Source organism: Cydia strobilella, chromosome 14 (genome assembly GCF_947568885.1).
Source record: "Cydia strobilella chromosome 14, ilCydStro3.1, whole genome shotgun sequence".
Classification (NCBI taxonomy): Eukaryota; Metazoa; Arthropoda; class Insecta; order Lepidoptera; family Tortricidae; genus Cydia; species Cydia strobilella.
The window spans coordinates 6,673,417-7,197,195 of NC_086054.1; the positions used below are offsets into that span (position 1 = coordinate 6,673,417).

General features: G+C 38.0%; 6 protein-coding genes, 3 long non-coding RNA genes and 2 other non-coding genes across 13 annotated transcripts; 4 read left to right on the top strand and 7 right to left on the bottom strand.

Moving 5' to 3' along the window:
- The first annotated feature begins 7,518 nt into the window (after positions 1 to 7,518).
- LOC134747118 (prostatic acid phosphatase-like) lies at positions 7,519 to 38,492 on the top strand. Its single transcript, XM_063681696.1, has 8 exons — positions 7,519 to 7,646; positions 18,790 to 18,900; positions 26,126 to 26,236; positions 27,704 to 27,961; positions 32,752 to 32,934; positions 36,865 to 36,985; positions 37,105 to 37,316; positions 37,737 to 38,492. The coding sequence occupies exons 2-8, from the start codon at positions 18,793 to 18,795 to the stop codon at positions 37,899 to 37,901; spliced, it is 1,158 nt and encodes a 385-aa protein (XP_063537766.1). The 5' UTR covers positions 7,519 to 7,646; positions 18,790 to 18,792; the 3' UTR covers positions 37,902 to 38,492.
- A 24,287-nt stretch (positions 38,493 to 62,779) lies between these two features.
- On the top strand, positions 62,780 to 318,066 carry LOC134747108 (uncharacterized). Of its 3 annotated transcripts, none has more exons than XM_063681685.1 (5): positions 62,986 to 63,046; positions 199,546 to 199,609; positions 218,449 to 218,491; positions 313,339 to 314,774; positions 315,377 to 318,066. In XM_063681685.1, the coding sequence occupies exons 4-5, from the start codon at positions 313,346 to 313,348 to the stop codon at positions 316,447 to 316,449; spliced, it is 2,502 nt and encodes an 833-aa protein (XP_063537755.1). In that variant the 5' UTR covers positions 62,986 to 63,046; positions 199,546 to 199,609; positions 218,449 to 218,491; positions 313,339 to 313,345; the 3' UTR covers positions 316,450 to 318,066. The 3 variants fall into 3 exon arrangements, with proteins under 3 accessions (XP_063537754.1, XP_063537755.1, XP_063537756.1); XM_063681686.1 differs by lacking the exon at positions 62,986 to 63,046 and adding an exon at positions 192,813 to 192,852; XM_063681684.1 differs by lacking the exon at positions 199,546 to 199,609 and having other exon boundaries at positions 62,780 to 63,046.
- Positions 75,723 to 79,847, bottom strand: LOC134747353 (uncharacterized). Its single transcript, XM_063681986.1, has 2 exons — positions 78,573 to 79,847; positions 75,723 to 78,178 (listed from the first exon to the last, which is right to left on the bottom strand). The coding sequence occupies exons 1-2, from the start codon at positions 79,635 to 79,637 to the stop codon at positions 78,164 to 78,166; spliced, it is 1,080 nt and encodes a 359-aa protein (XP_063538056.1). The 5' UTR covers positions 79,638 to 79,847; the 3' UTR covers positions 75,723 to 78,163.
- A 27,841-nt stretch (positions 318,067 to 345,907) lies between the features above and the next one.
- LOC134747503 (U12 minor spliceosomal RNA) lies at positions 345,908 to 346,055 on the bottom strand. The gene has a single exon (XR_010128338.1). It is a non-coding gene; the product is annotated as a U12 minor spliceosomal RNA (small nuclear RNA).
- An 11,257-nt stretch (positions 346,056 to 357,312) lies between these two features.
- Positions 357,313 to 357,384, top strand: Trnat-cgu (transfer RNA threonine (anticodon CGU)). The gene has a single exon. It is a non-coding gene; the product is annotated as a tRNA-Thr (tRNA).
- A 17,358-nt stretch (positions 357,385 to 374,742) lies between these two features.
- Positions 374,743 to 376,492, bottom strand: LOC134747385 (uncharacterized). The gene is made up of 2 exons (XM_063682010.1): positions 376,360 to 376,492; positions 374,743 to 375,233 (listed from the first exon to the last, which is right to left on the bottom strand). The coding sequence occupies exons 1-2, from the start codon at positions 376,490 to 376,492 to the stop codon at positions 374,743 to 374,745; spliced, it is 624 nt and encodes a 207-aa protein (XP_063538080.1).
- Positions 376,493 to 392,749: 16,257 nt separating this feature from the next.
- Positions 392,750 to 423,799, top strand: LOC134747086 (calpain-D). Its single transcript, XM_063681653.1, has 22 exons — positions 392,750 to 393,156; positions 396,423 to 396,554; positions 397,400 to 397,458; positions 397,787 to 399,065; positions 399,466 to 399,600; positions 401,468 to 401,616; positions 402,343 to 402,478; positions 403,655 to 403,779; positions 404,699 to 404,786; positions 405,486 to 405,625; positions 406,462 to 406,571; positions 406,961 to 407,141; positions 409,932 to 410,056; positions 410,139 to 410,213; positions 410,849 to 410,945; positions 411,538 to 411,719; positions 412,629 to 412,885; positions 413,571 to 413,735; positions 414,516 to 414,627; positions 414,910 to 415,182; positions 416,245 to 416,387; positions 417,193 to 423,799. Exons 1-22 carry the CDS (start codon positions 392,915 to 392,917, stop codon positions 417,380 to 417,382), a joined length of 4,395 nt encoding a protein of 1,464 aa, XP_063537723.1. The 5' UTR covers positions 392,750 to 392,914; the 3' UTR covers positions 417,383 to 423,799.
- A 4,383-nt stretch (positions 423,800 to 428,182) lies between these two features.
- LOC134747354 (uncharacterized) lies at positions 428,183 to 431,042 on the bottom strand. The gene is made up of 3 exons (XR_010128320.1): positions 430,900 to 431,042; positions 430,390 to 430,574; positions 428,183 to 428,690 (listed from the first exon to the last, which is right to left on the bottom strand). It is a non-coding gene; the product is annotated as an uncharacterized LOC134747354 (long non-coding RNA).
- Positions 431,043 to 434,322: 3,280 nt separating this feature from the next.
- LOC134747138 (uncharacterized) lies at positions 434,323 to 437,613 on the bottom strand. The gene is made up of 3 exons (XR_010128295.1): positions 437,477 to 437,613; positions 435,896 to 436,104; positions 434,323 to 434,411 (listed from the first exon to the last, which is right to left on the bottom strand). It is a non-coding gene; the product is annotated as an uncharacterized LOC134747138 (long non-coding RNA).
- A 3,679-nt stretch (positions 437,614 to 441,292) lies between these two features.
- Positions 441,293 to 442,036, bottom strand: LOC134747007 (uncharacterized). The gene is made up of 2 exons (XR_010128278.1): positions 441,712 to 442,036; positions 441,293 to 441,366 (listed from the first exon to the last, which is right to left on the bottom strand). It is a non-coding gene; the product is annotated as an uncharacterized LOC134747007 (long non-coding RNA).
- A 16,668-nt stretch (positions 442,037 to 458,704) lies between these two features.
- Positions 458,705 to 494,700, bottom strand: LOC134747109 (putative mediator of RNA polymerase II transcription subunit 26). The gene is made up of 6 exons (XM_063681687.1): positions 492,722 to 494,700; positions 478,281 to 478,348; positions 474,957 to 475,115; positions 473,910 to 474,074; positions 459,417 to 459,518; positions 458,705 to 458,914 (listed from the first exon to the last, which is right to left on the bottom strand). Exons 1-6 carry the CDS (start codon positions 494,466 to 494,468, stop codon positions 458,729 to 458,731), a joined length of 2,427 nt encoding a protein of 808 aa, XP_063537757.1. The 5' UTR covers positions 494,469 to 494,700; the 3' UTR covers positions 458,705 to 458,728.
- Between the last annotated feature and the right edge of the window lie 29,079 nt (positions 494,701 to 523,779).

The window sequence follows — 523,779 nt, forward strand, 5'->3', positions numbered from 1 at the left end:
AAAAATTCTACAAGCTTAACTATTTGACCGATTTCAATGTTTAATATCTCAAATAAAAGCTCATTATATACATTACTTATAAAAAAATACTCATAAAACATATACTGAACCCTTTTGGCAAAAAACGGCATCTTAAGTTTTTTTTCTTACTCGATTGATCGTTTTTACTTGATTTCTTAAAAAAAATATTATGGAACATGAATAGTTTAATAAATATATACCTATATATAGTACTGAGTATATAAAAGTATTACAAAAAAACCCGACACCGATACCTTTCATTCTTCACGAAATATTTAAGTTCAATTATGCACGTTCTTACAAATAAATCCTTTAAAAGAAATCTTCAACCGCAGTAAGTGCACTGATTTTAATATGAAATGTGTCATATCAAAAGAAATCACCCAATTTATTTTAATAAATAAAAAAATTATAAATAAAAACTGAATAAAGTTTTTTCCTGGTGGTGAATTACAAAAAAAATATAACATCTAAAATTAGGCATTATTTTTATTTAAAGTGACTACATTTGTAAACAAAAAACTTAAATGTCCTCTTCGGGTTCATATTTCATATTTATTTATTGCAACCATGGTTTTATAGGTATTACAAATTCTTGGTAGTGCCACATGGACCCCGTGGGGGCATACCAATATTACATGCATACTTAGGATCTAATCTTAAATCTATGTGTATAATATAAAAGTAGGTAAATTTAGTAGTTTTTATACATATAAGCCGAAAACTAAACGGGCAACTAATTATTATTAGGTGATGTCAAATTATATGGTTCACCGGTAGATGTAAAACTGAAAAAGAATAGTCGTACTCGTACCATTCCAATACTTCAAAATCACTGATCATACATGAACTGGTTCCTGTAGATTACTGTTGAATTATTTTTGTGCCTAGTTGATAACCATTAAACCTATAATTTTGTGCCAGACCTATAATTAGTGGTCAGCATGCAAAATAACCCTGGATTGAAAATTACATTAACTTACTTTTGATTTGTACAGCCACATTTGCATGATTTACACTGGGCTGTGCATGGCCAGCTGACGCGACGACACCCACAATGCATAGTTTCGCAGCCAGATTTGCAGCCACAATGGTCCAAGAGGCTTAATTGAGACCAAATCGCTGTAACTGCCGACCATTCCGGAATCCAACTCTCTTTTTCCTCAGTCCATCCCCGAAAAGATGTACATGGTATGGAAACTTCTGGTTTCAGAGCGTTTCCCCATATATGGCCCTCTTGGTAAGCTGCTCGAAGTGCATGTTTATAGAGAGCAGCTGATGTAGGTGGCAGGGTTGGCAGGTTCTAATTTCTCGGCCAAATCAGATTTGTTCCCTGAACGACGCCCTCCATTGACTGACAACGAAGGTGGACAAATTTGGTTTTCGTACTGGAAGAATTCATTCAGATCAAGCTGCCTTTCTCTGGCCACTATAAAAAGACGGGAAAATAGGAGTATGTCAACTTTTAAGTTTTTGATTTTGTCAGTTGTCAGGTGTGTAACTACATATTTTAATTTTAGTATAAAGTTACCCTAGATTTGTGTTATTGTTTGGCCAAACGAAACACATAAACGTAAATGAAGTTCACAAATATTTGTTTGTTTCAAAAAACAAGCTTGTGACAAGCCTGCCACCTACATCAGCTGCTCTCTATAAACATGCACTTCGAGCGGCTTACCAAGCGGGCCATATATGGGGAAACGCTATGAAACCAGAAGTTTCCATACCATGTCCATCTTCTTAGGGATGGACTGAGGAAAAAAAGAGATGGACTCCGGAATGGTCGGCAGTTACAGCGATTTGGTCGCAATTAAGCCTCTTGGACCATTGTGGCTGCAAATCTGGCTGCGAAACTATGCGTTGTGAGTGTCGTCGCGTCAGCTTACCATGCACAGCCCAGTGTAAATCATGCAAAGGTGGCTGTACAAATCAAAAGTAAGTTAATGTAATTTTCAATCCAGAGTTATTTTGCATGCTGACCACTGATTATAGGTCTGGCACAAAATTATAGGTTTAATGGTAATCAACTAGGCACAAAAATAATTCAACATTAAATGTACAGGCACAAAAATTATCCAACAGTAACATACAGCAACCAGTTCATGTATGATCGGTGATTTTGTAGTATTGGAATGGTACGAGTACTTCTTAAAACGACTTTTTTTTTAGTTCTACATCTACCGGTGAACCCGAAGAGGACATTTAAGTTTTTTGTTTACAAATGTAGTCACTTTAAATAAAAATAATTCCTAATTTTAGATTTGTTATATTTTTTTGTAATTCAGCACCAGGAAAAAACTTTATTCAGTTTTTATTTATTAATTTTTTTTATTTATTAAAATAAATTGGGTGATTTCTTTCATATGACACATTTCATATTAAAATCAGTGCACTTACTGCGGTTGAAGATTTCTTTTAAAGAATTTATTTGTAAGAACATGCATAATTGAACTTAAATATTTCGCGAAGAATAAAAGGTATATGTGTCGGATTTTTTCGTAATACTTTTATATACTCAGTACTATATATATATTTATTAAACTATTCATGTTCCATATTTTTTTTTATTAAATCAAGTAAAAACTATCAATCGAGTAAGAAAAAAAACTTAAGATGCCGTTTTTTGTTAAAAGTATTCAGTATATGTTGTTTGAATATTTTTTTATAAGTAGTATATATAATGAGCTTTTATTTGAGATATTAAACATTAAAATCGGTCGAATAGTTTAGCTTGTAGAATTATTTGGAATATATCTTGAAGAAATTTACACTCACATTCAAACTTTCATATTTCGAGAAGTATGAAATATATCGGTGTCGGGTTTTTTTTATAATACTTGTTATTTATTCAGTAATATATACATGCATTAAAATATTCATATTCCATACAATTTTTTTGAGAAATCAAGTAAAAATTATCACTCGAGTAAAAAAACAAACTTAAAATTCCTGTTTTTATCAAAAGTATTGAGTATATATTTTCTGTGTATTTTTTTTAAAGTAATTTATATAATGCGCTTTCATTTGAGATATTAAACATTTAAATCGGTTCATTGGTTTAGCTTGTAGAATTTTTTGAAATATTTTTTAAAGAAGTGGCGCCATCTCTGTTCCTAAGGGGTGAAACTGCCGCTGCTGCGGGTAAAATTGCTCAGTTTGGTCCCTGCTATCACTGTGCAGAGCGGCTTGCTTTTATCATGAAGTGCAGCATTTTGTTCATAACAAGTATGACTATACTGGTAACTTTGTATTTTGACGACCAGTCTGGCCTAGTGGGTAGTGACACTGCTTATGAAGCCGATGGTCCTGGGTTCGAATCCCGGTAAGGGCATTTATTTGTGTGATGAGCACAGATATTCGTTCCTGAGTCATGGGTGTATTCTATGTATTTAAGTACCTATTTATATATTATATATATCGTTATATGAGTATACATGACACAAGCCATCTTGAGCTTACTGTGGGGCCGATATAATCAGCCGATAAATACTACATTCACACCCTTAAGAATATGTCTGCCCTTTTCCAAGGAAGGTAATTAAAAACGTACCACATTCGACAATTACTTTATCCGAAATTATTCGGCCGTGAACATGGGAACATCGGATAGAAGAGGATTATTCAGAATCGAGACTTTACCCAACCCTTACCACGAGTTTAACGCAGCCGTAGCAATACCCATCTCACAGCTGTATAAGATCAAAAGCTCTTCTAAGGGTAAATGTGTACAGTTATACAATAAACTGTTAAGTAGTGTGAAAGAAACTTGCAGTGAATACAACCCGGTCACAATATCTGTGCACCTCGCTGGAATGTGGCGCCTCTCCCGCTTCCCCTGTCACCTCTCCGCGCACTCCCCGGTGCGACAGTACGGTTAGCATCTTCGTTGCCGCTACACCTCCACATTTCTCGAAAAAACTTTTTTTCACACCGTACCCAGACCGCCGATATGACGTCACGAGGTCAGGTGCACAGATATTGTGACCGGGTTGTAGATTTCACCCAGGTAGCAAAGTGACGTCCGCGACGTCATAATGACGTAATAATGACATCATAATCACGACGTTGACGTCATAATGACGTGTAAATGCTACCTGGGCAGAAACATATTAAAAGTAAATTACATAATTTGTAAAGCCTATTATAGTGCTAAGGATTATATCCATGACAAAAGTGACAACTACGAGCGAATTTACGTTCTTCATCAACTCTCATCTACTCAAAGGTTAACTGGAAGATATCCCGTAATAGGGGAAGTTCGCCTTTGTACTGCCTATTCCTTACCTTATTTGTGTGTTAAGTAAGAGTTAACACATTCATATATTGCCGTTAACGGCCGTAGCAAACTCATGGTAAGGGTACTGGGAAATGAAACAATAGAAAAAGTAAGTTTTGAATGATTCACGGTTAGTTTCACTAGACTTATATTTGACCAGGATATAATCGGGATCGGGTAATATCGGGAGCTCAAAAACAATACAAAAGGTAATCACGGTCTATATCCCGGTCGATATAAGTCTAGAAAAAGTAAGGGCAAATCGCCTAGCGTGGTACGGGCATGTGATGCGGAGGGATGAAAGTCATGTGACGAGAAAAGTATTAGGTACGAATGAATGTGGACTCCACATGTATGTTTAAATAAAAAAAAACATCAACAACTAATTAGTAAAAAAAGCAAAATTAATCATTTTAAATGCAAATAATCCTTCAACAAAGTATAAGTATGTATAATTCTTAAATCTAAATATATATAATTTCGTTACTCAATGTACTTAAATACCAAATTATTTAAATCCACAGAATATATAATAGTACTAAATGTCAATATACAAAAAAAAAACAATTCAATAACAACTTAAGACTAAACTTAAGCCTAGTCAAAGAGTCCCCCCCGAGTTGTCCCTGGCGCAAAGGTGCCCATCACACTAGCCGCGTTACCACGTTGAATTGCGATGGATAACAAAGTTGGTGCTAAAACTTTTTTCATACAAAAATTAATTGACCTTGCGGAGGCGGAGGGAGTAAGCCCTTTTAATACTAAAGTCGCCATAATAACTTTTTATCTTGAACCCTACAGACAACTTTTTATCACTATTAGAAAACTAAAATCCTAAATAAAAATTCGATCCACGCTAATGTGGAGGGAGGTACGAGGAGCGGAAAACCGAGGAAAAGGTGGATGGACTGTGTGAAAGATATGGAATAAAGACATGCTGCGCCGACCCCAAGAGATAAAGAAAAAATAGTTTATTATTCGAATAGGTACATTACAATGCGCTTACAAACGTCCAATAAAGCTACGCCGACTCTAACCCTACACCTCTGCCTCGAGAAGATTTAAATCAACCCTCAAATGGAGGAGGGTATCCCAATATGGGACCGGCGGCAAACTTGGCGGGACACATCTTTTCAAAACATCTTATAATTAACATGCGTTACGAGTAAATAAGAAAAAATACAATTTTATTTACTACATAATTTATGCAATTACACAGAGTAGGTACTTTTCTTTATAGAAATTTGATTTAAAAATACATATGTACGTCAAATCATACAAATACGTAGCTTTTTCAGAAAACATATCTAATTTTTTTTAAACACACGCACGCAATGATTTGTATATGTCAAAGTACTTTGGTTCGGCGCAGCTATTGAAACCAGACGGCCCACAGACCACTTACCTACTAACTAAATTAAACCTTAGATGCATGAAGTATCAATATTGATCTCTTGAAATTAAGACTTTGTTACGACGATAAAAATTCTTAATTTAAATTGAATTTACTTGTTGCTTTGGTTGTTTTGATATAAATATGAGTGTTAAATTAAATTAATTATATCCGGCGGTTGATAAGGAAACGTTACGGTGATTTTCTAGTAAAAGGTAGCTGAGTTTAGCAACTACATTTTTTACTTAGTTAACAAGTAATTTAATTAAGTTAAATAAATAAGTTAATTAAGCATTGTTTCTGTAGATTTTATTGATAACAATTTTACCACAATAAATTATGGTACAACACCAGTACCACTGCCTGTAATGAACATGTCCCATCCCTACGTTTGGAACGACCAATCACAACGCCGTGAGCACCCGCGTCGCACCTCAGAGGTTGGTGATTTCCGTCGCGAACAAAATGGCCAATATTAGGCTATAGGCGGTTTTCTGTGGTCCCGAAACCTCTGAAACACGACACCCTTCGGCCAGAAGCCGGCGCACTCGATGGTCCCCTACAGCAGTCGCGGCACGCGCACCACAAAAGAGTTGGAGTGCACGTAGTGGCGCGATCGAAGCTGGAACACCCTCAGCGTGTAACCGGTCTTCTGGTGTACATACTTCACCACTTCAGCACCACTACTAACTACTATGAAACCAACTTTGGACTCGCGAAAAAAATTGGGTTGCCTAAACAACGACATCTGTTCGGGTGAAAAAGAAATAGCTAGCCCATTTTTAAACGCTCCATAGGTTATAGGTTATAGGTTATAGGTGTTCGCGGGCTAGGTTTCCGCAACTCGACGTCTTACGATGCGCCTATTTTGCGTGATGGGTTGCCGGCACTACTCCTGCCAACCCAACTCCTCCAAGAAGCCTAGCAGACCCTTGATGTTGCCGACGACTTCTGGGAGAGACCCCGGCGAACCGAGGTATTGTGCCCGGTATTCTGCCACCCCTGGACATTCGAGGATGACGTGGGCGGCTGTCTCTTCTGCCTCCATGCATGCCCTGCAAAGGGGGCTATCTGTAACACGCATGGTTAGTAAGTGTTTGTTTAGTGAGGCGTGGCCAGTTATGGCTCCAGTTAGTAGCCGGAGTTGTGGCCTCTTCAGCAGTCGCAGCCTCCGTGACAGACCTGGGTTGATCGTCGGGAGGGCTTCCTTCGCCTGTCTGCAGGTACCTAGGTTAGTCCAATACTGTTGGTGTTTTACCTTGGTGTTGTGTCGCAGCATGTTCCGGAGCCAGGCATATGGCAGAGGTAGGATTGGCTCCGGTCCTGCCACCTTCAGTTCCGAGCCTCCTCTTGCTAATATGTCGGCTGCATCGTTACCTCGCGAGTTGCTGTGTCCTTTAATCCACTGCAGAGTTACGCTATTGGTGGTACATACCTCTGATAGAGCTTTGTGGCATTCGTAGATTAGCCCTGAGGTCAAAGTATAACTTTGCAGGGCTTGTAATACCGACCGACTATCGGAGAGTATGCGGATGGGGTAGTCCAGTACTTTCCTTGAGACGATTGCGTGTGCTGCCATTATGATGCCCATACATTCTGCCTGGAAGACTGTGTTATGTGCACCAAGTGGTGTCGAGATGTGTATGTTTAGGTCCTCTGAGAATGCCCCAGCGCCAGTGCCTGACCTTGTCTTTGATCCATCCGTGAAGATTCTCAGCTCCCTTGGGTTGAGTCCTTCATGGGGTTCTTCGTGTAATTGTATTTTGTACTTTTTGTCGAAGACGAAACGCTCCATTATGCAGAATCTATTATAAGCAGTCCGTGACATGACTAAAGCGCGCGCGCGCAACTATTTGTTCAGTATTACTCCGGTACTCGTTGTGAACTAATCAATTATTAGTATAGTAATAATTTTATTTATTTATTTAGTTTGTTATAGTGCATTTTTAAGTTAAGGTACGTATTTTTTAAATTAAGATATTATGTAATACCACAGTCTTTCTATGTACCTATTGTTATACCTGGCGAAATTTGTATATGTAAAATTAGTAAACACTCGTAACAATGTAAGTACCCACAGTTTTTTTTTTGTAAGCACGAAGTTTAATCTAGTCCATATTTTTAATAAATATTACGTTAAGATCTCCTCAACTAAATGAAGGAATAATTCATTAAAAATATGGTGGACATGAGTACCTATGTCAAAAATGCTTATTTCGGTAGTATACAAGTAAAAATAATGTATCCATTATTTTTCATAAACTGTAGCAGTATTCCTGTATTGTAGGTATACTAATTATAAACTACCAGTATAAAGATTGCTGCTTAACTAAAATATTACTTTTCGATTTGGATCGAGCTTTTCACGGCCGTCAGTGGATCACCTTAAATACCAAGTACCGCTCACATTCAACAAATGTGACGTTCCACTGTAAAGCTACCTTATGGCGGTCGGCGCTTACGCTGTTATTAAGAACACACACATACTAATACGGTGGTACGTGACGTAAGTAAGTTCATATCTTTATATAGTTTCTTTTATAAATATTTCATGTTAAACAAATATTTCCAAAAATGATAGGTGTTTAGCCTGAGAAATTAATTTTATATTCGAGATGTGTGTTTGGTTTAGTGTACAGTATATTATAGTTGGTCAAACCAAATTTTCAGTAAAATAAGAACAAAAAAAACTATACTTATCCTTTTCTTTTGGGTGCTAGTACTGTGTAAGACAAAGAGTATGATTCTCTCTGTCTATGTTTGAAATGAGACAGTCCTTTTACAGACTATACCTTATATATTGTATATTTATTTTGAAGTGAAGGACATATAAAAGACCAAAACCAATGTGACGTAAGCGCAAACCGCCATAAGGTACCTAAAACACGTGGAACGTAGTGACGTTAATTATCAATAGTGATTGATAATTAAAAAACCGGTCAAGTGCGATTCGGACTCGCGCACCGAGGATTCCGTACTTTTTAGTATTTGTTGTTATAGCGGCAACAGACATCATCTGTGAAAATTTCAACTGTCTAGCTATCACGGTTCATGAGATACAGCCTGGTGACAGACAGACAGACGGACAGACGGACAACGGAGACTTAGTAATAGGGTCCCGTTTTTACCCTTTGGGTACGGAACCCTAAAAATGCCACGCTGCAGTTCGGTTTCGGTTTTGGCACCCAATTATTTACGTTAAATACTGCCTTGGCAAATTATTAGCACGCAAAACAAATTATTTAATTAAGATAACAAGACACTGGACGCCGTGGGCACTTTTAGCGACTTCTTGATACGACCTTCAAGAAAACGTTCTCCTATCTTAAAGGCCGCCAACGCATTTGCAACCCCTCTGGTGTCGCAGGTGTCCATGGGCAACGGTAATTGGTTACCATCAGACGATTCATCTGCTCGTTTGCCTCCTAAATCATAAAAAACCGGACAAGTGCGAGTCGGATTCGCGTCTAAAGGGTTCCGTACCATTACGCAAAAAACGGCAAAAAAATCACGTTTGTTGCATTGGAGCCTCACTTAAATATTTATTTTATTCTGTTTTTAGTATTTGTTGTTGTAGCGGAAACAGAAATACATCATATGTGAAAATTTCAACTGCCTAGCTATCACGGTTCATGAGATACAGCCTGGTGACAGTGATGACAGACAGACGGACAGTGGAATCTCAGTAATAGGGTCCCGTTTTTACCCTTTGGGTACGGAACCCTAAAAAAGAAAGTGACATTTCGTCGGCGACAATGCTTCCTATGATGTATGATAGATTAGATTAGATTTATTTGTTCAGGATAAAAATTACACTATATATTTGCATCAATGTCAAAATTACACTATATATTTGCATCAATGTCAAAATTACACTATATATTTGCATCAATGTCAAAATTATGCTTATCTTCTTATCATGATCGTCAAACATTACATAACATAACAAATATATAATAAATTTAAATAATTTTCTCTCCCAATAAGGATCGTCATTATAAGTATGTATAAACAAAAACGTGTCAAAAATAGATGTCAATCTAAGCAATTCAGAATCATCATTAAAATGTTAAGGCGGTTCCCTGAGCCAGAAGGCGAAAAATCTCCTTATATGATCATGTTTTTCTAAGAGGCGTTGATATTCATAGACGTGGAAAAAATATATGTAGTTCTTGACTATATTGTTTTTAACAACATAGCTTCCGATACACGAATTTTGATACTTCGCTCGATACAATTAAATCCCAAAGTAACCTCTAACTCGGACTTTTAATCCTACTTTACTCGGTTATTTATTATGTGATACTATAAACAAAAAAAGAAGAAAAAACAATCTTAACTTAAATAGTAATTTCATAGCTTTCTAATTTCGATATTGTAAGGTAACGTTTTTAAAATAAATAAAAATCGACAAAATTCGATCAAAATTGACACTTGGCGCGTATGATCTTTCCCGTTCTTTCTTGCGAAATGTGACAGTGACAGCGGCAAACCGATGGAACGGCCTTAAACAAAAATAAAATAAGCCGTTTAGTTCTCATTAAAAATTTACGGTTTAGACACGTGTTTTAGTCACACACACGTGACTCACGTGAGTCTAAGTAAAATTATTTTAATGTTAGTATGTCTCACGACAGTTTAAATTCGTCTAGTTCTCCTTTTGAATAATTATGAAATGAAGTTTTTATAAAAACCTATTAGTATATATGGGAAAACCCAGGGGCATTTTCATGATATGAAAATACAAGGAAAACTTCTGGTTTAATTGTGACTGTTGCGTTTTTTACTTGCAGTTGAACGTGCGTAAGTAAATAGCAGGATAATCCATAGTCATATCCACAGATTTAATATATGCGCTAGATGAAATGCGTCTTCTATGGTATATTTATTTCTGTGCTAATATCCATACTATACTATAATATTAAAAATGCGAAAGTGTGTCTGTCTGTCTATTTGTCTGTCTCTCTGTTACCTCTTCACGCTTAAACCGCTAAACCGATTTATTTTAAATTGGGTATAGTTTGAGTCCCGGGGAAGCACATAGTCCCAGAAATCATGCTTTTAGGGGGTGAAAAGGGGGGTGGAAGTTTGCATGGGGAATCGATAAAAAGCAGATTGGGTAAAAATAAGCTACGCAAATTACTAACTCCACGCAGAAGAAGTCGCGGGCAAAAGCTAGTATAGTTATATCTTTCTCTTTTTTGTTTTCCGATCTCCGCCATTTTTAACTTTTCCAAAAACGACACGACAGAAAAAATCTGTCAAACTATTGAACCTGTTCAAAAAATTGCACGAGGATCGGTTGAGAAATGCGACCTACAGAGGAAAACATCCGCACGTCCGAATGTCTGAAAGCATTTTTATCTAAGCTGAAATGAAGACCTTTCGCTAACGTTTGGTCAATGAGTTACAGAGGTAAATAACTAATTTAAAAAAACGTAGTTTCGACACGCTCTTACAATAGGATGCATTAGGTAACCTAACCGTTTATCTGCACGCCGCACCATTAAAAATATGTTATTTACTCGTAAATTAAGCAAAACATATAACAGTAGCTATGATAAATACATGTAAAAAGACAATAAATAAACACAATCGAACCAGATAAACGGCCTAATTAACCGCTTCCTACTTCACAATCAGTTTTTAACTGCGGGGAATGATTGGTTAATTATCGGCTTATTTCATTGAAACTGGTTTTAGGCAGTTTGAACCGGGTATGTATATAGGTACGATATTAGGTAGAACGCTGGTGGCCTAGCGGTAAGAGCGTGCGACTTTCAATCCGAAGGTCGCGGGTTCAAACCCCGGCTCGTACCAATGAGTTTTTCGGAACTTATGTACGAAATTATTTGATCTTTTTCATTCGCTTTTCGGTGAAGGAAAACATCGTGGGTAAACGAGACTAATCCCGATAAGATTTTTTTTGACGCAGGGGTAAATGCATTTACGCATCTCGCCCCCCGGGCAATGGGGAAGCCCATTGGGGGGGTGGTATGTGGGACTCGCTCCTCTCAAGGCTCCCTCTGCTAGTCAGAGGGAGAAGAGGAAAATACCCACTAATATCCCCTGCGGCGTTACCGTCACCTGCCGTTGACGGGAGGCGCCATGTGATCGCTAGCATTCTAACCACGACGCCTCCCCAAATCCCGATAAGGCCTAGTTTTACCCTCTGGGTTAGAAGGTCAGATGGCAGTCGCTTTCGTAAAAACTAGTGCCTACGCCAATTCTTGGGATTCGTTGTCAAGCGGACCCCAGGCTCTCATGAGCTGTGGCAAAAATGCCGAGACAACGCGAGGAACAATTAAGAGACGTTTAGATACGATATAGCTAGACCCCATTCCCCCTGTTTAATATTTATGAAGTTGCAAGCGTCTATAGGCTACGGCGACGTGGCACGTCGGCAGCAAACAAGCATACGGCCCGCCTGATGGTAAGCAGTCACCGTAGCCTATAGACGCCTGCAACTTTAGAGGTGTTACATGCGCGTTGCCGACTCTTTAAAACATGTACTTAAACTCCTTTTTCAATGAACCCCATACTGTAGACCAGGGGTCACCAAATGGCGGACCGCGGTCCGCATCCGGACCGATTAAAGAATCGATTAAAAACATAAACACAAAATAATGTCTGTGTCGAGCACGACAATAAATTTAAGCGTATTCTCCTTTAATAATTATTTTAAAGATTTTCATAAGTAGGTCTGTACCATTATCGAAAACCACAATTGCAATGTTAAATATTTAATGACATCATTAAAAATATATGATTTCACAATGTCACAGATAAAAATTATGATATTGTCATGTTCAAGCCGGTTTGTTATCAAGTTTAATATTCTTGTAAAAATCTCAATGACCTATAATGGATAAAGCCGAGAATAGAATTAATTAATACGTAATTATTGATACAAATGCAGTAAAAATAAAGAGCTATAAATTTATAGGATATTTATGTCTAAGAGGTGCAAGCACGTACCTACTGCTGGCCCTTAGAGTTAGTCCAAGACGCCCGGTCTTTCTAAGATGAGAAATTGGGCCAGTTTCCGTTGTGGCGAGGTGGCCTGTGGGTTCATGGTGTTTGCCGCGATAGCTAGACGCTGGTTCAAATCCGGCCTTCACCACTGGAGGGCTTCGTCATTTTTCTTTTGTATATGACATCTGTTTCAGATTATAAGCTATAAATTTGTTTCTGTCTCCTCTCAAGCACGAGAGGGGTTGGGATTTGGGCTATAGTCCTCACGCTGGCCCAAAGCGGGTTGGTTACATTTTTTTCTTTTTCAAAAAAACACTTAGGACTAGGTATAGATTTGAATTTCTTGAATGTATGCAGATTTCCTTACCTAAAAGCAACTGGTAAATATCAAATTATATTTGGTACATGAGTTCCGAAAACTCATTGTACGAGCCGAAGTTCGAACTAGCGACCTTCGGATTGAAAGTCGCAGGTCTTACCGTTACACCAAATAAATATATAATAACAACAAAGGTTCAATTTCACTACTATACCTATTCAGGAACAAAACAAACCAATTTTCGTTCCCACAATTAAAAACTGACAGTGAGTGGCGTTTGGCATTATATTGATAACCGTGTTTGATTTACCAGTCGCTTTTCGGTGAAGGAAAACATCGTGAAAAAACCGGACTAATCCTAATAAGGCCTAGTTTCCCCTGTGTGTTGGAAGGTCGAATGGCAGTCCAGCCGCTTTCGTAAAAACTAGTGCCTACGTCAATTCTTGGGGTTAGTTGTCAAACTGAACCCCGGCTCCCATGAGCCCTGGCCAAATGCCGGAATAATGCGAGGAAGATGATGATGATAACCGTGTATGCTGATAGGTTTTATGAGGTACAGTCACCTTTTTTTTTCGCAGGGGTAAATGCCTTTACGCATCTCACCCCCGGGCCAGGGAAGCCGATAAGGGGGCGTGGTATGTGGGACTCGCTCCTCCTGCTCCCTCTGTTAGTCAGAGGGAGGGGAGGAGAATACCCACTAACATCCCCTGCGGCGATTCTCCGCACTGCCGTTTTTGGGGGCGCCATGGGGTCGCAAACGTTCTACCACGACGTCCCCCGGCTGCCTTGGTTCACCCAGAGGCTTCCGCGCCGAAGGAGGGAGGGATTGGAATGCGCTACAATCCCTCCACCAGACGTGTGGAGTCTTCCATTGTGGGCCCCTTACCCACGGACTCCACTAGGGGTATTGACGGGCAGCAAAATGCGCCCGTCTCCTAATGATGTACAGTCACCTGCAGTAATATGTTACTCTTCGAAGGCCGCAAAAATATGTGACACGCTCTTATGGCTCTACAAATAAGGTCGTGTCACATATGTTTCGTTGTGTAACATATTATTGCAGCGGGCAGAAGCACGCAACTACGTCTGCGAGGAATAAAAATGATGATTAATAAAAAAATATCATGTCCTTCCTTCCCCGGGTTTCAAACTAATTCCGTACCACATTTGATCTAAATCGGTTCAGCGGTTTAAGCGTGAGGTACTTTTTTATAACATTTTAGTTAGTTGTTTGTGTTAGTAAACAAGTAGGTACAATATGTTACTGAAGTAAATGAGTTAAGGTCATGACACAATGTTAAACGCGATAAATGCAAGGTTTGATGCATCCGTTTAGGCCACGGTCAAGTACAGCGACTTACAGGCCAATTCGAACGTACACTGATATGAATGACATCTAAATGATGTCATTCAGATATCGTGCATTTTGCTAGTAGGTACAAGTGCAAGTATTGGCGCGGGCGAGAAGCACGATCACTAAATTGGCCTATATTTTCATCAAGAGATTCACGTTATCGTCTATTTCGATGTTGAAATAGGGCTAATTTTCAATTGAAAGCTATAGTGTAGTTTAAAAAAGTTTTGGTACCCACCTATCATAAACTGAAATTAAAAAAGACTGACCAGTCTGAATTTTATTCTCACGGAATTAATGTAAACAAAGGTGTGGCTGGTGACAAAAAAACTTTTGCAGCATTGTACTTCTGTTCCTTTTTTTTCATATTTATTAGAATTTTTTTACTAACTTTTGAGATTGAGTGCTCCCGTAATCGCTTTTAATGGCTTTAATTTAAACCGCCTTTAAAAAAGGTAGAGGTTATTAATTAGATCGTTTTATTTTGTAAGTATGTAGGTATGCTACAGCAAAACCCCGTCATTTCTTACCACCTACATTTATTTTTAAGTTTTTTCTGCGAGCCCTTACTTTGAGAACCCCTGACTATGAAATTCAGACTTTTATTTCTGGATGTGGCGTATGTCTGGTATGCGTTAAACCTCAAAGTCATGCATTACTCTACTGATATACATTATGTAACTATGTAATAATCAATAGTTTACAAACAATATGATAAAAAACGAAGACGTGATTATCTCATTGTGCTAATTTCATACTCGTTCAAATATGGCCTGTGTTACATTGAATTACAGTTCATTTTACATTTTAACCCGTTTATAAATATATTCATGCAACTATAGGCCTTTTACTGTCGATTTAAGGACTAATTTTGTTTGTTTTGTTCATAGCACGTGCTGTACACGTCTAGGAAACGACCTCTTTCAGTAAAGTTATCAGATTGAACGTTGCTCTTAAAATATTAACAACACAAGATATACAAGATTATTAGACATAATTTACCAATGTCTGTACAGATAATTCTAAATGAAATAAAGTTATTAATAAATGTTCATTAATGTCAAAGATATTAATGTTAAATGTCCATCGCTTATTCATAATCTATTTGAGGCTAGAGATTGTGTCTAGCTTTGAGAAAACATTATTTATGAGAACATTCTTTATTACAGAATGTTTTCTCAAACCTAGACATAATATGTGAGGTACGAGTAACTGTGCAGGTCACTGAATAACCTATAGAGCCGGACCGCCGATATGTGTATGATATTTGCAATGTGTGGTAATGTCATATAATTAATGTCGAATTTCTATGAAAATATGACACTGTTCTATTGAAGTCGATGCATACAAAGTAAGAGTAGATGGACTCTACCTATAAGCTTAGGGATATACTTAAATAGTAGTAGTAATCACTGTATTGTACAAAAATAGGTTAATATACAATTTACATACTTAAATTGAGATACAAAGGCGAACTTATCCCTATAAGGGATCTCTTCCAGCTAACCTTCGAAGTTAATGAATGGATAAAATAAAATAAACATCTCACACATGTAAATGTGCCTTATTATAAGCGATTTTAGCGTAGGTGGTTTCAAAATTATGCTCTAAATGTCATTATTTGCCGTTGAATATTTTTGACTCCTAAATATTTATTCAGCTGCGCAATTCAACCTTCTGTCAAAGAATCAATAATATAGTACTACCGTACAGAAAGGAAACTTCCTACAAAACCGAAGTTTAACAACGGTTCAGGGTCGAATCATGCTATCCCTTTCTATTCACCCTTTCGGCTATTTAGGGTTGTCAAAATTCAAGTCATTATCTTATCTGTGGTCGTGAACGCAAAAGGATGTCAAGTTGTGCCAACCGTAATAATTGCTCGGAGCAATGCTGAGCCGAACGGAGCCGAGTTTGCCCGAAGCGAGGAGATTCGCACCACTGCTTCTGTATTTGTTTTACGAAAATCGTAACCACTATCGGCTTTTGTTTTTGTCTCTCTCGCTGTTACATTTCACTGTATAGATACAAAAGTAAAGCAAATTACATGTTGCGAATTGCTGCTGCTGTTTTTATGGAAATTGAAAATCAGCGAGCAAAACGTGAAATCAGTTTTCTGCCGGCATAATTGAATGGACCACGTTGCTGCCGATAAGGAGAAAAAAAAAATCCAACGTAGTAAGTTTTAACAGCACGTTGTGAAAATAAAAATAAAAATACTCCGCTATCTGTCTGTCTGTCTGTCTGTCACCAGGCTGTACCTCATGAACCGTGATAGCTAGACAGCTGAAATTTTCACAGATGATGTATTTATGTTGCCGCTATAACAACAAATACTAAAAACAGAATAAAATAAATATTTAAGTGGGTCTCCCATACAACAAACGTAATTTTTTTGCCGTTTTTGGAAACTCTTCGTGCGCGTCCGACTCGCTCTTAGCCGGTTTGTTTTTAGCATTAGAAACCGCTTCTGTCTTTTTATTTAAAAACACTTACAAAATAGTCATTATTACATGAAACCAAAGGAATGTAAATGATCATATATACCTGTTGTTATATAATTGTTGCATTAGTTGCATATTAGCTGCAACTTATTTAATTTTTTTATACCACGTCGGTGGCAATCAAGCCTACGGCCCGCCTGATGGTAAGCAGTTACCGTAGCCTATGGGCGCCTGCAACACCGGAGATATTACACGCGCGTTGCCGACCCTAACACTCCTCTCCCTCGTTGAGCTCTGGCAACCTTACTTACCGGCAGGAACACAACACTATGAGTAGGGTCTAGTGTTATTTGGCTGCGGTTTTCTGTAAGGTGGAGGTACTTCCCCAGTTGGGCTCTGCTCTAGATCTGGAATGACATCCGCTGTCCTGTGCCCTACCACACAAAGCGAGATGTCATTCACAGTGCCCATACCTCTCTTTTGGACGTAGTTTAAGGACATATCCGGGTCCGGACGCAGTTTAAGGACATACCCGGGTCCGACTTATTTTTCAAGTGTTTTTCAATAAAACAGACATGTCAACATCGCTTACCTTCTTTCTAATGCTAAAAAAACGAAATTTATATATAGTACCGTTTAAACGTTTTATAATAAAAGCCTTTTGTTATAATTTTCCACAAACAAACATTTTTCATTTGATGCCTAATTAGTCTGATAATGACTACAATTCAAATACGATAAATTATTTACGATTCAAAATGTTATTTATTTGGTCATTATTTGTAATTACATAAACTGATTACCCGTATAATGACTACTGGAATCCATAATTACATTATTACAATAACAAGTCATTGAAGTGATCAATGATTTCAGATATAATAAGCTAATAAGGCGTAATATACTTATATGTATAGTTAACAAACAAACAACAACATGAATTTCTAGTAATTGTTTACATCTAATAATGTACAGCAAGCTGGAAAATTGGATACACATTATGAATGGAATTCAATCTTAAAGTGGCCATGCATTTTTGCGGCTGGGTGTACACGTTGTACCTAGCTATTCATTGATAAAGCAAACACCTCTATTATTTACTCAAATAAAAAATAATTTCAATTTTTTAAATATAAAGGGACCATAACAGTATGTTAAGGGGGCACTGACTATCAGTCCGCCGGACGATACCGGCCTGTCAGTTGTTCGGAACTTTCAAATTTTTGTTCTAACTGACAGCCCGGGCTGATATCGTCCGGCGGACTGATAGTCAGTGGGCCCCTTTACACAAATAAGGCCCCAAAATTCGACTTGATGAAATTGAAATGACACGATCTTCTTTGTAGAGCCATAAGAGCATGTCACATAAAAAATTTGTGCGGCCTTTGAAGAGTAACATATTATTGCAGGTGACTGAACACCATCTTTTAGAGACTTAGACACTTCGGGTGTCCAGACTTACTTTCTAAGACTGGAATAGAAAAGTAAAAATACTTAAATACAACATTTCCATTTATATATTTACAACTATAGGGTCCCAGCGCGCACAAGTTTTTTGCAGAAATCGCGAAGCGTCTGGTTGGCGTAACTGTTGACCGAAGAGCTGGCGGCTTCCTTGCACTATGTATCAGCATTGCGATACAGCGAGGAAATGCCGCCAGCATCCTTCGTACAATGTCTCAAGGGCCTATTTTAGATTTAATTTAGATACGTATTTGTACAGTTACTGTAATACCTCTGTATAAATATATCTATTATGTAAATAAATGAGGTATAAAATGAGCAAATAACAAAAAATATTCTCGAGACGACTTCGCCATTTTCAAGTCCTACCACAGACTATATAATAGTGGTTCTACTGGAAGTCCTCCCATCGTTTTACCGACCCAGTAATGTGCAGAAAAATGTCAGTGTCAGATGTCAATTGTCAAGTTTGTGAAAAAGGCGCTTGGACGCTCTATTTCTGTTCCGCCGGCTAAATACCTAACCCTATTTCTATTGTTCCAGACAATGTTCCGCTATCTAGTCCTATTCCTGGTGTGCCTACGTCTGGAAGTGACCAGCTATTCGGACGCCAACGAGGTTATCAGCGAACCAGAGCTGATATTAGCATTCGTCGTAAGTAATCTCTTCTTTTGTTATATATTATAGGACAATCGTACACAAATAAACCTAGTCCCACAGTAAGCTCAATAAGGCTTGTGTTGTGAGTATCTGATGACGATATATACAAAAGATACCTATCTTTAATTTTATTGTAGGTAAATACTTAAATACATAGAAAAGACAATCACAGTATAACACAGTATACAAGTAGTAAGACAGTATATGCAATTTTTCAAAGGCTAATAGGCAAATTAATTTGATTTGTTCGCTAGCTGTTAGTTCATATCCTGTCCGTCTCCTTTATTGCTAGAAATTATTGAAGACGGTACCCATCGGATTCTTGTCAGACACTATTATAAACCGCCGCAAACTAGAATTTGTCAGTGTCTCGTTTAGCAACGAGGTTATCAATCCGAATTCCTACTTAGTGTTCGTCATACATTTTTACATAGGTACACATAAACGATAAACTTTCGCTGCCTATTTGAGGAAATAAAGGTGACGAAGGTTGCGGCGTACGTCGTTGTTGCCGGCGCTGTATCTGTTAATTTCCTTGATAAAGTAAGTGACGTAATGAAAGTCATAATCGCGGCAGTAATGCACCGGCGAACATCACTTAAAATATCGAGTAAATTAAGTAAATTAACATATACAGCGCAGGTAATAACGACGCAGCGACAGTAATGCAGCAGCATGTTACATTCGAATATTACCATGCATCATCGTCACTGTTACTGTACATATCAACTGTCAAACAGGAATTAAGTTCTAACCATGTTCTAACTATAAAACTCCCGTGAGACTCGAAATTATTTTAAAACAGATTACTCACGTCATGTATTAGCTATGAAGTCGAATAAACGCTCGATATGTTCCGATCAAATTTTTGAGGATCTTCTTCTATTTCGATGGTTTTTATGCCGAAACCTGCAGAAACCGAAACTTCGGTTGGACACTACCGAAAATACAGTTTCGACGCGGCCGAAACGTTTGGCAGTTTTTTTGCCGTAACCGAATCTTCAGCATGCAACAGGATTCTTATGCCGAAACCGTTACCAAAATTTCGGTCGGACACTTAATTCTTTATCTGGTTTCTTTGGCCTTACGCTGCGTCTTACGTAACCGAACAACTAACGAACGCGAAGCAAAGCGGCGCGGCGCGGCGGGCCCACGGCGTTCGCGTTCGCAACGAGATCATACGTGGGCACGTAGGACACTTCTATGGGTATCAAAGGATTGATTCACCCCGCGTCGCGCCGCTTCGCTTCGCGTTCGCGTGTTCGCCTACGTAGTACGCTGCGTTACTTCGGAATGTTCATTTCAAACTGAAATCGCTAGCTCTCATGCCGAAGCCACATTAGCACAGATATTTGTTCCCGAGTCATGGGTGTTTTCTATGTATTTAAGTATTTATATATTATATATATCGTTGTCTGAGTACCCATAACACAAGCCTCCTTGGGCTTACCGTGGGACTTGGTCAATCTGTGTAAGAATGTCCTATAATATTTATTTATTTATTTATTTATTAGCATAATAATACAAAACTGTTAAAGTAATGCAAAAGAATACAAACAACTAAATAGGTAGCTAACCTCGAGAAGATAAGACGGCAGTTTGTAATAAGTTTCGTAGTTTTTTTGGTCTTTTTTCTTCAAGTTTTCGCCTTGATTGTGCAGTCGATTTGTCTTGTTTTTTCGTTGCGTGTTTTTGTAAAAGCAGAATCGTGGAATTATGACAATATCCCAATTCCTTTATATTAAATACTGTTAATTTTATCAAAACTAAAGCCTAATCTTGTCTGTGTGCCTATGATCATGACATTCTTAAATAGGTATTTTATGACATCAGTATTGATTTATTATTATATTGTAGTAATTCTAGATTCAAGTACCTAAGTCAAAAAAGCTATTTAAAAATATCTAACAAAAAAGTTGTGCTGCCTGAAGTCTCATTAAATCCGTACCTATTTTAACATTATACGATATACGAATGTTTTCTTGAGATATAAAGTTTCTGGGATTTCGTTCGCCTATACTTCGTTTTTTTAGCATTATAAAAAGGTACTTACCTAAAGTACCCAATCTTGTATTGACTATTTATTTATTGAAAAACACTTAAAAACAAGTCACAGCAAAATATGTAACAATTAAAGCATATTCATAGGATCATTTACATTATTTTGGTTTCATACGTATTAGTTTTTTTTTTACATTTTCAATGAAAAGACACGTCAAGATTGTTTGCCCTTTATCTAATGCTAAAAATACGAAGCATGTAAGTTGTTCTCACTCTCAATCGACATGATGGGTTAAATTAGGTCATGCGATCGAAAAAACTGAAGTAATAGAGTGATACTGATAAGACCCCCATAATAAGGTATTCTTCAGTAATTATAGTAATTACTGATATTTAACTCAATGGTAATTGACACTGACAGCTACAAAGTTAGGACGAACCATGGAGACTATATAAAGGAGCCAACTCTCTATGTATGAAAAGTGTCCATCAAAAAACAGTAATTAGGCGGCGCCACCATACACCGAAATACTATCAAAAACAACCTACGTAATTTGGTCGGGTTATTTGTTGCCTTATATGCACCTTATATGGTACATGTCATACTCATGTCCCAGAGCCTAACTAGCGCCACCGGAGAGATTAGGAACTATTATTTAAAGCTGAAAGCGGTCACTTTTGCAACAATTCTGCCTTAAGAGATTGGCATTCTTTCTATACCATCCATAGGACGAACTATAAAAAATTGACGGCAGACTTCAAAAATATGAATTTACAATTTACAATGCATCTTTTTTTTTTAATCTTATTTTATTAATGTTAAAATAATTGACGCAATCTGTTAGCTACCTTTGAGCTAAGAGGTAGGTAAGTACACCAAGAGCGTTTTCACATTGTCCGATCCGATGTCGGATGTAGGATGGAATTAAAATGTGAGACATAATATGTATTTTTCAATATTTATTTATTCATTTAATAAATCATTATTACTAATAAAGCCCGCCAAGTGAGAGTCGGACTCGCGCACGAAGGATTCCGCACCATTACGCAAAAAACGGCAAAAAAATCACGTTGTATGGGAGCCCCACTTAAATAATAGGGTCCCTTTTTTACCCTTTGGGTACGGAACCCTAAAAAACGATAGATAAGTAAGATAACTCAAATAAAAACTTTTATAAAAAAAGATAAACCGACTTCAAAAAGGATGAAATAAAATATTATCCTTTTTAGGGTTCCGTGTTTAAGTATATGCGTTACCAACTGATATGTTTGAAGTCGGTGCCAAGCCAAATTTTAAACCATATATTCATAGGGATTTTGGTGCAATTCGATAAAGATGCGGCTATATAAGTATGTACGTTGGATTACCTAATGCAGCGTACTACGTAGGCGAACAACACGCGAATGCGAAGCGGCGCGGCACGGCGCGGCACGGCGCCTTAATTAATCCTTTGATACCTATATAGAAGTGTCCTACGTGGGCGATCTCGTTGCGATCGCGAACGAATTGGGCCGGCTGCGCCGTGCCGCGTCGCTTCGCTTCGTGTTCGCGAGTGTTCGCCTATGTAAGACGCAGCGTTACACGACGACAATAAACGAACTTCCTGTACACCTCAGAACAGAACACACGGTTGAACCTTCTTGGCGCAGTTCGTACCATACTTGTCGGCACGTTAGTGTAAATCTAATACGTTTTGTCGTCGTATTTTTTTAAAGAGCATTTCTTACTAATTCTTAAACAGCCATAGCACGCAAGTGTGGGATTGGGACTGAGTTATTTTCTGTCGCTTATCCAGAGGACTACATTTCAAAATATAAAACAATTCAAGGAACCTTCATGCAAAATTTCAGCTAAAGCGGTTCAGTTGTTTAGCCATGAAAAGGTAGCAAAGAGGCAGACATAATTGCTTTCACGTTTATTATAACATTTGTACAGTTGTAATGGGATTTATAGACATAAAGCTGATTATTTTTGACTGGTATTGTTACTACTTGGAGTACTTGGCTTGGCACCGACTTCAAACATATCAGTTGGTAACGCATATACTTAAACACGGAACCCTAAAAAGGTTAATATTTTATTTCATCCTTTTTGAAGTCGGTTTATCGTTTTTTATAAAAGTTTTTATTTTTCCATTTTTAGTTTTAAGACATTGTTAAGAGCGTGACGCATGAATAAAAAACATAATCATGTTTATCTGTAAATTCGTAAACTTTATTAAATAATCAGAATTTTCCTCGAGTCCGTCTGGGAAATCATTCCTGTCAGTAAATCCATTCTCCGCCCCGCCACTGTCCCAATCCCTCAAACCCCCCGATCACTCAACCTCACAGCACATCAACCCCTGATCACTGAACCCCTCGACCCTAAACCACCACCCCTTCAACCGCCATTCCCCGACCCCTAACCCCAGACCCCTTAACTCCTAACCCTAACCCCCAATCCCTTAACTCCCAACCCCTCAGTCTCCGACCCATCAACTCACCTCCCCTCAACCCCCAACCTCAAACCCCCCAAACACTAATACCCTCTACCTTTACCTCTCAGTCTCTTTGGTTGTTTCCAACACTACCTACATCAAAAATCATAATACACATACGAGGGAAGTTATCAGTAGCCTTATCACAAGTTTGACATTGATATATTCGCTATCGTGTGCGTAACTTACTGTTTATGAATCTCGCTCGTACTGGCGTATTAGTGTACAAAGTAACTCGTGGTTAGGCTACAGTTGCACTACATCAAATTGGTGGTATTGGTGAGGAAATGCTTGAGTTACTTTAGAAAACACCGAAATTACCATACACGTGCCTTTAAAAATTGAGGAGTTCCCTCAATTCCTCACGGATTCCATCATCAGATCAAAACGAAAAATATTACGAAAACACCTTGGAGAGGTAACTTCTTTCAAACAGAAAAAGAATAACTCAAATCGTATCATGGGTGCCGGAGTAATCGCTGAAATCATTATCATCATCATCAGCTCCACTTCATCAAATTGGTGGTTTTCTAGAAAAAATGATCAAGTTGCTTAAGAAAACGACCAAATCACCATACATGTACCTTTAAAAATTGAGGAGTTCCCTCAATTCCTCATGGATCCCATCATCAGAACAGCACCAGATTAATTAGGAACCACCTTGGAGGTAGTTCCTTTCAAACAAAAAAAGAATTGTTGAAGTCGGACCACGGGTCTCGGAGTAATCGCTGAACATCCTACATTAAAAAAATCATCATCACTATCTTCAAAACAATCATCACCATCAGGTCCACTTCATCAAATTGGTTGTTTTCGAGAGAAAATGCTCAAGTTGCTTATGAAAACACCCAAATCACCATACATGTGCCTTTAAAAATTGAGGAGTTCCCTCAATTAATATGGGACCAACTTGGGAGTAGCTCCTTTCGAACAAAAAAATAATTACTCAAATCGGACCACGGGTCTCGGAATAATCGGTGAACATACATAAAAAAAAAAAAAAAATAGCCACAACCGAATACAGAACCTCCTCCTTCTATGAAATTGAAGTCGGTTAAAAAGGCGGACTTGATGCACTATGGCACTCTCCTGCAGCTGTTTGTTTCTCATAGGCGCCTTCCGACATCCGATATCGGAAGGGCGAATTTGAGTTGCACAGGTATTTTTTAACAAATCCCCCCCCCCTCCCGGATGATTTCGGGGATAGAAACTATATCCTTCCCCACAGCTCAAACTATCTCTATAACAAATTTCATCTTAAACGGTTCAACGGTTATTGGTCCTCATTCCAACCCCCCTTTCACCCCCTTAAAGGATGGCTTCTGTGATAAAAACTATCCTATGTCCTTTTCCGGGACTCAAACTATATACCCAATTTCACTAAATTGGTCTAGTATGGATATTATAAAACTTCAAATGTTTAGTTTGTCCCATTTGCGTCATTCCAATTCTGAGTAACCTTTCAAGATTACAATGAGAGGTTATCGATACCACGTGCGAGTAATATGTGGGATAACAATTGAATATGTGATAGGAAAACTGGAATGAGGGCTATCGTTTTTTTGCTCACCAGTTGGCGCCTCTGTTGATGGTGGTCCAAAAGACTAAAGAACAGCTGTCAGTCATTGAAGTGAAAAGTGACATTTGACATTTCGAACTTTGCGAAGACCACCATCTACACTAGCGCCCCTAGCGGCTAATTCATACTCGTTAGCCCTCATTGGTCGCATAATAGTGGCTAATAAACAGAACCGGTGCGATGCTGTGCCTTAGTAGTCCCCGGCAAGCTCGGCCGAATTAGAGGTACACCTTCCCATACAAACGTAGTTCCGCTCTCATTTTAAAACTACGTATTGGATTGTAATGAAACTTTGCACACACAATGACATGAGGCATATCTAGATCTGAAATTAGTTTATATAGCTCCAGTTTATAAAACAAACGAAATAGAGCAAAAACAAGTTTTGTATGAAAAACTTAAATTCGCTGTATTCTTTTAACTATGGTATCTGAAGCTACATAAAGTAATTACAGACATAGATATACCTTATTCTATATTGTAAGTACAAAGTTTCAGAGCAATCTAGGTAGTCGTTTTAAATGGTTTTAAAAATGAGAGCGGAACTACGTTTGTATGGAGAACCGAGCTTGCCGGAGACCCTTAAGGCCGGTGCACACCAAAGTGTGTCTGGTGTGCAGTGACTGAATGTGTGTGTCTCCTTATGACACTGAAGATACGCGTGCAAATGCGCTTTGAACGCTACGACTTGTAATTATTACATATTACATAAGAAGCTTATTTAATTGTAGCATAGAACGCTAAACCTCTCTCGCGTCGCATGATGGTCCCTATGGGAGTTCAATTTTATATGGAGTAGCTGTCACGTAATATGTTTGTAGATCTCTTTTGGAAGTTAGCACATTAATTTATTTAGAAATGTAACGTTTAAGTAATAAAAATTCCGTAAAAACCTATTTCTGCAATTATTCGTGCCATTTTCAACCAAAAGGGTACTTATTGTCGCTTGTCAGTAAGGCGCTATTTCCATATAGCTTCAATTAGAAATCAACTTTATCGACAAGCGACAATGTGGTACCTTTTGGTTGAAAACGTCACATTTTTTAAATTAAGCCCGACCGAAAGAGACATGAAGTAACTCAGGGACCATCACTGAACGCGAAAGGTTATGTACTTAATAAAAACCCGAAATTCTTATGTTTACCATTTGTTATTTCAGGTGAACCGTCACGGCGACAGGTCGCCAGATGCCGACGAGCTCTCATTGTCAAAGATCGCAGATTATCTTAAAAACCTCACCTATATAGAAGGGCTGGAAGGATTAACAAATGTAAGAACAATCGAATTTAAACTATCGTGAGACATATTAACTACCGCTACCGCTACTCACTCAGGCACTCTTAGTACTTGAAAATGGAGACCTAGGCTCTCCGAAACATGTCGCACGAGTGACTAAAAATACGTGAGTGAAACGTAAGTTCGTTAAGTTAATGTAAGAACCATTTACACTTAAAGGGGCCCACTGACTATCAGTCCGCCGGACGATATCGGCCTGTCAGTTAGAACAAACATTTGACAGTTCCGAACAACTGACAGGCTGATATCGTCCGGCGGACTGATAGTCAGTGGCCCCTTTAAGGGCCATTAGCGCCATCCAGGGGTATAACCTACAATACACATTCCGCAAAAATATCTGTTGTGATAAGTGCCACTGTTTGTCATTTAGATTACACGTGATTAAGATAAACTATCACTATCATGATTTGCATGTGTTAAGAAATAAAAATAAAGAAGGTGAACAAAACATTGATAACGTATTTGATAACAATGAATTGTTTTTATTATGACATTAACATTATGTGATGAAATTTGACATCACTCTATGTTTACAAAGCCATTTTTAAATATTATTGCAAATTTTTTATGCTTAGGGTCATTGACTTCAGATACACATGCGTATCTACAATGATTTCAATGTCATACCTACTTACCTTCATGCGATATAGAAAAGCAACATAAAAAATTAGATTAATTTAGTTTATTATATTATTATTTTAACTAAGTTTTGTTATTGAATATTTAAACCTGATTTTTTTTTATATTTATATAATTACCTCTCTACGAAAAAGACGTATTTTCACTGGACTTAATTTACATCATTACTTAAGCATTTTTTGTCGCAAATTCAGAAATGACACAAAGGTCATTTCCGGATATAAGTTTATCTTATATCACATTTCCTTTAGTTATTTCAAATTACTTGGATCCCCGTATGTAAAGTATAGCCCCCTCTAAAATCTTTTAAATTATTATAGATGTTCAGGGTGACAAAATCAAGTCAGCTCAAAAAAACCTGTTTTCTTTTCAATTACATTTCACAAAGCAAATTTCGTCATTTAATGTCCCCGTTTCCGTTCAATGTTCCGTATATCTTTTGCCTGTCTGAATGATAATATGTTGGCTGACACGTTTTTAGTGCTCTCTACAAAACTTAGTTCATGGAGCACTTATATATGCCAACAAGTCTTGCAAATCGGTTAAATACTAAAATAATTTTACAGTTTAGACACGTATTTTTAGTCACTAGCGCGACATGTTTCGGAGAGTCTAGGTCTCCTTTCTCAAGCACTAACACTGCTACTACACTGTAACTGTTAGTGCTTGAGAAAGGAGACCTAGACTCTCGGAAACATGTCGCGCGAGTGGCTAAAAACACGTGAATCTAAACCGTAAAGATATTTTAATGTTAGTATGCCTCACGATTGTTTAAATTAGGTTAAATACGTTTTATTTTCAGACCGGCAAACGCCGCGCCTACCAGCTCGGCAAATTCCTCCGCCAACGCTACGGATCCCAGGGCCTTAATATCCTCTCCGACCTGTACTTGAGGGACGAACTATCCGTCCGCTGCACGGACAAGGAGCGCACGAAGATGACGGCCCTGGTGGCGATGGCGGCGGCCTATCCGCCGGAGCTGGGTCAGCAGTGGGACGACGGCATTGGCAAAGTGTGGCACCCCGTGCCGTACACCACTGTTCCGCTCGATCAAGACTATGTAAGTATATTTTTAATACAGTTGCTCAAAAAGTGCTACTTTACGTAGCTGTTTAGCGTGCGGAAAGTTGGTTTTCGCGAACTAGTGCTTTTTACTTTTCCAATTTTTTTAAATTTATTCTTGTTCCAATTCATGACTACTTATTGATGAGTGTTAATATTAGTTTCCTTCAAACGTAATCAACATGAAAACCTACTGTTAAAGTAAGAATACGAAAAATATACATATTTCATATTTTATTACTTACCTCTTCATCATTATAACACGTCTATTTTTTTTATATGGAATATTGATAAACCGTTCTTAATAAGTTGTCGGAATAGAACGGAACGCCTGTCATTTTTTTTTTTTACATTTATGGCCTGGATGCGAGTCCTTTAAGCCAGAACGCCTGTCAAAGAAGAGGCGTTTTTTCTCTCTGCTTTAAGTTTCCAAATGCAACATTCGATATTGTTTTTATAAATGTACGATACACAAATAATCGTAATTAACGATATTTGGGTAATAATAGTACAATGTTTTAGATTTACAATTGTTTCTGTCTTATAGAACATGCATTAAAAAAAAAATCTTTCATTGAAGTGGGTTCAATAATAATAACACCCAGCTAAAAAAACACCTCTTCATAATGTCCATGTCGGCCATAAATGATTAAAAAAAAAATGTCAATGTCAATGATGTCACAGAATTAATAATATAAGTTTCGAATTCCTTACTTGTTGTTTTTCTTATTTTTTCGCAACTGTATTAAAAAACGTTGTTCGATACACGTGCGGAAATGTCATTATTTCACGAGTACCGAGATATCTTGCCACGAGCCGCAGGCGAGTGCTTTCCGCACTAGCATCGAAATGTACTATTTCATTTCTCATGCTCTGAATATGCGGGATGAAAGTGATACATTTCTGCTCTAGGGCGTTTAACTTTCCAAGTAGGATTTTTTCGTTTTTTTTTAAGGATAATTAATGAAAACTCGGTTCTAAATGGAATTTCCATTCCGATATTTAACTCCAGAGCAATACACATCAGGTAAGGTAATATACATCAAATTATTTATGTAAACATATTTTCCATATTGTCATTATCCAGGGAGGAAAATGGGGACTATATTTGTATGAAAAAGCGCTCGTCCCATATTTTTTTTACTGAATTTGAAAAAGGAAAAAGTTCTATAAGTACGAAATTGTATACCGTAGTGTGGTTACAGTCACTGTAGATTTTTAAACATTCTTGCTAAGATTTTTAAACCAAGCTGTACTTTTCAGACACTATGCATTACCTACTGTATTAACTCGTTTTGAAATCACATTATTTCCAGTACCTTTTCATCTTGCTAGTCAAATCCGCATAAAAATACGTTTATACGCCATACAAGGGCAAAATAAAATGATTCTATTACAAATGAAACGAAATTGGAAACATGTGTATTCTAAGGTTTCCAAGTTTGAACACAATTTCCCTTGTTACTGACGAATTGGTAATGTAAACTTTATTTACATGAGAATAAAGATTAAATTTGCTTTGAAACTTGTTGATTAGAAGGTGCCTTTGATAAATTGTAGATTTTTGTAATTATATTTTTTTTATAAAACGGGGGTTCTTTTCGTTACAAAAAAATTGTGGCACGCATATACATAAAAATACCTACATCATGAAAGTAAATCTTGTTGATTAAATCTGTTACAGCATTGCCTTAAAATATTCGGTTTTCTAAATTTTTCAGATAATGAATTATAATTATTTTAAATACATTTACTTATTATTTAGATGACTCTTTGACCTTCCCGTAGATATCTCTACAAACTGAGCTACCTACACTTATATACCCGTCTGCGTTGAATATTTTCAGATTTTCACCATAGATTTCATCAAATAAAGCCTAACATATTAAAAAATATTTATTTAGTGCATGGCCTTGCTAATTACAAGGCCATTGTATAAGGCCAACTCTTAACTAGTTATAATTATTTCCTATTCCGAGTTCCGAGACGCCTCATTGTCGAGTTAAGTCTCCGCTCAAGAAGTTACCCGATCATTGAAAAGTATAATTTAATTCAAGAGAAGTCACAAAACTTGAAAGTGTGATATAAATAAGATACTTGAAACGTAGAATTAGATTTTATACCTTTGTTTCCGCTTAGGATTTTGGATCAAACCGATGTCTTCCGCAGTGCTTGATTGTTCAGTACTTATCAACTTCACAGAAGTCCCTTAAAGATTATCGGGACTGGAAGCGGCTTTAACTTTAAGAGCCACTTGCACCATCCCACTAACCCGGGGTTAACCGGTTAAACCTGGAGTTAGCATGGTTACCAGTACAATTTGACACTGGGTTAACGGTTTAACTGGTTAACCTCGGGTTAGTGGGATGGTGCAAGTGGACTTTAGTCAATTTCATGTGAATTTTTAAAGAATGTTACAAAAAACATCGTGACTTGTGGCGTTATTCATAAACGCGTTACTGGCCTGAATTAGCTATGAATCGTATGTCTTTATTTGTCATTTTGACTTGTGTATTTGTAAGAAAGGGATAAAACATAATTTAACTAAATCAGGCCCGTAAAGTTTTATTAACCTTTCATGTGTGAGGTGCTCAAAATCACGGGTCAAACCTCGGTTGTGCATAAAAGAGCAGAAAAAACCGGACAAGTGCGAGTAGGACTCGCCCACCGAGGTTTCCGTACTTTTTAGCACTTTTTAGTATTTGTTCTTATAGCGGCAACAGAAATACACAATCTGTGAAAATTTCAACTGTCTAGGTATCACGGTTCATGAGATCCAGCCTGGTGACAGACAGACGGACAGTGGAGTCTTATTAATAGGGTCCCGTTTTTTACCCTTTGGGTACCTCAGTACTTTTGTACCGAGACTGACTGAATGACTGAAATAGGAAGACACGTTTCCGTGAAAATACGAAGGAAAATAATTATGCACTACTTACATCTTTATACACGGAAGTATAAGGCCAAGGGAGGTAAGAGAAACATAGTTTATTTTGCTCGGGGCAAGTGTAGCAGTAGACTCTGAACACGCTAACTTGCACAAACTTGGCAGTTGGTGTGCAACCATATCCTTAAAAGCCCCATACTTGACGTACTTGGCATGGAAATTTAGCGTGGTCCGTGACGATTCCCTACAAGTGTTCCTCTTGCCCTACAAGTTTTCCAGCAGATATTTGTCTGTACCGGGCTTTAAACCCGGCACTGATTTATTTAGTTAACGGTTAATTCCAACCACGTTGTTAAGTGGACATCAAAATACGCTTATACAAAAAATGCATTACATTAGGCATTTGTTTATAAACAACTCTTATCGTCATCAAGCACATCAGCAAACCAACTAGCATTAAAGAAAAATATCAAATACTAGTATATTTATCGAGATTAAAAGTACGAGTAAACCAAAGTCAATTACATGAACCATGTAACCATTGAAAATTACATCCGCTGTCGGTACTTATGACTGACCGACATGTGACCGCACACGTATTACGGCCTTACAGCAAAAATAGAAAGATCAGATACAAGATTTAAAAGACATTTCGGTAATTCTTGAATTACCGAAAATTCTTGTCAAGACAGGAAATGAGTTCTGTTTCTTGTGACAGTTGTCATTAGCTTTGCAAAATAATTTTAATTACTTATTTATTGGCGATATTATGTTTTTTTTTATATTCAAATGTTGCTGGCAAACAAGCACACCGCCCGTCCGATGGTAAGCGGATACCGTAGCCTATGGAGGCCTTCGACGTAAGTAACAGTGATGTCGACAATTGTCGCACCTGCCACCGTGGTGAAATAGGGGCCAGTGTCGTGTAAATATATTTTTAAAACCCGAGTGTAAGTACGTAGTCGTTACAGAAGCGATAGCACAATGAATTGCTATTTAATAGGTTTTCCAAGTAGTTATAATAACGCTACTACGTGGAAACGTTAATTTGGTTCCAAGCCATGAAAATAATAAATAATCTATCAAGTGAATGCATTGTACATGACTGTAATAAACGAATACGAATAAGTACGTACCGTACCTATCATTAACATGACACCTGTGTAAAACTGCAATTTAATGCAATTAGAAAAGAAAAAGTGAGCTTTTTGAGAGAGACACCTACACTTTTTCATTAGGATATGACATCTAGTTAAGTTTATGCTTTATACATTACATTATAGTAATGTGACTACTTGAACAACACAAACCAGGTATATCTAATAAAATATTTTCAGCACACCAGCTCGTAGACTATTTATATCTATATGTAAACTAACGAGCAAGTTGCATTTTATCCACAAGTGGCAAAGTATTTAGATACAAATTTTAAGTTGTTTCCTCATGTTAGGCTTGTGGAATTTACTTTTGGTGAGAAATGTTGCGTTTCACTCGGAAGCAAAATTTGTTTAACTCCCATGCCTTGAATTCCTCTCAAGGGTCACAATTCCACTTTTCGGACCAATTCAATTATTGAATCTTTCGCGTACTCGGGTATCAATATCTCTGAGGACCGGTCTGGCCTATTGGGTAGTGACCCTGCCTGTGAAGCCGATGGTCCTGGGTTCGAATCCTGGTATTTAAGGGCATTTATTTGTGTGATGAGTACAGATATTTGTTCCTGAGTCATGGGTGTTTTGTATGTATTTATATATTATACATATCGTTGTCTGAGTACCCATAACACAAGTCTCCTTGGGCTTACAGTTGGACTAAAAAAAAACAGCATGTGGGGTTCAATAGCAACTTTCGTTCAAACAAATATCTATTGATCGGTTCCCTAATATTATTGTCTTTTCCAGTTACGCTTCTACTCCAGCTGCCCGCACTTCATGTCACTCTTGGAAGACGCCAAGATAGCGGCCGTCAACGAAGAATTCGCGCCATACTCCGACCTGATCCCACTTCTGATGACGGAGACCGGCCACAACTTCACAGAGAACCCGGTTCTGTTCCAGACATTAGTGGATTTGTTCAAAAGTCAGGTAACTAAGTGCTAGTTTTATTTTGTTTCGGATATTTTCCAGTAAGACATTGTAAATGTTAAATCGAGTAAACGGAAAAGTAAACTGTTGATAATTTTCCAAGAATTGAGCGATGAGAGATTGATTGAAAAGCTGTGCCTAGATAAACTAGGTTTATGTAGGAAAGAGAATCTGAAAGAGAAACTTGTAAGAAAGAGAAATGTCGTGTTTGTGTAGATCGTCTAATGACAAGGTTTCCACAGTAGTTTCCTCCTGTTTTTACCTTAATCGTTCACATCATAAAATTGTAAATAAATATAGCGCCAGAATGCGTAATTGTAAGTGAAGAAATAACTTTTCGCCACACCAGCTCGTAAAGGTTCTCTTTTTTTTTCAAAAACTGATGAGAAAGTTGCATTTTATCCACAATGAGTTGTTTCCTCGTGTGGGCTAATAGTAAAATTGAATTTTAAACGATGATTTGATCGATAAATATTTAATAGGGTTCAATTGGATTTGATTTGTTTGTTTGTTGTTTGTATTTTATTTGATGTGTTAGTATTTTCCTTGCGTTGGCGTGTTGCAAGATTTTGTGTTTCACTCGGAGGCAAACTTTGTTTAACCCGTAAATACTTGCAACGCTCAGAATTCCACTTTTCGAACCACTCGTGGTTCAAGTTTGGAATTATTCGCTTACTCGGGTATCAATATTAGCACGAGGGGTAAAATAACAACTTTGCCCCCTTGTAAAACTAGTATTAGTTCCTCTAGATAGACGTGTGTGAAATTTAAAATATAGTTAAGTAGCTTAAGCTCTCTAACAACTCTACCAAAAGTCAAAGTGCACATAGCTTAGCGGAAAAGTCAGAGAATCGACCCGGAAAAGAGCAGACGAAAGAGCTTAGTACTATCAAAGACTACTCAACGATAAAGAATGTTAAATAATGTTATAGATGTAAATTACCCAACTAAATTAACTCTTAGACCCATAGGTACATTTTCGCCTTATTAAGTGCTTTACGAAAAATGTGTAAGTAACTAAAAACGGAAAGAAGGTTGATTTCTTCTTACACCTCAGCTCAGCGCTTTTCAGGCGGCATCCGGTCGCTTTTGATTACGTAATTCTATTTTATTCATTTATTCTTAAAATTGATACTGGAATTGATTTTGACTAAAGCTACTGCCATCTGACTTTACAATCAGATGACTTAAAATTTTAAGAATCACACGAGCCGCCGCAATTACGACTCCCCGGCAAGCTAGGCCGAATTTCACCTTCCCATACAAACGGAGTTTCGTTCTCATTTTGAAACTACGTGTTGGATTGTAATGAAACTTTGCACATACAACGGCATGAGGTATATCTATGCCTGTAATTTGTTTATATAGCTCTAGGTGTATAAAACAAACGAAATAGAGCAAAAACAAGTTTTGTGTGAAAAACTTAAATTCGCTCTATTTTTTTTACTATGGTATCTGAAGCTACATAAACTAATAACAGGCACAGATATACCTTATCCTATTGAAAGTACAAAGTTTTAGAGCAATCTAGCTAGTCGCTTTAAAATGAGAGCGCAACTTCGATTGTATGAGAGCGGCTTTTCGGCCACGGGTTCGTGTGGCGATTAAGAGGCCGGTGTCGATTTGTGAGCAAAAATGTAAAATTGATAGATTTAGTCGTTGAAATTATACACGTTTTGTTACGTAATATCTAAATAACAAGTATTGGTTTCTATTAGCACGTCTTCTCATCTTGCCTTTTAATAATGAGGTCGCGAGCGTGCGTCACCGGTACAGAAGAAAAGGGGCAGTTTTTAAAAATTCATCAAAAAAATTATGGTGGTAAATTATACAAATTGATGTATAAGAATAGTTTCAGCAAGTTGTAGATTGTTTAAGTATCAAAATTACGTTGAAATTAAGTCGATTTTCAGAGAAATTGTCACTTGTTTTGAAGTAATTTCTTGAATTGAATCTTTTGAATTCGTTTTACTTTCATTTCCTCGAACTCTAAGTCATATAACAAAAATGTTATCTTATAAAGGTCAAGTACAGAATATATGTAATACAAATTTACCATTTTTAGCGGGAAACTTTACGAAATTTCCAAATAAGAGCGACAAAATCAGTGCTTTACGCGCGTTTACCTAAACGTCCATCAAAAAAAAAAATCATTACTTATTTAGTGAGTCTGTTTTCAAAAAATTGATCTGATAAAAGGCAAGATAAGAAGGCGTGCTAATAGAAACCAGTACATGTTATTTTAATTAGGTAACAAATGGTGTATAATTTCACCGACTAAATCTACCAATTTTAGATTTTTGCGACTAAAATCGACACCGGCCTCTTAAGTTCAGACTTGTATTATAATTTATGCGTTGTAGGTTGTAGGGCAGAACCAGACTAGTCTGTCTAAACTAACTTTGCACCGACTTAGCAGAACAAAGTGAGGGACTGTCATAATAAATATCATATTTTCATAGAAATTTGACATAAATGATGACATGGCCACAGTTTGTCATTGCAAATGCCATACAGAGTTAGCTTGGTCCCACTCTAGAGTTAGACCAAGCTAACTTGGACAGTGTGAAAACGCTCTTACACTTAGCTTGGTCTAACTCTAGATATTTTTAATTGTCTTTGGTACCAAGGATACAATAAAGTAAACAATTTAATTCGTCGGCCTCTACCGTAGCAAACCGACTCACTTTAACTATTTGTATAGTCCGGGTCCGAACTACAACGGCGTTCTGGACTTCCTGGAAAGTGGAAAGAGCCAATTTATATTTGATTTTAGCCTGTACAAGGAAACTTTGTTGACTTTTCGTATTCTCGCAAAGCCTTTGCAAAGTTCTGCGGCAAATAATTAGATGTTTGTTCGTTTGAGAATATCTTGAATTTACTAAGATTTCTCTTTGCCGCTAGTTTGTAATTTGAAAGGGATTCATTACAACATCACACAATGCTGCACCACTCACGTTAGAAATAAATAAATAATTTCGGGATAGCAAATATTTGATTATTTGTGGCAATATGTCCAGTTTACCATATAAATGTTCAAACGACAAAATGGTAAAAATGGTGCCCCGAAAAATATTGAAAACGAAACATTTTATGGTGTATTCCCATTTGTTCCTGCCGGGCACATGGACGATGGTACAGGTGGTCAGGTGCATTCATATGAATCATTCCCGTCTGTCTCCGCGTCATGCATGGCATGGGCAAATGGGAATTCCCATTATTAATACTATACTCCCATTTAAGTAATGTTCGGTCGTTCCATCTTTATGTAATATGCAGTCTTTTTTGTACCTCTCAAAGGTTGGCAGAGATGGCGCCATCATAACTTGCCCCTTTTTCTATGAGATTTTGCTTAAAGGGCTGGCATCCAGGGCATTAAATAAACAAAACTTTGACACAATTCTAGGGATTGACAGGGCAAGCTATGCTGGCGCCATCTGCTAAACATTTCGACCGGCCAACCCCATTCGAAGTTAGTCTCATACTCCCGATTGTTACGTACGTTAAGAACCGATTCGCTGGTTTGGTCTGGTATAAGCGATAAATGTATCGCTGTTTAATTTCATAGATTAATCATATAATAGTCATAGATTAATTGTGACTTCTACTTGCTGAAAATTACCTAGAAGTTTCAAGAATGCAAATCAATTACAAATCGGCACGAATTTTCTGATTATATATTTATTTATATATATATTTTATTGATATATTTAGTTCCTAAATACAAAAATGAAAATTGTAGTTGCCAAAATATCAAAGAAAATATCGGAAGTGTTCTATATTTCGCAGTAGGTAAATATCAGTAAAAATGTCTATTACGTTAATGACACAGACATGTCGATATTTCATTTTGTTGATCACTCTCCTATGTCGTTATGTAAAATTGACTGAATAATTATCAATACTTATCTCCAATCTTTTATATTTCAGATAAGCCTGGGTGTGGATATCCCGGAGTGGTCCAAACCTATCCTGCCTCGCCTGACGGAAGCCTCTCGCCTTGCCTACAGGCTCTTCTTTAAAACTAAGGATCTGAAGATGATCGGAGGAGGTATGGGCCTACTAAGAAAGACGAAATCACTGACAGGATAGGTTTGAAAAACAATTCCTCCAATGCGCAGACAGCATTTATTAACAGTCCAGCGACTTTATCTATCCTTCTATTTCTAGGCGTCCTCCTCCACAAATTCCTTGAGACTGCCAAAGCTGCAACCACCGGCAATGCCTTCAAGAAGCTGAGCCTCGTCTCCGCCCACGACTACAACATGGGCGGGCTGATGGCCGTGTCGAGGGTCGCGGGCGACGAGCGGATCATGCCGGCCTACGCGTCGCTGTTCGCACTGGAGCTGTACAGATCCAGGGGCGGCGTATACAGTGTACTGGTGAGTATCAGATAATAGAGAGAAACCGACCTGAGAAGCAAGAGCATCTCTCAAGAATTAAAATTTCTACAGTGACCGATCTTCTACCTTGCGGTAAAGCCCTTACCTAATGATAATAAAAGACAGCCACTTTCTAAAGCTTGGTCTTCTCGATTCTCGAAGTTCCCTTCAGCCAAGCCTATAGGTAAGCTGAAGATGTCCGATAAACCACCTAAAAATACCTGCATACCTACAACCTTGCCGGCTTTCCCTTTCCCTTGAGTCGCGAAAAGCCATTAGTGTTTGCTGAGATGGTTATTTTCTTTGACTTGATCGAACCGCATCTCCAGCAACATCTCCTCTCTTCATTCCAATTAGTGTTGGCCGCAGATAGACGATGGTATTTAATATAACAACAACTAATAGAGTAATTTGTTCTAGCCGGTGTACCTAGAGCAAGCAGGGCAGAGCGCAGCAACTCACCTGCGTTTCCACAGCTGTCCGGACCCTTACTGCGAACTGGAGAAGTTCAAAGAGTTAACTCAGGAATACGTGCTGCCTGAGAAAGAGTATCACAAGATGTGTAGCGTGAAAACTGAGTTATAGTGGCCATTTTGACAAAAGAGCTTCTAAAGTGGTGTTTAAATTGTTCAACCGAATTAAGTTACTGCTATCGTTGTGCCTTCTAATTTGTAAAAGGTTAATATGGAGAAAAGCCGCATGAAAGGCAAGAACGGATATTGCAGTAAAGCCCCATTTAGACGGTTCAAGAATTTGCATGCGATTTTAATATGAAAACTAATTTAAATATGTCTTATCAAAGACAAGTTTTTAATAAACACGTTTTTTCTTCATATTTCTATTGACAGCTAGAACTGTTTAAAGAAACTTGCATGCGAGTTGTCGCACCGTCCAAATGAGCCTTTACGAAGTAGTTAGGTTGTGTTTGGTTTATCTAATTTTTAATGACAATGAAAATTTCAACAATTTGGCTTCCTGAACAATTTTAACCACCTACTTTTATTTTAGAATACTAAATAAAGACAACGAGTGATGTAAATTATGCTTAATTATATGAGTTAATAAATATTATATTGATAAAAATATGTTTAATTAATTATATCACTTTATCTGTGATAATAAGTTAGTGACGTCGTTGGTAATAACTTAGCAAGAAATATTTTTGATCACTTTTTAAAACTAACATATAGTATGCCCTGCCATTTCCGTGTTCAGAAAATCGTTTTTAATGACAGCAATGGTTGGCTGAATTATACAAAAATGTAATCTTGAGCGTTGCGAGGGTTTCAAGGCACGAGGGTTAAACAAATTTTGCCATTGAGTGAAGCACAACATTTTTTACCACACCAACACAAGGATAATAACTTACTGTAAAATATCAACAATCACAAAGCAAATCAATTCAAAATTAAGGTAATTAAATATTAATCATTCAAAATCATCATTTAAAAGCACAGATTTAATATTTATTTCTGTGTTTAAAAGTCAATTCTACCAGCCAACATAAGGAAACATCTCAAAATTGGTATTTGCTTATTTTGCCCCACATGTGGATAAAATGCAACTTTCTCATCAGTTTTTGAACAATCAAGAGCCTTTAGCCAGCTGGTGTGGTGAAAAATAAATTTACTGTAATAGACCTAGTTAGTTATGGTTTTCATTTATATACTTACTAGAGAATAATTAATGAATTTTCTAGAATCTGGTCAACAAAACGTTTCATTCAGTAAAAATGTAAAGTTGTGTTACAAAGGCATAAAAAAATCTAATAAAATTGATTTAATTTTGTTTTATTTATTTCGACCAAAATATACTAACGTCCAATACCAATACTAACGTCACACAGTCCTCCATTATTGCCCTAGACTCCCTAGACTCTAGGGCCTAGAGGGCCGAGAGGGTAGATTTGCCCATTAAAAATCAGCAAATATTCATAATAGATAAACGAAAGTTCTACGATATCTAGTTTCACGGTAGCTGAAATTTATAACATAGGTACTTAATATTTATCTGTTAGTGCTAATATTATATATTTTATTATTACGGTCTCAATTAAAAATATAAACATTTATTTACATACAAGATATATACAGTGGTACTACGTAAACGAAATTAATAACTAGCTTAAATCTAAAATAGGCCCTTGAGGCATTGTACCAAGGATGCTGGCGGCATTTCCCCGCTGTATCGCAACGTTGTGCGAGAAAGCCGCCAGCTCTTCGGTCACCAGTTACGTCAACCAGACGCTTCGCGATTTCTGCAAACAACTTATGCGCGCTGGGACCCCATGGACCTAGAGTTTCAACTCCAAATGGAACGAAATGATACTCTCTACCGAGGCTCTTATATTTATTACGTTTTAAAATTTCGGCGCTTTCCGCCGCTCCGCCCGCTTTTACATTAGTCCGTTGAAGGTGGGACGGTGCCAGTGTGTCTACGCAGGTAGCATCCCACACCAACATCCGTCCCAAGCTCCAAGGAACCAAGGACATCCCATCGGGCCTCTTGCCATCATCTCTGATAATGCCAGTCGGCTCTAGAAGAGCGGGTACATTGATGGTGGCAAGAGACCGACGGATTATGTCATTAAGCGACGCATGTCTTGAAAAACGGCCGGCACTTTTTTGACAAGATAATCCATGGTGTCCCAGTCGGTTCACGTCCGTGCCACAAGAGCATATGTGTGGCGTACACACCGAAACCCCGAGTCGCAAACCAGTCGCCAGTCTAAGGGAGACCGGATCCAAGAAAGTAACAGTATTAGGCGAAGGATGGGCATGTAGATATTATATATTAAATAAATAAATTATTAAATATTAAAAAAAAAATACTATTTATTAAATCATTTTAAAACAGTTATTCCAAAAATAGGTAAATTGAACATTATTATTGTTCATTCAAAAAAAAACCTAATTTCTCTCGTGGTCATTATGCATAATGACCGGTCCATATTAAAAACCGCTTACTCAAGTTACCCGTAGCTTATGCAGTGCCCCGTAAGGAATCAGGAAAAGCGCCATCTACATTTGGCTTCCACAGGCCTTCTCCATGATGTATTTAATATCTTTGTAATTTTTGCAATTAAAACATAAACAATAAATATTGCACGAAACCAGCAATATAGATTAGGCACAAATATTATTTGCAATTATTTCAATCGGAATATAATAATTGCAATGCAATTTAACCTCCTACCGTTATTTTAATAGCAAAACCACAAATACTCTCCCACTGTCGACTATTACTAAACTTTAGGGAATGTCATAATATAAGTAAGTTTCAGTCTGTGGTAGTATTACTACTAACTAGTAATTAACATACCCCGGGGTTTTGGATGGGAGAATGTTTTACACTAGCCAAAAATGGGTAAAAACTGTAAACAGAAACTATTTACACATAAAAATTTCTAAACACATTTGGAGCTTACTATCTATTTTTAATTCATAGTTTGGTAACTATGTTACAAGAAACAAAGTTATAATTACACGAAATCATTCCCGCAGCCAACCCCGGGGTACCTATGGTAATTAATACACAAAACCTAGAACAGTAGGTACCTACTAATAATGGTTCAGGGGCCCATTTCTCGAACGGTATTTATACTAATATTAGTAATATTATTAGTCCGCGAACCGTCAAATCGTATGGGTTGCCATGACAACACACTAATAATATTAGACTAATATCGTTCGAGAAATGGGCCCCAGCTTGTACTCGTAAATACATCAGTCATGAGTCGAACAATTGAGTGATGATACGTTTCCGATAAAAAAAGACAGCACTACGTACTTACCTATATTAAATTGCTTTTTTGCAGTTTCCTACAAACCCGTTTACAAAGTCTTTTTATATTTTAAGGGTCGTTATTACATTACATTCATACGTCAAATCATTTGCATTTCAGAGTAGCGAAATCCAACAGACCAACATTCACAGTTTCAGACAAGCTTAAAGGTAGAATTCCCATGTCAACGTCCACACCTGTTTCAGACTTTCTAATTACGCAAAACTGAAAATCTCAAAAAGAGCCGAGTCATTTATCAAACGAACGTTTGACGCCATCTCGCGAACGAGTAATAATTTATGGCCGTGTTTTGTTTTTAAAAGGAATTTAAGCCGCGTATTCACTCGACACGGATGTCGTACAATTTCTTTTGATAAACATACGTCGTGTTTCTCACGCTTAGTATATTAAATTTAGGCCCACTTGCACCATCCCACTAACCCGGGGTTAAGCTGTTAAACCGTTAACCCAGTGACAAATGCATCATATTGTGTCAAAACATTTTCAAATTATGTTTATATCCAGAGAGGAAAATGAGAACTAAATTTGTATGGAAAGGCGGTTTCAGGGCGGTCGTCCACTTTCGTCTTAATGTCCAAACAATATTTTACAACAGCCAATAAGAGAGCTTATAAAACGACGATAAAGCACATAAGTTTGTATTGAAGAATGAAATCATTTAACATGGTCAGCGCCTCAGCGATCAGCGCCACACAATAAAAGTCACGTGTATGTATGTATGTAAACACTTTATTGTACATAAGACAGGTTAAGATATACAATTAAACAGAAAGTATACAATGTACAAAGGCGAGCTTATCCCTGTAAGAGATCTCTTCCAGTCAACGTCACATGTACCTACTTATTGAACCCCTGGTGTTTCAAACGTCCAATAGCTTTGATCATTCCGCAGTCGCACACACAGGTCTTATTTGCCAGATGCTATTTAAAACCGGACAAGTGCGAGGGTTCCGTACTTTTTAGTGTTTGTTGTTATAGCGGCAACAGAAATACACCATCTGTGAAAATTTCAACTGTCTAGCTATCGCGGTTTTATGAGATACTGCCTGGTGACAGACAGACGGACAGTGGAGTCTTAGTAATAGGGTCCCGTTTTTACCCTTTTGGTACGGAACCCTAAAAAACCTTATCGACTAGAATTTTTACTAGGTACGCAGTTCCTTATCTTGACTACGGGAAATATCTACCTGGACGATTGTTTCGAAAACAAAAAAAATAACCTTTAAACAAACGGGGTATCTGAGTAAACAAAAGGGCTTGTCTTTTTAAATGCGTTATTTTTATACAACTTAGGAGATTTGTAACGTTACCCATGGGGATTTACGAGATCATTGGTTTGAGTTTTGTGTATGTAATGTAATAGGTACTAAGAACTCTAAGAAGGGTTAAAAATTAACCCCTTTATTCATAAAACTTTACGGGCCTAATTTAGTTAAACTATTTTATCCCTTTCTTAAGCTCGCTCCAGACTCCGCCGCGATTCGCGCACGAGTGTGGAGAGAGCTTAACAAACACAGTCAAAATGACAGATAAAGACAAACGATTCATAGGTAATTCAGGCCAGTCGCGTTTACGTTGGTAGCCCAGTTGTAGGACCAACACTGAATTCGTAAAAAACCATTTTATTCCTAACCTAAAAAAATTTCACCTAAAAATTAACAGTCCAAATTTAATAAAGGGTTGACGGATTGGTTTTAGGGTTCCGTACCCAAAGGGTAAAAACGGGACCCTTTTACTAATGCCCCGCTGTCCGTCTACGTCTGTCTGTCTGTCACCAGGCTGTATCTCATGAACCGTGATAGCTAGACAGTTAAAATTTTCACTGATGTATTTCTGTTGCCGCTATAACAACAAATACTAAAAAGTACGGAACCCTCGGTGCGCGAGTCCGACTCGCACTTGGCCGGTTTTTTATTTTTATTTGGGAGCCTACATTTTTCCAAATTTGCCGCCACATTCTAGTCTAGGCTGACAATTAGCTCTCAACCTGAAGCACATGCTAGATACCAATATAACTAATCCAACACTGTATTGTATAATAGCACAAATAAACAATAGGGTATTTGACTGCTAGTCAACTCAGTTCCTTTTTCGAACTGTCAAAACTTAGAATCTACTATGGAATCTAAAGTCGTCGTCAATAGAACTTGCAGCTAATGTAAACAAACCATTTTAGCTTCGTAACTTCGTAATCTCGCTCTTTAAAAGGACAACCATGCATCTATATAAATACTTAAATATTTTATTTATATAATTTTTTAGTTAAAATAAATGTTCAATTATTAATATTTCAGAGAAAATAACCTTCGTAAATATCTGTCATATTTGTTTACATTATTTGACGACGACTTTATAAGGAACATGGAACAAGTGACGTCACGGTCAAGTTTCAAGTTACCTACTTCATTCTTTCCGATTTGTTAAATATAAATTGTGTCAAAAATAACTTTCAGGTGCTTTATTTCGTGCATTGCATGGTGTGAAATAATTTAATGTAAACAGTCAACATCCCTATTGGAATTTTATGTAAATCTTATGTAACCAAATCCTATAAGGTCAGGTGGGGTAACAGAAACACTTTATTTTGCTTGGGGCAAGAGAAACCGTATTAGGAAAGTCCTTCTACGTATTTTTAAGTTAATTTTATTTATCCATAAGTTATTTTTGGTATTATCGTATAATTTAGTTTTTAATATCTTTAAGGACTTTAAGTAGGTATATATAATATATAGTTGGTCAAACCAAATTGTCAGTAAATAAGAACAAAAAAAAAACTATGACTCATCCTTTTCTTTTGGGTGCTAGTACTAGTGTAAGTAAAAATAGTATGATTCTCTCTGTCTATGTTTGAAATGAGACAGTCCTTTGACAAACTATATTAACATTTAGGTAACAGGCTATTTTCGCATTTAATAATAGGTTAGTAGGGATGTGCAAGTACATTCAACCAACGGGGGCCCATTTCTCGAAAGGTATTATACTAATATTATTAGTCCACGAACTGTCAAGTCGTATGAGTTTCCATAGCAACACACTAATAATATTAGTCTAATATCGTTCGAGAAATGGGCCCCTGGTAAACATCCTGTACCCCTAGTGTAAAGTTGTAAACATTCGATAGCGTGACGTGACGTACACGTTAGCGTTAAGTGTCATTTTGTATGGGATTTTGAGTTTCCTAAACGTCCCGCTTGGCGCGCTGTTCAAAATTCCATACAAAACGCAAACGCGAACACACGTCACGCTATCGAATGAAATTTACACTAGGGGTTCTGAATTGAAATTACATTTACACAAACATTGCACAAATGTGCCATTTTCTATCAAAAGGGTACTCATTGTCGGTTCTCAATAAGGCGCTATTTCCATACAGCTTTAATTTGAAATGAACCTTATCGACAAGCGACAATTTGGTACCTTTTGGTTGAAAATGTCACAAATATTGGCTGTGAAAGTTTGACCGTCCGCCTGGCGTGAACTAATCACGCTGTGCTTTAAACTTCGGCTAGGTTACGCGAAAGAGACATAAATTTAACTACAGCCGCCATTCCGTTAAAATCGAACGCTTAAGTATGTACCGTCAACCGGGGTTAATAGGGATGGCTGGGGTGAATGTGGACAAAACTTAAAAAGTGATTTACCTGACAATTTATTAAAAATAACCCACACAAATTGTACCATTCGATAGAAAATAATAGTAGATTTTATATGATACAATTTGTGTGGGTAGTTATTAAGAAATTGTCAGGTAAATCAAATTTTAAGTTTTGTCCCTATTCACCCCAGCCATCCCTATTCACCCCGGTTGACGGTATTTAATTTTATTTTGTTGATGTCTGCGTTGTCCACGGTATTGTCAGTATTATCAAACCGCGATAAGGGTGCGTTTCGTTTCGACTTCGACATGTGCAAGGATGCGTAGCGAGGGATGTGTTTTTAAGAACCAAATAGAATCAGTGGACACTCTTAGCGAGGAAAACAAATGAATTATTAACAAACATCTCTTGCAACACATCCTCGATCATAGACATAGATTGTAACGTAAATAGCTAGAGATCTTAGATCCCGTTCTCTAAGGGGACCTTGCATTTTTGAGACAAAGCAAACCGCTTGGAACAGGTGTTCCTGGGGGTGATCTGAGCTGATTTAGCCCGGTTGCCACGAGGTTCCCCCCAGCAGGTGGGCAGGGGAGGGGGGGGGGGGGGGGGAAAGTGCCTCCGGCGCGCCAATTCCAAACGGTTTGCTTTGTCTCAAAAATGCAAGGTGAACTCTCACTAAAAAGGACTATTTCGTGTACCTATAATTTTTTGAATTTCTGAAATAGTGATGTGCCACAACCGCAAGCCGCACACGTTAAATGAGCTATTTTTATGAGGTATTTAGAAAACGCTATTATGTATTTAGCTTTTCTAAAGCTAAACTGGCTACATTATTTATAGCTTTTACAATATTAAAAGTCACAAATTTGAAACTTTGAAAAGAGGTAGGTAGTGGATGGTACACAAGTAGAAAGTTCCTGATACAGTCAGATGAAAAATAGATAAAGAAAATTGGGTTTAAGGAAAACTTGCAATCCAACTTAGAGAATGAAATTAACATTTAAGGCAGGGGTGGAAAATACGAGGTGTGTAACTTCCTTTGCGGATTTATTGATTATGGTTCCCCTCTTTACACATCCCCTCTATAGTTACGAGTAGATAGTAATGTAGTAGGTATAAGTAAATCTTCCCTTGTCAGGCGAGATGCACTCTAACTTTACACCACTCAAAATAATTATTGAATTTGAATGTCGAAAAATAATGTCTAAAGGAAGTGAAGTGGCAAAAGGGGATTCACCGAATTACATCATCTCATCGAATTTCATCGATTGTAACATCTGTATACTGACATGCACAATCTGACAATAAATGATTACTTACTTACTTACATCCAGTAGAAAAAGGTTTGATAGAAATGATAGAATAAACTTTTCTCAGATAGCAAAATGTTTGTTGTATTTCAATGGAGGAAAATATCGTGCGCCAATCTGCATGTAGCCGCAAAATTGCAAGGCCACTTTATTATTGAATTTATTTATAATGTGAGTAGTTAGTTTGTGCCGGTTCTAGCCCCTCCTCCTCCTCCCGTTCTAGACCAAAACTTTTCCGCTAGGGGGCGCCACTAGTTAGTTTGGCAAAGATCCGTCAGATGGCGCCACTAGTTAGTTTGGCAAAGATCCGCTAGATGGCGCCACTTGCTAGTTCCATAAAAGTCCGCCAGAGGCGCCACTAGTTAGTTCTAAAAATATCCGCTATGAAATGTATAGATGGCGCCACTTGTTAGTTCCGCAATGATCCCCGCTAGATGGCGCCACTGTGTATGTGTAAGAGCGCCTGTTGTTATTTTCATAGCAAATCCGTTAGATGGCGCCACTTGTGAGTTCCATAAAAATCCGCCAGAGGCGCCACTAGTTAGTTTGGCAAAGATCCGTGAGATGGCGCCACTTGTTAGTTCCGCAATGATCACCGCTAGATGGCGCCACTTTGTATGCGAGTTATCGATTCGCTTAATGGTTCTCGATGAAATGTATCTTAGATGTCGCTAGAGTTAGTGGACGTGGAAGTTTTAGTTCCAAAAACATCCGCTACAAAAAAGTATAGATGAGCTGCCGTCCGAGTAGTTCTAAAAAAGTCCGCAGCTAGTAAGGCAAAGATCCGTTAGAGGAAGCTACGTTTCAAAAGTGCGCTAAGAAATGTATAGATGTCGCTAGAGTCAGTGGACGTGGAAGTTTTAGTTCCAAAAACATCCGCTACAAAAAGGTATAGATGAGCTGCCGTCCGAGTAGTTCTAAAAAAGTCCGCAGCTAGTTAGGCAAAGATCCGTTAGAAGAAGCTACGTTTCAAAAGTGCGCTAAGAAATGTATAGATGCCGCCTCGTCAGTGGACGCTGCTAGTTAGTTCCAAAAACATCCGCTATGAAATGTATAGTGTAGTATAGATACCGCTAATGCCTCGTCAGTGGATACGTGCATCTACAGCGTAGCCTATGAATGACGTCATATGGCCCAGAACTGTCACTACAAAGTACGGAATTCTCAGTGCGCGAGTCCGACTCGCACTTGTCCGTTTTTTTTATACCACGTCACTTGTTAGTTAGGCGAAGATCCGTTAGAGGGCGCTACGTTTAAAAATGTATAGATGGCGCTAGCAGCACCGAGTACACTTTGTAAGCTAAGTTTGTAATGAAAAAAAAAAACAAAAAAGTGACGGGGTGGCACATCCATGCACAGCACAGTGGCTAAGGTCGGATTCGAACCGGCGCTATTCTTTAGCTAACCGGGCTGACGTCTCTGATGCATGATGATGATGATGAACCTCTAGGCCGCCTCGTCACTGTGTAACAGGTTCGAATTTCGAGACTATATGTGAGCAGCAGCAGAATCATAGTGAGACTAGGTGTTGTGTGAAATTCGCGGCGAGTCCGACTCGCACTTGTCCAGTTTTTTTTATACCACGTTAGTGGCAAACGAGCAGACGGCTCCCCGCCTGATGGTAAGAAGTTACCGTAGCCTATGAATGGTGTCATATGGTCCACAACTGTCACTAAAAAGTATGGAATCCTCGGTGGGCGAATCCGACTCGCACTTGTCCGGTTTTTTTTTTAATACCACGTCAGTGGCAAACGAGCATACAGCCCGCCTGATGGTAAGCAGTCACCGTAGCGTATGAACGCCTTGTCCGGTTACTCCGGTTCCTCTAACAAAAAGTATGGAATTCTCGGTGCGCGAGTCCGACTCACGCTTGCCCGTTTTTTTTATACCACGTTATTCTTTGCAGTTGGTTTTGTCGCTTTTGCTTATCAAATGTATGGAGTTTGTAGTTTACCAACCGCAAAAAGGTACAACATGTTTGTTTTCTTATAGCACGTTAGTGGCAAACGAGCAGACGGCCCCCGCCTGAAGGTAAGCAGTCACCGTAGCCTATGAACACCTTGTACTTACGGTTTTTTAATACCACGTTAGTGGCAAACAAGCAGACGGCCCGCCTGATGGTGAGCAGTCACCGTAGCCTATGAACGCCTTGTCAGGTTTTTTAATACCACGTTAGTGGCAAACAAGCATACGACCCCGCCTGATGGTAAACAGTCACCGTAACCTATGAACGCCTTGTCCGGTTCCTCTGACTAAAAAGTACGGAACTCTCGGTGGGCTAGTCCGACTCGCACTTGTCCAGTTTTTAAATATGCCGTTATTTCCGCCTCAGTTTAGGTATTTATCTGCCGCCGGCCGACCGTCGCGACATTGACGTAACCTAAGCGTGTAAGCGCCGAATTTCGCGGCGCTTTTGACCTTTAGTGTGGATATACGTACGAGACTACCAGCGCATTGCCGAAAGTTATATGTATATATTTTTTTAAATTATTACCTGTACCACATCAGTGGCAATCAATCATACGCCCCGCCTGATGGTAAGCAGTGTCACCGTAGCCTATGGACGCCTGCAACTTCATAGTTGCTACATGCGCGTTGCCAGACCCTTTAAACACCTACTTACTCCTTTTGAATTGGGAATGGGGAATTGCGCAATAATTTGGGTGTGTTGATATAGTTGGTTAAACCAAATTGTCAGTAAATATGAACAATAAAAACTGTACTCGTCCTTTTCTTTTGGGTGCTAGTACTAGTATAAGACAAAGGTAGTATGATTCTTTCTATAAGTTTTGAATGATTCACGGAGTTTTGAACAATTCAAAAGGTAATCACGGTCTATATCCCGGTCAATATAAGTCTAATGATTCTTTCTGTCTATGCTTGAAATGAGACAGTCCTTTGGCAAACTATAGGTAGGTTTTACTGAAATAAAAAAAGTTTAAAAGTGAATGAGTAATTATTTATTTACCAATCATTTAGTTATTTTATAATGTCCTCATACAAGGGTTTTAAAATTAATCTCAGATTACCACAGAAAATTTTCTCTTTTAATTTGGGTGTACATATTGTGCTTATCACTAATCAAATTGGACATGTTATCATAGATAGTTTTACTCAAGTCTAAACAGGTAGGTAATAGTATTTATTAAAATTTGACTGACATACAGTTAGTAGCGGCGTTAACATCTTTCAACGTATTCTAAAAGTTAATAAATATGACGTCACCCAATTTCTAGTCGACTATATATGCTAAATTTGCGTCTATCGACGGGCAAACAAGCAGACAGGTCGCCTGCAAATACTATTGTATGTTTGTACTGGCGCACTTTTCTTTGCAGTTGGACTTTTGTCGCTTGTGGTTATCAAATGTATGGAGTTTGTAGTTTGCCAACAAATAAACAAACAATCAGACAGCCCGCCTGATGGTAAGCTGTCATCGTAGCCTATGGACACCTGCAACTTCAGAGTTGTTACATGTGCATTGCCGACCATGTATTTAAGTACTTGAAGACCAATTATAAAACAAGTTACATATTTGAATTACTTATACTGTTCCAATTCTCATCTTTTTTTAAAGCATGCAAAATGTTGTGTAATTCGTCTATATCTGGATTCGGGGTTTTTTTATTGAATCTTTACTGCTCCATGTGCTTGAAAGTGAATTTGGCCTGCGCTTGTCTGATAGAGTAATTGGGAGAACGTTCAAAAGTCTGATTGGATATTGGTCGGACAACACAAGCCTTCTTGAGCTTACCGTGGGACTTAGCCAATTTGTGTAAGAATGTCCCTATCAAATTAATTAATTTATTTATTTATTTATTGGTCATGAAACCTATGCGATGCTAGTGGAGTTGTTAGCTCATTAATTTGCGTATATTGGAGTTGACCTACTCTTCAATTTTTAGGGTTCCGCACCCAAAGGGTAAAAACGGGGCGCTATTACTAAGACTCCGCTGTCTGACTGTCTGTCTGTCCTAATACAAGTTATATCAACTTAAATGGAGGATTCGACACACCGGTAATCCGCTGCATGTTATACAAATAAATAATTTTAAATTTTTGAATTTCTGTTACCACTATAAAAACAATTACTGAAAACAGTAAGTATTTAAGTTGGGCTCCCATACAACAAACGTGATCTTTTTGCCGTTTTTTGCTTAATGGTACGGGACCCTTCGTGCACGTGTCCGACTCGCACTTGGCCGGTTTTTAATATTGAACCTAGCATTCAATATAGATAGACGTGGCGTTCGCGTGCACCCGTGGTCATGCAATGTCGCGAAATTAAAAACACGTTTTAAGATTCATGACAACATACCAAACATAACTTTACATGATTTGGTCGGGTTCTTTGTTACCCACCATAAACCATACTAAATTAATTGTGGTGAATAAAAAAATGTGAGACTGTGACAAGGACAGACAATAATAACGCTTTCTCTGCTACTCCTACTGAAAGATACATAAGACTATCCCGTTTGGTCATTTATAGGTTATGTTCCAATTAGGCTATCATAAATGAGACCACAATACCGGCAACCTGCAGCTGGCGCATACGCATTCTAAAATTAATTTAAAAAATCAAAAAATAACAATGGAGTACGTCATTGAACTCGTTGTGAGGCTGTGGTTCAGTAACAAGGGGTTGGGGTACAATTATAAATGCGGAGATAACGACGAAACAAATATTGCATTCATCTCAGCAATCGAGGCGCTAGCACCTGACGTGGACATTTACAAGTGGGAAGCGGCCCGGAGCGATCTCAAGAAGCTGATCAAAGAACTCCTGGAGCAGAGGTCCATCCTCCAGTTACACTCGGGATACCATGCGGAGGGGCTTCTGCTGGAGGTGCTAAGAAAACACAACATTAGATCATTCCTCTCAGTGCCTCTTAAACAGAAAACTTTAATGTGGAAAGACGCAGGGGTGTGGTTCGTGGAGGTGATTAACCCGAAAATCATAAAAAGAACGTATGTGTTTTTTGACTGCGAATAAGTGTATGTCTGTGTACCGAAATAAAAAAAAGTTTAAAGACGAATGACTATTTATCTATTTACCAATCATTTAGGTATTTTATAATATCCCCATGCAAGTATGGGGAGCGGGTTTGATATCGATTTGTTAACTGCATAAAAACGTAAAATTCGTTGTTAAGGGGCTACCTGGCGCCAAATACCTTTGATTAGTTTTCTAATGCTTTTGGATCTAATCATATTAACAGCAACGGCTTTAAGCAATAAAGTATGCCATATTTACTTCAAAGTTCATTGTCGATGAGATATTTGGTATCAAAGTTGAAAAATTTTAGGCCAAAAGACAAGAACTGAGTTGATCATGACTTGTGCTCTCACCCTCCAATATTCGTGTTAGTTACCTATCGATCCACTTAATTTTATGCAAATCAATGACATCATTTAAAAAAATGCTATGCCATGATTAGTAAACTCAAATTTATCAATTCAACTGAGATAGGAAATGAGTAAATACCCGCTAAATTCGTTATACCTAATTATATCGGCAACGGCGACGCTAGCTCTGATATGGCTTGCAAAACCAAACTTACTCTTTAAAAAGCTGTCGCAGTAAAGTTTACCAGAATCATTGTAGGTATAATTATAGGAGGGTTTCGGCCGCGATTTACGTGTCTCACGTATCGCATCAAGGTCAATGAGAAGAGCGTCTTCAAAATTTTAACACGAGAACGCCATTCTTACCGCAGAGAAGCATATATTATACATTTGTTGGAAGATTGAGGCCTGTCTGCCCATGCATTATTGCATTGCCTTTCTTGGAACTCTTCTACGTACATTTGTCTCTATTAGAAGGTATTTCTGGTCTGTGTACAGTTTGGTAAAATGACATTCGGTGTACGCGTCACGTCATGTGTTCAGTGGGCATGCTAAGGGCAAAAACCCAGGCCTTGAGTTTAGTTAATGCTTGCAGAGAGCGCCATGTGCATTTGGCGTTGCAGGCTGCTTAAAGTTTCTATTGCCGTCTTTTGGCTGGTTTTGTTACACCAAACTGCGGAGGCGTAGGTGATAATGGGCCTCGATTTTGGGCCTTATGTCTGGATCTTCGCGAAATGTAGCAGGAAATTATTTACGAGGTACGGGCGTGCCACGTGGCGGTCATGCCATGTGCGTGCATCTGCGGGGCGCGGCGGGTCGGGGGGGGGGGGGGGTCTCACCGTCTAGACAGCAGCCCACGCATTCCACAAGCATGACGTCGTGCGCAGGTGTTCAAGTCGGCTATTATGATTATTATTTTTAATTGTGATTATTGCATCATCAATCAAAGACAAGACTGCATATTTTTAAGTATACTTTGGAGGTGGTGACGATGGGGAATAGAGATAAGGGTTTATGTTAAAACAAAAAATTGGTTTATTTTCATCAAACTTATTCAATGAAAAATATAGGTATTACACAAAATATCGGCGGCATAACACTTGATTTCAGAGTCGAAAATATCGCGCTTAAAATTACAAATATGCCGCATTGTTCTGTTTTGGAGTGCAAAAACTCCAGCCGGACAAGAAATATCACACATGGAGGGATTTCATATCATAGCTTACATAGCTTATTTCATTATGCAACGCTAGATGTGTCTATCTTCAAAAATAAAAATCGTAGATGCAATTTCGACATAATTTCCTCTACTGTAAAGTTTAAATTATTGTAATGGGCGTGCCGAGGAGAAGGCCCAGGGGTTCCTGTTAAACGAGCAGTGCGTTGCAGGCTTATATTGCCGTCTTTTGGTTGGTTGGTTTTGTTACACCAGACCAGACTGTGGAGGCGTAGGTGATAATGGGCTTCGATTTTGGGTCTTATGCCCCATCTTGCTCCTGCCATTCGATTATATAATATATAACAGCGACCCGCCCGGGCTTGCATAACGACATGCATACCTACTTATATAAATATATACATACTTATATACATAGATATTTCACAGGTGAGGGTTCCAAGTTAACTTTTGGTAGAAAGTGACTCCCTAGGTACATTATCTAGTCTGAGAACGGTATTACAGAACCAAGACTTGATGGATAAATAATACCGTTCTCAGACTAGATAATGTACCTAGGGAGTCACTTTCTACCAAAAGTTAACTTGGAACCCTCACCTGTGAAATATCTATGTATATAAGTATGTATATATTTATATAAGTAGGTATGCATGTCGTTATGCAAGCCCGGGCGGGTCGCTGTTATATATTATATAATCGAATGGCAGGAGCAAGATGGGGCATAAGACCCAAAATCGAAGCCCATTATCACCTACGCCTCCACAGTCTGGTCTGGTGTAACAAAACCAACCAACCAAAAGACGGCAATATAAGCCTGCAACGCACTGCTCGTTTAACAGGAACCCCTGGGCCTTCTCCTCGGCACGCCCATTACAATAATTTAAACTTTACAGTAGAGGAAATTATGTCGAAATTGCATCTACGATTTTTATTTTTGAAGATAGACACATCTAGCGTTGCATAATGAAATAAGCTATGTAAGCTATGATATGAAATCCCTCCATGTGTGATATTTCTTGTCCGGCTGGAGTTTTTGCACTCCAAAACAGAACAATGCGGCATATTTGTAATTTTAAGCGCGATATTATCGACTCTGAAATCAAGTGTTATGCCGCCGATATTTTGTGTAATACCTATATTTTTCATTGAATAAGTTTGATGAAAATAAACCAATTTTTTGTTTTAACATAAACCCTTATCTCTATTCCCCATCGTCACCACCTCCAAAGTATACTTAAAAATATGCAGTCTTGTCTTTGATTGATGATGCAATAATCACAATTAAAAATAATAATCATAATAGCCGACTTGAACACCTGCGCACGACGTCATGCTTGTGGAATGCGTGGGCTGCTGTCTAGACGGTGAGACCCCCCCCCCCCCCCCCCGACCCGCCGCGCCCCGCAGATGCACGCACATGGCATGACCGCCACGTGGCACGCCCGTACCTCGTAAATAATTTCCTGCTACATTTCGCGAAGATCCAGACATAAGGCCCAAAATCGAGGCCCATTATCACCTACGCCTCCGCAGTTTGGTGTAACAAAACCAGCCAAAAGACGGCAATAGAAACTTTAAGCAGCCTGCAACGCCAAATGCACATGGCGCTCTCTGCAAGCATTAACTAAACTCAAGGCCTGGGTTTTTGCCCTTAGCATGCCCACTGAACACATGACGTGACGCGTACACCGAATGTCATTTTACCAAACTGTACACAGACCAGAAATACCTTCTAATAGAGACAAATGTACGTAGAAGAGTTCCAAGAAAGGCAATGCAATAATGCATGGGCAGACAGGCCTCAATCTTCCAACAAATGTATAATATATGCTTCTCTGCGGTAAGAATGGCGTTCTCGTGTTAAAATTTTGAAGACGCTCTTCTCATTGACCTTGATGCGATACGTGAGACACGTAAATCGCGGCCGAAACCCTCCTATAATTATACCTACAATGATTCTGGTAAACTTTACTGCGACAGCTTTTTAAAGAGTAAGTTTGGTTTTGCAAGCCATATCAGAGCTAGCGTCGCCGTTGCCGATATAATTAGGTATAACGAATTTAGCGGGTATTTACTCATTTCCTATCTCAGTTGAATTGATAAATTTGAGTTTACTAATCATGGCATAGCATTTTTTTAAATGATGTCATTGATTTGCATAAAATTAAGTGGATCGATAGGTAACTAACACGAATATTGGAGGGTGAGAGCACAAGTCATGATCAACTCAGTTCTTGTCTTTTGGCCTAAAATTTTTCAACTTTGATACCAAATATCTCATCGACAATGAACTTTGAAGTAAATATGGCATACTTTATTGCTTAAAGCCGTTGCTGTTAATATGATTAGATCCAAAAGCATTAGAAAACTAATCAAAGGTATTTGGCGCCAGGTAGCCCCTTAACAACGAATTTTACGTTTTTATGCAGTTAACAAATCGATATCAAACCCGCTCCCCATACTTGCATGGGGATATTATAAAATACCTAAATGATTGGTAAATAGATAAATAGTCATTCGTCTTTAAACTTTTTTTTATTTCGGTACACAGACATACACTTATTCGCAGTCAAAAAACACATACGTTCTTTTTATGATTTTCGGGTTAATCACCTCCACGAACCACACCCCTGCGTCTTTCCACATTAAAGTTTTCTGTTTAAGAGGCACTGAGAGGAATGATCTAATGTTGTGTTTTCTTAGCACCTCCAGCAAAAGCCCCTCCGCATGGTATCCCGAGTGTAACTGGAGGATGGACCTCTGCTCCAGAAGTTCTTTGATTAGCTTCTTGAGATCGCTCCGGGCCGCTTCCCACTTGTAAATGTCCACGTCAGGTGCTAGCGCCTCGATTGCTGAGATGAATGCAATATTTGTTTCGTCGTTATCTCCGCATTTATAATTGTACCCCAACCCCTTGTTACTGAACCACAGCCTCACAACGAGTTCAATGACGTACTCCATTGTTATTTTTTGATTTTTTAAATTAATTTTAGAATGCGTATGCGCCAGCTGCAGGTTGCCGGTATTGTGGTCTCATTTATGATAGCCTAATTGGAACATAACCTATAAATGACCAAACGGGATAGGTTTATGTATCTTTCAGTAGGAGTAGCAGAGAAAGCGTTATTATTATCTGTCCTTGTCACAGTCTCACATTTTTTTATTCACCACAATTAATTTAGTATGGTTTATGGTGGGTAACAAAGAACCCGACCAAATCATGTAAAGTTATGTTTGGTATGTTGTCATGAATCTTAAAACGTGTTTCGCCACATTGCATGACCACGGGTGCACGCGAACGCCACGTCTATCTATATTGACAGCTAGGTTCAATATTAAAAACCGGCCAAGTGCGAGTCGGACACGTGCACGAAGGGTCCCGTACCATTAAGCAAAAAACGGCAAAAAGATCACGTTTGTTGTATGGGAGCCCAACTTAAATACTTACTGTTTTCAGTAATTGTTTTTATAGTGGTAACAGAAATTCAAAAATTTAAAATTATTTATTTGTATAACATGCAGCGGATTACCGGTGTGTCGAATCCTCCATTTAAGTTGATATAACTTGTATTAGGACAGACAGACAGTCAGACAGCGGAGTCTTAGTAATAGCGCCCCGTTTTTACCCTTTGGGTGCGGAACCCTAAAAATTGAAGAGTAGGTCAACTCCAATATACGCAAATTAATGAGCTAACAACTCCACTAGCATCGCATAGGTTTCATGACCAATAAATAAATAAATAAATTAATTAATTTGATAGGGACATTCTTACACAAATTGGCTAAGTCCCACGGTAAGCTCAAGAAGGCTTGTGTTGTCCGACCAATATCCAATCAGACTTTTGAACGTTCTCCCAATTACTCTATCAGACAAGCGCAGGCCAAATTCACTTTCAAGCACATGGAGCAGTAAAGATTCAATAAAAAAACCCCGAATCCAGATATAGACGAATTACACAACATTTTGCATGCTTTAAAAAAAGATGAGAATTGGAACAGTATAAGTAATTCAAATATGTAACTTGTTTTATAATTGGTCTTCAAGTACTTAAATACATGGTCGGCAATGCACATGTAACAACTCTGAAGTTGCAGGTGTCCATAGGCTACGATGACAGCTTACCATCAGGCGGGCTGTCTGATTGTTTGTTTATTTGTTGGCAAACTACAAACTCCATACATTTGATAACCACAAGCGACAAAAGTCCAACTGCAAAGAAAAGTGCGCCAGTACAAACATACAATAGTATTTGCAGGCGACCTGTCTGCTTGTTTGCCCGTCGATAGACGCAAATTTAGCATATATAGTCGACTAGAAATTGGGTGACGTCATATTTATTAACTTTTAGAATACGTTGAAAGATGTTAACGCCGCTACTAACTGTATGTCAGTCAAATTTTAATAAATACTATTACCTACCTGTTTAGACTTGAGTAAAACTATCTATGATAACATGTCCAATTTGATTAGTGATAAGCACAATATGTACACCCAAATTAAAAGAGAAAATTTTCTGTGGTAATCTGAGATTAATTTTAAAACCCTTGTATGAGGACATTATAAAATAACTAAATGATTGGTAAATAAATAATTACTCATTCACTTTTAAACTTTTTTTATTTCAGTAAAACCTACCTATAGTTTGCCAAAGGACTGTCTCATTTCAAGCATAGACAGAAAGAATCATTAGACTTATATTGACCGGGATATAGACCGTGATTACCTTTTGAATTGTTCAAAACTCCGTGAATCATTCAAAACTTATAGAAAGAATCATACTACCTTTGTCTTATACTAGTACTAGCACCCAAAAGAAAAGGACGAGTACAGTTTTTATTGTTCATATTTACTGACAATTTGGTTTAACCAACTATATCAACACACCCAAATTATTGCGCAATTCCCCATTCCCAATTCAAAAGGAGTAAGTAGGTGTTTAAAGGGTCTGGCAACGCGCATGTAGCAACTATGAAGTTGCAGGCGTCCATAGGCTACGGTGACACTGCTTACCATCAGGCGGGGCGTATGATTGATTGCCACTGATGTGGTACAGGTAATAATTTAAAAAAATATATACATATAACTTTCGGCAATGCGCTGGTAGTCTCTCTCGTACACTAAAGGTCAAAAGCGCCGCGAAATTCGGCGCTTACACGCTTAGGTCACGTCAATGTCGCGACGGTCGGCCGGCGGCAGATAAATACCTAAACTGAGGCGGAAATAACGGCATATTTAAAAACTGGACAAGTGCGAGTCGGACTAGCCCACCGAGAGTTCCGTACTTTTTAGTCAGAGGAACCGGACAAGGCGTTCATAGGTTACGGTGACTGTTTACCATCAGGCGGGGTCGTATGCTTGTTTGCCACTAACGTGGTATTAAAAAACCTGACAAGGCGTTCATAGGCTACGGTGACTGCTCACCATCAGGCGGGCCGTCTGCTTGTTTGCCACTAACGTGGTATTAAAAAACCGTAAGTACAAGGTGTTCATAGGCTACGGTGACTGCTTACCTTCAGGCGGGGGCCGTCTGCTCGTTTGCCACTAACGTGCTATAAGAAAACAAACTTGTTGTACCTTTTTGCGGTTGGTAAACTACAAACTCCATACATTTGATAAGCAAAAGCGACAAAACCAACTGCAAAGAATAACGTGGTATAAAAAAAACGGACAAGCGTGAGTCGGACTCGCGCACCCAGAATTCCGTACTTTTTGTTAGAGGAACCGGAGTAACCGGACAAGGCGTTCATACGCTACGGTGACTGCTTACCATCAGGCGGGCTGTATGCTCGTTTGCCACTGACGTGGTATTAAAAAAAAAACCGGACAAGTGCGAGTCGGATTCGCCCACCGAGGATTCCATACTTTTTAGTGACAGTTGTGGACCATATGACACCATTCATAGGCTACGGTAACTTCTTACCATCGGGCGGGGAGCCGTCTGCTCGTTTGCCACTAACGTGGTATAAAAAAAACCGGACAAGTGCGAGTCGGACTTGCCGCGAATTTCACACAACACCTAGTCTCACTATGATTCTGCTGCTGCTCACATATAGTCTCGAAATTCGAACTTGTTACACAGTGACGAGGCGGCCTAGAGGTTCATCATCATCATCATGCATCAGAGACGTCAGCCCGGTTAGCTAAAGAATAGCGCCGGTTCGAATCCGACCTTAGCCACTGTGCTGTGCATGGATGTGCCACCCCGTCACTTTTTTGTTTTTTTTTTTCATTACAAACTTAGCTTACAAAGTGTACTCGGTGCTGCTAGCGCCATCTATACATTTTTAAACGTAGCGCCCTCTAACGGATCTTTGCCTAACTAACAAGTGACGTGGTATAAAAAAAACGGACAAGTGCGAGTCGGACTCGCGCACTGAGAATTCCGTACTTTGTAGTGACAGTTCTGGGCCATATGACGTCATTCATAGGCTACGCTGTAGATGCACGTATCCACTGACGAGGCATTAGCGGTATCTATACTACACTATACATTTCATAGCGGATGTTTTTGGAACTAACTAGCAGCGTCCACTGACGAGGCGGCATCTATACATTTCTTAGCGCACTTTTGAAACGTAGCTTCTTCTAACGGATCTTTGCCTAACTAGCTGCGGACTTTTTTAGAACTACTCGGACGGCAGCTCATCTATACCTTTTTGTAGCGGATGTTTTTGGAACTAAAACTTCCACGTCCACTGACTCTAGCGACATCTATACATTTCTTAGCGCACTTTTGAAACGTAGCTTCCTCTAACGGATCTTTGCCTTACTAGCTGCGGACTTTTTTAGAACTACTCGGACGGCAGCTCATCTATACTTTTTTGTAGCGGATGTTTTTGGAACTAAAACTTCCACGTCCACTAACTCTAGCGACATCTAAGATACATTTCATCGAGAACCATTAAGCGAATCGATAACTCGCATACAAAGTGGCGCCATCTAGCGGTGATCATTGCGGAACTAACAAGTGGCGCCATCTCACGGATCTTTGCCAAACTAACTAGTGGCGCCTCTGGCGGATTTTTATGGAACTCACAAGTGGCGCCATCTAACGGATTTGCTATGAAAATAACAACAGGCGCTCTTACACATACACAGTGGCGCCATCTAGCGGGGATCATTGCGGAACTAACAAGTGGCGCCATCTATACATTTCATAGCGGATATTTTTAGAACTAACTAGTGGCGCCTCTGGCGGACTTTTATGGAACTAGCAAGTGGCGCCATCTAGCGGATCTTTGCCAAACTAACTAGTGGCGCCATCTGACGGATCTTTGCCAAACTAACTAGTGGCGCCCCCTAGCGGAAAAGTTTTGGTCTAGAACGGGAGGAGGAGGAGGGGCTAGAACCGGCACAAACTAACTACTAATGTGTCTATGCAGTTTTGCAGCTTACTATAATTCTGAAGAAAGTTAATGATATATTTGAAGTTAGGGTAGGCTGTTACAGTATTATATCACGCTAGCCTAATCTGCATTGAACTAGCGTTCCCTAGCGCTCTTGTACAATAGAGGAACACCTGCGCACAGAAAGTTGTGCGCCGAACTTCGTTTTGCTCCAGCGTTCCTTGCAAATACCTATAACTACTAATACTTAGTTCCGGTAACAAAACCATAAAAAAACTTTCTTACAGGACCTTGCGATCCAGCGCCGGCACGCGCGTCATTCTACTTTTGTTGACAAACTTACCAAGATGGTAGACAGCAGAGATCAAAGCGTTCATCAATCTGTAACTATCTAAGTAGTCATACTGCCGTGTCCTTATTTTACCCCGTTTTTGACTAATGTCCCCTATATAATTTTATTTCTAGCAATTGAATTTAAGATAACATCGCTAGAGCGCACACAAAATAATCCTACCTTCAATTCTTCAACAAGCCTCTATATGTTATGAGTCTTATGGCGATGAGGGTTGTAAGAACGAAACAAATGGTGGCCATTTATCTGCACAAATCGTCTTGAAATATCAGTTTTTCTATAGCTCTGCCACAGATAAAAACTTAACATAATTTTTCTGCGAAAAAGTTAAATCCTCGTGCAATTTTTACAGCTACTACTACAGCTGCTAATATAAATCAATAAAAATATTATGCCCCAAGAAAGAAATCTGCTAGCTATATAATACAAAATTACGAATTATTGATTAAAAATAACTCGATAAAGCTTCGTAAACCATAATTTTCAATTAAAAAATCAACAGAATATTGCAAAAAACAGTTTAAATGTAGCAAATAATGATGAAGTGATGTGTTTACATTAGCTGCATTTGCGTCTGTATACATTACCTACACTACTTGTCATACTATGTATTATCATAAAAGCGCTTCTCATTGAAATCGAAACGGGTCAGTTTAGTTTCATATTCATTTCATCTAATGTACCGTCAACCAATTTGATACCTAGACCTATAGAACCTTGTCGCTTTACTACCTACATGACATACATCACTCAGTAAGCTCTGTCGTCGAATAAGATAAGCATATTAATTCATTATGACATGGTTCTATAGTGGCCTGGAAATCAAATTGGTTGATTAAATAGCAGATGTTTCGTAATTGCAATTGACCTTCTCTTTCTGGTTGTACTAGGTATCTGTCAGAAATTCGTAATTAGACCAGAGGGCCAACCGCGACCTACGTTAAACGTGTTGCCTCTCTGTCGCACTTGTAAATTAGTACGTAAGTGTGACAGTGAAGCAACACGTCGAACGTGGTTCGCGGTAGGCCCTCAGGCCGACTCATATCAGTTAACAATGTTGATTCAAGGTCTAGTGATCATACGTCTACTGAGAGTAATTTACATAGTAAATAAGTGTTCTACCTTCCAAATTACGCATGTTATCTCGTTAATTTAGTATGTATGAAATCTCAATTCTCATATTTACTCTCTCTCTCAACTTAATATGTTATATTATCGTGCCCCAGTTTTATAAGAGAGGAAACATAATTGGTTTTATTGTATAAAAGAAAACAAAGATTTATATAACTTTTTTTTTACTGTAATATATACCTAATACATCATTTTGCGTTGATGAGATAATGAAATAATCATAAATTTTATTTAATAGGTATGTATGTCAGACACACTGGCACGCGCTTAGACACAATAGCCACGCGCACGCACAAAAGAAACAATGGCTTTTGTTTAACAGATTAGGGTCTTAGGCGTAAAAAACATTTAAGAAGATTCATACTCTTCTTACAATCAGAGCTCTACAGAGATAGATCGCTCCTACACATTAATATTTATGTACCTATATACCTCAGTCCTAACAAATAACAATATAATATACTTATATTAATATGTAAGGTAGGTAGGTGGGTTAAAATTCGTTTCGTTGTCTTGTTTTTTGTCCCCAAAAAATGTGACGGAGCGGAGCTCTTTGTATGGAGTGAAATTTAGTTTTTAATTTTTCTCGAGAATCTACAGCTAGAATGACATCTAATATTATTAGAACTCAACTTTTTTTATTTATTTCATAAAATAATTTTGATCCAGGTCTCTTTAAAATTTCTATGTTTATTATTTTCATGCATACCTTCAGCTACTTATATATTTAAATAATGAAAAAAAAATATTGAACAGAAAATTTGATACCTACTGCAAAGTTTTTCAACTCTTCCGTACCATAAAAAGGAACGGATGGAATATAATATGCTACCATTGCTACCTAACTTTCTAAATAAAAAAGAAACCGCGAAACTAAATGGTCTTATGCATTATTAAAGTAAAGTAAAATGTAAATCAAATATGGTAGAAACCGTAGGCCGCAAAAAAACTGGCCGGCCAGGTAGTGTGTGTCCCCTCCCTAGCTGCCACGAAGTTAGCCACGCTCTGGCAGCTGCGACCCGTTCGCGCCTACATTCACTCAGTTTTGTAATTTGTTCAATGTTCTCGGATCCGTGACTTTTTAACTAAACAAAACCATATTTACTCTTGAAACTTAGTTTTAAACACGAACTACGGCATTATTTTACAAGTGAACCCCAAACAAAGCCGTATAACAATATAATGTAACATAGCAACAAACTGCGCCAAGTTTTTAGAGTGTTGTTTATAGTTTTAGTCGCGGTAACCTGGCGGAATTAGAGAGCGCAACAGTTTGTTGGCCGACTTTCAGCGCGTGGGGCGTCTTTTATTTTGTACGGTTATACTTTGCGTTCGAGGCAAGCAGTCATTCATTGCGTTTGAAGACGCGCTATCGTGCTGCGCGTTGAATCGAAAAAGTTTTTAAACGAATTAAAAGTGTTAATGTATGAAAAACGAAACGAATTTCGAGAAAATTACGAAAAAGTGTTCCGCACGAGTGTTAGAGTGTGTTTGTGTTGGTTATATCGTAGTGTTACAAAGTGCATTCTTCGGTGATTCATCTCGAGAAACAAGAAATCTCTGTGTCATAGTTATAGGTATTTTGTGTAACCGCTAAACTAAGTTGGTGAAATGGTCACTTTTTGGAGCTAAGCCGGTTGATCTGATCCGTTACAAAAAGGTAAGTTATGCTTTGATATTCATGGTACCATTTATCTCTGCATGCTGAATGACATTGTGAATATAGCTTTTTTTGTTATAGATTGAATCTTATCTACAATACCTTCTCTTTTAGCATATAATTTTTAGTCGTAAATAGTTTAACATATCTGCTTATCAGTGTTTAAAGTCTCGTCTTTAAATTAAAACATTCATTACAAAATGTTATCATTGTAAATATTTATGTGTTCAAACAAAAACCGGCCAAGTGCGAGTCGGACTCGCCCACCGAGGGTTCCGTACTGTTTAGTATTTGTTGTTATAGCGGCAACAGAAATAAAATACATCTGAAAATTTCAACTGTCTAGTTACCACGGTTCATGAGATACAGCCTGGGGACAGACAGACAGACAGCGTAGTCTTAGTAATAGGGTCCCGTTTTCACTCTTTGGGTACGGAACCCTAAAAATGGTACAGAGATCATTAAAAATAAACCTTTAAGCCGCGGCCTATACAGCCAGAGCGTGGTTACCATGGTCCAAAGCAATTTAAAAAACTAATCGGACCATATAGTACTTAACGTCAAGTACACGCTGGCCGTGAGCCGATTCAGCCCATGCCACGTTAGGTATAAAAAAGTTAGCGCCGTACCGTACCGGTCCGCCAAACTGGTCGTAAATTTAAATATGGAACTTGATGTCTTGAGCAAACTGGATAGAGCCCATCTAGGAACTCTGGCTACTTTAAAGTTAAAAGTGTATACACCTATCTAATCACCTAAACGTCATATTTCTGTCATTTTTATGTTTGGCCCCATGGTTGACTGGTAGAAAATGCCACGAGGCATTAAGTCCGCCATTTGTACCTTTTTTTGATGTGCAATGAAGTTTAAAATACATAAATACAGTACAATCTCACTTAAATCCGGCAATTGCTGACACAAGAGAGCCGGATTACTGGAAGTTAGAGCATCTGCATATTATTATAATATTATGGATATGTTTTTTAGTACCTATATCGTAGAAATGCATTTTACTAAAATTTAAATTCAGACAATTCTACTGAACTTTTCAAGCCTGGCCATTTATCAAGAGATTGAAGTGCGATAAATAATGTAAGCACACATAGTAAATAGGACTTAGAATGATCATTTGTACCCCAATTTTAGTGCCGGATTACTGCGTAAATATACCGCACCGGACCATCGAAGATTTAATTGTAAATATTTTATTGGTATTTGACGTTTATTTCCAAAGTGTCAACTGACTCTGCAAACCCTGTGCAGTTTTTAACTACGCTTTTTCTCTTGTGTACCCTGCGATCCTGCGTCTCTTTTCCCTCCCTGTACTCCCTGAATAGTAACTAACTACACCGCCCTATCCTAGAAATAGTGTAAGTGGTCTAAAACTTCTATAAGGGGTTTTGGCTTAGTCCGATTTTGTAACCAAGACTGTTTTTCGTGCCAAGTTAATTTTATACCTATCAGACTATCGCTCCCCTGCGTAAGGGTAGTTTATTTCGAAGTTGCATCCCCTATTTTGTGCAAGGGTTAAATTTTGCAGGTCGTTTCTTATACATCGCCCCTCTGGACTAGATCTCTAGAGTGGTATACTGTCTACTTAAGTATATCTAGGTTCGAAAACAGTAACAGTATGTAACGTAGTGTAATTATATAATATATATTTTTAGTGTATAATATATATTTTATAAATTTTAGATCAAAGAGAGGTTTAAAACTTCAAGATGTAGGATGTAGTGGGTTTTAGTAGCTAATACAAAATATGAAATTAGTAGTTAAACGTAGCATGCTTTAAACATATCATGATAGTTATGTACAGTAAGCTGCAGACATAACTGACCCCCCTGCAAACAAGTTTATATTCGGGGAAGGGTCAGTTATCTCTGCAGCTTACTGTAACATGCTTAGGTAAATATGGCAGATAGATATGCGTATTGGAGCTCACGTCATAATAGCTACCTATGTAGTCTAGGTACACCCACTCATAATGTATCCATGCAATTTTGCAGCTCGCTGTACGTATAGTATTCTATGTACAGTCAAGGGCATAAATATGTCATACATTCCCAACATGCTCGTGAAGTTGACCACCCCATTTCGTTTGCCCGCAAATGGCATATCTATATCGTTAGTTCATCGTTAGTTCACGTTTGTTCAGTAGGTAAAATCGTTAGGACCCGATTCCAAAATCGATTTTTTAAAAAAATAAAAGGGGGTGGCTGTCTTCACGCTAGCCACCCCAAACCACTTTTTGATAGTTTTTTTGGTCTAGATAGCAAGATATTCGTTAGTTCATGATTGTTCAGGCATTGGAATCGTTAGGACCCGATTCCTTCATTTTTTTTTTTTTTTTAAAGTGGGGTGGCTGTCTTCACGCTAACCACCCCACCCAGAAATCAGTCAAACTAACCATGTGAATCCATCGGGCGACGTTAGTTCACGTTTGTTCAGGCATTAAAATCGTTAGGATCTCAATAGATTTGCTATAAAAAAATAAAATCAAAAAATTCATATTGGCCGGCCGAGATAGTTCAGCAGGGGGGGCGTAACAAGCAATCGACACAGATACTAACGATTCTATGCCCTAAATAAGCATCTATAGACGATATATAACCGATACAGTACGGTAACTTGCGGGTATTCAAAACAGATTAAAAGATTATCATGGTTTTATATTTTTTTTATTCTATGGTGGTGGCTGTCTTCACGCTAGCCACCCCAAACCACTTTTTGTTAGTTTTTTTGGTCTAGATAGCAAGATATTCGTTAGTTCATGATTGTTCAGGCATTGGAATCGTTAGGACCCGTTCCTTCATTTTTTTTTTTTTTTTCAAAGTGGGGTGGCTGTCTTCACGCTAACCACCCAACCCAGAAATCAGTCAAACTAACCATGTGAATCCATCGGGCGACGTTAGTTCACGTTTGTTCAGGCATTAAAATCGTTAGGATCTCAACAGATTTGCTATAAAAAATAAAATCAAAAAATTCATATTGGCCGGCCGAGATAGTTCAGCAGGGGGGGCGTAACAAGCAATCGACACAGATACTAACGATTCTATGCCCTAAATAAGCATCTATAGACGATATATAACCGATACAGTACGGTAACTTGCGGGTATTCAAAACAGATTAAAAGATTTTCATGGTTTTATATATTTTTTATTCTATGGTGGTGGCTGTCTTCACGCTAGCCACCCCAAACCACTTTTTGTTAGTTTTTTTGTTCTAGATAGCAAGATATTCGTTAGTTCATGATTGTTCAGGCATTGGAATCGTTAGGACCCGACTCCTTCATTTTTTTTTTTCAAAGTGGGGTGGCTGTCTTCACGCTAACCACCCCACCCAGAAATCAGTTAAACTAACTATGTGAATCCATCGGGCGACGTTAGTTCACGTTTGTTCAGGCATTAAAATCGTTAGGATCTCAATAGATTTGCTATAAAAAAATAAAAACAAAAAATTCATATTGGCCGGCCGAGATAGTTAAGTAGGGGGGTTGTAACAAGCAATCTACACAGATACTAACAACTCTAAGCCCTACATAAGCATCTATAGACGATATAACACCGACACAGTACGGTAATTTGGCGGCAATAATAAGGTTAGACAGGCAATAATAAAATGCAAAAATTTGAAAATATTAACTTATGCTCCTAAGACGACGGCTGAAAAAAATACTCAGAATCGGGTCCTTACGATGCCGCTTGTTGAATAATATCAGTACACCATGCTGATTCAAGATAGGTAGGTCATTTGCGGGCGTTAAAAACAGATTTGCCGGAAAAAAATAAAACTTGAAAATTTAAATAACCCAACTTAAGCTTTTAAGTCGACGGCTGAAAAAAATACTCAGAATCGGGTCCTTATGATGCCACTTGCAGAATAACATCAGCCGACCATGCTGATTCAAGATAGGTAGGTCGTTTGCGGGCGATCAAAGCAGATTTTGCGGAAAAAAATAAAACTTAAATACTCGTATTTTAATAACCCAACTTATGCTCCTAAGTCGGCGGCTGATAAAAATACTCAGAATCGGGTCCTTACGATGCCACTTGCAGAATAACATCAGTAGACCATGCTGATTCAAGATAGATAGGTCATTTGCGGACGATCAAAACAGATTTGTCGGAAAAAAATAAAACTTAAATACTCGTATTTTAATAACCCAACTTATGCTCCTAAGTCGACGGCTGAAAAAAATACTCAGAATCGGGTCCTTACGATGCCGCTTGCAGACTAACATCAGCCGAACATGCTGATTCAAGATAGGTAGGTCATTTGCGGGCGATCATAGCAGATTTTGCGGAAAAAAATAAAACTTGAAAATTTGATTAACCCAACTTATGCTCCTAAGTAGACGGCTGAAAAAAATACTCAGAATCGGGTCCTTACGATGCCACTTGCAGAATAACATCAGCCGACCATGCTGAATTAAGAAAGGTAGGTCATTTGCGGGCGATCAATGCAGATTTTGCGGAAAAAAATAAAACTTAAATACTCGTATTTTAATAACCCAACTTATGCTCCTAAGTCGACGGCTAAAAAAAAAATACTCAGAATCGGGTCCTTAAGATGCCACTTGCAGAATAACATCAGCAGACTATGCTGATTCAAAATAGGTAGGACATTTGCGGGCGGTCAAAACAAATTTGCCGAAAAAAAAAACTTGAAAATTTTAATAACCCAACTTATGCTCCTAAGTCGACGGCTGAAAAAAATACTCAGAATCGGGTCCTTACGATGCCACTAGCAGAATAATATTAGCCGACCATGCTAATTCAAGATAGGTAGGTCATTTGCGGGCGAACAAAACAGATTTTCCGGAAAAAAATAAAACTTGAAAATTTAAATAACCCAACTTAAGCTTTTAAGTCGACGGCTGAAAAAAATACTCAGAATCGGGTCCTTACGATGCCACTTGCAGAATAACATCAGCAGACTATGCTGATTCAAGATAGGTAGGTCATTTGCGGGCGATCAAAACAGATTTGCCGGAAAAAAATAAAACTTGAAAATTTAAATAACCCAACTTAAGCTTTTAAGTCGACGGCTGAAAAAAATACTCAGAATCGGGTCCTTACGATGCCACTTGCAGAATAACATCAACCGACCATGCTGATTCAAGATAGGTAGGTCGTTTGCGGGCGATCAAAGCAGATTTTGCGGAAAAAAATAAAACTTAAATACTCGTATTTTAATAACCCAACTTATGCTCCTAAGTCGACGGCTAAAAAAAAATACTCAGAATCGGGTCCATACGATGCCACTTCCAGAATAACATCAGCAGACTATGCTGATTCAAGATAGGTAGGACATTTGCGGGCGGTCAAAACAAATTTGCCGAAAAAAAAACTTGAAAATTTAAATAACCCAACTTATGCTCCTAAGTCGACGGCTGAAAAAAATACTCAGAATCGGGTCCTTACGATGCCACTAGCAGAATAATATTAGCCGACCATGCTAATTCAAGATAGGTAGGTCATTTGCGGGCGAACAAAACAGATTTTCCGAAAAAAATAAAACTTGAAAATTTAAATAACCCAACTTAAGCTTTTAAGTCGACGGCTGACAAAAATACTCAGAATCGGGTTCTTACGATGCCACTTGCAGGATAAGATCAGCAGACTATGCTGATTCAAGATAGGTAGGTAATTTGCGGGCGATCAAAACAGATTTGCCGGAAAAAAATAAAACTTGAAAATTTTAATAACCCAACTTATGCTCCTAAGTCGACAGCTGAAAAAAATACTCAGAATCGGGTCCTTACGATGACACTTGCAGAATAACATCAGCCGACCATGCTGATTCAAGATAGGTAGGTCATTTGCGGGCGATCAAAGCAGATTTTTCGGAAAAAAATAAAACTTGAAAATTTGAATAACCCAACTTATGCTCCTAAGTCAACGGCTGAAAAAAATACTCAGAATCGGGTCCTTACGATGACACTTGCAGAATAACATTAGCCGACCATGCTGATTCAAGATAGGTAGGTCATTTGCGGGCGATCAAAGCAGATTTTGCGGAAAAAAATAAAACTTGAAAATTTGAATAACCCAACTTATGCTCCTAAGTCAACGGCTGAAAAAAATACTCAGAATCGGGTCCTTACGATGACACTTGCAGAATAACATTAGCCGACCATGCTGATTCAAGATAGGTAGGTCATTTGCGGGCGATCAAAGCAGATTTTGCGGAAAAAAATAAAACTTGAAAGTTTGAATAACCCAACTTATGCTCCTAAGTCAACGGCTGAAAAAAATTGTCAGAATCGGGTCCTTACGATGCCACTTGCAGAATAACATCAGCCGACCATGCTGATTCAAGATAGGTAGGTCATTTGCGGGCGATCAAAGCAGATTTTGCGGAAAAAAAATAAAACTTGAAAATTTTAATAACCCAACTTATGCTCCTAAGTCGACGGCTGAAAAAAATACTCAGAATCGGGTCCTTACGATGACACTTGCAGAATAACATTAGCCGACCATGCTGATTCAAGATAGGTAGGTCATTTGCGGGCGATCAAAGCAGATTTTGCGGAAAAAAATAAAACTTGAAAATTTGAATAACCCAACTTATGCTCCTAAGTCAACGGCTGAAAAAAATACTCAGAATCGGGTCCTTACGATGACACTTGCAGAATAACATTAGCCGACCATGCTGATTCAAGATAGGTAGGTCATTTGCGGGCGATCAAAGCAGATTTTGCGGAAAAAAATAAAACTTGAAAGTTTGAATAACCCAACTTATGCTCCTAAGTCAACGGCTGAAAAAAATTGTCAGAATCGGGTCCTTACGATGCCACTTGCAGAATAACATCAGCCGACCATGCTGATTCAAGATAGGTAGGTCATTTGCGGGCGATCAAAGCAGATTTTGCGGAAAAAAAATAAAACTTGAAAATTTTAATAACCCAACTTATGCTCCTAAGTCGACGGCTGAAAAAAATACTCAGAATCGGGTCCTTACGATGCCACTTGCAGAATAACATCAGCCGACCATGCTGATTCAAGATAGGTAGGTCATTTGCGGGCGATCAAAGCTGATTTTGCGGAAAAAATAAAACTTGAAAATTTGAATAACCCAACTTATGCTCCTAAGTCGACGGCTGAAAACAATACTCGGAATCGGGTCCTTACGATGACCCTTACAGAATAACATCAGCAGACCATGCTGATTCAAGATAGGTAGGTTATTTGCGGGCGATCAAAGCAGATTTTGCGGAAAAAAATAAAACTTGAAAATTTGAATAACCCAACTTATGCTCCTAAGTCAACGGCTGAAAAAAACACTCAGAATCGGGTCCTTACGATGCTACTTACAGAATAACATCAGCCGACCATGCCGATACAAGATAGGTAGGTCATTTGCGGGCGATCAAAGCAGATTTTGCGGAAAAAGATAAAACTTGAAAATTTGAATAACCCAACTTATGCTCCTAACTAAGTCAACGGCTGAAAAAAATACTCAGAATCGGGTCCTTACGATGCCACTTGCAGAATAACATCAGCCGACTATGCTGATTCAAGATAGGTAGGTCATTTGCGGGCGATCAAAGCAGATTTTGCGGAAAAAAATAAAACTTGAAAATTTTAATAACCCAACTTAAGCTTTTAAGTCGACGGCTGACAAAAATACTCAGAATCGGGTTCTTACGATGCCACTTGCAGAATAACATCAACAGACTATGCTGATTCAAGATAGGTAGGTAATTTGCGGGCGATCAAAACAGATTTGCCGGAAAAAATAAAACTTGAAAATTTTAATAACCCAAGTTATGCTCAGTCGACAGCTGAAAAAAATACTCAGAATCGGGTCCTTACGATGCCACTTGCAGAATAACATCAGCCGACCATGCTGATTCAAGGTAGGTAGGTTATTTGCGGGCGATCAAAGCAGATTTTGCGGAAAAAAAATAAACCTTGAAAATTTTAATAACCCAACTTATGCTCCTAAGTCGACGGCTGAAAAAAATACTCAGAATCGGGTCCTTACGATGCCACTTGCAGAATAACATCAGCCGACCATGCTGATTCAAGATAGGTAGGTCATTTGCGGGCGATCAAAGCAGATTTTGCGGAAAAAAATAAAACTTGAAAATTTGAATAACCCAACTTATGCTCCTAAGTCGACGGCTGAAAAAAATACTTAGAATCGGGTCCTTACGATGCCACTTGCAGAATAACATCAGCCGACCATGCTGATTCAAGATAGGTAGGTCATTTGCGGGCGATCAAAGCAGATTTTGCGGAAAAAAATAAAACTTGAAAATTTGAATAACCCAACTTATGCTCCTAAGTCAACGGCTGAAAAAAATACTGAGAATCGGGTCCTTACGATGCCACTTGCAGAATAACATCAGCCGACCATGCTGATTCAAGATAGGTAGGTCATTTGCGGGCGATCAATGCAGATTTTGCGGAAAAAAATAAAACTTAAATACTCGTATTTTAATAACCCAACTTATGCTCCTAAGTCGACGGCTGAAAAAAATACTCAGAATCGGGTCCTTACAATGCCACTTGCAGAATAACATCAGCAGACCATGCTGATTCAAGATAGGTAGGTCATTTGCGGGCGATCAAAGCAGATTTTGCGGAAAAAAATAAAACTTGAAAATTTGAATAACCCAACTTTTGCTCCTAAGTAGACGGCTGAAAAAATACTCAGAATCGGGTCCTTACGATGCCACTTGCAGAATAACATCAGCCGACCATGCTGATTCAAGATAGGTAGGTTATTTGCGGGCGATCAAAGCAGATTTTACGGAAAAAAATAAAACTTAAATACTCGTATACCCCAACTTATGCTCCTAAGTCGACGACTGAAAAAAATGCTCAGAATCGGGTTCTTACTATGCCACTTGCAGAATAACATCAGCAGACCATGCTGATTCAAGATAGGTAGGTCGTTTGCGGGCGATCAAAACAGATTTAACAGCGGGCGAACAAAAACTTTAAAAAATGTAGCCGCGAAGGGATATCGTCCTATAGAAAATTTGAATTTCGCGCTTTTTTCTACTGACAAGATTTGCTTGACCAACTATAGTTTTATAGCGTCTTGACAAAGGCAACCCTGAATAAAATTAAACTGAATAAAAATAACACTTCCTTTGCTTTTCTTTAGTCTTTGACAAAAGATGTCCATGGTCAGCTTTAAACATTTTTTTATTAAACTGGCCAAGTGCGTATTTGTTGTTATAGCGGCAACAGAAATACATCATCTGTGAAAATTTCAACCGTCTAGCTATCATGGTTTATGAGATACAGCCTGCTGATAGACAGACTGACAGCGGAGCCTTAAGGCTTGGCCACATCGTCAGTTAGACTGCGTCCCGCCGGCATCGCGCCCCGCTTCTGTTGTGCCCCGCGCCGCGCAGCCTCTTGCATCCACGCGGCGCGGACGCGGCGGCACGCGGCGTGGCGCTGGGTCACATCAGTCGGACGTTAGGCAGCGCGCGGTGCGTGGTGCGAGCGTAGCAATATATTTGTTATTCTGTGATTGTGGTTATGGATTATCTGTGGCTTCGGAAGGAATGAGAAACCCTCCGCGCACCCATGGGCATTGCAAGAATAAGCTGTGTGCACTTCAGGGTAATCTTATCCTAAAGGATCCTCCACACGGACCCTCCAGAATCGCGGAGCAAAGCCGCGAACGCGAGTGGGGAGTCGATTTCGCAGATCAGCGAACTCGACTCCACTCTCACGTTCGCGCCTTCGCTCCGCGATTCGCGCACAAGTGTGGAGGGATCTTAAAAGATATCGGCAGATGCCGTATTTGCCGATATATTATCGCTCCGTCTGTCATGAGCTTTATTGAATTTGTTAACCACCATAAACCATACTACTGTGCTCCATACTCCTACTGAAAGATACATGTATCTTCAAGTATATTTCATTAGGAGAAAGACGATAGGTATATCGATAGCAGCGCCACCTACCGGGTCCAATTGGTTTTTCAAACCATCCATTTATACTTAAACCTGGTACTGCTCTTCCAAGTGCACATCAATACGTGTCGGAAGACCAAAACAGCGTGTGCCTATATTGCACCAAACCTGAGTTCCACTATGTACAGCCAGGGTTCAGCATCAGCTCCATCTTGGGTACTGCTCTCCTAATTGCTCATCAAGACGTGTCGGAAGACAAAAACAGCGTGTGCCTATGTTGCACCAAACCTAAGTTCCACTAGGTACAGCCAGGGTTCATCATCAGCTCCATCTTGGGTACTGCTCTCCCAATTGCTCATCAAGACGTGTCGGAAGACCAAAACAGCGTGTGCCTATGTTGCACCAAACCTGCGTTCCACTAGGTACAGCCAGGGTTCATCATCAGCTCAGCTCTATGTATACTAAAACCTTCTCCAGAATGTAACAAACACTTTTCTGTAAACCGCATCAAAATCGGGTCAGCCGAACGCGAGATAATCGCGAACAAACATTCATACATACATACGGGTCAAACTGAGAACCTCCTTTTTTTTGAAGGCGGTTAATGCAGGCGGTTAAAAATACCTGACATTCGTTCCGAAGCGCAGCCGCGCGTTTAGTGGTTAGAACGGAAAAAACCGAATGACGTCATCCCGAATGCAGTGCCTACTGCATAGACCTAGCATTACATAGACCAGCTATACGCGTGCGCCCGTAAGGGATAGACATAGATGACGTCATAAACGTGGGGATACCATATTGGTAAAAATTACCCCAATATTTGATATCACGTTGGGGCGATTACCCTGGAGGCAAAGTTAGCTTGTTTGACGGTATTAAAAAATTGTTAAATAAAATGTCAATGGGCCGTTCTTTTTTAAGGCGTATAAACAATGAAATACCTCCTATAATTCGCGCAGGTGGTACAAAACTAAACATGTTTAGTAAATAAAACGTAAAATAAAAATGTATTATGGGTTTTAATTTAAAGAAATCACAAATCTCAATCACACCAATTAATGTACACCACATTTAATCTTCAGAACATTTGTTTATTTATTTTTTGGAATTAGAAGTACGAAAAAACTTCGAGGTCAAAATTACCCATAAAATTATGATATTTTCATCTGGTATCCCTAACATGATTGTTATGCAGCTAAATTAAGATGAAGTTTAAAAATGGCTGACCTCAGACTCCTACCTACCTACGTAATTTGGGCGGATAATTTTACAAATAATGTTTTGTTAATTTGCGTAAATAATTGTGATATTTTTATTGAAATCGTTTGATTCTACATTGCTTTGAGTGTAACGTAATTTTACGATGTTATTCTCACATATTGCGTTAAGAGGAAGGTGTAAAATACCGTACTTACGTGTGAAAGGTTATGATCTCATATTTTTGCTCAGAGCGGCTATTACAGCCGATTACAGAACAATTCACCAGTATTTTATCAAAGGTCAAGCATTCAAAACGCTAACCATCACTATATTTCATAAGAGAAAGCACAATTTCATACAAAACAACGATAATTAAACAAGCAACGAACAAACATGACATGTCACGTACTTATTTGTTTGCCAGAACCTCGGTTGTGGCAGCGGTGGAAAAGTGAAACTATGACAAGGACAAACAATAACGGCGCTTTCTCTGCTACTCCTACTGAAAGATACATAAGACTATCCCGTTCGGTCATTTTCCCCCACTCCTCATGACCGATCCAGTTATACTAGATTCATTCCTACGTATATTTTATTTGACTCGCCGCACACGGACAGAATTTTTCATTCGGTTTTCGTACAAAATGACAGGTGTGAACGGGACGTCGCTATACACATGCATAATGGTGTCTCGCTTGCACCTGTCATTCCGTGCGAATCAAACATGAATCTAGTATAACTGGATCGGTCATGAGGGGTGGGGGAAAATGACCGAACGGGATAGTCTTATGTATCTTTCAGTAGGAGTAGCAGAGAAAGCGCTGTTGTTTGTCCATGTCATAGTTTCACTTTTCCACCGCTGCCACAACCGAGGTTGTGGCAAACAAATAAGTACGTGACATGTCATGTTTGTTCGTTGCTTGTTTAATTATTGTTGTTTTGTATGAAATTGTGCTTTCTCTTATGAAATATAGTGATGGTTAGCGTTTTGAATGCTTGACCTTTGATAAAATACTGGTGAATTGTTTTGTAATCGGCTGTAATAGCCGCTCTGAGCAAAAATATGAGATCATAACCTTTCACACGTAAGTACGGTATTTTACACGTTCCTCTTAACGCAATATGTGAGAATAACATCGTAAAATTACGTTACACTCAAAGCAATGTAGAATCAAACGATTTCAATAAAAATATCACAATTATTTACGCAAATTAACTGTGATGTTTGAAAGATACTCGATTTATTAACAAGCACTTTATTATTTAATCCCTACAAATCAGTCGGCCATTTATCTTAACCTACGCTAGACAGACGCGAACAAGAGCGAGACAGTCCGGTGAGATAGAGACCGCATATTAGGTTGCATTCACTATGGATGCGTTCTCACACTCTCCCCGCCTTTAATACTTAATTACGTACATCTTAAAACTAACATAATATTTTTTAACATTGTACAATTTCTACATCTCACAGTTAACATCCTGCTCTCCACATTCAAGCATTTGGTTAACGTGTCTTTTACATACGGAGCCATTGACATCAACTAAATATGTTGCTCCGGGTACAGACTCCTGGACTATAATTCCCTTAATCCATGGTTTGAATCCCTTCCGGTAATCCCTAACCATAACACTCTGTCCTATTTTAAAATCTACACTACGGTCACCACTACTATAATTATTTTGTTTAATTTTATTTTCATATTGTATACAAGATACAGGAGGTGGTCGCAACAGTGAAAATCTGTTCCTGAGCTCTCTCCCCAGCATTAATCGCGCTGGCGTCACGCCATTGCTTTTGTGCGGTGTGGAACGATAATCAGACAAAAAGAGATTCATTGCTGATGTTATGTTGTGCCCACTGTCCATAATTTTAGTAATATGACTTTTAAATGTTTCCACAAATTTCTCCGCAGCACCATTTGTGGCGGGATGGTATGGTGGTGAGAATGTATGTTTAATTTGAGTTAAATTACAAAACTGTTTAAATTCGGCGCTGGTAAAGCTTGTTCCATTGTCTGTGACAAGCTGATTTGGGTAACCATACCTAGCAAATAAATTTTTAAAAACTTCTATTGTTGTTTTAGTGGTAATATCATTCATAATAAAAGCCTCTGCCCATTTTGAGTAACTATCAATAATTACCAGAAACATCTTTTTTTTATATGGTCCAATGAAATCGGCATGAAGTCTGTACCAAGTTGATGGCGCTACTGGCCACAATTTCACAATTTTTGTTGGATTTTTACTGTTACTTAGGCAAGCCATGCAGTTTTTGGTAATTTGTTCTATCTGTTTATTGAGTTCAGGCCACCAAAAGTATGACCGGGCTATTTCTTTCATTTTTACAATCCCGAAGTGGCTCTTATGTGTCTCCTGTAATACCTTGTGTTGTAGTGAATGTGGAATTATGATTCGATAGCCCCAAAATAGGCAATTTCTATCAGTACTAATTTCATCCTTTCGGTTGAAGTATGGCAATAAATTTGAATCTATGATTTCCTTACTTGGCCATCCATCTACTAAATAACGTATTACAGTTGACAGATTACAATCTTTCATTGTTTCTTTTTTTATTAATTTCCAATCTAGCACTTCTAATTCACTACTATCTGTATAATATGTATTTCCTATATCCCCCTCTTTACATAGTTTATGTAATTCTACATTATGGCTCTCCACAACGGTGCGAGACATATAATCTGCAGGGTTAAGGTTTGTTTTAATATGTCTTATTTTATATTTAAATGCAGACAAAAATATTGCGTAATGCTGCAATCTTTTTGCAGCCATTTTTGGTATTGACTTGTTAGGACCAAATATTCTGACTAAGGCTGCATTGTCCGTCTCCAGTTCAAAACTGCGCCCATACGTATAGTTATAAAATTTAGTCACACCAAATATGATTGCAAACGCTTCTTTATCTATTGTTGAATACCTTTGTTCTGCTAAAGTCAGTTTTTTACTAGCGAATGCAATTGGTTTGACAGTACCATTTGATTCCCTGTTTGAGATCACCGCTGCCACCCCTACATCTGATGCATCACATGTTAAAATTAAAGGCAAATCTGGATCATAGTGTCTTAAACTTTGAACTGATGCCAGTTTTAACTTGATTGCATCAAATGCTTGTTCACACTGAGGTGTCCATTCAAATTTATTTTTCTTTGTACAGTCATACAAGGGTGTTAATATGCTAGCCATGTTCTTTAAAAAACGCGAATAATAATTTATTTTACCTAGAAATGATTTCAATAATGTCAAATTTGTTGGTGGCGGTGTTCTCAGCAGAGGATCAATATTTTTCTTTATTACACTTATTCCATTGCTATTTATTCTATAACTGAACACATCAATATAGTTTTGAAAAAACCTACATTTTTCTGGTTTAAGTTTAAATTCACACTGTTTTAATTTTTCTAGTACTTTACATAGTGTTTCCAAGGTGGATTCCAGGTCTTTGCCTGACATATATATATTGTCTATAAATACTATTACATTAGGAATGTTTGCCAATTTCTTGCTCATTAATCTTTGAAAAGATCCAGGGCCCGTGTTCACACCATATGGAAGATATTTATATTTAAAAGTTCCTAACTCTGTCACAATTGTAGTGCATTCTTGTGACTTTTTGCTTAATGGGGCTTGTAAATAAGCCTCTTTCAGATCTAGTTCGCAGAAGTATCGTCCATCCTTTAAGCAATTAAATATTTCTTCTACATGTGGCAGCGGATAATGATCAATCTCTAGGTTAGGGTTAAGGGTTAGCTTATAGTCTCCACACAGACGCACTGACCCATCGGGTTTTAATATTGGAACAACTGGGGTTCCCCATTGACTATGTTCTATGGGTTCTATTCTTCCATTAGCCAATAATCTAGAGATTTCATTTTTTACCTTATCTCGAAGAGAGAATGGCACCCGCCTTACTGGTAGACATTTAGGAGTGACATCTGGTTTCAGTTTTAAAGTTATTTCCTCGCCTTCAAAGTTTCCCCAGCCAGGTGAGAATACTTCTGCGAACTTCCTCTTAATTAATTGTTCTGCCTCTGAAACAGTTTTAGTTGGGTTACATTCTTGAATATTAAAGTACTGTGTTTTTTCTTCTTCTAGGCCCTTTAATTTAAGTGGCCATTGCTTTAGTTGGTATAACCAATCCCGACCTAATATACAAGGCATTTCTTCTTTTCCCACAAAACTAGCAGATTTAATACAAATTCTGTTAAATGTTATTTTAAGATCTTCAATAGTACCTACGGGTTGTGATAAACTTTGGTCAAAATTTTTAAAAACTGTGTTGCATTTTTTTATTTCTTTATGTGGGAAATATTTTTTTACATAATTAATAGGTATTACAGTAACCTCTGACCCAGTGTCAAGTTCAAAATCTATATTTATACCATCTATGTCTAAGGTTAAATATTGTGCGGGTATTTTACTTACACCTAGTGACCTTACTTCATATTCTTGAAACAAAGGTGCTAAGGAGCCATCAAAATTGTCTTCATTGCCTTCACCTTCTGGTTTGTGCTCGTCCGTTGAGACCATGTTAGTGGACCGTCGCATCTTGTTGTTCGGGCACATCTTATATATATGCCCCTGTCTTCCACACTCCGAACAATATTTCTTCTGAAGTGAACACTCTGTACGTATATGATTGGTTTTTCCGCAGCAATAACACATTCTTGAATTTGCACTTGTCAGTCCGCTTCGGCCTTGACCTCGTCTGGTATTTGTGTTTCTATAATTAACTGAGGTGTTCTTAAACATTGGTGTTATGTTTTTTGATTCTGATGTCTCTGTTGTCTTCAAAGCTGCTTCAATGCTGCGAGCCAAGATAACTAGTTTTTCTAGTGATAATTCTGAATTTTTCAACAATTCTAACTTTATAGTGTTTGAAGTCAACCCGTCTATAAATTTTTCTTTTATTTGATCTTCTATGTCCTTGAATCCGCATGTTCGGGCTATTTTCCGTAATTCTGTGATATATTGGTCAATCGATTCACTTGCCGTTTGGTTCCTTTTTCTGAATTCCATTCTGTTAATTGATGGTGCTTTTGTATTTGTATAATTTTTCTTTAGAAGACTGCACAACTCATCATAAGACTTTGTCAGTGGTGATTCTGGTTCACAAATGTTTAGAATGTTGTCGAAAACGGTACTGGTTAATTTTGTAATTAGTAGTGGCACTTTCTTATCTGCTGGTATGTTGTTTACTATAAGTAAACATTGCAATTGTTTTTCGAATGCTTCCCAATTTGTGCCATCGAACGGTTTGATATTTGTATCGTTGTGTGACATTGTTTTCTGTGTTTGGTCTTGTGATTTCAGTTTTTCACTTATGAGTTTCCGAAGTTGGTCCACGGTCTTATCTGTACTGTCTAGTTGTAAGTAGGTGGCTAATTCTACTAGTTGTTCTTTGTTACAGTAGTAAATACAACCTCTTTTTCCTTTGTTTAATTCTACGATTATATCTTCAAGACTGCTATTTTCGGTGATTTGACTCATTGGTCTATTTTGTAGGTTACTTTTCACATGAAACAAAGACAATCACGCCGGTTCGAGCACTGGGTTCGACATAACATTTATTTTCTGATTTTTTCACTGCAATAATTTGATTAATCGTTATTTTATTGAACGTCCTCGTCGCCAATTGTGATGTTTGAAAGATACTCGATTTATTAACAAGCACTTTATTATTTAATCCCTACAAATCAGTCGGCCATTTATCTTAACCTACGCTAGACAGACGCGAACAAGAGCGAGACAGTCCGGTGAGATAGAGACCGCATATTAGGTTGCATTCACTATGGATGCGTTCTCACATTAACAAAACATTATTTGTAGAATTATCCGCCCAAATTACGTAGGTTGTTTGTGGTAATCTGTCAGCTACTCAGACGAGTCTGAGGTCAGCCGTTTTTAATCTTCTTCTTAATTTAGCTGCATAATAATCATGTTAGGGATACCAGATGAAAATATCATAATTTTATGGGTAATTTTGACCTCGAAGTTTTTTCGTATTTCTAATTCCAAAAAAAAAACAAATGTGAAGATTAAATGTGGTGTACATTAATTGGTGTGAATAATGTGATTGTGATTTGTGATTTCATAAAATTAAAACTCATAATACATTTTATTTACTAAACATGTTTAGTTTTGTACCACCTGCGCGAATTATAGAAGGCATTTCATTGTTCATACGCCTAAAAAGAACGGCCCATTGACATTTTATTCAACAATTTTAATACCGTCCAACATTGCCTCCAGGGTAATCGCCCCAACGTGATATCAAATATTGGGGAAATTTTTACCAATATGGTATCCCCACGTTTATGACGTCATCTATGTCTATCCCTTACGGGCGCACGCGGTAGGCCGCATCTATTGTAATGCTAGGTCTATGTATGGAATCAAATAATCGAATGTGTGCGCTATGGTTACGGAATTCCGAATCTGTACTCCCAATTCGGATTTCTGATCAGAAAACCGAACGTCTGTGGCCAGCCTTACGTCGCTCTACAAATGCAAAGCGCTGTCTCGCTTGCACCTGTCATTCCGTACGGAAACCGAATGACAGGTGAGAACGGGACGTCGCTCTACAAATGCATAGTGCTGTCTCGCTTGCACATGTCATTCCGTACGGAAAATTTTGCTAATTTAAATTTAAAATGTATACTGGTACACCGACTTTGTCAGTAGAAAAAGGCGGCAAATTTTAAAAAATGTAGGCGCGAAGAGGTGACGTCCCATAGAAAATTTTAATTTCGCGCCTTTTTCTACTGGCAAATAAGGCCAGTCCAGACGATATGACAAAAAATTGGCGTCATGGTGATATTTGAGCGCTCTAAAACAAGTGCGAGTCCGCCTCCGAATTGACCGAATCGAGCCAAATTGCCGTTTGCGTCTACACCACCTGATTTGATCAGGATTAGACAATTTAATCAGATTGCCGAAAAACGTTATAGAGAGAGGTCTTAGGTCCCATTCTCACGAGAGCTTAAAAAGTGTTGCGTGTGTGATGCACCCACAAGTAAGAGCGAGAAAGCGATATCTCTTTCTCGCTCTTACTTATGTGTGCGTCGACACGTAACGCTTTTTAAGCTCTCGTGCGAATGGGGCCTTATAAGCAGTTTTCGAAAAAACTCCAGGGATTAAAGTGTTGCCAACTTGGCATAAATGGTGCCAGATCTGGCATAATTTCACACCCTTTGGCATCGAAATTTTCTATTTGGCATCTGGCATAATTTTTAGCACAATTTAGTGAATGAAGTGAATTATGTCCCTAAGCCAAGTTTGAAACCTACTTGGCAATGATAGATATTCCATGGCACAACCGTCAAAAGCCCGCTCCACACACGAGTGTGGATAGGGGCTAAAGGAAATTTTATACATACGAGAAATAGGGAATATTACGCGAAACTCTGCGTAGGTGGCGCTAGTACCACAATATGAGGGTCTATCGCGAAACAAGAAAATCGAAATTTCGTTATCTAACATCTCTGTCACTATATTTAGATCACAACACTGATTTAAACTTTCACGATTTTTACTCATTATTATTTATCTCCACGGGACTTAATCGCGTAAAATAGTTTTAAATTTACCTCCGACGTTTCGAGGACGGCGTTGTCCCCGTGGTCTCGGAGAAGACTGGCTAAAGTTGACATCAACATCTTCTAGACGCGCGAGTTTTTCGAACTACCCGCACTTGGTCTTGTTTATTAACTTGAACGTTGAATTTTAAAACTATTTTACGCGATTAAGTCCCGTGGAGATAAATTATATTTAGATCAGTACGGTTTTTACTCACTATTATTTTTAGTCGCTTTTGGCGACATGTTTTGGATTCTTTGGGAATCCTTCCTCAGGCACGAGTGTCCGCGGCGGTTGTACGTCGTGCACTGCCCGCGCCGCCCGCCTCGTCGATCGTTGCGCACGCGCAGATGGGGCGGGGGCGGGGGGCGCGGGGCAGTCCGCAGATGGAGTCGTCAAGTTACAAGCGCGGAAGAAGAAGAAGATCGTGAAAGGGCAGCGTTTCATGATATGCCTAGGAATATCTCGATATCCCCGATTTTACGATCTGCCGCCGACATATATAAGAGACCGAGCGTGTAACATTTTGCGTAGGAAACCATTTTTTACGACCAGTTGCTTCAATCCATTTATTTTTAATAATAGGAATTTAAAATCATTCGGAAAACTAAAACAAAATTGCAATATAGAAGTAACCATAACCTGATTGTTAATAATATTTGCTTTGCACTACGTACATTATATAGCTGCATAATAATATAAGAACGTAATTATCATTTCGTCTGTTTTCAAAATCGATTTTAATAATCGAGTAAGAAAATCGCAGTCACAGCACTATTCTTACTTTTGACAGAAAAAATGAGAAATCGACCTTGAACGTGACTCGACAGTGCTCGACAGTTTGAATAGCTTATTTTTACATCGCTGGCTTTGAACGCACGCCAAGTCTGTCTCGTCAAATTTAAGGCGTAATGGAAAGCTAGCGTTGGCACACAATCGCCCGTTACTGTTTTGATGAAAATCATAAAATAAATAGTTTTTTAATCAATAACATATATTACTACTGTACTAACCAATGAAAGGAAATACCTCCATTAACAGCTCCAACTTTATTGGTAGTGTTTGAACAGTTAATTATTGCGCAAGAAACCATTTTGTTTTTAAAACCTGACGTCGCAAGCAGACATCGATCGGGAGCAGACTGAAGTTCGCGGCGAGCAATTGAGCCACCGGGTCGTAGTTTCGCCACGCGAGGTACATACACTCTTTTCTTCTATCTTGATATAGAACTGTGGTCCTCTCTGATTTAAAGTATTTTCTATCAATTAAATGTAAATTGGTAAGTATAGGTCAGATGTGATGTAATATGTTTTTTAATATGCACTAATAACCGTTTGTATTTTTAGACATTAATAGTTATTTACTATACCGGCTTCATTTGTGCATAGCCCACTACATAATGACAACAAATTCCGTAAATGTGTTGAAAATTATATGTAGGTATACTTACCTACATAATGTGTTTATTTGCGAAAATAATTGAATTTGCCAATGTAAAAAAATACCATTTTGGTAGTATTTATATCAATAACTACTAAAATTAAATACCTTATATTATTTAAGTGCTATATTCAGAGTGCGGTTCTGATATCTTTTACGTAATTTGTAAATAGTTATAATGTCCGAATTATAAGGAATCCGAATTGGGAGTACAGATTCGGAATTCCGTAACCATAGCGCACACATTCGATTATTTGATTCGCACGGAATGACAAGTGCAAGCGAGACACCATTATGCATGTGTATAGCGACGTCCCGTTCACACCTGTCATTTCGTACGGAAACCGAATGAAAAATTCTGTCCGTGTGCGGCGAGTCAAATAAAATATACGTAGGCTTAGGCACTGCATTCGGGATGACGTCATTCGGTTTTTTCCGTTCTAACCACCTAAACGCGCGGCTGCGCTTCGGAACGAATGTCAGGTATTTTTAACCGCCTTCATTAACCGCCTTAAAAAAAAGGAGGTTCTCAGTTTGACCCGTATGTATGTATGTATGTATGTATGTATGTATGAATGTTTGTTCGCGATTATCTCGCGTTTGGCTGACCCGATTTTGATGCGGTTTACAGAAAAGTGTTTGTTACATTCTGGAGAAGGTTTTAGTATACATAGAGCTGAGCTGATGCTGAATCCTGGCTATACCTAGTGGAACGCAGGTTTGGTGCAACATAGGCACACGCTGTTTTGGTCTTCCGACACGTCTTGATGAGCAATTGGGAGAGCAGTACCCAAGATGGAGCTGATGATGAACCCTGGCTGTACCTAGTGGAACGCAGTTTTGGTGCAACATAGGCACACGCGGTTTTGGTCTTCCGACACGTCTTGATGAGCAATTGGGAGAGCAGTACCCAAGATGGAGCTGATGATGAACCCTGGCTGTACCTAGTGGAACGCAGGTTTGGTGCAACATAGGCACACGCTGTTTTGGTCTTCCGACACGTCTTGATGAGCAATTGGGAGAGCAGTACCCAAGATGGAGCTGATGCTGAACCCTGGCTGTACCTAGTGGAACTCAGGTTTGGTGCAATATAGGCACACGCTGTTTTGGTCTTCCGACACGTATTGATGTGCACTTGGAAGAGCAGTACCAGGTTTAAGTATAAATGGATGGTTTGAAAAACCAATTGGACCCGGTAGGTGGCGCTGCTATCGATATACCTATCGTCTTTCTCCTAATGAAATATACTTGAAGATACATGTATCTTTCAGTAGGAGTATGGTGCACAGTAGTATGGTTTATGGTGGTTAACAAATTTAATAAAGCTCATCACAGACGGAGCGATAATATATCGGCAGATACGGAATCTGCCGATATCTTTTAAGATCCCTCCACACTCGTGCGCGAATCGCGAAGCGAAGCCGCGAACGCGAGAGTGGAGTCGAGTTCGCTGATCTGCGAAATCGACTACACACTCGCGTTCGCGGCTTCGCTCCGCGATTTTGGAGGGTCCATGTGGAGGGTCCTTTAGGATAAGATTACCCTGAAGTGCACACAGCTTATTCTTGCAATGCCCATGGGTGCGCGGAGGGTATCTCATTCCTTCCGAAGCCTCAGATAATCCATAACCACAATCACAGAATAACAAATATATTGCTATGCTCGCACCACGCACCGCGCGCTGCCTAACGTCCGACTGATGTGACCCAGCGCCACGCCGCGTGCCGCCGCGTCCGCGCCGCGTGGATGCAAGAGGCCGCGCGGCGCGGGGCACAACAGAAGCGGGGCGCGATGCCGGCGGGACGCAGTCTAACTGACGATGTGGCCAAGCCTTAAGGCTCCGCTGTCAGTCTGTCTATCAGCAGGCTGTATCTCATAAACCGTGATAGCTAGACGGTTGAAATTTTCACAGATGATGTATTTCTGTTGCCGCTATAACAACAAATACTAAAAAGTACGGAACCCTCGGTGGGCGAGACCGAATCGCACTTGTCCAGTTTAAAAAAAAATTATTCGTTTAAACTTAGTAGCATATGTTGGGTTATTAAAATTTTCAAGTTTTATTTTTTTCCGGCTAATCTGTTTTGATTGCCCGCAAACGACCTACCTATCTTGAATCAGCATAGTCTGCTGATGTTACTCTGCAAGTGGCATCGTAAGGACCCGATTCTGAGTATTTTTTTCAGCCGTCGACTTAAAAGCTTAAGTTGGGTTATTTAAATGTTCAAGTTTTATTTTTTTCCGGAAAATCTGTTCTGATCGCCCGCAAATGACCTACCTATCTTGAATCAGCATGGTCTGCTGATGTTATTCTGTAAGGGGCATCGTAAGGACCCGATTCCGAGTATTGTTTTCAGCCGTCGACTTATAAGCATAAGTTGGGTTATTCAAATTTTCAAGTTTTATTTTTTTCCGCAAAATCTGCTTTGATCGCCCGCAAATGACCTACCTATGTTGAATCAGCATGGTCGGCTGATGTTATTCTGCAAGTGGCATCGTAAGGACCGGATTCTGAGTATTTTTTTCAGCCGTCGACTTAGGAGGATAAGTTGGGTTATTAAAATACGAGTATTTAAGTTTAATTTTTTTCCGCAGTCTGTTTTGATCGCCCGCAAATGACCTACCTATCTTGAATCAGCATGGTCGGCTGATGTTATTCTGCAAGTGGCATCGTAAGGACCCGATTCTGAGTATTTTTTTCAGCCGTTGACTTAGGAGCATAAGTTGGGTTATTCAAATTTTCAAGTTTTATTTTTTTCCGCAAAATCTGTTTTGATCGCCCGCAAATGACCTACCTATCTTGAATCAGCATGGTCTGCTGGTGTTATTCTGTAAGGGGCATCGTAAGGACCCGATTCCGAGTATTGTTATCAGCCGTCGACTTAGGAGCATAAGTTGGGTTATTCAAATTTTCAAGTTTTATTTTTTCCCGCAAAATCTGCTTTGATCGCCCGCAAATGACATACCTATCTTGAATCAGCATGGTCGGCTGATGTAATTCTGTAAGTGGCATCGTAAGGACCGGATTCTGAGTATTTTTTTCAGCCGTCGACTTAGGAGGATAAGTTGGGTTATTAAAATACGAGTATTTAAGTTTAATTTTTTTCCGCAAAATCTGTTTTGATCGCCCGCAAATGACCTACCTATCTTGAATCAGCATGGTCTGCTGATGTTATTCTGTAAGGGGCATCGTAAGGACCCGATTCCGAGTATTGTTATCAGCCGTCGACTTAGGAGCATAAGTTGGGTTATTCAAATTTTCAAGTTTTATTTTTTCCCGCAAAATCTGCTTTTATCGCCCGCAAATGACCTCCCTATCTTGAATCAGCATGGTCGGCTGATGTAATTCTGCAAGTGGCATCGTAAGGACCCGATTCTGAGTATTTTTTTCAGCCGTCGACTTAAAAGCTTAAGTTGGGTTATTTAAATGTTCAAGTTTTATTTTTTTCCGGAAAATCTGTTCTGATCGCCCGCAAATGACCTACCTATCTTGAATCAGCATGGTCTGCTGATGTTATTCTGTAAGGGGCATCGTAAGGACCCGATTCCGAGTATTGTTTTCAGCCGTCGACTTATAAGCATAAGTTGGGTTATTCAAATTTTCAAGTTTTATTTTTTTCCGCAAAATCTGCTTTGATCGCCCGCAAATGACCTACCTATGTTGAATCAGCATGGTCGGCTGATGTTATTCTGCAAGTGGCATCGTAAGGACCGGATTCTGAGTATTTTTTTCAGCCGTCGACTTAGGAGGATAAGTTGGGTTATTAAAATACGAGTATTTAAGTTTAATTTTTTTCCGCAGTCTGCTTTGATCGCCCGCAAATGACCTACCTATCTTGAATCAGCATGATCGGCTGATGTTATTCTGCAAGTGGCATCGTAAGGACCCGATTCTGAGTATTTTTTTCAGCCGTTGACTTAGGAGCATAAGTTGGGTTATTCAAATTTTCAAGTTTTATTTTTTTCCGCAAAATCTGTTTTGATCGCCCGCAAATGACCTACCTATCTTGAATCAGCATGGTCTGCTGATGTTATTCTGTAAGGGGCATCGTAAGGACCCGATTCCGAGTATTGTTATCAGCCGTCGACTTAGGAGCATAAGTTGGGTTATTCAAATTTTCAAGTTTTATTTTTTCCCGCAAAATCTGCTTTGATCGCCCGCAAATGACATACCTATCTTGAATCAGCATGGTCGGCTGATGTAATTCTGCAAGTGGCATCGTAAGGACCGGATTCTGAGTATTTTTTTCAGCCGTCGACTTAGGAGGATAAGTTGGGTTATTAAAATACGAGTATTTAAGTTTAATTTTTTTCCGCAAAATCTGTTTTGATCGCCCGCAAATGACCTACCTATCTTGAATCAGCATGGTCTGCTGATGTTATTCTGTAAGGGGCATCGTAAGGACCCGATTCCGAGTATTGTTATCAGCCGTCGACTTAGGAGCATAAGTTGGGTTATTCAAATTTTCAAGTTTTATTTTTTCCCGCAAAATCTGCTTTGATCGCCCGCAAATGACCTCCCTATCTTGAATCAGCATGGTCGGCTGATGTAATTCTGCAAGTGGCATCGTAAGGACCCGATTCTGAGTATTTTTTTCAGCCGTCGACTTAGGAGCATAAGTTGGGTTATTCAAATTTTCAAGTTTTATTTTTTTCCGCAAAATCTGCTTTGATCGCCCGCAAATGACCTACCTATGTTGAATCAGCATGGTCGGCTGATGTTATTCTGCAAGTGGCATCGTAAGGACCGGATTCTGAGTATTTTTTTCAGCCGTCGACTTAGGAGGATAAGTTGGGTTATTAAAATACGAGTATTTAAGTTTAAGTTTTTTCCGTAGTCTGCTTTGATCGCCCGCAAATGACCTACCTACCTTGAATCAGCATGGTCGGCTGATGTTATTCTGCAAGTGGCATCGTAAGGACCCGATTCTGAGTATTTTTTTCAGCCGTCGACTTAGGAGCATAAGTTGGGTTATTCAAATTTTGAAGTTTTATTTTTTTCCGCAAAATCTGCTTTGATCGCCCGCAAATGACCTACCTATCTTGAATCAGCATGGTCTGCTGATGTTATTCTGTAAGGGGCATCGTAAGGACCCGATTCCGAGTATTGTTTTCAGCCGTCGACTTAGGAGCATAAGTTGGGTTATTCATATTTTCAAGTTTTATTTTTTTTTCGAAAAATCTGCTTTGATCGCCCGCAAATGACCTACCTATCTTGAATCAGCATGGTCGGCTGATGTTATTCTGCAAGTGGCATCGTAAGGACCGGATTCTGAGTATTTTTTTCAGCCGTCGACTTAGGAGGATAAGTTGGGTTATTAAAATACGAGTATTTAAGTTTAATTTTTTTCCGCAGTCTGCTTTGATCACCCGCAAATAACCTACCTATCTTGAATCAGCATGGTCGGCTGATGTTATTCTGCAAGTGGCATCGTAAGGACCCGATTCTGAGTATTTTTTTCAGCCGTCGACTTAAAAGCTTAAGTTGGGTTATTTAAATGTTCAAGTTTTATTTTTTTCCGGAAAATCTGTTCTGATCGCCCGCAAATGACCTACCTATCTTGAATCAGCATGGTCTGCTGATGTTATTCTGTAAGGGGCATCGTAAGGACCCGATTCCGAGTATTGTTTTCAGCCGTCGACTTATAAGCATAAGTTGGGTTATTCAAATTTTCAAGTTTTATTTATTTCCGCAAAATCTGCTTTGATCGCCCGCAAATGACCTACCTATGTTGAATCAGCATGGTCGGCTGATGTTATTCTGCAAGTGGCATCGTAAGGACCGGATTCTGAGTATTTTTTTCAGCCGTCGACTTAGGAGGATAAGTTGGGTTATTAAAATACGAGTATTTAAGTTTAATTTTTTTCCGCAGTCTGCTTTGATCGCCCGCAAATGACCTACCTATCTTGAATCAGCATGGTCGGCTGATGTTATTCTGCAAGTGGCATCGTAAGGACCCGATTCTGAGTATTTTTTTCTGCCGTTGACTTAGGAGCAATAAGTTGGGTTATTAAAATTTTCAAGTTTTATTTTTTTCCGCAAAATCTGCTTTGATCGCCCGCAAATGATCTACCTATCTTGAAACAGCATGGTCAGCTGATGTTATTCTGCAAGTGGTATCGTAAGGACCCGATTCTGAGTATTTTTTTCAGCCGTCGACTTAGAAGCATAAGTTGGGTTATTCAAAATTTCAAGTTTTATTTTTTTCCGCAAAATCTGCTTTGATCGCCCGCAAATGACCTACCTATCTTAAATCAGCATGGTCGGCTGATGTTATTATGCAAGTGTCATCGTAAGGACCCGATTATGAGTATTTTTTTCAGCTGTCGACTTAAAAGCTTAAGTTGGGTTATTTAAATTTTCAAGTTTTATTTTTTTCCGCAAAATCTGCTTTGATCGCCCGCAAATGACCTACCTATCTTTAATCAGCATGGTCGGCTGACATTATTCTGCAAGCGGCATCGTAAGGACCCGATTCTGAGTATTTTTTTCAGCCGTCGACTTAGGAGCATAAGTTGGGTTATTCAAATTTTCAAGTTTTATTTTTTTCCGCAAAATCTGCTTTGATCGCCCGCAAATGACCTACCTATCTTGAATCAGCATGGTCTGCTGATGTTATTCTGGAAGTGGCATCGTATGGACCCGATTCTGAGTATTTTTTTTTAGCCGTCGACTTAGGAGCATAAGTTGGGTTATTAAAATACGAGTATTTAAGTTTTATTTTTTTCCGCAAAATCTGCTTTGATCGCCCGCAAACGACCTACCTATCTTGAATCAGCATGGTCGGTTGATGTTATTCTGCAAGTGGCATCGTAAGGACCCGATTCTGAGTATTTTTTTCAGCCGTCGACTTAAAAGCTTAAGTTGGGTTATTTAAATTTTCAAGTTTTATTTTTTTCCGGCAAATCTGTTTTGATCGCCCGCAAATGACCTACCTATCTTGAATCAGCATAGTATGCTGATGTTATTCTGCAAGTGGCATCGTAAGGACCCGATTCTGAGTATTTTTTTCAGCCGTCGACTTAAAAGCTTAAGTTGGGTTATTTAAATTTTCAAGTTTTATTTTTTTCCGGAAAATCTGTTTTGTTCGCCCGCAAATGACCTACCTATCTTGAATTAGCATGGTCGGCTAATATTATTCTGCTAGTGGCATCGTAAGGACCCGATTCTGAGTATTTTTTTCAGCCGTCGACTTAGGAGCATAAGTTGGGTTATTAAAATTTTCAAGTTTTTTTTTTCGGCAAATTTGTTTTGACCGCCCGCAAATGTCCTACCTATCTTGAATCAGCATAGTCTGCTGATGTTATTCTGCAAGTGGCATCTTAAGGACCCGATTCTGAGTATTTTTTTTTTAGCCGTCGACTTAGGAGCATAAGTTGGGTTATTAAAATACGAGTATTTAAGTTTTATTTTTTTCCGCAAAATGTGCATTGATCGCCCGCAAATGACCCACCTTTCTTAATTCAGCATGGTCGGCTGATGTTATTCTACAAGTGGCATCGTAAGGACCCGATTCTGAGTATTTTTTTCAGCCGTCTACTTAGGAGCATAAGTTGGGTTAATCAAATTTTCAAGTTTTATTTTTTTCCGCAAAATCTGCTATGATCGCCCGCAAATGACCTACCTATCTTGAATCAGCATGTTCGGCTGATGTTATTCTGCAAGCGGCATCGTAAGGACCCGATTCTGAGTATTTTTTTCAGCCGTCGACTTAGGAGCATAAGTTGGGTTATTAAAATACGAGTATTTAAGTTTTATTTTTTTCCGACAAATCTGTTTTGATCGCCCGCAAATGACCTATCTATCTTGAATCAGCATGGTCTACTGATGTTATTCTGCAAGTGGCATCGTAAGGACCCGATTCTGAGTATTTTTATCAGCCGCCGACTTAGGAGCATAAGTTGGGTTAGTAAAATACGAGTATTTAAGTTTTATTTTTTTCCGCAAAATCTGCTTTGATCGCCCGCAAACGACCTACCTATCTTGAATCAGCATGGTCGGCTGATGTTATTCTGCAAGTGGCATCGTAAGGACCCGATTCTGAGTATTTTTTTCAGCCGTCGACTTAAAAGCTTAAGTTGGGTTATTTAAATTTTCAAGTTTTATTTTTTTCCGGCAAATCTGTTTTTAACGCCCACAAATGACCTACCTATCTTGAATCAGCATGGTGTACTGATATTATTCAACAAGCGGCATCGTAAGGACCCGATTCTGAGTATTTTTTTCAGCCGTCGTCTTAGGAGCATAAGTTAATATTTTCAAATTTTTGCATTTTATTATTACCTGTCTAACCATATTATTGCCGCCAAATTACCGTACTGTGTCGGTGTTATATCGTCTATAGATGCTTATGTAGGGCTTAGAGTTGTTAGTATCTGTGTAGATTGCTTGTTACACCCCCCCCCCTGCTGAACTATCTCGGCCGGCTAATATGAATTTTTTGTTTTTATTTTTTTATAGCAAATCTATTGAGATCCTAACGATTTTAATGCCTGAACAAACGTGAACTAACGTCGCCCGATGGATTCACATGGTTAGTTTGACTGATTTCTGGGTGGGGTGGTTAGCGTGAAGACAGCCACCCCACTTTGAAAAAAAAAAATGAAGGAGTCGGGTCCTAACGATTCCAATGCCTGAACAATCATGAACTAACGAATATCTTGCTATCTAGACCAAAAAAACTAACAAAAAGTGGTTTGGGGTGGCTAGCGTGAAGACAGCCACCACCATAGAATAAAAAATATATAAAACCATGAAAATCTTTTAATCTGTTTTGAATACCCGCAAGTTACCGTACTGTATCGGTTATATATCGTCTATAGATGCTTATTTAGGGCATAGAATCGTAGTATCTGTGTCGATTGCTTGTTACGCCCCCCCTGCTGAACTATCTCGGCCGGCCAATATGAATTTTTTGATTTTATTTTTTTATAGCAAATCTGTTGAGATCCTAACGATTTTAATGCCTGAACAAACGTGAACTAACGTCGCCCGATGGATTCACATGGTTAGTTTGACTGATTTCTGGGTGGGGTGGTTAGCGTGAAGACAGCCACCCCACTTTGAAAAAAAAAAAAAAAAAATGAAGGAACGGGTCCTAACGATTCCAATGCCTGAACAATCATGAACTAACGAATATCTTGCTATCTAGACCAAAAAAACTAACAAAAAGTGGTTTGGGGTGGCTAGCGTGAAGACAGCCACCACCATAGAATAAAAAAAATATAAAACCATGAAAATCTTTTAATCTGTTTTGAATACCCGCAAGTTACCGTACTGTATCGGTTATATATCGTCTATAGATGCTTATTTAGGGCATAGAATCGTTAGTATCTGTGTCGATTGCTTGTTACGCCCCCCCTGCTGAACTATCTCGGCCGGCCAATATGAATTTTTTGATTTTATTTTTTTATAGCAAATCTATTGAGATCCTAACGATTTTAATGCCTGAACAAACGTGAACTAACGTCGCCCGATGGATTCACATGGTTAGTTTGACTGATTTCTGGGTGGGGTGGTTAGCGTGAAGACAGCCACCCCACTTTGAAAAAAAAAAAAAAAATGAAGGAATCGGGTCCTAACGATTCCAATGCCTGAACAATCATGAACTAACGAATATCTTGCTATCTAGACCAAAAAAACTAACAAAAAGTGGTTTGGGGTGGCTAGCGTGAAGACAGCCACCACCATAGAATAAAAAAAATATAAAACCATGAAAATCTTTTAATCTGTTTTGAATACCCGCAAGTTACCGTACTGTATCGGTTATATATCGTCTATAGATGCTTATTTAGGGCATAGAATCGTTAGTATATGTGTCGATTGCTTGTTACGCCCCCCCTGCTGAACTATCTCGGCCGGCCAATATGAATTTTTTGATTTTATTTTTTTATAGCAAATCTATTGAGATCCTAACGATTTTAATGCCTGAACAAACGTGAACTAACGTCGCCCGATGGATTCACATGGTTAGTTTGACTGATTTCTGGGTGGGGTGGTTAGCGTGAAGACAGCCACCCCACTTTGAAAAAAAAAAAAAATGAAGGAATCGGGTCCTAACGATTCCAATGCCTGAACAATCATGAACTAACGAATATCTTGCTATCTAGACCAAAAAAACTATCAAAAAGTGGTTTGGGGTGGCTAGCGTGAAGACAGCCACCCCCTTTTATTTTTTTAAAAAATCGATTTTGGAATCGGGTCCTAACGATTTTACCTACTGAACAAACGTGAACTAACGATGAACTAACGATATAGATATGCCATTTGCGGGCAAACGAAATGGGGTGGTCAACTTCACGAGGGTATTCCCAACGTTTCAAAAATATGTGTACGCTCCTTAGACAATAAAGTCGTGTTCACATATTTTAGAGCCATTTGTCTGGATCGATATTTTTGCCTTCGATTTTACATTAAGTTTAATTAGATTACACCAATCTTCTTAGGCACACTTGCACCATCCCACTAAATCTGGGGTTAAGCGGTTTAACCGTTAACTCAGTGTCAAATTGTACTGGTAACCATGGTAACTCCAGGTTTAACCAGTTGACCCCGGGTTAGTGAAATGGTGCAAGTGGGCCTTAGTTAATTTCTAGGTATTTACACCTTCGTTAAAGTTTTATAGTAGCCAATTAGGAACTAAAAATCCTTTTTTTTTATAGAATGTAAGAAGCCACTTAAGATGAAAAAGAGCAGTTTCAAGTCGAAGAATTTGCTGGTGGAAGGACGTGATTACTGATTTGAAAAAATATCCATGTAGAAAAAGCGATTATTGTGTAGCTATACAGCAGTGTTGGCCGAAACGTTAATGCAATTAACCATTAACCAGTAGAAATTGAACCGTATTGTTTGGTTAATTAATTAAAATTAATTTGTACTGGTTAATGGTTAATTACAATTAACGTTCGGCCAACACTGCTATACAGACATATCTCTGAAATTTGTATGCTTAGAAACATACTTGTTGTAAAGTACTGTATTTACCACAGTAAATCATACGATGTAATGTATTTCCAACGGCTCGTCTACACAAACACCACGTGACACAACCTGCCCTGCCCGCGGTCTGTCATCGACTGACCCTAACTGTCAGTGACGTCACCATGACGCAAGCGCTCGAGACGTCAATACACTACACTTGTCATGCGTTACGTTGCGTTGCTAAGCATACAAATTTCAGGATCCAGATTTCATAATGCATTGCATACGTTGCGTTGAAATCGCGATCTAATACGGCGGAATTATGGAGTAAAAAAAAACGAATAAATATCATAAAAAAAACAAAATATTCACGGTATAGTAACGAATATTTGTATAAAAATTAAACATATTATTTACAATACTTGTGTATTAACAAAAGTAAAATTGGCCGCTTAGTTTTATGATAATTAATTATATCACATATTTCTACAACCGGGTCAACTTTGACATCTGATAACATTTAAACCGGCCAAGTGCGAGTCGGACTCGCGCACCGAGGTTTCCGTACTTTTTAGTATTTGTTGTTATCGCGGCAAGAGAAATACATCTGTGAAAATTTCAACTGCCTAGCTATCACGGTTCATGAGATACAGCCTGGTGACAGACAGACAGACGGCAACGGACTTAGTAATAGGGTTCCGTTTTTACCCTTTGGATACGGAACCCTAAAAACTAGAAAGTTTTGGCAAGCCGGAGTTCTTGTGAGCTAGTACTTAAAACGATTAGAACTATGCATTTTTCAAATAAATACTGCATGAGACAAAACGAGGGTTTTTAACACACTGTGCCACATATGCACGTCATTATTTCTATGTTAACATATATTTACGTGTTACAATAATATTTGGGAACTTTGGCTCTCACTATATATCTTTTTGATGCTAACTGTGCTGACTATACAGATTGACCCAAAAATATACGTTGAGAAATAATTTTTAGGAATATATTTCTTACCCATAGGTAAACGTATTTTACAAAATGTAATTATCGGTCATGTACAGAGGCGTCCAGTAGACTACATGGTTAAGGTAGCGCTCGATATTCCAACGACGAAGCGAGGAAGTGGAAGACCACCTACCACCTGGCTGACGACGGTTCAGCGAGACCTGAAAGAGCTTAATATAGACGCCATTGCACTCAATCGTGCAGAATGGAGGAAAAGAACAGGGAAGGCCGACCCCAAGTAAATGGGAACAAGGCCTAGCAGGATGATGATTACAAAATGTAATTAAAACTGAAAAATACAATTATTTAACTTAAGCCAACGTTGCTATAATACGGTTGAAATAGCTGTACAAGCCTTTCTTGGTAAAGCAATTTCAACCATTATTATAGCAACGTGTTGTTTTATTGTAGGTATATAGCGTAGCTCATAACCCGACTCTCTGTTGTAATAGTTACCTGTTGCGAGAAAGAGACAGAGATAGGTATGCATGTGATCCGTTTCATGCATTGGTGGGCAAAGCGTAAATTTATAATGATTTAAAATATTATGCCGTGGAATTTGAAAGTGCACGCTATTCATATTTTACAACTGTATGTTAGCAATGCAAGCATGCATAATGTTATCATTAGTATCCGACCGAACTGAACCGAGAACCTAAGGTTCGGTTTTGTTTCGTCTAGTTTCAGCCGAAACCGAACCTCCGGCCGAAACATGATTTTTATGCCGAATTCTGCCGAAACCGAAACTTCGAGCCCGCGGCCGAAAAGTTCAGCTTTTCTTTGGTCGAAATCGGACCTTTGGTCTAAACATGATTTTTATGCCCTACGCCAGAACAGGTGACGCAGCAAAAAACTGTTCTGATTTTTAGTTTCTAATAAAGTTATACTTAAGTATTATTAGTAAATACGGGTCCAGACGGCTGTAACGTGAAATGTTATCCATCGTGTAATGGAACATGAATTCTGCGTGTGGACGGCACTACGAGCATTACATGTAACGCTCGTGCCGAATTCATCGCCTGTTGGTTCTTAGCACGCGTCCACACGTTGACTATATTTTACACGTTACACGTAATCTTACATTACATGTTACAGTGTCTGGATCCGGCTTAAGGTACTACGTATCTAACGGCCTTTCTTGCCTGATAATATTTTTTTTTATTGCCGAAACCTGTTGAAACCGGAGCTGATACCGAAACTACTTGCCATACAATTCCATATAATTATTCAGTATAGTAGGTATTGTAAAATTTATAAGTTAGTTGGACGATTATTTATTACCTTACCTACTTATACCTACATATATGTATTCATAAGCTTGTTCACGTCACAATACATAATAATGACTCGTATTTGTACGCCATAAATTGTTATACAATACAACGGCATATGATACATACTTAACAGCACATTAAGTGGACATTAAGTATGTGTTAGGTACATGGTTGTTGATACGTCGGTAGTAAATATCTAAATACCCACATATTTTCTTAATACCGTAATACCACTCAATTCCTGACTCATGTAAGTCCCTAATAAGAGACACCCCACACTAGCGTCTCCGAGTGTCGCCGTCTAGTCAACTCTATGGCTGCTGCTCGACGCAACGTTGACGCAACTGCGCAGCGACGCCATTTTCCATAGCGCTGACTAGACGCCAACGCTGGGGAGACTAGTGTGGGGTGGCCCTCCCAAGTAGAGGGCCTACCGGAAACATCGAAAATCGGGACAGATAACGAAATTTCTATTTTCACGTTCACGGTAGGCTCTCAGATCTCCAAGCGCCTCGTCGATACTTCAGGCGACTAGATATTTAGCTTCGGGTAGAAAGACTTCAAAAGCCGACGCGAAATATTTAGCCTCACTGGGCTGTTCAAAACTGAACTGCACGTTCGATTTTAGAGCTAATGCATAAAGCACTACGGCTCCATGAGTTCCATCTTACATTATCAAAACTTCTAGGTACGGTCGAAATTACAAGCTAACGTTCCAAAAATATATTTACACGACATGACCTTATTTTCAGTGTCTTAGAGGCGTTTAAATAAGATGTTTGTGAACTCGACTGTATATGTATTTAGGAATTAGGGTCCCATTGAAACTGAACCTGAACTAGGGTTCCATTTTACATACCACACACCGTTTCACATCTTCCCAGAGCCATTCTAAAGCGGGACCGGGTAATAAATACTGATTACGATCCTGGGCGTAAATACATAAATTGCAGGTTTCCTATTAATTTAATGTATCCTAACTAAATTTAAGATGGAGAACTAATGGAAAGTCGAAATGGGTCCGATTAAGGGAAAGGGTTACTATCGCAATTAGTTAGATTCTTATCGACAAAGTGGTTTCGCTGACACGCAATATTTTGGTGTTTGTTTTATTTTAACCCATTTTTCGTGCCGCGTTACAAGGACATATCGATGGTACAAGGACTTTGAATGTTTTGTATGTCATTAATAGTTTATTTTCACACTAACGGCATTGTCATGACGCTTATTGATACGCAACAAATAATACCTGTAAATGACACTTTTATAGGCGTGAAAAACGGGTCAGTTCACTATGTACGATTTCCACCGACCTGACCGACGGGGCCGGGTCGGATCGGCTGCCACCGCGCCTGCTCGAGCATCCGGCGGTAGCCGATCGCGTCCGTCCGAGCGCTCCAATCTACTAGAGCGACCTCTGACCAGGGGTCGGAAACCGGTATTTGCTCCATACAAAAATACCGGTATTATTACGTTCTTTTTCGTTCTTTTGTTTATAATTTCATTTTTAATGGGACGTTTTAATAATGCAAAATTGTTTTCTAAATACATGATTCAGTCCAACGTAATGAGCATAAAAAAATTCAAAATATTGGGCTATTTCGGGGTTTTTAAAAAATACCGGTTCCGAGCCCTGCCTCTGACCGAATGGAGCCGTCGCGACGACAGCCGAGCGCTGCTGTCCGCGTACGCGAGGAGCCGACCTGCCGGAAGCGGTGCCAATAACATTCAACTATGGAATCTGACTACTGTGCACTGTGCAGACGCTCTAAATTCCTTTGGAAACTAGTAAAAAGCGCTTGTGCGCGCTCCGCTCCGATTCGGCCCGTTCGGTGGGAACCGTACTTTATGAAAAGTGTGATCAGGCACCTAATCATTTTGAAGCTACCCTCTATATGTATAAACATACAGCTAAGCTAGAGTTACTTATTTACCTTGTTAAAATGTTTTAGAAAAAACCGTACAAGTGCGAGTCGGACTCGCCCACCGAGGGTTCCGTACTTTTTAGAATTTGTTATTGTAGCGGCAACAGAAATACATCATCTGTGAAAATTTCAACTGTCTAGACATCACGGTTCATGAGAACAGCCTGGTGACAGACAGACGGACAGCGGAGTCTTAGTAATAGGGTCCCGTTTTTACCCTTTGGGTACGGAACCCTAAAAACTGATCAGCCAAACTGGGTTCGGTCGCTCATGGGGTTAAAAGTTAAAAGTGCTTGGAGGTTTACCGCAGCAGTAGCAGCATAATCTACCTCGTTTATTCCTGATAAAGCTATTTATATCGGTTAAAGTAGCTTTTAACACCTTCCCTTTCAAACAAAAAATACATAAAGATATGAAAACCCAAGGAAGTACAGGAAGTCATTGAGATAAAACATTAACATTAATGCTAAGGTTAAATTATACAGAAAATCCAGTTTACGGGCTTTTTAAACGCATAAAATCCTGGCTAGTCGTTGAACCCAGTAGAATTATACAGAGTAGTCCATCGTCAACACAAATGCGCAAGCGAGCGTAAGGATACCTAGTACAAGAACTAAAACGCTACACCTTACTTAACTTACTAACTGAGGACAGGGACGCAGCAATACGTAGAAATATCAACGTAATTTCCAGTAAATTTTAAGGGGTACCTAAAAGGAAGTGTATCCCTGTCGTCAGTTACTGAATTAAGTAAGGGTGTGTAGCTTGAAAATACTAGTAGAATTAGTAATAGACTTCTGAAACTATTTGATGCGCGTATTGAATGTTTATCAAACCAACAACAAATCAAGTTGTGATTTTTGATGTCCGAATAGGCATCCTGGGTTTGTAGCGAGAAACAGTCGTTGCTTCCTAGATTAGAATTTAGAATTTCAAACGTGTACGTTACGTATGTATAGTCAAGGAATTTAATTTCAGTACCATTTTGTACCTTGCCACAGGGACAATAGTATAAGGTCCTTAGCGACTTTAATACCTTAAACTGGGGTTACTTTGATTCGTGGGGTAACATTGATCATAGATTTAGAACGCTTTCATCATATCTCAACCACATCATCAGTGATCGGAATAGGCAGAGTATAAATACCTAAACTTATTAGAACAGTCATGAAGTGGAGACTTCCTCGCATTAAAATTTGTTTGGGACTCCTGGATAGAAAAAAAAGGACTTTCCGAATTAAAATGATAGTAATGTCTGTGGATATTGAAAAATCGTTTCCAACTTACAAGTGGATTTTAAGCGTCAAAAGAAACCGACATATGGTTTAAAATATGAAAAAAAAATAGTAATATATCTACAAGAAAATAATAATAGTCTTGAATATGATTGTGATTCTGGCGATATTGGCGTAATATAATTTTGTATTAGATTTAAGAAATATATTTATAGAAAGTTAAAAAAAAATTGTTTACGCCTATTCATTGTATTGGACGACAAAGAGGAATGCATTGTTTTTTACCCTATTTATAACAATATTATTTACTTATTACGTTTCCGGGACTTAGTCACGCAAAAAATTGTAGTCGTACGTTTAGGTATTTATACTCTGCCTATTCCGATCACTACACATCATAAAATCAAAAATAAACTCCCTATTCCTCAAAAATCGATGATCAATGTTACCCCGCGGATCAAAGTAACCCCATTTTACGGTACCTATTGATTGTCACTGTGACAAGGTACGAAATGGTGTGGAAATTAAATTATTTGTACGTCAAAATGATTTTTGTCAATATTCCTTTACTGTCGTAAATCTAAGCTACTCGCTTTACTAGCCCCATTTATAACACTCGTTTCATACAACTTTTATAAATTGCTTTTAATGGGGCATAACAATAATTATCAATCGGTTGTGTGGGATAATTGTTGTGTAATTTGTATCGTAATGACTGTTGCGGTAGCTTTGTACAAAGTATTAATTTATTTATTTGGTTGTTAAGTACTTATAATACCTACTAGCCTAAAATACGTTATTATTATATGGTCGACCTTCACCGATACGTCTGACGGATGAAACTTATATTTTATGAACGAAAATATGTTCGTGAACATAAATAAATAGGGTTGCCTAAAGAAATATGGTCAAGGCTATTTTTAATTAATTTACTTGTCTGATGAACGAAATAAGTTCCAATGCAAAGTATACAACTTGTACAACATGAGTCAATTAGGTTGCCTATCTTTTTTGGTCACTATTATGTGGTTGCCGTGCGACAAATATTGCGCGACATCGCGAATATAACTGCTATTTATATAGTGATAATTTTGCCATTCGCAAACTTAAAGAGTCCCCCGGCAACCTCGGTCGAATTTCACCTTCCCATACAGACGGAGTTTCGTTCTCATTTTAAAACTTCAGGTTGGATTGTAATGAAACACTGCAGATACAATGACATGAGGTATATCTAGGTCTATAATTATTATTAGTTTATATAGCTCCAGTTTATAAAACAAACGAAATAGAGCAAAAACAAGTTTTGTATGAAAAACTTAAATTCGCTGTATTTTCTTAACTACGGTATCTGAAGCTACATAAACTAATTGTGCCATTTTCAACTAAAAGGGTACTTATTGTAGCTTGGCAGTAAGGCGCTATTTCCATATAGCTTCAATTAGAAATCAAACTTATCAACAAGCGACAATGTGGTACCTTTTGGTTGAAAACATCGCAATTACAGATAAGGATCCTATTGTACGTACAAAGTTTCAGAGCAAACTAGGTACTCGTTTTAAAATGAGAGTGTAACTACGTTTGTATGGAAGACCGAGCTTGCCGGGGACCCTTAATACTTAGGTGAGTATTGTATACAAAGTTAGGAGCTTCGTAACTTCGGTTGAATCTGTGGTTTAATCCATTAATGTATGAACTATGAACTGAATATTAAATTTAGTTACAGTCAAGTTAGTCTAGTGCTGAAACCACATTTTGTTCAAATGGATTTTGTTAGTGTATTATGCAGTTTACTAGCTTTCAAACTAAAGTCGGACCATGCTAAGTTTTCATGCCAAGTGTTACGTCAAGTACCTACGGAGCTTATAGGGATATTAAAGAGAGAGAGAGAGAGAGATTTATTATTCAAAAGTTATACATTAAGTTATACAGTTTCCTGCAAAACTGTTTAATATACATATGTAGATATGGGATACGTATGCATTCTTAATAGTTACCAAGTTTGTGCAAAGTTAACTAGTGTGGTACTTATTCCTGATGGCTGTTGTCAAGATGTTTTTTCTAAATGCGTAAAATTGGAATTGTAAAATAATGTTACATGCTATAATGCATTTTGTTTTTCTTATGGTTGGTGTTAAGATAAGATAGGTAATACAATAGGGTTGTTGACACATGTTGAAGTTTTTAACTAAATCTAGTTTAATAGATAGAAAATGAGCCATTTATCACAATAAATTGAAAACTTTAAAAAAGTATGAGAATAATAAACAAATAGAAGACCTCAGTTTCAAAATTTAAGTTTTCTTTAAACATCCAAAAAGAAAAATAATAATTTCGGTATTGTACAGCAACAACATAACTAAGTATATAATAAAAAAAATACGAAATTAAATGTGAAGTTTATCTAAAAATGCCTACTACGGCATGGTACCACTACCAATGATGCTGGCAGCATTTCCTCTGTGGGTTTTCAGACTAAACGCTGACATTCGGATCTCAACTGCAGCTGCATTACTGTTGCGGCGTCATTGCTGTCGCCGCTTTTGTCTGTCAACTCAAGTCTTCATAATCGCGGTAGTAGTAATGCCAGCACCACACTTCGCTGTATTTGGCAAATATTCGTGTTGCATCCCTTTTGTTTTGTATGTCAAAGGAAAGAGATGCAACACGAATATTTGCCAAATAAGGCGAAGTGTGGTGCCAGCATCATAGTGCGGCGGCGAGCAAGGAAGCTGCGAGTTCTTATCAATCTCTTGTGGCATCGACGATTAGTGTTTTATAACCAGGGACCGGACAACCCTTTCCGCGATAAAACCCTTTCAATGGGCAACACTTAAACACGGCTAACACATTGAAAGACTTTCCCTTTTGAACTGCAAGCCCATTCATACCCTTACCTTTGACTAACCCTTACCGAAAAGCTAACCAAAAATAAGGCTAGCCCTTAATAAGGGTTACCCTTATCTTTAAGCGCTTTTTATAAAGGTTTCCCTTTGCGTGAAAGAGACAGGATTAGTATATATCTACGGTAGTGTATGAAAAGGAAAGAAAATACGTGCCTAGTCAAAGAACGCCGCCGTCGCCGCCGACGATCGCTCGGATTCGAAGTAATGTGTGCTTTATGAACAAGGTAGACGACTTAAATTAGCACGCTTATATGCTAAAAGGGAAGCCCTTTATAAGGCTAACCCTTACAAGCAATATGCAAGGTGTTGGTGAGCGGATGATAAGGGTTTTGTAAGGGTATTTGGGCTACCGATTACTCAAATGTGGTAGCTTTATATAAGGGTTTTTAAAAGCAAAACAAAGGGTTTCGTCTGGCAAAGGGTATGGTGAGTTAAGCCTTATGCAATACCCTTATAAAACCCCGATAAGGGATAGCGGGCCGGTCCCTGTTTATAACAGGTCATCTATATATATATATTACGCGAGGCCGATTTTTGTACATCCCATCAGATCCACAGTTATGGTCCGATTTTGATAAATGATATGTCATTAGATTCGTCTCATGCTGTGGAGAGTTGCATAAAACTCCTGGATTTTTAATTTTTTTCTGAAAAAGTACTGAAAAATTAATTTGAAAAAATTAAGTTAATTTGTGAGTTTGACCACGTGACATGTGATCCATATTTTGACTCAAGATGTCAAGATGACCAAAAGGACCCTCCACACTCATGCGCGAATCACGGCCCGAAGCCGCGAACGCGAGTGTGGAGCCTAGTTTTATTATATTTTCCGTTAGTTAATACATGATCAATATACAAACGTTCGCGGAAACGCAAATTGTATTCAACAATCCCAGTTTCAATGGCAAATATCCAATATTAGTTAGGGAAACCTTGGTTTGGTTGGACTGGCCTATTGAAGCTTGTAAATAATGAATCTGGGACCCATTTTGCGGGCTTATTCTTTTTTTAATTTCGCGCCTTTTTCTACTGACAAAGTTAATTGGCTTGCCAGAGTATTATACGGCTTATTAATGGTGAATAATAATTTAACTGCAAATCGCAGACCAATATTTCCTGACCGCAGGTGTGGCTACCTCCGCTCAATATTGACTTTATTTGAAAGAATGTAATAGTATTATAGTACATTACTAAAAAAGCCGGGACAAAGGGAATTAGGAAAATTCCAGCAATTCCTATTTCAGTCGAGGTGAATAATAGTGCTTATATGGGGCATTTTCTATGAAAAGGGACCTTATTGTCGATGGCGCTTACGCCGCACAGCGTCGCGCGGCATTGTATTTATATCGGAACATCGTTAATAATGGCGTAAGGGCCATCGACAATAAGGTCCCTTTTTAAAGAAAATACCACATATATTTAAGCATTAAATATGAGTGTAACGTATCTTATATCTTATACCTTTAAACGAGCAATATATGTATATAAATTTATATATTTCGGGGATCTCGGAAACGCGGGCTCTAACGATTTCGATGAAATTTGCTATAAGTGTGGGGGTTTTCGGGGGCGAAAAATCGATCTAGCTAGGTCTTATCACTGGGAAAACGCGCATTTTTTAGTCTTTATATATTTCCTGAGCAAAGGACATTAAAGTACATTAAAGTACAAAACAATGAGATTAGATTTTTTGAGATGGGTACGCATGGACATTAAAGTACCTATAGTTTGAATTTTCTCAAATGATTACCTGTTAAACAAAAGCCATTGTTTCTTTTGTGCGAGCGGTCAGCTCCCGTTCTGAGCGCATGGCAAAGCAACAATGTCGTTAAAAATACTTCTGTATCTTATTGGTTTTAAGGTTCAAATCTATGTAATAATATGAGCGCTCGCCTACATTGAGGTGGTCGATCGTCCTACATTACCAAAACATGTTAGATACATAGACTTGAACCTTAAAACCACCACGATACAGTTGTTTTTTAAAGGACATTGTTTCTTTGCCGCGTGGCTTATACGGGAGCTAACCGCTAGCATTATAGAAACAATGGCTTTTGTTTAACAGATTAGGGTCTTAGGCGTAAAAATTATTTGAGAAAATTCATATTATACTTTTACTGTGCGGTTTTTTGAAGGTTTAGTAAGCTATGCTTTTGTTTTTGTGTGTCGTGCTAGCGGCAGCGGTCATGCAAGTCCAATTTTACGTATTACGTAGATAACTGGAGACACAAAGTTATATTGCAAACAATAAATAGCGACATCTACAACAATAGCGAGGAACGCACCGTTGTATGGCATTAACACAATTTCATTTACTTCTCTTTGGTTTCACATCAAAATCACCATTTACCCGATTCTGGGTATCTAACAATGCACCCAGGAATTGGGACGACACATCAAACAACGAAATTCGCGCAAATTAGGCCAAACCAGGCCAATCAGATTTGTTCTCCCAAACAAAGCTGCAATTATTTGCCGAGCTAATACTAGTTTGATCGGCCTGATACGAGCGACGTTGTCCTAATTGTGAACCAGCGTTATTACATCCATCCTTCTTCTGGATACTGCTATGACAGACAAATAAAGGTATATGTTTCCCTGTCTCTCTTAGCAGAAACTGTCCGGCGAAAGGATATATTATTATAGCCCCTAAGACATAAACTCGATTGCTGCAATACAAATTGACGACAGCCATAATGCCATCACTTTCACTGTTGCGTGGTTTTAGCAAGTGTGAGATAGCGTTTTGATCTTGGTAGCCAGTTTTTATTGCAGTTGTGAAACTTGTGAACCTGGGGTCACTTAACAGTGGCGACCGAAAACTACATGTTTTGCTACTTCAAACAATGGGAATCAGTATAAAGACTGAACTGATTTAACGAATGGCTGACTTTAATCGCATTGGGGCTATTTTACTAAATATTACGTAGCATTGGGGCGACCATTCAACAGGGATTGTTGATTCCGTCAAATTCCCAACTTTATTCGAATTCGCGGCTAGTTTTTTTTCCTTTTTTTTGTGGCAAACAAACATACGGCCCGCCTGATGGTAAGCGGTCACCGTAGCCTATGGACGCCTGCAACTCCAGAGGTGTTACATATTGCGTTACGTAATATTTTAACGCCCCCTTATTGTTTGAAGCGGAACTTAATCTTTGATCATACCGCAACACACATTAACATATAACATCTTCAGATTACCAATGAATGAATTTCGCGTATTTCACGTGACGTGACTAAACATACGGATACACTTATATGTAGGTATGTATGAGAAATAAACGCATAAGAAAACGTGCTACTGAATTTCGATTTGTCCTATTGAACCTTTAATACTATTTGCTAAAAGGAACATACTTAACTGACCATAACAAAAAATTTGCAATTTGGCAGTTAAAGAACTGTGTTAGCTGTGGTATTGTATTAGAAGTTAGGAATTGAATAATAAAGTAATAAATATAACTAAACACGCGAGTAGTCTTTTGTACCAATAAATGGAATAATGAAATTTAAACTGTTGTGAGACATACTAATATATAATAATTTTACGGCTCACTTGTTTTAGTCACTCGCGCGACATGTTACCAGACGGTCTAGCATAAGTTGCGTTCTCGCGCGCGAGTCCATACTTGAAGTCGCGCTAGATGTATGGAGTCGCACGCGAGAACGCAACTTATGCTAGACCATGTTACGCGATACACGGCCGTCGTGAACGCTACTCGCACTGTTAGTGCTTGAGAAAGGAGACCTAGGCTCTCCGAAACATGTCGCGCGAGTGACTCAAACCGTAAAATTATTTAATAGATGGAATAATAAATACCTACTTTCTGAATTAATTTTGTATCAAGCAGGAACGTCTGCGAACGATGCTATTAAGCTTAGAAACCACTACCTACTTACCTACTTTCTGACCAAATTCTACATATATATAATTCATATCAGATGGGGTTATTGTGTCATGCCCTACGTTGTACAGTCTCCTGCCATAATAATGTTAAGGTCGCAAAAATACATGATCTTATTTATAGAGCCATAAGAGCGTGTCACATATTTTTGCGGCCTTCGAATAATAACATATTATTGCAGGTGACTGTACGTAACACTTAACGGACCAAGAGTGAACCTTAACGTGTTTATAACAATGTTTACGAATTGCCAGTAATGCATGTGGACGATGGTAAGACAATTTATTTATTAAATGACAGTGGCACAAAATATCGCATTATGTAATAAAAGGAAGGCGAGGCGTTAGCCAAAAACTGGCATAAAGGTTTCCTCTCGAGCGATCATTTGCGCAATAGTTCAAAGTGTTCAAATAAAAACACTTAAGTATTCCGAACAAAGCGAATGGCTTACAAAGGGTACAAATCTCGTTTAAAGGGTATTTCTACCTAGGTATTTCCTGTCATCTTTACTGATAAAAAAAACAGACAGACTTACCTTTGAAGATGGTAAGATTGGTAAGTCTATTCGGTTAATGATGTCCTTATATGATAATCCATCCCTCGATGGTTGTGCTCAATTGTAAGCATTATTTTTTTCTTTACACAAGTGAACTAAGTAAGAGCGCTTCTCACTTGGCAGTACACATTTCGATACCTTTAGCCTTTTGGACGCCAATGACGGATATATTGGCACCGCAGGTCCAACGCCAAAGACTGATTAATCCGTCACAGACCCACAGAGCAACATAGACCTACGTGCATGTGCATAAAGTTCAATTTCAGTTTTGACACTTCGGTGACGTCATGACGTGGCGTCCGAGTGACAGCTTTTGTGTTTGACACGGCGTCGAAAAGGTTAAAATGTAACAAGTTCAAGTCTATACAAGTCTCTTTATTGCACAACCTCAGAAAGAATGTACATGGAAACACAAATAATACATGAAGACAGGTAATTTAACATTACTGGAGTTAGATTATAATTGCTTGCCGGCGATATGGTCAAACTCAAGTTTTAGGTTCAAAAACACCAGTTAGTGCGCTATTCTGCTAATTGTCATATTACAGTTTTGCCAGGGATTTTCTTCAAAATCATCAATTTTTGTGACACGACTGACTGGCTAACTCGCTATGTATCTCTCTTAGCTAAGCGCTACTTGCACCATCCCACTAACCCGGGGTTAACCGGTTAAACTTGGAGTTGCCATGGTCACAGAATAAATAATAGTACTAGGTACAGAAGGTTCACTCAACTTCACTCTCTAACAAAACGCGTCTATTACGACAGATATGACCGTAAGGTGGCGCAAGCGCGAGCAGGCGTCCCGTCCGTTCCGTAGCGGTGCGCGGCAACTACTATGGCTAGACACCAAAATTGGTGTGGGCCGCATGTACTTGTAGCGACGCGACGAAATCGCGGAGTGAGCCACGCCTGCCATGGTTACCAGTACAATTTGACACTGGGTTACCTGTTTAACGGGTTAACCCCGGGTTAGTGCGATGGTGCAAGTGACGCTTAAGCTAATGGCGGGACGTCAAACATCTGTTAGGAAACCCGAACCTCTTTTGCTTATTATATTATTACAAAATAGGCAAGCCCGTGGGAATCAAGTTGTTTGGAAGGCATCTAGGCTATGTATGTAGTTCGCGCTCATTTACTTTTTCACAAAAGCTTGTAACTCGTAATACTTGCCGTCTCTTTTAAACTTTTATTAGAAAGGAACTTCCGCTTGTTTTACAAGTTACAAAGCTTTCGTACAATGGCCCCGGCCGTTACGGTTAAAAGTATAAGCACGTTTACAAAAATAACGCAGCGAACTCCTTAGTAGTCCTCAGGGACTACTAACTGTTTTACGTCGAGTTTTAAGCCCGTCACAGACGGAGCGATAATATTATATTATATAGATATACCGTAAGATACGGCATCTTAGGATATCTTTAAAAAAACGCGTCATTTATTGTCACAAATAACAGAAAACTTCAAAAAACATTAATGGTTAAAGAAAAATAACGTATAATAAGGTCGACATACAAAAAAGGGTTGTTGAATGTACCTAACCTATATAAATAATAATAAAAAATTACATCACGCATCAATGAAAGTAAGCTGTACGTACTATTTGACAGAGTCCATATCACGAAGCTATAATATATATTTAGGTATCTTACGATATCTTATAGTAAGGCATCTTAAAATGTTATAGCTCGGCATATTACGATATATTTTGGGATATTTCGTCTCTTTCACAATTAGTCACAATATAGGTGCTAAACAGTAAACGATAATTATATATTTTGGTATCGTTGTCGTGTGTAGTACTTAGCTCAGCTACTAAACTCTAAGACATCTGTAGGTATATTATCGCTCCGTCTGTGACGGGCTTTAACCTCAACTTGTTGACGGGGTCGAACTCCCCTAAAAAATCTGAAAAGTTTCGTAGCTTCGCAAATTTCTCCCCATATCCGAGATTAAGTCAAGTTTTTCGGTGGAAGCAAATTTGAAGGGTGTCCTTCAAAAAACCCTATTGGCACTTGGGCACGTTTGAGAGGCCCTCGCGCTTTCGGAAGACAAGGCTTTCAGCTTGAGCTAAATTGGAAGTTGCTATCGTGAATATCGTTGATAAGGCTGAAGAAATTTCTGACAAGACAGCTAATAAGGAACACATGGGAAGTTAGACTTAGATGCGCCGTTTTATTAGAGTTAAATTGTAAAAATTCAATCGAAAACCGATATAAATCGTATTGGCATTATCCGTCTTTGCTTCCGTTCACGCCTACCAAATTTACATGTGTATAAAATAAAAACTTAGACAAAATATAGCGTCATAGATTGCAGAGCCTGATATTCTTTGGCAGTTAAAGTGTTACAATAAGGCTCAAAATCTGCGCCTATTTATACCGTCGTTTGGGGGATATCTAGGTATCTACTAGTATTATTTGACCCCGAACTTTTTAGCAAATATACGCAATCGAAGGTCATCTTTATAGTGGTTTGCCGGTGCAATGTATTGACGTAAGCGGCCAAGCATGAGAATTTAAGCAATTTTCTCTATCTACACCCCTAGCACAGTCAAGTAGCGCAGTCTAAACGACTGAATCGATTTTGAGAAATAGGATGTTAAATGATCCGGGCAAAATGCCAAGTGACAGCACATGCATACACATCTTGAGTATGACGCATATAGATGACGTACTATTCGCTAAGTGATGGCAACGTCTGCCACATTAAGAGTGAAAATCATGGGCGTAAATTTTCGTACTGGTTCACATTATAGTTCACATTATGTTAACGGAATGGTGGCCGCTTTCGGATGAAAGAAGCCCCTGGCGTCCGTTGGCTAGTTGAGTGGACGACATCCGGTAGATTGCGGGTCACTTCTGGATGAGATTAGCTCAGGACCCGGACAAGTGACGTACTGGAAGAGAGGCTTATGCTTAGCAGTGGGCGATAAAGGTCTGATATGACGACGATGATGATGATTATAGTTGGTGCGGGGTTGCACGGAGACGGAGCGGGTGAGTTGGTACCAAAACGCATTTAGCGTCAAGTGACGGAATTACCAGTACTGCTACTCGACACTAGATGCCACGTGTGTCGCGACTGACGAAATGTATTTACAGCTAATATTTACAAGCAGGAGTTGAAAATAGAGTTCCGGTTAATACGGTTATAATATTAGCTGAAAATTGTTGAGCATTAGACTTTCCGTTCGTCGCGACATCTATTGTCGACTAGCAGTACTGATAATTCCGCTACTTGACGCTAGATGTCGACCAAGAAAATAATAGTCGTTTTGGTAACAAAACGGATGTATGGAGTGAGCATTCTATGCTTACTTTTTTCTCTATGGTATGTTGCTAAAATAATACTTGAAATATTTAGACTTACCGTTTACGCCTTCGATATTTCTAAAAAGCCTTACGTGACCCAAGGGTATTAATTTCCAAACGAAAAATAAATCGAAAATGTAGTGGTAAATCCTTACTTAATACTTAAAATCCGGCCCGGGCTACTACTCGTTTTTAATAGATTTCCGTACATATAAAGCGTAAACGTATTTTAAGGTCGAAATTCCCATGGAATTTTAGCTGAGCTTAAGTTGGCATTGAAAATATCAAAATATCCTACGATGGCAAGGGACTCCCAATTAGTCCGAACAATATGATAGTTAAGGATTACGGTTAGACTGTTTCCATTCAAAACCTAGTTCATAATCGGGTAACATTAATTCTCGGTTGAAATTACAGATTATGTTTAAAGGAACCAAAGGTGATTTTAGGGTTAGCCTGCTCGGTTTATTAAGTCTTATGTGGTTGGGGTTGTCATAATGCTTTATATAGGTTGGATTTTCGTAATACATTTAAGGATTTATTTTGTAAAACATATTTACTGCGGATATCTCCATTCTCCAGCGAATGAGCTATTGTTTTATTTAATAGATAACAACCGGCTGGGTTAGGCCGTCCTAAAACTCTCAATACCTAAGGTCAGGTGGGATTATAAGAGAAACATATTTTATTTTGCTCGGGGCAAGAGAACCCGTACGAGGAAAGTCCTACGTAAGTATTTTTAAGTTAATTTTATTTATGCATTAGTTTTTCTTTTAGAATTATAATTTAATTTAGTTTTTAATATCTTTAAGGTGAATATTAAAGGCAGGCGCACTTCGCAGGTGAGGGGGCCGAAGTTTATTATAGTTTAGTTAACTTTTCCTAGAAGTATTTCTCATGACCCATAGGTGAATAGTTACCTACTCTTCATCTTCTTTCTTCTTCTTTATCCTCTCCTTATCCCATTATTTGGGGTCGGGTCTCCTCACTTTTCTGCGCCAAGTCGTACGATCTTGGGTTGTCTGCTCAGGCAATTGGGCTTTTTTGAGGTCTCTTTCTATGTTTTTCCACCATGTGGAAGGAAGGTGAATAGTTACCTACTATTAGAACTAAAAGTACATTTGTGACCTAACTTACTTACATGATTCACTTATTTTGCAACCCGACTAAAACAAAACCAAGTAAAAAGTAATATTCAGTAACATAAGGACATTTGTCCTAAGTATTTTCCGCCAAGATAAGTCATTCGCGTCCAGGACAATTTAATACTGAATGCACTGTCCAATACCCACACTGCCCACACACAAGCGGTCTTGTTAAAGCCTTTGTTAAAAAACCATTACCCTCCTTTTTCCGGCGAAAAGAGTTTCGAAACAAAGATGAGACATGATGAGACGTGTGGGTTATTAAAGCTCGGTTTAATTAGCAAAGTTCCTAGGGTTCTTAAAGATTACATAAAATCCTTTTTGCGTTCGTCTGTTTTAAATTAATCGTAGATAAAAAAAAAATTAGCCTACTTTGGTGTCCCACTGTTGGGCAAAGGGCTCCCCTCGTTTTCTCCCCTCGACTCTGTCATCGGCATTTTCCCACCATTTAGGGTAGAATACGTAGATACAATATTTATGATTTTTTATTAAAATGTACCTAATACGCAGGTAAAATAGTCAAACATTCGTTTAATAAGTTCTATCATTTGTGCCTTTGTCATGTCCATGAAACATTATATCACTGGATAAGCAAAGAATCTCTATTTTCAAAAAGTTGCTCCACCAATACCGTCTTAAACGCGGAGCCGTAAAGAATTTATGGACGCTTCGTAACCGATAGATAACCTCTGGGTTCTATAACGGAATCAGGTACTAGGCATAACTCACCGTCGGCCAGTGATGATAGCTGAGAGAAAGGTAGATTAGTACTCGCCTCTTCAATATCTGGGGCGCATTACAAGGCTGCCTTTCCACTGAGGCGAATATGAGAGGAGAAGTGCGGGAATATAGCATTGGTTGTAATCCAGCGGAGCGGAGAACAGATGCAATTCTATTATTTCAGTCACATGCATAAACTTACGCAGCTAAGGATGCCAAAACGCAATGCTATTGTTTAAATCTCACACATCTCCTCTCGCCACGAAAGGCGACCTCAGCACTCATTATGTAAATTTGTAGTTTTATAATCCTGGAGTGGTAGAATTCTCGGCTTTTTTGGAGATCATGCCTGGCATGAATCAGCCTTGAAATATGTTGCTTATTGGTCCAGGGGAAAGTCGGAGGGATACGTTTAATGTAGTCGAAGAGGTTAGGTCCGTCGGACTCCAGGGCTACTTAAAAAAGGAAATATACGGCACTACAACATAGAGCGTCTTATGACCACCATACGACCTTCAAATATGGAATAAGACAAGATTTTATTTATGATTAATGAATAGTGCGGATTTACAGAACATTAGCAGGCTAGGCTCGTCTCACTACAGGGCTAGTTACAAAAGGAAATAGACGGCCAGAATGTAAAACACTACAATATAGAGCGACTTATGATCACCATACGATCTTCAAACCTAATATGAAAAAAGTAAGACAAGATTAATATTACGGAACCTTTGACCAGCTAGGACTTTGTGTTCCTTCTCGGCTTTTTTTACCGGGACGCGTCGGAATGGAATGCAAGCGCAAACAAGGGAAGCCTGGAAAATATTATATTACGGTGAGGAGGTTGTTTCAGGTCGGGAATGGAAAATGTTTAGTCGCAAATTACATAAATTGCACGGAAAGTAATGGACACTCCAGAGCAGAGATAATGAGAGTTTTATATTGAAAATACAAAATATTGAAAGTGATACCGTGTCTTATCTTGATAACTTTTAAATCTATCGTTTAAGGTTTAGGGCGGGATATTTTCAGGCTCTATCATTTCTTACTTCTGAAAGAAAGTTTTTACTCGTAATTTTACGATGAATGCATTTTTTCAAAAAATACGCTTATTTACGGACAAGGAATTTGAGTCATATGAGATACCAAGAGGCTTTCATATTAATTTCATGTGACAAAGCACTAAGTGGTACAAAAATCAAAGTCCATGACCGTTCAAAATTAAGTGTGTTTATAAAATCTAATTTATAATTTTGAAAAGTTCGACGACTGAACTAAATAGAATTCCTAGAATTTAGCTTTAAGGTAAAGTTTAGTTAATTTACTATTCCGTGTTTGCTTTACAACTAACATTTAGTTAGTGGTTTGCATGCGTCAAGCCATGTAATATGGAAATTTTGGTCTAGTTTTAAATACAGGATTGTGAAACAGTAAAAATCGTTTTGAATTTGTCTTTTGTTTGTATATCCTTTGTATAATGTACCTAGTTTGTACTTTGCTTTTGTACGACTGTAAGAACAGTAATAAACGTATTGTAAATTAAGTCCTTCAAAAACATATCCCAGAGGCAATTTCTAAGAGCGCGCCTAAGGTTTGACAAGTAGTAAGCGCGAGAGTGAGAGATAAGTGCAACAATAATATCCGAAGACTTCGCTTTAGAAATGCGCTGGACCCATGAGAGCTCAGTGCGCGTACCGTGAACTTCGGAAAATCTAAATTTGTCTATCTCTGTCACTCCAATAAAATGAGAGCACTTCCCGAGTAAGTCAAGCGTTCAAGCGAACATGATATCAATCTGAAACCCTCAAATGCTCGCACGTGGTCATTACTAATATCAGCTGAGCAGTGTAATCTGCTCAACAAAACCAAAACGACTTAACCAGAATTTCTTTCCAAGTAAGATAAGCCCCTTTAAGCATAAGAAATGTGTAAGTGAATGGACTCTATTGTAAGGGTGTAGGAGCGTGTTTCGATATTGAATGCTTTGTCGACGCTGATAGATTTCACGCTTTATGTGGACGCAAGGCACATGCACTTAGGAGTCGTGTTAAGACAGGGCTCTGTAGTTGGATTCAATTCTACGAAACGTCTAGTGTTCCTGGCCAGAGAATGCAATCAGTTTTGATTGTGTTTGATGAACTGGTATCTTAATTAAGCAATTCATGATTTATTAATATTTATATCTTCTTCTGTTGTATTCGGCAACTAAGCAGTGAATGGGACCCAAGATCAAGGACAGAAACTTACACTCATGACTCAGTAGTGGCTAAATGTTTTTTTTTTTCAGTTTCTGAAATTTTGCCCAGTTCCTACCTTCCTACCGGTACCTTATACAACGGCAACGGCTAATATTAAGTGCTTATACCAGAACTTCCCAGTACTAGAGTTGTATAAACCACATAGTGGAATAGTCTAATATTTATTGTGTTTATCTATAGGTATATGTCGTGGCTATATCTTAGGATTGATCATTTCATGATGTGGCGTCATTTCATGAATTGATCGGTTCTACTGTTCCACATCATGAAAAAGTCAAATCTAACATAACCATATGAAATGATCAATTCTAAAATGGCATTTCATGAAATGATCAATTGTACGATCTGGCCACGACATATATATTGAGTCTATATATATGTCGTATTGGGTACCTACATACTCAGTACTTAAATTATGAGTGAAGTTCCACAATTACGTATTGTCCGAATTTAAATTCCGATAATATGAGTTAACAGTTCTATGCAGCAACTGGAGTTGTCTGTTTGCCCCTCGTGGCACATACAAATGAACACAAGTTATGCGTGCATTCCTTTGTACAATTTAACCCTAAGGTCAATCAAACGCAGTCCCCTACGCATGACGGCTTTTGGTGGTAACATTTATCTACGTTGAAAACTCGCGTGGTATTTAACGCTTCGTTTGAAATTAATTTTCGGATGTTTTTGTATTCAGTTAGCACAGGAGTCTGCAAACTTTTGAAAAAAAGAGCCAACCACAGTAGAAATCATCAGTTTTAGAAATGTCAAAGAGCCACATAAGTTGATTTGACTGGTCTAATTATAAACAGGTCCAAAGAGCCGCATGCGACTTGCAAGTGGCGGTTTGTTGGCCTCTGAGGGCCTTGGTTAGCGCACAAAGTGCAAAGGATCATAGGGAGCCCCGCTTGGCTTTCACAACACCGCGACTGATGCAAAGTACTGCGCACATCCTTCCGCTTCTTTGGCTCGAAAATTCTCAGAATTCATGCGTAAACGGTACAATTAAATACTGGTTATTTGATTGTGATTTTAAAAAAGCTTTGGGTAAAAACTAAGGCACCTATCATCGAAATGCGATATGCTGCAATTTCGAAAAATATATTAATGAGATAAGGGCCCTTCTGTAGGTTTTCGGGGTACTAGAATGGGGTTTAATGTTCATGTTTTATTCACGTGTTCCTACCCTAATCAATCTCATCTCAACCCCATCGAGTTTAGGCTCGTTAGAATCGCCCCAATGAGTTGTTGATGGCTGCGAAAAGGAATGTATCAAAACGTTCCGAAAAACGAGCGCTTTTCCTAGCTACATTTTACTGTGTATCATCATACAGCTTTCAATAGGAAGAAGGTTTGAACATGCCTATACTCTTATAGGCATGTTGTTTTCTTGCTGTACCCTTACATCAAGAAAATTAGGTTTTAAAATCTGTTAATTTTATTATGTCCAATGAAAAACGCATAATAATAACACACACGCAGATAATAAAGAATATACATACATACATAATGCTAACACATACAAAAAAGTATTTGGCAGGAATACTGGCAGCAATAAATGGTTGTTGTATACTGAAAAAAAATATCAGCCGAACTCATTGAGTAATTTAAAAATAACTGAACTTAAACAAAGAAATATTTTTTACTCAATATCCTATAATCGATTTTGTAGCAGGTAACACATACTCGTAGTTCGTAAGTCCCATTTTTTGTGTAATCGTAACATTTCTTTCAGTTATAGTTAATATTTGGGAAGCGAAAGTTGATATATGTTTGTCTACTCTCGCCTTCTATCTCTCTCACAGATATTCCACATTTACACGTGTACACTCGTTTTCAATGATGTTTCCACGTGTATGGCTGTATGCTTCACTAATCCCATATTAATTAGGCCCAAAACGTCAACGATACACATTGGTTTCTTTGACGACCGTAGCGTAGGCAGCATTAATTACAGAGATTGAAATATTCTAACTGTAAGAACGAGTATTTAATAAATATATGTTAGATTTTCTGTACGATACTGATCACTGATCAATCTTTAGGATTTGAAGCTTATATGATAATTTAAATTATAATTTAACACGTAAAGTTAACCATGTGTAGAAATGGCGTATGCAGTGCAACTTTACCGAAATATCGAAAACTCATAAAAACAAGCATGGTAAATAACTAAATACTTACACAGTTTTTAATTTACTTTTTAACATTTCTGCTGACAGGATCAGCTAAGCTAACCATAATACTTGACTGGCGCGTGCCAGCAACCCATATAAAAGTTCCAAGTGGGATTATAACTTTATAATGGCCGTTTTACCTCAGTGCCCGGGTTTTGTATATTTTCCTCGTAAAGGACAAGCTCAGTTGATTTTCAATTAAAATGCGATTACATTTTTACACAAAAGGGATGGCGTCCAACTTTTTTATTAGTCGTGTAACTTGTATCGGGACACTAGGGATGGTACGTGCAGCTGTTACCTGGACGATAGGGTTGTCTCTGTATTTTTGTAATGAATTAATTTTTCGAGGGTTACTAGTGCGGAAATGAACCGGCTTTAGGTTGAATTTCTGTTGACTTGGCAATCATTTAAGGGTAGGTATTATACCTTGTGCAATTTCCATACTTTTTTAAATATTCTTATCAAAACAACCCAAACTGTCTGGGCAACAGATTTTTCTGACAGTTGTACTTTTAGAATATCATCTTTTCATTTATTACCAAGTAAATTGGGATTAAATATTTTGCTCACTTGAAAATAAGACCTACAATAATTATTTGAATTCAATAAATAATAAGAACTCCAACAAACCCCGTATAAATACGTCTTTCTTCGTCGTCGATTATGCCGAATAAGCGTAAGTATACCAGTATTAACAGCTCATATTCCTTTTGTGATCTTCAGCGCGCTTATCAAAAGGTCACGACTTGGCAAACCCCGGCGAGAGGTCACGTTATCGTATTCGAGAACTGTGCCACTTGCCACATTCCTACTGTGTTCCTTTTTGAAAACAGGCGACTGGAAAATTTGGCCAACTGTGTAACTGTGACCTAAGTTGAGTTGGCATAGTTGAGAATCCTCATACTATGCCAGTTGCTGGCAAACTTTTGAGAACAGCCAACCGCAGTAGAAATCACCAATTTTAGGAAGCTCATAAGCCTGTTGTTTTCAGCTTAAAGTGCCGTAAATGTTGTTCTCAGGGGTTTGATGGTTGGAAGTTTGATGTGAATTCGTAAGGGTGAAATAAGTAGCTAACTTTATGTAAACGAACTGGCCTGGCCACGACAACATTGCGCGACTGGCATCGGCTAAGGCGACAACCATAGGTGGGAACGAAAGGTCTGATCGCTGTGCCTCGCTCCAACCAATGGTAAGCCTGATTAGAATATGGAAAGTTTAGAATTCGAATTTAAACTAGAATTATTAACACTTATACTTATACAGTATACTAGTGTATATTTTCCGGTGCCGAAATATTAAAAATAGTTCCCTATGAGTTTGAGTAGGTACGTACTACGTCGGTATGATGCTTCTGAACTACTAAGCTCGTGTGAGCATTGCCTATCAGTACGAAGGTAGGTATATGTCAACTTTGTAGTCTTTGTACCTTCTCAATACAGTTCCAACAGATTAAAAAGAGAAAAGAAAAGGAACGATACATAATAGTAACATGAATCAGTCAAGGACAAAGTTCCCGGTTTAACCCAGCGTTCGTAAATTGTGTTCTATTACCCGACATACAACTTCTGCAAAGGCTTGCCATTGGCAATCTCAATCAAATCTCAATTTAGCAATTTCATCAATACGGTAACGGGAAACTTCCTTATGACGTTGAAGATGCAATTGTACCATTGTCAGAATCAGATTGTAACCCGAGGAGCAACAAACAATCTATTGTATTCTAAAGGATACATTCGCATCGGAGCAGCGTTCCCTACAGCAGCTAGATATGGGCGGTGTTATTGTTAAATTTTCTTGACATACGTTGACGCCATTGCCGCATTGCCAACGTTGCTGTCGCAATTAAAAACCTCAGCCCGTCACTCATTGTAACTGCAACAACCTAGTAGTTGCTGTAAAGGTAACTTTCTGTGTAGAACATCACACCAAGTGTGGAGTCAGTCAGACTGTCTCAGCCCTGAAATGCCTAATACAAATACGGTGGCGCCAATGTCGTTTACGAGATAATGTATTCCGCTAGCGAACTCCGAGGAAAAAGTGTCTAATTACAAAACTCTTGGAGCCAATAATGTCCCGTTTTCTACCCACTACTTAGGGGGAGGTTAAGGTCTTTGACTAGTTTTACCGTTCACGATTACGTAGGCTGAGTAATGTAATTATTACTTCTCCAGTTGGGAAAACTTTTTGTCCTTCAGAAGCGTAGTTTTTTTTTGTAGTGACAAAGAAGTTATTGATTTTCTACGAAGTGTATTGACAATTTATCGGAATGTTAAGTGGAATAATACTTGGAAAAAAGGTGTAACTGCGGTCGTAGTTTTCTATTAATTCGAAGGAAAGGAAAAGGGAAATGTGTAGTGAACTGCTCAGTGCCCAAGTATTCCTTTCACATCGCTTATCCATGCGTTGTTTCCTTAAGTTCCTATTATTTGGCTGGATACATCTTATGTAACTTGTTGCCATGCTTAGTTGGTTTAAGCTAGCTTCATGGTTACTTTTGGTAGTTATAAGCTCATTGATATGGATCTCTACTAAGTTTATTAGTAGAATATGTGTTTCATTTTATTTGCAATCAAACAGTGCAACTTTTATGTGGTGCGTGGCTAAAGGAGATAAAACAACAAGTTAGCTAAACCATGTACGGTTGCCAGATATATCGGAGACAACAGATCAAAGAAGGGCTCACTGTATGTGCTAAAAGTTGCTTACATTTATAGGGACCATTTTTTAGTGTTAAAATGTAATTAAAAAAGTTGCCAAGTGGCACAATTTAGGTGGCTTCAAAGTTGCTAAATGTAACACCTAAGTTGCCAGTTTGTAATGCCTACGTTGTACGATACGGCTCTAAATTTCGATTGTGACGTAGTGTTCGGCCAGTTTTATGAATTGATGTATACTCGGAACGAGTAGGTAATCCTTTCAGGCCCGCACAGGCCAAGTTTCGGCCGCTCTGTCTTTCCGAAGATATGAACTAGTGTGTAGTGTCTATATTCTACGAATATAGGACGGAGAGAGGTATCTATGCTATGAGTATATGTTCAGGTTGGAAGACTAGGTACCTATTATTAGGTAGGTAGTATTAAAGCTATCGTTATATTTGAAGATGTGTTGGAAAAGTCGTTATTTAAGAGTATTGAGACCTAAAAATATTGTAATGAATTAAATTCTTAATTTGATATCAATTGGTTGAAAAGGAGACAAAACAAACTGTAAACGGGACACGTAAAATATTTTACCCTGTCAAAAACGTAACACGTAAAAAATGCGTACCCAAAAACTTGTGAATCTAATGCAACCTAAAGCTATGATTTTCGCGTACTAAAACTTCTAATAGATTACGTTCCATAGAGTGAATTTTTCAGAGGGACATCGTCAATAGAGGGCATCGATACCGATAAAAATGTGTGGTGATAGTGATAGCGTTTGGAAATAGATAACACCAACGATAACAGAGGGTGCGGTTATCACGGATTATGGCTGAACTCTGTTGATTTAAGATTATAAATGCAATTTCGCAATGTTAGCGTATTTTTTAGGGTTCTGTACCCAAAGGGTAAAAACGGGACCCTATACTAAGGACTCCGCTTTCCGTCTGTCTGTCACCAGGCTGTACCTCATGAACCGTTTTAGACAGTTGAAATTTTCACAGATGATGTATTTCTGTTGCCACTATAACAACAAATACTGAAAACAGAATAAAATAAATATTTAAGTGGGGTTCCCATACAACAAACGTGATTTTGTTTGCAGTCTTGCGTAATGGTACGGAACCCTTCGTGCGCGAGCCCGACTCGCACTTGGCTGGTTTTACTTACATGTTGGCGGGATTTATTGGTTCAGGAAATATGGGAGTTTCCTTGTAGGAACAGAGATGTTTATCAGTATAATGATCTCAATTCTCATATTTAAAATACCGAAAACAGCCAGTTTTCACAAAATTTAAGCTTCGGTGGGTTAATATCTAAGAACCATCGTAGGTGTATCTCAAAATACCGCACAGAAAACCGCACTAAAATTGGTTCATCAGTTCATCAGACATGTGTTTATGTAAGTAGGTACATAAATAAAATCTGATAGATCTGAGAGCTTGCCGGGGACTCTTAAGACCCGCAAGGTTAACAAGAAAATTGCTTTCCTTTGTAATTCACTTAGCAGAGGTGGCCTAACGAACTGCTAAAAGTTTTACTCCTAACAATATTATGTAGACCTTTCACTGAATCTCAGAAGAAAAGCTTGGTCAATTTAATTTGAAGGAATAACAGTGATAAATGTTGGAGCAACATTGAAGAATTTCTGTGATTTCCAACCTTGAGATCGAGGATACCGTAATTGGAGAGTAAATTCTAGATGTTTAGAGAACACTGTCGAATCTTCATTTTGAAATCGAGACAAACATAATTACATGTTGTTCTCTTTAGAAAGATTAGGATAAACTTTTTCGCAGAGCCAACCGCCGTAGTAAAAATCACTAGTTTTAGGTATCTCAAAGAGCCGCAAGTTTTTTGAGTATCTTGAAGAGCCACAATCGTGCCTCCAAAGAGCCGCATGCTGCTCGCGAACCCGATTTGCCGATCTCTGGATTCTCTGGATTAGGATATTGATGAGCACTTTACAAGTTTACATACATTGTACTTACTGTACAGTCAACAGTGATATTAACGGATAGAGTAACCTGGCTTACCCAGTTTTGTAATTATAAATATAACTCTATAGATTGCGTTCAAAATTACCTGCATATCATTAAAAAGCTGATAGATGCTATACTATTAATGCTGTACAATGTTGTAGGTATATCTTTAGAAGATTCTATCTAAGAAATAAAACTTAAATTTGAGACTTCTAAAACACACATTGCGTAAAAGTTTTCACTTAATTTTCGCTTCAAACTCTCATCATAATCAAATAGACATAATTCCCATGGAGAACCAAATCGGCTTCAAATGATGAGGCTGTTATCAGGCTGTTAGCTAACAAGTTGATAATTAACCAATTATAATGGATCAAGACTTGTACCAGTTTGGACATAGTCAAAACATTAACGTAAGACGATCTGTTTTTGTTTCACAGACAACACACACATTATGAAGCATTTTTACAATGAGCACGCGGTCACTTGGTGGAATTTTACTTACTTTGCTGTGCTACTTAAATACTACGATTTAAGTAGCACAATCACAACAGAACAGAGTTGTATTTGACACAATTAGCTCCATGCATGAATTTATTTTTATTTTTGGATTCATAATTTATATCGTTGGAACACCGGAAATGATAAAAATACTTTTGTAAACCTTAACATTATTTTATTAAAAAATATTTAAAATGTTGAAAATTTTTGAGCGGTTGAAACGCTCATAATTTTTGGCGCGAATTCGACAAAGCGTGATGACGTCACACGTTGGGCGGCCCAACTGACGTTTGCTACTAATGACACTAAACTATCGAACGCGTGACGTCACGTGGCGTTTCGAGCGTTTCGCTCACTAGCTTTTCGCGGGCAAATTTTTGTACTTTTTGTTTATAATTTTAAGTAATTAAATGGTAATTTGAAAAAGGAAATGCATTTGTAACATGATATAACGGTAACAAACATCCGAATAAAACATATTTCGTTCAAATATAAACTTCATGCATGAGGCTAATTGTATACGTCAATAGCCTAGTTACACCCCCAAAGCTAAACTATTGTTATTATTTTTCACTTTCACGAGTACTGGTCGTAAAAGTGGATGGAACTGAAATAAGCGCTGTGCTTTCAAAACCCAATTACCTCGCTTTTCAAAGTTGTTTCCCGAAAAATATCCAACGGTCGAGTCTGCGGCCGAAAGCTTCCTGACACAAATCGGTGGTTTTGACAAACTTCTAGACCCTTTTAAACTTACACGTACGTACACAGCTGTCACGGGCTTTTGTAAAAAGCTTTCAGAACCGACTTTCCTCGCTAACTATAGATATTGCAACTGAAAAATAGTTAACGGCCTATACGTGTTCGTCGAAATATTCGCATGCTTTGCACCCTCTTTTCTGTTATTAATGATCCCCAATCTCCCGAATATCTCAAATCTTTCTTCAACTACTATGGTGTTTCTCGTGTCCGTCAACTTCGCTCTACTGGCAACCTTTCTTTGTCCATACCATCTCACCGAACAGGTTTCATGTCCTATTCTTTCTCTATTCAGGCAGCTCGCCTTTGGAATAGTCTCCCTGTTAAAATTAGACAGTGTCCGAATAGATTTGCATTTAAAAAATCCTTACGTGAGTACTTTGCTGGCAGAACGATGAATTCTTAGTGTTTCTGTTTTGAAAGGTTCATCTGATATCTTACGTATTTGTATGTATTTATATTGTATGTATTTTTATGAATATTATATATACAGATATATGTATGTATGTCTATGCCTATCCATTATTTAACTATACTTGTATATATGTAATCACTATGTTGCACCGCCTACAAATTATCTGCTTTGCCCGAAGGTTGACTGGTAGAGAATGCCTCATAGCATTAAGTCCGCCTTTTGTACGATTGTATTTTCTTTTGTGCAATAAAGATTAAATAAATAAATAAAACGGCGGAACGATTTTGATCCCATACAAAATTTGTACGGGAGCGCTTATGTGTGGTGACCTCGATTGTCTTATGTGCTCCGGTGTTGTCCTATGGCAAATGGTGTTATAGAGTTGCTGCATCTTATAAATGCGTCAATGTTATCAGTTTTTTCACGGAATAAAAGGAAATAGGTAGAGATTTTTAATTATTCATGTATACAGCGCCACTTGCACCATACTACTAACCCGGGTTTAAGCGGTTAAACCGTTAACCCAGTGTCAAATTGTATTGGTAACCATGGTAACTCCAGGTTTAACCGGTTAACCCAATGTCAAATTATACTGGTAACCATGGTAACTCCAGGTATAACCGGTTAACCCCGGGTTAGTGGGATGGTGCAAGTGGCGCTAAGAGACATTCGAATAAAGAACAGAAAAGTAATAACTAACCAATAGTTATTACATTTCTGTTCTTTATTCGAATTCTAGGAAACAATACAAATTATTTTATATGAAATATTTTTTTTTTCAAAGAAGTCACTACTATATATAAAATATTAACTGAAATAGATAACATACACTAAAGGAAAAGTGACCAAGTCCACCGTAGACTGTATATTATCTATTTCATTTTATAGAAATGTAATAAATTTTAACTAATCCCATTAGCATCATATTTCCTTAAACATTTTATCTAATTTGAATTCGATTGAAGCCTGTCATGTCAAATTTAAAGACTCGATCCCTCCATTAACGTTACAAGCTCCAAGTTTACTTAACTAATGCAGGAAACGATGTTTTGTCTTAATTTCATAAATAACACTTTACGACGTAGTTATAAAACCATTTGAAATTGACCTATGAGCTCATACGAAACATTTGTGATTGGAGGTAAAAGTAAATTAGACTAATATATCGCTATTATAGCTAGCTAATTATTCGAATACTTAGGTACATCGAGTAGGGGATAAACTAAATATAGTTTGTCAAAGGACTGTTTCATTTCAAACATAGACAGAGAGGATCATACTATCTTTGTCTTACACTAGTACTAACACCCAAAAGAAAAGGATGAGTATAGTTTTTTTTTGTTTTTTTAAATTGACAAATTGGTTTGTTTTGGACAAATTGCTTATTTGACACTTTGCAGATGCCAAATAGTATGAAGATGTCGTCCCACGAAAGTTAATATTCTCACCACGTCGTGTGTTGCCGTCTCTTGTATTTCTCCCTCCACCAACTTCGCACATAGCCAATAGAGATTCTTAACGAAGCAATTCAATCGATTTGAGAAAGTTACAAGTGTTATGGCTATACCTATGTATAGGATCACTGGTAATATAAGTGGCGAACTGTCCAATTTAGCGAGTTTAGGTGGCTGTTTGTTGTCCTTAAAAATTCGATTGTTTGGACTAGTACAAACCTATCAAAAAGGCAGCGATACGATATAGCGACGTCACCATCCTTTCACATTTTAAGTCGCATCGGGCTTCTGTATAGATATATGATAATGTGTTGTGATGATGATGTGTCGTCCCACGATAATGTTGTGGGGAAAAGCGATGGACAATGAAACAATTTGATCGCATATAGTACGAAGTTTTCCATCTGCTAGGTCAAATAACAATTATTCGTCGCAGTTGAATGCACACCGCGATCCTGCGCCGCCCCTTTAAAGGCGGAGGTGGCACTCGTTGGGTTTTGAGTACTTTTTAGACGGTAGTAGGATCCTCGTCCTTTAGTCCGTCATACCCGTCTCGCTCCCCTCGAGACGCGTGCGTGCTATGCGTGAAGGCATTTTCCTATCGTAAAAAAAAGGTCAAATAACAATTAAGATTGCTGCGGAAGGACATAGAAAACATTTCTAGTGGCAATTCAACTGGAAGCAAATCGCAATTGGAATTTATCCTTTACTTTCCCTCGCATCGCTGCGGAAAAGAAGCTGTATTAGTCACTAAAGTATTAAGGCTACCTTGTTACAACAAATTGAGTAATCCCAGCGTAGGCGCTCAAAAAACCTCAGTTCCTTATCCCAGTGGCGCTCCATCAGGGCCCAATAGGATTACATTTTCTTTTTTTTACGCCTTTAAAATTAAAAACAATTACTTACGCGGTAACCTTAATTGGTTGCCTTGCTTTACACCGTGTTGGTGGTTTTATTTTGCAATTTGTTTCTATTGTAGAGTAAAACCAAGATAAATGCGTTAATTAAGGAGTTTAAGCCAAGGCTAGAAGGACTAGGTTTGCTTGACCTAATTGTAGTTTTATATGGCTCTTTTCTTTATTAAGGTATGGTAGGAGACTATTGTGTAATCGTGAAACAGATAGTGTTATGCTAAGCCCTCCAAGGTGTGACTTCTGAAACACAAATTGAAATATTTAATAAAAATAATTAGATTTGTCCCCTAGTTGTAATTTGATTATAGTTTTAAAGGTGAAGTTTAATATCGTTTTTAATTCGAGTTGACCATAAGTACTCGGAAGTACTGGGCCGGATATAGAACTAATCCTCACCCAGGTTGGTCATTTTATGACAATTTGGCGCTATAATCTAAAGGTCTAGAACAAAAAGTTCTGGCTTCGTAAACATACAGTATAGGTATATTTGACTTGCAAGCACTGATAGACAATAGACAGGGATTAAACACTCCATCGGACGTACGATGCGGTTACCTTTTGACAAGAGACATCTCTCTTGTATGCCTTATTTTACCGTCATCATCGTGTCCATGCTGCCATAGAAAACGCCAAGGACGATGCAGCTTAAGATATAATTGAACAGCCTCGGCTCTCGACTTACCTACACTCAATCTACGCGGAATCCACGGAATTACTCCGCCAACAATACTGTGTAAGTTATTGGCCCAATATCTCTGAAAAGACGCCACAATGACCACCGAGTAATGCTCTCCACACAATGGATAATAAATAGTCGGAGCGTAAGTAGTGATGGGACGTTGTTGCGGGAAACAAGGATGATGGCATGATGCAATATGCGGCTACTTTGTGAGTGGTCAATTTAGCGTTCAAAAATGTGTACTACCTTTTTATTTAAAATGGAAAAATCTGTTTGTATACTTGTAGAGTACTTGTAGGACATCCAGAACAACATTTTGTTACGATGACAATTTTTTTCATGTTAGTATTTACAATAATGTTAGAAATTGCATTTGGTGCAATCAATTTTGACTGCTGTTGATGTCCTACACCATCTATAAATAAATGAAAAGTAAGAAGCTAAAATGTATCCAGTAATACTGGTGAATACTGGACCAGTATTCACTTAAAATTAACTATTCACTATTGTATTGTATTTCCGTTGCATTTTTTTTAATTTGGTTTCGGTGGATAGGTGGATTGGTCTTCAGCGCAGTTCAGCTTCAAGAGAGCACCGATAAAATGTCCATTTATAAAAAGAAAGAAAAGGAAGAATATAACATTCCAAATTTTATATTAAAGGAAAAAAAAATTTAAAAGTTACGCTTTCGGCAGGGCTTGAACCCGCAATTTAACCTCCGCAGTATCCGCAATAGTAGTTTTAAGTAGGTATCGCTCGCAGATGTATCTGCTTGTTATTAAGTTTTTGGCAAAAATTTCATTTTGTCGCTGACTGTGCCTTTTTTCCACAGGCAACTAATACTCATTGAGACAATTCTAAAAACCCCAAACACGATTAGGTTGCGTTGTTTTATCACAGTTCCTATGACCACCTCCTGCCTTCATCATCAGATCAGCTCGATGGTACCATAATATTGCATTGTCACCCGAGTTACATGTGTGCAAATTTTTAGCTTTATCGGAAACCGGAAAGTGGGTCAAATTTAATTTGCAAGATTTGACCCTTACAAACATACATAGATAGGTTAATTGCAAGTTAATAAAAAGCTTGTAAAATATAACATTGTCCACGGCACATCACTAAGCGTAGCCTATAAAATAAGATCCCTCTCAAACCAACTTTTATTCGCGATAAAAACATTTTTAACCGTTTTTGTTGTATCGGTGTTCAGATTGCGTTCAGCGTTATCAATTTTAACAAAGCGTTTCGATTTAGGGTTTTTTTATCGGTTGTAGAAGTGTATTGTTACTTAATTCTTAGTTTGTCCGGATGCCCTTGAAGAGTTGAAGGGAATTCTGCCTTTATTACAATGGGTATAGAAACAGTCTTACGTAAAAAGCAAACATGTAGTTACATTTTCAATTCGAAAATATTGTATATTGATTCGCAGAGATACGAAACTAACCCCGCTATCTGTCTCTATCGCCCTAATTTGGAAGAGTGATAGTAAGATAGGTAATAGCGTTTTGGTTCGTTTTCTACAAACGATCGTCATCTTGGTCAGTTTGACCACACGGCGTCCGCGGTGGACGACTGCACGTATCATACAAACAGTCTTAAACGGCACTAAACTCATAAATGTCTCGTCTTTTTTCAGGTAATCATCTCTATTATTTACAATAGACGCCGCAGTGGGTGGACGCTGTATTGCTGTTTGAATACCCGGTCGCCGTCCGCGTCCGCGGCGTATGACCATCGCTGCAAGTGGACGCCGCGCTTGGCGGGTGAGCCAGACCATGCACATACATTTATAGTTGACGAAATATAATTTGCACTGATTGATCATAAAACTTTACCTTTACGAATACACGAATACAAAAGGACAAAAGACGTTTGAAGTGCTTTGCCGCACGTCCCATCCATATAGTGGGAATAACTAGTTATGATACTTTGTGGTTTTGGGATAATATCGACACTGGGATATACACGAGACGAGAAATAGACGAGACACGATAATAGACTACGAATTTAAAAGTTGGAATGCTAGGAAAACGGAGATTAAAATGTAGAAAAGTAACTGGGATCAAATTTGTTTAACTCAAACCGATTGCTAATTGTTTTATTACCCTATGTAAAAGAGCCATTAGCGTTAACATTCATCGGTGCAAATAATATTTATAATAACATAGCATTCGGTGATTCGGTCGTCGTCGATCGCGGGCAGCAGGCAGTCGCCCGCCGCTAACTGCGTCTGCTCAAGCAGACCACAGCCTTAGATATTAACTACATAAGCAAATTCCCTATCATCAAAAGAGTATCTACAGACTGCGCATCTCCATTAGTTTTTACTACTACCTATAAAATAAACGACTCACGATGAAAATTTACTCTCAAGTCGTATCAGAAAGTATGTTTATTAATCAGTAGGTATGTCAATAAACCAACGGTAGTCGCCATATACTATAAGTTAATGGTTCCAGGGGTGTTATGAAGTTATAATAATATTATGGATGAGATGAAGAAGACACAAATTTATTATTGAGCACTGGTTTATGTTGTCATAAAGTTTTGTTATATTTTGTTTTTATTAACAAAGAGGTAGGGGCCCCAATAATAATAAAAACGTTGGATTTTTATGAGTATGACTTTCAATTGGCTCGTTTCAGTCATTTCCTGTATAGGTATACATAAAAGATGTCATCGATTTTTACTCACTCGCTGTTTTAATTGATCACAAACCAAAAACATGAATGGCTTTAACTTTGCGAGTATATTAGTACTCATATCGGCACTACTTTTAAAAGAACTCTTATCTTGTTCTGTCAATCAAAAGAATGATGTGGTATCTATAGGTATGTATGGGATGCATACAGTTACTGTCTTTCAACTTTGAGGAGTAGTGTGACATACATTTTTTCAAAGTAGTGCCGATATGTTCCATTATTAAATTAGCCTCATTATTGAATTAGTTCCGTTGCAAAACGAAAAGTACCTAATAAAAAATAACGTTGAGTCAAATATTAAAATCCTGATGTGAACTCGAATGTTACCAATATTAGAATGAATTTCCAGTGAAATATCGGCACTACTTTTAAAAGAACTCGTATCTTGTTCTGTCAATCAAAAGAATGATGTGGTATCTATAGGTATGTATGGGATGCATACAGTTACTGCCTTTCAACTTTGAGGAGTAGTGTGACATACATTTTTACAAAGTAGTGCCGATATGTTCCATTATTAAATTAGCCTCATTATTGAATTAGTTCCGTTGCAAAACGAAAAGTACCTTGTCGCGTCTAGGATTGTTCTGACCTACTAATTGTCCCGATAGGAATGGGAAATTTGAAATGAGTAGGCAGAAGAACGTTCAATAAAAATATTTATTACCACAACTAGCTCAGATGGTCAAAAGCGGGTAAAATGTCGTGGTTCGCGCTAATACTTGTCGAGATCGGATTCCGCTAGTCGTTTGCGGCCAAAGTACTCCCCTGACGGTGCCGAGGTGGTAGGCGCAGGTCTTTCGGGTCGGCGCTGAGTTCAGCGCAGCTCGTAACTGTGTGGCGCTGAGTCGGGGAAAGGGCCAGAAGCAGAACGGCAAGCGGGCGGCAAGCAGGCAGCCAATAAAAGTCACTCTAGACTTTGGACCCCAATTCGGGGTACACTTTAAAACATAATTAAACACCACAGTGATTTTATAATCGTTGAGGGACGCGTAGGGACGAAGTCAAAATTCGATAACGGATTCGTTATTTCGAACCGTAGCAGAGATCGATAATGAGCGACGTGCGTTCCACTCAACTTCAATGATAGAATGCACGAGCGAGCGGGTGCGCGCGATGACATGACACAGCGCACCGATAAGTGCATTCATTCAAGCACTCGCGAATGTGAACACTATTGTGAATGAATGTTATAACTATGGCGCGACATATTTGAAATAATCAGCGTGATGATGATTTTATATTCCTGAATACACAGTTTTAAGACAGTAATGTTGTATATTTTAGTGTGTAATATAGTTAACAATTGTAAATATATTTTTAATTAGGTAAGTAGTAGTTCTTAAGGTCTATTTTTATGAAACATGTAACGTATTACGTTACAACCTAATAAAAAATAACGTTGAGTCAAATATTAAAATCCTGATGTGAACTCGAATGTTACCAATATTAGAATGAATTTCCAGTGAAATATATATCCAGCAGTCTAGTAAATACATTTAACAAAGCAACCAAGAAATATTTGCTTGGCCAGAATCAGAAACGTAGTATAAATAACAAACAACCTCACTGAAAGGTACAAATGGGAAACCGAGCTTAAGCGCGTCCGACATTTAATAGTTCTCAAAGACACAGGCGCTTACGTCCTTCTTAAACTCGTACACTTAGTTATTACATACAAACTAAATGATAAATGACTTAAGCGACAGTTAAGCGTAAGGTCAGTTTCGATGATAATGCTTATCGCTGCATACCTTCACGACTAATGCATGTAATTTATCATTTGTATGGTCTTAACAAGAGGGTTCGCGATGTTGCGGACTCTGATGAGTCTACGCCATGTTGGGGTAACGGTCTTTGATGTTTTAATATTTTGCGGAACCGTTGTAATAAGATGGGGCCATTTCGACTACAGCTGCTTAAGTGCGACTGTATTTTAAATTAAAAGTAAATATCAAAGTGCCATGTCATTCAGACCACATACACGGCATTACCTAAATGATTGATACCGGCCTTGTAATGCAATACCAGTGACATACTGTACGATATTGTAATAAATATAATACACCAGGGTTTCGAGAGTTAAGCTACAAGCATTTTGGGGGCTAAACTAAAAACTATTTTAGGGGATGCGCCCCTTGCATCAAAAAAGAATTGCTATTTTATATCCCTACAGTACATTTACCCCAATAACTTTATATTGTGCTATGCAACAAACAATACTTCATCTTGCACGCAGAATAATAAACTGCCTTATTTGCGAAGATATACTAAAATAATTCACGATTCTGCGGAGGAAAATACTACATGATGGCTTGTATTACCGGCTCTTAGTTTCAGACATACATAACGCCTAACGGTTTTATAAATGGGATGGAAGTAAATACTTGCATAATATTGTGTGTTTATAATAATGATCTATCATCAATTCATCACTGACAGTACTATTGTTGCCAAAAAACCTGACATCGTGATGATAAACCGATCGCAGCGCCGGACCGTGCTCGTCGACGTCACCATCCCCCATGATGAGAATCTCATGAAAGCCGAGAAGGACAAGTCCAGCATGTACCTACATAGACTCGGCTCACGAGATAACCGCCATGTGGGAAGTTGACTTGAGGACTATTGTTCCGATAGTCGTGTCAGCGAAAACGGTCTCATAGCGAAGTCTCGACCAACACCTCGAGAGACTCCCGCTTGATGGTTGCATCAAGAGTCAGATGCAGAAGGCGGTAATTTTGGACACGGCGCGTGTAGTACGTCGGTTCCTCACTCTGCGGCCGTGACCACCGGTAACTTGGGCCCTGCCCCGCTGCTGGCGGCGCCCTTTTTTATAATGTCTATATATATATGTATTTTGTATTGCTTTTGTATGTATTTTTGTTATCCAACCAAATAGATGCTCGGTAGGTATTCGAGCCGCTGCTATATTTGACGGCTTTAACCTAAAACAGCACACATGTAACTGAAATGTAATACATATTTAAAATTATGTCTCTCTTTTTGTAAGTCTTGACAGTCGTATTCAAGTTACGTAATTCAGACAATGTCTATCCTTTGTTCTTTTATACAAAGTAATATGATATAAAGACGGATACTTCGTTATGATACTTGATTATTAAACGGTATAATGGTTATGCTATGTCTGCGAGTTACGTGGCGTATCCGACATAAAACGCCTCATTTGCTTTAATAGTTTCTTTAAAAGGTTATGAAATGTTACTCGTATTTAGTAGGTACGTACCTTTTATCGTCTAGTCGTACTCCGCGAAGTATTCATTTAGCTTTAACTTAGTCTTATATGAATACAACTTTGAAAAAAAAAAAAGTGATTATATTACATACATTTACACTGATTGTGTCCATTTTTTGCCATAACCCGAGCGATCTTCTTTAAAGAATATTACGTATAACATTGCAGACAAAAAAAAACAAAAAGGAATTGTACACTTGCAAAGTTTTTCTTTGGCTACCAACAATTATATTAGCCACAATGGTTGGTATTGTAGTACTAATTTAAATGAAACAAAATTATCAGCCTGCACACAAACTAGTATAAATTAAAGCCGGCGGGACCGTGCACGACGACAGCGCCACACAGCGGTTGCAACACTTGCAACTATAGGCCCGTATTTTGTCACAACTACTTATTAAGCGAGAATTAAGTAAATCGTAATAATTTCAGTGAAAACTACTGAACGGATTTTTATGCGGTATTTACCTATGAATAGAGCGATTCTTGAGGAAGGTTAAGGCGTATAATTTGTATAGGTTTTGTGAAAATTGGTTGAAATATGACGATATTTACTAATAAAGTCAGAAAAAGAATCACACTGGCTAAGAGCTTTAATCGAAAACGCTGCCAAATCCGTTTGAGACATAACAACACAATGTATGGTGGAATTGTCTCTCTTTCATTGGTCTGCAAAAAAGTCCGCCATGGTGTATGTCATATATTTTAAGGATAACTTACTAATTATACCCATTCTTATCTTCTACAAAAAGATTTCATAATATGTTTGCAAAGCTATTTACACGGATACAGTATTAATAATCATCTTATTAAATACGTTAGTTTATATTAGGCATTTCATACAGATTACAATGGTTCCTTACACCATACAATTTAAACGAATATCTCAGGACTCTCAGGATTAATTGTAAATTAAAGTTCCATTTCGAGCCATTTAACTTGTATGAAACCTTCGCCGAACCTATTCCTCAAGGTGCTATTTTTGCAAAAATTTTAGCTCCTTTAGGTATATGACGTCCAATTACTTTCTACGGAATCATGAGCCGTTATCCCGCAAAGGTAGTCGTTAGAACGCGGGAAATGTAAAACAGTGAATGTTTGCAGCTTTTGTCTGTCATGTGATATAATCCCGATGGAATAATAAGATTTTTGTACGGCTGTCAAGCAAGCGGGTAAGATTGCCGCAGGCACCGCATGAATACAATCTTGTACAGTATTGTATAGTAACATACGTATGTCACTTTATTGCACATAAACAGGTTTACATAAATCAGACAAAACAAGAAAAGAAATGAAAATATATTTAAATAAACAAATAAATAAAGTGTACATAGGTGTTACTATCGGATAAACCGCTTTTTATTGACAGTTTTTTTGCCAAACACTGATTTAAACTTTCACGATTTTTACTCATTATTATTCACAACGACGGATCTTCTCCGAGACCACGGGGACAACGCCGTCCTCGAAACGTCGGAGGTAAATTTAAAACTTATTTTACGCGATTAAGTCCCGTCGTTCTGAATAATAATGAGTTTTTTTGCTAATGAATTCGCGCTTTTTTTAGAAATTCGTCAATAATTCGCGCCTTCAAAGCGCTACTCCCGCTATTACTTCCCCTGGCAATACTGACTTAAATCCATATTCTACTTTTTCTGTCTGTAATTATTAGAGAAAGGCTAGATAAGTTAGAGTCTAACCTAATGTATCTAATCTATCCTCGGCACCATGCCAAAGGGGCCAAATTTTCTAGATATATTTTAGTTTTAATTTAGTTTTATTTTATAGATAAGTTCTTTTTGATACCACAAATGTATTGTAATTTCTATCAATAAATACATCAAGTATCGAGATTCGAATGTTCCACACGGACCACATGCGTTAGATTTGTCTCCATTTGCGGATTATCCCCTACAGCCTGTTCTTGTCAACCCTAGATTTCTGCCTTGTCCTCTTTTTAGTAGTATTGTGATAATCCTATTAGCAGTTTTAACAACGTTTTGCAAACGTTTTAATTCTGTTGTTGTTGGACAAACTGATTTTATTTACGTTGGTATTTGGTTTTGGAAAATGTTTATTTTCATAAGTTTACAAGATTTAAACGTTGATTATTTATCTCCAGTAAACGTTGTGCAAAATAGAGAAGTAGGTAAAAAGTACCTACACAATAATCAGTGGTCCAATTCGACTCGAGAAGGCGATATCTTCAGTCGCAAGTTTCTCGCGGCGCGCCATATACCTAAGTATTTTGTTTCCTTCTAATTTCTTGGCTTTACTCCCCCTCTTAAGTCCACCATTTGCACTAACCTTGTGAAGTTGTGAGTAACAATATGAGTTTAAATCAGTACGAGTTTCAATAAATAAAAATACATATTTGTTTACAGAAACTGAAATACAATAAGCACTCGCTTCTTGATACTATACATATTTAAAGAATTATATGTCAGTAATGGATTTTGCAAAGAAACGTTTTATACAGAAAATAGAATGTTAATTTATTTACTAGCATTTGTTATTGTTTAGTAAATAAACTTTCCTGCAAGCTCAACTGACCTACTTCTACTGAAATAATATTCATTCAAAACCTGTGAAAACCATTTTAGTGTACCTATTTTTCTATTTGACCTAAAAGTTGGGACTTCAATCGGACTTTTGTCAGAATCTCGAAACTTCTATCTCTTTATGCTTAAAGTGTTTGAGAAAGGAAGGGTGAAGTAAGTTACTAAGGTGTTTCTAAATTCGATCTCTAAGAGATTCTTGCGTATGGGTAATAGGCACTTATCTCAGGCTTTACCAATCGGTAAAGAAAATGCTAGTTGATTTTGTAGTAGAAGGTGGCTGAATTTTTGTACTAAAACTAGTTTAGCGGCAAAAAAATTATCATGCTGCTATTTATTACAGGCATTCATTTGGAAATTCGTGAAATTAGACTTTATTTATCATGTAAAGTATGTAAAGAATTATCGTATCATCATCACTATCATATGTAATATAAATTAATACTTTCGGCCCACTGCATGTGGCACGTGGGCAGCGACATTAGCCCAATGCGGATTGGGGACTTCGCACATACAATTAATGTACCTACTTATGTTATAAATATTGAATTTCTTATGTGAAAACACTCGAAAGCTAATCTTACCAATATCAATAATAAAATCTAGATGAATCGATTATCCGCCCTCGTAAGCCTGTTCTGAAAATTACATCGCATCATTACTTTACAATTTAATACTCACCGGAGTCACCGGGCTACCGCGAAAACTCAGGCAAATTAATCATTTTAAAAATGAACGCTGATTTGATCAAATTCTCGAATTAAATTTATAATATAGCGCCCCTATATGAATATTCGTTTCGTTTTCGAAAACGAAAACCGTTTTTGAAAAATTATAAAATAATGTATGCAAATGTATCTGAAACAATATGATAGATTATTTGCCGCTTCTGTAAATAAGCTTCGTGCAGTCAAGCCTTAATCCAGTCCGTAGTTGACAATAATAACTTCTTATCAAAGAGGTTATAGTTCCTAATAGATACTTTCTGTCTGAATCAAACGGTCTGAATATACTTACGGACGCGCAGATGCCGCAGAGCTAATCAGTAAAAAGTCACCAATGGAAAATACCCAAGATGAATTATGTCGAAAGCCGAATGCTAAGGTTTTTATGAATAAGCACAATTTTGTCATAACGAAGTAAGTAGGGACTATTTTTATAAAAATAAGTTCTCGGACATTTAATTCTTTCGTGTAGGAAGTTGGGAGATTGTAAATTGGAAAATAAATTGTCGCGAGATTCTAGGAATTCCATTTCTTTTCTTCAACTTGTATTTAAATAGGTAGATATTATTCATCTTTGTGTTAGGTCGACAGAAATTTGGAACATCAAATAGTAGTTTTATATAGAAAGGAGCGCCTGGCGTCCGTTGGCTACTTGGTTCGTTAGGTGGTCGACATTTGGAAGATCGCGGGTTACCTATGCTCAGCAGTGGACGATACAGGGCAGATATGATGATGATGATTCGTAAAAACTGGTGCCTGCGCCTATCGTGCGCTATTTCTAGGGTTAGATAGCCAAACGAACCGCGAGCTTTAGGATGTAACTACATTAGCAAAGCGCTTATCTTGTCTCTCGCCTAAGGCGCATAGGAAGGGTATGGTGGAAATATTGGCTGTCAACGGGTAAATACCGGTAACTCAGTTGGTAGGCGGCGGGCGACGGAGTCGCGAGATCGAGTCTCGAGACAGTGAGTTTTCCACTTTTCCTTTATTTCTCAGTATTTTAGTCCCTATAGGGTAGTTGACACATTTTGAATTTTATAACTAAATAGCAATTTATCACAATAAATGAGAAACTTAAAACATATATGGGAATAAAAAAGACCTCAGTTTAGAAAAAAACTTTTGTTTTAACTTTCAAATACGAAAAAATAACGTTACCATTCGATTCCTTACGCTTTATTTAAAAAAAAAATGTATAGCAACAATATAGATAAACGCAACATTTCACCGACAAAATTGCAATCTCCTTGTTTTCCATACATCGAAACGGCTTCTAAGCAAAGGTGCTTCTAAGCAAAGTGACACAGTGACGTCACGATGTGTTGCCATTTTGTTAGAGCATTTCGTCAATAAAGTGCGGGTGCCAGACTTTGACCATCATTTGTGACTTTTGTATTGATTTAAGACAATGGGTCGCATACAGACATTTGATCCTCAAAACAAACCGTATCGACTGATACCATTAAAAAAAAATCACCCAATTGGGGACATTTTTACTAGGCGAGTGTGTTTCGCTCTCATTTTTACGAACATTAAACAGATGTTTCTGCTTCTTATCGAGGATTATGAGGAATAACATTGTGTGGCTTAATTACCTTAATTACTGCAGTAATTAGCGCGTGTTCCCATTAACTTAACCGAGTTTTTATTTAGATACCTTTTGCTGATTGATGTATTATTCACACAGTAGCATTTTGTAGGGATATTCGTTTTGGGACAAACAAAGTAGTCAGGATGGTCCAAAAATACGTTGGCAAACCCTTTTTAGGAATATTTATCTTATTCACACGTCTTTTACGGAATGTCATGAAAAATGTATACTATACCTAATCATTCAACTAAAATAAAACGTAATATATTCAAAAGATTTGGTTTTACAGAAACGCAAATGTTTGTTAAAATTATCAACAATACCTATGCCGCAGTAAAAAAAAATGTCAACGTATGTTAGAAATAAATGAAAAGTGGATAAATTAGAGACATAGGCGAGACTCTGGATCAGTAAATTCTCTGCCAACTGAGCTACCGAGACCACAGAATAAATAATGGTACTAGGTACAGAAGATTCACTCTCTAACAAAACGCGTCTATTACGACAGACATGACCGCTAGGTGGCGCAAGCGCGAGCAGGCGTCCGTTCCGTAGCGGTGCGCGGCAACTACTATGGCTAGACACCAAAATTGGTGTGGGCCGCATGTACTTGTAGCGACGCGACGAAATCGCGGAGTGAGCCACGCCTGCTCATAAGCGCCTTGGGGAGGTAGGGGGTTTGTGGTATCGTTTTGCAGATATTTCTCAACTGATTAGTAGAAAATTAATTCAGAATGAGGAGCTCTTCATATCAGCCAAATTCGATCAAAATATAATTTCTACAAAATAAAAATCGTCCCATGTGTCAAGAGCCTCGCCAGTAAGAATCTCAATATTCTCAATAACGGAACCCGAAAAGTAACAAGTTTCAATATGTACCGACGCAATAATGTCGTTGTAGGTATTGTTTCATTATTTAAGCCTATTGCTTCGCGTTTTCTTTGTTTCATTATTTAAGCATATTCCTTCTTTGTGAAACACAGTTTGGGTGCTTCCTAATTCTACTTAAAAACTAAGTTTTTTTGTCGTTCAACCAGTGTAAGACTTAAATGTTAACTTGTTAAGTTTAGAAGAGATTAGGTACAGTGTTATTTGCGCAGACTTGGCGCAATTTATTTAATCGCAATTCACTTTACTAAATTAAGTCCGATTTTCTTTTCTAAGCACGCTCCGCAGTATTTATTATTACTGTAGTATTCTTTTGAAACAGTTAAGAGCGGGCTCCCGACAAATTATAGTTTTTTATTGAATTGTTACACGTTTTTAATGAAAAACACAAAGGAAACTAGATTATATTTGCAAGGCCAGAATGAGACCAAAACCTAACTTCATAAAAGTTGACTCAATGGCAAAAAACCGGACAAGTGCGAGTCGGACTTGCCTACCGAGGGTTCCGTACTTTTTAGTATTTGTTGTTATAGCGGCAACAGAAATACCTATACATCATCTGTGAAAATTTCAACTGTTTAGCTATCGCGGTTCATGAGATTACAGCCTGGTGACAGACAGACGGACAGCGGAGTCTTAGTAAAGTTTATTAATAGTAATAGGGTCCCGTTTTTACCTTTTGGGCACGGAACCCGTAAAACACACGAATTCATATGTAATTTTTAGGGTTCCGTACCCAAAGGGTAATAACGAGACCCTATTACTAAGACTCCACTGTCCGTCTCTCCGTCTGTCCGTCAGTCTATACACCGTGCGAACCGTGATTGCTTAGTCAGTTGAAATTTTCGCAGATGATGTAATTTTGTTGCCGCTATAACAAGTTAACAACAAATACTAAAAAGTACGGATTCCTCGGTGGCCGAGTCCGACTCGCACTTGTCCGGTTTTATTTTATTTGTTTTAAGTTGTATATTGCTATCTTGCATACTATAGCAATATTTTTTTGTGTAGAATAGCTAGTGATATAGCCGAGCGGCATCACTAGCAAAATTTTGAAAATAAGTTTATTTTCAGAGTAATTGAGGCAAAACGTTAAAACCCGCGCGATGGCCTTATCTTTCGTCGCAAGTTTCGCGCAGCGTTCCAAATCTTTTGATACCTTCCAATTTTCTGGCTTTACGCCACCTTTAAAAATCTTTATACAGAGCAGTGAATGATGCAGAAGGCAGAAGTTTTTTAAAATACCTTTAAATAAATTTTTGCCAAAAATTTAATTTTTGGTAAGTACAAGCTTTTATCGCTGACTGTACTTTTCTTTCCACCTGCAACTAATACTCATCGAGACAATTCTAAAAAAACCAAACAATTAGGTTGCGTTGTTTTATCACAGAGTAGAGAGTACCTGTGGCTACCTCGTGTCTCTATCATTAGATCAGCTCGATGTTACCATAATATTGCATTACTTACATGTACCTATGCAAATTTTCAACTTCATTGGAAGTTGGGAAATGGGTCAAATTTAACTTGCAAGATTTGACCGTACAAACATAAGTTAGGGACATTGCAAGTTAATAAAAATTGTAAAAAAATGTTTATTTCCAAAGATCGTTTTGATACGTCACGTACCATATTTAGACTTGAGAGTGCATAATCCCACTTGCATCAAGGAAAGGGAAAGTAGCGTAACTATAAACCGTAACAAGTTTTTAATGGAAGATTTCTTTTGAACTTAAGAGAGTGAAGGCAGAACATGCCTGTATGTGATAATAATGTTCGTGTTTAGGGCTTCGTACCTCAAAAGGAAAAAACGGAACCCTTATAGGATCACTCGTGCATCTGTCTGTCTGTCCGTCTGTGACAGCCTATTTTCTCCGAAACTACTGAACCAATTAAGTTGAAATTTGGTACACATATGTAAATGTATGACCCAAAGACGAACATGTAACGTAAACAAATGCATTTTAAACATGGGGGCCACTTTTGGGGGGTAAATGAGAAAATTAAAAAATAAAGTTTTTCAATCTATATCGTGTTTTGTGTTAGGTACATATCAAATGAAAGAGCTCATTGTGAGAATCTCAAATATATTTATCTTATAAATTTAGAATAAACAGTTTAGAAGTTATTCAAGAAAATGGGGCATAAGGTCCCTTTTTATAGAAAATACCACAAATAGACAAAAAAATAAAGCCTATCTTCGAAACTACTGGGTCTACAGTTAAAAAAACATTGCACAAAATAGTTCTTTACCTATAGATGACAGGAAAACCTATTAGAAATGTGCAGTCAAGCATGAGTCGGACTTAATTACTTAGTTTTTGATCCGACTCCTACGGGTTTTTAGTCATTTCACTCACGTTTCACATAAAAAATACATTGTTAAAAATTATGTAATGTACGGAATACGGAACCTTACAACTTGGAATGCGAGTCCGACTCGCACTTGGCCGGTTTTTTTAAATATTATTCTGTAAATTATATTTAATCGCGTAATGGTTGCAATAACATTATTATTTTACTTCTTGATTGAAAAATGATTTTACAGTACAGTACAAACTATTTTACCTTTGATAAAATCATAACTCCGAGCTATCAAATTCGCAGATATTTCATTTTATCTCTTGATAACTTATACCTAATTTAATCTGGTTGAATGATAAATCTCAAGCATATTACGTACATATATAGACATCGTGTTTATACGTATATTGAACAGTAATTTCATACACGATTGCCTTTATATTCATTATAGATTCTGAATACGTTAACTAAAAACTATGAGCAGATGAATATAAACTCAAGTATAAAGTAATAAAGACAGTTTTCGAATAGTTCGTATATTTTAAACAAAGGTGTGTTTTTTATAGAAATGAATGCATCAGTCACTTCAATCAGTCTACACTTTGTGATACATTGTAAAATAGATTCATAGTTAGAGTATACCTACTTCTTTTCTTTTGTAGAAAAACTAGAAAGTAAGATGATTCTTTTTTAAAGATTTACTTCACAGGATCACTGCTCAAGAGCATATTTTCTCGATTATAATTTAATACAGAAAATATTAAACATGGAAAATCATTCGGCAATCCAAATAGGATGAGATTTTGTTCTATTGATTTCATCGTCGATTCGGGCATAGCCCAGTATTCGAACATTGAACTGAATTTATTATTATACGATTCGTAATATTATTCCGCGAGCACGAATGTGAAATCTACGCGAATTCTTATATAAACTGTTCCTGTATACTTTGATAGGTATATTTCTTTACGTTTTTCATGTTAGAATACTTTTCTTTGGCCGGCAGTGTACTTTACATTAGGCATATCTTATGAGATCCATCCCCATTCGTTTCAGTTTCGAATTTATTTTGATAAATTGCTCATTTTCTATCTATTTAACTAGATTTAGTTATAAATTTCAACATGTGTCAAAAATAGTCAAAATAGTTATTTACGATACAAGTGCGGAAAAGAGGAAATTCGAAACGAGTGGCGATAAATTAAAACACGACCGCAGGGTGTTTTAAATTGACACGAGTTGCGAATTACCTTTTCGCACGTGTATCGTACAACGTTTTACAGTACATATGGCCCTTTAAACTTTCGACATATGCACGAAAAGTGCTCATTCCCGCACTAGTGTGAAAAAGTAGCACCATATGTACTGTAAACCCTATTAGAGTTCTGTCTTGCCATGTGTCAGTGCAGGCCGCAGGGTTAGTCATTATTTTCTTAATAAGTTTTAACGTTAGGTATCTTTATTGTTTCAGGTAATACCCATCATTCATTTTGACTGTCAGCTGACGTATGCTAAAAACAGGTATTTGTTTACTAGTGTACACTGTACCTGTAAAGTACATTTACAGGTCTCTATTGTTTCTCATAAAGTTTTAAGTCATAATGTATAGTTTGTCCGGGTTTTCGTTAGTCATAATTTGGTTTTTCCCAGAAACGCGTAACTTTTCGGGATTGCCATAAAACAAACCTAACCTAACCTACTTATAAGATAACCTTACAATCCTGAAAAGTTAACGGTTTCAGAGTTATGACTAATGTACGAAGTATCATTTGATATTTACCAGTCGCTTTTCGGTGAAGGAAAACGTCTTGAGGAAACCGGACTAATCCCAATAAGGCCTAGTTTACCCTTTGCGTTGGAAGGTAGATATTATAGCAGTCGCTTTCGTTAAAGTTAAAACTAGTTCCTACGCCAATTCTTGGGATAAGTTGCCAAGCGGACCCCAGGCTCCTATGAGCCGTGGCAAAATGCCGGGCTAACGCAAGGAAGATGATGATGATTGTATAGCAACAATATACATAAACGCAATATTTCACCGACAAAATTGCAATTTCCGTTACATGGTGACGTCACGATGTACTGCCATTTCGTTAGGAGCGTTTCGTCAGTAAAGTGCGGTTGCCAGACTTTAACCATCATTTGTGACTTTTGTATTGCTTTAATTAAGACAATCGGTCCCATACAGACATTTGATCCTCAAAACAAACCTGATCGACTGATACCATTAATAAAAAAATGTCAAATACCCTATTGTCACTCACTTTGTCATAAATTAAACACAGCACAAGCCCAACTATGGGCACAAGTGGGCCGCTTAAATTAATTTCGCCTTCCTCCAATTTTAGTGAATCTTGGCAAGACGACGGTAAACTTTCCTGGCCCGACTTGGCCGTGAGGCAAATCTTTACACCAAGCATCCCATTGTTTAACCAACAGAGTATAAAGTTAGCTCAGGCGCCATTCATTTATTAAGTAAGACGATTTTGGAACGTTTATTTGTAGCTACAAAGGTACCGGGTACTGGAGCCCGTTTAAGCTAACTCTGCACCGTGTTTGATAGCTTAGAGCTTAGAGCATTTTAAACGTCATAATTTCAAAGAAATTTGAAAATTTTCGCATCTTTGTGATCTTAAATAAGATATGTTCGACCCCCCTCGCCCCTAAATCGTCTTACGTAATAAATGAATGGCGCCTCAGCTGTGTGCAGAGTTGGGTCGATCACGAACGAAAACCTAAATTAAATTAAAATCTGATTCTCTCTGAAAGATAGAGTTAGACCAAGCAAGACATTAGTATTTATATGAACTTTACCTAATGAAATGCAGTTCCCAAAAGTTCTCAATCAAACTCCTCCATATCAATCCCCAAGTTTCCTGTGCTGATTTCATGTTTGGAGCAACTTCACAAAACTCAATATCAAAAGAGCCTAAGTTCATACAAGATACTATACAATATACGTCGTTAGTAAATACGTAGTCCTGTTATATGCCTTAATATCAAAACGGCGTAAGTTCATAGGAGTTACTAACGATTATACGTCGTTTTCAAAGTAGTGTAGTCCCGTATAAAAGTTGGGAAGTTGCGAACTCGTTCACTTGCTGAATCTTCCATTTGACAGATAGCTTGCGGTTGTAAGGTATTGCATTGATATGTAGATTGTAGTACACACAGCATCATAAGTGGACAACTTTTGCGCATTTTCTTTTTGTTTATATTCTCTTAGTTTTGACAGCATCGTAGCGTAGTTTGTTTTGAAAACTGTACTGTGGAATTGTCTATGTGTTACCACTGAAACTGTTATGCCAATCTGAGGGATTGTTGTTTCGTTTTTTGTGAAATGTTCAAAATCCTAAGACTAGGTATTGTAAGTGCGCTGTGGTTTTAGTTTTTGAACTTATTTTTTACTAAGCTTATCGCGAGGTCTAGCTGCAGCTCACATCTCACATAGCCACTAGTTTAACTTAAATTAGCAATTGTTGTTCGTACGTAGAACGCCGTATGATAGGTATATATCGTCAGGTCACAACCAAAACTCACTTATTACTAAAAAATCTTAAACAAAAATCAACCTTATTTAGGTGTTAATGTGGTTCACTATGGCTATTAACTTGTAATTAATAATTAGTGAGCTTTGGTTGTCACCCTGACGATATGAACACAGTAAGTGCTGAAATGATGTCTCTTGATGGTGATACAAGGAACATATTAAAACTAGTAAGCTATGTGAGCTGTAGACCTCGAGTTATGACACAGCTCCATCATTTTGCAAATTTTCTAAAACAACCTAAAAAAAAATCCATATTTTATTTTTTTATTTTATTAATTCAAAAAATTTACACAGCATTACAGCGAACTAATACACTGAGAAATTTATAATAGAAAGTATTTATACAACTAGGTACATGATACAGTCTAGAAAGGACAACAGAACAAATGTAAGAAAAAAAAAACTAATACAAAACAGATGATTCACGCTTATCCATCGCCTCACAGTACCTCATACATTCTTTACACAGATCCATCCAACTACTTGCAAATAAATCACATTCCGGTGCTGATGCGAGGAGCGCGTTGATATACTGTAGAGCGCGGACAAGTGGTGATTTGCCTTGAGACATAGTGCGCGTTTTAGGCACAGCTAATAGGTGAGGACTTCGTGGTCGTAAATTAATTTGGGCCTTAGCTATAGATGGTACGAACAGGCGTACGAGCTGTGCAACCAGTTCAAGGCAGTCCGAGTTCCCCCGTAAGACATTACATGCAGTAGTCAAGAGCCCGTAGTTACGCCTTACCTCTAAGGAATTAAACCCCAAAACGCCAAGCAGGAACTTTGATGGGTACAAATATGGGTAATACCCGTGAATCTTCTTATATAAGAACCGCAGAAAGGCTTTTTGGATTTTTTCCAGAAGCAGGACGTACTTGTCTTCATGCGGGCTCCAAACGACCGAGGCAGCTTCAAGTTTATTCCGAACTAACGCAGTGTACACTAATTTAATAGCCCTGACGTCATCAAAATCTCGCGCATTCCGAACTACAAACCCTAACCTCTGGTAGCAATTATTGGCTAACGCTTTCATGTACTCATGAAAGTTGAGCTATAATTTACAAAGGGCCATCCAGGGCGACGGATGCATAGACCGTGACGTGAAAAATAGAATAAATGCGGGATGGATGAAATGGCGACAGGTCTCTGGAACAACTTGCGATCCACGAATGCCTCTTAAACTTAAGGGGACAATTTACAGGACGATCGTGAGACCTGTTGTATTGTATGGATCAGAATGCTGGGCGATGAAAGTGACGGATGAAAGAAATGGAAATGCACGCAGCGGAAATGAGAATGTTGAGATGGATGTGTGGTGACGAGAAAGGATCGGATCAAGAATGAGTATATTAGGGGAAGTTTGAAAGTAGCACCAGTAACGGAGAAGATAAGAAGTAGTAGGTTAGCGTGGTATGGGCATGTGATGAGGAGGGATGAATGCCATATAGGCAAAAGAATGTTAGGGATGAATGTTGATGGACGGAGAGCGTATGGTAGACCCAAAAAGCGATGGATGGATTGTGTGAAAGAGGATATGAGAAAGAAAGGAGTGAGTGCTGAGGTGACGAAAGATAGAGGAGAATGGAAGAGAAAAACATGTTGTGCCGACCCCACATAACGTGGGATAAGGGCAGGAAAAAGAAGATAATTTACAAAGTTTCCCAAGAATCGGTTCAGAAATGTGACCTGTAGAGAACATCCGAACATAAGAAAGCTGAGACCTGAGACGGAGACACTTCGCTTCGCTCGGTCGGTCAGTAAAAGCTATATTTATAAAGACTGTGCAGTTGTTTAGTTCGTTTTAAACAGGATATTATGTTCCTGTATTTCTTTTGCTGACTTGAAAATTAAAAAGATAATTTAATAACTGCAATCTTAACTGTCTTCCGAGTCTTTTGCAAGCTTTCTTCGTTTAAGCTTATCTCATAATTGCAGTATAGATAATAACATTTTCCTGGTTTTTTTTTTAAATAAGCATTCGATAAAATAACCAATTACCTGTTGGAGTATGTATAAGAATCATATAAAAAAATCTATAGTAGAAAGCCATAGCCATAGTAGAAAGTATAGTGTAGACTTGATCCTAGGGGAGACAGGTAATACCACAGCTTTTACACTTTTTTTTTGCACAAATCGCATTTACCTCACCAGCTTGACCATAGTACATGTTGCTCAGGTACTTACCTACTCCTATCGGCTACTCTACGTACAAATTTTAATCCAAAGGCATTACACACAACATTACGGTGGTATTTTTTGCTATACGGAGCAACTACCTCGGACCGACAGACACCCGTCTCACCGGTTTGTTTATTTTAAAACTTAAACAGCTTACATTCACAAGGTTTACGAAGCAAAAACAACCTTAACAGACCGGCTTAAAGTTTGAATTCCTTCAGAAATATATCGTCATGGTTAGGTCACCTGCGAGTTTGAATTCTAACAATAAAAGATAAGGTTTGTTTTTGGTTGAAGTTAAAGTGATCGCTGGCCTCAGGCGATTTTGTACTGGCGTATTTGAACCGGGTTTAAACTTGGAGCGATTGTTCGTGATGTGCCGAAGTATTGAGAGAGCTAAACAAGATCTAGGAGTTTCAGTTTTGAGGTACAAATATTGAAGTATACTCGTACCTACTTCAGGTAAATAAACCTAGTAGTTTATATGTTTATGTTTTTCAAAGTACAAATTCTGGCAGTGAGTTCGTCAACTAGGATTTTTTTCAATTACAATTTCGTCGCTCTTGGAATATTGGTCCTTTTCATTGAGTAATAACGAGGTTTTCATCTACACTAAATCCTATTGGTTCTAAAGCGATACCAAGTTTCATATTCGCGTAGTAAATATTCGAAAAGCGGTCAAAACAAACTGTACCTAGCGACCTAGCCATTTATTATGGCCGTTCTAACAATATTCAAGTTCATAACATTTTAGGAAAATTCCTGGGTATCTGAGGGCCTACCGCGAACCACGTTCGACGTGTTGCCTCCCTGTCACACTTCCGTACGAATTTACAAGTGCAATAGAGAGGCAACACGTCGAACGTGGTTCGCGGTAGGCCCACTGGTACCTGAATAGTCTACCGTAGTGCCAAAATGCAAATAATAATGTTATGCATTAAACCTCTGCCCGCGATACCCGCGTAAAGGTCGTCGGACTGGCAATCCTCCGCCTTAGTAGTTTCAACCCTTATTTCCCCTTTTGAGAGGGTGAATTGAATAAAAAAACCGGACAAGTGCGAGTCGGACTCGCCCACCGAGGGTTCCGTGCTTTTTAGTATTTGTTGTTGTAGCGAGAACAGAAATACATCATCTGTGAAAATTTCAACTGTCTAGCTATCATGGTTCATGAGATACAGCCGGGTGACAGACAGACGGACAGAGGAGTCTTAGTAATAGGGTCCCGTTTTTACCCTTTGGGTACGGAACCCTAATTAACATAAGAGAACTCCAAGGTCCAGGACACTGTTGTAAACTATAGGTAGAGTACGTTTAACTTTGCACCGCCTTAAATATAAATGTTCATTTTAAACGGAATATTTTTATAGAAATTTGACGTGAATGATGACATTGCCATACTTTGTCATTTTAAATGCCATGCATGTTAGCTTGGTCTGACTCTACGAAGACACTTGTTATTATTTTCTACGACTTCCCGGGCAAAACCGCCATATTCAAAGAAACCTTCAGTTTTTAAACTCCACAACTGTCATACATTACACGGCAAAGTTAAAAGTTTCCTTTTTAAGCTTAAAAGTTCTTTTTAAGTCGTGCGCTTCGCTATTTTATAACTTGCATCTTTCCATTAAATTTTAATCGTTATAATCCTTCTGGCGCTTGCCATTACGGTATGTGGAGAGCTGGAGAGTAAGGTTAGGAAGTTATATAAATAACGTTTAAAAAGTTGAAATCGGGTTTCGTTCGTGAAGTTGGTTATATGGGGCATTTTTCTTATTTAATAAAAAAAAGTACTTTTAATGTGTTTGGGTTAGCGTTATTCATAACTATACCCCCGGGGGTTAGAGGTGGCAAGATATTGGCAAAATATTATTTAGTTTTGATCCCTTCACACGATAAGAAGAAGAAATATACCAAATTTCAAATCGATAGCACAAGTAGTTCTCGAGACATTTAGCAATATGACAGACAGACGGACGGACAGTCGCACCATAAGGGTTCCTTTTTAATAGGGTTTCGTACCCAAAGTGCAAAAACGGGACCCTATTACTAAGACTTCGCTGTCTGTCTGTCTTAAGTCCGTCTGTCACCAGGCTATATCTCTTGAACCGTGAAATTTTCACAGATGATGTATTTCTGTTGCCGCTATAACAACAAATACTAAAAACAGAATAAAATAAATATTTAAGGGGGGCTCCCGTACAACAAACGTGATTTTCTGCCGTTTTTTGCGTAATGGTACGGAACCCTTCGTGCGCGAGTCCGACTCGCACTTGGCCGGTTTTTTTTAACTTTTTTGGCACGGAACCCTAAAAATTAATTATGGCCCAAGACGGTCAGCGCTGACCGTCGGTCCTGACCAAATCCAATACCAAATCACGCGCGTACCGTCAGCAGAGCTGTGTGCGTGTTCATAGACTTGCATAGATATAGCTACGACTACTACTTATTTAATAGCCACTCTGTATACATTATAAATTGAAATAGATGTCATATATCCTAAAAAAAATGTATGTACCTATCCTTACAAAATTCCAATAGTTACCACCAAAACCCTCGGTATCCCCAGCACCATAACATTATACCTATCATCACGTATCACTTTCGCCAGATGTCACTACACCTGGCGTCGGATGCGGTACAAGTATTATTGGCAGTTTATTGACTTTACGGCAGAAGGTAAAACGCAACTGACGACTATACTGACGACTGAGCTACGTTAAACACGGTAGAAATATCAGCATGCATGTCACGTCTACGTACTGGGCGTCCCTGTCGTCAGTTGAATTAAGTAAGATGTGTGAACGCTTAGGCTGGGTTACACGACCGTGTGTGTTCTTCGTAATAAGTATATGAATACAATGCAGGCATTTAGTAAAGTATTTTCCTTTCACATTGTAGGTGTTTATAACAATTGGAGTGACGTCACGGACGGTAACACACACTGTCACGCTCGCGGTACGTCCTTTGTTTATAAATAGTAATCGTGAGATTTATCTGCATCCGCAGTTATCGGTGTGTGCATCTGTGCTCCCTTAAGCTGTGTGAGTGTGCGCAACCATCGCGCGCCTGTGTTAGTGAAATTGATAGCGATTAATTAATTGATAAATATATGTGACTTTTTTTGTATGTGGTGGGTAGGTGCCAATTTGAGACAATACATTCGGCTGATCGCTGAACTTTTATATCTTCTTTCCGTGAATATATAGTTTGGTACTGTGACATATACTTGCAAACTTTTAATAACACCACCTTAGTGCGAGCATTATCTTTTTGATATTAATTTTATAGACTTGATTTAACATTAGCGCCATCTAGTGGCTCCTGTAGGAACCTTTTGCGAAGCGAAGCGTCTTGCGATCGTAATCAATAGTGCGAGAAATGGTTGTCTGCGCTGCGGCTTGCGGTAAACCCCGTGCGGCGACAGGGGTCGCTAAATGCGTGTGTGGATTGACTTACCACAAGGCTTGTGTGGGCATGGGTCAGAATGCTCGCGTCGCTAGTACTTGGGCGTGTCCGGCGTGCAAAGCGACGACCCCTCGGCGTGATAACTCCGACAACACGCCGGTGAAGCCGAGTGGGGCCGGCGAGGACGAGGCGCCGCTGGAGCAACAACATGACGTCGCAGAGCAGCTGCGCTTGCTTCGCGCGGACTTCGGATCAGTGCGGGACGAGGTTGCGGGGCTGCGCCACGAGATGGCGCATTTCAACAATCTCCTCGGTGGTCTCACTGGCCGCCTAGATGTCCTGGAGGAGAAGGTCAGGCGCTTAGAGGAGCGGCCCGTGGACTCCACCGGCAGCGAGCTGGACGGTAAATTGCAGTCAGGAGTGGCGGAAGAGCTGCAGCAGACGGTGGCGCGCCTTCAGCTAGAGCTGAATGACCGCGATCAGGACGCGTTGCTCTCCGATCTGGACATTGGCCACGTTCCTGAGGCGAGGGGAGAAAACATTGTACACACGGTCACCGTCCTCGCAGCCAAGTTGGGTGTCACCCTGGAGCAGCGCGATGTGGTGTTCGCCGAGCGAGTTGGGGCGGTGGATCGGGCCGGGGATGGGGTCGTCAGTGAGGCCGGAGGCCGGCCACGTCGCGTCGTCGTTAGGCTGGCGCGGCGACAGCTGCGGGACGAATTGCTGCAGGCCGCCCGGGTGAGGCGAAATTTCGCCTTCTCTGATGACAACCTGCCAGGCCCCCCGCGTCGCGTCTTCGTCAACGAGCGCCTCACACGCACGAATCGCCTGTTGTTCCACAAAGTTCGAGAGCTGTGCAGGGAACATCAGTGGAGGTTCTCGTGGACAAGGCGAGGCCGAATCTATGCCCGACAAGGAGAGGGAAAGCCAGCTTTCTCCATTCGTTCTGACGCGGACCTGCATCGTGTTTTTGGGGTCAGCACCGTCTGAAGTCTGGGCGGGCGTATGTAGCATATATTTTTATGTCATTACACTATGGGACGGTAATGTCTGTTTGTTTATTTCTGTTAATTTTAGTATATATATAATTGTAAAGTTGTATATAATCTGCAGCCTATGGTATCTATGCCGAACTGGTTCTGTTGCTATAATCTTTTCTGCGTCTATTTCTGTTAATTTTAGTATATATATAATTATGAAGTTGTTTATAATCTGCAGGCTCAGGCATATATGCCAAATTGGTTATGTTGCTATAATCCGTTTTGTCAAAGTAACGTCATCTGTCAGGTGGACTGAGGTATTTAACTATAAAAAAAAAAAAAACACTTAGATTAGGTTTGTATAATGCAGGTTCTCTTGGCACAAATCATGACAATTTCATAGCGGCTACTACTCGGCAGGATGTAGATGTGTTGGCGATCAACGAATCGTGGTTAAGGGCGGGGGAAGAGGGGCGGGCCCCTGCACTTCCAGGATATAGTTTTCGGCATGTTCCCAGACCGCGGGGCGACCGGTCGCGCGGTGGAGGCGTAGGATTTTATATTAAGCGGGGTCTCAAGGCTCGGACCTGGCCTCATCCTGTTGATCCGTTGCATAAGTTGGTTGAACAGATGTGGATTACTTTTACTCTCAACGGAAAGAAGCTGGTAATCGGAACGGCATACCGACCACCCTGGATGAATCTGCAACTATTTTTTGATGCCTTAACTGACTCAGTTAGTGCAATTCGCAGCTACGATAATCTAATTATACTTGGTGACTTCAATGTTAACTTACTAAACAGCACTGACACAAAAACCGCTCAGTTCAATAATTTCATAACTAGTACTGGATTATCTCAATTGGTGTCACAGCCTACGCATTTCACTGAGACCAGCCAGACACTGATCGATGTTGTCTGCTCTGACTTGCAGGCTGTTGGCACTACCATGGATCATGTGGGGTCCTTGTATGGTCATTGTCTTGTTGTCTGTAATTTTAATATTAAGTGCGAGAAACTAAAACCCTACCACGTTACCTACAGGCCTTTTAAAAATATCTGCGACAAAGATTTAGATGTGGACTTGCGGTGCGTGAGGTGGGACTTGATATCAAATCTTGGAAATGTAAATGACATGATTCATGCTTTTAATCAACAAGTACTTAGTCTATTTAATGTACATGCCCCTGTAAAGACATCCCTGGTTACAACACAATCCTACCCCTGGATTACTGACACCATCAAACTTATGATGAGGCTGCGTGACAGTGCTGCAGCAGACTTTCACAAAAACCAGAGTGATGTCAAAAAGAAATACTATAAAGACCTCAAATCTGTTGTAAATAAAGCTTTATATTTTGAAAAAGTTGCATATTTCAAACAAAACATAAATAATAAAATAAAAGAACCTAAAACTTTATGGAAAAACTTGAAATCTACAGTCTTGCCTAAAAAGGATAAAGAATTACCTACTTTTCTCAATAACCCTGATATCTTGAATAAGCATTTTCTAGAGCTGCCGGGAACTACAGGTGTCACTATATCACAGTTAACTTATTTTGAGTTCCATAAGTACAATGACTCTGTTTTCCACTTAGACACTATTAATTCTAGCCAGATTATCAAAATAATTAAATCTTTAAAATCTAACGCCGAGGGTTTTGATGGGATAAATTTAAATATGCTTATTTTAACTTTCCCATACACAATTGACGTCATTACAAGCCTAATAAATACCTCTATTCTTACATCCACCTTTCCAGATATCTGGAAGTTAGCACTAGTAAACCCCTTGCCTAAAGTAACAAACCCATCCATGCCTAAAGACCTTAGGCCCATAAGCATTTTACCTTGCCTATCTAAGATATTGGAAAAAGTTGTCTGCTCACAGCTAACCACCTACCTAGAAAACAACAATATATTGCCAGATGTCCAATCAGGTTTCCGCAAAGGACGTAGTACAATGACTGCTTTACTGGATGTCACTGATAACATTTTGGATGCTCAAGACAAGGGAATGTGCACACTTTTAGTACTCCTCGACTTCTCAAGGGCGTTTGATTGTTTGAATATTAACCTGTTATTATCGAAATTGAGCTACTATGGCTTTGACCACGAAACAGTAATGTGGTTTTCTAGCTATCTGTCTAACCGATCGCAAATTGTAAAAGTGCATCTCAGTGATGGTTCTTCACTTTTTTCTGAGAAAGCAGAGCTAATTAGAGGAGTTCCACAAGGATCCGTGATCGGTCCGCTCCTGTTTATATTATACTCCACTGATATTACATCTCACATCACGCATTGCAAATACCACATCTATGCAGATGACATACAAGTTTATATATCATGTAAGCCAGCCGATATCAACAGTACCATAGGGAAACTAAATGAAGATCTCACCAGAATTGCTGGATGGGCTACAGAAAACTGCCTGCTGCTTAACCCCAGCAAAACAAAATATCTTGTGTTTGGCAGCAGGCAGCAACTGGCCGATGCCAGCATCTCAGTGGATGTTATGCTAATGAACGAACCGGTTGAAAGGGTGTATGAGGCGCGTAACTTAGGTCTCATAATGGACTGCGGATTACGATATGAGAAACATACCGCTGAGTCCATTAGGAGTTGCTTTTATAAACTTAAGGTATTATATAAAATTCGGCCATATTTAAGTGAAAACCTGCGCATTCAATTAGTTGAATCACTCGTCCTATCAAAACTAAACTATGTGGATGTTGTGTTTGGGCCAAGACTTCTTGCAAAAACTAAGCGACTCATACAGCGTGTTCAAAATGCCTGTGCTCGCTTCTGTTTCAATATTCCGTTGAGAGCTCATGTGACCCCATATCTGAATAGCCATGGGATCCTTAAAATGCAACACCGCCGTAAACTACACTTGGCTTGTTTGCTCTTTGGCGTACTGAACTATAAAACTCCTGCATATCTCTTCAAGAAATTATCTTGCACGAAGCTCCGCGAACGCCGGGATTGTGGGATTCATCTGTTGACGCCGCGTCATGCCTCAGCCGCTTTCCGAGGAAGCTTTAAATATTCTGCGTCCCGCTGCTGGAACAACGTGCCGCCCCCAGTTAGGAACCTGCAAAGTATACATAGTTTCAGGACAAAACTTAAACAGTATCTGCTTAGTCACCAGCTTAGCCAGGAAACCTGCAGATTAGAAACAAGTTGTCTGTAGTCTAGACTTTTGCTATTGCTATTGTTACTTACCACAATGTTTTTGTTCCTTCCACTTTGGAGTTGACACCAATCGAACGACGAAAAGACTGCCCGAGATGGGTTGTAGAATCATTCCAGACATGCCATCCTTTTGTCTGTGTGTCATTATATGTTTTCTTGTTTGTTTTGTTTATGTTAGTCAACTTTATAACATTGTTTTATGGTTTTCATGATCAATAACGGATTACAATTAATAAAATATTAGATTCACTCACTTCACTTCTATATTTATGCTTGTTTGTCAATTCTGTCATTGTCATTGAATTTAATGTCATGTAGCCACCACTGGCGCTAGTTATGCACGCTTAATGTCGCGCCACGATATGGTCCGTCCGGACCGGCACATGTTCGGTCGGTTGATCCGTGTAACTTAATGTTATGTACTTATGTTATGTTCTTATGTCGGCATATTGTATCTCTTTTTGTATTAGTTTGTGTAAACGATGTGTAATTTTATTTTTCGCCATATTTTATGTCTCTTTCTTTTATGTTGCTTTCTTTTTGTCTGTTACCTTCCGTGATTCTCACCTGATGGTCTCATCGGAAGATCAGCGCTGGAAGTCGCCAGCAGCATGCTGAGATGGGGCCATTTCGTGACACTTTATTTTCATGTTCTTTTAATGTATGTCTATTGTCTGTGTGTGTGTTTACGAATAAAGTATTCTATTCTATTCTATTCTATTCTAATTAGGTGTTTCTTAGTAGTACTAACTAGTGGCTTACAACTTTTACACCAAATGCGTAAGTTAGAAGTTAAATATCAATAACTATAAACGTAAGTTTATTTAAACAATAACAAGCCTCTGTAAAATTGTATTTCTAGCTAACAAACACATGCCAAATTGACGGATAGCGACGGTTTTTTAGACGACAGACATAGATTAATAGGTCGAAAGTTAAAATACTGCCAATATTATTTTAGTTGCTATATGCGCATGAGCACGACAAAGATCACACGTTACTCGATGCCATGAGTCAGCTGGACGTGTGATGAATTAATTATTTATATACATATTAATATACTGTATCGTTTACTTTGCGATACGACTATTTAATCGATTATTTGTGACTTTCCATTAGAGAAGGGTCCTTTGCCCATGGAGCATAAGGACCCTTTAGGCATGGAACGCCACATTTCTTTAGCCAAACATTGATTTGTGGATGCTTAAAGAACTTAATAGCATTGAATGGTCTAAGTGTGGATGATGCTTTATGGTGTTATCTTGTATTTATATAATGTTTCTTTTTTACAATCAAATTGTATGTATATTCTACACATATCAATCAATTATTTATAAGTGTTCTATAAGTAAAACTATGGAAGGGAAATCTTATTACCCTTACCTTAAATGTCGTGACTGTTCTAATAAAATTATTAGGTATGGCTGAAATACATATAGGTGTATAATCTTACCGAATTGCTTTTAACCGTTGAAGTTTAGTTTAATAACAAAAGTTCCGTGAGACACAGACATATTAAATACATCGAGCGTTTTTCGACTTAAAATACGTGAGTGACCCGTTATTAATATATTTAATACGTTGTAGTTTATGGTAACATTCTAATAGTTTATTTAACATTTAAACAATAAATTTATCTTTACTTTACTTTATAATATTATAATATATAAGTTTTTTGAATAATACAACATATTCCTATTGTTGAAGAATGAAAGCGGTCTGCTGAACTTTCTTATAATCATACCAGAAACCTAAATTCCCAATAGAAACTGGAAGTTTTGCCTCACAATAGGAGAAAATTAGTTGGTATACCAAGTTTTAATGGAAATAAGTAATTTGAACCACATTCTCTATTTAAATCAGATTTATTATTCAGGAATCAAATTTTGCTTTCATAACTTTCGTAAAAGCCGGATTGCGTCCAAAACTGGCGTCATGTAATATTAATTAGCTTATTACAAAATCTACAATAAGCTAGCGCGGCGCGGTGGCGGTAAACCCGGGGCTTAGTCAATTTGCGTAAAAATATGTCCTATAATATATTTATTATTCTTATCTTATCTTATGGTTTTCGGGGGCCCTTGCGGATACACTTCGACCCATAGGTATTTTTTGTGCAGTTACACACACAGTTACATTCAGTTATACAAAGGGTAAATAGGTGAAAATGAAAAAAATGAAAAAAAATGAAAAAAATATTTATTAACTAAGAGTTTACAATTCGTGTAAGATTAACTTTGGTACCCGCACTAGGCGCGCCTGTATCGCGGGGACCAAAAACAGTAGGTAGTTGTAACAAAGAGTGTTATAACCGGTTGACAATTTTACTTAATGTTAGGTTAACTAGGACTAAAAATTATAGGTGACGATATACATACTTATATACCTAGATAAATACGTTCTTAGTTAAATAGATAACACCATCACTCACAAGAACAAATATTCATGATGAACACACAAGTAAATGCCCTTACCAGGATTGGAACCTGGGACCTCCTGCTTCATAGGCAGGGTCACTACCAACTACGCTAGGAGGCCGTGGTAAATAAATAGATTGATTCCCCTTGGGATTGAATTTCGAAAATAGTACCCACATTACGATACAAGTGCGAAAAGTAGGAAATACGCAACGAGTGGGGATAAATTAAAACACGACCGAAGAGAGTGTTTTAAATCGACACGGGTTGTAAATTACCTTTTCGCATGTAATGTAAGTACAACGTTTTACAGTACCATGCATCGCCCACATTGTTAACTGTCCATTGGTGGACCTTATTACAAAATTTTATTACCATATTACGCCCCTCTGTGCCACGCCCCTTTTGGCCCATAGCCACGCCCCTTTCGGTTCCAAGCCACGCCCATTTTGGCCCAAGCCATGCCCATTTTGGCCACGCCCCTTTTGGTCCCAAGTCACGCCCTTTTTGGCCACGTCCCCTTTGGCCCAGGAATAGATTTTTGCACAACTTCATTATTTATCGACTGTATTACAATGATGTTACAGGATTAATAGTATAAAAGTTTCGAATTCCTTACTTGTTGTTTTTCTTATTTTTTCGCAACTGTATTAAAAAAAACGTCGTTCGATACACGTGCGGAAATGTCATTCGAAATGTACTATTTGTTGGTTGAGCACAACAACATTTGAATAATAATAAAAAATTATGTTTCTTTCAACATCTTTCCTTGTGAATTGTGCGATATGTATTGTCCGCGCTCCAATTCTGTGCAATCGGAGGTCGAGGAAGTGGGAGGGTGTGCGCCGCGCCCGTACGTACAAAATGACACTACTCTGTCATGACGCCCAACATTCCTCAGCCGTGCACGGAATTCGCGCGCGGACAGTAAGTATCTGTAGGTATAACAGAACTTTTTTTTTATATTGGAATTTTACACGCAGTCTGCGTCTGATCTTTCTCATTATAATAAAATTATGCGTAAAGCAAAATTGATTTCATAATTCCGCAGAATATTAATGCACAACATTATAATACTCGGCACCTTTCCGGCCTAAGTAGATTTTTTATGCAAATCTTTATACGCGTGTTCGTTGAAATTTGATCTCTAATTTTAATATCATAACGTCGCGTTTTAAGTGACGAGAAATTCTTCACCGTTGATACGATTTCGTGACAGATTTGTGGAATAAATCAAATATCATTCAAATACTTAGTTTAATCGCATTATGTCGATATAATTAACTGGTAAATTTACATTAATAAATAACTAACTAGACCGCGTACTCGTGATTAGTATTTAATTAATGATAACTCGCTACTAGATAAAGTGTACTTTAAGTACTTACATACAGTGAGCATCAATAGTAGCAGATGAAATAACGCATTAAAAGTATCTACCAGCCTGGAATACTTCTCCAGTTAGAGAATAGGGAATATAGATATATCTCTAAAAGTATTTGTCACAGTCTAATTGTTCTATGTAAGTATGTATATTCTTTATTGTAGGTAAGTACATTAAAAAAAACAAATACGAGAAACACAGTTACAAAGACAATTAAATACAACCAAGGCGAACTTATCCCTATATGGGATCTCTTCCAGTCAACCTTTGAGGAAATTCAGGAAATGAGTAGAAAATAAGTAACAATGAATGACAAACAAAAACAATATATCTATCTAAATACATATATATATATATATATATATATATATATTTCGGGGATCTCGGAAACGGCTCTAACGATTTCGATGAAATTTGCTAGGTCTTATCTCTGGGAAAACACGCATTTTTGAGTTTTTATATGTTTTCCGAGCAAAGCTCGGTCTCTCAGATATTGAAATATAAATTTTGAATACACATTTTTTTAAAATTACATGTTCTACATACAGAGACATATGTCTTTTTGTTATTAAGCTGTTAGAAAATGAAATAAATAATGAAAAATACTTTTAACACGCTGATCCGCTACTATTGTTGCTGACTGTACTTACTATAGGTATATCCATTCAGAGGCCATTCCGCGTATTCGAATTCGAATTTCCAGACAAGCACTAACTTAATAAGTCTTCTTGAAGAGACAGACTATTTAAGTATTTGATAGACAAACATTTTTGTTAAATTTTATTTATGCATGTCCCGTTTATGTATTTATTAATTATAAAATACATAAACGGGACATGCCATTAATTAAATCTAACAGCTTCATACAACGCCTAGAAGTCAGATTTCGATAGTTTATTCTTTTTTAGGGTTCCGTACCTCAAAAGAAAAGAAACGGAACCCTTATATAGCATCACTCGTGCGTCTGTCTGTCCGTCTGTCACAGCTTATTTTCTCGGAAACTTCCCAATCAAGTTGAAATTTGGTACACACATGTAAGTTGGACAGGACATGTAACGTAAACAACTGAAATTTGTTTGGGTGAAAAGGTTTGCTCAAACATGGGGGGCACTTTTGGGGGTAAATGAGAAAATTTAAAAAATAAGTTTTTCAAACTATACTTTACTGTACCTTTTTTGTATAATAAAGTGATTTACTACTACTACTATATATCTTGTTACATATCAAATGAAAGAGCTCATTGTGAGAATTATATATATATTTTGATTTTGCTATTTTATAAAGATGGTAGATTAATTCCATTAATTAGCTCATCCCTACGGCCGATATGACTGGCTCATTGGCTGATCTATGGCAGTGCGAACAGTGAAACACTTGGAACGCATCGAAAAACTTGACGACAAGGCTGCTAAATCCCATGTTATATGTGCCGATATAAAATCATGGGTTCCCATAGACAAGTTAATTATAAACGCTATGAAACTTGTTTGATTATAATAGTTTGTACAGAATGTCTAACTTTGCAAGAACGTCATCACAACAGAGGACGCGGCGGAAATTGCAGGTTAAATACGGCCTTGCTGCTTTGTCCGCCATGATTCAGTTGGGACCGACCTCACCAAACTGAAGTTGGGACCGACCTCACCAAACTGAAGTTGGGACCGACCTCATTTCACATTTGGTACTTGTTACGTGGTTGATACTTGATATACTATACTGTACGTGGCAACGCGGCGAGCGTGATGGGCTCCTTTGCATCTGGAGGGGCGCGGGGCGCATTTTGTGAATAGTTTTTGTGTTTGTTAGGTTTTAGTTTAGGTTAAGATCTTTGTAATGTTTTATTTTGTATGACATGTGTGTTATAACTTGTAATTACTAATTTACAATAAATAGCTATAGACTATACTGTGTGAGTGTTTTCCCAAATTCAACAGTTATCCAATAGGCGTAAATTAGTAAAATTTTCCCCAATATTTTAAAGGCAACTTCGCGTACCTACTCTTATTTCTATGATCAGGTTATAAAAATAATGTTTCGCTTTCGGATTTAAACAAAAACATAATTTCAATCTTCAAGTAAAATGTCGATACATTGACATAATTTGAACTGAGGATAATGCGTTTTAACTATATCATTTCAAACTATAGCAAGCCAGCTTTGTCAGTAGAAAAAGGCTGTAAATATGAAAAATGTAAGCGCGAAGGATCGATCTCCCATACAAATTTTAAATTACGCGCCGTTTTCTACCTACTATATGTTTGACTACAAAACACATGTCTTTACTTTAACATATATCTTTCGCAATCTTGTCAACAGAATGGGTTAGCTGCTTGTCGCATGACAAACATATCCACATGTGCCAACGCCTACGACAATTTTAACAATTGCTAAACCGTATTGCAAAGGAATAAAGTTCACAAAAGACCAGTCTAAATGTTGCTGTTAGTTATGTAGTTCAACACCCGTTCATTGTCAGGCACTATGATACGATACTATTGTCTAATTGGACAATAACACTTGGGTTATCATTGACCGCGTTTGGTGACAATGTGATCTGTGAATGATAACATGATTGGACAGTTCTTATAACATAGTTTAGTGTTAGGGTTTGCTAAATGGTACACGAATTTGTGGAGAGTAAATTGTTACTTTATGCGGTAAGTCTTATTTTGACAAACAGTCGCGGTCAGTCAGTCAAGGAGCGTGCAAGGAACTAATAAAGATAATTACTCCGTGGCCTATCAATTTTCAAACCCTCCTAGTCCTAGTCATCACTGGACACATACATCTAGTACATCTTGAACATATACAATTATACAAACATATACAACTAGTCAACGTATCAGCATTGCGATACGGCGAGGAAACGCCGCCAGCATCCTTGGTACAATGCCTCAAGGGCCTATTTTAGCCTAGGCCTAGATATATACAGTGGTAGGCCTAGGCCTACCACTGTATATATCTTGTAGGTAAATAAAGAGTTTTAATATACATCCCTATTATACAAGAATGTAATATAAAACTTGAACGGCTCTACTTGTTTTAAGTACTTATCATCTTATGTCTATTGTCCATTTCTTTTTTTCCTTATAGCGTTATAGCACGGTGTCGTATAGGCACCAGATGTACTGTAGGTAAGTAAATATATTTATAATTCGATCGTCCACAATGATTCGGAGGGACCACTAATGTCAAAAAGAAGTACCTACTTAGGGCGGCACGTACTGCAACCCTATGAGGTACAGAACATTACGGCCCAAAGAATCTGGAATTTTCTGGACTCAACGGGCATTAGTAATGAGCTTTAAAGGGCCGTCACAATAGATCACTGTTTGGTCGACGTGACACTCAAAGGCCCACAACGCCCCAATAATAATAATAATAAATGATTCGGAGAAATTCGATGAATATTACGTAAGTGACCGGTTAAATATATAGTAAATATGTTTAATGTGACCCATTTTGATTGCTCCTAAATGTAGAAGTGTATATTTGAAAAGTCAAATATGTAAAGTATTCAAGTAATCCAAGTCACTTTCAAGAGAAAAGGCGCCTGAATTAAATAAATTAAGCAGGAGGCCGATTCCGTTTTAAATTCGATATGGTTTGGTGATACGACCTTGAATATGAGCACCAATCAGCGTTACCGGCTCACGCTAACAAAATACAATCGGGAGTCGGCTCATAAGGCATATAATATGCCTTATGAGTTAAGTGCGAGCATTTAATTTAAGGCCAGAGGGCCTACTGCGAACACCGAAATTACGGGCATCTTTCTCTTTTGTTCCAATTAAAGCGTAATTAGAGTGACAGGGAAAGATGCTCGCAATTTGCGAACTTCGGTGTTTGCGGTGGGCCCACTGGCTGCGTGTGCGTAGACATGCACGTGCGCGTGCGTAGCCGTAAGTATATCGTTCGATTTGGAGCTGGCCCCGAAGTCCCCGAACGGCTAATCCTTTGTCTATTATTGTAGCTACAAATCGAACGACTATACACGCACACCGCACACGTCACGCAAGCAGTGTGCCCTTTCATACGCACCTGTATTCATTACCTGATAGTACAATTTATGGATAAATGATTCTAAATAATTCATAAGGATCTGTATTACAACGCGTATCTGCACATTTTGGTGCGCGTGAGATGTCTGATACGACTCGAAGTCGTATGAGTATCAAATGAGTAGAAAACCATATCTAATAATTGTATAACGTAATCGGCCCCCAGATTCTTATCACGGTGCTGAATGCAAAGTCCATCCGGCAGATGTTACTAATTGAACTTAATTTACCGTCTACACTAATTATACGGAGACCTAGAAACTAAAGAGTTATGTGCAGGGAGAAATACTTGTTATACTTCTAGGAGTATAAATACTTGGTATTTTTCGCTGCTCATCACGAGGGTTGACTTGACGTCACGCATGGATTTTCAATCGGTAGAATTGAGATTAGCAAGCATACGGTGCGAGATGTGTGTATACATTTTATGTGTGTGTATATCGATGCCACACAGGGCCCTCAGCCCTAGGACTTAAAACTTTTATCGAAATTTTATAATTACATTATGTACTTTAGTTTATATAGCATCATAGTTTTTGCTTTAAAAATGTTAACCTTTCTATTATTCTCTCTGTCATCTTTACTTCTATCACTTTTCTCTTTATCTCTTCTAACTTGATAGGCGACCCCACACACACCTCAAACTACTGGCCCCGGGTGCGGCTAAACAGTGTAAATCATGTTAAAAAAAATACCATGAACTGTACCAATAACAAGTATTTTATACCAGGATAGTGAGGCTCCCCAAGTATTTTACCAGGTTCACAAGTTAATAAATAAATACGTGATCGCGTTTTAAAACAACTTGAACTCATTCAATTACCGGCAAAGATGAAATGTGATCGCCGCGGGCGCGGGCGTCGGAAAATATTCCAAAGCTCTATTGGTTTTGTGGAACTGGAAAATTAAATATGAAATAGAAGAAAGGAAAACTGGAAAATGTGATCCTGAATTTTCGTTTTGTGTTTTACAATTGTTTTGTTTTGATTCAATTGATTTGAATGTGATTTAGTTAAAATTTAACCAGATAATATTAGTTCAGTCGTAAAAAAATGGCTGTTTCGTTCGTACGTACAAAAAATAATTATGCCCATTTTTTATTAAAAAAAATATAGGTAGTTTTTTGTCATCACAAAATACCTACTTAGCGATTTAATTAAGAAAAAACGGTAATACAATAAGTTTCATTATATGCATTGTTAAAAAACTAACACCTACCTTTTCGTGTAGATTTCTAACATCTAGATATATGCTATCTAGATATTTCTAAATAAAATTACTATTCATTTTATTTATATAAGGTTTACCCATAAGATAAAATCAATTTTGTACTAACATTACCTAATGAATTAATAATAAAACCTATATTTCGCCTTGTAGTTGTCAATCAGAGAATAATTAGATAATATTTATAATTAGGGCTGATATGATACGATAAAGAATTCCAGTTAAAACCTTATTTCGTATTTTGCCACATAAAACGCATAATAACAATAAATTTAATTACAGTGGCTATCACTATCAGACTATATTTCGCAGCACTTTGCTAACTTTCAATATTCAGCTTTAGTATAGCGAAATAATAAAGCATTAAAAGAAATCTGAACACTACGTGTGCCCTCGTAGCTCGTAGTCCTCGTACCAACTATGCGTACGTAATCCAAGACTCTGTGGTTTACCCGTAATCCGTAAATAAGTAGTTAAGTCAAAATGACTACCCTAGGATGTCATTCCCATCCCAATGTTGATGCCAACTCAAAAAAATATTAGGTGGTCTTTAGCAATTTATGGCAAAAAAGTTGCCAAAGGCATTTTTAGGTAGCTTCAAAAGTTGCTAAATTTAGCATGTATTGACGCTGTGTTGATTGATTCCAATGCCGCGAAAATCGAAGTTCGCAAATTGCGGGCATCTTTCTCTGTCACTCTAATTACGCCTTCATTGGAGTAAAAGGGAAAGATCCTACGGGCGGGCCTACCGTTTAGCTAAACCAGTCTACAAGCTCTCGTTTATTCATAGTTTGTACGGATCTAAAGGTCACACTGGTTATATAACAATAAGCTATAACTAGCATCGAAAAAAAAACCTCTATCTCTGTCGCTCTTGTATTCGAGCGATAGAGACGGAAATACGTTCGAACGTCGATCTAGCCCTCGTCCACTGGTGCAACACTGTTGTTGAAGTAAGTCAAATGGAACATAATGAAGGAGTGTGTTGCGGAATGAAAGTAATGATGACCAATTTCAGACGGAATTCCCTTGCGTTATGTCGAGTTTAACAGTAGAGTAATCTCGCTTTGAAGAAAATGTTTTTGTCATTTTGGGTAGTAGGGTGACTGGTATAGTTATTGGCCACTACATAGTAATTGGCCACTCTTAAAAATAAGGCTTCAATTAGCTTGCAGGGTCATTGCGCTAGTTTTTGTCCAGCTCTAGTTTTCGTCCACTTGGCGAAATTTTAATATAAACCTACATTGCTGCATAAATTTAGAATTTTTGCAATCCTTAATGTCTAAACAATCTATCTATACAAATATAATTCGCAAGTAGCAAATTAAAAATGAAATATATTATTTGCTAATCCGTCAAGTGGACGAAAACTAGAGCACGGACGGAAACTAGCTCAATGACCCTTTCTGATTTGTTACGAGTGGCCAATAACTATAGCTGTCACCCTACATGTATTAAAAGAGAGAAGTGAATTGAGAATAAGGATGTAATTTGGGGAAAAGGATCCAACTCACGAAAATCTGTCAATAAAATTTGAAGTCTGACGAAGAGAAGGATCCTTTTCTTTAAACTTCGTCCAAACGAGAAAGTAATATATCAGTGACTTTTTTCTAGAAAGATTGACTGGTGGCCTAGCGGTAAGAGCGTGCGACTTGCAATCCGGAGGTCGCGGGTTCAAACCCCGGCTCGTACCAATGAGTTTTTCGGAACTTATGTACGAAATGTCATTTGATATTTACCAGTCGCTTTTCGGTGAAGGAAAACATCGTGAGGAAACCGTACTAATCCCGACAAGGCCTAGTTTCCCCCCTGGGTTGGACGGTCAGATGGCAGTCGCTTTCGTAAAAACTAGTGCCTACGCCAATTCTTGGGATTAGTTGCCAAGCGGACCCCAGGCTCCCATGGAGCCGTGGCAAAATGCCGGGACAACGCGAGGAAGATGATGATTGACTTCATTGGTTTCGTCAAAGACGAACTAGAAATAAGAAGTGATCGAATGTGGATTGAAATGTCTTGAATTGTTTTGCATGTAGTTTTTTTTTTTAATAATGTGTAATTTAATAACGTCCCACTTTGTCGCTTGCCATAAAGACGCTTTGACAGGTTATTCGTATAAAGACAAGCAAATCTCGTCCTCATGGTAAACGACAAAGTGGGATCTTTGTCTACATAGACTACGACACTTATAAGAACACTTATGCCTTGTCTACCGGATTTTACCCAAAGGGTAAAAACGGGACCCTATTACTAAGACTCCGCTGTCCGTCTGGCCGTCTGTCCGTCTCTCACCAGGTTGTATCTCATGAACCGTGATAGCTAGACAGTTGAAATTTTCAGATGATGTATTTCTGTTGAGGCTATAACAACAAATACTAAAAAATACGCAACCCTCGGTGGGCGACCGACTCCGATCCGACTTGCACTTGTCTGGTTTTTATTTGCATTTTCTGTCCGTCTGTCACCAGGTTGTATCTCATGAACCGTGATAGCTAGACAGTTGAAATTTTCAGATGATGTATTTCTGTTGAGGCTATAACAACAAATACTAAAAAATACGCAACCCTCGGTGGGCGACCGACTCCGATCCGACTTGCACTTGTCTGGTTTTTATTTGCATTTTCTGTCCGTCTGTCACCAGGTTGTATCTCATGAACCGTGATAGCTAGAGAGTTGAAATTTTCACAGATGATGTATTTCTGTTGAGGCTATAACAACAAATACTAAAAAATACGCAACCCTCGGTGGGCGACCGACTCCGATCCGACTTGCACTTGTCTGGTTTTTATTTGCATTTTCTGTCCGTCTGTCACCAGGTTGTATCTCATGAACCGTGATAGCTAGAGAGTTGAAATTTTCACAGATGATGTATTTCTGTTGAGGCTATAACAACAAATACTAAAAAATACGCAACCCTCGGTGGGCGACCGACTCCGATCCGACTTGCACTTGTCTGGTTTTTATTTGCATTTTGGTGGATAATAAAGAATTATCGTAAAAATGTGGAGTTTTGTAGCAAAAGTCTCTTCCGAAAGATATCTGACAAAGTATTTTATACGGGTACCTACCAATATTATCTGTCCGTTGTAAGCAATATATGCTGCATATTCGCCTTTTTCACCATTACCTTTACGAGTATGTTACTACCGTGCATCATAAAACGCATCGGAATATTCATACTTTTACTGCCCGACTGACGAAATGGGGAGGATATTTCAAACATACCTATAAAATATATATCTATTACCGTAAGGTCGGGGTACTTTAGCACTACAAGGTTACTTTGTCCATCCATGAAAATCCATTTTATTGCATTAGTAAATTCAACCTTGTGCCTACACTTGTCCTACTCAATCAATAGACCGCTGTTATATATGCGGTATATAGTTCAAATTAAAAATACGAGTAGGCAGGAGGTTAAAAAGCAAAAAAAAAAATTACTATTTTGAGGGCGCCACTCCACTATTTCTTTTTAATGATCAGGCAACATTATCTGTCTCATTCGGAGAAATATGAGTGGTAGTCGTGGCAGAAATATATATTATGTACTGTTTTACATATTTGTTTAATCGTAATCATAATTGGAGTTGCTTAGGATACTAATAATACATATCTTATTATATGTACAGTCACGGGCATAAATATATACACATTCCCTAAGTTTCTAAAATATGTGTACGCTCTTACACCTTACCACCTCAGACAATAAAGTTGTATTCACATATTTTTGAGCCAATTGTCTAGATCGATATTTTTGCCTTCGACTGTACTTGCATTTATTTAACTAGTGCTTGATTGCCACCGACGTGGTATAACTAGTCGATTTATTAACATTTTTGAATTTTACTTGTTGCAGGTACGAATACGCCGAGTTTTTCTACTGTTTTACGCTATACTGTGGTTTGAGGTAATAATATCGTTTTACTAAACAGACAGTGGTATTTTCTGTCATATTCGTGTAATTTCTTCGTTAAGACACTATCTACACAATTCAAACATGTTGCTATTAACCTGTCTATACTAGATAGGTAATACAGGGTGTTTCTGACCGACGGACTTGTAATAGATATTATTATTGCTTCTAAAGCAGGGTTTCTTAAACTTTTTGCAGTTACGGACCATTTTCGCGTTTTAAATAATGCCACGGACCCCAGTGAAAAAATATTTTAGAAAAATAATAAAAACCCTTATTTATATTTTAATATTTACTTTTATTATAAGTTTTATTACACTCAGGTCTCGTCAAGTTTACTACAAAATTTCCTAATAAGTATGTTTAAAGTAGGTAACTGACCTGTGGACCCCTGATAAACATACTAGAGACCGCTAAGGAGTCCGTGGACCCCACTTTAAGAAACCCTGTTCTAAAGTAAGGTCGGAAGGCAAGCAAGGAGTACATCAACCCGCCATTTTCTATTTCTATCGCACGCTCATAATTATATTGCTGTCCCGCTCACACAGTGACATAATTGACCGCCGGCATCATCGGCGAGACAGCAATATAATTATCGCGTGCGATAGAGATAGGAGCAGGCGGGTCAATTGGCGATGATAGACGATGACTGGCGGAGACTGCCGCTTATGCCCTCTACACTATCGCGCCCGCCAGTCATCGCCTATCATCGCAGATAGTGTAGAGGAGCCATTAGAAGTAAGTATATTTCCTAGTGTAGATTCGATTTCCTGATATTACGATATTTTTTGTTAGTAGGCACTACGAAGAAGTTAAAATTGCTGGTGATATAGCCGAGACGAGAAAATTTTACAGAAGTATATTTTCAGAGTAAATGCGATAAAAGGTAAAAAACTCGCGCGAGGACCATATCATCCGTCGCAAGTTTCGCGCAGCGCGCCATATCTTTTGTTTCCTTCTAATTTCCTGGCTTAATTATAGGTAAAATTTTGCATTTAAAGCCCCATGACCACAAACACCCGGTATAAACAAAGTTGGCAAGCGGAATGTGTAAAGTGTAGGTATGCTATGCTAACGCTATTGCTGGACGGGTTTCCTTGAAACTTGGCATGCATCTGCACTTCTGATAAGCACGTAGTATCGTGTACCTATGTAGGTAGTAGGTACCAAAATGTGATTTTCTATCAGAGAAGGGTCCTTATGCTTTATGCGCATAAGGACCTTTTCATCAGGAAATAATAGTTATGCTCCGTGTGCATAAAAACTTTTTTTCTAATGCAAAGTTCCTGTGCAAATATGTGCATATGATGCATAAGGACCCTTCTCTGATGGAAAGCCACAAATATCAAAACACTTGAGTCTTGACCGTGCTTCTTATATATTTCCAATAAGGTTAAATATCTGGGAGACATATAAAAACTCAAAAATGCGCGTTTTCCCAGAGATAAGACCTAGCTAGATCGATTTTTCGCCCCCGAAAACCCCCATATAGCAAATTTCATCGAAATCTTTAGAGCCGTTTCCGAGATGCCCGAAATATATATTGTATACAAGAATTGCTCGTTTAAAGGTAGATTTGTCACTTGAGTCAATGTGGACGAAGGGTACCATACCAATGTAAGCATTTTAGTCGTATATTGGGTTTGGGAGATAGGGAGCGTCTTTTTCAGCTGTGGCAGTAGACCATTCATCTTTCCACCTGACCGAGATGTTAAAGGTGTTTAGGCTTGGCGCTATAGCACAGGGTGGGCGAGAAAACCAAAGGGATTCCATCTACCTCGTAAGATCTGGTGTCGTCTAAATAGGTTGAGAACAGGTCATGGCCGCTGTAATTATTCTCAACATAAGTGGGGTTGGAAGGAGTCTCCCCTCTGCGAGTGCGGCGAAGAAGACCAAACCACTGAGCACATTTCGGCGCTGCCCGCTTCACTCCTATCGTGGCCCAGCTGAGGACCTGGATGCCCTGACACCCGACGTGGTTACCTGGCTTAACAACCTCAAAGCTGTACTCTGATTGCCTAAATATGCATGCCATACGATTAAATAAATAAGTCGTACATTTCCGTGGTGCAATAGTATGCAAACTTCTTTAATATTGCCGAAACAGTATAGGCACTTTTTAGTCGTAGGTACTAAGAGGTATAAGTAAGACCTTACTTATACATGGATGTAAGTAAAGGGAGGTAGATATGGCACCCGGCGCTCGATCGTGAGCCATCAAGTATAGGTTCCGGAACCTATATTGAGTAAGTCGTACGGACGCCAATGTGTCAAGATTGTCACAATCTACTAAATATTGCCTGCATTTTAGTTTTGTCATCTATGAACGTCACGCGTCTATTATTAATAAAAGGTCATTGTTACTAATACAATCTCTCAGGCCTATTCGTATCATTTCGTTCCACTTGGAGTTGAAACTCTAGGTCCATGGGGTCCCAGCGCGCACAAGTTGTTTGCAGAAATCGCGAAGCGTCTGGTTGACGTAACTGGTGACCGAAGAATTGGCGGCTTCCTCGCACAACGTATCAGCATTGCGATACAGCGAGGAAATGCCGCCAGCATCCTTGGTACAATGCCTCAAGGGCCTATTTTAGATTTAAGCTAGTTATTAATTCGAATTTACACAGACATCTAAATGATGTCATTAAGTTATCGTCCATTTCGCTCGTACTTGTCCGTAATGTCCGTACATGTATTGGTGCGACCGTGGCCTGTCTCTGCCTCAATGAACACTGTTCTTTTGATTATTATATATCGCTCGTATTAATAAAATAACATAAATAATGCACTAAAGACTGAACACCTAATATAAATTCACAACGATACCATCGTGACACAAAAACGTGTAGATTTGTAGAATCGTGACTGAGCTATCTCGTCCAGTCGTCTTGAGCTCTTGCCGTCGGCTTTATCTGGCCCATAACTCAGCGGCGTCGGGAGCGGGGGGTCAGACTATGCTGGTGTAAGGTTAGTAGGACGTGGTTTAGGTAGACTTATGTTGTGAACCAAATTGTGTGATGACGGTGACAAAGGTTCACTAGACTTATAACTTAGACTTAGTGAAACTAACCGTGAATCATTCAAAACTCTAGGTGACAAAGGTTTGTATGTATTTGAAATCACATCAATGAAAAGAAGACTTGATTTGATTTTGATGATACTAGTATTCGATTTGAAGTTCTTTCACCGAAAATACTACAAATCGGCTGGGGTAGATCGCCTTTATTCTTAATTCGACATATTTGTGCACCAAGTATTTTTATAATAGAATACATTTATTAACGTCACATGATGGTAGGTTACATAAGAGTGTATAAAAGGAGCGGACGAAAAAAGGACCCCCAATCTGACTGAAAACCCAGAGCATTATTTGTCCTTAAGTCCAAAATGTCTTGTTTAAATACACAAGCACCTACTTGTGTGTTTAAACCTAATACTAAAATACATATGTGGCTTTATATTGGTCCTTATGCACACTTACAGAAGAGTCCTTATGCATATGAAGCAAGGAAAGTCACATATATTCAACATTCTGTGTTGACGAAAAGCTGTCTATATTTAATTCTATTCGGAGAAAGGCGAACACAATCCCTGTTCTTAAATCCAGGCATTGTTTTTCAATACGCAATGTTGATGTTTATGGTACAGTCGCCATCAGATATATCGGAGCGGCCGTGGTGCTCGAAAATATCTGAACACGCACTCTAACGCCTTGACAATAGAGGTGTGTTTAGATATTAGTGAGCACCTTGGCCGCTCCGATATATCTGATGGCGAAGGTAGCACAATTTCAATATTTTAGAAATCTTAAATTCGTTATATGCTGCCTTAATAACTGCCTTCTGCCATATTGTTTTAAGTATTCCAAACGCGTGCATAATGCATCGTGACGGATGCGTTACAATGTTTATTCGTGTAATTGTTATTTAATTTCCCTTTCAAATGTACTTTGCTTATCATTTTGTCGTTAGATCACGTAATACGGTTTCAAAGTTGGCAGACGCTACTATAATGTGCCTACTTTGATTAATCACTGGAGGTATTGCGGTAGAGTCTACACAGCTGACGCAGTGCCGCAGTGGTGAAGCGTCCTTACAACTCAATTTCCATCGGCTTGAATTATTGTCATAATATATAACCTTAAGAAATAGGTACTTATAGAACCTTGAATCGTGACCCGTCTTGGCGAACAAATAAACCATATCCGTATCGATATTATCGATTTTCACGAGGCAACACCCCACCCATGGCTTGATGCGACATAAAAAAACAGCTGATATGTGGCTCTCCATAAGGAACCTTTTTCGGATGGAAAGTTTCTTATGTACATGTAGTATGTGATGAAAACCACATATTTTTGATGGAAGCGCATAAGTGGTATGAAAAACCAGTGACTTCATATTTTTTATATGGGATCTTGCCTCTTTTTATGTAGTTATTTGCCTATTACGAACTAACTGATTTTTTAAATCATTATCATGCCACAATTTCTCAAAGGACCTTTTTATTTCTCTGTATTATCTTAACCAGATCGTCGGTGCGCGTTCGGTCTAACGATACAATCAAACCAAAAGCCCCCCAAAGGCTATCAATCGAGGCCACCGTTTTCGATTCGGCGCCATCATTCTCTATCATTATACCTATAATGTTACCATGGACGAATAAAAATGAAGACTGACAGTGTGAAAAGTCGCGTTTGTTCAATCAGTGCCATCGAACGGGATTGCCGATTGAACGGAAGTTGAGTTGTTTTGACAATAGGCCTAATTATCGAATAAAATGGATGCAACTGAGACCTACTTCAAAATAACTCAACTATACACTAATACATGGCGCTAAGGAGCCTTTAACAGACAGCAGAGGTCTAAGCGCCGAATAAAATGGATAGTTGCTGCGTTAGTGACGCCATCTGGCCATTAGGTGAATATGAAATTTCCATCTTCACCACTTAGATGGTTGGCAGTCCTCGACTGTGCTACCAGAAACCAGAAAATTCCTACCTCGCACAGCTAAACTGTGGAATGAACTGTCGCCCGCGGTACGTTCGGACCGACACGACGTTGTCGACGTTCAAACCTTCAAGAAAAGAGCATACTCCCGTGGTCGCTCTTGCAAGCCCTTTTGGTGTTGCTGGTATCCATGGACGGTAATTGCTTACCATCACGCAATTCGTCTACTCGCTTGCCTCCTACGCGGTGTTGTATCGACGTTGTCGGTCTTCTATACGTCCATGATGTTACCTTTAATTGACTATCAGTATTCCATCAAAGTGTAGGTATTAACATAACATAATGTAGGTATGGTATAAAGCGTATGATACCAGAGAGCTAGTCATGCGTGGCTGACTGTACGTCTCACTGCACAGGACTCGATTAGCTATGTTATATTAAATCTATTTAAGTGTACACAGAGGAAATAATCGACTTTAAACTATCAGAGAACACACACACACACACACACACACATTTTTCACCACACCAGCTGGTAAATGCTCTCTTGATTGTTCAAAAACTGATGAGAAAGTTGCATTTTATCCACATGTGTGGCAAAGTAATCAAATGCAAATTTTGAGTTGTTTCCTTATGTTGGCTGGTAGAATTGACTTTTAAATGATGATTTTGAATGATAAATATTGAATAACATTAATTTTGAATTGATTTGGTTTGATTTTGTTAGATATTTTACAGTTAATATTTTCCTTGCGTTGCTGTGGTGAAAATTTTTGTGTTTTACCCCGGACTCGGTGGCAACATTTGTTTAATCCTCGGTATTCTCTCGGTACTCGCTACGCTGGTGGTTCAATTTTGGAATCTTTCGCTTGCTCAGGTATCAATATAAACACGAGAGCTTAAACAAGAACTTTGCCCCTTGTAAAACAAATAACTGAACAAAGAAATATTTAAATATATATTTAGCTACGATAAACACATAAATATGTGCCCTTACCAGGATTTGAACCCGGAACCTCGACTTCTATAAACGACGTATTGCAATGTGTGTTGCCTCTTCTTACTGTACAATACCTTGATAATAAATAGGTTCTTGGACAAATATTGGATGTCTGGAATGGAAAACGATAATAATACAAATTGAGGATATTTGATTTGGTTACCTACATATATTGCTTGAACGATGTACTGTATTTTTGATACTTACCCATGGAATGGGCAAATGAACACATATATTACCCCCGCGGCAAACGAATTTTAAGGAGGAAGGAATGTACCCCAAAGGTATCTTCTTCTATCCGTACTTTGGCACTCCAATCCAAATGGCTTCAATGATTGTAAAATTAATTGGAAACAATATGTACTAAAACGACATTACTATCATCCAAGTAAACAATCTAATCAAAAAGTAAAGAGCAGTTAACTTAAAACTATAAGTACTGATAGGGCAGTTAAAAATAAACACTGATTGGTTTTTAACGATGGCTACGGTAGACAGGATGGCGTCTTTTAATAGTTTAGTCTCATTACATATTTTCCTGTTTTTGCAATGTTTTATTATTATTGTAATACTTACTTACTTCCTGCTGTGGCGCGACGACCCGAAGTGGATCTTGGCCTCCGACACCAAAGACCGCCATGGCTGTCCAAAGCCGTTTCTGTACAGTCGACGGCGCCGATTTCGCTAAGGCCTTTTTGCACTGTCTCTTAAGCAGTACCGAGGACGTCCAGACGGTCTTCGGCCATTTGGTACTCCAGAACACATTCTCCTGACTGCCAGACGCCTATGTTAGGCAAACGATTGGGAAACTTCCAATAAAGAAGAATCACGTTACCATCATCAATCAGCCAGATGATTTTTAAAGATCTGTCCAATCTCAGAGAACCCCAGACATACTCGTTGGCGCAGAATAGATAAAAGTGGCGCTCTCTTGTGTCGGAGGCCAAGATCCTCTTGTTTGGTCGTAGCAGTGAAGTAACGGTGTCCGTCAAAGTCGTTCGAGCCAACTAGCGTTGCTCATAGACTCATAGGTATTCATCATCATCATCATATATTTAAGAGTTATACTCTTGTCGGTGGAGCGATTTCCATAAGTGTCGGTCCTCTGCCTTCTGCTTGACAGCCTGATACGACACGACGTTGAGTTTTTCCTTTACTTGATCTATAGGTATTATTTTTTCGTTAACCCAATCATCCGCTTCGTGCAACCGCGCCAGCTAGCAGACGTACTGAGTATCTAATATAGGTACTAGGCACAGATGTTGTTAGAGTTTCGATCTGTGTCAGTTCGAAACTTGTTACAATTCCATTACAAGCCGTGAATTTGTCATGAGTTCTAACGGTCCAGTGACACAAATCGTGTATACAACTTGTCAACAGAAAATCATAAATACACCGTAGGCGGAAACTAAATAAATTTAACAATATCCAAATTATTTAGACATGTACATATTAAAACTACAGGAAACATCCCAATTTTGTCGTTTAGCCAACCCTTTATACGGTAAGGATTATCCGTACTCCAGGAGCTGTCAAAGCTTTGTACAAGAGTAGCTTTGCTACCCTTCATGTTGATAAATACCTTTAAATAAATACTAGGTAGAAACAAAAATAGAAACGTAAAGCTAATTTTACGGTTTAACTTATGTATTTTTGGTCACTCGCGCGACATGTTTCGGAGAGTTTAGGTCTCCAATTTTAAGCACAAACAGTGCATGAGCAGCGGTCTCGTTAGACTCGATCGAAACATGTCGCCAAAAGCGACTAAAAATAATAGTGAGTAAGAACCGTACTGATAAATATTTTGAAATATGTCTCACGCTAGTTTAAGTGCGATTCGATGCCGATGGTTACAATAGTTCATATTAGAAAAATAAAAACGTTAATATTGAATAATCCTTTAGCATTGTTCACACTCGGAACTAAACCACGTGACACGGTCATTCGCCAAATTCACAAGGTGAGAACATGTATGAAAAATATTAAATAAAAATTTGAAATCTGCAATTATTTTGTAACGTTTTTCTAAAGGTATTCGAGTTAAACAACATAAAATTTTAATGCCTAAATATTAAACAATTTTATTAATATAATAACGAGAAAAAGAAAGTAAGGCAACTAAGTATAAATACTGAAACGCATTTTTATAAACTACTCGGACCACTTACAAAACAAATCAAAATAGTTATTTACGATACAAGTGCGGAAAAGAGGAAATTCGAAACGAGTAGCTCCCTGCGTGTTTTAAATCGACACGAGTTGCGAATTACCTATTCGCACGTGTATCGTACAAAGTTTTACAGTACATTTGGCCCTTTAAACTTTCCATATATGCACGAAAAGTACTCTTTTACGCACTAGTGCGAGAAAGTAGCACCATATGTACTGTAAAATAAGTTTTCATAACATAATTTTATTTGTTCCCTATTTAGAAACATTTAATGTAACGTCACAGATACTCGTCACACGAAATTCCCTGGATACTTTGAGATCACGAATCTAAAACATGAAATTTTTATCGTAAGATTCGATCTGATTCCCTTGGCACACGAAAAGCTCATCAGTATACGTCTGATCATTTGTAAAATGCCTGTTGTATGTACCTACATTTGTTCATTGATATACGTGTTATATTTCCAGTTTGTAATTTAATTGACATATGGATTTTATACTTTACATAGTAAAATTGTTATAATACAAAAGCGAGTAGAAGTTTTGTATGTAAAACTTTTCTTCGCTCTATTTGTATAACCATTTTTAGATATATGTTACGAATGTTACGATAATGTAATTAACAAACTTAATGTAATTTAAGTATGTCGTTTTATAATGAGACATTCATCATGACACGGAAAATTTCCTCTCTAAATTTTCTAAATTTCCTCACATAACTCATCTCTTAACGTCCTTCGAGAATCGAGAATGCAAGAATTTATGATTTAGGGAGGGCCAGTAGATTGCGCCTATGAGAGTCTCGGTGCACTGAATATTTCATCCCCGATGAGGGTGGGAGACAATGATACCCCTCTATCAATAAGCCCTGCCAACGTGGAGAAGAAAGAGCGTAAATCACATGAATTTCTTAACGAATAGCCCTTCTTTGTTAGCTGTAGGGAGAGATGGGCAAAATGTAATTACTAATTATTATTCGTCGAATAATAAATTTATCACGTCATAAATTATGTCTTTGGTATACTTAATCCGTTTTAGTAATCCGAATAAAACTTTTTTCACGGAGCACTTAGGGGATAACTTCGGTCTTGCAAATCGGTTAAATGCGTTTTTTTGTTTTAGGTTTCTTAACAAATTTATCTACTCTGGCAGGAATGTAGCAATTATTGTATAGGTAACTTGATAAGCGCCGTGGAAGACATCTTGGGTTGATATATGTAACTAGACGAAAGCAAGGTTCTTAATTTTATTCGAAATGTATTTGGATAAAATTCGTGTTAAATCATTCGTCACCCGAAAATGGAGACGTGTCATTTATCTGAGACTTAAGTAATTTTTGCAATGAATCTAAAAATGTAGCCGAATAAAAAAAATCAAATTACGCTTTTTTTTTAAATTATAAACTGATCGGCGATTGGCCCTAGTCACACCTGATGGAAAGTGAAGACAGGGCCTAAGATGGAGCTCACCGGTTCAGTAACAGCCTATTCACTCTTGTTTCGCTTATCTTTGGGTAGTTTTCTATCGCTTGCTGTGTGCGTTGCGGGCGAGTTGACCATTAAAATCCTACGCGTTCTCTCCGTCTCTATCGTTTTATAATTATAAGTTTACCATGGCGAGTGACTTGATCAGTATTGTTCTAGACTTGTAAAATTGTTGTGTGAATCCTATTTTATTTGCTTATGCCGATGTGTACTCGTATTGTGTGTTGTCGGTTGTCACCAACAAGGAACAAGCGCTGTGCAGCCTGCGAGCTAGGTATAGCACAATGCTGAGCTTGAGCCTTTTTGCTGGCACACTTAGTTAATTTATTGTTTGTACTTAATTGTTTATGTGTGTTCGTAAATAAAATACTTTCTCTCTTTTTGAAACTTGTATGTCTCTAAGCTCCTTGTATGTATACTTGTCACGGATAACGTAATACTTTGGTTTGCTCACCTCGATACTCGACTCACGCCTGAACGAATGAGAGGCTTGTTCCCCTCCGTAGATACAAAAGAAATCTGTCTGTGTATAAATATAGCTCGTCTAATTCCATTCGGTGAGTGAATGGGAATCGAATATTTTGCGCTGTCAGGAGCGTATGGATTTATTGATGTTTCCTTACATGCTTTGGCCTCAGAGGATCCATAATTAATGTGACCTCTAGAAACGTCAAGATTATTAGTAAGTAAGTAAGTAAATATTCTTTATTGCACCAAAATTATACATTTTACATACATGTAAAACTACAAAGAAATATTTAAAGAAAAAATAGAACCAGGTAACAACAGGCGGTCTTATCGCTAAAAAGCGATCTCTTCCAGACAACCTTAGTATACGGAGCTTGAACTATACTGGGCGTCAAAAGGGAAACTGGCGACCGGAAATATGTGCGTTAGTTGGAATTTTCGTGTTTCAAGATAGGGTTATGGTTTTCATGGGAAAATGCGATCATTTCCATATGCTGAGGCGGGTTCGATTTTCCTCAAACTTATGCACGGAATATCATTTGTTATTTACTAGTAACTTAACACATAAAAAATCACAATAAAATAAAAATACAAAATATACAACCCACACTAAATTAAAAACACATAACCAGATAAAGGAAAAAAGTAAAATAATAATAATACCTAATACATACATGTCACAAAAAAAACAGTAATTAAAACTCATATATTACGAATGTCAAACAGCTCATAAGAAGCCGCCTCTTTAGTCTCACCAAAGAGGATATAATAAGATGGAGCTGTACTGTCATAGTAGATTTTGTAACCACAGTAAATTCACTGCCATCTATCGACACACTTTAAAACTAAAAATGAAAATTTATAAAAATACGATAAAATGTATTTAAATATGGATAAATGATTTTTTTTATTTGCATTAATTATTTTTATAATTTTGACCCATGTTCTTTCACTGATATGCGTTAAAATTGTTAAATAACAAACGAAACCGTCAACGCCATCTATACGACAGTAGGCCAAAGCTAGTAGCGCCCTCTGATCGAGAATCAAATTTTCTGGATTTTCGAGGCACGTTTGTTCCTTAGACTATATTCATCTATTACGGAGTTATATCTATCTTTAGTCTTACGGCTCAGGCTGTTAAAGATTTTAATGCCGACTATCCCCAACGAGTTGGATGTTTTCGCAAGCCTGACAAAGACAGATTTAATGTCCCTATCAGTTTTCCTTTGTTCAGTGCGACGCATCACATATTCACTTTTGTGTTTATGCAATCACGTACTTCGCTACTTCAAGAATGAAGGGTACACGGAAATAACATGTCTAGTCACTTTTTCCGGAAAATGAGATTTTCATCTCAAAATGTAGAGCATTTAATGAACTTATTACTTATATGTTTTGTTATCACCGTATAATATATTTAACACAACTTTTTTTTACTTTAAAAATTCCTAGTCACGGAATTATCATACATTTTGACATTGTTCCAAACTTTAAAAACGCGATTACTCAAAATGTTACTAAAGTGACTAGACAGGTTCTTTCCGTGTGCCCTTCATATAAAGAGGACCCCGTTAGAATTTTCAATTCGCCAAAATACTCTTTAGTCGGAGTAAATGGCGGCACCACAGACAACATTCTACGGCCCTCTTCTGCAGCAAGAAGTAAAGAAGTTCTTAAGGCTACAAAAAGGAACGAAACGTCAACTTAAATTTGGGATTTACCCTAAGCCACTAGGGAGACATGAATCGTTTCAGCATAAGTAGGTACGTGTACCGAACTGCGTTAACATGTTTGTGATCCGCATACAAAATAAACCAGGAGAGCGAATTTCACGGTTAAAATCCAGATCAGAAGCTAGTCACGTCAATGCCGATATTTAGGTCGCTTGAATAATGTATTTGGCATATTATAATCTTTAACAAAAAATTATCTAAGACTTCACAACTTATTTGTAAGATATACCTGATATAGGAGGCAAACGAGCAGACGAATCGCCTGAAGGTTACCGTCGCCGTTGGACACCCGCAACACCAGAGGGGTTGTAACTACGATGCTGGCCTTTAAGGTGGTATTAGTTACGCTCTAGGTCGTATCTGTACGGAAATACCGCTGGCGACGGTTCATTCCACAGTAGCTTTTTTTACCAATTTATAGTTTTGAGATTTTTTTCCTGTAGGTACTTAATACTTATAATGTAAGACGATAAAAGATAAAACTTACATTTTGTACTGTTACTGTAGAAAATGTAACTTTTATCTGATCCATTTGATAATTTTAATGTGTTAATTAAATACTTATGGATCTAACAAAAAAGTAAAAAATATCAACATGGTTTTTGAAAAAATGGATTTTTCTTCGCTAGGGAGCCTAGGGACACGAAATCAAGTGTTCTAAAAGTTGATTCACCCTAAAACGAGTGACGGATTGAACGACAGCAATGCGGCAAAGTAAAGGTAGCATTCGGTTGTTAACTGCAGCTGCATTACTATTGTGTGTTGTATATAGTGCGGCGGCTGTATCTGTCAAATTCCTTGATAAAATACGGCGGCGATAGTCACTCATTTGTCATCTTAATTTATCAAGGGATTTAACAGTTCGGCTCATTTCCCGCTGTGGAAACGCTGCACCAGCAACACTGTAGCAGTTACGCTGATGCAGTCGTAACCCGAATGTACCCTAAACACTAGAGAAATCGCTAGTCATATTATAAACAAAGTGATACAATATCACCGGGGTGTATCTCTTAAGAGGAAAGGGGACGGCCGCTTCTCCATACAAACGTAGTCCTCATTTTCCTCTTTGGATATCGACATTATGGATAATATTTTTACATAATTTAATGTATATTAACCATAGATGCCCAGTGATGTTAGGGAACGAAAAACAGATTTCATACAATTTTTTAAATGCTCCTAACTCTTATAACAATTAAACATTCAAAAAAAATCAAACGTATGGGCATAGCTGTGGTTGATTATACAACAAATTGTGTCAAAATGTTTTCAATAATGTTAATATTCAGAGAGGATGATGAGGACTGGTCTACGTATATATAAAAAGGCGATTTCGCGCGGGACCTCCACTTTCGTCTCAAGAATGTATTCGTACTTTATCTTAGTTATGAAAAACAACTACTCCTACCTCCTAGCATAAAGTGTTATGTTTCCAATAACCGATGAAATGAAACTAATAAAGAACCTAAACAAACTTTCTCAGAGCTATTCACCTGACTTATGAGGCACGTCTCATCTCAACGGGGGTACATACGTGTATAAATACTAGTGGGGTCGGCCCCTCAGCTCTTGACTTATTGTGAGGGACCCTTAAGTGGGCGATGTTGTACAAAGCGGGGGTAGATTCAAATTTATCGGCAATGCGTGCGTATTTATGCGGTACTTAGGTGGGAGTGTTGGATGGCGGCTGCCACACAAATGCGACTGTCATTAGAGATTTTTAAAAATGTAGTTTAGCATATGAAACATGTAAGTATAATAATATCGTGAGTAAGTACTAATTTTTCCAGCCTCTCGTCTGCTGAAAAAGTAAATGCATGCTGGAATTCGGTAGGGGTTGCTGGAGGGTTGCTCTACCTACAGCAACGCGAACTTGATTTGGCTTGTACTTCCAAACTAAATAGGTACAATCGACTTCCATGATTTGTTTACACTTGCATCTTGTATTGTATTGTATTGTAGTTCGGGCGATTTTCCGCAACTCGACGACTGGCGCCTATTTTGCGTGACATGGGGGTGGGCTAGTCCTGCCAGCCCAGCTCCTCGAGGAAACCTATCAAACCTTTGATGTTGAGTAGGACCTCGGGGAGGTCTCTCGGGGATCCGAGATGTTTTGCCCTGTATGGGGCCACTCCGCTGCACTCCAGCACCACGTGAGAGGCTGTTTCTTCTGTCTCCATGCATCCTCTGCATAGGGGACTGTCTGTGACACCTGTTATAAAAAGATGTTTGTTAAATAGTCCATGACCTGTTATGACACTGGTTACCATGCTCAGTCGGGTCTTTCCTAATTGAAGGAGCACCCTTGTGAGCTTTCCGTTGATGCCAGGCATGGCTTGTTTGGCCTGTCTGCATCCAGTCTGGTTTAGCCAATGTTCTGTGTGTAGTTTCCCTGTACGTGCCAGCAGCATTGAACGTACCTTGCTAAACGGTATCGGGAGGATCGGTTCTGGGCCAATCGCTCCCGCACTCGATCCTTGCCTGGCAAGCTCGTCCGCAGCATCGTTACCCCGGGATCCGCTGTGTCCTTTGATCCATTGTAGGGTGATCTTATTGTTATGACATACCTCCATTAGTCGTTCGTGGCATTCGTGTATAAGTTTGGATGTGACTATATGGCTTTTTAGAGCCATCAAGACTGCTCTACTGTCGGAGAGTATGCGGATGGAGGATCCTACTACCTTCCTTGCAGTAATGGCAGCCGCCGCGTTTATGATGCCCATGCACTCAGCCTGGAATACCGAGTTATGGGCTCCTAGCGGAGTGGTGATTGACATGTTCAGGTCTTCTGAGAAGGTTCCAGAGCCCGATCCGCTGTCTGTTTTGGACCCATCAGTGAAGATTCTGAGCTCCCGAGGATTGAGTCCTTCGTAATTGTCGTCCTCGTATAACTGTATTTTGTACCTTTTGTCGAAGATAGCTTGTTTATGAATCCGATCCGTGCCCGAATTGAGCACTGGAAATTCGTCATATACCTTATCCAGGCAAGTTGTGTGAAGAGCTCCTATGATGTTGGACCATATGTTAAGGGCTCGCAGCCTTACCGCTGAGAGACTGGCCTCTTGTTGTATGTGTAGGTGCAGCGGTGGAAGGCTTAACATGACCTCCATGGCTGCAGTCGGTGTGGACCTCGTACAGCCAGTGGTGGCCGCGCATGCGAGCCTTTGGAGTCTTTGTAGCTTGTCTCGTACGTTGCCTAGGTTTGTTCTTGGCCACCAAACCAGAGCACCGTAACAGAGTAAGGGGCGGATTATGGTCTTATAGAGCCAGAGAGTAATTTTTGGGTTGAGTCCCCACCTCTTACCAATCATCCTTCTGCATTGCCAAAAGACAACTCCCGCCTTGTCTATACGTTTGTTGATGTGATTGTTCCAGTTGAGTTTACTGTCGAGAGTTAGCCCTAAGTACTTAACTTCATCGGTCAGCTGTAGCTCGGTTTGGAAAAGTGTTGGTCTGGTAAAGTTGCCAAGCGCTCTTTTATTGGTGAACATTACCATTTCTGTTTTGGTGGGGTTGACTGATAGGTCGAATTCTCTACACCAGCGTTCTACAATCCGAAGAGCAGCCTGGGTGAGATCGCAGACTGTACTGGCAAATTTACCTGATATTAATATTGCCAGATCATCAGCGTAGCCTATTGTGTAGAAGTGTTTCTCGTTCAGTTTGGTTATAAGGTTGTTGACTACTAGGTTCCACAGCAGAGGTGACAGGACTCCCCCTTGAGGGCATCCTCGCACCGCCGCCACGGCCTGCGGTTCACCTGCATACCTTATAGTTCTTTTGTTTAGCATGTTCATAATCCACTTTGTTAGTCCGGGTTCCGCGCCGTGGCTATCCAAGGCATTCCCTATGCTGGTAAAGTGGGTCTTGTCGAAAGCGCCCTCGATGTCAATGAAGGTGCCAAGGCACAGTTCTTTGGCATGGATGGCTCTCTCAATGCGGCTGACGACCATGTGTAGTGCCGATTCTGTGGATTTACCTGAGCTGTACGCGTGCTGGTTGTTGTGCATCGGTGTGTTCTTTAGCGTTCGATCCCTCAAATCCCTGTCGCACAGTTTTTCCAGTGTTTTCAGCAGGAATGATGTGAGACTGATGGGCCTGAAGGATTTAGCCGCCGTGTAGTCATTCTTACCTGGTTTTGGTATGAATATCACGTTCACATCCCTCCATCTCCTGGGCACGTACCCCCAGGCTAGGCATGCTGCCATGATGCTGGTCAGGGTTTGCTGGATGGGCTCTAGACCCCACTGTAGGAGAGCAGGGAAGATCCCATCCGGACCAGCCGCCTTGAAGGGATGGAAACTGTTTATAGCCCACCTGAGTTTCTCAGCGGTGACGACTCTGTGCGCCATTTGCCAGTTGTTGTCTGCTGTACTGTATACCTCATCCTGCTGATCTTCATCGGCGAGACTTACGCATCCTGGAAAGTGAGTTTCCAGGAGAAGGCGTTGGGTCTCTACAGGGGAAGATGTGTACGTGCCATCGGGTTTCCGGAGTGAGCCCAATTGCGATGTGGTCTTGTACGCTAATGTTTTCCTTACACGGTTGGCGTGGTCTAGTGTTTCGATGCTGCTGCAGAAGTTCCTCCATGATAAGGATCTCCAGTACCGCAGTCTTTTTTTGTAATTGGCCTTGGCTTCATAGTAGTTGTCCCAGTCTACCTCGGCCATTGTGTTCATGGCCCTGTTGAAGAGTCTCCTGGTTTTCCGTCGGAGTCTCTCCAGTTCTGGACCCCACCACTTGTGTCCCGTTCTCTCACTTGCATCTTACTCCTTGTAATAATGTACCTAAACATATCTTTGACGTCGACTGTACCATTTTTTTCAATAAGTTCAAGTTAAGTACCAATTGTGTACTAAATCCTCGGGTAATAAAAAATGCCAAAACGCAATGTGGAGTTGCCTGAGAGCATGACGTGATTTCTCTCGTATATTCAAATATTTGTGTGAGCCAGCGTCGCTTCGTGTGGATTGTCACGGCTCGTAATCATTCATTTTTCTGCAGACTATGGCGAGATAGGGGCTCGTTATTCTGTTCGCAAACTCTGTATTTGTTGGCGAAAATAATTATATAGACATATAGACATACAAGCTTGATGTATATAGGGGAGATTTCAATAGAAGAACCGAGCGTTGACGACTCCATTCATATACCAGCAGTATTTGACTGTGGTTTTTGACGTCATTATATTTCAAATTAAATCTTAGGAAAATGCCTAGATATCGGTGAACCTAACTTCTTTAATTTTTAATACTGTTTTATTGAAATAAACAAAAAGTGGAAATGGTGTTACGATTGCAATGACCAGATTAGCTGTGAAGGATGAACGGTCAGCTGGTGTAATGGAGTATGTTGGATCGGTAAAGCTCATCACAGACATTAATATACCGACAGATAAATCTTATAGTATAGCCAAGCACAAGCACTACACACGACAACGATACAAAAATATATATCGCTGTCTGTCTAGCACCTATAATGTGAGAGAGACGATATATACCAAAATATATCGTAATATACCGTCAAGATGCCTTGCTCCTTGCTATAAGATATCGTAAGATACCAAAATATATATTATAGCTTCGTGTGTGGACTCTGTCAAATAGTACGTAAGATATATCGTAAGAGACCTTTGCTATATCTTTTGGGATATTATCGCTCCGTCTGTGACGGGCTTAAACGGTCAGGTGGTGTAATGGATAGCAGGTTGGATCGGTAATCCAGAGTAGTGGGCTCTAATCCCACGTTGACCAGAGCTCGCAGTTTATGTATTCATCAGTATGCATGTAGGATGTAACAAAACTAGTGGGGATCTGGGATCTGGGGATGTATTTAAGGCCACATGCGGTATCGTGTTCTGATTAGGAAAAAAATGGAACAAAAAAATTACGAAATTTTTTAGGGTTCCGTACCCAAAGGGTAAAAACGGGACCCTATTACTAAGACTCCGCTGTCCGTCTGTCCGTCTGTCACCAGGCTGTATCTCATGAACCGTGATAGCTAGACAGTTGAAATTGTATTTCTGTTGCCGCTATATCAACAAATACTAAAAAGTACGGAACCCTCGGTGCGCGAGTCCGACTCGCACTTGGTCGGTTTTTTGGCCTTTGTATGGAGGGTTGGCCGACTTGGACGACCTACCCCAGTAACCCCATAGAAAAAAAAATGCGTAAAATTTTTTTTTTCTACTATTTCCTAATCAGAACACGATACCGAATATGGTCTTAAACGGATCCCCACTATTTTTGTTACACCTGTAGAACAATTTATAAACTGACTACTTACCTCTAAAGAGAATCGAACTCGCGGTCTGCGGACAATGGCCAACCACCAACTGAGTTACAAAATACGATGCAAGATGCTGACGGCCTACTGCGAACCACGTTCGACGTGTTGCCTCCCTGTAACATTTACGTAACAATTTACAAGTGCGACAGAGAGGCAACACGTCGAACGTGGTTCGCAGTAGGCCCTCAGCATCTTGCATGGCGCGTGCGATAAAGATCCTCGTGGCAAGCGTCCTTTCTTTACATAATAAGAAAAGCCACGCCAGCTAAGGAAATGAAACGTCAAGCTTCCCGCGTAACGCCCACCATACCAAACATTACATTGTAATTTAAATCAACGCAAAAGGGGAACAAGTTGGATTTGTTTTGTTTGAAGATAAAATGTTTATTTAGAGTTCCGATTCCATTTATTTACACATATTATTTTTGTTTATAGTACACTAGCGACCCGCGCTCCGGGTGCAATGTTGATTTATACATAAAAACCTTCCTCTTGAATCACTTATCACTCACTAATCATATTAAAAAAAACGCTTCGAAATCCGTTGCGTAGTTTTAACGATCTAAGCATAAATAAGAAAGGTTTATATGTATAATTTGTAATTTGGTTTTGTGTAAACTAGTTGAACTACCCGTGCGAAGCCGGGGCGGGTCGCTAGTAAATATTACATTACAATGTTTAAGAGGCCGTAGTCGATTTTGGAGCAAAAATTTTAAATTGATAGATTTAGTCGTTGAAATTATACACGTTTTGTTACGTAATATCTAAATAACAAGTATTGGTTTCTATTAGCACGTCTTCTCATCTTGCCTTTTAATAATGAGGTCGCAAGCGTGCGTCACCGGTAATATATAAAAAGAAGGGACAGTTTTTAAAAATTCATCAAAAATTTATGGTGGTGAATTATACAAATTGATGTATAAAAATAATTTCACCAAATGTTGTAGATTGTTTAGGTATCAAAATTACGTTGAAATTAAGTCGATTTTCATAGAAATTGTCACTTGTTTTGAAGTAATTTCTGGAGAAAATTGATTTCGTCTAACTTTCATTTACACTACTTTAAAGTCATAATAATAAAAATGTAGTCTGATAAACGTCAAGTACAGGATATGTGTAATACAAAATTACCATGTTTAGCCGTCCAAACTTTACGAAATTTACAAATAAGAGTGACAAAATCAGTGCTTTACGCGCGTTTACCTAAACGTCCATCAGAAAAGCAAACATTACTAATTTAGTGAGTCTGTTTTCAACAAATTGATCTGATAAAAGGTAAGATAAGAAGATGCGCTAATAGAAACCAGTACTTGTAATTTCAATTAGGTAACAAAAGGTGTACAATTTCACCGACTAAATCTATCAATTTTACATTTTTGCGACTAAAATCGACACCGGCCTCTTAATAACCCTCTCATATCTCGACCGAGCCTCCTCCTTTGATCTTTTCATCAATAACGTATTCCCTTTGTAACCACGAATGGCATATAAAATGCAACAGTTCACCCACGCAGTGTCGCTGTCTTTATACCTTACACTCTCCCGGATTAATCCGTCTTTATTGTTAGTACAGTAACGGTGACATTGTAGGGTAAAACCCGGATAGATGCCATACTTCTTTAAAAAAAACAACTTTTAATCTTACGTGAATAATTTTAATTGTAGCTAGTTTAATCTTTTGTCTTACTCTGAGACTTGTCTCTTCTGTTCAAATAACTACAGTTTATGCAGAATTTCCGTTTTTCCAGTAGTTGTTTTTGAGGAGAGATGTCTCGTGAAATTGGTAACACGGATTGTTGCGCTATGGAATAAAATGTGCCATTCTCAACCAAAAGGGTACTTATTGTCGGTTGTCAATAAGGCGCTATTTCCATGTAGCTTCAATTTGAAATCAACCTTACCGACAACCGACAATGTGGTACCTTTTGGTTGAAAACGTCACAAATAAGTAAAATTAAAAATATAAATATGAATAATTAGTAGCCTCTAGAAGAGTTTTTTAATTTTACTGGAGTCTATCCGGGTCTTACCTTATATTAACAGGTCCCATTAATGCCACGTCACAGTGATATCGGTAAGGATAAATTCAAGAGGCACCGAATCAGATTAACATAAAATAAAAGCACGGTTTTTGAGTTACTTAGTCAAATTAATTAAAAAAAAAATTTTTTTTTACTTTGTGTCAGTATTTGCTTGAAAAGCTCTTGTAGATAGTTTTTATTTATTCACGGCGTGGGAGTTAGATTCCATAAAACACGTTCGATACGATCATAAAATCTAACAAATCAGTCAGTTTATCTTGAGACAAATTTATATTTAAAAAAAAACAGTGCTTTGTGGGGGTTTTAAAACCTGCTAGACCAGAGGCGTACAGAGCTGCAACATGTATGAGGGAAATTTATTTTGTGTGCTGAAATGCACCGCCGTTTTAGCACTTACAGCCACCTGTAAATGCTAAACTAAAACATGTGCTCACGAATAATTCTTTACAACCTGTGTCATTTCCACAAGGGCACTGGAACACAAAAATAGTATTCAAATCTTAACTCGTTAATAAAAAAGTGACTCGGAAGCTGTGGGCAACGTAAGGGAACTCTTTAACTAACTTTCAAAAGTAAATTGAGTGTGCTCAAACATCTCGTACTTAACCGCGGGCCCCGGAATATCTTTCCCGTACTTTGAGATTCATGAAAAATTCAGAGCAACCGCTGAATGCCGTTTAACACTTCAGTGAAGGGAGCAAAAGGCAAAATTGAAATTCCACCCAGAGTGACTTGCAAGATGCAGCTGCGAGCATAACTAAGATGGCAGATGATGAGTTTAATAAAGTTGCAGGCTTGCGACTAAAAATCGCGGATGCTGCAACGACAATAGTATTTCGTAGTTGCAGGCGTGCGATTGATAATCGCGACGAAGACTGGAAGCAAATGTTGCGACAAGAATCGTCTTTCATAGTTTGCGTTGTGTCCCATATGACTGCTCGGGAAAAGCCCTCAAAGGTGAATTTTTCGATAGACTTTTCTTGTTGTAAGTGCTCTCAGTCGCTATGTAGTCTCCCGATCATTCCTTCGTCAATGTTTAGGGCCGTCCCGTTCTGTTGGAAGTAGCTGTGATTTGAAGCAAAAATGAAGTAAAAAACGGTACAATAGGCTGCTAGAGTAGATACCACACTACACAAAAGAACAGCTAGTACAAAACGGTTCCAAAGAGCGCAAAACAGAAAAGGCTACCAAAAATTAAAAGCGGTCTAATACTTAGATAGGATTGAAAAGGTCAAAAAGATTAATAGCAAACAAATAGGAGCTATGTCCTCAAGAGGAATATCCACTTAAACGAGTGATCGATTGGCAATTGTATTAAAGGTATTTCACGAGGGATTTGGGCAATTATTTGTTATTGATAGTCATACTTTCATTGGCTTAGTGGTCTTATGTACCTATTTCACGACTATTACTTATTTCTTTTATTATATTTATTAGTGTATAAAAACGTTCATTAATTTGTAAAATTAGAAATAATAGCTAATGTTCAGGATGAATATCATAAGCGCTAATGTCTGATTGCGCGCAAAAGATAATCAGTATGGCTACCACCAGTTTGGCAGTTTTGGCACTGACATACACGCTAGCGCGGACGTAATTTACTTTTCATTTCTCATGCTCTGAAAGTGGGTTGTTGTTGTTCTATGTATAAAATGATTAATCTACGTTTCTGCTTTAGAGCACTGTATTTTCTAAGTACGCTATTTCTTTTTTTTTTACAATAAGTAATTAAAAAAATGGTTTTAAATGGATTTGTTGTACAATTTCCGTTCTGATAATAATGATTACCTCCTCGTGCCATAAATAACGATATTTTTACCTAAATTGTTAATTGAAAGTACCCTTCAAGGAATTATACTATTTATCTGAAGTTGATACTTAGCCGTGCTTTTACAAATGCACATGTCTTTTACTTTCCTCGTATTCGAAATGAAAAGTAGAGTGTTTAACTCGGGTGAAAGGCACAATTTCATCCCTTGTTTAACAATTAAATTACTTAGAGTAAATTACTTATGGCGTAGGTATATGTCAGTGTTGACACTGTCAGTACTTCATGTACTTCATCAGGTTCTTCACTTGCGAATTTAAACTTGCGATTTTGTACATCTACACACAAGAGCAACGGAAACATGTCACTTTGTGTTGAAATTTCACAGAAAGTGGTTATTTTACGTTACACGGCACCACTTTTCTGTTACTTTTCTTTGCTCTTGTGTAAAGTCGACTAAAAGTCGTCCGTCAGAGATGATACCAGCGTCGTTTAGCAAGTTAATTTATGCAAAGCCGGGAGGCGCTAAGTGCCGCTCGGATGGGTAACAACATTCGGATGAACCTTGTTAGGCATACCCTTCTAATACATAATACCTTAAGCCATCTTATTTTTAAAGAAGAACTTTTGAAGTTGAATTGTGATTGTAAAGCTTGCGAGATTACCGCGCTAATCTTTTTAAATTAGACGCTTGTTTTTTCTTTCTTTGTAAATGGCCTGGAACGATGTGGGTAACGTATTTCGTTGTATTCCTCTGAAGATGGAGTCCGCGTGTGGAACAAATTGGAACGTTTATGGGATAGATTTAGTAGATTTATCCGGAATACGGATCGAGATGAGATTGTTTGTTGGGAATTTGTAAGCTGTCTGAAACTGTGTATGTAAAATAAAAGGGCTTCTGCAAATAAGACGTGGGAAACGAACCAGTTTTGGCACTTATTGAGTATTTCCTTTATAAAATTTGCTGCCAGAAACCTGTATTTAATTATTTTTAGGGTTCCGTACCCAAAGGGTAAAAACGGGACCCTATTACTAAGACTCCGCTGTCCGTCTGTCTGTCTGTCACCAGGCTGTATCTCATGAACCGTGATAGCTAGACAGTTGAAATTTTCACAGATGATGTATTTCTGTTGCCGCTATAACAACAAATACCAAAAAGTACGGAACCCTCGGTTCGCGAGTCCGACTCGCACTTGGCCGGTTTTTTTCCATGCCAACACTGTTACTAAATTTTTTGTTGTTATTTAAATTTTTTTCAATTAAGTAATAGTAAAAAAATTTCTTAGTCCTCTTCAAATACAAAGACACAGATAAATGCATAAAAATACTTAGGTAAGGTTAAACCCTTCGAAGCATATAATAAATGACAAGTCAAAATCACAGGGAACATAGCAACACAGCACCATCCGTTGTGAAGATACTTCGAAGGTGTTTTGGGCGTCCTAAAGCTGATATGATGAAACTATTTTGCTACTTTCATAATTGCCACGAACCTAAATATTTATACCCTTTAATAAAAACAAACTTCATCAATTTTGTATCAAGCAGAAACGTCTGCGAACGATGCTATTAAGCTTAGAAATAAATTAAAAGTAGAAAAATTCACCTTCTTGGGTGGGACAGTGAATATATGAAACGTTCGCGTAAAGAATTAAATGACGTGTATACCGAGTCTCTCTAAAAAAATACGACACGTACAGTCGTACATCTGTTCACGAATCCAGGGCAAAGTCACCAAGCTTTCTGTCGCATCATGTCACCAACAGCCTGATTCAAGCTTTAAGATGCGTCAAAAATTTGCTAAAGATACGACATGGATCGGATATGTCAATGTTAAAAGTTGACGTTTTTGTTTAAAGAACATTGTTTGGCACCATAGACATAGTATATACAAGTAGTTATAGACGCGCCACCGAGCGACCGGGGGTAAGAGAAAGAATATTCATGTAAAATTTTGGCAGCATAGGATTTTTTCTTTTTCACTCTTATAAATTTCAGTATTCCGCCATCGCCTCCTATGATGCCACCCGGTCGGTGATAAGGACAAAGCATGGCACTATTTTCCCTTTCCTCTTATAGGAATCGCAATAAGACTATCTTTCTCTATCAAAGAGTGTCAGGCCCTTGTTTGGCACTGACATATCCGACCCATATCGTATCTTTAGCAAAACTTTGACGTATCTTAAACTTGGAATCAGGCCGCAAGTCTCGTTCGATAGAAAAGTAACATTGACTCACAAATCCTATTATCTTCTCTGTAAATCAACAGCTGAAAGCCCTTTCAACGGAACACTACTTAACTGATTTTACCATCCCCATCTTTCTTCAATAAAACCATGCGTCTTGGTTTCTTGCGTCATGTGGCATACCCTTTTACGACTAGCATTCGTTTTGTAATGTTAACTTTGTTTCTACAATTGAGAGTGTATATTTGCGTGACATGTGTAATGTGAGGGTTTGTCGTATATTTCGTTGTATTACTTCATTATGTAACGGAACGTCTTGTGTGGAATTTGAATGTTGTTGGCGCTGTCGGTATGGTAGGTTACATTTGAAAATTGTTTTTGGGGAGATTTAACAAGACTCGCTGCGACAACACGTTTTGGACAGAAAATACATTGGTACATTTATCGTAATTTAACGGAAAATCTATGAAATGAGAACTAAAGTAGTCTCAAGTTTATTGTTTTAGTATCAAAGCGAATAAGAGAAGCGATGTATATCAGAACGTGATAGACGCGAAATTAAATTGATGCTTCATATTCTGAGCAAATTCAGTACACGCTTTTTTTGAAAAATGCGAACGTAACTCTGTCTGTCTTACTTACTTACTTGTTACCTTAAACTGCTGAACTGATTTAGATGAAATTTGGTATGGAGATAGTTTGAGGCCCGCGGAACGATATAGGATAGTTTTTATCAATCATCATCATCTAACGCAGTCGAAGTCGCGGGAAAAAGCTAGTATTACATAAGAATAACCTTCTCAATGTTATTTCGTCTCTTAGATAAAACACAATATTACGATTGTAGACGTCTCGTAATCAACATTTTCTAGCTTTTGTCTGACAACCTTGAGAACGTAATCATAAAACTAAGCTAACTAGGTCTACTTATTGTCTAGATAGACTAAATAAGTTACAGGAGAGGTAGTTAAGTTGTGGTGTCATTTCTTTTAAGTTGAGTGGGAATGTTGCTGGCAGATTCGATAATTATCTGGATTTTTGCTGTCGGATATTTTTAGCAACACAGACTCGTTGACATCTTACAGAGCCACGAGTTTTAAAACAATACAATTACCTAGTCTACCTATGAAACCTAAAATGGTCTAGCAAATGGTGGTAAGCAAGGTATTCACATATCTATTGTTCTTATCTGTATTTTCATTACATAAAAATAAATGGTTAATCAAATCAATTGTTTAACATGCATATACGTCTGCGAGCGATACTCCAAATTTTATATTAAAGGAAAAAATGGAAGAAGTCAAATCCTGCCGGAAGTGTAACTTTTTCCATTTTTTCCGTTAATATAAAATTTGGTTAATCAAATGTCTTTTACTCTTCATGAACTCTGCTTCAGACTAACTAACGCAGAACTAGCTTTAGACACTAATCTATATAAGTCACAAGATTAACTTTCCGCAAAAGAAGTGGCAACTTTTGTTTTTCTGTAAGTGTATGACCCAATTATATAAATCACGTAAATACGTCAGAAGGTTTTAGGAGTTTGGTACACGGAGAGCTATAACCTAGATTATTGTACAGAACGTTTTTATCTCCTGACACTAATAGCCGTGTGATTATTTGCATACATACTTATAATTTTCGAATGGCGTTTACTATCTACGATTCTCATCTTGGCTGGACCCCCTGGTCGCAGCAAAACCGGACGCTAAGTGTAAGGCCTGAGTGGACGCTCGATTTGGGCGTGCAGCGGGGCGGGACGTGCGGCGTGCATGTTAAACAAAGGCAAACGTATAGGAGCGGCCTTAGTGCACGCTGCTCACATCACTTGTGAGCCCGACGCCACGCTGCACGCCTCGCCGAGCGAGCGTCCACTTAGGCCTTACACTAAACGCCAGGCCACGAGCGTGCACGCTCGACGCTACCCGTTCATTAAAACAAATGTATGGCGGTCAGCGTCGAGCGTGCATGCGTTCCGTGGCCTTCGTTTGGCATTACCCCTTTAAACACTTGTCATACTTTTCCATTACTCGCCGTTCCCTAGTAATCGCAGGCGCTGCCGCGGGGCGAGAGTAGTTCCCTCGGGGTCATTATTCATTCGCGGCCAGACCGAGATCGCTCAAGGGTAGATGCGTAGATAAAGTACAGTGCGGTGGAAAAGTGGAGAAAGCATTTCAAGATATTCTACCATATTGCACAAACGCGAAATTTGTGTAAAGTTAAAATGAGCGGTTGTCCCTTTCTAACAAAGTATTTAATACCTTTACTAACTATTAAAAATGGTGCGGAAATGGTGCTTATAACATTTTAGTCAGACGTCATACCAAAGCCTTCCGTGTCTCTCGGTATACATATTTGACCCAAAAGATACTTACCTATTAAATTTTCATGAAAGACGTAACCTGCAATTTATTATTTGTTTTAGACTTAGTTAAAATAGACTTGACTAAGTATTTTTATGTCGTAGAGTAAGAAATAATCAAAGTTACAAGGACAGCCTTGTACGTAATTTCGTACGCGACCCAATTATTAAACTTTTTTCCTGTTACAGGTACTACTCGTAAACAACTGAAAATATCCAGAACCGCAGAGGTGAGCTGAATTCAAGTAAAATCGAAATATTGTTTAAGATGAATAAATCGGCCAAGTGCGAGTCGGACTCGCGCACGAAGGGTTCCATACCATTACGCAAAAAACGGCAAAAAAATCACGTTTGTTGTATCGGAGCCCCAATTAAATATTATTTTTATTCTGTTTTCAGTGTTTGTTGTTATAGCGGCAGCAGAAATACATCATCTGTGAAAATTTCAACTGTCTAGCTATCACGGTTCATGACATACAGCCTGGTGACAGACGGACGGACAGCGAAGTCTTAGTAATATGTCCCGTTTTTAACCTTTGGGTACGGAACCCTAAAAATAACGTTTACAATATCCAAAAATGTCAAAAGCCATTGTCAAATACAAAAATGTCATACACACGCCAATATCATTCTTGCATCTTGTAGCTTACTGTGACAGTACGCTATAATATTTTTATTAGTAAGTTTGGCTCCCAACCCTAATAATTATTAATTACTAATAAATCTCAAAATGATGTAGCTAACCTTCTGGTCTGGTCTTCTGGAGCTTCGTGGTTTCTTCTGAAAGCACGAAGCTCTTTATGCATGTAACTTAAATTAATATGAAGAAATTGGAAGCGGAAACAAGATTAGAGATGGGTCGAATATTCGGTAAATATTCGGTATTCGGCAAATTCGCCAAGTTTTCCAATATTTGTATTCGGCCGAATTATTCGCCAAAAGTGGCATTTTTTTTATTATGCTGCAACACTGTAAAAGCTCCTCCATAACTTTTCAAGGAGTCTATTTCATCAGGTTACGTTTTCCTGTTGTCATTATGTAGTGTATAGACGTCTGGAGCGCTTACGTCATGGTGACGTCACTGACAGTTAGGGTCAGTCGATGACAGACTGCGAGCAGAGCAGTCGTGTCACGTGATGTTTGGGTTGGCGAACCGTTCGAAATACATTACATCGTATGCGTCACGTCAGCCAAACATTTATTCGCAGACATAAAGATACTCACATTACCCTCACAATTCATATTTAACATAGCTAAACACGTACACACACATAAACACACTTTTGTTACCAACAAACCCACACGCACTCGTTTAGGAAGCAAGGAACGACTACTATCAGCACCCCACAGACTAAGCAAGTCTTCAAAGACCATGCATGTCTTAGGTCCTAAGATTTATAACGCGCTGCCTAATGACATCAAAATATTAGACAGTACGAATATGTTTATTAACAAACTTAAAAAATGGCTAATTGATAAAACTTTTTATTCTGTAATGCAATTATTCGACATGCCCGACCTATGTACTAACTACTAACATGACATGATATTTTAATCTTGACATAATTATTTATAATGTATTTTTAATTTACTGAACATAATGATTTATTGTAATTTTAATTCTAGACATAATTTGTTTTCATTATCAATTATGTGACGATAATAATTTATATTCTGATGTTTGACATGTAATATTTTAAGAATATTATGAATAAATGAGTATGAGTATGAGTATGATTTACTGTGGTAAATTCAGTACTTTACACATTATATGACAGATATATGTTACTTGAATGTTCATGTCAAAATTCATGTTATATAAGAATGTCGTTTTAAAATCAAAGCGTAACTTCGATGGCAGCTGACTCTTAAAGAGGATAACTTAATATTCTTAGAATGTTATATCAAGTACGAAACGTCGGGGCAATGAGGCCAAATAATTAAAAAGGGCCCACAGACTATCAGTCCGCCATCGGCTGACATCGGCCTGTCAGTAAGAACAAAAATTTGACAGTTCCGAACAACTGACAGGCCGATATCGTCCGGCGGACTGTTAGTCAGTGGGCCCCCTGCGATTAAGTCCTGTTCCAATTTAAATCTAAGTTCTAATCGTAAATTGTGCTCAAGTTAATATTTATCAATATCTATAGAGTAGATTCCATTCCATTTTGCGAAATGTAACAAACAAAGTTAAAATAATAGATAGGAATCTTGCCAAACTTATAATTTTCTTAAACGTAATGTAATCGCGTCAATTTCGTGATAATTATAAGGTTCAATTTAACTTACACAAGTCTTACCCTCGAGTTGACAGATATTCTGAAGACTTTTATAATTGGTAGAAACGTCTTATTCTAATTCAGGGCTGGCTCTTTTACTCAAGTTTTCTTATCTTTATTACGGTATTTTTTAGGGTTCCGTACCCAAAGGGTAAAAACGGGACCCTATTACTAAGACTTCGCGGTCTGTCTGTCCGTCTGTCACCAGGCTGTATCTCATAAACCGTGATATTGTTGCCGCTATAACAACAAATACTAACATATATGAATATATTTGTACAAGAAAATGTGTGAAATTTTCTTGTACTACTTAAAGGTACCTAGGTAGGAGAAGGGTAAAAATATGTCACATAAAATTAGACGTTAGTACATACCTGGGGGCTTAGCCAAGATGATAATCGTACATCGACATACGCCATACGAATAAAAATAATGTATCGGGATGAGAGATGCTACGAAAAGTCACGTGACTATTTCCATAGGCTAAATAAATTTCGATTGACGTTTTCTGTCAACGAAGTTCGAAGCCCTAAGCAGTGGTCCATAATAACAATAAACACAAAAAGACTTGAGAAAACTCGACTTGTATCTTAATTGTATAGTTTTTACTGTGTACTAGAATCCTAATGTAACTAGTATTTTAACTCTGTAGGGGTTGCACGCAAAACTTCGTTTCCTCTTTGAATATCGGTGTCAGAATACGAGTTTTTATTCAAACTAGTGACGAAATCAAACATCATACATATTTTATTTTGATGTATACGTACCCGGGAAGTAAACTTTTATTGTTTTGTCCACAGAAGGGACCTTTTTCTGAAATGTGTTTGACCCAAACAACGAAATGGTGTTAAAATGAAATTTATTTTACGATAGATACCTTTGTTTAACCATTACCGAAATATATCGAAAAACCATTTGCCGAATACCAGTTGAAAAAATTGCTCTGCTTCAAAGAGCTTTTAAAGCTCTCAATTTGATTTACTTACAAATTGTATTTGGTTTTGTATGGATCAATGGAATTAAAAAGCTATTTCAACATTTTTGAATAAAAATAAAAGCTCAGCGACACTATCGAATCGTTAATACTAACTTCATTTCTAGGAAAGCGACATATAGTGAAGTGAAGCCGATTAAAACCCGTCACATACGTAGCTACTTATACCTAATGCCTATATATTATTTAGTATATCAATTTTACGTAGGTACTAGTTGACAGTCCACACACGCAGCTATAATATATATTTTTGGTATATAATTGTTTTGCATAATAATAGGAAGTAAATCTATTTATTTATAACAAATACATAATAATTCTACTAACTACCTTAAAATATACCTTTTTGTATATTAATATGTCTTCTAGAAAGGCATCTTAAGTCTCTCTCTTCTCTCTTCTTCCTGCCCTTATCCCACGTTATGTGGGGTCGGCATAACATGTTTTTCTCTTCCATTCTCCTCTATCTTTCGTCACCTCAGCACTCACTCCTTTCTTTCTCATATCCTCTTTCACACAATCCAAACACACACTTTCTCACAAAGGCATCTTAAGTAACCTTGCTATAAGTAATTATATATATTATAACTCGGTATATTACGATATGTATTTTGGTACATTTCCTTCCTTTTCTGACGTAAATGCAACCGATATATATCTCTCTCTACGAAAGCAACGAGTTTTATGATAGCTAAAATATGTATTGTGGTATCTTTGTCGTGTGTGGTGCTTAGCTATAATGTAATATATATTTCGGTATCTTACGGTGAATATATATATTAATAAATATATATTATATCTACACACGTCTGTGACGGACATAAGACCATTTTTTTTTGTTAAATGTTAATATTTTTCTGATTACTGATAACCCTACCAAAATCCCGAATTTGTTAGCCGAAGCCCTACTAAGGGATTACGGAATTCCGCGAGCCCGCTAACTGGCACGTTTAATTTGTTAAAATACCACTTAATTAAGAAGCCCAACTTTAACGGAAAGTAGGTAAGTCGATATTGTCAAAGGGCCCGGGCCTATCCGCGAACGTCGATTATTGAAATTTCGTTAGTCTGTCTCTATCGCTCGAATATAAAAGAGTGACAAAGACAGATAACGTGATTTCGATTTTCGACGTTGGCGTTAGACCAGTTCCTATACTGAAATTAGAAAGTGAAATGGATACACCTTTTGTTTAATTCATTGACAGACTTATATTTAAAGCTCGTGAAATTCGTTTAGATATTATTGAACATTTATTATTTGATGAACGCTTCTGCTAAAAGCTACCTAATTAGTTGGTAAATTAAATATTTTAACTTTATTTTGATCAAACTCATCGCTTACTTTATGTTTTGTTCAAACTAACAAAAAAATTAAGTTTAATATCAATGATACCCGCGATTCCGGGCACTCACAGCCGACACTCACACTTGCTCAGTGAGAGTGAGAAAAGACCCTGAACCCACTGGCTCTTAAAAAACAAATTCAAGCCCTTCACAGCCAAAACAGCAGTGTTGGCCGAACGTTAATTGCAATTAACATTTAACCAATACAAATTGAACCGTAAACCGTAACGGACGGTTACAGTTTACGGTTCAATTTGTACTGGTTAATGGTTAATTGCATTAACGTTTCGGCCAACACTGCAAAACAGTACATGTAAACGCAGAACTGTAAACTAATAGTTCCACCATAACACGCGACCGTTTATCATCGCCCCAGACGGGGGTAAACGAGCGAACCCGCGCCGACGCTAGACGAATTGCCTTATCTACTACGACATTCATTTTGTCGTGTCGAGGTTTACAAATATTTGGTTGTACAGCTCCTTTCCCTATCTACATACTTTCAAGTATAGTCGTGTCTGGAAGAAAGCATGGAACGGCATATGTAGATATACTCGTACGTACAAAATAGTGTTGTTTTTTTTCTAGAAAGAACATGGAAATCAAAATGAGAGTACGGGAAAAAGGAATGACGATTTCTTAACGACTTGATTTCACTTTTTTTTGTACTTATGCATGCCAAATGTCATGCTGTATATTAACATTATTTTAAACGGGTCACTCAGGGTGTTACGTTTGCGCCATATTATAAAAAACTTTATTCACTACATTGTATACTAGTATACTTATATGCAAGAAACCCAGGCAACAGCATAGTAGAATTAATATCGACTAACAACTATCCTACTACTATCAACAAACTTATTGACCCTGTAGCATTGCAATAAGAATCACGAATGGTTAGTTAACTGTGTCGACAATAGTACATACTTAGGAACATCTGTGACCTGTATGTTATTAGTATTTTTAATTACAGCGTTAAACAATTTTTGTGTGCAAATTGCCTTTCTTTGGCCTCTATATGGAAGCAAAATGTGAAAAAGTCATTAAATGTTAAGGTCAACATTGCACGCGCTTCGAAGCCGGTTAACTTGTTTTGTTTCTAGATGAGTTAGGATTACTTTTAAATAACCTGGTGTTATTTTGATCGCACCCGTACCGTTTAATAGCTGTAGACGTCGGAAGCATAGCCAAAACTTAATAAATGTATGGTTCCACCATTTGAATAAGGAAACCAAAAATCCCGAAGACTCGCCAATGTTTCTGTATCAGAAACCTTTAGTAAACTTTACTGGAATTGGTTAGATTTTAGTATTAATCGGGTTATTCAGGCTCACTGTGTATAACTCAAATCTCAATACACACTGCACTAAGACCACTAAGGCTCACTTGCACCATATCCCACTAACCCAGAGTTAAGCGGTTAAACCGTTAACCCAGCGTCAAATTGTACTGGTAATTCCAGGTTTAACCGCTTAATCCAGGGTTAGTGAACGGTGCATGTGGCCCTAAGCCTAAGGCCTAAGGGCCACTTGCACCATTCATTAACCCGGGGTTAACCGGTTAAACCTGGAGTTACCAGTGTTACAATTTGACACTGGGTTAACGGTTTAGCCGGTTAAATCCGGGTTAGTGGGGTGGTGCAAGTGGCGATAAGTGATGCTTAATAAGCTAAGGCTTATCTTAATAAGATAGATATAACACATCTGTAATTCCTATATACGCTTGCCTATTACATTACAAGTTAGTGCATAATGCGTCTCGTACTTAGTGCAATTGATTGTATGATAGGATTTCGATATGATATTCATGGACTATCTATCATTCCATCATTCGGTTATTGTAATTAACAGAAGTAAAGGGTGCATTAGCGAAGTAACCTTAAATTATTTATGATGGTGATGATGATGAGAAAAAGGGCAACGCATTTCGTGATATGAATATTTTTTTAAGCAACCTTTTTGTTTATGTTACTATAGAAACTTCCTGGAAGCATTTACTTACTCGAAACTTAACGAATTGAAATACAATGTTGATATAGAACGAAGAAAGTTTCTCTAAAAAGTATAGTCCCATTCGGAAAAAGTATGAAACTTAATTGCATACGTAGTCGTATACCTACGTACATTTTTTTCTAAAATAGAACAACTTATCTAGTCTGTACCTACTTTTATTTTACCCACATAAGCTACCTGCATGCCAAGTTTCATGGTTTTTTTCCGTTTTTGGCTGTACTTTAAGCTGGGAACCGGGACTAAATATTATTAATAAGTATGTCTTCTTATCATGGAACAATTATGTTTCAGACATTTTGGAGGTGTGCACGGAGCCGCCGTGTCTGGGACGCACGCAGAGGCAGCACCCGCCAGGGTAAGAGTATTGTTATTGAGTTGATGAAATACAAAATGAGCTGGCTACTGGGTGAACGCGTGGGCTTATGATAAATAAAACTGGACGCCTGCCTAATAAAACGGTATACAATTTTATTTCCGAAGGCGGTAACCGAGAACCACCGGGCTCCCACAAAAAGCGAAATTAATGTCATTATTACTAACCTGGTCCGAATTAAACCTGTATATATGTACAAAACTTTTATAAAAATCATAGAGAACCGCATCTCAGGACAGCTCGATCTCCATCAACCCCCCGAGCAAGCTGGATTCCGCCCCGGCTTGTCTACCACTGACCATCTGCATGCACTAAATCAAGTGATCGAAAAATGCACAGAGCACAATCTCCCCCTTTACCTCGCCTTCATCGACTACTCGAAGGCATTCGATAGTATATCGCATCATTCCATATTTGAAGCTCTACAACACCAAGAAATAGCACCGAACTACATAAAACTTTTAAAAACCATTTACTCCAACAGCACAGCCACCATAAAACTTCAATCTTCTGGCCCGTCCTTCGATGTACAAAGAGGAGTTAAACAAGGAGATCCGCTATCGCCGAAGCTCTTCACCAGCACTTTAGAGCACGTGTTCCAAAAACTTGCGCCGCTTTGGGGAGAGAGGGGCTTGATTGTCGGGGAAAGGAGGCTGACCAACCTTCGCTTCGCCGACGACATAGTCTTGTTTTCCTCAACTTCATCCGAGTTAAGTCACATGCTAGAAGACCTTAGCAACGCAAGCCTCGAGGTTGGACTGAAGATGAATATGTCAAAAACCAAGGTCATGACTAACAGCACAAAACGTAGGATTGAGATAAACGGAGAACACATCGCATATGTCCAAGAATACCTTTATCTTGGCCAAATAGTCTCTTTCCAGGCGCGGCAGGACAAAGAAGTCCAAAGACGCACCGAAAACGCCTGGAAGAGCTATTGGTCAATGAAACACCTGATGAAGGGAGACCTACCACTGTCACTCAAGCGTAGGCTTATGGACATGTGCGTACTTCCAGTTCTCACCTACGGTGCTCAGACCTGGTCCTTGACGGAAGCTCAGAAGTCCAAACTCGGGGTTTGCCAGAGAGCTATGGAGCGCAGCATATTAGGTGTAAAATTAAGAGATCGAGTCCGAAACACCACGCTGCGCTCTAAGACTCAAATAATAGACTTAGCTCGGAAAGCGGCCAAGTTGAAATGGGACTGGGCTGGTCATGTCTGCCGAATGCCGGATGACTTGTGGGCCAAGTTAACCACGGAGTGGGAGCCCCACGAGTCTAACCGGGGATCCGGCAGACCTCGTCGGCGATGGCGGGATAACTTGGACTCCTTCTTGACAGGCTGGCCGGATATAGCATTAAACAGAGACGAGTGGAAAAAGAGGGGGGAGGCCTTTGCCCAGCAGTGGGACACAGTGGGCTCTGAATAATAAATAAAAATAATAAAATATATGTATGATAATAGTTATTTGTTTTACAAGGGGGAAGAGTTGTTGTTTAACCTCTCGCGCTAATATTGATACCCGAGCAACGAATGATTCGAGAAATGGAAACTTGAGAAGGGTTTCAAGGCACGAAACAAATTTTGCCACCGAGTCAAACACAAAATTTTTCACCACACTAACACAAGGAAAATACTAACTGTAAAATATCAAACAAAATCACAGCAAATCGATTTAAAATGAATGTTATTAAATATTTATTATTCAAAATCATTTAAAAGTAAATTCTACCAGTAAACATAATGAAAACAACTTAAAATTTGCATTTGATTTCTTTGCCTAACATGTGAATAAAATGCAACTTTCTTATCAGTTTTTGAACAATCAAGAGAGCCTTTACCAGCTGGTGTGGTAGAAATTATATTTACCATTTTTCTAACAGTTTAATAAAACCCTGTGAAACCGCGCAGCTTTCCAATACGTGCCAACATAATTGATATAATAGTAGCAATCAATTCCAAGGGCGAAGTAGCGTGACGGCTAATCGAGACAATTGAAACAATTGCCAGCTATGTTTACTTTAGATTTCTATCGAATGTCATGCCTAGATGAATTTATCAGATTCGCGTAGGAAAAGCGAAGCTAGCAGGCCAATTTGAACGTATATACACTAACATCTAAATGATGTCATTCAGATATCGTGCTGTATTTGTCCGTAAATGTATTGGCGCGAGCATGACGCGCGATATAATTAACTAACTGATATCATTCGGTGGCAGCATGGTTGCATTTTTATCGCTTGTACCTATGCCTGTTACTTTCGCACTTACCTACTTGTTAGAACGTGACAGGCATTGGCATTCATCGAGTATCATTAATCTACGTGATCGTTTATCTATCGGTGACATATACATTGCTCAAAGGTTAACTGTAAGAGATCCCTGAAAGGGATAAGTTCGCGTTTGTACAAATGATGCGTTTTTCTCTTGTTTTATGTTTCTTTTTGTACAATAAAGAGTTTTACTACTACTACTTCTACATTCCCAAAGTTTCAAAAATATGTGTACGCTCCTACACCTTAGACAATAAAGTCGTGTTCACATATTTTTAAGCCATTAGTCTGTATCGATATTTTTGCCTTCGACTGTACACTGGGGGTTTCTGAAACGCTTTGGTGACCTCTGTCACCAGTTGTCTCCATTCTGTTCTGTCCTCAGCTATTTTTCATGGTGGTCATTACTCAAACGCACATTAACCTTACAAAGGCACAAAAACTCAATAATTTGCCGTCTTTACTCCAAGTTCATTGAACTATTACAACAATAGATACCGTCAGCAAAAACTGGTGCCAATATGAAATTATCCAAGACTAGTCTCTAGGAGGCCAACTCTAACTTACATATTGCTGTCTAAATGATGTCATTTCGTTATCATTCGCGCTCGCACTTCGCTCGCACTTGTCCGTACATGTATTGGCAAAAGTGAGACGCACGGGCGAACGATAACAACACGAAATCATTTTGACACAAAAATGTAAATTAGACTTGGTCTCTAGATAACAATTTAACTCCCAAAAAGTATTCCACGTACAGCTAGCAAAAAAGCCAGCAAGTGTAACAATGAACCTGTTTTGCGGGCTGTACGTTAATATTTCTGCGCTACATTTTCGGTATCCTATAATTTATAGCTTGTCTATGAAGATGGGAGGTTTTTATGAGAAAAACAATCCCAACAAATTGGTGTAAGTAGTTGAGGGTAGCGTAAAACGCCTATAGGTAAGTCTGTGGATAGCTCGTTTAGATACATGGTGGTGAAATATGATGATATTTAAGAAAGTAAAGTCAAGGTCATGAGTATATTTATTTAAGTCGCCAAATGGACAAAAAAATCTACACGCCCTTGTATGTGCACTTAAGGCATCACCCGCTCAGACTTATAAATGTATGGAGTACCAATGACTCGGCTATTCATCGGTGCATGCATGACCTGAGAGTTTCATATATTAACATTCATGTATTATACTTACTTCCCTAATCTGATCCCATACAATAATTAAATATGAAATAAGGAATAATAGGATACAAATATAAAAATAAAACATTAATTAATAACCAAATGGTTTACATTTTTGGACAAAACCATGAAACATCAGCGCTTTGCGATATTTTTCTATCGATATCGTATATCGAGTCCCATAAAAAATTAAAGAATGTATGTAAGATTGGCGACTCCATACCCTCTCTGTTTCCGAAAGTTAAATGTTATAGACCTAGTGGCAGGTTTCGTGTAGGTATTAGCTTCGCTTTACCTAAATGAATCTGATAAATTGATATAGGTATGCCATTCGATAGAAATCTGAGTAAACATAGCTAATAACTAATGTGGCAATTTCGTGTATGACAGGCCAATTCGAAAGTACACTGACATCAGAATGATATCTGCGTCGGTAGTACGGTCGCATTTTTATCGCCTGTCACCATGCCTGTCACGTTCTAACAAGTAGGTAAGTGCGAAAGTAACAGGCATAGGTACAAGCGATAAAAATGCAACCATGCTGCCACCGAATGATATCAGTTAGTTAATTATATCGCGCGTCTTGCTCTCGCCAATACATTTACGGACAAGTACAGAATGATAACTGAATGACATCATTTAGATGTTAGTGTACGTTCAAATTTAGATTAACAATAAAAAACAAGTCCATTCATAGTTCGTGATCAGCAACGCATTACGTTTTAATTGATGTGATAGAGATATTTGTACGTTTGTAGTCACCTTGTTTCCTTATATGTATTTGACAGCTCTAGTTCTCTGCCAATTCTCTAACTGACAGTCGTATTACGTTTGTCAGTTAACCCCCTACGGGCTTCCTAATTCTGCCCAAAGAATTAGGTAAAACGTCCCTAAAACAATTTCGCCTTTAAATTGACTTGGGGAAGTATTATTTTTATGCAAGGGTCGTTACGCCGGGGAAGCCGTTGCCATGGCGACGTAATTCCCCTATTATCCCCTTTTATTTTACCCTTCAGCCCTCGCCCCCGCGTTTAGTTATCTGTCAGTGCGGGCTTGTGTCACACCGTAACGAATGACTTAAACAAAAAAGTGTTGTGTCGTGGAACACTCGGTTGGAACGAAGTTAAGAAAGGCTGGTGACGTGTTCATGCTAGTGCTCATGGTCATGCTCATGCTCGTGCCCGTGATCATGCTCGTGCTCTGTTCTGTTCTGTTCTTACATGTATCGCACTAGTATGGCTTGTGACGCCAATATTTGACATTTGCATCTGTCGCCGCACTAGTATGGCTTGTGACGCCAATATCAAACATTTGCATCTATCGTACTAGTATGGTCTGTGACGGCCAAATCTTACCCTTTTTTCGCCTAGCCATCTGCCAACCGTCCGATAAGGCACTTCTTTCCAAAAATTTTAAAAATGCACAAATATTTTAGTATTCATCTTGAAATCACTTATTTTGGGACTATGATTATTAAAAATTTAAATACGAGCAGTTTAAAATATTAACAAATTAAATGTATAACTACAAATGTATATCACCGTCATTTGAATTAATACGAGGCGGTCTCAAAAGTTTGTTATTTATAATTTATAAGCAACTGTAGACTATAGATTAGATAAGCGCGAAAATGGCATGAATTGTGTAAGATGTTATGCCGTTTTCGCGTCGGTTTTGACAGACCACCACATTTTTTGACTAAAATACCAAATCAACACAGTCGTTCGTTATATAATTTCATATTAAAGGCTGTTAATTAGGCGAAGGGTTAATAATGCTCAATTTAATCAATTGATTGTAGCCGCGTAATTTGCTATTATAGTCTGTATTGCTTTAGGTATTTCTAAGCATATTTCTAATTGTAATAACAGTGAGTAAATGACGTTTTTGGTTGAAGAAATCTCACTTGACACTGACAGATTAGATCAGAGGCAAAAAATTACCATTCCCCCCCTTTATCTCCGAAACTACTGGGTCTAAAATTTTGAAAAAATTACACAAAATAGATCTTTACCTATAGATTATAGGAAAACTTATTAGAAATTGCAGTCAAGCGTGAGTCGGACTTAATTGCTTAGTTTTTGATCCGACCCCTACGGCTTTTTTAATGACATTTTACTCACGTTTCACATAAAAAAAAACACATTGTTTAAATTGTGTAATGTACGGAACCCTTGGAACGCGAGTCCGACTCGCACTTGGACGGTTTTTTTTGCGTTACCCTATTCCTTAGAAACGGTGTAACAGCAGGCCAACAAAACACGGTGGCCAAGAATGTGTCGCATTGAAATACCCCCGTCCGAACGTGCCGAGGGATGCATTTCTGGAGCACGCTTGACCGACTTCAATTCTGTTTACTTTGCAAACATGTTGCGTTGGACCTTGTACTTTTCTTTTTTTTTGACATAATGGCGGCTTTGTTGTTTGTTTTCAGAGGAAAACCATGTAGAACGGGTTTTTAACTTAAGGTATGGTTCCGTCAGAAAGCATGAAACTTGGCATGCATGTAGCGTATTCAGATACGAAACAATAGAAGTAAAACGAAGTCATCAAGCGGTTGTTTAGGTGGATCCATTCATAATGTGTCCATTCAATTTTGCAGCTCGCTGTACATATGTACATAGTTCAGGAGAGTTGAGTCTAAAATTCAGCAGTTTTTAGGTAAGTTACATGCATGTAAGCGTGTTGGCGTATGCTATAAACTAATATGTATGAAATGAATACCTACAATAAAATACTGTTTACATAGGTAGTTAATTTTCGCAACACAATGAAATAAATTAGCATAAGACTCTGTACCCTAATTCTGTTTAGCTACTAATCTCTCAAATCTCTGTTTCCAAAGCATTATGCTTTCATTGCTAATTTTCCTATCTACTGCCCATTTCCTAAGATATTATTTACCAAATATTAGCACAATACCAAAGAACAGCGTAGTCATCGCGTATGCCCACAAAAGTACAGTCGCCATCAAATATATCGGAGCGGCCGAGGTGCTCAAAAATATCTGAACACGCACTAACGCCTTGGCAATAGAGGCGTGTTCAGATATTTGTGAGCACCTTGGACGCTCCGATATATCCAATGGCGACTGTACGAGTAGTTATTATGACTAATCAGTAACACGATCCTAAGGAGGTCATCCATATTTGTTCAGAACTTTCTGTACGGCCAGAGACTGGTACGAGTATATAGAAAAGACGGGCGACGAAGAAAAGTCATTGTTGTAGATGCCTTTTAATATTATTTTTACATTTGATTATTTGCGTAGATACCTTGTTGCTATTTATTAACTTGAAACTTAACATAGGATTTAATTAACCACTAAATCCAATCAAATATGTACAATAAAAACATTCATCTTATTTAATGACGCCATTAACATTTTCTTAATCTTCTCCCGGAGCTGTATACATATTTGATGGCACCCTTAATAAATAAAAATATGATTAAAAGCTTTTATTATAACTATAGATTTCATATACACAAAACAAAAATGCAAAAATGGCCGATAGCGCCACCTAGAACAATAGTGAGGCACGCGGGGAACGTCGTGATGCCGTTGTTGGTGATGTGATGTTGTATGTGATGCCGTTGACGGTCTTGAATATTAACTAGTCTTTGGCGTACATGGCTAAGCCAAACGTTGACTCGGTTATCTATGAGCTCATAATGCAATTAGTAACTGCAGTTTTATCAATGACTAATATAGAACACGTGCATGCTAGCATAGCTAGGGCTGTGCCTACTGTTTATCGATATAATGATCGGTTGGAAAAAGTGGATGTTACTTCTTAGGGTTCTGTATTTAAATGTGTTCCTCATAAGCTGTAACATTGAGGTTTTTTTTAAAACATGATATCAAATTATTTTTATTACTTTATGCGTCCTGTTCGCACTAATACCATCGTATTAGTGTAGAGATTTTAATGATTAATGATACTTTGAATTTTTTTAACATGGCTTTCAGAATCTAGCCCTCACCGTTGCTTCTTATCAGGTACTTAAGCTGGAGGTCAAATGCTTACCTGCTTACTATTATAAAACAAAATCCCGTTCCTAGTATCTTATGAAAAATACAGACGCCGTAATATGATCCAAAAAGTGCTACAACTTTTGAAAAACTCCGTTTTCTGAACCTAATAGCACGTAGATATTTAGTGTAGGTACTTGCTTGTTGCTGTATTCAAATCAGTAAAAAACTGTCGTTTTGTTTAAAAAGTGAAAACTGAAATTTGGTGCCTCTTAGTCATAAGGTAAATTTTTTGACGGAAAAAATAACACAATACCATTTCGAATTTATGATTAACATAATATGTTTTGTATTGGATAAGTATAGGTACGTATTTATATATTTATGATTAGGTATAATATTTAATATTACTATTACAACTGATAATGAGTCGGACCAACCTAACATGACAAAGTATGGCGATGTCATAATTAATGTCAAATTTCTATAAAAAGACGGACTTTACCTTTAGCCACGTCACCGTATTCAAAAATTAAAAATTTCGTCTAGTTTTAACTTCTAAATCGAATTCATAGTCTGGGGACATTTTCTTTCTCGAAATCCTAAAATTACCGTTTAAATCACAAGCTCTTTGTAAATGCAAAATGCGCGTACATACTTTAAGCATGCAACGACGACGGCGAGACAGTTTTGGCACTTTGACAGTCCTATTGTACCGGTTATTACGGGTACACCGAAATAGTGTCCACTCTCTTCTGCCCTAATACTAAAAAGGCGTATGTAGTGAATTGCTTAATATGTATATACAGTGTGGAATTAAATTGTAGGCCCTGGGGAGAAAGTGCCTTAAAACCTTAAGTTAGCTCAATTTACTTAATGGAAACATTATTTTATTTCTAAAAAGAAATGAAACTGCATTCAAAGATGTTTTGGGTTCCGTAGCCAAAGGGTAAAAACGGGACCCTATTACTAAAAAAAAAATCGCCTGCCTCGCCCGGGAGTAGAACCGACAAAAAATTAAAAAAAAATATATATATATATATATAATAATAATAACGCTATTTTATTCTACTAGTCGATACAGTTAATGTTATTGATAACATTTCTCCAAGAAACGTAAGGTCTTACACTCGTCTGTGGTACAAAATATCCATAAAATCGAATATTTAATACTCAATAATATTTTTAGACAAGCAAAACTGAAAAAAAATGAAAAATCTTTGAATACAGTTTTGTTACTTTAAAAAAATAAACGAATGTTTCCTGTAAGCAAAATGAGCTAACTTATGATTTTAAGGCACTTTCCCTCCAGGACCCATTAACTTTTTCCATTATACAATTTAGAGCATTATACAATGTTTCCTTTCTCCATACAAGTGCACCTTTTTTTGCTCCCTTGTGACACAATCTACTATTAATACTGAATGTATGGTATAGTACGTATATTGAAGTAGGTGTCTACAATGAAAAGTTTGCATAACACACTCGTGGCATGTACCTATATTATCCATCACCCACTGACCACCGAGTCCCTGCCAAAATCCCGTTACTCGATATCGATCCGATCGTTCAATCGACTAACATGACAGAACCGATCAACAAGATATCGACATGGGCAGCTCTGATTCCCAAAATAAATTTTATCAGACGCAAACCAGAAGCCCTGTAAGGCTAAATTTAGTGTTAAATTTAACAGACGAACTCAGTAGCTTGTACAGCCAAATGTTTACTATTTTGCACTTTACAACGTTGTGATAAGGCAGATATTGTAAAATCTTTAATGTTGGCTGTACATATAGTTTAGTACAGGACGTTGAACTTTCACGCTAATCGTTTTTGCTTTTTTCAACTTCGTTAATGTAGGAAATGTGCAGAACGTGAGATAAGAATATATTATCACTATTATCGTAGTTAAAAATACCCAACAACTTTGCGTTCTTATTTTCTGTTATGAATATACTACAAATATAGTGTAATATTGTGCTATTTCGATATGCCCGATGTAGATTTGTTTTATAGTGAGATCAAATATAATGTAAAAAAAAAATTGAATAGTGTAGTTAAAAATACCCGACAACTTTAGTTCGTAGTCTCTGTCATAAATATACTACCTATATAGTGTTATATTTTGCTATTTCGAGACCTTCATATTTTCGTTATTTAGCAGTATACCGGGTGTTTCCTGTAACAGGAGCAATAAATTAAACTGGAGGCTGTACGCCTCAAACTGACCAACATTTGTTCAGTAACTTTTTTAAATTATGAAATTTTTAGATTATACCTTTTTCATACTAATTAAATATTATTTTCAATGTACGCTGCCATCTGTGTATTTGACGTTGCTTGTCACCCTTTAAACATAACAAATTTTGCAATACATTGCGTTTTAAAATAAACTTTAAAGTGTAATGAAAATCAAAACACAAGTTATTTTTAAAAGGTGCTGAACAAATGTTGGTCAGTTTGAGGAGTACAGCCTACAGCTTAATTTAATGCTCCTGTTACAGGAAACACCCGGTATATGTGGAAGCTTGTAATTTGCATTTAGTAGATAAGTCTGTTAACCTATGTATATTAGGCAGTAAGCATCCCAAATAAAATAAAATAAAATAATTACTTGTGAAGTTAATTACCAAAAAAAGAATAAATTAAAGTAAATTGTTGGTTAGTTTAATGGTAAGTTAAAAGATAAAACATACTCGTACATACAATGTTAAAGACGCTTGTCGGAATACTGCATCCTATATTTTGCAAGTACGGAAAAGCTCAACACTAAAGCGAGAAATTACCATTTCGTAACTCAAGAAGAATTTTTAAAATGTTTTAGCGTGCCCTGAAATGCCCTGGTTACTTGACTTACAACTATAGAGGTAGTTAAGGATACTCAACAAGTGGTACTATTTTCTTTTACAGGCAAGAAGTTACTTTTTGATAACGGGTGTCATTTACTGAAATTTCATGAATCATGATGTATAATGTTATCGAATGTTGCTGGAACTCGATTTCTCACTTTTATGAGGTACTTTCCGCGAGATATAAGACCCTTGGAGCGACATTTACATACATACACATACATACATATAATCACGCCTATTTCCCGGAGGGGTAGGCAGAGACCACGGATTTCCACTTGCTACGATCCTGACATACCTCTTTCGCTTCCTTCACTTTCATAACATTCCTCATACACGCTCGCCGGTTTAGGGTGCTCTTGACCCGGCCTTTCTTCAGGATTTCCCCGATCAGAGAAAGTCCGCCGAGGTCTGCCCCTTCCAACTCCCGTTTCTACCTCTCCCTAATACACTCTTTGTTAGCCTTCTTTCATTCATTCTTTCTACGTGTACAAACCATCTCAACGTACCTTTCTCAATTTTTGTCACTACATCTTTGTTCAGTCCACACTTTTCCCTTATCACACTGTTCCTAATTCTATCTGGTAATCTCACACCACACGCACTTCTCAAGGCTCTCATTTCCACTACATTCACTTGCGACATTTAAACTATAAAAATGGGCTTTTGATTTGATAATGATCTTATAAACGAGTATTAGGCGGCGCAAGATGCACCGCGAATAATATCTAATCCAAAGCATAATTATTTAATTGTCATCTGGTGCCTGTACATTGAAAAATCGTGAACAAAGATGGGCATAGCGTGACTAGTTATCAATAATCTCGCAGAGGTCACTGCCTCCAACGGACCCCTGATAATGCCGATCGGATCTTAGATCGAGATATCACTGGTCCATCACGGTAATGGCAATGGCAGTATCTAAACTCCCATGTTCCCATTAACAAAAAAACTGGGTAAGATAATTTTATTCAAAAAATTCAGTCCTAAAAAGTCAGCGGATGTGGTAAACGTTATACTAAAGGCTAGACCATTTATTTGTACAAATATCGAGCCTTAAGCTCTCAAGCCTATGTACATGTACAACTTCATCAGTAGATCTTACTGATTACTGATTTATAACATAGATATTACGACTGGTATACTTCGAGTCCGCCTACACTAAGTGCTACATCAAGGAAGGCGCGCCGATACAAGTATTAACAGCCCGCATTTAATAGGGGTCGTGCGCGTTGGAGGGTCTGCCATCTTGTGGCCTAAATCGGAAACATAAACACATTGACACTTCACGCCAAAGCAATTATTATTATTAAAATATTTTCCTTTAGCTTTGATAGAATGTTTTTAAAAATTGTCCACAATATGCCGCAGTAAAAAAATATTCTTGTTGTTTGGCATCGCATGCATGTGAGCTGACCATTTGTTCGCCTGTCAAGATACTGCTTATCATAACTGTGCTTTCAATCGGTATACTGTATAGTAAGCTTCATAAGCTTGGCACGCGATTCGAATCGGTTTCGACAGCTTTTGAGGTCTATGACCTAACAATTACGTGCCAATAGTGTTGGGTAGTCAAGGTCGTAAATATGTGTACAATTTCCAACCTTAATCCATTGAAATAATGTAGAAAATTTAGATTTTTTACTGACTGTACAAACTGTTCGTATAAAATTTATTGAAACGACATAAAGACCAATTGGTCAGTTTATGTATGTTGTTATTAGTGTAAAAAGTGTTTTTTTTTTTCATTGTTTGCTTTGTTACTTCATATCCTGCTAAAAAAATTGGATCTAAAAACAATAGTGTAGCTGATAATATGGCTGAATTTATTTTGTTTCGAAATCGAATGTGTACGTTTGTTACTCCACCCAATGAATTAGGTTGGTTTTTTTACACTGTGGATAGTTAACAGATTAAAACGTTGAGTACTTTTTATCTCAGAAGACTCGAAACTTTAGGCAGACCCTAAAGAGGTGAAACAGGAGCTGGCCTCAGCGAGATCTACTCGGGCGAAGTCGCAGGCAGTTGCTAGTAAATAAAACAGGTCCTATGTTAATATTTGTTGACCATTTTCGTCACACTTGCCCGTAAAGGGTGTCATTCTACACAGACATTAAGGGACAATGGCTTAAATTACTTCCGCAGTCCCCTTAGAGTAATGGTTATTACTGCAATATGTGAATAACGGTTCTTAGGGCACTTGCACCATCCAGGGTTAGCCGCTAACCCAGAGTTAACAGCTAACACAGGGTTAAATAGGACTGGTAACTCCGGGTTTACCCGGTTAACCCACAGTTAGTGGCTAACTCAGGATAGCACAAGTAGCCCTTAGTTTATTACTTTCTATTTACTAAAGCAGGATGATTATAGTGATATAATCACCAGAATCTGTTTAGGCTTTAATTGAGCAAGAAACATCCAAACAATGAAACAAACAAACTTCTTTTATAATATTAGTACGATTTTAAATGTCTAATATTTCCCCACAATTGCATAAACAAAGATGAAAGCATCTTAGTAAATTATAGTACACGAAACCGCAGGACTAAAGGAGAAATAATTACCTTCTCATAATAATTCAAAGGACAGCGGGGAATAATTACTAAAATTCATCCTGAGAATTCGCGGAATCGTCGTCTTTGTGGAACCAAATCTTTTTCTTTGTGTAAATATTGAAGATTTTTCCGTCATAAATGCTTGCTGGGATTGTCTTTTTCTTTTCAATTGCGAACAACATCATTAATTAGGCTTGTCAGTTCGCCCAAATGGCATTGGAAATCCATCAGTTTGAACTTGGAATTTATTGCAAGGGATTACTTACTTACTCCTCAGTGACCCAAAACGCTACTCTGAAATGACTTCATCTGTAATATGGCGTTTTCTGTTCAAGAGCAATTATATCGCATTTACCGTTAAGCCAATTATTATGTAGAATTCCCGCCAAAGGATTTCCTGCATTAGGGTTGTCGCGTTTGACATAGGCAATGCCAATCCTGACAAGCCGTCCTGCGGTTTATACTGCCTTATAGGCCTTACTTAATGCCTTATACCTTTATCTTGCTAACCGTTACTTCTAATATAAATGTAGGCATACTAACTAGGGCAGTCAAATGGTTCCCAAAGTTGACAGCTCCGACCCACCTATATAGCGAGCATAAAATTGCCCAATCGCTCGGCATATCGTCTTATGTTTCAGGGCCTACTCAAATATCGCATAAGTAGTTTGGGAAATGCTGAATGCATTTCAAAATGTTGCTTATTTCGTCGGAGTTAAAATGTATGTAATGTAGTCTCTGCCATTAAAAAATCAATGTAGATTTTTCCAGAATTTTCAGTTACGTCTTAGAGGTCGCTACCGCACTTTAGACCCTTCATACAAAATGTTTGAACTAAAACCCGGCATGAAACATACAAACTTCAGCTTTTGCATGGTAATGGTTGCAGAGATTAAGAGGATAGTGGACGACTGCTTCTCCATACATACGTAGTCCTCATTTTCCTCTCTGGGTATTGACATTATGGAAAATTTTACATAGCTATGGTTGATACTTATTGATACCTATATTACCTATACATCAAATTGTTTCAAAATATTTTCAGTAATGGTAATATCCAGGTAGGAAAATGGGGAATTATACGTGTATGTGGAAAGGCGATTTCGATTTTCCACATTCGTCTTAAAGTTACGGTTATTTTTGTTGCTCAAAGGTCTGCCCGCCATATGGAGCATCGCATGAACCACTAAAGTTCAGAACACCGAACAAACTACCTTCATAACGTCACCCCACGTAACGCCAATAAACCAGCACAATAGCTTTATTAGACCAATCATAACTTACATGGAACCGAACTCTGCGCAATTACTACTAAAATGCCGTATGCTGTCATACACTGTAACTCAGCGAATTTTAGCCTTATCCAAACGAGTTAAGAAACTAAAGGCAGCTCGCTCGAAAATGGTTTTAAGTCCTTAACGTCACAAGTCGTATGTTATGTGCAATTTAATTTTTAGCCTTACAGTCTTTAGGATATGGAATTCAATATGAACCAATTTCGCTCATGAAGGAGCAGAGTTGATGGGTGAAAGTGCGTCGTTATGTTAGAATGGGTATTGTTGTTAATTTGATGAGCTTATATTATGTACGTGATGTTTGCATGTGTGTAAAACAAGCGTCGGATGTAGTGTTTTTTATACGATGTTCAAATTATACGAAGGTGATGTTTGCTAAATAACTACAAAATTTAAATCGATGAGCGCGTGTTCCACTCTGTATACTTCCGTATTATTTGGGCCCAACAGAATAACTTCCAAAAAACCGGCCAAGTGCGAGTCGCAAGACAGGTTCCGTACCATTACGCAAAAAACGGCATAAAAAAACACGTTTGATGTATGGGAGCCCCACTTAAAATATTTATTTTATTCTGTTTTTAGTATTAGTTGTTATAGCGGCAACAGAAATACATCATCTGTGAAAGTTTCAACTGTCTAGCTATCACGGCTCATGAGATACATCCTGGTGACAGACAGATGGACAGAGGAGTCTTTAGTAATAGGGTCCCGTTTTCACCCTTTGGGTACGGAACCAAAAAAATCTGTAAACGTTTCAGCAATTTGAGCTCTTTCAACGATTTAGTGTCCCTAGATGTCCAATAAATTCCTCCATCATACAGTTACGACTCACGAGCGTTTGACTCTGTAAGCGATATCATTAACACCTCTTAATGAAACGTATAGCTTCAATGCACACCATACTTTCACCAAACTAAAAAGCATTAAATACAGAGCAGATCCACTTTAATTCTCAATCTTAATGCAGGTTAACAAAGTTAAGATTACTCTGGCTGGTCTGGTCACACTTATGGTTTTGTTATATGATAGTGTTGTAATTACGGGGCATGCTGGGGCATTAATTAATGTATTGTATTCGTGGCCACGTGTGCTCTCACGGGCGTTTAGACATCATCAATTCTATTACCGTTTCTTGTCAATCGTCACATACATAGCGGCACCATCGAAGACATATACCTACTACTATGATATTATTATAGATGTTACTCATACTCATATAATATTATAAAAACTTCCATATTTATTTCATTACTTAAATAAAATGAAGGGTAAAAACGGGACTCTATTACTAAGACTCCACTGTCCGTCTGTCTGTCTGTCACCAGGCTGTATCTCATGAAACGTGATAGCAAGACAGTTCAAGTGCAAGTAATTTTCCCTGATGATGTATTTCTGTTGCAACTATAACAACAAATACTAAAAATTTTATTTGTACAGAACCCTCGGCCCCGATTCGCACTTGTCCGTTGTTTTTGTTGATTAATTTTCGCACACTATTCATCTTTGTCATACTTATTGTAAAACAGTGCTTGTCTCTTTCTCGTTAGCACGTGCATATATTTTCCGCTTGCCTAGGCGCGACTTGGCAACTTGTACAATTTGTACAAGGTTAGCGCTTCAATTTTGGAACGCCTATAACCTATCTGGAGTTTTAATATTATTGATATACTGATGATTCGTGAACCTTATTGGAACGAGATAAGGTCTAATATTCATAGGTTATGCAAATCAACTGTGTGGCTTTTGAAACCTAGTTGCTCAAAGGGTTATGGAGCGAACTATGATCGTAGTTCAACCCGACCGTTATTTCTTATTTCCATCAGGAGAGATCCTGATGGAAATAAGAAATGAGATTCTCAAGAGAACTTAGGATGCTGACATTACTCAGATTCAGATTACTATCAGTTTCAATGGAATCAACTTGAATTTACACTATTTACAATGTAGTGTTTGAAACCTGTTGTCTCACTAAAGGGGCCCACTGACTATCAGTCCGCCGGACGATATCGGCCTGTCAGTTTTTCGAAACTGTCAAATTATTGTTCTAACTGACAGGCCGATATCGTCCGGCGGACTGATAGTCAGTGGGCCCCTTAAGGCGCACTAAAGGATCACACAACTCCGCTACAAAAAATGTCGTGAGAGTGACTACGCGTCCACGCAACGTTTATCCTGAAAAGAAATATGATTATCAGGGCCACCTGCATCATCCCACTAACCCGGGGTTAACCCGTTAAACCGTTAACCCAGTGTCAAATTGTACTGGTAACCATGGTAACTCCGGGTTTCACCGGGTAACCCCCATAGGATGGTGCAAGTGACGCTTAAAGTTATGCCGCATAAAATCTTTAAAATAAATGAACCTTGAACTCACTTAACGCCTTTAATCTTACAAAAGCGCTAAAGGATCGTAAATATGATCGCACTCTGCCATTCTGACAATAACGTCACAAGTATAACCTCAACGCATCTACGCAACATTTTTCTGAACGGCGCCGTCCTAAGCCAACAGATGAACAGACCCTCAATCTATGCGACCCATTGAGCGCGTACTTACCTTAATAAAAGTTCCAACGCAAATATGTTGATGGAAATAGAGAGGGAATTAGGTTACTGGCTTCATTCGGGGTTTGTGGGATTTAATTATGGTTTTATGTTAAATGTGCGAGGAATTTATATTAAATACGGTTTTTGTGTGTAATTTTCTAATTATAAGGGTCCTTACCTTGATCCCTTGGTCAGTTGTCGTTAAGATATTGACATTGCTAATTTGATTGTTGAAAGTTTTAAAATGGCAACTGGCAATCGGTTTGATTAGTCATAATTAATGACCGATGAAGATGACGCAAGTGAAAGTATTCGATAAGATTGGGGTCAATTCAATGTACGCCGTGTTTTTTTTGATTTCCGTTAATTTTAAGGGGAGATTCTTCAGGTTAAATAAAGGTAATTTCTCTAAGAAACTAGTGTTTTAACTCTTACGGTTTTTGAGATATTCAATAAATAAATTTAATTGCTGAACCTGTGTAAAAGATTCTTCATTGCCTCCAAATTTTATTTATTTTTTAAGTTTCGTCAGTAAAGAGTTTTCCATTGATAGCTACACTACACTCACTACAAGAAGGTTACTGAGGTAAGTTAGTTTGACAATTCCGACATTACCTACTTTTCTTTCATTATGTGTCACACTAACTTTTACGTAACTCTAAAAGACCTTTTACAATGCAATATTCATTTATGTTGTATGAAAAAGGAAAAAAAATATTTTTTTTTGAATTTTACAAAAAGCGATATACCAGGTAGCTTCTATTAATGTACCAAGCAACGTATCGAATTTAACGGAAATCAAAAACAACACGTATAAGCAATGAAAAGTACATTAGTAGACGTTCTGTTTTACAAATTAAAGTTAACAAGATTTTAATTTATCTTTATCTTTACACATATCATAAACGTTATGTCTATCTGATACTGATACTGATACTGATACTTGGGGTAACTCCAGCCAGCAGATCCTGCAGCAAGGACTAGGAAGAGGAGACTACAAGGGGGAGGCGATGTTGATACAATTAGCACTATAAGCTCGCATGGCTCTGCTGATTCAACCTAAGCGGGAGCGAGTCGGTGGAGTAACCTATGTCAGCGTCACCTCACACCACAGCTAAGTCTCAAACGCGAAATCAAACAAAGTATGCGCGCAAACCGGCTTATTACGCAACCCCCTGCCACCCCGCCGTGGGCACCCGCAGTCGCCGGAGACACCGGAACACCCAGTAGCCGGGACTGGAGTGTATTAGGGTTTGCAGTCAGGATGGTAGAAGACACGGGAAGTTTTTAGCCGAAGTCATATCATAAACGTTATGTCGATCTAATAATAACAATAAAATTTCGAACAACTAAAAAACAATGGAATTGACCTTATTTATATAAGTAGTATCAGTCGAGAAATGCGTGATCAAATGCCGCAATGGCGGTCGTAACATGCGGTTTTTGATCACATCACAGAGAGCTTATAATATGAGTGTAGATAAGGCAGTGTATGTAATAATGTACCTTCATAATTAAGCATTATGTAGCAGTCACATAAACTACCATTATTTAATAGTACGTGTTAGTTAATTTTCTTACATGGGCTTAGGTATCCCAAGAGACAGTTGCCCCGCACCCTTAACTTGTAACTTGAAGGATTGCAACTGACAGATTTTGCTATTGGAAATAAACTAGCATGCCCAATTTCGTGGTATACCTAACAACTGACACGTTTGCGATGATTAGCTGTCAAAAACAACATAACATACCCTACCTATATCAAATTCCGTTTATATCGGCTGTTTTTTTTCTCATGGAGACTGACAGAACAGTTTTTGATACCATATAGGACGCATTGAATAAAGTAGTATCCATAATAATATCTTTCATGTAGACATACCCTAAAGTTAAAGGCTATAAAGGTTAATTTTCTTATTTAACCCTTATCCACATGAAAAGGTACTCCTTTTATTTGGATAAGTATGATAAAATTATTACTTACATGCCCACAAGCTGTCCACAGAAGACAAAACTGTAAAGTTTTGATGAACACACAGGAAAGACGTGAACAGTTTTGTGTTTGACCCTACATTCCATGACCATATAATAGTAGGTACCACTAGTACCAGTGACATTAAATTATTGTTTTATTATTGTTTCAGATGTCCTCAACCATTTATCAGACTACACGAGACTACATTTAAGGTAACGTATATTTAATTTTCAGTTTTTAGGGTTCAGTACCTAAAGGGTAAAAACAGGACCCTATTACTAAGACTCCGCTGTCCGTCTGTCCGTCTGTCTGTCTGTCACCAGGCTGTATGAACCGTGATAGCTAATAGACAGTTGAAATTTTCACAGATGATGTATTTCTGTTGCCGCTATAACAACAAATACTAAAAAGTACGGAACCCTCGGTGGGCGAGTCCGACTCGCACTTGGCCGGCTTTTCTTATAATTATACCATATCCACTTTAAAGACCAGATGTAGTGCATAATTGTTTTTCATCGTATTTTCTCGGAAACGTTCGTATTTGTCTTGATAGTTCATTCAATGACAGTACTTCCGTACTTTTTGTACCGAGAAATAGCAAGTACCTTCTGTACCTTATTTTAAGAATTACATATATTGTACTATACCCACTTTAAGTTTAACATAAGTTACAAAAACCGGATACCAGCCAAGTGCTACAATATTTATGGCCTGGATGGAACTCTCAGTAGGTTTCGTTTTTCCTTGAAACACAGAAGGAAACGGGGAGCCAGTGCGAGTTTTAATAGCTTTTTTTAAAACAACGAGAAATGTACAAACGCCGGAAATTGACGTAGAGTACAGAGTTGTTCTCCCCGTAAATTGAGTGTCAACGTAAATTACTTACCGCTGTAGGATATTTAAAAAACTTAAAAATCTTTATTGAACTATATTTGTATCTTATTAGAATGTTAATGTTATGTTGTTACGAATATGGGTCAATGTTACCAACATTGGGTGAATCGTGAATGTCATTGTATAATCTTGTTGAGTGAAATTTAGTAATATTACTTGATGTAAAAACGATTACATTAAGTGCGCTAAATAGAAAATTAATAAAAAAAAAACAAAAAAACTATAATGGCACTCCTTAAGATTTTTTGTTACTACCCTTCAAAGAATCCGATAACACATGTTTAACACCCGCTGCCCCGTTTAACGACTCGCGTGTTGGCCCACCAGTCACACTTCCTACGCCTACTAAGCTGTATAATATTATAACATAACAGTTCTTATTTCAATGGCCAATCGTACTCAGTAAGTACTAGTTCTCCCAGCAAATCATGCGAGAATTGCGAGATAGACTACCGGTCTCTCAAACTGTATTAAAAAAAGAGACAATTAGTGTAACGAGTGACATCTGTGGAGCCCATGCACAGTCTTTAGCGAATGAGAAAAATAACACATCAGCGCCATACGTTAGGGAGGGAATTCTGTAGATACATGTCTATTTTGTGCCGTGAGTGAGTATGGCTATAAAAGCTCCAATCGCCTGTACTCGCGTTTGCAGCATCAACTTGGCAACTGAATACCTATATTTTTTCCGTGTAAAAAGCGTCCCTCAAGTGTATAGGGTTATCACCTTATCGCGTAGTTTTTGTCTCGCTCTGAGAAGTGTGACGATTAGTGCCGTCCTTTTTTGTCCTTTTCAATCCATTTCTTTTTTGTCGAGTTAATGGGCATGCGTAGACGATTTCAGTGAAATTGCTTGAGCAAATTACTCGATGTAAATATGTACCAATGTGGAAATTTCTTTACGTTACTTGGAGGAGTTTTGTCATTTAATTTAACTTTTCGTTCCGCGTGTCTGGCGCACTTCTTTTAAGATTGTGTGATGTAAAATGTGGAAAAAATGTAGTCGGCAATAAATATTTTTCTAGAGTTATTACGGCTTTTAGTCACGGGTCATGCTAGCCTGGGGTTCGCTTAGCAACTAATCCAAGTATTGGCGTAGGCACTAGTTTTTACGAAAGCGACAGCCATCTGACCTCCTAACCCAGAGAGGAAACTGACCGGTAAAGTCAGAAACAGGTTTAAAGATCCTTATTTCTCATAAGGATAAGTACCTACCTACATAACATTCATATGACATGTTACATGCGTACAACATTTTAGCGGTGAGCGCAGCACACCTAACTACTAACAAAATAACAACGTAACGTCACGTTCGAAACGTCAGGCCATAAATAAACGTAAGTTTGTACGCGATTAAGTCCCGTATTAGTTTTAAATTATTAAAATAACTTAATACTGTAGGTAGGTACATATATAACTAAAAGTATAAAATCGAATGAAATGTTAACTAAAAACGTGTCGTATCTGTAGATGACAATACAAGGTGCTTTTTTTTCAACTCTCAACCTTACACAAGGTTAATAAAAATGAAAAGTTTATTAGCTTTAACATTTTACAGCTGTCAATAAAATTTTGCCCTAATTTAAGTGCCTGAAATTAACCCATAGGTATATCATTTGATGACCCGTCTGGCCTGGTGGGTAATGATCCTGCCTATGAAGCTGATTAGAGTTGTGCATGCTCGTTCACTGAAAAGATCGCTCCCAACTAGTACAATCACAACTGTACTAGTTCGGTCTTTTAGTACAGTAGTGCACAGAGAGAGTCGACGTTTAGTTTTCGTTCAGTCGGATGAGTCGGATCACTCGGATCTCTTTGCTGTCATAGTCACTCCTCGGTCCTCGCTTCCATTCTGTTTCGTTCGCGTGTAGTGTACTAAAACGTACTAAGAGCAGGATCATTAGGGAATAGTTCGGTCTAGTACAGTGGAGGGAATCGTGTCTTTTTGATTTTAGTACATGTACTACACAAGCCTAAAGCCGATGGTCCCGTGTTCAAATTTTGCTATATAAGGGCATTTATTTGTGTGATCCTGAGTCAGGGGTGTTTTCTATGTATTACATTGTTTATAAGTATTTATATATATATATTATCGTTTTTTTAGTATCGTTACCCACAACACAAGCCTTTTTTTTTTTTTTTTTTTTATACCACGTCGGTGGCAATCAAGCATACGGCCCGCCTGATGGTAAGCAGTTACCGTAGCCTATGAACGCCTGCAACACCAGAGATATTACACGCGCGTTGCCGACCCTTTAAAAACCTGTACACTCCTTTTTTGAAGAACCCCATACTGTAGCCCCTCGGGAAAACCTTGACATTACTGTGCTGTGGGGCAGTCAATTTGTGTAATAATGTCCTAGGATATTTTTTATTTTATTTATCATTATCCATTAACCATGCTGCCACCGCCAGTTATGAATTTGATTCGGATTTTTTATGGGTATGACCTGCTGACAACAGTGTCATTTCGTCAACCAGAAATAAGAAGATAGAAAATCAATTCAATCAGGACGCTTAGGTACAATATTACTTAAACCGATTATAACACTTTTATTAATTTAAAGCATAAACATCACTGAATAAAAAGCTTGTTAGGTCTCCTTAAGCTTGATGTCAAAGTTACCTTTCGGGTATCTTGACGCTGGTCTTCCGTGAAGACCTGTCCAAGCGATCGTATCATCACATAAGCGTAATAACTATTATACTAAGTTTTACTTATCCTCGCATTTTTTAAACGTCTAACCAAATTGCACCCGTCAAACCGGGGTACGATCACATCCGCAGGTTTTCTCATACATAATTTCCTGAGCGCTTAGCTCAGTCCTAATTTGATATTGCGGCGAGTCTCATATCCCCGCGGCGTGCGTTGAGCTTGTTATGTATACATATAGCTAGCAGAAACAAATATTAGTTTTAATGATATTTAGAATCCTAATTATGTATGTAGGAAGCGTTTGGAGGCTAGTGGCTTCGAAACTTATTGTCCAATACACTAGACTTATATCGACCCGGATATTGACCGTGATTACCTTTTGTATTATTTTCGAGCTCCCGATAATAATACAAAAGGTAGTCGGTCAATAGTGTGTACATATTTTTGGCACTGTGTCCGTGTCGATATTTAATACTTTGACTGTACCAAAGAGTTTATCTGAATATACTGGGTGATTTTGGGGTCGTTTTCCTGAATGTCAAAAATGCATTAATGTGGCCATACTAAACAAATTCCCCCGTGAGATTAACAGCAAAATCGCGAAAAAAAATGTTATTGGACACTAAGTAAACAATATGCTGGAGTAAAAAAACAACAACTTATTTTTGATCTCTGCCACATTTCCGAGCAGTGGCGTGAAAGTATATATAGTTTTAAAATTAGAATGTCTTATCTTACTGTATTTTTGTGATAGCTATGCTATGCAGTAGAAATATTGCAAGTGTCTCGTTCAGTATCCTCCCGGGGACCCGTCGGCGACCATTTGAATTTATGTCGTCTAAAATATGCTGCTAGAGGGATTGGTTGAAGTGACTCCGAATACGAGTATTGGACTGGCGGAGCTGGTTGAGAAAATGCAACAATAATACTTATTTTAGTAATCAAAACGGGTCATATTGTTAGAAAATTTACATTCAAAGGGACCAGGGCTATAACCGCAAAAATCAAAGTTCGCAAATTGAGGGCATCGTTCTCTGTCACTCCAATTACGCCTTCATTGGAGTAAAAGAGAAGCGGCCCGATTCGAACTTTAAGATACGTCAAATTAGGTAGGTCTAGAAACGATATGGATGAGATATGTCAGTGTCAAAAGTGAATTTTCTTCAAACAAAAATGTCACTTTTGACACTGGACACATTTAATCCATATCGTTTCTAGATCTAATATTCGATAGAATCGGGCCAAAAAATCCCTGCAATTTGCGAATTTTGGTTTTCGCGGCGCCGCCCTCTGTTTTATTATTGGTTTTGATTATTAATCAGTCAAAGTGCAGTAAAAAGAAATTAATTTCTGACCCATTTCGTACCTTGTCGCAGTTACAACCAATATGAAAGTAGCTAGGGACTATTGTCATTGTGACAAAGTACAAAATGGGTAGGAAATTAAATTTCCGTTAATAGAGTTCCCGGCCCGATTCAATCAAATCAATTCGTTGGTGGCATAAGAACAGCTGAAAACCAAATTATGTAAATGTCTTTTAGCTCAATCTGTTAAAAAGAATGTTAACATTTCATAAGATAAGCTGTAACTAAAATATAGTGCCTTGAGTATTCTTATATTTTGTAAAATGCATGCTGCAATGCTGTCCTGAGAACAAAAGTAAAGTATGAGTATGTTTCATTATCCCGCGCTTTACCGTCTGCATTTCTGCATACTTCAACTCGTGTATTTACGAAGATAGCTCGTCTTCCACAAAATATGGAAATTCAATTTTCACGTATTCGACGATAAAAGAAATGATTATTTTATCGCCGACAATTTGAAATTTCCACTCCGTTATTTCTAGCTATTGGAGAAGCGAAAACTACTCAATAACACGTGTTACTACCTATTAAGTATAGATAGATGATCCACTGAAAGGCACAAAGCTATTTGCTTAGCGATAGGAGTTAACGTTTTTTTTATACAACGTCGGTGGCAAACAAGCATACGGTCCGCTGTGATGGTAAGCAGTCTCCGTAGCCTATGACCGCCTGCAACTCCAGAGGTGTTACATGCGCGTTGCCGACCCTAACACTCCGCACCCTCGTTGAGCTCTGCGATGGCAACCTTACTCACCGGCAGGAACACAAGTCACAACACTATGAGTACCTACCTAGGGGAGGTCAAAGGTTCGAAAAGTCCAATATTTACGTTGCTCTCGGTGAAGGAAAACACCGTGAAGTAACCGTACCAATCCCAATAAAGGTGACATTCGGATGTCGACTGCAGTTGCATTACTGTTGCGATATTACTGCAGCGGCGCAGCGTGGACGAGGCCGCTGTAATTGATGAAATTAAATGTGAGGCTCCATCCATCTGACCCCTCACAGTAATTCTCAATTTCCATCATAAAATAAAGTGACGTTCGCCACCCCATTACTGTCACGATTCGAGCGTTCAATCCGTCACTCATTTTATCTACAGTGACAGCGCCAGCGTCACTGCCGCAACAGTAATGCAGCTGCAGTTCCGATCCGAACCTCACCTATATACGTGGGCGTACTAATTAAAGACGCTAATCAAACTACTGCATATTCTCTCCCTAATCCGCAGCAGTCTTGGAGGATATAACCCAATGGAGACCCCTTGTCTGTATTTGTCTGTACTTCAGTCTGCCGATTTTTGCGGGGGAGGGGCACGTCATATGTATGTGTTACGTAAAAATAGCCATGTCAGATAATCTAAAGTCAGATAATCCAGAGTTTCGACAGAGGGGAAGGCCCGTTAATGGCTACTCCGTTTGGTTATATCCTCCAAGGTAGCAGTACTCGATTACATGTGTCACAGAAGCCGCGTGACAACCCTAATTGACGCAGATTTGAGAGGCAATATGATACGTGGTAGCCCTAAGCTAGGGGCTATTTAACATTAATTGAGTTCAATTTGTGAATGAGTTAACTATTACTATATACATAATTTCATAGAGGCCAGTCTTAGAGCATTTAATAACCGGAGTCGCCTTTAAGAGCTTAAAACCCTTTGCCGATAACCTTGCACAATTGTGCATACTTTTGTATGGACTGACGTTTATCTGACATGGCTATTTGTACGTTACCCGTTTGACGGCACTTGACATTTGACGTGCCCCTCTCCAGCAAAAATCGGCACTGTTAGTACAGAAAATGACAGACATCTCAGACAAGGCGTCTCCAGTTACTATTACTAGAGGCCCTTTAGGTGGGCCAGGACAGATTCGTATTAAGGCAGTTGGGTTTTAGGCCAGAATCTAAGTAAGTACGACTCTGTTGAGGTCTGATTTGCTATAGGTATGTTTCTGAATAAAGCAGTTTCGACATACGACTTATGATATGGAAGTCACTTTCTCTTTAAACCAATTTCTGAGTAGGACAGATTCGAATAAAGGGGTCCCGTGACATGACAGTACTACGTCAGATTGGTAACGAGTTGGATTAGGACTAATGCAGTTTCTTATCTCATCCGATTAGCAACGATTCGATTAAGAAATTGAACAGAATATTTTAATGATGAATAACGTCACACTAAATCAATAGGTAGGTAGGTTAGGTTCGTTAGGTTGCTTTAGATGCCCGAAGGGCAAACCGCCGAGAAATAGGAGCCCTGCACAGCGGGGCTCCGTCGACTCAGGGTAAGAAGGAAATGTTCAATGGACAAGTATCTATTTTGGCATAATGGAACATATTTTGTGGATAATTTTTTAATTTTTTTTTATAACAGAATCCGATTAACATCGAATCGGTCGTACTCGGAATTACACATACTAAGATTCCAATATGTAATTTTCTGTCCTACTCAGAATTCGGCATAATGAGAATCTGAAGTGCTAGGAATTTGAGATTTTAATAACCTAACATTTTAGGAACTTGGATAACTTAGAAAATGCCCTATTCATAATCAAACCTATTTAGAATCCGAATTAAATAGAAACTGGCAACCTTAGAGTCGTACTTACTCAGAACCTCAACTGATTTAATACGAATCTGTCCTGGCCCGCCTAAAGGCTACAGGCCAGTCGATCTTAAGTCGTTATAATTTGTAGAGGTTTACATTTTTTCGTTTATTCTGGGGGTTATTGCACTATGCCACCCCGCGTAGTACAAAATGTCAGAAATCAATAGTTAGTTTTTATTTGAACAAGGTTTTGAGGTCGTATCGGTCCCGCAATACCGCGGGCGACAGTTCATTCCACTAAGTAGCTATATTTTAGTCTCGAAAATCCATAGTATCCATACTTAATATTATAAATGCGAGTGTGTCTGTCTGTCTGTTACCCGCGACCGTCTGCGTGGAGTTAATAATTTGGGTAGCCTATTTATTATCCGATCTGCTTTTAATCGATTTTCCATATAAACTTTCACCCGTCTTTTCACCCCCTTAAAGGATGATTTCTGGGATAAAAACTACCCTATGTCCTTCCCCGGAACTCAAACTATCTCTATAACAAATTTCAACTAAATCGCTTCAGCGGTTTAAGCGTGAAGAGGTAACAGACAGACAGACGGACACACTTTCGCATTTATAATATTAGTATGGATTACTGAGTGAGTGTAAATACTCAGTAGGGGTACCCATCTCTAATTACGTCCCTATAGAAATACGGCCCAAACCCGGTACCTAGTGACACAAAGGCGTTCGAAAAGGTCATCCATCGACGCGGCATTTTCCTCACAAACACTCACTTATTAAATATCTCATATTTATCCGGATTATGGATATTGGAAATAGTGATATTGGGAAGGAATTGACTATACGTCCTTAACTATTGAGTATTGTGAATGCAGTAAGTGTGGTGGATAAAAAAACCGCCCAAGTGCGAGTCGAACTCGCGCACGAAGGGTTTGTTGTTATAGCGGCAACAGAAATACATCATCTGTGAAAATTTCAACTGTCTAGCTATCACGGTTCATGAGATACAGCCTGGTGACAGACAGACGGACAGATGGACAGAGGAGTCTTAGTGATAGGGTCCCGTTTTTACCCTTTGGGTACGGAACCCTAAAAAAACGTTTGCGCCTACTGAATAAAGGTACAAGGTACCGTTCGGGTTCTGACTACACCAGCATTACTGCAGTCGTATTGAATCGTCAAAATCGATTCCGCTGCCCGGGTTTTTGACATTTGCAGCAGCAATGCAGTCGGCAGCAATGTCGCGCCGCATCACTGCAGCAGTAATGTGTAGGTATCCGAACGGCACTTTAATTCTACATCACAAACAACCCCTAATTATTACATGATAAATTACTCTTAAACTCGCCCAGACCCTAATACAATTTCCGATACGAGAAAAGGGGGGTTATGGGTTATGCAGATCATTACATTTAATGACCCGACGGTAATGACGATCACTGACTTTTACGACGTTTCGACACCGTTAAGAGGATAGGACGACGACGTCACGGGACCGCTTTGCCATACAAACGTCGTCCCCATTCTCTTCTCTGGATATTAACATTGTATAAAATATTTTTAACGAAATTTGGTGCATATTAACCACAGCAGAGCTGTGCCAAGTTGTTTGTATTTTTTTTTATTATCGACTAAGTCCTAAAACTCTGCATGGAATTTGTTTTTTGCTCTTAACTCTTAAAATAATAACAAAAAATCGAAAAAAGTCACATGAAGGGGTTAACATTTTTTTAAATTAGTCAAACGAGGAGACGCATGGCCTGATGGTAAGCGATTACCGTCGCCCATGGATACCCGCAGCACCGAGGGGCTGTAGGTGCGTTGCCGGCATTTAAGATGGGAGTACGCTCTTTTTTTTAAAGTTTGAAGGTCGTATTGGTCCGGAAACACCGCAAACACTTCATTCCACAGTTTAGCTGTGCGAGGCAGGAAGAATGTGTATAAATAATATCCATAATGTTAATATCCAGGGAGGAAAATAGGGACTACGTTTGTATGAAGAAGCGGTTGTCCACTATCCTCTTAAGGGTGTTTGAGGGGTGGAATTGATACAAATCTTAGGGAGCGCGAAAATCGAAATTTCATAATCTGCTCTTGCTTATTCGAGTGGCAGAGAGGCAAATAGAAACGAATGAAAAGTGGTAGGACCTCTGCATTTCTGATTAATGCGAACAAGTTAGGTAAGAATTCATGATTTCTTTTAGAGGGCTCCTATAAAATAGAGATTATATTAATGAGACGACTCAACAGAATGTAGAATTTAGATTTAGATATTGCGATTGTTTTTTTAACGAAGGTTAAGTTTGATTAAGGGAAATTGGATGAACTGTGCCACTGTGGGACGAGACGAAATTGAAATTGAAATATTTATTGCAGACCGTGGTCCATAGTGTGTTAGTATAGGTACAATTAATATTTACATGAACCCAATGAAAAAATGGCGGATGACTATTGATGGTTGATTAATACAGGGAGCTTAGAAACAAATTAAAAGTGGTAAAATTCACTGTCTTGGGTGGAACTGGAAGCCACGACCACCGATATATAGCAAATTTCATCGAAATCGTTAGAACCGTTTCAGAGATCCCCGAAATACATCACTACATAGTATAAAACAAAGTCGCTTCCTGCTGTCTGTCCCTACGCTTAGATCTTTAAAACTACGCAACGGATTTTGATGCGTTTTTTTTTTAAATAGATACAGTGATTCATTGCACCCGTGCGAATCCGGAGCGGGTAGCTAGTAAACATATATACAAGAATTCGTTTAAAGGTATAAAATGATAAGAAAATCGTCTGTATGTTCTCGAAAGTTTCAGCTTTCAGCTTTCACGAAAGCTAAATTTCCCCATTAACTCGTGTTCTAGAAACAAAGTATTAGCAAACATAATTCCGTGTCGCTGTAACGGTGGCGCAATTACGTAACTTTATACACCTGCAAGCCGCGAAGCATTGCCTGGAAATTAGTTCGCGAGCGAAGCACATATATACAGGTTGGCTAAAAAATAAGTGCATTCCCGTTGCCAGGGAGGTTTTGGGATCATACTGAGCAACTTTTACTATGGGACTAATGGGACTAACCAAGAAATCGCGAAAATTTTACCCTCCCATAGAAAATGGACCAGCCAAAATGTACGAAAAAGCCAATTTTTTTGCGATTTCGGGGTTGGTCCCATAGTAAAAGTTGTAATCCCAAAACCTCCTAGCTTTGCAATTGCCTTAGTTAAGTGATATTTCGAACTAGTCTAAATTTCTCACTATGTTTACTCTTCAAAAGCGAACACACGCACTAGTCAAACTATCCTCGTGTTAACCTAGCAGAGTAACGAGTTACCATGTCGCTATAACAAAGTGCACGCATCTCAAAACAAATGCATGAAATACGTTAAAACGACATGGTGGTAAATTACTTAAATGCACATACTGCATCATTCGAACAAGCGGCATGCAAGCTAATTCCCAGAAATTGCTGTTTGTTATTTTGATGGGATGGGACAATAATATATGTTTATCTTTATTAGTAATCAGAATTATGAAACTGTTCGATCAATTGAAATTCCTTTCGAGCTGTATGAAATGAAAGCATAAGCCTGTTTGGAAGTTGGATAAAATAATTGTTTTACTACTTTTCGTAGTAAAAAATTTTTAAACTTCGTAGTAAAGATTATATGTAGAAATAAAACATTGCGAGTTGATATAATAACGAGAAATTTTCAGGTATTTTTTTACTAAATATTGTGTTAAGTGTATTTCTTTTGAGATTAACAGGAAAGACTACAAACACATATTTGTAGAGATTTTTGTTTGTTCTTATTTATAGTTAAGTATAATTTTGTAACTTCAACAACATAAATGAATACTCGTTTCGATAAAATATTTGCATTGCTGTGAAAAAGACTTTTTTTTTTTTCTAAAAACGTAAAGAACATAGAGAAAGGGACGACACACACGTAAACCGTCGCCCGCACAGAAAAATTGAGCATACACGTTTTGTTAGAACTAAATACTTAATCTATACTTAATCTTTCTTGCATAAATTAAAAATACCGTACGATTCCTTACATTTTATCCAAAAAAAGATTGTATAGCAACTACAACTACGCAATATTTCACCGACAAAATCGCAATCTTACTTATTTTCCATACATTCAAGATGGGCTCTCAGTGACCTTGACGTCACGTTCACTTATAGTTTTGTTAGGAGCGTAAGGAGCGTTTCGCGAGTGAAGTACGACTGTCGGACTGACTATCATTTCTGACTTTTGTATTGATTTAATGCTGTGGGTCCCATATAGACATTTGATCCAAAAACAAACCTGATTGATTGATACCATTAATAAAAAATTGTCATCTAGCCAATTACAGTAGTTTAAATCAGTTAACTTACTAATCCTGTTTACGGCGACGATTCATCAGATATGCATAAGTTGGATTTAGACGCAGTTCCGCGTTGGGTGGATTAACTACGAGCGACGGGCGGATTAAAATTATGGGTTGCCAACTTGCCATCTACCTAATCCTAACAGGCCTAGTCAAGATGACAACGCCAAACGGAAAGAATAAAAACCGGACAAGTGGTAGTCGGACTCGCCCACCGAGGGTTTCGTACTTTTTAGTATTTGTTGTTATAGCGGCAACAGAAATACATCATCTGTGAAAATTTCAACTGTCCAGCTATCACGGTTCATGAGATACAGCCTGGTGACAGACAGACGGACAGTGGAGTCTTAGTAATAGGGTCCCGTTTTTACCCTTTGGGTACGGAACCTTAAAAATGTGTCGGTATGACAGATGCTATGAAAAGCCATGAGACTATTTCCATACATTCTTTAAGGGTCCCCGGCAAGCTCGGTTCTCCATACAAACGTATTTACGCTCTCGTTTAAAACGGGTAATAAGGTATATCTATGTCTGTAATTAGTTTATGTAGCTTCAGATACCATAGCTGCATAAAAATAAAAATAAATACCGCGAATTTGTTTTTTATACAAAACTGGTTTGTGCTTTATTTCTTTTGTTTTATAAACTGGAGCTATATAAACTAATTACAGACCTAGATATACTTCATGTCATTGTATGTGCAAAGTTTCATTACAATCCAACACGTAGTTTTAAAATGAGAACGAAACTCCGTTTGTATGGAAAGGTAAAATTCGGCCGAGCTTGCTGCATGGACTTAAGTTTCGAATGGCGATTTCTATCAATGATTATCATGTTGGCTAGGCCCCAGGGGGCCATTAAATTTCTATTTAGGTCCTATATGTTCATTTTAGCGTTGATGAAAACTGTCAACTTACTCCTGTTTATAACCTCGAAACGTAAAATTGGAGGCCGATTGTGATTTATCAAGATTTTGATCTTGTTAAGATAGGACCTTGACGATCGCTCGCCCTAATTGGTGTTAGTGAGATGCACTGCGAGTTGTGTCAAGGTCGTATAATCACGAAATCAAAAGTTTTTACAAATAAGAATCAGCATCTGGACTAGCCGCTGTGACAGCTGTCTATAGTTGTGCTGTTCTCGAGAACGTTCTCCATTTACTATACATATTGTTCTGGTGCGAGAACAATCCCCATTCCCCATACAAAACGGAGAACGTTTTACGAAATAAAGATACTCTTAAAAGCATTTTAGGCATACTTTATATCGCCTAATCGAATTTGGTCCCAGAAATATTAATGAATTCATATCATAGACATAGAGAAATAAGTAAGGTACATAGATAAAAACCCATTTATCATAAGCTTCATAAGTATTAATTTTTATGCGAATTTTAAACTTATTAATAATACGTTTACCGGAGCCATACCTACCATACAACTTATTATTTATAAAGTAAGGAAACTGATATATGTAGCGAGCACTCTCAAGTATGTACTTCAAACGCCCAAGTCAATTGATTACACTGTTATTTACTATAATAAAGAGTCGCTGTCGCTTCAAACTCTTACTTTGCGCCCTTAAGAATAAAACATTCATCGTCACGTACGCTCCAAGACTAATTACTATAAATGATTTACTACCCATTAACTTTAGCAGGCAGTTTATTTCGGAACTCAAATACCATTCGACCGATTAATCACACCCAAAAAGTGTCTTGAATCCTTAATTGGACGGCAGTAATTGTGTCCTTAAATAGTTTGGGTAATAATAGAAGTTTAAGTGCGTTTAAAAGTTCCTTGGGGATATTTTTATGTTTCCGTTTTTTGGGGTTCCGTACCCAAAGGGTAAAAACGGGACCCTATTACTAAGACTCGGCTGTCCATCCGTCCGTCTGTCACCAGGCTGTATCTCATGAACCGTGATAGCTAGACAGTTGAAATTTTCACAAATGATGTATTTCTGTTGCCGCTATAACAACAAATACTAAAAACAGAATAAAATAAATATTTAAGTGGGGCTCCCATACAACAAACGTGATTTTTTTTGCTGTTTTTTGCGTAATGGTACGGAACGCTTCGTGCGCGAGTCCGACTCGCACTTGGCCGGTTTTTTGTGTTTCTGATTTTTGTTGAACTACGTACAGTCATGGACAAATTCAGAGGAACGCAAAAGAAAAAGTTTAATTACTAATTTTGAATTTACTTCAGGTGCTGTCCTGCGTGATACGTTGTGCGAGGCAGCCGCCAGCTCTTTTTAATTTACTTGTACCTACATACCTATATTACGCTACGCCCAACCCTTTTGTATTACGTTTTCAGTTGATTTACACTGTAAAGCCTATTCATATAAATCGTACATAATACATTTTCAGATTTCCTTATTAAATAATAGTATGAATGAGTAAATTTACCAAAAGCCCGGGTATTTGTGGTCTGAACCATGATTATTTGCATTTAATATTTAAACCGCAAATTAGCCTCATGCATGAAGTTTATATTTGAACGAAATATTTTTTATCCGGATGTTTGTTACCGTTATATCATGTTACAAATGCATTTCCGTCATTAAATTGTCATTTAATTGCCTAATATAATAAGTACAAAAATTTGCCCGCAAAAAGCTAGTGAGCGAAACGCGCGAAACGTCACGTGACGTCACGCCTACGACAGATTAATTCACATAAGTGTCATTAGTAGCAAACGTCAGTTGGACCGTCCAACGTGTGACGTCATCACGCTCTGTCGAATTCGCGCCAAAAATTATGAGCGTTTCAACCGCTCAGAATTTTTCAACATTTTAAATATTTTTTAATAAAATAATGTAAAGGTTACAAAAGTATTTTTTTTCCAGTGTTCAAACGATATACATAAATGATGATTACAAAAATTATAAAAAACCGGCCAAGTGCGAGTCGGACTCGCGCACCGAGGGTTCCGTACTTTTCAGTATTTGTTGTTATAGCGGCAACAGAAATACGTCATCTGTGAAAATTTGAACTGTCTAGCTATCACGGTTCATGAGATACAGCCTAGTGACAGACAGACAGAAGGACAGACGGACAGCGGAGTCTTTGTAATAGGGTCCCGTTTTTACCCTTTGGGTACGGAACCCTAAAAAGTCATGCATGGTGCTACTTGGCTCTCTTTCATTATGCAATTATTATATGCTTATATGTAATAAAAACTAAACTATAAGTCGGACCAAGCTAACTCTGCATGGCATTTGCAATGACGTAGTGTGGCTATATTATGATTAATGTAAAAATATCTATGGAAATATGACTTATAATGACACTACCTTACTTTGTTCAAGTCGGTATAAAGTAAGACAGACTGTATTTTACGGATCTCAGACTATACAGGTTGATCAATCCAAATGGGTCAATAGGGAGAAGTCAGTTCATATTAATGACATTTTGCAAATTATTTAAATTGTGGGCATTTCAGTCTAATGCTTACACAAGATTTCATAGCAAAATTTGGTCCTTATACTTTCAGGATGAATTATACAAACAAATACTACACGCGATTACATAAAGAATATTGACCAGGTTCGATTCCCGGTTATGTAGGTAAGAGAGTTAAAAAACAAAGTTTGAATGTCGTTATTATTAAATCTGAAACCAACGCCATGGTTCCTAAGAACAGATTTCGCTATCTCTCATAGTTTCTGACTTCTCCATACTGACCCATTTGGATTGATCGCCCTGAATAATGTATTTGCGTCTATATAATACTACAAAATCGAGTGTCTAAATTGGGGCTCGGAACCGGTATTTAAATGCCTGGTAATATCGTTCCAAAAACCGTTATATTATTTCGTTCATTAAAAACCGGTTAGTCATACCCGTCGGTAGGTTGTTGTCATACGTGAAAAAGACAGCAATAATTAAATCGTTCTATCTTGATATTGTCAATTTAACTGGTTAATTTCGTTCCGCAAAAACGAAAGGCGAACGAATTGGTATAAACTGGTATCTCAATAGAACAGTTCTTTAACCGGTAACCACAAACGGAAAAGAAATCCTTTTCGTTCCCGGGCGAATGAACGAAACTGGTTTCAAAAATAAAACCGTTTCCAAGCCCTGATCTACATAAATCTGCATTTTCAGTTTTTTGACCTCCTAAAACTATTTGACTTTAAAGCTTTTGATTAAAATTCTCAATAGTCGCAATACAATTCTTGTATATAGAAATAAAAAGCTTTGAATTAGTACATCTGGGTTTTCGGTGCGGGAATGTTTGACATTAGCCAAAGAGTAGGTATTGACTTACAATGTTTTACAGGTTTCTACCTACTGAATAAATAAAAACACAAGATTAAATTAAAAATAATCGTTTTTTTATATTTAAACAAACTTTGCTACCAAGTGAAAGACATTTTTTTTACCACACAAACGCTAGGAAAACACTAATTGCTAGCTAGGAAAACGCTAGGAAAATAATATCTTGCAACCATCAACTGTTAAATAACAAACTGCAATTAAAAACAATTCCTATCAAAATGACTGAAAACCCGCAAATTAAAAATGGGAGCGCTTTTGTTCCGTAATTGTTGGGACAGCTGCTGCGTCCGGATTATCACGAGTAAATAGTATTAATAAAGTACCTACCTACAGTAAAACCCGTTCGTTTGTTTGTTTAAAACTTAGACATTTTTTCATGATTTTTACGGTTTTGGTTGAATTCTGCCGTCGAAAATAGTCTAGTTTTCGTGTGCATTTTTTCATGACATTTGCGCTTGATTAAAACATCAAAAAATCAATTAAAAAAACTACAATTTTGCTTTAGGCCCCTCTTAATTACGGTTGTTAATTGTGTAATTACTTTATTTTCAGGTATGTAAAGCTGAGTAATTATGACCACGACTACAATGATATATTATCTACTACTGAGTGTAGAGAGAGGGGTATGTAAAGTTTTTTTAACCGACTTCAAGATTTCAAAAGGACGAGGTTCTCAATTCGGTTGTATGTTTTTTTTTTGTTTTTTTTTCCGGACCCGGACCCGGAACTGGACCTGGACTTATCTAAAAACTAAGCATTTGCATTTAGATAGTGCTACTTATTTCGTAAAATTGAACTGCTCAAGAAAACCAGAATGAAACTCCTCTACGACGAAAGTTTTTTCTAAGTCTTGAGGCTAGGTAATTGGAATTAATATGAAATGTACTATGGTTGTAAATAATTGAAATGGTATTTCAAACTGTTCTAAGGTCTGTTTTTTTTCTTTTAAGGATTATTTTTTAAATTATTGAATTTGTTATTTGGATTGTATCACCAATAGTTACGATATTTAAAACTCAAAATTACTAATTTAATTGTCATTTAACGTTACCAAACAAAAGTTTAGAAATATAAAATCACGGTGACACTAAATACTGATATTTATACATTCCCTGCTTATTACTTTGTTTAAATGTTAAACTTTCGTTCAAATTATAGGGACATTCTTACACAAATTGACTAAGTCCCACGGTAAGCTCAAGAAGGCTTGTATTGTGGGTACTCAGACAACGATATAGATAATATACAAATACTTAAATACATACATAGAAAACATCTATGACTCAGGAACAAGGCATCGGCACAGATAATAATAATGTTTTTAAAAGAGGCATCGGCACATTTGTGAAAAGTTTACTTAAAATAATAAGTGACGAAATAAATATTTTTTTCATTTTCATTTTTCATTAGTGGTTATAGATACCCTTATTATAAATAATAATTATTTATCAAACTTCTTTTTCCCAACTACGAAACCCGTTGCTGTAGTTGCCGCATTACTACCGCAATTACGTTCAATCCGTTTGATCGGCCTATATCTGCCTCTCTACCTTAAGTATTCGAGTGATCATCCTCAGCATTAAACTTACTTTAGTGCTAAGTGGGAAAAATGTCTTATAATAATTATTTATCAGTCTTCGAAACAACTACAAAAACATGTTTTTATCGACTGTATAGTCATCATCAATAGCAGCGGGTGAAACAACAGGCCAAAAGTATCTGCCACCCCAAAATACTCTTCGAAATATTAATATATTTTGCCCGCGACTTCGTCTGCGTGGAGTTAGTAATTTGGGTAGCTTATTATTTATCCAATCTGCTTTTTATCGATTTCCCATACAGACTTCCACCCCCCTCTTCACCCCCTTAATAAAGGATGGTTTCTGGTATAAAAACTACCCTTCCTTCCCCGGGACTCAAACTATTTCAATACCAAATTTCAACTAACTCAGTTCAGCGGTTTAAGCGTGAAGAGGTAACAGACAGACAGACAGACAGACACACAGACAAACTTTCGCATTTATAATATTAGTATGGATTTCTATAGTTTGCGTTCAAAAGTACCTGTCACAGTCTTGTTCTCAGTGACATATCTCTTTTTGTTAAGTGATGAGAGAATGTCGTGACCGTGACTTTTGGCTCTCGTTTGTGACATGTATGACAATGTGCGTGGCAAAGATTTGGCCGCACTTATTGACCGGTTTTCTTTTTATTTTATAATGCAACCACAAAACTGTATTTCTTTAAACGAAACGTAACTTATGCTTTAAGAGGAAAGGGCACGGCCGCATCTCCATACAAACGTAGTCCCTATTTTCCTCTCTGGATATTGACATAATGGAAAATATTTTTACATAATTTGATGTATCCATAGCTATGCCCCAACGTTTGACTTTTTTCGATAAATTGTGTCAAAATATTTTTAATAATGTTCATATCGAGATAGTAAAATGAGGACTACGTTTGTATGAAAAGGCGATTTCGCTCGGGTCCTCCACTTTCGTCTTAAGAGCCCTGGAAACACTGGTGTAGTTTAATCGGTTACTTTTGTTGCTGACTGTACCTAGCCGTCGAATTCACTTTTGAACCGAGACGGTAAGTTATTTTTATGGCTCCAGCGACAGATGAAATATGATCGCCGCTTTGACGGCCCTGTCGATCCATCACGGTTCTAGATACGTTTTATTGGATAGCTAATGTTCAAGAGAAATTATATTTTGACTAAAAAATATTCATTTCGTCCTGTTTAATTATATTTTTATACTACATCGGTGGCAAACAAGCATACGGCGCGCCTGATGGTAAGCAGTCTCCGTAGTCTATGGACGACTGCAACTCCATGGGTGTAGACTTGTAGAGCTCTGGAAACCTTACTCACAGGCTGAAACACAATAATGAATATTTTAGTAACTTAGGAAGAATCACTAGTGACCGCTACTCACTCAGGCACTGTTAGTGCTTGAAAATGGAGACCTAGGCTCTCTGAAATATGTCGCGCGATTGACTAAAAACACGTGAGTGTAACCGCCAAGTTAGTTAAATCCCTAGTAAAATTTGGTTTCATTTGTATTTCTAAAAAAGGTACCTTAAAAATTACATGTTGCCATGTTTATGCTTTCTGCCCTCACATAATTCGTCCATTTATCAATGTAGGTACTTTTGATGAACGTGGGCACAATTGAATTTAGTTTTGATTCTCGGAAAATAACCAAAATTTTCAACTGGTTTTTGTGCAAGTGATAAATAGAGCAATCAACCAGCAAGTCCAGCAACCCATTAGTGATAAAAAGTCACCTTAAAAAACCTTAAAACACAAGTGCAGGACACTGATATGCATGTATCAGCTATTTTAAGCTGCCTGTGCATTCGTATATAATATAATATAAATGAAATAAAACTATGGAAACTGATTATATCGCGTATAATGAATATATAATACAAATCCCGACGTTTCAAACCCTTTACAGCGTTCATTCGTGGTCAACGGGTGACTTTTAACGCTTACACTTCAAAAGGTACAATCTTCTTTGAAAACTTATTGAGGTCACCTAACATTATTGGTAACTTTAGCGAACACTACATTTTGTAAAGTACGATGAATTTTAATTATTCGTTCTTATTTTGAAAATAGTTCCTTGAATTTCAGTATTATCGCCGGTTGCAGTTACTGCCTGTTGCGATCCGGACACTAAGCGGCTTACGACTGAGCGCCGGAACGAAGTTCGGCACGAACAGTATAATCTTTAAAACGATAATTAAAGTGGAATTAAGACTTAGATAATTAAAAAAGAATTATTTTGTTGTCCCACTGCTGGGCAAAGGCCTCCCCTCGTCCTCCACTAAACGACTATAAAAATTATTATTATTATTATTTCATGTAATTCGTCGTTGCACTTTATAAGTAAAATATTCGTATTTTTTTACCTTGAAGAAGAAACAATATTTTGATTTCACGGTTCAACTCGTAAATCTCGCTTGCACCAATGTCAGTACGAGGGAGATGCATTGTGAGTTAGTTTACGCAGTCACTAGCGAATATGTCAGGGTCAAACTCGTGGTAAGGATACAGCTATCCTATAATTCCCACCAACGTCACCAATGTAATGCGAGAGAGCGCCAACCTTATTTGGTAAGTGAATACGGGTTATAATATTTCATTAGCCAAACTTGGATACGGCCCTACGCAAGCTCGTATCTCCCCGAAACCGTCACTCCAATTTAAACTTTAACTGCTCGTAGCTAAGTTGATTACTGCTTGCTATAAGTACGAGGAAAATGAGTTTTGGAAAAGTCACTGACGTAATCGGCTGTCGCGCCAATGCGTTATAAATGGAGTTTTACGTCGCTTTACATTTAGTTGACTTAGTGGGTACTTAAATTTTACATTATTTTAATTTTGGTATATTTGGACAGATGCCACCGGCTTATGTTAATTGAGTATGCAAATAAGTAATAATTCATCCCTCGTGAATTAATTTCAGTTGAAATTTAAACCATAGCTCATTATTTATATATCGTAATTAGTGTTCGAGATTGATAGAGGTAAAATATAACACTAATTTGGGGCTTTGCCAAAATTGAATGTAGTCTAGGGATAAAATATGACAAAAGTGGGCTCGGAGGCCGCGGCAATTAAATAATTATTATTTAATTATTCAGCGCACTATAGGTAATGTTGGTTCCCTATGACAATTCATTTCTATATAGAGAAACTGTCACATAAAAAGTTAGTAGACATTTTTTTGAAGTTTAGCACGTTAACGTTTGTAAAGTTTCCTCGCGGTGTTTTCTCTCACCGAAAAGCTTAAGCTGGTAAGTATCTAACGATATTTCGATATACTGTGTCACATACGATAAGCAAAATAAATAACGTAGGGTGTGCATTTTTAGGGACGGCTAACGGAAATTCTTTCTTTATTTACAACTAGTCCACGTAGAAGTCGTCAAACACTCATCCCCATTTACGTCCGTTTTTCAAAAGACTTTCTGAAACAAAATGTGTTTCTAACTTCAGGGTTTTACCTTAAAAGGATAACGTGGTGCTGTCAGCCAGGGACTTACTAACTACTTAACTAAACTTTTTTAATAAATACATTAGTTGCACTTAAACTATCGTGAGACATATTTCAAAATATTTATCAGTACGGTTTTTACTCACTATTATTTTTAGTCGCTTTTGACGTACAACCGCCGCGGACACTTGTGCCTGAGGATGGATTCCCAAAGAATCCGAAACATGTCGCCAAAAACGACTAAAAATAATAGTGAGTAAAAACCGTACTAATAAATATTTTGAAATACATTAGTTACCACGAATTTGCAATGCTCAAAATGATTCTTCGCTCGAATGCAAAAAGATGAAAAATGTACGGACGAATTGAACGCTTCTGACCGGCAACTCGATAGTTACTGGCATCCTCGTCATCGCATAAATATGTATGGTCGTCCATTCATTACGACAATAAAGGAAATATTCAATTTGCGAGCGAAATGTAGGCCGATCGCAGACAATGGCCTTTTGGAAATTGGGCTTTTTCCGGCGTCGTAGGCCTACAGAGTGTAGTAAACGTCACTAGGCCGTGAAAATATAGTGTAAAAAATTGAGCGAAAACCCATGGGGTCTCGGTGTCCTGTCGTTTTTCGGGGCCTTGTCAAAGAGGCTGTTAGGTGCGACTGGGGACCGTAGGGCTGGCACTAGTGGCACTGCTGGCAGCTTCCTCGCACAGCGGATTAGTATTGCAATTCAGTGGGGAAATGCTGCCAGCATCTACGGCACCTTGCCGAGGGGTTAATTTTTATTTTAGTTTAGGGTTTTTTGAAGTAAAACTTCTTTAGGCGTGAGTAGAGGGTAATTCGGATTTTTTTTCTGACGGAAGTAACGCTCAGTACTCTCAGTAGTGACACACGCACAATAGGACACACGTCAAAGTGTCAACATATCGATAAACGTCAAAGAAGTTTTACTTCAATCGCGCGTAAAAATTACACGCACACACTTTTTTTTATTAATTTAGGTTATTATTATTTTACTTAAGTTTTGATATAATATTTACATTTATTATTTTTTACAAAAGTCTTAAATTTAAAAAAAATGCTGTGACATACGGACAGGACACACGGAGGCCAATTCAACCTTACATTTTGATGACAAAATGATATCGATCGATCGCGCCAATACATGTACGGACAAGTGCAAGCGAAATGCACGCGCGAATCATATACCTTTAAACGAGCAATTCTTGTATATAATACATGTATATTTTTATATTTCGGGGATCTCGGAAACGGCTCTAACGATTTCGATGAGATTTTCTATATATTTGGGGATTTTTCGGGGGCGAAAAATCGATCTAGCTAGGTCTTAGCTCTGGGAAAAATGATGAAAATATAAAAAAAGAATTAAATAAATTAATTAATTTTTTTTATTTTTTTATTTTTAAATATAACGCCTTATTCGGTGATACAAGTTTTGAATCATGACACCGAGGAAAGCTAGTGTATTAGGCCCTCGTGAAATTGACCACCCCATTTCGTTTGCCCGCAAATGGCATATCTATATCGTTAGTTCATCGTTAGTTCACGTTTGTTCAGTAGGTAAAATCGTTAGGATCCGATTCCAAAATCGATTTTTTAAAAAAATAAAAGGGGGTGGCTGTCTTCACGCTAGCCACCACAAACCACTTATTGTTAGTTTTTTTGGTCTAGATAGCAAGATATTCGTTAGTTCATGATTGTTCAGGCATTGGAATCGTTAGGACCCGATTCCTTCATTATTATTTTTTTCAAAGTGGGGTGGCTGTCTTCACGCTAACCACCCCACCAAGAAATCAGTCAAACTACCCATGTGAATCCATCGGGCGACGTTAGTTCACATTTTTTCAGGCATTAAAATCGTAAGGATCTCAATAGATTTGCTATAAAAAAATAAAATCGAAAAATTCATAATGGCCGGCCGAGATAGTTCAGATTCTATGCCCTAAATAAGCATCTATAGACGATATATAACCGATACAGTACGGTAACTTGCGGGTATTCAAAACAGATTAAAAGATTATCGTGGTTTTATATTTTTTTTATTCTATGTTGGGGGCTGTCTTCACGCTAGCCACCCCAAACTACTTTTTGTTAGTTTTTTTGGTCTAGATAGCAAGATATTCGTTAGTTCATGATTGTTCAGGCATTGGAATCGTTAGGACCCGATTCCTTCATATTTTTTTTCAAAGTGGGGTGGCTGTCTTCACGCTAACCACCCCACCCAGAAATCAGTTAAACTAACTATGTGAATCCATCGGGCGACGTTAGTTCACGTTTGTTCAGGCATTTGCGTGGCGATGGGCGTCTGTGAGAAATGAATGCCTGAGATTCTGTGAGGTGATGGATGCGAGGCCTACATCCGTGAAAGTTTAATTAGTAATAGTTATTTGTAATTGTGTTATTTATAAATATTTGTTTGTACCTGATTGTTATTTTTAATAACCTGTTTGTTTAATGTTAATTTTAAGTTTCATGGCGCATTGGATTTCTGTAAAGTCATGTAACATATTTTCAAATAAAATAAATAAATTAATTAATTAATTAATTTAAATCGTTAGGATCTCAATAGATTTGCTATAAAAAAATAAAATCAAAAAATTCATATTGGCCGGCCGAGATAGTTCAGCAGGGGGGGGGGCGTAACAAGCAATCGACACAGATACTAACAACTCTAAGCCCTACATAAGCATCTATAGACGATATAACACCGACACAGTACGGTAATTTGGCGGCAATAATAAGGTTAGACAGGCAATAATAAAATGCAAAAACTTGAAAATATTAACTTATGCTCCTAAGTCGACGGCTGAAAAAAAAACTCAGAATCGGGTCCTTACGATGCCACTTGCAGAGTAACATGAGCAGACCATGCTGATTCAAGATAGGTAGGTCAATTGCAGGCGTTAAAAACTGATCAGCCGAAAAAAAATAAAACTTGAAATTTTGAATAACCCAATTTATGCTCCTAAGTCGACGGCTGAAGAAAATACTCAGAATCGGGTCCTTACGATGCCACTTGCAGAATAACATCAGCAGACTAAGCTGATTCAAGATAGGTAGGTCATTTTCGAGCGATCAAAACAGATTTGCCGGAAAAAAATAAAACTCGAAAATTTGAATTACCCAAGTTTTGCTCCTAAGTCGACGGCTGAAAAAAATACTCAGAATCGGGTCCTTACGATGCCACTTGCAGAATAACATCAGCAGACCATGCTCATTCAAGACAGATAGGTCATTTGCGGGCGTTCAAAACAGATTTGCCGGAAAAAAATAAAACGAATAATTTAATAACCCAACATATGCTCCTAAGACGACGGCTGAAAAAATACTCAGAATCGGGTCCTTACAATGCCGCTTGCTGAATAACATCAGTAGACCATGCTGATTCAAGATAGGTACTTAATTATAGAAAATTACCTTTGAAAATTATATTTTAGGATGCCACGAAAACCATCAGTGCCTCACCAGGCAATGGCCGATGCCATAATACTGGCAAAAGAAGAACTCGTCAATAAAACCACGCAGTCCATTTTGGGGCCGACAAGCGAGGTTTGGAAGAAGTTAGCTTTATATCTTAACAATATGGTGTCCCCGAGATATATTTACCAGTATGTAAAGCAGAACCGGCACGATATTCAAGGCGCTCTTGGGCTGAACCAAACTTGGGGGACTTCCTCACCTACTTACACTACTACTACATTTTCAGACACAGACACGTCTACCATAGACGTAGAGGAAGTAACCCAAATGGTGCAGCCCAAAAAGACGTTCGTGATGATAACCTTCTCCCCAGAAGATTAGCGCACTATCCAGCCCATCGAAACTGTATATAAAAGAAAAGACCGTCCGGGTACACGGGTCCGGACGGTGTTACCACCTAACTGGTCAAACAAAGTTGTGGAAAAACTTTGGGAACGGCATAAATTGCCATGTCCCTACACAATAAATCATGGAAACGTGACTTCTGGTGAGGACACGGAATACATAAAAATATCCGCCAAGTGTAAAGAGTGTGGTGCGCGTGCCACGGGGGTGATACTATTTAAACCTATTGAAGGTGAAAGCGTATCACTCACGTGGCGCGCACCCGACACGCGGAAAGTACCTCACCAGAAGTCACGTTGGCTCTCCGGTCCCCAACGGGAAAAAGTAGGGCAAAACCACCAATGTTGTATTCTAACGCCGTGTTGAGGAAGGTCAAGCAGGAAGCAAGAGAAAAGGAGCTAGAAACCCGGGGACATGGCTCTCCTATAAATAGCCTTGTAAGTATGAAGCATTCTCCTAGATACGCTGGGACTATTCACGACATAGGAATAGATAAATTCTTCGTGCATTATTATTCCCATGCTCAGCTTTTTTTATATTAAAAACACTGCGGTGCATCGTACACTAAGCTGAGCGTTGATGCGACAGGAACCTTGGTAAAAAAAATAGTACACGCCCCAGAGCGAAAGAGCGGACATATTTTCCTGTATGAAAGTATATTAACGTCAATGCCTAAAAGCGGTGGTCCGCCGGAGAGCATACCAGTTACTCAAATGCTTTCCGAGAAACATGATACCAACAGCATCGTTTACTGGCTAAATGAATGGCAAAGAGCCGAAGCACCCGTGCCACACGAAGTCGTTATCGACAATTCAGCTGCACTGAAGAGCGCAGTGGCACGGGTGTTCGTAGGTGTAGACATAAAAACATACATAAATACCTGTTTTACGTATCTGGAAGGAGGTGGGGAGCTGCCCAAAACGTATTTACGGTTAGACGTTGCCCATTACATAAAGGCCGCGTGTGAGTGGCAAGTTTGGGCCGATAGAAAAAGAATCAAAGACATGAGATGCTTGGGCATCTTAATGAATGCAGAGACACTCAAGGAATTCACGAAAAGGTTGATGGACATTTTGACGGTCGCGACATCACCCTGCAAGGCGGACAGTGCTGGAAACGACTTTCCAGTCGCTGAATGCCTGTCTCGCCTTGCAAAGGTGATGCGTGACCAAAAAATTGAGTTCTGTGAACCCGAGCCGGAGGGCGACCAAGTACGTCTGACAGATGGTGGGGACATTGAGCTGGCCCCCAACGTGGATAGATGGCTCACTGCTATTAAAAACCAAGTTATCACCTACGATGATCCAGAGGGCGAGCTCAACCCCTACCATTTGCCAGGCGTATTAAAGGAGTTCTACAGAACAGCGGCCGAATTTGTTCTGTGGTCCAGTGTTTTAACTCGTGGCTTTGGCTCGCCGTTCCAGAGAGGCACTTCAAGTCCTGTAGAAAGTTATTTCTCGGACTTGAAAGGCGAGTCAAAGCCACTGAGGGTTGATAATTTTGTGGCCACTCATATAACGGCAATAGAAGGAGCGTGCCGAATTTCGAATACGACCTTTGACAATCAACGAGAGGTGAAAACAATCAAAGATTCGGCCAGTGACGACCTTAACCAGGTCGAAAACTGGAGGGGTTTGGGAATAACATCAGCAGACCATGCTCATTCAAGACAGATAGGTCATTTGCGGGCGTTCAAATCAGATTTGCCGGAAAAAAATAAAACGAATAATTTAATAACCCAACTTATGCTCCTAAGACGACGGCTGAAAAAATACTCAGAATCGGGTCCTTACGATGCCGCTTGCTGAATAACATCAGTAGACCATGCTGATTCAAGATAGGTAGGTTATTTGTGGGCGTTCAAAACAGATTTGCCGGAAAAAAATAAAAAGAATATTTTAATAACCCAACTTTTGCTCCTAAGACGACGGCTGAAAAAAATACTCAGAATCGGGTCCTTACGATGCCGCTTGCTGAATAATATCAGTAGACCATGCTGATTCAAGATAGGTAGGTCATTTGTGGGCGTTAAAAACAGATTAGCCGGAAAAAAATAAACTTGAAACTTTGAATAACCCAACTTATGCTCCTAAGTCGACGGCTGAAAAAAAATACTCAGAATCGGGTCCTTACGATGCCACTTGCAGAAAACCATGAGCAGACCATGCTGATTCAAGATAGGTAGGTCATTTGCCGGCGATCAAAGCAGATTTTGCGGAAAAAAATAAAACTTGAAAATTTGAATAACCCAACTTATGCTCCTAAGTCGACGGCTGAAAAAAATACTCGGAATCGGGTCCTTACGATGCCGCTTGCTGAATAACATCAGCCGACCATGCTGATTCAAGATAGGTAGGTCATTTGCGGGCGATCAAAGCAGATTTTGCGGAAAAAAATAAAACTTGAAAATTTGAATAACCCAACTTATGCTCCTAAGTCGACGGCTGAAAAAAATACTCAGAATCGGGTCCTTACGATGCCACTTGCATAATAACATCAGCCGACCATGCTGATTCCAGATAGGGAGGTCATTTGCGGGCGATCAAAGCAGATTTTGCGGAAAAAAATAAAACTTAAATACTCGTATTTTAATAACCCAACTTATGCTCCTAAGTCGACGGCTGAAAACAATACTCGGAATCGGGTCCTTACGATGCCCCTTACAGAATAACATCAGCAGACCATGCTGATTCAAGATAGGTAGGTCATTTGCGGGCGATCATAACAGATTTTCCAAAAAAAAAAACTTGAAAATTTAAATAACCCAACTTAAGCTTTTAAGTCGACGGCTGAAAAAAATACTCAGAATCGGGTTCTTACGATGCCACTTGCAGGATAACATCAGCAGACTATGCTGATTCAAGATAGGTAGGTCATTTGCGGGCGATCAAAACAGATTTGCCGGAAAAAAATAAAACTTGAAAATTTTAATAACACAATTTATGCTCCTAAGTCAACGGCTGAAAAAAGTACTCAGAATCGGGTCCTTACGATGCTACTTGCAGAATAACATCAGCCGACCATGCTGATTCAAGATAGGTAGGTCATGTGCGGGCGATCAAAGCAGACTTTGCGGAAAAAAATAAAACTTAAATACTCGTATTTTAATAACCCAACTTATGCTTCTAAGTCGACGGCTGAAAAAAATACTCAGAATCGGGTCCTTACGATGCCACTTGCAGAATAACATCAGCAGACTATGCTGATTTAAGATAGGTAGGTCATTTGCGGGCGATCAAAACAGATTTTCCGGAAAAAAATAAAACTTGAAAATTTAAATAACCCAACTAGCTTTTAAGTCGACGGCTGAAAAAAATACTCAGAATCGGGTCCTTGCGATGCCACTTGCAAAATAACATCAGCAGACTATACTGATTAACTATGCGGACGGACAGGCAGACGCACTAGTGATCCTATAAGGGTTCCGTTTTTTTTCCTTTTGAGGAACGGAACCCTAAAAACGAGGTATACCTGAAAAATTGTCATGAAGGGCGTTTAGTAATTCAACACTTGGGAATAAATTTAAGTATAATTATCATAAAAAGTATTAGGCGAAATAAGGAACTGGTACCTATGGCAAAGTTAAGATATTTTAGAATTAGATCATTGTATTTTAAAACTATTTTTAGGCGACTCTGTTCATTTTAACTTATATTTCTTGATTAAATTATTATATTAATATTTTACTCGGACGACTTTGGGCACATTGGTGAAGTTAAGAGTTCCCTACAGTAGATAGATTTGCCAACCATTATTTTCAATGAATTGCAACACCGATAACAGGGTTTGCAAATAAATAGTACTTAATTATAGAAAATTACCTTTGAAAATTATATTTTTGGATGCCACGAAAACCATCAGTGCCTCACCAGGCAATGGCCGATGCCATAATACTGGCAAAAGAAGAACTCGTCAATAAAACCACGCAGTCCATTTTGGGGCCGACAAGCGAGGTTTGGAAGAAGTTAGCTTTAAATCTTAACAATATGGTGTCCCCGAGATATATTTACCAGTATGTAATGCAGAACCGGCACGATATTCAAGGCGCTCTTGGGCTGAACCAAACTTGGGGGACTTCCTCACCTACTTACACTACTACTACATTTTCAGACACAGACACGTCTACCATAGACGTAGAGGAAGTGACCCAAATGGTGCAGCCCAAAAAGACGTTCGTGATGATAACCTTCTCCCCAGAAGATTAGCGCACTATCCAGCCCATCGAAACTGTATATAAAAGAAAAGACCGTCCGGGTACACGGGTCCGGACGGTGTTACCACCTAACTGGTCAAACAAAGTTGTGGAAAAACTTTGGGAACGGCATAAATTGCCATGTCCCTACACAATAAATCATGGAAACGTGACTTCTGGCGAGGACACGGAATACATAAAAATATCCGCCAAGTGTAAAGAGTGTGGTGCGCGTGCCACGGGGGTGATACTATTTAAACCTATTGAAGGTGAAAGCGTATCACTCACGTGGCGCGCACCCGACACGCGGAAAGTACCTCACCAGAAGTCACGTTGGCTCTCCGGTCCCCAACGGGAAAAAGTAGGGCAAAACCACCAATGTTGTATTCTAACGCCGTGTTGAGGAAGGTCAAGCAGGAAGCAAGAGAAAAGGAGCTAGAAACCCGGGGACATGGCTCTCCTATAAATAGCCTTGTAAGTATGAAGCATTCTCCTAGATACGCTGGGACTATTCACGACATAGGAATAGATAAATTCTTCGTGCATTATTATTCCCATGCTCAGCTTTTTTTATATAAAAAACACTGCGGTGCATCGTACACTAAGCGGAGCGTTGATGCGACAGGAACCTTGGTAAAAAAAATAGTACACGCCCCAGAGCGAAAGAGCGGACATATTTTCCTGTATGAAAGTATATTAACGTCAATGCCTAAAAGCGGTGGTCCGCCGGAGAGCATACCAGTTACTCAAATGCTTTCCGAGAAACATGATACCAACAGCATCGTTTACTGGCTAAATGAATGGCGAAGAGCCGAAGCACCCGTGCCACACGAAGTCGTTATCGACAATTCAGCTGCACTGAAGAGCACACCTCTCGCTACACGGGTGTTCGTAGGTGTAGACATAAAAACATACATAAATACCTGTTTTACGTATCTGGAAGGAGGTGGGGAGCTGCCCAAAACGTATTTACGGTTAGACGTTGCCCATTACATAAAGGCCGCGTGTGAGTGGCAAGTTTGGGCCGATAGAAAAAGAATCAAAGACATGAGATGCTTGGGCATCTTAATGAATGCAGAGACACTCAAGGAATTCACGGAAAGGTTGATGGACATTTTGACGGTCGCGACATCACCCTGCAAGGCGGACAGTGCTGGAAACGACTTTCCAGTCGCTGAATGCCTGTCTCGCCTTGCAAAGGTGATGCGTGACCAAAAAATTGAGTTCTGTGAACCCGAGCCGGAGGGCGACCAAGTACGTCTGACAGATGGTGGGGACATTGAGCTGGCCCCCAACGTGGATAGATGGCTCACTGCTATTAAAAACCAAGTTATCACCTACGATGATCCAGAGGGCGAGCTCAACCCCTACCATTTGCCAGGCGTATTAAAGGAGTTCTACAGAACAGCGGCCGAATTTGTTCTGTGGTCCAGTGTTTTAACTCGTGGCTTTGGCTCGCCGTTCCAGAGAGGCACTTCAAGTCCTGTAGAAAGTTATTTCTCGGACTTGAAAGGCGAGTCAAAGCCACTGAGGGTTGATAATTTTGTGGCCACTCATATAACGGCAATAGAAGGAGCGTGCCGAATTTCGAATACGACCTTTGACAATCAACGAGAGTTGAAAACAATCAAAGATACGGCCAGTGACGACCTTAACCAGGTCGAAAACTGGAGGGGTTTGGGCGCTCCCAATCCCAAGCGTTCCAAATACTTGTCCGTCTTTCCCGGAGCGGAAGTAGCTATTGCGTCCGCAAACTATAAGTTTGCGGCGCAAGAAGTATTGCGAAACGGCACGGGGAAGGCGGTCACTACATCCGATGGAACAGTTTTGCTCATAAGCAACACCTGCAGCTTTGACGCTCTCTGCCATGTGGTCACGAACGCGTATTTGACGTTGAATTTATATCGTGACCAAATGGCAGGGAGCGATAACGCATTCATAAAAACTGCTATTTCATTGGGTCACAAAGGTCCTGTTAAAGAGACCTACGTGAAACGTGCCGAAGCGTTAGCTCCAGTGCTAGAGCTCAAGGGACAGTTAAATATGCCTGAACAAGACGGAGGACTCTAGCACTGGAGTACGACTAGTACGGTAACGCCGCGAATCTGTTAAATAAAATGATTCCACCTCATAAAGCGCATGATCGTCGAAGCTAACACTAAAACCCTTTTTGGAGAGGGGTGGGGAGGTTTAGGTGAGAGTTCAAAATTCGCGACAACTATGCGCACAATGTAGTTGCTCATACGGCGATCATATCTTCGTCGACGTCGAATTTTTCAGCGACGACAATGTCGCAAAGCGCTCTTGTTATACGGCGCGATTGTACGCTCTAAGCGAAGTACCCAAACAATTGTCTCTGGGAAATCATCTATACACGCTAACCGGTATCGTTGCTTATGAGCAACTGCATTACGTGGCGTATTGTTTTAGTGTATGTATATGGCGTAAATACGACGATCTCTTTCCAAAAGAGTCTAAGGTCGAGGAAACAACAAGAATATGCATTATTTTTATTTTTTTCCGGCTGATCAGTTTTTAACGCCCGCAATTGACCTACCTATCTTGAATCAGCATGGTCTGCTCATGTTATTCTGCAAGTGGCATCGTAAGGACCCGATTCTGAGTTTTTTTTTGAGCCGTCGACTTAGGAGCATAAGTTGGGTTATTCAAATTTTCAAGTTTTATTTTTTTCCGGCTAATCTGTTTTTAACGCCCACAAATGACCTACCTATCTTGAATCAGCATGGTGTACTGATATTATTCAGCAAGCGGCATCGTAAGGACCCGATTCTGAGTATTTATTTCAGCCGTCGACTTAGGAGCATAAGTTAATATTTTCAAGTTTTTGCATTTTATTATTGCCTGTCTAACCTTATTATTGCCGCCAAATTACCGTACTGTGTCGGTGTTATACGTCTATAGATGCTTATGTAGGGCTTAGAGTTGTTAGTATCTGTGTCGATTGCTTTTTACGCCCCCCCCCCCCCCCCCCCCCCCCTACTGAACTATCTCGGCCGGCCATTATGAATTTTTCGATTTTATTTTTTTATAGCAAATCTATTGAGATCCTAACGATTTTAATGCCTGAACAAACGTGGAACTAACGTCGCCCGATGGATTCACATTGTTAGTTTAACTGATTTCTGGGTGGGGTGGTCAGCGTGAAGACAGCCACCACACTTTAAAAAAAAATTTAAGGAATCGGGTCCTAACGATTCCAATGCCTGAACAATCATGAACTAACGAATATCTTGCTATCTAGACCAAAAAAACTAACAAAAAGTGGTTGGGCCAGGGTTGGGGTTGGGTGGTTGGGTTGGGTGGTGGTAGGGCCTTTTAAATGGGTCTCACGGCAAAGCCGCCGATGGGCATAATTAATCACCTACATCTTGTTTCGATTTTATGTCTTTATTTATAAGCTCTTCATTTGGTTAATACATTAGAAAACAAGGTTTAAAAAAAAATACACTAAAATTTACAATATATTTTCGATGTTGCCATTTATACGTTCTTGATTTAACTTAGCTAGAAGCAAAGTATAAAATGATATTAGATTTCCTTTGTTTACATTAAAAATATTGTACGTATAAAGTTTCACTAACTAAATGAATTTTCCTCGCCAGGTAATATATAATTGGATACAGAAAATTCCCAGATAATTTAAAACAAACAAGTCAACAATGCTTGCGAAATGTAAAATACATTGTTTAAAAAGTAAAAATGTAAAGTTTGCTCTTTGGGGATTTATTGTTGAATATAAAATCATAATATTTAACCTTTTAGGCTTGTGTGCTTGGGTATATAGGTCGTTATAATAAATATGTTGTAGGTTTAACTATGTTTATATTTTTAATAGGTACCTACTCGTATTCCTCAGTAACATTGAAACCCGGGTGATATTTTCTATAGCATTTTTAACCACCTCTCAAAGTACAGTACCAACCTATACATGTATTTGTAGATTTTTACGTTTATCATATACCTATAGGTCGTAGCTACTTATATAAATTCATGTAGGTACCTATGTATATTATATACCTGTAAACCTTAATCGGGTTGTATTGCATAGGTAATCGATAAATAAGTAGGAAAAAAAATTGACCACCCGCAAGACTGCGTAAACGTGCCTTAAGCAAATAAATCTGGCTTGTAAACAATTTTCGCTGCGTTTGCTGCGCGTGCGACTACCACATTACATGTGCACAAACAACATGCATATATGCAGCTTCTGTTTATTTGCCGTCTACGGGTTGACGCGGCTGTTTGTTTGGACTACCGAATTGTGGCCCAAGTGACAAGCCGTGGGCTTTGCAGCTATCAATCAACATTCTTGTTTGAAACTGAGATTTTATCAAATCGCCAGATATTATGCCGCTACCTCGAGGCCGCAGCAGTAATGTCGCAACAGTAGGTAAAGCAGCTGCAGTTGCCACCTTAATGTCACCTTTATACGTTTATTTGTCAGCAGTTACACGCACACAGTCACAACAGTTTTTATAGGTATAGTCTTTGAATTAAGAAGGTAGTGTCCGTCCCTGGTGTCTGTCAGCTTAAATTGTTTTTAAACTGGTGCCGCCATATTATTAATCACATATCAGAAGTCGTCACTTCGTGTATTACTTACCGAATGCCGTTTGCAATATTTTACAACTAACACATGACTTAAAACGATATGAGATATGTCACATTTTTCATATGACAAGGTTCGGCCGCAAGCCGCTTGCTATAAATTGGAATTTATTTTAAATTTGACATTGGCGGCAGTAATGCAGTGGGAGTGGGCAGTAATGTCGCGCTGCAATACTGCTGCAGTAATGCTGGTGTATTCGAATCAGAACGGCACCTTTAAGGGTAGGTACGATTGCGACTCTTTGTTTTCTATGTGTCATCTTCAAATACCAAAATCGAACATTCAGTAGCGACCTAACAACCGCACACATCGTCAAACGTGATATCTTATAACTTAAGGCATCTCACACGAACTGCAGTCGGCACCTATTCGGGTGTTTTTGTACCCAATGTAAACAGTTTAAAAACGCCTCAGTTTGTTTGGGCCTCGCAAAAACATTTTTCGGAACTTTTAGTAAAAAACTTCATCAACGTTTTACGTGAAAATTCATAAATATAATTTTCGAGTTGACTGTAATCCCCTTTAGTTAGTGCAGTATTCGGTTTTGTTGAACCAGGATAAGGGTGGCCTGGAAATCCAGAACTACTACATATAATCCGAGACCAGCTTAGGTTAGGTTCCTACTTAGGTTTTTAGAGGAACATAGGGCTCAGGTAATGTTAAAGTTGGCACGAAATCTAGGATAATAGCACTCTATATATTATGCTTGCGGTCGCGGACATTCCCATGGTTATACCCGTGGTAAAAACTAAGAGAAATTCACGCTACTTTGTCAGTGGGTTACTTACATAAGCGCTTTTGAGAAGATTACAGGAGAGATAAAGGAGTATGAAATAAGTGATCGTCATTTATTTAAGTAGGATTACAAAACTACGAGTAGGGTGCAGACACGTTCTATTCTAGACTTGTTCCATAAAACAGTTACATTCTTTAGGTATAGTATAAGTAATAATAGAGTGCGCATTTTATGTAATTAGGTACTGGGGAAAAAAACCAACTTTTCCATCAATTTTGTCTTGTCTTCTTTAGACGGAGTATGCATTGAATCGTGTTACATGTATTTAATAATGAGAATTGATATTAGTTAAACATACGAACCAGCAAACTTACTTAAACCATTAGGTACGTAAATAGAAAATCGAATCAAAAATATAAATCGCCAGGCCCTATCTTGTCATAAACTCAATAGTTAACTTTGTCATCGATGGTAGCCAAGTCTCATATTTATTACACTATAAAATAAAGAGTTAACAAGACGTCACTGAACGGCATCCGTTGACGTCATTAGTAAATTAAGTGCGTTAACAGATGCTCTTACGCAACTCACGAACAAAACATGATGATTCGGTGCGGTATTTGAAACTTTCAAAGATCTCTATTTTATCTCATTTTGATATCACTCGCAACGCATCCCGTCCGCACCAATGTCACAAGTATAAGTGAGACGCACTGCGAGTGAAGTCAAAATAAGAACAATTTGTTCGAAAGCCGCCAGCTGTCCTAACTGCAATGCAACTTATCTTTAACAAATACATTATGTAAGATACGAATTGTATAATAGGTATATATTCGTTAAAGTTTCAGAGGGTGGCTGTTCCAAAAATCCGCACTTAAAATTCTTCATATTACTATCACACCATTAGCATTAGCTGTAACTTCACTGTAATACTTTGTATTGTTTAGTTCCTTGGATACGACTCGACCCCATTGTTTTAGAAAAAAACTTCGTTAGCTAGTTTCTATTTTTAAAAGAGACGTCTAGCGAGCAATTCAGCAACTAATTTATGTACAGTATGTACGAATATGCGGCAATTTTAATTCTCAACAGATACTTCTAGCGTGTTATTTAATCCGCTACTGACAGAACAGACTTTCGTAAAGGCCTTTAAATAGTTCATTCTGTCAATTAGATTCAACTAGCCGAAAGGTAAACAGCGACCGGACGTTTGCGACCAAACAGTCGCTCTCATTAACGCAACCGTAATTAGTCGCAGCTAACAAACAGGCACCCTTTGACCATCGTGGACCTTATGACTTCGGTTTAAGGTTTAGAATTTGTCAGTTAAAAGGATGGTACAGCGTGAGGCTGAATAATCAGCCGCTCTAAACAGCATTAGTTGTCATTGGTGGACTTTTATATCTTTTGCGGCTAAAAAGCGTAGGTTTAAACTCATGCAGCGCTAAGATTAAGCGTGTTGACGTTTCGCCTTTACGGAGCTTTTTCGCTATATAGGTGGGTACCGGGAGACCCACTACAACCTACGTGGTAGCACTATTGCGACCGTAGTAGAGCAGTGGAATAATAAGTGGAATAAGTAAGCCCTTATGTGAGCATCTTTACTTAAGGGCGATAAATGTCACCCGTTTAATTTCTCACGAGTGTTTTTAGCTAAACTGTCAGCCCTATGTCTAAAAAACAGCTATATAACTCCTGAGAAACAGCAGTAAGATTTGAGTAGAGAAACTTTTGAAATGTGCCTGGGCTATTTCCTAGTAAGATGTAAACTATAGATGTTTATACAAACGTTCCAAACCAAATATACAAACGTATTTGAACTTAGGCTTCGGTTTAGGCTTATATTTTTACCTAATAATAGCTAGTTTCCTAACTGCTAAAATCAATTACAATAAAATGAATTACAGCTCTAGTGCTTGTCAAAAACTTAAGTAATACCATTTATAGAAAACCATCTATATATTATTTATATTCAAGATGTACCGTCAATCATAATCTCATATGAATGTCATGTCTACCAATAAAGAATATAAAAATAACAAACGCCCACGATGTCAAAGGTCTTGAAATAAATTAGATCTCACATACATGTGACATAAGAATGTCAAGTTCACACATAAACCATTTTATCAGTCAAATCGGGCCATTTGAAAAGTTTATAAACTACACTTGTTTACTGTAATTTTGACAGACATATCGCAAGAAGTGACTTTACACCACTCTAATAAGGTTTAATTTAGAATAATAGAATCCCCTAATGGGCAAAAGTCATGTCCGCTATAGTGTGTCCCGCAAGTAACATGTATTTTTTACGCACGCGTCAGATCATTGAACTTTTGTATATAAAATATAAATAGATGTATGTGTATTGCAAGGCAATGAATTTTTTAACAGGTCGCAGGGGTAATCACGGAGAATATTTTAAGCTCACGATATTCGTGGAGTGAAATAGATTTATTTATTTATTTAAGGTTATGAAGGCGCTGAAATAAGTTAACAATGAGTGGCAGGGTCAGTTTCGTTTGCCATTTTAGATCCCATCCCATGCTGTAAACTACTTGTAAGGAACCAATAAAAAAAAAAAAAATTTATTTTTTATTTTTATTTTTTTTCATTTTAATAGTACATTTCGATGCTAGTGCGGAAAGTATGTCATTACTTCACGGGTACCGAGGACGAGGGACGAGTGAAGAATGACATATCCGCACGTGTATCGACGTTTTTTAATACAGTTGCGAAAAAATAAGAAAAGCAACAAGTAAGGAATAGAATTCGAAACTTTTATATTATTAATTCTGTGACACTGACATCATTGACATTGACATTATGAAGAGGTGTTTTTCTAGCTTTTATTCGACTAGAATAGATTTTGTTATTATTGAACCCACTTCAACGAGTTTTTTTTTTCAAATGCATGTTCTATAAGACAGAAACAATTGTAAATATTAAAATATTGTACTATTATTACCTAAATATCGTTATTTACGATTATTTGTGTATCGTATATTTATAAAAACAATATCGAATGTTGCCTTTGAAAACTTAAAACATTCTTGCAGTAAGAAAATACGCCTCTTCTTTGACAGGCGTTCCATTCCATTCAGACAACTTATTAAGAACGGTTTTTCAACATTAAAAAATAAACGTGTTATAATACTTATAATGATGAAGAGGTAAGTAATAAAATATGAAATATGCATATTTTTCGTATTCTTACATTAACAGTAGGTTTTTATGTTGATTACGACGTTTTAAGGAAACTAATATTAACACTCATCAATAAGTAGTCATGAATTGGAACAAGTAAAAATTTAAAAAAATTGGAAAAGTAAAAAGCACTAGTTCGCGAAAACCAACTTTCCGCACGCTAAATAGCCACGAAAAGTAGCACTTTTTGAGCAACTGTATTAAAAATATATTTTCGGAGCTTTGGTTATTTGGGACAAGGTCCATTTTAACCTCTTGCCTGTGTTTGATAAGGATCCTGACCCCGAATTTTTTGTCACCTTTTTGCATTTTTTTAGAACGATTTTTTCTGCTCTATATAATACAGCACAACCGAGCTTTGAAGTTTAATGGAAACTCTCGTTAAATGAAATAATCACTTGTAAAAAGTGGCAATGCAAATTGTTGCTCTATGAAACACGACCTAGGTAGTCATTGGTAAAAGATTGCTCAAAATTCGACAAAGTTAATATGTACACTTAATGGTTGGGGAGCCCAAACGATGATTTTTGTAGTTATTCGAGCGCGTCAGATTAAGATATGAGTGCCGTTATTTGGTTGGTGTGGGGTTCAACTAATCGTTAAGCAGATTGTGGATTTGGTCATTTTAGTCCAAATTAATGCTATAATTGTGCTATTACTAAATCGGACAATTATTTACGCATTTCCTTAGTCTGACGGTTACAATGTGAAAATAGGGCGTCGCACTTGTGCACTTGTGGTCGTCAGATTAAGGAAATGCGTACAAATAAGTGTAATATTATGTTATAGAAAAAAACCGGCCAAGTGCGAGTCGGTCTCGCGCACCGAGTTTTTAGTATTTGTTGTTATAGCGGCAACAGAAATACATCATCTGAGAAAATTTCAATTGTCTATCACGGTTCATGAGATACAGCCTGGTGACAGACAGACAGACGGACAGCGGAGTCTTAATAATAGGGTCCCGTTTGTACCCTTTGGGTACGGAACCCTAAAATGTATAGCATTAACTTGGATCAAAACGACCAAATCCACTATCTACTTAACGATTTTTTTAACCTTTATTATAATTATTTATTATTAAAAAAAATCTGTGGACGCTTTCCTGCTGAAAGGAAATTTCAAATGTTCTTGAGGTGACAATGTTTCCCATGTGAAAGACTGCAAAAAAATTCGAAATTGTCAGATTTATTTTGTATTGAATATACTAAAAGCATTGAATGTTAAATTTTAAATGAGAAAATACATTACTTATGTATGTTGAATTGACTAAGTATAGTATAGGTATAGTCAGATACAATAAGACCAAATCAAATACTTAATTCAAGTTGTATCAGTTCAAGAATAGGCACAAAACACAAAAATGAAAGTTAGTTGGGGTAACAGGCGAAAATGGAGCGAATCATTATTTATTTTCTTTGCTGAACGTAACGATTTTCTTACGAAGCTACTACGTAGGCGAACAACACGCAAACGCGAAGCGAAGCGACTAAGAAAGCTACATGTTCTGGATAAAAAAAGCTATTAATCCTCCTAAAGGGACAGTGTTGAGACTGTCGAGTATTAGAAATTAGAACATATATTTAGTTTCGTAGCTATACCTGAGATACGGCGTCAAGAATGCATTTGTATGTATAGAACTGAAAAAGAAAAACTCCCTTCTTTTTCCACTAAAATGTCAAGCCCAATCTTCACTGCTATTTTTAAGTTTCTTAGTAAACTTGATTATTTGAACCTCCACTGATTTCTTTGCTCTACTGACAAAACTTTCAAAAGTGCAAGCGTGAAATTAAGCATGAAACTAGATCTTAATTATCTGTCTACACTTCAACGCTTCCTTAGAACTAATTCGCAGCCCTTAATTTAGTACTTTGCGTTAATACAATAAAGTCCATTATTGCGCTGCATCTCCAGCGTCTCTGATATTACATTGTGCCATTGCATTTTGAGCTTAACGCAGTGAAATAAAGTATGAAATTCGACTGTCATCTTAGGGGTATAAGACCTTTTTTTATTATGAGTTTTTAATCCATTTAAATGAGACCAATCAATGATGAGAGCTCTTAAGGGCTGACAAGGGCCTGCTTGCAAATGTCGGGAGTTGGTTGTAATTTGATTTAGACTCGTACGCGCCCACGCATTTCCTTATAAGTTAAGTCTGTTTTCGTAATTCCTTTTATTTCTAGCAGGGAACATCAAAAAATATTCATATACTTACATAAAAAAGCATTATTTGTAATTGGCTGAAGATAACTGGGTGTCACTATAGCCATAAGTTGAATGTCTTTTCCATCACGGTATTTCGGACATAGAGGAGTGTGCGGAGCCGAAGCTAACACGTAGAGGCCCTGCTGTTGACACTTTAATGAGATGTAGGGGTGCATCGAGCGGATGCTGCCCTTGCCCGTGTCATAGGACGCACCTCACGCACCCGCACCCGCCAGGATGTAAAGAGTGTTGAGAGCTGATGGAATCTAAAATGAACTAGGCTATTGGGTGAAAGTGATGGATATAAAACGAAACGCCTGCCTAATATTTATAAATAATATATTATAATAATTCAGCCTATATACCGTCCCACTGCTGGGCACTGGCCTCTTATGCGCGAGAGGGACTTCACATACACCTTTGAATTTCTTCGCGGATGTATGCAGGTTTTCCTTCACCGAATAGCTGGTGGTAAATATCAAATGCTACTTAAGTTCCGAAAAACTCATTGGTACGAGCCAGGATTTGAACTCGTGACCTCCGGATTGAAAGTCAGAAGTCATATCCACGTGGCCACCACCGCTTATTAATGTATATAAATTTATATCCAATTTTATTTACGGCTGACTGCCTCGCTTTCATAAGATGACCCCCACAAAAAGCGACATGGAGGATGGCTTAAGAGAGACACCGGTGTGAGGGCTCAGGGTAGAGAGGTGTCACTGGACTTAAATAAATTTAATTATTATGTATTAAACTAGCTAAGTTTTATGAACATACGAGTAGCTAACATAAGGTTTGTAACATACCTACAGACAAATAGCCTTTCTAAACTTTCGGCTTTCACTGTTGAGGCGAATATCAAACTTAATCCACAATTTACATTAAATGCGTATCAAATATGCAAATCATAGGCCGCCATGTTCACAAATCTTGGGCCTCGGCTTTGGACTGATACTTTAATATGCAGGATTCTAGGTTATAGCGGGATAAGATCAAACGGGTCATTGGTATAACATTGGTTTTTTATGTTGTTTTTCGTCAGCTTTCGATAAAGTGTGGTGGATAGAATAGAATAGAATATATTTTATTTTTAGTAATTGTACATCGTCATATTCAAAAAATATTTACAATTAGAAGAACAATACAATTATTAAATTAATAGTACATTTAGGTATATGGCAGTCACGTTTCTATTAAGTTGATTAGATTAAATATAATGACGAACTATGGTGAACATAATTTAAACATATTTTCATTGAATTGAATTATGAATATTAAAATTTAAATGTCAGATAGATAGAAGATGTCTTATTAATTATATTATATCCCTTGATCATTAAATATATCGACCAATAATATATCATTCGTTGTTATATAGAGTGAAAGGAACCCCTTATAACATCACGCTGCTGTGTTAACATTACTAGTAAGTAATTAAGATTATTTTCAAATTTCCTGTATCAATAATGTGATGTTTGTAAATAAAGATTTTCTGTGTCTAAGATACTGTCTATCACACAGAAATATACTACATGAAAGTGCACCCCTAATAGATAATAAGTCTTCGCTTCGCTCGGTAAATTTTTTTTCAGACAGCCTAGAATCTGTGAATTTGAGATATACATAATTACATGTTAGCATAACAATTGTTTCCTTACGCAATTCCCATTGGAATAGACTAGCGGAAACATTAATTGTGTCGCTCGGCTATTTTACATGGCAATGTAGTCCTTGGGGAACATACAACTGTGTTACTGAATAGTAAACCGTATGACACAGAGATAAGGTTCTCTTTTGTTTTAGAGTATGATTTGTACCTTTAATTGCACTATGCCGTGACGTGGACACTACAGCTGTTTTACAATTAAGATAGTACCATATCATTTTCCTTGTTTGTGTCACGGGTTGATTGTGTCATAATATTATTATGTCATATGATTATTAAAGGTACTTAAAATGTTATGTGAGGCGGTAGCCCAGGAAAATTGAGCCGGAAAAAAGGTAAATCTCGGAATGAGATATAATAAGCTGGAAATTCGTGACTCGTGGAAACTGGAAGGTGTATTCATTAACCCCAAGCTGATTTTTATACAGGATGTTTATTTAGTACCACCTGCAATAATTTACGGGCTGAATATATAGGTCAATACTGAGCAATATCCCATAGAAAATGGCCCAGCCAAAATGTATGAAACAGCCAAATTTTTTTTCGCAATTTCGGGGTTGGTCCTATAGTAAAAGTTGTTCAGTATAATCCCACCTCCCTGGCACCGGGAATGCACTTATTTCTTAGCCACCGTGTATATTGTATTGATTTCGTACCTATACAATATGTTTACAATTCCGGAGCCGGAAGTCAATTAACTTACTAATTAAGTAATTACGTTATTTATCTTTCATCTCAGGATGTATGCTCTTTCCGTGTTACATGTTCATTGTCTAATGAGTATTATTTATTTGTTTCAGGTAAATAAAGGATCCTTTATCTTAACTGCAAGGAAAAGTAAGCAGGACATTGACGTATATCTAAGGACGGGCCTTACGGGCACTAAGAATGGTGCTAATTGGAGCCAATCGTGTTGTCTAAAGCGCGTAGCGCGCGCTAATTTCGACCAATCGTGCGCATGATGCGAACTCATCATCCAATCGCGTTGTAGCTGTGGCACACCAATGTACTGTCTCCATGATTGCCTGTAATGCCCGTTCTTAGATATAATACGTCAATGAAGCAGGAATATTGTAAGGTGAGAAAACAGGGTCTATTTTTATTTTGTCGATTTTCTTTTCGTTACATTTCGATAAAGATTTGGCTGGCTTAAAGAGCTCCTCAGTCTGGGTGGAATAAATACTATATAAATCCCAATTTGAGATGTCATGTATGTAGGTATATTTTTTCCTTCGCATATGACATTTATTTCGATTTAAAACAAAATGTATGTAATTTTCCGTCGAGGTACTTGCTATGAGATGCTTGCTCTTCATACTCACCAAATTTTATCAAAATCTGACAAAAAAATACAAGAATATAAAAATCGGCCCATATAGCGATCACATATATCCAATTTCCAATTTGACATTGTGTAACTGTTTCATTTCAACTGCTGCAATTGCAACTACTGCAAATGTAATGAAAAAAAAATCGACAAAATAAAAATCGATATATAGGCCTAATTGAATTATTAATTTTGCATGCTTAGTTATTAAGTTAAATAATACAGCATGTTTATATTTATTGACAGAAATGTATTACAAGAGCTAAACTAACTGCCATCAAACTATTCCAATGTATGTACATACCGTGTCTTATAATAAAGGAAATAAATAATAATATTTATTTATACCTAAGTCAACCCTTCCTAGCATATCAAATATCTTCAATGATTTATCAATAGGGATAAAGGGTCACCGAACCAGTCCAGGTGTATCCGGTCAGGTGGTTACTGATTACCTATAGTGTTTGTACATCATACTTCATATCTTTCCTGAGCTTGATCTAATATTTGCTTGCAATATCTAACGGACGTCGACTTAACTGGTAAGGTGATATTCGTGAACGTCACTTTTATACAGGATACCTTTACGCCTTAGAGCGGTGTTTTTTTTTTGTTAGTACTTTATAACTCAAACGGAACAACTTTAATGTACCTACTTAAGTATCAATCGATTGGACTCGCCACTCGCTCGAGAACTTGCCATGTTTCGTCATATTTATAAGAAAATGTTCACATTTATTTAAGTATTTTTTTATATAAACTTGCAGGAACTTATTAGGGCCTATTCAAGTCGTCAAATTCATACTTGGTTCTCGTTTTGTTGCAAAATATATGTATACATAACTTACACCGTTACTTCTTAGTAGTTCTTAGTCGACTCAAATCAGCAAATAAGTAAGTACATATAATATATATGCTTACCTTATATTATATATATGCTTTAATTTCATTCATGTACTCTGGCGAAAGTACACTCTCTTTATATTACCTACACAGAGGTTGTCACTCGCACTCGTATTAGCTAATGTACGTCATACGCAGCGCACAGTGGTTATAAAATGGGCTCTCCATGGGCATAAGCTCTTCAACCAAATTAAGTAAATTTTCGTACTTGAAACTGTTAAAACTTCTTCTATATACTTTGGAATTATTTTTTAACATTTATTGATGATAAATCGAGCTAATAAGACTCCAAAATGAGATTTTCACAAAATTTTGAACTTACTAGCTAGTAAGAAAAGATATGTGACTACAAAAACGTCTGTGCCAGAGTGATCCCATAAGCGTTCCGTAATCCAAGTTTGGTACGGTATTCAAAAGTATGAAAAATACATAATAAAAACTATACCTTGTCAAAACAACAAATCATCACATTACTCAGAACATCTCAGGATCCTTTTCCGTTATCAGGCATTTCAACAAATAGTAGATTGTACAACAAGGGCACAAAGCGATTTTAGTTTATGGTACCATACGAGGCAATATAGCCGAGGATAAAAATAAGCGTTTGTGCCTGAGTTATACACAATGCTTTTCACTTCGATTGTGAGTTAAATAAAACAATGGCAAACAAATAAACTGTAATTTCCTCCTCACTCGACGACATTATTAAAAATAACAATCGTAAAACAGCAACAAATTGCAAAGCCGCAACAAGAGCTTCCCGCCAATATTCTTTTTTTTTAATTTTTAACACGTGATATTTACCTTACGCCCACTGCACACTCGTGCGCGAATCGCGGCGCAATGCCGCGATCGCGAGTGTGGTGTCGATTTCCCTGATGAGCGAACTGTCCACACTCGCGTTCGTGGCTTCGCGCCGCAATTCGTGTGGAGGGGGCTTTAAGTCTTTATTCATACTGCCAAATTATAACTACATTTTGTAGTTCATTTCTATAATAACTATGCTGTATTGTAAGATTTTAATGATTTAGTAATATATAAAACACGGATTATCAAAAAAACGGGCCAAATTAAGTGGAATAACAATATTATCCGATTATGTTTTATTGTGTACTATGGCAGCGATTTGATTATTGTGTCTTTAAAAAAATATTACTTTGTGCACTAGAGCATAAAAGTAGCATTTTGTGCAGCCTTGCAAGTGCGACTGAGAGGCAAATAACGAAATGTCGATTTTCGATGTTCGCGGTATGCTCTCAGGTCCATCGAGATCCACTGTCGATCCACTGTGCGGCAAACAGTCTGTATTCACAGCAAACATCAAACACATCAGCCATAAGCCCCAGCCAAGCCCTATGTCACGTTCCCGTATTTACTGGCGAGATGAGATGTGCCCTTTCGCTGATAATTAAAACTTCAACAAGATCTGTAATGTAAGAACCGTGTTGCAAGGCGAAGTTCGGAGTGCTATACCGCAAGGAGGTACTTGAACGTTATTTCATCAAATAAGTTTTTCACGTAAAAAAAAGATTGATTGTCTCGATACTGTAAGACTTTTTTCAATGCCTATGGTACTTAATATGCGATATGATTAATTTTCTCTTAATATAAAATATAGTAGTTCACTGATTTTTTAAAAGTAAAAACCAAAAATAATACAGTACCTACTTACTGAACATTTTTGATTGATTCTGTTATTCCTCATCGTATTTTAACGTTATAATGTATGGCTATGGCTTGTTATATTGTGTATTCTCATCCCGCCATAAACTTAAACAGGATGTACGAGGAAAATAGGTCAGTATAGGAAATTTGAACCCCGTGACCTCATGTTTACCTTTTATCTAAAATTAGGTCCTATTTGCCAAATAGAAAAGCTATTACCTACAACAATACAGAAAAGAATAAAGTGCGGTACCTAATAAGATCAATAGGTATGTTGCTTTTACTTATTAGAAGACACAATAACGCTCGAGGTGTTCGCACGTCAACACAATACAATACAATATGACTGAGTAGCCTTTTATCTAGACTGTGAGGTAGAAAAAGCACTAAAGTAACTTTAATTTAACATGAAAACATTTTATAATGAAAGTCCAAGAAATTGTTTAGAACGTGTTTATTATTAAGTGTCTAAGTGCTCAATATGAACAAAGCCGAAAAAAAAAGTTAATTGTATGAGTCTCTTTTAACTTTTATTGTACCTATATAATTTTTATTATTGTAGACAATTCGCATAATTAAAGAATCCCCGGCAAGCTCGGCCCAATTTCACCTTCCCATGCAAACGGAGTTTCGTTTTCATTTTAAAACCACGTGTTGGATTGTAATGAAACTTTGCACATACAATGACATAAGGTAAATCTATGCCTCTAATTAGTTTATATAGCTCCAGTTTATAAAATAGAGGAAAAACAAGTTATGTATGAACAGACATAAATTCGCTGTATTGTTTTAACTAAGTATGGTATCTGAAGCTACATATAAACTAATTACAGGCATAGATATACCTTATCCTATTGTAAGTACAAAGTTTCAGAGCAATCTAGCTAGTCGTTTTAGAATGAGATCGTAACTACGTTTGTATGAAGAACCGAGCTTGAAGGACTTAAACATATTACCTAAAATTACCCAAATTGCAAATATTTTCTCAAAGCAGTGATTATATGGAAATTATTGTACCGACTTGAATTAGTTAATTTCTCCTTTACTTTTAAGCAGTGTCAGAAAGTGACGTATGCTGCGTCGTTATCGCGATACGTCGTAAACATCAATAAGTGCCACCATAGTATAACTTTGCTGTAGATACCTGCATATAAATATACATAGGTAGTATCAATTATCTAAATTTTTTGCATAAATCGTAGACAAAATGAAGGAATAATTTTTTGTCTAGTAGGCACAATTTCAATGAATAATCTTACTTATATACCATGCTTGGAAATTCCATTGCACTAAAAGATTCATGATCCACTTTGCCAAGATTGAACGACTTACCAAAAGGCATATTTCAAAAAAGAAAAGGCGAAAGAGCTAAACTGAACCGAGTTACCCTTGAAACTCGGTAACAGAAGACATTACAAATTTTAACTTTATAAACATAATCCTTTCAAGTCAAGGATATGTGGCTCAGTGGTATCCAACAAATGTGCCGTAAACGACGTTTCCAAGAATGTTTAAAACGCTATTGGCCTATTCAACGTCTAATTTCAAAAGGGCGTATATTCCCTAGAAATTGAAGACAGTTAAGACTTTTCTTGAGCTGTCGGAATATATTGTGTTGCAAGAACTTGTGTGACGAAGCGATGCGACAAGCTAATATGGGCATGTTACTAAACTAGGGATGCTACTTAAAAGTTGTGGATAAACTTAACTGTTATAAAAATAAATGTGGCCATAGACTAACAATACACAGACGGCTAATCCCCTTGACATGCTTGTAACCAAAGTACTGCTTATTTTCGTAGTTGAGATATAGCGTCAAATAGCGGATTTATCAGCACCGCTACTTGATACTAGATGTCGCGAGTGTAGCGACAAACGAAAAGTCTAATCCTCAAAAATTTTCAACTAAGTTTAGTAGTAAATTTATGAACTCGCGATTAAAACTAATCAATGTGTAAACAGGCCCCAATGTGAAGGCCAGCCACACTTGCCCTTATTGGAAATGAAGAGGTAAATACTAAATACCACTTATATTAGTGCCAAAAAATATCTGAATTAGTAAGTAGGTACTGTGAGTAGCCTACTTAACACTTACAATTTAATAGAGTTAGACCAAGAAAAGTCCGCAACGATTTTGATAGCACACGCAGTGAAGTGTTTTTTTAAAACGTCAAATGTCTATGAAATTATGACGTATAAATAACGCTTTCACTGCGTGTGCTATCAAAATCGTTGCAGATTTGTCTTGGTACAACTCTACCTACAACTCATAATATGATATAGCGTATCCAACTCTTAATACTCAAAAGTCAAAAACCGTTGACATGAAATCCACACAGTATCGGCTCTATCCTATACACTTCAATATAATATGTTTTTATTTTTTTACTAGCCTATTATGGTGTCCCACTGTTGGGCAAAGGCCTCTCCTCTTGTCTTCCACGACTCCCGATATAGTGCCTCCTCCGGCCAGTTGTTGAGAAAGGTGTCTAGGTCGTCCCGCCACCTCCGTCTGGGCCTGCCGGGTCCGCGCCCCTCTTCTGGCATCCATTTGGTGGCTATGCTAGCCCATCTGTCTGGATGCAAGCGGCAGACGTGACCGGCCCAGTCCCATTTGAGCCTAGCAGTCTTCTCACCGACGTCAGCAATGCGGGTTTTTACGCGTAGCGTGGTGTTCCGGATACGATCGGTCCTCTTCACACCTAAAATGCTGCGCTCAATAGCCCGTTGGCATACCTTCAACTTGGACTTCTGACTCTCTGTGAGTGATATGTATATATATATTTTTTTGTATTTTAATATTTTATTTTACACATGAAAAAAAACCAGTACAACGTATTAGAGTTTTGAATGATTCACGGTTAGTTTCACTAGACTTATATTGACCGGGATATAGACCGTGATTACCTTTTGTATTATTTGTAGGCTCCCGATATTTCGACGCAGTTACATGCATCATGTTCACGGGTGACTGAAGATAGCGGGTGGGTGTCAAAGTTGTGTAGACAGCGCTCTGTCTACCCTCATTCTTGCGCGTCGGCTGCGTTCACTTTCAACGTACAAAATACAAAAGGTAATCACGGTCTATATCCCGGTCAATATAAGTCCAGTACAACATATGTCTAAGTATTAACAATAACAATAGAATTAGTAAGCCAATTACAGATACCACACGGAAACTAGGTGAAAATTATATCCAACTCATTTCCACAGTTTGCAGATACCCAAATACCCAATGTACAAAATTGATAAAAACCGCAAAAACGTCAAAAAGATAAGCCCATTAATTATCATAATCAAAGCCCGAAGCTCGCAAATCATTCGTTACCCGCAAACGCTGAATTAAAAATAAATTATTCAGCATTCTGACAACCCTGGTTTCCGGAACGCGTTCAAATCCCTTACTGGGACAGCGAGCGTATGCCCGACGTAATTTAGAAGCCTCTGGTGGTAAATGATGACATGGTCGAAAATGGGTCAAACATATTCCAGAAACTGGTCTCTTCTGTGGACAATGCATTAAAAGTTAACGACATACATCACGTCACGCTTTTCATCACGTTTTTCTTATTTGAAACTCACGTACTAGAATCGTATCCCTCCTTTAAAGGTGCTGCAGAAGTGCACAAGGAGTGGAACTCACTTCCTGCAAATCCTTTCTCAGCCCATTATTACTTGGATCTTTTCAAATCTAGAGTGAATAAACATCTCTTAGGTAAGCATGCGCCATCCTAGACCCAATCGACACTTAATATCAGGTGAGATTGTGGTCAAATGCTTACCTTTTTCCAATAAACAAAAAAATAATGGTGAAATTCATATTAAATATTCAGAATCTATTCTCGTTATCTATTATAAAAGTTTTCGCGGATCGTTATTTAAATTAAGTTGAAATTGAAAGCTTTTTATAGCGTTACCAAAAATCACTCTTAAACCCAAAATATTTCCCCTTAAATTCTAACCCATAACTCCCCACAGAAAAAGGCAAAATAATGCAGATTACATTAAATAATTCCCAACAGACTGCCCTGGCGAATCCCCGGCGGCGGACGAGAACATGCAGACAGCTTAGCCGACTTGAGATATGGGGTATAGGGTAATGACTGTATTTAAAATAAATTACCTATTTTACACCATGCATGAAAGCACCGGAAGATTAATAGAGAAACGTAGACAGCAATTATTTTTAGACACAATTTCTATTTTAAAACCCGTATAAAACTATAAAGAGTAGGTAATTTGATTGTGACGTCACATGCTAGTGTTTCATATAAATTCCATAGTAGCAAAATCGTTTTGACAGTTCGTAAAAAGAAACTGATTTGACTAGTAGTCAAATACCCTATTGCCAAACAGAGAGCAATTTTATACAGATGCTAGATTTTTCAGAAAGTAGCAGTTTTAGTTTTAACAATTCCAACGAATGTCTGTAGTAATTTCAACAAACGAACCTACGTTTATACCTAGTTTGAAAAAAGTTACGAAACGCGCGTTCTTGACAACTTATACGGTAATTGCATAAAGATTTACTAATTGTGACATGTGTAACTGACCACTGACTATCAGTCCTCCGGACGATATCGGCCTGTCAAAAGTTACAGTTCCGAACAACTGACAGGCCGATATCGTCCGGCGGATTAATAGTCATTGGGCCCTTTATAACTATACTACACATAAGTGAGTAACATCTTTTTATAGCTTCAAAACCGCCCGTTAATTAAAAATCATGCTTAAACCTAAAAGATTTCTCCTTAAACCTATTATTTCCACACCTAGAAAAGGGGACAGAATAGTTCAGATTACATTAAATAATTCCCGACAGTCAGACCTGGCGAATCCCTGGCGGTCGGACGAGAACATGCAGACACCTCAGCCGACTTGAGATATGGGGTATTTACTCGTACCTATTGTCAAACAGAGAGCAGCTGAAGAATTTTATACAGTCTAGCTTTTTCACAGAGTAAAAGTTATCACCACTATATGACATTCGTTGAAATGGTGTTTGTAGCATTTAATTAAAGTTACCACGCGTTTTTGATAAATTGTACGGGAATTGCCTAAATTTAGATAAGATAAGATGTTTATTTGTAAAAGTCATGTACATGAGATGTTATTGAAGTTATACAGGTTATTAATAGTTGAATTAATGTATACTTAATAATTGGTTAGAGAGATTTTTTGTATATGTATGAGCTATAAATAAATATTTCGATTTACTAATTGTGACATATTGTATAACTTAACTAATTATGACATAATACACATAGAATTACTAAAAAGCGATGTCTTTCAGACAACTTTTGGGTTGCGGGAAGCTATAATATACTCATTTTAATATTATATTAATACATATATATGCGTAGTGCTGCATAAAAGTAGCTTATAATAAAAGAGGCATTCTAGTGCATAAAGTAATCTATTTAGATCCTTATCGACTTAGCAATAGAGTTTAAAACCCAAAGCGAACATGCAGAGCTTAATCGACTTGAGATATGCTATACGCAGTGCTACAGATTTTATGCAGATATAAAGTCGCAGGTTTTGAAGTACTTACTGAATAAAGCAACCCGTAATACGATATTTATAGAAATGTACAATTTTTAGTAATTACTAGAGAAACAGCACAAATTTCAGGACCCTGTAGGTACTACAAAGTCATCAAACGAAAATGCGCTCTACATACACACTCCGTAAGGCTTAATTTCGCACGTTTAAACAGCCATGTAATTAATCATGTTAGCTGTACCTAATCAATCAATATCGTTTACCGTGGTGCGGCCATTTTTCAAAATCCGTTAATTACTTATGTCTACACAGTGGTCGACATTCGATTAGGTTCGTTTACAGGGGTGAGTTTGAATAGTGGTTCATTGGGGCATGTTTCATATATCTGTTCTTGTCATCTTATTTTAGATTACCTCCCGTAGACTCCGTTTTGTGAAGAGTTTACCGTGTACTTTTACTGATAAAGTAGAAAGCTGGGTGATGCAGCACTTTATTGCATTTAGGCCAAGCAATAAAAAGGTATAGAGGGAAATGCTTGGAACACAATTTTTGACTTCGTAGCTTTGTTTGGACTAGTTAGGTGAACATCTCAAAAGTCCCCGGCCGTAACCCTGGTGCTGGGGGGGAGAGGGGGGTTTGAAGGTTCCATTTTTCGGTTTTTCGATTATATCTCGGAAACTATGCGTCTGAGCGACTTGGCCACTTATACAAAATGAAAAGAGATTTAATTTGTTACAAGTTTTATTAGGTCAAGTTTTTTGATATCTTGTATAGTTTTTGAGATATCCGCTCTTGAAGGTTTATTTAGGGGTCTTATTTTTATCTTGATTATCTAAATATATCAGTGAAGCTACTAGGCCGGGTTTGGTTACGTTTTCGTATAAATCGGGGGTGCTGAATTCATTTATGGTATCAACATTGACACCTTTCCGAAGTAAGTGGTACACCGAGCGGATGCTGCCCTTGCCCGTGTCAGTGGATGCACGCAGAGGCAGCACCGGCCAGTGTAAGGACTATTGAGAGTCGATGAAGTCTAAAATGAATTAGGCTATTTGGTGAAAGCGATGGACTAAATATTGGGCTATGGGATATCAAACCGGACGGCTGCTTAAATACTATCCCGTTCGGATTTGGTATTATTACGTTGTCATATCTATAGCTTTTAGAGTGCAAGCCATCAATCCAACATGGCGGCTGGCGACCCGTAACATTAGTCTTAATCGATGGCCATTCCTATCGCATTACGGATCCGCGTCATTGAATACGTTAAACTCCATTACACTGTTATATCATTATTAATGTAGATTATATATGATTCTACGTTATATGGATTGCAAATTCAGAGTATGGGTGACTACTGCGCTAAACTCCCACTGCCACTAATATTTTGTAAAAGCTCGGAAGGCGACTTACGACGAGAAATGATGCTGTCATAACATGGAAATGTTGACAACTGTCATTTCTGATGCATCATTCTTACGGTAGTACGCTTTGCGCTTCCCTGAGGCATGTTAACAGAAAAAAGGAAGGAATGGAAATATTTGCAAGCTTCTGGTTATCTTCGGTAGCTCATTTGATTAAGAGCGATCGGACCGATGTCCCGAAAGGTCGCAAGTTCGAGTCTTGCCCGAAGCTGATCAACGCTTTCTTTTTAAAATATCAATTTCTATTTTTCCTTTAAGAGGATACAGAGTGGACATTTCTCCATAAAGAAAAGCTAAACAGTCCAAGATATTGATAATATAATATTAAACTGTGTTAAAAAAATCATTGCTCTGGGGTCTAAAATTACGGAGGAAAGAGTCGAGTACGAAACGTCGATTTATGAGATTTTTACGCGGGACTTTTCGCCTAAGCTGCACTTGTAATTATCGAACTAATTTTAGGAGCCGCCCACGTTAGCGCGACGAATATATATTGACCTAATGCTTCAAAGTCACGTAATTACATTAAAAATCCCCACACCGAGTACACAGTATCAACCATAGCCTCGAGTGTATATTAAATGTGCCGAAGCTCTGCACACATCACAGTGCACACACTCGACAGAATAATGCATGCGGGACGTCGAGTGCATACACCTATGCACATGCACCTGTGGAACTCTGGCATCACTTAGTCAGGAACTGACGGGTTACTTGCAGCTCTTCGTAAATTGGGTAACGGGAGCCAATTCCACAATGCTTTCTCACAAGCTGAAATATTGAGAGGTTGCATATTGAAATATATACGTATCAGCCCACAGGCAGGCCTATGGAATTCCGCGCGAGCTCGGATTTACGCCTACGAATCTCGTCCCGCCGGCGGTACAGAAGCCAGTTAGTTGATTGCCATTTGCCATAGGTACGCGCTCACGCACCGTAGGCACGCACGTCACCGCGCGCTATGCCAAATAAATGTCTTCTTCACGAACAAATAACACAGCTTGTAGTGTGGATGAATGCAGAAACAACAAAACAAATAAAAAATATCGTTTTTTCCTCTTTCGACAGATGAGGAAAAGTAAGTAGACATTCTCAATACAGCTACTTACACCTACTGTTATTATTTTTACAATTACGCTTAAAGTTAACTAAAGTGTGCAAAAGGGAAACCATCACGAATTTCATGAGTGCGAAAGAAGCAGACTAATACAAATGAAAAAAACGTTACTAACTTTGAGCTTCATATTGGCCGCCAGCGGCCGCTTGAATGTACCAAAACTTAAGGTTAGCGACTGTAAAATATCAAAAGCTATATTCAGGAGATACGGTGGGCGATTATATATATTTTTTTTTTTATGATGAATAGGCAGGCGTTTGACCACGATCCCACCTGATGGTAAGTGATGATGTGGTCTACGGTGGAGCACGCTTACCTATGAGATACCTATTAACTCTTGCCTTGAAGAGCTCCAAATTGTACTCATGCGGAAACACAGACTCGGGCAGGGCGTTCCACTCCTTGACAGTTCGCATAAGAAATGTGGAAGCAAAACGCTTCGTGCGTATTTTGGAATATACTGTTACAAAGCAAATAATTGTTGACACTTGACATGGTTCCGATTTTGGTCGCACTTATGACAGGCAATAGGGCCAATAGGGTAGTTGACACATGTTGAATTTTATAACTAAATCTAGTTAAATAGATAGAAAATGAGCAATTTGTTACAATCAATTGGAAACTTAAAAAATGGGGGATACAGCGCGTTGTTTCATCCGCCATCTAAACACAAAACCATTGTGCCTCGAACCCCGTTTTACCCCGCTGTCCCTTTATTCAAACTGTAAGGATATGTATATGTATTGCGAGAAATGTACACCTCTGCCGATATTCGGATTCTATTTTTGATCGTTTTATTTTAATAAGACATTCGGAACTCCGATAGTTCAATGATCAACATATCGACGCCCGCCTTCCTTTCTCCGGTCCTTACCCACATAACTTAAGTGTAAATAAGTGGCACAATTTATCGGGATCAACATGCCGACCTCTGTATCTCGTGGCAGAAACTGACCCGACTCAAATACCAACTTATTCTTAAACGTCATATATTCATTATGATATTGTGGGTTTTCCGCGCTTTACTAAATGTGAACATAGGCTATTGGCGTGTGGACTGATACGTCATATACTTTACCGCTTTCTGAGGAACAGAATTATACCTCGGCCCATTGAGCTTTTATTACTATAGAGACGACCACAGACCTAAAATTTATGCTTACGCATAAAGACAGCTGAAGTGTGGGAAAGGGAAGCCATCACGTATATGAACATCCCATGAGTGCGAAAGAGTCAGACTACAAATGAGAAAACGTAACCATTTTTGAGTGACAGGGGGCCCAACTCGACCGGGAGCGCATTGCCGTATTTTTTAATCTTGAAAATAAAAAGAAATCAGGAAGAAAACGTACAATGAAGTAATGTAGTGAAGATGGTGTCGTGTAGTGTGCCGGATTGTAGTATCACAGGGCGAAATAACCCAGGCAAACATTCATTTCACAGGTAATTATGATATTCCGAGCGAAGTTTTCTTAACGATATTTTGTCAAATTAACAGCATAAATAGTGTAAAAAGCCGGTTTATACAATTAATTATAAGTTTTTCTTCAGTTGTGTGCTAATATTTTATCATATTAGTCAATAATTTGGAATATTTTGTGTAAAAACTTAAACTGTTACTATACGCTAGGGCTTGACAAAATGTTCATATGACTGTATCGATAACTTGTCGGTATAATAGGTACTTACAATATATATTTAACTATTTTTCACATCATTAAGATATTAGCCGAGTTAAAGTAATAACGATTGTTATAACACCTTTTTTGAAAGTGCACATGTTTAACGGTAAATTTAAACTTCACTTTCCAACACAGTAGGTAGGTAGGTGGCACAACTTGACGTCAATTATTTCCATCTTGGGCGTAACATACTTGAATCCCTCACTACGCTCAGGATTCTACTTTAGAATCCCTCGTTACTCTCGGCGTTCTATTATAGAATTCTTCGCTTCGTTTAGGATTCAATTCATTCATTTTATTTTAATGAGAAACATTGAAAGAGTAGTCGATAAAGCAGTCAAACACCGATAGATTATTAATATGTTGTAACTTGACATCACTAGATTTGATCTCACATAGGCAATTTACGCACACACTTGCATTTCATTTTTGGTCGCACTTTTAAAGCCTGACAGTTGTTCTTTGTCATCCTAGTTCTGTGGAGACGACATACCAAACAATGAAATTGTCGCAATCGAAACCTGTACCACGCGACCAAAACGTCGTAAACGCCGTAAAATACATGGCGCTTACGCGTTCAAGTCGCGAGATTCACGCTCCGCTTCTATGGGTTGAGGCCAAAACGGCAGCAACTCATGGCGCAAAATACTGGTTCTCTGTGCCGTTTCTATAAGTTAGTTCAATAAATAAATAAAACCTTAAGAGTAAATTTAAAAAAAATAGTGCAAATAACCTTATAAGAAAATAGTGGTAATCTTTCCATACAAAAGTTCTCGACATTTTTCCTCCCTGTATTTTGGCTCTAGATTTTTTTTTATATGAATTCAATATTACCAATATTATCTGTGTCTGTACGTTTTGCTTTTTTGATATTCTGTTTTTTATAAGAACTAGGTTACTTCAAACAGCGTTAAAAATAGCCAAAAAAAGCACCGTAAACAGACGCCCAGCTTTCAAAATCGTCAACAATAAACGCAAACAATCGGCAACAAAACCGTAAGACACGGATAATTTTTTTCTCATTCCGTTCCCAAAATTTCGTTACGATTGGTTCAGTTTTGGAGGAGGAAAATGTCGAGAACGAAACCTCTATTTCTGAGATTTTTACGCAGGGTTTTTCGCCTAAGCTGCAGTTGTCCTTATCTCACTAATTTTAGGAGCCACTCCCCCATCAGCGCGATTGAAATATTTACCTAAAATGCTCAAATCTCTCTCTCAAAGGTACCGTGGAATGGTTGACATTCTAATCACTGTTGCGCAGTTTGTTAAAGTTTGTTCAAATCTGTAAATATAGCGAGTTGTATAAGGGTTTTTACTTCTCTTTTAATGTATATACAAATAATTAGGATTAATCTGTAAATTTAGTTTATAATTCGTTTTAGGGAAGCTAATCATAACAATTATTTATTAGGGTAAAGAGAAATAGGGCCGGGTAATTGTCCGTTCCTATGTAAAAAAAAACCGTGGAATGGGAAACCGTACTTTGAATCCTGGGTTTACTATGATAAAAACTTTACTTTATGTTCGAACTCGAATCCCACGGTTTCGGGTACGGCCTTTTTATTCACTGATACATACTTGCCGCAATACCAACTGGCGACCGAGATCATAATGCTATCTCCTTTAGTTAATACCAAGTACCAACCAAGAGTGTAAAAGATGGCATTATGACCTGACTCGCCACTTAGTTTTGCGGCAAGTATACCTACACACAGATACCTAGTATCAGAGAGGTAAATGATCTGTTAAAATATATCTATTATAAATTATAAAGTTAACGTTCTCTTAATTTAGTTAGTTCTTTATGAACAAGCCTAGCCTCTTCAATCCACACACGCCGGCTCAGTAACATTAGCTAACTAACTTTGCTTATACACGAGTGTCCTTACTTTGCAAGAGGCAGTTTCTCAACATCTTCGCAACCTCCTATCATCCAACAACGAACTTGCAATCTCAACCTTACTGTTTTCAAATAGAGTTCACATTGTAGTTACAGTCGACATAGAAAGAGTTTTACAAAACTAGCTTTACATGCGGTCCCTTGCCACTTGCGTTAGTATTTGCTAGAAGCCGGCCTAACTTTGTGACTGGTCGTAAAGTTAACGGCTGAACGGACGCAAAAACTTAGCTTGCATTTATTTAGCTTGTTACTGTTTTCATAGCCTTACTTCGGGCTTCACAGGAACCACCAACAGACTCGCGTTTCACCTGCGATCTTTGTGGCAGAAAGTGTCGTGCTGCGATTGGACTTTACAGCCACAGGAAAAGATGTGCCCACCTCCGATCTCCGACGGCGCACAGACCTCTTCTTAATAAACTGTCGCTGCAACAATCATCTGTCAAGATGCTATGGCCAATGATGAGTGTTTTGTGTTAGGCAAAAATACAAAAGTTAATGTTTCAAATGTGTTGTAGATTGTGTTTACCCAATTTGATGGTAATTTTTTTTATATACCTGCCTGGCAGGACAGACCAGTACAGAAGATTCACTCCCTAACAAAATGCCACTACTACGCGCAAGGCGGCGCAAGCGCGTGCAGGAGTCCGTTCCATAGCGGTGTGCGGCAAGTACTATGGCAAAACCTCAAAATTGAGGCGGCCGCAGGTACATGTAGCGACGCGGCAAAATCTCGAAAATTATTTTAGGACTAAATCTAATCACTTAATTCACTAAATACAGATCAGTTGGACGCAGGTCCTGTCCTTAGTTAGCAATAACAACTTGCCAACAGCCTCAGTTAAGTGGTACTCTTCTTATTATTCTTGGAAGTTTTACCGGGTAAGGGTAAGTTTACTCATCTCTATTGAGTTCGCTTTTAGTGAGCACTCTCGGCCAATACAAACGGATAATAAAGTTATTTCCTGTTTTATCGCCCGCTAAAAGCCATTTCTCTAATTCGCGCACTGACTAAGTGATATGGGTAAACCCGCCCCGGCTTCGCACGATTGCAATGCTGATGTTATTATACATATATACCTTCCTTTTGAATCACTCTATCTATTAAAAAAACCACGAATTAATAAACTAGTGGATGTGAAATGACTCCTATTTAGTATGAAAACCAGTGTCGCTAAACTCACACATTCATAGCCACGTTAAAATACGTCACACATTTACAAAATTGCTCTGATTCGTAGCAACTTTCCATACCAAAAGGTTATTACCGGTGGACATTTCTCGAACGAATATCAACTGTAGGCTACATGAGTGACGGTTTAAAATAGAATGTCAAAGCTATATGACATACGACTCTTTCATTATCTCATTAATCTCACAAAAGCTCGCTCAACGTTCACCTAATACAACTACTCAACACCAGATGGCGTTATTTTATATAGTTTTAAAATCACTTACTTATTACAGGCGAGATAAGGGCTAAAAAACCAGTATAAGTAAGGTCTAATTACGCATGGTTTGTTACGGATCTCACGGTCACGTTACACTGGTGTTTTCGAGATCTCTACACGCCTGCGAGTAGCTAACCGTTGGAACTTCGTTCCATTCGATATAGGGAGGGGATAGTGTAATCGGAGTGTTTTATCGATATTTGTGTGTTCAGTTAGGTATTGATATTTCATTACCGTATGTTTTAACACATTTAGATGATACTTTATTTATGATTATAATATAGGTAGTGATAATCGTGATTGTATGAAAAAAAAATGTAGTACAGTACAACAAATATCTAACTAGAAATTTGTGTCTTATTAATTGACCAACTAGGTTGTTAATGTGAACATTAAATATATCTTAAAGTCAAACAGATAAAATCATAGTTCTTTAAAGGTCTATTAACTCGGTATTGCTGTTATTTTATAATAACAAATCTGCAATTACTTACATAGGTAAGTATTCGTCTTTAACAATATATTTAATTGTAGCAGCATTTAAGACGGGACAACCTGATTAAATTGTCAAATTAATTGTATGGTGTGAAAGCATACATGAAACTGGCTCATCGATCCCACTTGATTTGATTGTAAGATTGTGACCTATCAAATCAGGAAGGGGGGCGGCAAAATTCCAATATTTGACGCTAGTTTGCGTGGTATGGAACACTTTTTATTAATTTAGTGAGCCCGAATGTCACTAATAATTACTAAATTAGTAACTAAGTTTTAGGCGTGTGGACGCTAGATGAGATGTATGGCAATTTTATCCCCAGAAATCTTTCTCTAAGAAATGCTCCGAGCAAATGGTGCTATATTTTTGCGGAAACTAATTTTCTTGCCCAGTAGCATTGATCCATTTATTTTTAATATCGGCATCTTGTGGGAACCTACAATAATTAATAATAAAGAAATAGAAAATATAAATCGTTTATTCATGGCACATTGCATGCATTACCGAACCAAACATCAAACTTGAAATATCGTAACTTTAACTTTATCGATATAAATATCGACATTGCGCAGCATCTGAGTAGCGAAGTTATTTGACATTTAGGATAGCGAATATTCCAGATAAACGTAAAGAATAGTGACAAAGGATTGTGAACTCTAAGTTCTAACTGATAAAATATAGATTTACTTAACGAACATTCGTAAATAATGCAAAATAAACAGATTTTTCGTATTTATCGAATTATATTTAAATAAATAACCACCGGTGATAGGAAATACCTCCACGTGAAAGATTTTTTAAACCGCTGTGATTTCTGCAGCTTAATACTGCACAATACGGCATTTTAAATTTAATTATCAATTTTTGTTAGACAAGCGTACGTACGACGTGAATGTCATTCGAGCATGAAGTTTACACAACAACTGAGCATAGTCTGTGCATAAAGTAAGTCGGTCGCTACTAACTGTCGGATAGACGGGAACGCCCACTTGCCATCTCCATCCTACTCCGTGAAAAAAACCGCATCAAAATGCGTTGCGTAGTTTTAAAGATCTAAGCATACATAGGGACAGACATTAGCCTCAGTAAATTTACTGCCATCTATCGACACACGATTAAAAATAAACATGAAAATGTATAAAAATACCAAAACATTTATATACATATATATGGATAAATGATTTTTTTATTTGTTATTATTTATTTTTGTATGATATTGACTTGACTTGATTTCCGAGGCACGTTTTTACTATAGACTGTATTCATCTTATACGGAGTTACATAGTTCTTTGATAGCGGAGAACAGCTCCGCTGATGGGGTATTAAGAGCCAACAGGAGTGGTCATTTCTCCATACAAACGTACTCGACTGTTTCCTCCCTGGTTTTTGAAGCTAGAGGAATGATTTTTTCAACACAGATTAATATTGTCAATATCTGTGTCGGTGTGTTTTGCTTTTTTTGATATTTTTGTTTTTTAAGGCGCTAGAGCCCTTCAAACATGGCCAAAAATGGCCTCACTGACTATGCCGCAATGAGAGGCGTGGTATTCAAAACTGGTATCAATTAGCCAAAAAATCAAAACAGTCCGACACAGACAATTTCATAATCATTTAGATTTCCAAATTTGGTTACGATTGCTTAAGTTTTGGAGGAGGAAACAGTCGAGTACGAAACCTCGATTTTTGAGATTTTTACGCAGGATTTTTCGCCTAAGCTGCAGTTGTCCTTATCGCACTAATTTTAGGGGCGGGGTCAAGTTTCTAAATACGTACACGGACAGAAAAGTGATGGGCAATAGTCGACATTGAAAGTCGATAATCTAGTGATGTGATAAGTTATCGATAAACCATAACAAAGTCGCGATTTGCCTCTTAGTAGGCGAAGTAAGTAAAGTGAGTATGCACTTTGGCCTCAGGGGATATCGTTTAACACTATTTATTATTCCTTGGTTCATACAAAGCTGAGCTGACGCACTAGCTACGAGATTAAGTCCTGGCTACCCCCCAAAAAGGGAGGGGAAAAGTCGGCTTCTGCGGTCCAGTTTGCCTCTATTTCTACCTATCTCTTGATATGAGATCAAATTTGGTATAAATTTTGTGTAAATTAGGGACGAATAATTTATTTTAGAAATAATAGTTTCACATTTTCATACACAAATCTGAATATACGAACGAAAAATTAAAACTATATATAATTTTTGGTCACAGATTTGCTCTTTAGAAGCAAATTGTGGTGATTTGCACTAAAAATTAATTACACAATTTAGTTTATTCATTCTTTATTTAGAAAAGTATCAGTTCTAAGTACGTATTATTATATTGCTTTATATTTTACAATTTTCACTATTATTCAAAAATTTATTTTAAACAAAGTATTAATTTTATTAAAACTTTTGTGACGTGATCTCATGAAAGGGGCTCCACGAGGCGAAATACTTTTACGCCAATTATTTTCTTTTTTTTTTAATTTACAACAAAGACGAAAGTTCGAAAAAAATGTGGTTACTTAATAATTGCCTAACTTGTTGAAAAAATTACTTTACATAATATCAATTTATAACCGTAGTATATTCCATGATATGTTTTAAATACACCATATTATTTCCTAATTTTTAAAAGAATATTTAATACCTTTAAAATAATATCTGTCTGTCTGTCTGTCAATCTGCCTGTCCGTCTGTCACCAGGCTGTATCTCGTGAACCGTGATAGCTAAAAAGTTGCAATATTTACGGATGATGTATTTCTGTTGCCGCTATAACAAATACTAAAAACAGAATAAAATATTTTTTTAAGTGGGGCTCCCAAACAACAAACGGGATTTTTTGCCGTTTTTTGCGTAATGGTACGGAACCGACTCGCACTTGGCCGTTTTTTGTTAATAGCTTTGAACTTTTTTTATGTGGGAATAAACGCTTCGAATACATTTTTCTAGACATCATTCTGAATCCAATGAGGTATCATACGTATTTTTAGGAGTTAGTATCTCTATTAGTGGCAGCCATACAAGCCCAATTTCAAAGAAAAACCGCAAATCGATGTACAGGTTAGCCGTTTGGCACACGCATACTAAGAGGTCAAAACAAAATTTTTGACCCGCAGTTTCTAAAAAAAATCCCTTAGGAGGGGTATGCTGAAACATTTTTTTGTATGAAAAAAAAAATATTTTTTTTCCAAAAACCTATCGTGTGTGGTATCATACGAAAGGGCTTTTTGACGCGATTCTAAAATTATACCACATCATTACATTTTAGCCATTTTTTTGTAAATTAAAACAAATAGAATCTTCAAAACACACCAAGTTTGGGGTCAAGTTAAAGGGTTAAGTAGAACTGTGTCATAGATATGCGAGCCGCGCCGGCTAGCCGCCGCCATGAAGAGGTGGCGCGCCGCCGCCGCCGCCGGCCTTTTCGAAATTCGCGCCGCGACAGCATTATCAAACTCACCCGCGATTGGCCAGCGCAAAAAAATTTAAAAGCCGTACGGTACCGTTTACCAGATTTAGAAAAAGAAGCCGATTCCCAAGTGCAATACTTTCGTTTACTTGAAAAGCCAGCGCGCACTTTCGAAGATGATAAAAATGACCCTATTTCTGATGAAGAACAGGAACAGGATTTATTTACCCAAAACGATGGACAGCATCGGGTTGGCGGGTTGGATAATCCAATCCAATTAAACTTGGATCACGTTCCAAGTATTAAATTAGCAACACCAACACGTTGGCATAGCGTACTTGAAATGCTCAAGAGCATGATCCACTGCTGCAATCCCAGAAAGCTTGCACCTTGAATGTGGCATTGGTTTTCAAGTCCGAAATAAAGGATGTGTTGAATTCTATCCCAGAAGACGAAACCTTTATCATAATGCTGTCCTTGAAAAGCAATATGATGAAGCAAGTTGACAAGAGGTTCCCTACAACAAAAGCAACCATAGCAACAGCTCTGCTAGACTACGGGTTCATGGGACTGACGGAGATAGATGTGTATCTTGAAAATCATAATATGACTCGTGCATCATTTCTAGCTGGGTATTTTAAGGATATTGTGGAAACCAGTGACAGCGAGACTACTCAAGCAGTAGTTCCTAGCACTAGTACTGTCCCTGTCCGTAAAACAAAGGACACAAGCTCTTCTCAGCTGTTGTTAAAGTTAGCCAAGGAGTGATTCTCAAAATAGTGGCATCGACAGGTTAAAGTGAAACCTTTTTTTTTATTTTTACTTGTTTCACATTTTAAGGATGGAAAAATATTATTAAAGTATCACTTTTAGCATTTTTACTAAAGGCCACGAAAAAATTATACAAATGTAAAAGTTATAGCCTGTTAAAGATTTGAAGGTACAGGTGAGAGTGACATTAGACAGGTTAAAGAGAGTTGTATGGAAAATAAAATAAAAGTGTTATCAATTAATCAATATATTTTTGAAATATTTTTACAACCAACGTTATGATCGTAGCTAAGCCGAATCTGAAAGTGCTCTGATTTTAATTAGTTTATACCAAAAATATGTGCGGTCGAGTTATGGTAACAATACCAATTATATTATTAAGAAATTTGTTAATTTTTATTATGCTTATTTCTACGAACAATAACTAAATGGCAGTAACTATATATTTCACAACCTCAGTATAATCATTCACAATCACCATGGACATAGAAAAATAAGTAAGCTTATAGAGTCCTCACTCCATACATTAGTTTCCTTACTTAATAACTTTAATAAGTAATATTAAGTTGTTTGGTTTGGGAGGTATGATAAAAAGTTTTATTAATAAGTTCAAAACTCGCTTAAAACTTAATAGCAAAGTACTTATTATCAACTCTAAAAGTGTTACAAATATAATAAAACTATGAAAACGGATTATATTGCGTATATTCGGTATATTGAATTTATAATACATCCCGACGTTTCGAACTCTTTACAGCGTTCGTGGTCAACGGGTGACTAAGGAAAAACTACAAAGTGCAAAAATACCCACATATAGGTACTAAAAATAATGAACCATCATAGATCATAAACTTTAAGGCTGGTTGTACATGCAAAATCGGTTCATAAGACTAGTTATAAAACACAACTATTTTCAAGTAAAGATATATATAGGTATACGCGATAAAAATTACGCCGAGTTTTGAATGATTCACGGTTAGTTTCACTAGACTTATATTGATCCCGGTCTATATCCCGGTCAATATAAGTCTAGGAAAACTACGTCGGCTCCAACCCTACACCTCGAACCCGAGAATATTTAATTCCCTCCTAAATTGTAGGAGGGTATCCCAATATGAGTATAATATGTTTTGAAAAGATGTGTCCCGCCGAGTTTGTTGCCGGTCCCATATTGGCATATTTCAAATGACTACAATTTAGGAGGGAATTAAATCTTCTCGGGTCCGAGGTGTGTAGGGTTGGAGCCGGCGTAGTTTTGAAGTTATATATATATTATTTAATTTTGCCCTCTATTTAACATATCAAATTTAAGACATAACACACTCAAATCCAAACAAAATAAACAAAGAAAAGCACTCATATTCATCGTGTTCGAAATTCAAATGACTTTTGCACGCTAGCGGATAAAATAGACTTTTGCACGCAGATTTCGCGCTATAAACTGAGGTTTTCCGAGCGAGTGAGGAGAAAAAATATTTTTCCCCTGGCAAGCGTCCCATTAACATCCATCCATTGTACATGGGGCTCTTTAACCTGTCTATGATCACTTTAACTTGTACATTGATTACAGGTTAAAGTTACACAGGTTAGAGTGAAAAGTGTAGTTTATTTATTTTATCTCTAAAACCGTTAATCATACGCATTGCTCATTTTTAGTATCAATCAGTATTACTTATTACAACATTAAAATGGTATAAGCAAAAAAGGCTCCATACCAAAATGATAAAATAATTAAGGTAAGTTAAAGTCAACATACCCGTTACAAACTCCGGATTCTTTCCTTCAATTAGTTTTATCCACAAAACTACGACACCTCAGGCACGAAAGTTTACTACGACGGGTAGTTCGATACTGGCGGCATGTTTTGCAGGGATTATGATCTTAATATGTTTTTCTATGTGTGAGTCAGATGCATAACCACGGATGTACAGGTTACAGTGAAAATATCGCTGGACAAACTTCGTGCGCAAATATTGTTGTATAAAAATATATAAAAGACCAGTGCTATAAAAAAAAACTAAAGGTATTATTCTTGTTGTTATATAGCATGATATTTTTGTGACATTAATTGGTGCTTATAAAATCTAAAGAACTAAAACTAGAACATCGATGCGTTTGGACAAGACAGGTTACAGTGAAAACTGGTACTCTTTATTTTTTTTAAATATAAGTATTAAATAAAAATAAAAATAAAGACTTGGCCTCGATAAACATTGTTTTTGTTTATCTATACATATTTTTGTTTCATATGAAAAAGAGAAAATAAGCATACATTCCATTCAAAAACTCGATGACAGGTTAAGATGCCACTATTTTGAGAATCACTCCAAGAAGCATTGCTCTTACAACAGTATTGGCTTTCAAAACGAAGATGCTATTGATTAAGAAACGTGGAAATATCTAGCAGCTGACGGTCCCACTGAACTTGATGATGTCGACCTGCTATCTTTTTGAAAATAAAAAAGAACAACCTCTTTTCCGTTGCTGTCAACTTTGGCTAGAGCGATGCTTTGTGTCCCTGCCACAAGCTCACCGAGAGAGCGGGTATTTTCTGTTGCAGGACTAGTGCTCACGGCAAAAAGATCACGCCTGATGCCCCAGCGTGTCAATAAAATTATATTTATCCACGATAATTATCGTGTGTGCAAAGACTGCTGCAGTGTGTGCAGACGCAGACGACTAAATAATTTAAAAACGTATAATTGATTCATGTATTCTTTTATCTTTACAACAATGATCAATCGTTAAGTCATCAACATCATTCGAATATTCTTTATCATAGTCAGATTGTCTAAACTGTTAGTATGGCTTGATTTCAGCCTAAAAGTTAGATTAGGGTAGAAATCAAAAACGAGCCGCCGGCTAGACGCCGCCGCCGCGAAAATTTTGCCGGCGCGCCGCCGCCGACTGTTTCTCACCCGGCTCGCATGTCTGTGTGTCACTTTGTATTGAAAAAAAAAAACTAAATAAATTTTTTATTGCTTTTTTGGGGTTACATATGAGGATATCACGTATCATTTGTACAAAAAAAAATCAGCCATATCGTATCTGGAGGAGCCCAAACTTGGTATGTTTTGAAAATTCTTTTTCTTTCAATTTAAGAAAAAACCGGCCAAGTGCGAATCGGAATCGGGCGCCGAGGGTTCCGTACATTACACAATTTAAACAATGTATTTTTATGTGAAACGTGAGTGAAAGGTAAATTGCGGTTTACGATTTATAACGTATTAAAAAAAAACTACTAGATCTCGTTCAAACCAGTTCTCGGTAAAAGTTGGCAAGGTAATGTACATCATATATTTTTTCAGTTTTATCATTCTCTTATTTTAGAAGTTAGAGGGGGGGTTACACATTTTACCACTTTGGAAGTGTCTCTCGGTCTCGCGCAAACTATTCAGTTTAGAAAAAAAATATATGAGAAACCTCAATATCATTTTTGAAGACCTATCCATAGATACCACACACGTATGGGTTTGATGAAAAAAAAATTTTTGGGTTTCAGTTCTAAGTATGGGGAACCCCTAAAATTTTTTTTTTCCTATTTTTGAGTGAAAATCTTAATGCGGTTCACAGAATACATCTACTTACCAAGTTTCAACAGTTCTTATAGTTTCGGAAAGAAGTGGCTGTGACATACGGACGGACGACAGACAGACAGACATGACGAATCCATAAGGGTTCCGTTTTTTGCCATTTGGCTACGGAACCCTAAAAATGGCTAAAATGCAATGATGTGGTATATTTTCAGAATCGCTTCAAAAAGCCCTTTCGTATGATAGATGAGAAGTATACGATAGGTTTAAAAAAAAAAGTTTTTTTTTATACAAAAAAAGGTTTCAGCACTCCCCTCCTAAGGGAATTTTTTTTAGGAACTGCGGGTCAAAATTTTTGTTTTGACTAGTATATACGTGTACCAAACGGCTAACCTGTACATCGATTTGCGGTTTTTTTATGCGAACAGCTTACACTATTTTTTTCACCACCTTGAACCTTTTGTAGACTAGACTATTGTCCCAAAATATTGGGCGACGACCGGTCGTCTGGCCTAGGAGGTAGTGACCCTGCCTGTGAAGCCGATGGTCCTAGGTTCGATGATATGATATGATGAGCACAGATATTTGTTCCTGAGTCATGGGTGTTTTCTATTTGTATTTAAGTATTTATATATTATGTATATCGTTGTCTGAGTACCCATAACACAAGCCTCCTTGGGCTTACCGTGGGACTTAGTCAATCTGTGTAAGAATGTCCTATAATATTGATTTAATATTTATTATTATTTATTTATTTATTGGGTTTCATATTTATTCCGATCAGAATTAGGAGCTCTTCAATTTATACCTATTTTTATCAAAATCTGACACATAAATAAAAAAACGGACCATCAATAAAACTGTATAATTACATCAAAGTAAGAAATATCACATGTCACATGTTTCTTTATTATGATAATTTTATCTAACCTGAGGCTTTCTTTTTTTCTATTCAACGGAGCCGGAGAGCGGCAAATTTGTTTTTCAAGACGCTTGCTCGAAAAGATCTTATTTCATGCAGGTGTACTGAAGGGAAAAGGCCTATATTGTTACCGCGGGAGTTATAGCTTTCTTTTTTAATTAGGTATGTCACGAATTCATACGAACCAAGTAAGTTATAAGTAAAATACTTTGTTTAAAATCAAGGTATAAGGGAGTTTTACTTTTAAAATACTCACGACTATAATTTAATATTTTTGTTTATCATATTTAAAAATATTTAATTGGATTAATTTAACAGCCGTTATCTTGTATGTTTTTATACAACAATGTTTTCTTGTATGTCCATGTTATGTTATGTTTTTTTACTATTCTGTAACTCGAAATGTTAATTAGATTGCAGGTTGTAGAAGGATATTGAATTTAGTTACTAAAAACGCGAGCGGCGTGAGGCCGGCGAGGAGCGCAAATAACGTGCGCGTCGGTGTGCGTGCACCACACACACTGGGATAGTCCCTCGGTACGCGGTACCGCCCCCGTCAGCGCGACGACGATATTCTCTTTCAAATCTCAAAATTGAGTTTGGTCTCGGCTCCTGTTGGCTCTTAACAGCAATCGTGAGTGAGCTAGACCGCTGCTCGGAAATGCACTGAAATCCTTTTGCGAAGCCAGTCTATTTCGGTGTCGCGGTTTCGTTTTGCTCTGGCGAATAGGGTAACCAGACTTGTGCATTCTGCCTTATAGTTCATATATTATTTTTATTATATTATAGGACATAATTAAATACACAAATTGACTAAGTCTCACAGTAAGCTTATTAAGGCATGTGTTGTGTTGTAAGATTTAAAAAGCAATACTACATATAATAAATATTTAAATACATAGAAAATACGGGTGTTTGACTCAGGAATACCTATTCGTGCTAATCACAGAATAATTGAAAACACTGGTCACGCTGTCTGAATTGTTTTCTTAATTTGATGGTAACCCTCCTACTGACGGATATATGCGTCTGCAATGTCTGCATACTCGTATTGAACGGCAAATTCAGACGGAAATAAACGGAAATCGCCGTTTTGCTCTCACTGGCCGAGAAACGGGATTTCGTGTCTGGATTTTCGGTTAACGTTTAAGCTTTAATTATAAAAGCAGTCCAGACTCTTCAAGTCCACTTTTGGTAACATACAACTTGTTTTATATAATAGATCACGATACATATGTAGGTAGGTACTAGGTACGATACATTACGATACAAAGTATAGGAACTCCCTTCGGCCGTGTTTTAATTTATCGCCACTCGTTGCGAATTAACTAGCTAATTGATATGATTCCAATGTCATTCAAATATCGTTTTGAGGTCAGCTGCACGTTCGAATTGGCCTGTGTGACGCTCAGCGGGTGTAGGTATAAATATGACAGATATCATATATATTTAGGTAGTATCAATAACGACGCATTATCGCTAAACTTTCATAGATTGTAGGTCAATAAAAACTGATTCCGGGTTGGGTGATAATTTTTTTTTTTTTTTCATTTTAATTCATAAATTTAACTAGTCTATATAGACCGCAAGGCAGGCGCAAATCATTTCCCACCCCAAAAACAAAAAACAGAAAAAAAGGCGCAAACTTTGACAGTCATCGCATTCCGGGCGAAAAAAACAGTGGTTAAGGGTGATGTGTAGTCAGCTGCATGTCGTGCCGCTCCATTGGTAGAGGTTTCATTACACATCGCCCTTAACCAGGCAGGTAATTTACGAGTTTTCGCCCTGGATGCTGTTGGTCATGCAAATCTGTTCCTGGCCCGCGCTCTAATAGCCTTGTACGGTCAGCATCAAAAACAATGCTCCATCTGCCACCCCGGAATACTTCTCCAACTAGAGATATTATACATCTCTACAGTCTGCGTTCAAAATTATCTGTTAAACTGGTTGTTTTACATATTATAAAGACAGGTACCTATCTCTTTTTGTTATGCGATGTTGTTGTGCGGCTAGAGAATGTTAGACATTTTTGACGCGTAATCTGATCCGAATACCTCCTAACACAAGCGTCAAACTTAAAAGGAGGATACGACACCTTGGAAAAACTTGTTAAAACTAAACGAATTTTGATGCTGACTGTACCTACACTTAATCCAACCCTCGCTCGGCAAACAATCAGAATCACATCGCTGAACCAAAAGCGGCATGACTTGGAACTTCGAAACATAAACATTATTGCCAGTTCACAACTCGAGCCCAATTTACGTTGCGAAATTAATGGTAAAGCGGTTCGCGAATATCGACACTTTCTTTTGTTTCACAGGCTTTTCATCCAGCTCTTCATATTTCAATGCCCTGGTGCAGAAAAGGCTGGTGTGTTTTACGATATCGAAACAAATTTTGTGGCAAACAGAGGCTTTTGAGCCACGTTGAATGATCAAGGATTTTACTTTAAACTGTGATACTGATTTTGTGTTTTCAACAGAATAATGTTTGTTTTACGCGGTTGAATGACAGTGATAAAGGACCACTTTAAAAAAAACTTTGTCATGTTTATTTTGTTGACTCCGAATTGTATGCAGAATTGTCTAGTTCATTAAATAGAGATTGGTAAAAACTGATTTTAGTCAGAATACAAAAACCTCTTTCTTTATACGGCGGTATAGTTGGCGAAATATAATTTTAAACGACGCTTACCTATATATATTACGTCAACGGTATGTACTTGCATTGCGTAATAATACAATACAAGAATTTATAAGTAAATACAAAGGTATCTTGCAATTCTAGCGAAAACAAATATTTCTCTACGAGGGCACAAAAATAAACACGAATGTGTTATGAAATTGCCCAATTTTCGCCCGACCAACACTGAACGATGATAAAACAACAGTGCAGATAATTCACATGCACGCATGCTATGCGTCTAGTTTAATAAGGCAATGAAGATTGTATAATATTTATCAATGTTATTCTTAATTAGATTTGGTTTAGTTGGCTATGATTGAAGAGTTTATAAAAAAAAATATGGTTAAAATTACACAAAAACGTATTATACTAACTGTTTTTATAGTCCTCAAAGAGTTTGAAGGAAGAAATAAGAAATATCCTTGAATAATGAACATTATAGCGTGTCGAATCTATTCTATGCCCACCATGGCGTCCGTCATCCATCGATCTCCTGAATAATGAATTAAAATGAAACGGGACAATTATAAGGGAAAAGAAGATCGATAAGACCAAGACAAGTTCTGCAACGACTTTGATAGGACACGCAGTGCAGTGTTTTTTTAAACGTCAAACTTCTATGAAATTATGACGTATAAATAACACTTTGTTGCAGACTTTATCTTGGTCTAACTCTAGTAGTGTTAAAATCTTGAAAGTTTCCGATTTATACAGCTTACACTTATGTACGTGTAGGTTAGCCTAAGGTCTAGTCTAGACCCTTATGAAACTCTTTTAAAGACTAACCTTACGGGTGAGAAATAGTTTGGAAAAAGAAATATCATTGACCGTGTGGCAGCATTGTTTTCACCCATCCTCTGAATGAATAAGTAAATGAATGCGAAACGAGAAACATATGAGGGTAATTCTTACAGCTAATCGGAATAGAAGATACTGATAGTGTATAAGACTGGTGATACATATGTTTATATCCAACTATTTTATCTATCTATATCTTTGAACATGTAGCATTATCGTTTCTACCTACTCTGCACCACATCGGCCGTCATCCAACCGATCTCCTGAATAATGAATGCGCTCGGAACGGGAAAAATATGAGGGAAATCCTTAACTAATTTGACGAGCAGATCGATTACACTAAATCCCTGCGGAAGTGCGGATAGATTTCAACGCTATTGTCCAGTGATATATGATGACAATGACCTACGAGTACGGTGTAATTTTGTCGAGGATTTTTGGGTGAGTGATGTAGTGGTTGTGTCTTGAAATTGTGTGTTACGATAGAAAAAGGACTATTTAATTTTATGGTATTTAAGTGTTGTGTTTCATTACTTATAGGACATATCGTTTGCATTAGTTGGTATCTAAGTTCGGGCGAGAGTCAAATATACTGCGAGCAATTTCAAATTAACATAAATATCTGATTTTAAGTTCCAATCGGGTTTTCGTAACTTCAAACGCATAGAAGTCTGAAAAAAATTTCAACCCAATAAAAAAACCTTTCTTAGTTTAATATGTAGGTATGCTATTTTCTAATTTCAAGGTCCATAAGGAATCATTGTTAGCAATCTGCCAAAAAGAATTTTCAAAAATTGCAATTCACATGAAAATGTGCTCGGTATTTTTTTCTGCACGTTTATTTGCCAACATTCTTACAGTTAAACGATTTCTATGATACTTGAAATAGACGTCAATGAGTGACGTAAATGTTAAATTAAACAGTGATCAAAAGTTAAGAACATTGAGTAATCCCTCATCTGAACGGGAACTTTCTAAGGATGAGAATTTTCTCATGAGTTTCCAGAAATTTTGAAAATTTTGACAATGTTCTGCACATTGCTAATCCATAATCTTCCTTTTTTAGGGTTCCGTACCCAAAGGGTAAAAACGGGACCCTATTACTAAGACTCCACTGTCCGTCTGTCCGTCAGTCTGTCACCAGGCTGTATCTCATGAACCGTCATAGCTAGACAGTTAAAATTCTCACAGATGATGTATTTCTGTTGCCGATATAACAACAAATACTAAAAAGTACGGAACCCTCTGTGGGCGAGTCCGACTCGCACTTGGTCGGTTTTTTTCGATATGCTATAATAGATCCGCTAACCACAAAGACATTTGAGCACATCAATGAAACCCTTCTAAGTTACTTTCAAAGTAAAACTTAAATTGGCAACATTTTTCCCATGTAAAAGTTTTTATCCGCCGCGGTACACTATCCTGCGTAAGGGCTATATAACTTACATACTCTGGAGATTTGTTCTTATCAACACAGATTGGAAATAAATTGGTATGGGAGTTGCTTCTGTAACAAGTTGAGAGAGGCAGCGTTAGCGATCTTGTTAAGAGGAAAAAGAGTTTGATTGACAGACAGCCTCCATACAACAAACACCGCGTGCCTCGCATGCGTTTTAGGGTTCCGTACCCAAAGGGTAAAAACGGGACCCTATTACTAGGATTCCACTGTCCATCTATCTGTCACCAGGCTGTATCTCATGAACCGTGATAGCTAGACAGTTGAAATTTTCACTGATGATGTATTTCTGATGCCGCTATAAAAACAAATACTAAAAGGTACGGAACCCTCGGTGGGCGAGTCCGACTCGCACTTGTCCGGTTTTTACTATTTTTCCAGGCTTGCTTTATACTAAAACCTGTCACCTACTGCTATTTATGACATCTAAACGTAAAATTCCACTTTCCCGGCTGCCGTCATATGCACTAAAGCAAATTTTATGACGCTATCTAATTTTAGCATGTTTTTAAACCTTCTGTAAGGGATGCTTTATTGTACAGTCAGCTGCTGAGAAAAGTGACCCCCCTTTGCCTGCAAAGAAGTTTGTATGCTAAGCAAATAGTATTCCTGACTCCTTTAAATCTACTTTGAGACTATAACAGCGGCAAAGTAAGTCCAATTTTACGTTTTGAGTGTTTAAATAGCAGTAGGGTGAAAATTTTCATACGTAAATAATAAAAATGTAATAATAACATTTAATGTCATCATTGACAATTCTCGCGGCGTTGTATGGGGGTTGTCATTGTTTACTAGACTGATTATTTGTCGGCAATTGACCTGTCAAAAATGTTTGATTGAGAATCCGAGCGCGCTAAAATTTCATGCCCATTGCTAGTACCTACTTCCTATGGGATATGTAGGTATGTATTCTAACTGCCAAATTTTTGTAAACTTAGAGCTGTTTCCCTCTGACGTCCAGTTTTTTGCGGGACCGGTTTTCAGGATCCAGTTTTCTGTACTAAGCTTTACTAATTTGAATTACCTCATTCTACTTTTAATTTTTCTGTTCTACATGGTTGCTATAGCCGCTTATGTATATCTTTAAGTAAATCGTATGATTTCCCTCACGGGACAGGCTTTGCCTAGTGTGGGGGTCAGTATAAATTGTAAATGCTCTAATGTTTCTGGAAATAAACTATTTGTATTTGTATTTAGTATCCCGCAAACAGAATGCTCGTGTAAACGTTACTAAAACGGGATCCTGCAGAAAACCGTATCCCGCAAAAAACTGGACGTCAGTGGGAAAGAGCTCTTAGCGTGGTCGCACTCTATGTACCTAAGTACCCATAATATATGTAAAGGTAACTTTCTATACACATGTAAATTTTAATCCATGTTAAAGTGGTGGTACGTTTTTAAAGACGAGGGATGAATATACTGACTCTTGACTGTCATTAAGTTTAGTTCGCACTTTATTCATGTATTTTTCAATTTTCGTACGAATTTTGTGGAGTGGCCATTGAATTCAATTTCGAAACTGTCGCTATTTTTAGGGTTCCGTACCTCAAAAGGGAAAATCGGAATCCTTATACGATTACTTTTTGTCCGTCCGTCCGTCCGCCCGTCTGTCTGGCAAGACTCTTTATTTCGGTAACGCGTGGAGATATCGAGTTGAAATTAAGACCATATTCTCAGGTCTATGGTCCCTTGAAGCTGTAAAAAAATCAAATTTCTAAGTTAACGTAAAAAAAAAGATACGGCCGTTTATGCCGCAAACAACGTCTATTTCCACACTCAAGGAAATCAAAATCTATAGGGTATTTCCCGTTCACCTAGAACTATGAAATTTGGCAAGTAATATCGTCATACACTACAAGTACAAGGTAAAATCTCAAAACTAAAAATTTGAAAAAAAAATTGAAATAAAATAAAAATTCAGTAAAATTACTACGGAACCCTCGGTGGGCGAGTCCGACTCGCACTTGTCAAATGTGCGACCCGATAACTACTACATCCGAAACACGGATCCACGTTAGTAGGTATTGAACTTATATTATAAATTAATTAGAATTCAATACTTACTGCGCTAAAATACTAGGTTAAAATATTCTAGCCTTCTATAAATTCGCACTGTGTCACTTGCGGCACAGTGCAGGTCTACTAAAGGATTCCCCGTTAAATATACAGGCTGTTATCGCTAAGCCCCGGGGAACTGTGCGGTAGCTTATTAAATCTTTTAACTTGATTATTTTTCTACCCACGCCAGTATAGATTTCAAAATTGTGCGAAGCTCAGAGGCAGAATAAAGTTTCCCTTTTTAGGTAACAGAACAGTTTGAGCTCTTGAATTCGTAGTACTTTTATGTTTGCTAGATAAGTTTTTTCTACCGCTCGAATATACAAAGGCGGATAACGAAATTTAGATTTTCGATGTTCGCGGTAGGTCCACTGGCGGGTCTTAAAATAGGGGATGTCATATATAATTATGTATGTATTTATTTAGTACACAAACCATGTTTTCTGTGACCTACTCGTAGTTTATGCTTACTTACCTTAAAAGAAAAAAAAATTAAAGTACCTAATACAATTTTGGTTTATTACATTTATATGGATTAGGAAGTGTTATGTATAAAAATGTCATATTTAATAATAAAAAAGATGTTTGAATGTATGTCATCTGCCCTTCTCTATTTTTCACCTCAATAATTACACAATGTCTCCCCTGAAATGTTACTTATAATTTTTCTCCTTTTTTCAGGTACAGTACCGACTGCATGTAATTAGCTGAACGTTAAGGTATGACTTATAGTCCGACAAGAAATTGTACAAAATTATTGAGGGCGCCACTTCCTATGTAACTGTCACATTTTTGACGTAAAATGCTTAAACATGGCAACAATTTAGTATGGATTTTTTTTAGTTTCATTTTATTTCATTTCTACTATTTTACGTCGAACTATAAGTTCACATATAAATACATGGTTAGCCACAATGGGGTTGGCCATCCAGGCCATAAAATTGCAAAAAAAACAAGAATTTTTCACAATTCTGAGGATTTACAGGAAAACTCAGGGATTGACGCCATCTGTAAAATACTTAAATTAAATGAATATAAAATGAAAATGTTTACGAAAAATTACGAAAACATGTCTAATTTTCATTTATTTTTAGTGACACAGTTACCTTGCATACCAACAGCAGTATTATTTTAGTATAAAATAACTAAAGACTATATTTTCAGTTATTGAGATAAAACAGCCATATCTTCCGTTTAAAGTTTAACGCGGCGCGCCATTTCTTTTATTTCCTTCTAATTTCCTGGCTTTACGCCTCCTCTTAATGGAACCTATTTTAAAATGGAAGACTTTGGTGTACGTAATAGTATTAGTAAATAGAGTGCACTTACACCCGTTCCTGAATAACCGGTAGGAATGTAGCCGTTGATGACTTTTCCGATATCCGGCCGGACCGGACTCGCCGGACTATTACACGGCATTAGGTGTGAAACGATCCTTTGAATTACACGATTTTGTCGCATGCTGATACAATTTGGGTTATATTAAATTGTTGCGGTTTATAGACGAGGCAGTGCTGTGTTGAGTTCAAAAGTACTTACCTAAATTAGACTACGAGTTATTTTATAAAATATTGAAATCTTTTTATTTCGGTTTCGTGACGAAAATAGTTTTTGAACCGGTTTATAGAGGAGTTTTAATTGGAAGGAACCGGTTATAAACAATAAACGCTGTGCGAGACGCGTGGTTAAGCTTTATAAGGTTCCCGTTCCCGCAGCCAAAATGGCAAAGACTTATTATAATTTCCTCCGTTCGTCTTTGATCGGTTTTGTTTTGGTTAAAAAAGTTCCTTAAATATTTATTTATTTATTTTAAACTTTATTGCACAGTACAAAAGGCGGACTTAATGCCTTGAGGCATTATATTTGAGTTTGATCATTACCGGTCTAGGAGGATATAACCAACCGGAGCCGCCACGTCTGTAATTTGCTATACAAAAAAGTCTGCCAACTTTTGCGGGGAAGGGGAACGTCAAATGTATACGAAACGTCAAAATAGCCATGTCATATAAACGTCAGTCCATACATTGTGTATGACCATTTTCCGACTATTTTCGACAGGCGGGAATGACTGTTAATGGCTACTCCGTTTGGTTATATCCTCCTAAATAGTTACCGGTATACCTATATGTTAAACCGGTTACATGGTAGTATAGATTTAAGCAGATTGTGTGCACTACTTATAGTACTAATATGTAAATCATGCCAGTGTTATTTATTAGTAAGCCGTTTACTGGAGCACCTCCCTTGGGTCCAATATCTAATGTATGCACAGCCTTATTAGGCTTACTGAATACTGCTGAGACCTTAATGCATATTATTAAAGGTGAGAATAGGTGAATGACGTGTCCTTTTATTGAATTTTCCCGAGAATGTAACCTAGTAAAAAATAATAGATAAAAAGATAAGATAGATAAATAATTTATTGCCACAACAAGGGTTTTTTTACGATTATTTTTACACACTTATGCTATACTTAAACTAGACAATTTATGTATAAATAAGTTCAGATTACATATCTACGTGACAATAGGACAGTCTCAGCTAATGTGCTGGAAGCCCCGCCTTTACTGCGTTTTATGTTGGTTTTTTAACCCTCCTATTTTCAATTCAATCGATTTTTTACAAGCTTCTGTTCAGTTTCACCTGTCCACTTGTCAGTGTACCTGTAATCAAATCTTGCAAGTTAAAATTGAATCACTTTCCGGTTTCCGATAAAGTTGAAAATTTGCATGTAAGTCGGGTGACAATGCAATATATGGTACCATCGAGCTGATCTCATGATGGAGATAGGATGTGGCCTAGGAACCCTGTGATAAAACAACGCAACCAAATTGTTTTTGGGGTTTTTAGAATTGTCTCGATAAGTATTAGCAAGTTATTAGTTTCATGTGGAAAGAAAAATACAGTCAGCGATAAAACTTGTACCAAAAATGAAGTTTTTGTCAAAAACTTATTTAGAGTTAAAAGTTAACTGACGAAAAAAGTAGGAGCTATGAAACATTACTTAGGTACACAAAAGTCACAGTACACATCGTCAATACTTTGGAAAATCTCGAATCTTATACTGTACTGCTATTCAAAATTGACACGCAATATTTCTGTATGGAACTCATGTACAGTTAGGTGTACCATATTTTTCTTTTGGTCAGCAGTACACGAGGTTTTATTATGTAATTAGTATTTGATACTATCTGCTAGTATTACGTACTAGCTATATAATTAAGACAAGATAGCCCGCTTTTAATTTTCACCAGAGGTAGAAAGTTTTCCGACAACCGCCACCGCCGGTTTGAAATATAAGATTAAATACTTTGTATAAACGAAGCTACAAATCCCGTCAACTTTAATGACACAAAAGATGAAAACAATAAAAGCTATAAAAAGTGCCAACCCTAAGCGAAAGTTTTCAGAGCAAAAACTGTTCAAGTTATAAATTCACGGATCGTCAGACGACGGCGCGCCTTTGACAAAGTTTCCAGGGTTGTCACACAATGGGCCCTTATTCTGCGTTAGCTTATCTGACTCATCTCTACGTTTGTTTTTCCTTATAATATGTATTAAAATTGCTATAGTAATTAGCGAAACCTGAAATTTGAATGGGTTCTGTTAAAAAAAAGTTTTCTGGTACAAAATGTGAATAAAAGGAGTCAAAACAGTCTTTTAAACTAAGGGCAACAATTTTTAACGTTGAACCTCTATAAATAATTAGGTAAATTTTATGTTTCTGTAATGAATGCTACGCTACGCCAGCGTGAGAGGCTCCACATAATACTTATAATATTAAATATGCATAAGTGTCTTTGTGTCTGTTAACTTTTCCCGGCATAACTAAAAAACCTATTTTGATGAAATCTGGCACGTAGAAAGTTGACGCGTTTTGAGGATCACTGCGTGGCCAACTGGCCAGCTAGTCGTGACATACCTAGGTATTTTTTTATGTCTTATTTGGTCAGTATTTAGCCTATCAAATAAGCAGTTATTTCATTTCACACTAGTTAAGCTATTTTTAATTTGCCGCAGTTTTTGACAGGATTTTTTTTGTTCGACACCGGAGGAGTTAAGAGCTGTACAACTTTAGGTATTTTTGGTTAAGGTAGCAAATCCCTAATGTGTTTAGATGGAGTTACGAGGTTTGTTACTTTAGCCGATAGCCGAGCTATATGCTTTAAACCCATGTACAGTAGGTATGAAAGCACGAGCAGGCGTGGTTTTCCGATAATCTTTTGTGTAAGAGTACTGTCACACGCTCGAACGAACGCAATCAGCGCCGAAGGGAACAATACGAGTAATTCCTTTGCCAGCCACTTGCATTGCAGTTGTTGTTTCAGACTAACCAGCATAACAACCGCAAGTGAGACTGGAAAACATCGCTCTTCGCGACAACATTTCCATTTAAACATCTAAATGTACACAGTTCTGACAATAAAGGAATCTATAGCCGCCGTGCAGGTCTCGACGACTCAAATAAAACTTCGATTTGAAGCAAACTGATTATATTCTTCCAATGGTGTTGGTTACAAAGGGTTTTTTGACTAACGGATAAAACGTGTAGAAGTGGTTGTTGTATGGAGGCTGATGAGAGAGTGATCTAGCAAAATTGAACGTTAAAAAAGGTGGTTTAAATTTAGGTGCCTCTAATAGACCGCGATACAAATTATGTGGAGCGCTCCTATTGGTGCTTTAAAAAAGCTTTCCGTGTACTAACCGAACCCGACGGCTGCGTTTAGCTACTGCATTATACAAATAAAAGGTTGCGTTCGCAACAGAATCTTATCTTATCTTCACCGCTTAGATGGTTGGCAGTCCTCAATCCTCAACTGTGCGTTTCTTCAGAAAGTTCCAGCCTCGCACAGCTAAACTTTGGAATGAACTGTAGCCTGCGGCATTTCCGGACAGTATGATCTTCAAACCTTCTAGAAAAGAGTAATTCTTACCATCAGGTGATTCGACAGCTTACGTTTTAATAAACCGGCCAAGTGCGAGTCGGACTCGCGCACTAAGGGTTCCGTACCATTACGCAAAAAACAGCAAAAAAAAAACACATTTGTTGTATGGGAGCCCCACTTAAATATTTATTTTATACTGTTTTTAGTATTTGTTATTATAGCGGCAACAGAAATACATCATCTGTAAGCTCACTATACTTATTAACCTATCGAATGAGCTGATTGATGTCTTTACTGATACTAGAAAAACGATATGTAAACATACTACATACCTATACGAGGCCTAGACGTTAGTGAGATGACGACACAGCCTGTGGTGGAAATACAGCCTGGTGACAGACGGACAGATAGACAGACAGCGGAGTCATAGTAATAGGGTCCCGTTTTTACCCTTTGGGTACGGAACCCTAAAAATCTGGTTTATAGCGATGTCGCGCTTGCACACCACACCAGACCGTCTAGCATGAGTTGCGTTCCCGCGCGCGAGTCCATACGTGAAGTCGCGCAAGATGTATGAAGTCACGCGCGAGAACGCAACTCATGCTAGCAGGTCAGAGAGGCGTGCGGATCTGCATCCAATGCCAATGTGAAACTGCCTAACTTTTCCGTTGCCGCAATCATTCAATTGAGCAACACAATTAGCTAACTACTAATCAATTTTGCCAGTAATTGGCACGGCCGACTGGCACTCGATATCCACTTTCCTTGTAAATTGGGTCATGTGTCCTCATTAGCCCTCATTGTATTTTACGCGGATCAGTTGGCGCATTGTTGCAAGTTTTGCAACGTAAATATTCGGTCTGAAAAAATACTACATTTGGATGAGAATATGTTGAGGTTTAAAGAAAAGCTTAAAGAAAATACTTTGAAAACGTATCTGAAAATATGTTCAATATCATCATCATCATTAGACTTGGTTCATATTGTCAAAATATTTAAATGGCGACTGTACACCTAAGGGGTGTATCGTGTTTCTCATGGCTTTCACGACAAAAATGAATTAATATATAATGAATCAATATGTATATATTTTTTGTACTGTTTTAATGTATGAATTTACTGTCTTACGGACAGACCACAGCGCTGGCTTCATAGTTAGCATTATGCTGGGTTGGGTCTATTTCGTGATGTGCCCGTAATGTTCTGTTTCTCTGTTATGTTCTGCTTTTGATGTCTGTAGGGCGATAGTAATCGGAGACATTCGCAGTGAACCAATTCAGAATTTTTTTGCCTCGATCCTTATGAGTGAGCTAAACTTCGCCTCCCATAGAGATAACCAATTGCGATGTATTTAGGATTATTTATCTTAATAATGAAAAGGGTAAAAGCAGGCAATGAAATAAACAATAGGTAGTAAGGACTGTTTATTAGTTGATGTTGTTTAGGATAAACTTCGCTTCCCCAGAAATATAACCAATTTTACATGTTCGTATTGTTCGTACATGTTTTGTGATTGTGATAAATCCCTTTTATTTTATGTATCTTGTGTCCTTTATTCTCGCTAACCGTAGGTACTCCGGCTTCCTTGAGATGATTCTCTTCACCGATTGTCACTTCCAATCTTAATTCGGCTAAGATCTAACCTATTCATACGGCTCAACCAACGAGGCTACGGGAAACATCTAAATCCAAAAATTGTCTGCGTCCCTGTCACTCGAAGCAAGAGCGATAGAAATAGACATAATATGTCCATTATATAGTCTTAGAATTTCGCGATAACCGTCCAGCCCTTGAAGAAATGGCGCGTATCGCCGCGCCGTCCCGCTATTAACGGCTTCCAATCTGTTAACCCACAAACATTATCATTAGGCTTAATTACTTGTAAATAAATAACTGCCGGTCTAGCCAAGGTAACAATCGCTTGTGCTACGACAACGAATCGCTTTGTGTCTCTATCACTCTTTCATATTAGTGCGACAGTGACGGTTGCGTTTCGTTCGCTACGGAGCGTAAGCGATTGGCATGGCATGTTGGCTACGCAGCCTGGCTTCTATATCTGTGACCGTTGCCAAGATGACAATCGTGTATTGACAAAGCCCAAACGCCTATCGAACAGTAAATAAAAAACCGGACAAATGCGAGTCGTACTCGCCCACCGAAGGTTACGTACTTTTTAGTATTTGTTGTTATAGCGGCCACAGAAATACATTATCTGTGAAAATTTCAAATGGCTAGCTATCACGGTTCTTGAGATACAGCCTGGTGACAGACAGACAGACAGGCGGATGGACGGACAGACGGACAGCGCAGTATAAGTCTTAGTAAGTCTCCGTTTTTACCCTTTGGGTACGGAGCCCTAAAAAAGTGAGGAGTTCCCTCAATTACTCATGGATCCTATCATCAGAACACCAGATTAATGTGGGACCACCTTGGAAGTACCTTCTTTCGAACAAAAAAAGAATTACTCAAATCAGACCGCGGGTCTCGGAGTAATCGATGAACATACATAAAAAACAGCCACAACCGAATACAGAACCTTCTATGAAATTGAAGTCGGTTCAAAATTTATCAGGATTTATTACCATGTTTAAATTTTGTTTGAACAAATTAACTTTTTGGGTAGGACACTGATAATTATCGCATGACATTGACAATTCACGGTACAATGTTGGTCTAACATGTAAATATTGACGCTATGTACCGTCGCTACTTACCGGCCCAGAAATGTACAGGAAATTGCCAGTGTCAATTTAGTCAAGTATTCGAAATAGGCGCCTGATATCTATACTTCATTGATACGTATTTACTTTAACTCTTCGGTAAAGAAGGTATCGTGAGGAAATCTGTACACATTTGTGAAATTTTAAGATCTGTCTACATTGGATTAGCAAAGGGGAATATTGTAAACCTTGCACAAAGAGGAGATGCCTCTGCCTTTTAGGACGTCAATAGGTTGGTGATGCTGGTGAAAGATCCTGGGGCAAATAGGTTCTCAAATGGTCACCACGCATCGGAAGACACGGCTTGGAAAGTCAAAGACAATGTGAGATAGTAGCAAATCACCGGATATCGGCAGCGTGCGACTGGTCATCGTGGATATCATTAGGGGAGGAATCTATCCAAGTGATGACGGGAACGATGATTAGCGCTTTTAGCAGTCAACCGTGTAAACCTCTTTTTTGTTACCACCGTAAATGAAATGAAATGAAAATCTTTATTTCAGGCAACTAGTGGCCCATAGATAAATACCTTAAAACTGGCATACATATTATAAAAGCATATTTTCAAATTAAACACTACAAATCACTTTATGGTTGCGCTGCAACGCAACCCCGCAGTGTCAGAGAGCCGGTCGCGGAACCGCCGAATCTTGACACCCTTCGGCCAAAACTCCTCCTTGATAAAAAAACCGGACAAGTGCTAGTGGGACTCGCCCGCCGAGGGTTCCGTACTTTTTAGTGTTTGTTGTTTGTTATAATGTCGGAACCCTAAAAATATACCTACTTTGCTCCGCACTGGGTAATTGTGCTCGAACAGTTTTTAATGTTTTTATATATGAAAATTATTTCACAACCTCATTTAAGTGTTAAATCATAATAGTAGTGACGATCTATTTTAAATCGGCATATGTATCAATATCAACATACCTAGGTAGGTATGATGATATTGATATGTGGTAGGCACCACATTATAATTTTAAAATTGGAGTTATATATCGTAGTTTGGAGCAAAATTTAGAGCAAAATATGCACATTTTCCGGTACGCAACGAACAAGCGTAGGCGACGAAGCGAGACTCTTCTAGTCAATCCAATCAGTTAATACCACTTACAAAATCTCGTAAAACCTAATCAAAAGAAAGTTAGCATTGTAAACAATACTGATTAGTCCAAAGGCCGACGCGCCATAATTAAACAAAACACAAATGTCAGTACTCTGACTTCATTAATTGTCTATAGGTACATTTGCATGTCAACGACCGATGTTGACGACCGGTCTGGCCTAGTGGGTAATGACCCTGCCTGTGAAGCCGATGGTCCTGGGTTCGAATCCGGTAAGGGCATTTATTTGTGTGATGAACACAGATATTTGTTCCTGAGTCTTGGGTGCTTTCTAATATGTACTTATGTATTTGTATCTTATATATACTACGTCGGTGGCAAACAAGCATACGGCCCGCCTGATGTTAAGCAGTCTCCATAGCCTATGTACGCCTGCCAACTCCAGAGGAGTTACATGCGCGTTGCCGACCCTAACACTCCTCTCTCCTTATATCGTTGTGTGAGTAGGTATATCCATAACACAAGCCTTCTTGAGCTTACCTCTTTTCACTTTCTCCTCTTATCTACTCAAAGGTTAACTGGAAGAGATTCCTCAAAGGGATAAGTTCGCCTTTGTACATCTTATTATTTGTACCATGTAAATATGTATATTTGTACAATAAAGAGTTTACTACTACTACTACTTACTGTGGGACTTAGTCAATCTGTGTAAGAATGTCCTATATTTTTTTTGCATAATTTCTGACACCTCAGAAAGGGTTTTTATGCCTTATAAAATCTCGGCCCCGGTCTCGGGGTTAAATATGAACTAAATTAACAATATGAAGTCAAGATACTGATTTATCCCTACTGTGCCTAGGCGTACTAAACACATTAACAAGTCATGCAATGAATTAGAAAAGCTTAATTAAAAATGAAAACGGATGTTTCGTACTGTAATTAGATCAAGAAAGTTTGCCTCCGTATCGTTCGTAAATATACTAAATGGATGGCGTGAACGAAGAAACTTTTTTTGCTTTAGCTGCTTGGGTTTCTGCCAGCTATATACCTAACTAGCGACCCGCCCGCTTCGCACGGGTGCAATGCTTAGTATTATACATATAAACCTTCCTCTTGAATCAGTCTATCTATTTAAAAAAAACCGCATCAAAAGTTTTAAAGATCTAAGCATACATAGGGACATACAGACAGCAGGAAGCGACTTTATTTTATACTATGTAGTGATGAGCAGCGAGTATCTCATTAGGACTTCCATTTCCATAGTCAAGAATGTCAAGATTTTTAAATGATTAAATGTGACGTTTACAATTAAAAGAAACAATCAGCATCAAAAGTAACAGAGCAGACTACGCGTCAAAAGTAGGTGTCTAGTAAAAGGAAAAGTATTCTCTAACAGCTTAACAAAAAGAGATACTATGTATAATCAGACCGTATAAGATACTTTTGACCGCGAACTGTAGATATATCTTTATTCGGAAAAGTACTCGGTAGCAGATATACTTTTGGCGCGTCGTTCCATTCGCTACTATTGATAATTTTCTTGGAATAGTTTTTATATCGAACTTTTCCATCGTTACTTTACCGTAATTTAACCTTCAGATGCAGGAAGTACAGTCAGCAGCAGAAGTTTCTAACCGGGCGAGGTGTTCGAAATGATCTTGACACGACTTTATTATTAAGAGAATAAGAGAGCGTCAAGTTAATTTTCAACACCTCGCCCGCTTAGCAACTTCTGCTGCTGACTATACCAATATTTATACTGAAACAAGTCAAGTCTCAACCAAGTTCTCTTAAAAGTAAGACTGTTATGTTATGACGATATAAATTCTTAATTTAAAGTGGATTTGTTTGTCATTTGGTTGTTTTAGTATGAGTATTGTTACTTCATGTATCTAAGAGTTAAGCCTAGTAGCACAGTAACAGGATAACACTTTCACGTATTTCTTGGCAAAATACCTACATATTCTTTAAAACTACATTAATTTATAGAAACGTTCGTTTTGCTGTATTAAGCGTAGATGAGGCTTCTCACGATTTTTTCATTAGTCAACAAAATTGTTGCAACGATAAAATTTATCCACACGTAGGTACTAGGTACTCGTATTTTTAAATCATTACATTGCTAGGGCCAATCATTATTTAGCTACCTCTAGCCACGTAAGGCCCAATGTGCATTAAAATGTACACCCCGTTTCAATCTAATTAGAACCATCCACAAACCAAATATAGTACCATTTCTTTTGTTTCACTGCTTTCGCAAACAAACAAAACTCGTCCCAATTTTATATACAACAAGATTCAAAATAAAAATAAGAATTTTGTATGGTGTGCCTTACGAGCCTAAGACCTCTCGTAGTTATCTCGGCATTGATTGTGATTGCTGATTAAGCCACGGGTTAACGATCCGGGAATTATATCAATAAAGCGTAACGAGTTAGAATTGATTTAATAGCTCGGTTATTAGTTTAATAGAAGTACGGGTCAGGCGGGCGCCGGCTGCTGCGTGCGGCACATGCCAAGTAGGACTTCGTTGCAGCAGCAAAAAAAGGGGGAGCCACAATGACAGGGTTTAACGTATGAATCGTAATATCAATAAATTTATTATAAAAATATAATGTAAGTTCAATGTGGAGAAGACCGTCTATAAGTAAATACCGTCTACGAGCTCTTTTTAACCGACTTCAAGATTTCAAAAGGAGGAGGTTATCAATTCGGTTGTTTTTTTTTATGTTTGTTACTCCATAACTCCGTCATTTCTGGACCGATTTTGAAAATACTTTTTTTGATTGTAAGTATATACATACAGATTGGTCCCGTTTTGGTCAAAACGCTGTTCTGATGATGGGATCCATGAGAAATCGAGGGAACTCCTCAAATGTTAAAGGCATACATATAGTGATTTTTGTATTTTCATCAACAAATCCAGCATTTACATTTAAAAAAGTGACGTTTGATGAAGTGGAACTGCTGATGATGATCAGAATGGAACTCTTTAATGACACATAGTTCACGTTCACGTTTGGCGATTTGTTCTCTTCGTTATGGACCCAGACCCAAACTTGGACCTGGACTTGGACCCGGACCCGGGTCTGGACATGGACCCCAACTCGGACCGGGACCTGGACCGAACTCGGACCCGGACTTTAACCCGGACCCAGATTCGGACCCGGACCCAAACCGAACTCGGGCCCAAACTTGGACCCGGACAGCCCGACACGGACCCGGACTCGAATCCGAACCCGGACCCGGACCCGGAAATGCTACTAGAAAAGTGAGTTAGGTGGGTGGGTGGCTTTGAACTGCGATTCTCACAAAACAGAACTGCTATCAGAAAAGTAGGTTAGGTAAGAACTGTGACCCTAACAGAAACGAAATGCTATCAGAAAAGTGGGTTTTACATTTAAAAAGGTGACGTTTGATGAAGTGGAACTGCTGATGATGATCAGAATGGAACTCTTTAATGACACATAGTTCACGTTCACGTTTGGCGATTTGTTCTCTTCGTTATGGACCCAGACCCAAACTTGGACCTGGACTTGGACCCGGACCCGGGTCTGGACATGGACCCCAACTCGGACCGGGACCTGGACCGAACTCGGACCCGGACTTTAACCCGGACCCAGATTCGGACCCGGACCCAAACCGAACTCGGGCCCAAACTTGGACCCGGACAGCCCGACACGGACCCGGACTCGAATCCGAACCCGGACCCGGACCCGGAAATGCTACTAGAAAAGTGAGTTAGGTGGGTGGGTGGGTTTGAACTGCGATTCTCACAAAACAGAACTGCTATCAGAAAAGTAGGTTAGGTAAGAACTGTGACCCTAACAGAAACGAAATGCTATCAGAAAAGTGGGTTAGGTTAGGTTAGAACTGCGACCCTTACAGAAACGAGATTCTACTAGAAAAGTGGGTGGTTTTACCTCCTTTTCTACATAATTAGACAAAAGATGCTGTCTTTTTCATTTCATTGTCTGGAATCTAAGAGTGCACCATCAACAATAATTAAGTAATCTTTTAACGGCATCCCCCATTGAAGTCGGTTTTTTTTTTCTTAAAAATTATATCGCTTTTAAGTCTTGCGTTTGTAAACATACTCAACTTACAGAAGGTCGGTAGAGCGGAAGGAGTTCTACAATGGCATTAATAATAGACGCGTGACGTTCATAGTTGACAAAACTAAAATGCAGGTAATCTTGACACATTGACGTCAGCCGTATGCGTACGACTTACTCAATATAGATTCCGGAACCTATATTTAATTGCTCATATTTACCTCCCTTTACTTACATCCATGGAGTTCTACCTTTCTGTCTGAGCGACGTACGTAATACAAAATATACAAATACGAGATTTCTTGCCTTATGACGGTCTTCCCTGCAAAACATTTTATATGCTGGTCCCATTTTGTCCTTACACACAGCTATTCTAGGTCTATATAGCTTGGTCAGTGTGGCTACCACCAGTTTGGCACTGACATAAACGCTATCGAGAACGTAACTTACTTTCTACACATGTCACTCGTACTCGCATATTAGTGCGAGCAAAATGTATATAAAGTAAATTACGTAGACGTTAGCGTATATGTCAGTTTTGACACTGTCAGTGATTCATGGTACGGGTACAGACCCTCAAGAAATAAAACTGTTTAATGTAATGTCAAGTCAAGTCAAGTCAAGTCGATATAATCTTTATAGGAGCCAAATCTCTATGTATGAAAAGTGTCCATCAAAAAACAGTAATTAGGCGGCGCCACCATACACCGAAATACTACCAAAAACAACCTACGTAATTTGGTCGGGTTATTTGTTGCCTTATATGGTTCATGTTATACTCATGTCCCAGAGCCTAACTAGCGCCACCGGAGAGATTAGGAACTATTATTTAAAGCTTAACGCGGTCACTTTTACAACAATTCTGCCATAAGAGATTGCGATCCTTTCTATACCATCCATACTTTATTCAAATAGGCCTAGCAACAAGCACTTCTAAATTGTCAAGTTATAAATATTACCTTAATCTAAATATCAGAGCAATTTATTGATGCAGTTATTATTATTCTTAAAACAAAACAATTGAATTATTATAGATGTGTCAAACTTAATAATAAGAATTCACAAAAGGATCGTCAAACACCAAAATTGTATAAAAAATACTAGTCTAGAAACTTTCTAGAATAAAAATAATAAAAATAATACTAGTCAATGATACCATAAAGCTTCCACAGTCACTTCATTGAGTCACGTACTCACGTATGGAACATTCAACGTTCAGTCGTTCATTCAATAGACACAAAGCACTATTCAGCTGCAGTATCATTGCATCATGCGAATGTCATTATTTACTGGCCTGTTTTAGTTCATTAAGGCCCACTTGCATCATCCCACTAACCCGGTTTAACCGCTTAACCCCGGGTTAGTGGGATGGTGCAAGTGGGCCTTAATGGTCTGTTATATTCACATACTAGCTTTTGCCCGCGACTTCGTCTGCGTCGAATGATGCTATGCTATGCTAGCCAAAATGTATGAAACAACCAAATTTTTTTTCGCGGTTTCGGGGTTGGTCCCATAATAAAAGCTGCTCAGTATGATTCCCAAAACCTCCCTGGCAACGGGAATACACTTATTTTTTAGCCAACCTGTATATGCCTCTCTAATTTCTAAAGAACATCAGCAGAAATGAAGTGTTTGAAAAACTAAATTGGACAAGGGACTAGCTGTCTCCGTATTTCATAATCAAATCCAATTTTATCTTCGTTTACGTTTCCTTGTCACTGCCACGAAAAAGTAATTTCAAATTCTCTCTGGAAGCATTTTTAACCATTACCTACTAAAGGTCCTTTGGGTTTTGAAGTGCTAAAGAATATGTACCAAATTTTTTTTTTGATAGGTAGGTATTTATGTATTTATTGAATCACAGCAAATTCTTATATAAATTTTAGAATTGTACTATGATGTTTAGAATAATATGTATTTAGATAAAATAAATATAATTATAAACTTACTTGAACAAGTTTGGGAACAAATCAAATTATTTTATTAAATATTTTGATTTGTGAAATAAAACTATGAAAACGGATTATATCGCGTATATTGAATTTATAATACATCCCGACGTTTCGAACTCTTTACAGCGTTCGTGGTCAACGGGTGACTGAGGAAAAATTACAAAGTGCAAAAATACCCACATACTAAAATAATGAACAATCATAGACTACAAACTTTAAGGCTACATAGTACAAGTACATGCAAAATCGGTTCATAAGGCTAGTTATACACTATAATAATTTTTCAAGTAAAGATATATATATATATACGCGATAAAAACTACGCCGGCTCCAACCCTACACCACGGACCCGAGAAGATTTAATTCCCTCCTAAATTGTAGGAGGGTATCCCAATATAGGACCGGCAACAAACTCGGCGGGACACATCTTTTCAAAACATCAGAATGTCCAGCATCATCCAACACTAAGGTCTCACAGTCTATGTCTCGCTTGCTCCTTTATCAGATGGACTACAGGATCCCAAGCTGGTGGTAGAGAAAAGCCATCTTCCCTATTAAAGTTTGGATATTTCTTAATCTCAATGGCCTCGCGCAGCATTCTGGGTATGTAACGCTTCTCCTTGGCAAGAACCAGAGGCTTATCAAACTTGATTGAGTGATTGGCTTTATCCATGACATGCTCACAGACAGCAGACCTAGGTCGACGGTGCTTGACATCAGCTATGTGTTCCTTCACCCGAGTGGAAATGCTCCGTTTCGTCTGCCCGACATATGATAGGCCACACTCACAGTCCAGCCTGTACACTCCTGCAGTCTACGCAATATACGCGATATAATCCGTTTTCATAGTTTTATTTCATGAGTAACTATCGCGGTAACCGAAGACAATATTTTGATTTGTGTTTTTTTAAGTAGTCACACTACTATATATAAATTAAAAACTGTAATAGATGTCATATATTACAGTTTTTAATTTATAAACTAACTTATTAAATAAACTAAAACTACAAATAAATTAAAATTAATACTAAAATAAAAAAAATAGGACATCATAAAAAGCGATTAAGTCCCGCCATTGTGAATAATAATGAGACGCTTTGTGATGAGTTTTTTGTACCTAAAATGTAAGCGTACCCAAATTATCAATAAATATTAGAGAGTCAACGGTGATAATATATATGGGCGCATTACGGACTTCTAAAATCAAAATTCGTGTAACGCATCTTCGGATATCGATGTTCACGGTTGCCCCTGATATTTGTCTCTGCTTTGAATTCATAGTATATACCTTTGAAAGAAATATTGCTTAAATTAATTGGTATAGGGACAGTTTATTGACGAAAACGAATTCTGAACAGATTAGTCGTGTATTTTTATTATACTCGCAACATCGTACTCCTTTATATTATAATGTAGAATATTCAGTCAATCTCTCTCGTCTCACGGAGACAAAACGATGAGTCGCTTAAAAATATACAAAATTTCCAGTACTAGTTAAATATGGAATGGTTACAGATGTAGATAGTGCATAATTGTTTGCCATTGTATTTTCTCGGACACGTTCGTATTTGTCAACATCTGTTAACTTCAGTACTTATTGTACTGAGCCTGACTAAAATAGCATAACACGTTCGTTCGTTTCCGTGAAAATACGATGGCAAACAATTATGCACTACATCTGTACAGTCGTAGGCAAAAATATCGATCTAGACAAATGGCTTAAAAATATGTGAACACGGCTTTATTGTCTAAGGTGTAAGAGCGTACACATATTTGTGAAACTTTGGGAATGTACATATATTTATGCCCTTGACTGTACATACGTAGGTTTGAAGCAAGAAACCCTCAGTTCCGTACACTTTATTGCAAATGTAAGAGACATTTAACGATAATCACACAGGTCCCAAAACACAATAAAAAGGGTCTTTATCAAATAAATTTCGGCGTAACGGGTTAAGGATTAAGAGCCACGGTAATATAGGATGATGTCTTTCTTTAACGGTTATTCTTAGAACATTGCGCCTCCTTGCTTTGTGGTCCAAGTGAGAAGAAAATTCGAGACACTTTTTTTTGTCGATTAAGTTAGTAAATATTCTTTATTTCACCAATAACATCACATCTGGCATAGGAAATTATAACTAGGTAACAACAGGCATTCCTACCATATCTCTTCCAGACAACCTTTCGGTAGCCTGCTCTTCTTTTTGTTTTTCAATTTCAATTATCTTAATAATTAGACTAAGGATGTCGACTTCTAAACAATCTGATCATGTCATCATGCCGCCATTTTTTTGGCGTATAGGTAAGACTTAGGCTAGGTTCAGACGGCGTTAGTTTTTCCCGTAAACCGTATACGGGATTTTATCGAATACCGTAGTAACCGCAAAATGTGTATGGCAACGTTCAAAATCGTTCACACGGCTAGACGGCTTTTCATACAAATTTGACTTACACTAAAGTATTCGATAAAATCCCGTATACGCGGTATACGGGAAAAATTTACGCCATGTGAACCTAGACTTGTAATTGCTCCGGGCAACGTGATGATGATGATGCATTCCTGTTATCCCTCATTAGGGACATAAGGCTCGCAGAATAATCCTCCATTTGTCAGGATCTTGAGCGGCTACTTCCAGCACTTTCCAGTCGAGTCCAGTTGAGCCAGCCTCATTCTCAACTGATCGCCTCCATGTAGTACATGGCCTCCCCGACCGTCTACTGCCATCCGAATGCCAGCGGAGACCCTGCTTGGCTAAATGGCTGTCCGGCCTACGGAGTACGTGTCTGATCCAACGCAATTTCCTTTCAAGGATTATCCGCTCCGGCAACGGCTAGCTCCGGGTAACGTGATCCTTTTAAAAGTTATAATAATAATAATAAAAGACGTTTATTCAAGAAGTTGTAACATAGGTACATAATAAAAGTACACGATAATGCTTACAAACTAATTGAAAGGGAAGGTGGCTCAGCTGATGTCTGTGCCAAAAAGGCTTCGGGGCACAGCAGCCCCAAAGGTTTTCAGCAACGGACGCTGTTATTCTGCCACCGCCGTAATTGTATCTAGCTCAGGACATTATAAACATTTACACTATTACATATAGGACATGATAGCAAAACCGAACAATGCGCAGTGGATAAAAAAAGTGCTAACTAAAGTGCTAAATTTAAATATCTATTGAGCAGGTCACTCAACCAAAAGTGTACGTTACTTCCTTTTGGAGGTCCAGTAAATAAGCCTTACAACGTAGTTTGAAAACCGCCAGGGACTTACAGTTAACTACTGGTGGCGGCAAATTGTTCCAGCATTTAGACGCTGCATAACGAAAACTGCCTCCAAATGACTGAAGCCGGAGTAGTGGAAGAGAGATACGCTCTTGTTGCTCACGCAAACCTTTCAACTTTCGGTTAGGCTTCCATTCAAGTTTACGCGCGAGATAGGGTGGAATACCAGATTGTTTAAGCGTAAATACCATTGCCGCAAGCTTCAATATTCTTCTGTGTGACATATTCAGTTTACCCGCTTTATTAAGGTAAGGGCTAATATGTGAGCGGCGAGGGATATTTTGACAGAAACGCATGCATGAGTTTTGCACACGTTGAATCGCTCGTTCTGTTCTTTTTCTTATGCAAGGCCCATATACAACGTCTCCATAGTTGCCAGTCTGCGGTCGATTTCATATCATAACCACCGTCCACCATATTGAAAGCACGGTACTCCAAAGTCATAACACCAGGGAAATACCCGCGGGAAAATATGTAGTACCTTAGGTCCGGTACACTTTACAGTTGGCGTGCAGTCGGGTTGCAGTGTCTGTATCGGCCCTTAGAGTGTATAATACGGAGGTATAGTTAGACCAAGAAAAGTCTGCAGGATTTTGACAGCACGCCAGTGTTATTTATACGTCATAATTTCATAGAAGTTTGACGTTGAAAATAACACATGCTCTGCGTGTGCTGTCAAAATCTCTGCAGACTTTTCTTGGTTTGACTCTAGGACACTTAAGAAACGTTTACCCTATTACCTGAACACTGCCCGGGGACATAACTAGTACAAGAGCCCAAAAATATTAGATTTAAAAAACCGTTTGAAAGGGTATCTCTTAGATGCTCTATAGGGAATTCGTTCCCCCATGGAGCATCCAAGAGATAATGTATCCAGATATCCATATACATTACCTATTAGGTACTTTTCGACTAGTGGTGTGTTTTGACGTACAGTCCACAATGCTGACTCAGTATCAAAAGTAGAGTATGAAACAACGCACCAAAAGTATCTGCCACCCTCAAATACTTTTCTAAATACATATCTCAACAGTATCTGCAACGATTGTTCTACATATAGAGAATAGAGATATAATCTCTTTTTGTTATCAGAGAATGGTACATACTTTTGACGCATGATACGCTAGTTTTGATGCTGACTGTACGATTGTCATTATGGCTACTGAGGGCCTAACGCGAACCACGTTCGATGCGTTTCCTCTCTGTCGCACTTGTAAATTCGTACGTAAGTGTAGCAGGGAGGCAACACGTCGAACGTGGTTCGCGGTGGGCCCTCAGCCCCTGACTTGCGCCGAGCACGTCAATAATTCCGCAAGTCAGAGCTCGCCGGCGCACTCACGGCCAAATTGTACCAGTTTATGTGCGGAATGTAATTACACGTGATAATTATTACATGTAATATACTGACGACGGATCTAGGACCCTTGAGCCGCCTTAGTTACTATTCTATTACGTCACACTGTATGTTTACACTGTGGTAATGTTTTAACTAAACAGTGCAGATATAATGGTTGCATTTTTAATTTTTTTTTGTCTGCCAGTATCGTCATGCATTGCTCTCGCATCTGAGAACATGGATGACAGATAAAAGCACGGCCGTAAACCTCCCCTTAGCTCCTTAGAATTTAAAGTGACGTCTTAATGCAAAGGAGTCGCAAAGGAAATAATGCTTAAATGAATAATCAAAATCGTTTTAAAGCACTATTTAAAGTATTTTTAACAACTGCAGCAGTAATTAAAATGTTTTTGTCGCCAGAATTCAGAACGCCATATGCATTTACTGCTACCGTTTTAACTTCAAAAGCACTAAATCTATTAAAAGACTATATAAAATCGTGTTCTTTATGTAAATTGCTTAGTTTACTGTGGGCTATTACTATTGCGCGTTAAACAGTAAAGACTGTGGTGTGCTTGAATGCTTTCTATTTTGGAACAGAACGGCCCTAATGGTTTTTATTACCCTTTGAAGATGGCATAGGAAGTGAGAAAGGTTTGCCATAATAGACATTAACTAAGAGAACATTAGGCACTCGTTGACAATAAAGTAAATAAGTTACATTAACCAGGTTCATGAATTAAGGAAAAGATTGAATCTTGTTGATTTCTAATTATTTAACTTTAACAAATAACAAATAAGCAATCATAACAGAACCACTATAGATTGATTGGTGAAATTGTTGTCCTGTGGTACCGATGAAGTTAGCTTAGTTAAGGGTTTCTTTTTTTTTCTACTTGTTAAGCATACCTACAACCTCATTGCTAAATCTTAAACTACACTATTTTCTCATGAACCCGTTCTTAACTAATTAAGCTCATATTTATCTTATCAAACTTTTACTGGTAACATGCTTAATTGTCGTTTTATTGTTACAGATTCAAAATGGAGTGTCTAAAGAAGCTACTCCTGTTCATCGTCGTGGCCGCGGCCGCGGCAGACTTCACCGCAAACTGCCCCGAGAAGTGCAAGTGCGTGTGGGCCGGCGGCAACAAGCAGGCCGTCTGCTCCAACGCCGGCCTCCGCGACCTCCCCAAGACCCTCAGCACCGAGATACAGATTCTAGACCTCTCAAACAACCCCCTCTACGAAATCACCCGACGCGCCTTCGAAGAAGCCCAACTTAACAACCTAAAGAAACTCTTCCTCAGAGACTGCAAACTCCAAACCATACACAAACATGGTCTCAGCGGACTCGCTATCATGATTGAACTCGATCTATCAAAGAACAACCTCAAAGATCTACACTCTGAAACTTTTAAAGAAACTGCCAAGATAAGATGGATACTGCTCAACGATAACCAACTTGAAACCCTCGACGATGGCTTGTTCAATAATCTACCATTTTTACAAAAGGTTGACCTGAGCAATAACAAGATTAAACATATCGGTGTGAAGACTTTCATGAATGTACCTAAGCTAAATAATCTAAAGCTGGATAATAACCTCCTTGAGTCGCTTAAAATCGATACTCTCAGCGCATTAACCGCGCTAACTAGTTTAGATGTTCATGATAACCCCTGGAAATGCGACTGTTATCTACAGCCTTTAAGAAATTGGGTAATAAGCAAGAATTTATACACAACTCCTGTGGCTTGCGCAGAACCTGCTAAAGTTCAAGGAAAGTTATGGAAAGAGCTAGATACCAATGATTTCGCTTGTCGACCTAGCATCGTGTACCCCACGGCCAGCATGACCGTACAAACACATGACACAAATATTACCCTGTCCTGCCAAGTCAACGGCAATCCTTTACCAGACGTTAGTTGGGTTTTAAATTCTCAAATAATTGATGGCACTTACAAAATTCAGGGTGAATCTAAGTATTATCTAAGTAAGAGCAATGATGAAAACAGCAAATGGGTTAATTTGACAATTATTTCGTCCGGCACGACTGACAGCGGTGAGTATTTGTGTGTGGCTAGAAACCCTGGTGGCGTCGAAGAGAGAAGTGTCATGTTGGCAGTAGCTCATACCCCACCCGGCGTTCCCGTGCCAACTGGGTTCGATAGTAATATGCTGCCAGTTCTGATTGGAGTATCTTGCACAGCTGCGATATTGCTGATCTTACTAGTTATTCTATGCTACTGTTGCTGCCGGCGACGAAGTTCTGACAAAAAAGCGGATACGACGAACGGAGAGGCGTTAATTGAGGGTTCGGTTATACCGGAGATGGAAAAGAGTTTGATCACTGCAGTGAATCCTGTGACGAAGCCTCCGCGGAGATACGATAACCCGCCTTCGATCATGAGTGGGGCGACCGAGATGTCGGAGTTGAACAAAACATTGCTGGACAATGATTCGAATGTATTCGGTAAGTTATTTTCTTACTCATACTCATATTCATACTTATTTATTTATAATAATATTACATATTACACGTCACAATTTGATTTACGTAATATCTTCCATTCATTAAAATAATCATTCATTAAAGAAAAATAAAACAATATAAAAATAATAAACACATTTCAAATATCCAATAATAATAAAAATACAAAATATAAAATTAAATTAAGATTTAATCATTATTATTATGTACTGACATATCATAAAAAGCATTTTGTGTGTTAAAGAATAATCTAATATTTATACGACTACTATTTACCGTACCTATAAAGTAGTTATGTGTTGATTAAATAGAGTACTTGGACATTAAGTACAATAACTTAAGTAATTTATTTCACCGCGTTGTTAAGTCAGATAATTATAATTGCTACATTTAATTTATTATACTTATATCATGGGCTATAAACGGCCCAATTACAGTTCTCGTGCCATTTTATGTGCTTGGAAACTTACTAGTTCACTAATTATTTTCCTTTACCTACTCACTATTCATGCCAGACTTCATTACTCGCAGTAAATTAATTGAATGAGTTTCTATGTTTTGAATGCATATTTCTATTGTTTCAGCGCACCCTGACGACGAAAAGCGGTCACTCGACTTTGATCACCAGCCAAAAAGGTCGCAGGACGCCCTAAATATTGAATATGGAAGAACCGCTTATCCCCCGGACTTATTATCGTTCCCTGCACGAGCCGCACAAATCTCACCAGCGGCCAGCAACGCTTCCACTGTTCCAGACACCACCCGACTGCCACCGCAACTGAACCCAGTCAGTCCCATCCATTCACCCATCTACGGAATGACCACCAATCAAAACCTTTTCAGAACGCTACCATATTCCCGCTCTCAATCTCCTTTCACGGCACCTATCACGCCACCAGTTGTAACGCCAAGACAGGGCTACGTAACTATCCCAAGACGACCGAGAGTCCCAAGTTGGTCTAGTACTGCTAGCACACAAATTTTACCAAGCGCCGAGGCTCAAGAACCGCTATACGACAATTTGGGATTGAGGACTACGGCCAACGGAAGTTCAGTGCTGTCTTTAAATAAGACTGGATTAGAACCGACATTTTCTCCGATGAGGAATCGCCCATTGCCGGCCACACCTGCGGCATACCCTCCCCATCAGCCCCACCAAGTATTTTATGCCCCTATAGAAGAGCAAGAACCGGCACCGTCTCCTATACCACAATACAATCCTCGTAATAGTGTCGCGTCTCAGATGTCTAACATGCTCTCGTCCCCCGGTCCTCAGGAACCTATGAGTCCAAGAATGAGTTGGGCAGCAAAAAATACGTCAACACCTCAACCGGAGCCAAGAAAGATCATGTACAACGAAAACAGAAATTCGGACACTCAATCTCAAGTGTCAGATACCAGCACGTTGAGTCGCAAAAAACCTGAAACTGGATCCTTAAGACGTCCGAGGGCTGATACGGAGGAAGTGTCATCGCCTTCAAAGGAAGACCCGAGAAAGAACGAGAGCAATGTATGTATGAACCAAACAGGAACGTTGGGCAGAAGTGGTAAGATCCCACCGCGACCACCACCGAAACCGAAGAAAAAGCCAGCGGCAGAGGCTAACCCCACCGAACCCTTGTTCGAAGATGAAGGAGAGGATGGCACGGAAGTGTAGTTGTAGTGCGTTTAAGACTAAGTGTACTACCAAAGTGCCAATGAGCTTTTAGTGATTTATAGTGTTATCAGTGACTCGATGATGTGCAAACGGATTATTAAAATTTGTTCGCGGTGCTCGTGTAAATAAACTCTGTACTAGATTTTTTTACAATTGCGTACAATCAAAATTTTATGGACCATTTTTAATTAAGGCTCTATCCTGTAGTGATGTAATGTAATGCAAGTCGTGAGTTGTACAACGTATGTTACATATTTTAAGTATTTATTCTTTGTGGTACATAATGGTAGCTAATTATAAATTCGCTTGCCAGGTTTGCAATGTCTCTTCATCCATTTTCAAGACTGATTATTCTAAATTGGAGTCTGTTGTGTTGACATTCCTTTACCAGCATTCGATAGTGTTTCCATTCCGTAGCTTTACAGTTCATAGTTTGCTAGCATGGTTTGATTAATCCTAGATAGTATTTGGAAGACTGAATTGTTAGACACTTTTTATCTATTGATGACGTCAATAGTAAGTTCAAAGTGTGATTAATCGGCATAATAAACTGTAGTATTTACTGACACTCACAAAATAACTGTCTCAATTACAATCCAATTATATCGTAACTAATATCTTTAAATATACATTTAACATTATTTTGTGATTGTGAGCTCTAAAAACTTCTTCTTTTACTAAAATAATTAACTTCGCTATTTCTAAGTTAATACCATTTTAGTTTCCACAATTTTTTGGTATATCCCGGTTAAACAGGTTTCTATCATTATCGACATAATAACTAGTTATTTGTATTCTTTGTAAATTGTCAAACACGTTTTTACAGTTTAACTCCTCCGACGCATGTTGGATTGAACGTCAGTGTTCATGTTACCAATGCCTTTGACGATGTTATATTGGCATTCATTATATTTGTTATACTTTCTATATTACTCAACATTTTACTTCTTTACCTAAACATTTGTGTTGTATGGTTGCTAATAAGTACATGGTTCCTAAGATATTTTGTGTTAAAACACTTAAAACTTGATCGCCCGGAATTTGTAATCGTATTGACCCTGTTCAAATATTTATAGCACTATCAATATGACAGACAATATGAACTACATCTGCCATTTCACGATGATTTTGTATCTTTTATTTTTAATTATTTACTGGGCGGTCAAGGAGGTAAATATAGTTGTAAGTTAGAGTTGCGTTAACTTGTAAATTTTCAGTTATTACTGGTGCTTTTTTTGTACGTGCTTTATACGTAGCAATTATTTATCTTTTTTTATTATTTACAAATACTTGACAAATTGACAATTCCATTTTACTTGCACATCGAAAATTGTGAACTTTTATTTTTTACAAGATGATTTTGACGGCTTACCAAGGATGATTTAGATTGTCTAGACACGTCAGTACATGGCTTAAAACAACTTTATTGACCATCAATAGCTGTCGAAATGTACTCGTGTTAGTCAATGTAAAAATTCTGCTCAGTTTTTGAGTTACTGCTATGTACAATGTACGATATTTTTACAATGTTTACTGTAGACATCCAGTTTTATATAGTTGTAAGTGCTGTACATAAAACATTATTATTAAAACTGATTAAATCTATATTTCAGTAAATACTTGTATTATTACAAATTTACCTGTCAATAACACAACATAAATAGAAAATTAATGAGTTTAGTTCTCCATCATATATATACTAAATCATGATTACACGACTTACACGTGTGAAATTAAATTACTACTCCAGTGAAATTAGAACGGACTACTTTGTATGGACACTCAAAAGCAAGAAATTCGCCTGTTTGCATTGCTCTTTAGTGTATAAACGTGTAAAAGGTGTTACCTTGGAAACGTAATTGCTACCTATTTCGTTACCACAGTGAATAAACTGCCAGTTAGTTACAATGTAATTAGTAAAAAAAAAATATTAACGGACCGAGCTAAATAATTAATTTTCAGGAAAATGGCATCAAAACTTCCTCTTATTCGAGATACAAAAAAAATAGAAGTGTTCATATTTCTTTCAGAATAATTTATTTCATTCAGACAAAGAACAAAGAAAAGCGTGACTTCGTTTGCGTCTTAAAATCCTGAAATAGAAGTGTAACGAAACGAAATCAAAGCAGTGTCACTTAAAACCAAGTCTTTATGCCTAAATAGAAACGTGAATAAAAAGACTGGTATTCTCCACAGAAAACTCGGTGTGTCGTTGTTGTTGTAGGTGATATCATTTAGCGAGGTTTAAGTTCAATATAGGTACATGACGCTGTTATCAATTACAGTAACTTTACCTGTGAAATAAAACTATGAAAATGGATTATATCGCGTATATTGAATTTATTATACATCTCGACCCCCGTCACCCGTTGACCACGAACGCTGTAAAGGGTTCGAAGCGTCGGGATGTATTATAAATTCAACATACGCGATATAATCCGTTTTCATAGTTTTATTTCATGAGTAACTATCGCGGTACCCGAAGACAATATTAGTAACTTTACCTATTCAGATGACTGGTCGTAGTAAATTAATTTAACACCATTTTACCCCATAGATCTGTTCCATATATTAATATGAAATAGAAGTGTTCGAAGTTCGAGTACGCTTTTCTAACGTTGGACTGGTAAACTTTAAGCAGCAGAAACGAGGTCACACAACACATCGAAGTTATTCCTAGGACTAGGTTACTCGTAAGACCTAAGTATTTGTTGATTTTGGGCACTGGTAAATCAGAAGCTCCGTCCCCCTTTAATTTTGTGAAATGTGGCTACATATTTTAGTAAGACCTTGTGTTTTTTCTTGCGGTCTCACTAGAGACCTCTAAGAGGCTCTAAGGGAACGTGTCCCACTAGTTGGGAACTTCAGTGGACCTAGCCATATGACAATCGATTCTAGAAAACGCCAATCAAAACTTACATTATTTTGTATAGAAATGATGACGTGACTTCGTCGCATCCGTCATCCCTATAGATTTTTTACTATTAAATTGGTCGCGTAAAATTGAGTGATAAACGATTTTCATCTTGGTACGGCCTATCTGCATTCTCACCAGGACTTTTACGCGGCCTTAAACGCTAGCGACTGCGTCAACTCAAACGTGCATCTCGCTTGAAGATGTGAGTTAGTTTACGCAGTTGCTAGCGAATATGTCAATGTCAAACTCGTGGCAAGTCTATGGTGACTTGTAGATTACCAATAATTATAATTTACTTGTCTTTGGTATTATCACGCTATTAACAGCACAATGCTTATTGTTTCCACGTTTCAACACGTCGGGTCGTAAAAATTTAAAAAGCTCGTAAAGCCCAAGGCTCAGTCGGAAAAACAAAGGTCCATTGAAGTCACAGGATTTGGGTGAACCATTGTTTTATTTATTACTGAAAAAAAAGTGTGTGGGAAAAAATAATGAGGGTTCTTTTTTGGTTTAAAAACGCCCCAATAATTATTTTTTACTATCAAATAATTCATGAAAATAAATATAGTATCATCCATACCTGGGATAATTATCCGATATTTTACGGATAATTATCGCGATAATTATCAAAGACTATAATTATCTGGATAATTTCGAACCCTGGTTTGAGATTATAATTAACTTGCTTTAAACGAAACATGAGAAATAATAATGTTTACACACTAAAGGTTGCTAGAGCTTACACGAACCTATTAGCCGCCGCCATACAATCTAAGTAACGCTCTCATTAACACGACATTCTGAAAAAAAAAAACATTAAATATGACAATACATTAAAGTACCTAACATAATAATTAACTCTGGTAAATTGTGATACAAAGAAACTAGAGCGAGAAGAAGTTTTACATACAAACATTTTTTGTAAAATATTTTTTATAGATATTACCAGACATAGATACTTGCATATATGTTACCGTTACATTGTAACGTGAATGTTGATTACAAGTTTCATGTACATACATTGTCCGTTTTAAAATAAGAGCGTAACTTCGATTGTATAGGAGTGGCTTATTATTGCCCAAAGCGTAGATAATTTGAAAAGCTATTGTGTTGACCTAACCCAAAAATACAATCCGCCATACAAGGATCTTTAGCCGTTTTATGGGCAAAAATATTGGGCAGTAAAATCAGTACAAAGCGCTGTCTGGACTTTATTACAGTATCGGGGCCAAGACAATAATTGTCATCGCTTGTCAGTCTCGAGACAACCAGAAAGTAGATCTCCGATACGTCAAACAAACAGGTAATAGCAAAAGAAAACATCATCGAGGAACACGACAGTGTGTCCGGCCAAGTAAGAAACTTCAACGTAAGTATACATATTATTCCATATCACATGAGGTTTGATATTCCATCTTACCATACTCTTGGAGACGGTCCGTCGAGAGTGAGCTACGAGCGGTCCGGCTGAACTGGAGAGAGAGCAGAAGGGTCGCTGAAGATAGGAAGGCGTGGCGCGAGCTTGTGAAGGCCCTCTGCACCTCTGGGGTGCCATAGGATAACAACAACATCTGACCATAATAATATTGTCACACGGTAGACACGCCATAGTGCGGAGATTGTTTAAGTATCTATGAGCGCATGACATGTTATACGCGTCAATGTGTGCTAAGTTCCTTAGGCCCACTGGCACCATCCCACTAACCCGGGGTTAAGTCCCCGGCAAGCTGGGCCGAATTGCACCTTCCCATACAAACATGGTTCCGCTCTCATTTTTAAACTACGTGTTGGATTGTATAAAAACTTTGCACATACAATGACATGAGGTATATCTGGGTCTGAAATTAGTTTATATAGCTCTGCTCCAGTTTATAAAACAAACGAAATAGAGCAAAAACAAGTTATGTATGAAAAATTTTAATTCGCTGTATTTTTTTAACTATGTTATCTGAAGCTACATAAACTATTTACAGTCATAGATGTACCTTATCCTATTATACTAAATACAAAGTTTCAAAGCAATTAGTTAGTTTTAAAATGAGAGCGGAACTACGTTTGTATGGAGACCCGAGCTTGCCGGAGACGGAATTCTTGTATATGTATATGTATTTATATTTATAATCGTTAGAGCAGTTTCCGAGATCCCCGAAATCGAATCGAGATCGATGAAATTTGCTATATAGGGGTTTTCGGGGGCGAAAAATCGATCTAGCTAGAAAACCCGCATCTCCGAGAAAACGCGCATATTTGAGTTTTGATATGTTTTCCGAGCAATACCTTATAAACCTAGTACCTTATAGACCTTATATTATAAATCTAGTTAACTCTTAAACTTAGCATGTTGCCTGCAGTCTTATAAATATAAATACACAGGACAAATTTAGAGCAACACAAAAGGTTTAATTAATTTGAAAATTAGTAATTAAACTTTTTTCTTGCGTTCCTCTAAATTTGTCCGAGTGTAGATGTATTAAATAATGCTTTATAAGAATATTTATCTTACCTAGTATGCTAATACTGGGAGCTTAGGAATACCTAAACCCTAGATTTATCGGTAGACGCTCTCACGGGAAGGCAATATATGTGCTCGTTTATTTGATACACTAGAGATATTACCTATACGGGATCAAATCTGAGACGTGATGGAAACAACTAGACAACCTCCGCCATTTTGAAATAAAATCACGTAAAATTGAGTCGACACATACACTCGGAGGTCGCACAGACATACGATAAGCATTTTGTCATTTCTTTATGCATAATTTTAACTTTTTTGTTAAAGCATAAAGGAAGGAGTGGAAAAATCGCACGCTTCTGCCTCAGCAGCTCAATTGGTAGCAGCGATTGGTCGCAAGTTCGAGTCTTGCCGGAGGCGGTGAACTTTCCTTTGATATAAAAAATTGTAGTATCACTCGCAGACGTTTCTGCTTGATAAAAACTGTTGCAAACAGAAGGGCTAAGATGGCCGGTTCTTTATCACTTGTCACCATGCCTGTCACTGTCACGTTCTAACAAGTATGTAACTGCGAAAGTGACGCATGACATGACAGGTGATAAAAACTTTATCACTGTTAAGTTGTTAACGTGTCGACGATGGCTCTATCTATCATTTTTATCTATTACCCAGTTGAGTCACTTGCTAATGGTTCGGAACCCAGAAAGCGCCCGCAAAAAGTCTGAATAGATTGGAGTGAAATATGTCAAAGTAGTTTCTCACTCATCACAAGTATTACAACTTATACACACAGAAACTAACACCAAAGATATATGTAACTCTGTATAAGATAAGTAGTCTAAGAAAAAAACGTGCCTCGGAAAATCAAGAAAAAATTATGCTCGAATACCTTTGGCATATACTCGGGTAGATGGCGTTGGCGACATCGTTTGATATTTACCACATATCAGTGAAAGAACATGGGGTAAAGTCATATGGCGTTCTAAAAAAATAAGAATCATTTATCTATTTATAGTAATATACATTTTTTTTTTAATCCTGTGTGTAAATTTACTGTGACTACAAAATTTACTATGACAATAACTTTCTATACACTATTCGCTTTGCTATCACATAGATACAAGTATGTATGTAGAACGAAACCTGTTTTCATTAATCTTAATTGGATATACATGTAGTTTACTTACAACAAATATAAACAAGCCTCGTGAATGTTTAATAACCTTAGTCGCGGTTTCAGCAGAACCTACCACCCGCCCTATTTAGGGGGTGTTGGTAAACAGACTACTTTTAATTAACTTCTTCATTATTATGCGAATATTCACCGGTGATTTGAGTTAATCACGATAATTACTTTGACAAATTTTCGGATGAGGGAGTTCTGAATTCAATCAGTATTTTTGTGTCGATTTTTTTTTCTTAGTGATCAGCGGTGTCAGCATATGGTTGCATTTTTATCACCCGTCACAATGCCTGTCACTTTCGCACTTACATACTTGTTAGAATGTGACAGGCGATAAAAATGCTACCGTGCTAAGTCCGCAGATAGTAACAGCTTGGTGCGATATCCGATTTGTTTTCTCAAATAATAAGAGCACAAGGTATACAGTGCTTGTACTGGGACCCGAATTGATTTGAGAAAGTGACATAACTATATGGCTAGTGCTTAATCGCTACTTTTCGTGATGTATCCACCGAACAGTTCAATTTAGAAAAGCAGAATTTGAATATACTTTATCTCATTTGTTATAGTTTAAAATAAAAAATAAAAATAAAATGCGTTTATTTTCAGACAACTCATAGGTCCATAGCATTGTTAGTAAGTTCTAGCATTGTTACTAAAAATTAAAACTAAAATTATATTATAATAATTATATTATTGTAATTGTAATTGTATGTCACAATATGGGACCTGTCCTGAAATAAATACTATTCATTCATTCATTCATTAATACTAAATACTAAAAACTAAGATACTACAACTAAAATGAGTTAGTATTACTTAATAATAATAATAATAATATATATCCGTCTCCGGCGTGTCTTCGTCGGTCGGAGTGGACCCCAAGGGGACCCGCAGGACTCTCAGCTCTGGCTTGCCTTCATTGGCCGTCCAGAGGGGAGTCGTAAGAGCTATATGCTCCAGGGCTGGAAGTGAAAGATGCATAAGACGCGAGTTGGCACAGTGGCTGCTAACAGCCACTGGGTAGAAAGCGGCGCACACCTCTCGACACCCCTGAGCCGCTCACACCGGTGTTGCTCCTGGTCGTCTTCACGACGGCAGTTTCAGGGGCCCATCTAGTCAGCGGCAAGTCACCACCTGCCTCGATAACGTGTTTTAACATTGTTATGGCAGGTGTCCGGAGTTCTTTACAATAGCCCAGTCTCATTGTCCACCCAAACTTCAATCCATAGACCGGTATACTGTTCACTTTTTCTGCAATAGACCCAATGCCTGCTGCGACCGGTTCATGGGTGTCTATTGTTGCGCCTGTGAACGGGTTCCAGCAGGCGTTCTACATGACATTAAAGCTCTCCAAGGGGCCTCTACGTGTTGGATCTATATCCCCACGCAAGCCTATCAAAAGACCGGGATTTATAGACCCGTGATATCGAAGGAGATACAAATAATAATAATAACAAAGGTCTAAGGTAAAAGCCCTGCATAACAGAGCCGTGGCGCGCGGTTCACCGAGGCTCACGCACACTCGGAGCATGCAGCTCGTTGAACCTGCCGAGCACGGCGCTGTCCTGCCTCCAGGCCACGACCTGCAGGAGACTGTTGGGGCTTCCCCTAACCCGTCTGATGAGCGACGCGACTTTATTGCACATGAGCGCATAAAAGTCATCAGTGTGCGCGTTGGCAAACATGCCTGACGCGCTGCAGTATCAAGGAAGCCCCACCATCGCCCGGAACAGGTTATTGTACAATATGCGAAGGGTATTATACGCCTTTTGGGTATAGTTGGTCCACAGACTGCTGGTGTAGAAAGTTTGGCAGTATGCCTTAAAAAGCGTGACCTTGACCTCAAGTGTACAGCCAGCGAATCTGCGAATCAGCATGTTCCCTCTCACAGATAATGCCCTTCGCTCTCTTTCGATGTCTCCATCATCCTTTAACTCCTCGCTTACAATGTGCCCAAGGTATTTAAATTGCGAGACTCTCTGCAATGGCGTGCCATTGAGGTTTACTGGTGGAACAGCTGCTGGCGGTTTATTTTTGCCTTTAAATACCAAGAGCTCACTCTTTTTGGAGTTGTACCTTAACCCATGCTTTTCAGCATAGGTCTCACAGATAGATATTAATTTACGCAAACCCCCAACCGTGGGACCCAACAGCACCATGTCGCAGACGACATGCAGACGTAGCTTGTGTTATTAAAACAAACGAATTTAAGCAGTCTCCTGCTACTTATTCTGACTTCTTGATTTCTGATGTTCTCTACCGAAAAGTTCCAGTAAATTTCTGGAATATCTCACTAGGAATAAACAAAGATTCCATTTTGAGAATGTAGTTTCACCCCATAAAATAATATAGGAAATTTTCGAAATTTCGCAATTTTCTAAACTCCACCAATCTGTAGGTAGAGTTATTTGTTAAGCTACTAAATACACCTACCTATGCCCATTCAATACATTGAATAACCTTGCAACTGCCGCGGCGGCAATAAAAACCCACTCAGTCGTTGTCGGTCAGTTTGACAGATGGGCGGTCGAAGGGTTGATCCGCGCCGGCCACGGACAATGGTTACCCTTAAATGCTCCACTTGGCACTATAATAAAATAAAGTGTACCTTTTCGCAAATAACTATGCATCTCGCGAATGATGGTCCATATGACAGTTCCTTCAGCACCGGTATCATGGTCGCGTTTTTGTCACTTGTCGTATTATGCGTCACTTTCGCACTTACGTATTTGTTAGAGTGTGGCAGGTATGGTGACAAATGATAGACAGCTGTCCATCTTAGCCCCGCAGGACTGTATTGGTCGGGCTTATTTAAAAAATAATTTGACAAATATGTTTTTATCGCATTTCTATTACTTAAATTTTACATTTGGAAATAAAGTATTGTGCTAAAATTCCAAATAATGTCTACAAACGTGATGTTAGGGTCTCTATTGTTTCCCATTTAGTTTTAAGTCATAATGTATTGTTTGTCCACATTTTCGTTAGTCCTAATTTGGTTTTTCTCAGAAACGCGTAACTTTTCGGGATTTCCATAAAACAAACCTAACCTATCTATAGGATAACCCGAGGAAAACCCTGCAAAATTTACGGTTTCAGAATTATGACTAATGATAATATGACAATCATTACATTATTACTTTTTTTAAGAGTTTGACTACTACTACTACTACTTTCAATAATTATGTCAAACCAAGGGACCCCGTGATGTTACGTGAGTTATATTATAAAAATTAACTGTAGACCTAGCACTTGATTGGCCCGTATTTTTCTATGTTAATAAAAGAAGGACGGGTAGTCTATCTCGCCGCGAGATACTGTCGTGCCAATCATGTGCTAGCCCGGCTGTCAAAGTCATAGGTACATGATGAATTATATATATTTGAAAGATACTACTAAACTAAATTAAAACCTAGCTTAAATCTAAAATAGGTCCTTGAGGCATTGTACCAAGGATGCTGGCGGCATTTCTTCGTTGTATCGCAATGCTGATACGTTGTGCGAGGAATCCGCCAGCCCTTCGGTCACCAGTTACGTCAACCAGACGCTTCGCGATTTCTGCAAACAACTTGTGCGCGCTGGGACCCCATGGACCCAGTCTCAACTCCGAATGGTACAAGAAGGTACTCTCTACCGAGGCTCTTATATTTATTTATTTTATTTATTTAAACTTCTTTGCACAATACATGAAGAGTACAAATGGCGGAACGGTGGTTATATTTATTACATTTTAAAATTTCGGCGCTTTCCGCCGCTCCGCCCGCTTTTACATTAGTCCGTTGGAGGTGGGACGTTGCCAGTGTGTCTACGCAGGTAGCATCCCACACTAACATAAATCCCAAGCTCCAAGGAACTAAGGACACCCCATCAGGCCTCTTGCCATCGTCTCTGATAATGCCATTTATAGTTGGGTTTAGAATGTATTTAATATCATTGAAAACATGGAACGTTCATATCCCTGGCTCGTACTAATTTTGGAAATTATGTTTACGATGGTTCTCTTTGCAGATGATAGCACCATTATTTTTTCTGGACAAAATATAGAATCATATGAAACTGACATAAATAATACCTTAGAAACTATTATAGAATGGCTTGATAACAATAATCTTAGAATAAACCTGGACAAAACAAATATTATGACATTTAAGCAAAGAACCAAATCTACTAGTTTAAACATAGTTTATAAGGGACATAAAGTGAATGAAACGGACATAACGAAATTTCTAGGATTAAGTATAGATAATAAGTTGACATGGAAAACACAAACTGACAATATATGTAATAAATTAAGTAAATATTCATACGCGTTGTACAATTTGAAAAAAATCGCAAACGAATCGACACTTTTAACCGCCTATCATGCTTATGTCACATCTAATTTAAGATATGGTATCCTTTTTTGGGGAAACTCCACCAATAAAGAATTTGTATTTAAGGCTCAGAAGAAATGCATACGAACAATTTGCGGTGTCCAAGAAAGTGAGCCATGTAAACCATTTTTCAAGAGTCTCAAAATTCTTACATTGCCATGTTTGTATATATACGAAATGGCCAATTTTGTAAATACAAACCACAGCCTATTTAGTAAGTTTAAAAGCGTTCGCCTTCAAAACAAACTAAAGTCTATGCAAAAAGTACCAAATAAAACGGCACTTCTACAAAAAAGCATACTTGGAATGGCTCACAAAATATATAACAAGTTACCGGCGAATATAATTGCATGTAAAAACAAGAATAATGTTTTAAAAAAAAACCTAAAAGCTTTTCTTACCGAGAAAGCATATTACTCTATTATAGAATTTTTGACTGAATTACCTAATTAAGATTTACTGCATGACATAACCCTGTTTTGACTATTATTGTTTTTCTGTGATTTTATGATTAGCGTGTATTTTTATTGAATTTGTATGCCAATAGGCACGACATAGTGATACTGAAATATGTATTTAACATCTTGTAACTTACCTATGTTGAACAAATAAATCTTTGAATCTTTGTTAATCGGATATGAACGTTCAATGTTGTCAATGCTATTAAATAGATTCTCAACCGTCAGATGTCAGAAACCGCGACCTCTGAATGGAAAGTCATTCGTAATTCGATAAATTACTCAATGCACCAGTGATTGTAATTCTTTTTCTAAAATAATTGCCATTTCAAACCACAGACGGTAGTCTGGGCACCAAGACGAACAAACCACCCTTTTACGTACCGGTTGCGTTCACAACATGATTGAAAAATGAATTTTTAATCCTTCGCCCTTATTACCAGGACATAACGCCTATATTTGGGCGTTATATGAAGGATTAATGAAGATTGGATTAATTACTGCGGGCACAATTAGTTTGCTCAGACTATTTAACTTATATTTTAAAGGAATTTTGACAATTGCAAGAAGCAAAAGCTGTAATTTTATTCACATTGTAATGTTTTTATTATGATAAAGGAGGCAAACGAGCAGACGAATCGCCTGATTGTAAGCGATTACCGTCGCCGGCCTTAAAGATGGGAGTACGCTCTTTTCTTGAAGGTAGTATAAATCAGGTAAGGAGTAAGTTCTAGAAACGAACATGTGCGAGATTGATACAAAAATCAACGAGGTGATATGTTTATATTAAAGTATAAGTTCTATAAAATAATATTTGGGGACAATAATATTGTCTTCGGTTACCGAGATAGTTACTCATGAAATAAAACTATGAAAACGGTTTAGATCGCGTATATTGAATTAATTTTTATTTAATTATAATACATCCCGAAATAGGCGCATCGTAAGACGTCGAGTTGCGGAAACCTAGCCCGCGAACACCTATAACCTATAACCTATACATCCCGACGTTTCGAACCCTTTGTTTTGTTGTTCCTCAGTCACCCGTTGACCACGAACGCTGTAAAGGGTCTGTGTAAGATTGATTTAGCCTCAAACTACGCAAAGCTTGTCAGTCAGCATCAATAGTATTGGATAAAATAACGCGCCAAAAGTATCTGCCACCCTGGAATACTTCTACAGTTCTTAAAAAAATATCTACAGTTCGCGGTCAAAAATCTGTGTTATAGTCTAATTGTTCTACATACAGGGTTGAAAAAATGTATGGGCCCTGGAGGGAAGATGCCTTAAAACCTTAAGTTAGCACATTTTACTTAAAGGAAACATTATTTTATAAAAAAAAATTTAGATTCAGAGTACTAAATATTCGATTTTATGTATATTTTGTACGACAGACGAGTGTTTCTTGGATTAATTATCGACTAGTAGAATAAAATAGCGAGTGTTTTTTAGTCGGTTCGATTCCCGGGCGAGACAAGCGATTTAAAAAAATGTTTGAATGCAGTTTTGTTTCTTTGAAAAAAATAAAAGAATGTTTCCTTTAAGTAAAATGAGCTAACTTAAGGTTTTAAGCCACTTTCCCACCAGGGCCCATTAATTTTTTCCACACTGTATAGAGACATCTCTTTTCGTTATTTTATTATTTTCTAAGCGGAGAAGACTACGCGTCAAAAGTATTTTCCCCTCACTAGCTCGGAAAGTTGTCTTTTATCCTTCAATACAAGCGGGGAAAAACGCGTTTTATCCACTAGTGGGGAAAGTAATTTGACCTTGGATGGAGCGTGTTTAAGTAGCTTGACAGATAACAAAACGTAAATCGTTTATGATAATGATTCGTTCGATATTAATTATCATTACGTAAATGGTTTGAGAATCTAATGAAAAATACCAAATTTAGCTTTATTTAATGATTTTAAGTCATAAACCTTAAAATTCCATAAGAAACGTTTGTTTTTTTATAATGATGTTAAATATAATTCTGAACGCACAAGTTGAGTCGATGCAATTTCAAAACGCATCGTTGACATTTCATACGTCAGAAATGTCAACATTGTCAACAATTTTTTTACTAAAAAACTTTTCTCACCGACTCGCGTAAAAATACACAACTTCCAGGGTTTTCTGTTATAATATCGTAAAGAAATGAGTGATTCCAGTGATGAAGATGATCTAACGCCCGTGGATGTTGCATTTTCCTCGCTATAGTGAGGTGAAAAGTTTTGTGTTATACACGGGCGCAAATGTATTTTACTTCTCGTGTGTTGAAACACTCGCTACGCTTAGGATTCTATTTTAGAACCACTCGCTTCGCTCGTGGTTCACCTATAGAATCCTTTCGCTTGCTCGTGTTTCAATTCTACACTCGCGGGTAAAATACAACTTTGCACCCTTGTATAACAAATAACTATTACCATTTTCTAATGGTAAATACTTTTGACGCGTAGACTGCTCCGCTACTTTTGATGCTGACTTTAGGTAGGCGACTACAGGTGTTGGTATACATTCCTAAGTAGATACCACGTACCTAAAACCTAACCTGGGAAAAAATATGTGTGAGGTTTGAAGCTAGCTACTACCGACTGAACTAGTAGAGATCGCATCTGCAGTCTCAATTCAAGAAAAATGTCTTAAATTACGAGAATTTAATTGTTTCAGGTTTTTTATACATCGGGTTCCAAACCCGGTAAATTTTTAAATATTTTTCTACTGCCCTACCAAATAAAATGTAAATAACATTTTACGAAATAAGGTATATATAGTTTGAATCGAAAAATGGACCTCCATCGTCCACGTTGGCACCACTAAAAGTATTAATCGTACCGTACCTATTTGATAGCATTCTGCCTGAAGTACGATATTTATATTCACTTTATTCACATAACTGCTATTTTCATCGTAAAAATTCTTTTAAAATGCTTCCATGCTAAAATTCTGCCAAATTCAGCGACGTGGAACTGTGAAACTCGTTGTTGTCGCCAAAATTTTAATATCTAGTTGTTTATTTATTTTGCCTCAACGATTTTGACGCCAAGTATATTGGGTTTGGTCTACGCTACTTATCATTGATTTTCGATGTGCATAATATGCCCTATCTTATTAATTTTAAAATTTGGATGGTTGTCCCGCAAAAACTGTTTTCCGTTTGACTATTGGTCGAGAACTGTCATAATTTCATGTCCCAGTCCATTATTTCGTCGGTTTTAAATTTAGATTTTTTTTAACCCAGAGTTTAGTATGGGGTACTGGGTATTTTGGAGTGTTGGAGACTTACGAGGATATCACGTATTATAATTAAGCCCGTCACAGATGGAGCGATAATATACCGACAGGGATCGTAAGATACCGACTATTACCGACAGATATCTTAAAATATTGCTAAGCACCACACACGACAATGATACCAAAATATATATCGCTCTGTCTAGCACCTACATTGTGAGAGACGAAATATCCCAAAATCTATCGTAATATACCGAGCTATAACATCTTAAGGTATCTTTAGATGCCTTGCTATAAGATATTGTAAGATACCAAAATATATATTATAGCTTCGTGTGTGGACTGTCAAATACTTCTTTTACGTAAAAAATATCGGGCCTTGCTATAGATATCTTACAATATATTATCGCTCCGTCTGTGATGGGCTTTAACCTGTTTGCAGTTTTTCATACAATAAAATACCCTATTCGTAAATATCAACACCATACAAAAACAAGGATAAATCCCAACTCCAAACTCCACGACCAGAAACTTCCCCGCATTATTTCACCGGACTAATTCATGCTATTGTACGAACTATGGCGTAATTGCGAACTTTTTTCAACTGCCGTTGTACCGTTATAGTGTTTTTGGGGTCCCGCAGGCTCCCTTGGGCTGTGTAATGGGTATTTATTGATCTTCGTTGGTTTATCCTCTGGTCTCTATTTAGAATAGAATTTAATACAGAATTAGCTCACATAATGGTTGATGGTTACATAGGAGAAGGTATACAAGTACTTACCGTAACAATAACAGGATTATCTAGTTGTATTGGATTTATAAAGAACGTAATAAGTATTTATTTTGATCACAAATACATAAACGGAGCCCTTAAAACACAGAACGATCGCGCATAACCGGATTTTTCTTGTTTTACTAAACGCAATAACACCAAATCACAGGATATTATTGAACTTAGCATTTGTTTGTTCTTGTGTCTTAAAACGATTTAGTTAGTTTAAGTAGGTACCTATACAGATTATATATGCTGATTTTTGACTAAAAAGAGTACGCCTAATTGTAATTCGCCATAAATATTCATTTTGATATTCATTGATGCCTCATATAACATGACGTGTCTGGCTACCACCAGTTTGGCACTGACATAAACGCTATCGAGAATGTAACTTACTTGCTATGCATCTCGCTCGTACTCGCATATTAGTGTGAGCGAGATGTATAGAAATTAAATTACGTAGACGTTAGCGTATATGTCAGTTTTGACACTGTCACAGTAACTCATGGTACGGGTCATACGGGTATTCTTTTTATCGTAGTTGTGAAGTTAGGTTTAACATTAAACTAGTATTCGGGGTGCGGCTTCGCGGTGAATGTTAAATAAAACGCCTGGAGAGGAGTATAACAAAATGTTTATAGTTTTAAAATGTTAATAATTAAATGAACCCGGGCACGATGGTTCCGTACACTGAAAAATGTTTATTGTAAATTATTGGGGCAATGCGTTTTTTCCTGACTGGACTGGACGCACGCACCACGCGAGTCTCTTAACATGTGTACGGTGCATTGCACCGTACAAATACAGCTTTTAAGTCCCCGGCAAGCTCGGTTCTCCATACAAACGTAGTTCCGCTCTCATTTTAAAACGACTAGCCAGATTGCTCTGAAACTTTGTACTTACAATAAGATAAGGTATATCTATGTCTGTAATTAGTTTATGTAGCTTCAGATATCATATTTAAAAAAATACTGCGAATTTAAGTTTTTTATACAAAACATGTTTTTGCTCTATTTCGTTTGTTTTATAAACTGGAGCTATATCAATCAAGTACAAACCTAGATATACCTCATGTCATTGTATATGCAAAGTTTCGTTACAATCTTGTAACATGAAACACAATCTATTATCTAACAATTTAAAATGAGAACGAAACTCCGTTTGTGTGGGAAGGTGAAATTCGGCCGAGCTTGCCGGGGACTCTTAAATCCAGCACAAAACTTTCCCAACGAATTAAACAGATAGTCAGAAATCTAAGAGGTTCGATTTACCAAGTCTAGAAGCCGGCCGCCGACATTCCATTACATGGTGCATTACACAGCCCTGGCGATAACGTCGATATGTATTAGCAGTCTTTCTTTTACATCTGTCTTCCGAATTGCAAGTTCAAATTTACTGAACAGTACGTTGGTATATTATAATATTGGTTGTTAGATCCCTCGGCAATAACACTAGCTATTATATACTTACTAAAATTATATGCAGGATTACTATATAAAACTGAAAATTAATTCAAATTTGACGTTTTCGTTTTTTTTCTGTTTTTTTTCGTATTGTTTTTGATTGGATTTGTCCTTGCAAATATAATCTAGTTTCCGAGTGATCTTTTTCATGGCATTTTCCCTTGAATAAAACTTGTAAAAGTTCAATACCAAAACTAAATTTTTGCGTTAGACATCTTAACGCCACTTGCACCATCCCACTAACCCGGGGTTAACCGGTTAAACCGTTAACCCGGTGTCAAATTGTACTGGTGACCATGGCAACTCCTGGTTTAACCGGTTAACCCCGGGTTAGTGAGATGGTGCAAGTGGCCTTTAACTGTGTAAATTACGCACAAATACTTGTTCCACTCCATTCTGTTTATTTGTTGGGTAGCAGGTGCGAATACGCCGATTCCAGACGATAGTTTGGAAAATCGCTGAAATTTTAATGCTATTGAACCTTCTATATTAAGAATTTCCCCGCTAGAAAATTACAGCTATATCTTAATAAAGGAAAATGTGTAATATCTACTAATTGCCAGCAGGAAGATCCAGGCAATACAACTTTGTACATACAACTATAGGACAAGCAGTGAAAAGTACTTTTTATATCTCATGTTCTAAAAAGTGCGCAGAAAGTGATACGTTTCTGCTCTAGTGCAGAAAAGTGGTGTACTCCTTTGCGTCCCCGTCCCACGAGCAACTGGGTGGAAACAAAATGAAAAAATAAATAGTGTTTTTATTTCCCCGCCTGGAACTATTGATATTTTTTCTAATTATACTAATCCCGCATTGAATCTTTTTTTAATCAAAAATGATGTAAGTAAATTGTTAAAAAAATATTTTTGATTTCTTTTGTTGAATTGTATTTACTCGATTTCATAAGGCGGGAACCAAAAGGAATACACAAAAAAATTTTTTTTTAAACATTACACTTGCGTAAAAGAGCAAAGGCAGAATTTTATACGGCCACAGTTAAACGTTTGTACGATATTAAATTGGTTTTTTAAGTTATTTTGCACTATATTAATGAAAATAATATAACATATAACATAAAAATGCATGGCATAGGTCTATTATTAAGTACTTTAATTAATGATTTTGCAAAATTGCCTTGTTTGGTTTCCTCTCATTCGATATGAAAAGTAGTGTGTTTAACTCGGGTGGAAGGCAGGTGCCTTTCAACCCTTGGTTAACAATCTACTATGAGTGTAGGTAAAAGTGTGCTAAATACTTTTGAATTACATGCTACATTTGATAATTCCATTATTATTAACAACAAGAGCCTGATAGGGCGCGTTGGAGGGTCTGCCATCTTGTGGCCTGTATCGGAAACATAAACATGTACATTGACACTTCACGCCAAAGCAAGTGCTGCTATCTACCGTTCTCGTGCGTTTTCTTGTGCATAGTAGGTTCTGCCATCTTGTGGGCTATCGCAAGCAAAACCCTGCTCCTGTGCTGCCCCCTACAGCTCATACACGCTCCCTATAAAAACTACACGCTTACTTCTCTCACAGGGCGGACACGCTATACATCAAAAATCACTTGCGCTTATATGTGTGACGCGTCATGCGTCATAGTGTAAGTAAGTTGCTTAAAAATAGTACTGAGCGGCCGGCAAACGGCCGTCAATCTGCTGTAACGGGGCGAGGTAATTCGAGTCGGGGCGGGGCGATGCGTGGCCGTTCTATATCAGAATACTATGACTTATTTTGTGCTTCAGTGTTCTTTCTAATGCTAACAAGAACGAAGTATAGCTGATAGTATACTCGTAGGCCTAGGGCCCAATATGAGTTGAAAGTGTGACAGCAGGTGACATGGGTGCCATAATTACTAAACCCCTGCGTTTATGATAAGTAGCGATGACATGAGGAAAAGGCCGAATTTTTAAACTTTGAAAGGCGAGATACCATAAGGTTGTGGTGAATTGCAAAATTTTAAGCTAAATATATCCAATATTGCTTGGAGAAGATTTGTTATTCAACAAGATAATTTGTAAATCTGTAAATTTGTAAATGTATAGGTATATGAATATTGGTAGGAATCTCAGTACCTAATACTCACAAACCTAAACCATTTAAAACACTATTATCGCGTTCTATTGATTTGAATAAATCTAACATTTCTAACCCATTCGCTGACATTTCATATTTTGCAGCCAGTAATTTTAGTGTGGACAGTGTATATACGCATCCTTTGATCAATTATTTACCTACTCTATACTCTAGCTCGTCTATCTGTTGCCACCTATTAATTTGCTATTGTTTAGTATAATTATGTATTTACCAAACCCTGCTATCAATGTTGCAGTTCCCCCTTAGCCCCTATTACCCTTATTTACCCTTACCCTAGTTACCATTATTTTCAAGGGTACGTCCTTAATTTGCCTATATGTGGTTTAATTTTAGTAATCTATCAAACATTCATATCAAACAATATAATAAAACAATAAAATAATTATAAACATATCAAAAACAAAAAGTATGCACATATATTCCCCATACAACCGCAGGGCTAAGTCGGTTAATTATAATTAGATAGGTGTGATAGGACACGGATACGATTGCTTGCACAACCGAAAGGATAACAAATGTAACTGTGAACCGCTAGAATACGTAAACACTTATAGGTATTTAGGTATGCATATTGATCATAATTTCAACTGGAAAACACACATAAATGTGGTTTGTTCCAAAATGTACTACTTACATAAATTAATTAGCAAAAAAACTATGCTTGTAGTGTATTACGCACTAGCGGACTCAGTGATAGGTTATGGACTAAATCGATGAAATTAAAAAGCTCCAGATAAGGTCACTGAAATACTTATTGGACAGCAAAACTAAAAATAAGTTGAAAGGCGATTACGAAAAACTTTATAAAATGTATAAAGTTTACCTGTGACTCAAAGAGTGCAATATTTGATAGCCATAGATAATTACTGTAATAATAAATTTAAAAGTCTCTAAACAAAGCAGATATAGAACAAAAAATATTAGATTAAAGAAATATGTACAACATTTTGTCAAAAATTATTATGGTAGGAGAACAGATAAATTTTTGGTCCCAAAAATATATAATGAAATAGAATGGTTAAGAGGAGAAAATAAATATAGCATATTGGAAGTAAAGAACAAATTAAAAAAAAAAACTTATAGATACTTAAACTTACCTTGACCTTAGCAACCGTGTATTATTATTTAAATTATATTTGTTGTTGTTTGTTATTTTAGCATAGTGTATCCTTTAGGTAGAAATATTTGTTTGTAAAAGGATACTTTATTACTTTATTATATAGGTATATTTTTTCTAAGACTAACTTTAATGTCAAACTTAGGGTAAGCATAGTAAGATAGCAACTTAAGTAGGTGCATAAAATTGTAAAAAAGAGCGCTTTCTCGCCAACAAACTGCATATGCAGTTTGGCGAGTAATTTTGAAATTAATTATGTATGTGCCTTTGAAAAAAAAATGAAAAAAAAATCGCTTCTTAGCTTTGACAAAAGTTTTAAAAAAACGTCACGTATGTACCCGTCACTTTTCTGGAACGCCCCCTTGAAGGATTTGCCACACTGGATGCGTTCTGCGGGCAGCGGTCATGTCAAACCCGCATTATGTATGAACAGCATTGACAGCAACCTTTGAAGTTGAAGTTTGACCTGACCGCTGCCAGCAGAACGCATCCAGTGTGGCAAATCCTTTACGGCTTGTAAAATGTTTTGGTTTCCGGCATGTTGCTCAATGTTTTTATTAGTTTAGTTTCATTTAATTATGCGTCTGGGATGATTTATTTCTCCTTCTTATTAACGCTCCCCTATCTGTCACTACGCATACGGACGGCGGAAATGGTGAACAAACCATAGAGAGAGCACGGATTTAACACGTTGTATAACACTATGATTTTAATTGATTATCAATGAGGCGAGGAAAATACTAACCGTAAAACATCACAAATTAAATTCGAATGAACGTAATTAAATATTTATCATTCAAAATCATCATTTAAAAGTCAATTCTATCAGATAACATGAGCAAACAACTCAAAATTACATCAGATTACTTTGCCACACATGTGGATAAAATGCTACTTTCTTCAGTTTTTGAAGTACAAAGAGATCCTTTACCAGCTGAAGTGGTGAAAACTTATTTATAGATTTACAATTGACAGTGGTATTTTGATGATTCTTGTAAAGTCGTAATCTGTGTGTCACGCGCGTTATAATGTTACATTATACCGCGTTATGTTATGTCAACTCAAAATGAATTTATGCTAAGAGGCCGTTGTCGATTTTAGTCGCAAAAATGTAAAATTGATAGATTTAGTCGGTGAAATTGTACACCTTTTGTTACCTAATTGAAATAACAAGTACTGGTTTCTATTAGCACGTCTTCTTATCTTACCTTTTATCAGGGCCTTTTTTTCAAAACAGACTCACTAAATTAGTAATGTTTGCTTTTCTAGGCTAAACGCGCGTAAAGCACTGATTTTGTCGCTCTTATTTGTAAATATCGTAAAGTTTGGACGGCTAAACATGGTAATTTTGTATTACACATATTCTGTACTTGATGTTTATCAGACTACATTTTTATTATTATGACTGAAGTAGTGTATATGAAAGTTAGACGAAATCAATTTTCTCCAGAAATTACTTCAAAACAAGTTAATTTCAACGTAATTTTGATACTTAAACAATCTACAAAATTTGCTAAAACTTTGTACATTCATTCTTATACATCAATTTGTATAATTTACCACCATATATTTTTGATGAATTTTTAAAAACTGCCCCTTCTTTTCATATATTACCGGTGACGCACGCTCGCGACCTCATTATTAAAAGGCAAGATGAGAAGACGTGCTAATAGAAACCTATACTTGTTATTTAGATATTACGTAACAAAACGTGAATAATTTCAACGACTAAATCTATCAAATTTAAATTTTTGTTCCAAAATCGACTACGGCCTCTTAAATTGTTTCTTATTTGAATGTTTTAACTCGCTCTATGATCTCTTGTTTAGTTAACGGATCCTGAATAGTAATTTATAATCCAATTTAAATGCGTCCCATTGGTGGGCAGAGTAAAGCATTATCATAATTAAATTTATAATTAGACAAGGGAAATCCTAGTAACATTAAACGAATAGTTATGTGCTTATATTTTTATTTATTTTTTTATTTTTTTAAACTTTATTGCACAAAACATATACAACAATGTACAAATGGCGGACTTCATGCCAAATGGCATTGTCTACCAGTCAACCATAGGGCCAAACAGATATACCTACAATTGGTGCAGATAGAGAAATATAGAGTGAAATTAAAAAAAGCAAACTATACTTATAAACTACATAAATAAATGAAATATATATAAACTACCACATATTTATAAAATACATACTATAAATATAATAATGTTGGATATTATTCGAATATTTATATTCCTAATGCGTATTTACATTACAAAGTTACGTTGATAGTGCTACTAATTTATCTATTCATAGTTTAATACTTTATAAGCTCAAGTAAAACTTTGCAGTATGATTATTCAGAGAAAATTTTACTGTAGGTAGGACAGGTGGTGGTGGTAGGATGGTACAGGTGTCCCATGAATAGCACGTCACAGTGACACCGGAGGCAGGTCAGCCCAAGAGGCACCGTGCCAGCTTACCCCAGACTTAACACGCTTTACACGACCCCAGTAAAAGTTGTACAGAGTTTAAACTGTGGCCAATTTAAGACTTTTCTACATTGTTAATGCCAATTTTCACTAGAAAAGCTCTCAGTTAGATTTCGTATGTTTAGGACATGATAATTCAGATGACAAAAGTGTTATTTTGTTAAAAATAAATGTAAAATCAATCAATCAGTTCTACCAGCCAATATACGGAAACAACTATGTTGCCGTGCCCTAACAGGGCGTCACATGAACAGCTTATATTTAAGAACACCTGTACCTGCTATGTGATATGCAATAAATGATTTCAATTTCAATTTCAACTCAAAATTTGCATTTGATTACTTTGCCAAATCAAGAGAGCCTTTACCAGCTGGTGTGGTGAAAATAATTATTTGTGTAGACCTACATACCTCGAAAAGCCAAACGAGCCGCGGTTTACCGACCCCTGAGCTAAACGGCACAAAACAAAGATAGAAAATTACCTGGTAAATACGTAAAAGAGAAACTAGAACAATACAAACCACATGGTCATTACCAAAGTAGCAAAGTCGACTGAACGTTAAGCTAACCGGGGAAAGCTCGGCTGAATTTCACCTTCCCATACAAACATAGTTCCGCTCTCATTTTAAAACTACGGGTTGGATTGTAATGAAACTTTGCATATACACAGACATGAAGTATATCTAGGTCTGTGATTAGTTTATATAGCTCCAGTTTATAAAACAAACTAAATAGAGCAAAAACAAGTTTTGTATGAAAAACTTAAATTCGCTGTATTTTTTTTAACTATGATATCTGAAGCTACATAAACTTATTACAGACATAGATATACCTTATCCTATTGTAAGTACAAAGTTTTACAGCAATCTAGCTAGTCGTATTAAAATGAGAGCGGAACTACGTTTGTATGGAGAACCGAGCTTGCCGGCGACCCTTAATACTTAATGCAAGTGATTTAACAGATCTTTAAGCAGGGTTTATCTCGGCACGATCCAATATTCAATATCGGCCTTCGAAGTACAGTACGCAGTTGTGTTGGTTTGACTGAGGTTTACATGGACGTTTCATAGATCTTATATAAAAGCAACATACCACAAAACTTATGTAATTAAGCCTCAGGAGCAACATACGCATGTAACTTAGTTAGGTTGGTTCAAAAAACCACTTTTTCATCAGATGTTTTGGGCCACCCCAAAAATTTTTTGAACTACTGCATACCTACTGCATACTTTTTGGTACTGTACCGTGTTTGTTTTGAAGGCGGTTTGTTTACATATATGGCCTACCGCGAAACACGAAAATCGAAATTTCGTTATCTGTCTCTATCGATTGAATATGCAAGAGTAGAGTGATAGAGAGGCAGAAACCGAACTTTCAATTTTCGTGTTTCGCGGTTGGCCCTGTGATTGTGCTAGTGACGCCCTCTACGCAGTTTCGCGTAATATTCCCTATTGCCCATGTAAACCCAGTACTCTATTTCCGAGAGCTAATATCCAAAGTTTGGAGCAGTTAGTGCGTTGAACGATAGCCCCTATAACTCCTGATAATCGATCGAGTAGGCTCACTTTAAATAAATATGAGATGAGGCTGTTTAAGGTCAGGCGTTATAAATTGTAACCAGTTCCGCCAAAGATAACTCCGTATAAGATAAGTAAAATCTAAGTAAAAAACGTGCCTCGGAAAATCAAGAAACAGTTATTATCGGTCCGACAACTGACGGGGGGCTCCGATATGGCTGAATTTATCGGCCACGCCTTTCCGATATCGGATGTCAGAAGGCGCCTATGACAAAAACAGCTGCAGGAGAGTGCCATTGGCATTAAGTCCGCCTTTTTTGCATTATTTATCGTTTTTAGGGTTCCGTACCCAAAGGGTAAAAACGGTACCCTATTACTAAGACTCCACTGTCCGTCTGTCCGTCCGTCTGTCCGTCTGTCTGACTGTCTGTCACCAGGCTGTATCTCATGAACCGTGATAGCTAGACAGTTGAAATTTTCACAGATGATGTATTTCTGTTGCCGCTGTAACAACAAATACTAAAAAGAACGGAACCCTCGGTGCGCGAGTCCGACTCGTACTTGGCCGGTTTTTTAAATGATTTATTAAATGCATATTATATAAATACAGAGAAACAACATACATCTGACATTTTACTTCCTTCCGATATCCGATATCGGATCGGACAATGTGAAAACGCTCTAATTAACTCTTATTATTGGAAAGCTAATACTAATATTATGACTTGTTTACCCGCTGTGCTTTAATAATTCATAATATAATAATAAATTAATAATGATGTCTCATCCAAACAAATCCCTCCGTCGTACGTAGATGAGATGACACGACGCGTACGGAATGTTAATTGTGGCAAAGAATAAAGAGTGGTGACTCGTTACTCTGTTATCCGGCGTGTGAGCGAAACAGAGCTGTTGTATGTAGCGATGTTCCGCTCGCAAACTGGGCTATAACCGCGAAAATCGAAGTTCATAAATTTCGGGCAACTATCTCTGTCACTCTAATTACGCCTTAATTGGAGTAAAAGAGAAAGGTGCCCGAAATTTGCGAACTTCAATGTTCGCGGTAGGCCCTCAGAGCTGTGGACGTATGTAGCAATGTTCCGCTCGCATTCTGGTGTACGGATCCGCATTCCGCATCGAATGTAATGACTTTATTTTGTTCAGAGCCCCCTCTGAACTAGATAAATATTGAAATATAATGAAAAGTTGTAATTTCACACGTTTTTTTAATCAAGGGCAAATGTCATAAAAGATTGGACCCGGGTATGTCCTTAAACTACGTCCAAAAGAGAGGTATGGGCACTGTGAATGACATCTCGCTTTGTGTGGTAGGGCACAGGACAGCGGATGTCATTCCAGATATAGAGCAGAGCCCAACTGGGGAGGTACCTCCACCTTACAGAAAACCGCAGCCAAATAACACTAGACCCTACTAATAGTGTTGTGTTCCTGCCGGTGAGTAAGGTTGCCATAGCTCGAGGGAGAGGAGTGTTAGGGTCGGCGACGCGCATGTAACTCCTCTGGAGTTGCAGGCGTACATAGGCTATGGAGACTGCTTAACATCAGGCGGGCCGTATGCTTGTTTGCCACCGACGTAGTATAAAAAAAATAAGACTTTAATTGCAAGAGCAGCCGACTCCAACCAAAACCTTAAAAGTTGGCTGGATAGAAATAAAGCACGAAAACATGTCAGTTTTTTTTTTCATTTGTAGGTACATTACATACACCTACGACGATGCAGGGTAACGATGTCGTTACCCTGCAAACCGTAACAGTATTATTTTAGTATAAAATAGCTATCATATTTTTCACATAGCTTGGGTACGATATCATCGCCATAAAATGCACCTTAAAACGCAAAATTGTATTGAGATAACAGCTATCACCGCTGTGGCAACGAAACGAATGATAATGGCAACGATGGTAAAAAGCATCTAGACACATCTGTTTTCTTTATCTATTAGTCTTTGCCGCGGATATGTACATATAATTTGGGAAGAGCGTAATTAACTTTCGCTCGCAATAATGCCTGAATTCATTGTAATGCCGTTAATATTGCCTTTGTGTACTTATTTATTGAAACCGGAGGCATTTCAAGCATTTGTCAATAAAGTGTCAATTGTTCGCAATAACTGTGTGTTATTTTTATATAAAATTTTACAGCGTAACAATAATTCAATATTTTTTAAGAATATTACTATCTGTTGCCCGCGTAACCCGCGGTGGGCGAGTCCCACTCGCACTTGCCAGTTTTTTTAGCATTCGAAAAGACTACACGATCTTAACATGTCTTTTTATTGAAAAAAGCTTTAAAAAAAATTGTTACTATCACTTATGAAACCAAAATAATGTAAATGTATATGGTATATAATTAACATTAAATGTAAAATGTTAGTATGTCAACAGTTTAAATTCGATTATTGCTATATAATTGTTACATATTTGCTGACTTTATTTTTCAAAGTGTTTTTTTAATAAAGAGACACGCCAAAATCGTGTAGTGTTTTTCTAAAGCTATAAAAACGAGGTATAGGAAGCGGCTGGCAGTAGTACATACACATATACCTACCTACCCAGGAATTTAATTTTTATTACGAATTTGAACTCTTTTTTATAACGATCTCAACAAAGATCTTACAGGTCCATCCATGGAATAAAATGAGAAGTAGTAACCATGCAAGCACCACTTCTGCAAGTTTTATCGGCCCCAGTACAGTCGCCATCAGATATATCGGAGCGGCCAACTCGGCGACGGCGGCGACTCAAATGTCTTGACAATAGAGGCGTGTTCAGATATTTGTGAGCACCCTGGCCGCTCCGATATATCTGACGGCGACTGTACAACAAGCGCTTCCAACGACCGTAGTAAAAATATAAGAAAACGATTCACTTTAGCAAATAAAACCGAAATTTCACTCCATATTCTGTTTATTATTATGGCAACACTATAACTCATGTTTATTTCAACGCTTTGCTTATCATAAACAACTGATCGTTCTCCTGATTCGATTCGCCCTACGGAAATATCGCCGAATTCAAGTAACCCCTAAATTTGGGGGAGTTTTGGGATTGAGGGGAAATAGGGTAATGCCTTCACACTGATGCATTTTAAACGTTGGGTGAATACTGATTTGCAAATTGCTAAGAATTTCTTGACGATTGGGAGGTTTGGAATGTAATATACTTTTCTAGTTTGAATTTATTTTAATATCGGCTAAGGCAGAGTTACACTGAGTGTATAAACTTTTTAGCGGTTAAGTGCGAAGGTTTGGCTGTGTAAATATAAATAATTGCTGTAGATGCAACATTATATTCACCATGTTGTGTCACCAGTAAGAGCGTTTTCATATCATCCGATCCGATATCGGATGTCACTAATAATCAAATTGTAAATAGTGGCTTTTTATATTTATTTACTCATTTTATAAAGCATTTTATAAATGTGCTACGGCCTGGAACTGTGGGGAACAGCGGCAGAATGGCATCGTGTCTTCGTATTACAAAAACGAGCGGTCAGAATAATATCTATGTCTCGTCCAGGATCACCAGCAAAACAACTTTTTATAAATAACAACATTCTCACACTACCATCACAATTCATATTTAACATCGCCAAACACGTACATACACACAGACACACATTTAATACAAGCAAACTCACCCGTACCCGGTTAGGAAGCAAAGAACGCCTGCTTCCCGCATGTTACCGATTGACTAAGTCCTCCAAGACCATGCAGGTGATGGGCCCCAAAGTTTTTAACAAATTGCCAAAAGTCATCACCACGATAGAATCGCCCAACTCATTTGCGCGTGAATTAAAGAAATGGCTCCTCTCCCATGCCTTTTACAGTCTGAACGACTTCTACAATTTATAATTTAATTGGCATCCAAAAAATAATTTTAATGTAACAATACTAATTAATATGATAAGGCTCACAATTGTAAATTGTAAACGATTATTGTTAAAAAGAAAGCGTTAGTGCAAAAAAGGACTCGATGCCATGGGGCACTCTAGCAACTGTATTTCTCCAAGGGTTATCCGACATCCGATATCGCATAGGACAATGTGAAAGCGCCCTAACACCAATAACGAATATTCCATATACCTAATAGCAAAATAGTTTGCGTAGATGTCCTTAAACTGTCCTATGGATTTAAGACATATCAGACTTCAATCAAACATATCAGTTGCTAGCGCATATAAAAATAAAAGGGATAATGTGTATTTTATTTTATCATTTTTGAAGTCGGCTAAGTGCGAAAATACAAATTAAAAAACGCACCTTCATAGCGGCCGCTTGCGTACTGGCTTGAATGTACAATACGTAAGGACTGAATATACGAAAAACTACGTCTTGGAGATACGGTGAATGGTTATATCTTGGAATATACTAAAAGCAAATAATTTAGGAATTTTGAATTCAATACTTCCAATTACACTATATCATTCCGATTGTCAATCATGTACATTTTCATGCTCAGTTTTATTTCTCAATTTTCTAAAAACGTCTAAGTGTGGAGCCAGCACGCGGATGCATTCTCATGTCACGTCAACAGTGCATTAGTAATAAAATGTTTATCTTGTCGCTTTATACTGTCGAACAACTTTTCATTGGCCCGCGCCGTTCAGTTTAAATTGTGTGCGGAAATGACCAACCCTCGTGTATTTTATAAACAAACTAGCTTTTGCCCGCGACTTCGTCTGCGTGGACTTAGTAACCGCAGCTAGAGTAAGAATAGCGCCTGGAGAAAATCTCATAGCAATCTAAATTTGAACACAAATTAGCAGGCACTTCGTTAATTATCTCAATTCCACCCCGCTTTTTACTTTCTTAAGGGATGATTTTCGGGATAAAAACTATCCTATGTCCTTCTCAGGGACTCAACCTATCTCTATGCCAAATTTCATCTAAATCGGTTCAGCGGTAAGCGTGAAGAGGGAACACACAGACAGACAGACAGACAGCCTTTCGCATTTATAATATTAGTATGGATAAAAGGTATTCTGTCTTGCGTATTAGGATATGCAATATAAAAACCGGCCAAGTGCGTGTCGGACTCGCGCACAAAGGGTTTCATACAATTACGCAAAAAAAATATTTATTTTACACTGTTTTTTGTATTTGTTGTTATAGCGGCAACATAAATACATCATCTGTGAAAATTTCAACTGTCTAGCTATCACGGTTCATGAGATACACCCTGGTGACAGACAGAGAGACAGACAGTGGAATCTTAGTAATAGGGTCCTGTTTTTACTCTTGGGGTGCGGCAACGGAACCATAATAAACGAAGTAGTAAATATAAATGTAATATTTTCTATGGGACGATATCCCTTCGCGCCTACTTTTTCTACTTACAAGATTTGCTTGACCAACTATAGGTATATAGCGGGTAGATCGCTTCACTCGAACCACGCGCAAAGTAGGCGCGCAGCTCAAGAGGACGACCTGTGCCCGTCAAAAATAGTTCCGCCCAGTGGGCATAGCCGAGATGTCATCAAGGCCCAATAATTTCCTTACTCATTAGATTGAGGCACGAAGAACGCGCCGCGCGAGCTCCGCCTCATAAAACTACGGCAGCACAACGATAGCGACATCTAACTGACGCGCAGAGCCATCTAGCGACAAATTGGAGAAACTTTTCAATGTTGTTTGTTAGTCATAATTTTTAATTAATGGGAGCAAATTTGCATTATTCATAAATGTACAAATGAGAATTACTTCAGTTGATGAAAAATAATGAATTTATGTTGAAATTGCGCGCCTTAAACATAGTAATTTTCTTATAGTGAATTAGAAATACAATTTTACTTCGCAAGAATATTTTGTGTTCATTTTATTTGCATAACAGTTCGTGTTTATAGAGCATTGTAATGAATAATTTCAATATAGTTCAATCTACGAGTAGGTATACTTCTTATCTATTTTCGGACTATTAATAATTTCTCTTCTGAATACTTTTTTTTTGTCTAGTTCTAATAAAAATAAAAAGAGATACTAAAGTAAACAACGACATCATATAATATCACACTACACCTCATCATGTATTCCAGTGTTAACGAAATGAATTTCGGAATAAACCAAAGTGCACAAAACTCACAAATTAATCTTTATCCTCATCATTTTTTTAGAAAAAAGAGCATCAAAAGTCATCAAGTTAAAAAAATTAAATAAATGAACAGAGTGCCGAGTACCTACCTACCGCGTCAAATTTACCTCTCGCGTTAAATTTAATGATGGTCTCGATGACAGTTCATTTTATACAGGGTGGAATAAATTAATGGGTCCTGCCGGGCTAGCACATGATTGGTGCGAGAGTATCTCGCCGCGACATAGACTACCCGTCCCCCTTTATTTCATACAGTTAGTAAAAGACGGGTAGTCTATCTCGCGGCGAGATGCTGTCGCGCCAATCATGTGCTCGGCCTACTGAAGGGAACAATTTACTTAAAGAAAACATTATTTTTCATTCAATTTCGCTTGTCTAAAAAATATTCTTGAGTACTAAATATTCGATTTTATTGATATTTTATAGGACAGACGAGTGTAAGACCTAATGTTTCTTGGAGAAATGTTATCATTATCGACTTATAGAATAAAATAGCGTGTTTATTTTTTGGAATTTTTTGTCGGTTCGATTCCAGGGCGAGACAAGCGAATTAAAAAAAAACTGAATGCAGTTTTTTTTTCTTTATAAAAATAAAAGAATGTTTCGTTTAAAGTAAAATGAGCTAACTTAAGGTTTAAAGGTACTTTCCCTCCAGGGCCCATAATTTTTTCCACACTGTATAAAACTGAATCCAAATTAAGAGTGTTATTGTTTTGTATTATTTGTTGATGGAAATTATTTATCCAAACAAACAACATCTGTCTTTCCGTGCTACCTACGTAAAACGGCGTTAGACTAAACATGGACAAAATGGTACGAATTTGGCTTATTTTTGCTATCTGTACCTAGTTCTGAGAAATGCCTAACAAGTTGTCATAAATATCTCATAATTTTTCTTAGAGGTACAAGTACTTTCATCGAATTTAAACTGTTGTGAGACATACTAACATACATAATAGCATAATATGCTGCGTTTTAGGCTGTGAGGTTCAAATTAAAACAATTAATTTCACTTATTAACAATTTATTTCTACCTTAAAACGTCGCGAGCCTACGAAAACGTCGAAGGGTGCTTGAGAAAGGAGACCTAGGCTCTCCGAAACATGTCGCGCGAGTGACTAAAACAAGTGAGTCTAAACCGTAAAATGATTTAATACAAGTACTTTATTAAGCAATGTAGACGTAACATTATCAGAGGTCGGCGGGGGTGAGCTATTTGCCTTATAATATCACGTCTTGTCAAATTATACCTCTGAATATTATATGTACAAAATACCTATTCAGTGCGCCACACTTTTTTAAATAGCTCTTTCCCTGCATGTTATCCAAAGTTGGTGTCATTCAATAAAATGCTATTAGTAAGCCCTTGCCCATTCTCCTTTGTATAATGAACTGAATTCAAATGAAGAGTGACAATGACATGAAACTATTTACGACTTTTGTATGAAACGATATAATTGAAAGTGAGAAGAGCGCAACATGCTGTTTTATTTATTTGATTCCAGCAAAGAGACACCCGTGAGATATTCCAAGTATATTTTTACTGACAAAGGAAAAGCATATTTATCTTAATTAAACGTGTCGTGAACACGTTTTTTCACGCACGTAATTTGTTCGCAACATTTTACAGACACCGAAACGTTCTTTTTGTTCGAGTTTCCGTGTTTGTTGTTTAATTTGTAATAGAAAACTGGTTTTATTTATACAAATGTTAAATTACATGATAGTTTAATTTTAAATATGACTATTAAATCTAAAATAAATCCAACAATGTCCTCTGCGGTATGGTACCGGAGATTCAATTACATAGTTATATTTTTATATATAAAAAAATATGCAATAATGTAGTAATACATTAAATAAATATTAAATATTATAGGACGTAATTACACAAATTGATCAAGCCCCACAGTAATAAGGCTTGTATTGTACGTTTTATTGAAAACGAAAATAACAATTAACATTAACAAATAACTAAACTATAAAACTGAAATCTTAAATCTAAAGGATAGCCTAAATAAGGAATTATCATTATCCATTATCCAAATGGATAGCAGCCGGCCTAGCCAAGTTGACAATCGCTATCGCGTCCACAAAGAAACGCTTTGTCTCTCTATCACTCTTCCATATTAGTGCGACAGTGACATTTGCATTTCGATCGCTACGGAGTGTAAGCGATTGTCAAGTTGGCTACGCGCTACGCGGCCAGGCGTCACCGGCGCGATCGTAGAGCTGGCAGCTTCCTCGCTCAAAGAATTGGTATTGCGTTGCGATACAGCGAGGAAATGATGCCAGCATCTACGGCACCATGCCGCAGGGGGATAATATATAATATATTGTAAGATCAGTTTTATTTATTTTTGGATTTTATTTTGTTTTAACTTTTATAGTATAGTTATTTGATTCTGTTAATCGATCATCGATTTCTTTTATACTTCCTCTTGAACAATAGTTGTTGTTTATATTATTCTGTTTTCTGGTTACCTAAGCTTGGAATCAATATTATCCTTAAATACAATATACTGTTACATAAACAAATAATATCCTCCCAAGGCCCAAGGTCATACCTATAGTACCTCTTCAGTTCGATGAAATTTGAATCCTATTCAATTGGAACAGAGTTGCTTTTGCTTTATTTCGTTCAATTTTCCAACAACTCAAAATCAACTCTATTACTTACACTATAGGTTCAAATTTTAGTGGCAAATTTTGGATTTTTCATTTGTATGGCTGGACCTTAGGAGGATATACGCAATCACATCTTACCTATTTCTGAATTCAATACTTCCAATAACACTTGACCACCCACGACGCTATTTAAAGTTTTAGTTTTTTTTATTCAATAAATTAATTTGTTAACGAGTTGGTAGTTACTTATTTACTTTCCCTACCAACTTAGGGACTTAACTTCCCTAAACGTTACATTGGCGTTTATTCCGATTTTGGTCGCACTTTTAATATTTGGCAGGCAATCTTGTATGTACATTGTAGATCTGTGGTATAAACACAGCTGGAAGAGAATGAGATTTAGCAATAAGCCGAGACATTACCCCCTCGTGAGATACAGCCGTGTGTGATGTCTTTACGACCAATATGTGAAGAAAAATGTTGTGACGTGCCGCTGTCGCTGTATTATATGGTATGTTTACTGAATTTGATAAAGAGTCACGGACAAATCTCTAATAATAATAATTATGTTTGACCCGTTAAACTAGGTTTTACGAAGAAAAAAAGTATCAAGTAATTTTAAGTGATAGTTTTATCAATAACATTTATTTTTTATGCACAAATACATTTAAATAAAATCGAAAAAATAAAACAAAACAAAATCAGAAATGCGTGGTTAAAATCTTTCGGGTTCCCCGTGGGCACCTTGTATGTTGCTCTCATTCCACAGCCCAGCCCGGTTTGTATATCATTGCTCACTCAAACAAACTCATTAAAACAAATATGGGTAAAATTTTATATTTTCTGCCCTAGTCCGTAAAACAGTCGAGCTACACGGTCAAAACCTGTATTCGTTACCCAGCACTCCACGTGTAGCTCATTAACTTGCACTAATTACTGGACGGGTGCCTAGATCGGGCCACTAGATCAACGGGGCTACCGCTTACTGGTTTAATTTCAAGCTCTGCGGTGTCAGCATGGTTGCATTTTTATCACCTGTCACTATGCCTGTCACTTTCGCACTTACATACTTGTTAGAACGTGACAGGCATGGTGACAGGCAATAAAAATGCTACCGTGCTAAGCCCGCTGCTTTCCTGCAGCTCGACTGGGGACTTACTCGGGAACGCGCCGAGGTCGGAAGCTTCGGTCCTTCGGTCCGAGGCTGAACTCGGCTTTCGGCCTCGCTTTTGACACATTTGGCCATTGGTTAGCGACGTGGCTCTGTGAGCTGTAGACCTCGCGATAAGCTAAAAAATGTTAAAATAAAATAAAAAAACACATCGAACCAGCGATTGATAGTAAACATAAATGACGAACTAGCGCTGCAAAATGACCCCACACATTTTGTGCCACGGAGCTATTTAGTTCGCAAATGGCGGCCCGTTGTCACAGATAAGTTGCGTTCTCGCGTGCGACTCCATACATCTTGCGCGACTTCAAGTATGGACTCGCACGCGAGAAAGCAACATGCTAAACGGTCAGCAGACATTTCACCCCCTACAATAGCTAACGCAGCGTACTACGTAAGCGAACAACACGCGAACGCGAAGCAAAGCGCAGTGCGGGGTGAATCAATCCTTTGATACCTATAGAAGTGTCCTACGTGGGCGATCTCGTTGCGAACGCGAACGCCGTGGGCCCGCTGCGCTGCGCCGCGCCGCGCCGCTTCTCGTTCGCGAATTGTTCGCTTACGTGACGCAGCGTAACGGCCGTTTGCGTGGCCCGCCGACCGCGACCGGACGCGGGTCCGAATTCGCCGCAAATTACGTCTTTCCGCAACTCCGCGGCATTCTTAGTTTGACCCAGCATGTTAATTGCATATTACTGTAATAGTTGCACAGATTGCTGTCCTGGACGTTAATGGTTTATTTCCTGTGCTATAAATATAAATCCCTTTTTTCAATAAACATAAATTATCATTTGATATTTACCAGTCGCTTTTCGGTGAAGGAAAACATCGTGAGGAAACCGGACTAATTCCAATAAGGCCTAGTTTACCCTTGTTGGGTTGATTGGGTTGAAAGGTCAGATGGCAGTCGCTTTCGTAAAAACTAGTGCCTATGACAATTCTTGGGATTAGTTGCCAAGCGGACCCCAGGCTCTAATGAGTATTTCTGGTATTTACAAATTTCTGGTATTTGACATTCAATTATTATTCAATTCCTAGGCAGAGTCACAACCCACTAAGCCAGCACTATCGTCTGTGATGTTTGTTAGTTGAAATCCTTCGCACCAGATTTGAAATGATTACTTTAACAATTAATTAAGGCACACCACACGATGTTTGTATATACACAACAGCGAACAGCGTGAAGTTAGTTTGGATACACCCGCCACGTAAATATGTTGAGAGCTAACTGCTCAACTACGTTCATTACGGCAGAATGTCGATTAGTTAACAAAGCTCACAGAAAATTAAATTGAAGTAGGTGTTCAGTTCAGAGTAAGATAAAATAGCTGGAAATATTAACTTTATCTGTAAAAGCTAGTGTCAATATACCTGCGTGTTGTTCTTTAAGAACTTCAGTGGAAAAGGGACGGCCGCTTCTCAATACAAAGGTAGTCCTCATTTTTCTCTCTGGATATCAACATTAATCCATAGTAATGCCCCTTTGTTTGACTTTTATTGATTTTTAGGGTTCCGTACCCAAAGGGTAAAAACGAGACCCTATTACTGAGACTCCACTGTCCGCTGTCTGTCTGTCACCGGGCTGTATCTTATGAACCGACGTATTTCTGTTGCCGCTATATATTATAACAAGAAATACTCAAAAATCAATTTGTACGGAACCCTCGGTGGGCGAGTCCGACTCGCACTTTTTTGGTTTTTGATTATTATAAATTTTAGTAGCGAACAACGGATAAGTTTTTTTTAAAGCTCCTAATTCTTGTATGTATTTAATATTGTCTTCGGTTACCGCGATAGTTACTCATGAAATAAAACTATGAAAACGGATTATATCGCGTATATTGAATTTATAATACATCCCGACGTTTCGAACTCTTTACAGCGTTCGTGGTAAACGGGTGACCACGCACCCTTGTATGTATTAATAAAATAAAAAACAAACAAACGAACGACCCCTCGTTTGTGTAAAGCGTGGTGTAAAGACATTTTATGTAATGTTATAATTCAGAGAGGAAAATGAGGACTACGTTTGCATGGAGAAGCGGCTGTCCCCTTTCCTCTTTTAGTTAAGTAGGTTCAGAGTTCGGTAAAATTAGGGTTGGAAATATTAACTTTATTTCACGGAAACTTCCGCGTAATTCGCGAGCAGAAGCTAGTCAATATATGTCTTGATCTTTACGAACTTAATAAGTCTAGCTCAATTAATCCACTTACAATGACATTAATTAAGGCTTAACAGTTCGGTTAAACCAACAGTTGAAGCGAACAGAGCGGCGAAGTTGTAAACACGTTAGCGGTGAACAAACTACTTAGACGTTGATTAAGTTCAGACTACGCAGACACCGCATAGCATTATCTCAGCTCGGTAGTGCACTTCAGCTTATTTGTATACAATGTGTGGCCTGTAATAGGAGCCAAAAAATTAAACTGTGGGCTGTACTCCTCAAACTGACCAACATTTGTTCAGTGGTGAGGAGTACAGCCTACAGTTTAATTTTTTGCTCCTATTACAGGCCACACATTGTATAGGTATATTATATCATTTGCTCTTCTATACTAAATAGTAGATTGTACAACAAGGGCATAAAGCGATCCGTTTTTTATCCGAGGCAATTTATTGGTTCGAGCGCAGCGAGGACCAATATAGTCGAGGATAAAAATGGACATTTATGCCTGAGTTATACACTGCTTTTCACTTCGAGTGTGAGTAAAATATACAAAAATATCCAATATTTTAGGTTATATTACCGTATTTATTCAAGACTAAAGAAAATTGTACTCGGGCCGGTCGGGCGCGCCCCGGCAGGCTGGCAGTTTGTATGGCAGATTTTGGACTTTATTGCTAAGTCAATAAGGGTCGTAATAGATGATTTTATAACACTCCTATGGCATAAAGATGCTCTAGAACATAATAAGCAACTTAATGTTATCTACACACGACTTAAAGTCGAACTTTACGAGCATGAGAAGTGAAATAGTTATTTGTTATACAAGGGTGCAAAGTTGTATTTTACCCGCGAGTGTGGAATTGAAACACGAGCAAGGGAAAGGAGTCTATAGTTGAACCACGAGCGAAGCGAGTGGTTCTAAAATAGAATCCTGAGCGGAGCGAGTGCTTCAACACACGAGAAGTAAAATACATTTGCACCCGTGTGTAACACAAAACTTGTCCCCTCACTATAGCGAGGAAAGTGCAACATCCACAGACGTTAGATCATCTTCATCACTGGAATCACTTATTTTTTTAACGATATTTTAACAGAAAACACTGGAAATTCTGATTTTTACGTGAGTCGGTGAGAAGTGTTTTTAAGTAAACATTTTGTTGACAATGTTGACATTTCTGTTCTGACGTATGAAATGTCAACGATGCGTTTAGAAATTGCATCGACACAATTATATTTAACATCATAAAAATCTAACGTTTCTTATGGAATTTTAAGGTTTACGACTTAAAATTATTAAATAAAGCTAAATTTGGTATTTTTTATTAGATTCTCAAACCATTTATTTAATGATAATTAATATCGAACGAAACCATTATTATGAGCGTTTTACGTTTTGTTATCTGTCAAGCTACTTAAACACGCTCCATCCAAGGTCAAATTACTTTCCCCACTAGTGGATAAAATGCGTTTTCCCCGCTTGTTTTAAAGGATAAAAGACGGCTTTCTGAGCTAGTGAGGGGAAAATGTTATTATACTGTTGTGGTGTGTAGAGTAACGATTGAACGATATACATACAATTATAATTAAATGATTAAGTACATTAGATTAGACATGTTTTCGTTTTTTTTTCTATCGAGCCAACTCTAACCTAGTCATGTTTTCATTGAAGTCTGCGTTTGCAAATATAAGCTAGTTTTATGTGCATTTTTTCACGGTACTTGCATTTGTACAAACTTGTAACAATAACAATTCATTGTAAAAAACTTTACGTGATAAGCCCGGGAAGTAATGCAAAGGGTCTTTCTCAAAAAATATATGTCTGCGTTTAGTTCTAATTGCCGCGACCCACACAAAATGTATGAAAAGAGTCGTGGCAATTAGACGGAAATGCAGACATATACTCAGAGAATGGCCCCAAAATGAAAAAGCCAGAGTCGCTTAGAATACTTGCGTGATTTTGCAAGTGGGTTTATTTTGATAAACTACGTATTTATTAAAAAGGTATAAATAATTATTTTATAAATAAGAAATGTATCGGCTTGTATTTGTATCAGTAAGATGTACTGTCCTTAGTATTCTATTAAATATTCTCTAAGTAATGCCTAACGTTATTGAACGTGTGCCTATTGTTACATATCGGTAACTTCAGTGGATGTTATGCTGATGAATGAACCGATTGAGAGGGTGTACGAAGCGCGAAATATTGGTCTTTTAATGGATTGTGGACTTCGATATGAGAAGCATACCGCAGAGGCTGTAAGAAGTTGCTTCTACAAGCTTAAGTTGCTATATAAAATTCGGCCATACCTAAGCGAACCCTTGCGCATTCAATTGATCGAGTCACTTGTACTATCAAAATTGAACTATATGGATATTGTAACTGGGCCTAGACTTCTTGCTAAAACAAAAAGACTCATACAACGTGTTCAAAATGCCTGTGCTCGCTTCTGTTTTAATATTCCGTTGAGAGCCCACGTCACTCCATTTCTTAATAGTCATAAGATTCTCAAGATGCAGCACCGACGTAAACTTCATTTGGCTTGTTTGCTCTTCGGAGTTCTGAAGTATAAAACCCCTGCATATCTTTTTAACAAGTTGTCTTGCATTAGGCTCCGCGACCGCCGTAATTGTGGGATTAAATTGTTGACGCCACGCCACGCTTCGGCAGCCTTCCGGGGCAGCTATCGTTATACGGCCACAAAATGTTGGAATAACGTGCCGCCGCCAATGAGGAACCTGCAAAGTATTTATAGTTTTAAAACGAAGCTTAAACAGTACATGCTTAACCACCAACTTAGCCAGGAAACCTGCTTACACGATACGAGCTGCCTGTAGTTTTTTGCTTTTACTTACCAGTTAGATTAGGTTCCCTCTGCATTGCCATGGCACATTACTTCAAAAAACTGTTCTCGCCCTCTTGCGACTGTCTTGAAGCACTAAAGCAGTCAAATTTAGATTGATACAGTATTGTTTTTTTTTTTTTTTAATCAAAGAGAAGTTCTGATAAAATCGACCTGTCTTAGCTGTAATTTTAGTTTAGTTTACGTATCTGCCGCATGGCGCTAGCTATAATGTACGGCCAAGCTGAGTTCGGCCGGATATAACAGCTGTACGTGGTGATAGCGTTTATTGTAATATGTATTTTTAACTTATCTCTGTCTCTGTCTTTTGTATGTTATATTATATATTAATTTTGTTGTTTTTCTTGTTACCTGTCGTGATTGTTTCACCGGATGGTCTCACCGGAAGATCAGCGCTGGAAGTCGCCAGCAACATGCTGAGGTGAGACCATTTCGTGGCACTTTTTCTTTTTATTTATGTTTCTCTGTTTTGTATAATTTTCTATTTGTGTGTGCTAACGAATAAATTATTTCTATTTCTATTTCTATTTCTATATAAGGTCTAATAGTTTCTAACGGGGATCGAACGGGCTGCCCTAGGTTGCATTACAACTAGGTTGCAATGCTTGTCTAAATATATAAAACAGTCGCGTTATACATATAGATACTAGCTGATCAGTCAACGCATAGCCTGCACCGTTGGAGGTTTACATTATACACATATATTTTTCATATATATTCTGTTGCTTCTTTTTCTTACGCGACAGCATTTCCATCTACTTAGATGTTTGGCCACAGGGCGGACACGCTATACTTCAAAAATCACTTGCGTTTTTATGTGTGAACGGCACGTCTGTAGACGCGGCATGCGTCATTGTGTGAGTAATTTGCTTAAAAACAGTACTAAGCGGTCGGTAAAAGGCAGGTAAAAGTTTATTATTTACATTGTATAAAAAAACGTTATTTTAGTTTATTAAAAATTTGTCTGTAATACCTATATATTGTAAAAAAGCCGATATTGTTTAAAAAGGGCATGTATGTATTAATTTTGTTAAATGTAGTTTTAGTTTTTAGTCTGTAACATTAGAGAGGAATATTTTAATAGTTGATTATTTGTAAAACGGATTATTACCTAATGTTATTATTTAACTGAATAGTAAAAAAATGTTATTATTGTTTGTTTTAAATATGTAAATACATACTTGTCATGAATCCATCAAAATGTTTTAATCGCAATCCGTCCCTGTCCTTTACCTGGTTCGTGCATCGTGGCGAGCGCGGGCTAGTCCAACGCTAAAAAAACCAGTGTAAGTGCGCTCTCCGATAACGCGCCTTTGTTACGCATATCGATGACACATTTTAGACTGGTTCTGTAGCGTTCGACTTGCCGGCACTCAGTAACCGCAAAGACCACACAGCTATGGAATATGTTTTCCCATTAGTTCATTTTAAACCTTATTGCAATCTCCATAGAGTGGTATTTGAATAACCGGTTAAAACGGCCATACCATTTTTTTATGCTAGTAAGTAGCACGTGCGGTTTCATTTAACAATAGACAAAGGATAAGCCGAAAGGGGACTGTTTGAAATCTACGAACTATAAAAGGTTATAAAAGGTCGTCAATCTGGTGTCGCGGGGCGAGGTAATTGGAATCGAGGCGGGGCGGTGCGTGGCCGTTCTGTATGATAATACTATTACTTATTCTGTGGTTTGGCAGCAGTCCGCGTCTTCAGCTTACGCGGCTAACGTCCTGATGACTGACGTCGGTGTATAGAAGGTGCAAGCACACACTGCTCGCCCTTAGAGCTGGTCAAAGGCGCCTAGCCTATCAAAGATAGCATAGCATACACCAGAGAATTTGGGACGAGTACCGCCGTGGCCGGGTGGTCCAGTGGTCAGGACGTTAGCCGCGTAAGCTAAAGACGCGGGTTCGATTCCCGCCTCGGCCACCGGTGGACTTGATCACTTTTTCTTTATTGTATGTTGTCTATTTCAGTTTATAAGAAAGAAGTTGATGATTATAAGAAAGCATGTTATTTTAAAACTCAAAAGTGCGTTTATTTTAAGCTCACGAATGTCTTAAACGCAGATTGGTAAATGACCCTGTTTAATGTGGTTGCCGTAATTTGAACTATTTATAGATGGAGCAAAGAATAGTTGAATGTAAACAGAAGGGTCGGATCGCTTTCAGCGTTTTGTAATTTGTAATGACAGTATTTTTATAAGGTCTTCGACCGATCTTGTGGTGGCAGACGAACAGTAAACGTGAACCAAGTTTTGTGGTGCACTATTTGCAAGCAATCATCCGTCAGGGATGCAGTGGCCATTGATGAAATTAAATAACGATTACAAGTGTGATCGCCATTGCACTAAATTAAACATAATATAAAATAAAAAAAGGATGAAACCGGGATGTAAATTCTACTTTCAGCATGTATCACTGTTCCAATATATTAACAAAATACATTGAAAATCAGTGCTGTTGGGTCAAACACATTTCAGAAAAAGGTCACTTCTGTGGACAATACACTTGGAAATTTAATTAGGTACATTTTAGTGAAATTGATCACATTTTCACACCTTTCTATTCTACTTCCAAATCTTCCAATCGAGCTGAAAAAGTTAGTTTAGTGAACAAAAAGCTAAGAACTGGCCGTCAAATTTAAAATTCCATTAAACCAGTCTGCTCTCACGTAAAACATGGATTTTGTTGAACGTAATTGTTTTCGCTAAATTAATCCATGGTTTTACCTCGTATTTAGGAACAACAAACAGCGAGGGATGTAATGGAAAGATAACATTCATGAATGCTATGACACGGTGTTTTGGTCATATTTTATGGTACGTGTTTTGAAATTAGAATAGGCATTTTAGATAACAGCGATAAGTAAAAGCGAACGTTCGCAAAAGAGCGCGGACATCCGACAAAGTAGATTCGTTAATAATTTTAATTTGCCGATACATTGGAGTCAAAATCGCATTTAGTTACACCAGCGCGCTCAGTCGTGTCGTGTGGCGAATTGCGCTGTGGAAAGGCGTCGCTGTTCGGTCGGAATTGTATTCATACGCTTATCCTTTGTTTACACCAATGGTGACGCCTTTCCACTGCGCAATTCGCCACACGACTGAGCGCGCTGGTGTAACTAAATCCGATTTTGACTCCAATGTATCGGCCCCATTCGTGGTGCTGGTAAGGCCGGTCTTTACGAAGTAATATATATGTCTGTGTCAACGACTAGTTTTAAAACTTTGTTTATTGGAATAATATGCTATACAGCTTTGCTGCTTAATGCTTTTATTGATGTAGGTAATTGTTTAATGGTATTCAAAATATTTTTTCTTGCATCATTGACAATATTTTTTGGCATTTGTGAGGTAAACTCGTTTATAATTGCGAAATCTTTTCTTCTTATTTACATCAGCGACATTCGATGACTTCCACCATTGAAAATCCGCAACATGTCGAAGGCCAAATATTATATATTATAATATATATTAGCATTGGATCTTGGCCAAAGCTTGTCTGTGCAATGCCGTTTCTATCCAGCTGATGATCTTGAGTTTCTGGATTTCTTGGATTATTTGTCCTGCAGCGGTCCTTGGGGTGACTACTACAAAAATCGTCATAGGTACGTAGTGTCATAGAATATGTGGTGTGACATCATAATTTTAAGCCTTTGAAGTGTTTATTAATTATGAAATTACTTGAACGTTGACTTCTGTCTCCTCACATAAAAATTTACCTCACAGACAATAATACCATCTGCTTTGAGACTCTTTGACAAATCCACATTGCGTGCGCTAGTACTGTACGTATGTTGTGCGTATGTTGTGATATGAACTTAGGCATGTAATAAACATTAACGGAATGCTTTGATGAGTTCCGTCTATACCAACATTAGGTACCAACTTTCGTATGTAATCAACTTTGATACATGAATATGTATCATATTTATATGTATTAAGGTCTCATTTCACAGTCGATGAGATACGTGGATATAGATTTCTTCGTTTAATCTCAGTTTAAAGAGTTCCCGTAACATTTGTGTGTAAGATATTGTGACTATAATACAGAGCTAATAGTTCTTATAGTTTCACAGCTCTACGAGTACCCATATGCTCAATAAGTGAAATGAAAACAAGTCACTTTGTGTGTAACTTTTCCATACAACGTGTCAGATTTTCTTTCATCAAACAACGCACCAAAAGTATCTGCCACCCTGGAAATACTTCCAACTAGATATTTATACAACTAGCTATTTATACAACTAGATATTTGTAAACTTAACAGTTTACATGGTAACTAAGGGCATGTAAAGAGGAGGGATGAATGCCATATAGGCAAAAGAATGTTAGGGATGAATGTTGATGGACGGAGAGCGAATGGTAGACCCAAAAAACGATGGATGGATTGTGTGAAAGAGGATTTTTTTTATTTTTTTCGGCTCACAAAGCAAGTTACATGATGCGTTTCGATCGCTACAGAGCGTAAGCGATAGGCATGTTGGCTACGCGGCCTGTTTTGAAAAGCATTACAGGGTGCATGGCATATACTCAGGGCTCGGAACCGGTATTTTTTAAAAACCCCGAAATAGCCCAATATTTTGATTTTTTTTATGCTCATTACGTAGGACTGAATCATGTATTTAGAAAACAATTTTGCATTATTAAAACGTCCCATTAAAAATGAAATTATAAACAAAAGAACGAAAAAGAACGTAATAATACCGGTATTTTTGTAAGGAGCAAATACCGGTTTCCGACCCCTGCATATACTTTTAGCGCGTTGTTTCATCGGCTAATATTAAGGCTGACTGTAATACTTATTTGAAAATCACGAAAAGAAACTCCTAGCCAATACAAAACTTGTTATTTTACTTAACTTTCCATAAAACATCTGTAACGGTTGCCGCCCCTCTGTTGACGTTTAAGGGCAGCCCGTATTTTTCAACCGTCTCATTTGTGCGGGGCGTGGCGGGCCTCACAAACCGTTGATTTGCATTTGACAAATTTTTATGTCAACCCAAAGGATTAATGGGTACGCCTAAGGGACCACGGGCACGGAATAGAACAGCGGAGATACTTCTTGAATTTCAGAAGCGTCTTAGGTACATATTGTACCTATTGGATGGAAAATACTAAGTTACTCTTTGCGTAAAATAGGTACTTATGTAAGTTGCTTCCTGAAAATGGTCACGACCTTGTTTATCAGTTTATCACCTTGAGCCATTCGTCTGCTTCTTTTATGATCGGGAATAAGAGGGGACGTGCGGAAGTCAACCAATATAATCCTCAAAACAAACCGGATTGACAGATGATACATTACGATTTAAAAAAAACTTGTCGTCTTAGTAGGGTGAGTATGCACTTTTGTCTCAGGCGATGCCGCTTGGCACGATTGTTCCTTAGATATGTTAAGTTTTGTTCTATCTTGTTCTTTTTTGTAGCTGTGTTCTGTTTTGTTCTGTTCTGTTCTGTTTTGTTCTGTTCTGTTCTCTAGTATGGCTTGTGACGCCAATTTTTAACATTTGCATCTATCGCAGTAATATGTCATGTGACGCCAATATCAAACATTTGCATCTATCGCAGGTGTATGGTCTGTGTCGGCAAAATCTTACACTTTTTTACGTCTAGTCCCTATCCGCAAACCGTCCAGTAAGGAACTTCATTCCAAAGAAGTGCTGCTTGATAATGCACATTCACAGTACCGGCCTTTAACAGTTTTTTGACAAGTTTTCAGAGATAATAAAATATGACATTGATGCATCAAGGCGGTTTGTTTACAGAGGATCTATAACCGGGAAACGTGAATCCGAAATTTTGCTATCTGCATCTTTATCGCTCGAATGTGCAAGTGACAGAGATGTTAGATATCGAAATTTCGGTTCTTGTTTTGCGATAGATCCTCAGATTGTGGTAGTGGCGCCCCCTGCGCCATTTCGCGTAATATTACCTATTAAACACTTAAGTTACCCCGTTATAAAAAAAGCCTTAAACCTGATTAAATTGTGTATTAAAATTCAAAGCGTTTGCCAGCATTTTACTACGAGCAGGGGACTCGTCGAAAAAATTGGACGTAAACAGGCATGGAGATTGCATTGAAAATATTGTACTCGTTATTTTACGAGTGTTGACGCGGAACATACTCATTTTACGAAAAACATGGACTCGTAAAAATATCTTCACCATAAATATATGTTTAGGACTAGGCAACGAGGTCAAGCGTGTCTTTTTAATCCCTGTCGTAAAAAAACGTGTCAGAAGTTAAAACAAGTGGTTCTGTGAGCTGTAGACCTCGCGAGCATAGCTTAACTCAATAAATGTAGCCATTTTGAATAATTTCCAAAAACGGAACCGACAAATATATCTATTTAATCATCGAACCAACTGACAAAATTTCACGAGAATCGGTTGAGAATTGCGACCTGTAGCATTTTTCTCAAGTTAAAACGGAGACCGTCGCTAAAGCTTCCCTAAAGGGTCTCTGCTGCACATGGAGTATAAAGGACCCTTTAGGCATGCAAAGTCACAAATATTCGCCACTCGACTAAATTACTAAGGTAGTCCGAACTAGGCTTACCGCTCGGTCAAAAAACGGTCAAGTGCGAGTTCATACAACTCGCGCACCGAAGGTTCCGTCCACTTTCAATTATTTCATGCAACTATAAACACGAAATATTTTAGACCAGAAATATACAGTGTGCATCTATCGGCTAATCAGCTCACGACTTTGCAAGACACCTAGCGCCACTTGCACTGTATAGAAAACCTAATATTACGTAATACTTTTTAATAAAGTTGTGCATACAAGTCATACAACATGTCTCTATCTCCTATGACATTAGAAACAGCGTACAAAGGCAAAGAGGATTCGGATAGCGGTGTAAGCCTTCAAAGGCGGGGCTAGTATAAAACCTTTTCAATAATACAGGCCCTCGAAAATCTAAGGATGCCTCAGACTTCAAACAGGATAAGTATGACTTTTGTATCGATATACAATTATACACTCGGCTCTGTACCGCCATAACCAGTGATATTCGAAAATTCCATCAATGGGGTTGGCAATAGCAACTGTCAAACATTTGTATTAATGACGCCAGCATAGGTTTTACCTATTTCTAGTTCTGTTCTGTTCTGTAAAATGACGAATAATTACACAATTCGTAGGATTGGCTCCAAAGATGGCTGATTAATCAGCCGCTTGACCTCTTATATAATCATACAATCGAAGTAGTAGTAGTAGTAGTAAAACTCTTTATTGTACAAAAACAAACATAAAACAAGAAAAACACATCATTTGTACAAAGGCGAACTTATCCCTTTCAGGGATCTCTTCCAGTTAACCTTTGAAGAAGTATGCTCTCATACGCTCTCATTTTAAAACGATATGCGTAAAACACTGATTTAAACTTTCACGATTTTTACTCATTATTATTTATCTCCACGGGACTTAATCGCGTAAAACTATTTTACGCGATTAAGTCTTAAAGTTTAAATCAGTGTTTTACGCATATTTTACGCGATTAAGTCCCGTGGAGATAAATAATAATGATATGCGTAAATTACATTAAACTTGGCATGAACATTTTATCTATGTCTGGTACTAGTTTACGTCGCTAAAAATTGTTATACAGACATAAATAAAAGTCCTTATTAGAAGTAAGGACCATCGGCGTCATAGACAGGCCACTAAGTACCGACTAGTACCTACTTTTACGAATTATCAGTTACAAGTGTGACAATGGTACTGCCACTGTAGGCTCGTGGTAAAGGCACTAGAGACTCGACGGCAAACACTCAACGTCTTCGCTCAATCCGACGCTCGGTGTAAGGGTTCGTCTGGCAGTTTCATCGCCTATTCACTCCTCTTCAATACGGATTAAGGCAGATTAACAAACCGCTCAAGACGAGCGTTTTGTATCGCACATTTTTAGCCTCCTGCGAAAAGAGGTAAGTACCCAATTTCAATTTACTTGTGTGTAGTTTTTTTTTATTACTACGTCGGTGGCAAACAAATATAAGGCCCGCCTGATGTTAAGCAGCCTCCGTAGCCTATGTACGCCTGCAACTCCAGAGGAGTTACATGCGCGTTGCCGACCCTAACACTCCGCACGCATTTGTCTGTGTGTAGTGTTTCGTAGTGTCCAAATGTACACTGATTTTGACTTTTTTTTAAAGCATGATTACATGCACCACTGCTTATTATATGGGCCAGCGACTGCTTATTATTATCATCAATGAAAAGGTTGGTGTCGCGACCGAAGACGAAAATGAAAGAAAGCTACCTACACAGACACAAGGACGGACAAGAATAGAGAAGATAAGTCAACATAGAGCAATAAAAATAGTTTCATGAACCAGGGATCGGAACCCGAAATGTAGGACTCAGTTGTGTACGACTTCGTATTATTAGATTGACCAATTAGAAATGAAATAATTAACAAAGAACGAAAAAATACCGTTTTCGTTCTCATACAAAAAATACCGGTATCTGATCCCTGTCATGAACTTCTACGTTGTCTAGCAACCTTCACCAAGGAGGAGTTTTGGACGAAGGGTGTCAAGTTCCGGCGATTCCGCGGCCGTCTACCTCACACTGCGGGGTTGCATAATGCAATAATGCATCGCAGCCTTAACGTGTTTTGTAGTTTTTGGGGTTCCGTACCAAAACGGTAAAAACGGGACCCTATTACTAAGACTCCACGGTTCGTCTGTCTGTCTGTCACCAGGCTGTATCTCATGAACCATGATAGCTAGACAGTTGAAATTTTCACAGATGATCAAGAATTTATGAAGGAGTGTGAATTGAAGCCCAAAGCTAGAGATTACGGTATTAAGTTTTTAGTATAAGTATCTACTTTTATTTGTTGTTTTATAGTTAATTTATGGTGTCTAATAAATTATTATCATATATTATTCCATTTCTGAACGCACCCATAACTTTCGACAATCAATCTTAATCCAGTCTTTTGCTTATTACAATGTTATTACATGATGATTTGATAAGTCGACCCGCTGGTTGTATTAGCCCGACCACAAACGTAGCGTAAGCGAAATTTACGCTTCTAAAGTTGAGCTTTAATGAATAGCTGTGAGTCGTAACTCGGGGGAGTCGGGGGTAACTCGTGCTAATGTAGGCTGGCAGTGCTCCAGGGTCTGATTAAGAACACCTGCCACTGCTGCTGCCACCACTGCTTACGTGAATTATTAACAAGGAATAAAAACGTGATTGTCAGTAAAATGACAATAAATACAATTAACAGAGTTAGTGTCTTGCACAACAAAAAAACTAATATTTATAGACTACAATTTAAACAACATTTTTTTTTCTACACACATATCATAAACCCTCTATGATGCGTTAAAAACCGCAAATTACGACCAGCATAAAGATAAAGTTCGTCGAATTTGATGAATCGACCCGCTGGTCGTTTAATCGTGTTTGGCCGACAAACGTCGCCTAAACGAAATTTAAGCTCAACTTTAGAAGCTTTAATGAATAACTGTGAGTCGTAACTCGGGGGCAACTCGTGCTAATGTAGGCTGGCACCAGGGCTCGGAACCGGTATTTTTTTAAAACCCCGAAATAGCCCAATATTTTGAATTTTTTATGCTCATTACGTAGGACTGAATCATGTATTTAGGAAACAATTTTGCATTATTAAAACGTCCCATTAAAAATGAAATTATAAACAAAAGAACGAAAAAGAACGTAATAATACCGGTATTTTTGTATGGAGCCAATACCGGTTTCCAACCCCTGGCTGGCACTGCTGGCAGCGCTCCAGGGTCTGATTAAGAACACCTGCCGACTGACTAATGCACCTACCACTGCACTTACATGGTAAATTAAGGAATGAAAACGTGATTTCTGTTAAATAGTTATTTGTTTTACCAGGAGGCAAAGGCACAAGAGTTAAACAAATTTTGCTACCGACGACGCGAAGAAAACACTAAATGTAAATCAGATCAAATTAAATTTAATTAAATTTAAATTCTAATATTTAATCCAACTAGGAAACAAATCAAATTATTTTATGAAATAATCATAGGTGCCTAGCCTTTCAAAGATTTTTTAAGAATAAAGAGAGCCTTTACGAGCTGGTGTGACGAAAATTACAAAAGGAACAATAAACTAAATTAGTGGCTTGCAAAACTAAAATGCCGAAATTAATGGAGTTGTGGTTGTTGTTAAACAACAATTAATTAATTAATTAACAACATTTTTTTATTAGACAGAGTCGGATTAACCTAATAGTTTAGTCTTTTGTATTTTGCTAGACAGTAAAGATAGCTTAGAACTTTCGCAAAACTCCAGATTTCGCTTTTTATGCCCCAAACTTCGTCAATGCCAACACATAAATTATACAGCTGTATTTTAGAATTAATTATTCTTGCAAAGAAATAATCTTTATCTTTATCTTTACAGACAGTCTAAGTAATTTTTTAAACGCTTTTGCTTTGCCCCATCAGCCGTCAACAGGCATCAGTTGGTGTAAATTTGCAAATTGTATATTTTCTGCTCAATTATACTGGGGACAAGACTGGCACAGCTTACATTGAGCAAGCTGTAGCACTAAATATATTTTTTTTCATCAACTCATATTTTATGGTTAGTATGTACTTATAGCTATGTTAGCATCTACATGTCATAGAAATAAATAATTACTAGGGCAATGTTTCTAGAAGTACCTACCTAAATAGTTCGTAGTTAAACATAATAGATACTTTTAGAGACATGCAAATATCACAATGCCTCAAATGCAGTCATACCGCTGGGCTATCGAACGCAGAATGGGGTTTGGAGCTGGCCAGCACCCGGCGGCCCCGGCGCACCAGGGATGTGAATCGTTTGCGCATAGTTGTATAAAAGCAATCTATGTGCGCTTCAGCAAACATCCCTGCTACAGAAGCGGGGCAGCCCCACCAGCACCCGGAACGCGTTATTATACTGGACCCGATGGGCCCCATAGGCCCGCTGCGTGTAGTGCGTCCATAAGCTTTACATTTAACGTAAACTCTTAATGTACCGAATATTTGCTGAGAAACACAAGAAAGACTAAATATTTACCAGAAAAACATCTGTTTAACATTCCGAAATCGTTCATTGATCAGAAACACTAAAAAGTAAAAACAAAACGCTGTTGCGTGTTCGCGCTCCAATAACTTCCAAAACGTAACCCATAAACTTTTATAAAATGCCAGCACACCCCAATAGCTGCAATAATTAGCTACGAGCTCAATTCAGCTGTGTTGCCATACACACCGATTTATCTGTAAATACCTATTTATTTATTCGTATGGCATATACAGAGTCGCTAATTATTAATTACAATATGATATCTAAATTCTTCCCCCATTGGGCAGCGTGTGCATTAGGTGTGTAAAGATCTTGGGCCTCTCCGATAAATTTCCGTATCGGGCAATTATGCATATTTATTCATAATGTGGTGTATAGTCTGTACCGGGGCCCCGCAGTCGCATGCTGGTGAGTCTCGCCAACCACACTTAAACAGGTACCTATTTAATACACATTTCAAACCATCAATACGGATTGAAAGTTTCAGGTACATTGCAAGGAAATATAACCAACACGTTCAAAAAGATAAGACTTCCTTATAAGTTTTTAGTAAAATGGTATGTTCTGCTAGATTTCGTGGGAAGAGAAAGAGAGAGAAAGAAAAATCGTATAAAATTGGAAGGTACCTAGTTATCATTTGCCTTCCCCATACCTTTAATTAACAACCTCTTATGCATATGGTTGGTTGCCTACCCCAAATAATTGCTGAATTGTGTACTATAATATTTTATTTTCTTCATACTTGAACGAGCCTGGTAGCCACGTCGATTAAATATCCATTCGGGCACGTCCGTACGGATAAAATGTCATAGATTTATTTCATGCTACCAGTCATGCGAACAGCTAATATAAGGAGTGGAACTCACTTCCTGCTAATCTAATCTGGTTGACGTAACTGGTGACCGAAGAGCTGGCGGCTTCCTCGCACAACGTATCAGCATTGCGATACAGCGGGGAAATGCCGCCAGCATCCTTGGTACAATGCCTCAAGGGCCTATATTATATTTAAGCTAGTTTTTAATTTCGTTTACGTAGTACCACTGTATATATCTTGTTTGTAAATAAAGAACTCCAAAATTTTATCTATTCCCAGCCCATTATAACTTGGATATTTTTAAATAGAGAGTAAATCTTTTAAGTAAGCATGCTCCATTCTAGACTGCATCGGTACTTACCAATAGGTAAGATTGTGGTCAAATGCTTACCTTTTTGTAATAAAAAAAGTCTGATACATATATCACAGAACTATTACTTATTCTGTGTTACAGATAAAAGAAACACAGATATTTTTAACCCAGCACATAGCAACACTGCCCACGCCTGCCTACTAGCGATTTAAAGGGATTAGCTCAGACGTTTACGAGCCAATAAATTTGTGCATCCCCAGCCCGTATTGTATTTAGGTGCATTACCTGCATTTCCCCTGCGCCCCAGTCTCCCCTATCGAGGGCGTCCAATATCAGATTCTCAATACCGGTATTGTAATTCGATATTGACCCTCAATACTAGAATTCCGGAATGAATACTTACCGGTAATGAAAATGAGCACCGAAAGTCTGATTTTAAGGATATAGAATTATGTATCCATTTTATTATTCTGTTACATACGAGTATATATTACAACTTCTGAATTTAATCCATACATATTTTACTAACTAAAAAAATCCAATACCGGTTTTCGATATTTATCCTCTTCAATTCCGGTTTTGAAATATATCTAGTAAAATTCGGTCCGATATTCCGGTATTTTCAGAATTCTGGTACTCGTGCCCTAGCAGCGAGCGATCAGAGGGCCTACTGCATCCGTCCGAGGTCCGTTCGTTCGTTCATTCGTATATTTGCCTCTATCGCTCGAATATACAACAGCGATAGAGAGGCAGATAACGAAATTTTGATATTCGATGTTCGCGAGGCCTGTGCACCAGTTATATAATAATTGTCCGTTGGAAAATATATTGCATTGAGGTAAGATACAGGAGTTAGATGGGGTGAGTTAGCACTTCAGATAAACATTTTTCTTCGTTTGAGGGTTTTGGAGGGGTGTAAAGTATGTTATTGGTAAAATTCGCTTTTAAGATAAGTAATATTGTACAAGCTATATTTATTAAAAAAATAGGTTTTTACATTTTGTAAGATTTTTAAGACATACGGTGAAATTGCTTTTATAATGTACAGAATAGTGAACTATCTACCTATCCTTATAAAAATCTAACGAAAACACCAAAAAAACCGGACAAGTGCGAGTCGGACTCGCCCACCGAGGGTTCCGTACTTTTTAGTATTTGTTGTTATAGCGGCAATATCACGGTTCATGAGATAGGTACAGCCTGCAGCCTGCATGGTGACAGACAGACGGACTGACGGACACAGGAATCTTAGTAATAGGGTCCCGTTTTTACCCTTTGGGTACTTGAACCCTTATAATCGATAACAAAATGAAAATCGGCCCAGAGACGACGCGTTCGTTGAGTCCGACTCGCACTTGTTCCTAGTTAGGAAACTACTCGTACTCTCGATATGTTTCATTAAGTCACTGAGCGTCACTTGCACCATTCCACTAACCCAGGGTTAACCGGTTAAACCTGGAGTTACCATGGTTGCCAGTACAATTTGACACTGAGTCAACGGTTTAACCGGTTAATCCCGGGTTAGTGGGATGATGCAAGTGGCCCTGACAAGTGACAACCCCCTAAACTAGTTAACAAATACGAAATCAAAGTTTTATTTACTTTGTTGTTTTAAGTTTTTTTTAATTGTACAAGATATATACAGTGGTACTACGTAAACGAAATTAATAACTAGCTTAAATCTAAAATAGGCCCTTGAGGCATTGTACCAAGGATGCTGGCGGCATTTCCCCGCTGTATCGCAATGCTGATACGTTGTGCGAGAAAGCCGCCAGCTCTTCGGTCACCAGTTACGTCAACCAGACGCTTCGCGATTTCTGCAAACAACTTATGCGCGCTGGGACCCCATGGACCTAGAGTTTCAACTACAAATGGAACGAAATGATACTAACCTACTAATACCTAATGATACTGATAATTACCGTAACCTATGGAGGCTTACAAATCCAGGGGCATCACATACACTGCTTTTTGTAACAACCCCATACTAGTCTCTTGAAAATGGAACGCTCGCGGAAGGAAAATTGTCTGAAACCGTGCTGGTGTAGAGATATCAAACTATATAAATATTAAAAACTGTAATAGATGTCATATATTAAAGAAAAAGTGACGAAGCCCTCCAGTGGTGAAGGCCGGATTCGAACCGGCGTCTTTAGCTATCGCGGCTAACGCCATGAACCCCTAGGCCACCCCGCCTAAACCCTAAACGCCGTGGCGGGGTGGCCTAGGGGTTCATGGCGTTAGCCGCGATAGCTAAAGACGCCGGTTCGAATCCGGCCTTCACCACTGGAGGGCTTCGTCACTTTTTCTTTAATATATGACATCTATTACAGTTTTTAATTTATATATAGTAGTGTGACTACTTTAAAAAAACACAAATCAAAATATTTAATAAAATAATTTGATTTGTTCCCAAACTTGTTTATATAAATATTACCTTTAGGTGTTACAATGATCTTGACATAATTTATAAATATAACACATTCTCAGTTAATTAAATCCAACGAATTGAAAAGAGAAACAATTCCACTTCCAGAAGCACAGAAAAAGTGCCGCCCGACATGGGGCCAAACGATTACGGGCAGCTGCGAGCAGATTTATCCCGGCCTTACATTTGATGGATCATTCTAAACCTTCCCGTATCCGTATCCGACAAGCTAAAATAACCCCTATCCCAATAAAATAAGGCAATAAGGAGTAAAATGAGGACAGTAAAGGGACCTTATGACAATTTCGAGTTGGAATTGCACTTTGGAAGTTTTACGAATTGATTCTATTTTCATTGCCGAGGATTTATGTTATTTAATGAAAGATGTTTTTAGTTTATCACACACTTCCTGTACGTGTTTCATACAACGAGTAACTGCTAACTTAAATAACACTGATATTGACGTCATAATGGTTTAAACATGAAATAATTATTGCCTACCCTGAAATTTATATGCTTAGAAAGTTTAGAAACATACTTGTCATACGCCACGCAACGCATGACAAGTATATGTTTCTAAAGGGGCCCTCCCATTACTAGTCCGCCGGACGATATCGCCCTGTCAGTTGTTCGGAACTGTCAAACTGACAGCCTGATATCGTCCAGTAGACTGGTAATGGGTGGGCCCCTTAAGCATACAAATTTCAGGGTTCAGATTAATTAATTTAATTAATAATAATGCATTGCATACGTTGCGTACTAGTTGTGCATGCTCGTTCACTGAAAATATCGCTCCCCACTAGTACAATCTCACAACTGTACTAGTTCGGTCTTTTAGTACAGTAGTGCACAGAAAGAGTCGACGTTTAATTTTAGTTCGGTCGGATCACTCGGATCTCTTTGCTGTCATTATCACTTCGATCCTCGCTCCCATTTTGTTTCGTTCGCGTGTAGTGTACTAAAACGTACTAAGAGCAGAATCATTAGGGAATAGTTCGGTCTGATACAGTGGACGGAATCGTGTCTTTTTGATTTTAGTACATGTACTGCACAAGCCTATTGCGTACGTGGGATAAGTGTGTCCCTGCCTTAATTGAGTTGTATTCTGAACAATTTTTTACTTAAGTCTAGGTACACCCCTAAATCTTAACTTTACAAAAGTTAAGATATAGGGGTGTACTGTAAAAATCGCAACTGAAATTAGCGGTAGTGTTCCCATACTAAAATTGTAATTGTCTTTTGTGCTGCTTCGCTCCGTCTAGTGCCTAAGTTGAGGTGGTTTAGTGGTCTCTGTTGTAATTTGTTTATAAGCGTAAGGGTTTTTTTTTTACTTTTATTTAGACGAAAACATATAAAGAATAATATAACTATGTATATACCATCCAACTATTAAAGTAGGTAGTAAATGGACAATCTTCAATAAATTTAATACAATATGTAGCAAAACAATTACAGAATAGCTCCGAGTCTCGCTCTCGTTTCATTTTGTAAGCCCTCAGAGAGGCCATGCACGAATATTCGGCAACTATTCGGTATTCGACCTATTCGGCCACGGCTTGCCTACTATTTGGCCGACTACCGAATATCTGTTGCACCTTCCTAAAGAATTACACATTAAAAATAACCAAAAACTAGGTACCTATATTTAATATTTAAAATGTATTCTTGGAAAGTTGTTAAATAAGAAGACCCTTTTTGAGCATTTGTTGATTACAAAATATTTAATTTTTATTATGGGTCTGATTTGATTGACTAACTATATTCATTAACTACATTCTGTTCCACAAAAAAATATATTAGCGCACGTTGTGCTTTGTTGGCGAACAGTTTTCATTATAATTGTGACTCAAAATGTCATGCCCGAATATTCGGCGCTTCGGCCGTGTGAGTGAAAACGACTATTCAGGACATCTCTACTTTCAGTGCCCTAGAGGGACATCGCGCAGAGTCCCGACCGAACACACGTACTGCCTTAACAACCCAGGTAACTGCTGTTTCAAATGGCGAAAGAATTCTGCAGCTTTAGAATTGTTAGGAAAAATTACAGGTTTATTTTTAAAATAAGGTTTTACGGCCTGATTCGAACTTTAAGATACGTCAACTATTACAGTTCAGTTCAGTTTTTAAAATTAAACGGCTTCAGTCTATTGGGACAATGTAGCCAGTGTCTAATAGTTATAGGGAGCTATAATAATATAGACGAATATTGTACGGTTATTAGTTTACTGTATAATAAGCTACCAGTATTACACTTTAAACAACGTTAATGAGCAAAAAAAATGAATCCCGACTCATATCACCACAAGATGGCGGTCGACAAGCAACTCCGTCAAATATTACAGATATACGATATATATGGATTAGACATGTCAGTGTCAAAAGTGACGTTTTTGTTAGAGGAAACGTCACTTTTGAGACTGACATGTCTAATCCATATCGTATCTAGACGTATCTTAAAGTTCGAATCGGGCCGTTAGTTGTTTGTGCAGAATTTTAAAAAATGTCTTACCGCGTTAGTAGTTTTAAAATAATTTTCGATGTCTGAATAAGCTGTTTTAAGTACAGTCAAGGAATTTGATTTTTAATAATACGTGTTTTGTTTCAGTCACAAGATTCTAAGTTTCAATGACGTTTTGTAAACGATGCGAGGCCTTTGGGGGGAAAGTGTAACATAGTTTATTTTGCCCGGTCTGCCCGGAGCAAGAGAAACAGCATGAGAATTCCCTAAAAGTGTTTCTCTTGCCGAATCCTTGTAGGTAAGAAAAATAAAAATAAAAAAATTGGCAACGTATTTTGTGCCATCATGTAGGGAAAAGTTAGTATATACTTAGTAAATTTAAAAGAATCGATTTGATGAGTAGTTAAAAGATGACCTTTAAACAATGAGAAAGTAGGTAAGGTCGTCAAACATCATGTGATTAAATTACTCTATAATAATTTGTATAAATCTTGGTTTATTTAGTTTTAAGGATTCAGTTATAGATATGACACTAAAAGATGTCCTTGCAGAATCAATATATCGTGGCACATTTGCTTAGGACAGTTTTTATATCGAGAGATTATGCATTATTCGACCCATGTCGCGGAAGGGATCTTACAAAACTATTTGTCATAAGGCGGGAATTTGTAACCTTGCTTATATAATATAGATTCTATTGTTAAACAGAGAAAGTTCAATTTTCTATGGCATGGTCTATCGGTTTTTGGTAAAAATTGTAGGTTGAAGAAGTCTGTAATAGGCCTATTTGTTATTTTGTATCGTTACGACAGAATGGGTTAAGTTAACGCCTTAGTCGTTCAGAAGATACCTTATAACTTATATATAGGTAATATAGATTCTATTGTTAAACAAAGAAAGTTCAGTTTTCTATGGCATGGTCTATCGGTTTTTGGTAAAAATTGTAGGTTGAAGAAGTCTGTAATAGGCCTATTTGTTATTTTGTATCGTTACGACAGAATGGGTTAAGTTAACGCCTTAGTCGTTCAGAAGATACCTTATAAAAATAGTTTTTAGAATACATATGGTGCTACTTTCTCGCACTAGTGCGTAAAGAGCAGTTTTCGTGCATATGTCGAAAGTTTAAAGGGCAATATGTATTGTAAAACGTTGTACGATACACGTGCGAATAGGTAATTTCCTCTTTTCCGCACTGGTATCGTAAATAACTATTTTTTTAATTGTTGTCGTACAGTCAGCGCCCAAAGTATCTGCCAACCTCTAAAACTTTTCGCCAAATAGAGATAAATCTCTACTGTTTTAGTGCTAAATTATTTTATATAGGTACATAGTCTAATTGTTCTATATTCTACATAATATAGAGATTTTTTATGGGATTTGAGTTTCCAAAACGTCCCGCTTGGCGCGCTGTTCAAAATCCCATACAAAATTAGACATAACGCAAACGCGAACGCTCATCACGAATGAAATTTACACTGGGGGTTCTGATTTACAGCCACTAACCTACCAAGGGATTGTAACTTGTAACTAAATCCCGCTTACCTCACATGTCGAAACCTTATCAGCTTCTACTCACCCATTCAACAAGACATGCTGAAAAATAGGCAATGCCGGAACGAAATGGAACTATAAAATGCGAGCAAATTCAATGAAATCTATCTTCGTAAGTCTCCTTTAGGATAACAAGAGCGTATGTATGTGCTAGCAATGTGTATGAATATGCGTCTTTTAGTTTTTGTCAGTAATATAGAGCTAGAGCAGTAGAGCTCATGTGAGACCTACCGGTGGTAGAACAGAGGTATGGTGACTTTATAAGGTCATTCTAAATTATATTGATATTTTAACTATAAAACTCCCGTGAGACTCAAACATATTAGATTATTTTAAACCGGGTCACTCACGTATTATTAAGTCGAATAGCTCGACATGTTTCGGTCCAATTTACGAGGACCGTCTTCACGGAGACACGACACGTCTTCACTGGTCGAGGGTACACGCCGCGCCCTCGACCAGTGAAGACATGTCGTGTCTCCGTGAAGACGGTCCTCGTAAATTGGACCGAAACATGTCGAGCTGACTGAGCTGAGTGACCTGGTTTAAAATAATCTATATTGATATCATTCCTGTTTTGATCAAATAAGCAAGTAGGATATGTTTCCACTTTAATACATCCTTTAACAGATGGTAAATCTATGACAAATACCAGATTTACATTTAATCGCTATAATATTCCAACTTAACAGCCGGTGCAACTTCATTTTGTTCATCTATAAGAACCTGCTGTAATTTACTCCGAACCATCAACTTGCGATTTTTAGGCACATCTTTTAAAAATGGCCACAGACTCATTAAAAACTGAGCATCATGATCATTTGGAGGAAAGTTTTCTTCAATCCGTTTTTTTTCTTCCGTTGAAATTCTTCTCCGTTTGAACGTGGATTTAAATTTCTTTTCGCTGTGTGGTGACTGTGGGTCTGTGTTATTGCTTGCTTCTTCATCTAGGTTATTTTCAACAGAAACCTCACTTACATCTGCTACGCTATCTTTGCAGGATCTTATACCTTGAAGGAAAAACAGACGTTTGAAATGAGGCCATTTTGAGGAAAGTTCCGTGTCCGAAGCTTGGCCAGATTGTTGAATTGCCTTTTTCAGTTCTTTAGCAAACGTGTCCCGAAGCACTTTCCACCTTTTCTTCAACTCGTCAACTGTGGAGTAATTATAGTACATTATGATACAAGTGTGCTAAGTTGGTCATTACACCAGAGGCGATATTGTGCTTGTGCAATAAGAAAGCCGATGTGTGTAATGACCAATGCACACGCGTTTCATACGACGTTTTTCAACACACTTGCGAGAAAAAAATTGTTATTTGTGCAACAAGAGAGGAAAGTTGGTTTTTCTTGCGAGTGTTTATTTTGTGTGTTAATTAAAGAAGGCTCCCTTTCCATGTATATTATTAGCAATCAGTTAGCTTCTTAACTCAGTCGGATAAAACAATGAAAAAGCACGAGTGTTTAATATCACTGAAAGAGCACGCGTGTTTAATATCTAGGATTATGAGCCAAAAATAAAATAAAAACGTCGTTTTGAGCAAGTGTGCTATTTTTTACGTTTTAAACTACTGTTGTGGCTTGTGGCGCCATCTGTCATCTAACAAACAAACAATCATTTGACAAAGATCACGAAGCTCATACCAAAGATAGATATAACTCCGTAATAGATAGATACAGTCTAAGGAAAAAACGTGCCTCGAAAATCAAGAAAATTTGATTCTCGCTCAGAGGGCGCTACTAGCTTTGGCCAACTGTCGTATAGATGGCGTTGACGGTTTCGTTTGTTATTTAACAATTTTAACGCATATCAGTGAAAGAACATGGGTCAAAATCATAAAAATAATTAATGCAAATAAAAAAAATCATTTATCCATATTTAAATACATTTTATCGCATTTTTATAAATCTTCATTTTTAGTTTTAAAGTGTGTCGACAGATGGCAGTGAATTTACTGGGGTTACAAAATTTACTATGGCAGTACCGCTCTAGTATAAATTACTCTATGCTCATACCCATCTCTGCTCATACAATAAAGTAACAGACACATGCATTAAACACGTAGATATATAAATAAACTTATCGGTCTTATCGTCGGTCGACAACTATTTACTTAGTATTAGTAACAAACATAGATCATAGGTCGTATCTCAATATCGACTCTGTACTGTGATACGAGGTTTCTAAAACTAGTGACAAACTCACAAGTCTCACAACCACAGATAGTATCGACTCAGTACTGTGATACGAGGTTTCTAAAACTATTGACAAACTGCGTACCAGGTATTTTCATTTCATCTGATATTTCCCGCCAAGCGTTCCTCTGATGGTCACGCGCGTGATATCTCGCATCTCTTTGGTCCCACAGACACTTGTACTCCTGAACCAGGTCGATAATCTTGACTACGTCCATTTTGTATACAAAGTACAAAAGTATTGATCACGTCGCGTCTTTATGCGCGTATACGGGCGACTGGCAGGTGGCAGCAAGAGCCCGGTAGAGGAGAAGAGAAGGGTGAAATTTGGTGTTCATTCTCGCTCGCACTTATATGCGTGTATGGGGCAGTGGATTCGGCGAGCTTCGTGGGTTTCCGTAGGTGGTCGTAATCGTGCGACCTAGGTCGACGATAGGGTTTGACGTTAACAGCGTAGCGCAGTTTCTGACCGCTCTAACTTTGCTCAAACTTGGCAGTAGGAAGTAGGAATGCATATTCCTAATTAGCTCCACACTTGACGTAGCACTTGGCATGAAAATTTAGCATGGTCCGACTCTAGTGTCAGAGTAGAATGCGCACGGGAAGTTTAAATTAGCAAATTCCTAACCGATAGGGTTAGATATGTACATTCTTATATGTATAATACCTACGCCTTGAGTTCAAGGCGTAGGTACAGTTGTACACGAATATATTATCTAAGTGTGATACTTGAAATTAACAGAAGCTGGCACAGTGCAGTACAGTACTACTTAGTGTCTCTGAAGTTCAATATGATGAAATTGCACAAAGCCAAAGATGTTAGAAAAAACCATTATAGACAAAACAACTAGTTTACATTTATTATACTAAAACTAGCGACCCGCCCCGGCTTCGCACGGGTGCAATGCTTATGTATTATACATATAAACCTTCCTCTTGAATCACTCTATTATTTAAAAAAAAACGCATCAAAATCCGTTGCGTAGTTTTAAAGATCTAAGCATACATAGGGACAGACAGACAGCAGGAAGCGACTTTGTTTTATACTATGTAGTGACATGATTTGTGCCATTTTCAACCAAAAGGGTACTTATTGTCGCTTGTCAGTAAAACGCTATTTCCATATAGCTTCAATAAGAAATCAACCTTTTGGTTGAAAACGTCACATTTTTAAAATGAAAATAGAAGAGGTAACGTAGGTATTTCTATTTATGTACATATACAATATTATAAATTATTAGCGAATTTAATAATTTGTGGGCGCTGAGTTTGATACATTTTAGACTACGATACTGGTAAGTATTTTTAAAATCTTAATTCATAAAGAAAAAAAGTATCAGAAAAGTTTCCTTAACCATTTTATTTCTTTTTATTATCACTTTCACACTTTTGATATTAAGTACCTACTGTAACCCCAGGGCTCAAAACATTTAATTTCATATATGGAATATGAAACCTATTTCAATTGATTTCATATTCTTGTGGGATGCTACCTGCGTAGACACACTGGCACCGTCCCACCTCCAACGGACTAATGTAAAAGCGGGCGGAGCGGCGGAAAGCGCCGAAATTTTAAAACGTAATAAATATAAGAGCCTCGGTAGAGAGTATCATTTCGTTCCATTTGGAGTTGAAACTCTAGGTCCATGGGGTCCCAGCGCGCATAAGTTGTTTGCAGAAATCGCGAAGCGTCTGGTTGACGTAACTGGTGACCGAAGAGCTGGCGGCTTTCTCGCACAACGTATCAGCATTGCGATACAGCGGGGAAATGCCGCCAGCATCCTTGGTACAATGCCTCAAGGGCCTATTTTAGATTTAAGCTAGTTATTAATTTCGTTTACGTAGTACCACTGTATATATTTTGACTATTATATGTAATTTAATTTCAATTTACAATTTATATAGTATTGTTTCTATTTAAAAACAAAAATAAATATTTTGTAAAAATAATTTTATTTGTTTCTCAGTTTATTGTTACTGCTTCTTAACCGCATCTTTTAATAGATTTGCCAACATGTAAGTCCACGAAGGCCACTGGCGATCAATATGATAAAGGATACCTGGCAATCCTGGCATATCATGCATATTCAGGGAACAATTAGTTTGGACATCAATCTCTATCAGGACCAGACGGTGCAGCTAAGCCCTTCATACTGTACGACACGATAAAATGTATGAAATTAGGATGACCATCGCAAACAGTGAAATTGCGTTCTCTTTATCCTATACATCTCGCCGTCGTATGATGGTCCCCATGACATGACAGTTGCTTCAAGTCTCTTTTGATTGGGATTATATTTGAAAAATAATTGAAGAAATATGTTATTGCTGTATGTTTATTACTTAAATGATACATTTCTAAATAAATTATTGTGCTAAACTTGTAAAAAATGTCTACAAACATTTTACGTGACAGGTACTCCATATAAACATTACCCTCCTCCTTTGGCAGTCGGGTAAAAAAAAAAAAAGCTGTCATTGGGACTATTATTGGACGCGAGAGGTATAGCTAGGGAGTTTTCTAGCAATGTCTACCGATCTACATCGAGGTCCCTAGCCATAAGATTCGAGTTTATAAATGTTTAATGTATAAATTCTGTGCCGCTCGCATTCACCGAATTCCCGCGACCTTCACCAGGTCGTCGCTCCATCTCGTTGGAGGTCTACCGGCAGTTCGTCTTCCGGTACGCGGACGCCACTCCAGAACCTCGGTCGATCGGTCGGAGTGGCGAGCCTTGGGGGAGGCCTATGTCCAGCAGTGGACGTCTGTTGGCTGACATGATGATGATGATGATGATGATAATGATATAAATTCTACAATTTACAATCGTCACCATCTCCCAGATTCCGATAAGGCGTCCAGATCTAACTAATATGCCGCGAGTACACACGTATATTTGTTTCAAATTGCAAGTCAACTTAATTAGCGCAACTTATGCTAAGCTCGCATAAGTGTGATTATAAGATCTAGAACCATGTATATACTCGTTTCATATAATATTATCGTATCGAATCTTGGCGCTAAGTTTGCAATAAATTTGTAATAAATTAACGCATGTTGTCAGGTACCTACACATTTCATACAATTTAATTTCCTTTTTTTTTTTCAAATAACTACCTATTACTACAAAAAAAAAACTATACAAACAAACTTAAAACTATTCATTATTTCCTTATTGTCACATCCGAAAGCCGATATCGTATCGTACATATCCTCCTAGTATCGTACAGTGTAAGGCGCATTCAGGGCTGTCCACGCCAGGTGAATAGGGTTGGCAGTTGTCAAACTATGGAGAAGTTTATTTCCATGCTAGCGGGTAAAATAATATTTTGCTAGCAACTGCTCGACGAGCTGCTGCAGAACTCTGTAGCACGTACGCGTGACTTGAGTCACTAGCTAGAAAAACTAGAACTACCCCTTTCCAATTAATACTGAGCGAAAGAGAAGCGAATTTCTTTCTTCTGCGCTAGATTTATTTATTTCAGGCCGTCAAAATACCATTTTGTTCCAATCAGCAAATTAGCTTCCAGCTTACAAAAAACCGCAGTGGATTAAGAAAAGCCTACGTATCAAATGGCACAGGTAAATAAAAATCCTGCTAAATAAAAATCTTTATGCGTAATAAAACATTGATAGAATATTGATGATTTGTAGTATTTTCTATAAAAAAGGGACCTTATTGTCGATGGCGCTTACGCCATTATAAACGATGCTCCGATATAAATACAATGCCGCGCGACGCTGTGCGGCGTAAGCGTCATCGACAATAAGGTCCCTTTTCATAGAAAATGCCCCATTTACACTCGCCATACCAAACCATTGAAGCCTAATACGCCATACAAAAAGCGTGTAAGGAGAAATGGTGCGGAAACCTTCTCAAATGGGTTCCATCATTTAGAAGAATGTTTATGTAAGAAATGTACGCAATAAACAACAATCCTTACCCGATTTATACTGTTTCTGATATCCGAAATACTTTCAGTCCTAGTCTGGGTTGACTGGGTTGGAAAAGTTCTCGAGATATCTTTGAAGCAAGCATCCATAGGCTAGTGAGCCCTTTCCGCCAGCCGGTCAGCAGGTGTATTACAAAAAGAGAATAACATAAAAAAACCCGACTGCACACTAAAAAGAGGAAAACAAGCCCCACAAGAATATTGTTTAATCAAATGCTAAAACCAAGCTATGGACAACTATGGAATACCGTTTAAACAATATAAAATGCACTATGAAATGTGTTCGTAATCGATAGGTTCGACTAGGTTACCCAAAGCTTAAACCCAGCTAGATGGCGTCACTTTTGCAAATTTTAAGGTTTTATTTTTTTGTGGAATAGTGTTGGTATCTGTATACTTAAAAGTATGTTTAGCGCACTCTTTACATAAATATTGAACTATTATAATAAACATTGAATACTTCATTAGTGCAAAAAACACTTTTAAAGTCGACAGAGTGTTTCTGTCATGCTATTTCCTACTATTACTCACACATGCAAACAGTGTTTCCGTGATGCTTGTAGTAGACAATTTCATGCAGTGTAAGTATGCTGCAATGGCGTTGCGGTATGTTCGTGGAAATACGTGCAAGAGGATTCGGGTTCGAGACTGGTACGTCAGGAGTACTTTTTTTTGTCCTTTTCGTGTTATCTTATGTTTCTTATACCTTTTATTCTTCGAATTCTTGTCCGATTCCGATATAACCGAAATATATTTCAGTGATATCGGAAACGGCTCTAACGATTTCGATGAAATTTGCTGTAAGGGGTTCGATCTAGCTAGGTCTTATCTCTGGGAAAACGAGCATTTTTGAGTTTTTACTTATGTTTTCTTTTTCTCCCAGATATTCAGTATTATTAATAAATTAGTTTATAACGTTTTATAAAAATATGTGACGTTTTGAACTAAAAGGTAGCACATTGTCGGTTGTCGATTAGGTTGATTTCATTTTGAAGCTTTATGGAAATATGAGAAACAATAAGTACCGTTTGGTTGAAAACGCCACATATATTGAAAACCTGACTTTCACAAATCTCACCTTTTTGGGTTCTTCCAACTCAGAAAGGATGGAGAATACTGACGTTTCTTAGCACTAGCCCAAGGAAGTCCAGGTTTGTAAGTGTCAGGTATCAGTTTTTTTTAAAGCGCTAAATATAGTTCTACAAGTAAAGCAATCCCTTACTGCCCAGCCTCTATAGTATTTTTCAAACTAGAAGGGTACGATGATAGATTTCATCTCCATACAATTTATAACCTATTAATGTTTCCTTCGGTCGTGTTTCAATTTATCGCCACTCGTTGCCAATTTCCTACTTTTCGCACTTGTATCGTAATGTACTAATAATAAAGTAGTAATTGTAAAATAAAATTAAAACTTTTTTATATATTTTTTTTTTGGATTCAAGTAGGTACAGTGAGTAACAACATTGCATGGCCTTCTAATTATGACTATTATAGAAAACGGGATATTTATCATGTTTATTTATAATATTGTCTTCGGTTACCGCGATAGTTACTCATGAAATAAAACTATGAAAACGGATTATATCGCGTATATTGAATTTATAATACATCCCGACGTTTCGAACTCTTTACAGCGTTCGTGGTCAACGGGTGACTGAGGAAAAATTACAAAATGCAAAAATACCCACATACTAAAATAATGAACAATCATAGACTACAAACTTTAAGGCTGGTTGTACATGCAAAATCGGTTCATAAGGCTAGTTATACACTATAATTATTTTTCAAGTAAAGATATATATATATACGCGATAAAAAAAAAACTATGCCGGCTCCAACCCTACACCACGGACCCGAGAAGATTTAATTCCCTCCTAAATTGTAGGAGGGTATCCCAATATGGGACCGGCAACAAACTCGGCGGGACACATCTTTTCAAAACATCAGAATGTCCAGCATCATCCAACACTACGGTCTCACAGTCTATGTCTCGCTTGCTCCTTTATCAGGTGGACTACAGGATCCCAAGCTGGTAGTAGAGAAAAGCCATCTTCCCTATTAAAGTTTGGATATTTCTTAATCTCAATGGCCTCGCGCAGCATTCTGGGTATGTAACGCTTCTCCTTGGCAAGAACCAGAGGCTTATCAAACTTGATTGAGTGATTGGCTTTATCCATGACATGCTCACAGACAGCAGACCTAGGTCGACGGTGCTTGACATCAGCTATGTGTTCCTTCACCCGAGTGGAAATGCTCCGTTTCGTCTGCCCTCAGTCACCCGTTGACCACGAACGCTGTAAAGAGTTCGAAACGTCGGGATGTATTATAAATTCAATATACGCGATATAATCCGTTTTCATAGTTTTATTTCATGTTTATTTATATTATTTATTTCTCGATATTTTGGCCGGTCTTGCAAGACCAGTCGTTGTGGAGATCCCTGGGGAGGCCTATGTCCAGCAGTGGATGTCTTGTTGGTGTAGATGGATTCACACAACAAATGAAATAACATTTTTTCATATTTGTTATCCGTAGTTGTCCCTGTACCTGAAAGAAAAATAATATCATGATAGCACAAAATCTCTAATGTTATAGGAAGAAAGATGATGCAACAATATGGATTCTAATAAAGTTATCATTTACTTACCTAGTAATAATTGTGTTTTTCATTCATAGACAAAATTCCATAATTGTCATCCCCAGGAAATGTTTTATTTTACTTTATTGCAGTGAGGATGTCCTGATTTTTTCTGGCTAATGAAGGAAAACATTTTATTTCCAAGAATGCCTCTTCATTTTGCACAATACCTAAAAAAACCTAGAGTTAGTGACACATTGACTATTCGGCAACCAAAACAGTAATAATTACATTATATAGGTATTGTTCACTGCTTATATTACGGAAGAAGTGAGAATTATTTTCTAAAAAGATCGGCACGAGAAAATTACAATGTACAATGAAGGAATGAAACTGTACCTACCTTACGAAACTTCACCATCATGAATTCCGCTTCAATTGAGTCTGAATTTTTCTGGATTTTCGCGGACCAGAACACCGATGATTTTTGTAACTTGATTTAGACGTTGCTATCATTTTCAGTTTATACAAACAAATTGATGTCACAATAAACATGACCCTATGTGTCAGTGTCAACACTGTCAAATAAAAATGCACTAAACATGACGGCACTGCAAATCCTGCCAGGTCGGCCAGGCAACGTCGCCAACGTCATAGAGTGGCAACGCCGCACGCAACGTATTTGTACACGACATTTGTGACACACACATACGTAAAATTGATGAAAAAATTACGTTGATTTATGTATGATTTTTGTATGAAACAAAGTTTTTCTATTAATTTAGCGCAAACGAATATTCGAAAGTAGATAAATGAGCAAATATTTGTGTAGTAATAGTGTGTAGTGCCTTAATTAAAGCAGATTGAATTTTGTATGAAAATCGAACCACCTTAAATAAATAAATACTTATCCTAAATACTAACTAAATATAATTTATGTATGTATGTATGTATGTATAAACTCTTTATTGTACAAAGACATAGAACACAAATATGGCACAGAAATAGGCAATTTATAAATGTTGATGGTAAGTATCGCAGGCTGGGACCAACAGAGGGTTACTTATAATCATTTTGGTTGTTGGTTGTTAAGTTCACTATTTAGCAGAAAGTTACTTAGGTAGGTATTTTCGTTGGTGGCGGTCAAGTTGGTCCCCGCCTGCGATACTTACCATCAACATTTATAAATTATATTTAGTTAGTGTTTAGGATAAGTTTTTATTTATTTTACTATCGATTACGAACACATTTCATAGTGCATTTTATATTGTTTAAACGGTATTCCATTAGCATTTGATTAAACAATAAATATTCTTGTGGGGCTTGTTTTCCTCTTTTTAGTGTGCAGTCGGGTTTTTTGTTTTTTATAATAATTATTTTTTTATTTATAACTTTTTAGCTGTTTTTATTTAACGAAAATTTTGTAGATTATTATGTAAGTACCATTTGAAAGTTCTACGAGGACGACCAGATTCAAGGTGGTTCCTTGCAGTTTATACCTGACAATCCTAACAAGAACGAGGGGGCATTTGACCTTGGATCGCCAATGGTCCCCATACAACCAACTATCAGTGATAATTACTTCATTACCGCCAATCTGGACTATTGGCACTGAAGTCATTACTGCTGAAAGTCTCGCAAACGTTTAAGTTCAGTTAAAGAACATTCGTTAATTAATTAACATGTTCCTGTAGGAATTTCGGGGTAAAATGTATCCTATGATACTCCCGTGATCAAGACGAATCTAACGATACCTCATACATCAAAATCCATCAAGCCGTTTAGGCTACAGGAGGCCACAAAGAAACAGACATACATACATACTTACATACACTCGAAAAACATTACCCTCCTCCTTTGGCAGTCGGGTAAAAATGCAATAGCAATTTTCTATTCTCATTGAAACTAATCCATTTTATTTGTCGCACTTCTGACTATCACCTGTAGATTGTTTGTATAGACCATCCAATTTCGTACCCTAAATCTTCAGTAAGAAGGTATAATTCAGCATGTAGAGAATTAAGTTTTCCCTTTTGATCCCTCGTGTGAAACATTTTCCTATTGTTGATGGATTTATACGTTTCAATGACAGAACAAAGAGGAATGTTATTTTTTATTTAGAAGTTTCGCTTTGATACGGGCTAATGCGGGTTATTTTAGCTATGTCGTATTGCATTTAATGCTTTCTTTAGTGTTAATAATCCGCTCATTTTAGGGGTAGGGCAAAATGGTAAAAAGAGCTTCTGTACGTGATCTCGTCGCTCTTGATATTTTAACGAAGCTACCAAAGTTTATTATTATTATTATAGCCTTTGCTTCCATATTCTTTCTTATTGTTTATTTTTTGTATTTTTGAGCAAGTTGTTTTATTTGTCTTTATGGATCCCTCTCTGGGTGAAGGCCTCCTCCAGTTCTCTCCAACTTTCTCTATCTTCTCCTGTCTCCATCCAGTGTTTTCCGGCTATTTGGGTAATGTCTTCAGACCAGCGTTTCTTCGGCCTGCCTGTGGGGCGTTTTCCGTGTGGTCCCTTCCATTTTGTGGTTTGTATGGTCCATCTTTTGTCTGTCATGCGGGCTACATGGCCAGCCCAGTTTCATTTAAGTTTGAGAGCATGGGTAAGAGCGTCGGTTACCTTGGTTTTTTCTCTGATTCTTGCGTGTCTTATTTTGTATATTTTCCGCAGCCCCGTCATACTTCTCTCCATAGCTCTCTGCGTAGTTCTTATTTTCTCCTTCACTTTGTTGGTGTATACCCATGTTTGTGAGCCGTAGACAAGACATGGCAGAAGACAAGTGTCACTCACCACTTTTTTTAATGTCATGCTGTAGTCTCCCTTCAGAACTTCTTTCAGAGACCAGTACTTCTTCCAGGTTATAGCTGATCTTCTGTTGACCTCTTCATCGTTGCTGGTTTTTGAGAATGAGACCTATTTACCTAAGTATACTTATATAGTTATTTACGTACTCTATTGTCTCGTCACCAATGATTATAGGCTTTTTATAACTGTTAGTCATCGCTTTTGTTTTATTAGTGTTCATTTCAAGTCCTACTTTGCTGCTTTGTTCAGTTAGTGTTACCAAAGTTTACTCGTCCCCAATGAATCTTTCTATTAGGTACTTATTTTTTCCTAGGATCGTAACGACATACCATATACTTAACGGCCTAGGGCCTAGAGCAAGGAATTTTTATTCAAGCTGGGCAACCTGGCATAATAATATGACCTTGAATTACGTTAATCTGATTTTGTAACTTTTCCCTCGGAGTTATTCTCTTAAATTATCTCACCAGCTGTTTCAAAGGAATACAACTTCTTTCAATGATCCCATCAACAAGGAGACAAGGAGATCGCTCCTTAAACAAAGTTAGAGACGACAACTCAAATATGACGTCATTGAAGGCCAAATTTCGCGTTTCCACAAAATTACTTAAACGGGAAACGGGAAACGGGACTTCAATAAAAAATCCTTGGCCTGGACTGGTGTTTCAGTAGGTAAGATATCAAGCATACTTATATTTTTGCCTTACTACAAAACTCATTAATCACTGATGATTTGTGAGCAATGTAATCTGCTGCAGACGGATTGATATCAGAATCAGCACCAATTTACGATACTGTTCGCAAATACGATCATAAATCTGGTTTAAATGCAACATCAAGGATTCAAGCCTCGGTTCCACTGCGACCTATGCTATTGGAAGCTAAAAATATAGTTCTATTATGTCACATGGTACATAGATTGCAGTATGAATGAAGGTCTATCATAGCCAAAGTTTTTAAAAAAAGTATTACATTCAGACACATAATATTTTTACGGCAGCAAGCGTCATATAGGCGTTTAGTGGTTGCCGGTTGGTGGTTGGTTGGTCCAGCGTTTGCAGGTTTGAACTCTGGTTTGTTTTCAATGAGGTTATTGGAACTTGCGTACGTAGCAGTCCCTTTTTGATGAAGGAAAACATCGTGAGTAAATCGGACTAATCCCTATAAAAGTAAGGTCTAGTTTCCTCTTTGGGTTAAAACTGTTAAAAGGTATTATGCCAGTGGATTTCATGAAAAAATATGGCAGCACCAATTTTGGATAAGGTTGCCAAGCAAACACCAGTATCCCTTTACTAACATAAAACACAAAAAACAGGAAGACGTGATGATGTGCTTCATACGCAACTTGCCTTGCAGTTTTGTAAAATAATTATTGATTGAGACGAAAATATATAATCATGCAATCCGGCGTAAATTATGAATACCAAACCAAACTTCAGGGAACAATGCTTTAAGCTAAATATAAGAAACGGGTTATTTTTTCAAGAAACTGTTTTAACTCTTCAACTGAATCGCAGACGAAACAGCTTTTGTTTTAAAAGCACTAATGCATAAATATTGCACTAGACACTAATTAACATACGAATGCAGTTTCCTTTTCTCACATTGTTGAATGAATCAAACAAAGCGCAAATTCCACGTTTTCAACTGCTGTTTCCTTCCGCTTTTCAATTATGCGACCAAAAAGCGGCACAATTTGATCCAATTCACTCTTATGAGCGGTTTCATGTTGATTATAAAGCAAGTTTCTGTTATTAAAAGTTAATGAAGTTTTATTTTTGGCATTAAACCAATTTAATATAATTAGAGTTAGACCAAGACAAGCCTGCAACAATTTTCTTCTATGAAATTATGATGTATAAATAATACTTGCACTGCGTTTGCCATCAAAATCGTTGCAGACTTGTCTTGGTCTAACTCTAGTAAAAATATTGCATAATAAATATTATGGTCATTATGGACTAAAAACATGAGAACAATTAACAGCATTTATTCCGCTTATCATCCTCATCATTGGCCTTTGCGTCTATTGCAGACGATTTATAGTGTAACACCGGACCGGAGTGACATCGTTTTTGGTTGCTGACTAGACCGATGCGAGACTGACATGGCCTATCACAGGCCTGACAAGAGAGATTCTATACAATCTACACACCATTTGAATTCAGTATAAAACTATTTCCGGTATACTTTAGACAAAGCTTGTTTTCACAATAGGACTTGATTACAATTTGGAGCTCTTCAAGGCAAGAGTTAATAGGTATCTCATAGGTAAGCGTGCTCCACCGTAGACCACATCATCACTTACCATCAGGTGGGATCGTGGCCAAACGCCTGCCTATTCATCATAAAAAAAAAAAAAAGATTGCAGTTTCTTTTGATTTTTCCCATAATAGCATTAATAACCTGTGCTCTTGTAATTTACATGTAGCGTCTGCGTGGAAGCGCCTCTTCAGCTAGACAGTGGTTACACCTGTATTCGCAGGGTAGTGAAGCGTGAGTCAGAACTAGACTACCTACTAATTTACTGATTGAAAGCCAGATGGCGTTCTGATCCCACCGTCGTTTTTTAAATATAACGCGCGAAATTCAATCCTAACAAAGTCAGTAATTTCCGAGAGAGTAAATAAATGAATGTTAATGTCAGTCTGAGTTTTGAATGATTCACGGTTAGTTTCACTAGATTTACTACCACGGTCTATATCCCGGTCAATATATAAGGCGCTCGACTGACACGAGATGACGTTTCTTGACTTGATATATTTGCTAGATGTATGCAGATATAAAGCTTAGAGTGAGGCACTTGTCCCCCTCTCCCCTGCCCACCTGCTGGGGGGAACCTCGTGGCAACCGGGCTAAATCAGCTCAGATCACCCCCAGGAACACCTGTTCCAAGCGGTTTGCTTTGTCTCAAAAATGCAAGGTCCCCTTAGAAAACGGGATCTAAGATCTCTAGCTAGTAGCGAATTTTCAATTCGCGGTTTTTACGATTGCAAATTTATTTATACGTCTTTTTTCATGTAGCGATTTTTCATGAAGCGTTTTATAATACTGTGTTTTATTTTGTTTTACTGGTAAAATAAGCGGAAAAAAAACAAAGGCGAACATTTTAAACCGCTTCATGAAATATCGCTAGGTACATGAAAAAAGACGAATAAAGAAATTTGCGATCGTGAAAAACCGCAATGTGAAAATTCGCTACTCAGAAAACATGCGTTTGTAAAAATTATCTAACAAATCATGCGCACGGAACACTAAATGCCTCGAGCTTTGACTCAGGTATGGATGGTATAGAAAGGATTGCAATCTCTTATGGCAGAATTGTTGTAAAAGTGACCGCGTTAAGCTTTAAATAATAGTTCCTAATCTCTCCGGTGGCGCTAGTTAGGCTCTGGGATATGAGTATAACATGAACCATATAAGGCAACAAATAACCCGACCAAATTACGTAGGTTGTTTTTGGTAGTATTTCGGTGTATGGTGGCGCCGCCTAATTACTGTTTTTTGATGGACACTTTTCATACATAGAGATTTGGCTCCTTTATACAGTCTCCATGACTCAGGCTTGGCCAATTATTTTATTTACTTTGGAGCAGCCAGTATGTATTTAGCTCCTGATGTAATAAATAGTAAGAAACCTTCTTCGACTTTATTTATTCTCTTTTTTATTTATGACATTAGTAAGATTCTGACTTTTGACAAATGTCATCATTGCCGCACATTTTCGGACAAGTTGTCAAACTGCCAATGATTACTCGTAATACAGTATGTTTCTTTTTGTTGTCGATCATTGGAATTAACTTTTGTTTGAAAATTTATTTTTTTATTTTTTGGACTAATTAAAAAAATATTAACGTTAAAGCATTTCTGAGAAGTAACCCTACGTGGGATTTCAGGGATTGTCCAATGGCTAAGGTCACCCTGTATATGATGTGATATTAATTAATTTATAATAACGGTCAAGAATTTGCTAATTTAGAGTACCCGTGGCTCTAGTAGAGTTTTTTCTATTATCAGTAAATTGTGAAAGATTCTTTATTTTAACGACTACTGTCTATCTGTTACCTCTTCACGCTTAAACCGCTGAATCGATCTAGATGACATTTGGTACGGACAAAGTGAGGCATGAGGAAGGGCATAGACATACACACACATAGGACATTTGTCTTTATAAATCATCATCACATCCCGCGCAGACAAAGTCGCGGCCAGAAGCTAGTACTTTTATAAATACAAAGCAGTAGCTTACACTGGACTCGAACCCGCTCCCTGGCGGTGACAGCGTGTAATTTACATGTAGCGTCTGCGAGCAAGCGCCTCTTCAGCTGGACGGTCGTTACACGCTCGATTTGTGGCGGCTTGAAGAGTGAGGAAATATGGTGTGATATTAACTAATAAACTTAAAGTCCTATACGTATATAAATGTATGATAATAATAATAAACATAGGCGTAGGGATCGCCCGCTGGTTTTACCAGTGCAGTCAGTCAACGTTTCAACGTTTCGGTCGGACAGCTTGTGGCGAGCTGTTGGGGAGTAGCGACCTCACGTACCCGAGTGTTCCTGGGGAGTTCTATCACCCGAAGGAGGGTGGTACGGGATTCTCTGCCTCTGGCTTGCCTTGACCGGCCGGCCAGTGGAGTCGTTAGAGCACCACTCACTATAAGCTCCAGGGGTGGAAGTGAATTAAATATGCATAAGACGCTAGTTGGCACAGTGGCTATTAACAGCCATTGGGTAGAAATAGAAAGCGGCGCACACCTCTGACACCCCTTGACCCCCTCACACAGATGTTGCCCTTGAGCCATCCTAGATGTCGCTTTTTGTGGGGGCCCATTTTGTTGTGAGGGCGGAGTCACCGTCTGCCGGGAATAAAATTGAAGAAGAAGAAGAAGAAAGATATTTATTCAAATTGCATACCGTTTTATTAGGCAGGCGTCCGGTTCTTTTATCCCATAGCTCAGAACTTAGTTCATCGCTTTCACCTAATAACCTAGTTTATTTTAGATTCCATGAACTCTCAATAGTCGTTACACCCGGGCGGATGCTGCCTCTGCGTGCGTCCCATGACACGGGCAAATGCAGCATCCGCTCAGTGTACCCCTTACATTTCGTTAAAGTGTCAAAATTAAGGGTCTCTACGTGTTGGCTTCGGCTCCGCGCACACCTCCCATAGGTCCGGAACACCTTTGTTCCGTGATGGGAAAGACATACATAAATATATATTTAATTAAGCCGAGCGGTCAACAATTTGTTAATTTAGAATACCCGTGACTCTAATAGGTACTATTTTATTAGTATTTTCCTATTCCTAAAATAACCTACACCAGAATAAAACGTCTCTTTACATAAACGTTTATTTTCCACATAAATTCTATCGATTGGCCATAATACCCACTGCAGATATGCATTTATTATGAAAAAATACGAAAAAACTTATCGTAATAATTTAATTTGATTGATTCCATTTATGTGCTGCGGCATTTATGCCTATATTGCCTTGAATTATTAATGGCTACAGATTCGGCTGCAATGATTCACCATTAAAATGGAAAGTGAATTGGAAATATATTCTTTATTCAGTGCGCTTTCATGTTTACTGTAGGTATGTATACCTAATAATAATATGTTCTAAAACAATTGGGTAGTATGATATAACTGTAAGTATGTTATGCCTACTCGTAGTGCAATAGGATCTTGGGGTAAGAATTGTCGTTAAAATTAAAATGAAAACCGGACAAATGCGAGTCGATCTCGCTCACCGTTGGTTCCGTACTTTTTAGTATTTGTTGTTATAGCGGCAACAGAAATACATCATCTGTGAAAATTTCAACTGTCTGGCTATCATGGTTCATGAGATACAGCCTGGTGACAGACAGACGGACAGCGGTAATAGGGTCCCGTTTTGACCTCTTGGGTACGAATGTCGCGCCATCTATGATAAGGATGAGGAATAATCTGGTCTTTGGTCTTGGTCTTTTTAGGGTTTCGTACCCAAAGGGTTAAAACGGGACCCTATTTTACTAAGACTCCTCTGTCCGTCTGTCTGTCTGTCTGTCTGTCCATCTGTTTGTCACCAGGCTGTATCTCATGAACCGTGATAACTAATAGACAGTTGAAATTTTCACAGATGATGTATTTCCTATTTCTGTTGCTATAACAACAAATACTAAAAAGTACGGAACCCTCGGTGGACAAGTCCGACTCGCACTTGTCCGGTGTTTTGTTGTTTAACCTCTTCTTTTCTGTATTATTTGTATTGTTTTCTGTAGTGAGGTGTGCAATAACGAGTATTTGTGTATTGTATTGTATTGTATTGTATTGCATTTTGTGTCGTATATGAATGGTCCACCGAATATGACAATATTATTTTTCAATAAAACTTTTGGTACTGATGGTGATGAAGCATAAAATTATAAAAAAACTGTGAGTTGGCCGGTCGAAATAATTAGCAGAGGGCGCCAGCATAGCTTGCCCTGTCAATCCCTAGAATTGTGTCAAATTTTTGTTTTTTTAATGCCCTTGATGCCAGCCCATTAAGCCAAATCTCATAGAAAAAGGGGCAAGCTATGATGGCGCCATCTCTGCAAACCTTTGACAGTTGCCAACCCCATTGAATAACGCTTGTGCTGCCATCTTCGTATTTATTACAACAGCAGCAGCTACGTTATACGTTTACCTCAGTAATACCTACTTAGGAAATTATCCAATAGATGGCACTGTGTAGCTAATGTCACCTCATAACAATATTCTGCATATGGATGGTATAGAAAGGATCGTAATCTCTTATGGCAGAATTGTTGTAAAAGTGACCGCGTCAAGCTTTAAATAATAGTTCCTAATCTCTCCGGTGGCGCTAGTTAGGCTCTGGGACATGAGTATAACATGAACCATATAAGGCAACAAATAACCCGACCAAATTACGTAGGTTGTTTTTGGTAGTATTTCGGTGTATGGTGGCGCCGCCTAATTACTGTTTTTTGATGGACACTTTTCATACATAGAGATTTGGCTCCTTTATACAGTCTCCATGATTCTGCAATTGAAAAAATGTTAAGAATAAATAAAATTATAAGATATTTATTAAATCACATAACGCTATAATTTACAGAAGTTTTTAAAACAAATACTGGCGCTGGCATAATGTAACTGGCAACACCACCAATGCCAGCTTATAAAAAAGTTATACACAAACATGGTGGATCAGCTGTTTTCATATTTCTCGGGCCGCATTTTGTTTTTATAAACCGCGTATTGTTATGGTGCCATAGCCATGTGTGAATTAAAATGGGCTCTATCGCATCGGTGCTGCAATGGCATTGTCAGACGTGCGGCCAGATCAACCCAACCGAGAGTGTAAAGTGTTTAAAATGTTCCACCAAACGGGTCTCAAGTCATGACAGTGAAGATTCCAAACGCTATTATACTAAAGATTCGTCCTCAGAGCATACGATTGGAACAGAAAAAAGCGAAGGAACAACTCCAGGATCGGAAGCCATTGCTATACCATCGACCTCTAATATCAATAGGTAAGAAAATTTGTTTATGTATTGACTGGTAGGTTTTCATTGTTGGTAATGTCAGTCCGGTATCGATTTTTCTTGACCCGTATTTTTAAGGTTATATTTCTATTGTATTTCATTATTAGAAGGTTTCATCGGAAGTTCATTAGCTTAATTACCAATTGACAATGTGTTTCGTTCTGGTGTATGTCATGATTACTAAGAATTTGACGGTTGTTCCACCATGGGTACTGCATTGATTGGTAGGTATTAGATCGTATCTTTTGTGGTACCTACTATAAGCTTTTGATCGTGCTTTGTGTGACTGAAAAATCTAGTAAACAAAGGAACTGAAGAGGTGTACAGTAATTAATTGCTTTTTTCAGTGTATACATAAAAATAAACTTCTTAGTTTTGTGAGAATCATTTGAAAGCTTTAGTTTAGTTTTGCTTATTGAATATAAACAGGAGCCCTCAGACTGGATCAAACATTATACAGTATGTAATCCGTTTTTTAATTATTGATCTTTTTCCACTTGCTTAGCGAAATAAAACAGTTTTTGTGTGATACAAAATAATAATGCTTCTAAAATATTAACATTTCTTTAATAATGCAAGTTTTAATAGCTTACAGATTACAATAAAATCACAAATAATTACATACTGTAATTAGACTAATTAGTCAAATCCATTCCTCGTCGCTTCTTGTGCAAAAGTGCCCATAATGCTTGCAGTATTTGTACTTGGATGTGTACATGTGAATTTTTATTCTAATAATTTTGTAAATCTGTTGACATTTGTAATTGTAATTTGTAATTTTTTATACTTATCTTCAATATTTAATTTAAATTTTTAATAGGTACAATGTACATAATTTTAATTATTAAGCAACTGTTCGACACAATAATTATTGTTGAGAATAAAGAATAAAGAATGCTGTGTATTACCATGCGTGATGGCAATAGACAACATAATGTAAAATAAATATTGTATTTTAAACTTTTTGTTGATATTCTTTAAGATACTGCTCTGTCCTTAAGATTAGGTCAGCATGGTCTAATTTTACGTTAGAAGGGCAACAGTAACATTTTTTCTGACATGTTTTAATTCAGTAAGTATATTACTTTACTCAACCTATGTTAAAGTACTATCTATCTTGTGGCTCTGGGCCTGGTAAAATTTTTGTTAGTTGTTCCTTTCCAGGCTGATAACTTGCAAAGTGGTTAAGGAGAACGTATTATGATCATACCTTTGGGGTTTTGGGTGCAGGAGTGTCTTACATAAGTTATTTTAACATTTCTAAGCACATTTTCTTCTTACTACCTTTTTAGTGCTCCATACAAAACTTTCTTTACAGAGCAGTTATTTAATTCATAGTATGGTAATTATTTTTCAATAAATTAATAGTGGAAAAATTCACTGTCTTGGGTGGGACTTAAACCCACAACCACCGCATCGCTAGCCCGGTGCGCTTCCATCTAAGCTACCAAGATCTTACCCAATACAGCTAATATTTCCACCATATATTTCAGTGCTTGTGATTCAGTGCTTGTGATTCGGTGGTCGTGGGTTCAAGTCCCACCCAAGTGATTGAATTTTTCCACTTTTAATTTCTACTTGTTTCAAAATTTATTTTTGAATAAACAAAGTTATAAATACACAAAATCCTTCCCTCACCCAAAATCCCGGGGTATGATTATGATGCTTTGTAAATTTCAGCGATAGATCCACCAAGGGTTGAGAAATGCAACTAGTATGTAGGAAACAAATTTGGTAATTTTCGTCCAATTGAGGATTTGTTAAATTACAGATAAGTAGCTATCTTTGAAGAAAAAATACTGGTTTCTGAGACAGCCAGATTCCTCTGCATACAATGATGTTTTATTTAGTAAAATCTTATTCAATTCAATTCAATTCAATATTTTTATTTCGAATAAAAAAACCATATTATTGTTAGTACAAGGCACAGCAAAACTTATAAATCTATGTTAGTGATAAAAGTAAAATAAAATAAAAACAAACAAAACAAACATAATATATAAGCTACTTAAATTAAAAACGGCGTGGTGCGGCCTGCGGCGGTGCGTGCAGCCGCACCCAGCGCGCGTACAAAGGCGAGTCCCAGCGCTGCGCCAGCACGTTTAGAATACTGTTTGGGCTGTGGCGAAGACGGTTGATTAATGACGCACACCGTTTTTTAACTATTGCGTCGAAACTATCAGTGTGCGCCTCGGCAAACATAGTTGACGCGCTGCAGTAACGCGGCAGCCCAAACAGCACTCTAAACGCGTTATTGTATTGCACGCGCAGGGCGTTGTATGCCCGCTGCGTAAAACTGACCCACAGATTGCAGGTGTAGAATATTTGACAGTATGCTTTAAAAAGCGTTAGCTTCACTTCATTACTACAACGAGCAAATCTGCGGGCCAGCATGTTACTACGAACACACAACGCCCTACGCTCCCTCTCTATATCATCATTATCTGACATGTTTTCTGTTACCCAGTGGCCAAGGTACTTGAACTTCTGTATAACTTTTAAAGCGGTACCACAAAGGGCAACAGGTGTCATTTTGTATGATTGTCCTTCTCTGGGATCTCCGTACCTAATTTCATCTAAATCAATTTAGTGGTTTAACCTTTCGAGACCCGGACCCATATTCTTTTCATACGTAACAGACAGTCCGACTCTCGCATTTATAATATTAGTAGGAATGCCAGTAGCTTATGGAATTAGTGTCACAATAACATCAATAACATTATGCATGTATGGGTAGATAAACGCTAATCCCCTCAGTACTATTGAGAGACACGCGTCATTGAGATACTAAATGGCAATATACTAAGTAAAATTCTGACTTTATTTGAATCCACATTTGTCTTAATCATACTTCGGGGATTTAGGTGTGAACTTTGTGTGTAATTATTTTTATAACCTTGTTTAATTTAATATAAAATAGTTACCAAATCTGCCTTGATGGTTGTACATGTCTTGGCCCTAATAAAGTACTTTTTTTTTTAAATAGTTTTACCTGTAGTGTGAAACTTTCGCTTTACAGAAGACCCAGGGTATATTAATAATACATATTATGTAGCTCCATACCAAATTTCATCTAAGTCCGTTTACTGGTTTAATTAAGCGTGAGGAGGTAACGGATAGTTACTTTCACATTTATATGGGCTGAATGAACGCGACACGCGATCGACAGCCCGCCTGCTTCCGACCGGGGTCCCTACACTACACATATCTTCACATTTATAAAATGACTCTAAAATAATTGTTTTACCTCACAGCGGATGGTCGTGTGTTGGCTCCGCGCCGGGCCCAACGCGCGCTTGGCGCTGCGCGTGCGGCCTGCGCAACGTGTCCGCCGCGTGGCGCTGCGCGGCCTGCGACGCGCTCGCGCCCCACGCGCCCGTCTACAGGTACTATAGTGTGTGTAAGCCACAGGCCACCACAACCACACATAAGCGCTCCCGGTGCCAATTTAGTGTGGAAGCGCGACCGCTTATTTCTGTTACGCCTACAATTACTGCCAATATTCTTGTAAGCTTTTGGGGTGTGCCTGGGCTGTAATAGTATAAAATGGTGTAGTCTGTGGTGTCAGGTGTGGCGTGGAGCGCCGGGCCCGACGCTCTTTTAGGTTGGCAGAGAACGATTGGAGCAAGTTGCACCACGAACTACTAACGAACTTATCATCGTTAGGCGAGGCGGCATCATCTGTACTGTCATAGAAAGCTACCGTGGACAGGCGGTTTGATAGATAGATAGATAGATAAACTGTTTATTTGTTTGCCACAATACACACAAAATATTCAAATACAGAAATGACATAGGTACACAGAACAATCCAGAAAATAAATAAAAAATACAACAACAAATAAGTCACACCGATTTTTACATAATATGTAGAGAAAAAGGAAAAAATACATAAAAATACTGTTTTATACAAATAAAAATCCTGTGTGCGTCGCAGCAAAACAAAAAGGTTCTGGCTCAGTATTACGCTTCACCCATTAGGAAAAGCGCTGATTTTCTGCCAGGACCTGATCACGTCAACAAGTTTGGTTGGTGAAGTCGGCCCTTATACTGGTCAGTCGTTTATGTTAGTAGAAATGTAAAGATAAAGCTGTTAGGTTGGTGTGCTTCAACCAATCTGGCTGAAAGAAGTGCACGACCAATATTTCAATGTACGACTGTGTGATCATTTTCAGGATTTTTCCTTAGATCATTTCATTCTATGATGTTAATCGTGTCATTTATTTTTCAGGCTGTCTGATGACGAGGATCAAGCATCGGGGATGACGGATAAAGATAAATCTGCCCAAGGTACAAAATTATGATCAATATTCACCATTTTAGGCAAACAAACTTATGTTCAATATCATATTGGTGGTAGGTACTGAAATGTGCCTTAGTTTTTTTGAAAATATGTATCATATTTTCTTGCAGAGTCCACTAAGGGCCACTTGCACTAATCCAGGGTTAGCCACTAACTCGGAGTTAACCGTTAAAACAGGGTTAAATTGTACTGGTAACTCGGGGTTTAATCGGTTAACCCCGAGTTAGTGGCTAACTCTGGATTGGTGCAAGTGACTCTATAGGATTTGGAGTAAAACTGTTTAATGATTTTTAAAACCCTTATTTATTTCCCCAGATAACACTATGATAAGATCCAACACCCTGGCAGTTCCGTCATATAAGCCTACGACCAACTACGACAGCCGCCGCTTGAATCTCGACGTGCAATCTCTCCGTCTCTCTCCCACCCAGCTGGCCGATCAGACCCACGGAGTAACGCGCTCTCTTTCCCACGGCTCCGTCATCAACTCGCAGCCCAAATGGTGGAAGCTTGATGAAACTAGAGGCACGATCAATCGCCCAACTAGTTTGATGGTCTCCGAGCGATACGGATACACATCCCAAACGAATCCTAGAGAGAGTTTCTTAAGGAGTTTGCACACAGTCACTAGAAGACCGAAGAAGTGCGAAAGCAAATCCAATTGGGAATTGAATTACGTTAAAGATTATCAGAGAGAGCAGAGCAGAGCGCTACATTTGAAAAAGTGGGCATGCAGCAAGTGTACTTTAGAAAATTCTGGAATCAGAACCCATTGTGAAGCCTGCCTAACGCCGAGAGTGTCTCCGTTATCAAGAATTTCTAATACTAGGGGTCTAAGTGTGACTACGCTTGGGAGACATGAGACAACGAATCGGGAAGGGGCTACTTCGTTGCCTACCTCAGGTGGTGTGATGATCACAGTTCCCGATTGGCCCCAAACTGGTGTTACGACTTTAGGCTCTTCATTCCGAAGATCAATAAGCGCTCAGAACTCTCCGGAAATTCGGCCTACGTACAGACGTTCGTTCTCAGAACATACTACAGATTCTCGCCCTATAGGCAAGATAATCTCTAGTAGAAGAAGCTTGAACGACTACCAGAAATCTTTAGCTAGTTATTGCGGCAGCTTGCCTAAGAAACCTGAAGAAAAATCGGAAAAGAAGGAAGATAATTCAGAGTTGATAGACAAGGAATGTAGTTGGGATACCAACGCCGAAGGAGTAATATATGCTTTACCTAATAAAGGGAAATATAAAGACTTAAATCTGCAGCTGCAAGTCAATAATAACGGGACTAGATATTCATACGTCTCTGTACAAGATACGAAGACAGTCATGAGTAATTCACAGAACGAAGCTTTGTATTCAAATGATATTGGTGATGGCGATTACGCGAGGATAGACGAGTTGTTAGGTGCTGAGAATTGTATATCGCCGGTCAGTGAAGCGAGTAATATACGAACTTCTCATATAGGGTCTCAGAGTGTGTTCAATATGCTGCCGTCGGTGGGGAAAGTGTCGCAGCCGAGAGAGATGACCAATGTGCCTTCGACTCAACCGTCGCCGCAGCAACCGCAGCCGCAGTCGCAGAACTCGTAAGTTTTTTTTATATTACGTCGGTGGCAAACAAGCATACGGCCCGCCTGATATTAAGCAGTCTCCGTACGTCTGCAACTCCGGACATGCGCGTTGCCGACCCTAACTCTAAGCTCTGGCCTCTGGCAACCTTACTCACCGGCAGGAACACTATGGGGTTGGGTAATGAAGGACAAACGGTTGTCTGTGTGTGACCTCGGAATACAGAGCTGCTACATAAATTTGAACCATATAAATAGGACGGTAATTTTTTTTCAATCGAGTTTGTTCCCGTTCAGTGAGTAGCGGTAGCATTGGTAACCGCTGAACGAAAGAAACAAAGGCTTAATTAACAGATTAGGGTGTGAGTCGTAAAAATTATTTGAGAAAATTCATACTACCAAACCGTTTCGATTCCAGCCAATCGGACCGCATGTGGCAGTGTTCGTCGTGCTGGTTCGCGTACAACGCGTGGTGGGCGCGCTCGTGCGACGTGTGCCGCGCGCGGCGCGTGCCCGGCGCGCCCGTCACCGTGACCCGACACGACAGTAACAGGTATTTTCATCACACTTCCTAAGCGATGCGGTCCGTAAATCCTAAATTTCGGCATAGAGTAACTTATACTAGAGCGGTACTGTCATAGTAAATTTTGTAACCCCAGTAAATTCACTGCCATCTGTCGACACACTTTAAAACTAAAAATAATTATTTATAAAAATACGATAAAATGTATTTAAATATTGATAATTGATTTTTTTTATTTGCATTAATTATTTTTATGATTTTTACCCATGTTCTTTCACTGATATGCGTTAAAATTGTTAAATAACAAACGAAACCGTCAACGCCATCTATACGACAGTAGGCCAAAGCTAGTAGCGCCCTCTGAACGAGAATCAAATTTTCTTGATTTTCGAGGCACGTTTTTTCCTTAGACTGTATCCATCTATTACGGAGTTATATCTATCTTTGATTTCGGGCTGTAATGTACGTACGAAATTAGGCCGAAGTGTTATTTATTTCCGTACCAAAGGGTAAAAACGGGACCCTATTACTATGACTCCGCTGTCCGTCTGCTGTCACCAGGCTGTATCTTATTAACCGTGATAGCTAGACAGTTGAAATTTTCAGATGATGTATTTCTGTTGCCGCTATAATTTGATTTTATTTATTTGTGAATTCTATTTTAATTGATTTTAATAATTTATTGCGAATTTTGATTGTAATAATTTAATTAATTGTAAAAAAAAATCCATTCATTTAATTTATTGTAAATTTTTAAATTAATTTAATTTAATTAATATTTTAAATATTAACAATAGATTTTAAGTCACCATGTACCTAACACCAATGGATCCTAGTTATCTTAATAAAGAAATTATAAATTAAAAATAACAACAAATACTAAAAAGTACGAAACCCTCGGTGGGCGAGTCCGACTCGCACTTGGCCGGTGTGATGAAAAACATTGTGTGTGCCACGGCCGGTACAGGAATTACTAACTCGTGTTAATTAAGCACTCGTCTTCGGCTGCGGGCTTCAATTCACACGCGTTTGTAAATTCTGGTTTACCGCCCTTAATACACAATGTACTATTATCGGTGTTAACACCAAGTCACACCAAGTCGATATTAAAAAAAAAAAAAAAAAAAAATTAAAATTATTTATTTTCGTAAAATATACATGTGTCTATAAGTAGGGGATAGTGCTGCCCGATAAGCAAAATTTGCCTGTGTTGGGCAACACCGCTCTTCCTAAATTATATATAGATAGATATTAATAGCAACGTCACTACTTTCACCAGATAACACCTGTCAATATTGTGTGCTGCATGATTCGGACCGTCAAATACACCATTATCATCAAAATCATCGTTGTCGTTTGTGAGACCCTGCGTAAAAAAAATTACATGATGTTCCCTCCGGTCGTTTTCACAACTGCAATTAGCAACCAGATTTTTATTCTTGTTTCGCAACCAGTTGCAATTCAACACAATGTTTTCCTTAACGGAAACTAGGCAGCCTGATGATTAAGGGCCAGTTGCATCAACCACAGTTAACAGACTGATCAATGTTACGCAGCAGAGATCTATGAAACTTCCCACGCAGTAAAATTTTGCGAACGCTTTAACGGTGACAGATTTGTTGCAGCCGACCCTAAGTTTCATAACCAGATGCGACAAAAGCGTTTTAACCTAATCGTCTATTTAATAAATAAATAAAAAATATTCTGGCGAAATAAACCCAATTTTACATTTTCTTATTCTTGCAAACTGCAAGACAGTTTGTTGGCAGAGGGGACTCCCTTAATACAGATGGGTAGTCTTAGCTAATTACATACTAAGTACATAGCCTACATAGGTACATCGTAGTGTTTACGGTAGTAACTTCAATTTAATTTAATAAGTGCTGTGTTGTTACAGTTCCAGGCCGCCAAACGCGAATTCGAACCAGGAGCCGAGCGGTAGCAAGGCGGAGGCGAATAGCAACGTACCGCCGACTAAAAAGCTTACTGTGCCTATTGCCTCGTTGGATCACGATTTGAATAGCGACGAGTTGCTGTTTGCTGTTGGTGAGTTAATTATAGTTCGTTCGTTCGATGCTTGTAACTAGAGATGCACCGGATATTCGGTTACTAACCGATATCCGGCCTATCCAGCACGTATTTTAATATCTCGCTGGATACCGGGTAGTGACCTACTACTATCTATCCTATTTTATCAGCTGTTTTTATACATTATCTACTTACTTGAATTCTGTCAAAAATGCGGATTGGAAAGTGAAAGCGGTTAAAAAAAAGAACGGAGCAGTCGGAGAATGCCGTAGCATTAACTGCTCCGTTAAGGTATTAAGGTCGGGTTGCACCAAATCGTTTGTCGCCGTTTTAGCGTTCGCTAAATTTTATTGTATGGGAAGTTTCATAGTTCTCTGCTGCTTGACGTTGATCAGTTTGTTAATTGTGGTTGGTGCAACTGGCCCTAAGTCTGCTTTTTTGTACTATCGTGTATTGTGCAATAACGATTAAATAAATAAATTATAAAAATAACCCAAACTACAGAACTTGCCCATAAAAAGTCGTCCGCACGACTTTTAAAACTTTGAATTTTTTATGTTTTGTCCACTCGGAATGACGAGCTCTTTCGATCCCAATAGGAGAGAATAAGTGCGTCTTAATTTTCAAACATTTTTCGTACACTTTTCTACCTATTAGGACCCAGGACCCACAGCCATTTGCCATATATGCGTTTAGCTTTGCACATTAACCCGTACTCAGCATGTGTGTTGTGTTTGGTCGCAGAGTCCCCGGCGGCGGCGGCGGCGGCGGCGGCGGCGGCGGCGGCGGGCTGGTCGTGCGGCCGCTGCACGTTGCTGAACGATGCCGTCGCCACCGCGTGCGCGGCCTGCGCTGCCTCCAAACCTCCACCTCAACACTGGTAACTGTACATTTTTAGGGCAAAGATAGATATAACTCCGTAATAGATGGATACAGTCTAAGGAAAAAACGTGCCTCGAAAATCACGAAAATTTGATTCTCGATCACCACTTGCCCATGGCGCCACTAGTTTTGGCTTACTCTCGTATAGAGGGCGTTGACTGTTTCGTTTGTGATTTATAATTTTAACGCATACCAGTGAAAGAACATGGGTCAAAATCATATAAAAATAATTAATGCAAATATTAAAATCATTTATCCATATTTAAATACATTTTAACGTATTTTTATAAATCTTCATTTTTAGTTTTAAAGTATGTCGATAGATGGCAGTGAATTTACAGTGGTTACAAAATTTACTATGACAGTACCGCTCTATCTTATTATATCCTCATTGTTTAGGGTTTCGTACCCAAAGGGTAAAAACGGGACCCTATTACTAAAACTTCTCTGTCCGTCTGTCTGTCACCAGCGGCGGCCATGTTTGCATTTTTATCACCTGTCACTATGCCTGTCACTTTCGCACTTACAACTTCTTAGAACGTGACAAGCATGGTGGAAGGCGATAAAAAATGCTACCGTGCGCAGCCCGCAGGCTGTATCACATGAACCGTGATAGTTAGACAGTTGAAATTTTCACAGATGATGTTTTTCTGTTGCCGCTATAACAACAAATACTAAAAAGTACACCTCGGTGGGTGAGTCTGACTCGCACTTGTCCGGTTTTTTTACCCCGTATGGCGTATTTATATCATATATCTAAGTCATATTTTATGATGCGCCTGCAAAAACTGCGACGCTACCATATTATCTTTAGGCTATATAAAATATTGGCGCCGGGGTGTGATCTAATTACATTTGAGATGGCAGGTGGAGGTGGTGTGATAAAACTATTAAATTAAAAATTTAAAAAAACCCTACGCATTATGCCAAAAAATCCATTTTATGCCAATAATGCCTTACATCATTTTAGAAAATAACTGATACTCTTCAAACTTCTGGATCGATTTTTATCAAATATAGCTAAGAACCACCGCAAGAAAACTCCCTTTCACGTAAAAAAAAACCTTATCGAAATCGGCCCATCCGTTTAAGAACTGCCACAGACAGACAGCACAGCAACCCTCTTTTTGCGTCAACTTAAAAATATATCATAACTGTTAATTTATAATTGCAGGTCGTGTAGTTCGTGTACGCTACGGAACCCTTTATCAGCGAGCCTGTGTTTGGCGTGCAAGACTCCTCCAGTACCACGGCACGGCGTGCCTGGGCCCTCCACTGAAACTAACCACACCGGTGGAGGTACGCATGGATATATATGTGCGGAGACAGCAGTTATTTTTGGACACAATTTCTATTTTAAAACCCGTATAAAACTATAAAGAGTAGGTAATTTGATTGTGACGTCACATGCTAGTGGTTCATTTCATATTAATTATATAGTAGGGTGAATCAACTTTTTCTTGTCACCCAGGAGAACGTAACCATGGCGGTTACGTTCTCCCGGGTCACTCTTAAAACCCTGATTTTATGGTAATTAAAATAACCAAACATGCATTTTTGTGGTAGATATAAGGCTTTTCCACTGAGCTACCACTAATAAGCACGTTTGTGGATCGTTATACAACATTCCGTCTAACAAACTGTGCTAATATTGTCCCCTGGCTGACGGGTCACAATAACAACAAGAAATAGTTGATTCGCCCAGTAGCAAAATCGTTTTGACAGTTCGAAAAAAGAAACTGATTTGACTTGTAGTCAAATACCCTATATTCGGTCGGACTCATTGAAACTGGCCTATTTTCAGTTTAAGCTTCAATCAAAGATAGATATAACTCCGTAATAGATGGATACAGTCTAAGGAAAAAACGTGCCTCGAAAATCAAGAAAATTTAATTCTCGTTCAGAGGGCGCTACTAGCTTTGGCCTACTGTCGTATAGATGGCGTTGACGGTTTCGTTTGTTATTTAACAATTTTAACGCATATCAGTGAAAGAACATGGGTCAAAATCATAAAAATAATTAATGCAAATAAAAAAAATCATTTATCCATATTTAAATACATTTTATCGTATTTTTATAAATATTTATTTTTAGTTTTAAAGTGTGTCGACAGATGGCAGTGAATTTACTGGGGTTACAAAATTTACTATGACAGTACCGCTCTAGTATAAGTTACTCTATGGCTTCAATGTAACTATTGAATACGTACTATGAACAGGCGCGCGCACGCGCAGCCCGTCCCCGCGGCGCAGCTCGCGCCACGCGCCGGCGCCGCGCCGGCAGAAGTCGCCGCCGCCGGACACCAAGTGAGTAGCAGCGCAGTTCGCACACGTGACTGTAGCCTAACTGTGCAATATCTCGCGCAGTTTTGTATCCAATGGTTACGAATTCTACAGCGATTCCTGCGATTTGTTTGCGGACGGCTGGAAGGTTATTGAGAGGGATTGTTTAAAGATATGCGAGTCACTGACCTAATTATTGAAAGGATTTAATGTATCTTTGACATAATCTTTATGTACTCAGTCCATAAATTTATTATTATTGTTTTTTTATTATTATTATTATTTATAGTCGAACCTAGATATAGAAATGTAATGACTTAGGCTAGTTCTGTAAAATTGGATTTTGTTTTAAACAAATTGAATTGAATTGAATCTGAAGCTAATTTTGTAAAACTCTTTCTTGTTAACATTGTCTTCGGTTACCGCGATAGTTACTCATGAAATGAAACGCGATAAACGTGATTCAATATACGCGATATAATCCGTTTTCATGGTTTTATTTCTTTCTTGTTACTTAAAAAGTTTTTTTTTATATCTAATTTATTTAGGTGTACAGGGCGGCGCATTGGCGTCTAGTTGCAATGCTGTACAAAGAGGTAAAATAATGTGTGAAACTGATCACGTCACTTTTCATTCGTCCCGATTCATTTTACTTTCCATTGATGTGTGTGTGTTATTTGTAGGGAGTCATTACGAGTTTTAAACTACATTATACATTTCTAGAACGGAGTCCTCAAGTTGGCCGTGCTCGGAGTGCACGTACGCGAACGTGTCCGGGGCGTTGGCCTGCGACATGTGCCAGTCCCCGCGCGCGCGCCTGCTGCCCGCCGCGCCCAGCCAGGAGCTGGACGACGACGACCGCGGTGAGTCACGTGCTCTTACAACTGAAAGTGCGACTTTCCTCACTCCAGGGAGTGAAACAAAGTAGCTTTTTAATTTAGTGAAGGCCATGAACTGCCACTTCATACTTTTATAACATTTTTTTTTTCTCTGTATTATTCGGTGTAATTCGAAATACATTTTATCCTTTCATATGTTCTCACTACTGAGGTAAAAAATTATGTGTGCAAACACGAGAGCAAAGTTATTTTACATCTCGTGTTTTTGAGTCCCTCGCTACGCTCAAGATTCTAACTTAGAATCATAGAATCTTTCGCTTTCTCGGGACTCAAAATAAACACTCCCAAGAGAAACCAACTTTCCTCTCTTGTTGCATAAATAACTATTTCATAGTTTGTTCCGCAATATCTTTACCTTAGTTTGAGATTTTTATGAAATTTGACAGAAGCGTAGATAAGGTATATACATTTTTAAAGTTCTAACATGAGCAGGATCCAATAGATGATTATGTATTTAGAAGGCCTAAAACGGGGTGGAAGTCTTGTTAAATTGGACAGCCCCGATGACGACTCGAATTGCTGTGTAGTCACGTAGCGGAGTAAAGGCTGGGCATTGTTGAAGATAATTTTCTCGAGAGAGTTAGAACGTCGGAGAATCTTCAGAATGTCGTTTTTGAACATTACATTCAGTAAAGCGATAGTTTGCTATCCGTGTGTTATGATTAGTACACGTGGGTACGATATGTTAATTCAGGCCGAACATTAAATACCTAGATCTTAGGCAAAGTAATCGTTATAAATGATCACGTTATAAATCTACGTAAATGATTATCCTACTAATTGATATTGAATGTTCACAGAGGGCTCAGATAGCGAACGTCAAGAAAGCACTCCGGTTGAAATATTAAGGTTAAGGGAAGAGAGCCACGCGTGGACGCAGTGGCAAGAAGTACTCGCTCAGTGTGCCGCTGTAAGTACCATTATTGGTTGCTATAATACGCACTGGCGGTTGCCATGACGGGAACGAAGCCCCGGCGGCGTGTACACGAAACCCGGACACGACCGCAAGCCTTAGTCGCGATGCGGTTCATTTGCAGCCCATCATCCGCGCGCTAATCCGTGTGTAAACGGAGCAATGTACGCCGTATGTAAGGCGTGTACCATCTGGTATTAAACGCCTTCAGATCAGCTTGAATTGCTCAAACGATATCACTGGAGCACAAGTTGAGTAGGAGTATTCCAGTGTAGTAGTAGTACCTATGTCTGATCGCGGAAGTGCCCTGGCTACCTTTCCACCAGACATTACACCACTGATGGTAAATTAACTGACACAAATATTTAACTTTCTCGTGTTTGCAGACGGGCGAGCCATACGTGGACGAGTCCTTCCCCGCGCACCCCCGCTCCCTCTACTACAACGGCAGCGGCGAGAGCGGCGCGGCCGCGCGCTGGCTGCGTCCACACCAGATACACGTGGACGGCTCCCACCGCCTGCCTTGGCGCGTGTACCGCGACCCGCGCCCCTCCGACATCTCACAAGGTGTGTACGCACCAGATACACGTGGACGGCTCCCACCGCCTGCCCTGGCGCGTGTACCGCGACCCGCGCCCCTCCGACATCTCACAAGGTGTGTACGCACCAGATACACGTGGACGGCTCCCACCGCCTGCCCTGGCGCGTGTACCGCGACCCGCGCCCCTCCGACATCTCACAAGGTGTGTACGCACCAGATACACGTGGACGGCTCCCACCGCCTGCCCTGGCGCGTGTACCGCGACCCGCGCCCCTCCGACATCTCACAAGGTGTGTACGCACCAGATACACGTGGACGGCTCCCACCGCCTGCCCTGGCGCGTGTACCGCGACCCGCGCCCCTCCGACATCTCACAAGGTGTGTACGCACCAGATACACGTGGACGGCTCCCACCGCCTGCCCTGGCGCGTGTACCGCGACCCGCGCCCCTCCGACATCTCACAAGGTGTGTACGCACCAGATACACGTGGACGGCTCCCACCGCCTGCCTTGGCGCGTGTACCGCGACCCGCGCCCCTCCGACATCTCACAAGGTGTGTACGCACCAGATACACGTGGACGGCTCCCACCGCCTGCCTTGGCGCGTGTACCGCGACCCGCGCCCCTCCGACATCTCACAAGGTGTGTACGCACCAGATACACGTGGACGGCTCCCACCGCCTGCCCTGGCGCGTGTACCGCGACCCGCGCCCCTCCGACATCTCACAAGGTGTGTACGCACCAGATACACGTGGACGGCTCCCACCGCCTGCCCTGGCGCGTGTACCGCGACCCGCGCCCCTCCGACATCTCACAAGGTGTGTACGCACCAGATACACGTGGACGGCTCCCACCGCCTGCCCTGGCGCGTGTACCGCGACCCGCGCCCCTCCGACATCTCACAAGGTGTGTACGCACCAGATACACGTGGACGGCTCCCACCGCCTGCCCTGGCGCGTGTACCGCGACCCGCGCCCCTCCGACATCTCACAAGGTGTGTACGCACCAGATACACGTGGACGGCTCCCACCGCCTGCCCTGGCGCGTGTACCGCGACCCGCGCCCCTCCGACATCTCACAAGGTGTGTACGCACCAGATACACGTGGACGGCTCCCACCGCCTGCCCTGGCGCGTGTACCGCGACCCGCGCCCCTCCGACATCTCACAAGGTGTGTACGCACCAGATACACTTGGACGGCTCCCACCGCCTGCCCTGGCGCGTGTACCGCGACCCGCGCCCCTCCGACATCTCACAAGGTGTGTACGCACCAGATACACGTGGACGGCTCCCACCGCCTGCCCTGGCGCGTGTACCGCGACCCGCGCCCCTCCGACATCTCACAAGGTGTGTACGCACCAGATACACGTGGACGGCTCCCACCGCCTGCCCTGGCGCGTGTACCGCGACCCGCGCCCCTCCGACATCTCACAAGGTGTGTACGCACCAGATACACGTGGACGGCTCCCACCGCCTGCCCTGGCGCGTGTACCGCGACCCGCGCCCCTCCGACATCTCACAAGGTGTGTACGCACCAGATACACGTGGACGGCTCCCACCGCCTGCCCTGGCGCGTGTACCGCGACCCGCGCCCCTCCGACATCTCACAAGGTGTGTACGCACCAGATACACGTGGACGGCTCCCACCGCCTGCCCTGGCGCGTGTACCGCGACCCGCGCCCCTCCGACATCTCACAAGGTGTGTACGCACCAGATACACGTGGACGGCTCCCACCGCCTGCCCTGGCGCGTGTACCGCGACCCGCGCCCCTCCGACATCTCACAAGGTGTGTACGCACCAGATACACGTGGACGGCTCCCACCGCCTGCCCTGGCGCGTGTACTTCGACCCGCGCCCCTCCGACATCTCACAAGGTGTGTACGCACCAGATACACGTGGACGGCTCCCACCGCCTGCCCTGGCGCGTGTACCGCGACCCGCGCCCCTCCGACATCTCACAAGGTGTGTACGCACCAGATACACTTGGACGGCTCCCACCGCCTGCCCTGGCGCGTGTACCGCGACCCGCGCCCCTCCGACATCTCACAAGGTGTGTACGCACCAGATACACGTGGACGGCTCCCACCGCCTGCCCTGGCGCGTGTACCGCGACCCGCGCCCCTCCGACATCTCACAAGGTGTGTACGCACCAGATACACGTGGACGGCTCCCACCGCCTGCCCTGGCGCGTGTACCGCGACCCGCGCCCCTCCGACATCTCACAAGGTGTGTACGCACCAGATACACGTGGACGGCTCCCACCGCCTGCCCTGGCGCGTGTACCGCGACCCGCGCCCCTCCGACATCTCACAAGGTGTGTACGCACCAGATACACGTGGACGGCTCCCACCGCCTGCCCTGGCGCGTGTACCGCGACCCGCGCCCCTCCGACATCTCACAAGGTGTGTACGCACCAGATACACGTGGACGGCTCCCACCGCCTGCCCTGGCGCGTGTACCGCGACCCGCGCCCCTCCGACATCTCACAAGGTGTGTACGCACCAGATACACGTGGACGGCTCCCACCGCCTGCCCTGGCGCTACCAAATGCTGGAACAACCTACCTACACCTATTCGCAGGTTGAAAACCGTTAACACTTAGTCAAAACACTTAGCGGCAGCAACAATACCATGTTATTAAATGTTATAATTAACATTCTTTTTCTGTTTTATTTTTCGCACTGGGCAAAATTGATACATTTAACTTTTTTATTTATTTATTTAAAAACATGTAAGAAAAGCGCTGGTGGTCTAGCGGTAAGAGCGTCCGACTTGCAATCCTGAGGTCGCGGAATCAAATATTTATATTGTTACAGGTGTCCTAGGCAATTGCTGGCTTCTATCGGCGCTAGCGGTGTTAGCTGAGCGCGCATCTCTAGTTCGAGGTGTCGTTGTTAGAGGCGAACCCAGCGTGGGAGCTTATCAGCTACGACTATGCAAGGTAATTCATAAATAATCCAACTGCTTCTAGCACTAACATCGTCTGTTCAGTCAAACATAAACAATTAATTCAATTATTTCAGGATGGACGGTGGTTGACTGTTACTGTCGACGACCTACTGCCGTGCAATAAGAAAGGACACCTTGTTTACTCTCAGGTTAGTTACCCATAGCAAACAATCATACAAAAAATGTACGCGAGCAGTTAGCGATCTTTTAGCAAATGTTTCGAGAATTGCGGACTAGTCGCCTAGTTTCCGTGGCACCTTCCGGTACGCAGCCACGTGGCGCTAGAACAATCTTCCGCCACCAATTAGAAATGCCAGTTCACTATACGTGTTCAAATCTAAACTGAAACTGTACCTACTCGAGGAACAAACGATCTCCACCTAGCCGACCTATACCTATACCCACCTGTATTTGTACCGACTTCTATGCTTAAGAGTTTATATGTATATTTTTGTTTTGTTTTTATGTTTTGTGTTTGTTTTACGTGTCAATGGTACACTGAAAATCAGCGTCGTAACACTACTCATTTGCTGCGACACATGCTGAGTGTTATCCTTTTCTGCAAGCACCCGCAGCACTGTAACTTCAAATTTACCTAGATTTAAGCCTACCTTAATGTTGTTGTGTATGTGTGTTTCGAATAAAAGCATCATTCATTCACTAGCAGCATATTTGGTAATTGAAACGCTTATTTTTAAATTAATAGATCTGACGTGGCGTAGTTATTATGTAGCATTTTCCTCTTGTTCTATTACTAATGCGATAACGAACTGTTCGTTTACAGGCTAAAAGAAAACAACTGTGGGTGCCTCTTATAGAAAAGGCAGTTGCCAAACTACATGGATGCTATGAAGCTCTGGTTTCAGGAAGAGCAATCGAAGGTAAATTTTATAAATAATGACGTTCAATTTTAGGTTAGCGTAATCTCTACTCCTCTACCAAAGATAGATATAACTCCGTAATAGAGTCTAAGTAAAAAACGTGCTAAGAAAATCACGAAAATTTTATTTTCGATCAGATAGTAGTAGAGTATAGAGGGCGTTGACGGTTTCGTTTGTTATTTAACAATTTTAAAGCATATCAGTGAAAGAACATGGGTCAAAATCATATAAAAAGAATTAATGCAAATAAAAAAAATCATTTATCCATATTTAAATGCATCTATCGACACACTTTAAAACTAAAAATGAAGATTAATAAAAATACATAAATCTTCATTTTTAGTTTTAAAGTGTGTCGATAGATGGCAGTGAATTTACTGACGACAGATATAGTATGGTTTTTATCACGGAAATTATCATTATTTGCAGGCATAAGCGTTTACATTTTAGCGTCGTGTCTTGTTAGTTGTTGGTGTTCACTTTAAATGCCATTTGATTAGATTTTGTTAGATTGCCTTTGCAAAATAAGTTCTCTTTTTTTTTTTGATTTTGAAAGAAAAAGGTTGATCCTATAATACTAACTCTTATCCAGGTCTATGCACATTGACGGGGGCGCCATGCGAGTCGGTCTCCCTACAAGCGGGCGGAGCGGGCGGCGCCGGTGGCGGAGCACCCCTCGAGCAGCTGGACCGGGACCTGGTGTGGGCGCAGCTGCTGTCCTCGCGCCAGGCCAGCTTCCTCATGGGCGCCAGCTGCGGCGGCGGCAACATGAAGGTCACTGTTCTATCTAATCTGTCTAGACTCACACCCGCAAACACCAAGGTAATGGTTGGAAGATGGTTTAAAGAGACAAAGGCACGCGTCATTATGACGGGCTAACTACACAGCTGAAAAAACATAGGACTATTATCTAAAACCAAAATTGCGCCACAGCCACAAATGTACATGACGGTTGGCGTCAGCGTTAAGCCTGCACGCGCAGAGCTTGCGTTTCGTGGCCCTCGAATCACGCTTTATTCTGAAGATGGGAGCACCGTTACAGTAAAGAGACCCAAGACAGTTACCAATTGACCGAGCGTTAACGAAGATCTCCGTTTCAGCTTGGGCAAAAATGCTTTCGTATGTCCGGATGTTCTCTACAAGTCGCAATTCTCAAACGATTCTCGTGAGTTTGTGAACAGGTTCAATGATGAAATATATTTTTTTGTCGATTAAATTTTTGGATTTTTTTCAAAATGGCGGAGCCATGGGTGTTCGCGAGGTCTACAGCTCACAGAGCCACTAATCTTTAACTAAGTATTTAACATCGTGCCACCCATCATATAAAATTATAGCTATGGAAAAGTTCGAGTCTAATTGTATTTTGAATTAGCTGAATTTCGGTTGTAAAAAAAATTATGAGACTAATGAAATACTGCTTTGTTTTAATGAAATTCCATTGAAACAGAGTGTACATCGCGATGTACAGAGAGCTGCAAAACTGCATACCCTGTTTATGAATAAATATGGGTGTACATATTGAGCGGCAGGAGAAAGTTTAACGTTTCATTAAGTAGACACCTTAAGGTTTAATCTTGGACGCTCGTCTCAACTAGTCCAGACTATACTTATCAATTTACTACTACTATACCTATACTTTAGCTCTACCATAATTTGCAATACAAATGCTTTATTTCATTTCAGGTCGACGAAGAAGAATACCAACGTCTCGGCCTCCGACCCCGCCACGCCTACAGCGTTCTCGACGTGGTCGAGGTCGCGGGCCCCATCCGTCTGCTCCGGCTGCGGAACCCCTGGGGTCACTACACGTGGCGCGGTGCGTGGGCCGGGAACTGCCCACGGTGGACCCCTGAGATGAGGAGAGCCGTGCGAGCGAGCGCTCCCAGCGACCCACATCATGATCAAGCTGTGTTCTGGATTAGCTTTGAGGATGTCCTCAAGTGAGTACAGCGGGGGGGACATTGAATGTGTGGTAGGAACTGATTAAGATGGACCCTGTTATGTGGAGGGCGCTTTTTTAGATGTTTCGAGGATGTCTTTAAGTACACGATCTAAGGTCTGAGAGACCATTGGGAGACTATATGTGGGCCGGTAACTGCCCACTGTGGATCCCTGGAAGAAGAGCTGTATACGCCTGTTGTGGAACCCCTGGGGTCACTTTACGTGACGCGGCGCGTGGGCAGGGAACTACCCACGGTGGACGCTGGAGATGAAAGCGAGGGCTCCTAGCAATTCCCACTGTGACCAAGCGGTGTTTTGGATCAGCTTCGAAGATGTCCTCAAGTAAGTATGAAATCTAAGGTCTGCAGGGAAACCCACGGGGGAATATGTACGGCTACTCAAGTAAGTAAAGGATGTAAAGTCTTTTAGGGGTTTACTCGTGAATATCAGACACCAGAACAGTATGCGCCAACTCGATATGCCGCTCCGATTCAATTAAACGCAATCACAAGACAGGGATATCAAACTTTGGTTACAGGAACACTTTGGACTCTCTTCTTATTTGGAGTTTGCATGTTCGCAGAAGTAGTTGCCGCACGCAAAGCTCGCGCTAACTCTATTAATAAATATCCTCCAAAAAATATACTCTGTCGTGTACATCTTATATTTTTTCGTTGTTTTCAGATACTTCGACTGCATCGACATCTGTAAAGTCCGCGTAGGATGGCACGAAGTCAGATTAGCCGGAGTACTACCACCCATGTCTTCTACTCGCCACCTTACGTGTCTGCTGCTCACCGCCACCCAACCTACTGAGGTGGACTTCACTTTATTTCAAGAGGGGCAGAGGTTGGTACCCTTTCATTATCATTACCGTACCGTACACCCTTTGGTGTATCATTAACAATAGGACCTAAGGATTGCCACAACATTCTGAGGGCAGAAAGACTGTAACTCAATAGGTCACGATAATAGTGAACATATTATGTACATGTCTTCGATGCAGGAACTCAAGGAACTGATGTTGGCTGTTGCCCACAAAGGTTGACGTCTCATTTCTCTAGATGGGGCAGAATAATTGTCTAAGCCACAGAAATAAATATACCATAGAAGATGCAAATGCATCTACTTCGCGTGTCCGAACCCCGACAAAGCGTCGAGGTTGACCGTCGCTCTTTACAGTCCACGTCGCCGGTTGTTGCAGCTGGACGTCCGTGAAAATTTAAAAAATGCTTCGTTGCAAGATAATATCTATAATTAACTGCAACAGTCCAAAAATTGCGAGCACCCAAAGGAAAGAACATATTTCCTATCACAGATGAGTAATTTTAAAATTATATTATACGTAAATTTTGTATGAAAAAGTCGGCACGCTTGGTTTAAGTAAAATAAAGTAAAAATTTATTTGTGGAGCTCTGTGTTTTGCCTAATAATAAATAGAGCTCTGTGGTTTCAATACGAATCGTGGTATTTGCGTCATCTAGCGTATATATTAAATCTGTGGTCTAAGCAATCGTAGCCTCGGCCTGCTAATATTGATTCAAGTTCTTCTGAATGGATTAATTTCATACAGTTTTTTCCATGTATGTTGATCAATTAACAACAGACTATTATTGTTTTGTTTTTCAGGAACTCTGCTAAAAGCCAGCGTTCCCAATTGGACTTGTGCGTCGTCGTGTTCCGGACGAAATCGGGACCGAACGCTCAAGTCGGAAAACTGGTCGCACATAGCAAAAGACAGGTAAAGTTAGAATAATCTTGATCGTTATGCAAGACAATAATAATTCTGAAAATGTTGATCGTTTGTTAAAAAAAATATACGTCAGGAGTCGCGGTATTAAAAGGCAAGTAAAATAGATAAAAAGTAGGAAAGAACACGATGAAAATTAAATGATGGAACTATGAGGCGAACATGAAGTAGTGAATTGGTATGTTAATAAGATTTCGGCCTGTAGACCGGCGCTGGTCTTTCGACAGGGCTATTGAGTGTTGGTCAGTCGTAAGTTTTGATTATTATTTCCAGGTCCGCGGCTTCGTCGGCTGCCACAAAATGTTAGAGAAAGGCTTCTACCTAGTAGTGTGCCTCGCCTTCAACCACTGGCACACGGGGCTGTCGCCGTCGTCGCTGGGCGGCTGGCCGCGGCACGTGCTGGCCGCGCACTCCAGCAAGCCGCTGGGCGTGGAGCGGCCGCCGCTGCACGCGCACATCCTGGCCGACGCCATCATCGGCCTCACGCTCGCGAGGGGGCAGCGCCACGAGGGCCGCCAGGGCATGACGGCATACTACCTCACCAAGGTCACACGCTGCACAATTCTAACTAAGGATACATATAAAAAAAAAAGATTTTCTACTCGTCGACTATAATCTGTGTATTACAACTTCATATACAACACTACAACCTTACTGTTTTCAACGTTGGATAGTCTATGGCACTAACGACTCAAGCATAAGAATTTTATCGATACGGTTTAGTCAATTATGACGCGTACGAGTATGAAGGTATCGTGGGATGCGGCAGCTCGCGTATCTTAGCTGTATACTTTCGGTTTGTTTACCTATATGATTCTACTAGTTGAAAGTATTATTTTTTTGTCTTGTAGAAAAAGTATTGTGATATAATAGTTCTACTTCTATGGGCCATGCCTGAAAATAAATGATTATTTAATTTAATTTAATAGTGATATAATCAAGCTTTTCAATCTCGTACCTTACTTAGAAAGCAACTCAGCAAGCTCCGTTGCTTAAACACGGTACTCGACTGAAAAGCTCGCTATTATTACGCGATCGCATAAAATACTATTTTAGGGCCCTAGGATTACTGTTATGCCACTGAAAATTATGAAATTTTTATGAAGGGAAACTTCGAAAACTTCTCATATTTTTGTATGGAGCGTGTAAACTTACACTTCCAAGATAAAACTTTCGTTAAAATGTTTGCTATTTATATTATGCTAATTTCTTGGAATTTTTACGTAAGTTGCAAATCTGTACCGAGGATATATAAAACGCAATCGCACCATGACCTAAAAAATCTGAAATGGCGCCATTTTTTCTGTTGCTTGAATTTTTTCTCGTCGTCACGTTTGAATATTTCATAAGAAGAGTTATCATTTTTGCTCCGACCTAGTTTTTCGCGACTTCCTAACTTAGCAAGGCATTCCCTAATATGTATTTCTTCATCGAAAAACGATTAGTAAATATCGTCCATAAGTTTCGAGAACCTTTTTGGTACGAGCCAGAGTTTGCACTTACGTCCCGCGGGTTTGAAGCCACGCGACTTGCCACTGAACTGCCATTGTGTGCATTGCTTTGAAAAATATTAATGTTATTTATTAATATTTTACTTCTTTGTTACAGGGCTGGGCAGGATTAGTAGTCATGGTCGAGAACCGGCACACGGACAAGTGGATCCACGTGAAATGCGACTGCCAGGAGAGCTACAACGTCGTTTCTACGCGGGGAGAGCTTAAAACTATCGACTCCGTCCCGCCTCTTCACAGGTAACTACTGACTTTAGGTTTTGTAGTCATTAGAGACAACACACTGACAAGTGGATCCACGTGAAATGCGACTGCCAGGAGAGCTACAACGTCGTTTCTACGCGGGGCGAGCTTAAAACTATCGACTCCGTCCCGCCTCTACACAGGTACGGGAGGTTAAGTAGTGGTAGAGAACCGATATACGGATTACGGACAAGTCGATCCACGTGAAATGCGCCCGATAGGTAATATAATCGAATGCTTCTGATCTGATCGCGACATGAAACTGCATGTTTTATCGATAGTTGTAAAGATAGATATAACTCCGTAATAGATGGATACAGTCTAAGGAAAAAACGTGCCTCGAAAATCAAGAAAATTTCAAGATCAGAGGGCGCTACTAGCTTCGGCCTACTGTCGTATAGATGGCGTTGACGGTTTCGTTTGTTATTTAACAATTTTAACGCATATCAGTTAAAGAACATGGGTCAAAATCATAAAAATAAATAATGCAAATAAAAAAAATCATTTATCCATATGATATGATATGATATGATTTATTTATCTCACAATATACAATTGCACTTAAAATTACACATGGTAGATTCTTAGGAATTTATATTGTGATTGTCGGTTTTTTACATTATGGATAATTGAATATGATATTTATACATTTTATCGTATTTTTATAAATCTTCATTTTTAGTTTTAAAGTGGCAGTGACAGATGGCAGTGAATTTACTGTGGTTACAAAATTTACTATGACAGTACCGCTCTAGTATAAGTTACTCTATGATAGTTGCAATCCCATCGCTATTTGTTCCAGACAAGTGATAATAGTGCTGACGCAGCTGGAGGGCAGCGGCGGGTTCAGCATCGCGCACCGGCTCACGCACCGGCTGGCGGCGGGCGCGCGCCTGCAGGACTGGGCGCCGCCCGCCGACGCCGAGCCGCGCCACCGCCCGCCGCTGCCGCGCCGGCTGCACGGCTTACACGCTCCCCGGCTCATCACCTAGTCATACTCACATCACTGCACATCTCGCCGCTACTTTATCCGAGGAAATGTATGATCTTTCACTATCATATCTGCAATCGTGTATAGACCTGGACTCGGCGGCGGGTTCAACATTGCGCACCGCCTCACGCACAGTTGGCCGCTGCCGCGCCGCCTGCACGGCCTGCACGCACCGTCATCACCTAGCTCAGGGGTCTTGCGGCTCTTTTCTTCACCCATAAAATTAACCCTTGAGAGTTTTACACCACTCAAAACGACTTTTGCGGCTCTTTAAGCTTCCTTAAACTGGTGATTTCTACTGCAGTTGGCTCTTCTTCTCAATAGTTTGCCGACCCGACCGACTTTTGCTCCTCCGCTTTCTTTACAAGGAGTTTTGGCTCTCCCGGTTTCTTTCCGCGGGCCAAAAGTGATCGCTCGAGCCCGCAGTTTGGAACCCTGACTAAACCCCTTGTTCGTTAAACTGTACAAGCCTCAATTAGTTAATTTATGTTTTATCCCTTTCATAAGTCAAAGTTACGGACATTTCATAGCTAATTCAGGCTTGTAGTGCGTTTATGAATAGAGCCATTAAACTGTAACTCAACCTTAGATAACAAAAACGGATCACTTACAGTTCTAATACTAGAATTGTGGATTCGGGGACTGAGAAAGCGGTAGGTTTAGTGATTGAGCGTAGGAGTGAACTTTCACTCGATTCGCTTAATTTATTTTTGTGCGCAAAATTCGAGTTCACGCCTTAAACTCTCAAGAGGGGGCCTAGCCAACATGACAATATAAAAAAATGGGATGGGATGACAGAATGCTACGAAAAGTCACGTGACTATTACCGTACATAATATAGTCGACGCGTATACAACATCAAATTATACACAAGACATGCTGACTTAACTCAAGCGGCAGTTCAACATTACATGGGGCAAATGAAACTATTTGCCCCAGAGACCAACTTTCCTTAAATAATAATTCTTAAACCCTTTGAACTTCACTTCTATTAAATAAAACACGTCATCGTAAATGTTATTGGAATGCTAAGAAGAAAGAATGCTTTATTACACTGTAACCGTGCGTTGACGTCTTTGGCGGGCAAAGGGTTAAAAATGAGGTTGACGAGATATAACGGCGAATGTAATACATACTTAGTATAGAAAACTTTGGTTACTAACGCTGCCTTAATGCATTGCTGCAAAATCAGACATTGATCTAATATCGTGCAATAAGTTATTATTGGTATGATTTTGTTAAATTATTAATACTCACAGTATCCAATAGTTTTATTTAATTCTTATTTCTCATGGTGGGGCGTCACAAAATCGTTTATCCAGATTCATGACGTGCCTAGTACGTCAATATATTGACGTCATGTACCTGGGTATATTGTGTGAGCCTTATTTAAAGGGCATGAAAATATATTATGAAGATCCAATAGGCATCCAATTGGGTTAAAAAATACTGGCCGAATTTAGGCAAAAAGTAAGATCCGTAGGGACAGGGACGGATAACAGTAAGTGACATCAGTATTTCAATTGAACTCGCTGTTCATTACGCGAGAACAAACGTATACAATTAAATGAGTTTTCGAATGTGACTTATGATTTTTATGCTTGGTAGGAGAGAAGTTGCCTTATTGTCTTAGTTTAACCTTTCGAACGCTACGCCTATCCTGAACCTTTTTGCAATGCACGAAGGTTGATATTGGGCTGTAGCCGCGCAGGTCAGTTTACGTCTTGGGCGGTCAAAGGGTTTTTTTTTCTGTGCTCCAACATGATCGGAGACTGCCTAGCTAGGTTTTCATTCATACCAGGCGGTCAAAAGGATAAGCACCGGTATGGTCGGATCTTTATTGTCTAGTTTTTGTTTTACAATAACCGTTTTATTGTAGTATAAAAATCACATTGGGATGACAAGAGCATGGCTTGCAAATAAGACAAAATGAAAAAGTTTGAAAAATATCAAATTTAATTTCTCGTTAATATATAAATAACTTGAAAGAAACGCACGAGTCTTCTTTTGAACGGTACACTTTTATGCCGTATTTATAACGTATAATCGTAAGCTATTAATTTATAGTACATGTAGGTATAGTTGATCATTATTGTATAAATAACATCTGTACTAAATTAAATCATTTTTAATATATAAATATAGAGGATGTATGTAGTTTTTCAATGACATGATTCGCTTCATTGAGGCTAACATGGTTTATTTTTTAAGACTATTTGGAATAATTTTAGCGTGAACTCAGCAGCAAAAATACGTGCTTTATATTTAAACTTTATTTTTAATATTTCCTGGATGTTACGGCCAGAATAAATGCGCACAGCTCAACGTAGATTTTGCTGCTATCTTTTATATGGCAACTTCCGTGAGTTTTAAACGCAGATTTTAAGTTTTAGATTATTTTCTTGTATATGGGTCCACAAGAACTAACACCATAGACCCAGATCTGTAGAACTGTGTCCTATGTATAATTTGATTGCAAATTCTTGTAATGGCTGAAAAGTGGTGTCGTTGCCCCAGCCAACCCCTTGAATTTCGCCATTACGAGTAGGTACAATTATCATACATTGTCCGTCAAAAATTACACCCTTTTCACAAATCAGAAGTCAATCTGCCGTCTTATAATTATATATACGACACAATTCTACAGATCCTGGTCTACCAAACCTTGTTTTACTTACGAAAAGGTCAGACTGCACATTATTTTATTTTAAATTAATATTTACTCTTTTAGACATAAAACGTACGCGAAACATATTTTTGCTACCGAAACTATGTTTTATTTTGTTTGTAGCTATAGCTATGTCATCTAATAGTGTTTTAAAGCTTCGATGAAAAGCGTGTGATGCTTATTGTAATCTAATAATTAATAATATTAATTTTGCAAAGATGTGTAATTGATATTTGATCGCGTTTCTAAAGGAAGCACCGCCAACTTTATATAATCGTATCGGTAGTGTGTAGTGTACTTTATGAACACTGAAAATTATTAATTTACTTAGATTTCCTCTTAACGCCCACGGTCCTGCCTGTAGTACTAATTACTAATTGTATTTAAACCATTTTCAATTGTATTTGTTTTGTTTCGTTTGATTTCATAATAAAATAAATTGAACAGTTTTCCTTTACTATTGATTTCAAGTTTAACTACCAATTTTGTTGTATGGTAGGCCTTAGGAGGACATCAATATTCAGTGTTCGTTTATTATCCCATATTTTCAGAAATACGCGGGATTTACATTACGAAATTAGTGGCGTGAAATTGATATCGTGACAGTAGTTTTACCAACAGTTTAACGTGTAATTTAATATTTTCGTAATGGATGCATTATTTCATGAAAGCAAATCAATTTCGTGCCCTGCACGATTTTTTTTGTGAAATTAGTGTCATGCAACTAATTTCGAAGTGTAAAACGGGATTTAGATACATTATGAAATTAGTGGCATGAAATTGATTTCGTGACAGTAGTTTTACCAACAGTTTCACGTGACATTTAATATTTTCGTAATGCATGCATTATTTTCATGAAAGCAAATCAATTTCGTGCCCTGCGCGTTTTTTAGTGAAATTAATGTCATGCAACTAATTCCGAAGTGTAAATGCGACGTGAAAAATTAGTGTCGCGAAAGTGCCTGCGCTGTGCGGACGTGTAGCTTCGATGCTGATGGGACCGTGGTCACTGCGATACACGACACTAATTATTTCACGAAATTATTTTCGCATATATCGAAACTACTTTCGTGAAACTGATTTCAGCATGCGTGACACTAATTTCGTAATGTAAATCCCGCTTTAGATATGGCCGCTAGCTGGCGCGGTTGTACAGTCGAAGGCAAAAATATCGATCCCGACAAATGGCTCAAAAATATGTCAACACGACTTTATTGTCTAAGGTGTAAGAGCGTATACATATTTTTGAAAATTTTGTGAATGCATATATATTTATGCCCTTGACTGTACGGAGCGGCGGGAGCGGTTGAGCGGGTTAACAAAAAATAGTATAAGCAACGCTAACTGGCGCGCACGCGTGGGACGGATTTTACCTACAATGGCACCCGCGTGCGTGTGCCCGCTCCGTGCACTCGCGCTAGCTAGCGGACGCCTTTAATCTTAATACTCTTAATCATTGTGTGTATACACTCTAGTGGTTTCCGGGCTTCTTATCGGAGCTTTAACACCCGCCAAGTGTCGTGACTTTACACAAAATGCACGAAGGCTTATAACATACATTGTCATTGTGTTGATATCCACCGATATTGTAAGGAAATTTGTAACAAATTATATGTAAATAAATAGTTTTACTGCTTAAAGTAATGTAGAATGTAAAGTATTTATTATTGATTTTAAATTAATATATACACTTTTGTGCAATCACGTAAAGACATTTTTAAATATGATCTTTTGAAAACTGTGTTTTCATTCCATTAATACTCATAATTTTATTTGGATTAAGTGTTAATTTGTGATTTTCAAGTGATGATTCTTTCTTGCCATTATGTTTGACAACGATTAAATATTGTTTTTTTATATATTTATGGCCTACATGTAATTTGTGCAATATATTTAAGTATAACTAACACGAATGCAAAGTTGGAAAATAAATAATTTCATGTTTATTTTTGTTGTAAAAAACTTAAACTGACATTCATGGCAACCTGATTTTCTTTTCCACCGACGAACTTATAAACGCAGTTGGCTGTATAAAGAAACCCAGATCACACTATGTAGAACTACATATTTAAATCCAAACATGATCCATGACGCGCGTCAAAAAGATTCCTAAAATAGATCATGGTCTGATGATCTAATCATGCTCGATACAAATGGTTCATTCAGCAACAGAAGTAGGTGCCTAGCTGAGTCTAGGTTAAGGTGTTCAAAACTACACTTAAGCCTCCTATGGCTCATATAGCTAATTAAGTCTGATGAAATTGTTTTACAATCAATAACATTTTGTTACTAACACAGATGTGATAAATGTTCGCTAATTCATGAACAAATAATATTAAACTGCTGTTCGAGCGCTGATTGTATATGCCTATGCGTTAAAGTAGATATAGAAAACGTAATAGACTTTTCGAAACCATTTGTAATACGTGGACACTTTAGTTCGATAATTTGGTCAAACTATTTTAGAACCTAATTACAATGTAAAGTAGATTTTCACTTAGGCATTTTGGCGAGTTGCGACGTTCCTCTTGTATAAAATTACACTTCGTTTTGTATCAATATTGAACCTTGCCACGTTGTTTATAAGATGCATAATCGTTCATAGCACTTGTCGTCAGATGGATTTTGTAATAAACAATGTGTCGAATATTTGAGATCTTGTAATTATAAGATTGTTTTACTGATGCGTGCCATACTCTGGTACGATCTGTTCCTTACTTCTGAAGTTTTACAGGTTTTTTTTATAAAATAATGCAGGTTGCATTAAAAAAATAACCTATATTTTTTTCTTAAAAATAAAATTGTGTAAGCAACATCAGCCTCGTTATTCCTAAGTACAAATTTAATTAGGTATCTCTCATATTTTCTGATTTTCCTTCGCTGCCTCATTTGAATGTATACCCTGTGCCCACCGCATTGCCTACAAAACTCGCGAGTTAAATACTCGTTCGAGGCGGCGAATTTTCCGTTTTTATTTAATAAAAAGTTTGATGAAAATTGTGCCGGGTACAAATAAATATTTTGGTAAACAATTTACGAGTAGCAAGACCTTGGTTGACATCGTACACGGCGCAAAGCGTCACATTATATGCGCACGCAGTAACATTTCTATAAAACTACAACTATAAAACAAACGACTTGAAAGACTAATTATTATATAATTTATAACAATTATTATTATAATGTTCGTCCTTTACATTATTATTACGAGCCTATTGTGTCCCACTGCTATATTATATAAACAATTATTATATAAACTATAAACAAATAATTTTACAGTTTAGACTCACTTGTTTTTAGTCACTCGCGCGACATGTTACCCTTAATACTACACCGCGCCGCGCGCCGCAGTACGCGATACACGGCCGTCGTGAACGCTGCTCGCACTGTTAGTGCTTGAGAAAGGAGACCTAGGCTCTCCGAAACATGTCGTGCGAGTGACTAAAACAAAGTATCTATACCGTAAAATTATTTAATGTTAGTATGTCCAAGTATGTCTCACAACACTTTAAATTCGAGTAGAAAAACTGGTTTTTAGCTGACGCCTCACTTGGCGTGGCCGTAGAGCGTCAACCAGAGACCAAGTAAAAACTGAGGAATAAGGAACAGAACGCCAAACTCAATGTATTTTGATATAACATTAGTTACTGAAGTTGTTTTGTAGAAGAGCGCTTGTTTAAGTGTTAGGATATATGAATGCATGTTATATTTATGATATGTTAGGGTAAGGAAATAAATTTATTATTTAAATCCTTAGTGCCACTTGCACCATCCCACTAACCCGGGGTTAAGGTTAAACCGTTAACCCAGTGTCAGATTGTAGGTACTGGTAACCATGGTAACTCTAGGTTTAACCGATTAACCCCGGGATAGTGGAATGATGCAAGTAGGCCTTAGTGTTTTCTTACTGTCGAGGCCAGGTTTCCCAAGTGAATATCCAAAATCAAACCTTTGACGCCAAAAATGCATCATGAAAGTGCGTACTTAGATTTCAAGAGCTAAACAGTTAACTTGCTGTACTATCCTTATTATTCCAGGATCCAAGCATCTGGCAGCTGCTTATTATTGGTGGAGGCGCAGAATATATAATAGTACTAGTACTATTTACCTAGGTACAGAAGATTCACTCCCTAACAAAACGCGACTATTACGCGCAAAACGGCGCAAGCGCGTGCAGGCGTCAGTTCCATAGCGGTGTGCGGCAATTACTATGGCAAAACCTCAAAATTGAGGCGGCCGCAGGTACTTGTAGCGACGCGACGAAATCGCGTAGTGAGACGCCCGGTGCAGGTCAGAGAATGGAGACCACTTGACGAATGCAAGTTTTTAGAGTTTGGGTTTGGTATAGTCAAAGAGAATAGATAGTAATAGAGGGTTATTGTCATAGTAAATTTTGTAGTCACAGAAAATTTACTGCCATCCATCTACACATGATTAAAACTAAAAATGAAAATGTATAAAAATAAAAACACGGTGTATATATGTATATGTGTGGTGTATAAAAAAAAACAAATGATATGGATAAATGATTTTTATTTTTTTGGAATGCCATATGACATTGAACCATGTTCTTTCACAGATGTGTTAAAAATTGTTAAATATCAAACGGCGTGGTCCACGCCATCTAGCCCAGTATAGGCCAATAGTGTGGCGCCATCTATTCGAGTATAATTTTTTCTTCATATTCCGAGCCACGCTTTTGCCTTAGACTTTACTTAACTCCGAGTTACATATATCTTTGGTAGAGTATTAAGGGCAAATTAATTATTTAATTCGAATATGCCCTCTATGTATAAATGAAACAACTTCAGTACTTCTCACGTATTTGGCCATTCCTTTTTCCCAACTGAAAAGTTTTGCTGGCCTGTCACTCTGGCCTCCACCAATGAAAGTCTGCCAGACGCCCAGATCTAGTAATAAGGACAGTATAGGGTTTGATTGGACTAGACAATATTCGTTGCTTTTGAAATCGTTGACCATTTTTCGGGGCGTGTCGTCATATTTCAATCAATTTCAACAAAACCTTAATAAATTATACGCCTTAACCTTCCTCAAGAACCACGCTATTCATAGGTACAAACCGCATAAAAATCCGTTCAGTAGTTTTCACTTAAATGGTTACGCAAAATACGGGCCTATATAGTTGCAACCGCTGTGTGTCGCTGTCGTCATGCACGGTCCCAATACTGAAGGACGATTGGTTATTTATAGTGCAATTAACATTTTTAAATAATACGCTCTAAACAACAGCGAAAAATAATTTCAGTGAAAAATAACTGCTAATACATTAACTGCTTACCGAAGTAAAGGATCAATATGAAGTTTTCAATTTAGGCCACAAGATGGCAGGCCCTCCTACGCGCGAGATCTCTATAAATACCCACTTGTAAATCTCATCAGCTCTGCCTACGCTCCATCTTTAGCCGGGTTAAAAAGGATGCCATGGAATTAAATTCCCATGTAAATGTCTGCTTATACAGAGTGGGCACGAATAACCTGACAAATCTTACGACGAAAACTTGTCTTAACTTGTTTCAGATAGAGAAACAACGAAATACTTAAATTCATTTTGACATACGATGAGCTTGTCTGGAGATTTTATGACTTGTTTATTATCATAACTGTCGTGTTCTCACTAAACTTCGAGTTGTGTTATAATAACATGTTCCAAGAAACTCATAGGTAGGTACAGATGTAGTGCATAATTGATTGCCATCGTATTTTCTCGGAAACGTTCGTATTTGTCATGCTACTTCAGTTAACCTCTGTACTTTTTGTACTGAGCCTGACTGAAACAGCATAACACGTTCGTGCATTTCCGGGAAAATACCATGGCAAACCATTATGCACCTCTGTACGGACCGGGATTCGAAACTCGACCTCGGGACAGGCTAAAGGCGTCCGCTAGCAGCAGCTGGCGCGGGTGCGGGAGCGGGCTCCATCATATGTTAACCTGTTATTTATATTTGGAAAATAAGTAAGTAATACAAGTTTTTCGGCTAAAGCTTTACTCCAATTAAGTATTAAAATAAATCTTCTATTTAGTCGCCCACCGTTTTATTTTAAAATATCGTGCAAACCAACCAAATACAAACGAGTCAATACAGCTACTCTTTACGAAATATCAAAACGACTTTTACTAGGGAGAGACGTATTGTGTGACGTCATTAGGTATATATTATGATCAAGTCACTCCAAGTGATCGGAATTAATAGGCAGAGTATAAATACCTAAACTTGATAGAACAAAGTCATAAAGTGGAGACTGCCTTGCGATAACATTATTTACTGTATTTATAACAATATTATTTACCTAGTACGTTTCCGGGATTTTAGTCCCAGAAAAAAATGTTATCGCAAGGTAGTCTTTATGACTTTTGTTCTACCAAGTTTAGGTATTTATACTCTGCCTATTTCGATCACTGGTTATTGCTGATTTAAAATCATTGACAGTATACCTACTATACTTCTGTTCCAATTCAAAATGATTTAAATAGATATTGCGGAAGTGAAAAGGCCTCATAGGCTTTTAGGTGGGTAGATTGTGGATGTAAAATTCTGTCAGGTTATTCAACGCCACGGTGTATAAAGCGAAATTATATATGACATCAGTGCAATAGTGGAGCGGAAGTAGGCGACGACATGGCTGCGCCATCAACGGGTCATTTCCGGTCTTTCTACCGGTTTTTAGCGTTATCATATGCCAAAGATTTAAATATACGTAACTGGAAGCGCTGAAGGTTTTTTTTGGGTTACAAAGAGGTCGCAGGTTCGAACCCCGATTCGTGCTAATGAGTTTCTTGGACCTCATGTTCGAAAATTATTATTATACTTCTTCTTCATCATTTATTAAATCGCTTTTCGGTTTAGGAAGAAATCGTAAGGAAACTGGACTAGCCTCGATAAGGCCTAGTTTCCCATCTGGGTTGGAGGTCAGAAAATTGAAGGTTTGGACATAACGTCATTATTGTCATGTCTTCTTCTTCTTCTTCTTCTTCTAAAATTATAGCTTCAGCCCAGTGGGACTATTTCGCCAGTGTCAAGGTATTAAGAGGTTTACAAACGACAAAAATTGTACGGTTGTACAAGACAGTGTACGGTGATTTGTTAGCTCTTGTAAATCGATAGCTAAACTTTACAAGAAGCACGTGGACTACCGGCCGTTGACTCCAAGATGGTGGTTAAACGCGCTTCAAAATTAATTCTCCATTCACTGCACACTACCACATTAGTTTACTGTATAATAAGCTATCGATATTACACTTTAAACAATATTAATGAGCAAAAAACAAAGTAATTAATCACGATGCTAACTATCAAGATGGCGCTCGAACCGGAAGTCTATTGTCATGTCAGACAAGTAAGTCGCTTAACTTCAAACTCGGGTAAATCCATCTGTCAGATTATACGATTTTGGTATTAAGAAAAGGTAATAGGGTGGAATTTGCTGAGATTTACTCGAGTTTGAAGTTAAGCGACACAAGTGCAACTACGATATCCGTACCGAACTGTACGATGGTCACGCCTGTCATTTAACAAGTTCGTAATTAGACGAGATAGTCCGTAAGTAAGTAAATATTCTTTATTGTGCACCATAAAGTTACAAGAAATACATAGAACAGAGAGAGAACAGGCGGCCTTATCGCTAAAAAGCAATCTCTTCCAGACAACGTTTGGGTAGAATAGAAGGAATATTAAGTACCTATACAACTTTGAACAGGTAGTGACGATAATATATGTACATATAAATCAACAAACCGAAGACACAAATATTTTTATTAACTTTAAAATAAGTAATCCATTTAAACGTACAAATACAATATATATATATACATACATCGAATCTATTATATAATCATAAATAAAGGCAAATTAAAGCAGCGATAGGTAATACAATTTCAAAGATTTTTAAAAATGGGAAGGGATCCAACGAACGGAATCCGTAGGTGGTTCAACGTGAAAGTCTATTCCTGAACGTCTCGCATCTTTGGCATCCATCTTTTCTCCCATTACAATTTCATTCCGCCAAGGAAATTATATTGTAGTACAAGCACAACTTTTTTCAAAAGCAAAGTAAGTACAACTTCCAAATTAATCTTAAACTTCAAGGATAAAGTCACAGGCAAATAAAATAAAGCGTTTAATTTTTTAACATACGCTGGTAAAAATTTTTTACGTCTCGTTGGCTTCGGGCAGTGGGTTTGGCATTAATTTGCTTGTACCTATACCTAATTCAGTGAGCGGCCAAATGTTCAATGATCGGTAAAAATCGGATGACTTGATATACCTACTAATTATGGATAATCCTCTCATGACTAAGTATCTGAAGGTCAATGTGGAGAAGACCGTCTACAATTCTTTCGTCGCTTTTAACTCTTGCGTTTGTTTGTATAGATACTCTACTTACAGGTCTAGAGCAGAATGAGTGAGTGAAGTGAAGCTTTTCTTTCTGACTGCGTCTGAGCGATGTAGGTACATACAGATAAACGGCCTTCCCTGTAATAAATGTTATATGCCGGTCTTATCCACATTGACCCAGTATTTTAAAAATAATTGACATAATTATATTTTGTTTTTAATTAGACATTGTTGTAAAATTTCGGTGCTTTGAAAACTTAGTCCTTTTGAAATTGAAGGTGAACCTGTAAACAAAAAGGATTTTTAATTCCATTTATGTGTCCAAAGCCTCAATAAAAACCAGATTAAAAAAAACAACTTATAAATAAAATACCTACATTGTGATTTTCAGACTTAAAATTGATGACTTTACATAAATATGTATAATGTACATATGTTTTCATTTTTCACAAGTTTCTATTTCTATTCCACTATTCTTATGGTCTGAGTTTTGTCGGTATTAAAATTTGATCTAGGTACAGTCAAAAGAATTTGATTTTCGTACCTATGGACGGTATAGAAAGGACGACAATCTCTTATGGCAGAACTATTGCAAAAGTGACCAGCTTTCAGCTGTAAATAATAGTTCCTAATTTCTCCAGTGGCGCTAGTTAGGCTCTGGGACATGAGTATAACATGAACCATATAAGGCAACAAATAACCCGACCAAATTACGTAGGTTGTTTTTGGTAGTATTTCGATGTATGGTGGCGCCGCCTAATTACTGTTTTTTGATGGACACTTTTCGTACATAGAGATTTGGCTCCTTTATATAGTCTCCATGTCCGTACCATTTCGTACTTTGTCACAGTGACAATCGATATGACGGTCGCTAGGGACCTCACACTATTGTCACTGTTTCCGATTGAGCCGAAATTTATAAAACCTACTTACGAAAAACATTTTCACGCAGTCAAAGCAGTAGTCACGCGCTTCACTATTATTAAGCTACATGAAATCTATCCAGAACCTTGACCTTATCAATCAGCGTTATCAATGGGTATTGGGATGCAACATGTGTAAGTCCGAGTACATATGCTGCATCTCATTTGAGACACTTAAGTCGGCGGGATCGGTGGCTGAAACTGCTGCAAGGCTCAATCGCGCCAAGTATACCTTGGAAATGGCGTACGATTTCGTACCGGTCGCTGTGGAGACTGCTGGGCCCTGGAGTAATGAGGCTCTGGAGCTTTTTAGGGAGTTGGGCAGGCATTTACGGGAGAAGGCTAATAATCCCCGCTCTGTGTCTTGGCTGGTCCAACAATTACCATCGCCATACCAGCGTGGGAATGCTGCCAGCATAATGGGAACTTTCGGGCCGGGCTTGGTGCAGGGTGGGGATGGGCTTTAGTTTATATATGATTTTGACGAAGCTTGTTGCAGGAATCTATCCAGCTTTCTATTCTTCTTTAGTATTGAGCTGTGCCATGATGAGTTTTGAAATAAGCTGATTGCACGCTCTAAGACTATCACAATAAAACTGAATAGTTCAAATTGAATTTGGTCTCATTTGGGACTCGTGCAAACCAATATAAAATTCTAATTGGATTAGATAAAGGCCTTTATGTAAGACTACCTATAATGTAAGACTTTACATCAGTCACCATCAGATATAATCGGAGCCGCCAGGGTGTACAAATATCTCATCAAAATACATATTTTCCCCATCATCAATTTATGTGAATAAATGCCCAGGTAAAATAATCTATGTTCCTCTTACGTTACCTGACTTAATGCAAAATAAGCACATTCGTAGACCATAGCTTCAACTTAGATAAAGTCAATGTTATGAAGGCTGGCATACAAAAATAGGGCAAGACATCTCGGACACAGTCATAAAGAAAAAGCTTCACTCCTGCTCTACCGACCTTCTGTAAGTGAAGAATGTGTATGGACGCAAGAGTTAAAAGCGATGAAAGTGTGTAAGTAAAAAAAAAAACTTACCGCAAGTCGCTAGCCTGTAAAACAATGAATCAAATCACACGCGAAGCTTCCAATACAAGAGAATATTTTGCTCTCAAGTGCAGGTCCAGAGCTGTCCAGCTGTTGTTCAGACATGAGGCAGGTCCCAAAACTTGTAGCCGCCTTAACTAGACACTCAGTCGGTATGCCAACTGCGACTGCATTGTCTAGGGGAAACCAAGATATGTTGGAACATAAATATATCGTCTTATCATCGAATGGATGTCAACTTATAATAATAACTGCAATAGTCTTTGCAACTGGCGGGGACCATCTCCGGATATATCATAATATTGTGCGCTCGGGAATGGTACCCGCCATTTTATCCCCTGCTTTTAAAGTAATTTGCCATAAAGGGCCTCGGCGCTGGCTTTGGCCTCACGCACGCCTCTTTACACCTCTGCACGCCACTTTAAATATAATGACACCCCCTCACTTTGTTCTGTCCAAGTCGGTAGTTAGCTTACACGGAGTCTACCACTATTAACTTACCTTTGTTTCGATTCAGCTCGGTCTCCCCTAATACCCCCAGAAGTATTGAAAACAGAACGATCAAGAACATTCTCGTATTCATTTTAAATTATAGAATGAAATGTATTATATTGAATGAAACCTATTACCGCTGTTATTTTAGAAGCTAATACTTATAGTTATAAGTACTTATAAGCTTCTAAACTGTTTTATACTAAATAAAATGCTGAAAAATTTGCAATATTTTTGCAGCACTCAAGGTTATATAGGTACCTAAGTAAAATATGTGTTATCGGTAATTACCGAATTGGTATTTAAGGATTATAAAAAAAGCTATTTACCTACGAGCGTATCTGCATAATTCATTGGTAGTCGAATTTAACTACACATTCACAAATGTATCTATATTTAAATCACACACATACATACATAAAATATACGTGTAAAAACGCATTTAAGGTCAACCGGGGCAAATGCGTTACTTTTTTTTTACTCTTTTTTAACCCCATATTATGAAATATTTAATAAGTATATTGTAATATTCTTTTGCTGTGTGCTTTCTACAACTCTTTGCCAAGATAATTCGTGAAGCAACTTTTTCGTTGCCTTTGTCCCAGTTGGGAAAATTGCGTCTTTTTAAAATAAGTTATAAACAATTACAATAAGATTTTTCAAACCTCATGAAACGTGTTCATAATACAGTGTTTTAGAAGGTATAATCAAAACAAGGGGTCAAAAGAACGCAATTAACAACGCCAAGTAGAAAATAGTATAGATTGGGTATTTACCCAATCTAATATGTATGCGTTCCTAATATGTAGACGCAATGAGGGCTATCGTTATTTTGCTCACCAGTTGGCGCCTCTGTTGATGGTGGTCCAAAAGACTAAAGAACAGCTGTCAGTCATTGAAGTGACATTTGACATTTCGACCTATGGAAAAGACCACCATCTACACTAGCGCCCCTAGCGGCGAATTCATACGCGTTAGCCTAATTTCCAGATGTTGGAAACCTTTTTAGTAGATTAAAAAACTAATATAAAAAAATTAAAGAGGTTTTATTGAAGCAAAGAGGATATAATGGTTCTGTTCTGTAATACAATAATAAGGGTGACATTCGGATGTTAACTGCAGCTGAAAATTACTTCGCGTTGGTTTCGCTGCTGTATTTGTCAATTTCCTTAATAAAATGAGTGATGATTGCTGCCGCATTATGCCGCGACTATGGCGTCCTATCCATCGCTCACTTAATCAAGCTAATTGACAGATACAACGCGCTGTGATACAAAGGTGCGACAAAAATTAAAAATGGGCCAAAATTTACTAAACATTAAAACGATTGTTGCAAGATAGACACAGCATATATTTAATAAAAAAACTGTTTCTTACATATATACTTATTACATACTAGCGACGAACATGCAAAAATGAAACGCTTAAAACTAAGTAATTTTGAAACAGCTTATACAAGACATATTTTTTTCTTTCTAGGCAATTTTCTAAACTCTCTGTTATCAATGGATCAGAGCTTAGAAATAGCATGTCCAGAAGTTCGCTATGTGTGACCTTTCTGGACTTTTTTCGCGTGTGTAGCAAGTGGTATGATCAGATGCCCTTATTTCTAGCTTCAGCTGCTTCTCCTGATTCCTTCGCCTATTGGCAACAGTGCATGGCTTATAATAGCAGAACCATGCACTAAAATTTTGTACTTTTCAAATATATATTTTTTTTTTAGTGCAATTCCAAACTTATCAGTTTTATTTTGTAGCCTGAGCTCAAAGTTTGTATGCAACAGTCTTCTGTTAATATTTCATCAACCTCTGATAGTTCTGATGGTATTTCAGGGCTTTCAAATAATCTTCTAGCACTTTTACCATCACTAGAGGTGCCATTTCCGGCCGGTTTAGGGTTACTCATTATTAATACCATTTTTTCTCTAATTTGAGATTGTGTTTTATTTCTCTCAGCTGATATATTTCTTCATCCTGCCCATAAAGTCGCCACTTTATAACATCTAATTCATACGAAACCTATAAAAAAATCATAAAACCTAATACAGGCATGAAGAGGTCAAATCAAAATCGTAGCGATCTTCATGCAAAACTATAGAGTTATGAATTTCAGCAGACACCAACATGTCGTGTTCGCCATGGAGACTATATAAAGGAGCGAAATCTCTATGTATGAAAAGTGTCCATCAAAAAACAGTAATTAGGCGGCGCCACCATACACCGAAATACTACCAAAAACAACCTACGTAATTTGGTCGGGTTATTTGTTGCCTTATATGGTTCATGTTATACTCATGTCCCAGAGCCTAACTAGCGCCACCGGAGAGATTAGGAACTATTATTTAAAGCTGAAAGCGGTCACTTTTGCAACAATTTTGCCATAAGAGATCCTTTCTATACCATCCATAGTGTTCGCTGACATGACACTCGCGCCGGTGACATTGCTACCGTGGAATGTTGACCAAATCTAAAGGGGCCCACTGACTATCAGTCCGCCGGACGATATCGGCCTGTCAGTTAGAACAAAAATTTGACAGTTCCGAACAACCGACAGGCCGATATCGTCCGGCGGACTGATAGTCAGTGGGCCCCTTTAAAGATACGATACGTGTAAACTCATATACACGGCTATTATCTGAAATAAAATAAAAAAACTTCTTAACCAATATTTAATATGAAAACAAAAATTAACATCTTAACTACGTTATTCGTAGCACCATGCTACGAAAAATCGCTTTGACGTAGCACCTAAATTATAGCCAAAAGAGGATAGAAGGGAGATTGTATTTTCATGAAGTATGTCTCTAATTAATGCCAAAACTATTTATTGATTTTTTTTAAGCCAAACCAAGGGGATTCTAGGCTTGGAATTTGGTAAATTATATCTTATAACAAGACAAATATAGGATTGCGGCCAGACCCTATTTAAAGTGCGTTTTAGACCTATGTTCTGTCCGAGCGAAAGTCAAAAAATCAGGATTCGAATCGATGAAGTCCCTAGAGAAAATCCCCAAGATTCCTTATTACATTTTTGGCAACGCGTATTGTGATCTAAAAAAACGTTACGATTTTTCAAAAAGTACTCTCTGAACCTACGGCACCTTAAAAGAATTCGTAAAGCCAGGAAAAAAAAGAACTAACTTAAAGATATGGCGCGCAGCGCGAAACTTGCGTCGGAAAATATGAACGTCGCGTGGGTTTTTACCTTTTATCTAAATTACTCTGAAAATATACTTCTGTTAATGCTATACTACTAAAATTATGCTGCTATAGTATGCACGGAAAATAAATAATTACATGTTTTTCAGCTACTTACGATACGTCTTCAATAATTTGTTATAGCTTTGAAATAATAAATTTTTATTTTGAAAACGATAATTTAATAAAACATAGGTAACTAAATAGGAAAAATACCTAACAAAAAAAATCCCTGTTAAATTTAAACTTTGTTTAATAAGAACAACTTCAATACAATGCACATTTTGTAATTTAATGATTTTCTTATTTCTTCGTAGCATCGATCTGAAAAATAAGAACATTTTATAAAAATAGTCAAATAGCAAATTTTAAGTGTACATTTCATTAATATAAAATTTTAAATAACTCTCCATTACTATATCCATATTATAATCTAATATACATAAACGAACCATTCTCGCCCTAAGAATTCCACAGTCTAACTACCTTGTATTACATATCATGGTTTTATTACTCTAGCTCTCGCAGTTACATTGCGATCAAAATTTAGGTACTTACATTAGGGGTTATAAAATAAATACCACCAAATGAGATTACAATTATTTATTTTAAATTTAATTCGCTATTCCAATCGTGGCAAATTGGCAATACCAGTACAAAAAGTTGCCAAAACGATTGGCCATATAAACCAATACCAATGTTATTTTTAGTAAAATCCTGGGCCACTTATTTTTATTTTATTTTATTATTTAGTAATTAAAACAAATCTCTCATTACAGGTTTTGCCTAATGCGATAGATAAGCGACAAACCAATAATCAGAGTTATTGAGAATATAAATATAAACTTAACTTAATATTGACATAGTGGCCTGTGTGAAATCATTCAGGGAGCACGTAAATATGTCTAACTCCAACGCAACTTTATTGACAGTGCGAATAGCCCTCGTTAAGGGGCCTACTGACTATCAGTTCGCCGGACGATATCGGCCTGTCAGTTAGAACAAAAATTTGACAGTTTCGAACAACTGACAGGCCAATATCGTCCGGCGAACTGATAGTCAGTGGGCCCCTTTAGGGGAGCTTTCTTCAGCAGTTTTGCACGGCCAGCACCGCGCCACACGTGCCGGTCCGGCACACACAAGGGTTACACAACTCTACATATGAAGCAAGGGCAAGTTCCCGCCTCACTCACCTCTAGCTTTTTATACCCTACCATTTCCAGCACGAAGAGTGTGGGATACAGCAAGGATATACGCCATATACTATAGTATATCCTGGATGTCCCTTGCTGTATCCCACACTCCTTTTTTTCTGGGGCAACATATGCCAAATAATAGTCACACCTAAACCACAATTGAGTTGATTTTGGACCATAGTTAAGAGATTTTAAAAACTACAAAGTGATCACGAGAGCCCCCAAAGATTTTAACCAAGCATTTCTGAGGTCAAAATATGGAAAAAAATATTACATGAGTTTCGATCAAAATTGTCAAAAACAGCAAGGCTGTTAAAATCTGTCGGGTTCCTCGTACGTTGTAAGTAAGCATAGTACCCGTACCACGAGTCACTGACAGTGTCAAAACTGACTACGCTAACGTCTACGTAATTTACTTTCTATATATCTCGCTCGCACTAATATGCGAGTACGAGCGAGATGCATAGAAAATAAGTGACGTTCTTGATAGCGTTTATGTCAGTGTCAAACTGGAGGAAGCCACAAAAAGTCGGATGGTTTTACTATTTACAGAAATACAGAAATACAGACTTTATTGGTAAATGTAAATATATTAGACGATGTAATACGAACCACGAAACGCTAGCCAGTGAAACACTTGATCATATTACAAGCGAAATCACCCGTACAACGGATAATTTTGCTACTTCTTAACTTTAATAGGGCTTGGTCATGCGATTCTTGCTGTTTTTGCAGTTCTTCCTTAAGAATAAGACACATTCCAAATTTGGTTACTGCTTCCATGAGACAGGCAACGGGAATGTTAACTCGCTTCAAGTCACCTAAAGTTTAAACAGTGATAATGATAAACATATCGCATTGTTCAACTTAGGGAACAGATCAAATTATTTTATCAATTATTTTGATTTGTGTTTTTTTAAGGAATCACACTACCATAAACTTAAATAGATGTCATATCCATAGGCCAGATTATTGCCACTGGGCTTGGTCACTTTTTCTTTAGTAGGTATTTCAGTTTATATGTAATACTTTCTCTATTCATTAGTTGTGAGATTTTACAAGTTTATTTTATAGATACAGTTTTAAAAATGTGACATGGCAAAATTGGGAAATGAAATTTTTGTCATTTGGTACGAAAAAAATATACCTAAGGATGTAAACCGTTTAAGACGTAAGTAAGTAAGGGAGACCAAGGTAGGTTAACAGAAAGATAAGTTGACACACCGTCCATATCTCGAGAAGTATGACTCCCAAGAAAGAAATGCTTCATTATCCATTCTAACCAAATTCATCATACAGTCATGGTTTAGGCCTCAGATGAGCAGTTGAGGTATTACAAACGTTAGAGCTAAAATATTGCTAAACGTAAGTTTCTCGACTTTTTTTCAAGGCAATAGCTTTATCAGTTTTGGTATTTTTCCGATATATGTTTGAAGAATTCTGGCAGTGCTATTTATCATATATTTGGACTTATCAACGTTTTTAAGTAAAGTCCATGTTTTATTATCTAAAAGTGCAAATAAGTGTAAAGAATGAAGTATATGAAAGATGCATATAAAAGTAAAATATAAAAACACAAGTGTAAACATAAGTGTAAACAACTGAAAAATACAACGGTGAAGTATGTTAAAACACCTTGTTGCAACTTACCTCGTCATTTTTTCGTTTGAGTTTGGCAGAGGCTGTTCCTACCAGACTGTTAAATTCATATTTTTCAATTTTATTTTAACACTGGTTACCAGTTTGAAGCTTATTGAAAAATACGTTTACCCAATAAAATATTGATTAGCATATCTTTTTATTTTATTTATTATAACCAGCTAAAAGACTAAATTGAAAACTAAAATTCTAAATCGAACTGGCGGTTACCGGTGAAAATGTTTTACTGACACTAGTTTGCTCTTTATTGTTTAAATTCATAAATTATAGATGTGTGTCAACTTACCTAAGTACCTGTATCAAGTAACCTCGGTATTAGGAGTTGATACAGATCGGATTGATGCAGAAAACAAATGCTTTTAAATATTTCCAAGTTATAATATGGTGTTACAGTTTTGGGTGGTAAATGGTTATGAAATTTGCTATCCGATGATACAGACTTCGTAAATCTAGCTTCTAATACAACTGAGTTATGAGCGAAAAGTTAAATTTTTGTCAATTCTCCTTGGTCTCCCCTACTATCAGTCAACTTACTTTGATTTTGAACCACTACGTTCTTCCCAAAAACTCCCAAAAGAATCGGAAACAGAGCTATTATTATGATATTTAAATTCATTTTAAGTTTCAGGTCACACTTGACAATTCTAATGTGGTTTGTTGTACAAACAAGGTTATTATGAACAATAGAACTGATTTATACCTGCCTATGAAATAAAATATGAAAAATGCATGTATGCATGTTAACGACCTGTTTGTTCGTGTTTTTAGTATGATAATTTTTTTATTGCTGGTTAAAATACACGTGTTGCTATCTAGTTTTATTTTTATCGGTATTAATATTTTTGACGTGTTAAGTAGGTACTAACTACTAACGATTACTTTATTTCACTAGCTAATGATTTCATTTAACCCACATTGACATTCAGAATTGGATAGACCCCGAGTTTGCCGAGTTAACCCTTTAAAGCGCAAAAATAGACAAGGTAGAGTAAGTTCAAGCCTTCTTTACGCTAAATTCTCCTGGTTTAAAAAAAACACACACACACAAAAAGAGGGTTAAAATGGCAGGGGGCCTAGCCAAGGCATGAAGTTAAGCCAAGGTTACAATCGTACCAAAAAATCGACAAACGCCAAACGAAAAGAAAAAATAATTCGAGATGACAGATACTATAAAAAGTTACATGACTATTTCCATAGTACATTATTTAAGTTTCGACTGGAGTTTTCTATCAACGCATATGCGTGTTTATGACCCTATGGGTTGTCAAAGTCGGCGTCATACGTCTTATCCCCTATCCCGTCTTACCCCACACGCCCACATCATCATCATCATCTCAGCCGAAAGACGTCCACAGCTGGACAAAGGCCACCCCCAAGGATCTCCACAACGAACGGTCATTCGCTGCCCTCAACCAACGGTTTCTCGCGACTTTAATCAGATCGTCGGTCCATCTAGTCTGGGGCTTCCCACGCTGCGTCTTCCGGTACGTTGTCGCCACTCGAGATTCTCGAGAACCTTTTTGCCCCATCGGTCATCGGTTCTGCGAACTATGTGACCCGCCCACTGCCACTTAAGTCTGGCAATTCTCTGTGCTATGTCGACAACTTTAGTCGCCCACACGCCCACATTTGGCCTATAATGCTTCCTCTCTTAACTACAATATATTGAGGTATTGTAATCACGCCAATGCCTGCCATTCTGGCGAATGATATAGGCCAAGGCATTCAGGCCTAGGAGACCGATGCAGATTTAATAATTTGTTATGGATTCGATACGACCTTGAAGGTCGCTCACGTTATAAATACATACGAAATGAAGTGAAAGTCGTACTTGAGGATGCGCGCCAATCACCAAGATTGTCAAAACCATCGTTGAGGTCGTATCAAAACCATAACAAATTGTTAAATCTGAACCTGGCTTTAGTCTAATGATCTAGACTTGACAACGCAGATTTCAATAGAAGTGTTGGAGAGTGAGTTAGGTCATTCTTGTTAGGGTTTTTTTACATAGTTTCAGGGGCTGTAGATGACAATCGTTTATTATCAAACCGCGATTACAATGGGGTTAACACATATTGTAACCGGTAACTATAACTAGAGCGGAAAATGAAAACTAGGTTTTTATAGTAAAACAATATAATAGTAAAAATATGTACAATAAATTAAACTAATTTATGTCAGTACACTAGTCTAAACCAATAAAATATCGTCACTGGCCTTAACGTTCTCGAATTCCAACCTTCGTCGAGCCGAACGATGAATCCGGCAGCGGGTGCTATTGCGGGATACGCGGGCTCACCAGGCGCAAGCAGATAAAAATTTCAGAAGCGAATATCCAGAAAATAAGTAGCTTCAATCATGCGTCTTCAGTTTTAAACCAAAAGAAAGGACTGCATTAGACGCAACCCTCGTAAAAACTTTTAACACAAATAATTGAGAATCATTGAGACATTAAGGGTCGGTTGCACCAAACTGTTTGTCATCGTTAAAGAGTTCGCTAAATTTTATTGTATGGAAAGTTTCATAGTAAACCGCCGCGGCGCGCCGAGTGACGTTGATCAGTCTGTCAAGTGCGGATGGTGCAACTGGCACTAAATAAATAAAATCAGAGTTGTGCTATTTGCAACAAAACCAAGAGAAAATGGATGAAATTTTTCAAACACGGGCAAATGGCTTAGTTTTTTTTTACAACCGGCCAGTGCGCGCGGTGGCTGCACTATGCAGGTTTGCATGTTTGCCATGTTACAGTATTATATGTTAGAATACGCCGGGTCGAATCCGGCCTCCGCCACTGGAGGGCTTGGTCACGTTTTCTTATGTATTATATCATCTATTTAGTTTAGATAAATGAAATTACATACTTATTTACAATGAAGTTCTACAACTAGAAAAAAATAAGAACGAGTATGTCAATGTATGCTTATACATACATACATACGTAAGTAATGGAATTATGACACAGGTTAATTGTAATGCAGTAAAACTATGAAAACGGATTATATCGCGTATATTGAATTTATAATACATCCCGACGTTTCGAACTCTTTACAGCGTTCGTGGTCAACGGGTGACTGAGGAAAAATTACAAAGTGCAAAAATACCCACATACTAAAATAATGAACAATCATAGACTACAAACTTTAAGGCTGGTTGTACATGCAAAATCGGTTCATAAGGCTAGTTATACACTATAATTATTTTTCAAGTAAAGATATATATATATATACGCGATAAAAACTATGCCGGCTCCAACCCTACACCACGGACCCGAGAAGATTTAATTTCCTCCTAAATTGTAGGAGGGTATCCCAATATGGGACCGGCAACAAACTTGTTTACAATTTAGGAGGGAATTAAATCTTCTCGGGTCCGTGGTGTAGGGTTGGAGCCGGCATAGTTTTTATCGCGTATATATATATATCTTTACTTGAAAAATAATTATAGTGTATAACTAGCCTTATGAACCGATTTTGCATGTACAACCAGCCTTAAAGTTTGTAGTCTATGATTGTTCATTATTTTAGTATGTGGGTATTTTTGCACTTTGTAATTTTTCCTCAGTCACCCGTTGACCACGAACGCTGTAAAGAGTTCGAAACGTCGGGATGTATTATAAATTCAATATACGCGATATAATCCGTTTTCATAGTTTTATTTCATGAGTAACTATCGCGGTAACCGAAGACAATATTATGTAATGCAGTATTCATCCCTTTATACGAATAAATATTCAGTTTCAGTCAGACAATTAGTCTTCATAGTCATTAACGTCTACAGGAAAGACCTGCACATTACAATGCATTGTTTATAGTTAATTTTTGAAGTTAACCGCATTTGTTCTGTGAGTTAGGTACGCTAAAGTCCTTTGTATCGACGACGTATTTTTCAAAAAAAAGTTCACGTGATAATAGCTCGCTTATACGGACATATATTATTTTTGACAAGAACTTATTCCTTAAGCTACGTCCATATTATAGTACGGTTATTACACAGTAGTACTATCAAGTAAGCATGTGGCCACGTCCGCGGCACGGGAATATATCGCCGTCACAAGCGACGCCGCGATTATTTCCTAAGGGACGTCGCCTCAAAGCCGTTGGTTTTAAAAGGATTTTTAAGTTGACACGTGACGCTGTTATGTATTCTGTTGAATGTTAGACCATGTGGAGGGTTTTGAACTTGTTACTAATGTTCAAGTTTTTATTTATTTGTTTTAATATAACTTGTGAGCGATATATGATTTACAAGACCTCTACATGCTAGCAATGGAGCACTATCATCGATTTAGAATCGATGAGCACTATGTATAAAATGGGGTACTGTAAATGGATAATGAGAAAAAAATAAGAATACCGTGAAACTGGTTTATTAAGCCATTCACTATAATTTGCTTTATAAAGGCAGAGAGTTGATTGCAGGAAGATCTGAAACATAAATAAATTACATTTGAAAAAACACGTATTATTAATATTAGAATTACACTAATGTTAAAAGAAATCTTAACCCAACCGTAGCTTTCCAATTATCTTTTCAAAACTATGGAATAACTAGGTTACGGTTCAAAACTCACGAATAGGTTAAACACGGTTTCAGAGTTTTCAGAGTTTTCTCAACAAAAAAACCGTACTTCCATCTTACAGGCCGGCAACGCACAATCCTCTTAGTGTTGCAGGTGTCTATGGGCAACACTAACAGTAATTGCCTACACTAAGTATTAGGCGATTCGCCTTTGCCTCCTCTAGGCATATTTCTAAAAAAAGCTGACATACCTTTATCCAGTAAAGCAGTTGATGAACTGCGTAAGCATTTTGATTACGCATTGGACGAAATCACCCCCCAAACTTAGCTCTCTTGAGTTTGCATCCTCATATTTAGAAATGAGACATACAGAAAAGTCTTTTAGTACAGCGAGAACACACTTCCCCTTATCATTTTTACTTATACCAGACGAATCTATTTCGCTTCCTAATGCTCCTATACAGAAGGTTAGAGCGAACAAAATGATACATCTATTCATTTTTGTTTTGCGGGCAAATAGTTACTCGTAATAATCAACTGTAAAGTAAACTGCTGATCTTTATATATTAAAAGGAATGCGAGAATTCCTAATATTATATTATTATCTATAGCAAAATAATCAAAGGTTTTAAAGCTCATTTTTAGGGTTACGTACCCAAAGGGTAAAAACGGGACCCTATTACTAAGACTCCGCTGTCCGGCTGTCCGTCTGTCTGTCACCAGGCTGTATCTCATGAACCGTGATAGCTAAACAGTTGAAATTTTCACAGATGATGTATTTCTGTTGCCGCTATATAACAACAAATACTAAAAAGTACGGAACCCTCGGTGCGCCAGTCCGACTCGCACTTGGCCGGTTTTTATTACTGTTCTGTTTAGTACTTTATTGCTGTGAAATATTTTTCTATATTGATTTAATAATAATAATAATAATAAATTCATTTATTAAGGACCAACTTGGATCAATTTGTGTTAGTGACAGTTTTATCTTAAGGCTAATGTTAGTATATACATAATTATTTACTGACTAGCTAACTATATAAAATTCTAGTTTCTAAAATAAATAAGTAAGCAGATTTTCTCAAAAACCACTTTAAAGAAAATCTGCCCACCTACCCATTCCTGCGCACATGAATCATGCAGCAGTTATTTATATACAGGCTATCAACCCTGTCCGCAATCATGGTCAGGATGCTGTTGGAGCTGGCCCGTACTCTGCGCACCAGGGATGTGGCTCGTTTGCGCATCGTGGTGTAGAAGCAGTCTACCCGCGCTTCCGCGAACATCCCTGACGCGCTACAGAATCTGGGCAGCCCCATCAGCACCCTGTACGCGTTGTTATATTGAACGCGCAGAGCGTTGTACCGTTTATACGTATAGTCCGCCCACAGGCTGCTTGTGTAGAAACTAGTACAGTAGGCTCTGAACAAACAGATTTTGACTTCCTTAGAGCACTGAGCAAACCTGCGGGCTATCATATTCGCTCTGACGGACAACGCTCTGCGCTCGCGCTCAATATCGGCATCATCCTTAAGGTCAGCGTTCACCAAATGTCCTAGGTATTTAAATTGGTTAACGATGTTTAGCGGTTGCCCATTCAATTTAACCGATGGAAACGCTGGCGGGCATTTACCCTTGACCTTAAAAATAACGCATTCGCTCTTGCTGACGTTGTAAACCAACCCATGGCTCGCCGCGTATCGTTCACAGATAGAGATAAGTTTGACGAGCCCACACGCCGAGGCGCTGAGCAGCACCATGTCGTCGGCGTAGCTTAAGTTATTGACGCACACCCCGTCTATGTGACAACCGACACGGGTGCTGCTCAGCTCCTCTATAAGGGCGTTTACGTATAGGTTGAATAGTTTAGGCGAGGTCAGCCCGCCCTGCCTCACGCCGCATTCGAGCCCGTACGGTTGCGAGTATGCGTCCGACCATCTCACGACATTGACCTGGTTATGGTACCAGTATTTAAATATACCTTGCACATCAGCTGGCATTTTGATCTCATCCAGCTTTTGCCACAGAATGTCATAATGTACCAGGTCAAATTTTATGTGACCTGAATTGTTAAAACTTTTGTTTTAATGTTGTTCTGAAATAAATTGTTTGCCGCAACAAGTATCGACACGTGTCAAAATATGAATGTTACACGGTATGTTTCTTTTCTTATATTGCTTCGAACTCCTAAATGTACAAGTAATTAGTACACATTCCAGAAAGGATTAGACATATACAGTTAGTGCAATTTTTAGGATGTCATTAAATAAGTAACTTTTTCAGTTTTACGTCCAAATCTAGATATTAATAAAATATCGAAAACGAAAATATTTGAACTTAAACTATCGTGAGACATATTTCAAAATATTTAGATCAGTACGGTTTCTGTTCAGTAGGCCGAGCATATGATTGGCGCGACAGTATCTCGCCGCGAGATAGACTACCCGTCTTTTACTAACTGTATGAATTAAAGAGGGATGGGTAGTCTATGTCGCGCCGAGATACTCTCTCGCCAATCATGCTGTTCAGTGTACGACGTACAACCGCCGCAGACAGGGAAGGATTCCCAAAGAATCCGAAACATGTCGCCAAAAGCGACTAAAAATAGTGAGTGAAACCGTACTGATCTAAATATTACGAAAATATATCTACCCAATTTATCCACCAATCACTAGCGACTTTCGAATTGTAGTTTAAGTATAATAAATAAAGAAAGTTACGTATAAAATACCTAAAAAGGCAGAAGTCAACAAAGCTCGATGTCAGTTACCATGTCACTGACAGTGTCAAAACTGATATATGGTGAGTGACTAACGTCACTCACCACCCAATTAAGTGTCGTTCCAGGAAAAGTAACATGAGTTACGATTTAATTGTGTTGTTGTAGCGGTCATATCTGTCCTAATAGACGCGTTTTGTTATAGTGCTATTCTTTACTTACGGCAGCCGGGCTAGCACATGATTGGCGCAACAGTATGTCGCCGCGACATAGACTACCCGTCCCCCTTTAATTCGTACAGTTAGTAAAAGACCGGTAGTCTACGCGGCGAGATACTGTCGCGCCAATCATGTGCTAGGCCTACTGGTCATCGTGGGGAGTCAGACCATAACCCTCCACCACTACATAATCAAAACAATCAAAATGAACGCAAGCAAAAACAAGGAAGAAGGTTGGAGGAGGCCTTTGCCGAAGGGCAAGCAAACAAAGAATAGAAAAGATGGGAGATAATAAATAAAATAGAGAGTTAATGTGAAACTGTTCTTTGTGTTGTAAATAAAGGCTATTTTATTTATTTTTCTCTTTATTTATCTTTCATCTTAACGCTAACAAAGATTTTTATTTATATTATTATTATTTATTCAGTGGAAACACTAACATATCTATGTCGGGTATAAACTTATAGTTTTACAATACAAACCTCTAATCGCTCTATTTTCTTTGTACCTAAAGTTTTATTAACTTTTGCATCACACAATAACCCTCGCTGACCTGATTTTAAAAACGTTTCACATCAAATAATTTTCTCGTTTAATAAATTAACATTTCAATAATTAATAACTTTAAGGTCATCGCGTTAATTTCACTTTACCTACTGCCATAATTGGAGCAGGTGTCCAGAGACTGGTGTGCCGAAAGGATTTGAATTCGTCCTGATTAACTCGCCCGAAACTCAATTAAATAATACGGTTCTTTCGAATTTTGCAGGCAATTTTGAATTGGCAGGTATAGTCGGTGGCAAAAATAGAATCGCGGTGGGAAATTCTTATCATACTTTTAAGGCCCCGCGGGTTCAGGTTTTTCTCTTACTCTCACTGAGCGTAAGCGTGAGCGAGACGGCTGGTCGTGACCGGGATCGCAGATAGAGTTAGACCAAGAAAAGTCTGCAGAGGTTTAAAATAACACTGTCAAAATCTCTGCACTTTTCTTGGTTTCTTGGCTCTATCATGTTTTTGAATGATTATTTTTAGTAAGTTTGATGTTATGATGATAATAGGTACTATAGATGGGGCAAGTAGGTATAGGTACTACATATTACTTATAAGTATGAATGCATGATTCCAGCTTTTCAAACCCATTCTAATATACTTATTCAAAAAACCTGTTCGTGGTAACACTGATAAGAAAATTATGCTTATTATGATAAAATTAATTTATCGTAAGTAACGATTTTGGTGCTGATTATACCGATTTAGTTGCTTGAGTGGTTTCAGTGCGAATTTAATTTTATAAAACGATAAAGGTTAATAAGTTCTAACTTATTTTTAGGTGACTAGAGTTTTTAAGTGAATCCTACTCATGTTCAATGTTGAAAAATATCTAGTTTGATATATTTAATTCTCAGGAATTTTTATGATATTTTATTAGGGGGTAGTGAAGTGTATTAAATGTGATAGTATATATATTTTTTAGATTATGTATATTTTTACGGAGTTGGAGTTAGGAGGTTCTTTAACTGGTGTTGGATATTTTTATATTTCTTAATTATTTGTAGATTTTAATAGATTTTGTAGGGTTTGGTTCATATGATTGGGGCGTTAGTACTGTTAGTAGGCAGGTACAGCAAGCTGTAGAGGATCCATCATAGGGACCAACATTCGACGCAAGAGGCGAACGTTTTAATGGTGCCAGAAGGCTAACCTTCTTAAGATCCCTATACACCTTGCACCTAAGTGCAAGTTGCAACCGATCTTAAGTAGGATTATTTTAGTAACCAGCGACGTCGTCCGGTACTAGCAAAATTAATTAATGAATGTCCCCTCATGATGACAAACAATGGCGTAGTATAGGGTTTCTTAAACTTTTTGCAGTCACGGACCACTTTTAAAATTTAAACAATCTCACGGACCCTGTCAAAAAATATTTTAGGAAAAGAATTACACTTAGGTCTCGTCAAGTTTAGCTAGGTACTATAAGATTTCCTAATAAGTATGTTTACAGTAACTGACCCTACTACGGACCCCTAAGGTGTCCTAAGGGGTCCGTGGATCCCAGTTTAAGAAACCCTGGCGTAGTAAATACCTGTAAATAGAAAGCTTCGTTACTTACATTATAATGGGACAAATGCAGGGTGAGAAGGGATCTCCACCGCATTCCCTTCTAGTTAGCATAATACCTAATTAATAGTAAATGTGTTAGTTGTGTGTGTTTTCTGGCACGGCCTTAAGAGGGTAATTGTATCTATTCAATGTAGGTATGCCAGTTAGTATCTAGAGTCTGATGTAGGGGCTTCGTCTTCGATTGGTGTTCCTGGTGAAATGACATCTTAAGTTAACCTAGCCACCGCAATCGAGGTTACGCTCTCATTTCAAAACGACATTCTGAATGACAATACCATGACAATACCTACATGATATTTGACATGAACATTTAAGTAACTTACCTATATCTAGTTAGTTAGTGCTTCTGGGCATTTTCCGCAACTCGACAACTATTGTGCCTATTTTGCGTGAAACGAGGTAGCGCTACTCTAACCACCCCAGCTCCTCCATGAAGCCTAGCAATGTTTTCAGGTAGCTAACTGCCAAAGGTCGACCTAATCTCCAAACAAACGTAGTCCTCATTTCCCTCCCTGGATATTGACATTATGGAAAATATTTTTACAGAATTTTATGTATTTTAGTCATAGCTATTAGCGTTTAATTTATTTATTTATTTAAAAGTTAGCGAAAAACAGGTTTTATACTAATTTTTAAATTATTATAAGTTAAAATATAATAATGAAAAAATCCAAAAAATTACTATGATTAAAATACATCGAATATGATGGTCCCTATGACAGTTCATTTTCATACGGAGTAGCTGTCACGTAAGATTGTTTGTAGACATTTTTTAGAAGTTTAGCACATTAATTTATTTAGAAATGTAACATTTAAGTAATGGTCGGGGAGCCCAAGAGGGGATTTTTAAAGTAACTTGAGTGCGTCAGATTAAGGTATGGGGGATACCTTGCATTCTGTTTTATTTTTATTTTTATTTATTTTACTTGTAAAAAATCTTCTGCGGGCTTACAGTTGAACCCAAAACGCTCACAAGATAATACCAATACCACAGAATAAGTAATAATATCCCATACAATGTCAACTTAATAAATAAACGAATTAAAAATTATACAAATAAGTAAATATTAAATGACAATTAAATTAAATTACGTCAAATTACAGGTAAATAACATTAAATTAAAATTAACCTAAACTAAAATAAATATCACTTTATAATTATTTATGTGCGGACTAGATGGTTTGCAAAGTAAACAATTTTTGTTTTTAAAAGTGCATGTTGTCGGCAAATACGCCGGCGTCCGGATCTGTGACAGAAACTCATTTAACAGCATAATGGATCTGGCGGTAGGGGCGTTGTCGGCTTGACGGGTTCAAGTTTTACCAGCTGTAATTGCAAATAGATTTCGCGCGCGTCTACCCTTACGTCCTACCGCGTTTGTGAAGTTATCCGGTACAAATAAACTAAGCCTACCCAGAACAAGTGGATTGTCCACCCCACCGCCACCACCTGTTGAGTACCTCCACCAAGTATGCGTCATTGTCGAGCAGGGAGTCAAGGACAGCCTGTCAGAATAGTAAAAAAAAATCGCCACCTTGAAATACTCGAGCGTGTCAGATTAAGATATATTATGGTGGATTAATTACTTGTTAAATATTGTCCATTTCAATACCCACATATACCGATTCATACTATTCCCACAATCAGAGTTGGGCGTTATCTAGATAATTTCTTATCTAGATAATTATTTCAAATAAAATCATTTCAAATAAATTTATTCGAAGAATAATTCAATCACAAATAGTGCGTTGACAACTTTTTTATTTAGACAAATTATGTAGATGAAGATAACTGGCCTCGTTTTTTATTGAAGTAAGCTTATAATAATAAATTTATAGAATGTTGTTGTATTGAACGTTGGATCAAACTGTCACACTGACACTGTACTATTGACATTCATCTTTTATTTAAAATCCCAACTAATTAATCTAGATAAAAATGAAACTGATCTAGATAAATTCAAAATAACAAATGACGGATTATTTAGTTATTTCAAATAAAAGATGATTTAGTTATCTTACCTGTTATTCGTAAATAGATAATTTTTGCCCAACTCTGGCCACAATATCGATCAAATAATTAGATAAAAATAATGTTGACTGCACTTTTGAAATAAATTTTCTTTTACAATAAAGCCTTTAATAATTAAAGCCTTTAATAAATAAAGCCTTTGCCTTTAAGCATAAAATAATTTTATTTGTTCCCTAGTTGAATAAAGCCTTTGTTGTCTACTCTACGCCAGGATATTGTTTCGCAGATCAAACTTATAGAACGGCTTCTCGGACGAAAGATTCCTTTAAAGTGGGCGTCAATAACTTGCTGCATTGTGTATTTTTAACTGGAAAATTGTTAAATGAGCAAAGGGTCGGTAGTAGGAAAATTGTAAAATGAGCAAATATTTGCTACCGCAAATTATTTGGAGCAGTGCCTGTATAGGTACTTGATAAAAACAGCAACAAATAATAATATAGCCATTTATAACAAACCCCATCGTATATCGTTATATAGGCTTATAGGTAAAAAAACTTGAATGTAGTACCGTAAAATGTGCCTACTTTGCTCCCCACTGGGTAATTGTGCTCCAACTCCAACAGTAAAGTTGTAATTGTGTCGGACCAGGGTGCCTAGCCACGATGACAATCGTTTGCGCTATGACAATGAAACGCTGTATATGTCTCCCTATCGCACTAATATGGAAGAGTGATAGAGACACAGAAAGCGTTTTGTTTCCGTAGCGCAATTGATTGTTATCTAGGCTAGCCCCCAGAACTCACCTTCTTAGGATTCTCTTAGTTTTAAGAGTAAAAATCGCAACTATTGCTGCATTACTGTTGCGACAGTACTGCTGCAGCATCGACGCGGACGATTCACAGTTAATCTCCTTGATAACGTATTTGTTTTATTAGTGAGATTTTTACTGTGGTATTTGTATTTGAATTCTAAATTAGTTGAAAAATGTACCTTTTTTTATATTTACCGTGTACTGCACTTTTTTGTACTGTAAACTTTTATATGTGAAATAAACGACATTGATTGAATTTTGTACGCCCATAGGCAAAGCACAGAGCTTCTATTTTGTATATTAAGATCCTTTATATCACCTGTGTTATAGAAATAAATGTTATTCTTATTCTTATTCTTATTCTTGATAACAATATATTGACGGATTGCACTTTCTAACAGCGGCAGCTGTCCCAACGCAATTTATCAAGAAAATTGACAAGAGCACCAGCAGAGACGATGCAACAGTACTCTGGTTGAATGATCTTTGGGTGATCCATTTAATTATATGTCTGCAGTATTGACTGTGTGATCATTAGACCATGACAAAAGTCACAAGTTTTCCATGACAAATATAATACGTATTTTCCTAATGCGGTAAATTCCACTTTTACTACTTTTAGGGTTCCGTACCTTCAAAACAAAAAAAACCGGCCAAGTGCGAGTCGGACTCGCGCACAGAGGGTTCCGTACATTACACAATTGAAACAATGTATTTTTTATGTGAAACGTGCGAGTGAAAAGTAAATTGCCGTTTACGATTTATGACGTATTAAAAAAAAACTACTTACTAGATCTCATTCAAACCAATTTTCGGTGGAAGTTTGCATGGCAATGTACATCATATATATTTTTTTCAGTTTTATCATTCTCTTATTTTAGAAGTTACAGGGGGGGGGGGGACACACGGGGTTTGCGTCTCTCGCGCAAACTATTCAGTTTGGAAAAAAATAATATTAGAAACCTCAATATCATTTTTGAAGACCTATGCTATAAAATAAAACTATGAAAACGGATTATATCGCGTATATTGAATTTATAATACATCCCGACGTTCGAAACGTCGGGATGTATTATAAATTCAATATACGCGATATAATCCGTTTTCATAGTTTTATTTCATGAGTAACTATCGCGGTAACCGAAGACAATACCTATGCTATAATTGAGTTTCAGTTCCATGTATACCCCCAAAATTTATTGTTTTTTTTCTATTTTTGTGTGAAAATCTTAATGCGGTTCACAGAATACATCTACTTACAGAATACATCTACTTACCAAGTTTCAACAGTATAGTGCTTATAGTTTCAGAGAAAAGTGGTTGTGACATACGGACGGACGGACAGACAGACAGACATGACGAATTTATAAGGGTTCCATTTTTTGCCATTTGGCTACGGAACCCTTATAGGATCACTTTGATGTCCGTCCGTCCGTCTGTCTGTCAAGACCCTTTATCCCGGGAACGCGTGGAGGTATCGAGTTGAAATTAAAACTATATACTCAGGTTGACAGCCCCTTGAAGCTGTGAAAAAAATCAAACTTCTAAGTTTGAGAACTGATTATGATGATGATGTCCTCCCAGACGTATCCGTCGACGGCGACATCCTGACGAATTAAATAAAAAAAAGGGTCTTAACTATTACGTGCGTGGGCGCGAGCGTGGCTGGCAAATCCAAATTTAGTTTTGAAAATGCGACAACACAAAACACAGTAGAGATGCCCAGATGCGTTGTATGTGTAATGGTAGGAGGGCTTAGGCCGAGTTTTTCGGAGCTGGCGTTTGGCGTCAAGATCTTCAAGTCGGGTGTGTTCAAAGTTATCAAGACCCGTATTGACAGCAGTTCGCCAGTCCGATCTCCGAGATGCAAGCTCCTGCCACGACTCGCATGATATAAAACAGAGTCGGCAAAAGTACATTTCAAAGGAAATGGTACCGCTAAACTACTGAAACACTTCAAATAATCGTAACTATGTAGTTGTTTGCCTTTGGATAACGGTAATGCGGTTAATACGAACATTTATTGCAGCGATAAGAGCCCTAAATAATGAATAATAAGTAATAATGTTTTATCGGACTATTGCTATGATAGGAACTGAAGGTATATTTATTAGAGGGGTTATTTAAATGGTCGTTCGTTTACGCCAACTCATCATCAAAATCACACTCAACCATCTGGCTACGCAGGATACTGGAGTTTCTCGATCACATAGCCAGGAAAGAAGGTCATAATCTTGAACAACTCAGTTACTCGCATGGTTGATGGCAAACGACCTAGAGGCCGTAGCCCAACAAGGTGGGCAGATCAAGTCTGTTATATCCTGGTTGGGTAACTGCACGTCGCGCTTCACGATGCCAAAAACAGGCACAGATGGCGGGACACCGTCAAAGAGAAGCTAATTCCACGGCGATTCATCATCATCCTGTCCTGGCCGGTTTCGGCCACGGCGACTGGGTTTGTACTGGCTAGTGAGAGCGACGGTCGTGAGCTCTCAGGTGGCTGACGTAGCCTATTTTTGCAGTGAATGTACGGCCACACTCACCGCAGGTCAGCACCCCTCCGACAAAATTGTAGTTGATGACCGCAGGTGGTCGGGCCTTTAACTCGTCACGCTTCGCGTCGAGTTCCACTCATCTCTGCTCTTCGAAGGCCTGCACTTTTGTACTCACTGTATGCCTCCACTTCGGTCGATCTTGTGCCGAAGTCTGCCAGTGCAATGGTTCAATGTCACATCTCCGCATGTGGCGCTTCAGTACATCTTTGTATCGCAAAAGTTGGCCGCCCTGTTTCCGCTTCCCACTCTGCAACTCTGAGTAAAAGATGCGCTTAGCAACTCTGTCATTGGACATACGGGAGACATGACCAAACCATCGCAACTGACGCCGCATTAGATAGGCTTCAATGCCGCTGACATTAGCACGGCGTAGCACTTCTGTGTTCCTGACACGATCTGACCATGAGATGTTCAGAATGTCACGCAGGCATTTAAGGTGAAACCTATCCAATGTGCGAATATGCTTTCGGTAAAGGCACCACGTTTCAGAGGCATACAGGAGATTGGGCAGAACTATGGCCATACGGAACACCTTGACGCGAAGTTTACCGAACGCAGCAGCAGCCGCTTCGATTCTGCTGTTGATTTCGTCGTCAAGGTGGCACTTGGATGTTATCGTGCTCCCCAGATACCTTTTTTTTTGACGCAGGGGTAAATGCATTTACGCATCTCGCCCCCCGGGCAATGGGGAAGCCCATTGGGGGGTGGTATGTGGGGCTCGCTCCTCCCAAGGCTCCCTCTGTTAGTCAGAGAGAGAGGAGGAGAATACCCACTAAAATCCCCTGCGGCGTTTCCGTCACCTGCCGTTGACGGGAGGCGCCATGTGATCGCTAGCATTCTAACCACGACGCCTCCCCAGCTCCCCAGATACCTGAATCTGTCTACTTGCTTAAGAGAGTCGTCGCCGAGCCTGATGTCAACGGGCGCTAGTGTCTCCAACCCCATGACTTCGGTTTTCTTGACACTAATTTTAAGGCCGAAGCGCTGACAGGACTCGTTGAGACTCGTCATAAGCGTTTGTAGACTTTCCGGGGAATCCGCTACAAAGCAAAGGTCATCTGCGTACATTATCTCCGTAATAGTGGCTTGAGATACTTTCGTGCGGGCCTTCAGTCGTGCTAGATTGAATACACTGCCATCAGTGCGAAAACGAATACGGATGCCATCCGTTAACGTCTGTAAGGCATCTCTGACGACAACAGCAAAGTAAAGAGCGAAAAGAGTTGGTGCCATAACGCAGCCTTGTTTGACGCCACATGTGATACCAAAGTATCCAGATTGTTCGCTCTTCACGCTGACACAGCATTGCATGCGTTGCGACCCTCAGCAATGAGGAATACGACACGAGGATGAGGAGGATATAATGGTAAATAAGCGTAAGCGAACGTAGCCTATGGACGCTGAGGCACACTTTTTCGCGTGTGTTGTTAATCGATTTCATCTGGCTCTCTTCAATACTCCACTACTCGGAATTTAAATTCTACTTATTAAAAAATAGTTGAAAACGAGTGGCCACCACTAGATTCGAAATGTCTATCGCTCGAATTTAAAAAATTAGCGTTTCTCCGTTTTCCACATATTTTCGAGTGACGAAATCGAGCGCTCGAACTTCAAAAAGGTTTGTCGAAAATTACATTTTTGTTTCAATATTAATAAACTATTTAACTTTTTTTTTCTATGTACAAAGTAAATTTAAACAGGCCCAATTTTGATGGGGTCTTGTGTTTGAGTGTTCCAATGGCGACCTTCTGAGTTTTCCGACCCTTCTCTATGAGGATATTAAATATTGAACTAACAGTTTATTAATTTAGTTCCCTGGCTTTATCATGAATTACCTACAACTGCGTTCATATTGTAGGTACAAGGAAAATAAAAATATAGAATGTTTCTTGTTGGATTCCGAATTCTTGGAACGTTAAATTTTAAAAATATACTAGTATTTAGTTATAGTTTAAATTACCCAATGTTAACAACAAAACGCGAGTTTAGTGACCGCGCACATAATTTCATGTTAGAGATTTTGCACACAAATGTAAAATAGATGTAAGCCCTTTTTATTGAAATAAAAAAAAAAAAAAAAAAATATTTAATAAAATCCCTGAAATTAAATATGGCAGTTAGTTATAATACTATTTGTACCATACAAGTTAATACTACAGATTAAATTATTAAATTATTTAATAATTAATTAAATAATAATTGAAACTTCCTACCTCGCTCTGCTAAACTGTGGAATGAACTGTTGTCCGCGGTATTTTGAATTTTCGGACCGATACGACCTTCAAGAAAAGAGCATACTGCCATCTTAAAATCCACGCACTTGCAACTCCTCTGGTGTGCAAGTGTCCTTTGGCGACATTAGTTGCTTTTACCATCGGGCAATTCGTCTGTTTGTTTGCCACCTATATCATAAAAAAAACTTTGTTGTACCTACTTAAGTACATACAGATAGGCGTGTAACATACCTAAGTAGGTGCCTTACCAGTTTTTACACGCAAAACAACGTCCGTTAACTCTCAGAATGACCTTCAGATTTTAGAAAGATACATCGGGTATCGGCGATAACACGCGAAGGTGATACTGCTGTTCTGCTTTCTTATTAACTCACAAAAAGTTTTAAACTTACCGCAAAAAGTTAAGGATACCTATTGTCTCAATGTAAAATAAGCCCTAATTTAATGACATTATGCTTAATATTCGGTTGATGACTATATTGCGATTTGACTTTTTGTCATAGTCTAAATAAAATAGAATCCGAATTTGAAATTCGAAAACAAATTTGAAATTATATAGAGATCATAATACCAGTCACATTTTTCAATTCCTATGGTAAAATTATACAACAGGAATATTGTGATATAGACATGTGTAAGTAATGCTCGTAACATCACAAATGAAATATCTCTCGAACGCGTAATATGCCATTACGTATCACACGGAAAAATCAACCATTACTTCATGTATCACTCATCACGCGAGCCGGACGCCCCGCGCCGAAGCGCGCGTAATGGTTTCAATTCCAGACAAATTCAATAGATTGACGCGCCGATATGAATGGTCAGTTCAACTCTATACACAGTGCGCGTAATGTATAATGCCAATTGCAATAGTGTCATCACAGTTGGTTGTTTGCCAAGCCATGCTTTGTTATCTCGCTCGCACTCGCACTCAGTGATCGCGCGCTCTCGCTCTGCGATTCTTTCGGCTATCTTCGGAAGACTTCAGGTCGGGCCGCTCGGCCGATTGCGTTTAAGTTGTCGCAAATTTCACTAATATTCTTACGAATATGATTTTCTGCATCTGCAATAAATTTAAAACTCTAGTGCGTCCACGTAGAGCTTATAATGTTTTCTTATAGTACGAGAAGGATGCGGCTAAATCAAGTAATTTGTTTGAGATTTTGAATGTGACGAAAACAAAACCGTTTTTTAATATTGTTATGAAATGTTTGGTTGACTTTCGCGGTTCGCGGCAAACTAAGTACGAGTTACTTGTTTATCCTTTAATTTAATTGTGAATTAGTGCGTACCGTACCGAGACTGAGTGTAGAAATTAGATTTGTGTATATATAGACTGTTTGAACTAAATTATAAATATACTTAAATGAAATTGTAAATAATAGTAAAATAATTATAGAAGTTTGCCAGTCCTAAGCCTGGAGTTCCATTTTATTTTGGTAAAGTATGAAGGGAAATCAATTTGAATGCAGGTATGGTATATCTACCTGCAAAACTTACATACATAATTAATTACATACCTGTATCAGTGTCATATCAATTTTATGCAAATAATAATAAATTATGCATATTTTATGATTTATAAGAATTAACAAAAAATCTTTCACATAGCGGTGACAAAACGCAACGCGTAATAAATTAAATAAATAGATCGGCGATACGGATTACGGATAGGTACGAGACGCGCTAGTCACTAGAGTGCTGTAATGCGCTGCGTAATGTAGGAGATGCTGTAATTTGACCATCACGCGCGCGCCGGAGCGCTGTTTCACGTTCGGGTCATGTTTCGAGTGATGAGTGATGTGATATCTCAGTGTACTATTACGTTTTCGAAAAAGTGATGTGATATAGCATTACTTTTTGGAGCACTGTTTCGCGCATGTCTATTGTGATATTATTGTTATGGTGGTATTAACTACTCTTATATAGTTTAAGGCTGAAAAGACGACTGCACCACACTGCACCTTTGGGTGTTGGATTGCAACTAAATCAGTAAGAAACTGTCATTTTCTATTACGCGATTACGTCTGATTTTACCCGAAAAACGAATGTCATTCTGAGAGTTAACGGACTGAACCTATGTCATTGGAAAACCAGTTGGAAAACTTGTACATGAGAATACGGTAAAATATAATGATTTTTCGAATGTAACATATTATGGTTGTTAGGTGGGATATTGTATTTAAAATTGTACACTACACTTATTTTTAAATTTGGGGCTATTTACGCTATTTTTACTCAGAATTACGAGCTTAATTTAATATGGTATTTAAAATTACAACGACACATCATTTAAAACATCAGGTTCCAATATTTAATAAATATTCATTTTTCCAATTATAAACGAGAAATCAAAGCTGGAGCTGATTATTTTCCAGCAGAAAATGTCGGGAAAATATGTGTCTTATATTTCCCACTTAATTAATTACAATGTTGATACACATCTGTGAAATATAAATTGACCTATGATGTCGGATCGGAAACGTGTTAAGAATTAAATGACAAGAAATAAAACTGTTTTAACGCATTATATCGCGCATAATGAATTTGAAATATACGTCACACGTTTCATACGTTTTAAATCGTAATTTTATCTTAAAAAAATCACTATTGATTTACCTTTTGGCTGTGTAAGATAAGGATCTTGATCGAATTTTTTGTCATCATTTTGCATTTTTTTTGTTTTATACAGCATAACCGAGGTTTGACTCCATGATTTTTGACCGTCACATACATATTAAAGGTTAATATTTTTAATACAAAAGTGCCCATTTTTGTCAGTTTGGCTGGTTAACAAACCCAGCCATTTCTTCCATTCCAGACAACCTGCAACCCACCAACCAACCAATCTACCAACCTACCAACTCTAAGACTACGATATAGTTAGATAGTGTCGTATTAAATATCATTTCATATTTACTGCTAGCTCCTAGGTGAAGGAAAATATAGCAAGAGCACTATATTAAATTAATAACCTAGGTTTGAATAGCTTTCATAAAATATAAAGCCTACGATCATAAAACTCCCGTGAGACTCAGACTTATTAATAAAATTATCTACTCAAACGGGCTAAAATTACGTAATTCTAATCGCTTTTCACTCGACATGTTTGAATCCATTACAAAAATCTTCTACAAAAGCAACGGCTGCAATGAGTGCCGTGTTGTGGGCAGGGTGAATGATTTTAGGGCAATAAAACAAAATATATTATTTGACATAAATATAATTTTATTACAAAGTAAAAAAACAATAATATTTACAATATAACTATAACATTAACTAGACACACAAAGAATTACATAAAATATTTACACTTACAAGATCATATAAGTACAGAATGGCTTTTGAAGCAAGTATCATTTGTCTTATCATAGTTCAGAAATATAGATACTACATGTGGCAGTGCAAAAATTTATAAATTACTTAATTATACCTTACACACTATTAAACAAGTAAAATAAAAATAAAATTATTCTGAATGTGTAACGGTACACAAACATAAAGACAGTCACGTAACAACTGTTGAGGAAAGTGGAATGAAAGAGCTCATTTAGAATCTAAACGTTCCAAAGATCCAAGCGTCTCTTTTGTAAATTAGCTCCTTCATAACACTTTTCTGTTATGTGTACCCCTTCTTCGTAAGTCACAATGTTAAGAATAACATTACATTAACATTAATTAAGAAGATGACTCATCATCAGGCTACCTTACACTAGCGTCTTTTGACCGTCGGCGTCTTTAAGCGCTATGGAAAATGGCGTCGCTGCGCAGTTGCGCCAACGTTGCGTCGAGCAGCAGCCATAGAGTTGACAAGACGCCGACGCTCGGGAGACGCTAGTGTGGGGTGGCCCTTAGGCGTCATGGATTAAAACTTTCTGATACCATGCAAGGAGAATTACATACTGAAGCATAACAAACAGGTTTTTATTTTAGTTACATTTTATTTTATAAAAAAATTCAAGGTCCCTTGACACATAAAGTAAGTACGTATGAGTATGATATCTATGTAATACTTGGCTAACCCATTTTTTCAGTAGAAATAGGTGCGAAATTAAAATTTTCTATTGGAGGATGACCCTTTGCGCCTACATTTTTTAAACCTTTTTTTTTGCCAAACTATAAAAATATCAAAATTCTACACACGTCTTAGGATTTTTTTTAAAGTAAACGACGAATTCTATTAAGATTATTTAAAAACAGGCTCAATCCGATCATATCTTAATGGCTCCATTTCTCACCGTAAATTTTTCATACGCCTTACCGTGCTATGTAAAGCGCGAACCCTAAAATCACGATTTCAAAAATCTATAGCGAGTCATATTGACATTAAATTGAAATACAGAGCATAACCCTTATATTAGTAGTTAAAAAAATAGGACATCAATTATCAAAACTGTAGTTACATCTCAATTTTTAAAACTATTAGATGGTGTCATACTTTGGTGTGCTGTTTAATCCGCTACTTTGATGGGACGAAGTCAAGTGACCACTTCTTCATTTAACCTAGTCCTCATTTTCCTCTCCATCCAGATAGTAAAATAGGGGCTACGTTTCTATGAAGAAGCAGTCGCTACTAGCGTCTTAAGTACTACCAAACCTGAGTTAAACTGTATTTTAACCCTAAGTTTTCCCAAATTATCCATAGTAGTTAGGTCCATGCATGTACCTATCAGCTCGGCGATCTATAACGATGAGGTTCGCGTTCTTGGCGGGGTACCCGTGGTGGTACACCCACTTCTTGCCGCCCTGGTGACCGCCTGCGTGATGGTGAGCCGCGTGATGCTTGCCGTGACCCTCATGTGCATCTGCGGCTTTGTGGCCCTGGGGACATATTTAAATTAGTAGGAGTAAAAGCATTGTATAGATAGGGTTTCAACTGAAATAAACTCTACTCTACTCTCTATATTTTAATTCGTGTCTACTTGAAAAAACACAAATTAAAATCATTTCATAGAAAATAATTTAATTTGTTCTTAGAGATAGGGTTTCGTTTAACTACTAGTACCTAATTTGGTTCTCAATGGTATAACCATACTCTACTTATTCGGTATAAGGTTACGGTTACAAATATACTATTTTTATTCCGACTATACGGGTGAAATTTTAACCGCCAGCGATACTCTGCGTAGTGAATTTATAGGTCATACTAAACAACTTAGATTATGGGACCAATGCCGAAATCACGAAAAAAAATTTGGCTGGTTCATACATTGAACCTGATATGATGCCGCTGATTTCTATGGGACAGCCAATTTTTTTTTCGCGATTACGGCATTGGTTTACGGCATCCACTAAACTTGACATTACGACAACGACCACTCACCTTGTGAGCGAAGTGGTGGCCTCCCTTGATGAAGTGTCCGGATTCGCCCTTTTTATTCTCGTGGTGGTTGTTATGAAGGTTTCCTTTCTTGAAATGGCCGCCCTGTTGATTGAAAAATGTTGGTAAGCAAGTGAAATATGTGAAACTGCAGAAGATAAACTATAGTTAGGTATCACTTTAATCAGCTCTTCACTTGAACCTGTGGAGGTACCTAAATAAATTTCACCATACCAGCTCGTAAAGGCTCTCTTTACACTAGAAAAACTGATGAGAAAGTTGCATTTTGTCCAAAATCCTCATTTTGGGTAGGAATTAATTTTATGTGATAATTTTGAATAATAAATATTTTAATAACGTTAACTAGAATTTGATTTGTAATGTTTTACATAGTTAGTATTTTTCTCGTGTTGGTGTCAAATTTTCTTTCCGAGTGAAACATTTAGTGTTTCACTCGGAAGGAAACTTTGTTACCACTCGTGCCTTGAAACCCTCGCAACGCAACGCTCAAGATTCTGCTTTTCGAACCACTCGCTACGCTCGTGGTTCCATTTTTCAATTTCGTTTGTTCATGTGCCAGCAAGAAAAATAGTTCGTTGCAGTTATAGGGTAAATTGAACTAAATTGTGTAACATTGCGAAACACGCATCTTTAGAGTTGAAATTTGAGCCTAGCTTAATCTGCCGTTTTTGCGTGACGAGAAAATGTATCTACTTAGTATATATTTTAGTAATTTTCTCTATTTAGGTGTTTTAATAAGGTGACCTAACTGAATACATCGATGAAATCCAAAAATAGCCTTTTCTCCTAACTGAAATAGAACCGTATTTAAAATAGATATTATAATCTGATAGGATCACAAATAAGAAGAATGGGCGAAGATGGAAAACAGAAATATAATAAGGTACATTAACATAATACCAATAACTTAGTTTAATACCAATTAAGCTTCTTAACGGTCATATTAATGAAATGTTATGGAAAACATTGTTTATTAATTGCGTAAGTGATTTGCAATCTTAGAGAAACGAAATACCTCTATATATAGTATGTGAACTGAGAAAGTTAACAACAAAACAAATTGAAAAATTGCTACAACCTGGTCACACCACACGAGCTTTATTTTGTCACCAGCGGGGCTAAGATGGACGGCTGTCTATCATTTGTCACCATGCCTGTCACGCTCTAACAAGTACGTAAGTGCGAAAGTGACGCATGATATGACAAGTGACAAAAACGCGATCATGATACCGGTGCTGATTACCAGACCGCCGGACGATAACGGCCTGTCAGTTGTTCGGAACTTAAATTTTTGTTCTAACTGACAGAGTGAAAAATGTAGGGTGACAATGATTTACTAAGTTAAAAGTCTTTAAGAAGTCACAAGTTATACATTTTCAGTGTCAATGTGTGTCCTAGGCAAGCTGTAACTGTGCACGTAACTCTCCCGCACACCGAAAGAGAAAGAGACAAGCTTATATTCAACAATGAGTGTACCAAAGATGAAATGGTATGCGAATTAATCAACAAAAACAGGTTCATTCGTAGGTACTGAAATAAATATGGAAGTATTTTTGTGCTCTTTATGTATGAGTATAACCTATCTATTAACTGAAATAGAAATCATACATTAAAGAAAAAGTGACCAAGTCCAACGTTGGCCGAGGCGGAAATCGAACCCGCGTCTTCTGCTTAAGGATGACTCGCGTTAGACCGGGCAGTGTCCGGGCCGGAGCTTCCGGCGCTTATTTTTCTATGCCATGACAGGTGATCACGTGATGCTTTCCATAGAAAACGAAGCGCCGGAAGCTCCGGCCCGGACACGGCCCGGTCTAACGTGAGTCATCCTTTATGCGGCTAACATCCTGACCACTAGACCACCCGGCCACGGCGGTACCCGTCCCAAATTCTCTGGTGTATATCTGGTGCTATGTCTGGTGTATCTTTGAAAGGCTAGGCGCCCCTTCTGCTTAAAAAAAATGTCTATTAAGCACACAGCGGAAAAATAACACTGTGAAAGTTCCGCCTGACACAAAACACTGAAAAAATAATTTTCTTGTAATTCTGAACAGACTGAACGGTCTTTCTCCTCGTCGTCTCATTGGTTGTCTGTCGTGAACTGAAGTCATTTTGTGTCTTGTATTTTCATGTCGAATTTAAATTTAAAATGTCGGTCGTTCCAAATATGTATGTCAGTCAGCCAGTCAGTTGGTCTATGTCAGGTCACGGAGGTTAGAAGCCCCGACAATGGCAATGCTTTTTTATGATATAGGAGGCAAATGAGCATACGTATCGCCTAGAGATGGGACTATCGCCTGATGATAAGGAATCTCCGTCGCCCTGCAATGCCAGAGGGATTGGTGCGTTGCCGGCGGGTGGGTTTTTTCGTTGTCATAACAGAAATAGATATCGTGTATGAAAAAATCAAATGACTGCTCTGACGTACAGTGGAAGCGTAGTAGAAGGGAACCCTTCTGGGCGGAACCCTAAGAATAACTTGCTTAAGTAATTTAATAGTTTTAATAGTATGCTATCAGGTACAGGGGAACCAACACAGTGCAATTTTTAATTAAGTCCCACGATAAGCTAAGAAACTAAAGAACTTTTAAACAACGGGTTAAGACACAGGTCCAAAGAAAACTTGGAAGAAGGGTGTTACTACTAATTTTTTACACATACCTGACCAATTGACAATGTGACAGAAACTTTTAATCGAATGCATACAATTTTACCTAAAATAATGATTCAATGCACAGGCAAGATTATTTTTATTAAAAAAATAACCACAAAAATATTGGACTTGGGTAAACTTTATTGCAATTTTTAGGCTAAAAAATAATGACTTTTTAGAGAAATAAGGTAAAAGTTCTTGTGATTGACAGGGTAAACCAAATAAATTACATTCTCTTTCACATCCATTGCTAGGAATGATCTAAGATTGAAGGTACAATTGAGGCAGTGTCAAGAAGGTACTTTAGGTTAGGTAGGTAGGTTTAACAACTTCTGCAAGGACGTAGTAGCGGGTAGTTGTATTAGATACTGTTTTATTATTCACAACTCATATACACACGTGTCCACTTGAACACGTGACCAACGCCTCCGCCACTGGAGATCTTGGTCACCTTTTCTTTAATATATGACATTTCTTTCAGTTTATCGAAAGGACCTCAACATATTTTATGGATTTTGGCTCCACTCACGCTTCCAAATGTCTTTATCAAAATTGTCCAGTAAATATTTTATTAAATTTGCTTGGGCCAATTAATGATGGCTTAATGATGTAAATGTATGTAAATTTCCGTTGTTACGATAATTCCATACTTTTTCGTAATTCGGTAGAATTGCGTTTCGGTAAAATTTTATCAAAATCTGACAAAATAAAAAACCGACAACAAAATAACAATCGGCAAACTTATGAATATAATTCGCTCTAGCTTGTATTTTAAACTGTTAAAAATAACAGTAAAGCTAGATTTGAAAAGTACAATTAGTAGCGGCAACACAGAGCCGGGTCGTAAAAGCCGTTCTCTTTAATACAACTTTGCATCGTCTGCATAAATTATATTAACTTTGCTAATATATGTCTGGGTTTTATTATTGTTCTAGCATGAAATTAATAATAGTGAAAGCATTTGCTAATAAACTGTTCTTAGAAACCACGAGGCTAATTCTTTTCCACCACTATAGAGAAATAAGTTGTGTCTTATAAAAAATAAGCTAAAAAATAAACATAATAGCACTTTTTACCATACTTTCCATACTACTTATTATTTATTTAGTAAGGAAGGAAACTAATGTATGGAGTTAGTACTTACTCTAAGTTTACTTATTTCGCTATGCCACCATGCATTGCACCGTTTGAAATTCAAACTGGTTTTCCAAAGTTACGGTGTATTTTCACGCAGTAAATTTAAGCTTTGCATATACTGCGTAAAAATGTGGTTAACAAGTAATAAGTTTTATCGGTGCGGCAGAAATTTTGGACATACTAAACAAAAAAAAACTACTTGTTGTATAAAAATGTAGCGACTACAGCTCTGGGGCACCGTTTTGTTAACAAAATGACAAAATTTGGTTGTTCATTTATTGTAGACACAAAATGCGATAATAACATCAGTGGCCCCAAGATGGTCGAGCTTTATCGTCACCCATCGAAGCCGTCACTTTCTAACCATAAAAAACAAATAAATAGATAATATTGTCTTCGGTTACCGCGATATAAATAGATATTATATGACATCCTTCCACAAATTGACTAAGCCCGACAGTAAACTCAAGAAGGCTTATGTTGTGGGTAGGTACTGATATAACGATATACATATATATAATATACAAATACTTTACTACTACTAATATACGACTCGGGAACAAATATATGTGGTCATCATACAAATAAATACCCTTACCGGAATTCGAACCCAGGACCATCGGCTTCAGGGTCATTTTATGAGAATATGTCTGCGGTTGCGTCTAATTGCCATGGTTCTTTTCATACATTTTGTATGGGTCGGGGCAGTTAGACCGCAGACATATTTTTGAGAATGACCCTTCAGAGCAGTCTCACTATCGGCTAGGCCGGACCGGTCGTCATAACATAAGTATGTATACGCGAGAGTTATAGTAGGTAGACTATTAACAGTGTGTCTCTTTCAGTCGCAGTGAGTTGATAAGTGACGTTTACTTGTGATTAACGCCATCTAATATGCGCTTGCATAGATTGCGCGATAGACGATAAAAGTCTAATTATCATATTCGTAGGATAAAAAGCTGAAGTGACGATGACGACAATAAAACCCGTTATTACCACATTATCTCACTAGTCAACTGTCAATCTGGTAACGTTTGGTAAAGCGGAAACAATTGAATTGTTGTCAATGAAACAATCACGCTGGGTGACCAATTTAATCAAATTTAACAATGACTTCTTGCGGTATTGCCACGGTTTTCAATCAACGTGAGGCAAATTCGACTTGGCTTAGTAGAAATTCGCGACATGGCGACATTGCCAATAGTTTTTTCACCAGACCAACTGGTAAAGGCCCTCTTGATTGTTCAAAAACGAATAAGAAAGTTGAATTTTATCCACATGTGGGGCAAAGTAATAAGATGCAAAATTGACTTAATTAATAATCATAATTTTTTATTACGTTTTTGTGTTTCACTCGGAGGCAAAGTTTGTTTAACCCTCGTGCCTTGAAACCCTCGCAACGCTCGTGATTCACTTTTGGAATATTTCGCTTGCTCGGGTATCAATATTAGCACGAGCGGTTAAACAACACTTTGCCTACTTGTAAAACAAATAACTATTTTTAACTGGAATGGAACAACTCTGTTATGTGCAAGGATAATTTTTGCATCGAAAGAAAAATAAAACGTAGCAGATGTTGGTAAACTTTAGCTTTAACACAATATTCTCTCATACAAAATCCATCTAAAATTACTCCAAAATACACGACTGGAGACTACCTACACTTGGCTAAAATATTTGGTTGCATTAGCATTGTTGTCACAAATGACATTGTAATTTTTATAAAATGTCAAAGTGGAAATAAGACAAATGAGGGCTACCGTTTTTGTTCCGCCGCTCACCAGTTGGCGCCACTGTAGATGTAGATGCAGAAAAACAGATCTCAAAATTCTGCTATGCTAATTTTTATAAAATCAATACGTTCTTAATATACACAAAAGTATTTTAACGTCTAAATGTTCGAATTTTTCAACCTGTTTAATTTTGCATATATTTTAATGGCACTTTTTTAAACCACTAACATTTATTGAGCTATATCAATTGTTTACCATGATTAATCAAAGATGGACAAAGATTTACCACAATTATGAATAAGGAGTGAAAATTCCCGATAAAAAAGCTTGAAACCCATGGAGACTGTATAAAGGAGCCAAATCTCTATGTATGAAAAGTGTCCATCAAAAAACAGTAATTAGGCGGCGCCACCATACACCGAAATACTACCAAAAACAACCGACGTAATTTGGTCGGGTTATTTGTTGCCTTATATGGTTCATGTTATACTCATGTCCCAGAGCTTAACTAGCGCCACCGGAGAGATTAGGAACTATTATTTAAAGCTTAACGCGGTCACTTTTACAACAATTCTGCCATAAGAGATTGCGATCCTTTCTATACCATCCATATTGAAACCCTCAAAACTTCTATGCATTTGACATTTTGAAAGACCTCCATCTACACTAGCGCCCCTAGCGAAATTAAACGCGGTAGCCCTTATTATACAGGTATATCGCAATAGCGGTCATGTCACAAGTCATGTAGAACGAAATAAAATTAAGCACGATCCCACGTTTGCTTCAAAACTTGAATTCAAATTTGAATTCCTCTTAGCCAGGACGACCCGAAAATTAATCGCGAACGTTTGTGCTGATATTTAAGATGTCGTTCGAATTCCATGCAAACAAAATAATATGTAATTTTATATGCCACTATATCCAATAAAGGTTTTCCTTTTTTATTAAAAAAACCTAAAATATAGAGTGCTTATTCACTTATAACCACGATATTTACCTAATAAACAATACTTCTTTAGTAGTTTAATAGTAAGTACAGGTTCAAAACATAACGTATAATTAAATAATTACAGTAGGGACCTAATATTAATGGGGAATTCAGTGCCTAACCCAAAGAAAGGGGAAAGTTTAGTTCTCCGGATTGATCACAGATGCCGTAGGCAACCCTAGTGTTTCGCTCAGGATACCTAGGTCCAGAAAGACCTAAGTTTAGCTTTCTTTTAGTTATTGCGTGCAAACCATACATATTTAGGTAAGTTTCGTATTTATATAATCTTATTCCCTTGTATATGGTGTTGTTAATAAGAGGTGATCCGATATTCCTATAAATATAACACAGCTGATGAAATTGATTAAATTTTGTGAATATTTGTCAAAATCACGGTTCAAACGTAAAACAATATTTTGCATAGTTAAATGTAAATATTAGCCTTTCAGATAGTACCTAAGTAATTGTAAGTACCTAAGTAATGCGACTTTGTTAACGACTTTTAAGTAAAAGCTTTATCAAAAATACCTAAAGATTACATAGGTATCTATAGGTACCTATTACTATATATAGCCACTGAAAATTAATCTCCTGAGAAAATGTTCAGCCAACGCCGTTTTCAATTAAATTTTCCATTGAATTTCCGAACCTACGAAACGATTTAAAATAATTATTATTCACACCCACTCAAAATACCGTTAAGTATTCGCCACAAATTAAATTTAATCAAAGTAAACATTTCCTTTAAAAATGCATTGAAATGCACTTAGCTGCCCAATTTTCCAATAGGTGGCGGTGTGCCGGTCGGAAACTGGGCAATGAGATCGCAATGCAGTTGCATAGGGATGCATCTCAGAATTGGCCCTTCAAAGCATTTCAACTGTCTGTTCATCCACTGAGCGTGGTAAACGAGAGTTTTTGGAGCATACGACTGCATTTTATTGAATGCTGGTCGTATAATTTGATAATTTAAAGAACTTTTTTTTTGTAAAAAAACGAAATAAGAATAATGGTAGATTGACTATTCGCGCCTAAATTTTACATTTTACATAGTGAAACAACGAGATTAAAATTTATATTTATAACATAATACCTAAGAAATGTATTTGTGTCGTTTATTATGGAATATTTTAAGCTACGAAGATTATATTTTTGGTCCTTGGCATGGAATAAAAAAAAACAAATGTCACCGTACCCATCGTGTTTGAAAAATGCTATAGTAATTAGGACCCGGTACAGTATTTACTGATAAAATCTGATTGATAGACTATGTGCCAGTTGCACCATCCGCATTTGACAGACTGACCAACGTCACCCGGCGCGCCGCGGCGGTTTACTATGAAACTTTCCATACAATACAATGTTGTGAACTCTTTAACGATGACATACAGTTTGGTGCAACCGACCCTATGTATAAAACAGGATAAAGGATGACTCACGTTAGACCGGGCCGTGCCCGGGCCGGAGCTTCCGGCGCTTCGTTTTCTATGGAAAGCATCACGTGATCACCTGTCATGTCATAGAAAAGTAAGCGCCGGAAGCTCCGGCCCGGACACAGCCTGGTATAACGTGAGTCATCCTTAAACCACCCAATGATTGGGTCATTAAAATACACTTTTAGCCTCTGTTATTTAAAAAAGTTACTACTGCTGGTTTAAATTATAATATGGTTGAATGCACAAAAGTACAGGTGATTCACTTTACCTACTATATTTAGTGTTTTTTGACCTCCAATTTAATTCAACCTTTCACTTCGCGACCAACGCGAGTAGGTATTGAAAAATGTGTAACGTGTTCCTCGTATTATTAACATTTGATCTATAAAATCATACTGGAGTGTGTAAAAAAATAAAAGCTCTTAAGCAAGCGAACCAGGCAAACGATACTTTCACCGAGTGAACTGTGTGAAGTGAAGTAAACTGTATATTTCCAATCAGCTAACGAACTTAAGATACCCCTCATTATCCTAAACAAATTCACAGATAATAAAAGATAAGATAAGAAAGGCTAGTCCGGAGTTTTTAATCCAATCCCGATGTCTAGACACGCTTGTGGGACTCCGGAATTCTGATTGCTTGGCGCTGAAGCTATTGTGTCATTCTTTTTTTAGTTGACAAGTAAATAGTAAATTTGGTATAAAGTAATTGACGTTTTTTTTTTCAATACTACGTCGGTGGCAAACAAGTATACGGCCCGCCTGCAGTTAAGCAGTCTCCGTAGCCTTAGTACGCCTGCAACTCCACATGAAACATGCAACTCAACATGTGAAATGTGATCGAAAATAAACAAAAATACACTTGCCGTTTGATCTTTCTTGGATCGTAATTACATCTTAATTCTTAGTCACTGTCGTTTACTTACGAGTCTGTTATAAATATTAAAACTAACTATAATAACTCCTTGTTTTACTCCCCTTTGCATTTCGAAGGACGGGCCAGAAGACTGTAATTTTATGGCGGCTGGACTCCTTTTTGAGCGACTTTCAGATGTAGCTCGAAACCGGGAGGAGTGGAAGAAGAGGGGGGAGGCCTTTGCCCAGCAGTGGGACACAATAGGCTCGTAATAATAATAATAATTATTATTATTATTACTTACTTATTAGCTTGGGCCCTGCCCCGCTGCTGGCGGCACCCTAGGTTAGGTTTTTTATAATTTGTTTATATGTATTTTGTATTGTTTTGTAAGTGTTTTTATATTTTACTTTTATATGCATATTATAAAAAACCTAACATGAGAAAAATAATAAATAAAGAGAATAATAATAACTCTTATAAATATAATAACTCATTAAAAATAAATAAAATAAAATAAAAATTATTTATTTCAGACTTTCAAAAAATCCATAATTTGTTAGTAATACTTAAACTAGGGAACCTATAAACTAAGTGTTAGTCTAATTATAACATTTACAACATTTACTATACAATTAAGAGCTAGCCATAAAAACAAAAACAAACAAATACCTACTTACTTACTTACTTACTTTATTAATTTGTACTTCCTATTACAATATTAGCCCAGTGCCTTAATATAGGGCAGTCGAGGCGTCCAGCTACCATCCTCTTTAACGGACTAGATTTAAAAAAAAACGATTCAAGTCTCATCGTCTCTTTAGTCCTAAAAATTCTGCATAAGAAAAAAATACAAAAAGATGATGATATAGACTGGTAGGTAATTTCTGCGTATAATATCTAAGTGTGCCTTATAAAGACTTACGAAGTCATTTAAACGCAACAAGGTTATTACAATTTATGGCTCTAGGTATTTTTGATAATCAAACTTATTTTTGTGAAGTTTAAACTAAGTTTAGTGAAAACTAAAATAAATTAAAAATAAGTTTTTGGCAAAAATTTAATTTTTGGTACAAACTTTTATCGCTGACTGTACTTTTCTTTCCACAGACAACTAATACTCATCGAGACAATTCTAAAAACCCCAAACACAATTAGGTTGCGTTGTTTTATCACAGAGTTCCTATGACAACCTCCTGTCTCCATCATCAGATCAGCTCGATGGTACCATAATATTGCATTGTCACCCGACCTACATATGTATGCAAATTTTCAGCTTCATCGGAAACTGGGAAGTGGGTCAAATTTAACTTGCAAGATTTGACCCTTACAAACATGTTAAGTACATACATATTACATACATACTTACATAGGTACATTGCAAGTTAAATAAAAGCTTGTAAAAACGCAATATCTTATGCCAGGAAAGCTATCTCTTACAACATGTAAGTAGTTTAATAAGATTATGCAAAATATTCTGGTTTACGTATGCTTTTTACTCTTACCACACCGATACACACATTCATGTATGGTAATAACGTGTATTATTAAAATGATCACACACTAAGGCATCACAAAAGAAAGGGGTGCAAAGAAAGCATTTCATTCATCATACAACATATACCTATAAGAAAGAATGAGTATTAAATCCTTGCTTGTGTATACAGGTTTATACGACCGGTCTGGCCTAGTGGGTAGTGCCCTGCCTGTGAAGCCGATGGTCCTGGGTTCGAATCCCGGTAATTGTGTGATGAGCACAGATATTTGTTCCTGAGTCATGGGTGTTTTCTATGTATTTAAGTATTTATATATTATATACCTATATCGTTGTCTGAGTACCCATAACACAAGCCTCGCTTGGGCTTACCGTGGGACTTAGTCACTCTGTGTAAGAATGTCCTATAAAATGTATTTATAAAAGCTATTGATTTTATTTTAGTGTTTGTAAACTGGTTGAAAACTGAGCGGTATGTTGATTTAAACTAACACGATTTTCACTCTTAATTTTAATACTTTACCGCATACACAGCCATATATGGCAATTATAATATTCAACTCTATTGATAGCTATTAATAAAGTTCAAATTTAAACAAATATGTTTTTATATCAAGGGGTTAAAACTGAAGTGGGACTTAATCAGGTACATTTATGTTTATTATTTGGCCTATATAATACCAAACGTACGTAGGTAAATAAGCCAAATAGTCAACGTAAATGCACGCGATTAAGTCCCGTTTCAGTTTAAAAATTATAAGCTGAGCGGTGCTTGCGGCTTCTAACCCGAAGGTCACGAGTTAAGGCCCCGTAGGTTCGTGTTCTTCTCTCACTCGCTGAGCGTAAGCGTAAGCGAGATGGATGTGCGTGCACGGGACCGGGGATATCATATTTTTCAATTTTAATTTATTGTCAGTTTTAACAAAAAAAAAGTAATCTATGAGTTCCCTCAAAAATAAAATTACACATGTTTAGAAGCAATTTTTATATTTTTAGCTGTTGTGCATAAAATGTTACAAGTTTTTAAAGTACGTTAAGTAAAGCTATGCTCGTGATTTTTTTCTATCGAGCGAAAGTCAAAAAATCAGGATTCGAATCGATGAAGTCCCTAAAGAAAATCCTTAAGACTGCTAATTAAAAATTTTGGTAGCAGTAATGTGAAAAAAGCGGTACGATTTTTCAAAAAACCGCTCTACGGCACCTTAAAACAATTTTATAAGTTTAAGTTCGGCTCGTAACAACATTATATTATAAGTGTAAGTTCAAAATTTCATTTGGGGGTTTCACAATGAAGAATAACGTAGTGAGGAATACTTACGAATTTTACTTGGAATGGTGTCAATGTTGATACCATAAATGAATTCAGCACCCCTGGTTTATACGAAAACGTTACCAAACCCGGCCTAGCAGCTTCACTGATGTAGAAAATCAAGATAAAAATGAGAGCCCTAAATAAAGAAACAGATACAAGATAAGATACCTTCAAGAGCGGATATCTCAAAAACTATACAAGATATCGAAAAACTTAACTTAATAAAACTTGTAACAAATTAAATCTTTTTCATTTTGTATAAGTGGCCATGTCGCTCAGACGCATAGTTTCCGTGATATAATCGAAAAACCGAAAAATGGAACCTTCAAACCACCTTTTCCCTCCCAGCACCAGGGCTACGGCCGGGGATTTTTGATATGTTGACCTCCTAACTAGTCCAAACAAAGCTATGAAGTCAAAAATTGTTTTCCAAGCATTTCCCTCTATAACTTTTTTTGGGCATTCATTTCCTGGCCTACCAAGTTTTTGAAGCATCCATACAAGGTTAGATTACAGAAGCCAAATAAAAGTTTGTAAAAATATTTCAAATTAATTGTTTGTTTGCGATTCGTTCGAGTCACGCCAAATTGGTCAGACATCGGGTGAACCGTTTAGTAAGTACAAAACGGCTTATGTCGATATCTTATCTAACAGAGGTGTCGTGCTTAGGTAAAAGGAACCTTGTTAGTTATTTGTTGTATCGCCTGCGGTATAAAATTGATATATTTCCGGATCAATACGACCTTCAAACCTTCAAGAAAAGAGCGTACTCCCATTTTAAATGCCGGAAACACACTTACAACCCCTCTGGTGTTGTTATTACCATCAAGTGCTTCGTTTGCTCGTTTTTTAATTATTATTTATTTATTCATTAACAATATTACAATTGCGTCTGAATAGTTTGCCTGCTATACCTATCATCATCATAACTTCTTTATTTCAAGGTATTTCCATACAAATAATATTTAGTCAAAAAATACTTAAAAAATTATTTAAAACAGTCTTTTAAACATATAAGATGTAGGTTTATGGTTTTCCTAACAATATTTTTTTTTATTGAAAATCAACTTTTAAATAGCATGTCATACATAAGTACCTAATTTTCGAGAAACTCATTGGTACGAGATGTTTGAATTTGAAGCCACGGCCTTCCGTTTCAAAGTAAGCCTTACCCTTTAGGTACCATTACTTCGTTCGTTTTCTATTTCAGGATTATTCTACTATACTACCTCACCACTCATAACAGTCATAATCACCACTGGAATATCATTTTAAATTTCGAACTAATTTAATAAATGTTGCAAAAAAATAGAATGAATGTTACAATGGCTGTTATAATTATTTTGTGTGGTTTGACAGTAAGCACCGACTATGCTCCCTTTTTACGAAAACCGACACAAATGTACTTACCTCCTTTTCAGCCCGCTTAAAAATTAGCTTCGTCTCGACTAATCGGAATTGTTATCTTAACGGTACAAACAGATTTCACATCTCGCAGTTTCAATACAGATTCTAGGTATCGGGGGAAATCCAATCACGGTGGCCAATCAAGGCGGTTAGAATACAGGAGGCTTTAAAAAATGGTTCTTGCTAGAACGGTCCGGGCTCGGGCCGAGGCATCCGACCACGTATCCTTTCTATAGAAAACGAAGTGTCAGAGGCTTAGGCCCAGACCCGGACTGTTCTATCGTGAGCCATCCTTAAAATAGGCACCCGATTTGCTGGAGAAAGTGCTTATTAGTATTTTAAGGTTTGCTGACAGTCTTATTATCATATTTTCTAGCTTTGTCCCGGCTTCTCGTCATGGCTCATGGCAAGATATACAAAATTGCAAGTTGTTAAAATTTTGTCTAAAATGTTAAAATTTTGATGGATAAAATGATGATGATGATTGTAATAGCTCAATCACGCGAAAACGGCAGAACAGATTTAAACATTGAAAGGAAACAAATCGTTTTTAAAATGACAAAAGATAATTCATCCAAGAATTGATCCCATATATCAAATGTGGGTGAAAGTCGGAAGTACTACCGGGTTTTCAACGAGTTTTAACGCCTCTCACCAATGTCTAGTAAATAAAGAAGACTGAGAACCCTCATACAACGCCATGAGAATCGTCAATGTTGTCTTATCATCGATTTTATTATTTTTTGCATTATTTGCGTATGAAACCTGCCACCCTACTGCTATTTATAACTTTAAAACGTAAAATTGGACTTGCCGTACCGCAGTTATAGAAGTAGATTTAATACATATACAGGGTGCCCTTAGCCATTGGACAAAGCCGAAATGTACATATTCATTAGGGTATTTATAATCAGTATAGCAATAGCAAAGAAATTGACAAATAACGATTTATTACTTTGGAGCAGCCTAAATGTATGTATGATATGAAACCTTCTTCGACCTTATTGATTATCTTTTTTATTTATGACATTAATAAGATTCTGACTTTTGACAAATGTCATCATTGTCGCACATTTTCGAACAAGTCGTCAAAAACACTGCCAATGATTAAATACAGTATGTTTCTTTTTGTTGTCGATCGGAATCAATTTATGTTTGAAAATTCATTTTTTTATCTTTTGTTCAAATTAAAAAAATATTAACGTTAGAGCATTTCTGAGAAGTAACTCTACGTGGGATTTCAGGGTTTGTCCAATGGCTAAGGTCACCCTAAGGAATTTTGAGCTTAAGAATAGTTATTAGAACTTTTGTGTCGGATTTTATGTATGGAAGTTATGAATTTCACATACTGCTAGTGACAAATTTTAATTAAAAGTATAATGGAAAAATAGTAAAAAGGCACGCGAGGAACGCGGTGTTGTATGAAGGTTGTCCATCTTGAAAATTTACTAGTCTCACTTACCGCCTCATGTTTCTTCTCATTGTGGTAGCCGCCTTGTTTCTCCTCCTCCGACGAATCTCCCTCCTCCTCGAAGAACTCCACATTCTTTTCATACTCCTCCTTTTTGTGGATGTCGTGGCTGCCTTTCGTGCTGTGTCCTTTGGAGTGTTTGCCGGATTCCTCGTACTGTAGTCAAATAGAGTTGAGAATGGGATAGTATGAAATGGAGCCATTTTATTCTTTACCAGCAGGGTAAGAAGAGTGCCTGTATTGCTTCGAAACCACTACCGATTGGCAGATAATTTTTATGACCGCGCGTTATTGTCTTTTCATACAAATTTAGTTCTTTCGCATTTTCCTCTCTGGATATTAACATTATTGAAAATATTTTGACACAGGTAGATATATCAATCACAGCTATGTCCCTGAGTTTGATTTATTCGATTTTTTAAATTATTATAAGAGTTAGAAGCTGAGCATAGCTGTGGCCAATTTACATTAGATTGTGTAGGTGAACACACTTTCTATAATGTTAATATCCAGAGAGGAAAATGGTGACTACGTTTGTATGGAGAAGCGGTGGTCCACTTTCCTCTTAACTAGCAGGGGTAAGAAGATCATGTCTTGCTTCGGGACCACCATCAGCGCAATGTTGTGGTCGAAACAGGTGATGTTTAAGTTTTAGTTAAACAAATGAGCCCTCATTTTTCAACAAGGACTATGTTTTATTTTTTATTTGTGGAAAACTTGCGGGCTTACAGGTTCTATGACTCTATTATTGGTTCTAAACTGTTTCCCGGTTTTGAGCTTAGAGGTTTGAGAGACAAGTGTTTCTTTAAAAGGTGGCAGTTTAAAGAGCGCTTAAAACGACATAAAATCCGACAACTACAAAAGAAAAACAAAAACAACAAAAGATAAAAAAACAAAGACATAAAGTGGTCGAACTGGTTTTTTTATCCCTATTTTATTGTTTATTTTTGTTTCAAGTATTGTAGCCGCGGAAACAGTCGAGGACGAAACCAACTCACCTCTCGCGGTGAGATGTGCTAGAGGCCCGTTAGTACATACCTTAGCATGCTTTTTGCCGTGTTCCTCGTGAAGGTGCTCTCCGTAGTGGCCAGACTCGTCATGGTGCTTTTTGTCGTGGCCACCGTGATCTACATACTTGCCAAGGTGGTCCTCTTTGTCATGATGCCCCTTTTTGGTCTTTGTATCCTTATGAAGCCCCTAGTAAAAAAAAAAACACAAATAAATTTAATAATCATCATCATTCTAGCCTTCAATCGCCCACTGCTGAGCATAGGCCTGTCTTCGTGTACGCCACTTATCCCGGTTCTGGGCTAGTGTCATCCAAAAGTGCATGTCAAAAGTGCCCCGCGATTTTTCGAACGTCATTTATCGAATTTAATAATAACATATCAAAAACAACGTATAACAAACGGTAACATCTCCAATCATGAGACATTTAAGTAAAGAAAATGGAGTATTTTTGATATTGCAAAATTTAAAAAATACCTGTAAAATTTCTACTTATTTGCGCAATAAAAATTGAATGCCCTATTCGTCTTTTACGTTTTTGACGTGTTTTATCTGTCATAAAACACGTCAAAAACATAAAAGACAAATCATGCAAATATTCAAATTGATTAGAGTTAGACCAAGAAAAGTCTGCAGCGATTTTGATAGCACACGCAGTTTAACTCATGGAGACTATATAAAGGAGCCAAATCTCTATGAAAAGTGTCCATCAAAAAACAGTAATTAGGCGGCGCCACCATACACCGAAATACTCTACCAAAAACAACCTACGTAATTTGGTCGGGTTATTTGTTGCCTTATATGGTTCATGTTATACTCATGTCCCAGAGCCTAACTAGCGCCACCGGAGAGATTAGGAACTATTATTTAAAGCTTAACGCGGTCACTTTTACAACAATTCTGCCATTAGAGATTGCGATCCGAAAGAAATTTACCATCCATAGTATTTGTGGTTTTCGTCTCATTATTGGTGACACGTCCATTATAGTAGGGGTATTTGACAATAAAATATAAACAAAATGGTTTAAATAATATTGGATTGTAGGTAACCCACACATACATAATTACATATAATCACGCCTATTTCCCGGAGCGGATTACGGATTTCCACTTGCACGATCCTGACATACCTCTTTCGCTTCTTTGACTTTCATAACATTCCTCATACACGCGCGCCGCGTGCTCTTGACCTGGCCTTTCTTCAGGATTTCCCCGATCTGATCAGAGAAAGTCCACCGAGGTCTACCCCTTCCAACTCCCGTTTCTACCTCTCCCTTATACACTCTCTTTGTTAGCCTTCTTTCATTCATTATCTCCACGTGTCCAAACCATTTCAACATACCTCTCTCAATTGATGTCACTACATCTTCGTTCAGGCCACACTTTTCCCTTATCCCACACAAGTTAGATTAGGTATTCTTAATAAACTTTACCCAAGTTTTGTTTCGGCTAATGATGATTCTAAATACCTACTGTCTACCGTCATTTTCCTTGACAATAGTCGTGTTTAGATATTTTTGTTTAGATAGTTTTATGCCCCTCGCACATATTCACTAAACAGCTATGTTTAGAAGCTAGCTTCTAAATATGTCTATATTACTGTCATACACCGATATTCAAATGATTGCATTGTTATCGAGAAACCCTTTGCAATATTTAATATATGCATATTTGACGCATAATTGGCACCCCGTACAATACAGGGTCATAATTGACTTCTGAAGTTCTCACTACTTCGAGTTCCCTCTTGTTTGTAATTTGTATACAGGTTGCCTATGCCATTGGGGCCAAAAACACAATAAATAAATAATGTGATGGAATCAAGCGTGTCAAAATTTCGACTGCCAATTTAATAAGGTTGCATCAGGAAATCAGTTTAAACTTGTGTCGCTTAACTTCAAACTCGGATCCAAATCCAAATCCATTCGATCCTCTTAGGAAATATATATATACCCTATTACCTTTTCTTCATACCAAAATCGCAAAATCGGACTTATCTGATTTATCCGAGTTTGAAGGTAAGCGACTCACTTTAAATTGCGGGAGAATAGGAATTTTTATGTCAGTTCCGTTGTAATGCGTGGTAGGGCATAGGGCAGTGACACGGATATGTATCGCCTTTTAAATGTCAGACGGATGGAATAGACCTAATACCGAAAGTGCGAGTCGGTCTCGCCCACTGAGGGCTCCGTACTTTTTAGTATTTGTTGTTATAACGGCAACAGAAACATCATCCATCCATTCATCATCATCATCTGTGAAAATTTCAACTGTCTAGCTATCACAGTTCATGAGATACAGCCTGGTGACAGACAGACGGACAGACGGACAGCCGAGTCTTAGTAATAGGGTCCCGTTTTTACTCTTTGGGTACGGAACCCTACGGCAAAAAATCACGTTAAAATATTTATTTTATTCCTTTTTTATTAGTATTTGTTGTTATAGCGGCAACAGAAAGAAATACATCGTCTGTGAAAATTTCAACCATCTAGCTATCACGGTTCATGAGATACAGCCTGGTGACAGACAGACGGACAGTGGAGTCTTTGTAATAGGGTTCCGTTTTTACCCTTTGGGTACGGAACTCTATTGAACTAGCATAAGGGACCATCATTTGACACGAGAGTATAACAATAAAATTGTTTAAATAACAATTAGTTCTATGAATGTCCGACGCGTTAATGATCTCAATATTTAAGCCTAAGATCTATTGTATAACGCAAGTACGTCAATGTTTTTAGAAGCGGTTGTGTCATGTGGACATAACAATGAGTGGAGAGGAGAGGACATAACAAATGTGCAAATATAATTGCCAAAATATTAAAACGAATGTAAATGAAAGTGTACTTAAAATGTTTAAAATCCCATACCTCAAGTTAAGTTTAATTGGTTTGGGCTGAAAAGATTTATTAAATAACATAACCTAATCTTCTTCTTCCTGCCCTTATCCCTCGTTATGTGGGGTTGGCACAACATGTTTTTCTCTTCCATTCTCCTCTATCTTTCGTCACCTCAGCACTCACTCCTTTCTTTCTCATATCCTCTTTCACACAATCCATCCATCGCTTTTTGGGTCTACCATACGCTCTCCGTCCATCAACATTCATCCCTAACATTCTTTTGCCTATATGGCATTCATCCCTCCTCATCACATGCCCATACCACGCTAACCTACTACTTCTTATCTTCTCCGTTACTGGTGCTACTTTTAAACTTCCTGATGTAAATATATATAAAATAACATAACCTAATGCTAGCGGATAAATAGATAGGAAATGGCGGGTCAGTGTCCGAAATTCTCCGTCCCTAGCGTCCATACTTTACGCACACAGGTACCTATTTGTATTGCTTTACCTCGTAAGCCTTTTTGCCATGTTCCTCGTGTTCTTCTTCATGGGAAGATTGATGCTCCGAGCCGCCTCCTGGAACAAAATAGGTGTGTAATCGTAATCCACTAGCGATAATCAACTCAAAGATTAAAGGCGGTTACACACTAGCGTATTTTAACGCGCGTATACGGTCGATTCGACAAACGACCGCCGTATACGCGCACTTCAAAAATCGGGACGCTCGTATACAAGTTTACACCGGTGTGTGTGCTCGAGCCGATGCGTGTCCGGAGCTTGTACGAACTTATTAGCATTCCCATATAAAACTTCCACCCCCCCTTTTTTCACCCCCTTAAAGGATGACTTCCCTAAAAACTACCCTATGTCGATCCCCGGGACACAAACTATCTCTATACCAAATTTCAACTAAGTCGGTTCAGCGGTTTAAGCGTGAAGAGGTAAACAGACAGACAGACAGACACACTTTCGCATTTATAATATTACTATGGATATAATGATATTAATGATAGATGCTACTCGAACTGTATGACCTCGCAATCGACTCGAACTGTATCAACTCGATGAAGGCCAGACACCACACCACCACCCACAACACCGTATGCCACACTTATCCGCATTGACCTTATTTACCGTTTAGAGTTCCGTACCCGAAGGCTAAACACGGGACCCTATTCCGTAGTCTGTACGGGACACTGTTCGCCTGTGTTCCTGTGTGTTTGTCTGTCTGTCGCTATAACAACAAATACTAAAAAGTTCGGAACCCTCGGTAGGCGAGTCCGACACGCACTTCTCCGGTCTTTTTACATTATATTGTAATCTGTAGCAGCAGCATTGTCTGTCATCTATAAAAGGGACCGTTTATATTTAGATCAGTTTTATTTGGATTAGGATGTAGACTCCCATACTATTAAACAGTAAAGTCAGTATCAAAAGTAGCGTAACAGACTATGCGTCAAAATTATTTACCATACAGCTTAACAAAGAGAGGTTTGTCTCTTTATATAGAACAATTAAACCGTATCAGATACTTTTCAACACGAACTGTCGAGATATATCTTTACTAGCAAATATTATGAAATAAACATTTGTATTTGTATTTATTTGTATTTGTAGCTTTTGCCCGCGACTTCGTCTACGTGGACATAGTAACAGCAGCTAAAATAAGTATAGCGCCTGGAAAAAATCTCATAGCAATATCATTCAGTTTGAGCATATTATGCGCAAAATTAGCAGGCACTTCATTAATTATCTCAATTCCACCCCGCTTTTTACTTTCTTAAGGGATGATTTTCGGGATAAAAACTATCCTATGTCCTTCTCAGGGACTCAACCTATCTCTATGCCCAATTTCATCTAAATCGATTCAGCGGTTTAAGCGTGAAGAGGGAACACACAGACAGACAGACAGACAGACAGAGTTTCGCATTTATAATATTAGTATGGATTTAAAAAATATTCGAGGGTGGCAGATACTTTTGCGTGTTGTTTCATACGCTGCTAATTGACGCTGACTGTACGAGGTTTTGCATATCACAGGATATAGGCTAACTGGCATAATGAATCGCGACTGAATGCAATTACCCGGGCAGCCTGTCGCCTACGTTATGAGGTGCTCTATTAAACTACATTTTCTCAGAATACTTATTTTGCTTCTACTGCATAAATAACTCTGGGGGAGAGGTTTAAACAGGATATATTTGCTCTGTTGAGTCAATATTTATGTAGGTAAGTTGTAAATAACATTTACTATAACTCCACTGATAATATTGATATTTACGAGTACGAGAGGCAGAGTTCTGAGCACGAAGCGTCGCGTAAGCGTTATCGTTTTACTCACATTAATTAGGTACGAAGACACTGCATTAAAGTTCTTTACGCTTTGGTTTTTACGCTACGACTGTCGTAATGGGGTTGGCCGGTCGAAGTGTTTAACAGATGGCGCCAGCATAGCTTGCCCTGTCAATAGAATTGTGTCAATTTTTTTTAAGCTGGTTGATCACACTTGATACCGTAAAATGGGATGAGTAGGAGCAAAACTAACATTCAAACCTCGATAACATTTTAATTTTACATATGCAAACTGAACGGTGTATATAATAAGTGTTCCGGGCGTTATTTTGGGTAGTTCCATTTCATAACTTTGACGATAAACAGGAAAAACCACCTCACCCCGTAGTCCCTCGTAATTGGGGTGAGATGGGTTTTCATACAAAGGTGATTTGATTTCGGAAGATTGTTGGATCATAGCTCCATTTTAAATTGGAATACATTATTTTTGTAGCAGTAGCCCTAAAACCCATATCACCCCACTTTCAAACCTTCTCTCCCCATAACCTAACTCGCCCCGCGAACCCTACTCACCCCATTTTACGGTACCAATTTGTTAAGGATAGGAGCCGTACAAAATTTATATTTGCTATTTGTATTTTACGAGAATAGCTTTCGTGAGCGAACATGAGCGTAAAATTAACGAATCATAACCGTCCTAAGGGCAACACCTGACCCGTAAAGTTATGCAACAAAACAAGGCCTTACGCAATGATAATTAGATAATTTAACGCTGTAATGGGATTACATTGAAAGTGTAACAATGGAAAGTACCAGATCAGTTATCAATCACTTGAACTATTTTACTCGGTTTCAGTAGTACCTGTTTTTTAGGTTTCCGTACCCAAAGGTAAAAACGGGACCCTATTACTAAGACTCCACTGTCCGTCTGTCTGTCACCAGGCTGAATCTCATGAACCGTGATAGCTAGATAGTGGAAATTTTCACAGGTGATGTATTTCTGTTGCCGCTATAACAACAAATACTAGAAAGTACGGAACCCTCCGTGGCCGAGTCCGAGTTTTTTTTTAAATTGATACTGCCAAGCAACAATTTTAGCCGACTCCGACAAAGCAAAGGCAAAAGGAAGGGGTATGATTTTAGTCCATGTAGGTTAATAGGTACCGTAAAATGGGGTGAGTAGGAGCAAAAGTGACATTCAAACCTCGATAACATATTATTTTTACATATGCAAACTGAATGGTGTATATAATAGGTGTTACGGACGTTTGTATTTTAGTTTTTATTTTATTTTGGGTAGTTCCATTTCATAACTTTGACACGACACGACTACGTTTGACGTTTGACGATAATCAGGAAATTCCACCTCACCCCGTAGTCCCTCGTAATTGGGGTGAGATGGGTTTTCATACAAAGGTGATTTTGGAAGATTGTTGGATCGTTTTTTTTTTATTATGAGTATTACTATAGCTCCATTTTAAATTGGAATACATTATTTGAACTATAAATAAGTAGCTCGCCAGCCCCGGATAATACTTCTCCCGCTTTCGAACCGCCGCTAGCCCAGCCGCTGCTCCGGCCAACCGCACCGTGCGGCTAATATGCGAGGCAGCAAAAGTGCTGACGCACGTGGCGTCCCACAACAGACATCTGCCTTCCTTAACTATAACGTACGTAGAGTCGCGATCAGATATATCAGTGTGGCCAAGGTATTCAAAAATATCTGAATATGCACTTTAACGCCTTGATAATAGAGACTTTCCTATATATCTAATGACCAACAACGTATTAAATTGCACAGTGACACACGCATGATACATACAGGTATATACTTTTGTTGAAGATAAAGCAAAAAAAATATTACCGGGCAATTCGAACAACGTGATAATTACTAGATACGAGAGCAATACGAGATCTAATAGATACGTTATAGTTTAGTTCTCAACTAGTTATCTTTTGCAGCTCGATTCGAGAAACCAATTGTCATTTCACTCTACAATTACTGTGACGTTTTGGGATATCCATTAGATATGATGTCTAAGTAATATCTTAAGTAAGTAAATATTTAAGAGATCGTTCAAGCGTAAATTCGGAATCGCGGAAATGACAAATTTTACATGACTCTTAAATATCTCGTTACCGTTTCTGTTTCATATCTAGTGGATATATAGTTGAGTTCAAATTGGCCCGTCAATGAAAATTAACTTGGTAGTAACATATGAATCCGTAGTAGCTGTCTTCAGAGATGTATGGTTGGATGTTGGTTGGTCTGACACGAGACTGTATCTGGCTAACGCTAATAATTAATTTCAACGTCTGAACTATGTCTGCATGCTCTTGCTCCTGCTAACATGTTTAATGTTTTTTTTTTTTATTTTTTTTATTTTTTTTTTAGCCTACTAAGTGTCCCACTGCTGGGCAAAGGCCTCTCCCCTTGATTTCCACGACTCCCGATTTTGGACGTGACCGGCCCAGTCCCATTTGAGCCTAGCGGTTTTCTCGCCTACGTCAGCGATGCCGAACGAGTTTTTTTTTTCATTTGTTGGATGAAATTGCTATCCAATAACTTTTATTCTATAAATCATTAATTTCAACACTGAAACATTTATTTTATGAGTTTTGTAGCTTATAAAAAATTGATGAATATGTTACTTACTTTTATGATATAAAAAAACTGGCCAAGTGCGAGTCGGACTCGCGCACGAAGGGTTCCGTAGCATTAGGCAAAAACAGCAAAAAAACACGTTTGTTGTATGGGAGCCCCACTTAAATATTAAATTATTCTGTTTTTAGTATTTGTTGTTATAGCGGCAACAGAAATACATCATATGTGAAAATTTTAACTGTCTAGCTATCACGGTTCATGAGATACAGCCTGGTGACAGACAGACAGACAGCGGAGTCTTAGTAATAGGGTCCCGTTTTTACCCTTTGGGTACGGAACCCTAAAAAGTACAAAATGCAGTTCGAAATAAATACAGATTCCGTCAGGCAATGACATTGAGGATGCTCATTTCCACAAAAATAGAAAGTTAAGTGCGATACGGACCATGATGAATAAGTAACAACCGTAACAAGATTTGCGTTGACGAGCCTAATTTACTTTCAATGGGCGCATCGATGCATTAAATCTACTTGATTTGGTTTCTTTTTCAGCATACAAGTGTTTCTGCATTTTTTGTATTGTTTAACATTTTTAATCGACGTAAAAAAGTTGTAAAGCAGCTCAATTAGAAGTTGAACGTATGAAATATAGATTAATTTAGTCTGCCTAAAATAACTCTGCACCCACTTTGACAGAGCAAAGTGTGAAACTGGCATTATAAATATCACATCATTGTAGAAATTTTACGTTTATGATGACATTTAACACTTTGCAAACTGCAAATGCATACTTAGGTTGGTCTGTCTCTAGTGGACTACTATACCTACATATTTGTGATCGATCAAATAGACCAGTGATGGGCAAAGTACGGCCCGCGGGCCAACTCCGGCCCGCGATAGGATTTTATCCGGCCCGCCGAGGGTCGTTCGAAATAATTAGTATATGGTCCGTGATCCCGTGCAATAATAAAAATGCATTTTTGCTGCAATTCTGGCCCTCTTCTGAAATTACTTAAACTTTCTGGCCCCCCATGTAGAGTTTGCCCACCACTAAAATAGACAATTAGCTTGCTAAAATATAATACGTATTATAATATTAATTGCTTCAAATATGCATTTATCAATTTACTAATTTAATTGAATCATCTGGCACCGTAACATAATCTTATTAAAATTCTCTCAAAAAAAGTCTTAAACTTTAGAATACCTACATCCATTCCAGATTTCTACAGGTGAAATCTCCAAAAACTTAACTCATTAAAGCAATACTAATCGCGAGGCCGACATGTCGCAAACCAAGACGAACCCAGTCCTTATAAATCTACATTAAAGTATTAGAAAATAGACTTTAGTAATCTAGAACTAATTGGTGTTTACTGACTCATTTCTTGCAGCCTGACCTTTGTTTTGCGGTGCACCGTAAAATGTGATTGTAGTGGCAAGTTTTTTCATTATTTTACTAATTTGCCATGATATTTGGTAATAAATGGACCATTTTTAATCTTTTTCGATTTTTTTTACAGATTTTGATAAAAGTTGGTAGCTTTGGAGAGCTCCTCATTCTGGTCGGAATAAACACGAAATCTAAATTAGAAGAAGAAGAAGAAGGAATCGAAATAAGTTTTCTGCAAAGTAAACATTCGGCTAAAACCTATTACTATGCTAAACAGATTTCGGACAATGAGGGCTATCGTTTTTTTGCTCACCAGTTGGCGCCTCTGTTGATGGTGGTCCAAAATACTATAGAAAAGCTGTCAGTCATTGAAGTGACAAGTGACATTTGACATTTCGAACTATGGAAAAGACCACCATCTACACTAGCGCCCCTAGCGGCGAATTCATACGCGTTAGCCCTCATTGAACAAACGCAAAATAAAATGATTCGTAACAAAAGTCGGCCAAGATAATAGGCTATTTAAGATACGTAGTCGCAAACATTCGGACAATTGTATATACCGAAGCTTTCGGCAAATTTAACATTCGTCGAAAAACAGTTCTGCCAAATAGGTTATGCCAGATGCGTTTCGGGTCACGGAAGTTATGCCTAATGGACGGAACCCGACGCGGCTCAATTAAATAAAAATAAAAAAATTATTCAAAAAAAATTGAAACATTAGGATCATTAAAAGGTACGTACGATTAACAGGGAATATTCAGCGGATCAATTCTTTTCTAGATTATAATTGCTTTCGTTACAATTTTCACTGAATAACATAATATTCTATATTATCTTGAAGAACAACGCAATAAAACAAACGCTAAAAAAATTAGTTATAGGTATTTAGTATTTAGAGTTCTAATTCTAAGCCTCATAAAGAGCAAGAAAACTGGAATTATTGACAATGTCATCTTTTGAACTTGGCTCAAAACTACCGTACATGGCTTGAGCGTACTGTATACTCATCTTCGGTCACGGTCACTTTCGTTGTCACGAAAATACTTGAATTAATTGGCATGGTTTATATGCCAAAAAACGAATTGCACTATGAAAAATGTTTTTGTATTTCGACCTGGCCTGGACCCAGTTTGCTCGGGCATTATTGTAATGTTATTTACGCTTTCAATCTCATTATTATGCCTTTTATTGGTAATTTTCAGCTAAATGCCTACTTTTTTACAGCCATAACAACTACCACAAGGACTTTCCCAACTTTGAGAGAAAACTCAACCTTCGTGATAAAAGGTTACCTTAAGGTAAACCTCTTAAAGATGGTGTAGAGCTGACAATGTATTATCAGGAATTTTATTTTCGAGGGCGCTTGACCTTATCGGGTTTAGGCCGAGTGGGCAATTTATTGTTACCCCTTACATTGGTTTTACAAAAAAAAATCAAAATGCATTCTTTATGTAAAACTCGGGGGTTAGGTACACCATACAATAACGCTTATTTTCTTAACGTGGTCTATTAAAGTTAAATCATTTCATTGTGTTACGATACTAACAATAGTTAAGCCGTTTCTATTTAAGTTATATGCATGAAAGTGTATTGGCGTATTATGCTATATACTTATATTATGCGTACGAATTAAGTACAATAAATACAGTCCAATACAATTACATACCTAGTTAGTTTTCGTAACACAATGTAATCAATTAACTTATGACTAATTAAATAACTACGCTTAACTACTTACATTTTTTTGCAACTTATCCGTTATACTAACCTATGAATTTTCATGAAGAAAGTAAAGCTATGACTATCGAAAATAATGTATGGAATGGGAACACAAAATACTGATATTTCAAGAACCGCATAACCGCATACCGTAATATCCTCTCAGATGTTTATTTATTTATTTAAATCAGGTATAGGACCTTGGTCCATATTACAAATACCTTACAGACTAACATATATATGCATTTTATAAACTAAAAACTAAACACTATTTTGGCGACAAAACGGCGTGGCTCTGTTGAATCATCTGGTCTTGCGGATTCGGCAGTTTGCCCCGAAACTACGAATTATATAATAATAATTCTCAGTAGAATCATCCGCAAGGATATTACGTTTTCTTGCGGTTCTTGAAATATAATATTGATTTTTTGTTCCTGTTCCATACATTTATATACTTTTTAATTATAACAATTTTTTTTCAATTTCTATGTAATTGACAGCCGAATTTCAGCCCACAATTGGCCGGTTATATGCTTATTTGCCAACGCCGCGGTGTAAAAGAAAAAATGATAAAAAAACTATACTCGTAACTTATTTACGTGGGTTTTACGTAAAGCTATTGTGGGTGTCAATATTGTGTGCCAAATAGCTTTTCGATTGATTGCTGCAATTTATTTGAAATTTAGTTTCGCTATCATGAAATTTGAAGACCGAATACGATCATGTTTTGTTAGGTCGATTAGTATGGTAAATTGAATTGAGATTTATAAAAAGGTTTTGAATAGAATCTGTTACCTAATTAACACTAAAAATGATTAGGTAAGGTAAGATCTCCTAAATAAAATTGTTAGTTAGGCGGTTTCTTGCTCAATCAATAGAAATCTGACATAAACTGATAGTTAGATTAACAAAAAGGATATATTTATACCAAAATCATCCCTTAAATACAAATGAAATGGTTCAGTGTAAAATTTTGGCATCATATTATTTTATTCGTGAATGTTAGAAAGAACGAACTAGGTACTTAAATTACAGTACAAAAAAAGCCAGAAATGTGAGTCAATGCCCGAGGTTTCTTTAGAACGCCTTGTCGATTTATCAACAAATTGTCCTTATCGATTTATCAATTGCGTTGTATTTTTCATTGATTTGGCTCTTACTTACAAATAAAGATAAAGAATTGATGATATTGTGTCTATATCATAGACAAAGACCAAGGAATATTAGCTTAGTTCGTCAAAGATCTGTGATAGATAGCGAGTAGAACATCTTTAACGCCTAGTAACTACCGCGTGGGTAAAATTCGGCAACTCAAGCCAGCCGATAGAATACAATCCCAATATAAGTCTTACCAAACAATTTAGATATCTAAATCCAGTGGAACAAAGGTCAAACCAAGTTCACAGGGCGGACACGCTATACATCAAAAATCACGCGTTTCTATGTGTAAACGGCACGTCTGTACACGCGTCAGTCGTCATTGTGTGAGTAAGTTGCTTAAAATAGTACTGAGCGGCCGGCAAACGGCCGTCAATCTGCTGTCGCGGGGCGAGGTTATTCGAGTCGGGGCGGGGCGGTGCGTGGCCGTTCTGTATGATAATACTATTACTTATTCTGTGCCAAGTTTAACAAGAAATGCCAGCAAGGTTGTACAAGTTAGTTATTTGGTTTTCATGTGGAATGAAGTCTGCCATTCTACTTTAGACTTTAAACAATGGATACTTAGTACTTTTTTGTGTGCCGTGGAACCTTTCGATAATATCAAGCTGACAGGGATACTTGAGTAGGTCAGATTTGATCGCCGCTTATTGGAATAAAGTGTTACATCCATTGAGCCTCAGCCAACCTAGAATAGACTTATTTCTGAGAATATTCCATCATATTTTCGACGTATAATCTTGGAATTTTTTTTTGGAAAAAGTTAAGTGTTCCGGGAACAACCTTTAAGCATTATCGATGTAAATAAATATCGCCACAGCAACATTTAAAGCGGTTTTTTTTGTGAGTTATTGGGCTATGTAATTTTTGTGGGTTGTAAGGACGTTACACAAATCGCGAAACGGGTACTTAGTCAATTTACTCAACACATAAACAAATACATAATTTATTGGTAATGAAATATACCTACCTAGAGTAAGACCAAGCTAACTTCTATGAAATGATGACGTTTAAAATAACGCTTGCACAGTCTACGCTATCACAATCGCTGTCAAGTTAGCTTGGTCTAACTCTAACGAGTCGTAGCACGGTACGCTTATCACCATGCCTGTCACGTTCTAACAAGTATGTGAGTGCGAAAGTGACGGACTTAGTGATAGGGGAAACCATGCTGCGCGGGCGTCACAACTATTCAGCATATTCTTCAATTATTACAAATTAGTAATTATTGTATTTATTTATATTCAATAAAGTCCTTATATTTATAAAAATATTTTACTATAAACCATTTTTTATAAATGTATTTAGAGCGTGGAAGGCTCTATTATAAACTTTATCAAATTATTGTAAACTATGTATTCGTAATGTACTAGTAATTAAGAAATTGATATAAGAAGACTTAATAAGTTGTAATTAATAAAAAATACATATTAAATATAGATTTTTAGGGTTCCGTACCTAAAAGGTAAACACACAATGCCGTCTGTCTGTCTGTCACCAGACTGTATTTCATGAACCGTGATAGCTAGACGGTTGAAATTTTTACAGATGATGTATTTCTGTTGCCGCTACAACAAATACTAAAAAATTATTTTGTACGGAATCATCGGTGGGCGAATCCGACTCGCACTTGTCCGGTTTTTTATGCCTCCTCGTTACTTATAAGGAAAGTTTTATTTTATAAGATTTTTCATTTGAAAGTCCTTTTCTTTCGGGATTTTGCAAATAGAACCTTGTAAACAAAGGATGTTTAAAATTCGTCTAATTTATAAGACATTCGGTCATAAAGGCTTATCGGTGGGTCCTTTTAAAAAAGGCTTTGTATTTAAGGTTTCATTTACATTTCACTTAATTAATGTCCTTGGCTGGGTTTTCGGAAATATTTTCCGAAGTAAAGAATGATTTTAAAATTATCGCAGATACTAAATTACTATGCTGACATTTTTATTTTTCGGATTAAATAAACTAAAAGACCATAGGTTAAGGCGTTGCTTATTTAAGGTGTTAACTGGTTATGAGCCTTGCAGCTTGAAATAAATGTTTTTTTTTGTCGAAGTAAAAATGTTCTATGTCTCACTCGCTTAATTTAGTCTCTTCCACTAAAAAACAAATGTGGATTTTATTTAGAATTTTTAATTACGTTTTAGGGGTCGCTACCGAATTTAGAAAATTTTGACCCATGCATAGGTACAACCCATTTTGTCTGGTTTTGTACAGTCGCCATCAGATATATCGGAGCGGCCGAGGCGCTCACAAATATCTGAACACGCCTCTATTGTCAAGGCGTTAGAGTGCGTGTTCAGATATTTTTGAGCATCTCGGCCGCTCCAATGTATCTGATGGCGACTGTACTAAAAATAGCTACATACAGTTTGATTGAGTAGATCAGGCAAAATGTCATTTTAGTACCTCCCACCAATAGGAATTTCATGTGTTTTTTATGTGTTTTTTGGTTGTAGTGTAGTGTAACTAAAGAAAGTGTCTATATGTTTTCACATAAAAGATATGGATAGTGGCACTACTAAACTAAATCAAAAAATCAAAATCAAAAATCAAAAATGTTTGTTTTCTTTAACAGTCTTATCATCTTAAAGTTAGTGGTTGTCTAAATAACTAGCTTAAATCTAAAATAGGCCCTTGAGGCATTGTACCAAGGATGCTGGCGGCATTTCCTTGTTGTATCGCAATGCTGATACGTTGTGCGAGGAAGCCGCCAGCTCTTCTGTCACCAGTTACGTATATACGTCAACCAGACTTCGCGATTTCTGCAAACAAATTTCGCTCTTGGACCTAGAGTTTCAACTCAGTGTTTGTGTTCCGGTTAAATAAATGATATAATAAAAAAAACTTCATGTTAAAGTTTAATAGCACTCATAAAGGTTTTATTCTTGTTATAAGTAGAATAAAACTTAAAAGTAAAAGTAAGATAGGATGGTTTATCGTTTAAGAAATCGGGACTCAGACCCTCAACTGGCCTTCAGGCGTCCTACCCGAAAATAAAGGGCTGGGGTACGCTTTTTGCAAGATTCTTATACATTTGCATCCTACTTAGGTTATTATAGGTCAGATTTTATTTTATAACAACATAACATCAATCTTAATGCCTAGTACCTATCGCACTAAGAGCCCATTCAAACTTACATTTTGACATCACAATGATATTGAAATTGAAATGTCGTTTTATTCTCTTTCGCCCGTGCGCCTATATGTACAGACAAGTCGAAATGCACGCGCGATAATTAAATGATATCATTCAGATATAAGTAATGATCTAAGTGTCCTAAGACTGACATCATGTTGTTATGATTTAAAAAACCTCGCACCGGCCAAGTGCGAGTCGGACTCGCGCACGATGGGTTCCGTACCATTATCTATTGTTTTTAGTATTTGTTGGTATAGCGGCAACAGAAATACATCATCTATGAAAATTTTAACTGTCTAGCTATCACGGTTCATGAGATACAGCCTGATGACAGACAAACAGACAGTGGAGTCTTAATAATAGGGTCCCGTTTTTACCCTTTGGGTACGGAACCCTAAAAAGAGCGTGCCTCCTCGATTATGATGTTAGAGACTTTACTTCCCAGTAGGTATGTATGTTTGTAGCTATATGCTTTACTGTAGAGTCGAGTTCAAAAACAGCATTCTTCAAAAACAAGGTTCCTACATAAATATATAAAACACGACCTTATTGTCTCAGAGGCGTGTAAATATATCTTTGGAACTGTTGTAAAAATTAGTAATTTGTGAAAGTAGAGTTAAAAGAGATGTTAATGACATGAGTGTTTTTATTGGAAGTAAGGTAACTAGGCAAATTTAAATATAGGCATGAGCAACAGATTCACCTGTAAAACGAAAATTATCAGATTTATAAAAGTTACATCCATTTATATCAAAAACACATATAAAACCCTTCTCAACAGTTTTGTACACAGACAACAAATTAGCTTTTAAATCTGGTACAAAATCAACATCACTAATCTTGTTGACCACGTTTTCGGGTGTGTGTATTGAAATATTTCCAATTCCGCAGCAGTTAATCTGTTCTCCGTTTGCGATAGTAACGGTACCTTGATTCTGTATCGTAAGATTCTGAAACCAATCTCGTCTAGAAGTCATGTGTTTAGTACAGCCCGAATCTACATAAAACATGTCCTTACTTGAGCTGCCAGAAGTATTGAGAGCTGTAAATGTAGTATTATTAACAGTTACCGAATTTACTTTCTCCTTCTTGCTTCTCATTGGACAGTCTGGTCGCTTATGACCAGGCATCTTGCACTCGTAACAAACTATATCCTTCTTCTTTGACTTCCGCTTCCTCTTCGCATGAAAAATGGATTCTGGTGATGTAGCCGCATCCTTGGACATTTCATTCAGCAGTTTTGTCTTAACTAAGTCTGTAGTCACATCGACATTACAGTTTTCTAAAGCCATAATAAGAGGTTCGTATTTTGGAGTGAGACCTACCAAAAGTATTGCAGCAATAGACTTATCCTCTAAGACTACATCTATATCCGCTAGATCCTGTGCGGTTGACATAACTGCGTTTACGTAAAGTTCCATATTCGAAAAATCCGACAGACTCAACCTGTACAATTTTCGCTCTAAAGCAAGTCTTCGTCCCATTCCCTTATCCTCAAAAGCTTTCTGCAAAGATTTCCATGCTTCGGCTGCGGTTTTCGCACTTCTAACGTGAATGATTGCCGCACCATCTACTGTCAAACATATCTTTGCCAGGGCTTTCAAATCTTTTCGTACCTTTGTAGAGGCAGGGGTCGTGTCTCCTTCAGGGTAGCCACCGATTGTCTCCCACAGATCCTCATGCAATAGGTAACTGCGCATCTTAAATTTCCATGTAGGGTATCCATCTTTGCTCCTCAGGCAAAACGATGGAATAGATGAGCTTGAATGGGAATTACAAACACTCGAAGTATCTCCCGATTCGTGTGTCATTTTTTGCGATTCTTATATTTTCATCACACAACCACTATAACTCAATATTTTACGGAAATATACTTTACACTAAACTTTTCATAATAAATTATAGCATTCGTGCTGATAACGTGTTGTAAAAATTAGTAATTTGTGAAAGTAGAGTTAAAAGAGATGTTAATGACATGAGTGACACTACAACAGGAACATTGGCTTGTAAAGATTTTTGTGAATTGAAACATATTTAGAAGAAACATAGCTATAGGTTTAATTAAATACAACACAGGCGTGCTTATCTCTTTTATGGGATCTCTCCGAATAAACCTTATTACACACTCATTTCAAACGAAATAGTAGTAACTTACTGTGTTTTAGCGTCTAATCAAGCTGTAATATTATGACCATTTCGCAGCTTTTCGTCAAATATTTTGACAAAAATATGTATAGTAGGTACGTAATGCGTTACGAAGTGTTGGTGGCCTAGTCCTACAGGCAAATTCTGGTTTTAGTTATTTAATTTGCGTCCAATATAATACTGATCTAATAACTAAAACTCGTATTGGCCTGCTAGTAGTAGTAACAGTCCGTTTAAGCTCACGTTGCACCGACTTGAACAACGCAAATTGAGTGAATGTGAAAATAAACGAAAATAACAGCTATAACGAATAACGACAACGAATAAACATCAACGAACGATCAAATAACAATGAATTTACATAGAAATTTAACATTAACACTTTGCCATTGCAAATGCCTTGCGGAGTTAGCTCGATCCGACTAGCGTGTCCGTCTTGCTTATCAATATCGCAATAAAATAATTAAATAACACCATCTCAGTAGCCACTAACCTTTTTCCACATGGTAATCCTTTGGTCCTTCCTCTTTCTTGTGGTCGCTGGACGCCGGTACTGCATCAGTCACGGTTTCACTATTGCTCGCTTCTCCTGAAGGTCCGGTTGGTGCGTCTGCTGCAGTCGGGTCTTCATACCGTGGAGTGGTATCTCGGACGTTTAAGTTATTTATGATGTTCCCTTTATCTTCAGCAGACGTGTCATCTTTCCACAGACCCACTGTAGTAGTAGGATAATCATAGCCAGCAGCTGTGGTTTTATAATCATCATTAGCAAGAGAAGTAATATCCGGGTATGTTATGGAGTATGGTTGTGTAGTTTGTTTATTTGTTAGTTTGTCTTCCACTGTTTCTGCTACGAACGAATCTGAAGCTTGAGTTGTGGTTTTGGTTTTCGGTTTCCTCAGTTTTCGTTTAGGGAAATAAAGTATCGGCTCTACTTTTTCTGTTGTGGTCGCTGGGGTCATATAGTTTTCGGCGCTAATATATTTAGAAGAAAAACGCCGGGGTGTCTTTGGGTTATTTTTGGATGGAATTATCTCATCTTCAGGATCATCAATTGTGTAAAGGTCGGGATTTCTAAATAACGAATATTTTGCTCGCTCGGGATCTCTTGGTTTATACGTAGTCGTCCTCGTTGTCGACGTTTGTCTTGTTTTTTCAGTAAATTGTTCGAAAACTTCATCGTTTCCTACAGTGGATTTTTTTTCCACATTTATATTATATTTATCCTTCCAAGACATATCCTCGTACTCGTCATAGTTTGGAGGAGAAGTAGGTTTAATACGATATCGTTTATCATTCCGATATTTCTTTTTCTGTATAGTTCTATGACGTAATTCGTTGTCATATTCGTCATGCTTATTTTTTTCTGAAATAGCCCTTTGTTCTTGTTCATGTCTGAGTTTCAACTGATCAACACTGTCTAGAATAATTCTCTTCTTTTCTTCATTTTCTTTCTGTTCTTCTGGTGATAGTTTTTGCGGCTCCTCTTCCGATTGCTGCTGATTTTTTTCCGAATCATCTTCGTCGTCGATATACTCTTGTAAATTAGGCCTAGGTGTTAGTGCAATGCTCAATTCTGGTTCAGGCGTGATCGTAGTATCTTCCACGAAACCTTTAATGTGTCCAGTTTTTTCCGGTATTTCATCTTCATCTTGGTTTACATCTTCGTGATTAACTATGGACTTATTGATATCATCTGCTAAACTGGGAGATGATTTGGTGATAATATTAATTAATCCTTCAATATCAGAATTAGTACTATGTTCTTGTTGTTGTTTTTGTTGTTGTTCTTGTTGTTGTTGTTTTTGTTGTTGTTGTTCTTGTTGTTGTTGTCGTTGTTGTTGTCGTTGTTGTTGTTCTTGTTGTTGTTGTTCGAGAACTGTTCCGCTTTCATTATGCACTGGCCTATGCAAGTCCGACCAGTCCTTCTTATCATAATACTCATCACTATCAGATTCTCCTTGTCCGGGATAATCTCCTGAATCATCATCGGCGACGGCTTTTATTAAGAAATTCATTGGTAATGCGAGTCGTTTTTTCACTTTGGCTTTAGGTTTAGTAACGTCAACGAATTCACCGAGTTCATCACCATGTTTGTTTTTGAATGGAACCCAGTCGGGGTAGAATTCCAGGATTTCGCGTTTGGATATATTGTTGGTGCGGTTGTTGTCTGCTTGTGTGTTGTCACCGCCGACGGCGGCGATGGCAATAGCGGCACAGAGAAGTATGGCGCGTATCATGGTATCCGACCACTAGCGCAGCTCGCGACGTACTAACTTAGCGCAACCAAGATGACGACTATTATTTATATTGTTTACAAAACGATCGGACGCGCTTGCTGCGCGTGCGTCGAATCAAGTGGATAAGATCTAAAGAGCGTTGTTTTGAGAATTGAAATGTGAAGGAGAAAAGGCTGATGTCACCGTGTTTTTTGACGTTATTTAGAATTTCTATTGTTGGGATTCAGTTAAGTTTTATCTGACATTCCCAAACACAATCGTTTTATATTGGTTTCTGGATTTCTTGCACAGTCTTCAATCTTAAATAGGTAGGTGATAAACCGACCTTAGTGATGGAAAGCCTTTTATTCAATACACCACTTTTTATCTATTTTTCATTTTATCTCACCTTTGTCCAAGGTTTGTACAAGGGTAATCTTGTATCCATGAAGGGAGTGTCTACAACACGACATGTGGCCGATTTTAATAAAATAATTTCGAGAAAACATAAATCTATCGGTGCACAAGTAAAGCCAACTCTTAGTTAGGCTGGGTTGGAGTAGATTGCCACGATTTATTTAAAATTGGCCGTAGCTCCGTTTCGGTTTTTTTTTAATGTACTACCTAGTAATCTAATATAGTACCTATGTACTTACTTCTTCTTTGTCGGTCCCTCATTACTCAGGATCGTGACCACTTGGTTTTGCAGCTTCTGTGATTTGTCTCCATCGGTCTCGATCTCCCGTAGCCCTCGCCGCTTGATGGAGTTTGCCTGAGGTGGCCTTATGTGCTTACTAATTTAGTCAAAAATTTACTAGTGGCTCTGTGAGCTGTAGATTAGCATTTTTGCCCAAACAGAAACTGAGTCAGCAGACGGACAAACCATAAGGGTTCCGTTTTTGCCATTTTGGCTACGGAACCCTAATAAAAGGCTCAACAGTCGATCTTACAGTACTTATTATACAAATCGATCTGGCCAAAACTTAGGATAGCAAAGCTTAAGCTACTCCAAAGAAAACTGTTAGGTTTGAGGTTAGGACTCAGAAAATAATACACGCACACGGTCGGTTGCTAACTCACGTTTATTGGTCCGCGCGATGCGCGATACATTCATACGTATGAAGTTTGGTACATATAGATATAGAATCATAATGGACACTGCGTAACAGGCTATACGCTACAACTATAGCTAGATACAAATATTAATCCTAACAAAAACATTAATCGATTTCCTTACATTTAACACGACTGTAAAAGTAAACGTTTGATGAGAAACTATTTGTCTTGTCCATGTTATGTCTTTCAATCGGACCGAGAAGGCTCCGTGAAATGGACAGCACTCCGGCGATTTATTAGGTAGACGAGCGTTTACTTTTCTATTGCTAACATAATTATTATTGGCGTATTCATAAACGTGTGTCAAAGGCGTTGATAATCATTTGTCCCTGTCTGTCATTTTGATATTGGTGTTTGATAGAAAGAGACAAAATTTTACAGAAGTTTGAAGAGATTTGAGAGGGAGTTCATCATCATCATTTATTTAATAACAATATTACATTGTTATTGAATAAATGATGATATTTGTATGAATAAGGGAGTGCAGCATTTGCGTTGGGTACTAAAATCGTATCACTCAGCTTTTTACGGCGTTTTTCTGTAATTATTTCATCCGTTCGTTCGTGCTGCGTGCATCCGGCTGTCACCTTTATTGATAATGATTTATAAAGTTCAAAGATCCCTTTTTTTTCCCTAAGGTGCAATTGGTTCAGCCATGCAGTTTTTGAAAAATCGAAGCGCTTTTTAGATCATAATACGGTTGCCAAAATATGTGAATAGCAATCTTGAGGCCTTAGTAACTTAATCGATTCTACACCTGATTGAACAATTATCGTTCCATAGAAAAAAAATCACAAACGTACCTTTCAAAATTTGTAACTACTTATGCACAAAAGCTATTAAACTGAAAATTGCTTCTAAAAATACGTTAAGTATTTTTTAATCAAAATAATATTCCTTTTTTAGGGTTCCGTACCCAAAGGGTAAAAACAGGACCCTATTACTAAGACTCCGCTGTCCGTCTGTCCGTCTGTCTGTCACCACGCTGTATCTCACGAACCGTGATAGCTAGACAGTTGAAATTTTCACAGGTGATGTATTTCTGTTGCCGCTATAACAACAAATACTAAAAACAGAATAATATAAATATTTAAATGGGGCTCCCATACAACAAACGTGTTTTTTTTGCTGTTTTTCCGTAATGGTACGGAACCCTTCGTGCGCGAGTCCGACTCGTACTTGGCCGGTTTTTTAAATATAATAAAGGAGAGAGACCTGAACTCACTGCACCTTAACATAAAAACGCTGCGTTTCAAACGCCGCATCTCTGCCGGTCTGCACGAAACGGTGTGCCGTGACCAGTGAACCGATTCGCGCGTCTCGAGATGCCAATGACCCCTGATTCTGTTTCATCTGTTGCATTTCAAAGCGGTCATAGGTTAACTTCTGAAGATATTTCTGATACTTACTTACTTTACTGCTGCGGCGCAGCGACCCGAAGTGGATCTTGGCCTCCGACACCAAAGACCGCCATGCTTCTCTGTCCTAAGCCGTTTCTGTCCTGACGACGGGTTGTTGACACATGATGAATTTTATAACTAAATCTAGTCAAATAGAAAGAAAATGAGCAATTTATCACTATAAATAGGAAACTTAAAAACATACAATACCTCAAAGTTTCAAAATGTGAGTTTTTTAAACATTTCAAAAGGAAAAAAATAATGTACCATTCGATTCCTTACCATTCGATTCCTTACATTTTATTTAAAAAAGTATTGTATAGCAACTATATACATAAACGCAATATTTCTCATACATCGAAACGGCTTCTGTTTCTACATGGTGACGTTACGATGTATTGCCATTTTGTTAGAAGCGTTTCGTCAGTAAAATGCGGGTGCCAGACTTTGACTATCATTTGTGACTTTTGTATTGCTTTAAGGCAATGGGTCCCATACAGAGATTTGATCCACAAAACAAACCTGATCGACTAATACCATTAATAAAAAATGTCAAATACCCTATATCTTCGATTTCACGCAAATTAAATTAATGTCTAGAAATGAAAAATGAAAAAAAAAATGAAAATGAAAATATCTTTTTACATTAATAAAATGACGTCGCTTTTTGTTATAAACATGTCATCGAAATATTCCTATATTTTGATTAAAACAATTTGATTATTAAAACGATTTGAAAAACGTTATTAAAAAAATTGAATTATTGTAGGGATGCCAAACTTAAATAAGAATTTCAGTTACTTAAGAAGAAAAATAAATAAAGAAAAAATTTCACAATAAGATCGTCAAAAAATTTGTTTTGTCTATCTATATTTCTATATCAAATTCAAAACTCAATAGCGTCAAACTGAACGTAACGTTAACCTATGTTTTGTAAGCAAATAGGTATGTACTACATTGTTAGTGAGAAATAGTTTCTTTAACAATCCTGCGCCCTCCGTCACTCTTTTTGCTCCTCTTTCCCCTAATGAGTAGCGAGTGTAAAAAGAGTAAACATTTGTTACCCGGAGATAAAGTAAAATGTTCATTTGTATTTGCTATACGACGGGCAACTAACTCTACTCTTAAAAATACGTTTACTTTGTCATTATTCGTACTTCGCAGGGGCCTATTCGAATCGTCAGCTTAACATGAAAGTTTTTTTGTTATGCAACAGGCAACGAACTGTTCATTATTATACACCTTACATTAATCATACAAAAGGGACTAATACGGGCGTATTCGACTCGTTGGAGGTATGAGTGACGTGGCTAAGCGATCAGATAAGTGTAAATTCTTCTAAAGGGTAAAAAAATCGTCGGTATACTTCTAAAACGTGATAACTAACTGAAACATAGTTTCGAGAAAACGCGAATTGAAACTGACCCACAAATGTGGGAATTTAGAAACGCGTTTTTACTCATTTCTTAGATCCACACTTAAAATTTTTGGGATGTTAAAATTGCTTTAAATTGGTAAAATTTATATTTTCAATTAAAAAATGTAAAATATTGGCCGACAAAAAAATAGGGTGTGTTATCATGCCTGTATAAAAAATGGACTAACTTTTGTGTATTTCCTGGAACCACCAGGGCTGTCTCGAAGAGACGGCAAACGTCCCGACGGGCTGACGCTGGTTCCCTGGCAGAGAGGGCGGTGTCTTATATGGGATGCAACCTGTGTGAGTACATTTGCTGCATCCCATGTAGGACACACTGTTAAGTCGGCAGGCTCAGCGGCAGAGACTGCCGCCAAAAGCAAGCGCCTCAAATACTCTGCTTTGGAAGCCACCTATGACTTCGTGGCCGTCGCCGGCGAGACAGCCGGACCCTGGGGGCGGGAGGCGCGTGAGCTCTTCCGAGAGCTTGGCAAGCGCCTCAGAGAGAAAGGGAGTGACCCCCGTTCTGAGTCATGGCTCGTCCAGGTCTCCATCGCCATACAGCGGGGTAACGCTGCTAGTGTGATGGGGACTATTGGACCCGGCATGGCTCAGAACGGGTTTTAGTTTCTAATTTTTGGTATTTCTTGTATTATAAAATAAGATTGTATAGGTGTAGTGTAGGTATGGCTAAATTTCAATATTTTTCTGTTGAAAACTGCGTAAAAAATATATAAAAAATAAAAATTATATAATTGAAAATAATGAGATAAAAAATTATTTTTTCACAAGGCACTATAAGCAAATTCTAAGAACTAACGTTAACTATAGCAATAAAAAGTAATAAATTACATGCAACGTGTTATTATTTACAGGTAAACAGTTACTTAAAAGTGATTGTATCCTTGCAATTTTAGTGTAAAAATATGGGTGACAATACGTTCTTATTAATAAAATAACTGCAAAATATATATATTACAAATTTTCTTAGCGTTTAACGAGCATATATTTTAGTCAGTTTTAAGTGAACTTAATATTATCTAGTTGTATACTACACAACGCCATGAAAGAAATGTCTACTGGTAAATAGTAATAAATAATATGTACGATGTGGAACACTTTCGTAAATAAAAAAGAATACTTACAAATAATTTATATATTTACAAATAATTTTTGACAATTTTGTCAGTTATCATGTTTTGGAAATATACCGATGATATTCACACCTGCTGCTACTTTATTTTTAAATTATGGCTTTCCCCTCTTCTGGGTTTTGGCAGGAGGGATTTTGCCAATGACGACGTTTCAAGACGTACCGCGCTCGATCAGAATATTCGGTGTATAAGAAATTTTGATTTTGTAAAAAGAATTGTGCTGGGTACCTAAAACAAAAAAAAACATTTATCGTTATGGGCATCACAGACAACCTGCTACTTTGACGAGCCGACTAAGCCTCCAATATTCTGCTTTGATACTACGAGTACAATGTTCCTTGCGCCATATTTACACTGAGATAATGAGATTGACATGAAATACCTATACTTACACACTACTTATTGCCTTTTTTAACAAGCATCTATAGAAGGCCGTGTCGGATGTAACTTCGCTCGCGAACAAAAACACATCAACTGCATTAAAAACTCGTTTAATTTTGCACCTTATTGTATAACAAACAAGATTCTATCGTCCTAGTTTTTAAATGTAGTTGATGAATTTCTTGATCGGGTAAGTAAATAGCTAATGTTGCAATGCGCCACCCGCAAGAGTTGCGCTTTCAATCTGATGATTTGAAACAGTTATTGACTCCGATTTGGATACCTGTTAACAATTACTTTAACAAATATTGGCAACTGTTTCTGCCATTGGTTAGTTAGGTAAAATTACTGTTTGTCAGTAAACCTTGACACAATGATGGTCTCGATGACAGTACCTTCAAGTATTTTTAATCCAAAAAAATTGTTACATACAAAATAATTTATAGTGGATACATTTTTCACCTTACGCCCATGTGACAGTAGCGAACCGGCCAAGCCACATATTTTAACTAAGGTGTATAGTTTGTGAAGTTAGGGCCTGTAGAGTTAGAAGCTTGGCTCTACAAAAGATCTGAAAACTTTTTGACAGTGCGAGCCTTATGGTTTCGTCTTGGCAACATTTTACATTAAATGTTTTTGGTGGGATATGTTTTTTTTGCAAATAATCTGTAAATTATTTAGAAATTAAACCTTGAGTACCTATTTTAATTAAGGGTCTTTCTCTGAGAATACGTCTGCGGTTGCGTCTTATTGCCACGACTCTTTTCATACATTTTGTATTGGTCGCAGCAATTAGACCGCAGACATATTTGTTGAGAATGACCCTTAAATGATTAAAATGTTCTCTGTGTACCGCAAATATAGTTTAGGGGTCGGAAGTTAGGCAGCGGAACATTTTCGCAAGTTCCTCAGTTTGATACAAGGTCAATATTAATTAACACAAACAGCGGTGCTCTGGGGAACTAATCATTTCTAAACACTACTACTAAAGTCCGGTTTGTAGCAAATAAGTGAGTATTGTGAGCAAACATGAGAGCTTTCTGCCTAGTCTATTAAAATAAACATCAAAAAATCCAGTCCAGTCTTAAATCAGAAGACTGAGTGTTTGAGGAGTTGACTCTAGTGTACGGCCACGGAATCAGTTAAATTGCATGAAGTATGGACATTATGCCCCTGACTCTGACCCTGTAACCCTGTAAATCAGTTACCACGCAACATATTACGGCGCCTTATTAGGTATTAATAGCAGAGACTAGTAAATGATTTTATTGCGATTTCATTCTACTTTTATGCCTTTGACAGCGGTCAGATAAATCTAATTACGTTTTGATGTTATAAAATAATAGCGTTACAGTGTAAATTCAACACGGGCGAATATTTAAACAGTGATTAGCATAGGACCTAAGAAGTATATTCAGATACATTTTGCTTAGAAATACAATAAAAATATTAACCATATAAAATAAGCTGAACGCCCGCAATGTAAAGCAACACACAAAGTTACGAAATAAGAGCTTTTTAAAGTAACTGGCAACGCTTGTTGGTAGTTATTATAAAAAGCTCGTATCTCTTAATGTCATGTCATGTTATGTCTCATAATGTTTGCAGTACATTGCTGCTCGGTAAATTTTCGAAAAAACTAATTATGGGGTCATAATTAAGTGTAACTTAAAAAACTTCTTAATTAATTATTACACGGATGAATTCTATAAATTATCTTGTTTAATTTATCGCCCGTATTGGATTTACACACCTTATATGTATAGTTTGCAAACGCAAAAAGCTAAAATGCAAATTAATATTGAATTTAAGCTAAATTAGCTTTAATTTATCGTTGTTACCTAAACATTGCCTGTAAACTTCTTTCCCAATTACATTTTATGAATGATTTCACAAAAATATTCAACCATTTTTCGGAATATTTCATCAAAGAAATTGAATTACTGTCTCGATTTAAACAAAATTAAGTTAACATTACCGCCGATAAAATAATGCTTAGCTTTTCAAATTCATCTAGGAAATTGTTTCTGAAATGATTTTCCCGCGTTATTTAAACTCGCTGAAAGTTTTAAAAGAAATGCTATTAAATCAGTATTTATCATTCTCTGAGTTGGGCACAAGTTGGGCATATACAATCTTTAAACAATAAAGGATTTTTATGCTTATTGTTTGTTCCTAAATTAGTTGTCTTTTTTATGTAGGTTAATGTAGGTTAAAACAAACTTTGCATGCCTAGATTATTGGCGAAATGTGCTAAACTCGTGAAATTGCATGTCTCATTGCATTCCATATCTCTGTACCACATTTCTTGTTATTTCTTATAAAATACCAATACAAAAAACAACCTATATAATTTTGCACACTTACGTAGCTACCTACAGCTGGGTGCTATCAGCTGTTGAAATCGCTGCAAATCAAATTAATATTAAATCTATATCAGTTTTTTTAAAGTTCTACTACGTTTAAAGTCACAAAAATTGAGGACAAACTGCGAGATAATCGCTTGCGGTGGTATGGACACGTTATGAGGCGAGACCAGAGCCATATGACGAGAGCAGTGATGCAAATAGAGGAAATCAAGCGAGGCAGAGGCCGACCTGCCGCCACCTGGAAGAGCACAATCGAAAAAGATCTTAAAGCTAATAATGTAGACGCAGGGACAACACAAAATAGATTGTTGTGGCGAAAACGTACGAGGAGGGCTGACCCCAAGTGATATGGGAACATAGCCAGGAGAAAGAAGAAGAAGAGTTTTTTTAAAGTTCTAATGCCGTTTTTAGTTATTTCACTGTTATGTGTCGTATAATACAAGGTATTAAATTTAATGGCTCCTCTATAACATTGGCAATGATGGGCAATTGCAGGTGATCCCGATCGTGTGGAGGGCTTAACGGCCTACAGTGGCCCATGATCGGCGATGATGTAGCGTAATCGCCATTCTGTCAGTTTTCGGGCAAACATCAAAGGAAGTGGCGGCCATGATTGAGTGTGACAATAAATGCTGTCATATGATACGTTAAGTGTTTTATGTAGTTACTTTAGATGGAAAACAGTCTTCAGGGTGTCGTAATATGAGAATATTGTGTAAACGTAGGCCTGTAGGGTGTAATTCATTGACTTACTGAACTAGTCCAAGGGGGAGGCAAACCAGAGGCTCTACCGCGAACATCGAAAATTGAAATTTCATCTGCCACTCTCTCGCTCTTGATTTGAGATGATTGAATACAAGTAGGCGAACGAACGAATGAAGTGGTTCGCGGTAGGCTTTCCGTATTTTTACACACTTTTATACAGATACTACAGATTTTGGACCCGGGTATGTCCTTAAACTACGTCCAAAAGAGAGGTATGGGCGCTGTGAATGTCATCTCGCTTTGTGTGGTGGGGCACAGCACAGCGGATGTCATTCCGGATCTAGAGCAAAGCCCAACTGGGGAAATGGCTCCACCCGAAAACCGACAGTGTTGTGTTCCTGCCGGTGAGTAAAGTTGCCAGAGCTCAACGAGGGTGTGGAGTGTTAGGGTCGGCAACGCGCATGTAGCTCCTCTGGGGTCGCAGGCATACATACGCTACGGAGTCTGCTTAACATCAGGCGGGTTGTATGCTTGTTTGCCACCGATGTAATATAAACAAAAACGTTTTAGTACATACAAAACTTCTACTCGCTCTTTGTTTATTAACGAAAACTAGTACAAAAACTGTCCATCGGTGGGCCTTATATGACTTTTGTAATAGTTTACGAACTGTCAGTTAACAGTGCGGGCGATGGCAACAGACACAGATATAGTTGGTCAAGCAAATCTTGTCAGTAAATAAGAACAAAAAAACTACACTCATCCCCCTTCTTCTGGGCGCCAGGACCAGTGCAAGACAAAGACAGTATGACTCTCTCCGTCTACGCCCGAAATAAGACTATTATATTCGTATCCGATGCCTATCCTATCCTATGCCTATCCTATGCCTATCCGATGCCTATCCGATGCCTATCCTATGCCTATCCTATGCCTATCCTATGCCTATCCTATGACTATCCTGTGCCTCGGATTATAATTTGACCTAATCCCGCAATTTGAGCTATAAAAAAAATCGGTGAGTTTTGATAAAACTTAAACCTTGCTATCTCAATAATATCTGGAAGTGCTTTGTTACTATATCAATCCATATAGTCTTTATAAATTTCAGTCCTGAAATCACACATCACACTGCAATCCCAGTTTCCTAGAAAGCTAAAAAAGATTATAGTTTTAAAGAAAGCGTCGGTAAATTCCCTATATTTTAGCCAGAGAAGAATAATTTAATCAACAGTATTTATCAACCTCCAAACACCCTGCATCTTGTCTATGTATAACTAAAATAAACTAATAGCGTAAGTTTGCAGTAAATTAAATTGATCGCGTAGGTATTAATAAGAAGCATTAGACCTAGCTACAGAAATAAAATATAACTAATGGATATAAATGCGTGGGAACCGTGAAAAATATGCTAATGCGTAGAGCGTAAAGGCAAAGAGAATAAGATAGAGCGGTACTGTCATAGTAAATTTTGTAACCACTGTAAATTCACTGCCATCTATCGACATACTTTAAAACGAAAAATTAAGATTTATAAAAATACGTTAAAATGTAAACAAGTTTGGGAACAAATCAAATTATTTTATTAAATATTCTGAATCATCATTTGTGTTTTTTTAAGTAGTCACACTACTATATATAAATTGAAAACCTTCACCCGGCCTTCACCACTGGAGGGCTTCGTCACTTTTTCTTTAATATATGACATCTATTACAGTTTTTACGTTAAAATGTATTTAAATATGGATAAATGACTTTTTTATTTGCATTAATTATTTTTATATCATTTTGACACATGTTCTTTCACTGATATGCGTTAAAATTATAAATAACAAACGAAACCGTCAACGCCCTCTATACGAAAGTAGGCCAAAACTAGTGGTGCCCTCTGATCGAGAATAAAAACTTTCGTGATTTTCGAGGCGTTATAAGGTTAAGAAGCATCAGAATGAATCTGATTTATTTATTTTGTAAACGATATTGAGTGGTCCTGGGCTTTACGGGCTGTTATATTGCTCAGATTCTGAGCTTCGCAAGTAAAAAAATAACCTCATCTTTTTTGTTTTACCTTTTTAGGGCAGTCACCATCAAATAGAGAGTGACGGCCAAATATATCGTAGAGTTAGAACAAGATAAAATTTTGATAGCCCACGCAGTGCAAGTGTTATTTTAAACGTCAAACTTCTATGAAATTATGACGTATAAATAACACTTGCACTGCGCATGGTACCACACACAGAAAAAAAACAATAAGCTCAGTGGCGCCCTCTATAAATTTCTAGAATTTCATGTCGGTCGTACCTATCTGTATACTTAAACGTCGACGTCAAATAAGTGAAATCTTCCGTATTTTCCGAGTATTTCTTATTCTGTACCACCACTTTATTAATTTGACTTGTATTGTCTATTTTCCTAGAAATATTTTGTTATAATTTCCGTAAGCAACTGTACAATTTACGAAGAAATGCGAACGTCGCTCGTTACGCGAAACACTCACTCGCTTTGTAAAACAAGTGCGCAAACGGGCAAAGTTAAGGACACTTTCTTATTTAGTGCGCTGAGTTTCAAAGTGCTGAGTGGCAAAGTAAAAGCTTCCTATGCCATCATATTCCGAATATAAATTGAAGAAAAGTATGATACTCATTTTCCCGTAGGGGGTGTTTGTCGTTACAACTGTAAATGCTATGCTGCAAGTGCAGTAAGTTTAGTGTATGGAATGTAATTTGATTTGTGCATAATATCAGTTCACGCTCACGCTCAGATTAAAATTAATTTAGTTTAGATCTTACTTTCATTACAAAATTGAATTTGACATGCTGTCGAAACAGCCGGACAATGGTGCAGCGAGGCGTCCGAATTGTTCAGAGAACTGGGTCGGCGGCTGAGAGAGAGGGGGAGCGATCCCCGATCTGGGTCTTGCCTTGTCCAACAAGTCTCCATCGCCATACAGCGCGGCAACGCTGCGAGTGTGATGGGGACTTTTGGACCAGGCATGCCACAGATCGGGTCTTAGGTTAGTTAAATAGTTTTAAATTTGTGTTTTTAAATATGTAGTAGTAAGAGGTTGTTGACAGATGATTTTTGTTACTATTAAGGATAATTATTTGACATTAGTCAATAAAGTGACCTCATTAATCTCATTAGTATTACATTTTCGAAATGGATGACTTCTGACTGTCCGCGTATTATGAGCTCTTACGCACTAGCGTTTTTGCACCGCGTTTTCTCGGCGTTTCCATACAAAATTACATGCCGCGGAGACGCCGCGTTCACGTTTGAATGTTTTCACGGCATATTGAATTTAATAGTTAGTTGCCAATAAAAACCCAATTAGTTTAAAGTTACTCAAGCGCCGCGATCTAGACAGTTACTTTCTGTTTTGTTGTCTTGCAGAAATATGATAACAGTACAAAACCAGGCTTAGAAATATCAATACTATTCCCAATTAAATACTGTAGGTAATACTTATTATGGGTGTTTATAGTTTAATTTGAGTAATTAAATATTTTGTACATTACTTTTAATAGTGGATATGTGCCGAATGGGCTGCCTTGAAGTTTAATTTAAAAAAAATGGCAAATGTAACATTAATGTTATGTTTTTTCTTGTAAGTATGTGTATTTCGGATTTATTTACAATGCATGAAGTTATAATACAGTACATAGACATGTTGCTGCAAATGCGTATAAACACATAACTTTCAAAATAGAAAATTCTACACAATTTGACTTATGACGTATACACAATCAAAGATAGATATAACTCTGTAATAGATGGACACAGTCTAAGGAAAAATCGTGCCTCGAAAATCACGAAAATTTGATTCTCGATCAGATGGCACTACTAGTTTTGGCCTACTCTCGTATAGAGGGCGTTGACGGTTTCGTTTGTTATTTATAATTTTAACGCATATCAGTGAAAGAACATGGGTTAAAATCATATTAAAAAAAAAATGCAAATAAAAAAATCATTTATCCATATTTAAATACATTTGAACGTATTTTTATAAATCTTCATTTTTAGTTTTAAAGTTTGTCTATAGATGGCAGTGAATTTACAGTGGTTACAAAATTTACTATGACAGTACCGCTCTATCTTATTATATCCTCTTTGACACAATAAAGGTGCAATGCGAACTACCTGGTAACCTCACTCCGTTGACACTTGACAGACGTCACGGCGAACGGGTCGGGCACAGAGTACTGAATACTATAGATGTACTGTCCGCGCGCGAATTCCTTGCACGGCTGAGGAATGTTAGGAATGTTGGGCGTCACGACAGAGTAGTGTCATTTTGTACGTACGGGCGCGGCGCACACCCTCCCACTTCCTCGACCTCCGAATGCACGGAATTGGCGCGCGGACAGTAGTGCATAATTTTATTGTTTTTCATCGTATGTACTCGGAAACGTTCGTATTTGTCATGCTACTTCAGTCACCCTCAGTATTTCTTGTACTAAGACTGACTGCAATACACGTTCGTACGTTTCCGTGAAAATACGATGGAAAATAATTATATGCACTGCAACTGTTGCTTTATTTTAACCACCACGTGTCACAACGGTAGCAAATACGCTACATGACCCTTTTTCAATTCTTCTAATTTAACTTTTTTTCTCGATACAAACACCCTAAACCTATCTATCTATCTATCACGTCAACATGTCTAAACATGCATCCTTAAATTTGACGTTGTTACCGACAATACCGACGTATCGAGGAGTAATTTTTTTCTGGCTTGACATGTCAAGATTGCGTAGCATTCCAGGTACCACGAAATAATGAGACACTCGGGACAGATTTGGACTGACACACAGGTGCTAACGGCGGAAATAATTTTCGTTCTCCATTTTCCGCGATATTTAAGAACACACGTTGTCCTCATTTTCCTCTGGATATTGCAGCTTAATGTAAAGGACTGCAATAATTAAAAATTAAATCGAATAATAATTCAGTTCATTAGGTAATAAAGCGATATAAGCGCTGGGAGCCTAGCGGTAAGAGCGTGCGACTTTTAATCTGGAGGTCGCGGGTTCAAACCCCGGCTCGTACCAATAAGTTTTTCGGAACTTATGTACGAAATATCATTTGATATTTACCAGTTGCTTTTCGGTGAAGGAAAACATCGTGAGAAAACCGGACTAAGCCCAATAAGGCCTAGTTTCCCCTTCGGGTTGGAAGGTCAAATGGCAGTCACTTTCGTGAGAACTAGTGCTTACGTCAATTCTTGGGATTAGTTGTCAAGCGGACCCTAGGTTCCCATGAGCCGTGGCAAAATGCCGGGATAACGTGAGGAAGAAGAGAGATGTAATAAAGCGATTATACAATTTAAATAAGTTTTTGGCAATTTTTTTTTTGTTACAAGCTTATATCGCTGACTGTACTTTTCTTTCCACAGGCAACTAATACCCATCGAGACAATTCTAACAACTCCAAACACAATTAGTTTGCGTTGTTTTATCACATTGTTTCCATGGCCACCTCCTGTCTCCATCATCAGATTAACTGCATGTTCATGTCATCATAATATTGCATTATCATCCGATTTACATCTGCAAATTTTCAGCTCAAACGGAAATCGGGACGTGGGTCAAATTTAGCTTTCAAGATTTGACCCACACCAACATACATACATACTATTAACAGGGCAAGTTAAATAACGGCTTGTAAAAATACATAACGGTACGTCTTACCAAAGAAATATTTCCGTAATAGATGGATACAGTCTAAGGAAAAAACGTGCCACGAAAATCAAGAAAATTTGATTCTCAATCCGATGGCGCTACTACCTTTGGCCTACTCTCGGATAGATGGCGTTGTTGACGGTTTCGTTTATTATTTAACAATTTTTAATTTTTAACGCATATCAGTGAAATAACATTTGTCAAAATCATATAAAAATAATGAATGCAAATAAAAAAAATCATTTATCAGTATATTTTTTCATTTGTTCATTTTTAGTTTTAATCGTGTGTCGATAGATGGCAGTGAATTAACTGTGGCTACAAAATTTACTAAGACAGTACCGCTCTATGGTCTTACGTCATAATTTTATCGACATCGACTTGTAAGTTTCACTTGTCCTCTGACTTTTTAGACGTCATACCAATTGTACCCGTCAAACCGGAATATGATATTAACAGGCCAATCCAAATAACTGCATCGAGTTATCCTGCATTTCACTCGCACTTGTCCGTAATGTCCGTACGTATTGGTGCGAGCGAGACTTACGATAACTAAGTGACCATTCAGATATCATTCTGATGTCAGTGTACGTTCGAATTGGTATCTAAGAAGCGACAAATAAGTGCAGGAATAACTATGCAAACGAGAGCTCGCATAGTCAATCCTGCACGGAAACAGCCGTATGTCAGACACGTGAAACAATAAAGCAAAACGGTGCACGGTGGACGCTGCAAATCGAGGGTTTGTGTACGGTCAGATGTACAAAGTTTTATATACTTGCCTTTGTTTCTATATGTTTTTCTCAAACATTCAATGAAATATATACTCTTTATTTACATACAAGATATATACAGTGGTACTACGTAAACGAAATTAATAACTAGCTTAAATCTAAAAAGGCCCTTGAGGTATTGTACCAAGGATGCTGGCGCATTTCCACGCTGTATCGCAATGCTGATACGTTGTGCGAGGAAGCCGCCAGCTTTTCGGCCACCAGTTACGTCAACCAGACGCTTCGCGATTTCTGCAAACAACTTGTGCGCGCTGGGACCCCATGGACCTAGAATGAAATATTGATATTATGTTCTTCATATTAGGCTGGGAAGTATCACGTTTCAGGAGTTTTAAGAAGTTATTTTGACTGTGAATTGAATGGATATTTTCTCTTGGTAAAATTATTATTTTTATATTTTACTTGGGCGTAGTTGGGCCCCAACGGTGAAGTTAGGGTTCCTTACGGTAGCTACGTTTGCAAACGCTGATTTTGAGGAGCAACATTGACCACGGGGTTGATGTTTGGCATTCTATTGTTTTTGTAGACGCTACTTACGTATTGCTACGGGAAGCGGAAAGTTGTTTCACAAACTCGCATCGGAGTGCAGCGGACTTATTAGTTTCACCACTATTGTTCTACAAGTGTGGACTAGCGGCATGAGCTACAGAAGATATAATAGTTATTTACGATAGAAATCCGGAAAGTAGGAAATTCGCAACGAGGGGTGATAAATTAAAATACGACCGAAGGGGAGGAAGCGCCAGTTACCGATAATCTAATATATCAGAACTTAATGAGAAATATTGCAAAAGGCAATCACAAAATATTTGAACCTGTTTGAAAATGCATAGCTTGATTGTTTGGCGGGATAATATTAGTTATAAAAGTTCTAGAACTTTCATAATTAGCTGAGAATACAGAAGTAGTTTCAAACAGCAATGCATAATTTACTTATTTACTTTATTTGTGTATTATTGCTGAAAAACCATTAAATCATTACATAATAACTTTATTACAATTTCAACAAAATCAGGATAATATAAATGTTATGTTTGGGAAGTTTCAGGCCAATTCGAAAGGACAGTGACATCAGATTGATATTTGAATAGAGAACCTTTCGACCACGTCTCTACGGAGTCCCTTTCCACAATTTAATAATATCAAAGAGAACTGAGTGTCTAGAGAGATATTGTGATAGTAAATGTTGTAGTCACAGTAAATTTACTGCCATCATTCGACACAGGATTAGAACTAAAAATGAATAAAAATATCAAAAAATATATATATAATAAATATATGTATAAAGTATACATTTTTCTTGATTTGCGAGGCACGTTTTTCCGTAGACTTTACTTATCTTATACGGAGTTACATAATATATATCATTGATAATATGTAAGAAGTTACAACGAGCATGCTTCCCTTGCCCGTGGACGAGCCCAGTCTTTTATTATATTTGGCTATATTTTAGAAAACTGTAAATAAGGGAGCCTATGTAGCCTAAATAGCCTTGTTTTCATTAACAAATGAACAGTTCCCAAAAGAGATTTTTAAACAATGAATCTTTCAACATTGCCTGGAGGATAATCATAAAATAAAGGCAAGTCTAGAAATTCCCGAAGGCCGAATATTTTTCACAAAAATTATTACGTGACTTGAAAATTAAAGATACCTGAAAGTTTACTTTGTGATCTTCACCATCTCTTGTTTTATATTTTGTTAGATAATTTCTGATTCAGAAGAAATAAAACGTAAGTTTTCACATAGGTACCTACATATTTTAGGTGCGTTTAACCACAGAATAAATAATAAGTAGTTTTATGATACAGAACGGCCACGCACCGCCCCGCCCCGATTCGAATTACCTCGCCCCGCGACACCAGATTGACGAGCTTTTGCCGACCGCTCAGTACTAAAAAAAGCACGGTGTATATATAGTAACTTCATGGCTTGGAAACCTAATAAAACAACTTTATTCATAGAAAAAAATCACGAACAAAAGGAAACGCACCATAAAAAACTTGTAACTTTTTTGTACAAAATGCGTAATTTTATTCTTAATAGAACTCATCGATTACTTTTTTTAAATTAAAACAATCAATTTAATAATAATGATCACCGCGATCCCGGGCACACACACGGCCGTCCGCTCAGTGCTCAGCGAGCTAGCTGCATTCGGAGAAGGACCTGAACTCACTATACCTAGACCTTACCCTTACATTTTACAAACAAACATTACCATCCGCGGCACTATGTCCAAGTTGCACCATCCGCACTTGATAGACTGATCAACGTCACCAGGCGCGCCGCGGCGGTTTACTATGAAACTTTCCATACAATAAAATTTAGCGAACTCTTTAACGATGACAAACAGTTTAGTGCAACCGACCCTATATCTTTCTTTCATAAAAATTACGAATACGAAATTGCGGTCTCTAGAATACTCTACCTAGTACTCGATCCTTCTCACATAACCTTCACAGAACGTGTGAACAAATAACCCAATTTTGAATTCAAATTCCAGCTGTGCAGCAACCGCTCTTAATACAGTAGGCAAGTCATTTTTGCAGTCAGGAAACGTGTCCATAAATTTCAGTAGTAATAGAGGATGTGTTAGCGACACGCACGAGGATGTGTTGGTCGATGTTCGTTTGTTACGGGTACATGAGTGGAGTCAAGTGGAGTGTCGATGCGGAAAGTACAATGCAATAATAGAGGGCCTACTGCGAACCACGTTCGACGTGATGCCTCTCTGTCGCACATGTAAATTCGTACGTAAGTGTGACAGGGAGGCAACACGTCGAACGTGGTTCGTGGTGCGCCATAGCCTCAGCCTGTTACTCTTTGGTAAAACCTCCAAATAGTTTCATCTTTTGATTATTAACTAGATTATATTATAGCCGTTCACATCGCATCGGAAGCCTACGACTAATACCGTCTAACTAAACGACTAATGTGTGCTGTAGAGAAGCGTTGATACCTTAACAGGGTCAAAGACTGTTTTAGTATAAGTTAAGATTATGCAATTTTTCTCTGGACATCATAAAATAAACGGATTTTATTTACATTACGAGTTACCGAGTAGAATGTTGAATGAAAAAACATAGAAAATACATTTTGTTCAAGAGATTAAATTGACAATACCTACTAAAAATTAAAAACACAAAGATGTTAAACTGGATCCCCACTAACTAATTTAAAACTGGATGCGGCTGTTTTACCAATATCATCCAGATATCATAATGCATTGCATACGTTGCGTATCTCAACAGCGGCATTCTCTAAATAGAGGGCTCAATAGATCACAACAAACGTCAAATCAGCAAGGGCCTAGGCCACAACGATGAGTTTACGGCGTTCGAGGGCCAATGGAAGTGCAGAGCTAGCGAGTGGGCGATAACACCCACGTTGACGTGCGTCATCGGCGACCGTGGACGTACCTCACATAGATTTCGCATTATAATGCGCAATTTGAGAAAAAAATTGCATTTGTGTTCAATATAAACAGTCTTAAAATGTTTCTACTTAGAATCACGAGTAACACTATTGGTAAATAAAAATGTCCCAAATGTCTTCAGTTTTGGACGCAGTTTGTATGGACCGTCAGAAAACTGACTATTTTTTATAGCAATAGTTCTTTCGAGTAGAAAAACCTCAAAATTTGTTAACTTTTCGAAGTATATACAGAAAATCCTCAAAAGAGTTCAAAAAAGCGCGATTATACACAGGTACTGATTTAGTTGTAAATTAAGACGACATGAGCCGAACTAATGAGTTGCATTATTTTCCTACGCTTATATTATCTTTTATTTTTGTTTTGAGATATTGAAAACAAATTAGTTTTAAGAAACTAAATCTGCTACTGCTCTAAACCATCGCTTAAGGAAAATTCATTATTCTACCGTAAAATGGGGTGAGTAGGTTTCGCGGGGAGAGTTGGTTTATGAATGGGGAGAGAAGGTTTGAAAGGGGGGTGAGATGGGTTTTTAGGGCTACTGCTACATAAATAATGTATTCCAATTTTAAATGGAGCTATAGTAATACTCATAATAAAAAAAATCCAACAATCTTCCAAAATCACCTTTGTATGAAAACCCATCTGACCCCAATTACGAGGGACTACGGGGTGAGGTGGTTTTTCCTGTTTATCGTCGAAGTTATGTAATGGAACTACCCAAAATAAAATAAAAGCTAAAAACAAACGTCCGGAACAAATATTATATACACCATTCAGTTTGCATATGTAAAAATAAAAAAATATCGAGGTTTGAATGTCAGTTTTGCTCCAACTCACCCCATTTTACGGTACATACTCGTATTTAATAAAATTTCCTGAATTTCACATAAACATGTTTGTTGATATTTTAAGTTGACATCTTGTCATGTCAGCCATCCGCGAATCGGCGCACCTTTTTGCTCGGCCTACGGCTTGATGTCTCCGCAGCGAAATAATAACGGCTATACGTTGTCAATTAATAATGTGTACTTTTACTGTATCAAAAGATTTGGTACATGAAAATATATTATTTTGCATTAAATTTATTTTAAGAAGTACCTACTTTCTACACGTAAATGTTGAATTACTAAAAGCCCATGATGCGAGTTCGAATTATGATTAGCTGCGTATTGCGGTACGTATTTTTGCGGCTGTCAGTCATCTTAAACGCCCGATCTAGTGTGTGTCATCGACATCGTATCGGTGACGCTTGCTGTGACGCTGGCAACCATGAAAAAGAACACGTAGTTCTTTAGACTATACAGAGTTATTGTATAATCTTGTTTATATTAACATACCAATATAACAATACAATATACCAATACAACACAACCCAATATAAAAAAACACGAATATAGGTCATGTATAAAACACACAGTTAAAAATGTGTAACTATTTTTGCAGTTTCCTCCAAGAAATGCGTAATTTTATTTTTGATCGAACATCGATTCCCGGCTTCCCGGGCACGCACGGCGGTGGACTCTAGGTGCTCGGCGAGCTGCGTTCGGAAAATAACCTGGAAATGGCCAAGATACCAATTGTTTGCGCCGTAGCAAACGAAACGGTGTCTCACTGTCGCACTTATATGGAAGAGTGATAGAGACATTACCGTTTCGTTCGCTACTTCGCAATCGAATGGTATAATGGCTAGGCCCTCTGAACTCACTGCACCTTAAATAATATTACACAATAACTGACAAAATGTTAAAAATCTATTAACTGAACATAGATATCATAATCGCCCCCCCGAGTAATCGGCCCGAAATACAAACATCTGACGAAAAATTTGAACGTCAACAGCCCTTTTATTGGATAATCCACGTTATTCAGTAAATGAGCATATGACCTCGACATTTGAAATTGTAAATGTTTAAATTTTATTGGAACAAATTAAATAGTAACAAAACTTATAAACTAAACGTACCTAAAATATACTACCTATCCTAAACCTTAACTAAAATAAAAGTTCACCCCTCGGTAAGGTGCCGTAGATGCTGGCAGCATTACCCCGCTGAATTGCAATACTAATGCGCTGTGCGAGGAAGCTGCCAGCCCTACGGTCCCCAGTCACATCCACCAGCCTCTTTGATAAGGATCCGAAAAATTTCAGGGCACCGGGACCCCACGGGCCGAGTGTTTCCACACCAAAAGGGGTAAAACTATATTCCTGAAATATTGTAAATTGAATTGTGTAAATGTGTAAATTTGACATGTTCTCATTTATTGTTTTTTAACGTAATGTGTATCTAGTTTTTTATTTAGAACATGACGATTATTAAGAGATACTCGTACAGATGTAGTGCATAATAATTTACATCGTATTTTCACGGAAACGTACGAATGTGTCTTGCTATTTCACTCAGTCTCAGTACAAAAAGTACTGAGGTTGACTGAAGCAGCATGACAAATACGAACGATCATCTGTATTTCGTTTTTCCCGTATTTTGTTTTGACATGAATGGATAAAATTGTTAACATAAGATTGATTATTTTTAAGACATTTTTTTTAATTTGTATGTAATAATTTATTCAATAATATGTAAATAATAATGACGGTCCTAATATAAATTCATATAGATTAGACTAGCATAATTTATAATGTAATTTCATATTATGAGAATAAATAAAATCATACTAAAGAAAAAGTGAAAAAGCCCTCAAGTGGCGAGGGCGTCCGGGCAAATCAAAACATTTAATAAAATAATTTGATTTGTTTCCAAAGTTGTTTAAAATCTAGTATTTTTTTGTGTTCTTAAGGGGAGGTTCGTTTTTATAATTAAATATTGGGCCAACAACTTTTATAAGAACGAATTCAAGGGTGGAAGCTACTGAATACCTGATAATGTATATATTATGTTAAGGTCAATACCACTAAAGAATGAGTCAGCTTAGGCAACTTTTGAATAGGCATTGATTGTCAATACGTCATCGTTTCATGTGTATTGTATAAGGGTTTTGATCAGGGACAATTGAATTCAAATTCAATTTTATTGTCATTGCCTTTTATGCATCATGAGGTAATGTTTTTTGACACCCTTTTATGGTACCCTCGTTTTGCCTAATATACCTACAACAGAATTCAAAATTCAAGTTATTTTTCTCTAAGTATACTGTATCGTGGTGGTTTTTGGGGTTCCGTACCCAAAGGATAAAAACGGGACCCTATTACTAAGACATCGCTGTTTGTCTGTCAGTCTGTATGTCTGTCTGTCTGGCCGTCTGTCACCATTCTGTATCTCATGAACCGTGATAGCTAAGCAGTATAAATTTTCACAGATGATGTATTTCTGTTGCCGCTATAACAACAAATATTAAAAACAGAATAAAATAAATATTTAAGTGCGGCTCCCATACATCATTTCTTGCGTAATGGTACGGAACCCTTCGTGCGCGAGTCCGACTCTCACTTGGCCGGTTTTTTCTACTCGTCGACTATAATCTGTGTATTATAACTTCATATGTCAATCTCGTACCTTACTAAAGCAACTCAGCAAACTTCGTTGCTTAAAAACGGTACTCGACTGAAAAGCTATCTATTTGCATTTGATTACTTTGCCACACATGTGGATAAAATGCAACTTTCTTATCAGTTTTTGAACAATCAACAGACCCTTTCACAGATGGTCTGGTAAAAAACTTATTAATGTTGCCCTCACATATGCATTTATTATTGTGTCTTCATAATTTAAAAATTAAAACTCATAATTTAATTTAATAAAAGTAGCGTTATGTATTTATTGAATGATATAACTATAGATGATTGTTTATTGTTAAAAACCGGACAAGTGCGAGTCGGACTCGCCCACCGAGGGTTCCGTACTTTTTAGTATTTGTTGTTATAGCGGCAACAGAAATACATCATCTGTGAAAATTTCAACTGTCTAGCTATCGGTTCATGAGATACAGTCTGGTGACAGACAGACGGACAGACAGACAGACAGACAGACAGACAGACAGACAGACAGACAGACGGACAGACGGACAGCGGAGTCTTATAGTAATAGGGTCCCGTTTTTACCCTTTGGGTACGGAACCCTACAAAAAACGATTATATTAAATTTGACGTTTATTGCAATCGGTGTTGTACAATTTAAGAGTTAATGAGAACATTTCTCTTCATTGACCGAGTTTAATGGTTACTACATAATATTTCAACCGCAATGAGTGTTAGTGCTGCTATTGTTAAATTAATTTAACTGTAAATATAAGTCCGCAGCAAGCTCGGCCGAATTTCACCTTCCCATGCAAACGGAGTTTCGTTCTCATTTTAAAACTACGTGTTGGATTGCAATGAAACTTTGCACATACAATGCCATGAGGTATATCTATACCTGTAATTTATTTACAGGCATAGATATACCTCATGGCAGCTCCAGCTTATAAAACAAGCGAAATAGAGCAAAAACAAGGTTTGTATGAAAAACTTAAATTCGCTGTATTTTTTAACTTTGGTATCTGAAGCTACTTAAACTATAGGTAATTACAGGCATTACCTTATCCTATTGTAAGTACAAAGTTTCAGAGCAATCTATCTAGTTGTTTTAAAATGAGAGCGTGACTGCGTTTGTATGGAGAACCGAGCTTGCCGGGGACTCTTAAATGAATTACTTCCAGGTATCCGTGGTATCATTAAATAATAAATAGGTACTTCAATTAGAGAAATAAATCAAGAAAATTAATTTTATTGGAATGTTAGTATGGAACCCCATGCATTGTAGAATACACAATAAAAAATAAAAAAATAAAACAGAACCATTATTGGTAATTGTGATTGCCGTATGTAAGATTCGATAAATGTTAACCGTAATCTCGTACTATAATTTGAGTATTAACGCATTTTGATCCAAGCTTGGTATATTTAAAAAAAAATGTTTTGTTTATTTCAAACACACAGATATACAGGCCAATTCGAACGTACACTGATATCAAAATAGAATAGAATATTAAGCACAAACAAATAAATAATAATTATCGTACGTTTCGCCAATACATGTACGAGCGAAATGCACGATAACTGAATGATATCATTTAGATATCATGCAGTAGTGTACGTTCGATTTAGCCTGATAATCAAATAGAGTGAAAGAGTTATGTAAAACATACTTAATTTTCCATTTTCGGCACCGGAAAATACACATGTAAATGGTAAGTGCGATCGGTTTGCACTGGCATTGATATCAGAACAAGATCATATTTTAAAATTTAGATCCGTTCCTGTTAAGTTAGATCATCATGTAATTCTTATCTTATTTTTGCTCCTGAATTCAAAGCAAAGAGCATTCACTTCCAGCTTTATTTACATCAAAAGATTATCATGAAGTTTTCAGCCCGACCTCTCGACCTCCCCAATGTTTATTTTGCAAACTTTTTCAATAAAATTGCGCTTTAACCATATAACCAATATTTGACCGTTAAATTGAGTGGGAAATTGGACAGTTAGTGTGCTTGTGTATGAATGTATTTATATGCGTGGGTAAAATGAGGAACGTTATTATCAAGTATCACCTTTTCAAAATTAAGTATCGATCGCTATTTTAATGCATTAATACCGTAAATACTAAATGATATAAAAATAGAACAAAATTAGCAAATTACGGTCACCCTATTGAATTACTCAAAATACATGTAGCATACGGGCCGCCTGATGGTAAGCTGTCAACTAAGTCTATGGACGTTCGCAACTACAGGAGTGTAATTTGCGCATTATCGACCCTTTAAAAACCTGTATATCTACTCCTCTTTTGAAGAACCCCTCTCTGTAGTCCCTCGAAAAAACTTTGCCAGGGAGCTCATTCTACGGCAGGCAGTTTAACCTTTTCGACGCCAATGACAGATATATCCGCACCGTAGGTCCAACACCAAAAACGGCTTAATCCGTCACAGACCACAGAGCAACATAGACCTACGTGCAATAATGCATAAAGTTAAATTTTAGTTTCGACACTTCGGTGACGTGGCGTCCGAGTGACAGCTTTTATGATTGACACGGCGTCGAAAAGCTTAAATAGAATAGTTATTACATTTATTTATTTTTTCAACTATTTGCGGAACTGTTAAATATGATGTTTCAATAGGTTGTTTTATTGAACAAGACAAGGTCACACATTCAAAAACAACATTCTCAAGGTATGTACATACAAAATTCTCAAGTTAGGTACCTACTCCTACCTAAGTAATTGGTTCGTATGTTACTTAAGTTACCTAACTTAACTTGGTGATTTCCTTTGTCACGCCTTGATCCATGTGAAATCTAACCATGTGGTTCTTTCCAGTTTGCTGGTGGATTCAGGAGGATGGGAGGGTTGTCCCAGCTTCGGGAATAAATCCAATCATGGATTTCTAGCTGGTGAGAAATTCAGATTTAGTAAACATCTTCTTATAGGTTAACATTATCACATGTTGCTGTAGCTAATGAAGGCAATGTTTTCTTTCAGCGGACTGGGTTGTTACTGTTGTTGTTATGTAAATTTATGATTATGGAAATCTGTCCATAAACACCAAGGAGCAGAGGTGTCTGGCGAGCATTTCGCCATGAAAGATCTGTTCTTCTGCTGGGTGGAGGAGTCTTCACCTTCAAGTTAAGGCCTTAGTTAGTCCGCGGTGCTCCGCGGCGTGGGACAGTCCCCTGCTGCTGTAATGGCTCCGGCACAGCGGAGAATGGCACAGAGGGCTTGATCTAGTACTTCATATGGAACGGAAAGACCGGACCGGATTTCTTTCCGTCCTAAAAGCATAGAGTAAATTTTAAATTAGTAATTTTAGTACAGAACGTGTGTGGTTGCCACCATTGATAATTAGAGATTAACAAATATAGCTAGGACTGCTTGTAAATCATTGTGCAACCATGGCACGACCCAGGCTCTACCGATTGTCACTTGTAGTAATAAGGTGCTAAATGCTTGTTGATTTGCCTGCAGTGATATTCCTGTGTTTTGAATTAGATAGCAATAAATTATGTATCACTAGTACTAACGCTTCATTTATTGTCTTTTTATTGCTCTGAATAGATGAAGGAAATAACTAGTTAGCACCAATGATAGAAATTTTGAAAGTTCAGTTTTGGTTAGATTTAGTAGCTCGATTGTCCGTAGTTTTCCTTTGGGTAAAGCCCCTAGCCGGGCGAGGAAAACTCACGTGACAGTACAACACTTTTTGAAAGGAGTGCTAATTTAGGGTTAGGGCGTATTATGTCGTACACGTATTTTGTTTGGATTACTTGAGTAGTAGATTGTTTTACGGGAAACATATCTGGATTATTTTTCACTAAAATGCAAACGCAGATTTGACATTATACAGGGTGGAAATAGATTTTGGGTCAGTGAGGGCAGCTACCAGATCCCGTGTTGCTAGGCGAAAATGGTCTTAGAACACCTTCCTTCGATTTCAAATTAATGAAGATTGGCGTTTACAGATTTTGGAAAAAACATACAGGGTGCGAGAAAAATGGTCTTATTTGACAAACTTTTTTTTGATGTCAATCGATCCCATTCCTGTCCAGGATCAAAAGCATGTATGGGACCAAACAGAAATTTCCAGCTAGAAAAGCCATAAATCTAGAAAAACTTTCCCCATACAATTTGTATGAAAATGAAAAAAGTTTTTTTACATGTTTTTTTTATGTCAATCGATTTCATTTCTATCCAGTATCAATAGTTTCCTTGGGGTCAACTTTCGATAATGTACAAGAAAGCCAGAAATTAAAGAAAACTGTTTTCATACATTTAATATGGAGAAAAAGTGAACTCCAGCGCTCAGCCATCTCACCAAGACCTCATCCATAGCCAGCGAATCTTTCCACCATTTTAAATTTATTCTGTCAAATTTGACTGCCAATTTTTCTTGTATGGTTAAGACTAGTAAAGTTATAAAAATACACTGCAGGGCGCGTAACCAACGTGCCAATCGTTAACGCTCCGTGGCGTATCGTATTCATCTCTCTATCACTCTTCCCCACTAGTGCGACAGTGACAGTTCCATTTCGTTCGCTATGGAGCGTTAACGATTGCACGTTGGCTACGCACCCAGGACAGCGTACGTACGTAAGTAAAGTCAGCACCATTAGTACCGAATGAAACAACGCGTCAGTATATCTGCCATCCTGGAATTATTTTTCAAATATAAATATATCTTTCCAGTTAGCGTTTTAAAGTAACTGGAACAGGCTAAATTGTATATCTTTTTGTTAAGCTATTAGATACTTTTGACGCGTAGTCTGATCCGTTAGCACTTTTTGTCTTTCTCTGTAAGTTTTTCTTTAAAAATTGAAATCTGTTAACCAGGGATCGTACCTTTGGTAGGGGGAAGTCCCGTATCCACGGACAGCATAATAGTGCCGGACACACGTACTATCACGGCAACTAACAACGCGAGCAATTCAAGGATTAAGTAAAAGTGGCGCGGGGGAATGTATCAATGTCGAGAAACGGCAAAGCATTGCTTGTGATGCGTGTAGCGACTGTGGGAGCGTTTTTCAGTGTTTTTGTAGTGAAGGCGCTGCGTCGCATACGTTTCGGGTGAGTGTTTCGGCCTATTTTTTGTGTTCAGCTGGATGTGTTTTTTTTTTAATAAACTGATTAATCATACATTTTTTTTAATACCACGTCGGTGGCAATCAAGCATACGGCCCGCCTGATGGTAAGCAGTTACCATAGCCTATGGACGCCTGCAACACCGGAGATATTACACGCGCGTTGCCGACCCTTTAAAAACCTGTACACTCCTTTTTTGAAGAACCCCATACTGTAGCCCCTCGGGAAAACCTCGGCAGGGAGCTCATTCCACAGCCGAAGCGTACGCGGGAGGAAATTCCTCTTAAACCGCACAGTACGCGACCATTTAGGTGCTAGGGTGTGAGGATGAACACCCTGCCGATGGCGAGCGGTGCGGTGATAGAAAGCGGCCGTTGGCATCATGTCAAACAGTTCTTCAGACTAATAGGCCAAGCAATAAGAAGGTATAGAGGGAAATGCTAGAAACACAATTTTTTACTTCATAGCTTTGTTTTGACTAGTTAGGAGATGAACATATCAAAAGTCCCCGACCGTAACCCTGGTACTGGGGGGGAGAGGTGGGTTTGAAGGTTCAGTTTTTCGGTTTTTCGATTATATCTCGGAAACTATGCGTCTGAGCGACTTGGCCACTTATACAAAATGAAAAGAGATTTAATTTGTTACAAGTTTTATTAAATCAAGTTTTTCGATATCTTGTATACTTTTTGAGATATCCAATCTTGAAGGTTTATTTAGGGCTCTCATTTTTATCTTGATTATCTACATCAATGAAGCTGCTAGGCCGGGTTTGGTAACGTTTTCGTATAAATTGGGGGTGCTGAATTCATTTATGGTATCAACATTGGCACCTTTCCGAAGTAAAAAAATATAAACTTTAAACAAATAACTTTTTTTTAAAGCTACGAAGCATTTCCCTCTATACCTTTTTTTGGGCATTCATTTCCTGGCCTAATAAAAGTTTTCTACATAATTGAAATAGTTGAGGTACAAAATAAATAATTGTAATGATTTCCTATCCCTGAGTACCGGAAACAGTAGTAGTCCCGTAACGCCGGACATTGAGTATGTTTTTTTCGGTTGTATTTTGTACCTACGATGTTTCAGATAAAAGAACGGGCAAGGAAAAATGGAAAAAGAGAAAAAATGATCGGAAAACAAGGTGTAAAAGAAGTGAAAATTTGATACAAGTATAAAGGAAAGCAAGCTAACAATATAAAGTAAATAAAAAGGTATTTTCCCAACTTGGATTAATTTAGTGTTTACAATTTAATATTAATTAAGTACTATAACTAAACGAGCAACCGAAGAAATAACTGAGCATTTAACACATTCACTGCCATCAACCCGCTTGGCGGGTTCTCTGTTCGTAGACGCTTTTCGCTACATACGTTTCTTTCTGTGTTGAGTCCCCGGCAAGCTCGACCGAATTGCACCTTTTCATACAAACGTAGTTCTGCTCTCATTTTAAAACTACGTGTTGGATTGTAATGAAACTTTGCACATACAATGACACGAGGTATATCTAGGTCTGTAATTAGTTTATATAACTCCAGTTTATAAAACAAACGAAATAGAGCAAAAACAAGCTTTGTATGAAAAACTTAAATTCGCTGTAATTTTTTAACTATGGTATCTGAAGCTACATAAACTAATTACAGACATAGATATACCTTATCCTATTGTAAGTACAAAGTTTCAGAGCATCTCGCTAGACGGTTTAAAATGAGAGCGGAACTACGTTTGTATAGCAAACCGAGCTTGCCGGGGACCCTTAACAACTATGCTTCGTAGCGCGTAGCTCGCGCTGGCACTATGCGATTACAAACTAAGGGGCCCACTGACTATCAGTTCGCCGGACGATATCGGCCTGTCAGTTAGAACAAAAATTTGACAGTTCCGAACAACTGACAGGCCGATATCGTCCGGCGGACTGATAGTCAGTGGGCCCCAGCACCGACTTTGACGGAACAGTGCGGAAGTGTTATTATAAACATATATTGAATTTGACATTCATGTTGACTTTTCCATTGTCATTGCAAATACCATGCTGAGTTACGCAGCGTACTATGTAAGTAGGCGAACAACGTAAACGCGCGAAGCGAAGCGATGCGGCGCGGGGTGTATCAATCCTTTGATACTCGTACCTATAGAAGTGTCCTACGTGGGCGATCTCGCTGCGAACGCGAATGCCGTGGGCCCGCCGCGCCGCTTCGCTTCGCATTCGCGAGTTGTTCGCTTACGTAAGACGCTGCGTTAGCTTGATCCGACTTTAGTCACTCAAAGCTTAGTCGCCAAGTTATTTCGTTCGCTGAATTACATTTCTGTAG

What these genes read in the sequence shown, in the direction of transcription:
- LOC134747086 (XM_063681653.1), top strand. Translation starts at nt 392,915, where the DNA reads ATGGGCTCTATCGCATCGGTGCTGCAATGGCATTGTCAGACGTGCGGC. An exon ending in CAGCCGCAGTCGCAGAACTC is followed by an intron (nt 399,066 to 399,465) that starts GTAAGTTTTTTT and finishes TTTCGATTCCAG; the next exon opens with CCAATCGGACCGCATGTGGC. An exon ending in AGCTTTGAGGATGTCCTCAA is followed by an intron (nt 412,886 to 413,570) that starts GTGAGTACAGCG and finishes CGTTGTTTTCAG; the next exon opens with ATACTTCGACTGCATCGACA.
- LOC134747385 (XM_063682010.1), bottom strand. Translation starts at nt 376,492, where the DNA reads ATGGACGTAGTCAAGATTATCGACCTGGTTCAGGAGTACAAGTGTCTG. An exon ending in AGATGAAATGAAAATACCTG is followed by an intron (nt 375,234 to 376,359) that starts GTACGCAGTTTG and finishes ATTACTCCACAG; the next exon opens with TTGACGAGTTGAAGAAAAGG.
- LOC134747108 (XM_063681684.1), top strand. Translation starts at nt 313,346, where the DNA reads ATGGAGTGTCTAAAGAAGCTACTCCTGTTCATCGTCGTGGCCGCGGCC. An exon ending in CAATGATTCGAATGTATTCG is followed by an intron (nt 314,775 to 315,376) that starts GTAAGTTATTTT and finishes CTATTGTTTCAG; the next exon opens with CGCACCCTGACGACGAAAAG.
- LOC134747353 (XM_063681986.1), bottom strand. Translation starts at nt 79,637, where the DNA reads ATGAGTCAAATCACCGAAAATAGCAGTCTTGAAGATATAATCGTAGAA.
- LOC134747109 (XM_063681687.1), bottom strand. Translation starts at nt 494,468, where the DNA reads ATGATACGCGCCATACTTCTCTGTGCCGCTATTGCCATCGCCGCCGTC. An exon ending in GGATTACCATGTGGAAAAAG is followed by an intron (nt 478,349 to 492,721) that starts GTTAGTGGCTAC and finishes ATTTTGTTCCAG; the next exon opens with GAGGCGGCTCGGAGCATCAA. An exon ending in ACGGCAAAAAGCATGCTAAG is followed by an intron (nt 474,075 to 474,956) that starts GTATGTACTAAC and finishes ATTTGACTACAG; the next exon opens with TACGAGGAATCCGGCAAACA.
- LOC134747118 (XM_063681696.1), top strand. Translation starts at nt 18,793, where the DNA reads ATGTTCCGCTATCTAGTCCTATTCCTGGTGTGCCTACGTCTGGAAGTG. An exon ending in TTCCGCTCGATCAAGACTAT is followed by an intron (nt 27,962 to 32,751) that starts GTAAGTATATTT and finishes TGTCTTTTCCAG; the next exon opens with TTACGCTTCTACTCCAGCTG. An exon ending in TGGATTTGTTCAAAAGTCAG is followed by an intron (nt 32,935 to 36,864) that starts GTAACTAAGTGC and finishes TTTATATTTCAG; the next exon opens with ATAAGCCTGGGTGTGGATAT.